At 45.3% G+C, this 541,926-nt stretch overlaps 1 protein-coding gene and 1 pseudogene across 1 annotated transcript; both read left to right on the top strand.

Annotated features, from left to right (window-relative positions):
• Nucleotides 1-11,123: 11,123 nt before the first annotated feature.
• Nucleotides 11,124-21,585, top strand: LOC129550740 (small ribosomal subunit protein uS3 pseudogene; annotated as a pseudogene).
• Nucleotides 21,586-76,219: 54,634 nt separating this feature from the next.
• Nucleotides 76,220-478,205, top strand: ADAMTS17 (ADAM metallopeptidase with thrombospondin type 1 motif 17). The gene is made up of 23 exons (XM_055417694.2): nt 76,220-76,370; nt 76,783-77,153; nt 89,073-89,226; nt 149,570-149,742; nt 178,988-179,071; nt 179,758-179,915; nt 188,410-188,453; nt 257,424-257,529; nt 294,840-294,980; nt 296,517-296,667; nt 334,941-335,042; nt 336,030-336,175; nt 351,912-352,078; nt 360,081-360,208; nt 372,771-372,891; nt 391,980-392,060; nt 401,038-401,195; nt 404,295-404,454; nt 407,610-407,745; nt 457,218-457,422; nt 461,056-461,208; nt 476,335-476,512; nt 477,638-478,205. The coding sequence occupies exons 1-23, from the start codon at nt 76,292-76,294 to the stop codon at nt 477,802-477,804; spliced, it is 3,363 nt and encodes a 1,120-aa protein (XP_055273669.2). The 5' UTR covers nt 76,220-76,291; the 3' UTR covers nt 477,805-478,205.
• The last annotated feature ends 63,721 nt before the right edge of the window (nt 478,206-541,926 follow it).

Raw genomic sequence — 541,926 nt, 5'->3', positions numbered from 1 at the left:
TCAGAATTACCTGTTGAGCTTAAAAACACACCTTGCCTGCTCCACATTTTATTTCATATTTCTGGGATGAGAAGAAAACTGCATTTTAACCAAGCCTGGGTACTTCTGAAGAGCAATCGGGATTCTGTGTGACCCCCACCTAGTTTTATTCCTATGTGGACTTTGCATGCATGCTGTTGTGTCTTACTAGCAGTTTCATATGCTAATAAATGAGAATAGACAATGACACAGAATATTTACTCCAAAATAAATCCAAATAAAATATAAAGGAGAAAAGGAAACCTGAGAACAGTCAAGACAAATAGAAATCACTACAAGAGTGATACACTGGTTAGTACAGTGGCAGTGCTGTTGTTTGTTTAGTCACTAAATTGCATCCAACTCTTTTGCAACTTCATGGACTGCCATACTCCACTGTCCATGGGATTTCCCAGGCAAGAACACTGGAGTGGGTTTCCATTTCCTACTCCAGGGGATCTTTCCTACCGAGAGATCAAACCCACATCTCCTGCATTGGCAGGCGGAATCCTTTCCACAGAGTGACCAGGGAAGCCCAAATACCAAATCCAAATTTATGAGTAATTACATCCATATAATTACCTCAATAGATGCAGAGAAAACCTTTGACAAAATTCAACATCCATTTATAAAAAAAAAAAACCCTCCAGAAAGCAGGCATAGAAGGAACATACTTCAACATAATAAAAGCCATATATGTATGATAAACCACAGCAAACATTATCCTCAATGGTGAAAACTTGAAAGCATTTCCCCTAAAGTCAGGAACAAGAAAGGGTGCCCACTCACCACTACTATTCAACATAGTTTTGGAAGTTTTAGCCACAGCAATCAGAGGAGAAAAAGAAAAGGAATCCAGATTGGAAAAGGAGAAGTAAAACTCTCACTGTTTGCAGATGACATGATTGCCTACATAGAAAACACTAAAGACACCACCAGAAAATTACTAGAGCTAATCAATCAGTATAGTAAAGTTGCAAGATGTAAAATTAACACACAGAAATCCCCTGCATTCCTATACACTAACAATGAGAAAACAGAGAAATTAAGGAAACAATTTCATTCACCACTGCAATGAAAAGAATAAAATACTTATGAATAAATCTACCTAAAGAAACAAAAGACCTATACATAGAAAACTACAAAACACTGGTGAAAGAAATCAAAGAGGACACAAACAGATGGAGAAATATACCATGTTCATGGATCAGAAGAATCAATATAGTGAAAATGAGTATACTACCGAAAGCAATCTATAGATTCAATGCAATCCCTATCAAGCTACCAACGGTATTTTTCAGAGGACTAGAACAAATAGTTTCACAATTTTTATGGAAATACAGAAAACCTAGAATAGCCAAAGCGGTCTTGAGAAGGAAGAATGGAACTGGAGGAATCAACCTGCCTGATTTCAGACTATACCACAAAGCTACAGTCATCAAGACAGTACAGTACTGGCACAAAGACAGAAATATAGATCAACGGAACAAAATAGAAAGCCCAGATATAAATCCACACACCTATGGACACCTTATCTTTGACAAAGGAGGCAAGGATATACAATGGAGAAAAGGCAATCTCTTTAACAAGTGGTGCTGGGAAAACTGGTCAACCACTTGTAAAAGAATGAAACTAGAACACTTTCTAACACCATACACAAAAATAAACTCAAAATGGATTAAAGATCTAAATGTGAGACCAGAAACTATAAAACTCCTAGAGGAAAACATAGGCAAAACACTCTCTGATGTATAGCATAGCAGGATTCTCTTTGACCCACCTCCCAGAGTAATGGAAATAAAAGCAAAAATAAACAAATGGGACTTAATTAAAATTTAAAGCTTTTGCACAACGAAGGAAACTATAATCAAGGTGAAAACACAGCCTTCAGATTGGGAGAGAATAATAGCAAATGAAGCAACTGACAAAGAATTAATCTCAAAAATATACAAGCAGCTCATGCAGCTCAATTCCAGAAAAATAAATTACCCAATCAAAAAATGAGCCTAAGAACTAAACAGACATTTCTCCAAAGAAGACATACAGATGGCTAACAAACACATGAAAAGATGCTCAACATCCCTCATTATCAGAGAAATGCAAATTAAAACCACAATGAGGTACCATCTCACGCCAGTCAGAATGGCTGCTATCAAAGTCTACAAACAACAAATGCTGGAGAGGGTGCGGAGAGAAAGGAACCCTCTTACACTGTTGGTGGGAATGCAAACTAGTATAGCCACTATGGAGAACAGTGTGGAGATTCCTTAAAAAACTAGAAATAGAACTGCCGTACGACCCAGCAATCCCACTCCTGGGCATACACACTGAGGAAACCAGAATTGAAAGAGACATGTGTACCCCAATGTTCATTGAGGCTCTGTTTACAATAGCCAGGTCATGGAAGCAACCTAGATGTCCATCGGCAGACGAATGGATAAGAAAGCTGTGATATATATATACACAATGGAAAATTACTCAGTTATTAAAAAGAATGCATTTGAATCAGTTCTAATGAGGTGGATGAAACTGGAGCCTATTATACAGAGTGAAGTAAGTTCAGAAAAAAAACACCAATATAGTATATTAATGCATATATATGGAATTTAGAAAGATGACCCTATATGCAAGATAGCAAAAGAGACACAGATGTAAAGAACAGACTTTTGGACTCTGTGGGAGAAAGTATGGGTGGGATGATTTGAAAGAATAGCATTGAAACATGTATATTATATGTGAAATAGATCACCAGTCCAGGTTCAATGCATGAGACAGGGTGCTCAGAGCTGGTGCACTGGGATGACCCTGAGGGATGGGATGGGGAGGGTGGTGGGAGGGGGGCTCAGGATGGGGAATACATGTACACCCGTGGCTGATTCATGTCAATGTGTGGCAAAAACCACTACAATACTGTAAAGTAATTAGCCTCCAATTAAAATAAATAAATAAATACATCCAATGTAAAAACAGAGTACCAGATTAGATTTTTTAAAATCCCAACTATATACTGCTTATAAGAGATATGCTATTAATATAAGCAAAAAGAAATTTTGAAAGTAAAAGGAGGGAGAAACTCTATCCCCCCAAACTTGACATAGCTATTCTAATATCAGACAAAGGCAAAGAGAACTAGCAGGTATTAAGAGGAATGTTTCATAACAGTGGAGGGATCAGTTCACCAGGAAAATATTTAAAAATTAAATCTGTAGACACTGAATAATACGCCTTTAAAATATATAAAGTTTACATTAAAAGGCATAACAAAGTCATAATCATGTTTGGGTGGTTTTAACACACCTTTCAGTATGTGATAAAACCAGCTGACCAAAAAGCAACAAGAATTTAGAAGATGTGAACAATTAAATGAACAAAATTGACCCAGTTGCTTATGCAGAGAGCACTGTACCCAACAAATGCAGACAGTTATTCTCTTCAAAGCACATGAACATTACCCAGGCTGACCACGTGATAGCCCTTAAAACAAATCCCAAAACATTTCAAAGATTGTACATCTATAATCACTGATCACAGTGAAATCACTAGGAAAAAGTCACATATTTTTAAGTTAAGCAGTGTACTAAATGTAGCAAAGAAGAAATCACAATGGAAATAAAACATTTTAATGTTTAAATATTTAATAAAATGCATAATAATAAAATATGGGATTCAACTAGTGACAAATTTAGAGGAAATTTTATAATATTAAAAGCTTTTATAAATAAAGAAGACTGATGAAAATTAAGGATTGAATGTCTCAAAAACAGTAAGAAGAGAAATTAGTAAAATAGGAAACAAACACATGATAGAGAATACAATAAAAGCGAAAGTTGTTTCTTTACAAGAAAGAAATTTATGAAATTCTAGCAAGACTGGTTAAGAAAGACACAATATTAGGAATCAAAAGGATCTGTCATTGTAGATTAAGCAGATATTGAACAAATAATAAGAGAATATCATGAACAACTTTATGTCAACGAATTTCCCTGTTGGCTCAGGTGGTAAAGAATCTGCCTGTAATGTAGGAGACCCGGGTTTGATCCCTGGGTTGGGAAGATCCCCTGGAGAAGGAAATGATAATCCACTCCAGTATTATTGCCTGGAGATTTCCATGGACAGAGAAGCCTGGTGGGCTACAGTCCATGGGGTCACAAAGAGTTGGACATGACTGAGCAACTAACATCATGAAGAACTTTATGTCAAAAGTTTAATTTGTCAAATTAAAAAACTTTAATTTGTCAAAATGAGCACAAGAATAAATAGGTATCCAAATAGTCTTCTATACAAAACAAATCTGAATTTTAAAAATATACACCCCCAAATCTTTAGTCCCAGATGGCTTTTCCAGTGAATTCTTCCAATATTTAAGAAAGAGTCAGCACAAGTATTACAGAAACTTTTCCAGAGAAAAAAGGAAGGAATGCTTCCACATTTGTTTTGCAAGGCTAGCATAATCTTGATACTAAAGTCTGACAAGATATTAGGAGAAAAAGACCCAACAAATATAAGCTAAGTCATTCAGAATCATAGCTGCAAATTTTCTAAACAAAAGTAACTGATAGTACATGACGAACAAGCTTGGTTTATTTCAGGAATATGTGGCTGATTTACTATTTGAAAATCAATGTTGTTAACAATTTTAAAAGAATAAAGGAAAAAGCCAAATTTTCAAAAGCCTTATATAAAATTCACCCCAGTCATTAAAAAAAAACTCACAGAAAAGTAGGAAAGATTTCCTTTATCTGATAAACAGCATCTCCAAAAAGTGTAAAACCAGTATCAATCATATAATCCTGTAATAGGGAGATATTGAGATTTACCCCCTGAGATTATTATCAGAGACAAAAATGTCCATTATCTTCAAGGAGTCCTATCATTCTGAATATATTCAACATTACATTTTTCATTTCAGTCAATACAATATTTAATAAATAAAAATTACAAGGCTCAAAAGGAAAAAAATAAAATTGTTATTGCAAACATAAATGCAAACAACCCCCACAATGTGTTGTGTATAAATTTAAACAAAAATGCAAAAGATTAGGCTGGCACTGAGAGAGGGTATCAGAGGGCAGACAGACTGAAACCACAATCACAGACAATTAGCCAATCTGATAACATGGACCACAGTTGTGTCTAGCTCAGTTAGAAACTAAGCCATGCCATGTAGGGCCACCCAAGACAGACGGGTCATGATGGAGAGGTCTGACAGATGTGGTCCACTGGAGAAGGGAATGGCAAACCACTTCAGTATTCTTGCCCATGAACAGCATGAAAAGGCAAAAAGATAGGACACTGAAAGATGAACTCCCCAGGTCAGTAGGTGCCCAATATGCTACCGGAGATCAGTGGAGAAATAATTCCAGAAAGAATGAAGGGATGGAGTCAAAGCAAAAACAACACCCAGTTGTGGATGGGACTGGTGATAGAAGCAAGGTTCGATTCTGTAAAGAGCAATATTGCATAAGAACCTGGATGTTAGGTCCAAGAATCAAGGCAAATTGGAAGTGGTCAAACAGGAGATGACAAGAGTGAACATAAACATTCTAGGAATCAGCAAAGTAAGATGGACTGGAATGGGTGAATTTAACTCAGTTGACCATTATATCTACTACTGTGGGCAGGAATTCCTTAGAAGAAATGGAGTAGCCATCATAGTCAACAAAAGAGTCTGAAATGCAGTACCTGGATGCAATCTCAAAAACGACAGAATGATCTCTGTTCGTTTCCAAGGAAAACCATTCAATATCACGGTAATCTAAGTCTGTGCCCCAACCAGTAGTGCTGAAGAAGCTGAAGTTGAACAGTTCTATGAAGACTTACAAGACCTTCTAGAACTAACACCCAAAAAATATGTCCATTTCATTACAGGGGACTGGAATGCAAAAGTAGGAAGTCAAGAAACACATGAAGTAACAGGCAAATTTGGCCTTGGAACATGAAATGAAGCAGGGCAAAGGCTAATAGAGTTTTGCCAAGAGAGCACACTGGTCATAGCAAACACCCTCTTCCAACAACACAAGAGAAGACTCTACACATGGACATCACCAGATGTTCAACACAGAAATCAGATTGATTATATTCTTTGCAGCCAACAATGGAGAAGCGGTATACAGTCAGCAAAAACAAGACTGGGAGCTGACTGTGGCTCTGATCATGAATTTCTTATTGCCAAATTCAGACTTAAATTGAAGAAAGTAGGGAAAACCACTAGACCATTCAGGTATGACCTAAATCAAATCCCGTATGACTATAGAGTCGAAGTGAGAAATAGATTTAAGGGACTAGATCCGATAGAGCACCTGATGAACTATGAATGGAGGTTCATGACATTGTACAGGAGACAGGAATCAAAACCATCCCCAAGAAAAAGAACTGTAAAAAAGCGAAATGGCTGTCTGAGGAGGCCTTACAAATAGCTGTGAAAAGAAGGGAAGTGAAAAGCAAAGGAGAAAAGGAAAGATATTGCCATCTGAATGCAGAGTTCCAAAGAATAGCAAGGAGAGATAAGAAAGCCTTCCTCAGCGATCAATGCAAAGAAATAGAGGAAAACAATAGAATGGGAAAGACTTGAGATCCCTTCAAGAAAATTAGAGATACCAAGGGAACATTTCATGCAAAGATGGGCTCAATAAAAAACAGAAATGGTAGGGACCTAACAGAAGCAGAAGATATTAAGAAGAGGTGGCAAGAATACACAGAAGAACTGTACAAAAAAGATCTTCATGACCCAGAAAATCACTCACCTAGAGCCAGACATCCTGGAGTGTGAAGTCAGGTGGGCCTTAGGAAGCATCACTACAAACAAAGTTAGTGGAGGTGATGGAATTCCAGTGGAACTATTTCAAATCCTGAAAGATGATGCTGTGAAAGTGCTTCACTCAATATGCCAGCAAATTTGGAAAACTCAGCAGTGGCCACAGGACTGGAAAAGGTCAGTTTTTATTCGAATCCCAAAGAAAGGCAATGCCAAAGAATGCTCAAACTACCGCACAGTTGCACTCATCTTGCATGCTAGTAAAGTGATGCTTAAAATTCTCCAAGCCAGGCTTCAGCAATACATGAACCATGAACTTCTAGATGTTCAAACTGTTTTTAGAAAAGGCAGAGGAACCAGAGATCAAATTGCCAACATTCTCTGGATCACCGAAAAAGCAAAAGAGTTCCAGAAAAACATCTATTTGTGCTTCATTGACTATGCCAAAGCCTTTGACTGTGTGGATCACAATAAACTGTGGAAAATTCTGAAAGAGATGGGAATCCCAGACCACCTGACCTGCCTCTTGAGAAACCTGTATGCAGGTCAGGAAGCAACAGTCAGAACTGGACATGGAACAACAGACTGGTTCCAAATAGGAAAAGGAGTGTGTCAAGGTTGTATATTGTCACCCTGCTTATTTAACTTCTATGCAGAGTACATCATGAGGAATGCTGGGCTGGAAGAAGCACAAGCTGGAATCAAGATTGCTGGGAGAAATATCAATAACCTCAGATATGCAGATGACACCACCCTTATGGCAGAAAGTGAAGAGGAACTCAAAAGCCTCTTGATGAAAGTGAAAGAGGAGAGTGAAAAGGTTGGCTTAAAGTTCAACACTCAGAAAACTAAGATCATGGCATCTGGCCCCATCACTTCATGGGAAATAAATGGGGAAACAGTGGAAACAGTGGCTGATTTTATTTTTCTGGGCTCCAAAATCACTGCAGATGGTGACTGCAGCCAGGAAATTAAAAGATGCTTACTCCTTGGAAGGAAAGTTATGACCAACCTACATAATATATTAAAAAGCAGAGACATTACTTTGCCAAAAAAGGTCCGTCTAGTCAAGGCTATGGTTTTTCCCGTGGTCATGTATGGATGTGAGAGTTGGACCATAAAGAAAGCTGATCACCAAAGAACTGATGCTTTTGAACTGTGGTGCTGGAGAAGACTCTTGAGAGTCCCTTGGACTGCAAGGAGATCCAACCAGTCCATCCTAAAGGAGATCAGTCCTGGTCGTTCATTGGAAGGACTGATGTTGAAGCTGAGACTCCAATACTTTGGCCACCTAATGTGAAGTGCTGACTCATTTAAAAAGACCCTGATGCTGGGAAAGATTGAGGGCAGGAGGAGAAGGGGACGACAGAGGATGAGATGGTTGGATGGCATCACCGACTCGATGGACATGGGTTTGGGTGGACTCCTGGAGTTGGTGATGGACAGGGAGGCCTGGCATGCTGCAGTTCATGTGGTCACAAAGAGTCAAACATGACTGAGCGAATGAATTGAATTGAATTGAATTGAATTGAAGACAATATCTGTAAAGGAGCATCTTAATGAAGCAGGTTAAATGATAACAAAGAGCTTCTGTTTCTCATGACAGCATTAAGAGAGTGAAAAGGCAAGCCATAGAGTTTTAAAACTGACAATGGGCTCATATCCAATATATGTGAAGAAGTCCTATTCAAATCCCCAAATACTGACAACTAGATAAAAAAATGAGTAAGGCACTCAACAAACACTTTACAAAATGCAGTATCTGAATACCCATAAATGTATGAGAAGTTGCTCAATCTCATTATTAGAAAGACTCATAGTACCAGATGGCAATCTCATGGAACAATGGAAACTCACACACTGTTGGAGAAGTGTAAACAGTTATAACCACTTTGAAAAACCGTTTGTCATAATTTCCTAAAATTGAACATATGCACATATAACTGAGCAATTTCACTGCTAGGTACATATCAGAAGGACACACACAAGAGCACCAAAAGAACACATGTTAATGTTCACATGAGCAATGTTAATAGTAGCTCAAAGGGGCACTTCCAAAATGTCCATCAAGAGTAAACTGGTCTATTTATACTAAGCGATGCTGTGTTGCAAGGAAAATGAACCAACTGGTACTTGCAACAGTATAGCTTCCTCTTACAATCTTTACGTTTAGCAAAAAACTCTAATGGAAAATAGACACTTTATGTTTCCATTTTTATAACTGTTCAAAAACAGATAAAACCAATCTATGATGGTAAAACTCAAGAGCAGAGGTTACCTCTGGGGAGAAGACAGGGCTGGTGCCTGGATGAGGCCTGAAGGGAGTTCGGGTGCTGGTAATATTCTGCTTCTTGACGCGGGTGGTGCTTCCATGCATGCACTCAGTTTGATCTATCAGCAAACCATACACTTAAGATTAGTATGATGATCTGTATATACATTACAATGTTTTGAAAGTTGTTAAAAATGAAAAAGCAGAAACTAGCTACTTTTAAGTCTTTACCTTTCTAAGACAGCTGATGTTTAGAGACGACAGTCTCTTCTTTTTTAATATAAATTTTAATACTAAAAGTACTTAAGATATACATAAAAGCTCATAGTCTTACTACCATGTAATCCCCATTAACATCTAAAATAATTGCTTCCCAGGTGGTACTAGTGGTAAAGAACCTGCCTGCCAATGCAGAAGACTTAAGAGACGGGGGTTCAATCCCTGGGTCGGGAAGATCCACTGGAGAAGGGCATGGCAACCCACTTCAGTATTCATGCCTGGAGAATCCCATGTGCAGAGGAGCTTAGCAAGCTACAGTCCATAAGGTTGCAAAGAGTCAGACATGACTGAGGCAACTTAGCACGCATGCATGCAATGAGTAATACATGTACATAATTAGAGCATTCAAATAAGGCAGTAATAATGTAAATATGTATTAATATTAAAAGAAAAGTGAAAAGCTCTCTGCAAAAAGGAAGCACTCTTAACATTCATTATGATTCCATGCAGAAACATGAGTATTTGGCCTGAATATTTTTTGCTGTGCCAACTCCCCAAACATCCCCAATGCAGCCTATTTTTGAGACAAAGCAAGCTGATTGTCCATGGCAGTAAGACAGAGCACCGAGAGGGGAGTGGCATTGAGCAGTGAAGGAAGGGTAAAGTCAGATTATTTCTGAGAATTTGAAGTTTGTTTTATGGGTCCTTCTATGCCAAGACTCAATTAGGATCAGCTAAGGAACATGTGTAACAGTTTAGTTCTGTCAAAGGCAGCAGGGAAAGGTTTTAGGGTGATGGGTTCAAAGAGTCATATTTTTTATGCAGTTTTTTAAACTCTCTGGGGATGTTTTCTATTGAGTTGGGTCTTGAGAGACTGTGAACACCCAGAGGGGGCACCTTTAAGTAATTTGCACTAAGGCTCCATATAGGCAGTCGGCAGCATTATAAAATATACTCTTGAAACACCAGAATCTGCACTCTAAGTCCACACACTGATCTGTTCCTTGCTTTTTGCTTACCAGTGCATTGTAGGGATCTTTCCTTATCAGCACATGTAGATCTCCTTCGTTTCTGTAACAGTTGCCAGTAAGCCTTAGAAATTTATCAAGTGTTTAACCAGTCTTATATTGTTGGTCACTTGAATGGTTTCTAGTTTTTAGCTCTTATAAATACTTCCATGAATATCCTTGGGAGGACGTATCTAATTCAGGTTTAAAAATCCCCACTCTATTATTTACTATGTAACCTGGCACTCATCTCTTGATCTTTTCACTTTCAGTTTACCTCTCTGTAAAATGTGCAAAGAGCCTTCTTCATTATGTCATTTTGAGGATTAAATGAGAAGATCCATATAAAGCATTTTTCAGCCCATCTTCACATAGTAAGCACTCAGTATGTCAACTCTTCTAATTGTTCATAATTCCCATGGGGTAAGTTTCAACTAGTGAGATTCCTGGGTCAAGTCACACACAGTTTTCATGTTAATAGATACAAATTGACTTCCAAAAAGGTGAACAAATTTAAGTTCTACTGACAGTGTTTGAGAGTAGCCATTTCTCTGAAATGGGAATCATCAACTTTTGACCTTTTCTCGTCTGAGAGTTTTAATGCCTTACTGTTGTTTAGACTTATGTCTCTTTAATGTGAATGGGATGGAACATTTTTGTTTCTTTTACTTGCTTACTCATTTTTCTAGTGGTTCATTTTCCTTAGGTTTCTATGAGGCCATTGTAAAGAAATTGACTTCTCTGTCTTTTCATTTTCTTTAATTTTCTGTGTTTGGGGTCTCCTTTCTGCAGGCGGGAAAGTTGTAGTTCCTCTTAATTGTGGAGTCTGCCTCCTTTGGCTGAGGTTGGACCAATGCCTTGTGAAGGTTTCCTGGTTGGGGGACTTGTGCCTGTGTTCTGGTGGATGGAGTTAGATCTTGTCTCTCTGAAGGGCAGTGCTGTGTCCAGTAGCGTGTTTCAGGGTGCCTATGGGTTTGGTGTGGCTTTGGGCAGCTAATGTTCAGGGCTGTGCTCCTGTTTTGCTAAGGATTGGTATGGGGCATCCAGCCCTGGACCTCGCTGGCTTTTGGGTGGGGCTTGGTCTTAGTGTTGAGATGGAGGCATTTGGGAGGGCTCCTATGTCCTATGGGGTCGGGAGTTCTCTTAGTGGTCCAAAGTCCTGGAGTTGACTCTCCCACCCCTGGGGTTCAGACCCAACCCCTGCCTATAGCATCAAGATTCCACAGGCCACACAGTATAGAAGACAGAACCCTTAGAATAATGGTGAAATAACTCTTAACAGCACAAGACCACTTGAAGAGAATCACACACTTACACAGAGAAGGAAAGGGAGAAAAGGAAGAAAAAGGAAAAAAAAGATAAAAAGAAGAGTCAAAAGAGAAGAGAGCAATCAAGCCAATAATCAAACCCCCAAATGAAAACGGTTGCTAAAAACTATTAGTAGACTTGCAAAGTTACAAAGCCAAAAACAGAAGACAGGAAATTGACTTCTATCATTTGTCACATAGAATTTTCTGTTTGCCTTGGTCATATGATTTTATATGTGGTGATTTGGGGGAGTTCATTCATGATATTTAATTTTTCCAGTAGTAAAATACATCCTTCTTTTCCTTAATAGTCTCTGGCATCTGCTTCCTGCTTAGAAACTTTTCCCTAAACAAAATTCAGGAATAAATACATAAAAAATACATTAACATATACATAAATACATAAAAAATCAATCATACTTCTTTTTACAGCTTCCATGGATTCATTGATTCTCTGTCCCAGCTAGCGTTTATTTTGTGCATCACCGACTCGATGGACATGAGTTTGAGTGAACTCTGGGAGTCGGTGATGGACAGGGAGGCCTGGCGTGCTGTGATTCATGGGGTCACAAAGAGTCAGACACGACGGAGCGACTGAAATGAACTGAACTGAAATGAATGCGGAAGCAAGGGACGCTGGCTCCGGTAAGGTAGGTATTGCGAGGGGGCATTTGAGGGCAGACACACTGAAATCATAATCACAAAAAACTATTTGATCTGATCATATGGACCACAGCCCTGTCTAACTCAATGAAACTAAGCCATGCAGTGTGGGGCCACCCAAGACGGACGGGTCATGGTGGAGAGGTCTGACAGAATGTGGTCCACTAGAGAAGGGAATGGCAAACCACTTCAGTATACTTGCCTTGAGAACCCCATGAACAGTATCAAAAGGCAGAATGATAGGATACTGAATGAGGAATTCCCCAGGTCGGTAGGTGCCCAGTATGCTACTGGAGATCAGTGGAGAAATAACTCCAGAAAGAATGAAGGGATGGAGCCAAAGTGAAACAAATACCCAGTTGTGGATGTGACTGATGCTAGAAGCAAGGTCCGATGCTGTAAAGAGCAATATTGCATAGGAACCTGGAATGTTAGGTCCATGAATCAAGGCAAATTGGAAGTGGTCAAACAGGAGATGGCAAGAGTGAACGTCGACATTCTAGGAATCAGTGAACTAAAATGGACTGGAATGGGTGAATTTAACTCAGGTGACCATTATATCTACTACTGTGGGCAGGAATCCCTTAGAAGAAATATAGTAGCCATTATGATCAACAAAAGAGTCCGAAATGCAGTACTTGGATGCAATCTTAAAAACGACAGAATGATTTCTGTTCTTTTCCAAGGCAAACCATGCAATATTACAGTAATCCAAGTCTATGCCCCAACCAGTAATGCTGAAGAAGCCGAAGTTGAACAGTTCTATGAAGACCTACAAGACCTTTTAGAACTAACACCCAAAAAAGGTGTCCTTTTCATTATAGGGTACTGGAATGCAAAAGTAGGAAGTCAAGAAACACCTGGAGTAACAGGCAAATTTGGCCTTGGAACATGAAATGAAGTAGGGCAAAGGCTAATAGAGTTTTGCCAAGAGAACACACTGGTCATGGCAAACACCCTCTTCCAACAACACAAGAGAAGACTCTACACATGGACATCACCAGATGGTCAACACCAAAATCAGATTGATTATATTCTTTGCAGCCAAAGATGGAGAAGCTCTAAAAGGTTAGCAAAAACAAGACCAAGAGCTGACTGTGGCTCAGATCATGAACTCCTTATTGCCAAATTCAGACTGAAATTGAAGAAAGTAGGGAAAACCGCTAGTCCATTCAGATATGACCTAAATCAAATCCCTTATGATTATACAGTGGAAGTAAGAAATAGATTTAAGGGTCTAGATCTGATAGATAGAGTGCCCGGTGAACTCTGGACGGAGGTTTCTGATATTGTACAGAAGACAGGGACCAAGACCATCCCCATGGAAAAGAAATGCAAAAAAGCAAAATGGCTGTCTGAGGAGGCCTTACAAATAGCTGTGAAAAGAAGAGAAGCGAAAAGCAAAGGAGAAAAGGAAAGATCTAAGCATCCGAATGCAGAGTTCCAAAGAATAGCAAGGAGAGATAAGAAAGCCTTCCTCAGTGATCAATGCAAAGAAATAGAGGAAAACAACAGAACAGGAAAAACAAGAGATCTTTTCAAGAAAATTAGAGATACCAAGGGAACATTTCATGCAAAGATGGGCTCGATAAAGGACAGAAATGGTATGGACTTAACAGAAGCAGAAGATATTAAGAAGAGGTGGCAAGAATACACAGAAGAACTTTGCAAAAAAGATCTTCACGGCGAAGATAATCACGATGGTGTGATCACTCACCTGGAGCCAGACATCTTGGAATGTGGAGTCAAGTGGCCCTTAGAGAGCATCACTACGAACCAAGCTAGTGGAGGTGATGGAATTCCAATTGAGCTATTTCAAATCCTGAAAGATGATGCTGTGAAAGTGCTGCACTCAATATGCCAGCAGATTTGGAAAACTCAGCAGTGGCCACAGGACTGGAAAAGGTCAGTCTTCATTCCAATCCCAAAGAAAGGGAATGCCAAAGAATGCTCAAACTACCGCACAGTTGCACTCATCTCACACGCTAGTAAAGTCAGGCTCAAAATTCTCCAAGCAAGGCTTCAGCAATATGTAAACCGTGAACTTCCAGATGTTCAAGCAGGTTTTAGAAAAGGAAGAGGCACCAGAGATCAAATTGCCAACATCCACTGGATCATGGAGAAAGCAAAAGAGTTCCAGAAAAACATCTATTTCTGCTTCATTGACTATGCCAAAGCCTTTGACTGTGTGGATCACAATAAACTGTGGAACATTCTGAAAGAGATGGGAATCCCAGACCACCTGACCTGCCTCTTGAGAAACCTGTATGCAGGTCAGGAAGCAACAGTTAGAACTGGACACGGAACAACAGACTGGTTCCAAATAGGAAAAGGAGTACGTCAAAGTTGTACATTGTCACCCTGCTTATTTAACTTCTATGCAGAGTACATCATGAGGAATGCTGGGCTGGAAGAAGCACAATCTGGAATCAAGATTGCCGGGAGAAATATCAATAACCTCAGATATGCAGATGACACCACCCTTATGGCAGAAAGTGAAGAGGAACTCAAAAACCTCTTGATGAAAGTGAAAGAGGAGAGTGAAAAGGTTGGCTTGAAGTTCAACATTCAGAAAACTAAGATCATGGCATCTGGCCCCATCACTTCATGGGAAATAGATGGGGAAACAGTGGAAACAGTGTCAGACTTTATTTGGGGGGCTCCAAAATCACTGTAGTTGCTGACTGCAGCCAGGAAATTAAAAGACGCTTACTCCTTGGAAGGAAAGTTACAACCAACCTAGATAGCATATTAAAAAGCAGAGACATTACTTTGCCAACAAAGGTCCATCTAGTCAAGGCTATGGTTTTTCCCGTGGTCATGTATGGATATGAGAGTTGGACTGTGAAGAAAGCGGATCGCCAAAGAATTGATGCTTTTGAACTGTGGTGCTGGAGAAGACTCTTGAGAGTCCCTTGGACTGCAAGGAGATCCAACCAGTCCATTCTAAAGGAGATCAATCCTGGGTGTTCATTGGAAGGACTGATGCTAAAGCTGAAACTGCAATACTTTGGCCACCTCATGCAAAGAGTTGACTCACTGGAAAAGAGTCTGATGCTAGGAGGGATTGGGGGCGGGAGGAGACAGGGACGATAGAGAATGAGATGGCTGGATGGCATCACCGAATCGATGGACATGAGTTTGAGTGAACTCCGGGAGCTGGTTATGGACAGGGAGGCCTGGTGTGCTGTGATTCATGGGGTCGTGAAGAATCGGACACGACTGAGCGACTGAACTGAACTGAACTGAATGTATCTTTTATTATTATTATTAAAAATATGATCTTTACTTCCTTTGTATATAAAGGCATATATATATGTGTGTGTATATATATACACACACACAAGTATAATATTTAGAAAATTTACTGATTTTTTATGTTAGTTGTGTTGACTGATGGTCCACTTCTGTTCCTAATGGGTTTTCAGCTCTTCCTAAAAATCAGGAATGGATGTGGATATTGAATTACATTTCTTGGGGTGCTGATCTAGTAGTTGCTCTTTACTCTGTTAATGTGATCTCATATTAGTTTCTTACTACTGTCTATCTGCCTGCAATGCAGGAGAGCCGGGTTCAATCCCTTGGAGGAGGAAATGGCAACCCACTCCAGTATTCTTGTCTGGAAAATCCCATGGACAGAGAAGCCTGGCGGGCTACAGTCCATGGGGTCGCAAGAGTCGGACATGACTTAGTGACTAAGCCACCACCACCAGACTAGCCTGGCATTCAGGAACCAACTCTTGGTCATGATGTACTATTTTAATATTTACTGAAAATATTTTTTTGCTAATATACTGTTGAATATTTTATAATGAATTTTATTAAAGTATTTTTCTACAGTTTCCTATTTTTGTTCTAAATGTTCTTTGTATAAATATTGTGTAGAGCTGATAAAGAAAAATTTGGAAGGTTCTTTTCTTTCTCCTTTTTTCCTTTATTCTTTCCCTTATTATTTTTATTGATTGCTCTGAGTATTGCATTTTACATACATAACTGATCACTGGTTTTGGCATTTTTACAAGTTCAAAGGAAGTGCAAGAATCTCAGTTCCCTCTGTCTCTTTACCATCCTCCATTTATAACTGTTAAAATATTTCCTGTATATACTTTGAGAATCACATCAGATAATGTTATAATTTTTGCTCCAATCCTCAAACCTAATTTAAAAAAGTTGAACAAAGAAGGCTACATCTTTGCTTTCACCCATACCCTTTTTGTTGTATTCTCTTCTGTCTTGAAGTTCTAAGATTTCTTCTTTTATTGTGTTTTCCTGTTTCAAGGACTCTCTTTGAACATTGTTTAGGGTAGGTGCTTATAATATTTCTTTTCCTTTACCTAATAATATTTTCATTTCCCTGCATTTCTGAAGGACAGGTTCACTGAATATAGGATTACAGAATAAATATATACCTAAATAGCTATCAAATTATAGCTGTTTCCTTTCAGCACCTGGAAACTGTTGTGTCATTTCCTTCTGGCCTTCATGGTTTCTGGTGAGAAATCTGCGGTGCATAGAACTATTTATACCTTATTGATAGGTATTATTGTGTCTTGCTGCTACAAGAATTTTTCCTTTTAGTTTTTAAGTTTGATTAAGACATGTGTTGATGATGAATTTCTTAGGATTTATCCTGTATTGTGTTTGCTTAGCTTTTAAACTCTGTGTGTTTATGTCTTGTACTGAATCTGAGACATTTTCAGTCATTATTTATTTGAATGCTTTTTCAGCCCCCTCTTTCTCTCCTTTTCACCTGGGACTCAAATGACACAAATGTCAGCACTTTCATTAGACTCCCACAGGTCCCTGAGGTTTTGGTTTGGTCATGGTTTTGGTTTTAGTTTTATTCACTCTATTTTCTCTTTGTTGTTTAGACTGGACAGTTTTTACTGCATTAAGTTCCAGATCATGAATTCTTTCCTCTGTCATCTCCATTTTGTTGTTGAGAGAAACAATGTAAAACTCCACTGAGTTTTTAAATTTTGGTTATTGTATTTTTTAATTCTAAGATTTCTATTTGGTTTTCATTTATATCTTTATTATTTTGCTGAAACTTTTCCACATTTCAGTTTGTTTCAAGCATGTTTGTAACTGTTCCTTGAGGCATTTTTAAAATTGAGAACTGCTTTAAAATGCTTGTCAAGAAGCAAATAATAAAATGAAAGTAGAAATGAATAAAAATGAAAGCAAAAACAATAAGAAAAGACAATGAAATGAGCTGATTCTTTGAAAAGAGTCAATAAAATTGAAAGACTCAAGATAATATACAATAATCAATATCAGGAATGACATATGTACTACAATTATAGACCTTGACTTTTCTAAAAAGTCAGTAAGAGAATATGGTAACTGAATTTCATAAATTCAATGACTCAGAAGAAATGAACCAATTCCTTGAATGCTGTAACCTACTACTACTTAGCAAATGTAAAGTAGATAACTTGAGTAGTACTGTACCTATAAGAGAAATAGAGTTTCTAATTAGAAAGCCTCCCAAAAGGAAATATGCTATCCCACACAGCTTACCTTGTAAGAATTACCAAATATGTTTAAAAGTTAACACCAAGTTTACACAGTCTCTTCCAGCAAGATAAGAAGGTGAAAACATTTCTGAAACCAGTATTGCCTCAAAAAGTACCACAAATACAATACAAGAAAATACAATCATCTATCAAAATCTCCCATGACTTTGTTGCAAAATTCCTCAACAGAATGCTAACAAATTGAACCCAGCATTGTATTTTTTAAAAATGATATACCATTACCAAATGTGATTATTCCTGCTGTGTGAGACTAGATCAATGTGTGAAAAATTACCTTAAGCTACCATATGAACAAGTTAAGAAAAAAAATATATGATTTATCAATCAATGCAGGAAGAGCATTGGACAAAAACTAACAAACACATTATGAAAACTCTCATCAATCTAGTAATAGAGGGAAATTCTTCAACTTAATGAAGAACACCTGCAAAGTGACCTACAACTAACATCATAGTTAAAGGAGAGACAATGCTTTCCCCCCAAGACTGTCATCGAGGCAAGGGTGTCTCCTCTTAGCACCGTTATTCTGACCACCTGGCAACATGGCACTGTAAGTCCTAACTGCTGTAGTAAGACCGTAAAAAGAAACAAAAGGCTCACAGGTTGAAAAGGAAGAAGAAAACTCCTTATTTTCTGATAACATTATTTATGTAAAAAATACTAATGAATCTACAAAATCCTCACAAAATTTCACCACATATGAATTCATCAGGTCACAAGACATAAAATCTTCATATAAAGAATTAACTGAAATTCTACTTATTAAAAATGAAAACATAGAAACAAATTTAAAGAATGATGTCATTTCTAATTTTCCAATAAAATGAAAAACTTAGCCATAAGTGTAACACATTCAGGGTCTGTATACTGAAATTTGCAAAATTCCAAGGAAAGAAATAGAGAAAGACTTAAAAAATAGAAGAAAAGTCCTATGTTCATGGATTGGAAGACTCAACTTAGTAAAGATGTTGATTCTCTGCAAATTGATCTCTAGTTTTAATAAAGTTTCTATCAAACCACCCCTTAATTTTGTTTTTGTGGACATCAACAAGCTTTTTTTAAAATCTATATGGGAAGGTATGGCAGTAGAGTAGGTAAAACAACCTTGAAAAGAATAAAGTGGGAGGAAAAACTTTGATACTAAAGCTTACTATATAGCTTTACAGTAATCAGGACAGAGTGGTATTGGTAGAGGGATGTCTCTGTGTGTGTGTGTGCTCAGTAGCTCAGTCATGTCTGACTGCTTGTGACCTCATAGACCCCACCAAGCTCTTCAGTCCTTGGAATTATCCAGGCAAGAATACTGGAGTGGGGAGCCATTCCTGATAGCTTACGGTGAGCGGTGTCGGATTCGCGACCTTTGAAGAAGAGAAATTAGCTTCGGGACCAGAGACAAGGCTTCAGGCACTTAGAGTTTCATGTGGCAAGTTTTATCACAGTGAAAAAGGGACAGAGAGAGTGTCTGACACAGACCTCAGAAGGGGCAGAGAGCGCCCCACTGGCCTGTCTTATCAAGGTCTTTTATATACTTTTTCAGATGGTTACTAACAATAGAAAGGTCTTACCAGATACACTCCCACAACATGCATCTTAAGATAACAGGATTAGTCAGAAGGTTCTTAAGAAGGAGAAACATGTCCTCAAGCAAGATACATTGTTGTTATATAACTGTTAGTACAGGGTTTAAGGAAAAACATACCCCTGAGTAAGATAAATTGTTTTATTGTGTAATCATTAGCTCTGGGCTTAAAGAAAGTTAGTCTTAGAAGAAATAGATTGTTGCCATAACAACTCAGAGTTTAAGGGAAAAAATCTTACATGACTAAAATGAAGGAGAGTAGAAAAAAAAGTTTGTCCTTTACTCTTCCTCAAGAGCCCCAGACTCCTTATCCACCCACCTAAGAATTAGCTCTCTCATTCCCTTCTCCAGACGATCTTCATGACCCAGGGATTGAACCTGGGTCTTTGCATTGCAGGTGGATTCCTCACCATTTGAGCCACCAGGGAAGACCTGCAAGGGATAGACATATAGATTAAGGGAACCAAAGAGAGATCCCAGAAATTCATCTATACAAATATGTCCAAAGGTGAAAAGCCATTCAAACAAGGAAGGATAACATTTTCAAGAAACTGTGTTAGAGAAACTAGGCATTAAATGAGCCTCAACCCAAATATCATGTCTATATGAATCACAGACTTATAAGTGTAAAATAAAAACTGAGAAAAAAAAATGGGAGAAAATCTTGAGGTTCCTATGCTAGACAAAGAATTCTTACACTCGACACCAAAATATGATCCATAAGAAAAAAATATTCAAATATTATGAGATAAATTATACCTCATCAAAATTAAAATATTTGCTCTATAAAAGACTTTGTTAAGAGGATGAAAAGGCAAGCATATCTACAGACTAAGAAAAAGTATTTGCAAATCATATATTTGCCAAGGGACTTGTATGCAGAATATACAAAGAACTCTCAAAATTCAAAATCAAAAAAACAATTGAACTAGAAAATGGGGATGCTCACGATTTATAACATAAATGGCATTATTTTGGGAGAGGGATAACTTAGTTATGGCATTGAGTTTTTTTTCTTTTTGCTGCTTGAGGCAGTTGTAAAATAACTTAATGTAGCTTTTTACAACTGTGTATTCTATAGTATTTTTTTCATTTGGTGAAATTTTAACTGTTAATGTTTTTGGCATTGTGCTTTGTACCATTTATTAAATAAAAATTAAGAAAAAAGAAAACGGGGAAAAGTTATGAACAGATATTTCTATTCATGAGGATATATAGATGGCAAATAAGCGTAGGAAAATATGTTCAATATCAGTAGTCATTTGAATTTACAAATTCAAACCACAATGATATAGTACTACACACCTTCCAAAATAATTAAAATAAAAAATATTGATAACACCAAATGCTGGTGAAGAGGCAGAGAGACTTCATCACTCATTTATTCCTTGTAGGAATGTAAAATAACCAGCCACTCTGGAAAACAGTTTAGCAATTAAAAAACAAGAAGCAAACTAAAGAGGTAACTACCATATGAATCATGAACTGCACTTGAGCATTTATCCCTGAGAAACGGAAGCTTCAACTTACACAAAAATGTATATATAAGTGTGCACAGTAGATTTATCAATAATAGCTCCAACTGGGGCTAAGAAGAGGGAGTCCGTCGCTGATGGCATCTTCTAAGCTGACCTGAACGAGTTTTTCACTGAGGAGCTGGCTGAGGTGTGGTCCCTGTTACACCAGCCAGGACAGAAATCATGATCTTGGCCACCCGGGCACAGAACGTTCTTGGTGAGAAGGCCGGTGGATCCCGGGAATTGACTGCTGTGGTTCAGAAAAGATTTGGCTTCCCTGACGGCAGTGTAGAGCTTTATGCTGAAAAGCAGCCACAGGTCTGTGTGCCATCGCCCAGGCAGAGTCTCTGTGTTACAGACTGGTGGGTCCTCCGCCTTCCTGTGTAGAGGGACTGCTGTGGTACGCTGCAGTTCCTCCTGGAGAGTGGGGCCAAAGGCTGCAAGGCGGTAGTGTCCAGGAAGCTCTGAGGACAGAAGGCTAAATCCACTCATGGCCAAGTCCATATGGATGGCCCCATGAGCCACAGTGGGGCCCTTTTAACTACTATGTTAAGCCGCCTTGCGCCCTGTGCTGCTCAGACAGGGTGTGCTGGGCATCAGGGGGAAGAGCATGCTGCCTTGGGACCCAATTGGTAAGACTGGCCCTAAGGAGCAGGTCAGGAAGCAACAGTTAGAACTGTACATGGAACAACAGACTGGTTCCAAATAGGAAAAGGAGTACGTCAAGGCTGTATATTGTCACCCTGCTTATTCAACTTCTGTGCAGAGTACATCATGAGGAATGCTGGGCTGGAAGAAGCACAAGCTGGAATCAAGATTGCTGGGAGAAATATCAATAACCTCATATATGCAGATGACACCACCCTTATGGCAGAGCGTGAAGAGGAACTCAAAAGCCTCTTGATGAAATTGAAAGAGGAGAGTGAAAAGGTTGGCTTGAAGTTCAACATTCAGAAAACAAAGATCATGGCATCTGGCCCCATCACTTCATGGGAAATAGATGGGGAAACAATGGAAACAGTGTCAGACTTTATTTTTGGGGGCTCCAAAATCACTGCGGATGCTGATTGCAGCCATGAAATTAAAAGACGCTTACTCCTTGGAAGGAAAGTTATGACCAACCTACATAGTATATTAAAAAGCAGAGACATTACTTTGCCAACAAAGGTCCATCTAGTCAAGGCTATGGTTTTTCCCGTGGTCATGTATGGATGTGAGAGTTGGACTGTGAAGAAAGCTGATCGCCGAAGAATTGATGCTTTTGAACTGTGGTGCTGGAGAAGACTCTTGAGAGTCCCTTGGACTGCAAGGAGATCCAACCAGTCCATTCTAAAGGAGATCAATCCTGGGTGTTCACTGGAAGGACTGATGCTAAAGCTGAAACTCCAATACTTTGGCCACCTCATGCAACGAGTTGACTCACTGGAAAAGACTCTGATGCTGGGAAGGATGGGGGCAGGAGGAGACGGGGACAACAGAGAATGAGATGGCTGGATGGCATCACCGACTCGATGGACATGAGTTTGAGTGAACTCCGGGAGCTGGTGATGGACAGGGAGGCCTGGGGTGCTGTGATTCATGGGGTCGCAGAGTCAGACACGACTGAGCGACTGAACTGAGGCCCCTGTTATATTTTGCTTACAGTAGTAGGGTGAGGCCCTTGTTTTTTCCACAGTGCTTGACCGGAATAGGGGAGTTTTCACCTAGAAGTGTTCCGTCTTGCTAGGTTGCCCCTTCCCTCATGTTCTAGACAGAGAGAGCAGACTTTTTGGAGGGCTGTCTGTGTTGTCATTATTTCTGGACTGCTGGCTTCTCCAGCTCCCACTGTTGGACACAGGAGGCAGAAAGAAAACCCGAGGAACCTGCCTCTGTGTTATTCCTTGGTCCTGCAGTCCCAGCCAGCCTGACTGCTTTTCTCTACCTCTCAGTGTCTTCTTGTGCTTATTTGATATATAGTTTCCAGAGGTTATAACTGTGCTTAGTGGGAAGAACAGGAAGAAGTGCATTTACTCCATCTTTTCCAGAAGACTTTTACTTCATGTTAATTCCATTTATTTTATTGATATAATATTGATGTTTGTTATAAATTCTCTGTAATCTTATTTTCAGTTTTAAAAAAAAATTGTATTGGGGTATAGTTGATTTTAGTTTTTTGCTGTACAGCAAAGTGAATCAGTTTTATATATCCACTCTTTTTTAGATGTTTTTCCCATTACATAGTATTGAGTAGAGTTTCCTATGCTATATAGTAGTTAGCTATTTGGGCTTCCCTGGTTGTTCAGATGGTAAAGAATCCACCTGCAATGCAGGAGACCACGGTTCTATCCCTGGGTTGGGAAGACCCCCTGGAGAAGGGAATGGCTATGCACTCTAGAATTCTGTCCTGCAGAATTCCATAGACAGAGGAGCATGGCAGGCTATAGTCCAGGGGGTCACAAAGAGCTGGACACAACTGAACAACTCACTTTACTAGGTTGGCCAAAATGTTTGTTCAGGTTTTTGTACAATACTACAAACCTGAATGAACTTTTTGGCCAAGCCACAATATTTTCTATATAGTAGTGTGTCTATGTCAATCCCAATGCCCCATTTTATCCTTCTCAAGACCCCATTCCCCTCCCTGATAACCATGAAATTGTTTTCTACATCATGACTCTATTTCTGTTCTGGAAATAAGTTACTTTGTACAGTTTTTTAGATTCCATACACAAGCAATAGCATATGACATTTTTCTTTCTGTCTGCCTTACTTCACTCAGTATGACAATCTCTAGGTCCATCCATGTTGCTTCAAACAGCATTATTTTGTTCTTTTTATGCCTGAGTAATAGTCCATTGTATATCTGTGCTACATCTTCTTTATCCATTCCTCTGTCCTCTGTCGATGGACATTTAGGCTGCTTCTGTCTCCTGTCTACTGTAAATAAGCTTCACTGAACATTTGGGTGCATGTATCTTTATGAATAATGATTTTCTTTAGATTTATCCCTGGTAGTGGGATTGTGAGGTTATATGGTACTTCTGTTTTTAGTTTTTTAAAGGGATCTCTATAATGTTCTCTATTGTGGCTGTACCAATTTACATTCTCACTAGCAGTTTAGGAGGGTTCCCTTTTCTCCACACCCTCTCCAGCATATATTGTTTGAAGATATTTTGATGGTGGTCACTCTCGTGGCACTAGTGGTAAAGAACCCACTTGCCAATGCAGGAGACTTAACAGATGTGGGTTGGATCCCTGGATTGGGAAGATCCCCTGGAGGAGGGAGGGAATGGCAACCCACTCCAGTATTCTTGCCTGGAGAATCCCATGGACAGAGGAGCCTGGTGGGCTATGGTCCATGGGGTCACAAAGAGTCAGACACTGAAGCAACGTAGCAAGCATGTACCCTCTCTGACGAATGTGAGCTGATCACCTCATTGGAGTTTTGATTTGCATTTCTCTACTAATTAGTGATATTGAGCATCTTTTCATGTGCTTTATGGCTATTTTTGGAAAAGCATCTATTTAGATCTTCTGCCCATTTTTTTATTGGATTGTTTGTTTTTGTTATTGAGCTGCATGAGCTGTTGTATATTTTGGAGATTAATCCCTTATTGGTCACTTCATTTGCAGATATGTGGGTTGCCTTTTCACTTTGTTTATGGTTTGCTGAATTCTCCCACCTTTCCTATCTTCTGTTAAAAAAAAAAAATTAATAAACAGAAACCTCAATTAAATAGGATAGGAGACCAGACAGGGGAGATCTCACACCCTATGATGACAGCAGGGCCCAACAAGAAGAAAGACCTGGTAAGAACTGGTCAAATTTTTAAACTGCACAGAAGCAAATGTTAAGCTAAAAATCAGTGCAAAAATGGAGAGGGCTCTCAGAGGAAAGGCCAGAAGCAGTTTTCATGCTTACATTCTAGAGCCTGAGGTGAGCCAGATACAGACTGACCCTTAAGCTGCTTACAAGGGATACACTTTAAATATAAGCAGATAGAAAGTTTGAACTAGAAGCATGGAAAATAATTTACCACAGAAAAATTTTCCAAAACTAAAATGCAAATTCACTGTAGTGGAACACTAAAACTCACCTCTTTTAATAACAGAAGCAGCAGACCAAAAAATATTTTTTAAAAGATTCAGGTACAGATGATCTGAATAAGACAATCAACAAACTTGATCTAATTAACACATTGAGAACATCTGGTGAAGTGTTAACATTCTTGTCAAATACGCAAATCAAAACCGACTACATGCTGGGCCAGAAAGAAGGCCACAGTATATTTCTTTGTGATAGGACACAGTATGTTCTTATTCATAGAAAAGAGTAACTATAGTATATTAGAAAATGTCCAGCTGCCTAGAAATTAAAGACTACAGTTATAAATAACCCAGGTTCAAAAATTACAATCAAAACTTTGAAAATATTTTTAAATTAACTGCTTTATTTTTGGCTGTACTAGGCTTTTGTTGCTGCGTGTGGACTCTCTCTGGTTGTGGTAAGTGGGCTCTCATTGTGGGGGCTTTTCTTATTGTGGCGCCCGGGCTCAGCTGCCCCGAGGCATGTAGGATCTTCCTGGACCAGGGATTGAATCTGTGTCCCCTGCATTGGCAGGCGAACTCTCAACCAATGGACCAGCCAGGAAGCCCCTGAAAATATTGTGAAATGAATGATAAAGCAGGGGCTGAAGGACAGACAAAGACAAATGAAACAGAACAGAGTCCACAGATCTAGGGACCTATGCCACACTGCAATAGGAAGTGATGATGGTGTATCAGTGTCCAATCAGGAACAGAAACCACATGTGATTTAAACAAGGGAAGTTTAATATAAAGCTATACTAATAAGCCATGATAATAGAGAAAATATAAATTACAACGGAACCCTAGGACTGAGGAAGAGTGCCCAAGGGGGAATAAACTTGCAAGTGTTATCAACCATGGTCCTTGGACTCTAATCAGAGGTCTAATGAGCAATTCAGGTAAGACTTCACCGTGAGAACATGTTAACAGGTGCCTAACTGGGTCTTCGGAGAAGGCGATGGCAACCCACTCCAGTGTTCTTGCCTTGAGAATCCCAGGGACTGGGGGAGCCTGGTGGGCTGCCATCTATGGGGTCGCACAGAGTCGGACATGACTGAAGCGACTTAGCAGCAGCAGCAGCTGGATCTTAGAGGAGAGTGGGCTGGTTCTTTAAATGGGTTGAGGGAGGGGGCACTGGTGGGCCTGGCCAGAGGAGTGGTTTAGGTGGTCTTCTCACACCCTCGTGGCGGTGTTGTAAACAGGAATCATGCTCCTGGCACTTAGAAGGGGCAGTTGATTTGTGGCCTTTTCGAATCTTATTGCTCATAATTGCCCCATTCGCACCTGCATACAGTTATTTTTAGTCCCTTGTAGTTTCTTGGTTTTCCATTGCTGGAATATAGATGGAGGAGACATCTGTGTGCAAGTAAGTGCAAGCACTCCAGTAGAAGGTCCCAGGTCCCAGACTAGCTTCCACCCCTGGCGGAGAAGTTCCCGGCCTTGCCTAGAGCAGAGCTGGACCACAGTTGCTAAGCCAGCAGAAAGCAACCCTGGGAGGCAGACTAGCCACAGCTGGAAGCTGGGCGGGAAGCGTGCCGGAGGAGCGGAGGTGCTGACGCAGATGGGAGGCTGGGACTGTGCCGTCTCCAAGAAAGCCACGCGGAGGGGAGAAGCAGGCTGGGGTTGCCACGTTGCCGAGGAAAAGCGTCCTGGGCGTGGCTTAGGTGAGCATCGCTTGGTGTCCCCCCTCGCAGTGCTGACTTGGTGCGCAGCCCCTGGAAGCCGCAGGACAGCCCCTTCCCCTGGCGGTCTCCCTCCAGCTGTCTCTCTGCTGAGAAAGGTTACCCCCCTCTCTCGCTCTCTTTAGTCGCTCAGCTGTGTGGATTCTTTGCGACCCCATGGACTGTAGCCCCCCGGGCTCCTCTGTCCATGGGAGTCTCCAGGCGAGAATACTGGAGTGGGTTGCCATTTTCTTCTCCAGGGGATCTTCCCGATCCAGGGATCGAACCCAGGTATCATGCATTGCAGGCAGATTCTTTACGGACTGAGCTATGAGGGAAGCTGAAGGTTACCGTGGTGCCCCCTTAACGGAGAGCTGCTAAAGGAGCTCTGTCCGCTGTTGCAGAGTGCCCTGCCCAGTGCACTGGGGGCTGAGAGGCGATGAACTAATAACTGGCGCAGTTACTTCTGGTAACAGTACTGGTTCCGTTGCAGATATATGTGGGAAAGGATCTTTGCCCATTCCTGCACTGCTGCTGCTGCTTCTGAGTCACTTCAGTCGTGTCCGACTCTGTGCGACCCCATAGACGGCAGCCCACCAGGCTCCCTGTCCCTGAGATTCTCCAGGCAAGAACACTGGAGTGGGTTGCCATTTCCTTCTCCAATGCATGAAAGTGAAAAGTGAAAGTGAAGTCGCTCAGTCGTGTCCAACTCTTCGCGACCCCATGGACTGCAGCCCACCAGGCTCCTCCGTCCATGGGATTCTCCAGGCAAGAGTACTGGAGTGGGGTGCCATTGCCTTCTCCCATTCCTGCACTATGTGCAAAATTTACTCTATAGACAATGAATCTAAATCTTAAAGATAAGAAGGAAACATGGATTTTTAGAAAGATTTCTAGATTACAGAGCACTCTGTAGCTTTTCAGAATGTTTTCTAGATTTTAAGAAGAAAACATAGGCTACATCATCATTTCTTGGTAATAGGCAAGTATTTCTTAAGACTATATGAAAAGCACTAATAAAGGTGAAATTTCTTAAACTGGACTGTGTTAAGATTTAAAACACCTGTTCTTCAAAAACCTGGTGGCTCCGTGGTAAAGAATCCGCCTGCCAATGCAGGAGGCACAGGAGACAAGGGGTTGGATCCCTGATCCTGGAAGATCCCACATGCAGCCCCACAAAGCGACCAAGCCCCTTCACCACAAGCTTTTGAGCCTGTCCTCTGGAGCCGGGAGCTGCAGATACGGAGCCTGTGTGCTACATCTGCTGACACCCCGGTGCCCCAGAGCCCATGCTCCGCAGGAGGAGAAACCGCTGCAGGGAGAAACCGCTGCAGTGAGAAGCCCTTGCACCACAGCTGGAGAGCAGCCCCCACTTGCTACAGCTAAAGAAAAGCCCGGGCAGCAGCAAAGACTCAGCCAGTCAGAAATAAATGAATACAGTGACCCAGTTCCATAAGCAGAGCTGGGCTTGGAAATGACAGCTCTTAGCCTAGGACCTTCCCTATTTCATCCTGTGAAGTTTGTACTAATAGCACTAAAGTCATCCCTATCACCATATATTTGTATTTGAAGATAAATAAAATTTCAAGTTTATTTTCTCAACATAGGTGAGTTCTATTTGAAGAAAATCCTGCTACTGGGGACTTAACTGAAGGGGAAATCTGGACAATTTCCAAACTTCACTCTGTAAAACTTCCCTTGCAGCTTTCCCTTTCAAGGGTCATAGTCCCACTGCACTTTTCAAAGCACAGTTCAGTTAGGAAGATTTCGGTCTACACGCAGATTTTTCAGAAATGTTCAGATGCATCAACCTATGTACACCTTTGTTCTGATCCTTTTTTATCTCTGTGGAGTATCTTCCATTCTAAAAATAAGCCACATGGTAGTATGAGATTGGTTTGGTCACTGGGCACAGTATTTGAATCAATTATAACAAGATTAATAGTAGTTACAATCAATTTTATTGTTGTATTTAAAAACTGTCCTTTTATACAAGACAAAGAACATGGGCTCAGCTTATGTATTAATATTGGCTTGAACAAATGTATCTAATTCCTTCTCAAAATTCCACTAAAACTAAAATAACATATTTCTTTAAAAAAAAGACATAAACCCATCAGATGGGGAAAGCAAGATAGACATCCATAGCAGCACCATTTTGCAAGCTGAAAAACAAATGAACAAATCAAAACTGATTTAATAAGCACAAGAGCACTGAACCCCTAGAAAGCAGTGGGGAAAACTAAGAGTTGATTTGAATTATCATGCTGAATCTTTAAAATGCAAGAAATGGCACTATCACATACCTCTGCAGCTGAAAGTGAGAAGTGTGTGTGCTAGTCGTGTCTGACTCTTTGAGACCCCATTGACAATAGCTGGCCAGGCTCCTCTGTCCATGGATTTCTCCAGGCAAGAATACTGGAATGGGTTGCCATTCCCTTCTCCAGAGGATCTTCTCAACCCAGGGACTGAACCCAGGTCTCCTGCACTACAGGCATCTTTACCATCTGAGCCACCAGGGAAGCCCAAAAGTGAGAAGGATCTTACCCTAAAATAAGGATAACATGGATGAATGATCTGAGAGCAGTTTCATCTCTAGATCCTTCTTCCCATTCATGTTCCTAAGCAACTGCTGCTCCCCACCCCTATGAAATTCTGCATGTTTATTCTCTGGAGCAGGTAAAACAGAGAATCTAGAAAGGGAGCACCAGACTCGAAACAAGGAGTAAGTGACCATATGCATACTGAATGATAAATGTGGAGGCAAACTTTGTTTCTCTCCCAGAGTGCTGCAGTCAAACTCTCACCCTCCAGACAGTCTCCTAGAGAATTCTTTGGAGAATCTAACCAGGCCAACAGGAAAAGACTTCAAGATACTGACCTCAGAAATTTCCCCAAAATATTCCTGTAATACCACTGAACAGTGATGTTCAAAGTCAACAAGTCCTGCCTACAGAACCAGAGTTTCAGTGATCATTTTAGTTCCTCTTAATTAGGAGCAGATGAGGGAACATTATCAGACATCTGAGAAATACCTCAGAGAGAGGTAAATTAGTTTCCTAAGACTGCCACAACAAAGCTGTTTAGTCTGCTTGCCTTAAACAACAAAAATTTATCTTCTCACAATTCAGAAGACTGTAAGTCTAAGATCAAGGTGTCAGTAGGGTTGGTATCTTCTGAGGCCTTTCTCATTTCTTGGAGATGACCACCTTCTTTCTGTGTCTTCATAGGATCTTCCCTCTGTGTAAGTCTGTAACTTAATCTCTTGTAAGGACACCAGTCATATTGGACTCAGCTCAGTTCAGTCATTCAGTCATGTCCAACTCTTTGCAACCCCATGGACTACAGCACACCAGGCTTCCCTGTTCACCACCAACTCCTGGTGTTTGCTCAAACTCATGTCTATTAAGGTGGTCATGCCGTCTAACCATCTCATCCTCTATCATCCCCTTCTCTTCCTGCCTTCAATCTTTCCCAGCACAGGATCCTTTCCAATGAGTCAGTTCTTCGCATCAGGTGACCAGAGTATTGGAGCTTCAGCTTCAGTATCAGTCTGGATTCAGATTCAGCATCAGGTTCAGAATCAGCATCAGCTTCAGCATATTGGATTAGGTCATCCTAACGACCTCTTTTAAACTAATATCCCCTTTAAAGACTCTATCTAAACACAGTTGCATTCTGTGTTAAGACTTCAGCACGTGAATTTGAGGGGGCAGAATTCAGCCCACAGTAAGAGGACAGGGACCAAAGGAAACCATGACAAAAATGCAACTGAAGGAAACACTGCGCAAGAACAAGATGCCTATTACTCTTAGAGACAAAGGAGATTGCATCCATTAAATAAGAGCAAGATACCATGGAAAAGAAATATTCGGAGAATGGGAAAGCATTCTTGAAAGTTAAAAACATAATAGCTGAAATGAAAACCTTAATATTGGAAGATAAAGTCAAGGAAATCTTCGAAAAAGTAGAGTAAAAAGAATTGGAAAACAGGATGAAATATTTAAGAAAATGCTAAAAACCAATCCAGGAAATCCAATATCCAAATAGTAGGATTTCCATAAAGAATGTTCGGAATAAACAAAGAGAGGCAATCACCAAGAAAAGAACTCATGAACTTCGAGAATTCTCTTCTGGCTAAATTGTAAAATGTCTCAAAGACCATCACTCCCACCCTAACAATGAGAAGAAGCAAGGTAAGCTACAAAATAATGGTTTAAAACCATGATTGTTAAAAAGCTGATCAAAGTGCCTGTGTATACAAACAGAGATGAACAAAATTCTAGAAAGTCATAAGTCCTTTTTAGGAAGGAAGATACCCACTGCTGATTTCATCTTGGTTAGAGTTGTGGGAGGAGGAAGAGTCTTCCAGACAAATTTAATGTCCACATGTCATGGTACTTACATATATGGTTAATTACTTTAAAAAATCAAGGTGAGAGATCAATTCAATGGGGGAAAGAACTTTTTCTTGCCTTTTAAAAAAATGATTGATGCTGTGAAAACTAACCAGATAGGAAAAAGATAAACCTTTTCACACCAGAGACAAAAATTAATCTGAAATGGATCATAGATCTAAATGTAAAAGCTAAAACAATAGAACTACAGTACAACAAAAATATGCTTATAACTCTAGTGTAGACAAAGATTTTTAGGTTGGACATGAGAAACACTAGCCATGAAGTAAAATATTAAATTAGAAGTCTCTGTTCATTAGACGACACCAATACAATAGCTGAACACTGGAAATATCTCCAAATATCTCCAAGAGAACTGATAAACACACTAAAGCAGAGTTATACAATGGAATCTACTCAGCAATATAAAGGAATAAAACTAGAGATACATGCTATACGTGTATGAATCTAAAAAATATTATATTGGGGAAAAGACATCATATGAAAAAGATACATATTGCATATGACAACTTGTGTAATGTTCAAAGAAAGGAAAAAATTGAGATCATAGGAATCAGAAAACAGTTGCGTCTGGGATAGGAGGCACTGGCTAGAAAGGGAAACGATAGAACTTTCTGGGGTGATAGAAATGTTCTATGTCATGTTTGGCAGTTACACAGGGGTATACATTGTTCCAAAATGGACACAAGATTTGTTCACTTTATTGTTTGTAGTTACACCTCATCAAATTGTACTGAACTCTGAGCAAACTGGGAATATAAAAACATTTCCCTATCTTGGTCTACAAAAGTCTACAGCTAACATCATACTTAATGATGAGAAACTAGAAGCTTTCCCACTAAGACAGGAACAAGGCGAGGCTATCCCATCTCACCGCTCCTTTCAACATCATACTAGTTCAGTTCAGTTCAGTTCAGTCGCTCAGTCCTGTCCGACTCTTTGTGACCCCATGAATCACAGCACACCAGGCCTCCCTGTCCATCACCAACTCCCGGAGTTCACTCAAACTCATGTCCACAGAGTCGGTGATGCCATCTCATACTAGAAGACCTAGCTATTGCCTAAGACAAGACAAGAAAATAAAAAGTGTATAGATTGAGAAAGGAGAAATAAAACTGTCATGATTATGTATTGGTAGAAAATCCAGAAAAAAACCCAAAAAACTCATAGAACTTATAAGTGATAATTACAAGATTACAGGGTATAGGTTTAATACACAAAAGTCAATCAGTTTCCTATAAAATAGTAAAGAACAAGTAGAAGTTGAAGTTAAAACTCAATACCATTTACATTAACATCTCCAAAATGAAATACTTAGGTATAAACCTAACAAAATATGGATAAGATATTTATGAGAAAAACTGTAAAGTTCTGATGAAAGAAATCAAGAAAACTAAATTAATGATATTCCATGTTCATACCTCTTAGGATATGAAGGGAGACTCATTATTGTCAAAATGTCAGTTCTTCTCAACTTGATCTACAGATTCAAGGTAATTGCAATCAAAATCCCAGCAAATTATTTTGTCAGTACTGACAAATTGATTTTAAAGTTTATATGGAGAGGCAAAAGACCCAGAATAGCCAATTCAGTATTGAAGGAGAACAACAACTTTGGAGGGTTGACTCTACCTGACATCAAGATTTACTATAAAGCTATGGTACCGAAGACAACATTGTGTTAGTGAAAGAACAGACAGTGTAACAGAATAGAGAGCCCAGAAATACATTCACACAAATATAGTCAACTGATCTTTGACAAAGGAGTTAAGTTACTAGGTGTTTTAATTTACATTTCCCTGATGACTTCATTCTAGTGGATTATTTGGAGCATCTTTGCACATACTAATTTGACATCTGAATATCTTCTTTGGTGAGGATTTGTGAAAATTTTAACCCATTTAAAATCCGGCTGCTCACTTTCTTTATTGTTGAATTTTAAGAGTTCTTCATGGAGAAGGCAATGGCACCCCACTCCAGTACTCTTGCCTGGAAAATCCCATGGGCGGAGGAGCCTGGTGGGCTGCAGTCCATGGGGTCGCGAAGAGTTGGACATGACTGAGTGACTTCACTTTCACTTTTCACTTTCATGCATTGGAGAAGGAAATGGCAACCCACTCCAGTGTTCTTGCCTGGAGAATCCCAGGGATGGGGGAGCCTGGTTGGCTGCCATCTATGGGGTCACACAGAGTCGGACACGACTGAAGTGACGCAGCAGCAGCTGTAGCAGCAAGAGTTCTTCATATGTTGTGAGTAACAGTCCTTTATCAGATGTGGGTTTTTTTTTCTGCAAATATATTCTCCCAGTATGTGGCTTGAATTCTCATTCTCTTAACACTATCTTTCACAGACAAGAAGTATTTAATTCACTGAAGCACAAGCGGGAATCAGATTGCTGGGAGAAATATCAATAACCTCAGATATGCAGATGACACCACCCTTATGGCAGAAAGTGAAGAAGAACTAAAGAGCCTCTTGATGAAAGTGAAAGAGGAGAGTGAAAAAGTTGGCTTAAAGCTCAACATTCAGAAAACTAAGATCATGGTATCCGGTCCCATCACTCCATGGCAAATAAATGGGGAAACAGTGGAAACAGTGGCTGACTTGGTTTTGTATGTATGGGTCCAGAGATAAAAAGCAGGTAACATACAAAGAATTATGAATCAGAATGACCCTGGACTACTTAACAACAATACTTAACAACACAGGATGACAGGGTGACAATGCCTTCAAAGTTCTGAAAGAAAATTATCTTCAACCTCGGATTCTATACCCAAACTGTCAAATAAGAGCAAAAAGCAGGAAAAAAAAAAAAAAAGAAATTTTTTTTTGAGATACACAAGGTCTCAGAAACTCTCTCTTATGTCTCTGCATGCTTCTTAGGAGACTATGGGGATGTGCTTCATCAAAATGAAAGGAGAAAGGCAGACAGAGGAAGAAGGAGTCGGGAACCAGGACATCCCCAGAGGAGACTGGTGAAAGGAGGCCCAGAGGGGCGTTTACAGAGACAGCTGCCAGAATGAGAGCTGACTACCAGACGCAGCACGTGACTCAGGAGAGACTGTCATCAACACCACTGTAGTGTCTCCGTAACCTGAGCACAGGATACCCCGGAGTGTGGCCCAAGCTCTTACCTGTTCTTCATTTGTTCTGACCATGTGCTGACTGGGGCTTCCCCGGTGGCTCAGAGACTAAGAAATCTGCCTGCAATGCGGCACACCTGGGTTCAATCCCTGGGTCAAGAGGATCCTCTGGAAAAGGGAATGGCAACCCACTCCAGTGCTCTTGCCTGGAGAATCCCATGGACAGAGGAGCCTGGCGGGCTGCTGTCCATGGGGTCCCAAAGAGTGGGACTTGACCGAGGGACGACCACTTTCACACGTGCCGATTAAATTCCTGCTCCCCCTCTCCATGCCCTCCTGCCTGGATCTGCTGAAGACACTCATTTCACCCCACAGAAGCACTCTCAATTTACTTCTAAGATTTGGAGATAGGTTTGTCAAAAACTGCTAGCCTGCTAAAGTTTCATGTGAAACTCGGGTCAGGGGCAGAAGATGAGGTAAGATGTCCCAGCTCAAGCTGTGAGGCTGAAAAAAGGGGAAAATTCCTGTTTCTTCTACATTTTGTTTTATTCAAGCCTCTGTGGATTAAATGGTGTCTGCTGATTCAAATGCTAATCTCATCTGGAATCACCTTCACAGACAGACCTGGAAACAATTTTTAATCTGGTGCCCCAAAGGCAGTCAAATTTGACACACAAAATTAACAAGGGGCTGCTAGCAAACTGGCCTGACCTTGGTCCCAGAGGGAGACATTATCTTTATTATCCTGGTCAGTTCCCAAGATCGTTTGCTGTACAAATATCCTTTAAAAGATAGTCTTTTTGTAAAATTTTTTTTATTTTTTATTGACAGATAATTGCTTTAGAGAGTTTTGTTGTTTTCTGTCAAACCTCAACATGAATCAGCCATAGGTATAGTCTAGGGCAAAAGTGATCAATGACCCTTGACAAGACTTGCAGAAGTGAAAAGGGCCCCTGGAGGAATTTTCTTCCAACAGCTGTGGCAAGCCTAAAAACAAGTTGCTAAGTATCCCATTCCGTTCTCTGCGTATGACAGACAGAAGACCAATCCCTGCCCATTGGAGCCATTCTAGGTACACGGAATGTGGGGAGACCTGTGTTTCTAGGACTTGATCATAATCTTGCCCTCATACTTTCTCAGAAAAGGCCCTTGGGAAACTCTCAGACAAGCTGAAATCAAACTAAGACTTGAGGACACTGTTCAGTTTCTTTTTTCCTGAGAGCCTTTTCCTAGCAGAGGTTCTACTGGTATTCAGTTTCCCCACATTCAACAACGTATTACTTGGGGATAAATATGTTGACTTAAAAAGAAAGTACAACCTGTAAGTTGAGAATTATGTTTTATTCAGCAAACTTTCTGAGAAAGTCACGTACTATGTCAATCTTTAAACTTGCTTCATTGGCCTAATATTGCCCCAAGTAATTGTTGAGCTTTCAGCCAACTTTTCCACTCTCCTCTTTCACTTTCATCAAAAGGCTCTTTAGTTTTTCCTCACTTTCTGCCATAAGGGTGGTGTCATCTGCATATCTGAGGTTATTGATATTTCTCCCAGCAATCTTGATTTCCGCTTGTGCTTCCTCCAGCCCAGCGTTTCTCATGATGTACTCTGCATAGAAGTTAAATAAGCAGGGTGAAAATATACAGCCTTGATGTACTCCCTTTCCTACTTGGAACCAGTCTATTGTTCCATGTCCAGTTCTAACTGTTGCTTCCTGACCTGCATACAGGTTTCTCAAGAGGCAGGTCAGGTGGTCTGGGATTCCCATCTCTTTCAGAATGTTCCACAGTTTATTGTGATCCACACAGTCAAAGGCTTTGGCATAGTCAATAAAGCAGAAACAGATGTTTTTCTGGAACTCTCTTGTTTTCTCCATGATCCAGCGGATGTTGGCTATTTGATCCCTGGTTCCTCTGCCTTTTCTAAAACCAGCTTGTACGTCTGGAAGTTCACGGTTCACATATTGCTGAAGCCTGGCTTGGAGAATTTTGAGCATGACTTTACTAGCGTGTGAGACGAGTGCAATTGTGCAGTAGTTTGAGCATTCTTTGGCATTCCCTTTCTTTGGGATTGGAATGAAGACTGACCTTTTCCAGTCCTGTGGCCACTGCTGAGTTTTCCAAATTTGCTGGCATATTGAGTGCAGCACTTTCACAGCATCATCTTCCAGGATTTGAAATAGGTCCACTGGAATTCCATCACCTCCACTAGCTTTGTTTGTAGTGATGCTTCCTAAGGCCCACTTGACTTCACATTCCAGGATGTCTGGCGCTAGGTGAGTGATCACACCATCATGATTATCTGGCAAATAAATGGGGAAACAATGGAAACAGTGGCTGACTTAATTTTTCTGGGCTCCAAAATCATTGAAGATGGTGATTTCAGCCATGAAATTAAAAGACGCTTACTCCGTGGAAGGAAAGTTATGACCAACCTAGATCACATATTAAAAAGCAGAGACATTACTTTGTCAATGAAGGTCCGTCTAGTCAAGGCTATGGTTTTTCCAGTGGTCATGTATGGATGTGAGAGTTGGACTGTGAAGAGAGCTGATCGCCGAAGAATTGATGCTTTTGAACTGTGATGTTGGAGAAGACTCTTGAGATTCCCTTGGACTGCAAGGAGATCCAACCAGTCCATCCTAAAGGAGTTCAGTCCTAGGTGTTCATTGGAAGGACTGATTTTGAAGCTGAAACTCCAATACTTTGGCCACCTGATGTGAAGAGCTGACTCATTTGAAAAGACCGTGATGCTGGGAAAGATTGAGGGCAGGAGGAGAAGGGGATGACAGAGGATGAGATGGCTGGATGGCATCACCGACTCAATGGACATGGGTTTGAGTGGACTCCTGGAGTTGGTGATGGACAGGGAGGCCTGGCGTGCTGCGGGTTATGGGGTTGCAAAGAGTCGGACACGACTGAGTGAATGAATTGAACTGAACTGAACTGAATTGTTAGTCAGGTGTCTCTGTGTAATTTTCTTCTGACCTATTAAATGTCTCTTTTACTTGTCCCATTTAAAAATAACCATATAGGGGCTTCTTTGGCAGTTCAGTGGTTAAGACTCTGGCACCCCCAGTGCTAGGGTCATGGATTTGATTCCTGGTCAGGGAACTAAGATTTCCCCATGCTACAGGGTGCAGCCAAATATAAATAAATAAAATTTTAAATGAAAATAAAAATTATCATCTAAAGATTTCTTTATCCATTTGGGACAAGTCCCCTTAAAATTCTACCTTGTTTGAAAGGAATCTCTGGACCTTCCCTACATTTTTTTTCTGTTAATCAACCTAAATAACATTAATTATTTAATGATTTTATTAGCATCTGTAAGACACGTTGAGGGGAAGAGGAGAACACAACATTTCCCAAGATGGTTTTCCTGTTTGTTTTAAACAAAGGGAGTTCTTAGGTTAATCATCATATATATATATATGTATATGGCTTCCCTGGTGGCTCAGCTGGTAAAGAGTCTGCCTGCAATGGAGGGGACTTGGATTTGATCCTTGGGTCAGGAAGATCCCCTGGAGAAGGGAATGCAACCCACTCCAGTATTCTGGCCTATAGAGAATTCCATGGACAGAGAAGCCTGGTGGGCTACAGTCCATGGAGTTGCAAAGAGTCGGATATGACTGAGCGACTTTCACACATAAAATATACACTTTTATTTTCCACCTTTTAATTTTGTACATAGTTACCAAAAAATTTACCAATTTTCTCCAATTAAAACTCTCTCCAATTTAAAGCATCTATTATCTGGCCGCTAATGAGATATACATTAATAGTGACTCAAACCAATCAGACACAAGAGGCTTCCCCACAAGAGAGTGGGGAGGATGCTGCCTAAAGAAGACCCTAAGAGAGTTTCCTCCCAAAAACAGTCCAAGAAAGTAAAGGCCTTCTTTCGTTGTACAGGCCAGCACAATGAAGTTTAAGATGATAGGAGAAAAAAAAAAAAAGCCTAAGAGTTAGTACAAACAAACAAAATCCCACTTTATTTGATTGGCTGCCAAATGTACACCATACCTGTACATTTTGTATGACAAAGACCAACTTTCCAATCATAGGTACAAAAGCACGCATGCACGTGCATGCAAATACACACACACACACACACACACAAAATGCTGGCAAATCAAGTAGAACATTTACATTTCAAAGGCACAGGAAGAGAAATGCAAGTTCCCCCAGAAGGGTTTTTGTTTTTTTTAAGGTCAATATTCTGAAAGGCTTTCATCAAGCTGGCTTTTTAATTTAACTGTGTATGCAATAAAAGAGCCACTGGCTAGGGTATTTGTTGGAGGCTTGCAATCTGTTGTTCCTTTTTTGTCTCGTTTTGAAAGCTTTATTCCCCATTCAGAGTTTGGTTTGTTGAAATAAAATTGCTAGTGTACCCAATTTAAGGAAAAATGACAGGCCAGTCTTCCCCTTAATTACCATCCAATCCTACTCAGGGTTCTTTCAGCTGAAGATGAAACTGTTGCAGGAAGGGGGACCCCTTCCAGGGCCCGAAGTGGGATCTTGTCTAACACTTGGAAATGAATTGTCCGAGAAGAAACATGTGCTGACAGAGCAAGAGATTTTATCAAGGGGCGCCCGGGTGGAGAGCAGCAGGGTGAGGGGACCCAGGAGGACTGCTCTGCCACGTGGCACACAGTCTCGGGTTTTATGGTGACGGGATTAGTTTCCAGGGTGTCTTTAGTCAATCATTCTGACTCAGAGTCCTTCCTGGCGGTGCACTCATCACTCAGCCAAGATGGATACCAGCAAGAAGGATTCTGGGAGGTGGTCAGACAGGTGGTGTCTCCTTTTGATCTTTCCTGAACTCTTCCAGTTGGTGGTGGCTTATTAGTTCGGTGTTCTTTACCCAGGACCGCCTGTCGTCAAACAACTCATGCAAATGGTGCCTATGGTGACTGGCCAGGGTGGGCGGTTTCAGTCAGTGTGCTTCCCCTAACAACTCCCCCCGAGAGACTTCATACTCAAGATACTTCTTGGGAACTGGGATGGAGGTCTCTTTCCTTTGTAACTTCTTCTGGCTGTGCATGGGCATAGACCTGCCTAGCAAAGCAGAAGTCTCTCTTAACCTAATCTAAGTTGAGGTATTCTTGAGCTTCCCTGGTGGCTCAGAGGGTAAAGCGTCTGCCTACAATGTGGGAGACCTGGGTTCGATCCCTGGGTCAGGAAGATCCCCTGGAGAAGGAAATGGCAACCCACTCCAGTACTCTTGCCTGGAAAATCCCATGGACTGAGAAGCCTGGTAGGCTACAGTCCATAGGGTCGCAAAGAGTCAGACATGACTGAGCAACTTCACTTTCACTTTGCCTGACACCAGCATTCATCCTTATAACAAAAGCAATTTAGCTTGAAACTGTTGGCCCCGTCAGAGATGAAATATACAGGGCCAAACAGGAGGCCTAAAAGGATGGTGGTCATCACTGGGCCCCAGAAACAGAAGGCAACATTTGGGATGAGGGCTGCAGGGTGTGTGATCTTGTTCTGATTGGTTGGTGGTGAGGCAACAGAGGGGTACTGCAGGAATCTTGTGCTCAGCCTGAAGTTACCATCTTCCACCTGGGTGGAGGCCCCAGTTCTGCAGAAGAACTCAAAGATACTGTTATATTTGCATATTTCTTGAGTAGGAACCAGGACCCTGCCTCAAGGCTATACCACCAATAGATTGTTCCTCTGTTTCTGTATCCCCTCGCTTCCCTGATTAGAAACTGTTTAAATCTACCCTTTGGAACTCAGGGAAGGTCAAGGATGCTGAATGAAGCCTATATCCTACAGACAAGAAATGGAGAACACAGAACAGATCTGTACTCTAGAGCCCCACAGAATCCTGCTTAGTTTTAATTCAGGGAACTGGACAACTATGACTGTGATAACTTCCTGTCAAAATGGGGCGTAGGACTGCCTCAGCTGGGAGAATTGACACTGAATTGGAAGTATTCCTGAGTTCCAAGTCATAGATCTGAGTCTAATATGATTAAACTCTCAAACCCTTGTCAGCCATTTTGGTGTAACAGACCCACTTAGAAGTAGTTGGAGGGGTGACAACTGGAATTTTAATAGACGAAATAAATCTCATTTGTTTTTAGAAGAATAGGCCTGAAACCCAGTCTGGACCTGGCACTTCAGGGAGACTTGTAGCCAGGTAGCCAGTTGCCTAGTTTTATGAAAAGTAAGGTTGCAGTTACTAGCTGCCAGCAGACATTGTTTTGAGAATGGTTGTATCCAAGCCTGATATGACTCAGAAAATGCAAGTGTTTAGCAATACAAGGTCTAGTCTGAAATTACACCCATAGAATCACCTAGTTATTTCCTTGGATGTCTGAACCATAGCTACTCTATTTTGACTTTTAATTATAAAATTCTCCTTAATAGCCAAAGCAGATGTCACCAATAATGATGTCAGTGTTTCTCTAGGTAGGAGAAGATGCAAGAATTGGGACTCATAAAATCTTCTCCTGAAAAGATCTAACTACCTGAAGGCCTGTTCTGCCAGTTTTTCCCAGAGCAGAGTGCCTCACTCCTGATTTCCACCCTGAACTCCTTTCAGGGGAGTTGAAGGACAGCAGCTGCAGTGGCCATGGTTTAATCTTTGTAGAGGTAGATGGCAAGTGTCAATTTTCAGTTGGCAGGCCCCCTTCTTGATTAAACTTAACCATGATTTTAAGGGGGGCATTTCATCACCATTTCATCCCATGGTACTGAGAATGTCCATTCTCAGGTTCTGGCAAAGATTTTGTTGACAGGCCACTCAATGTGCTTTTACTGGACTTGGCCATAAAACAGTATCCAAAATTCTCTGGACCACCTGTCTTACTAGCCTCTTGGTCCAGGAAAACATTCCCTCTTGATGCTTCTTCTTATATCTAGAGTTATACTGTTACTGTCATCAGTCTCATATGGAACTATATATTATTTTATCAGAGACTTTAGTCACACGTTTGTCAGTGTAAGAAACAGCAATTTTGTAAAACAGGTGAAATACAAATAACATAGCCAGCAGTATTAGTAAAGTTATAAGAAAGACTTACGCTAAGAGCTTCCATTAGATGTAACCTAGTACATCCCAGGCCATCTGACTTAGTCTGCTCTGTACAAAACTTTACCTTCCAGGGTAATTATATACTGGCACTATCTATAAGGCACATAGCCCAGTTTTTTAGTGTTACTAGATTGATTATCCTTCAGTTCAGTTCAGTTCAGTCGCTCAGTCGTGTCCGACTCTTTGCGACCCCATGGACTGTAGCCTACGAGGCTTGATTCTCCAGGCAAGAATACTGGAGTGGGTTACCATTTCCTTCTCCAGGGGATCTTCCCGACCCAGGGATCAAACCTGGGTCTCCCGCATTGGAGGCAGACGCTTTAACCTCTGAGCCACCTGTTACTAGATTGATTATCCTTAGTATGATTTAATTAATTTAATCTCCAACACAGAGGAGATTTTAAACCTAAATTATCATAGCCTGGTGTTATCTATATAAATCCATTCCCTAATTGTGGGAGATTTTTTCCCTTTGCTGAAACTTTGCTTGTTGCTCTAGTTGAGCTTGAGTAATAGATGAAATAGAAGAAGAAAACTCAAATTTATGGTCAGAGGCAGAGCAGGCATTATTAATTGGCCAGGTGATGGGATTCCAGCAATATCAGTAGTGACCTGAATATAACTATAATTTTTTTAAAGTAAATTTTCTCAGGGTCAACCAGCTAGAGCCTTGGAATAGAGAAATTCACCAAGGTAACCCAGAAATAGACACAGGTAATTGGCCACAAACCCAACAGTTGGATTGATTTCTAAAACTAGCTTAGGATCAGACCTAGCATAGAAAAGCATTTGATTTATATGCAAAGGTCTAAGAAGTCAACAAAACATTACAAATGATCACATGTATCAGGTGCAGCGTCTTGGGCAAGCTGTCCACCTCTGATGTCATCTTCTTCTCATCCTGGTGTAGTGCAGTTTCTCCTCTGTGTGAGCTCCACTTTAAGGTGAGATCAGGTCAGCTGTTCTCTCTACAGACCAGTCCAGTGTAGGGGCCTTTAGAAGTAGGAATTAATCTAAGAGTCAGTTTCCCTTCAATTTCACTGTGTGTGAGCCAGTTAAGAGTACCTTATTTGAAGGTTGGAGACAGCCCCTTAAATTATATCTTTTTCTAGTCCTGATTGCAGCTTATGAAGCATCTGATTTTTATACCAAGATAGATTACTGAGATAAGCTTCAGAAACAAACTTAGGGTGTTTTTTTAAGAATTCAATTAAATTTTACATTAATATTGCATAACAGCAAAGAACTATCCAGGAAATGAGTCTTACTAGATACAGATCTCCATTAACAAATTGGGATTTAACATTTGTTGAAACAAACATCTTTTTCCTCCTGAAATCACCATCATTTTTTACCAAATATAACCAAATTAAGACTTGTTTGTGATATAGGTATTGATCATAGATCTTTTTGCTTTGCTGAAACTTTTATAGAGTTTCAGACTGAACTTTTAAAGTAAAACCTTCCAGGACTAGGAAAGTCATGCCAAAGGCTTATCACATATTTGCCTTACAGAGTAATTCCTTGAGATTTCTGTACCTGTTAGTGAGATAATCTTCCTAAACCTACCTGATAAAATTACTGGAAACCTAAGAATTTCAAATCTCTGGAGGAGTCAAATAGAGAGAAAATATAATTGTTTTAATTTGTTTATAATGTTTAATTTTACCAAATTACTGTCATAATTAGTTTGAGAGGATGGTTTTCCCTACTCCCAGAAAACACAGATTCAAACCTGTAATGTTTTTCAGATAGAAACTATAAAAGTTATAAGCTTATTCACTGGTTCATTCAGTCCTTCTGTTAACTTTTGTGAAGTCATGAGTTTTCCCATTAGAATACCAGGAAATATCAGAATGTTAGGAGTATCTATATTAGTATTATTTACCATACATTATAACATGAGAGGATTTATGACTTATTTGATAATATTTTCCATTTAACTTAGCCAACAAAATAAACACAATTAGTTTAATATTTCTCTTTGGAATGTTTCAGGGGCCCTCTAAAGCAACCCAAAGTTAGCTAGAGATCAAAAGAATTCGATTTAGGAACTTTTGTCAAAAAAAAAAATCAGTCAAAAGGGTTTTAGAACATTCATCAGATTTAGTCAATGCGGATGGGTATATCATTTAGCTAGCTGATACATCACAATGGGTGTATGTACAGATGCTCAAGGTCAAGTGAAAGTTGACTCAGCCATCTTGGACCTAGTTGGCTAAAACCAGTTTTCCTATGGCTGTGTCACTCTTAACAAAATCCATTTATCCAGCTAATTATAATCCAATTTTAGAAAATCTTGATCATGTATAACTCTTTTCAGTATTTTTTTCATACTTTCTTCTACTGAAAACACATCTTAGTTTCCCTAAAGTATTTTCCACAATGAGGTACATTTCTTGTTGACAAATTTGTAACCAAATATAGTCTTATTTGACCACTAGTACTTTGGCCACCTCATGCGACGAGTTGACTCACTGGAAAAGACTCTGATGCTGGGAAAGGTTGGGGGCAGGAGGAGAAGGGGACGACGGAGAATGAGATGGCTGGATGGCATCACCGACTCTGTGGACATGAGTTTGAGTGTACTCCGGGAGTTGGTGATGGATAGGGAGGCCTGGCGTGCTGTGATTCATGGGGTCGTGGAGAGTCAGACACGACTGAGCGACTGAACTGAACTGAACTGAAAACTAGGTAGAACAGAAGTACTTATTGATGGTTCTAAAGACATGTCTATGTTCAGTTCAGTTCAGTTCAGTTGCTCAGTCTTGTCCGACTCTTTGTGACCCCATGAATCATAGCACGCCAGGCCTCCCTGTCCATGACCAACTCCCAGAGTTTACTCAAACTCATGTCCATCGAGTCGGTGATGCCATCCAGCCATCTCATTCTCTGTCATCCCCTTCTACTCCCGCCCCCAATCCCTCCCAGCATCAGTCTTTTCCATCATGAGGTGGCCAAAGTATTGGAGTTTCAGCTTCAGCATCAGTCCTTCCAGTGAACACCCAGGATTGATCTCCTCTAGAATGGACTGGTTGGATCTCCTTGCAGCCCAAGGGACTCTCAAGAGTCTTCTCCAGCACCACAGTTCAAAAGCATCAATTCTTTGGCGATCAGCTTTCTTCAGAGTCCAACTCTCACATCCATACACGACCATGGGAAAAACCATAGCCTTGACTAGACGGATCTTTGTTGCAAAGTAATGTCTCTGCTTTTTAATATGCTATCTAGGTTGGTCATAACTTTCCTTCCAAGCAGTAAGCATCTTTTAATTTCATGGCCGCAGTCAGCATCTGCAGTGATTTTGGAGCCCCCCAAAATAAAGTCTGACACTGTTTCCACTGTTTCCCCATCTATTTCCCATGAAGTGATGGGACCAGATGCCATGATCTTAGTTTTCTGAATGTTGAGCTTCAAGCCAACATTTCACTCTCTTCTTTCACGTTCATCAGGAGGCTTTTGAGTTCCTCTTCACTTTCTGCCATAAGGGTGGTGTCATCTGCATATCTGAGGTTATTGATATTTCTCCCGGCAATCTTGATTCCAGATTGTGCTTCTTCCAGCCCGGCGTTCCACATGATGTACTCTGCATAGAAGTTAAATAAGCAGGGTGACAATATACAACCTTGACGTACTCCTTTTCCTATTTGGAACCAGTCTGTTGTTCCATGTCCAGTTCTAACTGTTGCTTCCTGACCTGCATACAGGTTTCTCAAGAGGCAGGTCAGGTGGTCTGGGATTCCCATCTCTTTCAGAATGTTCCACAGTTTATTGTGATCCACACAGTCAAAGGCTTTGGCATAGTCAATGAAGCACAAATAGATGTTTTTCTGGAACTCTCTTGCTTTTTCCATGATCCAGTGGATGTTGGCAATTTGATCTCTGGTTCTTCTGCCTTTTCTGAAACCTGCTTGAACATCTGGAAATTCATGGTTCACATATTGCTGAAGCCTGGCTTGGAGAATTTTGAGCATGACTTTACTAGCATGTGAGATGAGTGCAATTGTGCGGTAGTTTGAGCATTCTTTGGCATTGCCTTTCTTTGGGATTGGAATGAAGACTGACCTTTTCCAGTCCTGTGGCCACTGCTGAGGTTTCCAATTTGCTGGCATATTGAGTGCAGCACTTTCACAGAATCATCTTTCAAGATTTGAAATAGCTCCACTGGAATTCCATCACCTCCACTAGCTTTGTTCGTAGTGATGCTTTCTAAGGCCCACTTGACTTCACATTCCAAGATGTCTGGCTCTAGGTGAGTAATCACACCATCGTGATTATCTTGGTTGTGAAGATCTTTTTGTACAGTTCTTCTGTGTATTCTTGCCACCTCTTCTTAATATCTTCTGCTTCTGTTAGGTCCATACCATTTCTGTCCTTTATCGAGCCCATCTTTGCATGAAATATTCCCTTGATATCTCTCATTTTCTTGAAGAGATCTCTTTGTTTTTCCTATTCTGTTGTTTTCCTCTATTTCTTTGCATTGATCACTGAGGAAGGCTTTCTTATCTCTTCTTGCTATTCTTTGGAACTCTGCATTCAGATGCTTATATCTTTCTTTTTCTCCTTTGCTTTTCGCTTCTCTACTTTTCACAGCTATTTGTGAGGCCTCCTCAGTCAGCCATTTTGCTTTTTTGTCTATGTTACCAGGCATTAATTTAATACTGACTATTTCCCAGTTCACATGAACCTGGAATTCATTGTTTAATTTAGAATTATTTGATTTGTAAGTGCTTAATTTTTAAAAGCCATTTAAATTGTGCTCATTTACAAATTAACTCAAAATATTATCCTGAAACAAAGACATACTGAGACACACATATTCAGACACAATGAAAGCTTCATTTTCTAAGGTTAGTCATGAATTAGATATTATAATATAAAATTCACTAGTTTATAAATTACAGTTGGGATAAATAAAATTTTAAAGGCGTTTTCCAATTTTTCCTCAGTCTCAGGAGTTAGAGATGGTCTAGATAAGTGTTCCTGAGAGCCCAGGTCTCAAGGCACAGGGAAAGAAAACCAAGTTCTAACAAAATGGTGGCAGGTCTAAACCAAATAGGGGCCAGACAAAGCAAAATGGCCATCACAAGTCACAACACAGAACACAGAATATAAAACACACACATAGACCTGGCAGTCCTCATCAGACACTCCCTTAAATACAAGATTATAGTCTCTCAGAAAACCTCCTATAGAGACACAGAACTTCAGATCCAAGTTCTAACAGAGCAAATGAAAATATCTCAGGTCTTCAAAGATTTCAAAGGGAGGAAAGGAAACCAGGTTGAAATAAGGTGGAGGAGGCGGGAGAGGAGGCAAATGGGGTGACCTTACAGATGTCTCCTGCCACCTGCAGACACCCAGGCATTATGGGACCTTACCCTGGGCCTCCAGAGAAGGGAGGACAGGAACTCAGCCCTACTAGAAACCAGACCAGAACAGAACCAGAATTCGAGTTCTCGGCCAAGAGGAGGTGATCGGTCTCCAATTCTCAGCTCAGGCTGAGGCCCTTCAACCAGATTCCTGTGTCCGGGACCAGGGGACTAAGAAAAAGGGTAGGATACGAAGGGTTAAGGAGAGGAAAGAGAGAGGGAAGGTGAAAGAGGTCAGTAAAGTCTCTTGTTCCTTACCCAGTTGGGAAGTCACCATTCGTTGCACGAAGGGGGACTCCTTCCAGGGCCCGAAGTAGGCTCTTGTCTAACACTCAGAAATAAATTGTCCAAGGAGACACACGTGCTGATAAAGCAAGAGATTTTGTTGGGGAGGGGCACCCAGGCAGAGAGCAGCAGGGTGAGGGGACCCCAGAGGACTGCTCTCCCACAGTCTCAGGTTTTATGTTAATGGGATTAATTTCTGGGTTGTTTTTAACCAATCATTCTGACTCAGAGTCCTTCCTGGTGGACACATCACTGAGTACACATCACTCAGCCAAGATGGATGCCAGAGAGAAGGATTCTGGGAAGTGGTCAGACACACGGTGTCTCCTTTTGACCTTTCCTGAACTCTTCCAGTTGGTGTGGCTTATTAGTTCCATGTTCCTTACCAGGACCTCCTGTCATAAAACAACTCATGCAAATGGTTACTAGGGTGCCTGGCCAGGGTGGTTGGTTTCAGTCAGGGTGCTTCCCCTAACAAAACCACTCTGGGTCTAAACTGAGCAAGAATCTTCCCAGTCTTTCCACTGGACTCCTCTGGTGTCTTACCAATAGGGGGAGTCACTTAGCAATATCTTTCAAAGTATTTGATGTTGCCAAATAAAACTCAGGATCATCAACCAATAATCTGGAGATCCAAGAACAAGATCAAAATTCATCTGGATTCTGAGGAGGTGGAGGCCTCCTCCACAAGAGGCCTTTACTGGTACCAGCCTCCTGATCCTCGTAGATTTCAAGCCAAGGAGAGAAGTCTGATTTGGCTCCCTTTGTAGTTGGTGGCCAAAACTGTTGACCCAAAAAAAAGCACAACCTGAAAGATAGGAATTATATTTTATTTAGCAGACTTTCTGAGGACTTCAAGGTCAGGAGACAGCCTCTCAGATAGCTCTGAGGGACTGCTCCCCAAGAGGTAAGGCACGGGGCAAGGATATATAGAGGTTTTTTCCCACAAAGACCAGGTAGTCAGAACACCAAAAGGTTACTGTTAATTAAAGAAAACCAGATATCTCAAGTCAATGAATTTAGCCCTTTTCTATGTATGGGAAGATCCAAGAGTCTGAGTTGATTGAAATCACTCCTTGGATATGCACCTCAAGGGCTTCCCAGGTGATGCTAATGATAAAGAACCTGCCTGCCAATGCAGGAGACATAGGAGACCCAGGTGTAATCTCTGGGTTGGAAAGATCCCCCGGAAGAGGGCATGGCAACCCACTCCAGTATTCTGCCCTGGAGAATTCCATGGGCAGAGGAGCCTGGCCAGCTACAGTCCACGGGGTTGCAAAGAGTTGGACAGACTAGCACTTTGACTTCTTCCGCTAATTAGGGCCAGTATCCTATTCTTCCCCATCCTGAGTTCCCTCTGGGCTCACTGTGGGAGTGACTGTAGTGGCTTGATGACTGCAACATCTTTTACCTACTGATACAGCAGGTGATATTTTTCATTCACAGCTACTTTAGAAGGAATATGAGATGAATGCAGAAGTCCAGAGAATGATTGTCTCTTGGTGGGAAGTAAGGTGCAAGAATTCAGGGAGCATGGGGGTGGGGGCTTCTAAGGTACTGATAATGTTCTATTCCTTAGCCTGAGCAATAGGTTGAGTGGTATTCATTTTATTTGTTGTTGTTTAGTTGCTAAGTCATATCAGACTCTTTATGGTTCCATGGACTGTAGCCCACCAGGCTTGAGCCAGGGATCAAACCCACATCTCCAGCATTGGTAGGCAGATTCTTTACCAGTGAACCATCAGGGTTTGTTAAATGTACATATATCTTTTATGTACTCTTCTGTACATGTGATAACTTCTACAGTTTAAAAATAGAATTAAGTAGGCAAGAATGGGGAGAAGGCCATGGCAACCCACTCCAGTACTCTTGCCTGGAAAATCCCATGGAGGGAGGAGCCTGGTGGGCTGTAGTCCACGGGGTCGCTAAGAGTCGGACACAACTGAGCGACTTCACTTTCACTTTTCATTTTCCTGCATTGGAGAAGGAAATGGCAGCCCACTTCAGTGTTCTTGCCTGGAGAATCCCAGGGACAGGGGAGCCTGGTGGGCTGCCGTCTACGGGGTCGCACAGAGTTGGTCACGACTGAAGTGACGCAGCAGCAGCAGCAGCAGCAGCAGGCAAGAATGAATGAGTAGAGGTTTGGAGTCAGACAAATCCAAGCTCTGCTCTCCACTACCTGGAACGTTAGTGAGGACAGGGCAACTCACTCCAGTATTTTTCCCTGGAGAATCCTGAGGACAGAGAAGCCTGGCAGGCTACAGTCCATAGGGTCACACAGAGTTGGAGACGACTGAAGCAACTTAGCATGCAAGCATGCACCTGGAACCTCACAGAGTTTCTGTGACCCAATTGCAGTTCAGCATTTTTGTTGTTATAAATTGGGAATAACTGTAAATGCAGCATAGTTGTCAAGTCTCAGCAGAAGTGGGGATTCTGCAGGATAAGTAATAACAGGGAAGGCTAGCTCCTTCCCCTCCCAGCAGTGGAACTCAGCCCAGAGGGACAAACAGATAGGATGAATGACGCCTGGGTTTTGATCCCTGACTCTCTTGAATGGACCATGACCACGATCTCATTATACCTGTCTCTAAAAGGAAAAAACAAACAAAATCCCAAAACACCAAACACTGGAACAATTTAGTAAACAAGTTAAATTGTGGTCTTTGGGTCCAGAAGGGACTGCCAAGAACACAGGGGTCCACGTGGCCACTCTGCATCGAGCTCTCAGGGAACAGGCCTGGCTGGGCCCACTGTGGGGAGGAGTCTGTGCTCATAGGCACCACCTGGGAGGGGAGGAGGGAAAAGAGCAGAGAGAGCCAGGGAAGGGGCGGCGCCGGTCTCGGGGTGGACTGGGCAGACGGCCCCCTCCACCTCCCCGTCTGCAGGCTGCTTCTATCCACCCTCCCCCTCCAGACCTCCTCACCCCCATCCCCGGCCCTGCGCCCGCCCTCATCCCGACGCGCCCACTTCCGCCCCCGCAGCCTCTTCTCGCTTCTAACCCCAGCCCTCGGAAAGTCCCCGAGCACCCACTGCCCTTCACGGCCCCGTTCTCTTCAGTGATGTCGTCTGCTCCCAGCACAGTGAGCTGGTGACTCTGTCCACCTGAAGATTGTCCCGGGCACCTGGCAGCTGGCACCAAGACTTTGCCTTGGTGTAGGGCGAGAGCAGATGAGCCAAGATGTCACGGTCAGGCTCTCTTGCCTCACGGGCTCGTGCTCTGGCCTCACCTTCTGTAATGTAACAGCTGAGATGACTTGTAGCACTGCGTGTGTGCGCCCCGAAGTATTACCTTGGTCACGGGCTGCTGTGTGTGGTAGGCCTGTGTGAGCTGCACCATGAAAGCCCTGGCCGCTGCTGCTCTGGGGCTACCTTGGAGCGACATCACGGGTATGTTACATGAGGCTGTGTTCTGGGTACGTTATGGCTGCGATATGGTTATGTTGTGGCTGCTGCGTCAGCCAGGAGAGGATAAACATGTCCGCAGTTCCCACGGCTCCTGGAGTCTTCTTCCAGCCTCTTAGCTCGCACCCTGCCTATCCTGGGTTCAGTGAACAGCGTGAACAGCGAGACAATTGGCAGCACTAACAGGATCAGCAATACACTTGGGAGCCTAACTTTATCATGATAAAGACTTCCTGTCTGAGAAGAGGACCTAGAGGAAGGCCCAGCACTGGGCAAGTTCAGGGCCTTGCCCCACCCCTGCCTGTCCGGCCAGCCAGGGGACTGCAACCCTGGGCCCTGCCCTGGCCACATGGAAATGGGCTGCAAACCCCCCAGGGAGGCCATTCCGTGCTCTGCCCTGAGGCTGCGAACTTCTGCTCTCCAACCTAGTGACCCAGAGAGGCTGCCACGGCCCGTGGATGGGAGGTGTCTGTGCCTGGAGAGGGGCTGGGGCAAGAGAGGGCACTCCCCGAGCCTGCGCCCCTGGCCGGAAAGACTCTGGCTCCAGGACACCTTCGCCCAAGCTGGGTGCTGGGGCTCAGGAGGGGCAAGGGACAGCGGGGTCAAGTATCCCCTGGCACCCTGGAAGGCGGGGAAGGAAGGCAAGAGCAGGGGACCCTGCTAACCTCAGGAGGCAGGCGGGGGCGTAGGCTTGGGTTCCCACCCGGTCTAGAGGGCTAGTTTTCAGCTTCATGAAACTCCAGTACCAAGCTCTGTCCTCACCCCACACTTTGCCCAAATCTTGTGTCTCACTCTTGGAAGCAGCAGGGGCTGGAGGGTTCCCTGGGGGAAATAGAGGAAACATGAAATCCAGTCCAAGGAAGAAAGGAGAGATGGATGAGTTTCCCCTCCTGTTTTTGGGAACAACTTCCAAGGGCTCCAGGCAAAGGGAATTTGATAGCCATGTAACTTCACCAGCAGATAGCTCAGGCCTTGTCTGGCCATTAGCTAAGCATGTGTTTGCAAAGCTGAGCCGCGGGAGTTATTTCTACAACATCCATTTACCTTTCAGCTTGCTGTGTCTGTCTGTCCCTCCCACCCCTCTATTTCCCCTTTGGTTTTCTGCCCCTGCAATTCTCTCTTTCTCTCTTGTCCTCCCTCCAGCCTCCTTTCTCCCAGCAGTAGTCCTCCCAGCCCACAGGATCATAGTGGGTCAGGTCTGATTTAATCACTCTGCATATTTTCCTCGTAGGGCCACCCAAAGACTCCTTTGTTTTCCTCCATTATTTTCCCCTTGATGCCTCATCTTCCACTATCCTATAGAGGTAGAGGAATACATACTATTTAATCTGTGTTTTTCTAGTCCACTTTCTGTTTTCAAAATACAGTGTTGTTTTCAGATTTAAATACATAAAAGAATTGTCAGAATTTTATCCCATTATTTGCCTTTTGGGAAAGACTGAAGGCGGGAGGAGAAGGGGACGACAGAGGATGAGATGGTTGGATGGCATCACCGATTCAATGGACATGAGTTTGAGTGAGCTCCGGGAGGTGATGATGGGCAGGGAAGCCTGGTGTGCTGCAGTCCATGGGGTCATGAAGAGTTGAACATGACTGAGCAGCTGACAAGTAAAAGCTGAAGGACTTTATCACCACTAGAGTAGCATTATAAGAAATGTCAAAGGAACTTCAAGCTGCAAAGAAAAGACATTAGTGATAGGAAAATATATGAAAATATAAATCTTACTATTAAAGTTAAATATACAGTTAAAATCAGAATACTCTAATTTTATAATGGTGGTGGATAACATATAAATCTATATTGATGATTAAAAGAGAAAAGCATTAAAAACAATAACTATGATAATTAATGATAAATACACAAGATAAAAGGTGTTAATTGAGACACCAAACAAGTAAAATGATGGAAAGAGTAAAAATGTAGAGCTTTAGTATGCATTTGTTATCAGCTTAAAATAGACTCATAAATAAAAGATGCTTTTTTTGTGAGCCTCATGGTACCCATCCATAAAACAAAAACCTATGGTAGATACACAAAAGATAACTAGAGAGTAATCAAAGCACACACTTACAGAAAACCATCAAACCACAAAGAAAGGGAGCAAGAGAAGAAAGGAATGATGGAAACAAAAAGCCATAAAACAGTTAAAGAGGAATTCCAAAGAAACACCTACTTCTGCTTCATTGACTGCACTAAAGCCTTTGACTGAGTGGATTACAAAAAACTGTGGAGAATTCTGAAAGAGAAGGGAATATCAGACCACCTTACCTGCCTCTTGAGAAATCTGTATGTGGGGCAAGAAGCAACAGTTAGAATCGGACACGGAACAACTGACTGGTTCCAAATTGGAAAAGGAGTAACTCAAGGCTGTATATTGTCACCCTGTTTATTTAACTTCTATGCAGAATACATCATGTGAAATGCTGAGCTGGATGAACCATAAGCTGGAATTAATATTGCTGGGAGAAATATCAATAGCCTCATACATGCAGAAGACACCACTCTAATGGCAGTAAGTGAAGAGGATCTGAAAAGCCTCTTGATGAGAGTGAAAGAAGAGAGTGAAAAAGCTGGCTTGAAACTCAACATTTAAAGAATTAAGATCATGGTATCCAGTCTCATCACCTCATGGCAAATAGAAGAGGAAAAAAATGGAAACGTGTTTCCTTGGGCTCCAAAATCACTGAGGACATTGATTGCAGCCACGAAATTAAAAGATGCTTGCTCCTTGGAAGAAAAGCTATGACAAACCTAGACAGTGTATTAAAAAGCAGAGACATTGCTTTGCCGACAAAGGTCTGTATAGTCAAAACTATGGTTTTTCCAATGACTGAACAACAATTGTTTTTGGAAGAAATGCCCTGTAGATATCAATTAGGTCCAACTAGCTCAATGTATCATTTAAAATTTGTGTTTCCCTACTAATTTTCTGTCTGAATAATCTGTCCGTTGGTGTGAGTGGGGTATTAAAGTCCCGCATTGTTATTGTGTTATTGTCGATTTCCCCTGTAATTGTTGTTAGCATTTGCTGTATGTATTGAGGTGCTCCTTTGTTGGGTACATATATATTTATAATTGTTACATCTTATTTTTAGATTGATCCCTTGATCATTACACAGTTCTTCTTTGTCTCTTATAACGGTCTTTATTTTAATTCTATTTTATCTGAGTACTGCTACTCCCACTTTCTTTTAATTTTCATTTGCATGGATTATCTTTTTCCTGCCCCTCACTTTCAGTGTGTTGTGTCCCTAGGGCTGAGGTGGGTCTCTTTCACAGCATACGCAGGGGTCTTGTTTTTTTTTTTACCCCTTCAGCCAATCTGTGTTTTTTGGTTGAAGCATTTAGCCCACTTACATTTAAGGTAATTATTGATATGTATGCTCATGGCATCTGGTCCCGTCACTTCATGGCAAATAGATGTGGAAACAATGGAAACAGTGGGAGACTTTATTTTCTTGGGCTCCAAAATCACTGCAGATAGTGACTGTAGCAATGAAATTAAAAAACGCTTGCTCCTTGGAAGAAAAGCTATGAAAAGCCTAGATAGCCTATTTGGAGAAGGAAATGGCAACCCACTCCAGTATTCTTGCCTGGAGAATCCCAGGGACGGGGGAGCCTGGTGGGCTGCCGTCTATGGGGTCGCACAGAGTTGGACACAACTGAAGCCGCTTAGCAGCAGCAGCAGACAGCCTATTAAGAAGCAGAGACATTACTTTTCCAACAAATGTCCTTCTAGTCAAAGCTATGGTTTTTCTAGTAGTCATGTATGGATGTGAGAGCTGGACTATAAAGAAGGTTGATCACCGAAGAATTGATGATTTTGAACTGTGGTGTTGAAGAGAGTCCCTTGGACTGCGAGGAGGTCAAACCAGTCAATCATAAAGGAAATCAGTCCTGAATATTCATTAGAAGGACTGATGCTGAAGCTGAAACTCCAGTATTTGGCCACCTGGTGCAAAGAGCCAACTCATTAAAAAAGACCCTGATACTGGAAAAGATATAAGGCAGGAGGAGAAGGGGATGATTACAGAGGATGAGATGGTTGGATGGCATTATTGACTCAATGGATATGAGTTTCAACAAGCTCCAGAAGATGGAGAAGGACAGGGAAGCCTGGCATGCTGCAGTCCATGGGGTCGCAAAGAGTCAGACACGACTGAGTGACTGGACATCAACAGCATACAATCCTGTTACAATTTACTTTATTGTTTTGTGTTTGTAGGTTTCTTCTTTTTGCGTTTCCTGTCTAGAAAGTTAGGAAGTTAGTTTGAAAGTGAAAGTGCAAGTCGCTCAGTTGTGTCCAACTCTTTGCGACCCCATGGACTACACAGTCCATGGAATTCTCCAGGCCAGAATACTGGAGTGGGTAGCCTTTTCCTTCTCCAGGGGATCTTCCCAACCCAGGGATCAAACCCAGGTCTCCCGCATTGCAGGCAGATTCTTTACCAGCTGAGCCACAAGAGAAGCCCAAGAATACTGGAGTAGGTAGCCTATCCCTTCTCCAGCGGATCTTCCCAACCCAGGAATTAAACTGGGATCTTCTGCATTGCAGGTGGATTCTTTACCAACTGAGCTATGAGGGAAGCCCATAGAGCTAGTTTGGTGGTCCTGAATTCTCTTAACTTTTGCTTGTCTGTAAAGCTTTTGATTTCTGTTGTGAATCTGAATTGATCCTTGCTGGACAGAGTAATCTTGGTTGTATATATTTCCTTTTCATTACTTTAAGTATATCCTGACATTCCCTCTGGCCTGCAGAGTTTCTGTTGAAAGATCAGCTGTTAGCCTTATGAGGATCCCCTTGTATATTCTTTGTTGTTCTCCCTTGCTGCTTTTAAAATTTGTTCTTTGTGTTTACATTTTGTTAGTTTGATTAATATGTGTCTTGACCTGTTTCTCCTTGTGTATATCCTCCATGGGACTCTCTAGGCTTCCTGTACTTGGGTGGGTATTTCCTTTCCCATTTTAGGGAAGTGTTTAACCATAATCTCATCAAATATATTCTCATTCCCTTTCCATTTGTCTTCCTATTCTGGGACCCCTACAATTTGAATGTAGATGGGAATACCAGCTGACCTGCCTCTTGAGAAACCTGTATGCAGGTCAGGAAGCAACAGTTAGAACTGTACATGGAACAACAGACTGGCTCCAAATAGGAAAAGGAGTGCGTCAAGGTTGTATATTGTCACCCTGCTTATTTAACTTACATGCAGAGTACATCATGAGGAACGCTGGCCTGGAAGAAGCACAATCTGGAATCAAGATTGCTGGGAGAAATATCAATAACCTGAGATATGCAGATGTCACCACCCTTATGGCAGAAAGTGAAGAGGAACTAAAAAGCCTCTTGATGAACGTGAAAGAGGAGAGTGAAAAGGTTGGCTTGAAGCTCAACATTCAGAAAACAAAGATCATGGCATCTGGTCCCATCACTTCATGGGAAATAGATGGGGAAACAGTGGAAGCAGTGTCAGACTTTATTTTTTGGGGCTCCAAAATCCCTGCGGATGCTGATTGCAGCCATGAAATTAAAAGACGCTTTCTCCTTGGAAGGAAAGTTATGACCAACCTAGGTAGTACATTAAAAAGCAGAGACATTACTTTGCCAACCGAGGTCTGTCTAGTCAAGGCTATGGTTTTTCCCATGGTCATGTATGGATGTGAGAGTTGGACTGTGAAGAAAGCTGATCGCCGAAGAATTGATGCTTTTGAGCTGGGGTGCTGGAGAAGACTCTTGAGAGTCCCTTGGACTGCAAGGAGATCCAACCAGTCCATTCTAGAGGAGATCAATCCTGGGTGTTCATTGGAAGGACTGATGCTGAAACTGAAACTCCAATACTTTGGCCACGTCATGCAACGAGTTGACTCACTGGAAAAGAATCTGATTCTAGGAGGGATTGGGGGCGGGAGGAGACAGGGACGACAGAGAATGAGATGGATGGATGGCATCACCAACTCGATGGACGTGAATCTGAGTGAGCTCCGGGAGCTGGTGATGGACAGGGAGGCCTGGCATGCTGTGATTCATGGGGTCACAAAGAGTCGGACACAACTGAGTGACTGAACTGAACTGAACTGGTGCTTAATGTTGTCTCAGAGCTCTCTGAGACTACTTTTTATTCTTTTATCTTTAATGTGTTCTGCTTCAGTTATTTCCACCATTCTATCTTCCAGCTCACTTATCTGTACTTCTGCCTTAGTTACTCTGCTATTGGTTCCCTTCATTGTATTTTTAATCTGTTATTGTGTTGATGGTTTATTCTTTAATTCTTCTAGATCATTGTTAAATTAAATTCCTAAAGATTTCTTTCATCTTCTCAATCCATGCCTCCAGTCTATTTATCTGTGCTTTCATTTTATTTTCAAGATTTTGGATCATCTTTACTATCATTATTCTTCTTTTTCAGATGGATTGCCTATTTCCTCTTCAATTGTTTGGTTTTGTGAGTTTTTCCCATCTTCGTCCATCTGCTGGATATTTCTTTGTCTTTTAATTTTGTTTAATTTACTGTGTTTGGGGTAAATTATGCTGCTCTTTCTGCTGGCTGGAAGGTTGGCTGCTGCTGCTGCTAAGTAGCAGTTCCTCTTAATTGTGAAGTCTGCCTGCTGTGGGTGGAGTGGAACCAGTGCCTTGTCAAGGTTTATACATGTTAATTTTTTTCTATGGATATCTGATTTTTCTAATCCAATTTTTTAAAAAGACCGTGTTTTCTCAACTGAATTACCTCTGCACCTTTCTCAAAATTCTACTGTCCACATACATGTGGATGTACCTCAACTTTATATTATTTTCCATTGATTTATTCTAACATCATGCAAACACTATGCTGCCCTGATGGTTGTAGATTTACAATATCTTGAAATCAGATAATCCACCAAATTGTTCTTTTTCAGCGTTGTTTTCTATGATTTTGCTTTTCCACATAAATTTTAGACTTAGCTTATTAATTTCTCCAAAAATCTGCTGGGATATTTTTTGGATGCATTGAATGTGTATGTCAGTTTGCAGAAAACTGACTTTTTTTTGGCATGCTCTCTGGCTTCTCTGATCAAGGACTGAACCAAGGCCCATGGCAGTGAAAACACAGAGTCCTAACCACTGGACCACCAGGGAATTTCCACAACTGACATTTTAGCAATGTTGAGTTTTATAAACACTGTTCATGTCCTCCATTATCTCAGTCTTCTGTAATTTTCCTCTGTGATGTTTTGTAGTTTTTGATTTACAGGTCTTTTGCATCCTTCGTCAGGCACATCCCTAAGTATTTCATAGCATTTATGCTATTGTAAGTGGTATTGTTTCTTAATTTTAGTTTCTGTTTGTTTGTTGCTGTTGTATAGGAATACAATTGAAATTTTTTAAATCTATGTTTTCTTTCTGACTTTTTGACATGCACACACTGCTGTATTTATTTTTTTTTGGCTGCACTGGATCTTTGTTGCTGCATGTGGGCTTTCTCTAGTTGTGAAGAGTGAAGGCTTCTCTCTTGTGGTGCACCAGTTTCTCACTGCCACGGCTTCTCTTGTGCAGCACAGGCTCGAGGCTCAGGCTCCCGTAGTTGTGGCACAGGGGCTCGTAAGTTGTGACTCAAGAGCCCTAGAGCATGCAGACTTCAGTAGCTGTGATGTGCAGGCTCAGCAGTTGCAGCTCGTGGGCTCTGGAGTGCGGGCCCAGTAGTTGTGGCACATGAACTCAGTTGCTCTGTGGTTTGTGGCATCTTCCTGGACCAGGAATTAAACCTGTGTTTCCTGCGTTGGCAGATGTATTCTTACCCCTGTGCCACCAGGGAAGTCCACAAATGAAATTTTTATATTGGTCTGGTATCCTGCAACCTCCCTGAACTTATTAGTCTTAATGACTTTAAAAAATAGATTTCAAAGGATTTTCTATAAAGATGACCATACTATCTGTGAATAAAGGCAATTTTAGTTCTCTTTTCCAACCTGTTCTTTATATTTTCTTGCCTGATTGCATTAGCTTGAATTTCTAGTACAACACTGAAAATAAATGATGAAACCAGACATCCTTCACTCTTTCCTGATCTTAGGAAGAAAAGTATTTAAATCTTTTACTGTTAAGTATGTAGTTCCTGTTCTTGATCAGGTTGCTAGTTTGTTGGGAAATGTTTTTTAATAAAAGATTTAAAAAATTCTATAGTGCTTTACAGTTTTAATGTTTCACATACATGATGTCATATAATTCCATAATAACCTTTTCCCCCTACTCCTGTATTACCTACCCACACCCCAAGGGCTTTTTTTTTTAAATCAGGAATGTGTATTGGACTGACAACTGCTTTTCCTATGTCTATTATGATGATAATAGGATTTTTCTTTTTCAGTTTGTTAATATTGTGAGTTGCAATGACTGATTTTAAAATATTAAATAAATACCTTATAACATCCTCTTTGTGCGTACTTGTACTCATATGTGATATTACCAACCAAAGGTTTTTGATGAATAGATCTGATTATAGCTTCTCTGTCAAGCTTTGTATTTCACAGTTTAATCTTGGAAGAAAGTTCTGGATAATATGCAAGAAAGGGAAAAAATCCTTAACCTATTGGTTTGGCAAATATTCTTTGAGTGCTTGCTATGTGTTGAGCTATGCCTCAGGTGTTGGGTGCTAAAATACACTCTCATGAGATGTAATGACCAGCGAGGGATTGTTGTGAAGAAATATTAGTTTTATTCAAATAATGGATTCCTTTTCTAATGAGCCTGAAAAGCTTTTGATATCTGAGCCTTTGTTTGTTTGTTTTTTAATTAAGCCTCTATGCGCCTGGCGAATTAAAATTACCCCAGAGAAGAACAACAATAAGTGAATCTAGAGAGCAAGGTGGTTTTGGTACTTCTTTATCTTTGTCGTGTGGTTGTTCAGTTGCTAAGTTGCGTCGTTGTCTCTGACCACCCAACAAATCTTGGTTTTCAGAAATATATGATTTTATACAGCTGTTTTCTTTATTTATTCATTTATTTATAAAACAGGAATCAGCACCTATAGTGTACCAGAATACCCCTAGTCTCTTGTTTTCAAGAACTGCTTGAATTGCTAGGCTAAAATCAAATTTAAGCTTGAAAGGGAGATAACCTAAGTCACCTTTCCTTTCACAGATGAGCAAACTGAGGATCTGAGAAAAGAAATTCATGGGCATTTGAACTTTCTGTTTCTTCCTATCCCCGCTCTAAACTTAATGACAGAGGCTCCAACATTGAGTCAAATCCCAGCTGCCCCAGTAACCATCTTTGTGACCCTGAAAAGCACAGCGGTTTTTCTGCCTGGCACTATGGCCCCACCTGTACAATGTAGTTAATAACAGCCATCATTAAAGGGTAATGATGAGGGCTTTGCTTCTGCTCTGCACTCTCTTATTTCCAGCTTTCAGATGCATGTGCTGATGGTCATCACGTCCTCCAGACAAAGCAGGAAGGAAGTGGGAACCATGCTCATCTGCCACATCTTTGGGATATCAGAGAAAATTTCTTATCTTTGTTGACATTACATTTTCATCCATAAAGTGGGACTCTACCTCATGGTGTTTGTGTGAAAATGGTCAAAGTTTTAAAAATTTATAACTCTTAAGGCAATAACTTATTAACTCACCTTGGGCAAGTCATTAGTATTTCTCAGCTCACTTTACTTATTTTAAAATGAGAGACAATGTTTTTCCCTTACAGGGTTATTGCAAGGAAAGATGGTCCTGTGACCTATGTCAGAGGGTGTGCTGCCTATGTTTTCCTCTAGGAGTTTTATAGTTTTGGTCTTACATTTGGGTCTTTAATCCATTTTGAGCTTATTTTTGTGTTTGGAGTTAGGAAATAGTATGATTTCATTTTTATACATGTGGCTGTCCAGTTTTCCCTGAACCAATTGTTGAAGGGACTGTCTTTCCAGTATTGTGTAGTATTGCCTCCTTTGTCATAGATCAGTTGACCATAGGTGCCTGGGCTTATTTCTGGGTTTTCTGTCCTGTTCTATATTTATTGATCTATATTTCTGTTTTTGTACCAGTACCAGACTCTTATGATGACTATATCTTTGTAGTATAGTATGAAGCCAGGGAGCCTGATTCCTCCAGATTTTTTTTTTTCTTCAAGATTTCATTGGCTATTCAGGGTCTTTTGTGTCTCCATACAAATTTTGAAATTTGTTGTTGTTGTTCTAGTTCTGTGAAAAATGACATTGTTAATTTCATAAGGATTGCACTGAATCTGTAGATTGCCTTGGGTAGTATAGTCATTTTGACAATATTGATTCTTCCAGCCCATGAACATGGTATGTCTAACCACCTGTTTATGTCTTATTCAATTTCTCTCATCATCATCATCATATAGTTTTCAGAGTACAGGTTTTTTTTCCCCCTTAGGTAGGTTTATTTCTAGGTATTTTATTCTTGTTGATATAATGATAAATTCAATTGCTTCTTGAATTTCTATTTCTGATCTTTCATTGTTAGTATATAGAAATGCAACAGACTTCTGTGTATTGATTTTGTAACCTGAAACTTTACCAAGTTCATTGATGAGTTCTAGTAGTCTTCTGGTAGATCTTTAAGATCTTCTATGTATAGGATCATGTCATCAGCAAACAGTGACAGTTCAACTTCTTTTCCAATTTGGATTCCCTTTACTTCTTTTTCTTCTCTGATTGCTATACCTAGGACTTTCAAAGCTGTGTTGAATAAAAGTGGTGAGAATGGACATACTTGTCTTCTTCCTCATCCTAGAGGGATGTTTTCAGCTTTTCACCATTGAACATAATACTAGATGTAGGTTTGTCATATATGGCCTTTATTAAATGGGTATGCCCACTTTCTGGAGAGTTTTTTTTTTTTTTAGTCATAAATTGGTGCTGAATTTTGTCAAAAGCTTTTTCTGCATCTATTGAGATGGTCTGTATGGTTTTATTCTTCAATTTGTTGATATGGTGTATCACACTGATTGATTTGTGGATGATGAAAAATCCTTCCATCCCTGGGATGAATCCCATTTGATCATGGTGTATGATCTTTTTAATGTATTGTTGGATATAGATTGCTAATATTTTGTTGAGAATTTTTGCATCTATGTTCATCAGTGTTATTGACCTATAGTCTTCTTTTTTTGTGATATCTTTGTCTGGTTTAGGTAGCAGACTGGCGGTGGCCTTGTAAAATCAGTTGGAAGGTGTTCCTTCCTCTGTGACTTTTTGGAACAGTTTCAGAATGATAAGCATTAACTCGTCTCTAAATGTGTGATAAAATTTGCCTGTCAAGCCATCAGGTCTTGGGCTCTTTTTTTTGGTGGGAGGTTTTCAATCATGGTTTCAATTTCAGTGCTTACGATTGGTCTGTTCATAGTTACTATTTCTTCCTGGTTCAGTCTAGGGAAACTGTACCTAAGAATTTGTCTATTTCTTCCAGGTAGTCCATTTTATTGGCAAACAATTGTTCATAGCAGTCTTTTATGATCCATGGTATTTCTATACAGCCAGTTGTAACTTCTATTCTTTCATTTCTAATTTTCCTGATTTGAGTCCTCTTCCTTTTTTTCTTGATGAATCTGGCTAAAGGTTTATCAGTTTTGTTTATTTTTCCAAAGAACCAACTTTTAGTTTCACTGATCTTTACCGTTGTTTTCTTTGTCTCTATTTCATTGATTTCTGTTCTGATTTTTATGACTTCCTTCCTTCTACTAGCTTTAGGTTTGTTTGTTCTTCTTTCTCTAGTTGTTTTAGGTGTAAAGTTAGGTTGTTTATTTGAGGTTTTCCTTGTTTCTTGAGGTAACGTTGTATTGCTACAGACTTCCCTCTTAGAACTGCTTTTGGGGCATCCTGTTAGTTTTGGACTGATGTGTTTTCGTTTTCATCTGTCTCTAGGTGTTTTTTCAATTCTTCTTTGATTTCTTCAGTGATCCAGTGGTTGTTTAGTAGCATGCTGTTTAGCCACCATATGTTTGTGTTTCTTAGAGTTTTTTCCTTGTATTTTATTTCTAATCGGATAGTGTTGTGATCTGAAAAGACCCTTGATATGATTTCAATTTTCTTAAATTTATCAGGGCTCACCTTGTGGCCCAGCACATGGTCAGTCCTGGAGAATGTTCCACATGCACTTGTGAAGAATGTGTAGTCTGCTGCTTTTGGATGGAATGCTCAATAGCTATCGATTAAGTCCAACTTGTCTAACGTGTCATTTAAGGCCTACATTTCCTTATAGATTTTCTGTCTGGATGATCTGTCCATTGATGAAAGTGAGGTATTAAAATCCCCCACTATTGCTGCGTTACTGTTGATTTCTCCCTTTATATTTGTTAGGATTTGCCTTATGGACTGAGGTGCTCCTTTGTTGGGTCTATATATAGTTATAATTGTTTTATCTTCTTCTTGGATTGAACCCTTTATCACTATGTAATGTCCTTGTCTCTTATGACAGTCTTTGTTTTAAAGTCTATTTTGTCTGATATGAGTATCACTATTCCAGCTTTCTTATGGTTTCCATTTCATGAAATACCTTCTCCCAGTCCCTTACTTTCAGTCTGTAAGTGTCCATAGGTCTGAGGTGGGTCTCTTGTAGACAACATGAATATGGGTCTTGTTTTTGTATCCACCCAGACTGTTTATGTCTTTTGTTTGTTACATTTAATCTATTTACATTTAAGGTAATTATCGACATATATTGGAGAAGGAAATGGCAACCCACTCCAGTATTCTTGCCTGGAGAATCCCAGGGACAGAGGAGCCAGGTGGGCGGCTGTCTATGGGGTCTCACAGAGTCTGACTCGACTGAAGCAACTTAGCAGCAGTAGCAGCAGCGTCAACATATATGATCCTTTGTTAATTGTTTTGGGTTTATTTTTGTAGATCTTTCCCTTCATTTATGTTTCCTGCCTAGAGAATTTCCTTCAGTATTTGTTGTAAAATTGGTTTAGTGGTGCTTAATAGAACTGGGAAATAGATGGAAAAACAGTGGAAACAGTGTCAGACTTTATTTTTTTGGGCTCCAAAATCACTGCAGATGCTGATTGCAGCCATGAAATTAAAAGATGCTTACTCCTTGGAAGGAAAGTTATGACCAACCTTGATAGTATATTAAAAAGCAGAGACATTACTTTGCCAACCAAGGTCCGTCTAGTCAAGGCTATGGTTTTTCCCGTGGTCATGTATGGATGTGAGTGTTGGACTGTGAAGAAAGCTGATCGCCGAAGAATTGATGCTTTTGAACTGTGGTGTTGGAGAAGACTCTTGAGAGTCCCTTGGACTGCAAGGAGATCCAACCAGTCCATTCTAAAGGAGATCAGTCCTGGGTGTTCATTGGAAGGACTGATGCTAAAGCTGAAACTCCAATACTTTGGCCACCTCATGCGACGAGTTGACTCACTGGAAAAGACTCTGATGCTGGGAAAGGTTGGGGGCGGGAGGAGAAGGGGACGACAGAGAATGAGATGGCTGGATGGCATCACCGACTCTGTGGACATGAGTTTGAGTGAACTCCGGGAGTTGGTGATGGACAGGGAGGCCTGGCGTGCTGTGATTCATGGGGTCGCGGAGAGTCAGACACGACTGAGCGACTGAACTGAACTGAATAGAACTGGACCAGACTGGTTCCAAATAGGGAAAGGAGTATGTCAAGGCTGTATATTGTCACCCTGCTTATTTAACTTATATGCAGAGTACATCATGAGAAACGCTGGGCTGGAAGAAGCACAAGCTGGAATCAAGATTGCTGGGAGAAATATCAATAACCTCAGATATGCAGATGACATCACCCTTATGGCAGAAAGTGAAGAAGAACTAAAGAGCCTCCTGATGAAAGTGAAAGAGGAGAGTGAAAAAGTTGGCTTAAAGCTCAACATTCAGAAAACTAAGATCATGGCATCTGGTCCCATCACTTCATGGCAAATAGATGGGGAAACAGGGGAAACAGTGGCTGACTTTATTTTTGGGGGGGACTCCAAAATCACTGAAGATGGTGATTGCAACCATGAAATTAAAAGACACTTACTCCTTGGAAGAAAAGCTATGACCAACCTAGATAGCATATTAAAAATCAGAGACATTACTTTGCCAATAAAGGTCCATCTAGTCAAGGCTATGGTTTATCCAGTAGTCATGTATGGATGTGAGAGTTGGAGTATAAAGAAAGCTGAGCGCCAAAGAATTGATGCTTTTGAACTGTGGTGTTGGAGAAGACTCTTGAGAGTTTCTTGGACTGCAAGGAGATCCAACTAGTCCATCCTAAAGGAGATCAGTCCTGGCTGTTCATTGGAAGGACTGATGTTGAAGCCGAAACTCCTATACTTCGGCCACCTGATGTGAAGAGCTGACTCATTGGAAAAGACCCTGATGCTGGGAGGGACTGGAGGTAGGAGGAGAAGGGGATGACAGAGGATGAGATGGTTGGATGGCATCACTGACTCGATGGACATGAGTTTGTGTAAATTCCGGGGGTTGGTGATGGACAGGGAGGCCTGGCGTGCTGCGGTTCGTGGGGTTGCGAAGAGTCAGACATGACTGAGCGACTGAACTGAACTGAACTGAATTCTCTGTTTTTGCTTATCTGGAAAGCTTTTGATTTCTCCATCAAATCTGCATGAGAGTCTTGCTGGGTGTTCTTGGTTGTCAGGTCTTCCCTTTAATACTTTGAATATATTGTGTCATTCCCTTCTGGCTTGTACAGTTTCTGTTGAGAAGGCAGCTGATAACCTTATGGGATTTCTTTTGTATGTTATTTGCCTTTTTCCCCTTGTTTCTATTAATAATTTATCTCTGCCTTTAATTTTTGTCAGTTTGATTACTATGTCTCTCTCCGTGGGTTTATCCTGTCTGGGACTCTGCACCTCCTGAACTAGGTTGACCATTTTTTTCCCCATGTTGGGGAAGTTTTCAGCTATTATCTCTTCAAATTTTTGAGTGGTTCTTTCTCTCTCTCTTTTCTCCTTCTGGGACCCCCTATTATGTGAATATTAGTATGTTTGAAGTTGTCCCAGAGGTCTTTTAGGCTGTCTTCATTTCTTTTCATTCTTTTTTCTGTATTCTGTTTTGCAGCATTGATTTCCGCCACTCTGTCTTCCAGGTCACTTATCCATCCTTATGCTTCAGTTATTCTGTTATTGATTCCTTCTAGTGTGTTGTCCATCTCTGTTTGTTTGTTGTTTAGGTCTCCTAGGTCTTTGGTAAACATTTTTTTGCATCTTCTCCATTATTTTTCTGAGATCCTGGATCATCTTCACTATCATTTTTCTGAATTCTTTTGTGGAAGGTTGCCAACCTCCATTTCATTTAGTTATGTTTCTGGGGACTTATCTTGTTCCTTCATCTGGGATATAATCTTATTTTCATTTTGGTTACCTTTCTGTGATGGTATTAATTCTGGAAGATGATGGGATTGTAATTCTTGTTTCTTCTGTCTTCTCTCTGGTGGATGAGGATAAGAGGCTTGTGCAAACTTCCTGATGGAAGGGACTGGCTGTGGGGAATACTTGGTCTTGCTCTGGTGGACAGACTTCTACTCAGTCATCTTGAACCAATTCTCTTGTATGACATATTTAAAAAAGTATTTCTGCCTACCTTGGGTACTAGGGACACACTCAGTTAAACTTGAATCCAATTGTCTGCTGATGGGTGGGTCTGGGTTCCCTCCCTATTCGTTGTCTGGCTTAAGGCAACACAGTCCTGGAGTTTACAGGTGACACAGTCCTGGGGTTTACAGGCGACACAGTCCTGGGGTTTACAGGCGACACAGTCCTGGGGTTTACAGGCGACACAGTCCTGGGGTTTACAGGTGACACAGTCCTGGAGTTTACAGGTGACACAGTCCTGGGGTTTACAGGTGACACAGTCCTGGGGTTTACAGGTGACACAGCCCTGGAGTTTAGCGCCGTTGGTGACCTCTAAGAGGACTTACACTGAGTTACATCTCCCAGGGCTGCTGCTGCCGGTGCCCCGTCCCCATGGTGGGCCACTGCCAACCCATGGCTCTGCAGGAGACCCTAAAGACTCAGAGGAAGGTCTAGCTGAATCTCCATTGGGGTCACTGTTCCTTTCTTCTGGGTCCTGGTACACACAAGGTTTTCTTTGTGCCCTCCAAGAGTGCAGTCTCTGTTTCTCCCAGTCCTGTAGAGTTCCTGTAATCAAATCCCACTGGACTTCAAAATCAGATTACCTGGGGATTCCCAGGCCCTTCCCCCAGGCTGGGGAGCCTGATATGGGGCCTAGAATCTTCACAGTAGTGTGACAACCTCTTTGGTATTACTGTTCTCCAGTTTGTGGATGACCCACCCTGAGGGTGTAGGATGTGATGTTATCGTGATCGTGCCCCTCCTACTGTTTCATTGTGGCTTTTTCTTTGTCCTTGCATGTGGGGGAGCTATCTTTTGGTGGGTTCCAGTGTCTTCCTGTTGATGGTTGTTCAGCACCCAGCTGTGATTTTGGTGCTCTGGTAGGAGAAGATGAGTGCACGTCCTTCTACACTGTCGTCTTGAACCAATCCTCTCGTATGACATTTTTCAAAAAGTATTTCTGCCTACCTTGGGTACTAGTTTTTTTCTGATGGTGCCAAACACATGGGCTCACAGATACAAGCATCCACACTCATTTCTTTCAAGGCAAGCTGGTCAGTTCCACCCCGGATCTGAGTCAAGTCTTGGTGTAGAAGCCATGCACAGGACCAGCCATCTGACTGCTCTTGTGAATGTGGTCAACTCGCTCACTCTGCGTTTTGCTTCTAGGTACACTGAACTGATGGCCACCTCCCATACTTAGAATGTTTTCATATAAATCTTTAATCTATCTTGGAAGTAATTTTAGCATGAGCTCTGTGTCTGTATTAGTTAACAACAAATTATATCCCCACCCCAAAAAACATACTGCCTTAAAAAACTAATATAATTTATTTTCTCTTGGTTTTTGTGGGTCATGAATTCACTCAAGGTACAGTGAGGGCTTGGCTTATTTCTGTTCACAATGTTCTGGGTAGAATCTTAAAGCTGGAAACTAAAATCATCTGAAAGCTTGACGGGGTCTGGAAGATCTGGTTCCAAGTGGCTCTATTATATGGCTAGTTGTTAATTCTATTATATTGGTTCCCTTCCCATGGGCATTTCCACAGGGCTTGTTGAGTGTCTTCATGCCACTGGTTTCTACCAAAGTAAGTAATCTTAGAGAAGAACTGGAAGAGGTGTATTCTCTTTATGACCTACCCCCAGAAATCACAAAAAAATCACTCCTATCACATTCTATTTATTAAAAGCAAGTCAGTGAGTTTTTCTCTACCCTTTCTGCACATTTTCAAAGCAGAAGAGTTAGATTGTACCTGTTGAAGGGTAGGGGGTTATAAGGAGCAGATATATTTTAAAAGCATCATATAATCTAATGTAAGTTTTGTCCAAGTTTATAGTCATCCAATCTCATATTGAACAGTCTATTCCAATTTCAGCCATTACCATTTTCTAAAATCAAATACAAATCTGTGTTTATCCCATGTCTCAGTCTTTACTTGCATTATGTTTTAGCCTCATATACCAGAGAAGGTGACTTCTTTGAGCAAAGAAAGGACTAGGAGAGAAAGAAGGGAATCTTGAGAGGAAAAGCTAAAAGAAGAGAAACATGGGGAAAGGGAAAGGTGTTTTACAGAACAACGAAAAGCATGTTGCTTTTCTCAGTCATCCTCATCAAGGGGAGCTGGTTGGGATGAAGCTGGAGCTCAAGTTTGGCACTGAAAACCCTTATCCTGTTCATTCAGACATGTGGGCTGCAAGGGTTGCCTCCTGGTTAGATGATGCTTCCGGTGACCTTCAGCAGGACATAAGGATGGAGCTGTCTTTTCAACAGTGAGGACACTTGAAGGCCACAGACACTCACTCCAAGGCAGGCTGAGACCTCAGGAGCACAGTCTAGGGGAGGGGAAGAGCCAGGATGTTGGGAAATGGTAGGGCTAGAAATACCTTAGTACAACCCTGACTGAACAAGTAACAGCTACACTGAAAGATAGTTGGTCAGAGGAGTGATAACTTAGAATTTTTCAGCCATATCAGAACAGGGGCCTGAGTCAGGCAGGAATGGCTTCATGTGGCCAGGGTACCTTTCATAATAAGCTGACACCACCAGAGCTCTGAAACCAGGAAAGGGCCTGGAAATCCACAGGGAGGGGTTGGCCATATTCACCTGGAGACCAGGCTGCCAGCCAGGTAGCTGAATTTGGGGGAGGATCCAAGGTCAACAAGGAAAGGGCAAAATATAAGTCTGAAAAATCAGGACTTTGGGACAAACGGAGCTGGGGCCTGCGTTTCATACCAAATGTGGTGTGGGAAGGCAGAACTGATGCTGGACGCCCCCTGCTGGAGAGGAGGTGGCATCTGACTGGCTCCCAGGAAGGAAAGTGAAAAAGTGAAAGTGAAATAGCTCATTGGGACCCCATGGACTGTAGCCTGCAAGGCTCCCCTGTCCATGAAAATTTTCAAGCAAGAGTACTGGAATGTGTTGCCATTTACTTCTTCACGGGATCTTACCGACCCAGGGATCGAACCTGGGTTTCCCACGTTGCAAGCAGATGCTTTACCCTCTGAGCCCCCAGGAGAGGTGGCCTCAAAATCCAGATGAATTTAGTCTCAAAGAGGAGGTTGTCATGTGGAATACCCCTCTCTCCTCAGCACCCTACCGATGCCTAGCGATATCTGGAACACAGGGCCTTCTTCCTCCTACACACAGATTACGTTTGCACGTGAATCTGGGCACCTGTAGCCATCAATCATCAGCTCGAGAAAGCGCAGCGGTGAGGGGCACTGGGGAGGGTCATGTTCAGCTGAAGAGCCTGCAGTCCTCCCTTGCTCTGCACACTCTGCGTCTTTGGCCCTCATTTCTTTTTTTTTTTTTTTTAAGTAATTTATTTATTTGGCTGTGCCAGGTCTTAGTTGTGGCATACAGGGTCTTCTAGTCACAGCATGCAGGATCTTTAGTTGCAGGATGTGAGATCTGGTTCCCTGACCAGGGAGGGATCAAACCCAGGCCCCCAGCACTGGGAGTTCAGAATCTTAGCCACGGGACCACCAAAGAAGCCCCTGGCCCTCTGTTTCTAATTTGACATTTGAACATGGGGTCTGTCGGCAGAGTCTGTGCTGCTTTGGGGACTGTCTTGCTTTCAGTAACAATAGTAGTGGCATGATGATGGTGACCAGCATCCAGACATCGCAGACGCCGTGAGAATCAAAATAACTGACCTGCTGGGGAGTCAGTTCCAGACAACATGATCAGAAAACGTGACCTGACACCAGAATGGAGCAGTTCACAAAAAGCACCAGACAAGCTGGAAAACTCAGGATCTTTCTCATTTGTGAGTGCAATAGACAGCTTTGACCCCCAGACAAAAAAGAGGGCTTCCCTTACATCAGATTTAAACTGCTACTTCCATCGTTAGGGCTTTTATCTGCTTGTTTGTCTTGCTTTTAATCCCTCCCAGCCCTCTTCCATGTGTGAAATGAGATTAAACACTGCTCTTCCAAAATTAAGACCAGGAAATTTGTGTGTTAAGATGAAACAGGATCATAGCAAATAGTAGTGATTTCCTTTTTCAAGCAATTTTTTTTAATTTTGGGAAAATATACCTAACATAAAGTTTACCATTTAAGTCACTTAAAGTGTATAGTGCAGTGGTATTAGGTTACACTCACATTGTTGTGCAGCCATTGCCACCATCCATCTTGAGAGCTTTTTCATCTTCTCAGACTGAAACTTTGTTCCCATTAAACACTAACTCTCCATTCCCCTCCCCCCAGCCCCTAGTAACCACTAGACTCCTTTCTGTTTCTGTAAATGTGACTACTTTAGGCACCTAATGTCCTCATATAAGCAGACTCATACAGTACTTATCTTTTTGTGAATGACTTATTTCATTTAATGTCTTCCTTCACGTATATACCCAAAGTGGAATTGCTGGAGCATGTGGTAGTACCATTAAGCTTTTTCTCTGTACTGTTTTCCATAATGGCTGAACCAATTTAGATTCCCTCAAAGAGAGCATGAGTTCCTTTTATCCACATCCTCGCCACCATTTGTTGTCTCTTGGTTTTCTGATAATAGACACCCTAAAAGATGACCATTATATCTACTACTGTGGGCAGGAATCCCTTAGAAGAAACGGAGTAGCCATCATAGTCAACAAAAGAGTCTGAAATGCAGTACTTGGATGCAATCTCAAAAATGACAGAATGATCTCTGTTCATTTCCAAGGCAAACCATTCAATATCATGGTAATCCAAGCCTATGCCCCAACCAGTAATGCTGAAGAAGCTGAAGTTGAACAGTTCTATGAAGACCTACAAGACCTTTTAGAACTAACACCCAAAAAAGATGTCCTTTTCATTATAGGGGATTGGAATGAAAAAATAAGAAGTGAAGAAACACCTGGAGTAACAGGCAAATTTGGCCTTGTAGTACAGAATGAAGAGGGCAAAGGCTAATAGAGTTTTGGAAGAGAACGCACTGGTCATGGCAAACACCCTCTTCCAACAACACAAGAGAAGACTCTACACATGGACATCACCAGATGATCAACACCGAAATCAGATTGATTATATTCTTTGCAGCCAAAGATGGAGAAGCTCTATACAGTCAGCAAAAACAAGACTGGGAGCTGACTGTGGCTCAGATCATGAACTCCTTATTGCCAAATTCAAACTTAAGTTGAAGAAAGTAGGGAAAACTACTAGACCATTCAGGTATGACCTAAATCATATCTCTTATGATTATACAGTGGAAGTGAGAAATAGATTTAAGGGATGAGATCTGATAGAAAGAGTGCCTGATGAACTATGGACGGAGGTTTGTGACATTGTACAGGAGATCAAGACCATCCCCAAAGAAAAGAAATGCAACAAAGGCAAAATGGCTGTCTGAGGAGGCCTTACAAATAGCTGTGAAAAGAAGAGAAGCGAAAAGCAAAGGAGAAAAGGAAAGATATAAGCATCTGAATGCAGAGTTCCAAAGAATAGCGAGAAGACATAAGAAAGCCTTCCTCAGTGATCAATGCAAAGAAATAGAGGAAAACAATAGAATGGGAAAGACCAGAGATCTCTTCAAGAAAATTAGAGATACCAAAGGAACATTTCATGCAGAGATGGGCTCAATAAAGGACAGAAATGGTATGGACCTAACAGAAGCAGAAGATATTAAGAAGAGGTGGCAAGAATATACAGAAGAACTGTACAAAAAAGATCTTCACGACCAAGATAATCACGATGGTGTGATCACTCACCTGGAATGTGGAGTCAAGTGGGCCTTAGAAAGCATCACTACGAACAAAGCTAGTGAAGATGATGAAATTCCAGTTGAGCTATTTCAAATCCTAAAAGATGATGCCATGAAAGTGCTACACTCAATATGTCAGCAAATTTGGAAACCTCAGCAGTGGCCAAAGGACTGGAAAAGGTCAGTCTTCATTCCAATCCCAAAGAAAGGCAATGCCAAAGAATGCTCAAACTACCGCACAATTGCACTCATCTCACACGCTAGTAAAGTAATGCTTAAAATTCTCCAAGCCATGGTCAGCAGTTTGTGAACCATGAACTTCCGGATGTTCAAGCTGGTTTTAGAAAAGGCAGAAGAACCAGAGATCAAATTGCCAACATCCACTGGATCATGGAAAAAGCAAGAGAGTTCCAGAAAAACATCTATTTGTGCTTCATTGACTATGCCAAAGCCTTTGACTGTGTGGATCACAATAAACGTGGAAAATTCTGAAAGGGATCAGAATAGCAGACCACATGACCTGCCTCCTGAGAAACCTGCATGCAGGTCAGGAAGCAACAGTTAGAACTGGATATGGAACAACAGACTGGTTCCAAATAGGAAAAGGAGTATGTCAAGGCTGTATATTGTCACCCTGCTTATTTAACTTATATGCAGATTACATCATGAGAAACGCTGGGCTGGAAGAAGCACAAGCTGGAATCAAGATTGCTGGGAGAAATATCAATAACCTCAGATATGCAGATGACATCACCCTAATGGCAGAAAGTGAAGAAGAACTAAAGAGCCTCTTGATGTAAGTGAAAGAGGAGAGTGAAAAAGTTGGCTTAAAGCTCAACATTCAGAAAACTAAGATCATGGCATCTGGTCCCATCACTTCATGGCAAATAGATGGGGAAACAGTGGAAACAGTGGCTGACTTCATTTTTCTGGGCTCCAAAATCACTGAAGATGGTGATTGCAACCATGAAATTAAAAGACGCTTACTCCTTGGAAGGAAAGTTATGACCAACCTAGATAGCATATTAAAAAGCAGAGACATTACTTTGCCAAAAAAGGTCTGTCTAGTCAATGCCATGGTTTTTCCAGTGGTCATGTTTGGATGTGAGAGTTGGACTATAAAGAAACCTGAGCGCCTAAGAATTGATGCTTTTGAACTGTAGTGTTGGAGAAGACTCTTGAGAGTCCCTTGGACTGTAAGGAGATCCAACTAGTCCATCCTAATGGAAATCAGTCCTGGGTGTTCATTGGAAGGACTGATGTTGAAGCTGAGACTCCAATACTTTGGCCACCTAATGTGAAGTGCTGACTCACTTGAAAAGACCCTGATGCTGGGAAAGATTGAAGGCAGGAAGAGAAGGGGATGACAGAGGATGAGATGTTTGGATGGCATCACCGACTCAATGGACATGAGTTTGGGTGAGCTCCGGAAGTTGGTGATGGACAGGGAAGCCTGGCGTGCTGGGTTCATGGGGTTGCAAAGAGTCAGACACGACTGAGTGACTGAACTGAACTGACTGATCCTAAAAGGTATGAGGTGATATCTCATTGTGGCTTTGATTTACATTTCCATGATAGTTAGTCTGGAACAATTTTTCATGTACTTGTTGGGCATTTGTATGACATTGTCTTTAGAAAACTCTTCAGGTTCTTTTTCCATTTTTCAACTGGATGGCTATTTATTTCTAATGAGTTGTATAAATATCCCATATATTTTGGATAATAAACCCTTATCAGGTGTATGGTTTGTAAATATTTCTCCCATTCTGTAAGTAGCCTTTTCATTTTGTTGATGGTTTCCTTTGCTTTGCAGAAACTTTGAGATTTGATACAGTGCCATTTTTAAAATTTTTGTTTTGTTTCTTGCACTTTTGTTGTCATTTAAGAAATTGTTACCAAGACCAATGTCAAGGAGCTTTTCTCCTGTTTTCTTCTACAAGTTTTACCATTTCAAATTTTCCATTTATTTCAAGTTATTTTTTGTGAGTGGTGTCAGATAGGGGTCCAAGTTCATTTTTCTTGCAAAGTTATTTCTAGTTTTCCCACCCCCGATATATATTCAAGAGACTATCTTTTCTCCTGGAGTATTCTTGGCTGCCTTGTCAAATATTAGTTGATTATATATGCACAGGTTTATTTCTGGGCTCTATTAGCTATTTATCTAATGATTAACATTCAGATTTTTGCAAATTTTTTTCTTCTTAATAACACGGTCTGATGAGCATTCTTATATACATTATCAGTTTGTCTGTGGTAGTTAACCAGAACAGATAGCAGAGTTGTAGGTTGTGTACATGTTAAATCTGACTACAGTTTGTCTATTTGTTCTTCAAATTGGCTGCACCAATGTACACCCCTATCTACGGGCAGGAGAGTGTCCTCTCCAATCCTGTTACCAAGGGAAATAAAGGTATTTCCAAGCTCTTATGTTTCAGACAGGCTGGAAGATGAACTTGCTGTCACTGCAGGTTCCATGTCCCTACAGACTACTGCATTTGAGGGTCACCTATCTCGGGGGCTCCCCAGCTGGTAGGAACTGGGCTACATGGTAGGAGGTGAGTGTCGGGCAGGCAAGTGAGGGAAGCTTCATCTGTGTTGACAAGCACTCCCCATTGCTTGCGTTACCACCTGAACTCTGTCTCCTGTGAGAATAGCAGTGGCATTTGTAGGAACGCAAGCCCTCCTGTTAACTGCACATCCAGGGACCCAGGTTGCATGATCCTTATGAGAATCATCCCCAAACCATCTGCTCTCTGCCCTCCCCACATCCCACCAGTGGAAAAACTATCTTCCATGAAACTGATCCCTGGTGCCAAAAGGACTGGAGACCGCTGACTATCTGATAGGTTAACAATGGCAAACTCTGGTGGGTTCCAACAGTAGGACTGCTCCTGAAAGGCAGTGGGGCTGCTACTCCCTGGCTTTCATGGCAGGACTTTGGCCAACAAAACTGCACCAAAAAGCTCACCAGGATATCTTGTTCCACCACAAGATGATGCTGAACTTTCATTTGGCTGAGGCTGCTCTCAGAGGAGAGAAAAAGGCCAAAACCTGGCCATGAGCAGGATGTGTGTGGAGACTTCCAGAAGCTTCAGATGCCCAGCAGTGAGTGGCAGCTCCTGGAGCAGTAGAGGGTGGGGTGGACAAAGCAGGAGAGGATTCCACTAGCCATGCCCTGGGGAAAAGCAAAGCGATGACTTAGCAGTGGTGAGAGTGCTGGGCTTTATTAACAGGCAGACACAGTCCCCTCCGAGGGTTAATTGTCACGAAAGCTGCACAGTGTTCACCTCTGGACTCCTTCTGATGACGTGTAACCCCTGTGATACATTTCAGATTCTGAGGGGCCCTCAGCATAGTACAAGAGAAGTGCTGGAGCCCCTCCGCTTTGAGAAAACAAAAACGGGTATGACGGGGAAAGAAGGAGAGAGAATGGAGAATCGCTTCATATCCATTCATGCTGTTTTGTTTCTACAAGATGCTCCTCAGGAAACTAAAAGAGTCAACTTTCCTGAAGACCTCAGTTATACTCTGAGGAAAAGAATGAAGTCATTCTGTTGCTGGAAGACCTGGGTCCATGTCCAGGCTTTGCCACTGTGTGCCTGTTTCCTAATCTGTAAAACCGGATGATCCTCCTTACTGCTTGCGCTGGAGGGCTCTTGTTTGTAGTGCACAGCACTGGATTGGAAGTCAGGACCACAGCTCCAGCTCTTGCTCTGGCAGGAGCTCACTGGGTGATTAGTAAGCTCCTAAGCTCGCTCTCCCTCAGCTTCTCGGTCTGTCAAAGGGTGTCATCTCGCCAGTTCCACTGACGTCTGTGAAGATTTTGCGTAGACACCACTGCCTTGAATGTAACTAGGTGTTTTTTAGTCGCTCAGTTGTGTCCAGCTCTTTGCGACCACATGAACTGCAGCACGCCAGGCTTCCCAGGCCTTCAATATCTCCCAGACCTTGCTCAAACTCATGTCCACGGACTCAATGATGTCATCCAACCGTCTCATCCTCTGTCGTCCTTTCTCCTCCCACCTTCAGTCTTTCCCAGCATCAGGGTCTTTTCCAATGAGTCAGCGCTTCACATCAGGTGGCCAAAGTATTGGAGCTTCAGCTTCAGCATCAGTCCTTCCAATGGATATTCAGGACTGATTTCCTTTAGGATGGACTGGTTGAATCTCCTCGCAATCTAAGGGACTCTAAGCGTCTTCTCCAGTTCCGAAAGCATCAGTTCTTTGGCGCTCAGCCTGCTTTATTGCCCAGCTCTCACATTCGTACATGACTACTGGACAAACCATAGGTGTGTCATAGCTTTTTTCCAAGGCGCAAAGTTGCACACCTTGTGCACGAAAAGTGCTCTCCCACAAACAACCAAAACTCATTTTACTTTAGATACAGAGATAGTATGCCTTTATGGGTGAAGTCCCTTAAAGCTAGACAATTTCTGGCCTGTCTTTCAGGGAAACAGAGTTCCAAATATGGGGACAAACTGAACATCAGTCTGGAGTCTCCCCGAGTGGTCCGGGATCGCGCGGCTTCAGGCGGCTTCCTTGCGCCACCTGGTGCCCCATTCTCGCAACTGCCCAGAAACCACGTGTAAGAAAGTGCTTACAACCTAACTACGCACTCTGGGTCAGGCCCGCCCCAGCCAATCGGCGAGGGGGAGGCGGGGCGGGAGAAAGCGGGAGTCCAATCGTTGCCCGCCTCCCGAGAAGAAGGCGGGGCTTGCGATTTACCACGTTGGGTTTGTCCGCAGCGCTAATTACTTTTTCCGAAGGCTGGGGAGCCTCACTCCGGCTGGCGCCGCCGCCTCGCGCGTTCCTGCTCCGCCGCGGCCGCGCGGGGGGCGCCTGCTTCCGAGGACCATGTGTGACGGCGCCCTGCTGCCCCCGCTGGCGCTGCCCCTGCTGCTGCTGCTGCTCTGGGGACTGGACCCGGGCACAGGTAGCGCCCCGCTCCCGCCGCCCCTTCGCCCGCGCCTCCCGCGGCCACCCTCCGCCTGCCCTCCCCGGCGGCCTCCGTCTGCTTGCGCGGCCGCGCCGCGGCGGCCGGCCGCTGACAGCCGCGGGGTCGAGGGGCCGCGGGCCGCGGCCGAAGGACTCGGCTCCGGGCGGCCGCCGCGGGTCCGGCTCCCCCGAGCGCCGCGTACCCGGAGGGGCCCGGGCGGCCGTGTCCGCAGTGGCGCGGGGCCCGGGCGGCGGCGCTGGCCGGCGCGGAGGTGCCCGGGCGAGGGACTGGACGAGGGCGCCGTCTCGGGACCGCGCTGGCGCTGGATGCCCGGCGCTGGCCCCCGCGAGCGGCAGGCGGGCGGGAGGGCGGGCCCCGCCGCGCTGACGCGTCTCGTCTCTCCCCGCAGCTGTCGGCGACCCGGCGGCCGACGTGGAGGTGGTGCTCCCGCGGCGGGTGCGCCTAGAAGACGTGCACCTGCCGCCCCTGCCCGGCGCCCCCGGGCCCCGCCGGCGCCGGCGGCCCCGCGCGCCCCCCGCAGCCCCGCGCGCCAGGCTGGGGGAGCGCGCCCTGCTGCTGCACCTGCCGGCCTTCGGGCGCGACCTGTACCTGCAGCTGCGCCGCGACCTGCGCTTCCTTTCCGGCGGCTTCGAGGTGGAGGAGGCCGGCGCAGGCGAGCGCCGCGGACGTTCAACCGAGCTGTGCTTCTACTCCGGCAGCGTGCTCGGCCACCCCGGCTCCCTCGTCTCGCTCAGCGCCTGCGGCGCCGCCGGCGGCCTGGTACAGCCCTTGACACCTCTGGGTCTGCCTGGCGATCTGTCCGTCCGGGCGCCAAGGGTGGGGGCGAAGGGAGGTCTCCGGGGAGGGCTGGGATGGCGGTGGGGCCTCCCGTGTGCTCTGCCGCTGACAGGAGGGAGCACCCCCCAACCTTCCAAAGGGTCTAGGAGCAGAGGGGAAGAAAGGGAAGTCAACTCATTATCCAGAGCTTTCAGTCCTGAAAATTCAGAGGTGCGTCAGGCCAGCACCGACGTGGGGGTGCACAGCGAGGTAGCCGCAACCTGCCCAGGGAGCACAGGTCCGGCCCAGATGAAATCCGTCAGGCCCCTAGACTGAGAAGCGCACCTGGCTAAGATGTGGAGAGAGCCCTGTTTGCTTCTGCACAGGTGTGCTGTGTGTGTGTGTCATGGGGAACACCGATCTGTATGTGTACAGTTCGTCTATTCTTGAATTGGCGATGGAGTCAAGCATTGGCCTCCTTTCTGTAATTTTGAGTCTTTAACCAGGAAAGGATATTTGGAGGGGTCCCCAGACAGGCTGCTAACCTACGCTTCTTGGTTAAAACGTGGGAGCCAGGAAAGAGAAGGTGTCCCTAGTAGTTTTATCTTACGCTGCAAGCAGGCCTTTGTTGGCACCTACCCTCAGCCAGGCCTGAAGAATGCTGACCTTGGTGATAAGTCCCTCTCTGTGTCCCTGGAAGCTCTCTGGATGTGGCAGTAATCTGCCCTTACCCCCCACTGCGGTTGCCGCACCTGTGGAGTGCTTGGGGGGAGGGAGGAAGTCCTTGGCACCTCTGCCCTGCCTCTGCTCACACTGGCTTACTTGGTTACACTGGCGCCCAAACAACACTTCTCAGCTCCTCATCGTGCCCACAAGGAGCACAGATGGCTGACAGATGGGCTGCCCCCGCCGGCAGAGCCTGGGATGGGCGCAGAGCACGCTTCTCTATCTTCTGGGAAAGTGGTTTCTGATACTCTTTTGTGTCTGTCCTTTCCTAGCACAGGAAACTGCTTTCCTCACTTCCACCTTCTCTTGCTCCACCATCTAGAATTCTCTCACCCTTACCCACATAGTGTACAACAACTTGACACGAGTCTGCCCCAAAGGTCAGAAACCCTGAGGGTCAGAGTATTTATGTAAGATTGCTCTCTTCCCAGCAGTGTAGGGGAACTTAGGTAGTAATTCCCTAAACTTGGCCTTCACCAGTTCCCCTTGTAGGATTTTTTGACTTCTGATAAGAATGTGATCTCCATTTGCTGGACTGGAGAAATTGGCATCTTTGGTTAAATGAGGAAAAGGGACCGTGGAGGGGCCTGGTAGGAGCTAGTGTGGAACAGCGGCGGGGAATGTGAGCTGTGGGTGAGGAGGCTTAAGCAGGGGTGAGAAAGGCTCAGATCACTGAAGGACCTGGGTCAAGGCTGTATCATGTTCTGGGAGGGACTGGAAGGCCCACATCATTTTTCCTGTTTTTGCCAAAGTGTTTAAAGTCTAGGTCACATCACTGTACTGAACATGGAAACATCTGAATCCCATTTGCTGCGGTTTAGTGAGTTTCTGTAGAGGTCAGAGTTTATACTTCTTGGTGTAAAGTTTCCAGCGAGGCGCTATCTGTGAAGGAGCTGAGAGTGGATATCTGGGTAACACTGATTTAAAATCCTCCCGGAGTGAGTGCTGGGCCCTTTCACACATGGCTGTGAGCTGTGAGACTTCCCTTCTGTCCTCCAGGTTTGCAGCAGGACTGCCCTTCCCTTCAGCACCATGTGAGGGCGCTGTGCTTTAGATAAAGGAACAAGTCAAAGAGGCTGCGTTAAGTATGTGCCAGCTGCGGTGGGGGCACCTCTAAGACTTTAGATTTTAAATTCGTACTTCTGTGGGTTCGTCTGCCTTGTGCATCCCATAGATGTAAGCTGGACATTGGACACTTCTTTCTAATACCCCCTATAGAGGAAGGGCAGGGGTTCAGAGACTGCTGGGTGACTTGGAGTGGACCTCTTCGGTGGCAGAGTGGTCCTGCTCTTCTAGAGAAGAAAGCAGCAGGAATGTAGGCTAACCAGGTTTGCATCACGCCCCACCTTACTTTGATTTTGGTACTTGGTGTGCTGAAGACAGTTCCGCTGGGCGGTAACGTTGTGTTAGCCCCTCTGGACCATGGTAGAAGCCCCGGAGAGATCTCGCTCGGGTGTCATGTGTTTTTGAGGACAGGCTCAACCATGGGGTATGAGGAAAGGAAGAATGCCCAGCAGGTGAGTTTTGGTGCCCACAGTTGGGAGCATTCCAAGCCTCCTTGTGTCTGCAGAATCATGTTGAACAGGGCTGGCAAACTGTTTCTGCAAAGGACCAAGTAGTGAGTACTGCAGGCTCTGCAGGCCATATGGTTTCTGTCCCAACTGCTCAACACCACTCTGAGTGCAGAAGCAGCCGTAAGAAGGTAAAGGAACAGGTGGACATGGATGTGTTCGATAACATTTTATTCCGGTGTTGAGTATGAATTAAACCTGCTGCATCTCACGTCTCTGGAACGGCCTAATGAGGAGCGTTGCCTGCAGGGACGGGTGTGCGGGCTCTGCTCCCTGAGCTGTCTGTCCCCGGAGACATTTGATACCTGTTTGAAGGAGATGCCTGATTAGAATAGATTGTTCCTTAATTGTTCACGGGGGCAGGGGAAGTAAATCTCACACTCCGTTTTGCTCTCCACCCTTGGAACCCTGCCTTTGGACAGCGGGCGGAGGTGGGGGTCTGTGGTGTTTCCCTTCTCTGTCTTACCTTGAAAAGCTGTGTGAGCTGCATTTTTTGGTTCTTCAGAGACCATGGGCTGAAGTATTAATTGTTTTATGTTTATGCATTTTCATTTTATTTACATTTCAGAGAAGTCCTCAGACATAACATAGGTTTTGGGAAGTTTCTGTAACTGTATATGACTTCAAAGCGATGAACTCTGGGCATACAAGGAAGGTATTTTCCCTCCCAGAGGATTTATGTGAGTTTGGATCAGCTGCCTCGTGTGAATGGGACCAGATCATGGAAGGCCGGTGGAATCTGAAGAAACTTCGGGTTAAGATTCACCAGAGCAGGCAGTGGAGGTGGATCCCCAGAGACAGAGTGAGTGTCTGTCTCTGAAAAGACTGCCTGTCGGAAAGAAGAGGATGGAGGGGCCGTTCTCATCCCCCGTGTGAGGGGCGGAGGGTGGACAGGCGGAGCGTCTGGTCTGCTGAACCACCTCACGAGCCCTGGCTCAGGGACGTCCTCGGCCGGAGCAGGCCCACCTCTTAGCTGGGGCTGTGGCCTGCGGGGGTGCACTGTGGGCAAGATGCTGGGGCCACATGGGACACCCAGGAGCTCTGGTGCATGGCCCTTTTTCCAGGCCATCCAGGAGGAACAGAAGGTCGGGGGTGGTCCCAGGACACCTTCTCTGGAGTCACATCCATGCTCCAAGAGATGCTAGCTTATGTCTCTCTCACCCAGGCTGCTCACTGGGGCCTCATGGTCCAGCCGGCCTGGTTCTGTCTGTGCCCGACCACAGTGCAGGGGCTCTGCCCGGTGCCCGACCACAGTGCAGGGGCTCTGTCTGTCTGTGCCCGACCACAGTGCAGGGGCTCTGCCTGTCTGTGCCCGACTGCAGTGCAGGGGCTCTGTCTGTCTGTGCCCGACCGCAGTGCAGGGGACTCTGTCTGTCTGTGCCCGACCGCAGTGCAGGGGACTCTGCCTGTCTGTGCCCGACCGCAGTGCAGGGACTCTGCCTGTCTGTGCCCGACCGCAGTGCAGGGGCTCTGTCTGCCTGTGCCCGACCGCAGTGCAGGGGCTCTGTCTGTCTGTGCCCGACCTCAGTGCAGGGGCTCTGTCTGTCTGTGCCCGACCGCAGTGCAGGGGCTCTGTGCCCGACCGCAGTGCAGGGGCTCTGTCTGTCTGTGCCTGACTGCAGTGCAGGGGCTCTTTCTGTCTGTGCCCGACCGCAGTGCAGGGGCTCTGTCTGTCTGTGCCTGACCGCAGTGCAGGGCCAGGGCAGGAGCCCCTTGCTCATGTTGCTCCCCACACTCTTAGTTCCCATAGCTCTTCTCTCCAGTCTGCTCAGGAGCTTTTAGGAGAGTGCCTACCATTCCCACAGGGGAAGAAATGTGGTCCAGGTAAGAACGGGGTGGGACTGAGGTCAGCCAGGCAGTCAGCAGGTGGCTTAGAAGAGTTGGGGGCCCACGCTCTCAAGAGGGCAGCGTGATATCAGTGATGAAGGGGCCAGTTTGGGAGGTTGCTGCCTCTCCCTTTAGAGTTGCCCAACTCACTTTTCATTGACTACAAGATTGCCCAGCTTTTAAATGCAGCATCACTTGATCACTTAGAGCTGAGTAGGAAGCCGTCTTGGCAAAAGCTGTGTGCTGTGGAGGCCACTGGGAAGGGAGCAAAGAGACCACACCACGTTATCCTGAATCATGGTATTGATACAGGTGTGGGGAAGGCACGCAGTCCTTAGTCATCAGTTAATGTCACTGAAGGGTTTATCATGCACAACATAAATATATTTGGAAAATACAAAACACATTTTTTAAAGCTTTGTAAAAAGGACCACTTGAGTGGATGTTAAGGAAAGCAAGGAGGGAAAAGACAGTTGTGAAATTTGGGATGTGGAGGAATTGAAGAGGAGAACCTGGAGCATAGAATTCTAAGGCCTCCCACCAGCTCCTCTGGAAGGATGCTCACTCTGCTAGATGGTAACTCTCTGTACCCACCGCTCGTGAGCATCAGTCTGCCTGTGACCGTAACCTCGGATACCTCGCCTATCTAGTTACTTACCTAGGGTACAGAGCTAGATTTTCCCATCTGAACTTTGTATTTAGTTGGCAACCTGTTAAAAAGAAGAAGTACAAGGTGGGATGATGAACTGACGGTGTCTTCTTTGACCGCATTCTTGGAGCTTATTTCCTGGCTTGGAGATACTGCAGCTCCTTGACCTTGGATATGTGCAACAGGAGATGTTTTTGCAGCCAGTACATCCTGGGGAACCACTCGGAGTCAGCACCTTCCCCGTGCGTGCTTCTCCATACGGGCTCACAGGTGCACCGTCACACCCATGTTTTTTCGGAAATGAGACTTGTGGGCTGTGACCTTGAGCAAGTCGCTTACGTCCTGTGAACACCTGTGTCTGAAGTCATGCAAGGGTAAATAGCGTTGCCTTTGCGTGGCTGTCGAGAGAACGAAGTGAGATCAAGTCTGAAATCAGTGAGAGCCTGGCACGTTAAGGCATTGGAAACACATTTCTTCTCTTGCCCCACAGGCTGTTTCCAGCCTTTTCCATTTATAGATCAACCAGCCAGTCAAGGCTGTTGACTAAATGAGCAGATCATTATCATATACCTGCTGTGTGTAGGACCCTCTGGTAGGCTCCCAGTGAGCTTCAGAGCGAAGTAGGGTATGGGGCCCTGTCTCGAAAGGTTCGCAGGGGAAGGAGCATACTCTTAAGCCTGCAGGGTGGGGGTAGGGAGGGGGGTTGGGCGGGCGGAAGCAGGGAAGAGGTGGGCTTGGCTCTGGGTCTAGAGGTGCGGGATGGGAGGAGAGATGGCAGAGTCTCCGGGCCAGGGCCTTCCCTAAGTCAGGGCCCTGCAAGCTGGGGTGGAGATGGGGCGGACTGAACAGACAGGTATGTGGATCGGAGGAGGCCAGGCCAGGGTGCCCACGCAGAGTTCATCCTTTACGAGTGGTTCTCAGTCCTGAGCTGGCATCAGAGTTCCCGGCAGCGTTTGCTACCTGGATTGCTGGGCCCCACCCCCCAGGTTTCTGATCCAGTCCATCTGGCGGTGGACCCTAGAGCTTGAGCTCTGACAGGTTCTCAGGTGCTGCTGCTGGTCGGGGACCACTCTGAGGATCACTGGCCTGGAGGCCACGAGGGGGCATTTCTGGCTACTGACCAGGGAGCCCCTGGTGAGAGCAGTGTGGGGAGGACAGGAGCAGGGGGCATTTGGAAGGGCGAGGCAATGGGCCTCAAGGCTCGGGTGGTGGAAACAGAGAGGAAGACTACACGAGAGGGGTCTGAAGGAGGGGGTCTGTGACTGACTGACTGGTGCTGGAAACTGGGAGGCCGACTTTGGAGTAAAGACCAAGAATCTGTGTTCAGGCAATTGACGTCTGCAGAGGTAGCAACACGACCCTGAAAGGGCAGCTCCATGTGGAGGTTGGGAGGCCCTTCATGCCTGTACTATATTGGGGATGCTCCCTCTGGGACAGGTTTGAGCCCCACCCAGATTCCGCTGAGGCCCCCCTGAAAGTCTGAGGCCAGTGTAGCAGGGTCTGCAGCCCCAGGACTGTTTTTCCTTCTTGGGAGCAGACTTGTTCCCTCCTCTCCTGCCGTCCACAGGGAGGAGGCTGCCGAAGGCCCAGTCCAGTGAACCCAGGAGCCATGGCCTCCTGAAAAGGAGGGGCTTCGAAGGCTCCCTGGTCACTGAAGTCCCCATGCGGCCTTTGTAGGACATCAAGGTCACCAGTCATGAGGCAGGTTCCCTCAGACAGAGGGCAGAGCGTCAGATGGTTCCAGAACATGCATGCAACAGAGTTTCTTAAACCCAGTTTTCATGTTATGCAGTCTTGCTAATGTTAGGAAGTTACAGTCCTTTCTGACCTTCACTCATCTTTTCAGCTGCAGGGAGAGCTAGTCCTGCTTCAGGGGTGGGGTGGGGTTAATAATACCCAGATTATAATGCTCTCTTAAAGCAGCACTGAAACCCTTCAAAGCCAGCTTCCAGAACAAAGGGAACTGAAAGGGAACCACTCAGAACTTTTCTAATATCAGGCCGGCACAGACTAGAAGGCCCCAGCACGGTGCTCCCGCGGCCCCGCACCTGCAGTCCTGTTCCCGGTTGCACGCTGTAGTCCCTCAGCCGGTTCTGAGAACTCCTGAGGCCCAGGCCCCACTCCAGGCCACGTGAGTTAGATCCCTGGGGGTGATACATTTTATTTGCCCCAAACTTCTTTAAAGGTAAAGCGTCTGCTTGCAATGCGGGAGACCTGGGTTTGATCCCTGGGTTGGGAAGATCCCCTGTGAGAAGGAAATGGCAACACACACCAGTACTCTTGCCTGGAAAATTCCGTGGACGGAGGAGCCCGGTAGGCTACAGTCCATGGTATCGTGAAGAGTTGCACACGACTGAGCAACTTCAACAAACTTCTTTAGTAGGACACCAAATCTTAGAAGATGTAAGATTTCTCTTCATTTCATCAAGGATTGTTGTCTCCTTTAAAAGCTAGAGGCCTCTGGGCTTCCAGTCCTGTCCGCCATGGGAGTCCAGTCCCCTTCAGATGGGGTCTGCAGCGCTCTTGCATATACTGTGATCTGAGGCGTTTCTTTGCTGCTGTCTGTGGAACAGGGAAACCTTGCAAGAGCATTTCCCAGTGGCTCCCTTCTTGGCATAGATGGTGAGCAGAGGAATAATGCAAACCCAGCAAGCCCTTGGGGGGTTGCTCAGCCCTTGGGGCCGCAGGAAGGTGCCCCATCAGGAAAGCCCAAGCTGGTGCAGGTGCTCCGTGCCCAGGGCACCTCCAGATGCTGGATCGACACGGGAGGTGAGTGCCTCTCCGGCAGCCAGCTGAAAGCTAGGAAAATGGTTCTTGACCCTGGCTGCATCAGTGTCTCCCAGTGAGCTTAAAAGAATACCAGTGCTTGAGTTTCACCCCCAGGGATCTAACTCACGTGGCCTGGAGTGGGGCCTGGGCCTCAGGAGTTCTCAGAACCGGCCGAGGGACTACAGCGTGCAACCGGGGACAGGACTGCAGGTGCGGGGCCGCGGGAGCACAGTGCTGGGGCCTTCTAGTCTGTGCCGGCCTGTCCAGTGTGTTCTGTTCCATTCGTTTCATTTGAGTCCATCCCAGTACAGTTCAGTTCACTCACATTTTTCTTGAGTCACTCTTATGTGGCGGACATTGGAAAAATAAGGAGGCGTAATTCTGATCCTACCTCAAAGACACAAACTATGTACTGGGCTGTGACAGATGACCTCTAACACAGACACAGAGTGCCAGAGAAGAGTGCAGGGAAGGGGATTGATTTTTGTAGGGAAAGGGGAGGGAGAGGATGGTTAGGGAAAGGGCTGACAAGTTTTTCCCCTGTGCTGAGATTGTGTGTGTGTGTGTGTGTGTGTGCATGTGTGTATATGTATGTCTCTGTGCATGTGTGTGTATGTCTGTCTGTGTGTATGTAGCAGGGAGGGTGGTGGTGATGGTGGAGACAGCACTTTTCACAGAACGTCTTATCACCGCGATGACCCAGTGGGTATTGGTGGGGCTTCAGGGTTCCCGGTGGCTGTGCCTGGGGAGGGCAGGGGTGAGTCCCTCATGTTGGCTTGTGGGTAGGCAGGCCGTGCCCTCGCCCCCTCCAGGTGCCAATCTGGCCACAGGCCTGCTTGAGATTCCGGGCCCAGGGGGAGCCTGGCTGCCCGGTTGAGTCCAGGTCTTTGGCCCATGTGTCTGTCTCACCAGCGTTGCTATTCTCTTTCTTGAGTAGATTGAAACCAGCATGTGGTCCCTTTGAAAATGACCCTCTAAGGTAAAAACTCCACCAGGAGGTGGGAGTGTGTGTGTGTGCGTGTGTACACCTGCCTACCTGTAGGCTTTCTTACGGATTCTCTGTGCTGTGTCACATCAGAACTACTGGCTAACTGGGCTTTTACCCTGCGGCTCGGACATTGGGCTGAGTGGAGGATAACTGGCTTGGAAAGTGCTAGACACAAGGGAGGCTTTGCCCTCTGCAGCCTGAGCATTTTGGGAAGACTTGGGACCCTGTCAGAATGTAGCGTGTCCTCCAGGGAGCACGGCCTCCTTCCATGCGGGGCCCATCTGTTAACTTTGTTTCAACCATGGACATTTCCACTGACAGTTCTTGAGGGGTTCTGCCCTGAGGCTTTCTGGTGGGGATCTGCACTGCCCCCCACACCCACCTCCCTGAAGTATCCCAGTGAACAAACTCAGGTTTTAACTTCAAAGGAGAGGAGAGAAAGCCCTGCTTCCCGGCAGGTCAGGCAGTACCACTTTAAGACAGTTTTATTTGGGCAGTAAAATCTCTTGAGTTGTTCTTGGCAGAAGTTCTAATGAAATGGAAACCTTGCAATCTGCTTAGAGCAGTAAGTCTGGTCTCACCCTGTGATTTGGGGACTAAAAGTTGTAGGCGATCTTCGTAACTGATCTGATTTATTTCCAGAGGATACTTATCGATGCCTTCTTTCAGAAGGTAGAGGAGTCTGTATCCTTTGGTATGAGTAAACTTTGTACCTGAGGCTGGAGGAATTGCTGAGCTGTGATGGAGACCAGTGCTTCTCAAAGTGTGGTCCTCAGGCCTACAGCAGCAGTGTCACCTGGGGACTTGTTAGAAATGAGTGTTCTTGGTGAGCATCCATGCCATCCAGGTGATTTTGATGCACACTGGAGTTTGAGAACTATTGCTTTAGTGTGTTTACAGCTTTTAGAAAGTAGCATGGGGGCGGGGGAGAAGCAGGGATGTTTGTGACAGCCTGAGACAGATTGGCTCAACCTCCCGAATCTGTGCTGGCAAAGGTAGTCCCGACCATGAACCCAGAGCAGGGGCCGTGGGCTGCAGGGTCCAGCGGGCAAACACAGATAAAACCCAGTTGGGTTCCTTATGGGAGGTTTCCCTCATTTTGGTGATGAGTCAGAGGGAAGCTAGCGGGAAGTATCCTGGGAAGGAGGGCAGACTTTTAATGCTGTCAGCATTGGTTCCAAATGAAGGGAAAAGTTCTGTGCATTGTGTATGTGTTTTTAAGAATTAATAGTCACTCTATTAAACTGGCAAGTTAAGAATCCTAGTCTTTTATCATTCAATTTACAAATCACGTTCTCATTATAATCTGGTGAGTTTTTGAAATTCTTTTTAAGGAGCCTTTGGATAACATTTGATCCTGTTTACAAATCTGGTGATGAACAACATTTAAACCTTTAAAACCATGTTTAGAAATTTAGCATATTCAGTTTCATTTTCAAGTTCTTTTGCAGTCTGATTAAAGAATAAATCCTTTGCAAGAACTTAAATGGTTCTTGTAAATAATGAGTTACTAGTCTTGTAAAGAAGTCTTAAGTTCTCTTCTACATTCTGATACTGCTTACAAACCTGATAAGATTTTAAAATTACAGGTCTAGATCACTGATGTACTTTAAATTAGAACCCAAACCTAATTCATTACTCTGCCAAGTTCTCTTGAAACATTGAAGAAATCTACAGATCTCCTATCACCAAACTATTAAGGTCTGACTCCATCCTCTCTATCTAATTCTAGTAATCCCCAGGGATAAGTTTCTATATAAAATTCTAAATAGCCTAAGTAGGGATTCTAAATAGTCTAAATAGTGATTCCTAGGGATATATATATATACTTTTTTTTTTCCTATTAAGGATATAATTGTCATTCATCCCCAACACTTTTGGAGGTACCCTCCTCAGGTTGACTTTTGGGAGATGACTTCAGTTCAGTTGCTCAGTCATGTCCAACTCTTTGCTACCCAATGAACCACAGCATGCCAGGCCTCCCTGTCCATCACCGGCTCCTGGAGCTTACCCAAACCCATGTCCATTGAGTCAGTGATGCCATCCAATCATCTCATCCTCTGTTGTCCCCTTCTCCTCCTGCCCTCAATCTTTCCTAGCATCACGGTCATTTCAAATGAGTCAGCTCTTCGCATCAGGGGGCCAAAATATTGGAGTTTCAGCTTCAACATCAGTCCTTCCAATGAATATTCAGAACTGATCTCCTTTAGGATGGACTGTTTGGATCTCCTTGCAGTCCAAGGGACTCTCAAGAGTCTTCTCCAACACCACAGTTCAAAAGCATCAATTCTTTGGTGCTCAGCTTTCTTTATAGTCCAACTCTCACATCCATTCACGAGTACTGGAAAAAACATAGCCTTGACTAGAAGGACCTTTGTTGGCAAAGTAACGTCTCTGCTTTTTGATATGCTGTCTAGGCTGATCATAACTTTCCTTCCAAGGAATAAGCGTCTTAATTTCATGGCTGCAGTCACCATGTGCAGTAATCTTGAAGCCCAGAAAAATAAAGTCTGACACTATTTCCACTGTTTCCCCATCTATTTGCCATGAAGTGATGGGACTGGAAGCCATGATCTTAGTTTTCTGAACATTGAGCTTTAAGCCAACTTTTTCACTCTCCTCTTTCAGTTTCATCAAGAGGCTCTTTAGTTCTTCACTTTCTGCCATAAGGGTGGTGTCATCTGCATATCTGAGGTTATTGATATTTCTCCTAGCAATCTTGATTCCAGCTTGTGCTTCCTCCAGCCCAGCGTTCCTCATGATGTACTGTGCATAGAAGTTAAATAAACAGGGTGATAGTATACAGCCTTGACATACTCCTTTTCCTATTTGGAACCAGTCTGTTGTTCCATGTCCAGTTCTAACTGTTACTTCCTGACTTGCATACAGGTTTCTCAAGAGGCAGGTCAGGTAGTCTGGTATTCCCATCACTTTCAGAATTTTCCATGGTTTATTGTGATCCACACAGTCAAAGGCTTTGGCATAGTCAATGAAGCAGAAATAGATATTTTTCTGGAACTCTCTTGCTTTTTTCGATGATCCAGTGGATGATCCAGGGGGATGACTTAAAATAGTTTAAAAAGTTGTTTTTTTTTTTTTTTTTAAAAAAAAAGACACACAATAATATACCTTTGAAAGTGAACACAGAGAACAGGTGCTGTTGTGCCCCGGCCTCTGCCTTCCGTCGCCTGATCCCTAGCACAGCTGTTGGGTGGCGTGCCTCAGGTCACACACGAGCTCATTCTTGGGCTCTGTGAATCAGCGGAACCTGCAAAGCAGCAGCCCCAGCACAGGAACAGGCCTCAGCTGGGTGTCCTTCCCAGCTTCGCCGCTGGGGTCCTGGACGGGCGTGAATGGGGATGACTGACATCTGTTTTTCTCTTTCTGGGCAGGTTGGCCTCATCCAGCTTGGGCAGGAGCAGGTGCTCATCCAGCCCCTCAACAGTTCCCAGGGACAAGAGCATCTGGTCAGGCGCAAGTGGTCCTTGTCACCCAGCCCCTCTCCCGAGGCCCCGATACCTGGGCAGCTCTGCAGGGTCCTCACAGGTGAGTCTGGGAGACAGAGTGAATGACTCACAGCACGTGCCCGTTTGCCACTGTCATGCATCCCTAGACCATCCCCACTGATGTGTCTCCAAATGTACTGAAATCCTGTGAGAGAGAACTTAGCTTCCCTGTGTTTTGGAAGCTTTGTTTTTTTATTGCCCATCAGGCCACTTTCTTTTCCTTTCTGTGTGTGTTTACATCAGTGTTTCATGTGTAGCAACCCTTTGAAAAAGGCATTTGTAGAAAGAACCAGGGATCTCTTTTTGTTACATCTCAATTTTATAGACCAGGAGCAAGTTTGAGGCTTGAGAAACCTCAATGGCTTATCGTTGTCAAGCCCAAGGTTGGTGGCAGAGCTACAATAATTCCTTCCCTGGACACCTTGGCCAGAGCATGTTTTTCTTATACAGCGGTCCTCTGTCTTGGCTGCACTGATCAGAGTCAGCTGGGGAACTTAGGAAACAGTGGTTCTCAACGTCTGACCCCTGGGCCAGTAGCACTAGCATCACCAGGGAGTCTGTTAGAACTGCGGGTTCTCATATACCCCTCCCCAGCGCAGCCCGAATCAGAAACCATAGCGGTGGGTCCAGGTAAATCTGGTCAAGTTAGGTGTGAGAGACATTGTTTTTAAAAGTGCTGTGCCCTAGCCAGTCCCCCCAAATCCTGATCTAATTGGTCTGTGTGTGACGTGGGTGTGTTTATAAAGCTGGTTCTGATGAGCAGTTTGGGTTCTTGTACTCTGTGGCTCTGTTTGGGCAGCCTGTGGATTACCTGTTGGTGTTTAAGGACCTCTCACAGTGCTGGATCACTGGCTGTCTACCTTTCAGTGTCCCTTGATGAAGATGATAGTCTGCTGCTCGCAGGCGATGCTTCCTCCTTTTTGGGTCAGTCTTGGTGGATCATTTTTTTCTGTATCTCCTCTCAAAGTCAATGACTAGTGATCATTCTAAATCTGTGCGTTTTCTGCATTTGCTCTGAAAATATTGTTTCGGAGGCAGAGGTTCTCAGCGCTGGCTGTCCATTGGTATCACCTGGGGCGCCTTAACAACTAGTCTCACTCTGGTCCTGGCCCCAGAGAGCCACTTTTATTGGTCTGGGGTGCAACTGGGGCATCTGGCGATTTAAAACCTCCCCAGGTGGTTCTAACGTTCAGCTGGCGCTGAGAACTGCTGCCCTCAGACGTTTTAAACATGAAGACTAGCACCTGTGGACCATGGCAAGTGGGGTTTTCTCGGGTGAGAGCCACCAAGCTGGGCCACAGAGTAAAACCCAAGAGCAGATGTTTTATTCCTACTTTCCTTCTACTTGAGCCCGTGCTTGTCAGCTGCTAGTCAGTGACCAGGAACCCGGGTGCCTGTGGATGGTATTGTGGAATATTTGTCTGACTACCAGCTGCCATCCTCTTTGGGGCCGTGATACCAAGGATTGCTGACAAAGTGATAAATTGTGCTTGTGTTTGCATTTTTATTCCTAAGGTTAGTTTGGAGGCACTCTTGAGAGACTGTTTTGCCTTTAGTGAAGGAAATAAAATGTACAAAGCCAGGGTAGGGAGGATGTGATGGAAATTAAGTTGAAACAAGAGTGGTCATGCAAGGCTGCAGAGAGAAATTTCTGAATTGGCCAAAAGATAATCCTCTTCCCAGCCCCCAGATCTCTCATCAACATGCTCTGCCATGCAGGGGCACGTGTTTGTTTAAGGTGATGCCAACTCAGGCTCTGTCTTGGGTAGGAACACAGACTTAGGCGAAAAGTATAGATTTTGCTTCTGGTCCTTCTTGCTTTGTGTGAAATACTCAGTAAACTCTGTTGCTGTGTGAAGAAAGACAACAGGCCTTCTAAGAGGCTTAGCTAATAAGTAGTTAATTAGGCCCTATCTAGTTTGGATTAACTTTTAAACGTTGGGGGTTTAGAAACTGGAAAAATTAATTTACTGGGATGCCAGCAGAATACATTCTTGAAGTTTCCTGGAAAGATTAAAGAGTTTAACTCATGATTTCCCACGGGAGCGTGTTCTTCACAGCTGAGCACCGCAGTCATCAGCGTCATCGTGCCTTGTCACTGGCCTTGAGTTGTCCCAACCTTGGACGTGGCCTGGGGCGGGTGGCCGGCTCAGGCAGGTGAGGAGCAGCCTGATAACTCCTTCTCCTCCATGAAGCACTCAGCTGATCTGCTGATTGAATTCAGATAAGCCACCATGTTGTCTAGGGGCAGAGAGGCTGACACAGGAAAGGCCACCTGGGAGGAATCACTGCCTTCTATTTTGTACCACAGAGGCTGCATTTCCAGCTCAGAGGCTAGAGGCTAAAAGATTCAGGGCTTCCAGAGAGGGGACAGGCAGATCCTATTTCCTTTATAGCTTCTTTTAGGACCTTATAAATTAATTCATAAAATATCACTCCAGCTTGGAACTTGGCATGAAAATATGGAGCCTGTGAGCCTTTTTTCCTTTTCCTTTCTTTTTTCTTTTTTTTGGTGAGCATGAGTATTTGAAAATATTTTTGGCTATTCTCAAACGCTAAAATGGTACTTTGGATATTTTGAAAAGATGCTTGATTTTTTGAGTGGTTATTTTGACTTCAGAACTTTTTGCCTGCTGCTGTGCTTATTTTAATTTCTCCATTCAGATTCAGTTTAGAATCTTCTCACTAGCACTTTCATGGTTTTTAAGCAACAGTTTGAATCTCTTCTCATTCACTGTGGTAGATGTAAACATGTGGATGGTTGCAGTAGGTTGTGAAATAATAAAACTAGTTTTCTCTGAGGCACTGTCAGAATGGGAATCCTGCAGTGCTCTGCACGGTGGTGGGCTCCTTAGAACACAAACACATCAGTGCCATTCTGTGACGTCACTGATGTCTGCTTTATAGTTTGTTTTGTTATGATTGTTTTAAAAATAGTGCAGTTATTTTATAGTATCATTTCATTCATTTATAGCATTCTAAAGTCTAGTGAGTGTTTAGAGGATATCATAATGACTCAGAAGTGGGGTATTGCCAATTTATGCAAGAATTTGCATGTGTAATACCTGTATATACGCTGTAAAAAAATATTGGTTGGAAGTTGTGCTTTGTGTCACTTTAGATTCATTTGGTTGGAAATGACAGAAATCAAACTGGCTTAAACACTAAATGACATCACTGCCATGGGCCCCTGGAGCTGAGGAGCAGAGTAGGAGGCTGGACCTCAGGTCAGCCTTGGCCATGGCGATTCTGTATCTGGCAGCTTTGTCCTAGCTGGCTTCTCTTCTGGTGATAAAGCAGTCCCTGGGATGAGGAGCTGAACCCTTCTGTTTAATCAGGAGTTTGGGTGGGTTGACTTGGATCGTGACTTGAATTCCTTCTGGTTCACCCCTGGTTTCAAATGTCTTATGGCAGGAGTGTAAGAGCTTCACTCAGTCCCCACCTGACAGTGGAGATATCACTCTGCTTTCCATCCTCTCCTGACTTCTGTAAGTCAGGTACAATTCTGGTGGGATAGATTCAGGACACCTCTAATCCAGATTGAGTCCCTCATCCTAGCCCATCTGGCGGATGAGACTTCGGCTTGTTCCTTCTAACTTCACCGAGTCCTTGTCAGATGCCAGTTACCTCCTCACCCCACCTGTGTCCCAGGGGGACACTTGGTTGCTGGTCTTTGCTCAGTGGGACGGGCTCAGTCCCTCCGACATTTGTCACCTCTAAAGTTGTTGGAGACCTCAGGTCTCCAGTGCGTAAAGCAAAATATGGTTTTGTCGTTTATCCAGTGGGTTTTGCTGTTTTCAATGGTGGTGATGATCCTCCATGTTTTTCTGCATCTTCAGTGGAAGAAGAAGCCAAAAGAAATGGAATTAAATTTGTACTTTGCATTTTTTCATGTTAGTATTTTAAGTATGTACTCATATATAAAATATTAGGTCTGAAAAGAGACCCTGATACTTTAGAATCATTATTCCTGAGAAGGAGAGAGAAGAAGGACACTGGAGGCCCACCTCTTGCCTCCCTTGCGTGTGACCCCAGAAGGGTCCCTCGGCATCTCCGCGCCCTGCGTTAGTGTGCTGGGGCTGCTGGAACACACTGCCGTGGACCCAGCAGCGTGAACGGCAGACTCTTCTTTCCTCACAGTTCTGGATCTAGAACCCCGAGGTCATGGGGTCAGCAGGGTGGGTTTCCTCTGAGGCCCCACTCATTAGCTTGTGGGTGGCTGTGTTCTCCCTTTGTCCTCTCGTGGGCTTTTGGTCTGTGCGTGTCTGTATCCTGATCTCTAATGTCAGAAATATGGGAGCCCAACCTCGTGACCCGATTTCCACTTATCACCTCTTTAAACACCCTTCAAACATGGTCACAGTCGAAGGTGCTGAGGGTTAGAGCTCACAGTTCAGCCCACAGCAGCCTCTGTTTTCTCATCTGTGACGCTGACATGATGCCAGCCTTGTCTGCTTCTCAGGGTTATTGCTGCAGAACGCAGAGGTGAGAAGGTGACCGTACCACTTGCAGCCACATTGGTTGGGTGATGTTCATAGGAACACTTAGAAATGCCTAAGAGACAGAAAAACAAACTTGGAGGAAATTGGGAGTGGGCTGAAGAGAGGGGCCCTTCCTGTAAGAGCAGATATCATAGTTGGCTTGTTCATCGTCTACTCATGGCTTTTTCTTGATAAATAAATAGGAAAGGAGTTATGTAGCCTCAGGCAAGTTTAGAAAGGACTGGGCCACTGGTTTCATCATTTGAAGCACACTAATATCTGCCTCTTGGGGGTTTTGTGCGCTTTAAATGAGATAATGCATACTTGTCACTTAGCAACTAACAAATATTAGTTGCAGCTGCTATGGTTATATTTATGATTCCTACCCCCACTCTTTAACATCAGGGGACCACTTCAATGCCCTTGTTCTGTATTAAGTGGGAAAGAAAGAGAAACTCTGTAGAACACTGAGCTGAAAGCTTAAAGTTCTCATTATTATTCTTGAATCTCTCATTCTTGCCTCTTGAGAAAATCTGTAATGCAGTGAGAGAATCCTAGTGTTTACAGGCTGAAAGTTACCCCTAGAGGTCATATGCTCTTGTTTTTGCTTGTTCGGTCATCAAGTGTTCATTGACTCTCTAGACATAGATCATAACTGTGGTGAATGTGACACAGCATGGTCCCTCCTCCAGGAAGCTCATAGAGGAGCCAGAAGTAAGTGAAAGTAGCAGGCATAAATTAATTTTAGTTGTAAAATACTTTGTAAAAACTAAAATACTTTTTTAGTTATAAAAACAGGCGAGAAAAAACACAAAACAAAAACTGAAAGCCCATATGATCAGCATTCAGACTTAACCAATGTTAAGTTCTGGTCACATCTGCTTCAGAACATTTTTTTTTTTTTTTAGCGAAATTCATATTTATGGGTATGACTTAGTATCCTTCCACCCCACCTCTGTTATCTCCACAGCTTACTGCCCAGAAGAAACCACCGTCCTAAGGTTGACGTGAATCCTTCCTGTCCATGTTTTTTGAACATTTGTGATATATAGTCATAAAGTAGATGTTGTGTTGTTTTGTATGTTTTAAAATTCACACAAATGGCTTCATACTGTGCAGTTTGCTTTTATTGTAATAATATTTTTTAGGTTTATCCATGTTAATGCAAATCTAGTTTATTTATTTTAATTGTAGAAATTTGTTTCATTAATCTTTTCAAAGCACTAGCTTTGGTTTTATATTTTTCTTCCTTACTACTTTTTTTATTTCCATTTTCTTTAATTTCTATCTTTTTTATTTTATCTTACATTCTCTGGATTTAATCCTGTTGCCTTTTTCCTAACTTTTTGAGTAAAATACTTAACTCATTAAACTTTATCTGTCTTAATTTTTACTGTATATATTTAAAACTATACGTTTCCCCATAAGCATACCTTTAACCTGGAGGAGGGCATGGCCACCCGCTCCAGTGTTCTTGCCTGGAGAGTCCCATGGACAGAGGGGCTTGGTAGGCTACGGTCCCTGGGGTCACAGAGAGTCGGACACGACTGATGTGACTGAGCAGCAGCAGCAGCATACCTCTGACTGCATACAAATTTTGATATATAATATTTCCAGTATCCAGTCCTAGATATTCTCCAAGATTCATAATAATTTTCTCCTAGAGGGGCAGTACAGTGTAGATACTTAGGAATTTACAGATAGGTCTATAGGGTTTGAATTCCTACCTTAAGCCACTTACTGCCTTGAATGACCTTGAGTAGGTTATTTAATCTTTTTGTACCTAAATTTCTTCATTTGTAAAAATGATAACAGTTGCATGTACTTTATAGAATTATTAAGATGGTTAAATAAATTAATGTATAATGCACTTACAGTACTTTATGGCACTAAGTATTCTCTATTATCTGTTATCATTACAGCTTTATATTATTTATACATTTTTATGGTATGTTTTTACCACCATTCAAAAATGAATTTATAGTTCTCTGTTTAGCAGTTAAAGAATGTCGCCCATGTCAGGTTTTCCACTTGGTTCTCTTTTTTGTAATTTTAGGATCTCTACTGAGATTTCCTATATTTTCATTCATCAAGAGCATATTTTCCTTTAAGTCTTCAGGCATGGTGATAATAGTTGCTTTAAAATTTTTGTCTGCTCTTCTAACAGCTGGATTCTCTTGGGATTTTTTTCTCCATTTATTGTCTTTTCTGTTGAAAATGGATCACATCTTCCTGGTTATTCATGTATAAGTAATTTTGGAATGTGTTCTGGGTGTAAATGTAATGTTTTTAAGTGGATTCTATTCTTCTGGAGTATTTTAGCTGCCAGTTTAATACTCTCGGACTCAAACTGCAACGTTTACCTCTAGGGCAGCATCTCAAATCTCAGTTTTGCCCTTTTATGCTTAGCCAGTCTCTGCCATGTAGGGTCGTTTAGAGGTTTTGATGTCACTGATGCGCAGAGTTCTGGGCTCCCTCTGTTTGAAGCTCTCCTTTCTGATATGCCCCACTTACTTTCTAGTCACCTTTTTGAACTCTGCCCTCTGGTTCTTTAGGCCTGAGAGTTGTGGGAATTCTATTGGAGTATAACTCTGACCTAGAGTGTACATCATACAGACTAGGCCTGCGTTCAGTCCCCTGTGCGCTTCTGTTCTTCCAAGCATTGACTTCCCACCAAAATCTTCTGTATTAACTTACTTTCCAGTAATTTAGTCAGTGGAGTTTTGTCTTTAAGTTTACAGTTGCTCTCTGTAGGAGGTATAGGTCTGTTAGAAGCTTGTTGGCCTGTATTCCATATGAAATTGATTCTTTGCTAATGGTTGAGATTTGCATCATGGTTTAAAACATAGGTATTTTTGTTTTAATAAATGTTTTATATGTAAATTAAAAGAATATGTATTCTTTGATTGTGAACATCATCCTCTATATATTCATTAGTTTAAATTATTGTGATGACAGAATCACTCATAGCCTCATTGTTTTGTCTTATTTGACTTGTTTTAATTAGAGGTTTATTAAAAATCTCATAAACTGTGGTTTGGCCTCAGTTCAGTTCAGCTCAGTTCAGTCGCTCAGTCGTGTCCAACTCTTTGCGACCCCATGAATCACAGCATGCCCGGCCTCCCTGTCCAACACCAACTCCTGGAGTTCACTCAAACTCATGTCCATTGAGTCGGTGATGCCATCCAGCCATCTCATTCTCTGTCGTCCCTGTCTCCTCCCGCCCCCAATCCTTCCCAGCATCAGAGTCTTTTCTAGTGAGTCAGCTCGTCGCATGAGGTGGTCATAGTGGTTTGGCCTATTTAAACTTTAATTCTATCAGTCTTTTCTTTATAAGGTATGAGGCAGTATTGTTTGTTGTATGGCCATATTCCTGGTGAAATATTTCTTCTGTTATCATGTAATGGGCCTTTTTTATCTCTGGTAAAGCTTTTGGCCTTCTCGTTATTTTCATCTAATATTAATATTGCCAGTTAATTTTTATTTTGGTTAATGTTTACATGATTCTTCTTTTTCTTTAGTTTTATTTTCAGTCCTTCTTTATAATGATGTTTTATATGGTTTCCTAAAAGTAATATGTATCTGAATTTTAAAAAACTGTCTAATTTAGGAGCATCTTTATTTTCGTTGACAGGGTTAGGGTTTTAGGGTGTTACTGATATAATCACATTTATTTCTGCTGGGTGTTACTGATATAATCACATTTATTTCTGCTGGGTGTTACTGATATAATCACATTTATTTCTGCCATCTCTTGTTTTCCGTTTATAATGCTGTGCTTTTTCTTTGCTTCTATTTCTTTTTGTTGTTTTCTTTCTTTCTTTCTGTTGGTTCCACCAGATTTTCTTTATTTTTTTTTCTTCCACTGGTGTGGAAATTTTATAAAATCTATTTCCTTTTTAGTTGCTTTTACCCTAAAATTAAAAAAGAAATTTGTCCCAAGGAAGTCTAAAAGTGTTAGGTTATCTTTCATTCATAATGCACGAACCTTCAAATGCTGTAACGTTCATTGTCCTTGTTATTTTTGTTTGTTAATTATATATTTTTGTCCCCTCCCATTTAATCACAAAAATCATCATAAACTGCCCAGCCTCCACGTCACTGAAGAATGCTTCTTCCCTGCTATCTGTTTTTCGTCTAGAACCGGTAGCTGATGTGGATCTCCCTAGTTTTTCTTCTGTGTTTTGTAATTTCTTTTATGTATTTGGTCACTTTATCTATTCTATATTCTGGGTAATTCTCATTTGTCTCTCAGTTCACCAGTTTACTCTTAAACTGGGTCTAATCTCCATTTAGTCCACCTACTGAGTTTTTAATTTTAGCAATTATAATCCATACATCAAGAAATTATATTTCATTATTTTCCAATTCTGTCTGCCATTTTCATAGTGTCTGGTTCTTTCATTATGATTTTTCCTTTTCTTTATCACTTTGGTTTTTTTTAAAGCATAATTATTCTGTCTTTTTTAAAATCATTCCACCTTCTGAGTTTCTTGGAGTCCTGATCTTCCTGTTGATTGTTTTTGCTCACTCTCTTTTACATTGGGCCACATTCTCCTGTGTGGATTGTAATCTGACCCTGTGAGCTCAATTTAGGCTGATGTATCCCCTCCTCTCTCAGCCCCCACTACCCCTTCGATGAGAGTGTGCTATGCTCTGGGCTATGGAAGAATCATCACCGAGTAATGTCACATGTCTCCTTGTCTGATGCCCCAGGACCTTTTCAAAGTACAAACATGATTTCTACTTTAGTGTTTTTCCTTAGGAAATCTATGCCATAAGAGTGATGCTTATTGGTGTGTGTGGCACAGGCTGAGGGGTTTGCACTGAGGCTCAGCGACATTCCTCTGGCATTCACAGCTCTGCACAGAGGAGTCTTCCTGGTACTTCCCCGTCCTGAGTCACGCCAGGGTCCTGGCCAGATCTTTTCATCTTGCCGTGGCGGAGCACACTGGCCCTTCACCCTTTAGGCCAGTATCTGTGCCTAACATCTGCCGGCCTCTCAGAACACTCCACTTACTGTTCCAAGTCTGACAGTCCTCTAGCTGTTGGCCCTCCTTGATGACCGGGACCTCCCAGGGAGGCTTGTGGCATCTGAAGCCCTGCTCAGTGGCCCTGCCTGCGCCCCACCCTGGGGGACTGCAAGCACAAAGTGCCTTCCCGCGGCTCAGAGAACCAACCACCCCCCACAAAGGTGGCGAAGTCATCCTACCCCTCTTTCTGCTAAGAGTCCTGCCCCTTCTCAAGGGCATCCCTTCGCCAAATACTGTTCTTTTAGGGAGCCAAGGTTTCAGACGCAGTGGCCAGAGGGCAGCTGTGTCTAGACATTTTCCACCTTGGTCTCTATAAAGTGCCTTCAGTAAAGGAACGCAGAGGCCATCTGTGGTGATAGCCTAAGAAAAATACCACATTAGCACCACAGTAAATCAGCGTACTGAGATCACTCCCTGCTTCTTTCATGGACCGCAAGTACAGACACTGTCTCCTCGTTGTCTGAAGAAAGTGCTCAATGGTTTAACCTCAGACTCCATAGGACAGGTCTTCAGTTTGTTCTCTTAGACCGTAGGAGGCAGTTGTGTTCCTGCCACTGTTTCTTGGTGCCCTGTGGCACATCTGATGTGTGCCCACCCCCTTATCTGGGGGGATCTGGTACAGGTGTCAGCAGTTGGCTGAGCAAGGATCTCCCTGGAAGACCAGACGTCAGGCTCACCTGCACACATACCCGCTGCTGGTGCTTGGGGAGGGGGGGCGGGGGGTGGATACTTCTGAGATCACCAGGTGTTTCTTGGATCAGTGTCTCCTGGAAGAGCCCCCAAGGCACCTTGTGCAGTGTGAGGGTTCAGTCATAATCATTTCTGCATTTGCTGTTGTTTTCCAGGGTTAATTCTCATAAGCTTTGAGGGGAATCTCTGATCTTGCCATTTGCTTTATATGAACCATGTATTTATCCAAGTCTCTCAGATCTCATTTTTATTTCTTTTTAAGATAAGTGACTGAAAAAATCTTTTGGATTTTCTTTTGGGGTGTTTGGATGGCTAGGGGATGTGCATTAATCATCATTTGGAAAGAATAAAATTATTATTATTATTTTTACCATTATTGTTTCCTGAAGCTGTATGACTCCCTGAATTCAGTTCAGTTCAGTCGCTCAGTCATGTCTGACTCTTTGCGACCCCATGAGGGGGCCTGTAAAATGGGTACTGCCTGCCTGAGTGTCCTGGCAATTAACACAGCCCTGGACTGAACCTTGCTGATATTGGGCATGGTCTGACTCTGCTTCCCAGGATGCTGAGGTTCTTACAGTCTGATAATTTTCTTTTCCCCTGTGTTTCTTCATCTGTAAAAGAGGGCTAGTACTTTTCTCAATATTTTTACTTCACCAGGTTACTGGGAGTTAAATGGCTAATGCAGATGGTTTTTCATTAAGTAGAAAGTATTACTAGAACATCGTGTGTCATCTCTATAGAAAAGGCCCATAGAGTGGGTTCCCTGAAGCCAAACCTGGCATACGGACTTGGGTGCAAGTGATTAGTTTAGGGCAGGGAGGGGGTCCTGGGGAGCAAGAGAGAGAGAGAGACAGGGGAGAGCAGGTACAGTGGAATCCAGCAGAAAAATCCAGGGGGAGGTGAGTGTGTGCCAGGGTTGTTTCTACGGGCAATAGGGGGGCTGCGTTCCTACAGCAGGAACTCTGGGAAGCATGGAGAGTTCTAGAGCTGTCCTGAAGATGTGGATGGTGGGTTGCTGGAGTGTTTTCAGTGGCTCCTGTCTCCCTGTGCTCTTGCATGGGCCGAGGGAGCTTCTAGGACTGAGAGCCTCCAAAAAAGAAAGGCGAGGGTCATATGCTTGGGGAAGGCACATGCCTTAGGGCAGGAGCCACTGCAGGGAGGGCACAGAAAGAAAAGAGGACCCTGCAGGTGTCCTGGCTGGGAGATAGCGCCTAGCGTTAGCGATCCCTAGACTTTTAAAAATGTTAACATGTCAATGTATGTCAAAACCACTACAATATTGTAAAGTAATTAGCCTCAAATTAAAATAAATAAATTTAAAAAATTGTTAACAATTTAAGAAAACTTGTTACCGTCTAAAAATTCCTGTATATTCAGTTAGAAAAATTCTTCCTGTGTTAACAATAAATTGATCTATGATAAATCACTTCTTCCATCCTTCCTTCCTTTTTAAAAATTTAGTCATTCAGCAGAAATAGCTCTGAGATCTCTAAAGGAGTGAATAGGCACTGGAGACATAGGCCTCCTGGGGCGTTGGTGAGGGCCATCTGGAAGGCAACTCTAGCCTGGGGGACCCACCTGTGCTCTTGTGGTTCCCTTCAGAAGCTCTGCTTTCTGGGCTGGTGGCTGGAGAATCAGGAAAAGTGAGTAAACCAGGCCTGGAGGCAGCATTTAGATGAATCTTTATGTAAATACTAATTTTATCCTGTGTGCTCAGTGACTCTGTGTGTGTGTGTTTTCTCTAAATTGGCTTGACTGTGTTTGTATTTAAACTTGTAATATGCCCTGTTATTCACGACAGCGCTTTACTCGCCCAGCCAATGTTTATTTGATGCTGACTGTGTTTCAGGGCCGGTCCCGGGCCTGGGGCATCCTGTAGTAAACAAGAGATATGCGTCCCTGTTCTCAGGGAGTCAGGGAGCCCAGGCTCTGGTGGATGGTTGAAAGCTGATTGCCAGTCTCTTTCTGGATGGCCCTGGGGAAGTAGGTCCTAGGTCCCCATTCCCTAATGATCCCTTTCTCCTGTGCCTACCTATGAGGAGCCTAGATCAGAAGGACTTTCTGATTCCCAGTGGAATTTGCTGGACTGGGTGGAGAGAGAAAAGATTGATGGCTGTGACTCTGCAGCCTGAAGCAGAGATGACCAAACACGGGACGGGAGTTCTGAGTAACACCCCGCTTCTGCATTGGCAGCTGGGTGCAAGGGCAGCAGCCTCGCTTCCCACACTGCCTGCCACGCGCTGGCCTCCGGTATGGCCTCCATCGTGCTCTTACAGTTCTCTGCTTTCCGTTTTCCTGTGGGAACAGATGGACTCACTGGGGCTGGGGTGTCGCCATCAGACCTCCAGTGGAACATTGGAGCATGTTTGTGGCGTATCTTCCAGCATCCTGCAAGCATTGCAGCAGGGACCCCCGCTACTGGTTTCCCTGCTCCCCTTCCTCCTCTGCCTCCAGATGCGAACACTTGCCAAGGTGCATGTGTGGTCGCTCCTGCCCGTTTTTTCCCCTTCTCTTGAGGTCCTCATCTGGTTCTTTCCTGGAGCAGTACCCCCTCGCTGTTTGTCTCGAGCCCCTCCTCTATCTGTGTTCTGTCTGCAGTGGCCAGCTGGGATGGCTGCCCATTCTGCAGAATGTGGTGTTTCTGAACCAAAACCTTGTCTGACCATGCCTGCCTCCCCCAGCCCAATACCTGACCCATTTTTTTTTCCAGTTGCCCAGACTCAGAATTACCTGTTTGCTCTCTTATCCTTGTATGCTTAGTTTATATCCCCCATCTTTTTGTTGGCTTCGTATTTTGCTATCACTGCAAAGACCTTTGTTAGTCCCCAAATTACCACTTGTTAACATTTTCCCCCACTCACTCTAGAGTATACTTTCTCACTTTCTTCCTCCCCACCTTCCTTCCAATCTCCCCAACCCTCTCTCTTTCCACACACACTTATTTATCTTCTGAAGTGTTTGAGAGTACTTTGCAGATATCATAGTCCTATGTATCTATGCATATATATATAAATACATATGTATTTATAGAATGTATCTGTAAATACATTCATTTATATTTCCTAAGAACTCTTACCAACCATCATATGTTTATCAAATCTAGGATATGAAACATTGATACAATACTGTTGTCAAATGAACCATCCATATTTAAGTTTTGAAAGTAGTCCCATGAATGTCTTCTGTAGCTTTCTCTTCTTGGTCCAGATGCTAATCTATTGATAGAATCACACACTACATTTAGTTATCACATCTACTTGATCTCCCTCAATCTGGGCCAGTTACTTAGAATTTTTCTTTATAACCATCACATTTCTTCAAAGATACAATTACAGTGTAGTTATTTTGGAGGAAACCTCTACTTTTGGTTTTGTGTGCTGCTTCTTCACGAGTGGACTTAGGTTGTTCATTTTTGGCGGGAATACCGCAAAAGGGATGTTGTGTTCCTCTCAGTGTGTCTTATCAGGAGGCACACGCCGCCAGTTTGTGTCATATTGCGGATGTCAAATTTTATTATCTGGCTCAGGTTGTTATCACTATTTTATCTGCTTCAAGTCATTATCTTCTTGTATGTAACTAGTTATCTGTGGGATATTTTGAGCTTATAAAAATATCTTGTTCTTCTTTAAACTTTCTCTCACTAGTTTTAGCGTCTCTTAATTCTTGGCAGATTCGGTTTTGATTGTGATGGCTTCACAACGGTGCATTTCTAGCTCCATTACTTTCTTCCCCTTTCTAATTGGTGCCCTCCTGCAAGGACAGCTTTCTCTTTTCTTCCCCCATTTATTTAGTTATATCTGTGACTTGTAGATCCTTACTTTACTCCGTGGGTACTAATTTATTTACCTATTTGTTTTGATACCCAGGTGATCTCAGATTTGGCCTTTGTGAGAGTAACTGTTAAAATTAGATATGGATATTAGATTTTCTAAAGGCTTTTGCAACCCTTTGGGAAGGGGTCATGCATGTGATTGTTCTTTTTAAACAGATTAATATTGGCTGTTATGTAAATAGAATTCCTATTATTATACCAACCTTGAATTCCTGGTATTCGTCTCACTTGGTTGTAATGCATTATTTCCTTAAAGTGATGTTGCAAACTATTTGCTAATATTTTATTCAGCCTTTTTGCTTCCATATTTATACCTGGCAGTGCTCTATAGTTTTCTTTTGTGTGTATGGGCTCACTTATCAAAATTATACTAGTTTTTTTAAAAAGGTGGAAGTTTTCCTTTGTTTTCCGTCCTCTGGGACAATTTATGAATCATTGAGGCTGTCTGGTTTATGAAGGTTTGGTACAATCCCTTGTGAAATCATCTTAGTCTGATTTTTTGTGTGTGTCTGTAGTTTCTTTATAACTTTCTGTTTCTTCTATAAAAATTAGCCTAAGTTTTATATTACTAATGGGATCAATTTTGGTGAATTGTATTATTCTAGCAGATTTCGTCTAGATTTTTAAATTTAAGTCCCCTGTTACTTGATGTGTTAAATATTTAGTGTGGATTATAGTAGATCGCAAGTTCCTAGGTCACAGGCCTTGGGTATATTACAGTTATATTTTGGCTTATGGAATGATCTTTTTGTTGCCTATCTTTTACTGCTGTTGAAAATCCATTTTGGTTTTGGAGGCCCAACCTAGATGTCACCTCATCCAGGAAGTCCACCCTCATTGCCTCGCCTGCTTTCTGGAATCTCAAGGTCCTATGTCTGTATTCTTAATATCACATTTATCTCTCTCTGCTGTTTGTTGTCATTGTGTCTGGGTGGCAGGCAAGAGTTTCCTATCACTGCTATAAAAAATTACCACAAAAACTTAGTGACTTAGAACAACACAAATATTATTAATATCTCACAGTCCTGGAGGTCAGAAGTCTGAAATTGGTTTTACTGGCGAGAGTCAAGACGTCAGCAGCCTTCATTCCTCCTGGAGGCTCTAGGGGAGAGTCTGTTTCCTTGTGTTTTCCAGCTTCTCAAGGCTGCCTGTATTCCTTGGCTCTCAGCCCCTGCCTCCATCTTCAAAGCCTGCCATGGACAGTGGAGACTTTCCCACGCTGACAGTTCTCTTCTCTAGTCACATCTCTCTCTGCCTCCCTGGATAAGAACACGTGTGCCTGCATCAGGCCCACCTCACTCCTCCAGGGTGTCTCGCCATCTCAGGCTCCGTAACGCAATCATACCTGCTAAGCCCTTTTACCGTGTAAGGTAACATGCTCCGTGTTCGGGGATTAGGACGTGAGCATCGTTGGGGGCCCCTCTCCAACTTACCACATTCATTATTATATTTCCAATGTTTCCTGTAAACACACATCATAAACACGTTTCTCTCACAAGGCTTAGCATTGCAGTCACAGCCACTGTTTGATAATTATTTTTCCTCCTCCGGTTATGTTTCAGACATGTTCTGTATCAGAACACAGAAAAACTCACTGTAGACCTCTTCCTTGATAATCCCATTACTTGACTGAGAAAGAAAGTCTAAAACTGAAGCCCTGAGACCAGAAACGAAGGGCCACTGTGCTATTTTTTGAGCGTGTGTCTGAGTCCTCTCCCCACATGCGGTCCCACCAGGCCGGAGAACTGGAGGAGAAGCGGTGCTGTCTCTTCCCGGCTCTCTCCTGCGCTCTTATGCAACACACACCCGCCCTACTTTAGTAACTCAAAGCAGAGGAGGCCTCCAGCTTAAATAGGAAAATCTGCCTTCAGCGGCAGATGGACCAAGAATGCATAGTTTATTATTTAAAGTCCACGCTGGCTGGGGCTGTCCAGGTGGCTCAAGGAAGCTCCTGGCAGCTGGTCCAAGCCCGGGGCTGGAGGAGGGCTGGTGGCCCTCGGGAGGCCAGGGCCGGGAGGCCGGGCGCTGACTTGGTGTTCCAGGGCCGCGGGGGTGGAGAGCGCGGCCCTTGCCAGCTCCCACAGAAGTGTCTGATTTTTGAATCAGCAGCCTTCCTGTTCCCTCCAAGGGAGAGAGCAGGAGAACGTGTGACCGAGCAGAGGAGCAAGCCGGCTTCCCTCCCAGCAGGAGGACGCGGGCCAGGAAGTCCAACACCGAGAAAGGGAAGGGGAACAGACACTCTGTGTGGAGTGACTGCTCAGTTCCTTTTAAGAAATGACTTTGACGGTTGCATTTCTCCCCCTCTGCCGAAAGGTCTAGCCTTCTTTCAGTGTACTGCTTTCTCATGGAAAAGCCCAACAAAAAAAAAAGTCTGCTGCCCAGTTTTCTTGGGTGTTTTCCAGCCGTGAATGCAGCGGGTTCATTTTGCACAGTCTTCTTTCAAAGCAGCGGGCGATTTCTCCTGCACGACCAGACAGGGAATGCGCTGACTGGAGCCGCCATGGGGTTGCATAAACTGCCTTCAGGCTGAAGGAGCTCGTACCTTTCTCAATCCATTAGCAAGTCATTGATCAAACTCCCTGTCACTGGGTTTGGACAGAGCTGGACGGTGAACTGGGGGGGGAAAGCCCGAGAAAGCTGCGAGTGTTCCCGCCCAGTTGAGCAGAAAATAGCCGGCGTCATTGGTGGTCAGTGATGGTGGCATGAATGTGAGCTGGGGCCAGCTGGGAGGGGCCGAGCCCCTCGGAGAGACTTTGCCCAGGCATGCTGTGGGTCCCAGTGCTCAGAGATGCTTAGGGCTGGGGGAGGGAGAAGGGGCTTTTCTTCTTTCCAAGGAGACAGCTGCTGTTTAAAGACAGAGCTTATAGGCCTCCCATGGATCCCTTAGGCAGTCTGCACTTGACTTTCTGGGCCCTTGAGAAGGGAATGAGCATTGTCTTCATCATGATTTTTTTTTTTGGATGTTTTGGCTGTACTGCATGGCATGTGGGATCTTAGTTCCCTGACCAGGAATCCCTGCATTGTGCCCCCTGCATTGGAAGGGCAGAGGACCACTGGACCACCAGAGAAGTCCTGTATGTCCACGTGGGAAGAAGTCCACCTTCCTCCAAATAGACTGTCATCTATCCATGGTGAAGGATGGCTGCTGCTTTTCTGACTCTGCTTTTAGGGCAGTTTTGATTCCCTTGACCATCTCTCGTTTTCTGACCTTAATGTGCATGGAGATGCCTCTTCCTTGTGTGTGGCTCACTGCTGATGTTGGGAGCTCCGAGCACCTGGGTTTCATGCCTGCTCTGTCCTGGAGGGCATCACTGAGTCCCAGATGGACTGTGGGTCTTTTTTCTGAGCAGCAGTTAATCATTTTATTGGGGTGAAATTCTTCAGAGCAGCATGGAGGCAGAGACCTTCAATTAATGTCTGTTCAGGGCCTCGTTGGCTGTTCTCTGGGCTTAAAAACTGCCTTCTTCAGTATAAATATGCATCTCCTGGGGGTGAAAGATGTCTTACTGCTCCAGTGATGTGAGCATCCATGTTCTAAGCCCTCAGGGGACATGTATCCCTTACCAGTAGCCGTCTGCCTCCCAAACCTTCCCTCGTCAGGGTTTTCTCTCCCCGATGCCGCTCCCCGAGCCTGCGCCTCGCAGGTCTTTGCGTCCCTGCATGTCCCGTGTGAAGATGGAGGCCTTTCACTGCATCGCCTGAAGACTCCGAGGGGCAGTGCAGCTACCCTTCTGTTCGGTTTTAATGGCACACCGGCTCAGGCGGCTCTTGAAAAGTGAAGTCGCTCAGTCGTGTCCAACTTTTTGTGACCCCATGGACTACACCTACCAGGTTCCTCCATCCATGGGATTCTCCAGGCAAGAGTACTGGAGTGGGTTGCCATTCCCTTCTCCAGGGGATCTTCCGGACCCAGGGATTGAACTCGGGTCTCCCGCCTTGCAGGCAGAGGCTTTACCGTCTGAGCCACCAGGGGAGCCACCAGGATGCACTTAGGCAGCCCATTCCAGCGCCTGTCTGAAGATGCTGAAGAGCATTTCCCCTTCCTCCGTGTTCATGTCAACCCAGGCTCGGTGGTTGGGTGGTGGGGGAGTGTGGAGAAGAAACTGCAGCAAATGTCTGAGCCCCACAGACTCTGGGCAGCCTGGCCCAGGGTGGGCTGGGGGGGCCCAGGGCTCTGAGCGCCTGGGGGAGGGCTAGGGGCTCACCAGGGAGTGAGGTGGGCCCTAACCTTGGCTGGACGCCAGTGGGTTTACAGGGCAGATTACCCAGAGAAGGGGGCAACTCACGCTGTGTGGTGCCTGCCTGTCCCCTGGGCTCAGTGACCTCGGTAGCACAGAAGGGACCCCCAGTGGCCAGGGTAGTGAGTGCAGAGCCCAGAGCCCTGCCCTGGGGCCTGGCTCAGAATGAACACACACCATGTGATCTTGAGCAGACACCTGACCCCAGACCTGTGTCTCTGCACGCGATTGTTGCAAGGCGGAGGCCGGCCATGATGTGGTGACTGGTGGACAGCAGGAGGGCAGCCAGCGCGGGAGCGGTTCTGCTGGCGGGCAGCTTGCAGCCTTGGTGGAAGATGGGCGTCATGTGATGATAACGTCCCTGCTTGGGGCATCTGCGTTGTGAAAACTCAGTGTTGCCCAGGAGAACGCCGTGCCTGTCGTAGAGACCAGGAAATTGCTAGGTTTGGGGACACTGAGACTTGGCATGAGACTGGAGCAGAGAGTCTCAGCCCTGACCCCAGTGTGGCTTCCTCGTCTTGTATGACAAGGAGGCTGAGCACCGAAGGGCTGTGTCCCAGCTGCTGGGTGGGTGAGGCCTGTCCTTGTATACCGGGGCAGTGTTTCCTGCTGCCCTGTGCGGCTGCAGTGGGCACTCTGTCCTGCAGCCTCCCGTGGAGGGAGTCAGCTGGGAGGGGGGCAGTGCAGTGCTGGGGAGCTCAGCCAGGGTTCTGTTTTCCTTTCCCAGGAATTTTTTTTTTCCTTCCTGATTCCAGTGCTGACAGTACAGACATCTTGAAGATATTCCAGTTTCAACCATATTAAAGAGTAGTTACTTGGAGTTCTGATACACTAGTAACTACCTAAAAAGGGAAAGTATTTAACAATAGCAAGAAAAGAAGGAAACTGTTGAAGTTGCGGTGAGAGTAGTACGCTGATTTACTGAGTGCTAGTGTGAATGACGTGGGCACTTTCTTCAGGAGCCCGAGGCTTCGAGCGGCACTGAATGATGGCATTTGGCCACTCGCTTTGTCTTTGGGGAGTCTGAGATTTGCAGCTGTCATCTTCTGCTTTTTTCCCTCCCAGTCGTCTGTGACAAGCAGCCTGGAACAGCCTGTGTTCCAGACAAGTGAACATCATTTCTGGCTGCCAGAGAAAATAAAAGGTTTTAAAATAACTTTTTGACAGGGCTCTACTATAAAACATTTTGTGGGGTGTGTGCGTGTGTGTGAATTGTCTTTGTTTGTAGAGGGAAAAAATAGAGATTGTTCTCTTCCAGGGTATAATGTTTTTGGTAATACATAGCACTGATAAGTTGTTTAAAAAGTGAGATTTTTGCAAAGTGGACCAAATTTTAAATTAAGTACATAACTTATCATTTTAAGGAAATCTGGAATGAATCCTATAAAGGAGAGACGTTTTTGGCAGGGTGCAGACCAACTTCTCAGAATGTACTTCTTGCTCGCTTCTGTATTTATTATCAGTTCAGTTCAGTCACTCAGTTGTGTCCGACTCTTTGCAACCCCATGGACTGCAGCATGCCGGGCCTCCCTGTATTTATTATATAAGAGCCTAACTGCTTACCTAGGTCAGATTTGTGGTTACCGGGCCCTCTTAGCAGGGCACTCCTGTATGTGATCAAGACCATTACCCAGGTGTGGCCACAGCAGGTGTGCCCGGCTGGGTGCCAGGTTTAACCAGTAGAAGAATTTTGTCTCCTGTGAAAAGTCTATCAGGTTATATGAGCCTCAAACGGACCCAGGATTTTTCAAGTAATGTAGCTGGAGCGCTGTTGCTTTCTGCTGCCATCGCTTGCCTCTGTTTCCCTCTAGCTTGGTTTAGTTCTCAGGCCGGTCCCTGATAATAAGAAAGGTGGCTCCTGGCCTCTGCAGCTCACGTGGTTCCCAGGGTCCAGGAACTCAGTCACATCAGACTTCATAAGATGACTCGCAGGGTCCTACTTTTGCATCGCGTGCCCTGGACCAGTCACTGTATCTGAAGAGCAGCATTCTCTCTTCTCACGCAACATGGTCAGCATGTGGCAGTAGAGGGGGCTGCTCACAGGAGACCCGTCAGTTTTGTGGGGTCCCGTCAGTTTTGTGGGGTCCCAAATGGCAGGGAGAGTGCCGAGTGGCAGGGAGATGCTCTGCTGTCGTGATGGGGCGGCGCTTCGGATGCCCCTAAGGTGGTGTAGATGACGGGTAATCTCTGCCTTTGTCTCCTGGGTGGACTCCCGAGGGGGCCTTTGCCCGGGGTGTCTGTAAAGTGCCCAGTCCCTGACCGTCCTCTCTCAGCTGCCTCCTCCATTCTCCTGAGGGCAGTGGAGGAAAGAAGCCACGTTCAAGCGGTGGACAGTGCTTAGGTGACTGTGGAGCGGGGTGCTGTAACAGGGCCCATGCTCTTGTAGGATGCGCAGGTGCACAAACCCAGGTTGGCTCAGGTAGTCGGTAGGTGTTTTAGACTTTGGAAGTGTGACAGGACTTATGAGTTTCTGCTTAGCTCAGCATGGGGAAAAAAACAGCAAGTTATTGCTTTTACCCCAGGATCAGTTACTATTACTGTGTACTGAATTAACTCCAAAGCTTCGTGGCTTCAAACTGCCATTTTATTTATTTGTCTTTTGAACTGCAAACACATTTATTCTCTCCTGACTGACACAGCAGCCGTTAACAGCAGACACACACTGTATTCTCTGCTCTCGTGGTTGCCCCAGTGGATACAGTTGTAATGCAGCCTTACCACATAATGCAGCCCTAACGTAGCCTCAGCGGCTTTTTCAGGTGGAGCTTATGCGGGACCAAAGCAGCCCGTGGCCGAGCGAGCACCTCGCGACGCGCATGCACGGCGCCATACGCGAGCTCAGGGGTTGCATGATCGTGGAAAACCACGGAAGACGGGTTGCGTGTAGACTGTGAGGCGACAGACCCTGCAGGGGGGAATGTAGGGAAGGAGCAGATTAGCCGACAGGGCTGTGGTCAGGCTGTCTTACCCGCGCCGTCTCACTCTCACCCCATGTTTTGTAAATAATGAAACGCAATTAATACGCTCACATATTCTGTGGGTGAGGCGTCCAGGCAGAGCAGGGAGGAGCTAGCTTGCATCTGCGCCGCAGCGTCCAGGCGTCACCTGGGAAGACCTGAGGCCTGGGAACTAGGGTGATCTGGAAACGCCTTCACGCACATGCCTGGCGCTGGGGTGCATGACCTGAAGGCAGAACTACCAACCGCTACTCCTTACGTGTGTCAGCAGTCTGTCCCTTCGTATTGCTGAGTAGTGTTCCACCACATGGGTGATCCAGTTTGTTTATCCTTTCACCTGTTGATCAGCGGGTTGTCTCCAGCTTTTGGCTATACCAAGTAAAGTTACTGTGAATATTTAAGTCTTTTTATGGATTTAAAATCCTGGATAAATATGTAATTGAGGATTGGCTGGGTAATAAAATAGGTATATGTTTATTTTTTATTTTTATTTTTTTAAGTAATTTATTTTTTATTGGAGGCAAATTATTTTACAATATTATATTGGTTGGTTTTGCCATACATTGACATGAATTCGCCACAGGTTTACATAAGTTCCCCCTTCTGAACCCCCCTTCCAGCTCCCTCCTCCCTTTATCCTCCCTCTGGGTCATCCCCGCACACCAGCCCCGAGTATCCTATAACATGCATCGACCCTGAACTAGTGATTCGTTTCACATATGACAACATACGTGTTTCAATGCCATTCTCCCAAATCATCCCACCCTCACCCTCTCCCACAGAGTCCCAAAGACTGTTCTAAACATCTGTGTCTCTTTTGCTGTCTCGTATACAGGGTTATCATTTGCATCTTTCTAAATTCTATATATATGCGTTAGTATACTGTATTGGTGTTTTTCTTTCTGGCTTACTTCACTCTGTATAATAGGCTCCAGTTTCGTCCACCTCATTAGAACTGATTCAAATGTATTCTTTATAATAGCTGAATAATACTCCATTGTGTATATGTACCAAAGCTTTCTTATCCATTCGTCTGCAGATGGACATCTAGGTTGCTTCCATGTCCTGGCTATTGTAAACAGTGCTGCAATGAACATTGGAGTACATGTGTCTCTTTCAATTCTGGTTTCCTCGGTGTGTATGCCCAGGAGTGCGATTGCTGGATCATATGGCAGTTCTATTTCCAGTTTTTTGAGGAATCTCCACACTGTTCTCCATAGTGGCTGTACTAGTTTGCATTCCCACCAACAGTGTAAGAGGGTTCCTTTCTCTCCACATCTTCTCCAGCATTTATTGCATGTGGACTTTTGGATAGCAGCCATTCTGACTGGTGTGAAATGGTATCTCATTGTGGTTTTGATTTGCATCTCTCTGATTATGAGGGATGTTGAGCATTTTTTCATGTGTTTGTTAGCCATCTGTATGTCTTCTTTGGAGAAATGTCTGTTTAGTTCTTTGGCCCATTTTTTGATTGGGTCATTTATTTTTCTGGAATTGAGCTGCAGGAGCTGCTTGTATAATTTGGAGATTAATACTTTATCAGTTGCTTCATTTGCTATTATTTTCTCCCATTCTGAAGGCTGTCTTTTCACCTTACTTATAGTTTCCTTTGCTGTGCAGAAGCTTTTGATTTTAATTAGGTCCCATTTGTTTATTTTTGCTTTTATTTCTAATATTCTGGGAGGTGGGTCATGGAGGATCCTGCTGTGATTTATGTCGGAGAGTGTTTTGCCTACGTTCTCCTCTAGGAGTTTTATATTTTCTGGTCTTACATTTAGCTCTTTAATCCATTTTGAGTTTATTTTGGTGTATGGTGTTAGGAAGTGTTCTAGTTTCATTCTTTTACAAGTGGCTGACCAGTTTTCCCAGCACCACTTGTTAAAGAGACTCTTTTCTCCATTTTATATTCTTGCCTCCTTTGTCAAAGATAAGGTGTCCATAGGTGCATGGATTTATCTCTGGGCTTTCTATTTTGTTCCATTGATCTATATTTCTGTATTTATGCCAGTACCATACTGTCTTGATGACTGTGGCTTTGTAGTAGAGCCTGAAGTCTGGCAGGTTAATTCCCCCAGTTCTATTCTTCTTCCTCAAGATTGGTTTGGCTATTCGAGGTTTTTTGTATTTCCGTACAAATTGTGAGATTATTTGTTCTAGTTCTGTGAAAAATATCATTGGTAGCTTGATATGGATTGCATTGAATGTATAAATTACTTTGGGTAGTATACTCATTTTCACAATATTTATTCTTCCAATCCACGAACATGGTATATTTCTTCATCTATTAGTGTCCTCATTGATTACTTTCAGTAGTGTTTTATAGTTTTCTATGTACAAGTCTTTTGTTTCCTTAGGTAGATATATTCCTAAGTATTTAATTCTTTTTGTTGCAACAGTGAATGGAATAGTTTCCTTAATTTCTCTTTCTATTTTCTCATTATTAGTGTATAGGAATGCAAGGGATTTCTGTGTGTTGATTTTATATCCTGCAACTTTACTGTATTCATTGATTAGCTCTAGTAGTTTTCTGGTAGAGTCTCTAGGGTTTTCTGTGTAGAGGATCATGTCATCAGCGAACAGTGAAAGTTTTACTTCTTCTTTTCCAATTTGTATTCCTTTTATGTCTTTTTCTGCTCTGATTGCTCTGGCCAGAACTTCCAGAACTATGTTGAATAGTAGTGGGGAGAGTGAGCACCCTTGTCTTGTTCCTGACTTTAGGGGAAATGCTTTCAGTTTTTCACCATTGAGGATAATGTTTGCTGTGGGTTTGTCATATATAGCTTTTATTATGTTGAGGTATGTCTCTTCTATTCCCACTTTCTGGAGGGTTTTTGTCATAAATGGATGTTGAATTTTGTCGAAGGCTTTCTCTGCATCTATTGAGATAATCATATGATTTTTATTTTTCAGTTTGTTAATGTGGTGTATTACATTGATTGATTTGCGGATATTGAAGAATCCTTGCATTCCTGGGATAAAGCCCACTTGGTCATGATGTATGATCTTCTTAATGTGTTGTTGGATTCTGATTGCTAGAATTTTGTTCAGGATTTTTGCATCTATGTTCATCAGTGATATTGGCCTGTAGTTTTCTTTTTTTGTGGGGTCTTTACCAGGTTTTGGGATTAGGGTGATGGTGGCCTCATAGAATGAGTTTGGAAGTTTCCCTTCCTCAGCAATTTTCTGGAAGAGTTTGAGTAGAATAGGTGTTAGCTCTTCTCTAAATTTTTGGTAGAATTCGGCTGTGAAGCCGTCTGGACCTGGGCTTTTGTTTGCTGGAAGATTCTTGATTACAATCTCTAATTCCGTGCTTGTGATGGGTCTGTTCAGATTTTCTATTTCTTCCTGGTTCAGTTTTGGCAAGGTGTACTTTTCTAGGAATTTGTCCATTTCTTCCAGGTTATTCATTTTATTGCCATATAATTGCTGATAGTATTCTCTAATAATCCTTTGTATTTCTGTGTTGTCAGTTGTGATCTCTCCATTTTCATATCTAATTTTATTGATTTGGTTCTTCTCCCTTTGTTTCTTGATAAGTCTGGCTAGTGGTTTGTCAATTTTATTTACCTTCTCAAAGAACCAGCTTTTGGCTTTGTTGATTTTTGCTATGGTCTCTTTTGTTTCTTTTGCATTTATCTCTGCCCTAATTTTTACGATTTCTTTCCTTCTACTGACCCTGGGGTTCTTCATTTCTTCCTTTTCTAGTGTCTTTAGATATAGAGTTAGGTTATTTAGTTGACTTTTTTCTTGTTTCTTGAGGTGTGCCTGTATTGCTATGAACTTCCCCCTTAGCACTGCTTTTACAGTGTCCCAGAGGTTTTGGGTTGTTGTGTTTTCATTTTCATTCATTTCTATGCATATTTTGATTTCTCTTTTGATTTCTTCTATGATTTGTTCATTATTCAGCAGCGTGTTGTTCAGCCTCCATATGTTGGCATTTTTAATAGTTTTTCTCCCATAATTGAGATCTAATCTTACTGCATTGTGGTCAGAAAAGATGCTTGGAATGATTTCAATTTTTTTAAATTTACCAAGGCTAGATTTATTGCCCAGGATGTGATCTATCCTGGAAAAGGTTCCGTGTGCACTTGAGAAAAAGGTGAAATTCATTGTTTTGGGGTGAAATGTCCTATAGATATCAATTAGGTCTAACTGGTCTATTGCATCATTTAAAGTTTGTGTTTCCTTGTTAATTTTCTGTTTAGTTGATCTATCCATAGATGTAAGTGGGGTATTAAAATCTCCCACTATTATTGCATTGTTGTTAATTTCCCCTTTCATACTTGTTAGTAATTGTCTTACATATTGCGTTGCTCCTATGTTGGGTGCATAAATATTTATAATTGTTATATCTTCTTCTTGGATTGATCCTTTGATCATTATGTAGTTTCCTTCTTTGTCTCTTTTCACAGCCTTTGTTTTAAAGTCTATTTTATCTGATATGAGTATTGCTACTCCTGCTTTCTTTTGGTCTCTATTTGCATGGAATATCTTTTTCCAGCCCTTCACTTTCAGTCTGTATGTGTCCCTCGTTTTGAGGTGGGTCTCTTGCAGACAACATATATGGGGGTCTTGTTTTTGTATCCATTCAGCCAGCCTTTGTCTTTTGGTTGGGGCATTCAACCCATTTACATTTAAGGTAATTATTGATATGTACGATCCCGTAGTCATTTTCTTTATTCCTTTGGGTTCAAGTTTATACACCCTTTCTGTGTTTCCTGTCTAGAAAAGATCCTTTAGCATTTGTTGGAGAGCTGGTTTGGTAATGCTGAATTCTCTCAGCTTTTGCTTGTCTGTAAAGCTTTTGATTTCTCCTTCATATTTGAATGAGATCCTTGCTGGGTACAGTAGTCTGGGCTGTAGGTTATTTTCTTTCATCACTTTAAGTATGTCTTGCCATTCCCTCCTGGCCTGAAGAGTTTCTGTTGAAAGATCGGCTGTTATCCTTATGGGAATCCCCTTGTGTGTTATTTGCTGTTTTTCCCTTGCTGCTTTTAATATTTGTTCTTTGTGTTTGATCTTTGTTAATGTGATTAATATGTGTCTTGGAGTATTTCGCCTTGGGTTTATCCTGTTGGGGACTCTCTGGGTTTCTTGGACTTGGGTGATTATTTCTTTCCCTATTTTAGGGAAGTTTTCAACTATTATCTCCTCAAGTATTCTCTCATGGTCTTTCTTTTTGTCTTCTTCTTCTGGGATTCCAATGATTCCAATGTTGGAGCATTTAACATTGTCCCAGAGGTCTCTAATATTGTCCTCATTTCTTTTAATTCGTTATTCTTTTTTCCTCTCTGTTTCATTTATTTCTACAATTCTATCTTCTAGCTCGCTTATCCTGTCTTCTGCCTCCGTTATTCTACTGTTTGTTCCCTCCAGAGTGTTTCTGATCTCATCTATTGCATTATTCATTGTATATTGACTCTTTTTTATTTCCTCTAAGTCTTTATTAAACCTTTCTTCCATCTTCTCAGTCCTTTTCTCCAGGTTATTTATCTGTAACTCCATTTTGCTTTCAAGATTTTGAATCATTTTCACCACCAAAATTCGAAATTCTTTATCAGGTAGATTCCTTATATCTTCCTCTTTTGTTTGTGTTGGTGGGCATTTATCTTGTTCCTTTACTTGCTGGGTATTTCTCTGTCTCTTCATCTTGCTTATATTGCTTTGCTTGGGGTGGCCTTTCCCTCTTCTGGCCGTTTGTGGAGTTCTCTTTATTATGTAGTTTCCTCGCTGTGTGTGGGGTTGGACGGGTGACTTGTCAAGGTTCCCTGGTTAGGGAAGCTTGTGTTGGTGTTCTGGTGGGTGGAGCTGGATTTCTTCTCTCTGGAGTGCAATGAAGTGTCCAGTAATGAGTTATGCAATGTCAGTGGGTTTGAAGTGACTTTGGGCAGCCTGTATATTGAAGCTCAGGGCTAGTTTCCTGTGTTGCTGGAGAATTTGCGTGGTATGTCTTGCTCTGGAACTTGTTGACCCTTGGGTGGTGCTTGGTTTTAGTGTAGGTATGGAGACGTTTCATGAGCTCCTATCGATTAATGTTCCCTGGAGTCAGGAGTTCTCTGGTGTTCTCAGGATTCGGGCTTAAGCCTCTTGCCTCTGATTTTTGGTCTTATTCTTAGAGTAGCCTCTAGACGTCTCTATCTGTCGTTTCCAAGGTGGTTCCCTCTGTTTTAGCTTCTGTTTGCTGGTCTCTTCAGTGTCTAATTTCCGCCCTGATACTAGCGGGTGGGTGGACACTTTTTAAGGCTCAGTTGTTTAGTCCTGTTCTGGGAAGGGAGGAACGCTGCAGTCGAATATCTCTGGCATCTGTGGGGAGTGCTCGCAGCGTCTCGGCCACACTGGGTTTGCCCCCGCTCACAGCACGTATGCTGTCCCAGTCTACACTGCACAGGCTCTAGGTTGCTCTGCCGGGAACTGTCCGAGGCCGACGCCGGGTTGTATGCACTTCCCAGGTCCGAGCGGCTCAAGTTCAGTTTCTCGGGTACTCCACAAAGGCGCAGACTTGGTTGGGCCTGCGTTTTGTGCCTTCCCCTTCCGAGCAGCTCAGGGGACCAGGTGTTTGGCGAGCGCGGTCTCTGCGACTTGTCGCCTCCCCAGTCCCTGCCACTCAGTTTTCTGGGTGTACAACCGTTGCACCTTCTCAGGCGGATATCGACCGGCCCGAGCCCAAGAAGTCCTGATTAGCAACAAGCCTGCCTGCAGTTTGTATCAGATGCCTTTCTGGGGCCGCGGTTGCCCCCTCCGGCTCTGGCTGCCCTCCCTGCCTGTCTCGGCGGGGGAATGGGGGATGGGCCGACCGCAGCCGGTTCGCTCTGCTCAGTCCTTTATTCTGTGAGCGGGGCTGGCCGAGTCTTAGGTTAGAGCTTTCCACCTTTTCGTGGGGAAGCTATCCCACAGTCTGCTTTGCTCTCCCCAGTTCTCTCAGATTGTTCTTGCGGCATTCAAGCCCAGTCCTCTCTCTAAGCAGTTCAGCCGGCTCCTCCCTGCCCAGCCCCCGCTGCTAATGGCGTATGCAGGCGTCTGTGCTGCTTCTCCGCTGGGAGTTACTGTTTGGCGGGTAATCTGTGGGTTTTAAAAAAATCTTAAAAAAAAAAAAGAGGGTTATGTGGCCCTCTGAGATTCCAAGGCTTACCACAGATTCGCCGGTGAGAGTGTTTCCTGGTGTTTGGAAACTTCTCTCTTTTTAAAGCCTCCCTTCCCGGGACAGAGGTCCGTCCTTACCTCTTCGGTGTCTCTTTTTATCTTTTATGTTTTTTCCTACCTCCTTTTGAAGACAATGGGCTGCTTTTCTGGGTGCCTGACGTTCTCTGCCAGTATTCAGAAGTTGTTTTGTGGACTTTACTCCGCGTTCAAATGTTCTTTTGATGAATTTGTGGGGGAGAGAGTGGTCTCGCCGTCCTATTCCTCTGCCATCTTGTTCCTTCCTCCTCTATATGTTTATTTTTTAAAGGAACTACCAAACCACATTTCAGAGTAGTTGTACCTACCATATTATATCCCCATCAGTGCTGTGTGAGAATTCCAGTGTTTGCAACACTTGGAATTGTTGTTCAGTCACTCAGTCCAGTCCAACTCTTTGCAGCTCCATGGACTCAGAAGGCCAGGCTTCTCTGTCCATCACCAACTCCCAGAGCTTGCTAAAACTCATGTCCATTGAGTCGGTGATGCCATCCAACCATTTCATCCTCTCTCGTCCCCTTCTCCTCCTGCCTTCAGTCTTTCCCAGCAGCAGGGTCTTTTCCAATGAGTCAGGTCTTTGCATCAGATGGCCAAAGTATTGGAGTTTCAGCTTCAGCATCAGTCCTTCCAATGAATATTCAGGGCTGATTTCCTTTAGGATGGACTGGTTGGATCTCCTTGTAGTCCAAGGGACTCTCAAGAGTCTTCTCCAACACCACAGTTCAAAAGCATCAATTTTTCACCACTCAACTTTCTTTTTGGTCCAACTCTCACATCCATACATGACCACTGGAAAAACTGTAGCTTTGACTCGTCTGACCTTTGTTGGCAAAGTAATGTCTCTGCTTTTTAATATGCTGTCTAGGTAGGTCATAGCTTTTCTTCCAAGAAGCAAGTGTCTTTTAATTTCACGGCTGTAGTCACCATCTGCAGTGATTTTGGAGCCCAAGAAAATAAAGTCTCTCACTGTTTTCGTTGTTTCCCCATCTATCTGTCATGAATTATTAATTCAAACTCTTTACTTATAATAGCTCCATTCAGGGTGTTTTATTTTTTTTTCCCTTGGGTAAGTTTTTATAATTGTGTCTCTTTAGGAATTTGTTCATTTCATCTATGTTATCTAATTGGTTGGCATATGTTGTTCATAGTATTCCTTTATAATCTTTTGTATTTCTATAAGGTGAGTGGTAATATTCCATCTTTCATATGTGAGTCTTTTTTTTTTCCCTCTGATGGCCAGTGTTGCTAAATGTTGTCAATTTTATTGATCTTTTTAAGGAAGAAAATATTGTTTTAGTTGGTTCTGTTATTTTTCTGTTGTTTATTTCTTTAATTTTTTTGTCTAGTTTTTATTTTCTTCCTTCTTCTTTGGGCTTCTCTTGTGGTTCAGCTGGTAAAGAATCCTCCTGCAATGCAGGAGACCTGGGTTCGATCCCTGGGTTGGGAAGATCCCCTGGAGAATTCCATGTTACAGTCCATGGGGTTGCAAAGAGTCAGAAAAATATTTTTTCTCTAATTTTTATTTTCTTCCTTCTTCTTTGGATTTTGTTTGCTCTGCCTTTTTTTTTTTTTTAATGTCTTGAGGTGAAAGGTTAAGTTATTGATTTGATGTCTCTCTTTTTGTTCATTTGTCTGTTTCTTCCTTCAGTTTTGTTGTTGTTTTCACCTTGTATATTATGGGGTCCTGTCAGGTGCCCGTAAGTTTAAAATTATTTCATGTCCCTGATGAATTGACTATTTTTTGTCATTAATAACATTTACTATCTCCAGTAACACTTTATGTTTTAATGTCTAAGTTGTCTGATATAAATATAGCCATTCCAGCTTTCTTATAATTGCTTTTTGCTTCATGTGTCTTTTCTATTCCTTTACTTTCAACCTATTTGTATCTTTGAAGGTAAAGTATGTCTGTTGTCTACAGCATATGATTGGGTTTTTAAAATCTGTTCTGCCAATCTCAGTTGGTTAATCCACTCACATCTGATGTTGGTATAGTTGCATTTATGTCTGCCATTTAAATTTTTGTTTTCTGTATATTATTTTTTGTTCCTCTATACCTAGTTTTTTGCTTTATTTTTTTAATGAATGAGTATTTTCAACATAACATTATAATGCTTTTAATTATTATGTCACTATATTATTTCTTGAAATGTTTTCTTAATGGTTGTTATAGGAATTGCTATATTATATCTAAACTTATGAGACTCTATTTCAGATTTACTAACTTATTTCTAATGACATACAGAAATATTACTCTGGTATAGCTTTATTCTCTTTCTCCTTTAATGAACTATTGTTTATAAATGTATAAATATATTTTATATTTATATACATATCACAAACCCAGCAATGTATTGTTCTTAGTATAACTTATCTTAATTTGTATAATTCTCTATGTAGTCTTTTTTCTTTTAAAGAAACTGAGAAAGGAAAATTGAGCACATCTATAGCTTGTTGTAACCTTCCTTTTCACCATTTCTTATTCTCTTCACTTCTTCCTGTGGATTTGAGTTACTATCTGGTATCAATTTCTTACCCCAGGACAGCACTGCTCACAGCTATCTCTTTTTGTGTTTTTGTGATCAAGCATATTATATTTCTCTATGTGAAAGTCCTGACAATACAGCTGTGTAAATAATGTTTTATACAATTTCTTTTAAAGTAAGTTAAGAGAAAAAGGGGAAGAAATATGCAATTACACTGTTTATTATAATTATATATTCAACCCTGTTATTTTCCATGTGTGTGTGTACTTGAATTGTCATCTGGGGTCACTTGCTTTCAGTCTGAACAACTTCATTTAGTATTTCTTGCAAGGAATGACTGCTAGGAACAGATTCTCTCAGTTATTGCTTATTATACAATACCTTTATTTCACTTTTGTTTTTGAAGGATAGTTTTGCTGAATGTAAGATTATTGGGTCCAGTTCTTTCTTTCAGCACCTTGAGTATGTCATCCCACTGTCTTTGGCCTTTATCATTTCTGATGAGAAGTCAGCTGTTAATCGTACTGGGATTCCCTTATATATAAAAAAGACATTTTTCTCTTACTGCTTTCAAGATTTTCTTTTTTTTCTTTGGCTTTCAGCATTTTTACCATATGTCAGATGTGACTCTCGCATTTATTCTACTTGGAGTTTTTTGAGTGTCTTGGATGTGTAAATTCATGTTTCTCATCATACTTGGGAAGTTTTCAGGCATTATTTCTTCACATAATGAAGGGAAAAGGAACTTGTTCTCTGTTCCTCTCTCTCCCCTCCTTTCCATGCATCATATTGGGGTGCTTAATGGTGTCCCACATTTCTCTGCAACCTTGTTCATTTTCCACTTTTCTTTAGATTGTATAATCTCTATCAGTATATCCTTACATTTGCTGAGTCTTTCTTCTTCTAGCTTAAATATAGTTTTATCTCCTGTTATGTAATTTTTATTTTTGTCATTGTGCTTTTCAGATCTAGAATTTTAGTTTGATTCCTTAAAAATATAATTTCTATCTCTTCATTGGTATTTTGTATTTGACAAGATCTTGTCTTTATAGATTTTTGTACTTCTTTAAGCATAATTACTTTTTTTCCTTTGGACATTTTTATTGTGGATGTTTTGAAGTCTTTGCCTGTTAAATCTGTCATCTGTGCTTTCTCATAGGCAGTTTCTGTTGCTTTTCTCTTTGTCTCTTGTATAAGTTACACTTTCCTGCTTCTTTTTTTGTGTCTCATAATTGCTGTTGAAAATTGAACATTTTATAATAATTGTAGAAAGCTGAATACTGGTTCCCCATCCCTTCTTCAGGTCTTCTTTTGTTGTTGTTTTCTTGTTTACTTGTATAGTGACTCAGACTATTTTGGTGATGTCTTTTTTTCTTGTAATGCCCCGGAAGGAGGAATTAACTCTCAGAAGGAGCAGCCTTGGGCAGGTATACAGTCACCTTGGATGACAGTGGTTTAATTAGGGTTCTCTTTGATGGTCTCTTTCCCTAATCCCTCTATTAAGCTGTCTGCCTTTTTTGGAATTACACCCAACTGTTACGCTTCCTTATTTGCTGACTGACTGCTTTATTGTTTTCAACAATGCCTAAGACATACATGGCTCCACAGCTTTATCCAACTAAATTCATTTATGGGTTGTCTTTGTGACAAGTCTTTAAGGTCTGTTCTAGCCCCAGGAGGACTCTCCTTTGCTGTTCTCTATGAAGAACCACCTGACCTATCTTTTAATTTATTGTCCTTAATTAAGAGGAGCTGCCAGCCCCGTATTTGCTTATCACTAAAATTCTCATTGTTTTTGAGAGTGCCTGTAGGCTTGAACTTCCCACGCTATTTCAAATAATGCCAGTACTTTTGGGGAAAGCATGGAAGCTCTTTGTTTTTATGGACTACCTCTGCTACTCTGGACAGTAGGTGAAGCTGATAATCTGGTCTTCTCAGCTTGCCTCTTCTGACATAGAATGTCTGCCCTGTAGCAAGCTGATGTGAGAGTGATTGGTGTCCCCAGGATTTTCCTGGGTTAAAACCTCCTCCTCATGAATGGGGCTGGGTGAAAGAATGGAATCTTAACCTTTTGGATGCACTCATCAGGAAGTTAAACTCTTCAGTTTGGACTGTTGCGGATAAGAAATGATGGTGGCCTACCCCTCCAGGTGTAGTATCATATCCTTTGACTGGCAGCTGAGGGAATGGGAGCTCTGCATCTTCGTCACACTTATCTAGAGTGGAGCTTCCATCAAGCTGAGCTAGGATGGAAAGGAATGAGTAGTGGTTTAAATGTCAGTTTTTACTCTTGTCCTGAAAGTAGGACACAGTAGTTTATTCTAGTAGCTCATGGGCTGCAAGAGAAAAGTGGTCAGTTTGAGAACCACAGTTGTCATAAAATGGACTTTTCTATGCTGAGGTGGAAGCTATAGAAATCTGAGGTTAGTTTGCCTATGGAAGTATAATTGTGAAAGTGAAGACTCAATTTGGGCAGCATTGAAGTGGATCTTCTGGAAGTGTAGTCTATGATCTAAGCGTGCTCAAGACTCCTCAAAGCAAGAAAGACCTCCTGTTGGGTGTGATAGGGAGGGTGGGCTTTCTACTGCTGACCAGGGTAACTGGTCCCAAAAGGCGATGGTCCAGAAAGAAAATTAATTGGTGTCATTCCTGGAGCTTGGAAACAGGTTGATCATGACAATAGCAGCTGATCTCTGGATTTCCCTAGCTGGACTATCCTTGTCTCTCATGTAGTATCCAGGAAGGGAGTGGGTTGACCTGTGATGGGATCAGGGCCACAAGTGGTGGGCTTATATATTATAGCTGCTTGTGCCCTTTCTAAAGCTCCTGCTGGGTATGTGTAGACAGGTGTAATTTCAAATTGAAGGCATTTGCAGAGCTGATCTCAGATCACTGTACTGATTGATGACACAGTTTGGTCCCCAGAGGTCAAGGTTCTGCTGCAAGTGATCAGGATTCTACAGTGGCAGAATTTGCCCTGGAAGATTGCTTGCTGGGCTGGGGACTTTATGTTGCTCTGTTCTTATAGGCTTCTAGAAAAGAAAATCAGTGTGGTGGGTCTGGTTTCCAGGGATTCAAAGAATGAATCATATCAGAGAAAGAAACTGACCGTGTGCCTCATGAAGGGAGGTCTCCTCTTGCAACAGGTTGGTTCACGGGCCACTTGGTACAAGTGTCTTGTTCACTGGATGGTTGGCACAGGTATGCCAGGATCAGGGCAGAGGTGAAGTGAACCTGGCTCAGAAAGAGCATGCAGTGAATAGGGTGGAAAGGGTGTGAAAGTGGTGGGGGATAGATGGAGGGGCTGCCCTGTCTCTAGAAGAGAGGGCAGAGAAGTACCATAAAAAGAGAGCGCTCGTGACTCCTCTGAACATCCTGAGGAGGCACTAGGGCATCTCAGCTCCCAGTGTGTTGTCAGTGTCTGGACTTGATGTGTGGGAGTGTTGTCTCTCAGGAATCGAATGCTAAGGTTGGTAGACTTACAATTCATTGAGCTTCTTATAAAGACTCTAGTACAGAGCTTCAGTTCAGTTCAGTCGCTCAGTCGTGTCCGACTCTTTGCGACCCCATGAATCACAGCACGCCAGGCCTCCCTGTCCATCACCAACTCCCGGAGTTCACTCAAACTCATGCCCATAGAGTCGGCGATGCCATCCAGCCATCTCATTCTCTGTCGTCCCCTTTTCCTCCCGCCCCCAACCTTTCCCAGCATCAGAGTCTTTTCCAGTGAGTCAACTCATCGCATGAGGTGGCCAAAGTATTGGAGTTTCAGCTTTAGCATCAGTCCTTCCAGTGAACACCCAGGATTTATCTCCTTTAGGATGGACTGGTTGGATCTCCTTGCAGTCCAAGGGACTCTCAAGAGTCTTCTCCAGCACCACAGTTCAAAAGCATCAATTCTTTGGCGATCAGCTTTCTTCACAGTCCAACTCTCACATCCATACATGACCACGGGAAAAACCATAGCCTTGACTAGACGGACCTTTGTTGGCAAAGTAATGTCTCTGCTTTGTAATATACTATCAAGGTTGGTCATAACTTTCCTTCCAAGGAGTAAGCGTCTTTTAATTTCCTGGCTGCAGTCAGCATTTGCAGTGATTTTGGAGCCCAAAGAAATAAAGTCTGACACTGTCTCCACTGTTTTTCCATCTATTTCCCATGAAGTGATGGGACCAGATGCCAAGATCTTTGTTTTCTGAATGTTGAGCTTCAAGCCAACCTTTTCACTCTCCTCTTTCACTTTCATCAAGAGACTTTTGAGTTCCTCTTCACTTTCTGCCATAAGGGTGGTGTCATGTGCATATCTGAGGTTCTTGATATTTCTCCCAGCAATCTTGATTCCAGCTTGTGCTTCCTCCAGCCCAGCGTTCCTCATGATGTACTCTGCATATAAGTTAAATCAGCAGGGTGACAATATACAACCTTGACGTACTCCTTTTCCTATTTGGAACCAGTCTGTTGTTCCATGTCCAGTTTTAACTGTTGCTTCCTGACCTGCATCCAGGTTTCTCAAGAGGCAGGTCAGGTGGTCTGGTATTCCCATCTCTTTCAGAATTTTCCACAAATGAGTTAGGACAGTCCAAATGAGTTTGTCAAAGGAGACCACACAGTGGCAGCAGATTTAAATAAATCACCTAGAATATGATGACACATTCAGACTAGGAAGCCATAGAAATGCCCTCTTATTAATCTTTGAAAGGATAGAAACACTGTGGCTACTGCAAAGCATGCTTGCAGCACAGCCTTGGATTTCACCCTGCAACTGTCAAGCAGTCCTTCCAGTAAAACCTGCATGAAGATAGAAAAAAGCAAAACACATTTAGAACATTGAAAGAAATGGGTAGTCTGTTATCAAAATCAGTGAGGACTTTCTACTAACTATAAAGAACAGTGGACCTGGATTGTTAAGGGTAGTCAGTGGCCTTTTCAGAGGGGCCAAATCCTGCCCAACTGAAGGAGAGCCAGAAAAAATATTTTTCCATCTCTTGTTTTTCCTTGGCTTTGAATTTCAGAAGATTTATATATTTAGGAAAATGGTTGGCGGTCCCTCTTGCTTTGGCATTAGCCATTGTTTTATAGCCACTCTACAGCTAACTCCAGGGCAGCTCTGTGGTGGAGTGTGTGTTGCTGGCACTTGGTATCTAGCATTGCCCTGTGGACAGAAGGAGACCTTTGGATCCATATTTAAGTGTCCTGTCAGTTCAGAATGTACAGTATTGCTCCCTGGGGAGGTACAGGGTCCCACCCTAGCCTGGCAGAGCTGACTACATAGATGCTTACTGGAAATCGTGCTTGTCCACCTGCCTTCTAGCAGCTGATCTGAGATGGGATGCTGATTGCTATGATCAAGGGAGACCTGTTCATCCAAGTCTTAGTGTTAGCTTTAGGTAGACCTCTCCTGAGCGCAATTTGAGTATGCAGAGAAAACCTGTCTGAGGATCTGAATACAAATACTACAGCCTATCAGGGAAAGGCTATGCAGAAAAAGCATATCTATGGAAAGGATTTATTTCAGGAACAATAAATTCTAGAAAACTGGTATCATAATGGGATGTAAGAAGATAGGGCTTTACTATGATGGAGGTTCCTTAAAAAGCTACATACAGAACTATCATATGATCCAGTGATCCCACTCCTGGGCATATAACCAGAAAAGGTTGAAAACTCTCAAATTGAAAAGATGAATGTACCCAGTTTTCTTTCATAGCAGCACTATTTACAATAGCCAAGACATGGAAGCAACCTAAGTGTCCATCCACAGATGAATGGATAAAGAAGCTGTAGTGTATATATATATGTACACACATACTGGAATATTCCTTATCCATAAAAAATTAAATACTGCCATTTGCAGCAACATGGATGGACAGAGAGACAAATACCTTATGATGGAATCCAAAAATATTATGAACGAATTTATTTGCAAAACAGAATCAGACTCACAGACAGACAATAAATTTATGGTTACCAAAGGGGAAAAGTGGGGAGGGATGAATTATGAGATTAACATGTACACATTACTATATATAAAATAGATAAGCAACAAGGACTTACTGGGGAGCATAAGGAACTATATTCAGTCATATAATAATCTATGATGAAAAATAACTTGAAAATACATATATATATGTATATAACTGAATAACTTTGCTGTACACCTGTAACTAATACAATATTGTAAATCAACTATACGCCAATAAAAAAGAGAACATTGGACCTGAACAGATCTCAGAAGTCATAAGAAAAGAAGATAATTATAAAAAAGTCATAAAAAGTTTAAAAGAAAGTAATAAAAAGAAGCAAAAGCCATAAGAACTGCAGAATGAGATGTAAAACCAGTAAGCTTAAAAAGGGAACTAGTGAGATAATAAAAGTATGTGAAACTAGTTTGCTAGAGCAGAATTAAAATCTCCATAGGAGGCACTGCAGAGTTGAAATGACATTACACATTTGAATTAGTGATATAGAGAATAAACGTGACATGCTCCTTTGGGGGAAAAGGAAGGAAGGAAGAGAATGGTGAGAAAGGAAGTGGTAGAACTGGATTACAGAAAATGTAAGTAAGTCCAATTTTCTCTAGGGAAAGAACTCCTCTGCTCAGTTAGGATGGGGGCATTCCTCAAAGTTTTACAATGAATGAAGACTTTCTAGAAGGTTTAAAAATTTTGAGTTTACTAAGTAAAAGGCTTACTGTATTTTGATCAAAGTTCATATATCTAGACCCACAATTATCTATTCTGGAAGAATTTGTGAATTACAAAAATAATAAGAAAAGTTATAGCAATATTTTTTTTTAATATACTATCTAGGTTGGTCATAACTTTCCTTCCAAGGAGTAAGTGTCTTTTAATTTCATGGCTGCAATCAGCATCCGCAGTGATTTTGGAGCCTCCAAAAATTAAGTCTGATGCTGTTTCCACTGTTTCCCCATCTATTTCCCATGAAGTGATGGGACCAGATGCCATGATCTTAGTTTTCTGAATGTTGAACTTCAAGCCAACCTTTTCATTCTCCTCTTTCACTTTCCTCAAGAGGCTTTTGAGTTCCTCTTCACTTTCTGCCATAAGGGTGGTGTCATCTGCATATCTGAGGTTATTGACATTTCTCCCGGCAATCTTGATTCCAGCTTGTGCTTCTTCCAGCCCAGCGTTCTTCATGATGTACTCTGAATATAAGTTAAATAAGCAGGGTGACAATATACAACCTTGACGTACTCCTTTTCCTATTTGGTACCAGTCTGTTGTTCCATGTCCAGTTCTAACTGTTGCTTCCTGACCTGCATACAGGTTCCTCAAGAGGCAGGTCAGGTGGTCTGGGATTCCCATCTCTTTCAGAATTTTCCACGTTTATTGTGATCCACATAGTCAAAGGCTTTGGCATAGTCAATGAAGCAGAAATAGATGCTTTTCTGGAACTCTCTTGCTTTCTCCATGATCCAGTGGATGTTGGCAATTTGATCTCTGCCTTTTCTAAAACCTGCTTGAACATCTGGGAGTTCACGGTTCACATGTTGCTGAAGCCTGGCTTGGAGAATTTTGAGCATGACTTCACTGTTGTGTGAGATGAGTGCAACTGTGCGGTAGTTTGAGCATTCTTTGGCATTGCCTTTCTTTGGGATTGGAGTGAAAACTGACCTTTTCCAGTCCTGTGGCCACTGCTGAGTTTTCCAAATTTGCTAGGATATTGAGTGCAGCACTTTCACAGCATCATCTTTCAAGATTTGAAGTAGCTCAACTGGAATTCAATATTTAATTGACTAACAATATTTAAGAAGACAAAACAGGTTACTCAAAAGAAGCAAAAATCTGGCAGTCCTGAGTTGTCCATGATACCAAGTCCTAGAACACAGTAGAGCTAGGACTGCAGTGCTGGGATAGGAAGTGACTGTGCTCCAAGAATTTGACACTCAGACAATTTGTTGTTCACATGTGAGGGCACCAAAAAAACATCTATTTCTGCTTCATTGACTATACCAAAGCCTCTGACTGTGTGGACCTGCCTCTTGAGAAACCGGCATGCAGGTCAGGAAGCAACAGTCAGAACTGGACATGGAACAACAGACTGGTTCCAAATAGGAAAAGGAGTACGTCAAGGTTGTATATTGTCACACTGCTTATTTAACTTAAATGCAGAGTACATCATGAAGAACGCTGGGCTGGAAGAAGCACAAGCTGGAATCAAGATTTCTGGGAGAAATATCAAGAACCTCAGATATGCAGATGACACCACCCTTATGGCAGAAAGTGAAGAGGAACTCAAAAGCCTCTTGAGGAAAGTGAAAGAGGAGAGTGAAAAGGTTGGCTTGAAGCTCAACATTTAGAAGACGAAGATCATGGCATCTGGTCCCATCACTTCATGGGAAATAGATGGGGAAACAGTGGAAACAGTGTCAGACTTTATTTTTTTGGGCTTCAAAATCACTGCGGATGCTGATTGCAGCCATGAAATTAAAAGACTTTCCTTGGAAGGAAAGTTATGCCCAACCTAGACAGCATATTAAAAAGTAGAGACATTACTTTGTCTGCAAAGGTCTGTCTAGTCAAGGCTATGGTTTTTCCAGTGGTGATGTATGGATGTGCTATTTGTACTATAAAGAAAGCTGAGTGCCAAAGAATTGATGCTTTTGAACTGTGGTGTTGAATATGACTCTTGAGAGTCCCTTGGACTGCAAGGAGATCCAACCAGTTCATCCTAAAGGAGATCAGTCCTGGGTGTTCATTGGTAGGACTGATGTTGAAGCTGGAACTCCAATACTTTTTGGCCACCTGATTTGAAGAGCTGACTCATTTGTAAAGACTCTGATGCTGGGAAAGATTGAGGGCAGGAGGAGAAAGGGACTACAGAGGATGGGACGGTTGTATGGCATCACTGACTCAATGGACATGGGTTTGGGTGGACTCCGGGAGTTGGTGATGGACAGGGAGGCCTGGCATGCTGCGGTTCATGGGGTGGCAAAAAGTCTGTCACGACTGAGCAATTGAACTGAACTGTGAGGGCAACTGATGCTCTTAGAAACTATATCCCCTACTTGTCCTTCTAGGAAAAATTTCTTCCAAGAAGAACATAGTTGTAGAACATAAGAATAAATCGACATAATTGCAATTGATTTTGAGCTGAAGCAAAATTAAGAGATTAGGAATTGGGATGTCTTGATATAAGGAATTGATGTTGCTGATTGTAACTGGTTTACCATAGCGTTAAGTCTTAACTAATTGATGCAAATACAGTTACAAATGGAAAGCAATAATTAAAAAGTTACTGGAAGATCAAAGACCTAAATTTAAAGTTATCATTGTCTTAGAAGAAAATACAGGAATACGTCTTTGTGACCTTGGATTAGGCGATGATTTCTTAGATGTAACACCAAACACACAAGCAACCAAAGCAAATAAAGATACATTTGACTTCATCACAATTAAAATTTTTTGTTCTCCAAAGGATACCGTTAAGAAAGTGAAAAGATAACTTACATGATAGAAGAGAATTTCTCCAAATCATGTATCTGATAAGGGACTTGTATCTGGGATATATTCTATAATTCAGTTATAAAAAGACAACTCAGTTGAAAAATAGGCAAAAGACTTAATAAGATGGTTCTCTGAAGAATATATACAAATGACCAATAATCACATGAAAAGATGCTCAGTGTTATTTGATAACCTGGAAAATGCAAGTCAGAACCACAGTGAGATACCACTTCATACCCACTTGGATGGTTACAGTAAAAAGGTGGGCAGTAACAAGTGTTGGAGGAAAAGCAGAGAAACTGGAACCTTCATGTGCTACTGCTGGGAACAAAAATGGTGCAGGCACTTTGAGAAAACAGGTTGGCAGTTCCTTAAAAGTTTAAGCAAATGTTTAATACATGACCAAGCAATTCTACTCCAAGGTATATACCCAAGAGAAATTAAAGCATTTGTTCACATAATAACTTTAATGTGAATGTTCATGGCAGTGTTATTCACAGTCGCCAAAATATGAAAAAACTCAAATGTCCCTCAATTGGTGAACAGAAAACAAAGTAGTATTCCATACAATGAATTTTCAATTCAATTCAGTTCAGTCACTCAGTCGTATCCAACTCTTTGCAACCCTGTGGACTGCAGCACGCCAGTATTCCCTGTCCATCACTATCTCCTGAAGTTGGCTCATAGTCATATCCATTGCTTTGATGATGCCATCCATCCATCTCATCTGCTATTGCCCCCTTCTCTTCCTACCCTCAGTCTTTCCCAGCATCAAAGTCTTTTCCAGTGAGTCAGCTCTTCACATCAGGTGGCCAAAGTATTGGAGCTTCAGCTTCAGCATCAGTCCTTCCAATGAATGCTCAGGACTGATTTCCTTTATGATGAACTGGTTGGATCTCCTTGCTGTCCAAGGGACTGTCAAGAGTCTTCAACACCACAGTTCAAAAGCATCAATTCTTCGGCACTCAGCTTTCTTTGTAGTCCAATTCTCACATCCATACATGATCACTGGAAAAATCATAGCTTTGACTAGATGGACCTTTGTTGGCAAAGTAATGTCTCTGCTTTTTATTAAGCTGTCTGCGTTGGTCATAACTTTCCTTCCAAGGAGCAAGTGTCTTTTAATTTCATGGCTGCAATCACCATCTGAAGTGATTTTGGAGCCCCCCAAAATAAAGTCTGTCAGTGTTTCCACTGTTATCCCATCTATTTGTCATGAAGTGAGAGGACTAGATACCATGATCTCAGTTTTCTGAATGTTGAGTTTTAATCTAAATTTTTCACTCTCCTCTTTCACTTTCATCAAGAGGCTCTTTAGTTCTTCTTTGTTTTCTGCCATAAGGGTGGTGTTATCTGGATATCTGGGGTTATTGATATTTCTCCAGGCAATCTTGATTCCAGCTTGTGCTTCGTCCAGCCTGGCATTTCACATGATGTACTCTGCATATAAGTTAAATAAGCAGGGTGACAGCCTTGATGTCCAAATCCTTTCCTGATTTGGAACCAGTCTGTTGTTCCATGTCCAGTTCTAACTAGTGCTTCTTGACATACATACAGTGATCAATGCAAAGAAATAGAGGAAAACAGTAGAATGGGAAAGACTAGAGATATCTTCAGGAAAATTAGAGATACCAAGGGAACTTTTTGTGCAATGTTGGCACAATAACAGAAATGGTATGGACCTAACAGAAGCTAAAGATATTAAGAAGAGATGGCAAGAATACACAGAATTATACAAAAGAGATCTTCACGACCCAGATAATCATGGTGGTGTGATCCTCACCTAGAGCCAGACTTCCTGGAATGCAAAGTCAAGTGGACCTTAGGAAGCATCACTGTGAACAAAGCTAATGAAGGTGATGGAATTCCAGTTGAGATATTTCAAATCCTAAAAGATGATGCTGTGAAAGCACTGCACTCAATATGCCAGCAAATTTGGAAAACTCAGCAGTGGCCGCAGGACTGGAAAAGGTCAGTTTTCATTCCAATCCCAAAGAAAGGCAATGCCAAAGAATGCTCAAATTACCGCACAATTGCACTCATCTCACACACTAGCAAAGTCATGCTCAAAATTCTCCAAGCCAGGCTTCAACAGCATGTGAAGTGTGAATGTCCAGATGTTCAAGCTGGATTTTAAAAAGGCAGAGGAACCAGAGATCAAATTGCCAGCATCTGCTGGATCATTGAAAATGCAAGAGAGTTCCAGAAAAACATCTACTTCTGCTTTATTGACTATGCCAAAGCCTTAGACTGTGTGGGTCACAATGAAGTCTTATTTGGCCTTAAAAAGAGATGAAGTACTGATACACGCTAGATGAATGAACCTTGAGAATATGTGCATAAGTGAAATATGCTAGACACAAAAGACCACATATTAATGATTCTATTTATATGAAATATTATAAGAATAGGTAAACATATGGAGACAGAAAGTAATTAGTGATTTCCTAGGGTGACAGTGGTGGAGGGCAGAGGGAAATTGGAAGTGGTTGCTAATGGGTATGGAGTTTCATTTTGGGTAATAAAAATGTTCTTTTACTGTCATGATGATTGTGCAACTCTGAGACTATACTAAAAGCTATTATATATTTAAAGTGGGTGAATTGTATATGAATCGTATCTCAATAAAACTGTGGTAAAAAGTAGGGAAAAATGTAAAACATACAGTACTTTATTAATATTCTGTACCTCAAATTTAAGAAATATTTACAAATCAGAAAAGTGGAAAAGGATCTGAAAGAAAACAAGGATGCTAAATTCTTCTCTGTACAAAGGGGAAAACAAAGTTCTACTCTGTTCTTGACACCAAAAGAATGTTTCATATGATTGTAAAGATAGCGTTTTGTAGAATTGCCTTCTCAGTACTAGAGATGACAAATTCAGGAAAATATAAGTCACAATGGGACTAAAAACATGACAGAAGATCAAAAATTATCATTTTTGTAATAAAGGCATTAAAATCATCTATTCAGTGGCAAAGACTCAGAAATGACATGAAAAAGACGGTAAAAGCATGGGTGAAGATTTAAATATCAAATACAATTAAAAGGTAATAAAATCAAGAACATGTTTATCATAGTAGTGTGTGTGTGTGCACTTAGTTGCGCGTTCCTGTCCAACTTAGTGACCCCGAGGACTGTAGCCAGCCGGGCTCCTCTGTCCATGAGATTTTCCAGGCAAGATCACTAGAGGAAATTGCCATTTCCTTCTTCAGCGGATCTTCCTGAGTTCAGGGGCTGAACTCATATCTCCTGCATTGGCAGGCGAATTCTTTACCACTAATGCCACCCGGGAAGATCTGCTGGAGAAGGGATAGGCTACCCACTCCACTATTTTTCTTTTCCCCTATGGTACAGCTGGTAAAGAATCTGCCTGCAATGCGGACGACTGGGTTCGATCCCTGGGTTGGGAAGATCCCTGCAGAAGGGAAAGTTACCCACTCCAGTATTCTGGCCTGGAAAATTCCATGGACTGGATAGTCAATGGGGTCACAGAGTCGGACACGACTGAGCGACTTTCACACAGTGCCACCTGGGAAGCCCTATCATAGTAGTTTTGATTTGATTTGTTCAGTCACTAAGTTGTGTCCAACTCTTTGTGACCCCATGGACTGCCCACATCAGTATTCCCTGTCCATCACTATCTCCTGAAGTTGGCTCACACTCATGTCTATTTCTTCGATGATGCCATCCATCCATCTCATCCTCCATTGCCCCCTTCTCCTCCTACCGTCAGTCTTTCCCAGCATCAGGGTCTTTTTCAGTGAGTCAGCTCTTCACATCAGGTGGCCAAGTATTGGAGATTCAATTTCAGCATCAGTCCTTCCAATGAATATTCAGGGTTAATTTCCTTTAGGATGGACTGGTTCGATCTCCTTCCTGTCCAAGGGACTCTCAAAAGTATTCTCCAACACCACAGTTCAAAAGCCTCAATTCTTCAGTACCTTCTTGATGGTCCAACTCTCACATCTGTACGTGACTACTGGAAAAACCATAGCTTTGACTAGACAGATCTTTTTTGGCAAAGTGATGTTTCTGCTTTTTAATGCACTGTCTAGGTTTGTCATACCTCCCAAGGAGCAAGCGTCTTTTAATTGTATGGCTGCAGTAACCATATGCAGTGATTTTGGAGCCCAAGAAAATAAAATCTGTCACTGCTTGCATTTTTCCCCCATCTATTTGCCATGAACTGATGGGACCAGATGCCATGATCTTCGTTTTTTGAATGTTGAGTTTTAGGCCAGCATTTTCACTCTCCTTTTTCACTTTCATCAAGAGGCTCTTTAGTTCTTCTTCGTTTTCTGCCATAAGGGTGGTGTCATCTGCATATCTGAAGTTATTGATATTTCTCCCAGCAATCTTGATTCCAGCTTGTGCTTCATCCCAGTTCAGCATTTCTTATGATGTACTCTGCATACAAGTTAAATAAGCAGAGTGACAGTATCCAGCCTTGACATACTCTTTTTCCTATTTGGAACCAGTCTGTTGTTCCATGTCCAGTTCTAACTGTTGCTTCCTGACCTGCATACAGGTTTCTCAAGAGGCAGGTCAGGTGGTCTGGTATTCCCACCTCTTTCAAAATTTTCCATAGTTTATTGTGATCCATACAGTCAAAGGCTTTGGCATAGTCAATAAAGCAGAAATAAATGTTTTCCTGGAACTCTCTTGCTTTTCGATGATCCAGTGGATGTTGGCAATTTGATCTCTGGTTCTTCTGCCTTTCTAAAACCAGTGTGAACATCTGGAAGTTCATGACTGACGTATTGCTGAAGCCTGGCTTGGAGAATTTTAAGCATCACTTTACTAGTGTATGAGATGAGTGCAATTGTGCAGTAGTTTGAACATTCTTTGGCATTGCCTTTCTTTGGGGTTGGAATGAAAACTGACCTTTGCCAGTCCTGTGGCCACTGCTGAGTTTTCCAAATTTGCAGGCATGTTGAGTGGTCTGATTACTGCATCTAGGCCAAAAATGGAAGACTTGACTTGTTTTCACACCTCTAGGTCTGCTGGTGGGTTATTTGAGAGCTCTCTCCATGAGTAGGGTACATATAGGGCTTCTGCAAGTCAAGGGGCCTTTGGAGGAGTGAAGGATATCTGATATTAACTGCTTTGGAAATATGTGATTAATGTTTTTGGAAGAACCACTGACATCCAAGACAGAATCAGAAATTTGTTTTCTCTAAGCTTCTAAAAAGAGGGCAAAGGATTTTTTGATCCTTTTGTTTGTTGTTTATGGACTTCATCCTCTCATTCATTAATACATTCAAAAATAGTGTACCAGGTGCCGTGCTCACCATGGGATAAACAGGTGGAAAGGGCAGCCCCCACCTTAAAGCCCACATCTCTGGGGACATGTCCAGGCTACCTGCGGCCTGTGCTGAGCACTACTGTGTTATCAGGGGAGGGAGTAGAAGGAAGAAGCCTTTACCTATATTTTAGCTTTGTGTTAAAGCATGGACGTAGAGTTCCTGGTCCAGAGAGTGGCCTGCCCTCCTCGCAAAGGTGGAGAAATGTCTGGGCTGTCTAAAGTTTCTTGTACTTCTTTGTCAAAGATGAAAGACCATCTGTCAAAAAAAAAACAGTACCCAGGATCCCTGTGGAGGATTCCAGGTGCAGAGGTCAAGTCGATCTCTTTTTAGGCTTTTGTCCGTCCTATCTTGTTTTGGCTAAAGTGTGAGCATGTTAATTATTCTTCCCTTAAGCTGTGTGTTTGGGGGATGTCCTTTTTTTCTCTCCCATCAGTTTGGAGGGGAAAGCCATCAAGCTCCAGTAGGCTAGTGTCATCTTTCAGCAACAGACTTGGAAAGTGGTGGTAAGAAACATGATAACTCCAAAGCATTTGCATTTGTTTTCTTGAATTTGTCAAATGTATCTCAATGGACCTCTGAGATGACTGTCCGTTCTGGGACTCACGTGTTGTCCTTAGTGTCCTGACCATGTAAATATACACACTCCAACTCACGTGAAAGTGACCTGCCCAGTCCACAGTGCTTAAAGCAGGAAAGAAGATGGTCTTCTGCTAATGGGCTGAAATGTGTCCCCCCAAATCTTTATATTGAAGTCCTAACCCCTGGCCAACAAAGGTCTGTCTAGTCAAGGCTATGGTTTTTCCAGGAGTCATGTCTGGATGTGAGAGTTGGACTATAAAGAAAGCTGCCACTGAAGAATTGATGCTTTTGAACTGTGGTGTTAGAGAAGACTCTTGAGAGTCCCTTGGGACTTCAAGGGGATCCAACCAGTCCATCCTAAAGGAAATCAGTCCTGAATGTTCATTAGAAGGACTGATGTTGAAGCTGAAACGCCAATACTTTGGCTACCTGATATGAAGAACAGACTCATTGGGAAAGACTCTGATGCTCGGATAGATTGAAGGTGGGAGGAGAAGGGGATGACAAAGGATGAGATGGTTGCATGGCATCACCAACTCAATGGGCATGAGTTTGAGTAAGCTTCAGGAGTTGGTGATGGACAGGGAGGCCTGGCATGCTGCGGTCCATGGGGTTGCAAAGAGTCGGACACGACTGAGTGACTGAACTGAACAGAACTGAACCCCTGGCACCTCAGACTATGCCTGTGTCTGGAAATAGGGCCTTTAAGGAAGTGATCGAGTTAAATGAGGTCATTAGGGAGTCCTTATAAGAAGAGGAAGCTTGGACTTAGATGGATACAGAGGGAAGACCTGTGAAAATGAAGGGAGAAGACAGCCATCTGCAAATCAGGAAGAGAGGCCTCAGAGGAAACCAGCCCTGCTGACGCCTCAGTCTCGGCTTCTAATCTCCTGAACTGTGACGATAACTGTCTGTTGTTTAAGCCACCCAGCCTGTGTCACTCTGTCACGGCCATCCTAGCTGACTAATACAGTATCTTTTATGAGAACATTTAATATTTAATAGAGGTTGAGACAAGGTTTTGGACTGATGCGAATCACAGCCATCTGCCTTACCTTCTGGGACCCTGCGACAGCCAGCTTGAAGCGCTCTTACGGCAATAGGCCCAGCGCCTCTTCTTAGATGGTGCTACCTTGCGTTTGCTTGCTGCGTTTTTCTGTTTGTGTGCCTCTGTCGTTTTCTGATAAAATGAATGTGCTTTTCTTCCTCCTCTCCTTCCAGTTGGAAGCCTGCTTTCCCTAGAAGTCTGGGCTGTTTTCTTGACGATTCTTTTCATCTGTGTGGGGTTTATAGGACTGTTAAGGTTCTGTGTGCTTCTCTCCCTCCCTTGAGCGGAGCACCCAGCATGGAGCCAGCCTCAGATTCACACGGGCCAAGATTAGAAGGATAAGCAAGAGTTAATCTTGCTTAACTAGTGCAGGGCTATGGTGTGACTCGTGCCTGGGGAACAGTCGCCGTCTTTCCTTGGTTGGCGTGAGGCGGGCGTGTTGGAAGCCTTGTTCTTGTGGACGTGGCCTGTGAGGGAGGGAGAAACCGAGTGGAGATGGCCCTCCTCCGTAGGCCTGGTTTTCCTCGTTGGATGTGTGAGTTTCTTCCACCTCAAGGAAAGCTTCCCTCAATTCTAGTACCTTCAGGCAGTATTCTTGTTTCTCTCCTCCCCTAAAGTCTGAAGTTTCCTTCTCTCACTTTTCCCTTCCCTGGCCTGGCTTCAGCCCCCGAGTCCTCCGTCAAGAGCGCCCCCGTAAGGCCCCCCGGGGTCCCCACCTGGCCCTCCTGGGCAGGAGGTGCCGAGCGGCCCTTCCCCTCGATGCTGTTCCTCTGCTCCTGTGCCTGTGTGCCCTGCTTTCCTTGCGTTGCCCTCTGCAGTTGGCGTCATCTCTTCTACCCAGTCATGCAGTTTTGAGGTCCTGGGAGGATTAGTCTGGGATTGTTGATTCCTGAATGCCTGTCTCTGATCTCGCCTTTGCCTTTGAGTGCCAAGTCTGCACACTCCACATTCAACTTGACTTCTGCACTTGAGTGCTTTAAAAGCACCTGAAACTTAACAGGGCCAAAACTTGCAGTGCTTTCTTCCCCACACCTGGCCCTGTTATAGGGGTCCCTTATTCAATGATTAGCACAACCATACAGGGGTTATTTTTGATAACCGTCTTCACCTGGTACCTTGATATCCCCAGTATTCTTGACCTCACATTCTATGTATTGGGTTGGCCAGAAAATTTGTTGGGACTTTTCCGTAACATCTTATGCAAAAAAACTGAATGAACTTTTTGGCCCACCCAATACCTCTTTGAATCTATTTGCCCCCCCGCCCTTGTCCCCCTGTGGTCCCTGTTTACCTGTGCTCCTGTAGCGATCACCCAACTAGTGTCCAGTTTCCATGTCCCCCCAGAATCTGTTCTACCCATAACAGCCAGAGTAACACATTGGAAACATGAGCCCTGGTGACTTCCCACTGTTCCAAGGATAAGGAAGAAAACCCCGAGCAAATTGCATGTGACCCTCCCAGTGTGCCTCTGTCTTATCGCTCAGCCTCTTTGCCAGCCACATTCGCTCTTGCTCTGGGATCCCGGTGGCTTCTAGAATGTTCTGTGCTTTCTTCTGTCCCCAGGGCCTGTGCACCTGCTGTTCGCCTGGACTGCTCCCATCTCCTCTCTTCTCACCCACCCTGAATGACTCTTGCTTATCCTTCTCATCTCGGCCTGAGTGTCACTTCCTGATGGGACCCAATCTAAATTGGAACCCCCTCCTTTTATCTTTTCATAGCATTGTCTATTCTTTCTTTGCAAACATTTGTTGTATTTATGATTTTTATATATGCATCTGTTTCGTTAATGTTTATTCCTTCTAGTGATCACTTACATTGCCTTCACAGTAGGTTCACAATTCAGTATTTATTGACTGAATGAGCCTCACCCACAGACAGTGGTGACTGGTTGCTTGGTGCCCACGTGGCTCTAATCATGAGTGGAAAGGTCTGGCAGGGCCAGTTCAGCTTTCTTACCCCAGCCCTGCTGCCTCCCAGGGTGGGGGTCGGGGTGGGGGACACCTCCCGCCTAGTGAAGGGACTGATTTTGAACTCCAAGGTTGATCAGTCCTTCATTCAAGATCTTAACCACAAAAAAATCTTTATTTTCCACCTTTCTTTATAAGGAATTTACATGAAAAAATATGCCTTTTATAAAAATGACTTGGCCTTGGGGGAAGTTATTTAAAGAATTCATACTTGGAGAGCAAAACTTATTTTTTTCCTTATTCAAAAAGAAGAAAAAAAAAAGAGAGAGAGAGAGAAGGCCATTATTTTTCAAGGATGTTGGATTTATGCAACTGCCAAAAGTTCACCTGGCTGGGGAGCTCATCTTCAGCTGTGGACCTATCATTCCAGATTTTTTGCTGTTTCGTTATTTTTTTAAAATAAGAAGACCTTTTGGTTGAAGGAAAGAAAGTGATTAGAAAATAATTGTTTTTGGATCTGACAGTTTTCTTGGAAAGCATATTGTTTGTAAAGCTGTGTGTGTGCGGACTTAAAAACTAGACTGGTTGTTCGTGTTTCCTCCTCCAGTGCTTTCCCCGCAGTGACTGACTCTGCACGGTGCTGTCACCAGGTCTTTGGCTGTGGCAGTGATGGGTTGTTGAGAAGTCTGATGCACACAGTGATGCTTGCGTTTCCTTCATGGGGCACCGCAGACTGGATTCTGTTAAAGATGATTCAGGGTGAAGGGCCGCATTCCCGTCCGTGGCAGTGCTCTGCCGTGCGAAAGTGCACATCCTTACTGTTTCCATGGACCTGGGGGGAGTCCTCGAAGCTTGACTGAAATGCAGAGAGTAGTTTAAGGACTGACAGCCACGCTGCTGTCCCTGTGGATGTGCCTATGAGGAAGCTGGGCTGGGAGTTCCCCAGGAGCTAGAGGCTGGAGCTGTAGCTGCCCACCGCTGCTGGAACAGTTGCTACCCTGTGCTGAAACACAGGGGTCCCTTCTCCCTGTCTCCTACCTTCCTGTCTCCCTCTAGCATGCCCAGCCGGCAAGGGAGTCTAGGAAATAGTTTGCAGGTCCTCTACAGTTGATGATGGTGACGGTTGCATAACTCCGAGAATATATAAAACCATTGAACTGTGTGTGTTCAACAGTTAAATTGTATCATATATGAATGATATCAATAAAACTTGGACCATAAAGAAGGCTGAGTGCTGAAGAATTGATGTTTTTGAATTGTGGTGATGGAGAAGATTCTTGAAAGTCCTTTGAACTGCAAGGAGATCAAACGAGTCAATCCTAAAGGAAATCAACCCTGAATGTTCATTGGAAGGACTGATGCTGAAGTTGAAGCTCCAATACTTTGGTCACCTCATGTGGAAAGCTGACTCATTGGAAAAGACCCTGATGCTGGGGAGGATTGAGGGTGAAAGGAGAAGGGGACGACAGAGGGTAAGATGGCTGGATGGCATCACCGACTCAATGGACATGAGTTTGAGCAAACTCCAGGAGACAGTGAAGGACAGGTAGCCTGGCGTGCTGTAGGCCATGGGGTCGTGAAGAGTAAGGCACAACTAAGCAACTGAATAACAGCAGCCATCACCACCCCAGAGTGGAATGCAGAAGAGAGGGCTAGGAGGAAAAGGACAAATAACTGGTGCGTGGGAAACGGATACCTTTCTGTTAAGTGGAACCTTCATGGGCCTCAAGATCAGGCCCGGGTGAATTTTCAGTTTCCAGTTCCCATCTTGAAGGTATTTTTATTACATCTCATACATGCTTATTTTGGAAAAATTAAAGACAAAAGACAGTGGGCTATTGTACATGCAGTTGAAACTACACATCTTACTAATTTCGTTGCTGTGGCAGTGGTGGCTTTTGTGCCCTGAAGATGGGTTTGTGTGGCCCTGGCAGGGGTGTCTTTTCACAGGATCCCGCTTGGGGCAAGAGTCGGTCTCTCCCTCAAGGAGAAGGACTCACACTGCCTGTTTTCCATCTTAATGAGAAACATTTGATTTCCATTCTTTTATGGAAACCTCTTCTAATGAAACATCATTAATTTTTCATGGTTTAAATGGCTGATTTCATGTACAGTCATGTTTTGTGTTCTGTCACATTTGTGATGATTAAGATATTCCACCCTCTGGAATGTTGGGAGGTTACATTGGGATATTGAGCAGGAGTTAAAAGCCTTGAAACTGTTATTTTTGTACAATTCTGATTTATTGTTGCATGATTAGGGATGTCCTTAGGGAAATTATTTCATGCTCCTGCCTAGTAAGAAATATTGAAGATAACATGTTGATTGGTGAGTATCTAAGCTAGAGACCCTGGTCAAACCCTGTAGGGTGCATACGAGCATCCACTGTTTGTTTTGGGTCACTCACACAAAGTTTAAAAACCAGCATTCAGACCCTAGTAGTTAACAGCAGTAATAGTGATGTAATGATAAGGATAGAAGTAAAACTAGCAGCATATTTGAGTGCACTTATATACCTGAACCAGTCAATTCTAAAGAAAATCAACCCTGACTGCTTAGTGGAAGGACTGATGCTGAAGCGCCGATACTTTGGCCACCTGATGAGAAGAGCTGACTCATTGGAAAAGACCCTGATGCTGGGAAAGATTGAAGGCAAAAGAAAAGGGCGGCAGAGGATGAGACGGCTGGATGGCATCACCGATGCAATGAACATGAACTTGGGCAAACTCCAGGAGACAGTGAAGGAGAGGGAGGCCTGGCGTGCTGCCGTCCACGGGGTCACAAAGAGTCAGCCATGATTTAGTGACTGAACAACAGGAACAGTTAAACACCGGGTCCTGTGTTGCACCTGACTCACGTCCACTAAGAGAGTGGAGTGACTGTCCCCTAGTGTTAGAGATGAGGACGCTTGCCCCCGGCCCCCACAACACGGGCACACTCTGCTCCGCTCCATCGGGGGCCATAGCTGGGCTCCTCACAGTTAGCGTTGCCCCCGCCTTCTGTGAAGAAGTGAAGAATAGGGAAGCCTGGTGTGCTGCGGTCCACGGGCTCACAAACAGTCGGACACAACTGAGCCACTGAACAACAACTGCCTCCTTAGGTGATGGTCGTGCTGTATATGAATTTAATTTCAGAACATTTAGGTTAAGTTTGTTGAAAATCTCATTATTAATTAGGAATTCAAAGAGTTAAAAAAATTCACTCAACCAAGTATAATTCTCAAATGTTTCTGCTACGCACTAGGCCGTGCTTCGCAATTTGGAAGGTGCAGAGAGTGATGTTTGGGTCCTTAAGCTCACAGTCTAGCCCAGAAGGTAAGTATAGACCCACGTTAGACTATAGCATGGATGGGAGTTTGGAGCTTGCAGCATTCCTGGGGAGCAGGGGGCTCAGGGAGGAGGGGACACTCCAAGAGCCTCAGGGTCATCTGTTCAGGTCTTCCCCCTGCAGTGGGCTACAGGGGTTTTCCCTGGCAAGCGGGGTAGACCCCAGAGCTCCAGCCTCCTGTTCAGCCTAGTCTGAGAGGTTTCAGTGTTCTCAGGGTTACTTCTGTTGTCCAGTTTTGAGTTTGTTCCTGATGTGGCTGGTACAGAAAAGAAGGCTCCCTCCCCATGTCCTGCACGGCAGCCTGGCCTGCCCCAGTGGGGAGGTTAGCGTGTTGCCTTGGTGAGCCTGACACTGTGCGAGCCCGGGGCCCTGCCTGCTGGGCTGATCCCTGATTCTGGAAGCCAGTGCCCTCCCTCTTCTTTCTAGCTCAGACCGCTGGTCATCCCCCGTCTTGGTTCTGCTGCCCGCTCTTGCCCGCCTGTTTTGTTGGCTGCGGGCCCATGGCTGCTCCTCTGGGTGCTCGCACTGCCCCCGGGAACGAGGGATCCCCAAGGCCGCCCACTTGGAATGTGCAGGAGAATTTCTTTGGAATTCCCTCTGATGAGTACTGTAGTTTTTGGTCCTCCACTCCTATAGAAGGTTCCTGAGAGATATAGCTAAACTAAATTCATGATCACGTTTGTCATAAAATGTGGGAAACACTGGCTAGTGCAGTGGCCCCTAGATGAAGTCTGACTTGTTATTTTTATTTTAGAAGTTAGTGTTAGGAAAATACTGACTTTCCCTGAGGAATGCTGTTCCTCCAGTTGGAGGACTGTGTAAAACTGATCATTTGGCATGTTTACCTTAAACTTTTAATTTTTCTCCTGATTTCAGGAAACTCAGAACCCAATTCAAGGGCAGAGTGGACAGTAGTTATTCTGCAAGGCTGGACTCCCAGTCAGCTGGCTTAGTGGCCTCCAGGAGCAAGATGCTGGACACATTCCTGGGGGTCTCGGTTTGCTCATCTCATCTGTAGGCGAGGTTAACAGTCTGCAGGGAGGAGTGAGCTCAGTCTGGAGGCTCTGGTGGGACCTCGGCTGCAGCTTTGGGAGCCACGTCCTCAGAGCACTGGCTTCGCAGGTGTGACTTCACCTATCCCCAGCGCTCACGTGGGCCCGTGCACTTCATCTAGAGAGCCTTCAGAAGCAATGAGTGCTCCCTAGGAACAACTTTCCAGAGTGTGTCCTCAGACAGCCCAGGGACTGTTTGTTTCCAAAAGAATAAGGTGTGAAAATGAGGCTTCTAACCAAAATGATTCCCTGGGGGAAACCTTGTCTAAAAACTAAAACCCTCTATACACAAATTATGGGTTGGGAGGACAGCTTTGGCACTTCAGAAGGTTTCTCTGTAGGTCAGGTGTGTCTCTGGGTCTGTGTCCCATCGCCCCTCCTGACCACAGCCTTGGCGGTGTGTGTTCTCCTGCCAGGTGCTCTTTTGGGCTTCCCGGGGCTGTCTCGTTTCCTCCTCAGCAGTGTTCAGAGGAAGCACTGGATGAGCTGCATGGGTCCCGTGGCCCACTGGGACAGCCCGGCTGAAGCTTTCAGGCCCACCCTCCTCATTTGTCTCTATGAAGAGCAGCAGCGGTCCGTCATCAGTAGCGCTAAGCTTTATTGAGCACGTGCTGTGAGCCAGGCGCTCAGCTCAGGGGTTACACCTGGATCTCCTTTAAGCCTGATCACAGCCTGCCGAGAGAGGAGCTGTTGTCCCTCTGTCTTGTAGATAAGTTATCTGAGGCTAGCGGAGGGCACACGACTTACCCCAAATCAGACAGAACAGTGGGGACCCTCATTTGAATTCAAGCATTCTGTCTCTAAAACTCTGTCCTTGGCCACTCAGTGACCTGGCTGCCACCAGAGTCGTAATCGTCATTGCAATTAGGGTGCCATTTATTGAAGAATCGCAGCATCCCAGAGAATGAACTAAGTGCTCCATAAGCATCTCAGTCACCGTGCAAGCCTGTGCAGTGGGGGTGATCATTCCGATTTTGAAGACAGTCACGTAGACTTGGCGAGGTTCTGAGCCTTGCCCGGTGTCCCACAGTAGCTTGTGGTTGAGCTTGGCACACACTCTGGTCTGCCCCAAACCGCATCCCTCTTTTGAATTCCTGTCATTGCTTGCCACTCATCCGTAGGCCTCCATGGCCCCCAGGGTGAAGAGCTCCTGGCGCCTTGTGCTCACTCTGGGCACCAGGGCCTGTCCTGCCAGCGCGGACCCCTCTCCCGGCCCCGGAGGAGACCCCTCTCCCCAGGGCTTACGAAGATCTCAGGGGACTGGGCGCAGATCCCTGAGCCGTGCCTCCAGATGAGAACGAGGGACAGGTGGCCGTCCTCTGGCCTCAGGTGAATTCTTGGCAACACATTGCAGAGGTGCAAGGGCTTCTGACAGGATTGTTCTCGTCCTGCCCACGAGTGAGCTGGGGAAAACCCATGGTCAGGGCAGCTAAAGGAACGTGTGGCTCTGGACTCTGCCCCGGGGCTGAGGGTTCTGGCTGTCCACTGCGCTAGTGTGCCCAGGTGGGGACGTTCTTGTATCTGGACCTTGAGTGCTGCGTGTGGGAAATGTTTATGTTTCTGGCTTGAACGCCAAGTTCAGGTTAAGTGTGCATGTTCTTGTTGACTCTGTAAGCATGTTGGATGCCTTCCACCCAGTTCCTAGGGGAGAGGCTCGTCTTTGTCTTCCCAGTGTGAAAAGCCCAGTGTCCTTGGGCAGCTGCCTCCATTCCCTCCACAGTGTCTATTTTCCCTCTGATTTGCTTCTGCAGCTGGCAGGGCTCATATGAGGAATAACCTGAGGTTTTCCCTGGAGATGACGTTGTAGAATCAGACCTGAAAGGATCCTCCTTGCAGGACATAGAGTGACTTCAGGGCTGACTTCCGCTGTTTGAATTCTTACACCAAGTATTTTGTAGTTTATGCATTGGTTTTCCCTAGTGAATACCTAATTACTCTGTTGTTGTTAAACTAAAGTAGTATCTGTTCTACATAGAGTTTGACAATTTATAACTGAGCTTATTTTTTCCTTTACCAAGAGCAAAACTAATAACTACAGTAAATTATATACTTGCTAAGCATTTTGAACACTCCCCAAGCTCTTAGAATAATTTGAATATGCTAAATGTACAGTGTTTAGAATGCCTTTGGTTTCTTCCTTGTCTTCTTCTCTCCCGCATCTTGTCCCAAAGGTTCATGGTAACTTGCATAAACACACACCATTTTCTTCTTTAATGGATAATTGGGGCAAAGGGAAAATAAATGTAAGAAAAATAATGTGAAGCCCGAGATTGAAAGTCTACCAAGTCAGCACCAAGCCCCAGCGACGTTCTGGCAAAAGACACTGTTGGGCTGGACTTGGGAGTGATCCCCGGCGTCTGTGACAACAGACCCGGGGCCTCACAGGCTGCGGTCTGTCCTCATCGGTGGGGTGAGGGCCGCCTCCCCGGTTCCCACAGTGGAGGGAGACAGCTGATTACCAAGTGAGCCTGGAGGGCCCCCAGGTGGCTGCCTGCCTGCTTGGCCTCAATTTTGACTTCTCCTGTGAGGTCTAGAATTCAGCACCCATGTTATTCTAAAATTGATGTTTTTCTTCTTGCTTTTCAATATGCTTCTCATCTGTGAATATTGAAATTGCTGAGACTTTATTAGGGAATATTGATGTAGTTCATGGAATTAAAGGTAAAAATAGATTATGGTTCTGCTCTCCCTGTAGGAAAGGAAGAATCATCAGGCGTGATGGTTGTAGAGCTTTGCCGATGGAGGGGTTGCTGGGAGCAGGGATTGAGGAGGGCGGTGAGCTGCCTTCTGCTCCTCCTGTTCCCACGTGTAGGAGAGGGAATACAGGTCCTCGCTGTCTTACCTGCTGTTCCCCAATCCAGGCTTCTGTATGCTGACTGTTGAGTGTCTTTATGTACTCATTCCACTGCAGAAAGAGTATTGCCTTTGATGAGGCCTTGCTGTCCTAGACGTCCCTGGAAAGGGTGTTCAGTGTACGGCCCGGACACCACACTGTCCCGTGAAATCTGAAAAATTCTGACTTCCTGAAACCCAGCTGGCTGTGGGGATCTGATTCAAGTCTTAAGGCTCCTCTTCTCATGCTTGGGAAAGGACGAAGCACCGGGGCGTCCGTGAACACCAGTTCACATCCTTGAACGCGTGGGGGGATCGCCAACCCACCTAGCGTGGTTGCGGTGTGACAGCCCCAGTTCACTGTTGTTGGTGAGGGGACACAGCAGGAGCATGCGTGCCCTGGGGGCCGGCCTTGTACTTGCTGCTCTGACTCAATGGCCTGGTGTGCGTGGAGGCAGAAGGCTGCTCCTCCTGCTCAGGTCCTGCAGCAGTCAAGGCCATGCACAGAGTCCTTTCCTGCTGAGTTTTTCGTGGCCTTTCCCGTCCCTGTGTTTTAAGTTCAGATGACACTGAGGAGCCTGTTTACACCCAAAGCAGTGCAGGCAGGAGAGTCAGAGCTGTGGGGTGAGGCCTGGGTTCTAGGGCCAAATCCACCCCTGCCCAGGGCTTGACTTCAGCTTTGTTATGTGGGAAATAGGGATTCCACTCACTCATCCATCCATGCATTCATTCAGCCACCCACTCAAGCATGCACTCCTTCAGTGAGTGTTCACTTCACAACACATACTGGGCCCGGGGCTGGGGGTGAAAGGGGCAGACCAAGTCGTCGTCGTTGCAAACCCTTTAACAACCGCAGAGCCCCTGACTTGTGTTTCACCTGTGACTGAGTATCCTGGGCAGATGTGATCGCGCAACATTACACCCTTTGTGGCACCATTTGTTAGCTCTTCCAGGTCCATCAGGGAGGGAGAGGCAGTTACTATTGGTCCTACTTGAAAGACGGGTGCCCAGTACAGTGTTTTGCTGTGTGAAAAGTCCAGGGGTCATCTGCTCCTCTGGTGGGAAGTGCTGGGCTACCTTTCTAGGAAAGCACTCACACTTACCTGTTTCAGCCCAGCATCTTCCAGAGAAATATTACTAATGCATCCTTTAGACTGCTAAAAATGCAGCTCTATTCATGCAGGAACCAGAAAACACGGACATGGTGAAAATAAGCAGCCAGTGTGGGGAGTAGCTGCAGAGGAATCCATGAGTTGGGAATGCGGAAAGGTGGGTAGTAACTTCCAGTTTAGGGAGGAGCTGTGGCACAGTTTGTTTCTTCATCACCTTGGAAAAGGTGGGTGTGCTGGTTACAGCAAAGCTCCTATTTGGGTGACCCTTCACTTATGCTGCTTTAAAGTGGGGATGGTGTGGCTTATCACATATTCCAAGATGAATAGGTTGGCCTGATCCAGGCAGTGAGGGCCCGGCAAGCATGCTGAGCTCAGGATTTGATTGCCAACTAGGGGCCTCTTTCATTCTGGCCATGTGCAAAGGCAGTACCATCTGGGACTGTATTTTTTCTCTTAGAATAGACCCTGCCTTCCCAAATTCCACTCCTAAGGCCTGGAAGTCTCCATGGGAGGTGAGCCTGGCTTTGGGGAGGAGGGAACCACTCTGCAGGTTGACAAGACAGTCTCTTGTGTTTCTGTGATAAGTCAGAATATTTTGCTCCCCAGGCCCTCTGTTTTATTGCTTATAGTTTAAAAGTGACTTCCGGGGTTTTCTCAGACTCAGGGATAATACTTTAAATAAAAACTTGTTCCATTGTATAAATTTGGAAAATACAGAGGAAAAAAGGTAACTGAAGATCACACATCACCCACGGTTCGTATTTTAGTTGAGTTCTTCCTAAAGAAGGTTATCATCTTTGGGCCTGAAGATGCTTGTGTGTTAACCTTTGCCAACCTGTGATTTAAGTATATATAGACTTACAAGTGCTTGTCTCTACATCACTAAACAATCTTCACAACTGTGCTTTCCATGGCTGCCCACTGCTTTACCATCATTGGCTTTCTCTGTGGTCGTGGACTGTTTCTCAGTTTGTCTCACTGCACAGACTGTTTTTCTTTATACACTATGAGCTGTATTTCAGGGTTTTTTGGTGCATCTTTGGTTCTAGAATGATTCACTGTATGAAACCAGTTTGTACATCTATGGGCTGAGCTTATTGCATAGAGGTTGTAGCAGAGCTGGCTTCTGTGTTCAGTTCAGTTGCTCAGTTGTGTCTGACTCTTTGCGACTCCATGGACTGCACCACGCCAGGCCTCCCAGAGTTTACTCAAACTCATGTCCATCGAGTCAGTGATACCATCCAACCATCTCATCTTCTGTTATTCCCTTTTCCTCCCGCCTTCAATCTTTCTTGGCATCAGGGGCTTTTCTAATGAGTCTTTGCATCAGGTGACCAAAGTATTGGAGTTTCAGCTTCAGCATCAGTCCTTCCAATGAATATTCAGGACTGATTTCCTTTAGGATGGACTGGTTGGATCTCCTTGCAGTCCAAGGGACTCTCAACACCACAGTTCAAAAGCATCAATTCTTTAGTGCTCTGCTTTCTTTATAGTCCAACTCTCACATCCATACATGATTACTGGAAAAATCATAGCTTTGACTAGATGGACCTTTTTTGGGCAAGTAATGTCTCTGTTTTTTAATAAGCTGTTTAGGTTGGTCATAACTTTTCTTCCAAGGAGAGAAAGAAAGGCAGTTCGTTAATTTGATAGCTATTATTTCCATTTTTACATCAGCCCACACGGAAGACTTTCATTCCAATCCCAAAGAAAGGCTTCCGTGTGGGCTGATGTAAAAATGGAAATAATAGCTATCAAATTAAGGAACTGCCTTTCTGTTCACATTCGGATTCTGAAAGTGCATGTTATTGACATCAACCTTTGATGTTGGTCAGAGGTGTTTGCACCCACAAATCTGTATGTCAATCCTCACATGGCGGCTTTGTGTCCAGATGTTCCGGACTCAGTAATAACCCTAGATGTTTAGCAAAGTAAGGTCTTCTAGAAAGTCAGCTGATCTGAAGAGTTAGCAGAGGGTTACTCACTGTTTACTAATATCCCTTCCCTGTGGTGAGGAAACAGCAAACTCGAATCTTGGCCTCGATGTGTGTCCTGTGGTTTTTTTTTCCTATTGTGCTTTGTTTTTTTGTTGTTTTTTTGAAATACTGCTTTTTTGCCTGCTGCTGCTGCTAAGTCACTTCAGCCATGTCCGACTCTGTGTGAACCCATAGACAGAAGCCCACCAGGCTCCCCTGTCCCTGGGATTCTCCAGGCAAGAACACTGGAGTGGATTGCCATTTCCTTCTCCAATGTGTGAAAGTGGAAAGTGAAAAGTGAAAGTGAAGTCGCTCAGTCGTGTCTGACCCTTAGCGACCCCATGGACTGCAGCCTACCAGGCTCCTCCATCCATGGGATTTTCTAGGCAAGAGTACTGGAGTGGCTTGCCATTGCCTTCTCCATTTTGCCTGCTAATGGCTCCTTATTCCTGACTATCAGCTTGGTCTGTGGGGCACCCACTTCCAGGCCTTTGCTTGCTGGCCCCAGTTACCAGCAATGGGTCCTGGTGCTTTCAGAAAGCCTTGTGGGTCTGGGTCATTAACCCTCCCTGCCCAGCCCAGGCTTCCTTTCCTCCACAGACTGTCCTCCTCATTCTCCACAGGGGCAGATTTTCCATTCTGTGGTCTTCAGCCCTTTCCGCCCCCCTCGCTGCCATGGTGGACGGGAATGTCCTTTGTGACATCTGGCCCCAAGCACGCAGGCTTGACTGTGGCAACGGAGGGCAGGGGGCGCCAGGCCCAGCCACTGGCCAGGAAGCCTGGTCATTCTCTTGGGGAGGTGCGGTGAGAGCCCTGTTCACCATGTGGATAGGAAGCCAACACGCAAAGTGCTGCAGGAACATCTCCGTTGTTTTCTAGAAAAGAAGAAGCCAAGAAGGGGCCGGCCGTTGCGGGATGGGCGGCAGCGGAGGAATGCTATCCGGCTGACCAGCGAACACACGGTGGAGACCCTGGTGGTGGCCGATGCTGACATGGTGCAGTACCACGGCGCTGAGGCTGCCCAGAGGTTCATCCTCACCGTCATGAACATGGTGAGTCGGCTTCCTCCTGGAGAGGGCTCTGCACGTGGCGCTGGCCTTTGCTCCTGAGTCAGGGGTGGCCTCACATGCAGACTTGCCACCCCTGGGCAGGTGGGGCACAAGGGGCAGGGGGGCGCCCTAGGCAGAGGCCTGAGTGCTGAGCGGGGCTGGTGCAGGGTCAGTGCTGGAGTCCGCCCGGAGACCGGAGTCTGCCCAGTGTGGGAGTCCACCCAGTGATGAGAGTCCGCCCGGCGATGGGAGTCCTCTGGTAGTGGAGTCTGCCGGTGCTCCCCACTCGAGGCCTCCCAAGACCCTTTCTGTGGGTGAAGGCCCCTCTCACAGGAGTCAACGCTGAGTAAGTCAGTCCTGCTCTAAGGAGCCAACTGTCTAGTACAAAGAATCAATGTCCGACTTTAGTGTAAAACAGAGCTGGTCATGTGCAAGGAAGAGAGGTTGTCTAATTGAGGGAACCAAGGAAGGAATCTGTGTCTTCTCTGGTTTGATGAGTGGACGGAGGAGGGAAGCCTTCATATGGTGGGTAGGTGGGGAGGGGCCGCCCACCTTAAACTTTAGACACAGAAGGATGTTTGTCTGCATCCCCACTCTACCATCCATCCACCCTCCTAATAAGCAATTTTGAAGATCTCCTGGCATTGTGGTAGGTGCCAGTTACAAATCCTAAAAGACCCGGTCCTTTCCGCAGAACGCAGTGGTGTCACAGATGGGCGAAGCATCTGTGCTTGAGTAGGCAGCTCTGCAGGGAGCCGGGGGGCCAGGTGGCGGGCTGGGGAGTGATCGCCCCAAAGTGTGGGGGCATTGGCAAGCAAAGGTGCTTGCCCACCTGGGGGAGCAGTGGCAGGTCACACAGGGGGTGCCGCAGGAGCTACATCTTGAGGAGGACAGGTAGACTGGTGTGGCTGCAGCTGGGAGGGGGAGCAGCCTTAATGACGGGGGGTGCAGAGTCAAGGGTGGGCAGGGCGGGTGAGGCCTCCCGAGGGGAGGTGGAAACGTGCATGGACTAAGGTCTGGAAGGACAGCCTCACAGCTGTGCCTGGGGGACTGGAGTTGGAAAGGCAAGAAGGAGCACTGGGAATGGCGTGTGTGAGGAGAGTGTCTGAACTAAGGGGTGGGCGTGGGGGTGGAGGAGGTGATCCTCTGAGGAGGAGGGCGTGCTGGGAGGAGAGACCCACAGGGCTGGGCGCCTGGCCTGGAAAGGCAGAGGCAAGAGAGACCCAGGGTACTCCCGAGCTATGCTCTGGGCGCCTGGATGGTTGGCGGGGCTGCTGGACGGGAAAAGGAGCAGAGTGTTTGGGGACGCAGCGAGGGTTCCAGTCTGGACAAGCTAGCTTTGAGTTCACTGTTCGAGCTCAGGATGGTGGGCCTGGCTGAACGAAGGGACTAAGGCTGCTGGGCACGGGGCTGGGGCTGCAGCTGTTGGTGCGGCTGGCCTGGGCCGGGCCGAGCAGAGCACAGCGGGTAGAGAGAAGCTGCCCTCAGAGGCACAGTGGAGTGCTGGGGTCAGGGCTGGGCGGGAAGGCAGACAGACCCAGTGTGGGTTATCCTTGAGCCGGGTGAGAGGTGTGGGAAGGGAGTGGTTAACAACACCTGATGCTGCTGCCGGCCCCAACAGAGTAGCTTCAGGGATTGGTTCCCTGGTGGCTCAGATGGTAAAAGCGTCTGCTTGCAATGCAGGAGACCCGGGTTCCATCCCTGGGTGGGGAAGATCCCCTGGAGAAGAAAATGGCAACCCACTCCATTACTCTTGCCTGGAAAAACCCATGGACGGAGGAGCCTCATAGGCTACAGTCTATGGGGGTTGCAAAGAGTCGGACAGGACTGAGCGACTTCACTTTCACTTTAGGGATTGCTGGGGGTGGAAGCTGGGTAGGGGCAAACTGGGATGAGATGAAGTGAAGAAGTAGAAACAGCATTGCAGAAGATCTTGGCTGAGGGAGAGAAGAGAAAAGAGCCTCACTGGGTGGAACTGAGGTCAAGGAGGACTTTGGAGAGGGAAGCAGGTGAGGGGGTACCAGTGAGGGGTTAGGCCCAGACACACCTGCAGCAGGAGCCCTGCTCTGAGGCCAGAACCACTTTGAGCTGGCTGCCTGTGTGTGAGCAGCCTCAAGGCAGGGCCTTAACCACCCCCGGGACTTTAGCTGCCCCAGGGGCCTTGTGCCTGGTGACAAAAGCACATACAGATCACGGAAAGTGGAAAGGGCCAGGCCCTGGCTGTGCCACAGTGACTGAGAGATGCTGGAGGCGGCCCAAGAACAGAGAGGCTGGAGACGTGGCAGGGCCACACAGGCAGTCCCTGGCAGGATTGTGGCCGTCAGGCCAGGCCTGTCTGTAACTGGCCACGGGGAAACAGATGATCGTGAGCCTCACCCTGGGCTGACGGGGATGGTGAGGCCCACGGCGTTCCCGCCCACTGTGAAGTCAAGACTGGTACCTCGACCTCTGTCCCGTTGACTTGCCAGTGCTTGCTTTGGGGACACCTATCAATTTGCAGGAAACTCCATCTGTCTGTCCCCCACCCCCACCACAGACAGGCCATGCACTAAGGCCGAGGCTGCTTTGGTGGTGCATGGAGTCTTGAAGGTGAGTTACCCTCTGGACCCACAGACCTCCCCGTAGGACGTGGTCGTCTGCAAAACCCAGTGATGTGGACCTGCTGGGGGACCAATCCAGGGCTGATCCGTGGACACGGGCATACCATGAGGCTCCAGGTCACCCTCCCTTTCAAAGTCATCAGCTCTAGGAATTCCATTAACTTCTTTTCTTTCCTTTCTCCCCCCACCCTTTCCTTCCTCTCCCTTTTTTCCTTCCTTTCTTTCCTTCTCCAGATTTTTAAAACTTATGGTAATAAATACATACCATAAAAGTCTCTGTCTCACCCTTTAAGCCTGCAGCTCCGTAACATTAGGTACATTCACATTGCTGTACCGCCATTGTCACCATCCGTCCCTGGAATTCCTTTCGTCTTGTGCAGAACTGAAACTGTTCATTTGACACTGGCTCCCCATGGTCCCCTCCCCCAGCCCCGACAGCTACGCTTCCATTTGAATTGGACACCCCTAAGGCCAGCAAGACTGTGAAGAAAACTGATCGCCGAAGAATTGATGCTTTTGAACTGTGGTGCTGGAGAAGACTCTTGAGAGTCCCTTGGACTGCAAGGAGATCCAACCAGTCCATTCTAAAGGAGATCGATCCTGGGTGTTCATTGGAAGGACTGATGCTGAAGCTGAAACTCCAATACTTTGGCCACCTCATGCAAAGAGTTGACTCACTGGAAAAGACTGATGCTGGGAGGGACTGGGGACAGGAGGAGAAGGGGACGACAGAGAATGAGATGGCTGGATGGCATCACCGACTCTGTGGACATGAGTTTGAGTGAACTCCGGGAGTTGGTGTTGGACAGGGAGGCCTGGCGTGCTGTGATTCATGGAGTCACAAAGAGTCGGATACAACCGAGCGACTGAACTGAACTGAAGGACCTCATATGAGTGGAGTCAGACAGTATTTGTTCTTTTGTGACTGGTTGATTTTCACTCAGCATGATGTCCTCCAGGTTGGTCCATGTTGTCGGAGGTGTCAGAATCTCCTTCCTGTTTGGCTACATAATATTCCATCGTATGGACAGACTGCATTTTGTCTGTTCATCTACTGATAAACGTTCGATTGCTTCCTCCTTTAGGCTCTTTTGAATAATGCTGCTGTGGATGCGGATATACAGTCTGAGTCCCTGCTTTCACTTCTTTTGGGTATGTACCCAGAAGTGGAATTGCCCCTGTTTCAGCTTTTAATGGTGTTTGGCCCTGATTTCTGAGAAATATCCCTGAGCTCTATGGCTGCACAAGCCCTGGCCTCCCTGGAGACTGGTTAATGACGGGCTGCTGTGCTGCAGTCGCCCAGAGCAGAGCCCAGAGGAGGCCTGCGGGGGCTGGCTCAGCACCAGGCTCTCTCACCTGTAGGTAATTTCATCTCATTTATTTATTTTTTGTCCAGGGCACAAGTCCAGGGAATAAACATTCATTACAACAGCTAAAGTAGTAATAAGGCAAAGCTCCTAGTTTGATATTTGCTTTCATAGTTTTATCATGTGGACAAGGGGTGCTGTTTCATTTATCACAGGTCGGAGAGGGGTTGTTTGTGGGAGTGTTGGTCTCCCCACGAGCTGTAAGGACTGAGTGACAGGGGCTGAGTGGTGGCAATGCTTGACTTCAGCTTGACACTCTTCACGCCTCTTCAGCTGCTGATACTAAGATGTTGGTGGCTCCAGATCCTGCTGCCTGAGGGCACATCTGGGTCAATTACATTCATTTGGGATTTAGATGTTTCTTAACGAGGGCTGCCTAATAAGGGCAGTGCCGCTTTGGTGAAGGGCACATGACATTTGTACACTGACACTTAGCCCTTCAGTCGTCTGCTTCTTGGAGAGGCCAAAAAACAAATGGAAGCAGAGCGTCTGACCTGCTCACACTGACTGTCACCACTGGCAACCTGTTTCTGTTGCTCTGTGAGTCGCTGTTCAGAATATTTAAGAACCAGTTGCATTCAGACAACATACCTTGCTTTAAACAAGGCCACCCTCCACCACCTCCAGCGTCCTTAAGTTTCTCAAACCCTAGTGTTAAAAATACAAAGAATTCTGTCTGTCCTGCCCATAGCTGTTTCAGAAAAGGGATCTCTGTTATTCAGTAAGATCATCTCTAAGCCGGGATGCCAGGGAAGGGTGGTGGCTGAACTGAGGAGCTGTGTCGTTAGACAAGGCCCCCAGGTGCAGCCGGCAAGAAGGGGAGGCCAGCCTGCCCTCTCTCTCCTGGTGTACCATGTTTTCTGTGGGCGTGTAGGGTTGAAACAGCTCTGTCTCCTTCACTCCTCTGGATTTGGAAGGAAATTTGCTGGAGAGGTTGCCGCCTTTATTCCATGGGTTTCTCTCCAGCACCGTCTGGGGCTGATGTCCAAGTGCCCACCCACCTCCCCGCCCTCCCACTTGGGTCTCTGTAGGCGGGGGACTGACCCAACTCCTACGTGCCACTCTGACCACAGGGGCTAAACCCAGACAAGTCCCTGTCCCCAAGTCAGGCCAGGGGGCTCGTGGGGCCTGGGTGTGTGGTAGCCCACCCGCAGTTGGCAGAGTGTGGGGGTTTGGTGCCAAGCGCTCACAGTTCTTGTAGCATCGCAGACTTGTAGTGCATGAGGTCTGTGTCAGCCAGCAGCCGGATGGCCCGTGTCTCGGGGGAAGAAAGGGTGTTTGTGGTGCCTTGACTAGTCCAGATGGAAGCTTCGTGATTTCATGTCACTTCCTCCTCATCCTTGGTGGGTTTCCTCATTCTCATTTTACAAGACGAGGATAGAGGCTTGTGGGGAGTTCGGGGTGCAGAGCCAGTGAGGGCCTCACAGGGTGAGGGTTCCCTGTACCACCTGGTCATAAGGGAGACCGCGTATCTCAGACCCTTTCTTTCCGTCTCTGCTCTGGACTGACCACCATTGTTTTTTATCTTGACAATTGCAGGAGTATCTTCCTGGGCTCCTCACTTACATTGTCTTCCCTCTTGAATCCTTGCTACAGAATGGCTAGAAAGATCTTCCGACAGAATTAGGACATTGTCACTAGGAGCTCTGAGGCGCTTTGTGGCTTCCCTTTTGGTGGATGTGGAAATCTTCCCCACCCCCCTGCCCTCCCAGGCCGTGTGGCCGGCGCCCACCCACTTCTGGGCTTCACTCCCTGCTCCATGCCAGCATGAACTCCTGGCCCTGTGCACCACTGTTTCTCAGGGACCCCAGTGGGCTCCTCTCTGACTTGTAGTATCTCTTTGTCAGGAATGGTCTTTGCCCCACTTCATACAGAGTTGGCTTCTGTGTCTTATGTCTCCGTATAAATGTCCCCTTAGAGAGGCCTTCCTTGCTGACTCCTCTGAAAAGGCCATGCTGTTTTCTTTATCATAGCAGTCTGCTTTTTCCTTGGTGGTTCTTGTCTTGATTTATAATTCCATATATTTATTTATTTATTTATTTTTGCTTTTTAAAAACCATCTTGCTGCAAAGTTTCTGTGTACTGTTGAATTCAGGTTGGTATAAAATCAGAAAGCTATGACTTTAGGACGTTAAATATTATGCTCATAGCGATCACAAAGAAAATAGCTATAAAATATACCCAAAAGGAACTGGGAAGGGAATTTAAAAATTTCACCATAAAAAATGAAACATGCAAAAAAAAATCACTAATGCAGGAAGTGAAGGCCCCCAAAAGCTATAAAACACATAGAAAACAAATAGCAAAATGGAGGGAACAAGATGGCGGTGGAATAGGACGGCGAGACCACTCTTTCCCCGACAAATTCATCAAAAGAACATTTGAACGCAGAGTAAAGTCCACAAAACAACTTCTGAATGCTGGCAGAGGACATCAGGCACCCAGAAAAGCAGCCCATTGTCTTCTAAAGGAGGTAGGAAAAAACATAAAAGATAAAAAGAGACACCGAAGAGGTAAGGACGGAGCTCCATCCCAGGAAGGGAGGCTTTAAAAAGAGAGACGTTTCCAAACACCAGGAAACACTCTCACTGATGAGTCTGTGGCAAGCCTTGGAACCTCAGAGGGCCACATAACCAGGAGGAAAAAGAAAGAAACAATTAAAACCCACAAATTACCCACCAAACGGTAACTCCCAGCGGAGAAGCTGCACAGACGCCTGCATCCACCATTAGCAAGCGGGGGCTGGGCAGGGAGGAGCCGGCTGAACTGCTTAGAGAGAGGAGTGGGCTTGAATGCTGCGAGGGCAAAGCAGACTGTGGGATAGCTTCCCCACGAAAAGACGGAAAGCTCTAACCTAAGACTCCGCCAGCCCCGCTCACAGAACAAATGGCTGAGCAGAGCGAGCCGGCTGTGGTTGGCCCATCCCCCATCCCCCGCCAAGACAGGCAGGGAGGGCAGCCAGAGCCGGAGGGGGCAACCGTGGCCCCAGAAAGGCATCTGATACAAACTGCAGGCAGGCTTGTTGCTAATCAAGACCTCTTGGGCTCGGGCCGGTCGATATCCGCCTGAGAAGGTGCGCAGGTTGAACACCCAGAAAACCGAGTGGCAGGGACTGGGGAGGCGATAAGTTGCAGCGACCGCACTCGCCAAACACCTGGTCACCTGAGCTGCTCGGACCGGGAAGGCACAAAACACAGGCCCAACCAAGTCTGCGCCTTTGTGGAGTACCCGAGAAACTGAACTTAAGCTGCTCAGACCTGGGAAGTGCATACAACCCAGCGCCGTACTTGGAGAGTTTCCGGCAGAGCAACCTAGAGCCTGTGCAGTGTAGACTGGGACAACACACGTACTGTGAGCGGGAGCAAACCCAGTGTGGCCGAGACACTGCGAGCACTCCCCACAGATGCCAGAGATATTTGTCTGCAGTGTTCCTCCCTTCCCAGAACAGGACTGAACAACTGAGCCTTAAAAAGTGTCCACCCACACCCTAGTGTCAGGGCGGAAATTAGACACTGAAGAGACCAGCAAACAGAAGCTAAAACAGAGGGAATCACCTTGGAAGTGACAGATAGAGAAGTCTAGAGACTACTCCAAGAATAAGACCAAAAATCAGAGGCAAGAGGCTTAAGCCTGAATCCTGAGAACACCAGAGAACTCCTGACTCCAGGGAACATTAATCGATAGGAGCTCATCAAACGCCTCTATACCTACACTAAAACCAAGCACCACCCAAGGGTCAACAAGTTCCAGAGCAAGACATACCACGCAAATTCTCCAGCAACACAGGAAAATAGCCCTGAGCTTCAGTATACAGGCTACCCAAAGTCACTCCAAACCCACTGACATCGCATAACTCATTACTGGACACTTCATTGCACTCCAGAGAGAAGAAATCCATCTCCACCCACCAGAACACCAACACAAGCTTCCCTAACCAGGGAACCTTGACAAGTCACCCGTCCAACCCCACACACAGCGAGGAAACTGCATAATAAAGAGAACTCCACGAACGGCCAGAAGAGGGAAAGGCCACCCCAAGCAACGCAATATAAGCAAGATGAAGAGGCAGAGAAATACCCAGCAAGTAAAGGAACAAGATAAATGCCCACCAACACAAACAAAAGAGGAAGATATAAGGAATCTACCTGATAAAGAATTTCGAATTTTGGTGGTGAAAATGATTCAAAATCTTGAAAGCAAAATGGAGTTACAGATAAATAACCTGGAGAAAAGGACTGAGAAGATGGAAGAAAGGTTTAATAAAGACTTAGAGGAAATAAAAAAGAGTCAATATACAATGAATAATGCAATAGATGAGATCAGAAACACTCTGGAGGGAACAAACAGTAGAATAACGGAGGCAGAAGACAGGATAAGCGAGCTAGAAGATAGAATTGTAGAAATAAATGAAACAGGAAAAAAGAAAAACGAATTAAAAGAAATGAGGACAATATTAGAGACCTCTGGGACAATGTTAAATGCTCCAACATTAGAATCATAGGAATCCCAGAAGAAGAAGACAAAAAGAAAGACCATGAGAGAATACTTGAGGAGATAATAGTTGAAAACTTCCCTAAAATAGGGAAAGAAATAATCACCCAAGTCCAAGAAACCCAGAGAGTCCCCAACAGGATAAACCCAAGGCGAAATACTCCAAGACACATATTAATCACATTAACAAAGATCAAACACAAAGAACAAATATTAAAAGCAGCAAGGGAAAAACAGCAAATAACACACAAGGGGATTCCCATAAGGATAACAGCCGATCTTTCAACAGAAACTCTTCAGGCCAGGAGGGAATGGCAAGACATACTTAAAGTGATGAAAGAAAATAACCTACAGCCCAGACTACTGTACCCAGCAAGGATCTCATTCAAATATGAAGGAGAAATCAAAAGCTTTACAGACAAGCAAAAGCTGAGAGAATTCAGCATTACCAAACCAGCTCTCCAACAAATGCTAAAGGATCTTTTCTAGACAGGAAACACAGAAAGGGTGTATAAACTTGAACCCAAAGCAATAAAGAAAATGGCAACGGGATCATAGTTATCAATAATTTACCTTAAACGTAAATGTGTTGAATGCCCCACCCAAAAGACAAAGGCTGGCTGAATGGATACAGAAACAAGACCCCCATATATGTTGTCTACAAGGGACCCACCTCAAAACGAGGGACACATACAGACTGAAAGTGAAGGGCTGGAAAAAGATATTCCATGCAAATAGAGACCAAAAGAAAGCAGGAGTAGCAATACTCATATCAGATAAAATAGACTTTAAAACAAAGGCTGTGAAAAGAGACAAAGAAGGAAACTACATAATGATCAAAGGATCAATCCAAGAAGAAGATATAACAATTATAAATATTTATGCACCCAACATAGGACACCCCAATATGTAAGACAATTACTAAAAAGTATGAAAGGGGAAATTAACCTCAATGCAATAATAGTGGGAGATTTTAATACCCCACTTACACCTATGGATAGATCAACTAAACAGAAAATTAACAAGGAAACACAAACTTTAAATGATGCAATAGACCAGTTAGACCTAATAGATCTCTATAGGACATTTCACCCCAAAACAATGAATTTCACCTTTTTCTCAAGCGCACACGGAAACTTTTCCAGGATAGATCACATCCTGGGCAATAAATCTAGCCTTGGTAAATTAAAAAAAATTGAAATCATTCCAAGCATCTTTTCTGACCACAATGCAGTAAGATTAGATCTCAATTATGGGAGAAAAACTATTAAAAATGCCAACATATGGAGGCTGAACAACACGCTGCTGAATAATGAACAAACCATAGAAGAAATCAAAAGAGAAATCAAAATATGCATAGAAATGAATGAAAATGAAAACACAACAACCCAAAACCTCTGGGACACTGGAAAAGCAGTGCTAAGGGGAAAATTCATAGCAATACAGGCACACCTCAAGAAACAAGAAAAAAGTCAACTAAATAACCTAACTCTACAACTAAAGAAACTAGAAAAGTAAGAAATGAAGAAGCCCAGGGTTAGCAGAAGGAAAGAAATCCTAAAAATTAGGGCAGAGATAAATGCAAAAGAAACAAAAGAGACCATAGCAAAACTCAACAAAGCCAAAAGCTGGTTCTTTGAGAAGGTAAATAAAATTGACAAACCACTAGCCAGACTCATCAAGAAACAAAGGGAGAAGAACCAAATCAATAAAATTAGATATGAAAATGGAGAGATCACAACTGACAACACAGAAATACAAAGGATTATTAGAGAATACTATCAGCAGTTATATGGCAATAAAATGAATAACTTGGAAGAAATGGACAAATTCCTAGAAAAGTACACCTTTCCAAAACTGAACCAGGAAGAAATAGAAAATCTGAATAGACCCATCACAAGCACGGAATTAGAGGCTATAATCGGAAATCTTCCAGCAAACAAAAACCCAGGTCTAGACGGCTTCACAGCTGAATTCTACCAAAAATTTAGAGAAGAGCTAACACCTGTTCTACTCAAACTCTTCCAGAAAATTGCTGAGGAAGGGAAACTTCCAAACTCATTCTATGAGGCCACCATCACCCTAATCCCAAAACCTGGTAAAGATGCCACAAAAAAAGAAAACTACAGGCCAATATCACTGATGAACATAGATGCAAAATTCCTTAACAAAATTCTAGCAATCAGAATCCAGCAACACATGAAGAAGATCATACATCATGACCAAGTGAGCTTTATCCCAGGAATGCAAGGATTCTTCAATATCCGCAAATCAATCAACGTAATACACAACATTAACAAGAAAAATAAAAATCATGATTATCTCAATAGATGCAAAGAAAGCCTTCAACAAAATTCAACATCCATTCATGATAAAAACCCTCCAGAAAGTGGGAATAGAAGGGAAATATCTCAATATAATAAAAGCTATATATGACAAACCCACAGCAAACATTATCCTCAATGGTGAAAAACTGAAAGCATTTCCCCTAAAGTCAGGAACAAGACAAGGGTGCCCACTCTCACTACTACTATTCAACATAGTTCTGGAAGTTCTGGCCAGAGCAATCAGAGCAGAAAAAGACATAAAAGGAATCCAAATTGGAAAAGAATAAGTAAAACTTTCACTATTCACTGATGACATGATCCTCTACACAGAAAACCCTAAAGACTCTACCAGAAAACTACTAGAGCTAATCAATGAATACAGTAAAGTTGCAGGATATAAAATCAACACACAGAAATCCCTTGCATTCCTATACACTAATAATGAGAAAATAGAAAGAGAAATTAAGGAAACTATTCCATTCACTGTTGCAACGAAAAGAACTAAATACTTAGGAATATATCTACCTGAGGAAACAAAAGACTTGTACATAGGAAACTATAAAACACTAGTGAAAGTAATCAGAGAGGACACTAATAAATGGAGAAATATACCGTGTTCATGGATTGGAAGAATAAATATTGTAAAAATGAGTATACTACCCAAAGTAATTTATACATTCAATGCAATCCCTATCAAGCTACCAACGATATTTTTCACAGAACTAGAACAAATAATCTCACAATTTGTATGGAAATACAAAAAAACTCAAATAGCCAAAGCAATCTTGAGGAAGAAAAATGGATCTGGGGGAATTAACCTGCTGGACTTCAGGCTCTACTACAAAGCCACAGTCATCAAGACAGTATGGTACTGGCATAAATACAGAAATATAGATCAATGGAACAAAATAGAAAGCCCAGAGATAAATCCACGCACCTATGGACATCTTAACTTTGACAAAGGAGGCAAGAATATAAAATGGAGAAAAGACAGTCTCTTTAACAAGTGGTGCTGGGAAAACTGGTCAGCCACTTGTAAAAGAATGAAACTAGAACAACACTTCCTAACACCATACACCAAAATAAACTCAAAAGGGGTTAGAGAGCTAAATGTAAGACCAGAAAATATAAAACTCCTAGAGGAGAACGTAGGCAAAACACTCTCTGACATAAATCACAGCAGGATCCTCCAAGACCCACCTCCCAGAATATTGGAAATAAAAGCAAAAATAAACAAATGGGACCTAATTAAAATCAAAAGCTTCTGCACAGCAAAGGAAACTATAAGCAAGGTGAAAAGACAGCCTTCAGAATGGGAGAAAATAATAGCAAATGAAACAACTGACAAAGAATTATTCTCTAAAATATACAAGCAGCTCCTGCAGCTCAATTCCAGAAAAATAAATGACCCAATCAAAAAATGGGCCAAAGAACTAAATAGACATTTCTTCAAAGAAGACATACAGAAGGCTAACAAACACATGAAAAAATGCTCAACATCCCTCATAATCAGAGAAATGCAAATCCAAACCACAATGAGATACCATTTCACACCAGTCAGAATGGCTGCTATCCAAAATTCTACATGCAGTAAATGCTGGAGAGGGTGTGGAGAGAAGGGAACCCTCTTACACTGTTGGTAGGAATGCAAACTATACAGCCACTACGGAGAACAGTGTGGAGGTTCCTCAAAAAACTGGAAATAGAACTGCCATATGATCCAGCAATCACACTCCTGGGCATACACACCGAGGAAACCAGAATTGAAAGAGACACATGTACTCTCATGTTCACTGCAGCACTGTTTATAATAGCCAGGACATGGAAGCAACCTAGATGTCCATCTGCAGACGAATGGATAAGAAAGCTTTGGTACATATACACGATGGAGTATTACTCAGCCATTAAAAAGAATGCATTTGAATCAGTTCTAATGAGGTGGATGAAACTGGAGCCTATTATACAGAGTGAAGTAAGCCAGAAAGAAAAACACCAATACAATATACTAACGCATATATATGGAATTTAGAAAGATGGAAATGATAACCCTGTATACAGGACAGCAAAAGAGACACAGATGTTTAGAACAGTCTTTGGGACTCTGTGGGAGAGGGTGAGGGTGGGATGGTTTGGGAGAATGGCATTGAAACATGTATATTATCATATGTGAAATGAATCACCAGTTCAGGGTCAATGCATGTTACAGGATGCTCGGGGCTGGTATGCGGGGATGACCCAGAGGAGGATAAGGGGAGGAGGGAGGTGGGAGGGAGGTTCGGGAGGGGGAACTCATGTACATCCGGGGCAGATTCATGTCAATGTATGGCAAAACCAACCAATATACTATTGTAAAATAAAAATAAATAAAATCATGTTACAGGAAAAAAAATGAAAAAAATAATAAAATAAAATTCTGCCCATTCTTTGAAGCTCAAAAAAAAAAAAAACAAAACACCAAATAGCAAAATGCAGAAGTAAGTCCCTCCTTGTCAGTAATTATCTTAAATTATAGGTTAAACTCTCTAGTCAAAAGACAGATTGAGTTTGGGGAAGAATGGATACATGTATATGTGTGGCTGAGTCCCTTCCTGTTCACCTAAAACTGTTGCAGCATTGCTGTTGATCAGCTATCAGTTCAGTTCAGTTCAGTCACTCAGTCGTGTCCGACCCTCTGTGACCCCATGAATCACAGCACGCCAGGCCTCCCTGTCCATCATCAACTCCCAGAGTTCACTCAAACTCTTGTCCATAGAGTCGGTGATGCCATCCAGCCATCTCATTCTCTGTCATCTCCTTCTCCTCCCACCCCCATCCTTTCCCAGCATCAGAGTCTTTTCCAGTGAGTCAACTCGTTGCATGAGGTGGCCAAAGTATTGGAGTTTCAGCTTTAGCATCAGTCCTTCCAATGAACACCCAGGATCGATCTCCTTTAAAATGGACTGGTTGGATCTCCTTGCAGTACAAGGAACTCTCAAGAGTCTTCTCCAGCACCACAGTTCAAAAGCATCAATTCTTCGGCTATCAGCTTTCTTCACAGTCCAACTCTCACATCCATACATGACCACGGGAAAAACCATAGCCTTGACCAGATGGACCTTTGTTGGCAAAGTAATGTCTCTGCTTTTTAATATGCTATCTAGGTTGGTCATAACTTTACTTCTAAGGAGTAAGCGTCTTTTAATTTCATGGCTGCAATCAGCATCTGCAGTATACTCCAGTAAAAAATTAAAAATTGGTTTTTGTTTTAAAGACAGATTAGTAGAATGGATCTAAGAAATGCTCCAGTGTGTATAAGAGGCTGACTTTACATTAAGACACAAATAAAAGCAAAAGAATAAAAAAGATAGTCCATGCAGATAGTAACTGTAGAGATCAGGAGTGGTTATACTGATACAATATAGACTTCAGTCAGAAAAAGTTACAAGAGACAAAAATATCTGGTATATAATAAAAGATTCAATACAGCAGGAAAATGGAGCAGTTATAAGTATTTATACACTTAATAACAGATCATTATATGAAACAAAACTTTATGGAATTTTAGTGACAATTCCGCAGTTTTCTGCAATAATAGACACTTCAGCTCCCCCTTTCCACATACACACACACAGAGACTATTAGTAGTGAATAGGAAAACTAGACAGTAGATGAGTGAGGAAATAGAGGACTTGAAGAACACAGTAAGGCAACTAGATCTAACAAGATACACAGAACACTACCCAACAATAGCAGGATATTCCTTTTTTTCAAATGCACATGGGACATACTTCAGGATATACTGTATATATTCACAGATTGTCCCCACAGATTTAAAAATTATCATACAAAGTATCTTCTCTAACCACAGTGGGATTAAGTTAGAAATCAGTAACAGAAGGAAAATTGGAGAATTCACAAATATGTGGAAATTAAACAACACACTCTTGTACAACCAGTGGGTCAAGGGAGAAATCACAGGGGAAATGAGAAAATGCATGAGGCTGAGTTAAAATGAAAATGCAACGGACCAAAACTTATGGAAAACAGTGGAAGCAGTGCTCAGAAGCACTTGTATAGCTGTAAAATGCTTACTTTTAAAAAAAAAAGGATCTCAAATTAATAACCTAACTTTACACCTTAAGGGAGCAAGAAGAGCAAACTAAACTCAAGTCTAGCAAAAGGACGGGAATATTAGAGCAGAAATAAATAAAGAATAGGAAAGCAGTAGATAAAATCAGTAAAGCCAAGAACTGATTCTTCAGAAAAACTGACAAAATTGATAAAACTTTAGCTAGATTGATTAAATCTTAGCAGAGTTCCAGAGAATGGCCAGGAGAGATAAGAAAGCCTTCTTAAATGAGTAATGCAAGGAAATCAAGGGAAAAAACAGAGTGGGAAAGACTAGATATCTCTTCAAGAAAATTGGAGATATCAAGGGAACATTTCATACAAGGATGGGCACAATAATGGACAGAAACAGTAAGGTCCTAACAGAATCAGAAGAGTTTGAGGAGAGGTGGCAAGAATACACAGAACTTTACAAAAGAGGTCTTAATTAACTGAATAACCACAATGGTGTGGTCACTCCCCTAGAGCCATACATCCTAGAGTGTGAAGTCAACTGGCCCTTAGGAAGCTTTACTATGAACAAAGCTAGTGGAGGTGATGGTATTCCAGCTGAGTTATTTAAAAGCCTGAAAGAGTATGCTGTTAAAGTGCTGCACTCAGCACCTTAAGATTTAAAATCCTAAAAGAGAATATTGTTAAAATGTTGCACTCAACACTCAGAAGTCTGAGTGCCAAAGAGTTAATGCTTTGTACTCAGTATGTCCTGCCTCTTGAGAAACCTGTATGCAGGTCAGGAAGCAACAGTCAGAACTGGACATGGAACAACAGACTGGTTCCAAATAGGAAAAGGAGTACGTCAAGGCTGTATCTTGTCACCCTGCTTATATGCAGAGTACATCATGAAGAACACTGGGCTGGAGGAAGCACAAGCTGGAATCAAGATTGCTGGGAGAAATATCAAGAACCTCAGATATGCAGATGACACCACCCTTATGGCAGAAAGTGAAGAGGAACTCAAAAGCCTCTTGATGAAAGTGAAAGAGGAGAGTGAAAAGGTTGGCTTGAAGCTCAACATTCAGAAAATGAAGATCATGGCATCTGGTCCCATCACTTCATGGGAAATAGATGGAAAACAGTAGAAACAGTGCCAGACTTTATTTTTTTGGGCTCCAAAATCACTGCAGATGCTGATTGCAGCCATGAAATTAAAAGACGCTTACTTCTTGGAAGGAAAGTTATGACCAACCTAGATAGTATATTAAAAAGCAGAGACATTACTTTGCCAACCAAGGTCCATCTAGTCAAGGCTATGGTTTTTCCCGTGGTCATGTATGGATGTGAGAGTTGGACTGTGAAGAAAGCCGATCGCCGAAGAATTGATGCTTTTGAACTGTGGTGCTGGAGAAGACTCTTGAGAGTCCCTTGTACCGCAAGGAGATCCAGCCAGTCCATTCTAAAGGAGATCGATCCTGGGTGTTCATTGGAAGGACTGATGCTAAAGCTGAAGCTGCAATACTTTGGCCACCTCATGTGAAGAGTTGACTCACTGGAAAAGACTCTGATGCTGGGAAAGGTTGGGGGCGGGAGGAGAAGGGGACGACAGAGAATGAGATGGCTGGATGGCATCACCGACTCTGTGGACACGAGTTTGAGTGAACTCCGGGGGTTGGTGATGGACAGGGAGGCCTGGCGTTCTATGATTCACGGGGTCGCAGAGAGTCGGACACGACTGAGTGACTGAACTGAACTGAACTGAACTCAGTATGTCAGCAAATTTGGAAAAGTCAACAGTGGCCACAGGACTGGAAAAGGTCAGTTTTCATGCAAGTCCCAAAGAAAGTTCAGACTGTTGTACAGATGCACTCATTTCACACACTAGCAAGATTATGAACAAAATCCTTAGAGCTAGGCTTCAGTAATATATCAGTTGGGAACTTCCCGATGTAGAAGCCGCATTTAAAAGAGTGAGCGGAACCAGAAACCAATTGCCAACATTCATTGGATCATAGAGAAAGCAAGGTAATTCCAGAAAAACATCTGCTTCATTGACTACAGTAAAGCCTTTGACTGTGTGGATCACAACAGACTGTGGAAAATGCTTAAAGAGATGGGAATACCAGACCATCTTACCTGTCTCCTGAGAAATCTCTATTCAGGTCAAGAAGTAACAGAACCAGACATAGAACAACTGACTGGCTCTAAATTGGTAAAGGACTACGGCAAGACTGTATATTGTCACACTGTTTATTTAACTTCTGTGCAGTGTACATCATGCAAAATGCAGGGCTGGGTGAATCACAAGTTGGAATCAATATTGCCAAGAGAAATATCAACAACCTCAGATATGCAGATGACACCCCTCTAATGGCAGAAAGTGAAGAGGAACTCAGGAGCCTCTTGATGAGGGTGAAATAGGAGATTGAAAAAGTGAATTCAGTAACTACAATCATGGCATCTTTTCCCATCACTTCATGGCAAGTAGAAGCCGGAACGTAGAAGCAGTGGCAGCTTTTATTTTCTTGGACTCCAAAGTCACTGCAGATGGTGACTGCAGCCATGAAATCAAAAGATGCTTGCTCCTTGGAAGGAAAGTGATGACAAACCTAGGCAGCATATTGAAAAGCAGAGACTTCGTTTTGCCAACAAAGATTGTTGTTGTTCAGTCGTCAAATTGTGTCTCACTCTTTGCCAGCCCCATGGAAAGCAGCACACCAGGCTTCCCTGTTCTTCACTGTAGTCAAAGCCGACAAAGGTCTACATAGTCAAAGCTATGGTTTTTCCAGTAGTTATAGAGAGATATGGGAGCTGGACGATAAAGAAGTCTGAGTGCCAAAGACTTGATGCTTTTGAATTGTGGTGCTGGAGAAGACTTTTGAAAGTCCCTTGGAGTGCACGGAGATCAAACCAGTCAATCCTAAAGAAAATCAATCAGTATTCATTAGAAGGACTGAAGCTTCATGCTGAAGCTGAAATTCCAATATTTCGGCCACCTTATGTAAAAAGCCGACTCATTCAAAAAGACCCTGATGCTGGGAATGAGATGGTTATATAGCATCACTGACTCAAAGGAAATGAATTTGAGCAAACTCCACAAGATAGTGAAGGACAGAGGAGCCTGGTGTGCTGCAGTCCATGGGGTCACAAAGAGTTGGACGTGACTTAACGACTCAACAACAGCAAACTGATTAATAAAAGTCTTGAATTACTAAAATCAGAAATGAATGCAGGGACATGACTATCAATTCTGTAGAGCCAAAACGAATTATAAGAGGATACAGTGAGCCACTGTACACTATCTAATTAGCTAACCTAGACAAACTAGGCAAGTACCTAGAAACACAAAGCTCCCCAAGACTTAATCACAAAGACGTGGAAAATCTGAGTCGACCTGTAACTAAAAAGGAGATCAGATCAGTAATCGATAATCTCCTGACAAAGGAAAGCTATGAACCTGACAGCTTAACTAGTAAATTATACCATACATTTAAAGGAGAACTAATTAATTAATCCTCCTCAAACTCTTCTAATAAACTGAAAAGGCAAAAATGCTTTCTCTTTGCTGTGAGGATAGCATTGCCCTTTAATGAAAGTCAGATAAAGACACTCTAAGACTGCTATAGTTCCTTATGAATAAGGGGAAATTTTCCCTTTTGAATATTATTGCAAACATTCTCAATAAGATACTAACAAACCAAAATCATATCATGCACCATAACAAAGTGGGGTTTATTTCTGGAATTCAAGGATGGTTCAACACACAAAATTGAGCTACGTAATATACCATGTTAACAGAAGGAAGGAAGAAAACAAATAATCATCTCAGTTGATTAAAAAAAAAACTATTTGCTTAAATTCATCTCTCTCGCGCGATAAAAAAAAGCATTCAGCAAATAGGAATAAAAGTATGGTACCTCAACATCATCACAGCCATATATGAAAAACCCTGAGTGAGCGTCATATTCCAGGGTGATAGATTGAAAGCTTTCCTCTCAGATCAAGAACATGGCAAGGATGATTTCCTTCACTCCTTCTGTCCTGCGTAATACTGGAAGTCACAGCCAGAGCCGTTAATCAAGTAAAAGAAATCAGAGGCATCCAGTTAGGAGAGGAAGAAGTAAAAGTATCTGTTTACAGATAGCGTGAGCCCTATAGAGAATCTTGAAGTACTAAGGCACAAAAATTAGCGCTAATAAAATAATCCAGCAAATTAGCAGGATGCAAAACCAATGCACACAAAACACTGATATTTTTATACCCAAAATTGAATAATCCGAAAAAGAAAACAATTCTGTTTGCAAAAATGTGAAAAAGAATAAAATACTTACACATTAATCAAAGAGGTGAAAAACTTGTACACTAAAACCTATAAAACATTGATGTAAGAAATGAACACATAAATAAATGGAAAGACACTGATGTTTGTGGATTGGAAGTTTTATCAGTAAGATGTCAGTATTGCCCAAAGCAATGTACAGACTCTATGCAGTCACTAGCAAAATCCTAACAACATTTTTCCTTGCAGAAATTGAGAAATTCATTCTAAAATTTGCACAGTATCTCAAGAGACCCTGAACAGCCAAAACAATCTTGGAAAGAAAAACAAAGTTGAAAGACTTATATTTCCTGATTTCAAAATACTACAAAGGTAAAGGAAATCAATCCTGAATATTTATTGGAAAGACTGATGATGATAATAATTGGTCAATAATTGACAATAATTTGGTCACCTGATACAAAGAATTGACTCATTGTAAAAGACCCCATTGTTGGGAAAGATTGAGGGCAAGAGGAAAGGGGGCGACAGAAAACGAGATGCTTGGATGACATCACTGACTCAATGGACATGAGTTTGAACAAGCTCCATAGGATAGTGAAGGACAGGGAAGCCTGGCATGGTGCAGTCCGTGGGGTTGCAAAGAGTGGGACACGACTTAGTGACTGAGCAACAATAGTACTCAAAAAACTGTGATACTGGCATAAAGACAAATATGCAGATGGATGGAATAGAATACAGAGCCCAGAAATATACTCTGACACATGTAGTCAAATGCTTTTCAACAAGACTGCGAAGACCGTTCAGTGGGAACATGACAGCCTTTTGAACAGATGGTAATAGCAAGGCTGGATATGTTCATGCAAAAGAATGAAGTTGGACCCTTACATGACATCATATACAAAAATTAATTCAAACTGGGTTAAAGACTTGAATGTAAAAGCTTAAAAACTATAAAAATCCTAAAAGAAAAGGGAAAACTTCATGACATTCATTTGGTAATAATTTCTTGCATATTATACCAAAGGCACAGTCAACAAAAGAAGAAAGTAGGTCAATTGGTCTTCACCAAATTTTAAAACTTCTGCATACCGAAGGACACTATCAACAAAGTGAAAAGGCAGAGCACAAAATGGGAGGAAATATTTGCAAATTACATATCTGATAATATCCAGAATATACAGAGATTTCAACAAGAATGAAAACCAAACAACCGCATTTTAAAATGAACTTAAATAGACATTTCTCCAAGAAGATATGCAAATCTTGTAAAGATAATCATGTGAAAAGATATTCAGTGTCACTGATCATTAGGGAAATGCAAATCTAAACCAAAGTGAGATATTACATCACTCCCATTGAAATGCTATTACTAAAACAACGTAAAATAATAGGTGTTGACAAGGATGTGGAAAAATGGGCAGCCTTGTGTACTTTTCTTGGGACCATAAAATGGTGTAACTCCTTTGGAAAACAGTGTGATAGTTCTTAAGAAAGCAAAATTTATAATATGATCCACTTCTGAGTATAAACCAAAAAGAAGTGAAAGCAAGGTCATGAACTTGTACACCCACACTCGTAGCAGCATTATTCAGAATAGTCAAAAGGAGAAAGTAACTCAGTGTCCTCTGAAGGATGACTAGGTAGACAAAATGTGGTTGCTGTGGTTGTTGTTCATTTGCTAAGTTGCGTCTAACTCTTTGCAACCCCAGGGACTGCAGCACACCAGGCTTCACTGTCCGTCACTGTCTCCCAGAGTTTTCTTAAATTCTTGTCCATTGAGTCGGTGATGCTATCTAACTATCTCATCCTCTGCTACCCTTTTCTCCTTTTGTCTTCAGTCTTTCCCAGCCTCAGGGTCTTTTTCCCAGACTCAGCCAAATGAGTCAGCTCTTTGCATCAAGTGGTCAGAGTATTAGAGTTTCTGCATCAGTCCTTCCAATGAATATTTAGGGTTGATTTCCTTTAGAATAGACTGGTTTGATCTTTTTGCTGCCCAAGGGACTCTGAAGAGTCTTCTCCAGCATCATACTTCAAGAGTATTAATTCTCCAGTCCTCAATCTTCTTTATATCCAAGCTCACATCCATACACGACTCCTGGAAAAACCATAGCTTTGACTGTAGGGACTTTTGTTGGCAAAGTGATGCCTTTGCTTTTTAATGTGCTGTCTAAGTTTGTCATTGCTTTCTTTCCAAGGAGCATGCATCTTTTAATATCATGGCTACAGTCACCATCCCCCATGATTTTGGAGCCCCTCAAAATAAAATCTGCCACTGTTTCCACTGTTTCCCCATCTATTTGCCATGAAGTGATGGGACTAAATGCCATGATCTTCGTTTTCTTTGAATGTTGAGTTTTAAACCAGCTTTTTCACTCTCCTCTTTGACCCTCATCAAGAGGCTCTTTAGTTCCTCTTCCCTTTCTGCCATTAGAATGGTGTCATCTGCATATCTAAGGTTGTTGATATTTCTCTCAGCACTCTTGGTTCTAGCGCTTGTGATTCATCCAGGCCTGCATTTTGCATGACGTACTCTGCATAGAAGTTAAATAGGGGGACAGTATACAGCCTCGTCATACTCCTTTTCCAATTTTGAACCAGTTATTTGTTTCAAGTAAGGCTCTGTTGCTTCTTGACCTGCATTCAGATTTCTTAGGAGATAGGTAAGATGGTCTGGTAGTCCCAACTCTTTAGGGATTTACAAAATATGGTATATACACTCAATTATCATTCAGTCTAAAAAAGGAAGGAAATTCTGATCATGCTACAACATGGATGAACCTTCAGAACATTTTGTTAAATGAAATAATCCGGTCACCAAAGTATACTGTCCAAAGCCTGTATGATTACACTGGAGTGAGGTCCCTAGTAGTCAAGTTCAGAGAGACAGCAAGCAGAATGGTGGTTTCCAGGGGCTACAGCGGAGCAGGGAACGGGGAGGTGGTGCTTAATAGCTGCAGAGTTTCGACTGGAGAAGATGAAGCTGCCCTGTAGATGGGCACAGGGCATCTGTTCCACAACAGTGCGAGTGTGCTGAATGCCGCTAAACCATCCACTTAAAAATGTAAATTTCATATACTGCATATTTAACAGATTTTAAAAACCCACCCTGCTGACTATTTATCTGCACCATCTGTAAGCTCATTAAGGTAGGGCTGTGTGTGCACCTTCATTGTTGTTTCCCCAGCACCTTGTACATGTGTAGATAATCAAGAAATTTTTGTGGCATTGTGAACTCATAAATGAGTGATTAATACCATTTTCTAACATCCTGTGCAAAGGGTTTAGTGCTGAAGTTGTGTCAACACTGGCTTTCCCTTTCTAATTCCTCGATTAATTTACTTCTGAAAAGTCTTTTGTATTCTAAGCATATCACACAGATGTGGTGTCCTACACTCTGGCAGGAAGTGTTGCTACATAAATACAATTACATGTTTATGCCTCCCACCCTGTTCTGTGGGTGGTCCCTTTCTGCCCCATCTCTGTTCCCAGCTCACACCTTGTCCTTCATGGAGGAGGCATCAAGATGGAACTGATAAAACAAGTGCAGTGGGCCAGAACTGTTCTGAGAGCATGCTTGGCCGCCACGAATGAATTCACTTAGTCCTATTGAGTCAGTCTGTAGAGAACCAGAAGAAAGGATGAGAACAGAACCACTTTGGTTGTTTTTGAGGACTTGTGAAGCGTGGAAGAGGTAATAAAACAACCCTGGCATCAGGCAGAGTGGTCCCATTTTAACACAGGGAAGAAAGGAGCTCTGTAACCCAGACAGGAGTGAGCTTGGCTCAGTCAAGGGTTTTGACTGTTAGCAGAAGAAACTGCTTGCTCCTTGGAAGGAAAGCCATGACCAACCTAGACAGCTTATTAAAAAGCAGAGACATTACTTTGCCAGCAAAGGTCTGTCTAGTCAAGGCTATGGTTTTTCCAGTGGTCACATATGGATGTGAGAGTCGGACTATAAAGAAAGCTGAGCGCCAAAGAATTGACGCTTTTGAACTGTGGTATTGGAGAAGACTCTTGAGAGTCCCTTGGACTGCAAGGAGATCCAACCAGTCCATTCTAAAGGAGATCAGTCCTGGGTGTTCATTGGAAGGACTGATGTTGAAGCTGAAACTCCAATACTTTGGCCACCTGATGTGAAGAACTGACTCGTTGGAAAAGACCCTGATGCTGGGAAAGATTGAAGGCAGAAGGAGAAGGGGACCACAGAGGATGAGATGGTTGGATGGCATCACTGACTTGATGGACATGAGTTTGGGTAAACTCCGGGAGTTGGTGATGGACAGGGAAGCCTGATATGCTGTGGTTCATGGGATCGCAAAGAGTCGGACACAACTGAGCAACTGAACTGAACTGTTTATTTTAATTAAATCCAAATTAATTTATGATAAATTTAAAGATGATGGCAAAACATTTAAACATTTATATCAAAACATTATAACAAATGCAAAAGGCAAGCCCTACAATGAAAGAAAAAATGTGCCACTTTTACTAATAAATAAATAATAGTGTCCACTATACATTAAAAAAATTATTTTATCCATTGCCCTAAAGGGCAGTGGGACTAGATGCCATGATTTTTGTTTTCTGAATGTTGAATTGATGTTGAATCTGAAACTCCAATACTTTGGCCACCTCATGTGACGAGTTGACTCACTGGAAAAGAGTCTGATGCTGGGAGGGACTGGGGGTGGGAGGAGATGGGGACAACAGAGAATGAGATGGCTGGTTGGCATCACCGACTCGATGGACATGAGTTTGAGTGAACTCCGGGAGTTGGTGATGGACAGGGAGGCCTGGCGTGCTGTGGTTCAAGGGGTCACAAAGAGTTGGACATGACTGAGCAATTGAACTGAACTGAATGTGTGCTGGGAACTTTTCTAGGGATCAAGTGGGGACCACGACACTTCCCATCCTCACGGAGCTCATGTTGTGGCACCAACTGAGAGTACCCAACAGACAGCCCAGTGAAATTTGTGTGCAAATTTTTAAAATGCTACACAGAGATCCCGGTGATAGCAAGTGATCAGGGCAGTTAAGGACACCTCTGTGATGACTGACCCTCTACTGAGAAGGGAAGACGTTACCCTGACATAAGGAGCTGGCCAGTATGGTCATCCTGGCATCTGGGAGGCAGAGGGAGAGGTGCTTCTGTGGGTGATGGGAGGGGGGGAACGCGGTGCCCTGGCGCTCAGCTTCTCTGTGAGTGAGCTGGAAAGCTGCTGCAGGGGTCAGTTGTGTTTTAAAAGACCCCTCCCTCCTGGCTGAGAGGGAGATAGGGTCCCGCTGGGTTGTGTGTTCCAGCAGTCCTCTCCCCATTGCAGGTACGCTTACCTGTGCGGTTACGTGTCGAGAGAGACACTTCGCTGAGACCTGGATCTCTGAGCTGTCAGCAAGCTGCAGCCCGTGCCCTGAGTGATTTGAAAATCTGGCTGATTTTCCAAATGTGCTGTAGTGCCTTTTTTATGTGCATGACTTGATTTTCCTTTGCTTGGGGGTGGTGGTGACACTGGAGCAGAAATATTTTAAAGAACAAATTGCAGACGGAAACAGGTGGTGCTGACACTCGAAGCCCTGGGTCTGGGCAGCCAAACTGGAAAATGGGGCCACTTGACAGAGCTTTGGTTGTTTTTAGCTTCCTTAACAACCACAGAGTGGAACGAGAACCTGAGACATTCCAGGCGAGTTCTGTTTGGAGGAAAAATGACATCAGTTTGACTCAAGTACCATGTGAAACATACAACGAGCCTCTCTGGTGAGCAGAGACCAGCGGCGTGTTTGAGGGCTCACTGGTTCCACAGCCTAGGGATGTTGGGGGGCTTGGTGGATGCAGACAGCTGGCCCCCCACCTAGCTGTCTGATCCATTGGGTCTAGGGTGGACTCCAGAATGCATTTCCAAATTGTGCCCAGGAGTTGTTGCTGCTGCTTCAGGGACTCCAGTCAGAGGGACTGCTAGAGAATATAGCCCTCTCCAGGGTGAGGTCTGGGTAGGTGCAGCCGGCGATGTGAGCATGTCACCTCTGGTTCCCCTCTGTCCCTAGGGAGGCCCCGAGTCAGCTGGCAGGTGGTGCTCTTGTGAGCACTCTCCCCGCCCACCCCACTGCCCTGGCATTGCGAACAGCATCCCCACCTGGCCTTGGGACCATCTCCTTCCACAGGTGCCCCATCACCCGTCCCTCTCTGCCCCTCCCTGATGGTGTGCCCAGGTCGCTGCGCTGCTGGCTGCAGGGCCCCGGCTTGTACCCCCAGTGCAGATGTGATGGACGCAGCCAGGGCTCTGAGCGCGCCAGGACGCAGCCGGCCAGAGCGGGACAGACTCCAGACATCGCTGGGCCGCTCCCTCTCCAACCAGGTGTCTCCCTAAAGATCACGTGGCCACCACCTCCACGGCTCTCCCGAGCGTGCATTTCCACACGGGCGAGGAAGACAGGCAGCCTCTGCTACACGTCTCTGAGGCCTGCTGCTCTGTGTTCTGGGTGCCGTCGGGTTTTCAGCTGGCCGTCCTGGCTTGGCTCCAGCCCCTGCAGGAGAGCGCGTGTCTGCCTGGCTTTGTGGGAGCATGGTCTGCCCCCAGGACAAGACGCTTTGGCCGCGTTCAGGTTCCCATACCCTCTCTCCTTAACATGGGCCTCCCGGTTATACATCAAGGCGGGTAGCTTCCTACAGGCTTCCTGCTGCTGCTAAGTCACTTCAGTCGTGTCCGACTCTGTGTGACCCCGTAGACAGAAGCCCACCAGGCTCCCCCTTCCCTGGGATTCTCCAGGCAAGAACAGGCTTCCTAGAGAACATCTTTAGAGCATGAGGCTTCTTGCTAATGAAAAAGTTTTAATTTGGTAAAATGCACATAGCAGAGTTTACCGTTTTAGTCATTAAGTGTGCAGTTCAGGAGCGTTACATGTATTCACATTGTTGAGCAACCAAACCTCAGGACTTTTATCTGGCAAGACTGAAACTCGGTGCTCATTAAACAGGTCCCCATCTCGCTCTCCATCCCAGCTCCTGCAGCATGAAGCTTTTCTCCTGCTCCAGTTCACATATTTTTTGTGTATTTATTCCAAGGATTTCACCTGAGCCTTATACAGAATGAGAGGAAAAACCCAGCAGTCCTGAGCAGGGAGTTTGTCCTGATGGTTCTGTCCTTGCTGAAACCTGCATCATTCCGTTCAGGCTCCATTCCTTATGCTGCTTTCAGGGGTGTGTCAGAACACCCAGAGAACTGGTTTCCTTTGCCGCTCCTTTAAACCTGCAGTATTCTTTAATGTCTTTGGCTGGTGTTACTGTTACAGGCAATGTTTCGACTGCGCTTTGAAACCCTCTGTGACTTGAATTTTCTCCCTCATAATTTAAAGTTTTTATTCTTCCCAGTTTTCATGTTTTGAATTGAGGTTTTCTAGTTTGGGCCCAATCCTAAGGCTGAATATTTCTGGAAAAATTTGATTTATAGCCATTGGGTGGTTCTCAGAATATCAAAGCGAGGAAACAGTTACGTGCTTTTCCCTTCTTCACCCAGGTTTGGGGATAGGTAGCTAAGGCGTGACTTCAGAATTGGCCTACAGATGATCCAGAATTTAAAAAATGACTGCAATTTTGTTCATAAGGAAAGAAAAAGTTTTGGAAGGAGGGAGTGAGAACAGAAGAACTGAATATGTTGTCTTTTTCCTTGTGGGAAAGAATATTAAATTACCCAAAGATTGTTTTGCTTTAATAATAGTTTTCAAAGAGAAAAGTCCAATCACTGACACAGCTAATTCCTTTGTCGCACAGATGCTCAAACACCGCATGCCTGGTTTCTGCTGCTTCTATGTCCAGTGGTGTGTCCAGCTTCACATGGCCCGGATTAACTGTGGCCATGCTGTCGGCTGCAACCATTGCTTTATGTTGCTGCTGATGTACTGGAGAGAAAGTTATAATGCCCCTGCTGAAATGTTCTCCCTCTCAATTATGTCTGTCAGAAAAAAAAGTAACATATTCAAAATCAAGTGAAGTTAGAAATAGATACAGTACGATCTCATTTATAAGTGAAATCTAAAAAACCTGAACTTATAGTACAGAGAACAGATTGGTGGTTCGCAGAGGCTAAGAGTAGGGATATGGGTGGATGTGGTCAAAGGTACAAGCTTTCAGTTATAAGATAAAGAAGTCCTGGGGATGTGATGTACAGCATGGTGACTATAGTTAACAGTACTATAGTTTCATATATTTGAAAGCTGCCAAGAGTGAAAGTCTCTCAGTTGTGTCTGACTCTTCGTGACCCTGTGGACCGTAGCCCACCAGGCTCCTCTGTCCATGGAATTCTCCAGGCAAGAATACTGAAGTTGGTTGCCATTCCCTTCTGCAGGGGATCTTTCTGACCCAGGGATTGAACCTGGGTCTCCCACATTGCAGACAGATTCATTACCATCTGAGCCACCAGGAAAGTCCAGAGACTTGCTACGAGGGTAGGTCTTAAACGTTATTTCACAAGAAAATCAGCTGTAACCGTGTGGGGTGAGGCATGTTGACTAAACTTACTGTGGTGATCATTTTGAGATAGGTGTATATTTACATTATTATATATACTGTGGTATATAGCATATATAATCATCATGTTACATTGTTATTCAGTCGCTCAGTCGTGTCCAACTCTTTGCGACCCCATGGACTGCAGCATGTCAGGCTTCCCTGTCCCTCACCGTCTCCCGGAGTTTGCACAAACCCATGTCCATCGAGCCGGTGATGCCATCCAACCATCTCATCCTCTGTCGTTCCCTTCTCCTCCTGCCTGCAGTCTTTCCCAGCACCAGCATCATGTTGTATACCTGAACCTAAGGCAATTATGTATTAATAACATTGGGAAAAGGACATAATGACACAAAGGTATTTTCCTAATTTAAAAGGAAAAGGGAACATTTAAAAGGTTCTTACCTTTTCCCTCTATATCTTATACTTTATCACCTGCTCCACTCTGCCTCCCTGAGTCTTGCTCTCTCCTGAGAAGGAGCTCAGGAGGATGTCATGATCTGGGGGTCCTCAAATCCAATGGTTTTTTTTTTTTTCTGTCTACATCAACTTTCATTCTTCTGTCTTACTTGACTTTTCCTATCCTTCTTCCCCTTGAATTCTCTGATTTCTTGATGTTGAGACCCCTGTTACTAAGTTCTACCAACAAGAGGAGCAGAATTAAGGGGGCATAGCTTTGCTGTTGCTGGTTAGAATGAGGACTTCAGGTAAAATAAGAGTGTGGCTTTTACGGCTGGACAAGGCTAGATTCGGATTGTGGTAATAGTTGACTGACTGTGAGTCCTGAGCGAGTGGCTTTATTTCATTGAATCGAGGTTGGTGGAGACACCACCCATGATGGGTTGTGAGGAGGGTTAGGGATGATGCAGACTGGCATGTGGCAGAGGGCCACAGGCACAGGCTTTGCCCATCCCTCCATGAAGATCCTCTGCACCCACCTGCAGGAAACCCCAGAATCAGCTGACACCATTTCTTTTTTTCCAAATTCCCCCATCCTATGCAGTTTTCTTCAACCAGCTTATTTCCAGTTGGTCTTTGCATGTTTGCTTGTATGCCCTCACATATGTGATTCCAGAGTTTCCTGTTATGCAAGTTTCTTTTGAGGAATTCATATTTATGGGAATTTTTTTTGGCTCAGAAGGCCTTTTAAATAAAATCTGGATTATGTATCTTACATGTATGTATCTTTTCCAATAAATATATATGAACATTGAAATTTGAATTTCATATATATATATAAATGATTGCAAATCATATATTTAGATTTTTTTGTACTGAAAGAACACAGTTTTTAAAAAATATTTTTAAGTAATTAACATTTACTGAATATAATTTATATTTCATTAATTTATAAATGAATACATTTATATTTCATGCATTTATATTTTGTTTTAGATTTATTAAAAAATTGACAGTACATAGAATTCCTATACACAATTTCCCTTGTTATTGACACCTTACATTAATATGATATGTTTATTATAAGTAGTGGGGCAGTGTTGTTGATTATTGTTGACTGAAGTCCATAGTTTGTTCAGATAGCCTTAGTTTTTATCTAATATCTTTTGTTTGTTTAGGGTAGTGCTATTGTTTTTTCTTTAGTTTTTGTGTCTCTCTACATTTCTTTTTTTCTCTCTTGACAGGTATATAATATGTTTCAGCACCAGAGCCTTGGGATTAAAGTCAACATTCAGGTTACCAAGCTTGTCCTGCTACGGCAACGTCCTGTAAGTCTCCATCAGCACAGTTACAGAAACTATGTCTGGTCCTTGGCTCCTTAATGGCTGTTGAGTTCTAGGGAGGGGTGCAGGCGTTGTGTTGTTTCCTCTGTCCCTGGCTTTGCGGAAGGCAGCAGCGTGCCCTGGGCCAGGGACCAGGGGTGCCTGCTGGGAGGAGGACGGGCGCTGCTGCTGGCATGCTCACAGTCTCAGCGTCTCGGGGAGCCCTGAGCCGTGGACCTGTGTCCCCCTCCTTCCCTCACCCATGTTTCCCGGGCGCAGAGTTGACGGTGAGGTCTTTGGGATCATGGCTAGCCTTTTGGAGCTATACCCAAGCTTCAGGCCAAATTTGGTTGCACTGTAGCATTGTTTTCTGGTCTTGAGACTGTGTTTCCTTATGAAAGTGTTACCTGAAGAGTTAAGCTGTGCGCGTGAGAACATTGGGTATGCTGCTCAGTTTGCTAAAAAGAAGAAAGGGTTTCTTTAATAAGACAGTCTTCATCCTAACTTATAGGTAAGGCCCCGGTAGCCTCTCTCTGGGTCTCTGCATCTGCCTACCAGCACTGTGGGCAGGTGACATTGAATAATGCCCCTATGAGCAACTGTCTCTTCCTTAATACCCACACTGTGGTCTGAGCATAGACTCTGGCTTCCCTGGGAAGTTGCTTCTGTAACTGCCCCCCGATTTCTTTTAGGCCAAGTTGTCCATTGGGCATCATGGTGAGCGGTCCCTGGAGAGCTTCTGTCACTGGCAGAATGAAGAGTACGGAGGTGCACGTTACCTCGGCAACAACCAGGTTCCAGGAGGCAAGGACGACACGCCCCCCGTGGATGCGGCTGTATTCGTGACCAGGTAAAGCTGGACTCGGCCTGGAGCTGCAGTCGTGAGAGGGGAGGCATTTCCCTTTGGAGAGAAAGTCAGGCTTGGCAACCAGAACTTTGGCCACTTGTCTGAACCTTGAATTCCTCATCTGTAAGATGGGGTTAAGTGATAGCTCTGCCTCTGAAATGTGAGGATTAAATGAGCGTGGGGGGCACTTTCACAGTGGCCCAAAGTAAGGACGAAAGTATTCGCTATTATTATTGTTACTGCTATTATGAATATAAAACTCCTGAATTCTAGTTACCCAAGACTCTTAAAACTTCAAGAAAATTTGTCTACTACCTCTTCCCAACACCAAATATAATGCTCACTGGAAAGAGCTCACCTGTGTATGAGGCTGCTTCCTAACTGGAGGGAGTGGATACCCCAGTTTTCCTGTTGAGGGAAGTCCATGCTCCCCAGTGGCTCAGCGGTTAAGAATCGACCTGCAGTGTAAGAGATGTAGCAGACATGGGTTCCATCCCTGGGTCAAGAAGATCCTCTGGAGGAGGGCATGGCAACTCACTCCAGTAATTCTTGCCTGGAGAATCCCATGGACAGAGGAGTCTGGCGGGCTGCGGTCCATGGGGCCATAAAGAGTAGGACACGACTAAAGCAACTGAGCCCGGTGCAAGGCAGCTTCAAGAAGTCCATGCAGGTGATGTGTGTGCTGTGCACATCCCCGTCTATGGGCACTCTTGGGACACAGCAGTAGGCAGAGATGCCCGTGGAATTCACAGAGAGGCTCCATTTGAAGCCAGGAGCTGAGCTTCACGTCTGCAGAGCTGGGTGTACTCTTCCTGGTTGAGAGGGAAGCCAGGGACCCTGCTGGACAGTAGTTATCAAAGGCATCTCTCTGTGTAGACGGCAGTAATGCTATTTTAGTTTTATGGCAAGCCACTCCAGTACTTTTGCCTAGAAAATCCCATGGATGGAGGAGCCTGGTAGGCTGCAGTCCATGGGGTCGCTAAGGGTCGGACACCACTGAGTGACTTCACTTTCACTTTTCACTTTCATGCATTGGAGAAGGAAATGGCGACCCACTCCAGTGTTCTTGCCTGGAGAATCCCAGGGACAGGCGAGCCTGGTGGGCTTCCATCTGTAGGGTCACACAGAGTCGGACACGACTGAAGTGACTTAGCAGCAGCAGCAGGGGGGCAGTAACAAACTGCCACAGAATGTGTGGCTTCAAAGAACCGGAAATGTATTTTCTCACAGTTTCGGAGGCCAGGACTCTGAAGTCAAGGTGTGGGCAGGGCCTTGCTCTCTGAAGCCGGGAGGGAGAGCCCTCTCCTCCCTAGCTCGTGGAGGCGGCTGCAGTCCTGGGCATCCCCGGTCTTATGGGTGCATCTCTCCAGTCTCTCCCCTGTCGTCCGGTGGTGTTCTCCCCATGTCCACGTTTCCCTCTTCTTGTCAGGACACTGGTCACTGGGTTGGGGCCCAGCCTGATGCAGTGTGGCCTCATCTTAACTTGATTACAGCTGCAGTGACTCTCTTTCCGAGTAAGATCACATTCCCTGGGACCGCGGGTTAGGACTTGAACATGTCTTTTTGGGGACACAATTCAGCTCACTGTAGGTATAGATGTGGCTATTTAATTTTTTCCTATGTCTCAAATCTCTCTTAGAAACACTGATTTTCCTTAATTGTTTTACCTCAGTAATGTAAATAAAATGTATTATGTGTTCACACCAAAATCCCCTTTTAGAAAATATGTGGAAATGATTTATGACAATTTAACCCATTAGATTAAAATACAACGTTTTACTTTTTGAATGAATGTATCAACCTTGGTTTTAAGATTTTGTTTTTTAAGAAACTACTTTCAAAATTATATGCTTTATTTTTTCTTTGTGTTCAGAGAAAGGGAACAGTTTACTGTATCTTTAGCATGAAGATAGCCTACTCCTCTAAGGGGAGTTAAATCTGGCTTAAGACTTTGGTTTTCAGGCCAGAAAGGCTCTCGGTTTGCATCTCTTGGGCCACGTACAAGCCGCTGGCTTGATGTTGTCCTGAAGGTAGCCAGATGTGTTCTGTGATGTCAGCCTCAGGCACCAGGTACCAGGTATTATAGCTAACTAGCCTTCTCCTCAAAAAATCTAGAACATGCACATTGCCACCGCCAGACACCGAAGAGATACCTAATCACACTTGTAGATGATTCATCGGTTGTGAACCCTAAAGGGTTAAAGTGTGATCTGTAGCACACTGATCCCTTATGAGAACACTTGCTGCTTCTACAGGATGTGATTAAATGTATAATGGGACATTTGAGAAGTCTGTTCAGTAATTCCAGTAGCCTGTATGTGGCTGGTGGTCTGCTAGGCACCAAAGACAAAGGTGAGCATGACCTTGTACTTGCTTTAAGCTGCGTTTGCCCACCCCTGTCAGTGATGGGAACCCCTGGATGCCATCTCTTCCAGCAGCTCTGGCCCCCACACTCACTAATCAGAGGCTTCCATGCTCTTTGAAATGGCTTTTGGAGCCGCTGGGTCACTCAGTAAAGCACTGAGGATTGTACTGAGCGTATGGCTGCAGCCTTTGAGAGTGGGTTTGATTTGGGGAGCAGGCATGGTTCCTTGGGAACCTTGTCTATATGTGACTATAAATTAATGTGATTGATTTTCCAAATGATAATTCGATGAGGAGTAAAAACTTTTCCTAGAAAGGAGCTCTATATAATATCACCTTGGGAATACGCAGCTAAACTTCCAGGTTTATTACTTTGAAAGTGGTTTGTATAAATACTACATGAAATGTATAAATTCTGGTCTTTTGTTAAAAATAACCTAGGGGAATTTCCTCTGTATTGGTTATTCACCTTCCTGCTGTTTCCTTTCTTGTCTGGGGGAGAAAATACTTGCAAGTGGTTTTGGTTTGGGAACAAATAGCCTTTTTATCAGAGGCAATAGGTGTTACCAGAGTTAGTGTTGACAAAGCTTCTGGATTAGCCTTTTTACAAAACGCCACGAGGGAGACCGAATGCACCCTCAGCCTGAATGCTTCCTGTTCAGCTCTCTCCTTTCTCTTTTTCCTGTGTCCCAACAGCTTCCTTACCATACTGGAAATATTTTGCATAAAAATGTTCTTCTTTGCACCTCACACACATTAGGATGCCTATTATTAAAACAAAACACCAGACAACAGAACACGTGTTGGCGAGGATGTGGAAGCGTTGGAACCCTTGTGCCCTGTTGGTGGGAATGTAAAATGGTGCAGCCACTGTGGAAAACAGTATGGCAGTTCCTCAAAAAACTAAAAATGGAGCTACCATATGATCTAGCAATTCCACTTCTAAAAGCGTTGAAAGCATTGAAAGCAGAGCTTTAAAGAAGCATTCATACACCTCTATTCATGACAACATTACTAACGATAAGTAAAATGTGGGAGCAGCCCAAGTGTCCATCAGTGGAGAAATGGATAAACAAAATGTGGCGTCTGGTGTTTGGATTCCAACAAATGGAATATCATTCCGTCTTAAGAAGGAAGGAAATTCTAACACTGGTTACCACATAGATGAACCTGGAGGATATTTTGCTGAGTGAAATAAGCCAGTCATAAGAGGACAATCCTTTGTGATCCCACTTGTATGACATACCTAGAAAAGTTAAATTCATTTAGACAGAAATAGTTAGTGGCCAGGAGCTGCAGGGAGAATGGAATAGGGAGGTGTTTAATGGATATAGAATTTCACTCTTCCAAGATTTCTGGAGATGTTGCAGAACAATGTGAATATACCTGACACTGCAGAACTGTATACTTAAAAATAGGTAAGATGGTAAGTTTTACTGTTGCAGAACTTATTTTATGACAGTAAAAATCTTTTAAAATGTTCTTTTCTAACTAAGCACATTAGAGGGGGTGGTCCTGATTTCAGACGGGTTGTGAGTGCCGGCGAGGAAGATGTCTGGTAGCCTGGGAAGGCAAAAGAGTGGCAGGCAGAAGAGACTCAGAGGCCTCTGCCCTGCCGGCGTTGTCTCTCTCCTTTCCGAAGCAATCTTGGTCCCTCTCGCTTCTGTGGGGCCGCTGGACTAAACCAATGGTGCTGTCCGTCTCCTAGGTCCTCAGAGACGTTACACTGAAGCCCTCCTACGAGGACAGGGTGGCAGCCACAGAGCCAGGGCTGGAAGCCCATGGGACTGAGACGCACCGTTTAGAAATCAAAGGCTGTGAGCTGCGGTTCCCTGGGCTGGGATACTGATGGGCTGACATCTTCACAGGGAAGTTGAGTGCGAGTCAGCTGCCGCTCTGGACCAGTGGTCCTTCCCCCCAGAGTAATCTGCACTGAGGGTCTAACTGGAGGCCGTGCAGGCTGGCCGTATTCAGGGGCCGGCATCCTCAAGTCCTGGGGCTGGCCAGTGTGGTTTCTTCTCCTTTTGTGTTCCATCTGGGCTGTGGCTGAGCCCGAGAGTGTGTCTTCCTGGACGCCCACCAACCGTACAGATGGCCAGCCGCTGAGAAGGGAGTGTGACGTCATGTCAAGCAGAAGCTGCTGAGACAGGAGTGGCGGGTGCTGTGTCTTCGGCAGCTGCAGCCGTGTGGGGCCAGCAAGGACCTCTCGATTGACTGAGCCTGGGGGCCAGGCGGGACCCGCACATACCGGGCCTCGGGGGGCTTCACACCTGCTGTGGCCTCACCTTTGGCTCCACATCTCCTCCACAAAGCCAGGAGTTTTACCCCCGAGACCCAGGTCTGTGCTCCTGGAAAATAGCTGTAGGGACATGCGTGGCCAGCCTGGAGTGTGACCACTGGGACATGGCCAGCTGCCCCTCCACTTTCTCTTCCTATGTGACTCCACCCAGTCCCTTCCCAGGCCCAGGGGTGGTTTTCTCTCAGCCTTTGGTCTTGCTCATGGGAGAGATCAGTGGGTACCTGTGACTTTACATTTTTAAACACTGGGGAGAGATGAGGCCACCAGGGAGCTGATAAGGCACGTTGAAAGTGGCCTGGAAATGTATGCCAGTCGTTTAGTAAAGGAGTCAGTATTTATTAAACTCCAACTGAATGCCAGGCAATAGGTGATGTACAGAATTAGCTATGTAACTTGTGCCTAGTGCAGAATGAAAGCGTGGGACCCCATGTTAAAAAATTATTAAGAATTTCAAGACATTGAGAGCAGAGTGTTAAAGCAGGTTGTGGGATGGGAGGCTTCTGGGTGAGGGGCCTGTGTGATGGTACAGCTCACACATCCGTGGAGCCCGCTCTGGCCTGTAGATGCAGGTAGCCTTTCTTTTCTTGGGGTAGAAACAGTGGACTATGAATGTGAGCAGATGTAAAGACTGGACAGCTACACTGGGACCCTCGCTTTTTTATTTTTTCTTTTCCATTTCTCTGTTGACTCCTGCAGCCCCTATTTGTGGGTCTGGCTTGTAGGAGCCAGAGAACCTAGAGATGAAGCTGCCCCTGCAGGTGGATGGCTTTACTTTCCTTTTCTGAGAAAGGACTTGAACAGGAAGGGGAGAGAAGATGCAGATTTTGGTGACCATTTCAAAGCAGGCCTCTAATTGAACTTGGCCCCCTATGAACCCACCTCCTCGGGAAAAGCAGCGGTGGATGCCGCAGGGTCCATTACTTGGGACCACCCATTTCCCTACAGGCAAGCCGGAATGAGAGGATAGACCATGCCCTTTAAGCGTCTTCCCGCAAGCTGGCCAGAGAGACAGACAGGAGGAGGTGCAGCCAGTTCCCTCCGCAGCCCTGTCAGCCTGTTCAGTTCTCTCCTATGAGACTAATGGCCACACAGCCTTTCTCCCCTTGCTCGAGTGAGGCAATGGGATGACACTTTCAGTTGCTTGCTCTGGGAAACCCTGGAGAGAGGTCTCAGGCCAGTCTGGTGTGTGAGTTTGTGTGAGTGACATGCTCACACATTCCAGTGGGGAGTGTCAGGTCAAGGGAGGTGAGTTGGGCAGTTAAATACAAGGCCAGTGAATACATTTATGTCCCTAATTTCATTTGGTTTCCTCTCTGCCTCTGCATCTTCCTTGCCACCCTCTATCCCCTGTAATTAGTCTTCTGAAAGTCATCTTTGACAGAAAAAAATCAAGGCACGTCTTTGTTTTCCTATGGTTATTCCATCTCCATTTCCATGGAGGCTCCCTTGGTTTTGGAGGGGGTTGTGAAAAGCATGGGGGTCTTCAAGGCTTCCTTTTATCCTTTGTTAAAACCGTTTTAAAAATTGATTACCAAAATATATGTTTACTGTGAAAAATTAGAAGTGCAGTCAGCAGCACTCAGGTGGTTTGCCGAGGGCCCTGGCCCAGTTCCCTCCCGCTGTCCATGCCCAGCTTCAGGGCCACCCCTCCAAGCTGCCGCACCCTGCTGGCTGCCCCTTCCTCTGGGCTTGCAGGACGTCTAGGGTGCCTGGCAGGCCTGAGGCAGTAGCCTCAACCAGGGTATTCCGTATCTCAGAATCTTCACGCCTTCAGATCTGGACTCTGCAGTCTAGTGGGTAGGTAGAATCTTTGACAGCGTTCAGTCCAGCCTGAAGAAGGGCTTGTGCTGGGATCATGCAAGTTTTGCTCCGTTCATGTGGGCAGCCACATATTGCTGAGAGGTGTTAGGCATGTGTTACATTGTTCTGTTCCGTGCTCAGTCATTCAGTTGAGTCTGACTCTTTGTGACCCCATGAACTGTAGCCTGCCAGACTCCTCTGTCCATGGGATTTTCCAGGCAAGAATACTGGAGCGGGTTGCCATTTCCTCCTCCAGGGGATCTTCCCGACGCAGGGATTGAAGCTGTGTCTCTTGAATCTCCTGCATTGACAGGCGGACTCTTCACCGCTGCACCACCTGGAAAGCCCAGGTTACCTTATGGAGACAAATGGGACAGGATGTGCTGTGGGTTTGAGCAGAGGGAAAAGGAAAGCTGATGGTATTACATTGCCTTCTTGTCATCGCCCAGTGTGAGTGGGAGATCCCTTCCCTGAGAATAGATTTTTTTTATAGAAGGTGGGAGAGGAAGTGAGGACATTGAATGCCAAAGTGGGGTGGACTGTCAGAAAGGGAAGGCGGTGTACAGCCCATGCAGGGCTGCCACTTTCGTTCTCAGCGTTGCTTAGTGCCCGCGTCGTCAGGCTGGCCCTGGTTTTCTTCCCAGATAATTTTTTTTAAGTCAAATGAGAAGAGGCGCCTTACAGCGCGTTTCAGCCTGAAGCTTTACTGGAGTGGATGAGGGGGTGATTTCTCCCGGCTCCCGCAGGTCCCTGTGGGAGGATGAGCACGGGGCCAGGCACTGCTGTTCTCACTGAGTCTTGGGCAAGACACCTCCTCAGCCATGCTCGGGCTAGCTTCCACCTGTGGGCATTTATGGGCAGAGAGAAAGGTCCAGACGGAGCCCCTTGTACCTGCAGAACCAGGGCTGTACCAGATTTTGAGCATCTTTGCCGTTTCATCTGTCCACAGCCATGCACCTGGGAGATCCTAGGGAGCTTTAAAGAACATAACTTTTTGTTTGTTTGTGCCACACAGCATGTGGGATCTTAGTTCCCTGACCAGGGATTGAACCCCAGCCCCCTGCATTGGGAATGTGGAGTCTTAGCCACTGGACCCCCAGTGTGTTAGCAGCTCAGTCGTGTGCAACTTATTGTGACCCCATGGACTGTAGCCCCCCAGGCTCCTCTGTCCATGGGATTCTCCAGGCAAGGATACTGGAGGGGGTTGCCATTCCCTTCTCTAGGGGATCTTCCCAACCCAGGGATCTAACCTGGTTCTCCTGCATTGCAGGCATATTCTTTACCATCTGAACCACCTGGGAAGTCCCAAAATATAACTTTTAGAAATGACTTTTTTGTTGTGTTCATGGCAAGCCACTCCAGTACTCTTGCCTAGAAAATCCCATGGATGGAGGAGCCTGGTAGGCTGTAGTCTGTGGGGTCGCTAAGGGTTGGACATGACTTCACTTTCACTTTCACTTTTCACTTTCACACATTGGAGAAGGAAATGGCAACCCACTCCAGTGTTCTTGCCTGGAGAATCCCAGGGACAGGGGAGCCTGGTGGGCTTCCGTCTATGGGGTCACACAGAGTCGGACACGACTGAAGTGACTTAGCAGCAGCAGCAGCATGTAAGTGATATATGGTCATTCAAGCATATAAAACTAGTTCCTGCCCAAGTAGAGTAACTTAGGGAGTCACTATAGTGTGATGATACTGACAAATAGTTGTCTCTGATAGATGACTTGGTAAGCATCTTCTTCTGCAACTTCCATCATTGGATGGAGTCTTTCCAGCAACTAAGTGTTATGTGTGGAATAGTTAAGTTATGAGAAGAGGGTCTTATGTGGGGTTACTGGGCCTATCAGTTGGAAATGTGGTTAATCTTGGCAAAAAAAGCAACACTGCTAGTTATTATTTTTCATTATAATTCATGACAAATATATAACTTTGTTATTGGCAAGACAAGTAATCAAAATTAATTGACATGTTTTCTTCTCCCATTCTTGGAGGTACTGCATACATCTGACTATGTCTTTTTAAAAATTTTTTTAGGACAGATTTCTGCGTACACAAAGATGAACCTTGTGACACCGTTGGTAAGTTTAGAGTTAAAATAATAACTCTGTACTCTCTGATAATGTGGAGACATGATAACCCTTCCAGTCTGAAAGTGCTATCCTTAGAGAAGCTCTGCCTTTTCTGTTACCTCTTTTTTTGGTAAATTTGGTCTTTGATTTTACTTTTCTTCTTTCCTAAAAAGTTTTGCAATTTCTTATGGCAGAAGTCATCTAGACAAAGGTAATAAGGAAGAAATGAAAAGTGCAACCCAGGGTAGGAGCCCCCAGGCCGCCCTGAGGTGACTGTAGTCGGATTGCACTTGGCTGAGCCTCTTGATCACCAGTGAGGAGGGGGACCTCACTGAATTACATGATTGTCCTGAGACAGAAGCTTCACCAGTGTCCTAAGAGGTGAGATGTGACTGCAGGGTTGTGGGCCTGGTGTGTTACCCCAGCCTTGGCTCCAGGCCCATCGCTTTCTGGTCGAACGGTAGCGATGCTGACATGTAACGCAGGAAAACACGGTTTCCCTCTCCCACCTTCAGCCTGTACCACCTTCCCCACTTTCCCCTTCACTTGCTGTTTTCTTTCTCTCCTGTCCCCAGTTATGTCTGGCTTGCTCTAGACCTTTCATAGATTTCGAATTTGAACCGGTCTTTGGATGCAGGAATAGAGTACTTAGTTAAGGGGGAATACCAAGAGGGTTGCCAGTTTTGTCTGCTGTAGCACAAACTTCAATTCCCTGAAGTGAAGTCACTCAGTCATGTCCGACTCTTTGTGACCCCATGGACTATAGCCTACCAGGCTTCTCTGTCCATGGGATTCTCCAGGCAAGAGTACTGGAGTGGGTTACCATTTCCTTCTCCAGGGGATCTTCCCAACCCAGGGATTGAACCCGGGTCTCCCGCATTGGAGGCAGACACTCTAACCTCTGAGCCACCAGGAAAGCCCTAGGAGGTTGAAATATTGCGCCATCAAAAGTACAGTTTAGAACTGAATTATAGGAAAAGTGAAGGAAAATGGTACAGAATTGAATATATCTATTATTGTGGAATTCAGATGTTACATGGAGAAGGCAATGGCACCCCACTCCAGCACTCTTGCCTGGAAAATCCCATGGATGGAGGAGCCTGGTGGGCTGCAGTCCATGGGGTCACTAAGAGTCAGACACGACTGAGCGACTTCACTTTCACTTTTCACTTTCATGCATTGGAGAAGGAAATGGCAACCCACTCCAGTGTTCTTGCCTGGAGAATCCCAGGGACGGGGGAGCCTGATGGGCTGCCGTCTATGGGGTTGCACAGAGTCAGACACGACTGAAGCGACTTAGCAGCAGCAGCAGATGTTACAAACCTGTGCTTCCCATTGGGTCCTGCTAGCAGGTAATCCTGAGCCTTTGCTCTGGCTCTGCCACATTCAAGCTGGGTGACCTTCAATGAAGTGAAGTCGCTCAGTCATGTCCTACTCTTTGTGACCCCATGAACTATAGCCTACCAGGCTCCTCTGTCTGTGAGGTTTTCTAGGCCTGACTCTTTGTGACCCCCTGGACTGTACCTCTGTCCATGGAATTCTCCAGGCAAGAATACTGGAGTGGGTTGCCATTTCCTTTTCCAGGGGATCTTCCCAAGCCAGGGATCGAACCCAGGTCTCCTGCATTGCGGGCGGATTCTTTACCAGCTGAGCCACAAGGGAAGCCCGTAGTAAATCTCCATAATCCATAAAATGGTCACTTTGGACAAGGCCACTTATAAGGTCTTTCCAAATCTTGAAGAATGGTAGCTAGCATTCATGTCGCATTTGAGAATTTAAAAATGATTTTTTATATCATACTTTATCAATCCTCTAAAGTTTGAGAACTAAGTGTTAAAAACCAACTAACCAATCCATACTTTGTTATTTGGGCGCTGTCTCCATAATGGAATTACTAGACAAATGCAACGTGAAGTAGGCTTCAACAGAGGATTAGCCGATGCCCATCTGAGTCTGATTGGGACTGTAGAGGACTGGGGTATGTCCACCTCTGGCTGTCCCGTGCCAGGACTGCCAAAGCATATGCTTTCGGGAGGACTGTCTCCTCTGTCCCAGTGTTCACAAGTCGGCTCTGACAGCTCTAACCCGTGTGTTGTGTCCTTTAGCAGGGCTTGAGGGGCTGGGTCACCACTGTTAACTGAATGAAGGAATAAAATTGAATGCAAATGAATGGACGCCAGTATTTTTGAGTGGTGTGCGTCTGATGAAATGGTTTTCTTTCATGTCATTTAGAGTCGGCTAATATATCACTTTCATATCTGCACAGCAGCTGGCTCTCTCATGCATCCTTCCCTCATCTAAACCACATCCCTGTGTGACCTATATTCATCTGCCAGGCAGTTACAGCAAAATATCATGACTGGGGGTCTTAAACACAGTTATTGTCTCACAGTTCTGGAGGCTGGAAGTTCACAATGAGAACATCCACAGGGTCGATCTCTCCTGGAGCCTCTCTGCTTGGCTTGCAGATGGCTGTCTTCTGCTTGTGTCTTCTTTCTGTGTATGCCTGTATCCCAACCTCCTCTTTTTATAAGGACACCACTTATATTCGATCAGAGCCCCACTCTGATGACCTTACTTAAACTGAATTACCTCTTCAAAGTCCCTGTCCCCAAATATCTCCATGCTGAGAATTGTGGCTTCAACTTACGGTTTTGGGGAGGAAACAGTGCAATCCATAATGTTCCTCATTTGACACTTAGCCACATACTGTCAGTTTCTTTATAAACAGTCACAAAACCCACATGGTGTTTATTAGTATACATTTATTCTAATATTCTAAACAATTTACTTGTTTCAAGTTAGCCAGTAAGAATAATGGGTGCATTTGATGAAAATAATAATTTGAACACGGAGCTTATGGAAGTCTCACAGCAGTCTAATCCAGTTTACTTCTATATTTTTTTACCTTCATATTTTTAAATAGTTATAGAAGTTCTTTAAGTTGTCAAAATAGTACAGAAAAGTCTCTTGTCAATCATTCGGCTTCTTACAGTGACATCTTACGTAACTATAGTGGGTTTCCAAAACCAGGAAACTGATTGGCACGATGCAGTGAACTAGACTACAGATCTTGTTCAGGTTTCACTGATTTTTGCATTCATTCATTTTGGGATTTGTTTTTACCTGTTGTTCCATGACATTTTATCATGTGTAAATTCGTCCATCCACCTCAACGATCAAGAGCAAAACTGGTTCGTCCCTTCCAAGCTGTTCCCTTAGGCTGCCGTGAATCACCCTTTCCTTCCCTGTCTTTCCCTAATCCTGGCTACTACTTATCCGTAATCTGTCACTGTGATTTTGTCATTCCAGCATCCCACAGAATGGAAAAATAATCTGAATCACATAGATATGCCGTTTCCAATGCCAGGAGATTTTGAGCAGCTGCCTCAAATCTCAGAATCCAGCTGTAGTAGGAGGGGCTGTCCTGAGTCCTTTAGAAAGTGAAATAGTCTAGTACCTTGAGAAACTGGGGAAGCTTGGGGTTTATTAACATTTTATATTTGGTATATAGTAGTATTTTTGTTTGCTTTGTTGTTTTATTTAGGATATAACTTACAGGAAGTAAAGAGTACAAATCTTGATGGATTTAAAACATCGATGCCTATACTTGTTTTCTAGTTTATCTATTTATTGAAATAATTTTAAAGGAGTGTTTTGAGTTCAGTTTTAATCTATTTTTTAAAATTGTGGTAGTATATATATATATATAACATAAAATTTACTATCCTGACCATTTTTTAGTGGATAGTTCAGTGGCATTAAGCACACCCACATCGTTGTAATCATATCCCTGTTCTCTCAGAGCAATACTCATAACAAGATATGGAATGTTCTCAGCCCCCAGAAGGTTCCCTAATGCTTCCCTCAAGTCCTCTGGAGGTGTTCCCCCAAAGGGAACCTACTGTTATAAATGTTTAAATCCCTGTTCCTTAACAGTTTAATTTAAAAATAGTTTAAACTTCGAAGTTAAATTTGCATGATTCATTTGAAGAATCTCTGAGGTACCGAGTGGAGTTCGGGGTTCCATGAATAGTACCTCCCTCTACACTGCTCAGTCTGCATTAGCTCAGCTCCCCAGACAGGATTCCTGACTGTGGAGACAAGCAGAAAGGGCACCTGTCAGAAGTGGGACTGGCTGAGACTAGAGGACCAGGTTGGAACATAGCTAGCACCTGAGGGGGCCCCGCAGGGTGAGGCCGGGGCAGAGGTTGGTGGCCGGGCTGTGGGGAACGGCCCTCTCTGCCCCCTCAGCCACCATGTCGCCGCCTCTGAGGCCTGCCCTCGATCACGTGACTGCCTCTCTCTACCCTGACCTGCGTGGGGGCGAGGGCGGCTCTGGCCCTTCGGGGAGACACAGGGGAGACACAGGCACGTCCACGACGCGTGCGTGTACTGGGGGTGTACCGAGAGGGTGCTTTACCAAGGAAGGGTGGTGCTGACAGCGAAGGGTGACCGTGTTCTCTGCACTCTGAGCTCTTAGTAAAGACTGAAGCCCGAGACACTGACATGTCCTTTGTGCACATTGCAGGGTTCCTGCTGACACAGGCGAGGGCGCTTCCCTGACCCCGACTCTAAGGCAGTCCTGACTCCTGCGGGGGCGAGGCCACACCAGGCTGCTCCACATTGGCCAGGAGCTTGACTGAGCATACAAGTGGACACACTTTTAAATAATCACGCCAGATAGACACTCCCACCCTGTTAGCCTACTGTGGGAGGGAAGGGAAGATACCTAAGGGTCCCACTCACCTCCAGCTTGGGGGAAGACACACACAAGGAAAAAACTCTTGAGGCAGGAGGATTGGGAAAGCAGGCTTCTTCTCTAACAGAAGCAGCTGCCACCACACTGTGGTCCCTACTGGGCATATTTCAGACTTGCCTTTGTGGAGGGTGGCCTTTCCTCTGTTGAGCTGCTTCATCCTCCAAGATCTGCTTGCCTGCCACCATCCTGATGCTGAGGGCTCCTAGGTGAGAAGAGGGTACCGGGAAGTGCAGGGTCATGGGCCCAGGAGATCTCTGAAGGCCGTGCTGATCCTTTGCTCTCCTCCTCCCAGACCCCCAGGCCTCTCTGTGGTCCAGGCATGATCGGCCATGTCTCTCCACAGCCTGGCTGACCAGACGCATCTTTTTTAAAAAAAATTTATCTACTTTTAATTGGAGGATAATTACTTTACAATAATGTGTGGGTTTTTGCCATACAACAATATGAACCAACCACAGGTATAAATATGTCCACTCCCTCTTGAACCTCCCTTCCACCTCCCAATCCATCCCACCACTCTAAGTTGTCAAAGAGCACTAGTTTGCGCTCATTGTATCATATAGAAAATTCTGTCTGGCTATCTATTTTTCATATGGTAATATATATGTTTCCATGGAATGCTTTCAATTCATCTCACATTCTCCTTTGCCTGCGGTGTCCACAAGTCTGTTCTGTATGTGTGCATCTCCATTGCTGCCCTGCAAATGGGTTTATCAGTTCCATCTTTCTAGAGTCCAGGTATATGCATTAATATATGATATTTGTTTTTCTCTTTCTGACTTATTTCATTCTGAATCATATGCTCAAGGTTTGTCCAATTCATTAGAACTGACTCAAATGTGGTCCTTTTTATAGCTGAGTAATATTCCATCATGTATATGTACCAAAACTTCTTTATCCATTCATGTGTCGATGGACATCTAGGTTGATTTCATGTCCTAGCTATTGTAAATACTGCTACAGTGAGCATTGGGGTACATGTGTCTTTTTCAGTTATGATTTTCTCAGGGTATATGCCTAGTAGTGGGATTGTTGGGTCATATGATAGTTTAATTCCTAGATTTTTAAGGAATCTCCATACTGTTCTCCATAGTGGCTGTATCAATTTATATTCCCACCAACAGTGCAAGAAGATTTTCTCCACACCCTCCCAGCATTTACTGTTTGTAGACTTTTCGATGATGGCCATTCTGACTGGTGTGAGGTTACATCTCATTGTAGTTTGGATTTGCATTTCTCTCATAATGAGTGACGTTGAGCATCTTTTCATGTGTTTATTAGTCATCTGTATGTATTCTTTGGAGAAATGTCTGTTTAGGTCTTTGGCCCACTTTTTGATTGGGCTGTTTATATTTCTGGTATTGAGTTGCATGAGCTGCTTGTGTATTTTGTAAATTAATCGTTTGTCAGTTATTTCATTTGCTATTATTTTCTACCATTCTGAGGACTGTCTTTGCACCTTGTTCATAGTTTCCTTTAAGAATTTTCCACACTTTATTGTGATACACACAGGCAAAGGCTTTGGCATAGTCAATGAAGCAGAAGTAGATGTTTTTCTGAAATTCTCTTGATTTTTCTATAATCCAACAGATGTTGGCATTTTGATCTCTGGTTCCCCTGCCTTTTCTAAATTCAGCTTGCACATCTGGGAAGTTCTTGGTTCTTGTACTGTTGAAGCCCTGATTGGAGAATTGTGAGCATTATTGCTAGTGTGTGAGATCAGTACAATTGTGTGGTAGTTGGAACATTATTTGGTATTGCCATTCTTTGGGATTAGAATGAAAACTGATCTTTTGCAGTCCTGTGGCCACTGCTGAGTTTTCCAAATTTGCTGGCCTATTGAGTGCAGCACTTTTCACAGCGTCATCTTTTAGGATTTAAATTAGGTCAGCTGGAATTCCATCACCTCCAGTAGCTTTGTTCCTAGTGATGTTTCCTTAGGTCCACTTGACTCCAGGATGTCTGGCTCTGGGTGAGTGATCACACCATCATGGTTATCTGGGTCATGAAGATTTTTTTTTTTAATAGTTCTATGTATTCTTTCCACTTCTTCTTAATATCTTCTGCTTCTGTTAGGTCCATAACATTTTTGTCCTTTATTGTGCCCATCTTTGCATGAAATGTTCCTTTGGTATCTCTAATTTTCTTGAAGAGATCTCTAGTTTTTCCCATTCTATTGTTTTCCTCTATTCTTTGCATTGATCACCTAGGAAGGCTTTCTTATCTCTCCTTGCTATTCTTTGGAACTCTGTATTCAGATGGATATATCTTTCCTTTTTCCCTTTGCTTTTCACTTCTCTCCTCTTCTCAGCTATTTGTAAGGCCTCCTCAGACAACCATTTTGCCTTTTTGCATTTCCACTTCTTGGGATGGTTTTGAACACCACCTCCTGTACAGTGTTACAAACCTCCGTCCATAGTTCTTTGGGCACTCTATCTATCACATGTAATCCCTTGAATCTTGTTACTTCCACTGTATAATCATAAGGGATTTGATTTAGGTCATACCTGAATGGTCTAGTGGTTTTCCCTACTTTCTTCAATTTAAGTCTGAATTTTGCAATAAGAGAGTTCATAATCTGAGCCACAGTCAGCTGCTGGTCTTATATTTTCTGACTGTTTAGAGCTTATCCATCTTCAGCTACAAATAATAGAATCAATCTAATTTTGGTATTGACCATCTGATGGTGTCCATGTATAGAGTTGTCTCTTATGTTGTTGGAAGAAGGTGATGGGAATACCAGACCACCTTACCTGCCTCCTGAGAAATCTGTATTCAGGTCAAGAAGCAGCAGATAGATCTGGACATGGAACAACAGACTGGTTCCAAATTGGGAAAGGAGTATGTCAAGGCTGTATAGTCACCTTTTGCTTAGAATTCCAAATTCTATGAACTGTACAGTCTAATGGATCACAAAGAGTCAGACACAACTGAATGACTTTCACCTTGGACTTCCCTGATAGCTCAGTTGGTAAAGAATCCACCTGCAATGCAGAAGACACTGGCTTGATTCCTGAGTCAAGAAGATCTGCTGGAGAAGGGATAGGCTACCCACTCCAGTATTCTTGAGCTTCCCTGTGACTCAGCTGAAAAAGAATCTGCCTGCATTGCGGGAGACCTGGGTTTGAACCCTGTGTTGGGAAGATCCCCTGGAGAAGGAAAAGACTGTCCACTCCAGTATTCTGGCCTGAAGAATTCCATGGACTATATTTCATGGGGTCGCAGAGTTGGACAGCTTGCCTCACTTATTTAACTTATATGCAGAGTACATCATGCAAAGTGCCAGGTTGGATGAAGCACAAGCTGGTATCAAGATTGCAGTGAGAAAGATCAATAACCTCAGATATGCAGATGATACCACCCTTATGGATGAAAGGGAAGAGGAACTAAAGAGCTCTTGATGAAAGCCAAAGAGGAGAATGAAAAAGTTGGCTTAAAACTCAGCATTCAAAAAACAAAGATCATAGCATCCAGTCCCATCACTTCATGATAAATAGATGAGGAAACAATGGAAACAGTGACAGACTTTATTTTCTTGGGCTCCAAAATCACTGCATATGGTGACTGCAGCCATGAAATTAAAAGAAGCTTGCTACTTGGAAGAAAAGCTATGACCAACCTAGACAGCATATTAAAAATATAGAAGTATTACTTTGCCAACAAAGGTCCATCTAGTCAAAGCTATGGTTTTTCCAGTAGTCATGTATGGTTGTGAGAGTTGGCCCATAAAGAAGGCTGAGTGTCGAAGAACTGATGTTTTTGAACTGTGGTGCTGGAGAAGATTCTTGAGAGTCCCTTGGACTGCACAGAGATCCAACCAGTCTATCCTATAGGAAATCAGTCCTGAATATTCATTGAAAGGACTGATGCTGAAGCTGATACTCCAATACTTTGGCCATCTGATGCGGAGAATTGACTCACTGGAAAAAACCCTAATTCTGGGAAAGATTGAAGATGGAAGGAGAAGGGGATGACAGAGGATGAGATGGTTGGATGGCATCACCGACTCAATGGACATGAGTTTGAGTAGGCTTCTGGAGTTGGTGATGAACAGGGAAGCTTGGCGTGCTGCAGTCCATGGGGTCATAAAGAGTCAGGCACGACTGAGCGACTGAGCTGAACTGATAGTTTCCTTTGCTGTGCAAAACTTTTAAGTTTAATTAGGTCCCACTTGTTTATTTTGTTTTTATTATTTTATCTGTACCCTGGATGGTGGGTCACAGGATCTTGCTGTGATTTATGTCAAAGAGTGTCCTGCATATGTTTTCCTCTAAGATTTTGATGGTCTCTGGTCTTCCATGTAGGTTTTTAGTTCTTTTTGAGTTTATCTTTGTGTATGGTATTAGAAAGTATTCTAATTTCATCCTTTTACACACAGTAGTCCTGTTTTCCTAGCACCGCTTATTGAAGAGACTCTTTTCTCCATTGTATGTATATTCTTGCCTCCTCTGTCAAAGATGAGGTACCTGTAGGTGCACAGGTTTATCTCTGGCCTTTCTATCTTGTTCCATTTGTCTATATTTCTGTTTTTGTGCCAGTACCATACTGTCTTATTGACTATAGCTTTGTAGTATAGTGTAAAATCAGGAAGGTTGATTTTTCCAACTCTGTTCTTTTTTCTCAAGATTGTTTGCATATTCGGGGTCTTTTGTGTTTTCATAAAAATTGTGAATTTTTTTGTTCTAGTTCTGTGAAAAATGCCATTGGTAATTTGATAGGGATTGCTTAGAATATGTAGATTGCTTTGAGTAGTATGGTCATTTTCATAGTGTAGTTTCTTCCAATTCAAGAACATGGTATATCTCTCCATCTGTTTGTGTCAGCTTTGATTTCTTTCATCAGTGTCTTTTAGTTTTCTGTATACAGCTCTTTTGTCTCCTTAGGTAATTTTATTCATAGATTTTTTTTCTTTTTGTTGCAGTGGTATATGGGATTGATTCCTTAATTTTCTTTATGATTTTTCATTGTTAATGTATAGGAATGAAAGAGGTTTCTGTGTATTGATTTTGTATCCTGTGACTTTACTAAATTCACTGATTGTCTGTGTGTCTGCTTAGTCGCCCAGTCATGTCCAACTCCTTGCTATCCCATGGACTGTAGCCCATCATGCCCATTTGTCCATGGAATTCTCCAGGCAAGGATATTGGAATGGATAGTTCTCTTTTCCAGGGGATCCTTTCCTCATAGGACTGGGAACAAAAAAAGAATATTGCTTCCTGCTATTTTTATTCAACGTTGCTGTAGAGGTTCTATCCATGGCAATTCACTGATTAGCTCTAGTAATTTTCTGATAGTATCCTTAGGGTTTTCTTTGCATAGTATCATGTTATCTGCAAATGGTGAGAGCTTTACTTCTTTTCCAGTCTGGATTCCTTTTATTTCTTTTCCTTCTCTGATTGCCATGACTAGGACTTCCAAAACTATGTTGAATTATAGTGATGAGAGTGGGCAGTTTTGTCTTTTTCCTGATCTTAGAGGAAATACTTTGTTTTCCACCATTGAGAATAATGTTTGTTGTGAGTTTATTAAATATGGCCTTTAATGTATTGTATTTATCTATGCCCATTCTGAAGAATTTTTATCATACATGGGTGCTAAATTTTGTCAAAAGCTTTTTCTGCATCTATTGTGATTATCATATGACTTTTATATTTAAATATGTTAATATGGTGTATCACATTGATTGATTTGCAGATATTGAAGAATTCTTGCATCTCTTGGACAACCCAACTTGATCATGGTGTATGGTTCTTATAATGTGTTGTTGGATTCTCTTTGCTAGAATTTTGTTGAGAATTTTTCCATCTGTGTTCATCAGTGAAATTGGCCTGTAGTTTTCTTTTTTTGTGATGTCTTTGTTTTTGGTATCAGGGTGATGGTGACCTCATAGAATAAGTTTGAAAGTGTTCCTTCCCCTTCATTTTTTTGGAAAAGTTTGAGAAGGATAGGCATTTGCTTCTCTCTAAACATTTGATAGAATTCACCTTGAAGGTATCTGCTCCAAGGCTTTTGTTTTTTGGAGATTTTTGATCACAAATTCAATTTCAGTGCTTATGATTGACTTGTTCGTAATGTCTGTTTCTTCCTGGTTCAGTTTTGGAAGGTTGAAGTTTTCTAAGAATCTGTCCATTTCTTCCAGGTTGTCTTTTTATTGGCATATAGTTGCTCATAATGGTCTCTTAGGAGTCTTTGTATTTCTGCATTGTCTGTTGTAACCTCTCCTTTTTCATTTCTAATTTTGTTGATTTGAGTCTTCTCCCTTTTTTTCTTGATAAGTCTGGCTAATGATCTATAACTTTATCTTAAACAACCAGCTTTTAGTTTTATTAATCTTCACTTTTTTCTCCTTCATATCTTTTGTGTTTATTTCTGTTCTGATCTTTATGATTTCTATCCTCATAGTAGCTTTGGGAGTTTTTGGTTCTTTTTCCTGTTATTTTAGGGTAAAATTAGGTTGTGTATTTTGTGGTTTTTCTTGTGTCTTGAGATAGGATTGTATTGCTATAAATTTCCCTCTTAGAACTGCTTTTGTTGCATCCCGTAGGTTTTGAGTCATTGTGTTTTCATTGTCATTTGTTTCTGGAAATTAAAAAATTTTTGTGTTTATTTTTTGTTTTACTGTGTTTGTTTTAATCAGCTTTAATGCCATAACAAACAGTTTGTGGGATCTCAGTTCCTTGGCCAGTGATAGGGCCTGAGCCTCTGGGGTGGGAGTGCTGAGTTCAGGGCACTAAATTGCCAGAAAACTCATGATCCCAGGCAGTATTAATTAGTGATAACTCCTACAAAGTCTCCAGCTGTATCCAAGACCCAGCATCACCCAACTGCCAGCAGCGCTCAGTATAGGATGCTTCACTGGAACAACAAGCAAGATACACCCAAACCTAAGCATCTGCAGACAGGCTTCCCACAGACACCCCTAAACATACCACCTCACACAGCCCTCCAACTGGAGGGAAAAAATTCACCTCCTCCGACCAGAATGTCCATCCCAACATGAAGCCTAAACAAACCACTGGGCCAACCTCACCCACTGAGGGCAGAGACCAAAAGGAAGAAGAACTACAACCCTATAGCCTGGAGAAAGGGGACCTCAAACACAGTAGGTTGGAGTGAAAAAACAGAGAAATATTGGGCAAATGAAGAAACAAGGTAAAAACTCACAAGACCAAATAATCGAGGAAGAAATAGGCAAACCACTTGAAAAAGAATTCAGGGTAATGGTAGTAAAGATTACCTAAAACCTCAAAAATAGAACAGAATGCAAGAGTCAGTTAACACACTTAACAAGGAGCTAGAAGAAATAAAGAATAAACAGAGACAAGCAACACAATTACTGAAATTAAAAATACCCTGGAAGCATAGCAGAATAACTGAGACAGAAAATGGATATGCGAGATGGAAGAGAGAACAGTGAAAATAACTGCTGAAGAGCAGAATAAAGAAAAAAGAATTGACGATGGTCCCAGAGACCTCTGGGATGATATTAAATGTATGATGATATTAAATTCAAATTATAGGGGTTCCAGAGAAGAAAAGTAAAAGAAAGGATCTGAGAAATTTTTTGAAGAGATTATAGTTGAAAATTTCTCTAACATGGGAAAGGAAATAGTCAGGTCCAAGAAGTGCAGCTGCTGCTGCTGCTGCTAAGTCACTTCAGTCATGTCCGACTCTGTGTGACCCCATAGACAAGCCCACCAGGCTCCCCCGTCCCTGGGATTCTCCAGGCAAGAACACTGGAGTGGGTTGCCATTTCCTTCTCCAATGTGTGAAAGTGAAAAGTGAAAGTAAAGTCGCTCTCCCCATAAAGGATAAACCCAAGGAGAAACACACAAAGACACATACTAATCAAACAAACAGATTAAACACAAAGAAAGAGTATTAAAAGCAGCAAGGGAAAGCAACAAGTAACATACAAAAGAAGCCACATACAATTGACAGCTGATCCTTCAGCAGAAACTCTACAGGCCAGAAGGGAATGGCAGGATATATTTAAAGTACTGAAAGGGAAAAATCTACAGCTAAGGATACTCTACCCAACAAGGATATCATTCAAAACTGTTGGAGAAATCAAAAACTTTACAGACAAGACAAAGTTAAGAACATTTAGCACCACTGAACCAGCTTTACAGCAAATGTTAAAGGGACTTCTATAGGCTGGAAACACAAGAGAAGGAAAAGACCTACAAAAACAAACCAAAAACAATTAAAATGCCAATAGAAATAGCAGTTCAGTTCACTCAGTCATGTACGACTCTTCACAATCCCGTGGACTGCAGCACGCCAGGCTTTCCTGACCATTACCAACTCTCAGAGCTTGCTCAAACAGATGCCATCCAGGCTTCCCTGTCCATTACCAACTCTCAGAGCTTGCTCAAACAGATGTCCATCGAGTCACTGTTGCCATCCAACCATCTCATCCTCTGTTGTCCCCTTCCCCTCCTGCCTTCAATCTTTTCCAGCATCAGGGTCTTTTCAAATGAGTCAGTTTTTTGCATCAGGTGACCAAAGTATTGGCGTTTCAGCTTCAGCATCAGTCCTTCCAATGAATATTCAAGACTGATCTCCTTTAGGATGGACTGGTTGGATCTCCTTGCAGTCCAAGGGACTCTCAAGAGTCTTCTCCAACACCTTGGTTCAAAAGCATTAATTCTCAGGCACTGAGCTTTCTTTATAGTCCAAATCTCACATCCATACGTGGCTACTGGAAAAACCATAGCTTTGACTAGATGGACATTTGTCGACAAATACTGTCTCTGCTCTTTAATATGCTGTCTAGGTTGGTTGTAGCTTTTCTTCCAAGGAGCAAGGATCTTTTAGTTTCATGGCTGCAGTCACCATCTGCAGTAATTTTGGAGCCCAATAAAATAAAGTCTGTCACTGTTTTCATTTGTTTCCCCATCTATTTGCCAGGAAACGATGGACTGGATGCCGTGATCTTTGTTTTTTGAATGTTGAATTTTAAGCCTTTTTCACTCTCCTCTTTGACTTTCATCAAGAGGCTCTTTAGTTCTTCTTCACTTTCTGCTATAAGGGTGGTATCATCTGCATATCTGAAGTTATTGATATTTCTCCCTGCAATCTCGATTCCAGCTTGTGCTTCATCCAGCCTGGCATTTCGCATGATGTACTCTGCATATAAGTTAAATAAACAGAGTAACAATATATAGCCTTGATGTACTCCTTTTCCTATTTGGAACCACTCTGTTATTCCATGTCCTGTTCTAACTGTTGTTTCTTGGCCTGCATACAGTTTTCTGAGGAGGTAGTTAAAGTGGTCTGTTATTCCCATCTCTTTAAGAATTTTCCACAGTTTGTTGTGATCTACACAGTCAAAGGCTTTGGCATAGTCATTAAAAGGAGAAATAGATGTTTTTCTGGTACTCTCTTGCTTTTTTGATGATCCAATGGATATTGGCAATTTGATCTCTGGTTCCTCTGCCATTTCTTAATCTTGCTTGAACCCTTGCAAGTTCGTGGTTCATGTACTGTTGAAACCTGGCTTGGAGAATTTTGAGTATTTGCTGGTGTGTGAGATGAGTACAATTGTGCAGTAGTTTGCACATTCTTTGGCATTGCCTTTCTTTGGGATTGAAATGAAAACTGACCTTTTCCAATCCTGTGGCTTTTGCTGAGTTTTCCAAATTTGTTGGCATATTGAGTGCAGCGCTTTCATAGCATCATCTTTTAGAATTTGAAATTGCTCAATTGGAATTCCATCACCTCCACTAGCTCTGTTCATAGTAGTGCTTCCTAAGGCCCACTTGACCTTGCATACCAGGATGTCTGGCTTGAGGTGAGTGATCACATCATTGTGATTATCTGGGTCATTAAGATCTTTTTTGTATCGTTCTTCTGTGTATTCTTGCCATCTGTTCTTTAATATCTTCTGCTTCTGTTAGGTCAATAGGAACATGCATATCAGTATATATGGATATATACAGTATAATAGGAACATATGTACCAGTAATTACTGTAAATATAAATGGGTTGATCACTCCAACCAAAAAACACAGACTGGTTCAGTGGATACAAAAACAAGACCCATATATATGCTGTCCACAAGAGACTCACTTTAGGCCTGGAGACACATGGAAACTGAAAGTGAGAGGATGGAAAAAGACATTCCATGCAGAGAGACATCAAAAGAAAGCCAGAGTAGTGATTCTCATATCAGACAAAATAGAACTTAATGAATATCAGGATAAATAAGGAAGGATCCTGCATAATGATCAAGAGATCAATCCAAGAAGAAGATATAATAATTATAAATATTTATGTACCTAGCATAGGAGCACCTCAATACATAAGGCAAACATTAATAGACATAAAAGGGGAAATCGATGGTAGCACAGTATTAGTAGGGAACTTTAACATTTCACTTACACCAATGGACAAATCATCAAAACAGAAGATTAATAAGGAAACACAAGCCTTACATAACACATTAGACCACATGGACCTAATTGATATCTTCAGGCCATTCCATCCAAATGCAGAAGAATACAGTTTCTTCTCAAGTGCACATGGGACATTTTCCAGGATAGATCACATATTGTGTCACACGTCAAGCCTCAAAATAATTTAAGAAAGTTGAAATCATATCAAGCATCATTTCTGACCACAGTGCTATGAGTCTAGATATCAATGATAGGAAAAAACTGTAAAAAAACACAAACGTGGAGATTAAGTAATATATTTCTAAATAACCAACAGGTTACTGAAGACCAGACACATTTTAATTACGGTCAGGAGACCGTAACTTAATTATGTAATTAATTACATAATTTAATAATTTACATAATTACGGTCAGGAGATGTGGGGTGTGTGTAGGTTGAGCTATGGTCAGGTTTGTTTGACAGCCTAATTCAAGCGCTTCCCTGGTGGCTCAGTGTTAAAGAACCTGCCTGCCAGTGCAAGTTCAATCCCTGGGTCAGGAAGATCCCCTGAAGAAGGAAATGGCAACCCACTCCAGTATTCTTGACTGGGAAATCCCATGGACAGAGGAGACTCGTGGTCTACAGTCCATGGGGTCACAAAAGAGTTGGACACAGCTTATTGACTAAACACAGCAATTTCAGTTTTTATGAATTTAGTTTTAATTATCGAGATTTAGCTTTTTCCTTCCTTGACCTCATAAAAGTTTTTAATTACTAGAAAATTCTCCCTTTTCCTCCCCTAGGAGAGGGATGTGATAATCCTACACAAAGGAAAATGGAAACACTCCACAACCTTGTGAAATATGTCACATAGCAGGCCAGGGAGAGGCTGCCAAGGGGGCTCTGAGCACAGCTGGTGTCCCGGGGCCCTGCTGCTCTGGCCTGATGGTCCCTTCCCATAGTTATCTCCAAACTTTGATGGAGGACCCTTGCTGTGTGACCCACAGCATTGTCACTGAGCTCCCTGAGGGGTCTGTCTGAACCCGGGGACTATTCATAGACGTGGCCACTGACCTCCATGCAGCAGGTCCGTCTGTGGAGGAGGAAGGGAGCTTCGCTGACAGGATGAGGGCATCCAGGAATGAAGCAGCATCTCCTTCAGAAGTCTGTTTCAGGCCATCTCTCCATGAAGCCACAGATGTAAAAAGTGCTGGGGAGCCAGTGAGAGGTGAAGGAGGCTGGGGCTACAGTGTCATAACACTGCCCCAGCTGGGTTTCTATTCGCTGAATGTATCCGGGAAGAAGAGAATTTTGAACTGTGTGATGTCATAATTTAGGGCTCAGACAGGAAAGTAAGAGCACGTTTTGTATATGAAAGCAAACATCAGTATGTATCTATCTGGCTGTACATTATCCCGTCTACAGTAGTGACCCTAGAGGACCATTTGCTTATTTCCATCTGGCTGTGGCCGGAACTGTGGACACTCCCTTGTGGATTTCCTTCAGAGTGAGCATTCGTCTCTGTTTTCATGGTGTTGGTCAAGCTTCATTTTGGTTTTCAGCTGGAGAGTTGTCAAATGTGCTGTTCGCTGAATGAGGCTGGAAAATGTTAGAGGTAAAAGTACCAAAGTTTTATTAGTCAGTCTCGAGTTTCTTTGTTTCTGGGGGCTTTCCTATTTGTTCATTTTACTTTACTTTGTTATTCCTTGAGACCTTACAGAAGTCACAGTTCAGTTTTGCTTCAAGATTGTTTGTTAGAAGTCCTGTCCTTCCGGGGAAACTGCCCCATTGAATAAACAAGTCCTGTTGTGTCCGTATCCTTACCTCATACCCGTCTCATGGGCCTGGGCACCCTGCTTCAGTTTCAGGCTTATCCACACTATGTCTTTTGTGTTTTCTCTGAGAAATTTGCAAAGGAGAAGGCTTAACATTTAATGACATATTAGTTGTCCCAAATCAGACAACCTGAGGTCTTCAACAAATTCATCTGTTTGTCAGAAATTATGATTATAATTATGTTCTTGACCATCCTGTGGTTTTTTGAGAGGTTTTATGAACGATTTTAATTTGGGGAATAAAATATGCATATACCTAGCAATTAGGGGTTCAGACTGTTTGGGCAAGTGCTGCCTTCTTTATCATGCAATTAAAAAATAGGTCATTCCCTTAAGAGAGTTAGGAAAGTCACATTCTATCAATGTTAGGGCTTTGCTCCCCGTAAATTCAGCTTGAATTTCTCAGCTAATAGGATTACTGGGAAAGCTAAAAAGTATATACAGTCTTTTCTTGGTATCCACGGGATTAATTCCAGGACCCCTGAGGATACCAAAGTCCATGGATGCCCAAGTCCCTTATATAAAGTGGCCCAGTATAACTCGGCCCTCTGTATCCATGAGCTCTGCATCTGCAGATTTAATTAATTGCAGATGGAAGGGCTGAGTGTACTTGAGTAAACTAACTGTTTCTCTCACCATTAAGCTTTTTTTTTAGGTAGAGAGTATTTAATGAAAAATACCAATTAAGTCGTGTCTGGATGTTGGAGATGGCCTTTTAAAAGACGCTTTGTAAGAGCTGCAATTGCCTGAGGAAAACAAAGGAGGGCAAGAAAGGGATGGTCACAGAGAGCTTCCTGCTGGTCACCTTGTGCAGGTGTCCTGTGGCGTGGCCTGAAGATACTGACTGTGGTGAATAAAAACGCAATTGTACATATGTATGTATACACATGCCTAGGTGCATGTCTGCATGTGGAAGCGTGTGGTCTTTATACTTTCTGAACCTTAAAGTCTGCATGGCGGGGTAGGGGGAACTTCTTATGCCCCTGTAAGTTCCCACATGGAACACAACCCAAACCAGGGCAGGGGATTTTTATTTGGGGCTTGGCAGGAAGTCTGCGCTGAAGCCAATGGCCCCAGGGGAGCAAGTTCAATTTTTTTTTTTCTTCTTCCTCACACCAGGGTCATGACTAAAGTTATATAATGCTGAAATACTTTTTAAAATGGTGAAAACTTTTTAAAATGGTGAAAATACTTGGATATGTTTTTATGTGGGTTATCTTTGTTTTGGAACTATGCAGAGACTACAGAACACTTGGTGATGCTTGATTGCCTTTTGGGCTGGAGAGTAAGAGAGCTGAGGGAGAATGAATGGCCCCTGGAGGGTGCTGAGCCATGGAGCCCCACTCCTGCCTTCAGGTTGGCGAGTGGGTACCTTACGGCAGGGCTTTCCACAGGCTGCTGGGCCATGCCTTCACAGTCTCTGTGCTGGGGTGGCCTGTGGGGGCAACTGGAGCAGATGCCCTTCCAGTTATGTAGTCCTAACCTGTGGGGAATGTCAGTGCCATCTTTGTGTCAGCCACTGCCCTCTTACTTAGCAAGAACCTCAGTGTGACCTCAGCAGAGGGACTCCTGTCTCTGTGTTCTCTGACACTTCCATCCTCATGGCCCAGGAGCGCTTTATGATGAGCTTGGAGTGAAGTGGAAGCGTCTACACCCTGCTGAATGGCTCTCACATATATGATGCTGAGGCAGTTTGCTTGAAACACAAAACTCCTCCCAACCAAGGGCAGACAGTGGAGTCATAAACGGGAAACCAGGTCTTTCTGAGAAGCCATTTGTATAACTGTATATCAAAGCCCTCCTGGAGCCTTCAGACAGCTTCTTGCCAAGAGCTGGACGAGCAGGCAGGAAAGGTGAGCGGCCAGGCCCCTAGGCAGTGAGTCCTGCCCCAGCTGGCAAGGGCCCTGAGCTGGAGAGGTGCCCCTACCATGGCTTCATTTGCAGGAACCCTCAGGGTGGTCCTGTTCACCACCTCCACAGTGAACACTGAATCATCCTTAGGGGCTGTGGCTTGGCTCAGCCCAGTGGTCTGAGCTTTGTCTCTGCAGGGAAATCAGGGTTCAAACCCCTCTTCCACCATTGTCCTTTATGAGTCCCCTGATACCTCTGGCTCTTCGCTTCTGTAAAATGGGGTTAATGATACCCAGCATTATTATGAAAGTAAAGTGAGATGAGATGATCAATAACACCCAGTAGGATTCAGTTCAGTTTAGTTGCTCAGTCGTGTCCAGCTCTTTGCGACCCCATGGACTGCAGCATGTCAGGCTTCCCTATCCATCACCAATTCCCAGAGCTTGCTCAAACTCATGTCCATTGAGTCGGTGATGCCATCCAACCATCTCATCCTCTATTGTCCCCTTCTCCTCCTGCCTTCAGTCTTTCCCAGCATCAGGGTCTTTTCAAATGAGTCGGTTCTTTGCATCAGGTGGCCAAAGTATTGGAGCTTCAGCATCAGTCCTTCCAATGAATATTCAGGACTGATTTCCTTTAGGATGGACAGGTTGGATCTCCTTGCAGTCGATGGGACTCTCAAGAGTCTTCTCCGACACTACAGTTTGAAAGCATCAATTCTTCAGTGCTCACCTTTCTTTATGGTCCAACTTTCATATCCATACATGATTACTGGAAAAACCATAGCTTTGACTAGATGGACCTTTGTTGACAAAGTAATGTCTCTGCTTTTTAACATGCTGTCTAGGTTGGTCATAGCTTTTCTTCCAAGCAGCAAGCATCTTTTAATTTCATGGCTGCAGTCACCATCTACAGTGATTTTGGAGCCCAAGGAAAGAAAGTCTGTCACTGTTTCCATTGTTTCCCTATCTATTTGCCATGAAGTGATGGGGCTGGATGCCATGATCTTTTTTCTGAATGTTCAGTTTTAAGCCAACTTTTTCACTCTCCTCTTTCATTTTCATCTAAAGCGTTTTCAGTTCCTCTTCACTTTCTGCCATAAGTGTGGTGTCATCTGCATATCTGAGATTATTGATATTTCTCCCATCAGTCTTGATTCCAGCCTGTGCTTCGTCCAGCCCAGCATTTCGCACAGTGTACTCTGCGTACAAGTTTAATAAGCAGGGCGACAATATACAGCCTTGACGCACTCCTTTCCCTATTTGGAAACAGTCCATTGTTCCATGTCTGGTTCTAACTGTTGCTTCTTGATCTGCATACAGAATTCTCAGGAGGAAAATAAGGTGGTCTGTTATTCCTATCTCTTTAACAGTTTTTCACAGTTTGTTGTGATCCACACAGTCAAAAGCTTTGGCTTAGTCAATAAAGCAGGAAGTGAAAATTCTAGTGAAAGTGGAAGTCACTCAGTCATGTCCGACTCTTTGCGACCCCATGGGCTCTACAATCCATGGAATTCTCTAAGCCAGAATACTGGAGTGGGTAGCCTTTCCCTTCTCTAGGGGATCTTCCCATCCCAGGGATTGAACCCAGGTCTCCCACATTGCAGGTGGATTCTTTACCAGATGAGCCACAAGGGAAGCCCAGGAATACTGGAGTGGTTAGCCTGTGCCTTCTCCAGAGCATCTTCCCCACCCAGGAATTGAACTGGGGTGTCCTACATTGCAGATGGATTCATTACCAACTGAGCTATCAGGGAATCCCCAATAAAGCAGAAGTAGATGTTTTGCTGGAACTCTCTTATTTTTTTCTATGATCCATTGGATGTTGGCAATTTGATCTCTGGTTCCTCTGCCTTTTCTAAATCCAACTTGAACATCTGGCAGTTCTCAGTTCATGTACTGATGAAGCCTTGCTTGAATAATTTTGAGCATTACTTTGCTAGCATGTTAGATGAGTGCAATAGTGTGGTAGTTTGAACATTCTATTGTCAATAATAACAACAAAAACCCTGCAGAACAGAACAAGTATTGGAGAGAATGCGAAGAAATGGAAACAGTTGTATACTGCTTATGGGAATGTAAAATGATACATCCAGTATGGAAAATAATGTAGTTTCTCAGGAAATAAAAATATGATCCAGAAATTCCACTTCTAGGCATATACCTTAGTGACATGGAACTTGAACAGGTATTTGTTCATCTTTGTTCATAATAGATTATTGTTATTCCCAATAGCCAAAAGGTGGAAGCAACTCAAGTGTCCTTTTATACATACATGGAATAATATTTAGCCTTAAAAAAGAAAGGAATTCTGAGATATGTTGTAACATGGGTAAAACTTGAAGATGTTATGTGAAATGAAATAAGCCAGTCCCTAAAAGAATTACTGTGTAATTCCACCTACTTAAAGATCCTGGAGGAGTGAAACTCACAGAGATAGACAGGTTAGTGGATGGCATGGGGTAAAGAGGAAGGCTAATGAAGAATTACCGTTTAATGGGCTCAGAGGCTCAGTGTGAGAAGGCGGAAAAGCTCTGAAGGTGGATGATGGTGATGGTTGCACAACGATGCGAATGTATTAATGTCATTAAACTGTATACTTAAAAATGGTTGAAATGGTAAACTTTATATAGTATATACTTTACTACATTTTTTAAAAGAGATGACTAAGAAAGCAAAGTAATTTTATTGACTAGTACTTCTTCTCAAATATTTCTTCTAAAAACAATGGTGAGAAAAAGTACAATTCACAGGGAAGGGGGTCCTCGTGCGTTCCTCCCTGGGAGGCCAAGGAGGTGAAGTGGAGCTGCTGGAGCTGCAAAGGTCCTAGGGTGGTGTGGGAAGCAGAGCAGAGAAGGAGGGAGGGATGGAAGGCTAGGAGAGGCAAGGCTTAGCATGGGGAAAGAGAGGAGAGGAGAGGGCATTTGAAGAAGTGTTGCTGGGGGTTGAAGTGGGCAGCCTTTCTGATGTTTTTGGAGAAATGCAAGTAGGAATTTTGAGGCCCTCTTTGGTTGTTAGGCTGTACTTTGGCTTAGATTCCAGGGCCAGATTGGACCCTCCAAGCATTGAGACTTAGTGAAGTACTGCTGATATTTTTTGGACTGTGAACCATCCTCACCTAAGTTTGGCACTAAAATCATCACTTTAGAATCAAGCCAAGAGTTTACTTTCCCAATGACTGCTCAATTATTGGAATCATGGTATATAGAGCTAGGGTTGATAATACTAAAGTCATGTTATGCTCAGAAGTAACCACAGGGACAGGATGTATGTGGCCCTCCAGGGGTAGAAATGCAATTTAGAGGACGAGGTATGCTTGCTGTGTGCATATTTTAGGCAGTTCACCAGGATTCTGTGGTGTTTGTGAGCTCATTAAATTGAAGAAACCATAGCTCTCCCATGTGAAGCTATGGGAGTTTTTAAACTCAGTTTTGAGTTTTTAAAACTCAGTTTCTGCAAATTTGTAGCTTAACAGGGGGTACTCTAGGAAGGAGAGAGGAGGTTGTATTAGGACCAGATCTTGGCTAGGCTGTTATTTAGGGTTTGGGTTCTAAATGCCTTTTGATATATGGATATAGACAACATGGATGAGAAGTTACTGAAAAGTACTGTTGTGGAGTAGGTGTTGCTGCTGCTGCTGCTGCTAAGTCGCTTCAGTTGTGTCCGACTCTGTGCAACCCCATAGACGGCAGCCCACCAGGCTCCGCCGTCCCTGGGATTCTCCAGGCAAGAACACTGGAGTGGGTTGCCATTTCCTTCTCCAATGTGTGAAAGTGAAAAGTGAAAGTGAAGTCGCTCAGTCATGTCCGACTAGTAGCGACCCCATGGACTGCAACCTACCAGGCTCCTCTGTCCATGCGATTTTCTAGGCAAGAGTACTGGAGTGGCTTGCCATTGCCTTATTTAATTGAAATATAGGAAAGGGCTGAGTCATGGTCAGGAAGGGTTGACTCATAATCAGAAAGGTGCTGAGTCATGGATAGGAGAGCACAGAGTCATACTGAGGAAGGATTGAGTCCTGGTCAGGAAGAAATGAGTCCTGGTGAAGAAGTGCTGAGTCACGGTCATGAAGGACTGAATCATGGTCAGGAAGGGCTGAGTCATGCTGAGGAAGGTGCTTAGTCATGGTGAGGAAAGAGTGAGTCATGGTAAGGAAGGTGCTGGGTCACAGTCTGAAAAGTGCTGAGTCATGGTAAAATGCTGAGTCCTAGTGAAGAAGTGCTAGGTCATGGTGATAAAAATGCGGAGTCATGGTGAGGAAGTGCTGAGTTATGATAAGGAATTGTCAGGTCCGCTTATTGGTTCTGCCCTGTAAAAAATGTAAATGGGTGTATGCTCAAGGCCAGTCAGAGAAGGGAGCATGTCTGGTTACATGCAAAATAGGACTTGTACATATTCATCTAGGTGGGTATGGACTGAGAGTTTTCATTGACAGTTGCAAGTTACGTAACAACAGGCTCTACTGCATGTGTCTTTCCCATAATTAGGTCTGTTATATTCAGATGTATGTATGTACAGAATGTTTACTTGAGGACACAGCTGTGCATCAAGGGTGCATGTGCAGGAGTTGAAAAAGCCCTGTGGTTAGTTTGTATCCACTGTGCCTAGGGCGTGTGTGCAGGGGAGTTGGAAAAGTTTCTGTGGTTATTTTTGTAGCATATTTGTGATCTTTCCTGGGTGTGTCTGGGGTGGAGTTTAGAGATCAGCTTGCATCTTTTCATCTAGACTAGGTTTTTCCCGTGGTCATGTATGGATGTGAGAGTTGGACTGTGAAGAAAGCTGATCGCCAAAGAATTGATGCTTTTGAACTGTGGTGCTGGAGAAGACTCTTGAGAGTCCCTCGGACTGCAAGATCCAACCAGTCCATTCTAAAGGAGATCAGTCCTGGATGTTCATTAGAAGAACTGATGCTGAAGCTGAAACTGCAATACTTAGGCCACCTCATGTGAAGAGTTGACTCACTGGAAAAGACTCTGATGCTGGGAGGGATTGGAGGCAGGAGGAGAAGGGGACGACAGAGAATGAGATGGCTGGATGGCATCACTGACTCGATGGACATGAGTTTGAGTGAACTCCAGAAGTCAGTAATGGACAGGGAGGCCTGGCGTGCTGTGATTCATGGGGTCGCAAAGAGTCGGACATGACTGAGCGACTGAACTGAACTGAACTGAACCCCTCACTGCTCATGCCTAACTTCCTACCTAACAGAAGGACTAGGTCATGGTGAGGAAGCTGCTGAGTCATGACCAGGAAGTGCCGCGTCATATGCTGAGTCATGGTCAGGAAGAGATGAGTCATGGTGAGGAAGGTGCATAGTCATGGTGAGGAAGTGCTGAGTCATTGTCAGAAATAGCTTAGTCATTGTCATAAAGGACTGAGTCATGGTAAAGAACTGTGCCATGGTTAGTAAAGTACTGAGTCATGGTCAGAAAGGACTCAGTTGTATGAAGAAAGCTGATCGCCGAAGAATTGATGCTTTTGAACTGTGGTGCTGGAGAAGACTCTTGAGAGTCCCTTGGACTGCAAGGAGATCCAACCAGTCCATTCTGAAGGAGATCGATCCTGGGTGTTCATTGGAAGGACTGATGCTAAAGCTGAAACTGCAATACTTTGGCCACCTCATGCGACGAGTTGACTCACTGGAAAAGACTCTGATGCCGAGAGGGATTCGGGGCAGGAGGAGAGGGGGACGACAGAGAGTGAGATGGCTGGATGGCATCACTGACTCTGTGGACATGGGTTTGAGTGAACTCTGGGAGTTGGTGATGGACAGGGAGGCCTGGCGTTCTGTGATTTATGGGGTCGCGGAGAGTCAGACACGACTGAGCGACTGAACTGAACTGACACAGTCCAGGTCATTACAGAAAGACTGCTGGTTGATATACACACCACTTTCCCCCTCTCTGGATGGTTTAATTTCCCTACTTTCCTGGCATGAGGTGTGGCCAAGTGACTGCTTTGTCCAGTGGAATGGAAGTAGAAGTGATAGGTAATATTTTCAGACTTGTCCCCTACAAACATCCTGTGAAATGGTTGTGAGGCTCTTTCTCTGTTGGTTGACTGGCTAAGGTTCACCCAGGAGCCAACGTCCTTGAACCCTGAAACGTTGGATTTTATGTGAGTGAGAGGTAAAGCCTCTGAAGACACTGAGATGTGCAATAGCACTTGTCTCCAATGATCAGAAGTGTTGAAGGCTGAGGTGAATGTGAGCCCCTACTCTTGAGGGACTTTAATATCTCAAAGCAGGCTTCCCTGGTAGCTCAGCAGGTAAAGAATCCGCCTGCAATGCAGGAGACTCTGGTTTGATTCTTGGGTTGAAAAGATCCCCTGAGAAGGGATGGACTACCCACTGCAGTATTCTTGGGCTTCCCTGGTGGCTCAGATGGTAAAAAATTTGCCTGCAAAATGGGAGACCTGGGTTTGATCCCTGGGTTGGAAAGATCCCCTCGAAGAGGACGTGGCAACCCACTCCAGTATTCTTGCCTGGAGAATCTTATGGACAGAGGCACCTGGTGGGCTACAGTCCATGGGGTCACAAAGAGTCGGTCATGACTGAGCAGCTAAGCACACAAGATCTCAAGGCAGTGAAGATTTCACCTCTTTAAGGACTGAGTGGACAGCAGCACTTTCTCCTTGTTTCACCTGAAAGAGTGACTTTGGCATGTGAACCTCAGGATCTGGTCAAATAAGAGGTGGGGCCCAGAATCTTGAGTGATTTCTACTGAAGAATTAAGATGCAGTCTTGGACTTGGCAGGTAGGAAAACAACTCTTATTTTCATCTACCCATCTTAGGTTCATTGGCTGGGACCCTTTATAATAATAGACAAAGGAAAAAGTGACAACTGAAAAGCAAACACAAGTTGATAAATGAATCGTGCATACACATGGGAACATTCAGTAGGCAGTAACTTTAAGGGGTGGTTACAACTTGGACTTGTATAGTATCTTAAAATAAAGGACAGTAAATTTTAAAGAAGTAACTTTTCAAAGCAAAGCGACTTTGAGTTTTTTGGGTGGCAAATTGCAGGAAGGTATATATATGGGTGCATAGTGAAAGTGAAGTCGCTCAGTCATGTCCGACTCTTTGCAACCCCATGGACTGTAACCTACCAGGCTCATCCGTCCATGGGATTCTCCAGGCAAGAATACTGGAGTGGGTTGCCATTTCCTTCTCCAGGGAATCTTCCCGACCCAGGGATCGAACCCAGTCTCCCACATTGCAGGCAGACGCTTTAACCTCTGAGTCACCAGGGAAGCCCAATGGTGCATGAAGACTATGTAAAGCAGGGTTTGTTGGATAGAGTCCTCTGGTGCCATCTCTGGGCTGATAAGGGCGTAGGGTTATCTCCAGTAATTAACTTCTGTAGAGAGGGCATGGGGGACCCATTTACAAACTTATGTCCTGCTTTTAGGCAAATGAAGGGAGGGCAGAAATCTCTTTTTTTTTTTTTTTTTGGTATCTGTATCTTCTCAGTTGCCTTCAGCTCAAAATAATCCTTAAGCTAAGGTGGCACATTTTGGGGTGGCATATTCGGCAACTCTTTAGACTCAACTGGAATCTTCAGGGAAATCCCTTCCGTTGTTGAAGGGATTGAGGGCAGTGGAGAGGAAAGGGGCCTGACAACTGCTACTCCTTGAGCAGAGTGCTGAGGACAGGAAACTCTCGGTCCTGCACAGATCTTCACAGTTGTCTAGATGTGGGCCAGCACCTTTCTGGCCGTGCTCTGGCTTTGCTGTGATTGAGAGCCCCAGTGTCAGCTTTAAGCTGGAGACAACTGGCATTGAGCGGAGGGGGCTGATCCTGGGGGTGGGTCTCATTTCCCCAGATGGTTTCCTGTCACCCTGTGGGGGGCTGGAAGACTGACGGGGCTCAGGTGTGACTTCTCTCAAGTCGACTACATGAGGGCGATGTGTCCTTGCCCGCCCTCTTCCTCATGCATCAGTCTTTTCTCCTGCCTGGCCGTCGTTCCCACAGGAAAGCCAAGGAACCTCGCCGCTCAGTGGACGTCCACACGTGGACAAGGTGCCAGCCTCCGTGGTTCCAGAGCACTTCTGTAGGCTCACTCCTTCAGTGTGGAGAGGCCCCCTTCTCCACTTGCTTCCATGAGGAGTGGCCTCTTGTTGCTCCTCATGCTCCTTACATGTCCTTTTGGTCAAGACGTCATCTTCCTCAGCCTAGGCTGCTGTAGTGAAAGACACTGATGGGAGGCTTCAACATCTGATGTTTATTTCTGTTATTTCTGGGGCCAGGAAGTCCTAGATCAAGGTGCCAGGCAACCTGGTGTCTGTGAAGGACCCTCTCCCTGGCTTGCAGACGACTGCCGTGTCCTCACGTAGCGGGGTAACCCCATGATGCGTGTATATCAGCTTACGTCCTAGCACTATCTCATTTGGAGGTGAGGGCTTCAACAAATGAATTTGGGGGACACAAACATGCAGTCCACAGTGGGCATCAGTGCAGCTCAGTGTCTCACAGGCCTGGGGGTGGTGCCAAGATCCAAGTCTTCTTTGCGCTTAGCCTCAGAAAGTCAGAGCGCTTGGCTTCCAGCAGAGCCTTCTGTGCCTTCCTTGTCCTCTGCTTGGTGGACGGTGCCCACACTGTTCTCTGTCCTGGCACTCTGGGTGGCAGTGGAGGTGACTCTGAGAGCAGCTCCTGCTTCTTGAGAACTTCAGTGTCAGATGCTTCTTGTTTTTAATTCATGTAATCTTTCTAATTGCGTGAGGAAGCCCTGCTGTAATCCCCATCTCATATATAGGGAAACAGGTACAGAGAGGTAATTTGCCAGAAGCCTTATAGCTTGTAGGAGGTAGAGTCAAGATTTGACCCTAGACAGTTCAGCTTCAATCTTTTGTTTTCTTAACCATGCTTTTCTCCTAAGTGTGTCTTGCCTTTTGAATAACCTTCTAAAAGAGGTAGGATTCCTATTAACAGATGGGGAAACCGAGGCTCCAAAAGGATACATTTCTTGTCTGAAATTATACTGTTAATGATGACAGCTGGCCTTAAAATCACTCAGTGTAAAGTCTGAGGATTTGACTCCCACGTCTCCTCCTTCCAGGTCTCTGCCCATTCATTTTTCTGCAAGTAGATACTGCCCGTTATTATGTTTACCCAGTATTTTCTTTTCATTGTCTTTGTCATGTGTATTATTTACAGAATGGGCCTCTGTCCTCTCAGACATCTTGATTTTTCAGCATTCATACTTGCTAAGTGTTCTCAGAAAACCTACTGTCTGCCAGGCACTGCTCCAGCCCTGGGGAAGCTTGATGTACAAAATAAAGAGCCCTGTTTTTGTATAACTGACATTCTAGTGGAGGGAATAAATATGTATGATCAGTAAGGAAACTCCAGAATCAGAATACAGTGATAAAGTGGAAAAATAAAGTGGAGAAGGGAGATAGGAAGCTGATGGGCCAGGACTTCACATTTTAGCTTCAGCAGCTGAAGACTTTGCTGAGAAGGTGATCTGGAAATTAGGTTCTTCTGTATTGCCTTTGGCAGGCAAGAACTTCTGGAAGTGCCGAGATTCACCCTGTTGTCGCTATGAATCTCTGAAAGCCAAGAAAGGGTGAGCGGTGAGGGCAGACAACGGTCCCCCAGCAGGAACGAGTAGGGTGTCCCCAGGGCCTCCCATACAGGACTCTAGCTCTGCCATGGTCAGACCACTCACTCGGCCTTGGGCGTGTCATTTAGTAAACTCACCAGTCCTCAGTTTGCCCCTTTGTGTGAGCTGTCAACCCCGCCCTGCGGGCCTGCACTGAGAAAATGCCTGTGGAGACTGTGATGCATGGTGACCGCTCTGTGTGCCTTGTCTCTGCTTCCTTTCAGTGGTCATAGGACTTTATGCCCAGCCACCCCGCTCCTGCCGTCATGTGGGTCTTTTGGGAAGGGCACTGGGCTGGGGCTTCAGCAGCAGGTTGGGGTGAAGGCTCTCCAGGCAGGAGTCTTGGTGTGAGCAAAGACAGGCAGCCCGAGGGTATGGGGCCTGATGTTTATTGAAGGCCTTCCATCTGCCAGATGCTCTGCTGGGACTTTGGTGGAGGTATAGCTTCCAATTTACAGATGAAACAACTGAGGCAGAGTTACTCACCCAGAGCTGCATAGTGAGCAAATGAGGGCTGACCTGACACTCACCTGACTCTTGTGCTCAAAGGGGTCATGTGACTCCAGTGCAGGGTCATGGAGGCTTGGGGACTCCAGCTTACACTGAGTCTGGTGATAACAGGAGCCACTGAAGTGAGTTTATCCTCCTCTGTCTGCAGAAATGAAGAGTGGAATTGGAGCTGGGATCCAGGCATCCAGCCACAGAGTTCCCTCCTATGACAGAGCCAGGTTTAGCTCAGTTCTTGGAGAAGGAAGGCAGGGAGTGTGGGACAGGCAGTTGATATTTTTTATATAATAAAGATTTAAAGAGGTTGCATAAAAATGGTATGGAACTAAGTCAGACTTCTTAAATGAGCATGTATGGGAATCTCTTAGGGGGACCCTTACAGATGGCTGGGCCTTACCCCCAGACTTTGGGTTCAGTTGGTCTGTGGAGGTCTGGATGACTCTGATGCTTGCTCTGGGGACCATGCTTGGACCACCACTGCCTTGTGTGTTTGGGGCTGGAGTCCCTGATTTCCTTGTTATGATTCGTTAATTAAAAAAACACACAATGACATGAATATAGAGTAGCTCTCTCAATGTTATGGTCATTTTGTTATTACTTGGATAAACATCTTAAATATTTACTTTTGTACAAAAGGCCATGATGATGTGAGTTTCTGAGTTACTTCCCATGTTCTCTCTGTTTGAGCTTGTAGAACTCTTAACAGCTGAGCTTGTAGAACTCTTTAACAGCTGACCCGTGTTAGGGATGGTAATTCAGTCAGTCGCCAGGGACTGTGGACATTGTGATAATTAGGATATTGACTGTCAGCCAAAGAGTCAGACTTGCCCCAAATGTTCTGCCACCTCATCAGATTTTCCACAAGCTTGATGTTGACTGTTAAGAGAGGTAGAGGGAGTAGAGGGCTCCAGCACTTTCCCCAGCTCGCAGGCAGAGTTCAAATCCCAGCTCTGCTGCTCACTGTGGAACCTTGGGGAGTCTCCTTGTCCTCTTATGTCAGTTTCATAATCTGTAAAATGGGACGATAGTAATCCCTGCTTGGGCAGAAGTTGTGAAAAGGAAGTGAGGCATTTGTTATGGGTGGAGGGCCTGGAACTCGTGACAAATGCTCCCTCGCCGCTGGCCATGGTGATCCTGTTTCAGTGCCCCCTGCCCAGCGGGTGGAGAAGAGGCCTCTGGGAGTCCTTGGTGGTGCTGTTTAGGAAAGGAGATGCTGAAAGCCAGTGTTTCTCTGAGGGTGATCCCAGGCCACAGCATCAGCATCCCCTGTGAAAGCACTAGAAATGTTCATTCGCAGCCCACCCAAGCCCCTCAGTCACAGAATCTCTGCGTCGTCCTTGGGTTTCCCTTTCACACTCAAGTTTGAGAACCACTGATCTAAGCCTTGGCTATAACAGAGAAGAAGGAGACTTTGTTCTTCCAGCTCTGTGTGTGCCTGTGGAATGTGGGAGGGAGCAAGGGGAACTCTGCTTGTGAGCATGGGGAAGCTAGGTACCCAGCACCTGCATGAAGGAACTGGCAAGGCAGCACTGTGGACCCCCAGCCGTGCCGTCAGCACTGCTGACTTCCTGCCCAGGCTCCAGGCGCGGCTTTTCTGGCACATGGAATCTTGGTCGTATCACTGCTGACAGAAGAGAACCTCCCCAAGTCTTAGTTCTCCCTTCCGTTTCCCACCCCCGGAGCATCTTTGGCATACGTCTCACTGGGGGGCTGTTTGGACCTTCCTCTTCTCGAACTGCTGGACGGGGCTGCTTTTCCAGCTTTCCCGTTTCCCACAGCATTCCAGGGTTTTCTTCCATGAAAATGATTAGTGGGTTTCTTGTTTTGTTTTTGAAAAGCCAATTCAGTTGAAGTTCCCACTGCTTTTCTCCTGTTTGATTTCGTAACAGTGTCTCCTGTACCCCATAGTTACAGAATCAGAGGGGACCAAGCAGCTGTGTGGGGCTGTGGTGGGGGTGCCTCCAGAGCCCCCCAGTGGGCAGGGGGTGGCCAGCGCTTGCCTCCACCTTGGCTGAGCTGATGATGAGATGGACGTGTTCCCAGGAAGGCAGGGCAGGGGGAGCGCCCCTGGGGGCTGGCCTTGCGGGCTGCTTGTAGCAGTTCCTTGGTCACAGGGCTCCAGTTGCCAAAATAAACATACGTTTTGAGATAAAGTGAAATCCCCTGAGGTCTTCATTTTGGAAAAAGAAATCAATGAGACAGTCTCTGTGTTGAGCCAAGAAGCCCTTCTCTTCCACACCCAGATTTGCTCGGCCTGCACGTGAAGGTGGGAGTGTGCTGAGGAGACAGGCCAGGAGCAGAACAGGGGCTCCGCTTTTCACCGGGGTGAGCCCCCCTGCTCGTCGGTAGGATGGTGATGAGGCCGCTGCACATGTCGGTGTCGGGATCGAGTGTGTGAACAAATGCAAAGTGCTGGGCACAGCCCCCGCCTGCCTGATGGGCGGTGGCGGCTGTGATTTTTGTTAGCTGTTTCTCGGGCTGACTGGCCATTGTGTGTCCTTTGTTTCAGAAGGTGCCTGATACTTCTAACCCACCAGCAGTTCCCACCTGCTCTGCTCTCAGTATTCTGAATCAGACCTCTTTGAACCACGCCTGCCGTTCCTTCGGTGGTCCAGGCCTCCGTCACCCTCACTTTCTGGGTCTCCCAGCCTCCACAGTGGCTTTCTGAACAACACGTTCTTAAGTGACAGCGAGAAGATTACTTTCAAAACCAAGGTCTCGTCTTGTGAGCTCCTGCTTACAGTCCTCCGGGGCCCCGGACCACGTGGCCCTCAGCTCTCCCCCGACCTTACCTCCCACCACTCACGGTGTCACGTCACTCACGCACCCGCCGTGCTGGCCCTGCCCTCTCCTCCCTGACCAAGCTTCCCTCCACCTCAGGGCCTCCCCGTCCCTGGGCTTAGCTTGCTCCCCCTGACGTTGCCGTGCTCCTTGCACCCCTCCCTTCAGCTCTCTGTTCCAGTAGCGTGTCCTCAGAAGCAGAGCAGCCTCTCCTTTTCCTTCCCACCTGCCACTGCCCAGCATGCATGTTTGCATGTGTCCTGCCACCCTCTGCAACGGGGACTCAGATCCTGTGAAGAAACCCCTTTGTCTTCACGTGCTGCGTGGTGTCCCTAGTGCCAGCACGTGATAGATGCCCGATGAATGTTTATTGTGCGACTAGGTGAATGAACGAACAGATGAAGACTCTGTTGAGCAAGTGCACGTAGTGGTGGTTGGAGAGATGAAGGGCTGAGGCCTCACTGCTGAGGAGTTTTCAGTTCCACGTTTGACTCCAGTTTGCCGTCTTAACAAAGGATGATCGATACGACTTTCCAGTGGGTTATTCTTCTGTTCTTTATCGCCCCATTTCATCTGTGCAGTGAACAAAGGGGCTTCAGATTTCACCAATATTTATTGACTATTTAGATACTCCACTTTTCAGAAATCAAATGAGGCGGTGGGCCTTGGAAATTAAGAACAGCATTCCTCCGGTGGCGTGGTACCCGATGTCACCCTTCTACCTGTAAGACCTTAAGCAGTTGCATAAATGTATGCAGTCTCAAAGATGACTCTTAAAATGTGAATAAAACAGGGTCTGTACATAAAACTGTTGTGAGATTGAGATAAAGCTGGGGCATGCTGTTGGGCTGATAATGAATACTGTCTGCTAGCCCATGTCACCCCCGCAACTTGGTGGCAGCAACCAGTCAGGAAGCAGGCTAGAAGGAGTCAGCTGACTTGCTCAGGTTCCTGGAGAGAGGAAGGACCCAGATCTGGTGATTCTGAGCCCTCCACATTCTGATAAAGTTCTCCGTGGCTGTACAAGTTTTCTCAGAGTAAGTAGGGAGGGGTGCAGCCAATGGAGTGTCTGTGTCTCGCCGGCATGTTTTTGATTAAGAAGAAAGTGGGTTTACTGAGAGAGTGTATAACCTCTCTGCATGACTTGATGCTGGTCTAGGAATACCAAAGTATTCATTCCATATCTGGCACTCTTTTCCTCTCCCCCAGACTTCCAGAGCCATGGATGGTCCACACCCAGGACTTGAATGTCACCTCTGCCTTTGGGGGGATGATGTGTGTTGGGGAGTGGGGAGATAGCTACAGAGGGGAAGCCAAGCCTCCCATCCTGACTCCACCCTGCAGGCAGGGGTCCCACCTGGAGAGATTGGCCTCCTGTCCTAGGGCTATGTTGGCTCTGATAAGGGAAGTTTAGAAGTTTACCTTCTGAGATGTGTAATGAAATCTGAAATTGCCTTCTAGCCAGGTATCCAGCCCAAACTGATTTCTCTGCCTATCATTTTCTGAGCATAAATTTCTTCATTACTTCGGCTGAGGGAAAAGAAGTTTTGACTCTTAAAATTATCAAAGTGAGTCTAAGATCTTCTTGATTCATTTTCGTTAATCTGTTACATTCTGGCAGAATTATAATTTGTAAGTAAAATGAAGATTCAGAAATTACATGTGGAGACTCAGAAAGGAAGATGATGCCAAAGATCTATTCTCTGACTGTGCTCAGCCCAAACTTGTTCTCAAAAGAAGAAAAATGATGAAAAATTACTAGACATCATTCAAGTCTGTAAGGGATTACTGTAAGATTCATCATGGATGAGTCTAAGTCCAGATAATATACACGCAGAGCTCAGAAGAAAGGAGACAATAGAGGACCCCTTTGGATGAGACTTAGTGAGTTCAGGAAAGCCGGCACCTGACCAGCCAAGTAAGTGGTTCCAAATATCCCCAGCCTTGAGGAAGCCTTAGGCATGCTGGGAAATTACTCCCATCACGTGACATCAACTCTGGAGAAGGCCTTTTAATCACTGCAGATGCTGATTGCAGCCAGGAAATTAAAAGACGCTTACTCCTTGGAAGGAAAGTTATGACCAACCTAGATAGTGTATTAAAAAGCAGAGACATTTACTTTGCCAACCAAGATCCGTCTGGTCAAGGCTATGGTTTTTCCCGTGGTCATGTATGGATGTGAGAGTTGGACTGTGAAGAAAGCTGATCGCCAAAGAATTGATGCTTTTGAACTGTCGTGCTGGAGAAGACTCTTGAGACTCCCTTGGACTGCAAGGAGATCCAACCAGTCCATTTTAAAGGAGATCAATCCTGGGTGTTCATTGGAAGGACTGATGCTAAAGCTGAAACTGCAATACTTTGGCCACCTCATGCGAAGAGTTGACTCACTGGAAAAGACTCTGATGCTGGGAGGGATTGGGGGCAGGAGGAGAAGGGGACGACAGAGAATGAGATGGCTGGATGGCATCACCGACTTCGATGGACATGAATTTGAGTGAACTCTGGGAGTTGGTGATGGACAGGGAGGCCTGGCGTGCTGTGATTCATGGGGTCGCGGAGAGTCGGACACTACTGAGTGACTGAACTGAAGAGATCCACTGGACATGGAACAACAGACTGGTTCCAAATAGGAAAGGAGTACGTCAAGGTTGTATATTGTCACCCTGCTTATTTAACTTCTATGCAGAGTACATCATGAGGAACGCTGGGCTGGAAGAAGCACAAGCTGGAATCAAGATTGCCAGGAGAAATATCAATAACCTCAGATATGCAGATGACACCACCCTTATGGCAGAAAGTGAAGAGGAACTCAAAAGCTTATTGATGAAAGTGAAAGAGGAGAGTGAAAAGGTTAGCTTGAAGCTCAACATTCAGAAAACAAACATCATGGCATCTGGTCCCATCACTTCATGGGAAATAGATGGGGAAACAGTGTCAGACTTTATTTTTTTGGGCTCCAAAATCACTGCAGATGCTGATTGCAGCCATGAGTTTAATAGACGCTTATTCCTTGGAAGGAAAGTTATGACCAACCTAGATAGTATATTAAAAAGCAGAGACATTACTTTGCCAACAAAGGTCCATCTAGTCAAGGCTATGGTTTTTCCAGTGGTCGTGTATAGATGTGAAAGTTGGACTGTGAAGAAAGCTGATCGCCAAAGAATTGATGCTTTTGAACTGTGGTGCTGGAGAAGACTCTTGAGAGTCCCTTGGACTGCAAGGAGATCCAACCAGTCCATTCTGAAGGAGATCAGTCCTGGGTGTTCATTGGAAGGACTGATGCTAAAGCTGAAACTCTAATACTTTGGCCACCTCATGCGACGAGCTGACTCACTGTAAAAGAGTCTGATGCTGGGAGGGATTCGGGGCGGGAGGAGAAGGGGACGACGGAGAATGAGATGGCTGGATGGCATCACCGACTTGATGGACATGAGTTTGGGTGAACTCCGGGAGTTGGTGATGGACTGGGAGGCCTGGCGTGCTGTGATTCATGGGGTCGCAGAGAGTCGGACACGACTGAGCGACTGAACTGAACTGAACTAAGGGATCCACTGGTGAAGCACTTACAAACATGGTCCCTTTGATTACAGATGGTCCGTGGAGAAGGGAGCCTCAGTAACTGGTGGGTCCTCTTCTCCTTTCCAGGCCAGGCCAGGCCTGCGGATAAGAGGTGCCAGTCATTCCTGTAAGAAGGCAATTATTTTCTGCAGAGTTCCAGGGGCTGCTTTATGAAGTAAGAAGCTTAGGCATCCTGGGAAATGTCTTTAATGAAATGAGAATTAGCCAGAGAGTTAGATGTCAGGGTCATTGCCAAGAGGCATTACACCGAAGCTTCAATGAAACTTTCCAATGGATTATCTGATGATAAGTAGTTGTGCCTTTGGGATTTTATTATCTTTGATAAATGGCATGAGCTGAGAATTTAAAGCAGTATAGGCCCTAACATAACACAGTGCTAGAAATAATGAGGTATACCATCACTAGATACAAAGCACTTCAATTACCCCATGGAAGTGTTTTTCTTAAAGACTGCTTCAGTTTACTTCTCCCCAGAATGCTCTCTGATGAGAAGGATTTCCAACTTCAAAATTCCTTTTGGTGCCAACAGAATTCTCAACACTAGGAGGGTAGGGTGGCTGCAAGCAAGGGCTTTGCTTCTCCCACTAAGATATATTTCCGTGTGTGTTTGTTTTTAAATCTCTTTTTGTAATTATCTTTCTTTGAAGCATTATCATTATCTGTGAGTTACCTTCATTTAAACAGTGAAAACTTCTATTAAAAATCCACTACTTGCCAATTGGCTGAAACTGACAGAAATGTCAAGTGTCAGTCTCTCCTGTGTTAACCCAGGGGCCAGGGGGCGAGAAAGGTCTGTGGGGGGCGAAAGGGGGCTTTGTCATGGCAAAGTCAGTTTTGGATGGGAGCCACTCTGTCCTGCCAGAGCTGAGGCCCTTGGAGCCCACTGCCTGCCCAGGAGAGGGAGGTGAGTTTCCCAGTGGGACTGACTTCTAGTGGCTTTGCCTGATAATCTCACGCCACTTGGGGGCCACTGTGAGCCCTTTGTCTGAGCCTAGCTCTTGGTCATGGAGCTCAGGTCAGCACCATCTTGAGGCAGCTCTCCTTGCGTTTCCTGACTGCTCTTCATGGTAGGCATGTGTGTTTGCTCAGTGGAGTGCGCACTCGGTTTGGCGGGAGGTCATCGACGTTGCTGGCACCTGTGACCTTTGAGTGGCTGCCTCTCAGAGGGACACTGTGCGGTTCGGTGTAGTCAGCATGAGTGCACTGTTTGGTCTGTAGGCCAGGAGAGTGGGGTGTCCAGGTTAACGGGGTCAGTCTCGCTGTGCTTCCCAGCCTGTGGAGAGTCCTTGCATACCCAAGGTCAGTGCGCCTCATGCTTTGGAGAACGAGTGAGTATACATCTCATGCCACTGAGATGAGAGGGGCTATGGTACACAGCAGCGTGTGAGCAGACTCACCAGGCAGGGCTTGCAGGGGAAGCGTCAGAAAGACTCACACTCCAGGCCAGAGGAGCAGGGCAAAATATAAACCAGCAGGTCTGGGGGCTTGGCCCATGGTCACCTCTTCAGTCCACGTTGGGAATGGCTGGGGAGAGATGTTTGGAAGGAAAATGTGATAAGCCTCAAACAGTCTTTCGAGTTCTGTTCTCAAGCCTTTGGAGACTTAAAACTATGTTGCCTCTTCCTTGCTGGCCAAATAAATGGTACACCGCTGAGTTGGGGTCGTCAGGGCTAACACACATCTTCCCCTCCCCAACTTAGAGCTAATGGCAGTCGTGACTCCTGCCCGTGAAGAAGTTCACTCAAAAATCACCCATTTCAGCCCCTGAGACTTCACCCAAGAATTATGTAGCTTCTCCTTCTGCAGCCATCATGGACAGGGCTGGAGGGGGAGGGCTACCTCACAGGGACAGGTGCTGTGCAGGCAGCGAGCCCACCTCAGGGCCCTTCTTCTCCTGCAGGTAGACATGAAGAGGAGCCAGAGGGGCTAGTGAGCATTCCAGTTCCTCCGCCAGGCACACCAGTTACTTACTTACTGATGGAGCCTTATTGCAGCTGAGGTCTGTCCACACAAAATATGGGAATTACAAAATAAGGGTTCTAGAAGAACACACTGAGTATGGCATTCAGATTTCCATGCCTTTGCCTGCCTTATCTGTTCAGTGGTTTCTTGTCTCTCATGTCAAGACAACTACTTAAGCTGAGCCAGTGTCCTAGACCTTCAGTTCAGTTCAGTTCAGTTGCTCAATTGTGTCTGACTCTTTGTGACCCCATGGACTGCAGAATGCCAGGCCTCCCTGTCCATCACCAACTCCCGGAGCATACTCAAACTCTTGTCCTTCAAGTCAGTGATGCCATCCAACCATCTCATCCTCTGTCGTCCCCTTCTCCTCCCACCTACAGTCTTTCCCAGCATCAGGGTCTTTTCAAATGAGTCAGTTCTTCACATCAGGTGGCCAGAATATTGGAGTTTCAGCTTCAGCATCAGTCCTTCCAATGAATATTCAGGACTGATTTCCTTTAGGATGGACTGGTTGGATCTCCTTGCTGTCCAAGGGACTCTCAAGAGTCTTCTCCAACACCACAGTTCAAAAGCATCAATTCTTTGGTGCTCAGCTTTCTTTGTAGTCCAGCTCTCACATCCAGGCATGACTACTGGAAAAACCAAAGCTTTGACTAGAGAGACCTTTATTGGCAAAGTAATGTCTCTACTTTTTAATATGTTGTCTAGGTTGGTCATAGCTTTTCTTCCAAGGAGCAAGCGTCTTTTAATTTCATGGCTACAGTCACCATCTGCAGTGATTTTGGAGCCCCCAAAATAAAGTCTGTCACTGTTTCCCTTGTTTCCCCGTCTATTTGCCATGAAATGATGGAACCAGATGCCCTGATCTTAGTTTTCTGAATGTTGAGTTTTAAGTCAACCTTTTCACTCTCCTCTTTCATCAAGAGGCTCTTTAGTTCTTCACTTTCTGCCATAACGGTGGTGTCATCTGCACATCTGAGGTTATTGATATTTCTCCCAGCAGGCTTGATTCCAGCTTGTGCTTCTTCCAGTCCAGCATTCCTCATGATGTACTCTGCACATAAGTTAAATAATCAGGGTGACAATATACAACCTTGACGTACTCCTTTTCCTATTTGGAACCAGACTGTTGTTCCATGTCCAGTTCTAACTGTTGCTTCCTGACCTGCATACAGGTTTCTCAAGAGACAGGTCAGGTGGTCTGGTATTCCATCTCTTTAAGAATTTTCCACAGTTTGTTGTGATCCACACAGTCAAAGGCTTTGGCATAGTCAGTAAAGCAGAAATAGATATTTTTCTGGAACCTTCTTGTTTTTTTAATGATCCAGTGGATGTTGGCAATTTGATCTCTGGTTCCTCTGCCTTTTCTAAATCCAGCTTGAACATCTGGAAGTTAACGGTTCATATACTGTTGAAGTCTGGATTGGAGAATTTTTTTAAAATTTTTATTTAATAAATGGTATAAAGCACAATGCCAAAAACATTAACAGTTAAAATTGGATTGGAGAATTTTGAGCATCACTTTGTCAGCGTGTGAGATGAGTGCAATTGTGCAGTAGACCTTGCCTTCCTGCAGAAACTACCCTATCCACTGTTGCCCTTGAGCCTTTGTCTTTCCCTTGGGCCAGTCCATCTTTCAAAGACCAGTTTGTGTATGTACTGATCAGTCATGAATTCAGTAGTGTTTATTAGTCAGGTTTGATCACAGTACCCTGGTTATACTGCCCTAGCATATGATCTGTCTTGGAGAATGTTCCATGCACACTTGACATGCATGTATATTGTGTTACTTTTGAGTGGAATACTCTATAAATATCATTTAAGTCCATTTGGTCAAATGAGTCATTTAAGGCCAATGTTTCCCTGTTGACTTTCTGTCTGGATGATCTGTTAATTGACATAAGTGGTTTGTTAAAGTCGCCTACTGTTACTGTGTTCCTGTTGATTTCCCCCTTCGTGTCCATTAATATTTGCTCTATGTACTTGGGTCCTCTTATGTTGGTTGCATATGTAATTGTTATATCTTCCTCTTGGACTGATCCCGTGATCATTGTGCAGTGTCCTTCTTTGTCTCTTCTTGCAGTCTTTGTTTGAAGTCCTTTTTGTCTGGTGGAAGTGTTGCTGCTCTGGCTTTCTCTCGATTTCCATTTACATGGAATCCTTCTTCCTACCCCCTCACTCTTAGCATGTGTGTGTCTTTAGCTCTGAGGTGAGTCTCTTGTAACAGCATGTATGTGGATCTTTTGTGAATATCCATTCAGGCACTCTCTGTCTTTTGATTGGAGCATTTAGTCTATTTACATTTAAAGTAATTATTGATATGTATGTTCTTATTGCCATTTTGTTAATTATTTTAGAGTTGCTTTTATAGGTTTTTTTTTTTTTTTTTGCTTCTTTTGTTCTTTTCTCTTGTCAATTGATGACTATCTTTGGTGTTATGTTAGAATTCCTTTTTCTTTTTGTGTGAATATCTGTTTATAGATTTCAGGTTAATTGTATATAATATAGCAATCTGTAGCTACAAATGATTGTTTTAAGTTGCTGATCTCTTAATTGCAAATGCCTTTTAAAAACCTTGCATTACCCTCTTCAGCTTATGGATACTGTGTTTAATATCATATTTTACATCTTTTTTATGTATTTATTAACTGCTTTTTGTGGGTGTAGATGATTTCACTATTTGTGTATTTTAACTTTCCTACTAGTTTTGTGTGTGAAAGATTTCCTACCTTTGTTATATATTTGCCTTTACTGATGAACTTTTTTGTTGTAATTTTCTTGTATCTAGTCCTGGCCTTTTCTTTTTCACCTAGAGAAGTTCCTTTAATGTTTGTTGTAAAGCTGGTTTGGTGGTACGAACTCTTTTAGCTTTTGCTAATTTGTAAAGTTTTTAATCTCTCCATCTAATCTGAATGAGAGCCTTGCTGAGTATTCTGGTTGTAGATTTTCCCCTTTTCTTATTCTGAATATATTATGCCACTCCCTTCTGACCTGCAGAGTTTCTGCTGAAAAATCATCTGATAGCCTTATGGGAATTCCCTTGTATGCTATGCTGCTTTTAATATTCTCTCTTTATCTTTATTTTTGTCATTTTATTTACTGTGTCTCTTGATATGTTCCTCTTTGGATTGGTCCTGTATGGGACTCTGTGTGCTTCCTGGACTTGGGACTGTTTCCTTTCCCAGGTTAAGGAAGTTTTCAGCTATTATGTCTTCAAGTATATTCTCTGCCCCTTTCTCTCTCCTCCTTTTGGGACCCCTATAAGGCAGATATTAGTGCACTTTGTGTTGCCCCAGGGTCTCTTAAATTTTGTTCTCATTTCTTTTCATTCTTTTTTCTTTTTCCTATCCAGTGGCAGTCATTTCCACACTTTATCTTCCAGTTTGCTGATCCATTCTTCTGTATCATCTCAGTCAGTTCAGTTCAGTTGCTCAGTCGTGTCTGACTCTTTGGGACCCCATGGACTGCAGCACACCAGGCTTCCCTGTCCATCACCAACTCCTGGAGCTTGCTCAAATTCATGTCCATCGAATCATTGATGACATCCAACCTTCTCATCCTTTGTCGTCCCCTTCTCCTCCTGTGTCATTTAGCCATCTGTTGATTTCTTCTACTGTATTTTTTCATTTCAGTTATTATATTCTTAATCTCTGCTTGGTTGTTCTTTGTGTTTTCTCTTTGTTTAAAACTCCTAACTTCTCACTCTATGCATCCGTTCTTCTTTTAAGTTCTTTGATCATCTTTGCAATCACTATCCTGAACTCCCTCTTGGATAGATTACGTATCTCCACTTTACTTAGTTCTTCTTCTGAGGTTTTATCTTATTCCTTTGTCTGGAACATGTTCCTCTGTTGCATCATTTTGCCTGAGTTGCTCTTTGTATTTTTATGTATCTGGTGAAAGTGTGAAAGTGAAAGTCACTCAGTTGTGTCCGACTCTTTGAGACCCCATGGACTATACAGTCCATGGAATTCTCCAGGCCAGAATGCTGGCATGGGTAGCCTTTCCCTTCTCCAGGGGATCTTCCCCACCCAGGGATGGAACCCAGGTCTCCCACATTGGTAGGTTAGCTGCAATTCCGGTCCAGTTGGTTGTCAGTCCTTGCCTTGTGTGGAGGCTGCAGGTTGGTGGAACCTGTTCACAAGGTGGCTGACTGCAGAACCAACCCTAGGGAGTTTTTGGGCTAGTGTTGGCTCACTGGTGAGTGGAGTCAGGGTCCGGAAAACTCCAGGGATGTTGCCTGTCCACTGATGGGTGAACCAGATCCTACAGTTAGTTAGTGCCGGACTGCTGGGTCCTGGAGTCTGGCTGCTAGGCCAGGGACCATCAGGTTGCTGGGGTGGGGCAGATCCTGACACAGTTGGGTATGGGGGTCTGGGATGTCCCAAAGCTTGTGTTGCCCTGCTAGTGCATAAGGCTGAGACCTAGCTGGTCCCAGGACAGGATCTTTCCTGCTGTGGGCAGATTGGTCTCTGGGCTGTGGTACTGTGGTTTGCTTGTGTCTAGTGTCTGCCCCACGATGGGCAAGGCTGTCCAGAGGCTAGAGCAGGTTTCCTTCAGGGCTGGGCTGGTACCTGGCCACTGACGGGTGCAGCTCTGTCTTGGTCCTCTGATGAGCAGGGCCATGTCTAGAGGCATGTCTCTAAGCAGCTGTGGGCTCAGGAAGTCTTTAGGCAGTCTGTCTGCTCATGGGTGGGGCTATGTCCCCACCCAGTTAGTTGCTTGACCTGAGGCATCCCAGCATTGGCACCTGCAGTTGGGTGGGGCCAGGTCTTGGCACTAATGAGCTAGAGGGAGGATTCCACAATGGCCCTCACCAGCACCACTGTTGAAACAGTAGAAGAAGCTCCCAAGAATGGTGATCATCTGTGTCCTCAGGGTGAGCCAAGCTGCCTCTCCCACCCCTACTCTACCGCCATCTCTCTGGGAAACTCCAATACCAGGAAGTAGTTCTGGCCCAGGTTCCTATCAAATTATTACATTTGCCTGGAGTGTTAGAACATGTGAGATTTTGTGTGCACTCTTTTAAGGGTGAAATCTCTATTTCCAACACTCCGTGGGACTTCTGAGATTAAACTCAATTGGCCTTCAAAACCATATGCCCGGAAGGTTTACCTTCCTGGTGTAGCACTCCCAGACTGGGGAGCTCAACGTGGGGCTCAGAACTCTCACTTCTATGGGAGAATCTCTGCAATATAATTGATCTCCAGTTTGTGGGATCCTGGAGAAGGAAATGGGAACCATTTCAGTATTCTTGCCTGGGAAATCCCTTGGATAGAGGAGCCTGGAGGGTGAGAGTCCACAGGGTCACAAAGAGTCAGACATGACTAAGCACACAAGCACAGTTTGAGGGCCACCCTTCCTTGGGGTAGGAGTCCCATTTGTTTTTGCCAGATAATCACTTGTCCAGCCTCCATTGCAGCAGTGGTCATGTGAGCAAATTTGGCCTGGGAAACTGAAGGGGAGACCTACTAAAAGCTGCAGAGAAAGACGGTCTTCTCTGGGAAGTGAGAATGGTGCTAAATGCTGCAGCAGCCACCTTGGAACTGTGAGGAAAGGCCAACAGTCATAGAATTGCCCATCCAGAGCTGTGTCACCAGTGGTCTACCTAATCTTCCCAAACAACCTACCCCCATATGTGTGTTTTGTGCAATGGTTATTGCCTCTATGATTAAGCTGTATTTACCTTAGCCAGATTTTCTATTACTTACATCTTAATTCATATGTCAGGGGGATGAAAAAACAGGGTATGTGTCAGATATCCAAATCAATACAACTTATTGATGAATTGGAGGTGAATGGGGAGGGGTGGAGAGGGGCTTGTGAGAATTCTGGTGTGAGGAGAAGGGAGACTAAGGGAGATCCATTTTGTTCACTGGTTAGAACCTAGCTCCTAGCACGGTAGACAGTAATTCATCGGGGTCAAGGTGAAACGCCTTTGATCTGGAGCTGAGTCTGAGGTTCAGTTTTCAATGATGAGAAATCCAGGAGGAGGAGTCCAAGGGGCGTGAAACACGGATCTGGATTTTCAAAGAGAGGGCCGCGTGAGCTGGCCGTTGGGGCTCGTCAGCACTCAGACAGGCCTGAAGCGTGAGAAGAGGTTTTTGTTTTGGGTTTTTTTTTGCATTGTGTGTTGTTATTATTTTATCAAAAAGCTGATTTCAGATCTACAGTGAACTGAGATGAGTACTAAGTCTCAGTGAAGGAGACCTGATAGTTCTGTTTCTAAAAACATGGCCACTGCCCTTTGGCCTTAAAACTTCAGGAAGGGCACCTCAGATGGCTTTGTACTTACATGTTTCAGCGTCAGAGGGTAGTAGATTCTGGCATCCAGTGTCATGTTCTCAGCTACAAGAGCATCATGTTTCTTCAGCAGGAGCCAGAGAGGTGAGCGGATGGCCACGTGCACAGCTCCTGCTTTTCTGATCGTTCCTGGTGTCTTCATTTTGGTGTCCTTTGAAACAGTAGACATCGCCTATTTGTCACTTAATTACATCAAGTCACGAAGACTGAGCCAAGTGAAATTGTCATTTTTTTAAGTCAAAAGCATTATCAGCAATTTCAGGTGTTAGTCACTCAGTCGTGTCTGACTCTTTTTGACCCCATGGACTGTAGCCTACCAGGCTCCTCTGTCCATGGGATTCTCCAGGCCAGAATACTGGAGTGGGTTGCCATTCCCTTCTCCAGATCTTCCTGACCCAGGCATCAAACACGGTATCCCACATCGCAGACTCTTTACCGACTAAGGCACCGGGGAAGCCCTTCACTTCTAGGCTGAGCCCGGCTTGTCTTTGGGGCCTAGCCCTGCGCCATCCTCTGTCTTTGCGCCTCCCACACTGGCTGCACTGCCCCGGGCACAGCTGTCTTCAGGCTTGTTCCTGAACCAGCCAAGATCCTCCAGGTCGCCTCGTGGCCCCTAGTGTGGGCTCTGCTCTGAAAGTAGGTTGTTTTAATAAAACCATATGCATTTTCTGCCAAGGTAGAGAATCCTTTACAATCCTTCCCAACTGTCAAAAAAAAGAAAAGGAAATTTTAAGACTCCTGCATAAACTCTTTGCTCAGGAAGCTTTTGCTCAGGTGGTTAGACAGTGGAGTAATTTAATAGTGGCTGCACGTTTTGCTATATATGGAAAAAATTTTTTTTCCTGTTGGATTCAGGTTACAAAGCACTCCTTCCTTGGGGCCGTGAAGTTGGGGGGTTTTCCCTGGAAAGACGTGAGGAGGGGTGGGCGGGCCCCCCCCTGTAGACCCACACCTCGCCTGGGACCTGGTGATCTGGCTGTTCGTGGGCCCAGGCAGAGCTTTGGTAGTGAAGTTTGTGAGGTTCTTGAAGATATCTGCCCAGCCTCACAGCTTCCTTAGCTGCTCCTAACCCCCAGACTTGTGGGTGGCCCTGTCCCTGACAAAGAACACAACTGCCAAGAACCCTGGGGTCATGCCCTCGGGCTGTCTCTGCAGCGGAAGGGAGGCCCTCTCCGAGGATGTCAGCGCCCGAGGCGGTCAATGCCGGACAAAGGGCTCTCTGTGTCCGTCTCTGCTGCTTGGGAAACAAGCCAAGGAGAAGGCTGAGGCAGATCAGAGGGGGTGATGGGAAAACAATGCTTCCTCCTAGCTCGTGCATTCGGGGTGAAGAGCCAGGACCTTGTAAGAAAAGAGAATTTTGTCTCTTCACAATGGCAAGCATTTTCTCTCTTAAATCAAATCCTGTCTTAGTCCTTGCCTTGGAATTTGTGATGACAGAGGAATCTATGACATACATAGTAACATTCAAAGTCACTGCGTCTGTTATCTCAACCACTCGCTTTACTCTTGCCCACACCTGCTGCCTGAGTCACAGATGGTTGCAGAGGGAGAAACTCCCACCTGTGAAAGCCTCCGTGTCCATGACAGCCCCTCTCAGGCGCCCTGTGCTCACTCCACCTGGACACTCGCATCCAGCGTGCCTCTGCTGTGTCACTGCTGAGTGGAGCTGAAGGGCTGTGATCAGTGTGGACTTCCCCACTTACGTGGGTCACTGAGACAGAGGTCACTGTAATCCTTGCAGGTCTCCCATTTGGGGAGGTGTACCTGAACATTCTGAAAGAGATGGGAATCCCAGACCACCTGACCTGCCTCTTGAGAAACCTGTATGCAGGTCAGGAAGCAACAGTTAGAACTGGACATGGAACAACAGACTGGTTCCAAATAGGAAAAGGTGTACGTCAAGGTTGTATATTGTCACCTTGCTTATTTAACTTATATGCAGAGTACATCATGAGGAATGCTGGGCTGGAAGAAGCACAAGCTGGAATCAAGATTGCTGGGAGAAATATCAATAACCTCAGATATGCAGATGACACTACCGTTATGGCAGAAAGTGAAGAGGAACTCAAAAGCATCTGGTCCCATCACTTCATGGGAAATAGATGGAAAAACAGTGGAAACAGTGTCAGACTTTATTTTTTTGGGCTCCAAAATCACTGCAGATGCTGATTGCAGCCATGAAATTAAAAGACGCTTGCTCCTTGGAAGGAAAGTTATGACCAACCTTGATAGTATATTAAAAAGCAGAGACATTACTTTGCCAACCAAGGTCCGTCTAGTCAAGGCAATGGTTTTTCCCGTGGTCATGTATGGATGTGAGAGTTGGACTGTGAAGAAAGCTGATCGCCGAAGAATCGATGCTTTTGAACTGTGGTGTTGGAGAAGACTCTTGAGAGTCCCTTATATTGCAAGGAGATCCAACCAGTCCATTCTAAAGGAGATCAATCCTGGATGTTCATTGGAGGGACTGATGCTAAAGCTGAAACTGCAATACTTTGGCCACCTCATGCAACGAATTGACTCACTGGAAAAGACTCTGTTGCTGGGAAAGGTTGGGGGCGGGAGGAGAAGGGGACAACGGAGAATGAGATGGCTGGATGGCATCACCGACTCTGTGGACATGAGTTTGAGTGTACTCCGGGAGTTGGTGATGGACAGGGAGGCCTGGCGTGCTGTAATTCATGGGGTCGCGGAGAGTCGGACACGACTGAGCGACTGAACTGAACTGAACTGAACTGAACCTGACTCCCTTAGCACTATTCCTGACCTCCTGGGAACACAGGATCCAGCCATTGGCCATGTGAGAACAGCTCAGAGCGAGTGCAGATGGACAGCACTCTAAACTGGGCTCATATATCCCATGCACAAGTAGCAGACCTAGGAGCTGCAGTTCAGTTCAGTTCAGTCACTCAGTCGTGTACGACTCTTTGCGACCCCATGGACTGCAGCACACCAGGCTTCCCTGTCCATCACCAACTCCCGGAGCTTGCTCAAACTCATGTCCATCCAGTCAGTGATGCCATGCAACCATCTCATCCTCTATCGTCCCCTTCTCTTCTGCCTTCAATCTTGCCCAGCATCAGGGTCTTTTCCAGTGAGTCAGTTCTTCGCATCAGGTGGCCAAACTATTGGAGCTTCAGCATCAATCCTTCCAATGAATATTTAGGACTGATTTCCTTTAGGATGGACTAGTTTGATCTACTTGCATCTGGCCTCAAGCATGTTTTGTTTCTTTTTTCCTGTTAGTTTTCTGATATTTACCAAAGAAAGCAATGTGTTTTCCCCTTCCCAGGCTCTCTGGCTTTTCTAGATAGATCTGGCAACCCAAGACCCACATCCCTGTATGGCATCAGTCTGCTGGAGCTGACAATGGCTGCTCCCTTTAGGCAGTTTTCACAGTCCCCGCATGCCCTCTTGTTTCTCTTCTCTGGTGCTAAGTGGCAGGTGCCATTCATCTTCAGATTTGCATCGCTGCTTTCCCTGTGGTACAGTTGAGACCAAAATCTTTCTGTACCCACATCTTTATAAGAAGTGGGAAAATGAAGTATAGGGTAAGACGGCTGAATGTTTCATGGAAAAAAAAATGTGAGAGGACACACTTCTTTGTAGAACTAAATCACAGAAAACACCCCTTTGTGATTAAAATACCAATAAAGTGTGTCTGTGTCAAAGAATATAGTTCAGAAGACTACTTCCTGGGAGTTTGCCTCATCCTTAGGATATCTGCCTGACCTTCACTGGCATTTGAGTTTGTGACCTTGTCTTAAAGGGGTCATTTCTCAATGGCAACTGTATTGGCCTTGGAGACAGGATGGTTTCTCCTTGTGCAGGACTGTCTGGTGCACTTGAGAGCATGACCCGTCAGTCCTGGTAATCCAACATTTACAAGCATTCCCAGTGGAGAAACACTGCCCTCCAGGACTTGCTGGCTGGATGGGGGTGCCTGGGATCGCCATGGACGAGAGTGGATGGACCAGACTCCTGAGCTTGGTGTGGGGAGGGCCCAGGGGCTGTCCAGGTATGCAGTGACCCCTGCTTTCCCGGCCCAGCGTGTTAGGTCTACCTCCTCCTGTAGTAGAGCTGTTGGGCTTTGCAGAAGATCTGGCAGAACAACGCTTGTTCTTATCACACATTTCTGTTCAATTTTGCCCTGATTGCTTCGATCCAAGTGAGCTGGCAGGCACATCTGGCTCATCCTCCAGCGTGGTATTAAGAGTGATCCAAAGCCGACAGATGCCTAGACTAAAGGCAGAGAACCATCTGCACAGAATGGCTCCACCTCATTGGTTACCTGGCCGTCTGCTTCCTTCCTGGGATCTATTTTGCTGTTTATGCCACAGAGACCACATTGTCTGTGTGAATTAGTCTGCAGCAGCTGTAAGGGAATGGTCGCAAGGCACCCTGTTGGGTTGACCACTACAGTGAGATCAAAGCACCATTGGAGCACTGTTAAGGCTGCAGCGTGATTTAGTTTGCTAGGATGGTTTGGGGCACACAGACTCACTTGGGCCACTAGGTTGTAGATCCTCTAAGGATCTCAGTGGGTCATGGTGTGGTAGGGCCAACACCATCTCCTGGCTCTCAGATAGAGCCTGTGTGGTGCTGCTCAGAGACCCCGAGCCACGGTGGGCAGAGGGGTCAGCTCAAGGGCTGAAGGAGTCCCTTGGCTGGGCCAGCCCTGAGCACAAGCAGAAGTAAACAGTGACCCTGCTAATGGAAGCGGAAGTCTTGGAAGTAGGTGGGATTCTGAATGGTTGCCCACCAGCCCTTAGACCATCTCTCCAATCTACAGAAACACTCCTTTTAGAGACAGCCCCCCACCTTGACAGTGATGCAGTGGTTTGAACACTTTACCTGTATTTAGCAAGTAGTCATGACTGACCCAGTATCTGATAGGTTTTAGAACAAGTGAGAATTAGTATATTTAAAGGGGGAAATATAAATCCATTGGGATGTCTGTTATCTCAGGGCAGTGCTTCTGTGACCTCTAAAGGACAATAAAAAGTGTAGAAAAAATATTTCCAATGGCTTATTCATATATAGTTTGCACAAATAATCACAAAATCACTTTATGTGACTAATTATATGTGCTGTTGATAGCTTGAGTCAATTTTTTTTATTTTCTCTCCTTTAAAGTCTTTAGGCAGTGAGACAAACTTGTGTCACTGTTGTAAAAAACAAAGTTATTTGTTTTCAGTGGACTTAAACCATTTCCAGCATATTTTTTAATATCAAGAAACTGTTTATACTATTTTAATTGAGAGGATTTGTAAACATCTTATAGGTTTTTTTTTTCCAGAAAAACACATGCATTTAACCATCAAATTGGTGAAATTAAATTGGAAATAAAGAAATATATGTTCAGGTCCTCAAAATATTAGAATTAATATATGACCCAATAATTTCACTAGGTATATACCCAAGAGAATTGAAAACATATGTCTCACAATAACTTGTAGATCAGTGTTCATAGTAGCATTGTTTATAAGTATCCCAACAGTGGAAACTATCTAAATGTTACATAAAGTGGTGTCCATCCATATAATGAAAAATTTTTTGATAATCAGAAGTAATAATACAGGCTACAGAATGGATGAATCTGGAAAATTCATGCAAAGTGAAAGAAGTCAGGCATAAAATATCACATACTGTAGGATTCCATTCAGAGGAATTGTCTAGAATGTGGAAATCAGAGACAGTAGATTAGAGATTGCCTCCAGCTTGAAGGAGACGAATGATTTCTAATGAGCACAGAGTGTCTTTGTAGGGTGATGCTACTGCTGCTGCTGCTAAGTCGCTTCAGTTGTGTCCGACTCTGTGCGACCCCATAGACTGCAGCCCACCAGGCTCTCCTGTCCCTGGGATTCCCCGGGCAAGAACACTGGAGTGGGTTGCCATTTCCTTCACCAATGCATGAAAGTGAAAAGTGAAAGTGAAGTCGGTCCGACTCTTAGCGACCCCATGGACTGCAGTCCACCAGGCTCCTCCATCCATGGGATTTTCCAGGCAAGAGTACTGAAGTGGAGTGCCATTGCTTTCTCCAGGGTGATGAAAGTGTTGTAAAGTTAGACCATGGTGATGGTTGTACAGCTTTGTGAATACACCAGAAGCTATTGAAATGCACACTTGAAGGGATGAACTTTATGGTATATGAATACCTTAAATCTTAATAATTAAACCCTAAATAAGACAAATAGGATAAAATTTTGTCAGTTATTGATTCTAACGGAAGGAGTAAAGGCTGACCATAGTTTATTCTTTCAGCTTTTCTGTTTGAATATATTCGCGATGAATGGTTTAGGGGAAAAAGCCAAAAAAAAAAAAAAGACAAATATTGAAGATATTGTACGTTTCAACTGTAGCCACTGAGAAACCCTCATATGGGATGGATTTATTTGAGTTGAATGAAAAAAATAAAGACACAGGAGGAACTGATCGACTCTCAGGGAACTGAGTGTTTGGTGGCTCAGCTGGTAAAGAATCTGTCTGCAATGTGGGAGACCTTGGTTCGATCCCTGGTGTTGGGAAGATCCCCTGCAGAAAGGAACAGCTACCCGTTCCAGTATTCAATGGGCTGTATAGTCCATGGGTCGCAAAGAGTTGGTCACAACTGAGCGACTTTCACTTTCGTTTTCGTTGGGGGTTAGTCTGGCCTTGGTTGAGGAGTCTCCTGGTGGAGAGGCCTGGCATGGACATATATTTGTCGTCCATTATGAAGAGTGTTCAAGGCCATACTCTCAGCCCATTGTATTAATAGTCCTGGTTAAACAGAGGAATGGGTGGATGGATGGGTGAGAAGACTCTGCATCAGAAATTATCGTGGCAGTGCACAGGAATTGACGAAGAACCTTGGAGACAAGGGCATGTGTGTAGGTCTCAGTTTCCCCCTCTGCACAGTGGGAATAGTAATTACCTGCGTCATAAAATTTTTGTGAGGCAACATGTGTAAAGTGCTTATCATAATTTCTGGCACACATTACTTAAAAATTCGTTATGTACTCATGTTCAGTGGAAGATAGAAACGGCTAAAGGGAGAAAGAAATGAACAGAATGACTTATATGCTGCATGAAAGGAGCATTTGTAACTTCTGAAGGCTTCTGGAAGGAACTCTAGTGCCCCCAGGTTAGATGAGGAGAGGTTTCACTTCTCCCTGCAACAGTCAGAATTGTTCTTTCCTTTGCCATCTGCTGAGAGTGAAGCTGACATGACTCCTCCGTGATTTCTCTCCTAATCTGCCTCGCTCAGCCCATGTGAGGACGTGGACTGCACACACGCAACAGACACGGTTCTAGGGCTCCCGCTGGGCCTGCTGGAGTCAGTCTGCTCTGTCTGCTGTCAAGACACTGCGAGAAGCCTTCTCCGAGGACAGTAACCTGCTTATTAGGCGCAGAGTTATGAGTGCTTTTTATTTTCCTGGGTCTTTAGTGGTTTTGAGAACTGATAAGACTTCTTTAATTAGAGGGAAAGGTTTTTAAGAAAATTTTGACTTTGCATGTGGAATGAGATTTTACAAACAACTTTGTTGAAATAAAATTTGCATACCATAAATTTCACCTTTTTTAAGTGTTTGCATCCCTGCTTTTTTGTATATTTATAGAGTTGTGTGGCCATCATCATAATTAAGTTTTAGAACATTTTCATCACCCTAAAAAAGGAACCCTGGACAATTGGAAGTTATGCCACATTCTCTCCCTGCCCTCACTCTCAGCCAGCCGCAAATATACTTTCTGTCCCTATGGATTTCTTTATTCTGGACATTTCATTTAAGTGGAATCATAATCGTACACTTTGTGGCCTTTTCTGGCTTTCATTTACCGTAGCTTTTTCAGAGTTCTTCCGTGTTTTAGTGTGTGTCAGTACTTCACTTCTTTTTGTGATGAGTGATATGCTAATGCTTGGCTTTGCCACATTTTGTTTATATATCCTCAATGTGATGGACGTTTGGTTCTCTTCTATGTTGGGGATATTCTGAATAATAGTTCTGTGAACATTCGTATATGGATTTTTATGTGGAAAGTTTTCTTAGATCTATGACTAGGAGTGGCATTGCTAAGTCATATGGTTACTCTATGTTAACATTTGAGAAACTGTCAAATCATTTTCCTAAGTGTCTGAACCATTTTATATTCCTACCGGCAATATATGAAGGTTCTAATTTCCCTTTGTTCTTGATAACAGTTACCTTTTTAATTATAGGTTTTCTGGTGGGTGTGAAAGAGTATCTTATCTTCTTGTGGTTTTGATTTGTGTCTCCTTGATAGCTAATGATGTTGAATATCTTTTCATAAACCTACTGCTATTTATCTTCTTTAAAAATGTCTACTTAGATCCTTTGCCCATTTTAAGTGGGGAAGTTTTCTTTTAATCAGAGTTGTAAGGATCCTTTATATATTCTAGATTGAAATCCCTAGTCAGATGATTTGCAGATCTTTCCTCCCACTGGAGGGGGTGGGGATTGTCTTTCTGATTTAGTCAGGGTATACTGTGAAGCATGGACAACTTTAACTTTGATGGAGTTCAGCTTATCAGTCTTCTCCTCTCACTTGTATTTTTGGTGGCAGACCTAAGAAATCATTGCCTAACCCAAAGTTATGAAAATTTACCCATGTGTTTTCTTCTAAGAGTTTTATCATTTTAGCTCTTATATTTATGTCTGTGGTCCATTTTGAGTTGATTTTTGTATCTGAATATGGTAGGGGTCTAAATTAGTTTTCTTGCATGTGGCTATTCAGTTGGCCCAGCACCACTTATTAAGAAGACTCTTTTTTTTCCATATTGAATTATCTTGGCCGGGATGATAATTTGGTGGAAAAACCCAGACAGATATTTTCTCCAGTGGCCTCCGAGGCATCTTATTTCTTTTTCCCTTTCAAAAAGTTGTTTTCTGCGCTATAACATTCACCCCCAGGGTAAGTCCCCATTGTCTAGTTATAAATTTATTGTTAACTCTTTCTTTTGAAAATAGCACTTTCTGCCTCAGAAAACTAATTTTTAGAGTTCTGTTTGATCAAATACACAGGAGGCCTGAGCATGAAGACCCCATGATCTCAGAAGAGAACAGGAGGACGTGATGTTTCCAAGGAATGCATTCAGTGTGCATTGCATATTTAATCTTAATAAATTTCTCTAGTCAATTTTTATGAATTCACCCATTTCTAAATCTGAGAAAGCTTTGTAAAAGGTTCTGTTTTCCTATGAAGCACAGGGAAGTTGTCAGGCTTGTCTGGTGCACCACGGGCCCTTGAAGGCATCCTGGTCACTTGGCAGACACAGGCAGTGTTGAGGCAGGTAGAGGCATCCAAAAGGGGGTTGCTTGCACCTATTTTGAGGGGAGTCAGTCCAAAATCTAGGTTGAAACTGAGTCAAGTGAGGAAGACCAGCGCGAGTGAGGCGATATAGCGTGATTCCAAACATATTGGGGTGCATGACAGCTCTTACGGCTGCATTCTTGCCCCCAGCATATATACAGAGAGCGTGACCCCTGAGACCACTGAGGATGGTGCTTTCCAAATCCCCAGCTGGTTGTTCTGTCTTCAGCTTTTCAAATGCCGTGCTGATAAAAGCATTTAGAGACTCAGCACATCTTTACACTGGCAACTAAACTGCAGACAATTGTGAAATGGTTGTAGGCTTCTTGGCAGAGAGTTTTTGCTTTGTTAACCTTTTTTTTTTTAATTTGGACTTGGTCAAAATAATTGTGGTGATAGATAATGTTTGTTCAGTGTTTACTGTGTGAAAAATGCTTTACTTGCATTATTCATTTAATCCCCAACCCCATGAGGTATGTATTTGTCTCATCTCATCTCACAAATGGGGAAAAAGACTTGGAGAGATTAAGTCATTGCCATAATCACCTAGGTGGTAAATGACAGAGTGGCCCTGTGTCCAAGAGCCTGCCTGCCTCACACCCTCAGAATCCGCCAGCCTGAAGTGAAATCTCCCCGTGGTTTACATCCCTAAGAATGGCCAAGGGAGCCAAGGATGTGTTGGAAGCAGTGACTGCCAAGTCAGCTCTACCTGGATCAGCACAATCCTGGTTCTCTTGGAGGGAATCATTTAACATCCTTAATTGTGAATTCATAACTCTTGAGTTTGAAACCAGTCCTCAAAGGAATGGGGTCTCTTCTGGGGTTCACTAGCTATCCTGCCAGTGGTGTATGACATCTTTGACATTTATGTCTTTGAGCAGGAGTATGGAAATGCACTCCCTTAAGAGTGGTCCACTTGCCCTCAGGTATAGAGCAGCCCAGGGCCTTGTGGACCATCCTTTACGTCTGGGGAGGGACTTCTGCCTCCTTTATCACACACACCAGGTCAGCCCACGGCTTTCCTGCATGTCACCTGCAGGGACAGTGATGACCCTGTCCCTCAGGATGGCTCCTGCCACCTGACTGCCTCCGTGCCCCCAGCACATATCCAGTGAGTGGCCCCTGAGATCACTGAAGATGGTGCCTTCCAAGGCCCCAGCTGGTTATTCTTGTCTTCAGCTTTCCAAATGTCATGTTGATAGAAGCATGTAGAGACTAAGCATGTTTTCACACTGGAGGCCTCCCCATTCTCTGTGGCTCTGTAAAGACTCCCTGTGCAGTTCTCTCTACTGGAGGAGCTCAGGTAATGAAGGAGAGGCAGTCATAATCTGAAATCAAGGCTAGAAGTAAGGTTCCCGCTGCCGTGACACTGGGGCAGTCACAGGGCTGGAATTACAAAAGGAATGTCAGATATTTGGGCCTGAGTCCATTTGGTAGATGTTCCAGACGAGATCCAGACATGAAATTGAAAAAGGAGTCCAGGAAAATCGTCACCTCATCTCCTGAGCAGCTGATCCTCTGCGTCAAAATCTCTCTTTGCTTTGGAAAATTTGCCCCCCCACCTTCTGGTTTGATTCTTGTGTTCACTAGTCCATCTGATTTATTGTTGCCTCTGCATTCCAAACGCAGTCGTGGGGGCTGTCTTTGGCTATAGCCAGAGCCTGCCCAGCACAGTGCAGGGATCAGGAAATAGCAATTCGCATTCTTGGGTTATTATGTTTTTGAATGGAAGATCTTCTGTTGAGAGGATTGGAATTAATATTTATTTCATGATACCAAACTGGTGCAAAAAGATCAGTGGAACAATTGAATGGAATGGGGCAGTTCTATCCCTGTAAGAGTCAGCTGTTTGCTGGGGAGTAACAGTGTCATAGCAAACTGACACTTTTCCATGGTGTCACTGTTCCCATGGTGATAATCTAGTCCCATTTTAGGAAGTCTGAAGCTTATTTGGAATTGGGGAGACTGGTTAAGGTGGTGCCACTAGGAAATAATTTCAGGAACCTATGTGGATGGCAGCCTGGGCAGATGAACCTAGAACATTCTTTAGTTTTCAGTACTGGGAAGAGTGGATGGTAGCCAGGTCAACAGTCTAGTTGAGATGCCTAAAAAAAGTGTGTGCAGTTCCACACTCTCAGAAGACGGTCTTAAAGGACATATCTGTTTTTAGAGGGACTTTTCCTGCCTTGTCTCTGAGTTTCGTTGGGTTGTTTTTGTTGGATCAAGACTGAGAATGATTTATGGAAGACAAAGCTCTGCCCTGTTGTGTGCTGGTGACACTTGTGTGAGATGTCCTCAGGGGACACATGCTGTGGACTGGCCGGAGCAGAGGAAGGGCTCCTCTGACCTTAGACTTGAAGCAGACAGAGTGGATGTGGACGTAAATTTTCTGAATGAGAATGGCAGTCTGTCAGTAAGTCTCCTGCAAGTGGAGAGCAAAATCAATAAATGGCTTTTATATTGTTTTTACTATAAAATCCAAACAAAATCCATTTTTTAGAAACACTTATTTGCAGAAAACAAAGACAGTTTGTGACAAAAGTTAGTGTGTACTTTGCTGAGGAAAGTACATTTCCATATTTAATTCCCAGGCCCCAGTAAAAAGCTTCAAGATATAATAAAGATCCTACTATAAAGATCTTTACTAACGATTCTATAGTAAAGTTAAATGTAGCCCCAGGGGAAGAGGTAGGTCTTTGATAAAACAGAAGAGTAGTTTCTTTTTAAAGAAAGTATGTATATTGTAACCCTTAGGATTATATACTTGTAAATCATGTATATGTACGAATATGCGTATATGAATAGCCCATGTCTCTCAGATTTTTTGTCTTATTTTTAGATTCTTTATAACCACAGAGTTCAATTTAAGTTGAATACTGAATTTCGGATGTTTTCTTAAGAAAGTGCATGCACCTAACCGGTAAAAGTCCGCCTTTCACCCTTGTGTTCCCTTGATTGCTCTTTTAAAAGTAACCTCGCTGAGTAAAGGCAGTTAGACCCTTACTTTTTTACTCCATGGGTCAGTCACTTTAGATCTGGCAAAGAGAAGCACGTTCAACAGAACATTGGTGGTTATCACCTTCTGAGGAATGCTTGGGTAATCCCTGAGGGCTGAAGGATAATTTTCCCAGGATCTTTTGCTCTGACTTGGCTGTCCAGGGAGGATTTTTTCCTAGGGAATGTCCTTCATTATATTCTGGGATTCCTGTGTTTAGTGTTTTTAACTTTTCTAAGGTTATGGACCCCTTTGGAAATTTGATGAAAGCCATAAACCTTGTTGCAAAAACTACACAGATACATACCAAACTTTGCACAGTTTCAAGGGTTAAAGCCATCTGTTTTAGAGTCTTTTTGGTTTGGGTTTTAACAGAGAACTCCCTGGACTTTGAACAGTAGTTGGCAGACTTCCCTTTCAGCCCCTGGCATGCATTCTGTGCAGTGCTGGCTGGGTCTGTCCCCAGCCTGCCTGCTGCTCCGGGCCCGCCCTCAGCGCAGTCGGGAGGGCTGCGGCCAAAAAGCTGCTGTCCTTCCTGGCTGCAGCTCCAGCCTGGGACAGAGACTCAGCCTCTGCACGCTTCCATTTTCTTAGCTGTAACTGAGGCTGAGGACAATGTCTTCTCACAGGGTGGTAGTTATATGTGTGCACACGTGCGCATGTGTGTGTGTGTGGACACGAGTATGCACGTGTGTGTGTGTGTGTGTGTGTGTGTGTGATGGGTGGTAGGCCTTCCTGTTAACAAGACCAGTCTGCTGGGGCTTGCCAGTGCAGAAGTACAGTCTGGCACTTCCAGGCTATAACCATTCCACGTTTTCACAACCCTCAGATTTTCTAGACAAGTCAGCTTGCTCTCTAAAACAGCCCTTATACCAACTTATATTCTATTCATTCCCAGCATCTGAGTCTTTAAGGCTGACAACCGTCAGGTTTTGCCAGCATGCTGCGTGTGAGCTGCTGTCTTCTGGGGACTCTATCCTGCATACCTCTGGCTGTTAGACAGGAAGACTATCTTTTAAATCTTTCCTTGGTCGTGTGAGTTGAAAATATTGTCTTCGTGTCTGTCCTTTTATGCCTATGACATTTGTCATGTAGACATTTTCTGCGTGGATTTAGCTGGATAACAGCTCTTTGCCTTCTGATTTCTGCTTTTTAGGTCTTGTTTTAAAGTGTTTTTAATATTGTAAAATCATAATGACATTTACTTGTATTTTCTTCTGACCGTTTCAAAGTTTTGTTTTCACATTTATACTGTTTAGAGTTTATTTTTCTGAGTGTGGTTTGAGATGGGGGTTTTAATTCATTTGTTTCCACTTGGATCAGTTGTTGTCCTGGCACCATCAACTGACCAGTGTATCATTTTCTGGTTATCTGATATTATAAGAAGAGTCGGGAAATCTGAATTTTATGTAGCTTCTCCTAATTTTTAATTGTTGGTGATTGGTTAATTTTTTTTTACATACTTAGTGGTCCAAACAGAACATTTCTATAGTGTGAATTCTTCTGTGGCCACCAGCTTGCAGCCTCTTAAGTTTAGTGTGAGGCCTCTGGTCCAAAAGATCTGAGATGGGACTCAAGCTCCATCACTCACCGTTTGACCTCGAGTGAGTTGTCCACTTCTTAGGGTCTTAGCTTCTCATCAGTGTCAGGGAGATAATAAATAGTATTTACCTCACCAGGTGATTGTAAGTATAACATGAGACAGTGAAGTTGGAAACATTTAGCATTGGATCTGGTTCACACAGGTTTGATGTTAGCATCGTCGTATCCTTAAGCTCATCCTCACCGTTTATTCCCTCCTGTTCCAGTCGACTTCTTTTTCTTTAATTTATTTATCTTAATTGGAGGCTAATTACTTTACAGAGGTGTAGTGGTTTTGCCATACATTGACATGAATCTGCCGTGGGTGTACATGTGTCCCCATCCTGAACTCCCCTCCTACCGCCCTCCCCATCCCATCCCTCAGGGTCATCCCAGTGCACCAGCCCTGAGCACCCTGTCTTATGCATTGAACTCCAGTCGACTTCCTAAGCAGCAGAGGGTACTTTTTATGAAGATTAAGTTGGTAGGACTGGTATCCTTTTACTCATTTATGGAATTTATTGAGAACCTGTTTCATAATTAACTAGCCCATGTTAACTATGAAATAGTATGTGGGTGCTGGCTCAGAGATGCTTAACATCCCTGCAGACATAAGATTTGGTCAGATGACCGGACTGCAGGAAGATGGGGCTCATCGTGAAGTAAAGGTATCGTGACAGGCTCTAGAGGGGCAGGGGATGTGAGCTGGCAGGATCAGGGGAGAATCAGTGGAACAGAGGACATTTGAATATAGCCTCTAAAGGGCTCACTGGAGTGGAGAGGAACAGGAAGGATGATCCCTGAGGAGCTACCACAGTGATCCAAGCTTAAAGGTTCTGGACTTGGGACCAAAAAGAAACAAACAAATTCCAGAGTCTGTGAGCAGCAGGAAATGGCAGTACTTGATGGTTGCTGAGGTGGGGTGGAAGGAGAGGGAGAGAGGGAGGAGGGGAGAGAATGACCAGGTCTGCAAGCTTTCGAACTTCAAGGGGAGGAAAACTGGAGGAGACACAGTTTGGGGTGGTGAGCCCTTTGGATGTGGCGTGAGTCTGGGGCAGGTGTGGGCCTGATGGCTGGCCAGCCTTGGTGGATGGCCACAGCGGAGTTCTAAGGATCACCTGGTCCTGGGAATGGAATATGGGACCATCATCATCACCACAGAGGCAAGATGGAAGTGTGTGGAATTGCTTAAAAGATGAACGTTTGTTTGTTCAAACACAGGCCCTGACATGCACGTTTTTCTGTAGTCTGGGGCTAGTTTTGAGGTCCAAGGTAGCTGCTCTGATCTGAATGTTTCTGTTCCCCCAGATCTATATATTGAAACCCTAACCCTCAAGGTGATGATGGTAGGAGATGAGGATGGAGCCCTCATGGTTGACATTAGTGCCATATGAGAGGGACCTAACAGAATTCCCTGCCCTTTTGTCACATGAGGACACAACAGGAAGACTGTGCCTCAAAGGCTGTGAGCGCCCTCACCCCCAACCATGCTGGCACCGTCATCTCAGATTTCCAGCCTTCAGAACTGTGAGCAGTACAGCTCCGTGGTATTTTGTTACAGCCGCTTGAAGGAACTAAGACGCCTTAGGTACAAGCTATATCCGTAAGCACAGAGCAGTAAAATGTTGAACCCAAAGGCAAACCATTCACTCCTGCCACGTCTGGGGACACTTCCCCAGGCTGGGCATCTTCCTCGTCTGCTGCCTGTCCTGCCACAGGCTGGCCTGTTTTCTGTCACTGTGCTGGGGGCTCACCTCACTTCTCATCAGCATTCCTTTCTAAGAGGCTAGCTTTTCTTTTTAACTACAATGGAATGCTGTCCTTTCTGCCTCCTGTCCGCAGAGGCAGAGCCCCCCCACCCCCAGGCCTCTTGAGGCTGTCGGGAGTGGGGGCTGGCATGGTGGGTGGACTTTAGCTCACAGGAACTGAGTCAGCACCCAGATGACGGCCAGCTTCCCGTGTGAGGACCCTCTCTTTAGTTGACGGACTCTGGAGTCCTGCCAGCGGGCGCTGACAGACCTGCATCAGAAGCTGCTGTCTAGAGCTGCCCTGGGGCTTGACCTTCCCCACACCCGGCGGGCCCTAGGACAAAGCACAGCGGGGAAGGGCCCTGGGTGCTGCTAACCTTCACCCCACGCTGCAGTCACGTTCCACAGTTCATCCCCAAGAGGATGGTTTTGCTGGGCTCAGCATTTAGCAAGAGACATGGTTTCTTAATTATTCTGAAAAAGCTTCTCTTTGCTAACTTGGCAAGTATTTCTGCGTATGACCTTGTATTTTATTCTTCTGTACAAATACAGTTATTAGTATGCGAGGGGTTGAAGCTGTAGTCAAGGCTGCTTCAGGCAAGTTTCAAGAACATACCATTGCATGGGTCCTTGAAAGAATGGGACCATATAAGGCCACCTCATATGGTCCAAGAAATACAGGTAAAACAGGTGAAGTCTGGGGATACAGATCAAAGCAAACCTTGACTCATTAATACTACTTTAATTAGCTAATTGATAGCACTATGATTTCATCAACCTAAGACCATTGAATTCTCTTAAGATATAACCTGTCTTCTTTCCCAGTGTTATTGAGGTATCACTGACAAAAATTTAAGATATTTAAAGTGTACCGCTTGGTAATTTGTGAAAAGGATCCCCACCACCACCCTGGAGTTTATTAACATATTTACTTTTTGGGGGGAGCGGGTGAAAACATTTAAGTTCTACTCTCTAAACCAATTTCAATTATACAGTCTTATCAACTGTAGTCACCAGGTTATATGTTAGCTCCTGGGACAAGACAAACTATCATCTGAACTGGCCAGTAATCTTGACCGGTTTCAGATCATTAAATCAGGTCCATACTCTCCTTTTCAACTTGTGTGTGCACCTCTTCTGTCTTTCAAATTCACAGGAAAAAAAAGCATATGTAGGTGTACTGCTCAGTGAATGTTTGAAACTGAGCCCTCGGTGTGACCGGAACTCAGATCTGGTGGTCAGAGGGTGCCAACCCCTGGGAAGACTCACTTGTGCCCTTTGGCGTCCTCTCCCTCTGGGGAAACTGCTTCCGTCACGTGGTAGGTCTGTATAAAGTGGACATCTGTGTGACTGCCCTCTGGCAAGCTCTCCCTCAGCCAGGCGGATGCCCTTCCCTGGGCGCTGCCCCAGGGTGCCCTCTCCCCCCAGCTGCCAGCCACCACGCCTTCTTCCAGCTCAGCTGCCGTCACAGTGTGCTGGTCCTCCCTCACGCCCTGCCTGCCGCTGCTCTCACACATTTAGTCCAGACAGCACTGTTGAGGGAGATTATGACTCAGGGTGCACTGGACCACGAGCAGGCCAGGTCAGGAGCGTGTCCCTCTTCCCAGGGGGCACTTGAATCTCTGCAGGGAACACTTCACAGCCACGCTTAGGTACTCCTTTGGGATATCTGGCCCTGTGGAAGCCTTGGTTGTGTCATTTTCCACATCCCACAGGATCAAGATGTTTTTAAGGAAAGCACATCTTGACCCCTGCCCCCAAAACCCCAACTTTCCCTAGGGGGAGAGAGGGCGTCCTCACCCCCGGGGAGAGGAAACATGCTGAGAGAGGAGGATGGAGTCTCAAAGCTGTGGGAGGAGGACTAGTAAAGGTCCCTGGAATTATTGACAGAAACAGATGCTAAATGGTAAGGTTGGTGAGCAAATGGGAATAAAGTGAAACTTCTAAAATCCTTACTACAGGAGCGTGGGCATCCACCTCACACCGCCGGCTTTCAGGAGAGTTGTCTGGTGCTGGCTGCCCAGAGCCGCATCCAGGCACACTCATGTCTGCCCACGCACAGACCCATATGCATGCGTGTGCACAGCCAGGAAAGCTTGAGACATGCAGACACCAAGCAGGCTTGGCAGAGTCTGTTTCCCTCTGTGGTGCTCGGGGAGCACACAAGGGTTTGGAGGTCTTTGAAATGAAACTTGAAGGCCTGCATCCCTGCTGCACTCACAGTGCTGCCGGCAGACTCCCGCCGGCAGAGCCAGCTGTGGCCAGGGCGTCCAGAACTGTTTGCCGAGTGACCAAAGGTGAGAGTGGGGAGGGCGTGGTTCTCTGGGGCGGGGAGGGTCCTCCGCTGTGACTGGTGACCCCGAGCGGGGGACTGAGGCTGCATGGGGCAGCAGGGGACCCAGAGCCAGCTCCATCTGCAGTCTCCATTGTCTGCTTTCCCGGGAGCCCAGACCTGGACACAGGACACCGGGATGATCGTCCCTTAGAGACCCCAGCGCCCACCTGTCAGGCCCTGAGCTTGACATATAAAATATCTGCTCACCTTTCCACCTGCCTCGCTGTCTTCTTGCAGGAATGGTGTTCTTGGGACTGTTTCCCTTTGGTTCATCTTCGGATCTTGTGCCTGGCATGATGCTGTAGCATTCAGGCAGTCATGAAACATTGCATGAAATATTTGTCAAAATGAGAGAGTCTCAGAATCTTGGCACCGACCTCCTTCCTTTGACGTCCTGAGGTGAATTTGCTGGGGCCCTTCTGGTGGCGGTCTGGCCTGAGGCAGAAGCCCCTGAGCCCGTGTGCGCCCTCCAAGGAGAGGCCTCTTGAGCTTTTGGAGGAGCCCTGTCTGCTCCCTGGGGATCCTCTTCCCAGACACCAGCGCCGTCTTGCAGGAGCATAGGAAGCCTGTGCGGCGTCTCTGCACACCTGCCTCAAGCTGCCTGCGGTCTGTTGAATGTCAATAGTTATTTCTCCTTGCCATCTCCCAGTATATTTTGGTTTCCACAGAGTGCAGCAAACCTTTCAGATAAATTTTTCGGTTCCAGTTTGTGAATCCTGGGGAGAGTTGACTCCGTTTACACTTCACTCACTTAATTTATCTTGTAGGAGTCGCAGCTCTAGCCCAGCAACCCTTGAGTCCTCTGGGGGTCTTGCTGTGTGCTTCCCTCAGCAGGAGTGGCATCTCTTCCTAAAACCCTAGATCCCGGAGGTGCCTGGGATGCCCAGAGCGAGGGCATGTTTGTCCTAAGCTGGAGTGCGACCCAGCACACGTTGTCCTTTCTGGTTCTGACCGTAATCAAGAGCCACACACACACACACACACCCGCCCGTGCACACACAGAGCCACAGCTCACGTGGATTTGACACGGCTGCATGAGCTAGCCTGTAGCACAGAGGCTGCCTGGCTGGACAGCTTCCTTGGGGAGGTATCAGCACGTTCACTGCTTGGCTGGGAACTCCTTCTCTCCCCGCCTCACTCCCAGCCCCCACCCAGCCATTCTCCTTTGTGGGGGAGCGGGCCACAAGAAGATCATGTCTGCGTTGGTAAACACACTGGAGTGGGATTTTTTATCCCCACTCATGCTTTTGGTGTTACATCTGAGAAGGCTGTGCCTTCCCCTCTGATCAGAGAGATTTACTTCTGTTTTCTTTTGGGAGATTTATCGTTTTAGCTCTTACATTTAAGTCTACAATCCATTTGGAGTTCATTTTTGTGTATGATCTAAGGAAGGGGTTCTGACATTGGGTATCTATTTGTCTTAGCACCATCTGTTGAAAAAGACTCTTCTTTCCCCCATTGGATGGTCTTGGCACCTTTGTCAAAAGTCAGCTGACTATAAATGTGAAGATTTATTTCTGGATTCTCGGTTCTGTTCAGTTGATCTGAATGTCTATGTATATAGCACACTACTTTGATTACTCTAACTTGGTATTAAATTTCAAAATCAAGCATGTGAGCCCTTCAGTGGTCAGACTTGGGAGCTGTTACCTTCACACTTTGTCTGTTTGCTGCTTCATTTTACCTTTGTGAGCTGTTGGGCTTTTAATTCATCAGTGCTTCCAGGTTAGATAGATGTTTGGTACAGACAGTTTTGTATTGCAGTGACAACTTCTGCAGTGCTCATGTTTAAGCAGGGAATCAGTGCCACCTTTTAAGCCGTTGCCTCCCACCCCCATCCATGGTGTAGGGATAAAGACCTTATTAACTCATCTCCCTTCCACTGTGACTGACCCCAAGGGACCCAGAAGAAGAGGGAGTTGGGGATTCCTACTTGTGGAGGAATGGCTAAGACAAGGCTGCGTCTGGGAGGTGCTGTCCTGCTGTGCCCCCTGGGACATGGGGGCCCTGTGCCAGGGCAGAAAGCTATGGGCAGGGCTGGGCTGGAAAGCAATGTCCCTCAGTCCCAAGTGGTGGGACCACCCTCTCCTACCCTTGCCACCTCTCCAGACACTTGCCATGAACCTTCTTTCCCGATTTGTTAGAAGCCTGCCCTTCAGCATATATGGGGCTCTGTCCACTTTGTGCAAAAGTCTTTAGGGGGTCAGTGACTTACAATGACCCTGTGAACCACTGATCTCAGAGACTGCAGAAGCAGAATTACAGAGAAGGGCCTGAATCAGTTAATCTAATAGTATAGAGTTAGGAAATATAAGCAGCATATACAGGAAAGGTAAATGAAAAGTGATTTTCCTTACTGCAACTGATAAGGACTTCATTGTGCCTGATAAAAGACATGGTTTTTGAGAATGCAGCCAATTTTCCGCGTTCATAGAGTCTGCATTTGTGAATTCACCTACTCGTTAAAATTTATTTGAAACTCCCAAGTCAGGACTTGCAGTACTTCTGTGGTCATTTGCAGATATGTGGAGAGTGGTGAAATATTTGAGTCACCCAACAGGCATGTTCCCAGGAGCAGCGTGTGCCTTTCTTGTTTCAGCTCTCATGCTGTGAACAAGCGCCCTTTTGGAGGTCTCTCTGGCACCTTGTTTTTCATATTTTTCTGCTTTTAGTGGTGATTTTGCTGTTTCAAGTGGCCTCCATAGATAGTGCTGAAGTACTGATTAGTGTTTCGAAGCTCAAGGTTGCCACATGCCTTGCAAAGAAAACACTCGATGAACTTCCTTCAGCCTAACTCAGAGTTACAGACTGCTGGCACCGAGTTCAGTGTTAATGAATCAGTGATACGTACGGAATAGGTGTCTTTAAACAGAAACACACATAAAACGAAGTTATGTGTCAGTTGACAAAATGTGATCAGAGGCTCACAGGAACCAAACCCTGTATTTCCCCTAGGACCAATTGTTCTCTATTCCAGAATTCAGGGTTCAGAGCTTCCTTTTAGAATCCAAGGACCGTGAGTAATAAGAATAGACCGTAGTTACTTTTCATCTGTCACATCCTAGGTTCTAAGACATTTGTTCCTAATGACGTTCACAAATTCTGATCATACCTCCAACCACTTAGTGAGTTTCCAAGAGCACAGGACTTGTTGACAAGCCTGAGCATGAAACTCAGTCTCTACGGCTGTGATTGCTGAGAGAATAGATATAAATTGTAATCTCATAATTGGCAGCGTGGTATGCCGGGGATAACCATGATGGTATTGATTCCTGGAGTGTCTGGTGGGAGAAAGTTGACCATCTCTCTCAGAGGCAGAGCCCAAGAAGGTCTGAGTAATGGGCAACAGGGCCAGCAGCTGTAAACTGTTTACACAGACAATTTGCTGGATAAACCAGTTTATACAACTGGGTGTTGTTTACTCTTTAAATCTAGAAAAGATCATATGGTCAACTCAAAGTCTAAGAATTATGTGCTTATACCACACAGTTTTCCACTGAAAAAGAAATTAAACCATCTCAACCAATTTTCTCCTCAAGCTTGTGCTCCTACCCAGAAAAGGCATGGAGAAGAGTATGTCCACACTGAGTTGATTTGCCTGAGAAACTGGGTTGGGAGGCTCTGGTGGATGTGATCTGCTTTGTGATGAATTAGATACACTTCTCCAGGCATCAGGAAAACGCTTTACAGCCCTTCATCTGTAACTCCAGTGTTTCAGACTTTCCAAAATGTATATTGCTTTTCCTAATCTGTGCCAAAGGTTTCATAGAGATGGAGTGAGTTGCCCTTAGGATACAAGCACACACTCAATTATGTGTTGACTGTGAACCTCCTTTGTATCTACTGCCTTCAGGGCTGCACACTCAGAGTCAGAATCCAGATAGTTCTTGTTGTTGGTGGTGGTGGTCTGCCTCTGTTGTATGTCACCTTGAATAAATGAAATATAATCAATACCTTTAATTTTCATAGCGAGTACGTATTCATTGTACTAGGTTTAAGCCAAAAGGAAAAACATGTAAATATCTGTAATGACTTAACCATGTCCTAGAGGTAGCTCTGCTACTGTTAACATGACCACATATATCCCTCAAGTCTTCTCGTCTCTAGGATTAAAGAATTTGGACTGAAACGTGTGAAGCCTTTACTGTATCCCACCCCCATCTCAGCATCAGTGCACGTTAAGATTTATGAAAATCTTTTAAATCCTTCAAGCTTATCGTTGTCGCTGGTTACCAAAAGTTTGGTGTCGGAGGCCCAGCGTTTGCCTCGGGGAGCATGGGTGCCAGAGAAAGAGAGCCCTGCATTTGTACACAAGTCTGAGCCCTGATCAGCCACGTAACTGGATGCTGAACCTTCACTTCCCTGCCTGTAAAGTGGGGCCAGTAATACCTTCCAGATAAAGGAGGCCCACGCATGCAGAGCTGAACTCGCCTGTGAAGAGAACCCTAATAAATGCCAGTTGCCTTTCTGCTTCGCTTTTGTTCCAAGGGGCTCTGCAAACATGTGGAATTGATGTTTATTTTAAGATTTCAAAAATAAGTTCTCTGATTTCTCTGGTGTAGAATTTCAAATCATGGAAGGCAGAAACCATTGAAAGCACCACTCTGGGGTCTGAGAAATCCTTGCTGTCTGTGGGGAATTCCCGTTCCACAAGAAGGTCCCTCTGCTTCCACAGTTTCAGCAGGGACATTAGCAGAACTTATGTTTACAGACTTCATTTTTTTTATTTAAAAAACAAAATCAATCAATCAACCAAAAACTGGGTTTTCCTCATTTCTTGACAAGTGCTGAGGTGGGATCTGATGGGGTTTTCAAGCTGGTGCCTTTGCAGAGGTAACCATGTCTCCATGTCTCCATCACACCCTGCTCTCTTACACTGCTGTTCCCAGTGGGCTTTGTTTTCCCCTGCAGCTCCTGGCTTAATTACCATCTGTTCCCTACAGTGCTTTTACAACAACCTGGGCTTCTCTCCAGACTTTGTTTTTCGAGTTCTAAGCATTTTCCCCAGCACTGCTCATAAACTTGCAAGCTCCAATGTTCCATTGTTGGGCTGTTTTTGTTGAGGTGTTTTGCCTTGCTTGGTTTTATGACCAGGCAGTTCACAATTGGAATAAATCATTAAAAACACTAGACCTTAATCCACCTTTGTCTGGGAGCATCTCTTATAAACCGAGGCTTCATTTTCTAGTTTAAAAAAAAAAAAAAGTCATCTGCACCTTGGAGAAACTAAAATGCGATTATTGAGAGGCCCTCCACCTAGTTGTTCCCTGGCCTTGCGTGTTGCCCAGTTAGAGTGGAAGCTCACGATGCCCTATTCCGGTGCTGAGTGCAGCCGGGGCCAGGGGCGTGTTTCTGTGGTATTTGAAGTCTGCTGGTTCAGCGGGTGGTCCTGGGACAGTAAGCCCAGCACAGCTGGCCCTGGATGTCTGTCTTTCCCCCTCACCAGACGACTCCTCGGGGCGAGCACGTCTGATTGTTTCTGATTGATTCACTGACCCGGGAGGCTGGGCAGACCAGGGGTGAGTTTGAGCATGTGCGTGTGTGCGGCACGCGGATGCCGTCAATGCCCTGTGGAAGTTTTCCTCCCCGCTCACTGCTGGACATTTAGCAGCAGCCTACAAAGGGTTTTTAAAACAAAACCAGAATAACGACCTTGAAGGCACCACAGAGGCGGATCGTGTCCTTTCTGGTCGTCATCTTCTTCCTCCCCATAGTCTGCATTAAGATGTCCGTGTGCAAAAAACACATCTAGAGACCAAAGAGCGTTTCCTTTTTTTTTTTTTTTTTGGTGGAAGCAAAACAAAAACTTCAACCCTGGCCAAGCATGTTTCCAAATAAAAGCAGGCGTGTGCTGTGGTGCCCGGCTTCTGTGCTGAGCCTCGCGGGGGTTGTGAGGGGGCCCTGTGTGTGCTGGAGGTCTGCCCCTGCTTAGTCTTGATGTCAACAAACAGGATGTTGGTTTAGCTCTTTGGGAGAGGGGAGGGAGGTTCATTTTTAAGTCCTAAATCCCCCTACTTACCGTCTCTGCCAGCTCCTTTCCGCCCTGGCCCCTGTGCCCGCAGGGCTGCCCTTCGCTCCCAAGACTCCTTGAGCGCACTGAGGGAGCCGCATGTGGCCACAGCGCTTCCCAGGGCACGGGCCAGCGGGCAGAGGCCCTGGTCACTGGGTCACAGTGCCACTGGCCCGTGCATGCCCAGCTGAAGCCACTGCCTGCTCCACACCCCTGTGAGTGCACAGCAAGGGCCGCACCGGGCCCGCCCAGGCCTGTGACCCACCGACCGCCCCCTAGGGCCCCCAGCCCCTCATTCGTGTCACAGGACACAGTGAGGAGTCGGCCACCACCAGCATTCAAGTCCTGTCCCAGGCCCTGTGCTGAGGGTCCTTGGAGGGGACCACGGGGATGCCCTTCCGAGGTTCAGAGCTGCGAAGGAGTGTGCAGAGCTGCCACGGGTGGTGTCAGCCCGGAGACAGGCAGCCATGCACAGCTCTACAGCTGTGCCCAGTCCATCCAAGGCCCTCTCCTGTTCACGGGCCTCTGTAGCAGAACAGCTTTGCTCCCCTGGAACACCCCTGTCACCCCCACAGGCCGCCCCCTCCACCCTCTCAGTGCCTTGCTCACAGTGTTCTCCTGAGTCTGGTTCCCCAAGTTGCACTGCCTCAGTCTTCCCGTCTCAGGGAAGGTCCTGGGGTCCCTCACGTGTGTGCAGGGATGAGCCATTGGACTGCGGGGTCCGTCTTCCCAGATGGCCTCCAGGCCCTTACTCTTCCGGTGTCTTTCACTCCTCCCAAGATCCGATCTCCTCCTTCGAGGGGCTCCTGAGATGTTTTCCTGAACCTTCCCGCTGTCCTTGGCCTGCTCTGAGTGAGCCCTGGCCCTGGTCTGGCTCACTACCTGAGAGCGTTAACCCTGGTGGGGCTGGGCCTGGGGCGAGGGATGTGGAGGCCCAGGGCACGGAGTCTGAAGGGTCCTGCTCGCCCCCTCGGGGTCCTCTCCTTGAACCTTGCACGCTGGGTACCTCACCTTGCTGGCCTCGCCTGGCCCCGGCCCTAGATGCTGAAGTTGGCTGCCTCAGCCTCCAGCTCCAGGTGCCAGTCCAGGGGACCTTGGGAAAGTTACCTTTCCTCTCTGAACCGTGGTTTCCCTGTTGCCTCCATCCTGGCTAATGAGGACTTTGTTAGATAAGGTGTGCCAACTGCTCAGCCTGATGCATGTTAAATGCTCGAGAGATGCTTGTGGTGCTTATTATTATCATTAGACAAATACAGAAGCATCCCACACCGACCAGCCAGCCTCCATGAGCTCTGGAGAGACAGGCCCAGTCCCGTGGTCATCCTCGCCCCCGCTTGCCCGTCTCGATGGTGTGTGATGTTGACCGTGTGGATTTGTCCTGCGAGGTCAGGACCTCGCATGTTCTGAAGAGGATGTGTTTTGTGTCTCTGCTGCAGGAATTGCTTACTTAGGAGGTGTGTGCAGTGCTAAGAGGAAATGTGTGCTTGCCGAAGACAATGGCCTCAATTTGGCCTTTACCATCGCTCATGAGCTGGGCCACAAGTAAGTATCAGACTCTGGATTGTTCTGCCTCTTTAAATGCTTTTCTGAATACATATTCTTTTCACTTAGATTCTGGAGGTTCTAAAACAGTACTGCTGAGCGCCTTTGCTTCCTCTCAAGTAGGGACCTGGGCAAGCCCAAGTCCCAGCCCTTCAGGGAATCCAGGAGATCACTGAACAGACTGTCTCTGACTGGAAATGCTCGTTTGATGTTGGTCTATTCTTAAAGCACATGCTGTAAAGGGAAGAGGCTTTTCTCAGAGTGTTGTCGTGAGTTGCATCCCCTTTCCCAGATCAGCATGATTTTATTCACTCTAAATATATTCAGATAGTGGGATTATCTTCGTGCTGTTGAATTTTTTTTTTTCAGCCAGTTTCAAACAAAGTCAAACTTTCTGAAAGTAGAATGTAGTGTCTTAAAGAATCATCAGCTACACCCTTTGTCCATTGGCAATTCTCCCTTTGAGGAAGAACCACAGAACCCAAGAGCCGAAAGACAGTGTAACAGAATCTGAGGCTGCCTGCTAGCATTTCAGAGGAGGAGACAGAAGGGGCGGGGCTTGAGTGGCTGGCTCAGGGCTGAGATCACCTGCGGGGAGCCTCAGGGGGCAGGAGGCCAGCTGACTCTCAACCTTGCTGCCCGAGGGCTTTCTGTTCCTCCTGGAGTAGCTGTCTGTTTTATGTTTCTCTGAAGGAAACACTGTGAGATGACTGCTTAAGAACTTTAAATAAATAAATTGAGGAGGCCAAAACATGCAAAACAATGGGAAAATTTATATTGGACTGAAGAGAACAAAATTAAATGGAAGTCTAGTTCTTGGGGAAAATATATATGTTGTCAAGTTTTCCTAGTGCCCTAGATAGTAAGATGCCTGGAATCCTAAATGTGAGGTCAGGCTTCTCAAGAGTAGAGGCTATGGGTAAGGAGTACAAAAGCAGTTGTTGTCCCCTAGTCTTAGCCATATCTGGGGCTTGATTTTTTTTTTTTACCTTGTTTCATTTATCTGGTCTCATTTTAATTTTTTTCACTCCTGTGGGTGGGTTTGTTGTTCACTTTTCTGTGCCTCTTGGTTATCATGATGTGAGGAGAGTAAATGAAAATAACCTTAGGTGTATTTTCTGGTATTAAGGAGAAAATAGCAAGTTATTGGCCAAGACAAGCAAGATGAGCAGTTATCTCTAAGCACACATTTATTTCATCTTGACAGTATTTTTTTAATTTGTTTTTTTATTGAAGGATAATTGCTTTACAGAATTTTGTTGTTTTCTGTCAAACCTCAATTGACAGTATTTTAAAAATATTGGTGACAGCACTTTGCTCATCCTCTTTTGCGTATACTACTAGAAAATAACTTTTTGAACTAATTGTAATCAAATTTGTATTCATATCTCAGATTTGTTAAGAAAAAAAACAGTAGAGCCCCACATTCAATAGTGGGTGCTGAAAGAAAAGTACAAACGCGTATGGTTTTGCAAACCACTTGTCTCTGTCAAATGCCCCACCCAGCCCTTCATAGTACCTGGGAACCCTAACAGTTGTGAGAGTGTAGAGTTGTCGAAACATTTCCCAACACACAGGGTGTGCGGACCTTTGACGAGATATATTTACGTGAACTGCCGCATCCCATGGCAGGAGTCAGCCCCACACGTGAGCACACGTGGGCCGCCTTTTCTTCTTGGACATTAAGAACACAGAGCGCCATTCCTCTCTGGTGGTCTGTTGGTTGTGCTTTATCAAATACTGGCATCTTAACTCGGGAGGTCTGCAGATGACTGATTAGATTCAGTCATAACCCAATAGCCTTTAGCTACAGTCTGTTTAGAATGCTTGGAGAACTCTTTATAGCTTGCTACTGAACTCTAATTACCTGCAAAAACAAACACCTTATTGTTCATCAAAGCCAGTAAATCCTGCTAGCATTTGGCCCTGCCCCTGGTTGGGCAATCGTGGTTTTCCCAGAGAAGTCTGTTGTCTCTGATTATTCGCAAGCATTGAGAAGCAGATCCTCCATGAATGAAGTCGGCCTCCCTGTCCACCGACCCCTCTGGTCATCCAGCTCAGAGGAGTCAGGGAGGCTGTGTGAAGTGGGAAGGTGGAGGCCAGCCTGCACTCTCAGGAAAGCCACGGACAGGCTGTTTTACAGACGCAAACCTGGAAACTGGTCCATCCTTTGGGATGGAGAGGAATAATTTAACTCCATGTTTCTTAAATGTGTGTGAACTGACATAGGATGGATGGTATTCTCAGTGATCTGATCCACTGTCCGTGCTCTCTAACAAAATTTCTTGGTGCGAGTTTTAGAAAACAATAAAGAACACCCGTCTGTGTACCCAGGGGAACTCTCCAGAGAGCTCACCCACCAGGCCCTAATCATTTAATACTGAAAATGAAACATCTCTTCTGAAGGATGAACGTGTGTGCCTTTGAGTGCAGGCAGGCATGGACCCGGCCCTCCTGCTCTGTACCCAGTATACCTCCTGTGAGGAGCAGTGTGAACACTTACCCTCAGATGCCAGTCTTAGGAGCAAAGTCACTTTCCGTAGGGGCTGCACAGGCCATTTATCAGATGATGAGCGTCACATAAGTTAACATGATTTCATTTTTGCTTTGGCTTTCAAAAACCACAAAGCTAAATGTAAGGCTCAGTTTTAATATTTAACTCATTGTAGTGCTGGCATTTTTCTCTCTCTCGTATGCATGGTTTTATTTCAATTACTGTAGTTCAAAAATAATTCATTTGGTGCCTTGAACTGGCTCCAATCCAATTTGCAGTAAAATAAGTTCTAAATTATAGATTAAATAAAAAATTTTTGACTTGGTAACATCAATAATGCTGCTTTCGACATAAATTAACAATGAAGTACTGATGTTTAAATCACATCAGATCTCATAGAGCAGCCACTGTGTACCAGGCACTGTTAGATGCCGTGTATTCACTGTGTTATTGAATCCGTCCTATGAGGCAGTTTTACTAGCTTTTACTTTATAGATTAGGAAACTAGTGGTACTTTAGAGACAATCTCTAGTCTCTACCCAAAATGATTTCGGATCACTTGTATGATAATATGGACATCCCAGGACGCTCAGTGGTGAAGAATCCACCTGGAATGTAGGAGACTCGGGTTCGATCCCTGGGTCAGGAAGATCCCCTGGAGGAGGGCATGGCAACCCACTCCAGTATTCTTGCCTGGAGAATTCCATGGACAGAGGAGCCTGGCAGGTTACAATCCATGGGTCACAGAGAGTCAGACAGGACTGAAACAACTTCGCATGCACACATACACACATATGATAATATACCCATGCAACAGGGCCATTAAAATAAGAATTCAAATTATAGAAATATATGTTATAAAGAAGAGAGCTTGCTATAGATCCAGAAAACCAAGGTACCTTCAGTTTGCCAGCAGCAGATGCAGAGAAGGCAAAAATGGCATGCTACAGCTGCCTGAAGGAAGCCAGTGTGTCCTCGAGAGGGGTTTCCATAGGAAACTCAAGTGCTGTCAGGGAGACTGGCAGTTTTCTGGTGATCTGCCCTGGTGAAGAGGTGGGACAGAAAAGACTCCGGCCATGGCTTCAAACAGAAAGTGAAGGATCTGCATCTCCTGATGGCAGTCGTGGGGGCACCCTGGGAAGGGGCTGTCCTGTGTTCCTGCCTGGAGGACGAGCTGGGTCTGTCAGCCGCTCTTCTGATGGCAGCTCTGGGGCTTTTTAATGAGCCTGATGCGAGGAGCCGACTTATTGGAAAAGACCCTGATGCCGGGAAAGATTGTGGGCAGGAGGAGAAGGGAACGACAGAGGATGAGGTGGTTGGATGGCATCACCGACTCACTGGACATGAGCTTGAGCAAGCTCTGGCAGATGGTGAGGGACAGGGAGGGCTGGCGTGCCACAGTCCACGGGGTCCCAGAGAGTCAGAGACAACTGAACGACTGACAACAACAGCGTGACCCTAGATGACTTCTTGCCCATGATGGGCAGCTGTGCCCATCTTTTGGTTCACCTTGTGCAAGCTCTGGAAGGCAGCTGTCTCCTTGTCTTGTTGTGGTAGCTTGAGAAACCCAGATGAAAGTGAGGCTGGTTTTGTGCCTTCTTGAGCCTGCGGTGACCATGAGAAAGCAATGGTCTTGGGCACGAGAGGGTGTCTGCGATAGACCTTTCACTTTATTTTTTTAAAATATAAATTTATTTATTTTAATTGGAGGCTAATTACAATATTGTATTGTTTTTGCCATACATTGACATGAATCCGCCACAGCCTTTCACTCTAGAGGGCTGTGTTTCCAGCTGTTGTTTGTTATGACAGAATCTGTAACATGGAGCAGACTGCCCAGCTGGGACAGCTCTGCCCAGGTCTTTCCCTTGAGGAACCAGGGTGCCTTGCGGTGAACCTCAGTGTCCAAGTTGTTCATCACTATTTGACTTTAGGGAGAAAAAGGGAGAGCTCCAAGCATTCGTTTCTTTGAGGCCAAATGCAGCCCCAATTGCTCATGGGAAGAACTCTCTTCAGAAGCTCATGTCCATGCAGACTGCCCATGAGAAAAATTAAAAAAAAAAATCAAGTGATACCCTGATGATCAAGGGGAGCATCGGCAGTGATGTTAGTATAACATTTTTAGAGGCTGTTGTTTACTATGATTTGGAACTTTTAATGTTAGAAAATGTTTCCATGAAAATTGGTTAGAGTGCCTTTTGTCTGGGGGAAGGTTGGTCTCATGTGGCATGATAAGGCCCAGGGGAGACATTTGATTGAGAAGAATGCTTCCTAATGCAGTTGGAGGCTGGGAGGGCACAGACCCAAGTCTCAGCTGGTCATTTGGGGGCTGGGGAAACCCAGGAACCATGCACGCAGCATGCACACAGTCGGGTAAGGCAGCACCCGGGAAGTGTCTAAACAGGGCTTCCAGGTACTCACGGCCTACCTGGCTACCCACTCAGAAAAACAAAGAGGTTCCCTTGCAGAAAATAAATCTCGCTTCTGTCAGATTTAGGAGGCTCTGTTAGATAAGCCTAAGCCACATCAGCGCCTGCCTAGAGAGTCAGACCAAACCACGTGACCCCTGCAACCTGCAGAAATCTGAAGAAGGTGCTCCAGACAGGCCCCAGAGTCACGGCCCATGTGCAAGCTGTTGCAGACCGGGCCTCTCCCCACCTGCTCTTTCTGGGGTCTTTCCTGACTTCCAGATGCCCTTTCTTGGGTCTTTCTATTCTGGAATCTACCTCTGCTCTGGTCAGCTGGCTCTGCCTGTGGCCTCTGAAAATCGCTGCCTTCATGGGAACTTGGGAACACAGCAGAGGTGATATCCGGGCTCTGCTGCAGGAGAGGAGCCCCTGAGGCTCTTGGAAGTGCCCGTGGCCAAGTGTTAACAGTTAAAACACCGGCTCTTGGGGAGGGACGCCCGGAAAGCTCTCCAGGAGACACCAGGTGCACCAGGGCGGGGCTGCTGCCGGTCTGATGTCTGACACCCTGTATCATTGCTTCTGGCCTCATCCGCCTGCCTGCTCCATCTCTCGCTTCCTGGCCCTGTGGAGCTGTGGTGCTGGAGGTGCTCCTGGCTCTAGCTCACCCCTCGCGAGGTCACCCTGAATTCTGTGCTATTTCGCCACTCTCCTAGGCCTGCACCAGGTGCGTGTGTGCTGAGTCACTTCAGTCGTGTCTGACTCTTTGTGACCCCGTAGACTGTAGCCCATCATGCTCCTCTGTCCCTGGGATTCTCCAGGCAAGAATATTGGGGTGGGTTGCCATTTCCTTCTTCAGGGGATCTTCCCAACCCAGGGATTGAACCTGGGGATTCTGCTTCCCTGCTCAGTCCAGTGAAGACAGAGGTCAGGTGGGGGGCCACCTGCCTGAGGAAAGAAGTAGACCCACGGCCCACCCAGGCAGGTCCCGGCTGAAGCTTGGTGGCCTCCAGTAAAGACACCGGTGTAAAGCTAGAGCCAGGCACTCTGGATGTTTCCAGCTAGAACGTGACACGCACAAATGAGTTCAGGGCAGTGGACGCGGAAGGATGTCCTGTTGTCGTGTGCCTGGGGACACACTTGCCTGAGGTGTGGCATGGAAGCAGACTGCCTTCAGTTCCCAAGGATGGTGGTTTATGGGCAGAGGGTGGTTGGCTGCCTGGGGAGCTGAGGAAAGGGGCGGGGACAGCTGTTCTAGGGGAACTGTTCTCAAAACTGGAGTCGACACAATTCAAACTGAAAGGAATTGTCCCAGTCCCAGAACAGGCAGGAAGGAAAGCCATTATCCAGATGCGTGAAGAGGGGAGCAAACTGCCGGTGCAGAGCAGGGAGTCCGAGGGTGCACACAGTGGGTGGGGGGATGTGAGCAGGCAGGCAGCCCCCAAGGATGGCCAGGCAGCCTGCCGAGTCCTCTGCCTGGGTGCTCGACTCGGCGGGCACAGCACAGACATCACATGGAAGGTGTAGTGGAGAGAGGATTTCTCTTATAACTGTTTAGAAGTCCCAGGAGAAGGACAAGTGTGCTTTTGTTCTAGTTGGAATTCGGGACAGCTGTGTTCATGTGTGGGTCAGCCTTTCTTACAGAACAGAAAAGGTGGCCCCCAGGAGATCTGCAGGAAGGGCTGGTTGTAGGGCAGGCAGATCCCACTCGAGGTTTTCAGAGGGATTTCTCCCTGAATCCCTGGGTCTCACCCTGCATCCCTGCTCAGCTGCTATAGCCTCCTGCAGCCTCCTCTCCTGCAAGGAACCTTAACTGTTGGTGCGAGTGGTGTTCAGGGCTCTCAGAATTCACATGGAGGTGCTTGGAGAGATTTCTAAGTACCATTTCCTCAGCGCTTGGCCCCTGGATTAAAGTTGCTGTACGAGCATCCTTGACTTGGCTGTCTTATCCAAATTCCAGAGTCATATCAAGCTTCATCTACTTTTCTTATTATTTTAAAAAATGTGCCGCTGAAAATTCTAAGCTCTTTGACATTAATTTACAAGCCACCCTTCTCCTGGTATCTTGGATGAGCTAGAATGACATGTGGCTTCTGGAGGGTTGTGGGGCAGCCACCGTGGGGTCTGCACCAAGCACAGCAGTTCTTAGCCCTGCTCCGTGTAGCCCTGAGTGACTCCTTCCTAACAGCTCTGCCTTTCCTTCCCCTCCTTTTTCCACCCCAAACTGAAAAAAAAAAGCAGAATTTCCTTTGGGCCCTTCCCACATGGATGGTTTTGAATGGGAGGTACAGGGTCCAGCGCAGCAAGGAACTTTGTCTCTGGGACCCCGTTTAAATGACTTCTCTGTCTTAGAGAGTGATTTCTCATTGCCCGGCATTAGGAAGAGTTGCAGGGAAGTTATCATCGTTTCCATTGGAGTCTTACCCTTGCCTCGGATTGAATGTGAGGAGAGAACCCTTCTTCCACTTGACTGGAACGCACAGAGCCACTGTTCTCAAGAGGACCTTGATCGCAGCCTTCCCAGATCTGCCCAGGCCAAGCCTGGGAGAGAAGACAGACAAAGCCATTAAAAGCTCTTCAGCAAGCAGACACATGTGTTCCCACCTGCATCCTGAGCAGCTAGGCTGAGCAGCTATTGGCTGGATGTTATCGCCATGATGGGAAATCCAGCTGGATCTGGGCGTCTGCTGCTCCCAGAGTTCCATTACTCTGATAGGGAAGGTTACACAAGATGTGGGAGTGTTTATCTCCATCCCAGGATTTCTTTGCGTTTAATTGTTGGTGGATTTCCTTACCTGAAATCATGTCGTCTGGGATAGTGTTTGAGGAGGTGGCAGGGCAGGAAGGGGGATGTGAGGTGTGAATTGGGTTTGGCTGAAGAACCAAATTTTGAAATCCCCTCAGAACTTCCGTACATTACAGACTATCCCAGGAATTAGACGAGATCCAATTTTCTCGTTAGAAACAGCAGAGCTTCTGGCAGCTCTCCGTAAGTGTCTTTTCTCCTGGTTCTCGGAGCTGGAAGGGATGTCCAAAGTCATCTCAGCCTCATTTTGCAGACGGCTTCCCTTTCCAGGGCTCCGAGTGGCCAAGCAGAGACTCAGACCAGAGCCTCAGGCCCGGTGCGGTGCCTTTCATACAGCTGAACCGATCGCATGCTGAGGCCACGTGCTCCCAAGTGGCTCTTCTGGTTCTGGGCTTACCCACAACCCACATTTACTAGGAAAGACCGCTGCTGCTTACCTGACGGGGGTCGTGTAAGCACTGTGGGAGGCGGTGGGGCGTTCTAGCATGCAAACTTCTCCACAGACGGAGGAGTGCTCTGTTACGGACGGAGTGTTTGTGTCTCCCAAACTCCTGTGTTGAGATCTTACCCCTGTGGTGATGGTGCATGGAGGTGGGGCCTCTGAGAAGTAATTAGCTCAAGAGGGTGGAGCCCACACGAATGGGATTGATGCCCTTCAAAGAAGAGGCCAGAGAGCTGGCTAGCTCTCTTTCTGCCATGTGAAAAAATAAGAAAGGAGCTTCTACGACCCAGGAAAGGGCCCCCAGGACCCCACCGTGCTGGGCCCCCGACCTTGGGCTTCCAGCGTCTACTGCTGTGAGAAAGAAGTTTCTGTTGTCGATAAGCCACACAGCTTGTGGTGTTTTGTTGTGGTTCACACATGCCCGCATTCTTCCAAGGTATTTAGTTTCATGCCTGAAATCCTTGCTCATCCACTGCCTGCTGCTGATGGAAAATTCCAAAGGCCTGAGGGCAGCTGCACGTTCTCTTCGCCCCTGGGAACTTTGCCACCGGCCCAGTCAACGGCGGTTCTGGGAAAGGGCCCTGCTCTCCTTGTCCAGTTTTAGGCACCAAGGGCATGCTCCCACCTAGCCTGGAGGTGGTGGTTTTGCCAGATGATGGCAGCGGCAGACAGGACCAGCAGAGGAGCTTGAAGGGGCGAGGGGCGCTGGACGTCATGGGTCTTGTTCCTGATTTCAGAACAGAGCACTGTAGTTGTCAGGGGCCTGCGTGAGGATCTGGGGATGGCCTCTCAGAGAAAATATGAATAAGTGGAAGGATGTAGAACATGGGAGGTTGTAACACTCCCCAGGGTCACTGTATGCCTGACAAAGGCCTCGTCTTAAGCACAGTCACTTTTCTGTGGTGTTTGAAGGGGCTGCTGTGAAGTGAGCCTGGTGATTCACTATCAGGAGCAAAAAGAGAATGAGAAGAAGGCACCTTGGTCAGTTCTGAACTGAGCCTGGAAAAATCTTGGGGTTGTCGGAGTCGCCAGAGAGGCTGTGGCTGAGGGGGGCAGACAGCCCCTGGAGAAGCTGGGCCCTGGGACTTGGGGGACTGGAGTGTTATTGGGGTGAACCTGCACCTCTGCGAGGGCCACGGCTTCCCCAGCTCATAACCAGGCAGGTTGTTAACGAGAAGGGGTCAGAGAAACAGCAGTGGCTTTCCAAGTCAGGCTTGTTACAGTGTCTCTCACACCAGGGACCTGGCGGGCCCAGCGAGAGCCCTGCCACAGGGCAGCTTCAGATACACTAAGGACCGACAACTCACCCGCCGATCACCTGCTCAGGCAGTTTGTTTTTCGGTCAGAGGCACCTTCCAGGCAGGAACACGCTTCCTGAGTAAAGGACACCTAAGCAGCCTAAGGTTGACTGCATCAGTAGTCTGTGCCGGGGGAGCCCGGGGATGAATCTCTGTGACCTGTGCTCTCCTTCTGCCAAGGAGGGGTGCGGGAGAGAGCCACCTGCAGACAAAGGCGGCTGGCAGCCTGCTGCCTGGCCCACGTGGAGCTTGGCTCACTCAGCAGAGCAGGCCCCAGGACCCATCTCTCTCCCTGCCCCCCGACCTCACCCCTCCCCAGCCTGGTCTGTTCTTACTGACTTGGCAGCTGCCACCTGCCCCTTTCCAGTGCCCCGTTCAGAATCTGGTGAGCAAGAGCGAGGCAGCCCCAGGCGTGCAGCTACCCCAGGGACAGACGGAAGAAACACGCTCACCCCAGCTGCACCCCGCCTTGCTCTTCAGAGAGTGGTCCCAGGAGCAGTAGCATCCTGTCATCTGGGAACCTGTTAGGAATGCAGTCCAAGCCCAGCTGGGTGACTCCTTTGCACGTGATACTTCAGGACCCCATCTCAGAGCAGTGCTCTCTCCTAGCTATAGAGTGTGTGTGTGTGTGTGTGTGTGTGTGTGTGTGTGTGTGTGTGTACGTACACATATAGAGCTCTTTATCTGGAGCTAAAGGGAAAAAAGAACTTTTTTTTTTCATTTTTAAAATTTTCGTCTATGGGGGAGTTTTTAGAACAGCTTTATTGCCTTGACTTTGGAATCTTTTCCGTGGTCCCACTTTATCTGTGCTTTATTTACCATCCTTGCAATGGCAGCAGCCTCCAACGGGTCTTTACCAGGCTTCCAGAGTTGATGCTGGGTTTCCATTCAGCTTCCTCTGTAGCTTAGAGACCAGCTTTCCTTGTCATGGTTGGTACATCCTACTTGTTAAAAGTGACCCCACTCTAGTGTAAAGATTTAATGTGATGTGTCATAAAATCTGATAAATTTTGGGCTAAACACCAGAATGTCAAACTCATGGATGTCAACAGACCTATTTAGGAACACGCTGATCAAGCAGAATTTGGTTTGCCTGTGAGATGAGATATTTCCATGAAGAAGATGGAAGGAAGCAACAGGACTGAAACACTGAACGAAAATGCCAGACACTCCCGAAAAGCCTCCAGCGCCGTGGTCTTTGACATCTGCAAAGGGCAGCAGAGGCCCTTGACCTAAGGCCCTGAGATGCTGGCATTCCTGTTTTTCCCCCTCCAGTCTCCCTTTCAGTTTCTGTCCTCAGTTTGGAGGCAGAAGCTGTTGTGGGAGAGTCAGTGCTTTTCCTAAGTGTGGCTTCTTCCCAACCTCGCTGCCAGTGACCTACGTGTGCAGAGTCCATCCTGGCATTGCCCCGTTGGTAGAATCACGCAGTGGGCAAGTCAGCCTCTTAATTGTTTTCTGTATCTAATATCAAAGATGTTATTTTCTCTTTCCACGTTTGCTCATATTATCCAAAGTCTGGAAGACAAGTGGAGTGTGTGTGTGTGTGTGTGGAAATGCCTGGAATATGAGAGTTTAGAGTAAGCCCTGAAATCCAGGCCCTTGGTCACTTCTAGCTACAACATGAGTTGAATCACGTTGGCCTAGAAGCCCATCTGCCCTCAGAGTTTAAGCTTAGCAATGCCTGGCGTTGGTCTTCAGAGCTTCTTATTCTCTGGTCTCTGTTGTGCATATAACAACTCCTGCCAGGTGATTACAAAAATTGTTTCCTTGTGAAAAATGTCCCAGGAGAGAAAACAATGGGGGCTGGTTACTAAAGTGGAAAGAAAGTTAAAAAGTCCCCCAAAGTGATCCTATTTCCAAACTGGCAGATTTGCAAAGGGTTGTAAAGATATCCCTTTTGAAGGCCAAGGGCACGCTGTCTTTTGAAGAGCCACACCCTGAGGGACACTGGCTTTGGTAACTCAGTTGCCTTTATCACTGGGCCTGTTCATCATGACTGAACTGCCCAGCGAGGCCCAGCCAGTGTTCATGCACTCCTTTAGAGGTTGTACACTCCGTGTTGTACCAGTAGGAGCTGAAGACCAGATAATGGAGGAGGTGAAAGAGATCAACGGCCAATAATGGAGGAGGTAAATCATGCTTCACATGATTCAGGCTCTCTTGGCTCAGGCTGAGGAGACTTATTTGCAAATGAGAGCACCGGCAATGAGGGAAAGCAGGGGTGCTAAAGACTAAAATAGGTAAATGCTGTCATGCAAGAGGGGAATGAGACAAACGGCATACATTTTAGACTTGGGATATTAATATTGTTTGGAGGAAAGATTCCAGAATGACTCATCAAACGTCATTTGTGAGCACTCAGGTTTAAAAGAGGCAATCCTAGAAGTCAGCCGAGAACCTCCAGACAAGTCGTCCCCAACAGATCCTGCAGAAGCAGAGAACATAAAATGTAAATTTCACCCAGGTTTCTGCAAAACTCTTCACGCTCTTGATGGGAAATATGTGGAACCATGGGCTGGATACTGCTGCAGTTAAATGAACTTATAACTTGAACTTGACTCAAAGCATCGTTATTAGAAGAGAAATATCTACCTGGGAGAGAGGCTTCTGGCTGCCCTGGGGCTCACTGGTTTGACATTTCCATCATGAGCTGCATGCGTGTGGAGAGAGGACGCATGCCCGTCAGACACTGAGATGGCACAAAGACGGGAGGGGGAATGGCGTGCAAACATTCAGAAAATATGAAGTTCTTGACCACCTAGAAAAGTGGGCTGAATGCTGCAATTCACAATTGCATTTCATTTTCACCTCCAATCCTATGATATTATTATTTGCATTTTATAGAGAGGTCCAGGGACAGTCCACTGGTAAGTGGCAGAGTCAGGCTTCAAGCCCTTTGTCAGTGTTGAAATGTGTGCACTAACCATATGCCTTGCAGCTTACCAGATGGTATTTAATGTGAGTTAAGCCCCAGATGAAGCAGTTGTAATGCACAGGATGGTGGAAACATGGCTTAATGGCAGCGTGTGTAAAAGATTTTGGCCCCTGCCAGCAAACACATGTGTCTCTACTTCCGCATCGTACCCCATTGACAGACATTACTAATTGATCCCAGGACCCTTTTCCACTGAGTTCCAACTCATAATCCTTCCTAACTCTGCAGCAGCCCGTAGAGTAAGATTGGCACAAGAGATGAAATTGACTTTCTATATGTAAGGGGTTACGGTTAGCTGGTGAGCTTCCCTGGTAACTCAGACGGTAAAAGCATCTACTTGCAATGAGGGAGACCCAGGTTCAATCCCTGGGTCGGGAAGATCCCCTGGAGAAGGAAATGACAACCCACTCCAGTACTCTTGCCTGGAAAATTCCATGGATGGAGGAACCTCGTAGGCTACAGTCCATGGGGTTGCAAAAAGTTGAACATGACTGAGCGATTTCACTTTCACTTTCATGGTTAGCTGCATACTCTTTAAAACACACGCATTCTTAGACCCCGTTACAAAGCCTCATCTCCAGAAATGAAGAAGGCAGTGATGGCTCTGCTCTGCCCTTCAGAGGTTAAGTGGCATCAGGAGTCTAGCATTCCGTATTGGGAAGCCTGTTTTAAAAGGGACCACAGGAGGCAGGATTATGCCCATGTGAAAGGGAAGGGGATGATGAAGGGAACAGCAGGTGGAACTGAGTGTCTCTGTGTTGAAGAGTAGGACTGGGGGACACAAGCACTAGGGGGCACATTAGAGGCTGCCGGGCACAAGGGGTCTCTGCACAGCCCCCGAGAGCAGGGTGAAACCAGCTCAAGACACACGGAGAGCAGCTTCGACCCAATGAAGAAAGCAAGCTCATCAAATTCAAGTTCTCTAGCAGTGTTGATTTCCTGCCACTGGGGTATTTGCACAGAGCTGGTTCCTTGCAGCCTGGGGATTGAAGGAGAGGTTCTTGGAGGATGAGGAGAGTTGAGCTGATCTCTGAGCTCACGTCAAACCCTCCCCTTGTTCATCCTGACCCCCGCACAACATAAAGGACAAACTAGGCCAGGATCTGGATAGCGCCCGGACGCTAAGGCAGAACTGGCAGCAGAGATACACCCGTGTTGAACACCAGTCCCTCTCATGGGTTTATCATACAGGCTGGTTTTCAGTGTCTGACGTTCATTTGTTCTTTCAGTCCTCCCCACCACCCTGTGGGAGTACTGTCATTCTCTCCATTCTCCAGGTGAGGAAGCCGAAACACAGGTTACGCGACTCACCCCAGCCCTGGAGCTTGTAGGGATGGAACCAGGATTATCATAGTATGAGGTTACACCACGTTTGGAAGTAGGATTGTACGTAGCAGGCGATTTATTGTGGAGTATGACGGGCAGGACAGTCAGCCCCATAAAAGGGCCACGTTGAGGGTCCTTACAGAGGAGGCAGGAGGGTGGGAATGGGCCTTCAGGGAGGAGATTGCGGAGTAGTCAGAGGAGGGGGGATGCGTGAGGGGCTGAAGGCGGTGAGCCAGGGACACAGCGGGCAGGGTGCAGAGCCTCCCACGGGAAGCCACTGTGGCGCGGTTCAGGCAGGCCTGGTCTAGAGGTCATGGAGAGAAGGTGGTGACAGTCCAGGGAGGGAGGAGCTCTGACCGAGACCGTGTACCTTGGCATCTGTGCAGCCAGTGGCTGTCAAGCGGTGCAGGGGAAAGGCAGGTCCCATGCTGTGCCCTAGGACACAGGCCTCCGAGGTTCTGCTCAAGTGTGTAGCCCAGGCCTGCAGCTTTAATTCAGGTTTTCCGGGAGAAAATCCTGAAGGCAGCTTTGCCACAGGTTGAGTCAATTAATCTTCCTATGCCCCCAACTTCCCCATCTGTATAGTGGGCACACTGACTTTTCCTCCTCTATAACATGGTTTGGAAGATTCAAGGAGCCAGTGCTGGCTTTGCTCCTGGCCTGAGCTGATGTAAACTCAGCTTTTCCCTGCTCTTCTCCTTTAAATGCAACCAAATGTACCTTGAGAATTATTCAACAGACAATAATAAAAGGGCTATGAAAGCTGGGAAGAAGAAGGCAGATTGGCTGGGGTCCTAAGGACCTGAGAAATGACAGCATGGTGAGTTCCAAGGCTTTCTTTTTATCTCCCTTGTGTCTGGACTTGGGACATAGAGGTCTGTGACCTAGAACCATCAACAGATACAAACATAAAGCCCAAGAACAGCCTGCTTCTTAAACAATGGCCTGGGAAAGGCAGAGGCCAAGGAGACCTTGTGGGGAGCCCACTACAGCCCCTTCAGTACACAGGATATGTTGGGCTGGCTGAGCTGCTGGCTGCTGCGCAGTGAAACCCAGCTCGTGTCCCTCAGCCAGCACACAGCAGGCAGCAGCCCAGACCTGTGCCTCCTCGTCCTCATCCCGGTGTTTCAAGGAGCCCCAGGCCAGTAGCTTCCCATTCCCATACCCCTCCCGGCAGAGGGTGGCCGGGTGACACCGGGCGGCCGATGGGAGTGCTTTCACCCCACAGACGTCGCCACAGTTAATGAACAGGAGCCCAGGCAGCACTGTTTTCAGGTACCCAGGGTTCACTCACCGGCTGGCTGGCCATACAGCCAAACACTGACCCGGATGCAGAGGAACCAGGTCGCTCATGTATTGCTGGTGGGGAAGTAAAGTGATATGGCCGCTCTGGAAAATGATCTGGCAGTTCCTTTTAAAACTCAGACCCAGTGGTTGTACTCCTGGGCATTTATCCAAGAGAAATAAAAACTTATTTTTACATAGAAACTTGTACATGAATGTTTATAGCAGCTTTTGGTTGTAACAGCCAAAAGCTTGAAACTACCCAGATATCTTTCAGTGGGTGAATAGTTCGACAAGCTGATACATCCATACCATGGAATACTATTCTGCAGTAAAAAAATGAACAGATGATGAACACAGCCATGGGAATAATACTGAGTGAAAAAAAGCCAGTCCTAAAATGATGCATACTGCCAGATTCCATTTATATAACATTCATGGTGTAACAGAGATGAAAGGGGGTCTGGCTCTTTGTGATCCCCTGGACTGTACCTCTGTCCATGGAATTCTCCAGGCAAGAATACTGAAGTGCGTTGCCATTTCCTTTTCCAAGGGATCTTCCCAACTGAGAGATTGAACCTGGCTCTCCTGCCCTGCAGGCAGATTCCTTACTGTCTGAGCCACCAGGAAGGATATAGAGATAGGGGACAGATTAGTGGTGGTCAGGGTTTAAGGGGTGGGGTGGAGGGTGGCCATGGAAGTGTAGTCTATTGGTGATGCCATGACTTCCTGATTGTGCTGTGATTATGTTGTATAGGTAGCAGCGTGTGTGAAGAAATTGCCTAGAACTACATACTGAGAGTATGTATATGAGATCTGAAGAAGCACTACAGGTTGCATCCATGTTCACTCCCAGATTTTGATTCTTCTCTGTAGTTATTATGCAAAATGTTACCATTGTGGGTGTGTGGAGGTGCAGAACCCCACCTCTGTATTTTCTTCCCAGCTCATATACATCTGTAGTTATTTCAAAATTAAAAGTTTAAACTAAGAGAGAGAATACCTTGAAGGTCTTCCGGAAATGCAGGTGGCCAGGCCACACCTTATAGCAATTGAATCAGGGTTTCTGCTGGTGGGATCCAGACAGCCAAAGTTTTCTAAACTTCCTTAGGTGATTTGAACACACAGCCAAGTTTGAGGACCTGTCTTCACTCCCGTGAGCAGTTATCCTGGTCATCATCGGTACAGCTGCAGGGGCAGAGCCCGCCATCCGGATGGGCGCTGTTCGAAACACTTTGCATCCATTATCTCATTTCTCCATCAATGATGACCACTATTGTTTATGCACTGCCAACATCAGGTCTCCTTCTCCTTTGGGGACTAGTTCCTGTCTGATGAGTCTGGAAGCACAGAAAAGGCAGAGCTTCCCCATCCTTAGCACACTCACCTCATTTTGAAAGGAGCCTGAGTGGGTTCAGGTTTGCGGCCCTCTCCATGAGTCTTCCCTGTAATGAGAGAGAAAAGGCAGGGGGTTTGGTGGGGATGGTGACATAACGGGTGTGTTCATGCTTCTCAAGAGCTCGCTATCCCCTGTCTCAGAAACAGGTCGGGACGAGTGGGAAACCTTCGCTCATTGTAGTCTGTGGGTTTTCACGTCTGTCTTCCTCCTGCCTGAAGAGTCCTTTGTGGTTTGGATGCCTTTGTGCCGACTGATGGGCGATGGTGCCCTCGGGAACCGTGGCCAGTGGAGTGGGGGGAAATGGGAAGCGAGAGAGCGTGGTCTGTTGGCCCAGGGACCTGGTCAGCTCCTAGGAAACCGGCAGATACGGTTCCAAGGAAGCCCTCGTGCATGTGACAGTCACAGACATTTAGGGTGACACAGAAAGAAATGACAGCTTGGAAGCAGAGGAAGTCCACACCTATGTGGGTCTGTTTGCCTTTGTTTGACCTCAGGCCCAGGCAGCAGGGCCTGGAAGACGAGTCACTGGGCAGGCCGCTGTCTGGAGTCGTCCCTGTCATCCCGTTGAAGAACAGTGCAGCCTTGTTGCAGGCACACTTAGCAGAGAAGGCCAGCCTGTCCCTGTTTCTTCTGCCTCCAGCACTCACTCTGTCCCCCCTCCCCACTCCTGCTGTCTTCGTTCTAGCACTCTAAAAAGAAACTCTTTGGCTGAGAAAAATATTTATATGCCTGTGACTTTGACAAGAATGAGTCCGTGTTTGGGCTGGAGGGTGAGGAAGAGAAGCAAGCGTGTAAGTCTTGCCCTAATCTGGGATGGGGGTCGGGGGTAGAATCGTGCTGATGTAAGGTGGAAAGCACTCAGAGGGAGTTGGTGGTCTCACCAGCTGAGCATCAGGGGCAAAAGTGACCCAAAGGGGAGGTGACCTCAAGGTCTCGAGTCCCCATCCTTCCCCGTGCATCCCGCCCCTGCAGGTCCGATGTGACCCTGGCCTCAGGGTCCTGCGTGAAGAATTAGAGTATTGGTTCCTTTTCCTAAAGAATGAGCGTTCTCTTGAAGATCGCCAGGTGGAGGAGGGCTCAGCCTGCAGTGTTTGTCCTAGGTGAGCCCTCTGCTGCCTTCTGTTCAGTGAGGTCACCCTGAGTCCCACCTGGAGGACACGCCTTGGTGGTGGGTGCGGCCCGAGTGATGCAGCCAGCTGCACCTTTGACAGTGCACGGCTCAGACCAGCTAGACTGCTGTCAGGGCGGCCAGATGGGACACTAATCTCTTATGTAAACACAAGTTGAAAGCAGACATTTAAATAAAGGCCAGTATCAGGATTATTTTTTAAAAGGAATAGGAATACGGGGCACTTGGTACCCTTGCTATTTCTGGCTCCTCTTTCACTCCAAAATGCAGCAGAGTCCCACCCACCAGAGCCGGGTCGCTTGTGGTCAGAGGCGCAGGGGGTGGGGTGGGGGGAGAGTGGAGGGGACCCATGGCGGGTCACAGCTCCCTGGTTGAGGCCAAGGAGACCCTGGAGCTGGAGGCCGTCTTCCCTGCTGTTTTCTGCCGGGGGCCGCACATTCTGGAAGATGGAGGGCCTGCTGGAACCACCCTTTATTGACCCTGAGAAGCATTTTGTCTGGAACACCTCTTCCTTGTACATTTCAGATGGGATCCTGTGGGGAGGGCCTCTTTTCCTGTTTTAATAACCCATTATCAACTACAAAGTCGCCGCTAGTAAAAATATCAATTATTGCTTATGCAATACTTCTGGCATTACTTGAAACCACATTCCATCCTCTTAACATGATGGCTGCTCTGAGCCAAAATTCAGAGTGGGTTTGAGGACAAGTTGTGTACACAGTCATTTAGACAGCCAAAAGAATATATTTTTATCCTGTAAATTGAATGCCAGTTAAGCAGTAGTGATTACTGCAAGAAGCTATAATTTATACCAGGGGAAGTGAAGTTTTGTTTTTTTTTTAAGATAAAAAGTATTGCTTAAGTAAGGCCTAAAAAAATAAAAGGAAAAAGAAATAGTAGTGACAAAACCCCCAAAGTCTCAACGTTGTAGAAACTTGAAGAGCAAACCCTTGAGTTAGAGACCCGTGAGTCCATGTATTCAGTTCCCAGGATACTTCAGAGAGCCACATAAACTACCATTTAATAATTTAGCGACAGGGTGATTACTGCCTGAAATTTGCTCCTTAGAATTTGCAGATGAAACACTTGGGTCATGTGATTTGTCTGTGTCCAGAAGCTACAGACACTAGTGTGTTCCCTGGTCTCGCCCCTAAATTGGGAATCTGGGCAGAAATAAAGAACAGTGTCAGGATTTTGACTTTGACTAACCGGGGTGTAATTGTCCTAATCTTTTGCTTGGCTGAAAATGTGATGAGAACTCCTGCCATTTGTTCTGAACTTGGACTTCTCCCTGAAATTTGTGGGCAGAAGGAAAGAAAAGCAGAGGGGACAAGAATGTGAGCGCAAATGCTTGAACTGTGGCACATCGTGAAGGGGGGGGCTCGGTCAGTGTTCAGAAGGCAGGCCAGATCGTGTGTGCCTGAAGGTCCGTCACAGCTTGGAAGAGCTGGCCACTGGCTCTGCTGAGAATCGCCTGTTTCTAGAGTTACAGTCTTAGCCCGGGGCTGCATTACACACCCCTGGGGGCCCCTGTACAATACCAGTGTCTGGTGTCTCCTCTAGAAATCCTGATTTACCTGGTGTGAGGTAGGCTCCAGGAATTGTTATGTTCAGAGTTTCCCAGGTAGCTCTCACCCATAGTCAAGGTGGGACGGTTACTCGGAAGACCATCAGCAGTGGCTCTCAGGTGTGGTCCTTGGAACAGCAGCTTTAGCATCTCTGCTGCTCCTGCTGCTGCTGACTCACTTCAGTCGTGTCCGACTCTGTGTGACCCCATAGATGGCAGCCCACCAGGCTCCCCCGTCCCTGGGATTCTCCAGGCAAGAACACTGGAGTGGGTTGCCATTTCCTTCTCCAATGTGTGAAAGTGAAAAGTGAAAGTGAAGTCGCTCAGTCATGTCCGACCCTTAGCGACCCCACGGATTGCAGCCCACCAGGCTCCTCTGTCCATGGGATTTTCCAGGCAAGAGTACTGGAGTGGCTTGCCATTGCCTTCTCCGTCAGCATCTCTAGGGAACTTAATTGAAAGGCGAATTGTCGTCCCGCCCTTGACCCCCACCCCTTAGACTGACCGCATCAGAAACTCTGGGGCAGAGCCCAGCTGTCTGGGTTTTCACGGCGCACTGGGGTCTCTAACTGGTGCTGAAGTCTGAGAACCACTGGTCAACACTCGCAGCAGTTCTCACACTTTAATGGGTTTTAGAATCACCTGGAAGCTTGCAAAAATCCAGATGCTTGGGGTCATGCCTCGTACCAATGGAATCAGAACCTCTGGTGGTGAGAGCCAGGCCTCGGGGTTTCTTCTCCAGGAGATTTACAGGATGAGAACCAGTGATTTACAGGAACCGAGTGACATCCCTCCTGGTTTTAAGATTCTAGAATTTGCCTTTGAAATTCTGTCATGTCTCTAGTGTTTCATTTAGGCAGGACATAACGTGCCTTAGGTCAAGGGAGGGATGAAAGAGCCCATTTTGTGTTGATGGAGGGAGTGGCTTCTTGCTTGTAAGACCACTGCTCAGAGAAGGGCTCCCCGGGCTCTGCCGTGAGGCTCCCAGCTCACCCTGCCCCCTGCACGACAGGCGCAGAGACCATAGAGCCGTGGGGTGAAGACTTTCAAGAGGAAGTCCTAGATCCCGCCCAGCTGATTGGCTTTGGTGCAGTCTGTTCTATCAGTTTACGAGTACTCATCAGCACCTTCTGTGTGGCTGGTGCTGGGCCTGTCTGCCGGGAGGCTTTGCGCTGTTGAGGTGTAAAAAATGGCAAATTCTACCCCCAAGGGGGCCTTGAGAGAAAGGCCTTAGGAGGGGTCCCTCTTAGCTGGGAAGGGCTGAGGCTGCTGAGAAGGTGACCCACAATCTGGGCCTTACGGGAAGGGGAGGATTTTGGCCCGCAGAGAGGGTGGGAAGGGTGTCCACACCGAGGTAGTGGGCCGGCAAAGGCCCTGGGATAGAGGGTCTGGAGCCGGGGTCACTGGGGGCAACACACACCCTCAGGCCTGCTGACCCCGTGGCATGCATTTCACAGCTGGGAACTGGGGTGGAGTGCACACCCCACCCCCGCACCCCACCCTACCCCAGTTCCTGGTCAGAGAGGAAAAGGCCATCCAAGTAATGAGGCCATAAAGCCCCTGCTGATGTGTGGTTTCAGGGAAGGAAGGGAGTGAGGGTCATTAGGGGCAGGAAGCGGCCTGTCCTTAACTGGTCTTCTGTCTGGGGTATCCTGTGCCCTTTGATGTTCCTGAGGGGCCTTTGAACTTTGAGAAGCTGCAGGTCTCTGAGCAGCAGGTCCCCCTGCAGTTAGCTAATCCTCTCCCGGCACCACCTTTGAAGGGGTAGGAAGTGCTGGGGGCTGCTTTCCAACACCCATTAAAACACCAGCCCCTGGAGGAACTGGGGATAGAGATTGCCTCCAGGTCCGGGGTAGGGGAGTAGAAGGGGGCCCTGGGAGCTACTCTGGGGCAGGGGGAGCTCAGGTTTCAGCTGATACTCCTTTGTGTCTTTGAATTTCTGCCAGACACTTGTTTTAGCTACTCCACACCAGGGCTCCTCCTGTTGGCAAAGAAAATCCCTCCCTGAGAGATCAGGCAGTTGTTATTGTTTGTTAGTGGAAAGCTTATTAAATCTACAGTTCTAAGCAGTCAAAGTTGCTAAGTCTAGGTGGGACTGAAAAGAATGTTGTCTGGTTAAGGGATATCAACTGTTAAAAAGGCAACACTCACTGTCCTTTGGTTTCTTTGCGGTAGGGGAGAGGGGGGTGGGGGGATGGTGGAGGAAGGCCTATAAAACCGATGAATTTAGGGCATTTCTTTTAAGTTCAGTTCAGTCACTCAGTCGTGTCCGACTCTCTGTGACCCCATGAATCACAGCACGCCAGGCTCCCTGTCCATCACCAACTCCCGGAGTTCACTCAAACTCATGTCCACAGAGTCGGTGATGCCATCCAGCCATCTCATTCTCTGTCGTCCCCTTCTCCTCCTGCCTCCAATCCCTTACAGCATCAGAGTCTTTTCCAGTGAGTCAACTCTTCGCATGAGGTGGCCAAAGTATTGGAGTTTCAGCTTTAGCATTAGTCCTTCCAATGAACACCCAGGACCGATCCCCTTTAGAATGGACTGGTTGGATTAGTTCTTTTAAAAGATGGTTATTTTGAAGCTAACTATGAGGTTTTCCACAACCAAACCAAATTTCATCCTGACGTCTGTAGATGATCTTTGAATGATTCCCAGTTTAAGCCCCTAGACTCTGGCCCAGTCCGCATTCATAGGGTGGCTGTGTTGGACAAAGGCAGAACCAGTGAGGTAGACCAGAAATCTGATTTCAGACCAGAACAAGGGAGACCCTTGGTTCTGAGAAGACTTGCTGCAACTGGCTGTGAAGTATTGGGTGGTCACCTCTCTCTGGGCTCCAGATTCCATATAGACACAGACAGAGGGGGCTTCAAGAGCCCTTGAAGTGGTCAAACTCCTATGGTTCTTTAGAGTCTGAGTCTCCACTGGAAAAGGAATTAATATCATGAGCATCAATTTCCTGGCAATTTGTTTTTAATGTGCAAATTTTTCAAGTACCATAAAGGAAAGGCAGGGCGAATATCATAGAGCACTTCAGGGTTCCCAACCCTGCCCCCACACTCTGGGCGTTATTCCCAGACCTCACTGCACCCGCCAGAATCTCAGGGACCTGGGTACGTCTGTCTCCCTCTCCCACCCTTGCCCTCCGAGTCTCAGGTGTAGATGGGAGGTGGGAGGGTAGGAATGATGCTATTAGGTTGGTGGAAAAGTAATTGTGGTTTTGGACCATGAATTCACAATCATTATAACTAGGCTCCAACATAACTTTATTAATCAGAATAGGAACCATTAAAATCAACACATTTTTGCCAATGAGACATAAATTTGTTTATTCCCATAGCATAAAAATCCGTGCTTCGGGATTTGATGAACTCTTGGAAAGCATTTTCTGCCTGCTACTCATTGTGAAAGCATTTTCCCTGCAAAAAGTTGTTGAGATGCTTGAAGAAATGGTAGTCTGTTAGTGAGAGGTCAGGTGAATATGGCAGATGAGGCAAAACTTTGTAGCTCAATTCATTCAACTTTTGAAGCATTGGTTGTGTGACATGCAGTTGGACATTGTCATGAAGAAGAATTAGGCCCTTGTTAACCAGTGCCAGCTGTAGGCATTGCAGTTTTTGGCACATCTCATTGATTTGCTGAGTACACTTCTCAGATGTAATATTTTCACCAGGAGTCAGAAAGCTGTAGTGGGTTAGATGGGCAGCTGACCACTGAACAGTGATCATGACCTTTTTTTGGTGCAAGTTTAACTTTAGAAAGTGCTTTGGAGCTTCTTCTCAGTCCAACCACTGAGCTGGTCATTGCTGGTTGTTGTATAAAATCCACTTTTCATCATATGTCACAATCTAGTCAAGAAATGCTTTGTTGTTGCATAGATTAAGAGAAGATGACATTTCAAAATGACAATTTTTTTGATTTGCAGTCAGCTCATGAGGCACCCACTTACCAAGCTTTTTCACCTTTCCAATTTGCTTCAAATGCTGAATGATCCTAAGATGGTCGACATTGAGTTCTTCAGCAACTTCTCATGTAGTTTTAAGAGGATCAGCTTCGATGATCCTCTCCATTGGTCGCTGTCACCTTCCAGTGGGTGGCCACTGCATTCCTCATCTTCAAGGCTCTCGTCTCCTTTGCAAAATTCTTGAACCACCACTGTACTGTACATTTGTTAGCAGTTCCTGAGCCAAATTCTTTGTTGATGTTGTGAGCTGTCTCCACTGCAGACAGCTAACCCAGGGCTGCAGGACGTGGCAGGGGCCCTTCTCCGCCTCACTGCAGTGCTCTGCCATGTGGGCCCCAGAGGCCCAGGGGCTTCGACCTTGACCTTCTGCAGCACTCCACAGGGGGCAGTACAGAGGACTCACGGGGACTGTAGGTGGCCCTGAAACTGAGAAATCCCTCCCTCTTTACATACCGTTCTCCCGTCTGTGGTGCACAGGAGGTTCTATCTTGACATCCGGAGGTGGGGGATAAATGAGACTTACTTCTTTGGAACCTTTCAGCCACCTTTCTCTTTCCTGCCTTGTTCAGTCTGGTGCCCACAGCGCCTTTTGACAAATTACACTGTAGGCTAAGAGGCAGAAGGCATATTCTTCTGACTCTCACCCCATCTCCCAGTTTCCTTCAAAAAGTAAGTGCCAGCCCTGTGTTTAGGCAGACTTTCCTTGGCGGAACCTTGGGAGCACATTGCACGAAGGGAAACACTTTGTACTCTTCAGCTCCCTTGCTGTGTTCTTGCTTGACAAGCCAGAGAGCTGCCCTGAAACCAAAATTCAGAGTTGGTCCCCCCAGCCCTGCGGGATGCCGTTGGCAGACCAGGAGGGGCAAGTGGAGCCACAGGCTCTGACCCACTTATGCCACATTAGCCTGAGTCCTTGGAACCCACCCCATGCTCCATGCTGGCCTCCAGCTAGCGCAGCCAGGCCTAAAGGAAGGCCCATTGCAGGCTTGAAGGAGACTGGGGGTGACTGCAGCCATGAAATTAAAAGACGCTTACTCCCGGGATGAAAAGCTATGACCAACCTAGATAGCATATTAAAAAACAAAGACATTACTTTGCCAGCAAAGGTCCATCTAGTCAAAGCTATTGTTTTTCCAGTAGTCATGTATGGATGTGAGAGTTGGACTATAAAGAAAGCTGAGCACCGAAGAATTGATGCTTTTGAACTGTGGTGTTGGAGAAGACTCTTGAGAGTCCCTTGGACTGCAAAGAGATCCAACCAGTCCATCCTAAAGGAGCTCAGTCCTGGGTGTTCATTGGAAGGACTGACGCTGAACCTGAAACTCTAATACTTTGGCCACCTGATGCAAAGAGCTGACTCATTGGAAAAGACTCTGATGCTGGGAAAGATTGAGGGCAGGAGGAGAAGGGGACGACAGAGGATGAGATGGTTGGATGGCATCAATGACTCAATGGACATGAGTTTGAGTAAACTCTGGGAGTTGGTGATGGACAGGGAGGCCTGGCATGCTGCAGTCCATGGAGTCGCAAAGAGTCCGACACGACTGAGCGACTGAACTGAACGGAACTGAAGGGGTGCCAGTGAACCATCATGCAATTTTGGAGGGAAGCTGAGCCTGACTGTTGCTGCTGTAGCATCTTCACGGTCTTCACAGTGTTCTCAACTTCAACAGGTCACGCGGGCCCTTTCCTGGGGCCTCTCTGCACTCCAGGCCCAGAACAGGCCAAACCAGGGGTGTGGGACCAGGATGACATTCATGTCAGTGGTTAATTTGAGAAGAGCATGGTGTTCTTGTGAAGTCTGCTTCTGAAATAAAAATGATTTCTTCAATAAATTATCTTTCTTTAAGAAGCTAAGGAGATCCTCACAGAACTGTTTAACATTAGAAATAACCTCCTTTGTTTTGCCCTGTTACAATCCACCATTCACGTTTTTAGTTAACGAGTGAAGGCTTGTGATCTTATGTCGTTCTTGAGGAAATTCGTCTGCAACTGAGAATGTCCCAGATTTAATTGCACGTAAGAGGCCTCTGTGGGAGGTCATTTGGAGAATCCCTCTTTTCAGACACTGTGGTCTAAAGCAATTGAGACTGATATTCCTTCATTATCCTGGGTGTTCTCTAAAGCCTTTGTAGATCTCTAGGTTCTTCTCTTCTAATCCATCACATCACAGTCCTGCGATTTGAGGGCTTAGCACAGATGGCACCGTCAGCACAACCATTTTAGAGGAAAAATAGGCATGAGGTCATACAAAGAGTCAGTGTGAGTCAGCATGGCTCCCTTCTCTAAATCCCCATGACTTTCAGCTTCTGGTGTCTGCACCTGGCACTGAGTCTTCTCCAGTTGTGTCATTAGTTCAGTTCAGTTCAGTTCAGTTCAGTCGCTCAGTCGTGTCCGACTCTCCATGAATCACAGGTTGTCTTATTTCTCTAAATATCTGTAAGCCTGTAAGTACTTTGTGGGTCTGCATATACTCTTGCACCAAAGTGATGACATTGGCAACTCCTAGCACAGTGGTGGTACTCAGGGTCATTGAATTAGATTCTTGTCTCTGCCTGTACAGTTCAGTGTGGTAGCAGTTAGCCACAAGTGAGCCTTTAAATTTATCTCAATTAAAATTTAATAAAATCAGAGTTTCAGTTCTCCAGCCATACTAGCACATTCCAAATGTTCCTAGGCCACATGTGGCCAGTGCTGCCATACTGGATAGTCACACAGGGACTATTGCATCATTGCAGTACTTGCTGACTTGTCTATCGATCCCTGCCAGATTGTGGGCTTCCTGCAGACAGGGCTGTTTGTGCCCCTCAGTGCTGTGTTCCTGGTACCCTGAAAGTGATGGTATACGATAGGGCCCACTCAACTCTTACTGGAAGAAAGAGTAGCAGCTCTGCCTTACATCATGCTTAGTCTTCTAGATCAAGAATCACAAAATGATTCCATTTTGAACTGGAAAACCCCTTGAATCCCTGGTTCAAGCCCCTCACTTCCCAGCTAGGAGAACAGTCCTACTGAGTTAGGAACTGTGCCTCAGCTCCCCCAAATAACTGAAGCAGGTGTTTAATATCAACCATAGCCTCTGTCTTTTTGGGGCATCACTGTGTTAGACTGTCTTTAGTGTTTACTTTGAGATGGTAGCAGGAAGGGCTCTTAAAATGATTATTTAGAAGAAAGTGTCTTTAAGCTGACCAAGTTTACCTACCTGCAAGCAGTCTAGAACAGATGTGTCCAGTGTGAGAATATGAGTAGTATTTCCATTAGTTTTTGGACTAGGATAAAGGTCCCCATGTTCTAACTAACATTTTGCATTGTTTGGAAGTCCATCAAACTTCATAAGGTAAGAAATGAGGTATAAAGCTTGACAGGGAAGAAGCAAAGCAGTAGTGGCTAACTACAAAATGTAGCGGCTGAGTACATCTTGTAAGGGCATCATCTGGCAAACTGTTTGAAGCAGTGAGTATTCATCGGATTGCAAGTCATAAGACATAATCCATGGTTTTCTTATTTATACACAAGCAGTCATCAGTTGTGGAAGAATAAAAAGCAGACCTTGGTCACAACTTCAGCCAAAGATGTGGAATACCCAGGAATGATGCTGATAGCAAAAAGAAAAAGGAAGACCATGGTGATACAAACTATAGAACTTTGCCAGCGGGCATTCAAGAAAGCCTGAAAAAGTGAAAAGGTGCCTGCATGTCCCTGGATGGCAAGGTTCAAAACTGCAGTGTTACCAGTTCTCTCCAAAGTAATCAGTACGATTCTAAACTAAAAGGTTGTTGTTATTGTTCAGTTGCTAAGTCATGTCTGACTCTTTGCAACCTCTTACAAAGCCTCCTCTGTCCTCCACTATCTCCTGGAATTTGCTCAAATTCATTGAGTTGGTGACACTATCTAACCATCTCATCCTCTGCCACTCCCTTTGCCTTTTGCCTTCAGTCTTTCTCAGCATCAGGGTCTTTTTCAGTGAGTTGGCTCTTCGTATCAGGCGGCCAAAGTATGGGAGCTTCAGCTTCAGCAACAGTCCTTCCAATGAATATTTAGGGTTGATTTCAGACTGACTGGTTTGATCTCCTTGCTGTCCAAGTGATTCTTAAGAGTCTTCTACAGCACCACAGTTTGAAAGCATCTATTCTTCGGCACTCAGCTTTCTTCATGGTCCAACTCTTACATCTACTGGAAAAACCATAGCTTTAACTTTGCATACCTTTATTAGCAAACTGATGTCTCTGCTTTTTAATACACCGTCTAGGTTTGTCACAACTTTCCTTCCAAGGAGCAAGCATCTTTTAATTTCATGGCTGCAGTCACCATCTGTAGTGAGTTTGGAGCCCCCACCCAATAAAATATATCGCTGCTTCTACTATTTCCCCTTCTATTTGCCATGAAGTGATGGGACTAGATGCCATGATCTTAGTTTTTTGAATGTTGAGTTCCAAGCCAGCTTTTTCACTCTCCTCTTTCACCTTCATCAAGAGGCTCTTTAGTTCCTCTTCACTTTCTGCCGTTGTAGCAGCAGTGTAGTATCATCCGCATATCTGAGTTTGTTGGTAAATCTCCCAGAAATCTTGATTCCAGTTTGTACACTTAATATGTCAGCAAATTTAGAAAACTCAGCAGTGGCCACAGTACTGGAAAAGGTCAGTTTTCATTCCAATCCCAATGAAGGGCGATGCCAAAGAATGACCAAACTACTGTACAGTTGCACTCATTTCACATGCTAGCAAATAGATTAAAGGAATTAGATCTGATAGATACGGTGCCAGAAGAACTATTGATGTAGGTTTGCAACACTGCACAAGAGGTGGTAACCAAAACTATCCCCAAGAAAAAGAAATCCAAGAAAGCAAAATGATTATCTGAGGAGGCCTCACAAATAACTGGGCAAAGAAGAGAAGTGAAAGGCAAAGGAGAAAAGGAAAGATATACCCATCTGAATGCAGAGTTCCAAAGAATATCAAGGAGAGATCAGAAAACCTTCTTGAGTGAACATTGCGAAGAAATAGAGGAAAATAATAGAAAGGGAAAGACTAGAGATCTCTTCAAGAAAATTAGATACCAAGGGAACATTTCATGCAAATTTGGATGCAATAAAGGACAGAAATGGTGTGGACCTAACAGAAGCAGAAGATGTTAAGAAGAGGTGGCAAGAATACACAGACTAACTATACAAAAAAGGTCTTAATGGCCGAGATAACCGCGATGGTGTGGTCACTCACCTGGAGCCAGACATCCTGGAATGGGAAGTCAAGTGGGCCTTAGAAAGCTTTACTACCAACAAAGCTAGTGGAGGTGATGGAATTCCAGCTGAGCTATTTCAAATGCTAGAAGATGATGCTGTGAAAGTGCTGCACTTATGCCAGCAAATTTGGAAAATTCAGCAGTGGCCGCAGGACTGGGAAATGTTAGTGTTTCTTTCAATCCCAAAGAAAGGCAATGGCAAAGAATGCTCAAACTACCGCACAGTTACTCTCATCTCACATGCTAACAAGATAATGCTTAAAATTCTCCAAGCCAGGTTTCAGCAGTGCGTAAACTGAGAAATCCCAGATGTTCAAGCTGGGTTCAGAAAAGGCAGAGGAACCAAAGATAAATTGCCAAAACCCTTTGGATCACAGCAAAAGCAAGGGTGTTCCAGAAAAACATCTACATCTGCTTCATTGACTTTTCTAAAGCCTTTGACTGTGTGAATCACAACAGACTGTGGAAAATTCTCAAAGAGATGTGAATACCAGACCATCTTACCCGCCTCCTCAGAAACCTGTATGCAGGTCAAGAAGCAACAGTTAGAACTGGACATGGAACAATGGATTGGTTCAGAATTGGAAAAGGAGTACGTCAAGGCTGTATGTTTTCACCCTGCTTATTTAACTTCTATACAGAGTACATCATGCAAAATGCCAGGCTGGATGAAGCACAAGCTGGAATCAAGATTGATGGGAGAATTATCAATAATCTCACTACCCTAATGGCAGAAAGCAACAAGGAACTAAAGCACCTCTTGATGAAGGTGAAAGAGGAGAGTGAAGTAGCTGGCTTAAAACTCAGCATTCAAAAACTAAGATCATGGCATCCAATCCCATCACTTCATGGCAAATAGATGGGCAAAAAATGAAAGCAGTGACAGAACTTTATTTTCTTGGGCTCCAAAATCACTTAGGACAGTCACTGCAGCCATGAAATTCAAGGACACTTGCTCCTTGGAAGAAAAACTTTGACAAACCTAGACAGTGTATTAAAAATGGAGACATCACTTTGCCAACAAAGGTCCATATAGTCAAAGCTATCGCTTTTCCAGCAGTCATTTGTGGATTTAAGAGTTGGACCATAAAGGAGGCTGAGTGCCAAAGAGTGAATCTTTCGAACTGTGGTGTTAGAGAAGACTCCTGAGAGTCCCTTGAACAGTAAGGAGATTAAACTAGTCAATCTTAAAGGAAATCAACCCTGATTGATTGGAAGGACTGTTGCTGAATCTGAAGCTCCAATATTTTGGCCACCTGATGAGAAGAGGCGAAGAAAAAGACTCACTGGAAAAGACCCTGATGTTGGGAAAAATTGAGGGCAGGTAGATAAGGGGGCGACAGAGGATGAGATGGATGGCATCACCAACTCAATGGACATGAATTTGAGCAAACTCCAGGAGATAATGGAGGACAAGGGAACCCTGGTGTGCTGCAGTCCATGGGGTTGTAAGAGTCTAACACAACTGAGCAAATGAACAGCAACATATGCTTGAAAATATGCTCAAAAAACCTTCAAGTTAGGCTTCTGCAGTACATGAACTGAGAAATTCCAGATGTACAAGCTGGGTTTCAAAGAAGAACCAGAGATCAAATTGCCAACATTTGTTGGGTCGTGGATAAAGCAATGGAGTTCCAGAAAAACATTCTCTGCTTCATTGACTACAGTGAAGTCTTTGACTGTGTAGATCACAACAGACTGTGGAAAATTCTTAAAGAGATGGAAGTACCAGACTACTTTACCTGTCTCCTGAGAAACCTGTATGTGGGGCAAGAAACAACAGTTAGAACCAGGCATGGAACCACTGACTACTTCAAAATTGGGAAAGGAGTATGACAAGGCTGCATATTGTCACCCTTATTTAATTTCTATGCAGATTATATCATGCAAGATGCCAGGCTGGATGAATCCCAAACTGAAAGGACTTCTTATGAAACTTGATAAACCAAAATCACGTGGAAGAGTAAAGTTCTCCAAAAAGACTAAAGAAAGGAGAGAAGGGGAATTGACTTATTTCTTATGCCTTGGTAGAGGCAGTTTTTTCTTTATACTCTAAAGCCTTTTCATCTGAATCAGTATTGTCCCCTCTGAAATAGTCACTCACCTTGTTTTGTCAATGTAACCATCATTCTAAACTTCTTTAGAATTTCTACCTGGAAATAGCTTCAGACACCCCCTCCACACGTCTATAGACTATTTTCCCAGGTCAGAAACCAACGTGGTTGTATGGATTTTTTTTTGGGTAAAATTTGCAAATGTCATTTGACTTGAAGTCCATGAAAGTGACAACACAGACGTTTGCATTCATTGGTGCCGGATGGGCTGTTGGAATGCTCTGAGCAGTGGAGGTGTCATGGGTAGAGGCCAGGAGCTCCCCAAGGAGGTGCTGCTGGTTTGTTTGTGTGTTCATGCTAGGGGCCCTCCCCTCATGCCAGTGAGGCTGTGAGGAAGGGGCGTCAAGGGTGGCCTGTGCTCTGCATGCTGGCAGGCTGCTGTGTCGGCCTCGGCGCTCGTGAGCCTATACCATTGCACAGCTATTAATGGAGCCCCGCCATGGACCCAGCCTGCTCTGGGAGCCCGTGGAGCAGAGGAGGATGTGACCGTCTCACTGTGTCCCAACCACGTTTGTCTAGGGGCTGGTGAGCCAGTAGCAGCTGTCTGGGCCAAGACAGCTTCTTGCTGAGAGGACCCAGCCTCAGCCCCGGGGCCTGTGTCCCTCAGGTCTTCACCAGCCCCAGCTGCTGGATGCACTGGTAGCTGAACCGAAGTGTGGCCCACTGCTGGGAGACGAGGAACGGGGGCTATGCCACAGGCCATCGCCAGCAGCCTCTTCCTCTGAAGGCAGCGTGTGGTGTGGACCGTGATTGCCCTCCCAGCCGTCTGGACGGGGTGACCACCTGCCAAGAACAGTTGGGCTGCTCTGACTTCTGTGAAGCCTCTGTTCAGGGGTCCCATTCTCTGAGTTCCTGGGCCGCACTGGCCAGAGCAGGCGGTTCTATTCAGTTAGTTTGTTGCGGAAGAGAAATGGAATTTAAGGGCATAGGATCAGGAAGATACTGTTCTGTTGGCCATGAGCCTCCCTTCCCTTGTTTGTGGCCTCTCTCAGCTCCCTCCTTAACTCGGAGCTCTCTGAGGACACCTGAATTTGCAGCTTGGGTGCAGCCAGCCTTCTTTCACTCAGGCATGTGCTTAGAAGCAGCAAGACCCTCCTGTCTTACAAAGCCCACTACTCGCCAGGCTCTTTGGTGTCTGCTGGACCATATAACCCTCATCTCCATTTCTTCAGAATGTTAACTCCATGGAAGCAGGGGCCTGGCCCATGCCAGCCCCTGGCACAGTGTCTGGTCATAGCATTTGAGCCATATTTGTTGAAAAATGAATGAATGACATTAAGTACCATGAGCCCTATTCAGTCATAGACCAGGAAGCAGAGGCTCGGAGGGGTTACACTGCTCTCTCAAGGCAGAGCTGGAATTTTCACCCAGGTCAGTCTGACACCAAGCCAGTCCCTTTCAAATACAGCACTCCACTTCTGTGTGAGAAAGGGGGGTTTCATACCATCCTCTTTGACTATGTATTTTCATCAAAACTATTAGAAAATCAGAGCATGTGTGTAGATGTTGAAGCAGTCAGGGAGCGGGCACATAGGGACAGAAGGAGGTTGAACAGAGGAAGCCTCAGCTGTGAGAGGTGTGGTGTCTGCTGTTGTTCACGGGACCCAGAATGGTGGTTTTGAGATTAACCTGGCGTGTGACCTCAAGCGGATGACTCCAGTTGTGTAGCCCCGAAAGGTGCTCATCAAGAAGGAGGGAAATGACATGGTTACTCCTTTCCCTCTTCTGTCCGGAGGCTGTAGAGACACAGTGGTGATGTAAATTGAAAGCACTCGAGTAAAATAATAACCCTGTGTCGCTGCCCGTTGTGCAAAATTAGGTTCTGAAATAAGGATGAAAGGTGAAAATAGTTCATCAGAATCGTCTTTGAGAATCACTTTGGAAGGGCCATGTCAGATGCCGGACACAGCCTCTCTTAAGTTCATCACCCCAGTCTTCCCAACACTGTTGAAAGTGTCAGCTGTTTTTTCTGAGCATCAAACAATATCTGAACTTCGTGCATCAAGACTCCACACCTTGTGCCCTTGTTGGGTGAAAAATTTGTTTCGTGAAGCATCAGAGTCAGCCTCAGAGTGACGCTGTGCTCCCAGAGAGAGGCCTCCAGACCCTGAGAGAAGGACAGATGGCCGGCTGTCTCCTGTCCTCCCAAGGGTGCGTGGTCACATGCGTGCATGCACTTGTACGCACACTCATTAACCCGAGGAGGTGATAGAATCACCTGTGCTTTGTTTCCTTTTTCTTTCTCTTTGTCTGTCTTTCATCCCAGTTACTTGAATTAAAAGTTTAAAGCCCATTTGAAATGGATCTTGTGTGTGGGGGGTTTATATATATGTTTATACACTCACACATGCAAATCCTAGGCAAGACTACTTTGAGGGAAAGCCAGATGTGACTCACATACCTGACATCAAAATCCCAGCCATGTAAACCCAAGAACATGAGTGCTTTTCTGATGTCAGTACTCTGGTTAGCTAAGAGAGATATGTACTATAGACTATGATGTTCCTTATCCATTTTCACCTACTATGCTGTTATCCATTTTAGCAAAATGCACTAATGTCAACACTATTTTGGTTATTGTTTATCCATTAGAGATTCAGAACTCCGTGGTGTTTGGGGATTGTTTGTGTTCTGGGGACCTAGGGTGGAGACCATAGGTCTACTCTGGTAGCTGCAGTGTTCCCGAGTCCCTGCAAGTTGGTGAGCTCAGTTTCCTATATAAAAATAGAAACAACTTCTCTGAGGTGAGAGAATATGGATGCTGTGTTCCCTATAATGGGGCTATTGATGATCATGACAATCAACCCTATTGTTCAACCTGTATAAATGAGTGCAGCCTGGTACCCTGGTGACTTTTAATCCTTGAAGGTAAAGTTTCTGAGTAGCTATAGGTTGAGGGTAGTCTGGTTCTTGGCAAATAGGTAGCGGTAGTAAAGAATTTCCCTTCTAGAGTAATGTTGGAGGTGTTTATTATTATTTTATTAATCAACAGTAATGATCTCCTGGAAACTGCTGTGGGCCTTTCCTGTTATTTCAAAGTCAGTAAACATTTATTGAAAAGGGACTGGCAGGCAGAGTTCCCTGGGGACAGTTGAAGCAGGACTCAAGCCAGCCTCAACCCCTTCCCTGGAGAGACTGCCCTCATGGGAGTATTTTTGGGGTCTTTCATTCTGCCCAAGCACTTATTTCACAAACCCACCCAAGAGTACTATAAAGGGAGGCAGCCCAGGTCACAAACCTGACATCAAAACACCCAAGCAGGTAAAACAGAAGTTTCCACAATGGCACGGGTACCAGTCCCAGAACACCTAGTGTCTCCTGCGCCTTCCAGGATTTCAGTGAAGCTAGCAAGGGGGGTGCATTGCCTTTCAGAATTCCCACATGATATATATTGGATTTCCTGAAGCAGATTTGGAAGCACCGTGTTCTTTTGTCTTAAGATAAAGTCTCCTCAAGGCCATGAATTCACTGTGTTTGATAAATGTGGAACACATGTGACATGAGACCTGTCTGTGTCCTTAATCTCAGTCACTTAGGGTTAAAGTTGTTTAACTTTGTGCTTAATGCTACATGTTCTGTTAAGTATAATGTTACCACAGACATCAACCTAAAATAACATGAAATTTCTTCAGTCAAGTGATCTTTAACTTAAACTAAAAATAGCCTAAACTGTAGTTTATGTAGACCTCAAATATCAAAACTCGTACCTAAATGTGAGTCCCTCAGTTTTTGTGAGGCTCTTAGTTAGCATCTGAACATTTTAAACCAGATCCAGCACCATCTGTATTTGAGACAAGCTCCAGAAACCCGAGAGTGGCACTCCTCGCTGACCCTGCTGACTAGAACATTCCTTAGGGAAGTCCCTCTCTGGGGTCTGGCAGCATGAACCACTAACACAACGCCCTGTGGGCATACGGGTGTCAAGGGCACAGTCAGCTTTTCTGAGCACTTTTGTGGACGGAGTTTTGTCTCCAGAGAGACCAGGCTCTCTGGCCAGCAGAGTCTGGCATATGGGTGAAAGAACCTCTTTGATTTTACAAGCAGTTTGACTACGGGGAAAAAAGTTGGAAGTAAGTCACAAGTGAAACATTCCTCCATACGTGGCGAAGCCATTCTGCCAGGGCTTGGCTGTCCTCCGACTGTGGTTTCCCAAACGGCAAGGAGCGTCTGGGGGCCACTCAGGACTTCCCAGCTTGGGATGTGGGAGGGGGCTTAGGATCCCAGGTTGAGTCTCCCTGGGATTGGATTCTCCCGGGGTGCAGTGACACAGTTTGACCTGCTCCACGTTCTGTGCCCACACTTTGTCCTTAGCGATGGAGTTTGGAGCCACCTTTTTCATGAGACCTTGTATTTATGTAACCTCTACACCAGAGTTCCCTGGAAGCCATCAGCATTTTCAGATCTACCCACTTGAAAGTCCTGTCACTTGTTTTATTTATAGATATATCAAACCCTGAATCAAATTTAAAGTGACTTACTATCCTTTGCAGTCGGTTCCTACCTTTCCTGAGACAGAGATGGATATGTGTGTGTGTGTGTAGATAAAGGTGTGAAAAGTGAAGTGAAAGTTGCTCAGTCGTGTCTGACTCTTTGCGACCCCATGGACTATACAGTCCATGGAATTCTCCAGGCCAGAATACTGGAGTGGGTGATCCTTCCCTTCTCCAGGGGATCTTCCCAACCCAGGGATCGAACCCAGGTCTCCCGCATTGCAGGCAGATTCTTTATCAGCTGAGCCATAAAAAAAAGTGAAAACCTGAGTAATACCATTAAAAAATTATTCTTATTGGTCAGATGTATCTGATAATTTCTAGGCTCTCTACTTAAGCTAACTGGATGGATTCCTGGCATCTAGGCAGGAAAACAAGATTGCATCTACCCAGAGATGGTTTTCATTGTTCTGTTGAGCAGGCTGCTGCCCTAGACCAGCACAGCTACTGTGGATGTGGATCCTCCAATTTTTTGATGTTTTCTCCTGCATCAAATAGTTAATCCACTTGATAAATATTTATAGAGTTCTCTCTCTGTGTCAGTCGTGAGTGGACAGGCTGGGATGGAAAGCTGTGCTGAGGGCACCTGGTGGGGTGCAAGAGCCCATGGGAAATCCCAGGAGTGGGCATTTTTTCAGGGAGAGGTTTGGCAGGAGAGGCCTGGACTGAGGGGAAGGGGGTGCCAACCTGTAGGCGATACCGCAGAAACCTTCCTGTCTGACAGGATAGCAGGGTAGAGTTTGGTCAGCTGAGCCATTAACCAATAAACTGGGTCAAGAGGGGAAGTGCAAAGAAATTATACTTAGGTTCTTAAACATTTGGCCATTTTGTTTTGACTTAAGTAATGAAAACATTCATTTTGTTACCAATTTTGTGGTGGGGGCAAAAGCCTATTCTCTGAGGGAAGCTGACTGGGCTTCCCATCGCCTTCCTCACAGAAACCACAACTACAGTATGATAAGCTTGAGTTCAGTGTCTTTTTCTTTTCTTTTCTTTCTCTTTTTTAGATTCAGCAGACCTTGAAAGGCCCTTGTGAAACAGTCTAAGGGTAGATTTTTATGATTCTTTTCCTCAACTTTTACTGTTGTCTTGCCCACACCCAGCTTGGCAGCAGCCTAGTTTAGCTTCTAGCTAAACGGCTTTTCATGAAAAGTTTACTTTTATGCTCATATTACACTGGTTACCATAACATGTAACCACATGTATTGATTGAAATAACAAGTATTACTATTATAAATAGGCTTGAGTATTAATTCAGTTCACCTTTGGTATGCACGCCCTCAACTATGGGAACGGACCTGCTGGGGGACCAGAGGGGGCCCTGCTCACCTGGAGCAGGAGCTCGGATGCCAGGCCCTGTTGCTCCAGGGATGGGAGCGGGGTCAGCTCCCTAGTTTCATGTGGGGGTGGCCAAGGTAGCCTCTGTGTCCAGGAGCACCGAGTGGTCCTGGAGTTTGCGGAGTGAGAACACAGAGGAACTGAGGAAAGATGGTCGGAGGCTTGGGAGGAGAACTGGGAGAAATGAGGCCGCAGAGGCGCGTTTAGAGCCTCTTGGCGTAGTCGCCTCTGGGTCCCTCTCATCTCCCAGGCTGATTTGATGGCTTATTGTGCCCCACTGTGTCTTCTCTTTCTAGGCCGTTTCTGGCACTTGAGAAACCTCTCTTAAATATGTTTGGAGGAATGCGCATGTGTGTGTTTCCCACCCGGCTGTTGACAAAGAGTGAGCAACCCTTATGCACGGTGAATCTCTGCCTGGAGGTCACGGGTCAGCAGACGGTGGGCCATCTGATCGCGGGTGTTCTGTTTCTCGGCTTGCCCTCACTGGCAGCCTGTTTGTGGGCTGAGATCATTGTTCCGCTTCCATCACAGTTAGTCTCCCTCATCTACATCAGCATCCTGTTGTCATCCAGGTACAACCGGGTGGGGAGGGAGATAGGTATGATCTTGATGGACCCAGGGATAGTGACGTGAATCAAAAGCCGTGAGTGTTCATGAGTTTTCATAAGCCAGAGTCTTGGCTGGCACCAGCCCTTAGCATAGTGACTTCTCTGCAGGCAGTGAGATACTAAAGCATTACGCTGGGATATGTTAGTGTGGAAAAGCTTGTCTAACCATCAGAAGAACTGTCATATTGCATTTAATATAATTGGTTCACTCATTTATTATTCATTCGTTAGGTGAATGCTGTTGGTTACATGGTCGATTAGTTTCCACTCTCTGATAAGCGAGTCATCACACCCTCACTCTTTCTCTTTAAGCTCGTGGCTCGCGGTCTGCTCTGAGAATGGCAGGGAAGCAGGCATCTTCTGTGCTACTGTGTGTGATTGAGCTGTGATCTAGGTGGGCACAGGGTGCTGGCGTCCGGGCCAGGAGATGAGAAGCCTGTAATGAGCGCCCTCTCCCCCTCTCCCTCGGGCAGCTTGGGGATGAACCACGACGATGACCACTCCTCCTGCGCCGGCAGGTCCCACATCATGTCGGGAGAGTGGGTGAAAGGTCGGAGCCCCAGCGACCTCTCCTGGTCCTCCTGCAGTCGAGATGACCTCGAGAACTTCCTCAAGTAAGTCCTCAAATCGTCCTGTGCCATCAATACAGGGAAAAGTGCTACAATACTTCCTAAAGCACAGTAGTCAGGGTATCAGCCAGTAGGAGCAGAAGTGAATCTCTGACAGTTCAGCTGGAGAGACTTCCTTCCAGGCGTGTGCCTGGTATGACGTTGGCTACCCTGCTGGTGATTTTATCAACAGAAATGTCAATGCAGTGACCATATCTTGGCAAGGTTTCATTTCACTTCTCTTCATTATTTTGGCCATGAGTGGGCCCCACCCTAGTGACACCCCTGGCTGCTATAGAACTGGGTGCTTCCCCAAAGCTCAGGCTGCTTCCCTGGATGGAAGGCCATTTGCTGGGAGGACGGCTTGCTTACCTTCCTCACACGTGGGGCTAGGACGGGTTTGTCTCATAGCCACTTTCTTTCCAGGATGTGTCTGCCTTACTCCGTTACAGATTTCAGTGGAAGGATTAGCTATCTGATGTCAGACCTTTGTCAAATAGAGTCTGTTCCCAAGTACTGTGTGCGTCCCTTAGTGACAGGACCTCAGGGCTGAACTTATAGGCTTGACAGGCAGACCCCGATTGCCTCACCACTTAACTGCATCATCTGTACCCCCGACGGAGACAGCAGGGGTCAGTGAGTCTCTGCTATACACAGAGCTTTTATAGTCCTGTAACACAGTGGAGTGCTCAGTGAACTCAGTAAGGAGGATCAAAGGGATCACTCTGGCTTCTGTCCTCATCCTGGGTCTTCTTTTACGATGTTTCCTGTAGCTGGGAAACTAAGGGCTTAAAAATGGCCTTGTTAGTTTTAATGTAGTCAGCCTGTGTATATTGCGTGCATGCAACTCTTTTCTTCAAGAATCTTGGCAAGAGGCTGGGTTTTCTTTTTCCTACCATCTGCCTTGTTTTAGGAATTGAAAAATAAAAGCATTCAAGTATTTAACTCCTAAAGGAGCCACAGCCATACCACCCCCCAGTTGTTTTTCAGAGCTGTTCTGAACATCTCTGAACATTTCTGTCCTGGTTGAAATCCTTAAGTCTTTTTCACGGTGTGCCGCCAGCCAGCTTTCATGGTCAGGTAGGGCACCTGGACTAGCCAGTGTCCAGAACCTGACAGACCCCACCCCTAAAAAAAGCCTGCAGAATTGGAAATAAGCTTGCTTGCTTGATTGTTTGCTTATTTATTTAAAAGCAAAATAACCCTAATTCCAATTTTTTCTTGATTCATTCTGAGAACATATCATAGCAATGTATTTCAAAAGCATTTTCATCCAAGAAAGCACTCAGACTCCCCAAGAAAACTACATGGCTATGTGAGTGATACGCCCAGGCTAATTCTTGTTGCCCAGCCCTCATGGCCTCCAGAGTAAAGATCTGCATTCAGCTACCTGGAAAAGAGCAGAAGGTGTGGCCCCTGTGTCCGGTGCTTGGTCATGTCCCCATAAGTAACTTGGAGAGTACTGCTGCTTAGTTACTGGCAGAGTGGAACAGAAACCTGGGAGGTGCATTTGTAAACCGACTATCCTCTTGGCTGCTTCAGGTCGAAAGTCAGCACCTGTTTGCTGGTCACAGACCCCAGGAGCCAGCACGCGGTGCGCCTGCCCCACAAGCTGCCAGGCATGCACTACAGTGCCAACGAGCAGTGCCAGATCCTCTTTGGCACCAATGCCACCTTCTGCAGAAACATGGAGGTAAGCTGCCTCGGGAGGGGAGGGCTGGCTCGGGAAGGAGCGTCTGGCTTCTGTTGGAGGATACAGATATTTACACTCCACAAACACACACACACACACATAAACATGAGTGTGCATACACGCATGCACGGAGCACCCAGTGTGAGTCACACATGCACACACACGTACTCTCTCACATAGGCAGCTTTGCAAGGGGGTGGTTCAGAGTTACGGCTGGCACTAAGAGCCTAATATTTTGTTTTGTTTTTTGACATAGAGGTCTTTCTTTCCTTGTAATATTAAGACACTAGGAAGAAAGTTAATGAGTCTGTTCTTCTTGGAGTTGATGCAATGTTTCCTGATACCAAATCCTCACAAATACAGAAGAGAGCTAAAAACTACTGAATGTTGGAGGCTGTCATATGGAGAACATTTAGTGAATGATAAATTGATTATATGATAATAGTGTTAATAGCCCCTTAAAATGTTACCGTTTTTTGAGCAGTGCCCACATGTTTTGCCCTAAAGTTTCCAATGTGCCTGATCCCAGTTTACGATTACCACAGACTCCTCAGGTTACTCTCCCCAGGGTATAGATGGTAACACCAAGCCTCCAGGTATTCAGAATGGCTTGGCCCTGAAGTAAGTAGAGGAAGGATTTGACTCAAGGCTGTTCACCCCCAGAGCACACACTTTCTGACCATGCTGCAGATAGCATGGCCCCTTCTGTGGGTGGAAGTGCACCAAGAAGGATGTGCTGGGCCCTGGGGCAGGCAGTCTCTGTGCTGGGGTCCCTGGAGGGAGGCCAGAGCAGCCTGCAGTCCAGCCGGAAGTTGGCAGCTGGCTCAGGAAGGGGGGCAGAGCCAGAGTTGTTGTGGGGCGGAAGGACTAGCTTGGGGATGAGTGGGACTCAGGAGCCACCCAGCGGCAGTGGGCCTGGAGCTCAGGGCAGTTTCAGGTCCGAGGAAGGCAGCCTGCAGGGCTGGGCAGGTGCCCAGAGCAAGAACTCAGGATGAGAGCAACTCCAAGACAGCCCGGGACTGCGCCTTCAGAATGAGACCTCAAGCGGGGTCCCGGCCGGCCCAGCAGTTCAGCCTGGAGCCCGGGAGGCGGGCTGCTGCCTCTTGAGCATTTCCTGGCTGTGTGTGAATTGGTTAAGGAAGTCTGGGCGGAACCCGCAGTGGGTGCAGCAGAGGGCCGTGCCTCACGACCAGGCCAGCGCCTCCTGCTGGCTGTTTCCTCAACGGGTGTTTATCTGCAGGGTTGTCTAGAATCTTTCTCTCCCGTTCCCCTGTGGAGGTGTCAGCAAGGGTCCCTTCCAGGCCCTGGTAACAGGAGGCTGCCTCCCACTTCACATCCAGCCACCTCTCTGGGAAGATGGGACCAGTCCCAGGATCTGATCAACCCCAGTGGTCTGCCACTGTGTCTGGCGCTCACCATCTGCCTTGATGTTAAGGCCTGACTCTTCAGGTACCATGTGCTGGCCAAGAGGCATCCTGTTTGCCTGCTCCAGCCTCCAATCCCTTAAGGTTTGTGATGGCACAGAATTCCTGGAGAGGGCAGGCTTCAGAGGGCGCTTTGATGGTGAGGTGGCAGCAGGAGAGCTGTGTGCATGGTGTCCTAGAGGAGGACACCAAGCATTCAAGAAGGGTAGGAGTGTCTGGGCACCCAAGGGGGAGAAGAGGGAAGCACCCAGCTGAGTCAGTGGGCATGCCGTGGCCACTCTGCCCACTGTGGAGTATTCCCTGCCCCGCAGACCAGGCTGAACTGGCCCCACGAGTGAGTAGGATTGACAGGTGGGAGCTGGACACAGGCTGCCCCAAGATATTGGCTTCTGGCAGCCAGACTGTTGCATACCAGTTGGGTCAGTAGTGATGGGAGGAAGGGTGTATAGCTCCTGGAGGCTCATGATCCCCTAGGCTAGACTCTTTCTTGCATTGTCACATGACACCCTGACTGCACCCCACAAGGGCAGGAGCTTTGAACCCCACTTAACAGATAAGAAAACAGAGGCTGAGAGAGGCTGGGTAATGAACCAAGGTCACTCAGCCAGAAAGGGATGGGCTAGAGACCAAGCTCAGATGTGACTATTACTGCAGGAGAAAAGGCAGGCTTCATTTATTCAAAGACAGATTCCAAAGGAGAGGAAGGTGACTTGGTATTTTATTTTCTTCGTTGGCATCTTTTTGCTTGAAGAGGACAGTGAGAAGTCAGCAAGTCATGATCAGCTTAGCTTCTCTCTTGAAGCTCAAAATATGACTACATAAAGTGAGATCTTTTTGCTTTGTAAGTTACAATGCACCTGAGCATTTATTCCTGAAGCTCACTAAGAACCACAAAATATGCTTCCCTGCTAGCCTTTTTTCTGAGAATTTCACCAATACCAAAATAAAGTTGGTATTTCTCTCCCCAAATCCTAGCAGTGTTACTGACCAGTGTTTTTGGCCTCTTTAATCAATAGAAATTGATCAGAGGCCAGACAAGAAATTCAGGCAAGGCTTTACTGGGGCCCCTGCTGCAGCAGAGGGAGCCAGTAACAGGTTCCCATGCTTGCTCGCTTCCTGAGGGCTCCTTATCTGGAGCGAGCAGTGTGTCCAGGGGTTGGGCTGGAGGGGTGGTTCAGGTGATTTGCACCCCCCCTTAGGTGGTGCTGGGTGCAGGGGAATGTGCAGTGCCCTGATTTTGTTCTCATCACCCTGTGTTTGCTCCTGGCTCTTCAGAAGTGGCAGTTGGGTTTTGTTTTGGGTTTTTCTTTAACAATTCTCTATCTTGCTGACCAATATGCTCCAGCTGCGCATATACACACTTATTTTTAGTCCCTTTTGTATTTTGTTGCTCGAGGAGACGTTTGTCCAGGTGCTGGCACTGCAACAGAGGCTCCCAGGTGCCAGGCCCTAACCTGTCTCAGCAGGAGCAACTCCTTAGGGGCGTGGAGGTGCGTCCGCGAGCTCAGCCGACTGGGCGGCAGCCTCAGCTGGTACTGATCGTCCTGCTTACAAGGCTGGTGGTGCCTCCTCCGGTGTGACTCTACCAGCTAGGAAGCAGTAACTTCGCACGCTGGAGGAAAGGTCACACTAATGCCAGAGATGCGCTGGCAGAGGAGACAGACAGTTGCCTGCTGGGACCCAGGCCTTGGGGGATGCGGGGGCACATCGTCGGAGAGCCCCTGGGCCCCACCCTGTGGGATTGTCAGGCCCACTTGACCGGCGCTTTGCTCGTCTGTGCACTGGTAGGTCTGTTTCAGTTGATGTTCAGTGTGACAGGCGCACACGTTGCACTGCTCCTTTCTTCCTGCGAAGCTGACTCTGTGCTGGGTGAGCCCCTCCCCTTCCTCCTGATCCTCGTCCCCTTGTTACGTCCCTTTCACCTACTCTGTTCCAGGTCTGCTTGCCTTCCCGCTCTCCCTCAAACCCAAAAGGCCTGCTCCCGGCAGGGACGCACTGTGCTTCCTGTTGTTTCCTCTGCCTGGACGCTCTTCTCCCAGTTGTCCATGTGACTGAGCCCCTCATTTTGAGTTTGTTTGTTTGCTCAGATGTAACCTTCTCAGGGAAGCCTACCACCCTGTATGAAATTGCCATCTGGTAACTCTCCCCGTCACCTTTGCAGTACCCAGATCTCCTGATCCCCTAAGGGAAAACCCTGCTTTCATAACCTTATCTTTTAACATGCTATATAACTTGCTTGTTTCCATGACTATTGTTTTTTAAATATTTGTTTATTTTGCTGCATCCGGTCTTAGCTATGCCATGTGGTCTAATGGACTGTAGCTGTGGCGTGCAGGTTCCGCAGGTCTGGTGCACAGGCATGGTTGCTCTGTGGTATGTGGCATCTTTGTTCCTCGACAAGGGCTTGAACCTGCGTCTCCTTCATTGCAGGGCAAATTCTTAACCACTGGACCACCAGGGATGTCCCCATGACTATTGTTTTCTATTGTTTTGATAATCTCCATCTTCTAGCTTTTAAATCCTTCCAGAACAAGAATCTTACTTTTCCACACCATTATTTTCCAACTGCCTTGGTCAGTACCTGGAACATAGTAGGTGTTCAACAAGTATATGTTGTTCTGAGGTCCATTCATGACCCTAACAGTAAATTTAAGTTATGTTAACCCAACAACTGATGAAACTGTAGACAAGCTCACAGGTGAGGAAGAAACCCTTACAGGCCTCCTCATATAATGAATTGACTCTCTAAGCCCAAATCCACATTTATCCATCTAGTTCCCCAACATTCATGTTAGACTCTGTCAAATGTCTTGCAGGGGTTTATACGGACCTTTCCTGTGGCTTCCTCCCAGGACAGTCTAAATCTGGTAGTGAGGGATTGCAGCCTGCTTCTTAGTGGCCGTCTCTCTTTGTGCATTAACGAAAATCATTGGTCAAATCTGAGACTCCTGGTGAGTTAATACATGTAAGATGCTGAGAACTGGGTCTGTCACAAAGTAAGCACCCAATCATTTGAGCTGATACATATGTTGCTGTTACCTTTCTGGATAACCCTGGTTCCTATCTTGGGTGTGTAGAGGGGGGAGCACAGAACTAATCTATCTGTGTACATCTCCAGGATCAGCACTTCTCTATATTGAATTCCTCAGGGCCATGAAAATTTAAGCATTTTGTAAAATTCCAGAGACATTCAGCACCAACCAGCAAGGTCTTGTGATCCAAAGCCAAATCAATCTTTATAACCATTATTATTATTAAATGCCCTTGAGGATTGAAATGGATATCGTGTAATGAAATGATCATGGTCCCAACATTGCCTTTAAATTTGTCATCCTGACATCTGCCTTTGGTGAAGATGGAGTATCAGGGACCAGATTTATCTTCCCACCTGAAGCAATTAAGAAATCAGGCAAAATATATGAAATAATGATTTTCAAGACAATGGCCATCAAGCAAGGAAGGACCATGATCCTTGGGAGGTATGAAACAAACGAGATTGTCCTGGCTTACTGCCTGGGCAGTCTCCAGGCTGTGGCACAGGACGGGTGGGCTGTGAAGAAGCAGCAGGCTTCATGAGTTGAAGAAACAGAGCCAGGAGTCCTAGGAGGCTGGGGCAGCTAGGATTCACAGAGCAGAGTATCATAGACGAAACAGCGTTACAAAGAGGGAACCTCAGAGGTCTGCCAGGATCTGCACGAATCTTCAGCTTAGTGCTGAGAAACTCATGTGTGTGAGAAACTACCCAAGGCCAAGGAAAGAACCGTCTGAAAGTATTAGAGGGAACAAGCTCTGAGGCACACCCTAGAGGACGCAGAAGGGTGCTGTGTCAGCAGCATGGCTAAACTAACCCCACACTAAATGCTGACCTGCTCCCACCCAATAAACCCTTAAAGCAAAAGCTGAAAGGATCAAGCTGTTTCCAAGTAACTTAGCCAAGTCCTAGAACAAAGCTCAGAAGCATTTATAGAAATACAAAACCAACACTCAGTAAAATAAAATTCACAGTGTCTAGCATCAAATAAAAAATCACCAGGCCTTCAAAGGAGAAGGAAAATACATCCATAACAAGTAGAAAAATCCATCAAAACTGACCTAGAAATGGCACAGGTGATAGAATTAGTAGAGAAACATTAAAAGAATAATTATAACCATTTTCCAGGTTCATGAATGTAGCACAAAGAAAGATTGAACGTGTTAAGTAGAGATATGAAAGATATGGAACAGATCCTACTGGGACTTCTAGAAATGAAAACTGTAATATTTAAGTTGAAAGACACCCTGCTTGAGATTTCTAGCAAATGAAAATTGTGAAAGAGATGACTGCTAAAGACAAAACATTTGAAACTACCCAAAGTGAAACACAAAGAGAAAAAAGACTGAAAACCAAAAGAACTGTGGGACTTCAGGTGGCCTAAGAAGTATGCAATTGATGTTCTGAAGGACGTGAGACAGGATTAAAATCATATTTGAAGAAATAATAGAAGGAGAACCTTCAAGATGGCGGAGGAGTAGGGCAGGGCAAACTCCTTCTCCCCCACAAATATATCAACAAATCACCTGCATGTAGAAGAACTCCTGCAGAACATCTTGTGAGTGCTGGCAGAGGACTCCAGACTTCCAGAAAGGCAAACCAGTCTCATGGGCTGAGGCAGGGCACAAGAGAGAGACTAAAAGGGAAACAAAGGGTTTGGGGATGGGGTCCTGCGCCCAGGGGAAGGAAGTCCTAAAGGAGGGGAGGTGTCCACACACTAGGAAACCCCCTCACAGGCAGGGTCAGGGGGAGCTTTGGAACCACTCAGGGGAGGACAGTACAGCAAGACAGGGGCTCCAAAGGCAAAATGGGGAAAATTCACCACAGGGGTCGCACCAAACAGCACTTCCCACCTGGGAACTAGCTCTTGCGCTCACTTCTGCCCACAGTAACTGGGGGCTAAGTGTGGAGGCCCAGGCTTCGGGGGTCGGGCCTCAGGGAGAGGGCCCGGGCTGACTGCCAGGGAGGTACTCTAGGGGACTGGCACAGCACAGCAGAGGCAGACCAGGGAAACTCTGCGTCCACCACAGAAACAAAGGACCATTCCCACGGGAAGGCTCCAACGCTGCACTTTGATTCTGCGCCATCACAGAATGAGGGACCCTGCCCAGGCAGATGTCAGAGAAGGGCGAGCCGGCTGCGGTCTGTGGTCCCAGAGGCAAACAGGCAGGCACAGTGCCATGGGCCGAAGGCAAGGGACCTCTATGACCTCAGTCCCAGAGATCTCAATGACCACCAAGCTGTGAGCAGCTGTGAGTTGACCCCAGCGTCCTGCTGGGAGCCTGAGTGGCTTGGCTCTGCCAAGGGTCCCGCAACTCGGGACCAACTTCCCTGGGAAAGCGTATGCCCCCCTCAGACTGGGGAGACACCCTGCACAGCCCCGCCACACTGAGCACTACCAACACACTCCTCTCCCCAGAACAAAGAGCAGCTGAGCCCGAATAAGCAGCTACTTTCACCTGCTCGTGTCTGAGCAGTGAACAGACACGGAGTAGAGACTTGAAAGCCAAGGAGGGCCCAAAACCAAAGCAGAACAGCAGGGCTGCATGAGCAAAGGGAAACCATCCCAGACGTAACAGCTGCAGCGATTTGGATTCCAGCATGTAGCCTGAGACTGTCCCTTAGGGGCAGTTATAGATTTTGAGAGCAAGTATAAGACCCGAGTCTGAGCAAAACCTGTCCACAGATCTTCCTAGATATATTGGAGGACTTTCTGAGTAGGCAAATCAATTGGACCAGGAAAACGGAGAAATTACTTGGACATTCCTCTCACTACCACTCTCTGTATATTCTGCCCGCCCTGTTTTTCCCCCTTTATATTTTATCTTCTCAAACTTTCCTGATGTGGTTCTTAATTACCCCTTCAATTTTTTAAAAAATTATTAATTGAAGGATAATTGCTTTACAGAATTTTGTTGTTTTCTGTCAAACCTCTACATGGATCAGCCATAGGTATACATATGTCCCCTCCCTTTTGAACGTCCCTCCCATGTCCCTCCCCACCCCACCCCTCTAGGTTGGTGCAGAGCCCCTGTTTGAGTTTCCTGAGCCATGCAGCAAACTCCCGTTGGCTGCCTGTTTTACATACGGTGATGTGTTTCCATGTTGCTCTCTCCACACACCTCACCCTCTCCTCCCCTCGCCCCACGTCCGTGAGTCTGGTCTCTGTGTCTGTCTGTTTCTCCGTTGCTCCCCTGTAAATAAGTTCTTCAGAACCACTTTTCTGGATTCCATGTATGTGCGTTAGAATACGAAATTTATCTTTCTCTTTCTGACTCACTTCACTCTGTACAATAGACTTTAGGTTCATCCACCTCAGCAGAACTGACTCAGATGCATTCCTTTTTATGGCTGAGTAATATTCCATCGTGTGTGTGTGCCACAACTTCTTCATCTATTCATCTGTCAGTGGACAGCTAGGTGGCCTCCATGTTCTAGCTGTTGTAAATAGTGCTTCAGTGAGCGATGGGATACATGTGTCTTCTTCATTTTTTCTTTCTTAGTGTATATGCCTCAGAGTGGGATTGATGGATTATATGGTGGTTTTATTCCTAGTTTTTTAAGGAATCTTCGTACTGTTTTCCATAGTGGCTGTATCAATTTGCATTCCCACTAACAGTGCAAGAGCGTTCCGTTTTCTCCAGACCCTCTCCAGCATTTATTGTTTGTAGACTTTTTGATGATGACGATTCTGAATGGTGTGAGGTGATATCTCATTGTGGTTTTGATTTGCATTTCTCTAATAAAAAGTGATGTTGGGCATCTTTTCATGTATTTATTAGCCATCTGTATGTCTTCTTTGGAGAAATGTCTGTTTAGGTCTTTTCCCCACTTTTTGATTTGGTTGTTTGTTTTTCTGGTATTGAGTTGTATGAGCTGCTTATATATTTTGGAAATTAATCCTTTGTCAGTTGTTTCATTTGCTATTATTTTTGCCCATTCTGACGGTTGTCTTTTCACCTTGCTTATAGTTTCCTTTGCTGTGCAAAAGCTTTTAAGTTTAATCAGATCCCACTTGTTTACTCTTTTTTTATTTCCATTACTCTAGGAGGTGGGTCATAGGGATCTTGCTTTGATTTATGTCATCGAGTGTTCTGCCTATGTTTTTCCCTAAGAGTTTTATAGTTTCTGGTCTTACATTTAGGTCTTTAATCCATTTTGAGTTTATTTTTGTGTATGGTGTTAGGAAATGTTCTAATTTCATTCTTCTACATGTAGCTGTCCCGTTTAACCAGCCACATTTATTGAACAGGCTGTCTTTGCCCCACTATATATTTTTGTCTCCTTTGTCAAGAATAAGGTACCCAAAGGTTCATGGGATTTATTTCTGGGCTTCCTGTCTTGTTCCATTGGTCAGTATTTCTGTTTTTGTGTCTTGATGACTGTAGCTTTGTAGTATAATCTGAAGTCAGGAAGCTTGATTCCTCCAGCTGAATTCTTTTTTCTCAAGACTGCTTTGGCAATTTGGAGTCTTTTGTGTTTCCATATGAATTGTGAAATTTTTTGTTCTAGTTCTGTGAAAAATGCCGTTGGTAATTTGATAGGAACCACATTGAATCTGTAGATTGTGTTTGGTAGTAGAGTCATTTTCACAATACTGATTCTTCCTGCCCAGGAACGTGGAATCTCTCTCCATCTGTTTGTGTCGTCTCTGATTTCTTTCATCAGTGTCTCATACTTTTCTGTGTACAGTTCTTTGGTCTCCTTAGGTAAGTTTATTCCTAGATATTTTATTCCTTTTGTTGCAATGGTGAGTGGGATTGATTCCTTAAATTCTCTTTCTGATTTTTCATTGTTAAGATATAGAAATGCAAGTGATTTCTGTGTATTGATTTTGTATCATGTGACTTTGCTAAATTCACTGATTAGCTCTAGTAATTTCTGATAGTAACTTTAGGGTTTTCTGTGTACAGTGTCACGTCATCTACAAACAGTGAGAGCTTTACTTCTACTTTCTGATCTGGATTCCTTTTATTTCTTTTTCTTCGCTGATTGCCGTAGCTAGGACTTCCAAAACTGTGATGAAGAATACTGGTGAAAGTGGACACCCTTGTCTTTTTCATGATCTTTGGGGAATGCTTTTAGTTTTTCACCATTGAGAACAATGTTTGCTATAGGCTTATCATATATGGCTTTTACTATATTGAGGTAGATTCCGTCTATGCCCATTTTTTGAAGAGTTTTAATCATAAATGGGTGCTGAATTTTGTCAAGGCTTTTCCTTCATCTGTTGAGATTATCATATGGTTTTTATCTTTCAATTTGTTAATGTGGTGTATCACATTGATTGATTTGCATATATTGAAGAATCCTTGTCTTACTGGGATAAACCCAACTTGATCATGGCATTTGAGCTTTTTAATGTGTTGTTGAATTCTATTTGCTAAAATTTTGTTGAGGATTTTTGCATCTATGCTCATCAGTGATATTGGCCTGTAGTTTTCTTTTTTTGTGTTGTCTTTGTCTGGTTTTGGTATCAGGTTGATGGTGGCTTTGTAGAATGAGTTTGGAAGTGTTCTTTCCTCTTCAGTTTTTTGAAAGAGTTTTAGAAGGATAGGCATTAACTTCTCTGAATGTTTGATAGAATTATCCTGTGAAACCATCTGGTCCTGGACTTTTGTTTTTGGGAGACTTTTTTTTATCACAGCTTCAATTTCAGTGCTTGTGATTGGGTTGTTCATAATTTCTACTTCTTCCTGGTTCAGTCTTGGAAGAATGAACTTTTCTAAGAATCTGTCCATTTTTTCCAGGTTACCCATTTTATTGCCATATAGTTGTTCATAATAGTCTCTTATAATCCTTTGTATTTCTGCATTGTCTGTTGTAACCTCTCCTTTTTCATTTCTAATTTTGTTGATTTGATTCTTTTTTTTTTTTCCCTTGATGAGTCTGGCTAAAGTTTTGTCAGTTTTGTTTATCTTCTCAAAGAACCAGCTTTTAGTTTTATTAATCTTTACTATTGTTTCTTTCTTTTCTTTTTCACTGATTTCTGCTCTGATCCTTATGATTTATTTCCTTCCCCTAATTTTGGGGGATTTTTTGTTCTTTTTCCAGTTAAATTAGGTGTTAAGTTGTCTATTTGATGTTTTCTTGTTTCTTGAGGTAGGATTGTATTGCTGTAAACTTCCCTCTTAGAACTGCTTTTGCTGCATCCCATAGGGTTTAAGTTATGTTTTCATTGTCATTTGTTTCTAGAAATTTTTTTTATTTCCCCTTTGATTTCTTCGGTAACCTGTTGGTTATTTAGAAATGTGTTGTTTAATCTCCATGTGTTTGTGTTTTTTACAGTTTTTTTTCTTGAAATTGATGTCTAGTCTCATAGCGTTGTGGTTGGAAAAGATGCTTGATAGTTTCAGTTTTCTCACATTTATTGCGGTTTGATTTGTGACCAAAGATGTGGTCTATCCAGGAGATTGTTCCATGTGCACTTGAGAAGAAAGTGTATTCTTCTGCATTTGGAAGAAATGTCCTGAAGATATCAGTGAGATCCATCTCATCAAATGTATCATTTATGGCTTGTGTTTCTTTATTAATTTTGTTTTCATGATCTGTCGATTGGTATGAGTGGAGTGTTAAAGTCTCCTACTATTACTCTGTTACTGTCAATTTCTCCTTTCATGTCTGTTATTATTTGTCTTATGTATTGAGGGGCTCCTATGTTGGATGCATAGATATTTTCAATTGTTATGTCTTCCTGTTGGATTGATCCATTGATCTTTGTTTAGTGTCCTTCCTTACCTCTTCTAATATTCTTTATTTTCCGGCCTATTTTGTCTGATAGGAGGATTGCTGCTCCAGATTTCTTTTGCTTCCCATTTGCATGATATATGTTTTTCCATCCTCCCACTTTCAGTCCATATGTGTCATTAGGTTTGAATTGCGTTTCTTGTAGACAGCATATATATAGATCTTGTTTTGTATTCATTCAGCCAATCTGTGTCTTTTCGTTGGAACATTTAATCCATTTACATTCAAAGTAATTATTATAGATGTTCCTATTGCCATTTTCTTAATTGGGGTTTGATTTTGTAGATCGTTTTCTCCTCTTGTATTTCTTGACTATATAAGTCCCTTTAATATTTGCTGTAAAGCTGGTTTGATGATATTGAATTCTCTTAACTTTTGCTTGTCTGCAAAGCTTTTGATTTCTCCATCAATTTTGAATGACATCCTTGCTGGGTAATCTTGGTTTTAGGTTTTTCCCTTTCAGTACTTTAAATATATCCTGTCATTCCTTTCTGGCCCGCAGAGTTTCTGCTGAAAGGTAAGCTGTTAAATGTATAGGGTTTCCCTTGTATGTTACTTGTTGCTTCTCCCTTGTTGCTTTTAATATTCTTTCTTAGTGTTTAATCTTTGTTAGTTTGATTAGTATGTATCTTGGCATGTTTCTCCTTGGGTTTATCCTATATGGAACTCTTTGTACCTCTTGGACTTGATTGACTATTTCCTTTTCCACCTTGGGGAAATTTTCAAGTATAATCTCTTCAAAAATTTTCTCATACCCTTTCTTTTTCTATTCTTCTGGGACCCTTATAATTTGAATGTTGGTGTGTTTGATATTGTCCAGAGGTCTCTGAGACTATCCTCAATTCATTCTGCTCCTTCAATTATTATTTTTATAGCCTACTTGTTCTTCTTTTTCTCTGAAAAAAGCCTTTTTTTAAAACAAATTCCATGTTTTTGATTTTTGTTTTAGATGTTTTATTTGATTTTTTATTTTTGAGAGTTTAACTTTTTCCATATTTTTTATTTTCTTTTTGATCTTTTGCTTTTGATTTTGTGTCTTTGAGAGTCTGTTAACAATTTTTAGCATCCATTTTCATTTAGAGGTTTTATTATTGGTTTGATTGCTGGCTTCTCTTTTGACTCTTTATCTTTTTTCTTTTTCTCCTTTTCCCCTCTTTCCTTCTCTATATAAGTGTGTGACTCCCTTGGAATGAATTTTGGCTTTTGAGAGGTGAAAGTATTAATCACTCAGTCATGTCCGACTCTTTGTGAACCCATGGACAGCAGCCCACCAGACTGCATGGAATTCATGGAATTCTGTTCATGAAATTCTCCAGGCAAAAATACTGGAGTGGGATATCATGCTCTTCTCCAGGGTACCTTCCTGACCCAGGGATCGAACCCAGGTCTACCACAATGCAGGCAAATTCTTTGTTGTCTGAGCCACTAGGGAAGTTCACCATTATGAGAGGTATTTCACCATTATGTCTTCTATACTGTGTGGTCTGTGAAATCTTGATGCTATAGTAAGGTGTCATACCTAAAGCCCAGAGGTGGGAGACTCCACGCTAGGACTTTGGACCACAAGAGAGCATTAGAGACCCCATAGAACATTAATAGACAAATGCCCTCATAACGGCCTCCATTTCAACACTGAGACCAAGCCCCACCCAAAAGCTAGCAAGCTCTAGTTCCAAATGCTCCACGCCAACCCTTCAGCAAAACAGGAGCACAACCCTGCACATTAGCAGACAGGCTGCCGGAAGCCATACTGAACCCATAGACATCTGCAAACACTCTAGTGGACACAGCACTGCCTTTAAGAGAGACATGATCTAGCTCCATCCACCAGAACAGAGGCACAAGTTCCCCCAAACAGAAAACTTTCACAAGGCATTGGTTCAGCCCCACCCAGGGGAAGCACCCTCCACAATTAAGAGGAACTACAACCTTCCAAGAAAGAGGAGAGTGAAAAGGTCGGCTTGAAGCTCAACATTCAGAAAACGAAGATCATGGCATCTGGTCCCATCACTTCATGGGAAATAGATGGGGAAACAGTGGAAACAGTGTCAGACTTAGTTTTTTGGGTTCCAAAATCACTGCAGGTGCTGATTGCAGCCATGAAATTAAAAGACGCTTACTCCTTGGAAGGAAAGTTACGACCAGCCTAGATAGCATATTAAAAAGCAGAGACATTACTTTGCCAACCAAGGTCCGTCTAGTCAAGGCTATGGTTTTTCCAGTGGTCACGTGTGGATGTGAGAGTTGGACTGTGAAGAAAGCTGATCACCGAAGAATTGATGCTTTTGAACTGTGGTGCTGGAGAAGACTCTTGAGAGTCCCTTGGACTGCAAGGAAATCCAACCAGTCCATTCTGAAGGAGATCAATCCTGGGTGTTCATTGGAAGGACTGATGCTAAAGCTGAAACTCCAATACTTTGGCCACCTCATGCGACGAGTTGACTCACTGGAAAAGAGTCTGGTGCTAGGAGGGATTGGGGGTAGGAGGAGATGGGGATGACAGAGAATGAGATGGCTGGATGGCATCACCGACTCGATGGACATGAATTTGAGTGAACTCCGGGAGTTGGTGATGGACAGGGAGGCCTGGCGTGCTGTGGTTCATGGGGTCGCAAAGAGTCGGACACGACTGAGTGACTGAACTGAACAACCTTCCAAACTGCAGAAAGGCGACCCCAGGCACAGAAAGTTAAACATAATGAAAAGGCAGAGAAACATCCAGCTAATGAAGGAACATGGTAAAAATTCCTCAGATGAAACAAATGAAGAGGAAGTAGACAATCTTCCTGAAAAGGAATTCAGAGTAATGATAGTGAAGATGGTCCAAAATCTTGAAAATAAAATGGAGGCATGGATAAATAGACTAGAGACACAGATTGAGAAGTTGCAAGAAATATTTAACAAGGACCTTGAATAAAGAATAGACCATCAACAATGAACAATGCTATAACTGAGTTTAAAAATACACTGGAGGGAACCAACAGTAGAGTAACTGAGGCAGAAGATTGGATAAGTGAGATGGAAGATAGAATGGTGGAAATAACTGAAACAGAGCAAAATAAAGAGAAAAAGAATAAAAGTGATGAGGACAGTCTCAGAGACTGTTTAACAGACAGCATTAAACATAACAACACTAGAACCATAGGAGTCCCAGAAGAAGAAGACAAAAGGAAAGTCCATAGGAAAATACTTAGGGAGGTTATAGTTGGAAGTTTTCAACTTCCCTAAAATGAGAAGGAAGATAGCCAGCCAACCTCATAAAGCCCAGACAGCCCCATACAACATAAACCCAAGGAGAAACATGCCAAGGCACATATTAATCAAACTAACAAAAATTAAACACAAAGAACAAATGTTAAAAGCACCAAGGGAAAAGCAACAAATAACATATAAGTGGGTCCCCATAAGGCTAATCACTAATCTTTCAACAGAAACTCTAAAGGCCAGAAGGAAATGGCAGGACATACTTAAAATGATGAAAGGGAAAAACCTACAACCAAGATTACTCTCCCCAGCAAACATCTCATTCAAAATTGATGGAGAAACCAAGTTTTACAAACAAGCAAAAGTTAAGAAAATTTAGCACCACCAAACCAGCTTTACAACAGATGTTAAAGGGACTTTTGTAGGCTGGAAACACACAAAGAAGAGGGCTACAAAAACAGTCCCCAAGCAATAAAGTAAATGGTAACAGGATGCCAATAATTACCTTAAATGTAAATTGGCTAAACTCTCCAACCAAAAGACACAGATTGGCTGAATGGATACAAAAACAAGACCCCTATATATGCTGTCCAGTAGAAACCCACCTCAGACCTAGGAATGCTTACAGACTGTAAGTGAGGAGCTAGAAAAAGATATTCCATGTAAACAGAAATCAAAAGAAAGCAGGAGTAGCAATACTCATATCAGATTGAAGAGACTTTAAAGACCATTACAAGAGACAAAGAAGGACACTACATAATGATCAAAGGATCAATCCAAGAAGAAGACTTAACAGTTATATATGCACCCAACATAGGAGCACCTCAGTACATAAGGCAAATGCTAACATCTATTAAAGGGAAAATCACCAGGAAAACAGTAGTAGTGGGGGACTTTAATATCCCACACCAACGGACAGATCATCCAGGTAGAAAATAAGGAAAAACGGGCTTTAAATGGTACATTGGACCAGTTAGACCTAATTGATATCTAATTGATATCTTTTTTTTCATCCAAAAACAATAGATTTCACTTTTTTCTTAAGTGCACATGGAACATTCTCCAGGATAGATCACATTTTGGATCACAGATGAAGCCTTTTCAAGACTTTTCAATTACCCCTACCATAGTTTGGCCTGAAGGGGTCAAACTACAGGGAGGGAACACAGCCCCACCCATCAGCAGAAAGTTGGATTAAAGCTTTACTGAGCATGGCCCCACCCACCAGAGCAATACCCAGTTTCCCCACAGCCAGTCCTTCCCATCAGGAAGCTTCCACAAGCTTCTTATCCTCATCCATCAGAGAGCAGACAGAATGAAAGCTACAATCACAGTAAACTAAGCAAACTGATCATATGGATCACAGCCTTATCTAACTCAATGAAACTCTGAGCCATGCCAAGACAGACAGGTCATGATGGAGAGTTCTGATAAAACATGGTTCACTGGAGAAGGGAATGGAGAACCACATCAGCATTCTTGCGTTGAGAACCCCATGAACAGTATGAAAAGGCAAAGATATGTATTAGCAAGTAAAAAGAATATGTTTGAATCAGTTCTAATGAGGTGGATGAAACTGGAGCCTATCATACAGAGTGAAGTAAGCCAGAAAAAAAACCACCAATACAGTATACTAATGCATATATATGGAATTTAGAAAGATGGTAACGATAACCCTGTATACGAGACAGCAAAAGAGACACAGATGTATGGAACAGTCTTTTGGACTCTGTGGGAGAGGGCGAGGGTGGGATGATTTGGGAGAATGGCATTGAAACATGTATATTATCATATGTGAAATGAATCGCCAGTCCACGTTCAATGCATGAGACAGGGTGCTCGGGGCTGGTGCACTGGGACGACTCAGAGGGATGGGATGTGGGGGGAGGTAGGAGGGGGGTTCATGTCAATGAACACCTGGGGCAGATTCATGTCAGTGTATGGCAAAACCAATTCAATCTTGTAAAGTAATTCAGTTCAGTTCAGTTCAGTCGCTCAGTCGTGTCTGACTCTCCGCGACCCCATGAACCACAGCACGCCAGGCCTCCCTGTCCATCACCAACTCCCGGAGCTCACTCAAACTCATGTCCACAGAGTCTGTGATGCCATCCAGCCATCTCATTCTCTGTCGTCCCCTTCTCCTCCCGCCCCCAACCTTTCCCAGCATAAGAGTCTTTTCCAGTGAGTCAACTCGTCGCATGAGGTGGCCAAAGTATTGCAGTTTCAGCTTTAGCATCAGTCTTTCCAATGAACACCCAGGATTGATCTCCTTTAGAATGGACTGGTTGGATCTCCTTGCAGTATAAGGGACTCTCAAGAGTCTTCTCCAACACCACAGTTCAAAAGCTTAGCCTCCAATTAAAATAAAGAAATTTTTAAAAATTTTAAAAACAAAAAGATATGACACTGAAAGATGAACTCCCCGTGTTGTTGTTGTTGGTGGTGGTGGTGGTTTAGTTGCTAAGTCATGTATGACTCTTGCAATCCCATGGACTGTAGCCTGCCAGCCTTCTCTGTCCATGGGGATTCTCTAGGCAAAAATACTGGAGTGGGTTGCCAGTTCCTTCTCCCAGGGATCTTCCTGACCCAAGAATCGAACCCAGGTCTCCTGCATTGCAGGCAAATATTGGAGAAATATTGGAGCAGAGAAACAGCTCCAGATGGAATGAAGAGGCTGAGCCAAAGCAGAAAGCACCCCCAGTTATGGATGTGTCTGGTGGGGAAAGTAAAGTCTGGTTCTGTAAAGAACATTACTGCATAGGAAACTGGAATTTTAGGTCTACGAATTAAGGTAAATTGTAAGTGGTCAAACAGGAGGTGGCAAGAGTGAACATTGACATTTTAGGAATCAGTGAACTAAAATGGACTTGAATGGGCAGATTTAATTCAGATGACCATTATATCTACTACTGTGGGCAAGAATTCCTTAGAAGAAATGGAGTAGGCCTCATACTCAACAAAAGAGTCCAAAATGCTTGGGTGTACTTGGGTGCAATCTCAAATCAGCATAGTGATATCTGTTCATTTCTAAGGAAAGCCATTCAGTATCATAGTAATCCAAGTCTATGCCCCAACCACTAATGCCGAAGAAGCTGAACAGTTTTATGAAGACCTACAAGACCATCTAGAACTAACACCAAAAAAAGATGGGACTAGAATTCAAAAGTAGGAATTCAAGAGATGCCTGGAGTTAACAGGCAACTTTGACCTTGGAGTACACAATGAAGCAGGGCAAAGGCTTGCAGAGTTTTAGCAAGAGAACACACTGGTCATAGCAATCACCCTCTTCCAACAACACAAGAGAAGACTCTACACATGGACATCACCAGATGGTCCATACCAAAATCAGATTGATATATTCTTTGCAGCCGAGGATGGAGAAGCTCTATACAGTCAGCAAAAACAAGACCAGGAGCCTACTGTGGCTCAGATCATGAACTCCTTATTGCAAAATTTAGATGTAAGTTGAAGAAAGTAGGGAAAACCACTCGACCATGCAGGTATGACTTAAATCTAATCCCTTACCATGGAGGAGCCTGGTAGGCTGCAGTCCGTGGGGTCGCTAAGGGTTGGACACGACTGAGCGAATTCACTTTCACTTTTCAATTTCACACATTGGAGAAGGAAATGGCAACCCACTCCAGTGTTCTTGCCTGGAGAATCCCAGGGATGGGGGAGCCTGGTGGTCTTCCGTCTATGCGGTCACACAGAGTCGGACACGACTGAAGTGACGCAGCAGCAGCAGCAGCAGTGACAAATAGATTTCAAGGGATTAGATCTGATAGAGAGCCAGAAGAACTATTTCTTGGAGGTTTGTAACGTTGTACAGGAGGGGGTGATCAGAACCATCCCCAAGAAAAATAAATGCAAAAAGGCAAAATGACTCACTGAGGAGGTCTTACAAATAGCTGAGAAAAGAAGAGAAACAAAAGGCAAAGGAGAAAAGGAAAGACACATGCATCTGAATGCAGAGTTTCAAAGAATACCAGAGAGAAATAAGAAGGCCTTACTAAGTGATCAGTGCAAAGAAATAGAGGAAAATAATAGAATGCGAGAGACTAGAGATCCCTTCAAGAAAATTAGAGATACCAAGGGAACATTTCATGCAAAAAAGAGCACAATAAAGGTCAGAAGAGATGTGGACCAAACAGAAGCATAAGTTTTTAAGAAGGGGTGTCAAGAAGACACCGAAGAACTATGCAGAAAAGATCTTCATGACTCGGATAAGCATGAAGGTGTGACCACTCACCTAGAGCCAGACGTCCTGGAGTGCAAAGTCAAGTGGGCCTTAGGAAGCATCACTGCAAACAAATCAAGCCTTGGTATATTAAAAAAAATTGAAATCATTTAAGCATCTTCTCTGACCACAACATTGTAAGACTAGCAACTGCAGGAAAAAAAAAACTATATAAAAACATATACGTGTGGGGCTTCCCAAGTGGTGCTAGTGGTAAAGAATTCTCCTGCCAATGCAGGAGATGCAAAAGATTCAGGTTCAGTCCCTCTGTCAGGAAGATCCCCTAGTGGATGAAATAGCAACCCACTCCAGTACTCTTGCCTAGGTAATCCCATGGACATTGGAGCCTCGTGGGCTACAGTCTGCGGGATCACAAAGAGTCAGACACAACTGAGTGACTAAGCATGCATGGAGGCTAAAAAACACTTCTGAATAACCTACATATCACTGAAGAAATCAAAAGGAAAATAAAAATTTGCCTAGAAAGAAATGACAATGAAAACATAACAAAACATATGGGATACAGTAAAAGCAATGCTAAACGGAAATTTTTAGCTATACAGGCTTACCTCAGGAAACAAAAGAGACATCAAACAAAATACCTAACCTTATATCTAAAGCAACTAGAAAAAGAAGAACTTAAAAAATACCAAAATTAGTAAAATGAAAGAAATCATAAAGATCAGAGTAGAAATAAATGAAAAAGAAATGGAGATGATAGCAGAGATGAACAGAACTTAGAACTGTCTCTTTGAGAAAATAAATTTTACAAACCATTAGATAGACTTATCAAGAAAAAAAGGAAGAAGGCTCAAATCAATAAAACTAGAAATGAGAAAGTAGAAGTTACAACAGACAACACAGAAATGCAAAGGATCATAAGAGATTACTTTGAACAACCATATGCCAATAAAATGGACAACCTGGAAGTAATGGACATATTCTTACAGACTTTAACTTTCCAAAAGTGAACCAGGAAGAGAGAAACTATGAACAGACCAGTCATGAACGTGGAAATCAAAACATAGAAATCTCCCAACAAACAGAAGCCCAGGAACAGATGACTTCACAGATGAATTCTACCAAAAATTTAGAGAAAAGCGAACAACTGTCCTGCTCAAATTCTTCCAGAAAATTGCAGAGGAAGGAAAACTTCCAGCTCTTTCTGTGAGGCCACCATCACACTGATACGAAAACCAGATAACGATGCCACACAGAAAAGGAAGATTACAGGCCAGCATCACTGAGCATAGACTCAAAAATCTCCAACAGAATTCAGCAAACAAAATCCAGCAGCACCTTAAAAAGATCATATGTCATGAATCAAGTGGGCTGTATCCCAGGACTGCAAGGATTCTTCAGTTTATACAAATCAGCCAGTATGATACACCATATTAACAAATTGGAATATAGAAACCATGTGATCATCTCAGTAGATGCAGAGAAGACTTTTGACAAAATCCAGCACCCATTTATGTTAAAAACTCTCCAGAAAGTAGGCATAGAAGGAAAATACCTCAGCATAAGAAAGGCCACATATGACAAACCCACAGCAAACATTATTCTCAATGGTGGAAAAATTGAAAGCATTTCTTCTAAAATTAGGAATAAGACAAGCATGCCCACTCTTGCCACTATTATTTAACATAGTTTTGGAAGTCCTAGCCAAAGCAATCGGAGAAGAAAAAGAAATAAAAGAAATCCAGATCGGAAAAGAAGAAGTAAATCTCTCACTGTTTGCAGGTGACATGATTCTTTAAATAGAAAACCCTAAAGCTACCACCAGAAAATTACTATGCTAATCAATAAATATAGCAATGTGACAGGATATAAAATTAATACACAGAAATCCTTTGCATTCCTACACACTAACAATGAAAAATCAGAAAGAGAGATTAAGGAAAAGATCCCATTCACTATTGCGACAAAAAGAATAAAATATTTAGAAATAAGCTTACCTAAAGAGACAAATGGAGAAGGCAATGGCAACTTACTCCAGTATTCTTGCCTGGAAAATCCCATGGACAAAGGAGCCTGGTAGCCTGCAGTCCATGGGGTCGCTAAGAGTTGGACACAACTGAGCGACTTCACTTTCACTTTTCACTTTCATGCATTGGAGAAGGAAATGGCAGCCCATTCCAGTGTTCTTGCCTGGAGAATCCCAGGGACGGCGGAGCCTGGTGGGCTGCCATCTATGGGGTCGCACAGAGTTGGACACGACTGAAGTGATTTAGCAGCAGCAGCAAAGAGACAAAAGCCCTGCATGCAGAAAACTCTAAGACACTGATGAAAGAAATTAAACTTGACACAAACGGAGAAATATACCATTTTCTTGGATAGGAAGAATCAATATTGTGAAAATGAATATACTACCCAAAGCAATCTATAGATGCAGTGCAATCCCTATCAAACTATCAATGGCATTTTTTACAGAACTAGAACAAATAATTTTACAGTTTGTATGGAAACACAAAAGACCCTGAATAGCCAAAACAATCTGAGAAAGAAGAATGGAGCTGGATGAATCAACCTTCCTGACTTCAGACTTTACTACAAAGCTACAGTCATCAAGATAGTATGGTACTGGCACAGAAATAGAAATATAGATCCGTGGAACAAAATAGAAAGCCTGGAGATAAATCCATGTACCAAAAGGGACCTTATCTTTGACAATGGAGGTAAAAATATACAATGGAGAAAAGACAGTCTCTTCAGTTAGTGGTGCTGCAGACACTAGTCAGCTTTGTGTAAAAAAATGAAATTAGAACACCTCCTCATACCATACACAGAAATAAACTCAAAATGGATTAAAGACCTAAGTGTAAAACCAAAGCTATAAAACTCTTAGAGGAAAACATAGGCAGAGCACTCTTTGACATAAGTCGAAACAAGATCCTCTATGACCTACTTCGGTAAATAATGGAAATAAAAACAAAAATAAACAAATGTGACCTAATTGAACTTAAATGCTTTTTCACAACGAAGGAAACCATAAGCAAGGTGAAAAGACAACCCTCAGAATGGGCAAAAATAATAGCAAATGAAACAACTGACAAAAAACTCATCTCCAAAATATACAAAGCAGCTCATGCAGCTCAATGCCAGAAAGACAAATAACCCAATAAAAAAGTGGGCAGAAGACTTACACAGACATTTCTCCAAAGAAAACATACAGATGACTAATAAGCACATGAAAAGATACTCAACATCACTCATTATTAGAGGAATGCAAATCAAAACTACAGTGAGATATCATCTCACTCTGGGCGGAATGGCCATCATCAAAAAGTCCACAAACAAATTCTGGAGAGGGTGTGGAGAAAAGGGAACTGTTTTGAACTGTTTGTGGAAATGCAAATTGGTACAGCCGCTATGGAGAACAGTGTGGAGATTCCTTAAAAAACTAGGAATAAAACTACTGTGTTACCCCACAATCCCACTACTGGGCATATACCCTGAGGAAACGATAACTGAAAAAGACACATGTGCCTCAGTGTTCACTGCAGCACTGTTTACAACAGCTAGGATGTGGAGGCAACCTAGATGTCCATCAAGAGATGAATGGATAAAGAAGTTGTGGTACATATCCACAATGGAATATTACTGAAGTATAAAAAGGAATGCATTTGAGTCCGTTCCAATGAGGTAGATGAACCTAGAGCCTTCACTTATACAAAGTGAAGTTAGAGAAAGACAAATATATATTGATGCATATATATGGAACTAGACAGATGGTACTGATGAACCTATCTACAGGCCACAAGGGAGATGCAGACATAGAGAAAAGACTTTTGGACACCTTGAGGGAAAGAGAAGGTGGGATGATTTGAGAGAGTAGCATTGAAACATACATTACCATATATAAAGGTAACTGTTGGTAATTTCCTGTATGACACAGGGAACCCAAGGGCTTCCCTGTAGCTCATAGGGTTAAGAATCTGCCTGCAATGCAGGAGACCTGGGTTCGATCCCCAGGTTGGGAAGATCTGCTGGAGAAGGGAATGGCAAACCACTCCAGTATTCTTGCCTGGAGAATCCCATGGACAGAGGAGCCTGGCGGGCTATAGTCCATGGGGTTGCAAAGAGTTGGACACGACTGAGCAACTAACACACAGGGAACCCAAAGCCAGTGCTCTGTGACAACCTAGATGGGTGGGATTGAGAGGGAGGTTTAAGAAGGAGGGAATATATGTATACCTATGGCTGATTCATGTTGATATATGGCAGAAACCATCATAATATTGTAAGGTAATTATCCTCCAATTCAAAATAAAAATGGCTGAAAATTTTTCTATATTTGGTGAAAACACAAGCCCACAGATCCAAGAATTTCAGTGAATCCCAAGAGTCATGAAGAAATCCAGACCAAAGCTCATCATAATCAAACTGCTTAAAAGTGGTGAAGAGAAGATCTTCAAAGAGCATATTTCTCATTAGAAACAATGCAAGTGGTAAAAGACCATGGAGCAGCATCTTTAAAGCACTGAAAGAAAAAAAGCCTGCCACCTTAGAAATTCTACACCCTTTTAATAGGGGGAAAAAAAACTACCTACTAGATGATGTGAAAAAGAAAACTCATAGCCAGGAGTTTTAGGGGAATGAATATTGTGAAGACATTACAACTCCAAAAATGTGGAGGGATCTCTAGAAAACTCCAGTTATGCATGCCAGTTGGGAACACTCCCTGAAGCCCTGGCTTCCCCAAGGCCGTGTCCATGAGGAGGACTTCCTTGGCAAGGAATGTAGCTTGCATTCCTACACAGGGCCTTCAGTGGGTAGCTTGGAAAAGCACAGAAACATTAATGAGGCAAGTGGGCTGTGTGTGAATGCACGTGTGTGAATCTTTTGTCTTAAAATTTTCTAGAACTTTAAGCCTATTAAGGGAAAATAATAATGAAGTGTAACAGTGTGGACGCTGCCAGGGGAATCAAACGATGAAACCCATCAGTGTTTCAGGAGATGAACATTTTCTTTTTCTGGAAAGCAAACCATAAAAACAAGGATAAAAGAAACTGGGTAAATTATATTTTGAGAAGAGTACTAACCACCGTTGGGCAGTTCTATTCTGGTGCTGCCTCTTATTAGGAACAAAATCTTGTCCTTGGCAGAAGGAAGAGGTCACCGGCTCAGAGGATCACACTCTCAGGAACGCTCCTTCATTAGTGTGTGCAAGCAGGGCTTCTGAGCTAGGGTCTGCTGATGGGTTTCAAAGGATTTATGAACAGGGATAGGGAAAAGAACACATCTACTTTTCTCCAGTCTGTAACCAAAATGAGTATTTCCTTTGATTTTAAGAGTCAGTGATAAGCCACAGGAGTCTCAGCAGTACCTGAGACGTCATGTGATCAGGAATCACAGATACTTCTTATACTGCATGACTGTTTTAGCAGCTATTTGGAAGTATCGTTTATTCTCATGACTGCTTCAAAATTTTAATGGTTACTAGATCTAGGGCCAGATCTTCTTATGTAATGTGTTGACAAGGAAACATGTTTCACTTACTATATAACAAATTTGTATTTTGAATTACATTTGAACTTAATTGTTTGATTGCTGACTTCATGTATTTTATAGTCATGCACTGACAAGTATTATTCCAAGAAGGGTTCGCAGGCTCCACCCTGTGCCTCAGAGCACAAGGCCAGGTGCTTAGTGCTGGGCAGTGACCAGTCAGCATTTACCCACTGAGGGATGAACTGCCTTTCTTCGACTGTTCCTCTTCTTTAGGTGGAATTTCCAATGCAGAATATCCTTCTGATTGGACTTCCATGGTATGTTCTTCTTTTGGCATTCATAATTCGTAGCCATTTTAAGACCAATCAGAATTAAGAGCCACTTCCTTCCCCAAGGGTGTAGGGTAACTTTGGAAAAACATTGCTACAGTTGCTTTGGGAGCAGCCTGGCTTCAAATATTTCTGCTTTCTTAAATGTTTGCATCGGGGAATGAAGAAAAATTAAAATACAGTCCATTTTCATTTCTAGGGCCTTGGAGATCCCCACACCATCACCATTGCATCTTTCATGTCTGTCTGCAGAATACGGGTATTGTAAGGCTCAAAGCTGTCTGTGGAAATATGAACTACCAAAAGAAAAAAAAATTGGCATCAATAGCTGGCATTTGTTGCAGAAGTTATTGGCAAATATAGCTGTCTCCTCTTTTAGCCAATGGTAATGTGATGTTTTTAATTCAATAAAGCATTTCAAGAAAGTCCAAACATAAAAGTTATAAACATTGGATGGTAAATATTTATTAGAAAGGGGAAATGAACTTTATGCAATTATCCCAATCCATCTTTTTTTATGATTACAAGTTCCTCCTGTCTCTGTCAGCAAAGTTACTTGCAAAGTCATTATTTAGCAAGAACTTAAAGCTATTTAAGCTCAGATATTCTGCCAGGTGAAACAAGGGTGAGAAGGCCAGAAGTAGGATTGTCAGCTGAAAGGAAGAGTGGGGAGTTAGGGCATCGTTCTGCCAATGATCATGGCCTCACAAAGCCCTCACCCCATTTCAACATAAAAGAGGAATTTATCTGTCCCCACCCCTCACCTGGTTCCTAGAAGTTCTCAGTTGAAAGGTGCATCCTTCCACCTTTTCTGTATCTCAGCAGCACATTCCACCACCACTGCTCCAAGTCCATGCCTGACTGCCCCACAGGGAAAGGAAGGTGTCGGGCAGTGATGCACAGTGGCCTCACTGGTTGGCTTGAGCAGGGGTATGCCAACGTGTGATGGTGTGCACAATGGAGATGGGCATATTCTGCTATTTAAAAAAAATATTGAGCATGGAAGTTGTAAGCCAGTTGTTGCAAGAAGGCAACAGTGTCTAGAATGGTGTCATTAGAGAGTCATGCGTTCTTTTCTACCTAATATTTGCTCCTTTGCTCTTTTCCATTTAATTCTCTTGGCCTTCATTCAGCACAGGGTGGAGCTACTGTCCATATCACACAGTGGTTAAAAAGATGAGTTTTGCAGTCATGGTTGTAGTCTCTCTATGCCTCAGTTTTCTAATCTGCAAAATGAGAAAAATAATTCTACTTACACAGCATAGGGTTGTTAGGAGGGTTAACTAACAAATTAACCAGAGCCCTTAGCATATAGTAGATGCTCAGCAAGCATTAGCCAGATTGCTTTTTTCCATCAGCTCATTTCCTGGAGTCAGGGGTAGAGGAGGTGCTGTTTAGCTGACAGTCTCACTGGCTGGTCCTTCTCTGCGTCTGTCCTCACCACTCCCCCTTTCATCCTGGGAGCCTGTGACCTCTAGGAGCTGCTCTCCAGGGTCCAGCATCTCTCTCTCTCAGTGTGCTTCCAGTGCCCAGACTGGGGAGCCTCCTTCCATCTTTCCCCGAGCCCCGGGAGATTCTCCTGGTCGTCTTGATGGATGGAGATCCCTGTGGTGGCCAGAGAGCGCAGGGTGTCGGGATTCCCCCTTGGAAGCAGCAATACTCTTTTCTCTGATGCCGGCTGTTTCTAACCCTGGTGGGTCATTGGCATCTCCTGCAGGGAAGAGTGGCAGTGTATGTGCCCCACTCCGGACCTTCTCTGTTAGGATCGCTGGGGGGTGACCTTCAGCTGTTTCTTTTTATTCAGCTCCCCCGGGGAGTCTTATGCTTAGCCTGATCTGGGAACTGCTAATCTAAGTGAACCCTGCCCCTTTCATGCCAGCGTACCTGGCCGGGGCTGAGGGTGCAGGTGATGGCTGGCAGAACAGGAGCCTTGCCCTGCTGCTCAGACAGACAGGGCCCCATGGTAGGACGCCGGGCTGGGCTCCAGGTTGAAAGCCGTCTTGCCCGCCTCAGTCTCAGCTTCCTGCCCGGCGTCTGCCGCCTCTCTCAAAACTGTTGAACTTTGGCAGCAGATGCCCCCAATTTTCCAGAAGTGTTTGAATGCAAGCAGTGGACTGCCTCCTCAAAGTGCTCTCCAGACTTTGCAAGTTGTATGTTATCCTTCACTTCTTGCCCACCCTCCTTGCCAGCTCAGTGCCCGGTGCCCCGGCCCTGCCCTCACCCAGTGGCACCCATCCTAGGTGTCCCCAGCCAGGTGACAGCCTCTGCAACTTTGGGAACATGGAGGAGGTGACCAGCCTTCCAGAAGTGGGGCTGGCACAGTGGCCTGGGGGAATGGCTTCAAACCGTAAGTAGTATGTGTGGAAATTTTGGATGAGTAATTTTTTTCATCTAGCTCTTAGTATTTCATTTTATCTCCCTTTTGGCTTGTGTTATCAGCAACACATTTCTGAGGGTTTTTACATAACCATCCCATTCAGTATCGTTTTGACCCAGAGCTGCTCTCCAAACAGTGAATGAAGAGGGTCAGAATAGCCTACAAGGGACACCACCAGGTGCAGAAAAGGACAAAGCCTTGAAGGCATGAGCAGAAGTGTCCTTCTCCTGGGACATTCAGGTCTTCCACGTGTTTCCATGGTATTCCAAGGAAGCTCTGCCCAGGCTTATTCATCATGTAGCACCTTTAGGAATTGTGCAGCAAAATGTTCTCAGTAGGCTTTCACCAAACCTTAAATGTGGCCAGTGAGCTAACAGGTGCTAGACCCTGGGAAGTGGGGAGAGGAAACTGGGGACCCATGGCAGTATAACCAATGGATAAGAGTGTGTTCTGGGGTCAGGACAGATCCTGGCCCTGCGGCTTGGGCAGGTCACTTCATTCTATTTCCTCATCGCAAATTGTGAGTAGTGATAGTTTCTGTCTCGTGGCATTGTGTGAGTAGTAATGAGGAATCGTGGTAGAGTTCTTAGCCTGATGCGTGGGTTGGGTGAATTCTTAGAATGGATCACCTTTCTCTCTGCTCAAGCCTTGCGTTGCTTGACGTGTGAATTTATTTGTTCATTCGTTCACTCACTCAGCACATCATTTTTGGGTCTGTACCCTGTGGGGCCAGTTGTGTACTAGTGAGATGAGGAGACCACAAGACACAGCTGCTGCTCCCCAGGAGCTCAGGATGGAGAGGTGGAGGGTGTGGGGTGAGACCCCTGGGCCTGTCACTCGCAGGACCAGTTAGGTGGGAGCTCGCTTAGAACCCCGATGGGTTCTTCCTGGGGGGAATGGACAAGAGGAGGAAAGACTTCACAAGGGTGTGGAAGAACATGGCAAGTGATGTCCTGGCTGCTCTGGTCCCTTCCCTGGCCTGAGCTCTCTGAGGACCACCTGATCCCCACACCTTCTCCCAGGCTGTCTGAGCTGTGTCAGTCTGAACATTCAAGAAATGAGCTTGTTGCTAGTTGAAAGGCATTTCTCTCATAATAAATTCAAGCATTTCTTCATATATTAAAAAGTCAGATGTGTTCTCTTTTCTGTGAAATGTTTTCTTAAACCTTTTTTTATATTGGATCATTGACTTTTTAAAGTAGTTTGTTGGAAGTTTTAATTATTAATGAAATTGGCACTTTAGCTAAAATATGAGTTGTAAATGGTCTTTTTTTCAGTTTATGTTTTACTTTATCTTATTTTATGTCAGGCAGAAGGTGTGTGTGTGTGTGTGTGTGTGTGTGTGTGTGTGTAAAGTGAAATATTTAAATCTCTTTTTAAGGCTTCTGGGTTTTAAACCATGTTTAGAAAGGTCTTTCCCACTCCTAAACTATAAATAAATTTAATTTTCATGACTTCTAGTATTTTTATTATTTAATTTTTATGTTTAAATCCTAATCCAGTGATCATTTGTTTTAGTGTAAGGTGTGAGGTAGGGGACTAACCTCACTTTGCTTCCAGATAATTACTCAGGTGCTCCGTATCATTTATTGAATAATTCATTTCTCCCCATAAATTTGAAATACTATCGTTATAATATACATTTCTGTGTATCTTATATTTTAAAAATATTTCTGGATTTTCCAGTCTCTTCTACTAATGTAATCATATGATTTACATGACTGTGACTTTATAAAATATTTTAATACGCTAAACACATACTGTTTCAAAATTTTACTGGCTGTTATTTCTTGTTTCTTTTTCCATATGGTCTTCAGAATCTGCTTTTTTAGTTCTAAATTACATTGATATTTTAAATTGTTACATTATTTTATAGATTAACTTAGGGAAAATATGTAATATTATATATACTGTTCCTTTACATCCATTCAAGATGTAAAGGAATCCACCCTCCTCAAGGGAATTTTAAAGTTTTTGGGTTTTTTTATGTAGATCTTACAAGTTTCTTAATATATTTGACTTTCAAAAGTTCTTTCTAGTTTTTTTCCCTAAAATTGCCAGATCATATTCAATAGTATCTTGCTGCTAGCTTGTTTATGTGATCTCATCTTCTATTTTTTAAGATATTTTATAGAGAATTAATGTATATTTTCTATACAAAGAACTGACTCATTGGAAAAGCCCCTGATGCTAGGAAACATTGAAGACAGGAGGAGAAGGGAACAACAGAGAATGAGATGATTGGATGGCATCACCAACTCCATGGACATGAGTTTGAGTAAGCTCCAGGAGTTGGTGATGGACAGGGAAGCCTGGCATGCTACAGTCCATGGGGTCACAGAGAGTCGGACACGACTGAGCTACTGAACTGAGCTGATTGTATATTCAGTATCTGATAATTCTTTTATATAAACACTTTGAGAATTTAAATATTTTGCTTATTGTTTCTGCCAACTGTCACTCATGTTTCTATGCTTGATTATGAGTTTACCTTTATTGAAGGTAACCAGGAAATTCTGAGAGCCTGAGTGATAGTTGTTTCCTTCAGGGAGAATTTATATTTAACTCAACCAAAGCCAGGAGAGGCCGCCAGTCCTTTTGGATCAGTTAATACTCTTCCAGATCTATCTGGGTATCTCAGATAGATCTTCTGACCTTGCCACCAGTCCAGAACTTATTCTTCCAAGCCTAGCATGAAGATCAGAGCTGGGCCTCAGGGCAACACACCACTTGTATGTGCTTACCACGGATTGGAATATGTTTGTAACTATGTATAACCATGGATCAGAGTATGTTTGTATGTATAAACACAAGTGTGTGTGTATTCTGTGTTTGCTTCCTTGAGTAGTTCCTTTTACTTCTGATGAGCTCAGCAGTAAGAATTATGTTTTACTACAATACTGTGGATGCTGATTGCAGCCATGAAATTAAAAGATGCTTACTCCTTGGAAGGAAAGTTATGACCAACCTAGATAGCATATTAAAAAGCAGAGACATTACTTTGCCAACCAAGGTCCGTCTAGTCAAGGCTATGGTTTTTCCAGTGGTGATGTATGGATGTGAGAGTTGGACTGTGAAGAAAGCTGAGCACCGAAGAACTGATGCTTTTGAGCTGTGGTGTTGGAGAAGACTCTTGAGAGTCCCTTGGACTGCAAGGAGATCCAACCAGTCCATTCTAAAGGAGATCAATCCTGGGTGTTCATTGGAAGGACTGATGCTAAAGCTGGAACTCCAACACTTTGGCCACCTCATGCGAACAGTTGACTCACTGGAAAAGACTCTGATGCTGGGAGGGATTGGGGGCGGGAGGAGACGGGGACGACAGAGAATGAGATGGCATCACTGACTCGATGGACATGAGTTTGAGTGAACTCCAGGAGTTGGTGATGGACAGGGAGGCCTGGTGTGCTGTGGTTCATGGGGTCGCAAAGAGTCGGACACGACTGAGAAACTGAACTGAACTGAACTGAATTGATCAATACCTATATTTGTATAGTAGAGGAGCAGCCCTGCCTCCCACAGGGTATCTATTCTGACATTTGCTGGAATCAAAAGTTCCTCAGGCACACTTCTCTTTAGAGTTTCTACTGTTTCCTCACTCCATGAACATGATTAAATCAATGCCTTTCCACCTCCTTCCCATTCCCTCCACCACTCAATTTTATTACTTTTATTAGTGGTTAACATTTTACCTTTAAAATTCTTATAAGTTCACTTATAAGTCTTATAAATCACACAGTCATGTCCAACTCTTTGTAATCCTACAGACTATAGCCTGCCCAGCTCCTCTGTCCATGGAATTCTCCAGGCAAGAGTACCAGAGTAGGTTGCCATTTCCTTCTCAGGAGATCTTCCCGACATGGGGATTAAACCCAGGTCTCCTGCATTGCAGGCAGATTTTTAACCAACTGAGCCACTAGGGAAGCCCTTAAAATTCTTATATCTCAGTTATTATGTTTGTCTGTTATGTTTTGCTCCTTCCCCAGCTAGAAAAGTTGACAAAATTGGGAGATATGGACAATCTCCTATTGCCCCCACCTCTCTGTAGCTTCTTTTCCAGCCTGTTTTTATCCATTTTTTTCTGCCTCACCTGGGTTTGTATCTGCATTCTGTTCTCCAGCTTCATTCCTCCATTGGTTTCCTTCAATGCTTTTATCAATGTTTACTTCCAATCCTTTTATCATGAGTTTTCCATTAATGTCTGTTGAGTGAAGTTCATCCTCTATTCAGTTCAGTTCAGTTCAGTTCAGTCGCTCAGTCGTGTCCGACTCTCCGCGACCCCATGAATCACAGCACGCCAGGCCTCCCTATCCATCACCAACTCTCTGAGTTCACTCAAACTCAATGTCCACAGAGTCGGTGATGTCATCCAGCCATCTCATTCTCGGTCATCCCCTTCTCCTCCCGGCCCCAACCCTTCCCAGCATCAGAGTCTTTTCCAGTGAGTCAACTCGTCGCATGAGGTGGCCAAAGTATTGCAGTTTCAGCTTTAGCATCAGTCCTTCCAATGAACACCCAGGATCGATCTCTCTTAGAATGGACTGGTTGGATCTCCTTGCAGTCCAAGGGACTCTCAAGAGTCTTCTCCAACACCACAGTTCAAAAGCATCAATTCTTCAGCGATCAGCTTTCTTCACAGTCCAACTCTCACATCCATACATGGCCACGGGAAAAACCATAGCCTTGACTAGACGGACCTTGGTTGGCAAAGTAATGTCTCTGCTTTTTAATATATTATCAAGGTTGGTCATAACTTTCCTTCCAAGGAGTAAGCAAAAGAGGACTTAACTCTTTATATGTTCAAAAGTGTTTTCCTGTTACCTAAATACTTGAGCAGAGGTTTAGTTATTAGACACTTCTTGGGTTGAATTTGTTTCTTTGTGTTTCTGTAAGCATTGCTTTACTGCCTCCTGGCAGTGAATGCTGCTATAGAGGAATTTGCATTTAGCCTAATATCTTTCCCCATTATCTGTGAACTGCTCTCTCTTTGGGAGGGTGGGGAAGAGTCTCTGGCTGCCTAAAATGTATTTTTGCTTTATCTCTGAGATCAACTTTATTAGGACTTGCCTCTGTATTCATCATTCTTAGCCTTTTTTCCTGAAACAGAGCTTTGTCTTTCAATCTGAGACTGAGATCTTCTTTCATTTAAGGATAGATCTTGAATTTATATTCAAATATCTTTCCTGTTGCATTACTTTAGTTCTACTCTTTAGCAGTCCCATGCTCCTGATCCAGCTTGGAGTCCTTGACCTCCATAATCATCTGCCTCTTCACTGGAAAAGTGGAAAAGAGAAAGCCCCTCCTCCCTGCCTCCCACTTATGCTTATGTCAGCTCTCCTTTATGTGTCTTCCATATCTGTTGTTTCCTCTTAATTGTTTTAAATTATTTGTTCATTTCTATTTCATTATATTCACTTTTTCTCAATCATTAACTCTGTGTACCTCCCTGTGTGTTCAGTGGTATGTCTCTTCTTCGTACTGCTTTCAATGTAGTCATCGTTGGTCATCTGACTTTATTTTCTCTTACATTTCTTGATCAAGTTCTAATAGCTCATATTTTATCTCCTTTGACAAGACCATCTTTTTCCTAATTTTCCTAATTTTGCAAATGCAAAAAAAAAAAAAGACACAACTACTGTTTTTTTAAAACTTTAATAGTACTATGCTTGGACATTAATTAATTTTAGCCATTCCATGATCATATTGTCTGATGAGTGTTCTTCATCTGCTTTCTCCCTCCTGTTTTTTTCTCTCTTTTTTATTTGTAGTATCTTAGTTATATCCTGTACTGCTTCTTACCTACTATTGTTCACCTCTGAGTTATTCCTGAACCAGCTATTTATAGGATGTTCATGTCAGGAAGAAGCAGGGCTGCTCTCATCCTAGCAGGAACTCTCCTTATGAGAAGAGGGAGAGAGAGAGAAAGTGTGTGTGTGTGTGTGTGTGTGTGTGTGTGTCCCAACTTACAAGGACTGTTCAACGTTTAGAGTCTCTTTCCAGCTTTGAAATATGACTTCCAGCACATATGGTTTGTTTGTATTTCCTTGTGGAGCTCTGATTTACCTGCTTCTCCCTTGTGATAAGTCCAGATAACCTTCCATCACCAGTCTAAGTTTTATTTATTTATGTAATAGTCTTATTGAATAATAATATGCATACAGAAAAGTACACAAATCCCTAAGTTTAGAGCTTGATTAGTTTTTATAAAGTGAATGCACCTGTGTAGGCACCACACAGGTCAAGAATGAGAATATAAATCTTGATAAGTGAATTCACAGTCCTGTGTTTCTGATCTAGCTCAGGGCCCTTAAAGTCTGCAAATGTCTACCTCTTCATTGGAAAAGTGGGAAATATGCAAATAGCCCACACAGCTCAATATCAAAAAACAAACAACCCAAGCAAAAATAGGGCAGAAGATCTAAATAGACATTTCGCCAAAAATGACATACAGATGGCTGAAAGGCATGTGAAAAGATGCTCAACATCACTTATTATTGGGCTTCCCTGGTGACTCAGATGGTAAAGAATCTGCCTGCAATGTAGGAGACCTGGGTTTGATTCCTGGGTCAGGAAGATCCCCCTGAAGAAGAGAATGCCGATCCACTCCAGTATTCTTGCCTGGAGAATTCCATGAACAGAGGAGCCTGGTAGGGTACAGTCCATGGGGTCACACAGAGTTGGAAACGAATGAGTGACTAACATGGCTTCTCTGGTGGCTCAGATGGTAAAGCATCTGCCTGCAATGCAGGAGGCTTGGGTTCAATCCCTGGGTCGGGAAGATCCCCTGGAGAAGGAAATGAAGTGACTAACATATTATGTATCACTAATTATTAGAGAAATGCAAATCAAAACTACAATAAAGTATCATCTCACACTAATCAGAAAATCATCATCAAAAAATCTACAAGCAATAAATACTGGAGAGTGTAGAGAAAAGGGAACCTTCTTACATTGTTGGTGGGAATGTAAACTGGTATAACCATAATGGAGAACAATCTGGAGTTTCCTAAAACACTGAATATAAAATAAACATATGATCCAGCAGTCCCAGTCCTGAGCATATATCTAGAGAAAACCATAATTTGAAAAGATACTTGCACCCCAGTGTTTATTGCAGCACTATTTACAATAATCACGACATGGAAGCAACCTAAATGTCCATCAGCAGAGGAATCAATAAAGAAGATGTGGAACTTATATACAATGGAATACTACTCAGTCATTAAAAAAAAATGCCATTTGCAGCAACATGGATGGACCTAGAGGTTGTCATACTAAGTGAAGTAAGGCAGAGAAAGACGAATATCATGTGATATCACTTTATATATGGAATCAAAAAAATGGTGCAAGTGAACTTATTTATGTAACAGAAATAGAGTCACAAGTGTAGAAAACAAACTTATGGTTCAGTTCAGTTCAGTTGCTCAGTCATGTCCGATTCTTTGTGACCCCATGAATCACAGCACGCCAGGCCTCCCTGTCCATCACCAACTCCTGGAGTTCACTCAAACTCATGTCCATCGAGCTGGTGATGCCATCCAGTCATCTCATTCTCTGTCATCCCCATCTCCTCCCGCCCCCAATCCCTCCCAGCATCAGAGTCTTTTCCAGTGAGTCAACTCGTCACATGAGGTGGCCAAAGTATTGGAGTTTCAGCTTTAGCATCAGTCCTTCCAATGAACACCCAGGATTGATCTCCTTTAGAATGGACTAGTTTGATCTCCTTGCAGTCCAAGGGACTCTCAAGAGTCTTCTCCAGCACCACAGTTCAAAAGCATCAATTCTTCGGTGCTCAGCTTTCTTCACAGTCCAACTCTCATATCCATACATGACCACGGGAAAAACCATAGCCTTGACTAGACGGACCTTGGTTACCCGGGGGCAAAAGTGGGGATGGCCAAGTTGGGAAAGACTTATACACACTCCTATGTATAAAATAGATAACTAATAAAGACCTACTGTATAGCACAGGGAACACTGCTCAATACTCTTTAATGATCTATATGGGCTCGGTCGTGTTCAACTTTTGTGTGACCTCTTTGGAATGTAGCCCACCAGGATCCTCAGACTATGGGGTTTTCCAGGCAAGAATACTGGAGTGGGTTGTCATTTCCTCCTCCAGGGTATTTTCCCGACACAGGGATTGAACCCATGGTTCCTGTGTGTCCTGCATTGCAGGCTGATTATTCCCCGCTGAGCCATTGGGAAAGTCCAACCTATATGAGAAAAGCATCTAAAAAAGAATATATATATATATATATATATATATGTCATTTGCAGCAATATATGCAATGTATATATATATATATGTACAACTGATTACTATACACCTGAAACTAACACAACATTGAAAATCAACTGTATTCTGTCTGCATCTTGACTTGGCCTCCCAGAGTGAACCCTTAATGCTTACTACTAATTATTGCAGGACTTATGAATAATAAACCCATCTACTAAAAAGAGAAAAAGAAGGGAGAAAGCGGGAAAAAATAGAGAAAGCTCTGTCATACTTGCCTCCTGGGGCTGTTGTGAACCTCAGGATCACAGGTGACAGAGCATTTTGTCATTTGTAAAGCATGCCTCTGTCCATCTAGAAGGCGTCACAGTGACAGTCATGGTGTGGGCCACCCCCTTTATCCAGCCGTGAAAAGGAATCACAGGGGTGATTGCTTGGCTTGGGCACACAGAGAAGTGCTGGTGGCCAAGCTGAGGTCACAGGCTATAGCTCTAAAGTCACTTTTTTCCTGCTCATCCTCCTTGTCTGTTTTTAACCTGACTCCCAACACTATAGTTTTCTCTTAATCATTTTGAACTTCATATTAATGAGATCTAATTGTGTCCCATTGTTCTAATAGACCGTTATTTATCTGTTCTGCCTTGACTGGTATTTGGGTTGTTTCCATCTTGGGAACCAATGCAGATACTGTGGCTGTGAACGTTCTTGACAGTGTTTTTGGTGAATATATACACACATTTCTGTTTGATACATACCTCGGAGTAGAATTGTTGGGTATTAGAATATTCTTCTCTTTAGCTTTAGTAAATACTGCCAAAGAGTTTTCCAGAGTTACGGAACTAAGAAGCTCATCATCAGTTTATGAGAGTTCTTATTGCATCACATCCTTGCTGACCCTTGGTGGTCTCCAACTCTTTCACTCTAGCCGTTTTGGTGGATGTGAAGAGGTAGCTGGTTGGGTTTTTTTGTTTGTTTTAATTTTGTTTTTTAGCTGGTTGGTTTTAATTTGATTTTCTCTGATGACTAATGAAATCAAGCATCCTTTTGTGTTTTCTGCCCATCCTATATGTGTATAGATCCTTTTATGTAAAATGTTTACTCAAATCTTCTGCTCATTTTTCTGTTGGGCCTTTTTCTTGATTGATCAGTGGGAGTTTTTGGCTTTTGTTTAATGGATATTCTGGATACAAATCTCTATTGGTTCTGTGCCTTACAAATCTTGCTCCCATTGCAAACATCTCTCACTTTCTTACAGTTGTTTTTGATAAACACAAGTTCTTTATTTTAACATCTCCCCACCCCAGCTCATTTTAATATTTAGTATAGTTTTTTAATTCATCTGTTTCTTTCCCTTACATTTTGTACTTTTTGTGTTCTATTTAAGAAATCTTTGCCTGACCTCATTCTCCTTTTGCTTTGATGATTAGAAAAGTTAAGATTAAACTATCTATAAATTGCATAATAAACAGTTTGCACCAGTCTTCCTCTCTCTCCTAAGGGGCAGTTAGGTCTCCTAATCCCAAACACTCCTACCCCATAAATTCACCTCCTGGGCCCACCTTGTCTCATGAACACGTGTCCACACACTGACACCACCCTCTGGAAGAGGTCTCAGGTCAAAGTGCACGAGATCACACATTTAATGAGATGCTGTCAGTCTTTATGGGACCAGCCAGTGCTGGGATCCAGCCGCTCATCCTGTTACCGCTCCATTGAGGGGCAGACAGTGATGGGAAGTGGGGCCTTTTCCGAACCCAAATGTGCAAAATTCTGCTCATCAGCGTCTTTAAGGTCACAGAACAGCTCCAACATAGTTGAAAAATGAGAAAGGGCCGTGGACTGCTCTGAGCTCATTGTCAAGCCCTGCAGCTCTGCCTTCCCTCCCTTTGCGCCTTTGTTTCTGTCCTTTCAACATCTAAACATTTTCTGACTTTGGACAGCACAGTTGCACTCTCCTCTGAGCAGATGTTCACGATTACTTGGAACAGCCGGCCTCTGTACTGAGCCCCCACACCCTGGCGAGCCTGCAAGGGGACCCTTAATCGTCACCCTGCCCGAGGTGTGCCTGCGGGTCCTGGGTCAGGTCCCAGAAGGGGACTTCTTCCACTCCCCGCAGACCTTGTCGCCCTGATTGGCTCTGACATCGTGAAAGTACTGTGTCTTTCAAGAGCCTTCAGTACATCTGTTCTCAATTTTCAGACCACAAGGCAAGGGTTTGGGTGCAAGGAGTTTATCTGGGAAGTGATCCCAGGAAGCCCTTGAGGGAGCAGGGAAGTGAGGGGGGAATCAGGCAAGGTACACTGATTTGTGGACAGCAGGCCACCCCTGGGACCCTCGGAACCTCTCACCCAGGGGACAGGTGTCCTCCGTTCCTTGTGGTCGAGGTTGCTCCATGGCCAGAGGACAGCTCCTAACAACCAGGAAGTCAGGGAGGCAGCAGGTCATGCAGACATTGTCCTGCCGGGGAGACCAAGGCAGATGGGGAGGACACTGGCCTACGCCTGCTTCAGTTACTTTGATAAACTGTCTCCTTCTGAGCACTTTCTCGTGTCTCAGTTTCCCATTAATACAAATGGGAGTCTGTGCTTTTAAATGCCTGTTCCTGTTTCAGCAGAATTATTTTCATTGTATATTCATGGATGGTAAGACATTTTTGTAGGTGCAATACTATAAGAAGTCTAGCTCAGCTGAGCTAGAAAGCAGGTGACCTTGGGGAGGACTGAAGCTTGCCTCTTTAGGCCCAGGGTGGCCCTGAGCCTACACCACCTGCTGGACTCTTTCTCCTGAGGTCACACAGCTGCTGCGCCAGCCTCAGCTCCAGAGTCAGCCCGCCCTGAGGAGGCTTGGTTGCTGCAGTTCTTTTCCCGCGTGCTCTGCGTGACGTGTGGGAGTCTGCCTTGTATTAATACCTTCCTACATTGAATGTGTCTACTTGTTAAGAGCTTCCAGACTCCAGCCTGTGCCAGACGCCTCCTAGGCCCTCAATAGCTAGCTCAGGAACTGCTGAGCTCAACCCCCATGAGACCCGCCCTCAGTAAATGCACGGAATTTTGTGGAGCTAAATGATCTAGTTGAAATGAAGCATCTATTTTTTTGACATGCAGATTCATGACCCTTCCTCCTCCCCTCATGTTTCATATCCCAAATCCAAACCGGTCAGGGGGCCCCGCCTCTGTCCCTGCTGTGACCTGAGTGCAGAGTTCTTGGCAGTCACGTTCCTTCCCTTGTCAGCAGCATCTGATGTGCGCTGGACTGTGGTGCCTGGTAGAAGGAGATACGTCCTGCAAGACCAAACTGGACCCTCCCCTGGATGGCACAGAGTGTGGGGCAGACAAGGTAACCCCGCTTCCCATTGCCCCTAGCAGGCAGCCAGTCCCATGTCCCCTGTACATTGGCACCTCTTCTGAAAAGTGCACTCAGGAGCCCCTGACATGCCCCGGGCCACCCCAGAAATGCCTTGGAGGCCATTTCAGGTGTGGAGGGACACATTCATCTCTCTCTTTTTCCTCTTATACAATAATCATTTACTCAGTGTTGTTATTAAATTAACTCCTTTTGTTACATGAGTGAATTTACTTAAAATGTTTATATCAGCAGACCATAAATGGAAAAACAGGATTACTTGCCATGCACAAATCACTGTCATAAGATGATTTTAATGAGAATGGTGCTAGAAGTGAAGTACACCAGCCTTCACACTGATCTTCTTTAACAGGAGAGATCGAAGTGTTAGAGGTGGTCAGGGCCAGCCACCACAGTCTGAGGCTTTCTCTTTAGTCTTACTGTAAGAATTGAAAGAGGGGCTATGATCACGACTGTTTAATCACATCTTGTGCCCCAGGGGTTGTGCTGCACACTTTGGGAAATTATTTTTGAGGATTGGTTTCTCTTATCCTCAGCAAGAGCCATGGTTCTCCCACATGGCTCCAGCTGTGTCATCTCCCAGCACCAATCCCAAATCTGAAGTTCAAAACTACAGAGCCAGGAAATACTGCCTTCCAGAAAGAGACTCACACTAAACAGTGTGCAGAAGGTGAAGTCCCTCTGCGAGCCATGTGCATTCATCCTTTTCTTCTGGGAGTTTTGAAAACCTGCCCTGGACACATCATGTCATTTAGGGCAAAATCCAAACCCCAGAGCCTTAGAGGTGTCAAGTTGGATATGGAAGGAATGTTACCAAAGTTAGCAAACGTACACACCCCAAAATAGTCTGATTTTGTGTAAATTATAAAAATTGGGGGCTGTGGGGGGCATGGTGTCTTCTCACAAGGAGGGCATCAGTTACCCAAGAGTGAGCAGCTTTGCCGCCCTGCTGTGTTTCAGTGGTGCCGCGCGGGGGAGTGCGTGAGCAAGACCCCCATCCCGGAGCACGTGGACGGAGACTGGAGCCCCTGGGGTGCCTGGAGCATGTGCAGCCGCACGTGTGGGACCGGAGCCCGCTTCCGGCAGAGGAAATGTGACCACCCTCCGTAAGTCCCCCGCCGGCCTTCTCCAGGGTGCCAGGATCGGGGTGTCCAAAGCGCAGCTCTCGCTGCCTTAGCAGAGCAGAGTCTGCCTCCCACTGAGGCTTTGAGCTGAAGAACAGTGAACTCGAACCAAAGGTCCCGGGCGCCGGGCCTTGTGCACTTCAAATGGCGTCTCAGCTCAGCAGAGCTCTCTCTGTGACGGGGGCAGTGAGTCCTGTGGGGAGCTGGCTTGTCTCCCTTGCGTGGGCCGTGGCAGAACCGTTTCCCGAGACAGCTGGTTGACAGTCTCTCCTGGCCTGCTTCGAGGCAGCCTTAGACGAGGGTCATCCCAGGGAAGCCGGCAGACCTTCGGGAAAACGGGGCTGACTTTCAAATTGGCTAAGAGCTGAACTGGGAGCAGCCTGGCTGTTGAAAAGTCACAGAGCATTTGTGGGTTCTGCTCTTGTATATCCAGATATCTTTTACCTGTCCTGTCAGAGCTGACAGAAGATAACATTTTGGGTTGTTTTTTTTTTCCCCTCATAGGCTTCCTTTTATTGACTATGATGACACTTTGTTCACCTATGATAACCCTTCTTCACCTCTAGACATTTGCTCTGAAAAACTCAAGGGCTAGATCTTATCCTCAATTGTAGCAATTCCTTTATCACAGGTTTGGCATGTTTCTTCTCTGGAAATTCCCAACTTTTAATGTTTCTTTAAATAATGTGTTTTATATCTTGTGTGCCATTAACTCCATCACATTAATTTTGAAAATGAGAAAGTTATAAATTATGACTAAAAGGAAATGGTTTATATCAACAGTTAAATCTCAGTAATGAGTCATTAGCAAACCTTTCCTGTATTTAAAAATTCTGACACCCAAGGTATATCCCAGACCAATCAAATCACAAAGTCTGGAGGTGGGGCCAAGGAGTCAGATGTGTGAATCTCTCCAGGTGATTCCAATGTCCAGCCTAGGCTAGAAACCTCTGGATTAAAGGAAAACTTGCGCTCACAGTTGAGGCAATGCCGAGAACACTGTACTCTCTGGTAGCACCATAAGAATTGGCATTACGTACCATGTCTTATTAAAACTTCTCCTTCCAGCACCTAGCAGAGTGCCTGATGCATGGTAGGTAAGTATTTAAACTTTTAGAAGTGAGTTCTTAATTAAAAGCATAGGTGGTATATTACGATTTTCCAGAGAGGCAGAACCAATATCCACATACATATGATTTATTATCAGCTCACATGGTCCTGGAGGCTAAGAAATCCCTTGATCTGCCACCTGCAAACTGGAGGCCCAGGTATAATTCAGTATGAAGGCCAGAGACCCAGGGAGCACATGTGTAAATATCACTCCGGGGGCAGGAGGGGATGAGAGTAGACATGGCAGCTCGAACAGTGAGGGCTTTTGTTCTCATCAGGCCCTCAGCTGGTTGGGAGATGCCCACCCACACTGGGGAGGGTATCTGCTCTAGGAATCCATCGATCCAAATGCGTATCTCACCCAGAAATACACTCACAGACACTCCCAGGAATAGTTTTTTTTTTTTTTTAATTGGAGGCTAATTACTTTACATTATTATATTGGTTTTGCCATACATTGACATGAATCTGCCCCAGGTGTATATGTGTCACCCTTCTTGAACCCCCCTCCCACCTCCTTCCTCCCCTTACCCTCCCTCCGGGTCATCCCAGTGCACCAGCCCCGAGCATCCTGTATCATGCGTCGAACCTGGACTGGCGATTCATTTCACATATGATAATATACATGTTTCAATGCCATTCTCCCAAACCATCCCACCCTCACCCTCTCCCACAGAGTCCAAAAGACTGTTCTATACATCTGTGTCTCTTTTGCTGTCTTGTATACAGGGTTATCATTACCATCTTTCTAAATTCCATATATATGTGTTAGTAAACTGTATTGGTGTTTTTCTTTCTGGCTTACTTCACTCTGTATAATAGGCTCCAGTTTCATTCACCTCATTAGAACCGATTCAAATGTATTCTTTTTAATGGCTGAGTAATACTCCATTGTGTATATGTACCAAAGCTTTCTTATCCATTCGTCTGCAGATGGACATCTAGGTCCTCACTATTAGAAACAGTGCTGCAATGAACATTGGAGTAGCACCCCGTGGCCAGTCAAGTTGTTATGTAAAATTAGCCATCATAGGTGGGTAGATGATTAGAAGAGCTATTTAGCTAAGTGGTGAGAAATTAATAGTGGTTTCTGTTTTTCCATTGCTCTGTGATGATGTTAAGATAGTTCCACCTCTGGCCCAGAAGAAGAGAGCTCTGGGTTTGGAATCACGGTATGGAGATTTGGGCCAAGTTTGGTTGGTTATTGGCCCTGTGACCTCAAGGCAGATCCTTCTCTCTCTGCATCTCAGTTTCCTCCATGAGAGGAAGTAGAGTATAGTAGGTACAGGAGGTACAGTAGGAGGAGCTAGACCTCAAATCCCGGGGCCACTTTTTATAGCAACATGTGACTGTTACCTGCTTATTTATCTAAGCTTTGGAACAATCCATGGGGATCCACATGGAGTACATGGTCTGTGTTTAATTCATGACCCCTCTTGATGTTAGCACTAAGAGAAGAACAGGGGCAAGACCACATGCCCTGCCTCCTACCTTGCTATTTTGAGGCTCAGAGAAGGAAAGGCTTTGTCAGCTGCAGAGCACAATTTGCACAGGCTGTGTCTGTTGTGGGTGTCCCGTGTTTCTGACTGGAGCTCAGGTGCCCTGATCAAAGACTGCTATCCTTTGGCACCTTACGGACTTCATCTCAGGTCACGTGACACCAAATAAACGTCATAGTAGAGGAATATCTGACTCTTCAAATACCTCTGAAAGGACTCTATGTCCCAACAATACAATTGTGTTTAGGTGAAGGCTCTGTTGCAAAAATAAGATGTTATTTCGAGCATGCTTGCTAAGTTGCTTTAGTCATTCCAACCATTTGTGATCCGATGGACTGTAGCCCGCAAGGCTCCTCTGTACATAGGATTCTCCAGGCAAGAATACTGGAGTGGGTTGCCATGCCCTCTTCCAGACCTTCCCAGCCCAGGGACTGAACCTGCATCTCTTAAGTCTCCTGCATTGGCAGGCAGATTCTTTACCTGGAAGCCCAAGATGTTATTAATACTGATTAATTGTGTTAGGCACAACTTTCATGGGACCTGATTTTGTATTTTGTGAAGATGATGTTGGCTTAGGTGCCCACATGCTTTGTCCCCACCCCGATACTTTCTCTGCTCTGGGACACTCCAGGGGCATATTGTGTTGCCCCCAAGTGTCCAGGGAAGCTGGCATCTGGTGAGGGCCCCTTTGTGCCCTGTTTTTATCTTAGTCCCACCAACCAGAGTCCCTTGGTTTTCCTCCTGGACACCTCAAACCTAACACTTCCTAAACTTCCTCTTCCCTTCCCCCAGCTCCCCTCCCAGCCCACGCCCCCCTCAGTAAATAGCACCACCAGCTGTCCATAGCTTGAGTTCAAAGCCCCGAAGGCCACGTGTGTCCCCTTGTCCCTTCCCTTCCTCCTCCGCATCTGATTGTGATAAGAACGGGGCACACGGGCTCTCACCAGGTGCCAGCTTCCCTTCTAGGCATTTGCACGTAATAAATCACCTAAAGCTGCCATGAGGGAGAAGCATTCTTTTTTTATCCCCATTGTACATGTTAAAAACTGAATCGTATGGAAGTTACGTGACTTGCCGCATGTAGTAAATCACCTAAAGCTGCCGTAAGGGAGAGGCTTTATTTTCTTAATCCTCACTGTACGTGTTAAGTAACACTGAATCGTATGGGAGTTAGGTGACTTGCCCCAGGTCACACAACTGGGCAGCAGCAGGTCAGGTTTGGACCCAGCAGCAGTGTTCCAAGGTCTTTTCAAACCATCAGCCTCCCAGTTTCCCCTGTGCTCCCCCTCCCCAGATTCATTCTCCACAGCAAGCCAGAGACATCCCCTCTCTTGTGAAGTCAATTACAATCTCTTCTTGCTTCAGCCCTCCTGGTCACTCCCCGCTGCACTCAGAATGAAATCCGTGCTCTTCACTGTGGCCCCGGTGTTATTTCCTGTGGCTGCCATAATAAATTACCAGCACTCAGTGTCTGAAAACAACACAGATTTATCCTCTCCGAGTTCTGGAAACCAGGAGTTTGAAATCAAAGTGTCAGCAGGGTTGATTCCTTCTTGAAAGTCTGAAGGAGAAGCCATCGCTGGCCCCTTACCCACCCCACCCCTCCCCTGGCAGCTGCCAGCCTTCTCTGCCCCGCAGACACACGGCTGTACCTCTGCCTTCACGGAGGCGTCTTCTCTGTGCGTCTCTTCACCTCCTCTTCTCTTCTCAGGACACTAGCCATTGGGCTTAGGGCCATGCTAAGCCAGGGCGACCTCATGATTCAGAGATCCTGGTGATACCCATCACGACCCTTTTCCTAGATAAGGTTGCATCTGTAGACCCTGGATGGGTTTGTCTTTGTAGAAGGTGCCTCCCTATTCAGCCCTCCTTTCTGTGTTCAGACACCAGCCCCGACCCCCACCCCCAGGTCAGTGCCCCTTCCCTCCCCCCAGCTCCCTCTGCCCTCTCTGTGTCTTCCCTTTAGATAGGCCTCCTCCCCTGATCACCGTGCTGGAGGCGGGTGCCTGCTCTGCACGCTCCCTCTGTAGCCTTCCCTCACTTTACAGGTTTCATGATTTATAATTATTCATGTGCATTTGCTCCCTCATTTTCCTTTGCCATCCCCCACTGGCCTTTGAGCCGGGGCCCCATCGTCCTCCTATGCCTGCAGCAGGCCAGCCCTCCCTAATGTGTGCTTGAGCACCTTACTGTCTGGGTGTATGCTTGCTGAGAAAAAGCGACCGTTCCAATCTTCTAGTACTGCAAAACACACACCTAATCTTGTCTTCCCCCCAGAATACAAGGGTTATTGTGAATTATTAGCCAGAAAAGAGGATCACCAGGTAGGCCCCTTCCCTTATACCATCTGGCGTCACGGAGGCCCACGGGCTGTGAACAGCCAGGAGTGGGGTCCAGGTGTCCCTGGACCCAGGGGCATCTTCTTCCAGCCTGCCCTCCCAGTGAGGCGTGTCACAGCTGAGGTGCACAGAGCCCCCCGAGAGCAAGCTCCAAACATAGTTAGCCTTGTTTATTCCAAGTGAGAGAAACAGTGTGTTTCTGCTCCTGTGAGAGTTACGCCTTGGTGGTCAGCTCAGTCTGCCACAATGACAGTGTGGCTCCATCTCCGGTTCTGAGCAGAAGGGACAGGCTCTTGGTCCCCTGTAGTTTTCTACAGGGTTCCCCACCTTCGTAGAGCCACCCAGGTGAATGGGAGGGGGAGGGACCAGCATCGGGGGCGGCTTCGCAGCAGGCCCGGGTGCTTCCCGGGAGGAGCAGGAGCAGCGAGGGTTTGCTCCAGTCCAGGCAGCAGCTGTCAGCCTGTTTTTGCAGAATGGCCTGAGGTGGTGATTGTTACAAAGCACAGCTGATGGTGGCCCTGAGCCAAGCTCTGACCAAAAGAGCGTCCTCTCCCCGGCTCACTCCTTAAATCACCACACTCACTGCCTTGAGAGCTCCCAAGGATGTCCAAATCGCATTGCTGTGTGCGTCTCAGACTTGGAGCGCTCCCACCACCCGCTCCCCACCCCCTTCACTTTATATTCCTGGCTCCTTTCCCATCTTCCGCAGCTGGTTTATTCACTGTCCAAAATACTGGCAAAAGAGTCCCCCCATTTTTTCTCTTAAGTCTTGGTCTTTACAGCTATTGGAATTTTTATTTCTTGCCAACTGACATCAAGGCTTTGGGGACCATCTGTGGTTTTCATCCAGCTTCCTTAGCCTGTCCTTTCGTGCCTTAATTTGTGTCGCTGTTAGAGCCAAGACTGTGAGGCAGGGAGCTCATCTCTGGTGCAAATTCTGGTACCCCATTAGGAGGCTGTGGGGGGAGGGCTGAGGAGTAGGGTAAAGAGAAAAGGCTCCACTCATCTTGTGTGAAGAGCCGGCTCTGCACAAGAAGGGCAGGGATGTGAGTGGATCTTAGAAGCAGGGGTGTGTCAGGGTTCACCATGCAGCATCCACCCCTGAGCATCAGAACGGAAAACAGCCTGCCTCCTAAGACCCAGAGGAGTGAAGCTATGTGCCTGTAATGGCTTTTTGCTTCCACAGTGAAATCCCTGTATGTGTGCTTTTAACATACCTGGTGTTCACAGTAACAGGTTTTAAAAGCCCCTGTTTTATTCACTTGAGCCTAAATTACATGTGTTACTTGGCACCTTTCAGAGGCGGCCTTAACACTAGGGCAGCAGCTGCCCAGGGTGGGGGGCGTTGGCAGCCCTGTGGCACTTTGAAACCCTGCCTTGCGTGCTCCTCAGAGCTTTAGGTGCAAGACCAGGAGGCGAAGCTGCCGCCGCCGCCGTGTCTCCGGATGGCGAGTGGGTGTCAGCCACTGTGGCGACTGTATCTTCTCATCTGCCGGCATTCAGCCAAGCAGAGCAGGAAACCAAAACTTGCCTTCGCTCAGCTGCCGCTCACTTTTCCTTCTGATTGAATGCTGCCTGTCCCTCAAGGAAAGGGCACACCTGCCCCCTGTGACTCTGAGCAGCCCTGCGGCCTCCCCTGCCCTGCCCTGGGTCTACCCAAGGCCCTTGGGACCCACCTGGCAGGAGCCAGGCCTACCCTCACGGGAGCTCAGAAGGACTCAGATTTCCTTCTGCTTTACGGTTTCTCCCCCGAACTGTCTCTACCTTGTGCTTTTCCCTATTTTAAACATCTTTCTGGTGGTGTAATGTGCAAAAAGGGCGTCTACTCTTGAGTGCGTGGCTTCCACTCGCCGTGGTGGAATACGTGTGCTGGGTGCGTGTGCAGGTCCATTGACTCGTGGTGCGCGTGTGAGTGGCTGAGGGCCTGGTTTGCAGAGTGGCTGCGCTGTCCCCCTGCCCTGAGCAGCGGTGGCCTCCGCCCGCCCGCAGCCTCCCCAGAGTTCTCCATTCTGGTCGGTGTGTAGCGGTGTGTCAGTGAGGCTGTCCTGTGCGTCTCCTTCAGGCTGAGCATCTGAGTGTGTCTGTAATTGCCACTTGGATATCCATTCCTGTGACCTCCCTGTTCCAGTCATTTGGGTTTACGTCTAAATTCCTACTTTGTTTACATTTGTAAAGTCCTGATAGAGTACAGATAGAAACTGGGATTGATACTGGAGACTCATCTTGAAAATCCATCTCACCCCTAAAGCCTGTGTCAGTGAGTCAGGCTGGCCTTCCTGGCCCCACAACAGCCAGTGGGTGGCCCCCTTCTCCAGCCTGCCCCTGCTGCCACCAGGAGTGCTTGTGAGTCACACTTTCTTATCTCTACCTCTTACTTCCCTGCTGAGAAGTTGTTGAATACTTTGGAGCTTCAATTTCCTCATCTGAAAGATGCAGTCAGGACCCCCCATCTGATTCTTTCTGCCAACTTAACAAGGTAATGAGTATCAAGAGCAGGCAGATGGTGTGCCCTCTGGCATATTAGCACGTGATCACAGCTGATGTGAAAGTGCCTCTGGCCTTACCTATGACCTCAAGGATGAGATTTCAATGTGCTGCTGCCTCCCCTTCAATATACATGAGTCTTCATGGAACCCTCTGGCCCTTCCAGCCCCTGTGGGAAAGACTGAGTACAGACAACTATTGTACCACCAATCCGACCATGTTTACCATCCTCCATTTTAGCCATGTCCAGCTTGGTTTCTATTGTTTTAGCCTTCCTCGGTGCTTTTTATTTTATCTACCGTGCATGACTCGGGGTAAATGAAAACCCCAGCCCTCTGCTCCTCAGACTTCGGGAGGGTTCTCTCTCCTGCCTGTGTTTCCGGGTTCACTGCAGCACCTCCTGAAGGCCCTGTGTCCATGCAGCTCAAATGTGGTCCGCTCCCCCGTGTGATTTCCTTGGTAAAGCTGGTCCCTCCTTCAAGTCCTCCCCCAGAACTTCTGTTCATAGGCTGCTGTGGACCTTCTCATCAGACATGCCCTCCCTCCACAAAGATTCTCCTGCATCTTCTTTATGGCGTGTATAGAGGGCCTCCTTCTGTGGTCTCAGCACCACTGTGTGCCCAGGAAGCCCTCACTGGTGTCACAGTAACACTCAGATGGCCTGTATTATCGGCACCATCTTAAAGAGTGAGTCAGCTGAGCGCAGAGTCCTGCCACAGATCAACATACCAAAACTCGGATGATGTGGGTAGCAGGTCGTGCTGCTTGTGGATTGCTTCTTCCTTTTCCCATGCTGTTCAAAATAGTGACCAAAAGGAAAACTGACGAAACCAAATCTTTTAATCATTTTTTTGAACAGGAAAAGCTTAATGTAAAAAAGCATTAACTATAACAGGTGGTTGGAGTATAGAGGAATTAGCTGCTAAGGGTTGAAGACCTCTAAAACACAGTAAGAGCAGATACAGGAAGCAGCCTCTATCTTCAGGTCTGAGGCGGGGCACCCAAGGGCGGAACAAGTATGGAGGAGGGTGCCCACCTCACACACACACACCCAGGGCTGAAATTCCTTGGACCTGTTGGAGAGCATCCACCCAGGGCCCACTGGATGATGGAGAGGTTTGCAGAGGTGCTGCACTGGTAGAACTCTCTGGAGAGTCGTACTTAGGGAGGTCAGAGAAAACTGTCCAAAGGTGAAACTGCATGTGATACCAGACTGAGAATTTTCCCAAGGTGTGGCATGCTTGGAAGCTGCCTAGAGGAAGGTGGGCATCAAGGGCCAATAGGAGCTTGCTGGGAGAAATCACATACCAGAGTCAGAGGCAAAGCCTGTCCCTCCTCTAGTGTGCTGTTGGTCAGTCGCTCAGCCATGTCTGACTCTTTGCAACCCCATGGACTGCAGCATATCAGACATCCCTGACCTTCAGCATCTCTCAGAGCTTGCTCAAGCTCATGTCCAGTGAGTCGGTGATGCCATCCAACCATCTCATCCTCTGCCATCCCCTTCTCCTCCTGCCCTCAATCCCTCCCAGCATCAGGGTCTTTTCTAATGAGTCAGCTCTTCTCATCAGGTATCCAAAGTATTGGAGCTACAACTTCAGCATCAGTCCTTCCAATGAATATTCAGGACTGATTTCCTTTAGGATGGACTGGTTGGATTTCCTTGTAATCGAAGGGATTCTTAAGAGTCTTCTCCAGCACCACAGTTCAAAAGCATCAATTCTTCAGTGCTCAGCCTTCTTTATGGTCCAACTCTCACATCCATACATGACTACTGGAAAAACAATAGCTTTGACTAGACGGACCTTTGTCAGCAAAGTAATGTCTCTGCTTTTAAATACACTGTCTAGGTTTGTCTGGGGCTTCCCTTATGGCTCAGCTGGTAAAGAATCCACCTGCAGAAGACCTGGGTTCAATCCCTGAGTTGGGAAGATCCCCTGGAGAAGGGAAAGGCTACCCACTTCAGTATTCTGGCCTGGAGAATTCCATGGACTGTATAGTCCATGGGGTCGCAAAGAGTCGGACACAGCTGAGCAACTTTCACTTTCATTTCTAGGTTTGCCATAGCTTTTCTTCCAAGGAGCAAGCATCTTTTAATTTCAAAGGCTGCAGTCACCATCTGCAGTGATTTTGGAGCCTAAGAAAATAAAATCTGTCACTGTTTCTATTGTTTCCCCATCTATTTGCCATGAAATGATGGGATCGGATGCCATGATCTTCATTTTTTGAATGTTGAATTTTAAGCCAGCTTTTTCACTCTTCTCTTTCACTTTTATCAAGAGGCTCTTTAGTTCTTCTTCACTTTCTGCCATAAGGGTGGTGTCATTGCATATCTGAGGTTATTGATATTTCCCCTGAAAATCTTGATTCCAGCTTGTACTTCATCCAGCCCAGCATTCTGCATGATGTACTCTGCATATAAGTTAAATAAGCAGGGTGACAATATATAGCATTGATATACTCCTTTCCCAATTTGGAACCTGTCTGTTGTTCCATGTCCAGTTCTGACGGTTGCTTCTTGACCTGCATACTGATTCTCAGGAGGCAGGTAAGATGGTCTGGTGCTCCTATCTCTTTAAGAATTTTCCACAGTCTGTTGTGATCCCCACAGTCAAAGGCTTTGATGTAGTCACTGAACAGAAGTAGTTGTTTTTCTGGTATCTCTGTATCATAAAAGCTGGTTCTGACAAAGCTTAGCATCATGCCATCTTGAGAGCTTCACTTGTTCATACGGCTTTGAGTTACCATATTGTCTTTTCATTTGAACTTGAAGCATTTATTGTGGGGCAGGTCTGATGATAAATAAAAATTCCTCAATTTTTGCTTCTCTGGGAGTATCTTAATTTTCTCCCTCATTTTTGAATGAAAGTTTTGCTGGGTACAGAACTCTTAAGTTGCTAGATTTTTTCTTTGAGAACTTTGAATATATCAACCCACTGACTTCTTGCCTCCAGGGTTTCTGATTAAAAATCGACTTGTAATTTATTGAGGACCTCTTGTCTGTGATGTCTTGCTTCTCTTTTGCTGCTTTCCAGATTCTCTTTTTGTCCTTTAACAGTAATTATAGTATATCTCAGAGAATTTATTCTATTTGAATTATAGATTCATGTCTTCAAATTAGGGAAGGTCTCAGCCATTATTTCTTCTAATAATCTCTGCACTACTTTCTCTCCTTCTGAGACTCCCTTAATGTGTTTATTTGTCCCCTTACTGGTTTCCCACAGAGCCTCTCTGCTGACTTTTCTTCATTTTTTTCTTTTCATTCCATGGACTCAATATTTCAATTCATAGGACAAATTCATAGAACAAATGTATATTCCTGATTTTTCCCCCGCCCTTTTACATCTGCTTTTGAACTCACCAACTCAGTTTTTCATTTCAGTTATTGTACTCAACTTCAGAGTTTTTATTTCAGCATTTTTGTTTCCTTTTTGTACTTTGTGTCTCTTCATTGATATTCTCACTTTTTCATATATCATTCTCTATCTTAGTCTGTAGACCTTTAGCACTTAGAGCATCTTGAAGACCATTATTTTATAATCTTTGTCTAATAAGTCCAACCTCTGGGCTTCCTTAGATGCAGTTTCTACTAATGTATTTTGTTCTTTTGAATGGACCATGGTTTCCTGTTCCTTTGTATGACTTCTGACTGTTTTATGGAAAACTGGACATTTCAATCTTAAAATGTACCGCTGGAAATCAGCTTTTTCTCCTCCTTCTCAGATTTGCCATTTCTTTGCTCTTGAAAAGTTTCTCTGTGCTGGGATCAACCTGAAGAAGTGTAAGGTCTTTTCTGGCCTTTTCTGAGCCTTCATTTTTCCCTGAGCATACCTAGTGGCTTTCTAAATATTCCCATATGTGCAATTGCTTCTGAATAGCCTCATCCTTAAATATCTGGCTCCCAAAAAGAGATAAAGAATTTTTTTTTTAATGTATTGCTCATTCAAACCCCTCTGGTATTGGATGCAACAGTAGTGGCCAGCCGCTATGCTTGTACCTCAGAAATCAAAAGTAGCACTGTGCAATCAGAACACAAAACTCAGAACACAGATATTTGAAAGACAGTGTCCTTATGGTCCACACTGACGCCAGCAAGTCACACCAGAAATGCAGACACAGCTATTTGCTATGTGACTGGGACATGGGGGATAGATAGCCCCTATCACACTGAAGATTGAAATTGACCAAAATTAACCATAACTTACCTGCCAAGCTTTCTCTTGGAGGCTGCAAGCATTCCAATGGACTCCAGAGTTTCAAAATAGTTCAGTCAGTTTTTGCCAATTACAGTTGTTGTCTGGGTGAAGAGATAGATTCTTGGTGCTTCCTACTCTGCTGTCTTCCCTGACGTTGCTTTGTATTTTTGCCCTTTTAAGATAAATTAGTTCAACTTATATAGATCAGTTCAGTTCAGTTGCTCAGTCATGTCCGACTCTTTGTGACCCCATGGACTACATGCCAGGCCTCCCTGTCCATCACCAACTCCCGGAGTTTACTCAAACTCATGTCCATTGAGTTGGTGATGCCATCCAACCATCTCATCCTCTGTCATCCCCTTCTCCTCCTGCCTTCAGTCTAACTCAGTCTAACTACTGCTTATTACAGACCAGCCTATGTGAGATTCTCTGCTGAAGACTACAGAGGAATAGGAGGAGAAAGGGAACTCAGTTCACTGTTTCACAAGGTTGATGATAAGCAGCGTAGCAGAGACCCAAGCAGGTTCAGGAAAGGTTCCAAGAAGGAAAGAAAAATAGTTTACATAATTGAGGTAGCCTTCCGTTCCATTCCGTTCCATTCCGTCGCTCAGTCGTGTCCGACTCTTTGCGACCCCGTGGACTGTAGCCTACCAGGCTTCTCCGTCCATGGGATTCTCCAGGCAAGAATACTGGAGTGGGTTACCGTTTCCTTCTCCAGGGGATCTTCCCGACCCAGGGATCAAACCCGGGTCTCCCACATTGGAGGCAGACGCTTTAACCTCTGAGCCACCAGGGAAGCCCTAAGGATGGGCAAAGCATTAGGGATGGGGGAGTGGGGAAGATGGGACACAGTGAGCCATATGGGAGCTGAAAGCAGACTTCCCGGTAAGAAACAATCGGACATGGAGAAGAAACAAGATAAACAATTCCAGAGGGAAGCCCTCTGAGGCACATGTGGTATCGCGTGGGCTGCCCCCTCCCAGGCCCACTTGCTGCCAGATCCAGGAGCTCTCTTCTGTCACATCTAATCTCCTCTCCACCTACCTGCTCTGAGGCCTAAAGATAGTTGGTATATGAGGGTCAGTCAGACATAAATCTGCAAAAATCAACTGATGAAGGAAACTAAAATGAAACTTAATTACTATTCCAGAAGTTAATTACATGATGTGTACAAATCATGATCCACACCCTAAGGAAGGTATATCAAAAATGTAGCTTCTTTTATTTTTTAGCAGCCAGCCTAATTGTGTGTGTGAAACTGCAATACTTTGGCCACCTCATGCGACGAGTTGACTCACTGGAAAAGACTCTGATGCTGGGAAAGGTTGGGGATGGGAGGAGATGGGGACGACAGAGAATGAGATGGCTGGATGGCATCACCGACTCTGTGGACGTGAGTTTGGTGAACTCTGGGAGTTGGTGATGGACAGGGAGGCCTGGCGTGCTGTGGTTCATGGGGTCACGGAGAGTCGGACACGACTGAGTGACTGAACTGAACTGAACTGAACTCCATTCTAGGCCATGTTGGATTCCTAATCACTTCAAGAGTTTTTTGCTCCATTTTTCCTGAGTTTGCATCTAAAGTTCAGTTGAGGATGCATCTGGTTACTGTGATATCTGGTTTATTCATCTCTAGGGCTGCTGTAACAGCCCTCTAACTGGTGGCATAAGTAACAGAGATTTATTCTCCCAGTTCTGAAGGCTGGAAGTCCAAGATCAAGGTATGGAAGACTTGGCTCCTTCTGAGGGTAGTAAGGGAGAATCTGGTGGTTTACTGGCAATCTTTGGCATTCCACAGAATGTGGAGACATCACCCTGATTTCTGTCTTCATCTTCACACGGCATTCTCTTTGTGGGTGTCTATCTCCAGATTGCCCCCTTTTTATAATAATACCAGTCATACCGAATTAGGAACTCACTCTACTCTAGTATGACCACATCTTAACTAATTATGTCTGCAGTGGTCCTATTTTCAAATATTCTGATGCTCTGAGGGTTAAGACTGCAGCACATGAATTTTAGAAAGGACACAGTTCAACCCACAACTCCTTACCCTAGAGCATCTCTGCCTTCTGGTCCCAGCCATGGGATGTGCAACTCACCTGTTTGCAGACAAGATGTCCTTCCTGCAGGTCCACATGGTTCATCAGGGTAAGCCCCTTTCTGTTCCTCCCACACCCAGAAATACATTCACCTACTCACACTTCGGCCTAGGGTTTGTGGGGCAGTGGTCTGAGGCTCCATCTACCTAAACATGCCATGTAGTCATTTTCCCTGAGCTCTAGCTGCCTGCCTGTTTCTCTGGGCAGAAAGAACAAAGGATCCCTCTCTTCTCAGATCTCATAAGCCTTAGAGAGGTTTTACTGTTCCCTGTTGAAAAGTTTCTCTGTGCTGGGGATCAGCCTGAAGAAGTGTAAGGTCTCGTCTCGTCTTTGAGATCAAAACTCAGAACACTCTGTGGAGCCACTGGCCTATGTCTTCTCTCAAGGCTGCCTCCACTTTAGGGCAGGAGAGATGTTGCCTGGTGTGTTTGAGGTGGGCATGGAGGAATGAACACGCCTTTCCTTCTATTGCAGGTGTTTCTTCAAACACGTTTAGGTAGACCATGGACTGGCTAGCTGTGGCCTATGGGCCAAGTCTGGCCCACCACTGGGTTTTGTAAATAAAGTTTTATTGGCACACAGCCACACCCTTTTGTTTATACATTGTCTTTGGCCGTTTTTGTGCTTTAGTGACAGAGTTGAGTACTTGCATGGCCCATAAATCCAAAAAAATTGACTGTCTGGCCCTTTGAAGAGAAAGTTTGTGGATTCCTGGTGTAGATTATTGTGACACAAAAACCTAAAGACTTTCGCCGTCTTCTACTGTCATATCTCTTCTATCAGGCAGTGATCACAGGGTGGTCTTACAGTGTGAAGACAAGAAATGGCAAAGAGAGGAAAAGAAATATTCAAAATGAAATGGTTAGGGTGTCAGAATGTCACCTTGCTAACAGGACTTTACAGTTTGTGAAAAGCCATTGAGCAGAACAGCTGTGATTTGTGCTGGATTTCAGTAAAGAAATGTGCCTGGGGAATGGGGGAGGCAGTCTCACCCCATCATGATGTTCTTGGCATCGTGGAAGTGAAGGGCACCATTGTCAGAGTCCGAAGAGGACGCCAGGGCCTTGCAGAAAAGCTAAGCAGGGCCAGCTTCAGCCAGCCGGGCCAGAGTCCTGCTCTCTATGTGTAGACGTGGCCCCAGGACACATCTGGGTCTGCAGAACTGGTTAAAATCCCAGCCTCAGCACAGAGCATCGAGGACCCAAGACTGCAGTCTTGAGCATGTGAGGTCTCACGCTTGTCTGGTAAAGGGTGCAGAGCAGGGATCAAGTGAATTAATAGTTCTGATTCTTTTCATTATAGAGTAAATGAGAGCTGTTTATTTACTCAGTGTGAAACGTAGTGACCTCTGAAGTATAGCTGCTGCTGCTGCTGCTGCTGCTGCTAAGTCACTTCAGTCGTGTCCGACTCTGTGTGATCCCACAGACGGCAGCCCACCAGGCTCCCCCGTCCCTGGGATTCTCCAGGCAAGAACACTGGAGTGGGTTGCCATTTCCTTCTCCAATGTGTGAAAGTGAAAAGTGAAAGTGAAATCGCTCAGTCGTGTCCGACCCTTAGCGACCCCATGGACTGCAGCCTACCAGGCCCCTCCATCCTAGCAGCCATTTAAAGGTCTTCATTCTGTAGAAGAAAAAAAAAATCGAAAAACCAACACACGCCAAAAATTCCCTTTGGGGTTTTCAGTGTTACAGATGGTCAAGTTTTAAGTTCAGATGAAAGACAATTCTGGGATCTTGCTGAACTGATCCATCCCATATCCTATTTCCAGATGACCTTGATTTACAGTTCTTGGATGCATTTTTCTCATGGCTTACTTAACATGTCGTCATTGTGGGGCCAGGATTGCTGAGAGATGGTTTGTAAGAGGAGAGCAGGTGTTGCTTTGGAAACCCTGTGTGCCCCTCCCCTTCCTGGAAAGAGAAGCCACCCGTGAGCTCCCCTGCTGTTTCTGCACCCTGTCTGGTTAATGTGAACCCTTCTCTTCCTTCTAGCCCAGGACCAGGAGGCACGCACTGCCTGGGCGCCAGCGTGGAGCACACCGTTTGTGAGAACCTGCCCTGTCCCAAGGGCTTGCCCAGCTTCCGTGACCAGCAATGCCAGACACACGACCGGCTGAGCAGCAAGAAGAAGGGCCTGCTCACTGCAGTGGTGGTTGACGGTAAAGACACATGGCACATCCTTTCAAGGGAGCTTACCTCTCCCCTCTCCCCGCACCGTAAACACCTCCTGGGAAAAGCCACAGGCATCCCCACCCCCAAAATCCACCCAGTCCTGCCCGACTCAGCTGTGGACCCACTTCTTGAGCCATGGGTTGAATTTGGATGACCCAGCTCGGTGAGATTTCCCAAAAGCAGCCATGAGGCGGGCAGCAGACCTGATCTCTCCTGCCCAGGTATGCTGGTAGCCTGCCGTCTAGTGCCCTGTGCTGCCAGGCCCGGGCCAGCCCTGAGAACACAGCTCTGCAGGAGCAGGACAGCGGGTTTGTGCATCTGCTGTTTCTGTTTCCAGTGGTGATGCTTTCTTGCATTTCTTTACTTGGTTCATCTTGGGTTGGCTCTTACTCCTTGATTAGAGTGTTTGGGAAAAAGTGGTGTTTTTTTTTTAACTGAAATAGCGTTGGTTTATAACATTATTTAAATGTCACATGTGTGACATGATATTTTTCACTTGTGTATACGCTACAGTGTGCGCCCCACGAGAAGTTAAGTTTTCATCCGCCACCATACAGTGGACCCTCTTTACCCTCCCCCTCCCCCCTTCCCCACTGGTAACCACTACTCTGTTCACTGTCTCTGTGTTTGTTTTCATTTTGTTCGAGGACAGTTGACAGCTTGGTGAAGATGACAATAGCACAGGTCAGCTTTTCTTTCCTACAGTTTTCTCTCAAATCAAGAGACTCTGCCCCCTGGGCCATTGCAAGCATTTCCAGTGACTGATAAAATTCTAGGTGGAGTATCATGTCTGTAGAATTTGTGATGTTTATTTATTGTCCACAAGGATATCCCAGGGCCTATTTAAGGGTTTTTTCATTCTTAAGATTCTGTTCACCTTCAGAAAACAAGAGTGCATTATCATGATGATAGCATGGTCCCATCTGTGGAGCATACCACATGCCAGGCTCAAGTTAGCTCTGCATGCGTCATCTCATTTAATGTGTAAAACAAGCCATACAGAAGGTGAGAGGTTACAGGTTATGTGACATTCCTTAGCTTCAGCAGCTGATAAGGAGCTGGGAGGGAGCTGACCCCAGTTCTGGAGGAGCTGCTGACTCAGAAAATAACCAGCTGGCTTCTGGTACTCGAGTAAGAAAAAAAAATTCATGAGTGCCAAGTGAGGAGCTTTAGTAAGAACTCAGGCAACTGGGCCTGATTTTTACACAGACTCTGAAGTATTTTGCAGGAAAATGAGGTTCCTGAGTCAGGATTTAGGTTTCTTCACTGTCATGTGAAGAACCTCTGAAATCTACACTCTGTTACACACTTAAATGTGCATAGCTGTGCCAGGGGTAGACCCAGGAAGTTCAGGGAATACTGGGCCCAGACCTACAGCTTTTAACCCAACAACCTGACGCATTAGCTTCCTTTGAACTGACACGGGAGTTCTAAACCATCGCAGAGAGCATCAGCTCAACCGGTGATGGGCTCATTTTAAAGCATTGGGGAGTCCTTCAGACGTTTTCATTTGTCGCAAAGACCACCACCTTTGAGAGCTGTGTGACTGTGGCCGCCCTGTCGCCTAACCAGACTTCCAGGGGGATGGAGCCTTCACACTCTCCGCTTTCCCTGCGGACTAGGGAGAGAGGAGACCCACGCTCCGCAAAGGGGGACAGGCAGCTGGAGGCCGAGGCTCATGAGAGCCTCACAGCTCTGCCTCGGCATCCGTCTGATGAAGGAAGATGCTCGAGGCTTCTAGATGTCCCAGGCACCCTACTCAGGAGGGAGACAGTGCCGGCAGGGGCTGCCGTGTTTCCAGCACGTTTGCACACCTTCAGCCCCATCCCCAGACTCCCAGTGGGTTCAGGTCCCTTGCCTGCCCTCTCCCTCGTCTTGGGAGAGAGAAGAGGTCAGGTCTGGACAGATGCACCCCATTCTCATTTCCCCTCGGCCATGTGCATGGCCTTGTTATTCTTTCCTTGGTCTCTTGCTCCAATTTTCAGTTTTCCTGCCTCATTTATTCAATGCAGAAATCCCACTGAAATATCTGTTTTTCCATAGATTTCTCCAAGTCCAGATTAAACTTCTGTTTTCCTTCTAACCGCTTTTGGATCACTGAGCTGCTTGCTTGGTTCCTTATCATCACAGTGGCTGAAGCTGATGTCTGCCCAGAGCCCCCTTCAGGGAAGCCTCCAAGTACAGCTATCTGGGGAAGCTGGCTGGGTTCAGAGTATGTGTTGACCCACTCACTTTTAGTTTCTGCCAAAGCAATGAATAATTATAGCCAGAGTGCCACTGCCTTTGATCTGAAAAGTGCAGCCCTATGTGATAAGGCAGTGAGCACTCTGCCTTTGAAGGAAAGACCTCAAGTTCAGGGCTTGCCAGGGTAGCTTGACACGTCCCCCTCGGGGGTGGGATTGTCATGTCTTCTTGCATATTTGGGTTCATTTCCTTCTCAAATAGAAACAGAAGCCAGCATTTTTTTTTTAAAGGAGTGTTTCACAAGGATAAAAGCACAATAATAAATGGCCAATTCAGAAGGTAGGGGGAGAATACAGATTATAAGTGTTCCCCTCACAACTCCGTTTATAAAAGGCACAATTCTAGCTCAGCCGTGAGAGAAACGATTCCTGTGGTTGGGCTCTGGGCTCTTCTGAAGCCCATTATGACTGCCCCATTCATAGCATTGCTATCGCTGTGGAATTCTTTGGCGAGTGACGCACAGTTCAAGAAAGGGGAAGCTATATTTTTTTTTTGTTTTTTCTCTTATTGAAAAAAAAAAGGAATTCTTGCAGAGGTAGATTTTCCAAGGGAGGGCTCAGGACCACAAATTCGTACCCCCTCCAAAAGAAGACAAAGACTCTCCTTAGAAAATATTTCTAAGTGGAAAAGCCTTTGGACAGAAACCCGGTGACGTGGCCTGTTGCCAAACCCACCCCTTTTCCGCCTTCCCCGTGGAATCTCTTTGGAGTGGAAACCTTCAAGAGGTTAGTCCTCCCTGCCAGCAGTCCTCCCAGGTCAGCAGGCCACATGCCCATCGAAGTGTCAGAGGCTGTGGCAAAGGCCCTGTCTGGATGTGGAGGTGCATTTCGAGCTCGCTCTCTGTGACATGGCAGGACCCACTGTGGATCTGAGCCTCCCAGGGGATGGAAGGTCTGATGGTCACGGCTCTCTCACTCCAGCTTGACCACGCTGGCAGCTAGAATTGCTTAATGAAAAAAAAGAGTGGTTGCAAAGATGCAGGGTGTCTCACAGGTCCCCAGGGCCAGGAGGAAGTTCTGGGGCCAGGGTCTCTGAAGATGTCAGGACTTTCTGTCCGTGTTCAGCACAGCTTGTGTTTGTGAGCCATGACGTCCTGCCCCTGCTGCAGACTGGCTTTCTCACAGCTTGTCCACGAGCAGGCTCATGGGCAGCCCACAGCACCTTTTATTAAGTCCTCCTACTGTATACAGATCCTTTGGGGTCAGATGTGGTTGGGAGATCAGAGCACTTCAGCTGTTAGAAGCATACCAACCATACGTCAACCATGTATTACTTAATACACCAATGGGGTCCTGGGAAGCACCCTTCAGTCAGATACATGGATTCCTCCAGGTTGCCGGGGAATAGTTTTTAAGTGGGTTACTGCATACTACCAGCAACCTCATGTCTCAGTCAAGGCTAGTTTTGCAGCCTTTTGTGTCTATCGTAAATGTTAAAAAAAAAAAAAAAAGCCTGCAGTTTTCAGAGCTTCTGGATTTCTGAATTGTGGATGAGGGAGTGTAGACTTCTTAGAGATCCATCAACCTTGAACAGATATAACCTCTCTACCTGAATATTCATTGGAATAACCTTTGTACCTGAGTTTCAGGTACAAAGCTGAAGCGGAAGCTCCAGTACTTTGGCCACCTGATGCGAAGAGCTGACTCGTTGGAAAAGACCCTGATGCTGGGAAAGATTGAAGGCAGGAAGAGAAGGGGATGGCATCACCGATGTGATGGACATGAGTTTGAGTAGGCTCCGGGAGTTGGCGATGGACAGGGAAACCTGGCATGCTGCAGTCCATGGGGTTGCAGAGTTGGACACAATTGAGTGACTGAACTGAACTGATCTGACTTTCAGTGCTGATTTTCCAGGAGACAGACTCTGATTAGTCTAGCTGTGGTCAGGTGGCCATTTTGGTCCAATCAACTGAGGCCCCTTGAGGCCTGGCTATGAGGCTGTGGTGGGGAGAACGACTCTGATTGGTCTAGCTGCAGTCAGGTGGCCGCTGATGGTCCAATCAGCTGAGGCCTGGCTGAGCGTCATGGTAGGCAGCTTTGGAGATAGCGAGCCGATCAGCCTCCTCAGCATGGATACCCCTCAGAGGGCCAGACAGGGTCAGGGTGAGCAGCTATGATGGCCTCAAAGTTACCTAGTCTCCACCTTAGTAAGACTTTGTAGCCACTGGCAGAGAGAGAACGACAAAAGCGCGGAGAACCACGAGTGACCTCTTCACCATCCTGGCCCTAGAGCACCAGGGCAAATCCTCCAAGCCTCCACCAATCTGATGTGCTGGTGTGGCTCTCAAGGCCCCGAGCCTGTCTCACCTTCCCTGCTTGCAGCTTCCCCATCAAGTGTAAGTCCTGACAACAGGTGAGCCAGTGGAAAGCTGGGACCCACCCTAAACAGATTGAGGGCAGGAGAAGAAGGGGACAACAGAGGATGAGATGGTTGGATGGCATCATCGACTCAATGGACACAAGTTTGAATAAACTCCTGGAGCTGGTGATGGACAGGGACGCCTGGCGTGCTGAGGTCCATGGGGTCACAAAGAGTCAGAAACGACTGAGCGACTGAACTGAACTGATCTCGAACAGCTTCAATTCAGATTTCATCTTGGCACACATCAGCCAGGCAAGAGGGATGTTCCAAGCTTCTTTCCTTAGTGTATATGGTTATATAACTTTTGAGAAAATTTTACCTCCCTCTATACAACTGAGGTCTGTGTGATCAGATCGACTAGTTTTCTGTGATTATGATTTCAGTGTGTCTGCCCTCTGATGCCCTCTCGCAATACCTACCATCTTATTTGGGCTTCTCTTACCTTGGTCATGGGGTATCTCTTCAGGGCGGCTCCAGCAAAGTGCAGCCACGGCACCTTACCTTGGACGAGGGGTATCTCACAATGAAACACTAGAGGAAGCCTAATATGTGGAGAAGGTATATCCATCCATTCAAGATTGGGACTCTGTGTTGCCCCTCTCCCAGTGGCTCCCTGACGTGCTCACAGGAAACCTCAGGGTCCCAAAGAGCACCCCAAAATTCTTGTCAAATTAGCCTCCGAGAACCTGATCTCAGTCTACATTGAAGTCTCCCATAGTTCTTTCATTGACCATCATCTAGGGTTATTCAATCTAAATGGAGGGACAGCTGACCTCAGCCTGCCACCTGGGGGAATGGATCATTCTTTCCAGTATGCCTTTCCTCTGACAGCTCAGATCAGACCTGCGAGTATTTTCATGGTCTGCCTCATCAGGAGTTTGCTATTTATTTGTCCACAAGACCACCAGGGCCTTGAAAAGCATGCATGATTCATCTTTCTTTCCCAGGCAGTGCCAGAACAGTGCCTTGTGTGAGAGAGGTCCTCCATCCACATTTATTAAATGAAGCATTGTTACTTTGCTTACTTGGGAAACTACCCTTCACAGTTGATTATTTTCCCCCCACAACTAACTGGAACAGCCAAGTTGAACACCTGCACTCTACCCCTATCGCTTCTTTCTAGGGTTCTAAGACAAGATTCCCAGTGGACGTGTTGGTCAGTAACACTGCATGGGAGAGGAGCTCAATGGAAAGCTGCTAAACACAGTGGCAGTTTAGTAAATGTCACCCCATCACAAAAGCTGCAGAACCTGGGTGAGGCAACATGTCTGCTCTGACAAGACCTCTGCAGCTAGGATGCCAAAGTCTAAACTGAGGCCATGTCAGCTTCAGAAGCCTTTTGTTTTAACCCTGCCTTTGTTTATCTGAGGCTACCAGAAGGACCTCCTGGGGAAGGCTCATAGTGGAGATAAAAGACTTGGCAGAAACAACATGAAGATGTTGGCATTTCTCTCTCTGAAAGTTCCTTTGCAAAATAATCATACAAACTGTGTTAGAATTAGGTGACTGAGAGAGAAAAAACAGTACATTTATCTTTCTCAATTACCTACAAAAGAACAAAATGCATTTGTATTATTATTTTTTAAAGTCCTCTTTTCCTTACTTCAAACAGTGCCTTGTGTGAGAGAGGTCCTCCATCCACATTTATTAAATGAAGCATTGTTACTTTGCTTACTTATAACAATGTAAGTCCTAGCTTACTGGATGTCGTAGCTAATGAAATAAGACAAGAAAAGGAAGTAAAATGTACACAGATTGGGGAAAAAGAAAAATATCTTTGTTTGCAGATGGCATAATAATCTGTGTAGAAAATCCAAATGAATCAACAGAAAACTAAAAACTTCCTGGATTATAACAAGGTTGCAGGATACAGCATGTACAAAAGTCAGTCACTTCCCTATATAATAGCAATGAGCAAGTGGAGTTTGAAATTAAAAACACAGTGCCAGGGACTTTCCTGGCAGTCTAATGGTTAAGACTCTGCTTCCACTACATGGGGCATGGGTACAATCCCTGGTCAAGGAACTAAGATCCTGCATGCCGTGCCTCACAGCCAAGAAGTAAAAAGAACACTACTGAAATTCTTAAAATAAAAACACAATGCTGTTTACATTAACACCCCCAAAATGAAATAATCAGGTTTAAACCTAACAAAATATGTGTAAGATCTGTATGAGGAAAGCTATAAAACTCTGATGAATGAAATAAAACAATTATATAAATGGGGAAATATTCCATTGTTGGTGGAAAGATATCAAGATGCCAGTTCTTTCCAATTTGATCTATAGATTAAGTAATCCTGGTCAAAATACCAGCAGGTTATTTTGGGGCTATCAACAAACTAATTCTGAAGTTTATACTGTAAAATGAAAATATTACCAAGTCCTTCTGTGAGGCAGATCCTGGGACTGACCAAAGATGAAAGTTTGACTCCTTGTCCTCCAAGGGCTCCAATCTCCATCAGTTCTTTCATCTAAAGGTAATTTGCAATCCACCCCATTCAAACTTCTGTAGCAAGAGGACTCACCTTATAAGAAATCCCAGACAGTAGGATTTGAGGACTCTAATGGAGGTGTGTGCAAAGTGCAGGTGGAGACTGCAAGTCAGAGGTGGCATGAGAAGAGAGGGCTCTGGAGTAGAAGCTTCTGGCGTGCCAGAAATATTCCAGAGAGCTAAGTGCGTGGAGGAATTTCCAGGCAGAACCATCTAGATAAAGGTGTGAGATCATGGCATGTTCTGGGAGCTCATTTGGTTCCAGCAGCAGCAGCGGAAATCAGGGTTTCCATCGTGCCTAGGGAAATGGCTCTTACAAGTTGTCCTAGAGATTCATGTGTCCCCTTTCTGTTCCTTATTCCTACACCATTTCTTCCAGGACCTTCTTGCTACAAAGCACAGCCCCAGAGCTTTTATCCAGTGGCTGAGGAGCACTAAAACTTCAGCAAAAGCCGCTACTCTGGAGACACCCCAGGGCTGCTCCCCTCGCTGGGAGGCTGCCTCCTCCCCCTTCCCCACCCCAGGCCCACCCTTGGTACATATTCAACTTGCTTAGAGGTTAGAACTCCACAAAATGTTTGTTCAGCCTGGTATTTTTAGTACTTTAAGGAAAAAGAAATAATGTATCTTTTCAAAGGATAAAGAAAACGAAGTAAAGGAAAGTCCATAGTGCCCTCACCTGTGTGTCGTTCACCCGAGTCGGAGGAGGGTCTTTTTCCAGTTTCTGGGTCACATGTTCCAAGGGGTGGGTGCAGCCTGTGCCCTGTACCTGTGACCTCGAGCCCATGCCACCTTCTCGTCTCTTGGACTGGCCTGCACCTACAAGCATCTGTACCCTACCTGGCCCCCAAGACCCTTCCCATGTCAATGTCCACCCCTTTCCCTCCTCAGATAAGCCATGTGAACTCTACTGCTCACCCCTCGGAAAGGAGTCCCCACTGCTGGTGGCCGATAGAGTCCTGGACGGCACACCCTGCGGGCCCTACGAGACGGATCTCTGCGTGCATGGCAGGTGCCAGGTGATGTGTTTTCCTTGTGTCCTTGGCAGGGTTTTGGAGGGGAGGCTCCCTCCAGGGGGACCTCGGGGAGGCAGAGGCCTCAGGAGGCCTGGGTGAGTGGACTGTCTCAAGAAGGCATCCCATGGGTGGTGTTGCCTCCTGCAGCCTGGCACCCCTCCCTCCCTCAGCGTGACTGAGCATGAAGCCCACCTGTGGGCCAGTTAAGAGTTGAGGTGCCACTGAAAGAGCAGTGGCAACATGGTCATCGCAAGCATCTTAGAGTAAGTGAACATCGTGACAAAGGGAGGAGCAGGGAGGCTACTAGGTGGCCTGGAGGATGTGTACGAGTGTGTGCTGGGGGCAAGCTTTGCTTGCTTAGCTACCAAAGATATAGTACAACTGCGCTGATGCCTTCACACATGATACCTAGGGAGGTGAATATGCCTGGCTTTGGCGCTCCACCCACTGGAATATAATCCACAAACCCACCCTGGTGTTAGGTGTCTGATTCATTAGCGTGATGAAAGATGTCACTTAAGAAGGCGAAAAGAGAAAGGAGAGAGGATGACCAATCATTTTAACTGTAGTGGATTTTTTTCCCCTCTGCAAAGTCCAAACTAGTCCAAGACTGGAATTTTTCAGGGAAAAACTTGACAGTGTCCAGGCTCCTTTGGCACTGCGTGGCTTTGTTATCAATTATGAATATGTGGGGGCGATAGACACTTGGTGCCCAAGAGCCTTGGCCAGGCACCCTCCCAGGGAAGGAGGGGTGACGGGCCCTCGGGGCTGCCATGTTGCAGCAAAGAATGTGCAGAGCCTCAGGCAGTGTGAACCAGGATCTTATCATTATCGTTGAAATGAGAAATTGCTGATGATTCTGCTTCTTGGTAAACCTGCTAACAAGTCAAGTGCGAGGTTTGTTTCCGTTCTAAATTACAGTATACACTTGCAGGGGCCACAGTGCGGCCCAAGTACATATGTTCCTTTTGCAAACATATCCCAAGTTAAAAGCACTTGTTTTCTTTAAAGCAGCACCAGCTGAGCCACCTCCAGCCTCTCAGCAGCATTTTCTGCAGTGTTCTTACCAACGTGGAAACAATTCTAAGCATCCTGACATTTTCTGGCCAGCGGGGTCCATGTTAAGCAGCCATTCATGATTTCAGCTCTAGGCAGTTGGTGCCAGTGTGACCTTTCCACAACTTTAGTTCTTATTGCAGCCTTTTCAATTAGAGAGGCTCCCCTGTGCCATGACAGCAAAACTCTAGCCCTTTCGTGAGTACAGCTGGGCGTTCACGAGGCCACTCAAGGTATTCTAATAGCTTTAAGTCTGTGGTCATCAGGGCACCATTGAGCCAGAGCCTGGCCTACACTTGAGTGTGACAGGGATGACATGTGTACACCTGCCTTTCTGTTCCCGTTACCACCTCTGAATCCATCTCAAATTGGCTCTAACACCATGTCCATCATTATATTTCCTCGGTTTGCACTGAGACTAGCGCTAACCAGCACAGCCCCTCCAGGCAGGGGCACTGGGGAGCGCAGAGGCGCAGACAGTGGCCCCTTTCACCGTTCGCTACAGTGGATGGGGTTCATGATCCTTGGAGCCTCACCCTGACAGTGGGGAGACCCATGCCTGTCTTGGAAGTACCATCACCTCTATATGGATGCCCCCCACTGACCCACTGCCTCCAGGCAGCCCACCAGTCCTAGCAGAAGGCCACTGTCCTGGCAGGTGGCATCAGCACCTACCAGCAAGCACCTCATGAGATAAACTGGCTTTCTGAAGGAAGTTAAATCCCATCTAATAGTTTTCTAATAGTGCTCACTCTTCAGAGGGAGCTGTGAAGGTTAACTTTAGCCCATGGTTAACTCAGTACTCACAGAAATTCAAATTAGTAATGTCAGAGTTAATGAAGTTTTATAATACCATTGAGCATGTTTAAGTAAGACTGTAAGAAATTAAATACAAATATAGTATTTATGCTTAGCTATATGGGAGTTGGTGATGGACAGGGAGGCCTGGCGTGCTGTGATTCATGGGGTCGCGGAGAGTCGGACACGACTGAGGGACTGAACTGAACTGAACTGATAGTGATTGCACCACAGTTCAAAAGCATCAATTCTTCAGCGATCAGCTTTCTTCACAGTCCAACTCTCACATCCATACATGACCACTGGAAAAACCATAGCCTTGACTAGACGGACCTTTGTTGGCAAAGTAACGTCTCTGCTTTTTAATATACTATCTAGGTTGGTCATGATGGACAGGGAGGCCTGGCGTGCTGTGATTCATGGGGTCGCAAAGAGTCGGTCACGACTGAGCGACTGAACTGAACTGATAGTGATTGCCAAGGGGGAAGGTTCTGGATTTCTGTGGTTCTTATGTCAGGCAAGGAATGTTGGTTAAAGAGAAGAGTATTATTAATGAAAAGAAACCTCAGGGGGTTTGTGAGCAGAGGGTCTGACCTGTTTATCGATGCTATCACCTAATTACAGTGGATAAAAGGTAGAAATCTTCCATACTTTATGTAAGAGAGCACTGCAGAAATGTTGCTGTGGTTTACTTGTTAGCTTTTCCCGCTGTTCTCTGCAGCTGTAAATTTTGCTATTTTAGGGTAGCGGAAGAAGTTCTGGGAAATTCTGAGAAGCATGGTGACTAGTTGGTGGGGAATGGCAGGGACAAGAGGCTCCAAATGGCCTTTTGAGAAGATTCCATTGAGCTCCAAATAGCAGGCTGATTCAAACCATAACATGAAACATGGAAATACCATTTTACTCTGTTTTATGAGGACCAAGTTGAGTTTCATTTCAGTGAGTCACAAATTACTTAACATGCTAAAATGAAACTTAACAGCGCTCATAAAAGTGGGAGTGAGTCGGGGGAAGAAACACAAACACTGTCTATTTTTCAGCAAGTCCCTATAGATCAGGAGTCCCATCATTAATGATTCCTCCTGTTGGCCTCCAGAAGCAAAGAGATCAAGTTAATGTGCCTCTAATGTGCAACTTGCCTCAAAGCCGCTGACCGGTAAGGGGTGAGTCAGACAGCTGAACACGTCTGGGACCAGATGTGTTTGGCTTCATCAGCTTACGTACACTTGCAGCCAATGTACTCTAATTACAGTCACATTTCCTTGGGACCCTAGCGCATGTACGGATCCCTTGTTTGACGAACAGCAAAACACCTTCAGGGCCTGTAAGCTTCTTCAGTGAAGGGATGATGTCTGATAATCTGTGTTCTCCAAAAAGCTATCTTGAAGGACAGACAGTCTCTGATTGCATTTCACAAAGGAAAAAAGAAGACTGGGTGGGTCACCGGCTCTTAGGGACTTAAGTGATTCTGGAAACTGAAGCCCATTTCAGTGGACCATTTTCAATGTCCACTTATTCTGTGTACAGTGGTTTTCTATTAGGCAAGTTGAATTACTGGTAGGATTTAGGAGATTTATAAGAGACTCTGACTTCAGAGTCCCCTTGTGTAAAGAAGAGGTCACTAGCATGCAGGAAGCTCTCGGTTGAGTTCAGTTCAGTTATTCATCCATGTCCAACTCTTTGCAACCCCATGGACCACAGCACGCCAGGCTTCCCCATCCATCACCAGCTCCTGGAGCTTGCTCAAACTCACGTCCATTGAGTCAGTGATGCCATCCAAACATCTCATCCTCTGTCGTCCCCTTCTCTTCCTGCCTTCAGTCTTGCCCAGCATCAGGGTCTTTTCCAATGGGTCAGTTCTTCTCATCAGGTGGCCAAAGTATTGGAGTTTCAGCTTCAGCATCAGTCCTTCCAATGAATATTCAGGACTGATTTCCTTTAGGATGGATTGGTTGGATCTCCTTGCAGGAAGCTCTACTGGGTGTTTATGTATAGGTAGGCCTGTGTTTCCAGAGAAGTTAATGGCAAGCCACTCCAGTACTCTTGCCTAGAAAATCCCATGGACAGAGGAGCCTGGTGGGCTACAGTCCATGGGGTCGCTACGAGTCGGACACGACTGAGTGACTTCACTTTCACTTTTCATTTTCACATATTGGAGAAGGAAATGGCAACCTACTCCAGTGTTCGTGCCTGGAGAATCCCAGGGACGGGGAAGTCTGGTGGGCTGCCGTCTATGGGGTCACACAGAGTCGGACACGACTGAAGCGACTTAGCAGCAGCAGCAGCAGCAGGCCTGTGTTTCAATATGCCCACCTGGTTGCTGCTTTTCACCCTTCAGCTGACACCCTCAAGTGTGTGATTATTGGTGCCGGACCTTTATCCAAAGCAGTGCTTACACCTCTGATGTCATACCCTGCCTCCCTTTCACCTGATTAACCTTGCATAGCAACCTTCAAATTAAGCCTGTAGACTAAGCCACATGGTCACCGCTCTTCCATCCCAGGACTCCATTAACCCAATGGTTAAGGCAACATAGCACACACCATGGTGGTTAAGAGAAGCAGAGGCATCCTTTGACAAGAAGGCAGAAGTGGATGGAAGTTTTACTGAAGGAACAGAGGCCAAGGCTGGAACAGATGGAGAGTCACAACCAAAAAGAAAGCAAGAAGCTTGGGGAAGTCTAGGACTGGGAATGGAAGGTAGAAGCGAGGAGTTGGCTGAAAACAGTGAGTCACGGTTGGTGACCATGCCTGGCCTGGAACTTGCAGCTTGACAAGCTGTTAGGGAATTATCTTCAAGCTTTTCCCCAAAGTCATGTGATAAGCTGTTCAAGGACAGCTGGAGCAGGGAAGGGACCCCAGTGCTCCAGCGCAGTGCCCACCCTCTGGGACTAAGGACAGAGCCTAGCTTCCCTCCTGCCGGGCCCGAATGGAAGCCTGCCACCCTGCATCCAAAGTGGCCCTTCACTTGGCCATCTGTGCCTCATTCTCAAATACAAGTGGTCAGCCAGAGATCACCAGCTCCCTGAAGAAAACCAGCAGCAGGAATGAGAAAGGACCAAGAAAAACAAACAGGAAAACTGACCCTGGCAAAAGAGTTGAGATAATTACAGAATTCTGTATGCAGCCAAATGATCAACCAAGCATGCAGGCAAAATAATTTTGGGACATGGAAGAACTCAGAAATTTTATTTTCCATGCATCCTTCTTAAGAAATGAGGTGTGGTTTAGCAGGATGAGGGTGAAGGCCAGAAGGAGGAAGACGAGCCCAGCAGGACTTGGTGGAGCGACCCGGGAGCCCGGGAGAGGCCAGGAGGGGTCAGCATCGCTGGCTGAAAGCAGCAATTAAATTTAAAATAAGAAGTCAGTGATGTCCCTCTAACAGCAGAGAGGGGAGGGGGGGAAGTGATTGGAAGATAGCTATTAAGCTAAAGAAAGGAAGTGCTTCTCCTCTCAGCCAGGAACATGAACACAAATGAGGACCACTGAAATTGGTGTGAGGAAGTCTCAGTTCAAAAGTGAGAACGTGAAACCGCATGGTTGAGGGAATGGTCACTGTGCTGTCTGGTGGTGCAGAAGAGAAGGCAGAGGACTTGCTTTGAAAACCCAAGTCTCCTGTTCCCCCAGCTTGATGAGAGGTCGACACTGGTATGCCTTTATTGAGCATGCATTCTGTGCTCCGAACCACGCAGGCCGCTGTGTTTGGGGTTAGGACGAGAACACAGGGGCTCATAAGACGCCCTCCTTCCCGGGCTTATGGTCCGTCTGTGGGAAGATGAGACCGACTCATGTGAAACCCTGACGACCACAGGTGAAGGTATGATCAAGAGCCGGTGAGAGACTGGGTGTAGAAAGAACAGAAAGGACATTCCATGCGCCGGGCGGTGCGCTGGGCATGTAGAGCTTGGCAGGACCAATAGGGTCCCTGTCCCCACGCACGGTGCAGACGAGGAGCATGCACACTCACAGAGCCGGTCATCCCTGCGGTCTGGCCCACGTGAGGAGAGAAATGGGGTCATGACAAGTAAGCTGTGGGCGGCATGGCGGGGCCCTGTGAGGAGACAGAGCCGGCCCGGTGGAGATTTAGGGCCAGGGCCAGTGCTCCTGGCAGAAGGCAGCGGGGAGGCCAGCGTTCCAGAAACGGGCGGGTGGAGGGGAGGCAGCAGGGCCTGGCTGGCGGTGGTGGGACTCCGGGTTTCTTCTGACGGTGGAGCTCGTGGGTGCAGGCGGGAGGCGGTGGGCCTCGGTGTGCGCCAGGAAGAGCGGGGAGGGCAGCCCAAGGGTTCGGACTAGATCGAGGAAATGCGGGCACGCCCTCCAGGCAGTGGGGTCCACGGCCACGACCCGCTCATCTTCCCCGGTGAGGGTCGGTCCCGGAGCAGAAGAGAGAAAACCCGTGCGATTGGCCCTTTGCTGAGTCATCAGGCCTCGCCTGGGCAGTGGCCATGAACACGGACAAGAAACAGACACTGGAGGGGTCGCAGGGGACCAAGCCGAGAGCCGGCACCTGAGTGAGTGTATCAAGAAGAGGACCGGAAGCGGCCTGGAGGGCTCGGGTCGGGGCTGGGAAGGCGGCCGCGTCTGTGAGTTCCAGGAGAGCAGGCGGAGGTGTCCCGCACTACAGCTGAGAAGTCCGGGGCCGGCAGCTTCGGAGGAGGAGCCAGTGTCTCAGGGTGGCCACACTGAGGTCAGTGTCCTGGCCGGAGAGTCAGGGGGAGTAAGACGTGTCAGCAGACCAGCCCCCCGTGAGCCTGGGTGGGGGGGCAAGCATGAGGTCTAAGAGCTGTCTGCACGTGAGTGATGGTTGCGGCTTAAGGAGAAGGTGGCATTACCAAGAAAAATCAGGAGCAGAAGGGGCACAAGAGCTGCCCGCTTCTGCAGAGTCCAGGGCAAGAGAGGCGGGGACAGCGCCGTCCTCGGGCCCGGGAGAAGCACATAGGAGTCTGCCCCTTCTCGGCCTCTGTGTCAGCATCTTTATTCCCGGTCTGGCACACAACAGGCACGTGACCCTGCTTTGGGTGAATGAATCAATGCGCAGCACCAATGGGCGTCAGATGCTAAAGAGTGACGGGCCGAAGGTGCGGATGGAGACACGGTCAGCGGATGTGGTGATCATCCATTGACAGGGGCAGGCTGCCAGGAAAGCAGCCAGGTTTTCCAGCACCGAAGTGGATATTCTTCACTTACGTGCTGTTCTTGGTCCATCCTTCCCCCTGCTCCAGAACACAGCACTGAGCACTAATGCTCCCCTAGGCTTTTTGCATGTTCCATAGAAACTGTCTTTACTGAAAGAACTTGTGCCTTTCCCGCCAGGTCCCACCCATCCTGAACCTTCGGTTAAGTACACGCTGGACAGTGTCCTCCCCTTGGTGTCACATGCACCCTGGCTTGTCAGCAGAACAGGGCTCTGACCAACAGATGCTGACTAGGAACTGCTTTGAAAGCTCAGAAATGGGTAGCAGGTTTTCCCAGTGTATGTGGAAAAGTGATCCCTGGGGTAAATGGGAAAACAAGAGTGAATTGTTTGGAGTTTCCTTTGGTTTTGTCATCTTGTCCTCTAGAACACCAAACCTCATAAACACAGTCATTAAATCTCCTGTGACAGTCAGCATCTGGGTGGATGGGGAGGGGGAGTGGAGAATCCAGCCTCTTCCAAGTATATAATGTGTTTCTTGCACTACGCTGTAGCAGAGGGAGGAAATACCACTGTTGGCAGATTAGTTTGGCTGTTGCCCCTTGGTTTTCAGATTCACTGCTGTTCAGAGACATGCATGCCCTGCACGCCCTGCCTTTCAATGCAGTTGTCATCTAAAATAATACGAGGCAGAAAGCACAGCACACAAAACTGTCCCAGCCCCTGGGTGCCCCGAAGAATTAACTTACAGGGTGACCCTGTCTGCATCCCTGTTTGTACCTGACTTGAGAAGCCCACGGGGACAGACCACGACCTGCCGCAGGTGGGGCTGCTTGACATCACAGGAGAGCCTGCACGTGGGCCTCTGCACTCAGCTCGCATGCCTCACTCCCAAGAGGGAAGATGCGGCCCTGCATACCTTCTCCTTCCCCTCTGCCTTTTCTGGAGAGGAAGGAGTCTGTGGCAGAAAAGGGAGAGACGGCAGTTACCTGATGAGCCCTACTCTGCTCACATCAGAGGAGGGGGAGCTTGTCCCCCAGGCCCGTAGAAGGAAGGTGGCCTAGGAGCAGGCTCCATCCATCCCAACAGGGCCCACCTCTCACCTGGGCCTGATAGGTGAGCTTGGGTTTCTCCATCCAGAGCAGAGGTAATTTTTACAGCAACCCTAGAGACTGAGGTTAATACTTTCATTTTCAGGATGGGGAAACTGAGGCTCATGTCCAAATGTGTGACTCTCCTCAGTTCATGATTAGCATTAGTACAGCATTTTCAGAAGAGAAGCTGACTGCCCACCTGCCAGGTAGCTTTGCCCCAATCCAGAAGCCAGCTGGCTACAATCTGAAGTCATGTCTGAGGACACTTCTCTTCTGACAGGTGAAGTTTTAACAAAGAAGCTCGTTTTTAAGATTAAAGCAGAATGCTTTAAGGAAAGAAGAGACAATAACGGAGAACCTTCCCCCTGTATCCAGCCTTTGACAGTTTAACACAGAAGATGCTGTGAGCCCTACTAACAAGGCTGTTGAAGGTTCCAGATCTGGGTCTCTGATTCCTGGGTGGAGACCTGTGAGTCGGAAGTTCTGAACAGCCATAAATTGGCATCCAGGTGATCTGTGACGCTCTCACCGAAGGCGTTTTGGGATTTATAACCAGACGTTCTGTCATGATGGAGCTTCCCATAGGTTCTTTACTTGACCTGAGCACCACTGTAAGGGGGCCCCATTTCTGAGAGCAGAGGGAGGCCCCCACATCTGTTGAGGGATCCTCAGCCCAGAACTGCTTTGGTGCAGGGGCACAGCTCCAATGGGAGCTCCTGACACGGGACCTTTCCTGACGGGAAGGGACACTTCTTCAGGACACAGGGCCGGGGCCTCTCAGCAGTGGCTGTCTCCAAGAAGGCCCCTCTCTGAGCGCCAGACCTGGCCTGGCGGTCTTCTGTGAGGCCCTGGGCCTGCCCCTCTCTGAGCTCCAAACCTGGCGTGGCGGTCTTCCGTGAGGCCCTGGGCCTGCAGCCTTACCTGGGGATTCAGCAGCAGCACAAATCCCTGGGCGGGGGTGACCTCCCCAGGCCTCCAGGTGACCGCAGCGTGCTGGAGTTTGGTGAGCTTGTGTTCCTGGGCCCAGGAGGTCATCTCTCTGTTCTGGACGTTGACCACAGCTGGTCAGACGAGGAAGGCGTTGTTCCTTTAGCAGGTGGTGCTAAGTGAGGACTATTTGGAAGGGCATACCATCTTGGTAGACTAATTTTAGCCCTCAAGAGTCATCACCCCAATGAAAAAATAAGCAGGGGGCTCATGTTTTGGAAAGGACGGTACGACACCTCCTGAGAGAAACACTGACAGTGGGCCCCTGGACTTAGCTGTGAATAACCTGGACTCTCAGAAGAGAGGCGAGGGCTGGCCCCTTGCAGTCCAAGCATATGCAAGTGTTGCAAAGCTGCAGCACGCCCAGCAGTCCCGTGGACAGTCTCGTCTCACCAGGCCCCCGCCTGATGGTGACTTCATCCCTGAAAACACGGAAATCAATTCCAAACATTGCATATTCTTAAACATTGGATCCCATAAGGTCTAACTCAGTGTCGGTTGGGGCCTGCTACTGAGCAAGCGTGCACACATTCTTTATGTTTTAGGAGCAATGGTGAGAATCACTGGTGCTCACCGTGGGCCCCCCACCTGTCTCTGCTTGTCTGCAGCGCCAGTGTCTCCTGTCGGGGGAGGGCCCCCGAGGACGCCTGCTGCTGCTCTGTCTGCAGGGGCTTTGCGAGCATTTGTTTGCACTACTGCCCGTCCTCATTCTCACTTTCTTTCCCCACCAAGATCCTTCTTTCAGGGGACCCTTGGGAGGGAAAGCGGTTTGCACATCTAGGAAAGTGGTGCCCTTCTTCCCAGTGAGTCCCTTGTCCTGCTCCTCCCGGAAGCTCCTCCCATGCCTGTCCATCTTGCATCCAGGTGAATTCTTAGTCTGGCAGATTTGAAATGCAGACTTCACCTTCTAGCCGTGTCTTACCAGGAAAATCCATGGACAGAGGAGCCTGAGCGACTGAGCACATGCACACACACACATGCGTGCACACACACACACACACACAATCTCAGCCAGACACCAGGTAGCCTTTTGAAATTCCAGCATGGATTCTCCCCCCCACCCCCCACATCTCCTTTTCCCAAAGGTAGTGTTTCTGGTGTTCTTTTAGCTTCCCTATTCTGAGCATTTCAAAATTCTCACAAACCCAGCATGCTCTGGGGAGAGGCCTGACCTTGTCCAGAAGGCCTTACGGTGACCTCATCCCAGGCTGGGGACATCAGAGTTACCCAGCCAGCCTGGGGCCAGGAGGCCCTGCCAGACACTCACCATGTGGCCCCTAGGTTTGTCAGGTGCCTTCACTGGGCTAGGGAAAGCTGTCTAGACCAAGAGGACTGTTAGCTTAGAGTATGTGGAAAACTTTTATCCGGACACCTGGACTGAGGTATCAGTGGTACCTGCTCAAATCAGAGACCCACTATGGCTGAGCAGCAGAGTGATTAAGAGTAATCTGATTAAAAACTAGTGCGAGAGGGGTCTAGAGCTGAGAGTACCTGGGAGACGGGGAAGCCACGTGGGGACAGGCCAGGGTGACGTGAAAGGCAGGGTGCAGGGGCCAGCTCGGGGGGCTTGGCCCTGTGGCAGTACTGCAAACAGGCTAGGGACCGGGTTGTTGGACTCTGGGACAGGAGACACAAAATTGGGCAGCGCACACGTGGCACACAGATTTCACCACAGTGTGCTTGCAGAGGCTGCCGTTGAGGAGAATTTTGGATCTTGGCTGCCTTGTGTTCTTAGTGCCTGCAATTTTGTATTAAGCATCTTCCCAGGAGTTAGCCAGCAGTCCAGATCGTGAACCTAGGCAGCTCCTGCCACACGATCCAGCTCGCCAGCTCCGGGTCGCACGGGGTGTCTGCCCGGCAAGGTGTGGCAGTCAGTGCTGCCTACCAGTCTGGGCCTCCATTTGTCACTAATTCACCCCTTCACTCGCTCCCTCTGTTCAGGCCTTGCCTGGTCTCTGGCTGCCGAAGCCCCTGATCGTCTCGCCCTGTAGCAGTTTTTATACTAACTTTGGACACATTGGAGTTTCTTTTTTAAAAATGTATTGCCCTTTTTCAGTTTTCGTTTCATTTGGGGACCAAATTTGCTTTGCCCTTAGCATATCTTCAAGTCTTCACTGAAATGTATTCAGTGATGATATCATTTTTGGACACATGATAGTTAAGTTCTCACTAATTCTTTCCCAAAGAAACCAAAGCGTCCGAGGGTGAGACTCCACACTGTTCAGTATGAAGCCTCATTTGCACTTCATGCAGCATGCCACGGTGCCAGGGTTCTCTCAGTGTGGTTCCGGCCAGCAGCCGCAGCAGCACCCGGGAACTTCACAGAAATAGAGATACTCAGGTCCACTCAGCCCTGCCGGATCAGAAACTCTGGGAGTGGATCCTGCATCTGTGTTTTCACGGCCCTCCTGGTGAGGTAGATGCACCTTGGTGTTTAAGAATCATTGCCCTTATGAATCAGAGGGTTCTGGTTCAGTCGGTGAGCTGCAGGGCCAAGCCTTCGCCTCCGGGAGGTTTGCGGTGCAGCTGACTCTACTCCGTGCCCCCATGGGAGCAGGGACATGGAGGGAGGAAAGGGTTCAGTCACCTGGGCCTGGCTTGTCTGGATTAGAACCCTTCCCAGCCTAATGCAGGGTACAGGGCAGTGGAGACCCAGTTCTTGTTCTGAAATTCTTTACTCCAGGGGAGGAGGGTGGAGAGACATTTTAGCAGTTTAACTAGCAAATAATTAAACACACCAGTGTTTACCGTAACATAAACTCAGGTATGTTATTTTGCAGACCATAGAAGTCTCTTTTTTTTTTTTTTTTTAAGGAGAAACAGGAATTCACAACCTTTTCCTACTTTTTATGAACTGACTGTGCTTCCCTGGAGCCAGCCAGGGTCAGGGCAACCCTCTGCTGCCCTCAAACAGGCCTCCTTGAAAAAATCTGAGCAGCAGGGTATCTTCTTGGGCTAAATCCCCCTTACTGAGGACTAGGGGCTCATGCCCAGCCAGCCCGAGTGAGCTCTGGGCTTCCCGACCCCAGCAGAAAAGTCACTATGGTGTCTGTCGTGTCTTCTGAGACTGTTGGCTATTCCAGCTGAGGTAGAATCATGGACTCACGCAGCTCCCAGGGGAACATGGGTCGTGTGAAACTGTGGCCACGCCTGGAGGTGTGGGAGTTGGCTTCCCTTCTCCCCACGGCCCCACCTTGGGTGGCTCTGGAAGGGCCTGGCCCGGGCCTCGGTGTGCGTTCCAGGCCCCTGGGTCTTCACAGATCCCTCCTCCCTAACAGACGCTAACACACGTATTTGATGACTATGTGGTGTAAGGGCAAATGTGACACCAGCTGGATTGTGTTCTTTTTCTCTCCTGGTTTTCAAATATTTGCTTGGGCCTCTGAAGGTGTTGTGAGCCCTCCCGCGCCAGCCTGCTGGGCCTCACAGAGAGTCAGCCCTGCAGGGTGTGCCTCTGAGTGCTACTCTCAGAATAACCCAGCACTCTGCTTGTTTAGAAAATCGGCTGTGATGGCATCATCGGGTCTGCGGCCAAAGAAGACCGGTGTGGGGTCTGCAGCGGGGACGGCAAGACTTGCCGCGTGGTCAAGGGCGACTTCAGCCACGCTCGGGGCACAGGTGAGCTCGGGCCTGGGGAAAGGTGACCCCGGCCACTGAGAGCGGACGGGTGCGCACGGGCCCCAAAGTGTTGCTGCAGCAACTGGACAGCTTACAAGTGCTGTGCATTTTATTGCCCCAAAGCCAATCTTATTGGATACTCTCTTGCCCAAAGTCAATGATCACTTGCCTTCCTTGCATCTTACATGTAAGGACTAGTTAATAATAGTTAGGGGGGCTTCCCAGGTGGCACAGCAGTAAAGAATCTTCCTGTCACTGCAAGAGATGCAGGTTCAATCCCTGGGTTGGGAAGATACCCCTGGAGAAGGAAATGGCAATCCACTCCAGTATTCTTGCCTGGAGAATCCCCATGGACGGAGGAGCTTAGGAGCTTGGTGGGCTACAGTCCATGGAGTTGCAAAGAACTGGACACAACTGAGTGACTGAGCATGTACCCACAATAGTATTTAGGGCACCCTGCACTTTAGTCTTAGGACTTCTGAAAGGCAGAGAAAAACATTATAGCCAGAATGACATGTTTAGTTTTTTTGATGTGAGTAGTCTGCCCAGTGCTGAGTTTGGCCCCCGAGGTCCGTTCTCATGCAGTGACTCCCTGTCCCACCAGCCTTGCCGGCCCCCCCTGCCCCGACCCCCTCACAGCACGTACCGGCTTGTCTGTCCCACGTACAAAGGCGACAACAAAGACACTTGGCCACATCGTTTTTACCGATGTAAAATGATGAGGTTCTTCTTTGTCTCTGAATTTTCCGTCAGTAAAAGGATAGCATTTACACACATCCCTAAACACGCGTGAAGCCCCACGTTCTGGGACATCTGCGATGAGGCTGCTGTCTGGGACTGCAGAGTCCCTGTGACTCCCACGTCTCAAATGTAGCCCGGACCCCGCTCCGGGCCGGGAGATGTCGCAGGGTTCAGCTGATGGGCGGCACAGTCTTTCCCCTGGAACCGTCTTCACAGCCTGTGGGCTGCCTTGCCCAGAGGTGGGAGAGTTTCTGATTGTCCGCCTGGTGGCTTCCAACTTACAATGTCCAGGGAAGTAGCTGCTCAACACCCCTCAATGAGAGGAGCACGAGGCAGGCAAGTCACTTGGGGGGTGAGTGAGTGTCCCTTCCCCTGACACCGCTGAGGATGACGGCACCAGGATAACTCACTGAGTGGAGCTGAGCTGAGAAGCTTCTAATTCCCAGAGCTGCTTTGGATGGAGGCGTTTCAGGCGTGTTTCCCTGGTACAGGGACAGGATCACAGTTGTTCCCCCGTCCCACAGAGTGAGCAGAGAGGAGAGTCCATGCATGGCCCCCTTTCTCTATTGGGACAGGAGCCCCGGTCTGGAGCAAAGGCTGCTTCTAGACACCTCATGGAAAGGACTCCTGCTGCATAGACACTCTGCAGAATCCTGACAGCCAAACCAGAGCCACACGCAAGTGAGAGTTACACTTCGGGCTCAGTAAGGGCTGGTTTCCGGACTTTGAAGATGGGTGCCCAGGCTGTGGGACAGGCCTCTTGAGGGAACCTCTGCCTCCTGCCCGGCTATGACGAAAGCCAAAGAAGCTGCTGCTGGCACGAGTCAGTGTGGGGGAGGCGCCCCCGCCAAAGCTGCACCATCCAGCGCAGTCGCCACAGGCCACCGACATCCATTCAGATTTTAAATATAATTAATTTAAATTAAACCAACATAAAACTTCAGTCCTCAGTCCCGTGAGCCACATTTCAATGCCCCGTTGCCACGTGTGACAGGGGGCTCCCGCATTGAAAATCACTGAGAGTGAAGTGCTCCTTCCTTGCAGAAAATTCTCTCGGACAGCAGTGCTCCACACTTTTGGGGACATCCGCTCTCTGTTCTGTCTGGTGCCACTTTCCCTATTTGGACTCCAGCTCCAGTTTGCTATGAGACTGACCTTGCCTCCTGCTGCACCTGAGCAGGAAGGGTGCTTAAGAACAGACCTCAGCAGCTGGCAAGTGTTTATTATTGACTTTTTTTTTTTAAGTCAACATTAGAACCCTTTATTTAAACAGAATGTTGTACTGAGCTCCAGTAAGCTGAACTGTGCAATTGCTCCATTCTACAGAAGGCGGTGGAGCACAGCCGTGCCCACTTCTGCCCCCAGGGAGTTCTTAGAGCCCTAAGGAAGGTTCCACCATAGTCCTTTGTAAACGACCACTGTGCGCCATAGAGCTGCCGACCTCAAGACAGCTTAGATCAGGACAGAGGCACTCACTGTCTTTTCCCCCAGGCTATAACGCACTTGTTGGCCTTTGGTCTTGGCACGAGCACATCCATTCCTCCTATGACAGCAGCGTCCTTCTCTGCTCCTCCCATTCTCCACCCCAGCCTGTGCCTGGCCCCCTGCACACGCAGAAGGCAGGTGGACTGGAAGCCTCTGGAGGAGAGCGGTCCCCACCCTGACATGCGACTTAGTGCTCCTTCACTGAAGTCTTAGCAAACCTTCAGAGAAAGATAAGCTCAGTTAGCTTCACCCAGCTCTAAAAGCTCTATCCTGAATGCTTGCCAAATGTTACACCTTCATTTTGAAGTCTAAAGCTTTCTTTAACAAATCCTAGGGATTGGAGTCTGTGAACATCAGCTCGTGTCAGTGTGGATTCTGTTTACCAAAGATATGTGCAGGATGCTCACTCACGCATGGATGAGTCGCTATCTAATTCAAGTTTCATCAGACACAAACCTGTAATCCAGGTCTGACGTTGTGGAATGTGCGTACGAGAGATGCTGCACACGGTCACCCATGACCCTATGAACATTCGTTCAGCACTGCTGCATTTTAAGCCTGAGCTGCAGAAATAAAAGTTATCTGAGTTGGTCACAGTCAAGGGAAGGGATCCTCGGGCAAACAGCTTGAGCCCACATGTGAGGTGGAGGGAGCTCCACTCGGCTCTAGGGGTACCATGGGGCCCTAAGTCCTGCTGGGGCTCCTTGCCCAGCCCTGCAGACAGATGAGGGTGGCCCCCACACCCTAAAGGACAAGTAGGAATTAAATGACAGTGGAGGTCTGGGAAGGACATTTCAGGCTGCAGGAAAAACCCAGCTTGGAAATGGCATAAAGCCCCCGGGTCGTGTAACATCTAGGTGACTCCAAGGGCGGCTGGATGAATTCAGAATCCTGTCAGTTTAGATACGAAGGTAACTTTCATCTCTGCCCAATTCTAAAGACAGGAGAGAGGAGGAATGCTTATCACCCTGAGGGTGAATATCAAAGAAAATACCGTACCCAAAAAGATAAAGCGGAATCAAATGCAGGATTTTTGCCCAATTATATGAAGTCCTGACCCTTGCCTGAACTCTTCTGGGTCCTTAACCCACATACTTGAGCTGAGGACCCTGAACAGACCTACACAGGGAGAGTGTCCACGCCCCCAGGATGCCCCCCTCGGGTGTCCTGGCGAGGTCCCAGTGCAGTATCCTGAGCTGAGTGTTCTATTGCTCTCTGGCCTCTTGCCTTACGACTTTGAACAGAAGAGTCTTGGGCCACTTGGCTCTAGGGGAATCCACTTGAATTGGCTATCATATTACTTTTCTGATGGATAGGCTTCAGAATGCACAAGCCTTGGATTGAGTTGAAACAGCTGAGCTTTTCCTAATTTAGCAACTTGAAAGTTCTTGATAGGATGCTTTCATTTCATTCATTAAATTGTCCTTTTCACGTTATTCCATGCTGCTCCCTGACACTTGAAAGGTGACTGATGTCCATGGACACCCAGTCCAGGACATCTCTGGACTCAAGTCCCCACCAGGATCTGGCCATGATGCCCCACAGGCTCTGAATCCCTTTGCACGGTGTTCTTGAAGAGAACCCTCTCAAACTGTCAGTTCTTAAACAGGAGAGGGACGTGATCTATCCCTATTGAATGTGGATAGATCCACATGTCACATGTCTGTTCAGTAATTACCTTTAGGACCTGTACGTCGTGCCAAGTTCTGAGCATGTCTAGGTGTGGGGTGTGGAGGTTCCCTGGGGAAATTTACCACTGAGTGATAGCGACATAGGCCACTTCTCAGCACTGACTCTGAACTGTAGTATCAGTTCCTGCAATATGCATGTAAACCAATTACTATGTATTTCTTTTTCTCAGTCAGGAATAATCTTTGTACCACAGTGTCCACATGTGTGATGGCAAAGGCCGTTCCCAGGTGTTTCTCATGTAAGATTCCGGCTATTCTGAGCAGAACTAGTGGTGATAAGCTGGGTGTGGGGCTCTTACCTCGCTTGTGTGGCTGAATGTTTGCTAAATAGAGTCAGTGGGAGTGAGTCATGTATGAAGCCATAGATAAACACATATCGCTTATGTGTAATTGATGTATAAGACTGATGACCTACAAGAAAAGCTATAGAATAAAACCAATTCTAAGTCTATAAAAGATAAAGATTCATCAGATTAGGGGCTGTACAGAAACACATGTCAGTGTGCTGGGGACACGTCTTCACTTTCCTCAATCTCACCTGGCACTTTGGCAGAAAATGCTAAGATTTGCCAGAGAATGGAAGTTTCCATATTACATAGTTGGGCTTCCCAAAAGGCAGAGAACACTTGACAAGACCCTCCTGGTCTTCGTGCTGGAGATAAAGGCCATGGTCTTGTTTGGCCAACCTACACTGACCTCACATTCTGAGAACTGAGCCAGAAGATTAGCCAGACTCCTGGGCTTCCCAATTCATTTTCAGCTGAAACCAGAGAAAGCATTAGGAATAAACATAAAGACAGTAATACTCTGATAAACAACTTTTGTAAACAGCAAAAACTAGAAACTTACACAAATGCCTCCCCATGCATTTTTAAAGATTATTACCCCCCCAAAAGAAAAAACACTTTGATTTTTTTTTTTTTTGTACGTGTTTGATACAATCGTTTGAAAGTGTCCCAATCCACGTAGCCAGGGTATTACCTCTGTTCCATCATGGCACCTTATCAACTCAGTGGTTTTCTTCCAAAGAAAGTTAATGCTGCTGAAACCTGTAACAAGGGAAAATATGATCTAAATCATTTGCGTGTAAAGTTCAGACAAAAGGTATTTTGCAGGGAAATGTGCTTATAGCCTGGTGATATTAATTACTCAGAGAATTTGAGGCAGGTTTAAGATCAACATCATTTTAAGGTCAGCATCATTTTGAAGTTCCTCCTGACTACTTGTCCTTATGGCAAAAATTACGTGTTCTCCTAGAATAATGGCAACAGTGTTAACTTTTATCCATGGCTTCCTCATGACACCAAATTGTGTCCCTCGAACCAGATTTCTCCTGCTTAATGGCAGAGACTAGAATGGAAAATTAAAGTAAAGATAGTCTTGCTGTCTCCCCTAAAGTGTGACTCGATCTTGTGAATTCCTGGAGTAAACCACCCCCCCTTTCTCACCATCAACACAGTGATATCTGGCATCTGCAGAGAGGAGACATCTGGTATGAGGGATGACAAGGTGCTTTGGGGCTTGGTGATGGGACTCATTCCGTTGCTGGTCACTCTTCATGCCAACCTCGGGATGGGCTTTGGGCTCTGTCGGGGACAGTGCATGAGAGATGGTTTCTTTGGTTTGTGGACAGAGGCCCTGCTTCTCACTTCAGGGATTTTCTCTTTCATTATTTCATTACTCCATGTCATGAGCAGAGAAGCTCGTCTCAGAAGGAAAAGTTAGCAGAGCCCAAGCACAGCAATGCCCTGCCCCATTATTCAAGGATTGCCTTTATTCAGACACAAATGCATTGTGTGTCTGCCCTGAGCTCTTTACTCCCCATCAGCCTCTGTCCACTAGGATACTTGAGAAAGGAAAGGAAACAGATGCCTTTTCAGTGTTGCTACATGTGCCAAATCTAAGCTTAAAAATAGGCTGGAGCGCACACTTAGTGCAGATGCCCCTTGCTGTGGAATGTAGAAATTTAACTGATTTGGACCTCAGCAAATATGTCTGTTGCCTTTGGTTCTGCTGGTGATGCTAACACCAAGATTTGTTAGGCACAAAAATAGGAAAAGTCCATGTAACAGCAGCAATTTTCGGAGATCTTGTTACCAGGTCAGTTTAATGATTCAAATGGAAATTTCTCCAAAAAAGGTTTTAATCACCACCAACCCTGAACAATTTTTTGTTCATTTTTGACACTTCACTATCTTCTATGCCTGGAATCCAATGAGTCTTCAAACTCCCCAAGAAGGAATACTTTTCTCTGAGAGAGATTTGTGATATAAAATCTATTGCTGTGATCCTTAAAGGTGTTTTTTTTTTTTTTTGCATTCCTGAAGCAAAAACTGTTTTTAATCAAAAAACCTTGCCTCATACTACAAGGCTCAGTGGTAAAGAATGCAGGAGACGTGGGTTCGATCCCTGGATTGGGAAGATCTCCTGGGGAAAGAAATGGCAACCCACTCCAGTATTCTTGCCTGGGAAATCCCATGGACAGAGGGGCCTGGTTGTCCATAGTCTATGGGGTCTCAAAGAGTCAGACTCAACTTAGTGACTATTCAACAACAATACACTGAAAGGCCTAGAAAGTGGAGGGGCTGTGCCTGCAAGTTGGTGCTGCTGCCTTAAGTGAGAGGTGGTTGGAGGGGATCACTTGTAGGTCCATACCCCCACCTGGTTCAAGAAGTCATCCTGCCTGGTAATCAGGGAGGATCAGGGCACAGGAAGCAGACAACTCATACCAGACTGTGTTAACATCTGTGAAGTCTTCCTAAGCATCAAACATTTATTTGTAGGCATCCAAGACTGGATCTTTAGTAACAATGACAAAATATTTGCTATCAAGACTCCAGTTCAGTTCAGTCGCTCAGTCGTGTCCGACTCTCTGCGACCCCATGAATCACAGCACGCCAGGCCTCCCTGTCCATCACCAACTCCCAGAGTTCACTCAAGGGCTCCACTAAACTTTCCATCTAGGATGGCTGGTTGAACACAGGTTTATCTCCTTGGCTTCTCATGATCACCTTAAAAGGAATGAGCAGGAACTTAGTAAGAGGTCTAGGAAGAGCAAGCTCATATTAAGTAGATGTTCATATGTTGTTTGAATAAGAATAAATAGATTTGGTTTAGATCTAGTAAACAAGCCAACAAGCAAAACACACACTGCCACAGTTACCTTGGAGGAAAAAGGGAACACGGCAGAGCAGGTCCTGATACTCTTATACACACCACTGTCACTCACATTTTAAGGGTCAAAATAAGTTACGTGGTCACCTAATTTTAAGAGGTCAAGGAAATGCATTCCTACCATGATTCCAGAGAGAGACCTGACAATATTTGGTGGCCAGCCCCAGGACACAGCACCTATAGAGAACTCTGCCTTCCGGTATTTTGGTTGCCAACATGTGACATCATTCCCTGACCCGTAACTGAAAGCCAGTCCTGATAAACAGCAAACACCATCCATGTACAGTAGACCCCCTTATCCACGGGGGGTACCTTTCAACACCCCCAGTGGGTGACTGAAAGCATAAATGGTATGGGGCCCTATATATATTGGGTTGGCCAAAAAGTTCCTTCACGTTTCTATATAACATCTTATGGAAAAACCCAAATGAATTTTTTGGTCATCCCAATACTATGCTTTTTTCACCTACAAATACACAACCTGAGATAAAGTCTAACATATAAATTAGGCACAGTAAGAGATTAAAATAACTAATAATAAAATAGAACAATTACAATACTATCCTGTAATACTAACTATGTAAATGTGGTTTTTCTGTCTCAAAATATCTTACTGTACAAATTCAATGCCTTTTCCACCTTAATTAAGCACTTAGCATGCACTGTGGCCGTAAACTTGTGCAGTTTGAGATGTGACAGCAAATTTCTTTTAACCATGTGCACAGTTTTATAAATGGAAGATTCATCCTTACCATAGATATTAGCAACCTAAGCATATGATTTTTTTTTTCCTTTGTTAAGTCTAGAACTTCCACTTTTTCACTTAAAGAAGAACTTTACAGCTTCTCTTTGGCATGTGCAAATTGCCAGCATCACTACTCTGGTGCCTTGGGGCCATTATAAAGTAAAATAAAGATCATTTGACTGTTCTGAAACCATGACAGTCAGTCTAATAAAAGATGGCTACTAAGGGACTAATAGGCAGGTTACAGTTAACAAAGGGATAATTCACGTTCTGGGCAGGACAGAGTGGGACTGCGTGAGATTTCATCAATGGCATTCAATTTTAAACATATTGTTATTTCTGGAATTTTTCATTTAATATTTTTATACTACAATTAACTGCAGGTAGCTAAAACGACAGAAATTTACGCTGCAGATAAAGAGGTTCCTGTATGTAGAGGCAATTCATCTGTGGCATCCTTCTCAGAAGAGTCTGCAACAAATGGGAGAGACCAAGATAACTGAAATTTGAAAAACGAGAAAACTCAAATATTAGAAGTTTCAGATCTCTAATAACTATTCTGAGAAATATTTGAGAAGTGATTTTACTCATAAAACCAGTACAGAGTGCCGTGAGAAGAAGCAATCAGAAAACAAAAAGGAGATCTCAATTATTAAAACTATGACTATCAAATTAAAACCTTGGAATAAAAAGCACCATACATAAAGAAATGACAAATGACAGACAGAAAAAAATGTATGCAAGTCTAGTTAAGAGTTTCAGTCCAAAATATATTCAATACACATTAATAGATATAAAATATATTTTCAAGGCTCTTGCTTATCAAATAAAAGCAACAAGCCAGTAGGAGAACGGACAGCACTTATGAATAAGGTAGTTAACTGAAGAGTAAACACAAATGACCAATAAGTATGTGCTAAGATGCAGAGCCACACTGATAATGAGGGAAATGCAAATTACATCTATATCATACTTTTTCACATTTTAGACTCGCAAATATCGAGAGGACTGATAATATCAAGTATCTAAACATGTGAACCAACATGTATTCTTCTATAGAATTAACTAACTTCTATATTAGTTAAACCATTATGGAGAGCAATTTAATGTACATTTAGCATTTAAACTGCATGTATATTCTTTCAGTAGACAGATTTAGAATGCAGGTGAGTCAAGACATTCTAGGTTTGGTTATTTTTAGTTTTAGGCTAAAACTGTCAATATCTGATCACTTTTGATCTATAGAAAAAGTCAATCTTTACACTTTCCCACAGTGGTAATGATGTGCAATTAGAAAACAAGCTTCCTTCTCTAAAGCTGACTTCTTGGAAACAGTCCTAGAACTTAGCACAAAGCAGTAACTTTTACTTAAGAAATACTCAATTTGCATGTATGTTGAATGGTTACTCAATTTGCATGTATATTGAACGGTTGAATAGTTCAGCGGTTCAATGAAGACCTACAAGACCTTCTAGAAATAACACCCAAAAAAAGATATCCTTTTCATTATAGGGGACTGGAATGCAAAAGTGGGAAGTCAAGAAATACCTGGAGTAACAGGCAAATCTGGCCTTGGAGTATGGAATGAAGCAGGGCAAAGGTTAATAGAGTTTTGCCAAGAGAACACACTGGTCATAGCAAACACCCTCATCCAGCAACACAAGAGAAGACTCTACACATGGACATCACCAGATGGTCAATACTAAAATCAGATTGATTATATTCTTTGCAGCCAAAGATGGAGAAGCTCCATACAATCAGCAAAAACAAGACCGGGATCATGGACTCCTTATTGCCAAATTCAGACTTAAATTGAAGAAAGTAGGGAAAACCACTAGACCATTCAAGTAGGACCTAAATCAAATCCCTTATGATTATACAGTGGAAGTGACAAATAGATTCAAGGGATTAGATCTGATAGAGTGCCTGAAGAACTATGGATGGAGGTTTGTGACATTGTGCAGGAGGCCAAGATGAAGACCATCCCTAAGAAAAAGAAATACAAAAAGGCAAAACGGTTGTCTGAAGAGGCCTTACAGATAGCTGAGAAAAGAAGAGAACTGAAAGGCAAAGGAGAAAAGGAAAGATATGCCCATCTGAAGGCAGAGTTTCAAAGAACAGCAAGGAGAGAGAAGAAAGCCTTCCTCAGTGATCAATGCCAAGAAGTAAAGGAAAACAATAGAATGGGAAAGACTAGAGATCTCTTTAAGAAAATTAGAGATACGAAGGGAACTTTTCATGCAAAGATGGGCACAATAAAGGACAGAAATTATATGGACCTAACAGAAGCAGAAGATATTAAGAAGAGGTGGCAAGAATACACAGAAGAACTGTACAAAAAAGATCTTCATGACCCAGATAATCATGATGGTGGGATCACTCACCTAGAGCCAGACATCTTGGATTGTGAAGTCAAGTGGGCCTTGGGAAGCATCACTATGAACAAAACTAGTGGAGGTGATGAAATTCCAGTTGAGCTATTTCATATCCTAAAAGATGATGCTGTGAAAGTGCTGCACTCAATATGCCAGCAAATTTGGAAAATGCAGCAGTGTCCACAGGACTGGAAAAAGTCAGTTTTCATTCCAGTCCCAAAGAAAGGCAAAAGAATGCTTAAACTACTGCACAATTGCTCTCATCACACATGCTAGCAAAGTCATGCTCAAAATTCTCCAAGCCAGGCTTTAACAGTACATGAATCATGAACTTTCAGATGTTCAAGCTGGATTTAGAAAAGGCAGAGGAACCAGAGATCAAATTGCCAGCATCACAGAAAAAGCAAGAGTGCCAGAAAAACATCTACTTCTGCTTTATTGACTATCCCAAAGCCTTTGACTGTGTGAATCACAACAAACTGGAAAACTCTTAAAGAGATGGGAATACCAGACCACCTTACCTGCCTCCTGAGAAATCTGTATGCAGGTCAAGAAGCAACAGTCAGAACTGGACATGAAACAATACACTGGTTCCAAATTGGGGAAGGAATCCTTCAAGTCTGTATATTGTCACCCTGCTTATTTAACTTATATGCAGAGTACATCATAAGAAATGCTGAACTGGGATGAAGCACAAGCTGGAATCAAGATTGCCGGGAGAAATATCAATAACCTCAGATATGCAGATGACACCACCCTTATGGCAGAAAACGAAGAAGAACTAAAGAGCCTCTTGATGAAAGTGAAAGAAGAGAGTGAAAAAGTTGGCTTAAAACTCAACATTCATAAAACTAAGGTCCTGACGTCCGGTCCTATCACTTCATGGCAAATAGATGGGGAAAAAGTGAAAACAGTGAGAGACTTTATTTTGGGGAGATGGGATCCAAAATCACTGCAGACAGTGACTGCAGCCATGAAATCAAAAGACACTTGCTCCTTCAAAGAAAAGTTATGACCAACCTAGACAGCTTATTAAAAAGCAGAGAAGTTACTTTGCCAACAAACGTCCATCTAGTCAAAGCTATGGTTTTTTCAGTAGTCATGTATGGACGTGAGAGTTGGACCGTAAAGAAAGCTGAGTGCTGAAAACTTGATGCTTTTGAACTGTGGTGTTGGAGAAGACTCTTGAGAGTCCCTTGGATTGCAAGGAGATCCAACCAGTCCATCCTAAAGGAAATTAGTACTGAATATTCATTGGAAGGACTGATGCTGAAGCTGAAACTACAGTACTTTGGCCCCCTGATGCGAAGAGCTGACTCATTTGAAAAGACCCTGATGCTGGGAAAGATTGAAGGCAGAGGAGAAGGGGACGATAGAGGATGAGATGGTTGAATGGCATTACCAACTCAATAGACATGAATCTGAGTAAACTCCAGGAGTTGGAGATGGACAAGGAGGCCTGGCGTGCTGTGTCCATGGGGTCGCAGAGTCGGACAGGACTGAGCGACTGAGCTGAACTGGACTGCAGGTATGTTTGACCCAGCAATTCTCACAGCTGGTGTGTGTGACATTGTATATATGCATAGAAAGACGTGCAAAGCTGTTCATTGCAGTTTATGATTTGTTAGCGCTTTTGCAGAGGTTTAATTCACATACCGTAAAATTCATCCATTTAAGGTGTACAATTCAAAGGGCTTTAGTAAATGCACAGCATTCTTCAGCCATGACCACAGTCATCCCAGAAAGAAACCCCACACCCATTAGCAGTCATTCCCCGTCTCCCTCCTCCTCCCCCAGCCCTAGGCAGCTACTTTCTGTGTCTGTCTGTTCTGGAGATTTCCTATAAATGGCATCATACAATATGTGATCTTTGTGACTGGCCTTAGTAATTTAGTAGAGCATTTTCAAGTCTCTTCCATATTGTATCATCTATCAGTGTTTCATATTTTTTTGCTAAATCATACCCATTGTAAAAATGGATTTCATATTTTTAAAATGTGAATGTAAAAATACATTCATTACTTGGTGGACATTTGAGTTTTTTCTGCTTTTTTGGTTATAATGAATAATGCTGATATAAACATTTGTGTATAAGTTTTTGTATGGACATATTTTTCATTCTTCTTGGGTATATAATACATAGGAGTAGAATTGGTAGGTTGTATGGTAGTTCTATTTTTCCTGTTTTGAGGAACTATCAAACTCTTTTCCAATATTCCTGTACCATTTTACATTCCTACTAGCAATAAGTGAGGGGTTCAAATTCTCCACATTCTCTCCAGTACTTGTTATTATTTATTATTTTTATTATAGGTATTCTAGTAGATATGAAGTGGTATCACATTGTTTTGATTTTTATTTCTTTAATTACTAATGATGCTGAGACTCTTTTCATGTGTCTTTTGGCCTTTCATGCATTTTCTTTGGAGAAATGTCTATTAAAATCCTTTGCCCATTTTTAAATTGGATTATTTGCCACTTTATTATTGAGTTGTAAGGTTTCTTTATATACTCTGGACATAGTTCTTTTATCAAAATGATTTGCAAATATTTTCTCCCAGTGTATGAGTTTGCCTTTTCACTTTCTTGATGGTATCGTTTGAAGCGCAAAGTTTAAAATTTTAATATGATCCATTTTCTTTTTTTACTTCTGTTGCTTGTGCGTTGTTGCCAAAACTCAGCCTCTGTTCACTGGTGCTGAATAGAAATGCAGACCCAGAGTTTTGGATGAAGTAGAAAAGAGTGGATTTTACTGCTTTGCCAGGCAAAGGGGGCCACAGTGGGCTACTTCCCTCAAGACTGTATGACCCACCCTGGAGGGGATGGTGAGAAGTTTTTCAGTGTTCAAGGAACAGGGCATGATCAGCTTATGGACAATTCTTGGGTTGGTTGGCATCAGGTTGAAGTTTCAAGCATCATCAATTTTCTGGTTTCAACCAATCTAGAGTCTGTGTTCTTATGGTAAGCAGTTTTCATCTGGAGGGGTCTGTTTCCCAGACAACTTAGGAATCTGTGTCAAGCCTGTATCTATGTCATTCAGGGAAGTGGGAGTTCAGTGATTCTGCTATGTGGCAGAATTATAGTCTGAATTGTTACCAGTTCCCTAGCCCAACAGCCATTCTTCATTTTTGCATCTTCACATTTCCCAGTCATTAACTCTTGAGTCAGCACTGTACGTCAAAAGACAAGAATACCGGGACTTGTACAGTTTCACTTTTGCTATCTAAAAAACTAGTGGACATGAGTTTGAGTGAACTCCGGGAGTTGGTGATGGAAGGGAGGCCTGGCATGGTCGCAAAGAGTCAGACACAACTGAGCGACTGAACTGAACTGAACTGAATCCAAGGGTACAAAGATTTCTTTCAATGTTTTCTTCTAGGAATTTTATAGTTTTATCTCTAAGATTTAGATCTATGACCAATTTTAGTTAGGTTTTTATGTACAGTTTGAGGTAAAAGTCCCTCTTCATTCCTTTGTATGTAGATATACAGTCATCCCAATGTTGAAAATAATATTCTTTCTCCATTGAATATTCTTGAGGAATCAATACAGGACTTATTTCTAGATTCTCAGTTGTATATCACTGAAATATCTGTCCTTGTGCTAGTACCACTTTGTCCTGATTACAGGAGCTGACTAGAACTTTGAAAGCAAGAACTGTCAGTCCTCCAACTTTATTCTTTTTAAATACCGTTTTGGCTATTCTGGATCCCTTGCATTTGCATATAAATTTGAGAATCACCTTGTCATTTTTGGCCAAAAAAAAAAAAAAAGCTGGAATTTTAGTAAGGATTTTGTTTAATCTGTAAATCGATTTTTAGGTATTCCCACCTTAACAATGTTAAGTCTTCTGATCCGTGAACATGTAGTGTCATTCCATTTATTTATATTTTCTTTAATATCTTTCAACAAGGTTTCTGTAGTCTTTGGTATAGATATCTTGTACATCTTTTATTAAATTCATTCCTAAGTGTTTTGTTCTTTTTGATACTAAGTCAAATGGTTTTCTTAATTTCATTTGGAAATGTTTAACCCTAATGAATACAAATACAGTTAATTTTTGTATTCAGTTCAGTTCAGTCGCTCAGTCGTGTCTGACTCTTCGTGACCCCATGAATCACAGCATGCCAGGCCTCCCTGTCCATCACCAACTCCCGGAGTTCACTCAAACTCATGTCCATCGAGCTGGTGATGCCATCCAGCCATCTCATTCTCTGTCGTCCCCTTCTCCTCCCGCCCCCAACCCCTCCCAGCATCAGAGTCTTTTCCAGTGAGTCAACTCGTCGCCTGAGGTGGCCACAGTATTGGAGTTTCAGCTTTAGCATCAGTCCTTCCAATGAACACCCATGATTGATCTCCTTTAGAATGGACTGGTTAGATCTCCTTTATTGATCTCATATCTTGCAACCTGCTGAACCTGTTCTATCAGATTTTAATAGCTTCCCCAGTATTTTTCGATAAATAAAGTCTTGAAATCTGCAAATAGAGATAATTTTACTTCTTCCTTTCCAATTTGGATGCCTTTTGAAAATCCTTTTCTTGCCTAATTGACAGAGAGAGAACTTTTAGTGCAGTGTTGAATAGAAATGGCAAGATCATTTCCTGAACATCCTTTTCTTCTTCCTGATCTTAAAGGGAAACCATTAAATATTTTACCATTAAGTTTGATGTTAGCTGTGGGGTTTTAATAAATGCTATTTATCAGGCTGAGGAAGTTTCCTTTTATTCCTAGTTTGTTAAGTATTTTCATCATGGAATAGTATTAATTTTGCTAAATGCTTTCTCTGTATCCATTGAAATGAAAAAGTGTTTTGTCCTTTTTCAGATAAATTACATTGGTTGATTTTTATATGTTGAACCAACCTTGAATTCCTAGGATAAATCATCTTTGATCATGGCGTATAATCTCTTTTTATATTGTTGAAATAGATTGCTAGTATTTCATTGAGGGGTCTTGCGTGCATATTCATGAATGATATAGCATATTTTCTAAAAGTGACAATTTTGAAATAACTTTAATGTCCTAAATGACAATTTTTAAATAATCTAAATCAGTAGGGGAATAGTTGCATAAGCTACATTGCAATTTAAATGAAAAAATAAGGAGAGTTATACATACACAGATGGAAGACATAGCCTGCTTTTCTTAAAAAAAATGTGGTATGATACAATACTCATAATGCTTTCCCTAACGCTTATGTAAAATATAGACAAAACATATACTGTGTGATATTTTCATATTTGCAGTTGTGTAGACATTGGTATAAGCAGTAAAATATCTGAACGAATATGTATCAGACTGATGGTGGCAGTGCCCACAGGGGATCAGAGTGGGATTTACCTGTATTAAAATTTTTATAATGGGAAAACATACATGTATATTTCTGTAAATTTAAAATACATAAATATTAACTCACTGGTATATATAAACCCATATCTTAACAAATTTACTGTGAACTAAAGGAAACTTCTGTTAGCCCACAACACAGTCCTATTATTACCACACAAACATAGAAGCAGTTGGTATGATTAAAACTGTGTCAGCTAAAAATTGGTAATAAATTTAGAAAGAGAATTAGTATAGGATCAACACAGATATACTGCAATAGGAAAAGGAGGAAAGGGACAAGAACAAATGACCAGTGTAAAGAAAAAAAAAAAAACTCACCAGAAAAATATTACCAAGGAAAAGCTGAAAATTATCATCAAACATTATTGCTATAAATTCCAAAAACTGATTAAGTAATAGCCTCAATGAAAGGAGAACTCATTGGTAAGACGTGAGAGCTCCAGGAACAGCCAGTGAAGCAATAGAGGGAAATGAAACGAGACTCAGCTGAGGAAAAGGGCAGAGGAAGAAAATGAGTCCATTACAGAAAGCACGTCTGCGTGGGTTCAAAGGAAAGGGACACTGCTGAGAACACAGTGAGGAGCGTGAAGGACAGGACTGAGAAAAATGAGCAAAGCAGAAAGGAAATAATGAATCAGAAGGGTAAGAAACTGAATGGGCGTTATGGAAGAAAAGGGGGCTCAAACATAAATAATTTGGTATCCCTGAAGAAAAGACCACTAATGGCAGCAGGAAATATTCTCCAGAGATCTTCACAACCCAGGAATCGAACCTGCATCGCCTGAATTTCAGGCAGACTCTACTGCTGAGCCACCTGGGACATCCCATGGACAAAGGAGCCAGGCAGGCTGTAGTCCACAGGATCACAAAAGAATTGGACACTACTTAGCAACTTAACAACAACATATATATATATATATATATATATATATATATATAGTATGTTTTACTGTATTACAATTCAGAAGCTATAATTTTCTTTGAGTCCATCTCAAAGAGAACAAACTTGAGGCAAGCAAGAATGTATTGGAAACACTGAAAAAAGGACACATAGTGAACATTAAATTAATTTTTAGGACTAAAACAACTGCAGGAATTATCTTAGAGTGCAAAAGATAAATGTTGTAAATTAACAGTGTAGAAATGATTCGGTAAATATTGAAGAGCAATGTAAGAGAGTGAAATGTATTATGCTGATTTCCTCATCTTTTAATATCCAGAGATTAGAATAGTTTATAGGTAACAAGTCATGTATTAGAAGTGTAAATATAATTAAAGGTTTACAGGAAAACATCAGAATAAAAAAGAGATAACAAAGAACTAAAATGGATGGATGAGGGAGCAACAGAGCTAAGATACTGACCCACACACCATGTTAGCCATGAGAAGCATGACTGCCATTAAACTGCTCTGAGGTCTTTGTGTTGTTTGGGAGAAAAACAGTATGATGATCTCACTAGACGCAAAAAAGCACTTGATTAACTTCAATACCTCTTCATAACAAAAGCTCTTAACAAACTAGAGAAAAAGAGGACTTCCCTAACCTGATGAATGATGCCTATCACATTCACTCTGCTGACATCATTTTCAGTGGGAAAACTCCCTTCCTCCACCTTCATGAATAAGACAAGGATGTCACTATCTCATGTGGCCCACAATGTGGTTTTGTAAATTCCAGGTGGTGAAAGGAGAAGAAATCCAAGGCGTAAAGATCAGAAAGGAAGAAACAAAACTGTCATTCGGGCACATTTCAGTTAGCAACATAGAAACCCAGCTAAAATGCACAAATTATTATAAATGATAAGTGTTAGAAAGACAGCCAACTATAGGATATATTGAGTTGGCCAAAAAGTTAATTTGCATTTTATAGGAGTCTTTGACCAATTAATATAGTATCAGTACACTTTCTACTGTATCCTTTTATAACTTGAAAATTTTGCACTTTAGGTACACATTGCCAAACAAAACTCTTAATTATTTTAAAGTTGTCCCTGATCATTTAAAACTATATTCAGTATCCTATTGGCATAAAATGTTGTGTGTATGTATATATGCATTAAAAGTTGCTGAAAAGGCTGGTCATCAAAAATAAGAGTAATTTTCAATGTAGTATAGTTTGCTTTTAGTTTTTCCCCTTTTGTTGGTTTGAATTATCATGTACTATATTTATAATAAAAATTGAGCCATGTTTACTATGAGAAAATGAGGAAATAAACTCCTCAAAATAGATATTTCCATAATCTCTACATACTTGGGTCCAGAAATTTCTCATTTTTAAAACTCCCTGCTGATTCTGATGATCACATTTGGGAACTTCAGATTTATCATCTAATTTGGGATCATCATCTAAATTGCTGAAGCAAATGTATATTACCTTTGTCTAAAACCCAAATGTAAACCAAAACCAAGTGATTACCAGCCTACATTTCAGAATCTTGCTATTATGTTGGGTTCATTAATTGACGCAGTTGCCCAGTTAACCAGGCTTTAGCCAGCCCCTGACTTCCTCCCTGGCAGCCTCAGTCATTTCCTTCCAGAACTTCACTGACCACCTGCCATGTTGGGCATGTTTGGGGTCAGAGCATGAGCAGAAGGCCCTGGCCTCTGAGCGACCCCATTGTACTTGAAAATACTCAGGGAAATGGACAAAAGTATACAGTGCAGTGGTTGCAGCAAAGTCCAAAGGTCAGTGAAAGCAGGAAATGATACCCAGTGATAAGGTGGTGGTTTTGTCATAGGGCAAGTAGCCCAGCTTCTGCCGTCATCCCATAGAACCAGGGACAAAGTACAGCAAAGATGGAAGGAACCCAGTAGATGATGTGGCCGGGGACATTTAGCATCCGTGCTCCAGGGCGGTGCTCTTCACACAGAACTCCAGGCTTGTGGTTTACTGGGGTTTACCAAGTACCATCCACAGGGAGGCATAAATAGGAGACACACACTGTCTGTTTGGAGGCTAGTAGTCTGAGATCAATTGTTGGCAGTGTTGGTTTCTCGTGAAGGTGAGAAAGAATCTGTCCCATGCCTCTCTCCTGCTTCTGGTGTTTTGCTGGCAGTCTTCGGATTGTAAGAGGCATCATCTTGATCTCCGCTTCATGATTACATAGAGTTCTCCCTGTGTACATGTCTGTGTCCAGTCTTCCTCTTGTTATAATTGCACCAGTCATATAGAACTGGGGGACCACCCTGCTCCAGTATGACCTCGTCTTAACTAGTTACGTCTGCAATAGCCCAGCTTCCAAAAAAGGTCACATTCTGAGGTCCTGGGGGTTAGGACTTCATCATATGGATTTGAGGGTGGGAGGGACCTAGTTCAACTCATAACACGTGCAAATGGTGCTCTGGAATTTGGACAGCCAAGCTATTCTGGCTGTAGAAGAATGCTTCTTATTAGTTGACTAGCATGATTTCTCAGAACTCTGAAGTCACCGTAGGCGTGGAGCCGTGGGTTTTGGTGGGGGGTGCTGTGAGCCTCTAATGGTGGGTGAAGGTATGTTGGTTCACCTGTGTGTTATCTGTCACTACAGGTTATATTGAAGCTGCCATCATTCCAGCTGGAGCTCGAAGGATTCGTGTGGTGGAGGATAAACCTGCCCACAGTTTTCTGGGTAAAACAAAAATGTTTGACTCATAGTTTATGTTCTGAACTTTGATTTGGACAATCAAGCTGCTAATTTGGTTCAGCAAAATGCTGACATGGTGCTCTCAGGCCATTGATTTTAACTCATATTTTAGGCGTAGTAAGTGATCAGCATATACCAAGCAGTACTGTCGTATTTGGCTAAAGTGCAGCCAACCCCAAGGTGAATGAGGGGAAGGGGTGAATAGGAACCAGCTTTGGACGGGAAGGCAGGTGATGGAAGAGTGAGTGAAGGAAGCTGTAAGGAATTGGGGTAGGCGCAGTCCCCAGAGTAACTCCAGGAGAGCTCAGGCAGCCAGAGCCTGAGCAGCAAGGGCGCACCACGCAGCTTGTGGGAGCTCCTGTAGGCTGTTGATGGCTCTTGGGGTGACTCCTGATCTGGAAAAAGAATAACTGCTCTCAACCTAATGGAAACCCAAAAGAACACTGGTTTCACTAAGTACTGTGTGCCCCAAATTCCCGGTGCCAACTCCATGGACGATTGCTCATCTTTCTATAGATGGATTAAGTTGCATTCCACAGTGATCTTCATTGCCTTCGACAGAACTGACAGAACTGTGCTTAAAGCCCAAGGATTGTTCTGTTTAGCCCCTTCTTAGCCATAGAAGATCCTCTGAGTGTGTCCTAAACTCAATTCTCAGGCTCTCCATGAGTCCCCAAAAGGTCCACCTCGTGCTCAAGTACCAGGGTAGTACTAGCGCTGAGCTGACACACAGCTGTTCTGAATGCCGCCTCGCGCAGGGCCTGCCTCTGCCCTGAGTTCACTGGGATGGGACGTGCTGTGCCTCCCTCCCCTCAGCTCTGCTCTCATGTTCCTGTCTTGGGCTGGATTTCGCACTGGAGGTGTCTAACCTCCTACCCAGGCACCCCTCTCAAGCGTCCTCATGTTGTGTCTCCCCGTCTGTGTGGCAAGGTGCAGTTTGAGATTTTTTTTATGTAAGATGTGATCTTTTTCTGGCTTCAAACTTAAGAATTAAGCTATTTTGGCTAAAATGAAGTTTACTCATGAAACGCTTTTATTTCAACCTTTATCACTGGTTTTTAAAAACATGGCTTTGTCCACATTCCTTGCTTTGTAGATATAAAAATATCTAAGTGTTTCTTTGAAATAGTCTCCACTTGAAAAATCCGAAGTCTGATGAGGGACACAGGCCAAACCTCTAGTAGGCAGGTGCACTGTGAAGGCCGTCCTACAGAGGATTTGCGAACCACTTAGAGACACTGAGATCACCCTCTCACACCTGACACAGTGTCTCACACCTGACCCGGGGAGGGGGCACAGGCACTCCTGTTTCTAAGCGCCTACACCAGGCTCTTGGGCAAGCAGCCCCCGGGGGTCCCTGCTGGGTCCCAGACAGCCCTGCCCGCTCCCAACTCTCCCACCTGCCGCCCATCCATCTGCGTCCTGGAAGCTATAATGGACATTGCTCTTCCTGCTGCCAGCCTGGGACCTGCTGTCTCTCAGGTTGGCATCCACGTTGGTCTTCATCAGCCCTGTGGCTTTACCCACGCTGGCCCGGCACTCTTCTCTGCAGCCATCCCAGCTGTTGCTTTACAAATAGAGTGATGCTCGTAAATGCTTTCCAAAACAGGGCCTGCACTGCTCTCCACCACTTTTTCAAAGTGACAGCCTTTTTACGAAATTCTCGAAGAACACCAGCCCCTTCTTTCTGCCCATCTAAGGAAATGTGGTCAACTTTATCAACATTTGTTTTGGGGCCCCATCACCCAGTGTCATGCCAAAAGTTGGCATTTCCAACTGGTCCATTGACCCTCCTCTACCTGGAGATGTTTCTGCTCCCCAGAAGCATTGGGCCTCTGTGGGAATCTGACATCACCTTTGACCTTTATCTTATTCAAAACTCATGATCCTGGTATCTCAAGTGCTGACAATTTCAAGGTCAGTTTCCTGGTCCTTCCATGAAGCACCAGTAGGTGCCCTGCAAGTAAGTTCCTCAACTTCCTGTCTTGCCCTTAAGACTTCCCAGCACCATTCCTCCAGCCCCAGGCATCTGGTAAAAGTGGGAACATGATCCTTATGTCTGCTTTTCTGTGTGATAGAAGGATGTCAGAATTCTTTAGATCCCTCAGCATCTAATCTGTAGTGAAGATGAATTTTCACTGGAACCTGTGTTAGGGCCAACAAGTAACACGCAGTGGATGCCACCGGGGAGAGCCAGCTTTTTCATGGTGGTCCGTCTCCGCCCCTGATGCCAAGGGGCACATCTTCCAATAACAACACTGACCCTGACATCGTGAGTCCCAGTCATTGAGCTCTGCTCTGCTTTGAAGACCTGACCCCGATCCCCCAGTACCAGAGTACTGCTGTGCCTAATTCACTGAAGAGGAAACCAGGGCTCTGGGAGTTCAGCCGCTCATGCACGCTTCTCTCCAGCTTGGCCTGCTGCAGCTCACGGAGGCGTCAGTCACAGCCAGAGATTGGATGGAGGCGATTTTTCACTGCGGAACATGTTAAACTGCCCGTTGCTACTGCTTTGATGTGTGGATTTCAGAGAAGCCTGTGTGCATCTGAGGAGATAGGGTCAGTGTCTCAGGATGAATTCTCAGCTCCCTAGAAGCACTGGGACTCCCTGGGAGGTTGGAGCCAGACTCTGCCACCCTATCTGCAAATCACAGTTCCAGTGTTCCAGGGCCTGGTGTGTACACAAGGGAAAGCCAAAGGTGTCCATGCTCGATATGTTTCTAAAGTTAGTTCAAACAAGCCTCATTTCCACCCAGGGCTGGGTGCTTTGGATATCAACCCTGTGTAACTTTGAATTGCTCTCCCATTTGTGGGAGCAGTTCCTGAAGAATTCACCCCACCTACCTTCAACCCACGCTGCCTGGCTTTCTTCTCAACACCACCTGGAACAGGAAATGCCTCTGCAGTTTGCATCCATAACTGAGAGCGGAGCTGGCAGAACTCCGAGTGGAAATAAAAGAAGCTGACTCAACGCCAGGATGAGAAGTAGGTTGAATGTGGGTCAAGTCTTCCAGTGGAATCCAGGAGTCAGAGAGACAGAAAGGAGCCCGACTTCTTCACAGCGCTGGGCGAGAAGTGGGCATGTGGACAGGGTCTGACCTCCTGTGTCTGCCTCCGGGCAGTCCAGAGAGGAACCTGGCCATCCCAGCAGGAATGCCCCCTCCCAAGTCCCCAGAAAGGCTCAGGATCTCCCGTGGTGCCTGGAAGCCCAGGGACATTGTGTCAATGTCCGCAGAGAGACAGGAGGGCCGGATGGAGACAGACGGTCCCCACATGACCTCACACTTCGGGCCGTTTTGAGGAGGTTTGGCTCTGCCATGGTAACAGGGGAGAGCGTGTACTCATCTTCATCCTGCGAAAGTCTCTTCAGCTGTTGAAAGGCTTCTAGTAGCCCCTGAGCAAAACACACGAAAACAAGTACTGCTGTATTTGGGGCAGGGTTTAAACAGCCAGCTTCTGACCGAGGCAGGACCAGCGAGTGGAAGTCTCCTCCACTTCTGACATTACGGATAGGATGACGTTGCTCGGGAATCCCCTGTGTTCTTAACTCCATTATTTCTCTGTCAGAGCAGAGCTTTTGTGGGAAGCCTGGCATGCTGCGGTCCATGGGGTTGCAGAGGCAGATACCACTGAGTGACTGAGCAACAACGTAATAGCCCCTGTTGAGTTCCTTAGCCTAAAAATTCTAATTTCAAATACAAATTCATCTCAAAATGCTTACATTTGAAGGGGGCTTGCAAATACCATTGATGCCAAGGATTGAGAGGAACAGGAATTTCTGGAGCCCCATACCTGTTTAATTTCAGAGGGCTTCTTAAAGGAACAGAACGCATTTTGTATATGACCTTGGAAAGGGCCCCACGAGGGCTCTGAAACTTCAACTCCCCTGGGTCGTGCAAACCCTGCTCTGGAAAGCTTGCTCTGGGGGGATGCTGCAGACGGGCCAGGAGCGACCTACACGCCTGCTCTCTGGGGCTGACGTGGCCCCACAGGGTGGTTTTCTCATCGGACTCCGCACTGAACCTGTCCACTGTCAGTGATGTTCAGATCTTGAGATTCCAGGAGACTTTCTGAGGCTGCAGTCATACTGTTCTGAAAGGATGTCAGTTGCTAACGTCCAGTTTTAACATGGACCAGAATTCCGGCATGGACCATAGCAGCCTGCAGATTTTGGATCCTGCTGCCTAAATGACTCACCCCAGAGTCAGCGGGCTTGTAGCAGTCCCCATGATTCTTGGAACTGATGGCCTCCTACTTAGAATTCTGCCTCGGAGTTTTCCTCCCATGCAAAATGCATGAAGGATTGTCATCACGAGCCCACTGTCCCGAGGAAGGGTTGCTGTATTCAGATGATGGGTTCAAGTGGCAGTGGTAAAACCGGCTGCATATTCTGGAAGCTTGCAGCTGCCCAGCTTGGACAGGCAAAGTTTCTTCTTTCTGGGGCCATGAGAGCCCCCCACGCCATACACACGCACCCTGACGCTGTGACAGTGAGATTTTGCCAATTCAGCAGCCCAGGCCAGGACCTCCAAAGCCCAGACAGGTGCCTTCAGAAGTTGCGAGAGTGCCCAGCAGCAGGGTGTGGATGGGAAGGCTGATGGTTTGCATCTCTTCCCAACTCTGCATTCACAGAGCTCACGTGGCTCACTGAAATCTGCCATGGGGGCGCGTTTACAACTTGAGTAGTGACAAGCAGTGGAAGTCTAGGCTGCTTCCCCAGAGCCTGTCCCCAGCACTGTGCTGTCGGGCGTATTCCTCCCCCTCCTGCTGCTGGCCTTTCTGGAATTGCGGAGAGCTACTGCCTGCCTCTCTCGCTGGCCCTCGGCCTTCCCTGGCTGCTTTCACCCCTCTATGACCTCCCCCGCCCAGCCTGTGGACCGCCTACAGAAACGTCTCCTCCCCTCACCCCTACCGCCCCACAGGACCCTGCCCTCGTGGTGAGAGGGTGGCACGTGCCCATCACCCATGGGCTCTGTTCCTTGGGGGACACACGGTGGGCACCTCTGCCCACAGAAATGGGGCTTCCCCAGGTGGTCCCCACACCTCTGTGTGGCATTTCTGTGGATGGGTTATAATTGACTCCAGCTGTGCCCTCCTGCACTTTTTCCAGTTCTTCTCACTCTTGATCTCCCCGATGCTTGCCTTTTGGCACAAGGGTAGCATGGTTTTCAGTTCTTGATCCAATAAGTCCTGTTAAAGCACCTTGGAAACAAAGCCAAGTAAGAAAGAGCCACCTCACCCTGAACAAGTACCAGACAGGGCAGGGTGCCGGAGAGAGTTTAAGGCCTGGGTGGGGTGTGCCTTTCTGAGTCTCAGAGGGTTCTAAGCTGACATCAGTAAGGATCCTAGGGTGAATTCTAGAAATCCATACTAGTCATTTTCTTTCTCAGCCTGCCCTGCTTCTGTCATGGTTAATGTTTCTTAAAAACCAACCTACAAATGTGACATGTGAAAGCTAAACCCAGTTCTCAGTTTCTGAGTATTGACTTCAGGTACCATTGGATCCAGGGGCATAAAACGATGGGAAATGATGTCTGTATCCTGGCACTGCTGTCCTGTCTCAGTGGACTGTAATCAGGGCCTCTTGCCACATACTGGCAGACTCAGACTTAGATTGAGTCTCTGGGCAACTTTGGGAAAGAGACCTGCTTCTTCCCAAGGTGAATGGAAGTGTTAGAATCGACTCTTCCTGTCCCGAGTTGGGTGGTGGACCTGCTTCTGGAGCTGAGGAGGAGTTTACGGTCAGCCTCCCGTGACTGGGGAAGAACACGTCCCCAGAAGCTCCTCTGGGGGGCGGTGGGGGTTACTTGCCAGAGAGAGAGATGTCAGGGAGCAGCACACTCAGTTCAGTTCAGTCACCCAGTCGTGTACAACTCTTTGCAACCCCATGAACTGCAGCACGCCAGGCCTCCCTGTCCATCACCAACTCCCAGAATCCACCCAAACCCATGTCCATTGAGTTGTTGATGCCATCAAACCATCTCATCCTCTGTCGTCTCCTTCTACTGCCCTCAATCTTTCCCAGCATCAGGGTCTTTTCCAGTGAGTTAGCTCTTCACATCAGGTGGCCAAAGTATTGGAGTTACAGCTTCAACATCAGTCCTTCCAGTGAACACTCAGCACTGATCTCCTTTAGGATGGACTGGTTGGATCTCCTTGCAGTCCAAGGGACTCTCAAGAGTCTTCTCCAGCACCACAGTTCAAAAGCCCTAAAGTGGAGCAAGGCCAGGCCCAGCCGGGAGCACTGAGTGCAGGAATCAACTGGGGCGCGAGTGCTGGCTGAGACGGGAGGGGTGGGCCGCCCTAGTGTGCCCTGGTCTCTGTGGCCCCAGAGTGATGGTGGTCAGCATCCAGCTTTACAGAAACTCACTCTGCTCATATTGCTGATTCCAAGTTACAGAGATTCTCAACCTGCTCAAGCGTCCCCAGCCCAGTGACGATGACAGTGGGCCTCCCCTCTCCTTCACCTCTGCAGCCTCTCTCTGCCACCTCCTCTTGCTTCTCTGCATGGGCAGGGTGCCTCCCTCCCCCCAGCCTCCCCAAACTCTGCACAGAAACTGAGCTTATCAAGGAGCCAGGGAGCAAGTCCAAGCTGTCAGGCGCTCCGGCTGCCTTTGCTGCCTGCTTTTCCTGCCATCTCAGTTCCGGGTCTCCCCTCCAGAAGGCCTTCCCCAGCAGGCCCAGTCTCTGCCCACACACACACGTGAGCCCTGGACTGGCCTCTGTCTCAGAGCTTCTGAAAGTGTCTCATGTTTATCTGTCTTCTCCTCCACCTCGCTTTCAAACTCTGAGCTCCCGAGGCCAGGAGCTGTGTCTTCAGCACCAGCTACAAGGCCCTCAGAAAGAGGCAAGAAAGCAATCATGCAAACCTTCAGAGGAAGTGAAAGAGCAGTGAACACCCATGCACCCATTGCTAGATACCCCAATAGCTAATATGGCCGAAAGTACAGGTTGGTAGTTCACTGGAAGCTGTGGAAAACCACAAGCTTAGGTGTTTTTATGAGGCTATGTAGAACATGAGGCATCACAGCGATCTGAGGTTGGGAGAATATGATATTTGCACATTTCAGCGTCTGTCATAAAACTCTAGACTTTTGCTGTGACCTAAGGAATCTGGGACCTTGGTCTGTTTAGGTTCAGGTCTCCACGTGACAACAGCTGTGTGACTTCAGGCAGGTTACTGAACCTCCCTGGGCCCCCATTTCCTCATCTGTGAGAAAGAAGACAGTAGTCCTTTACCTTGGAGCACTGTTGGGAAAGTCAAATGGGTAAAAGCATATGGAGAAGCTAAACCAGAGAATGTGCCCCTTAAAAGGGGACTTGCAGGAGGTGGCTGAGAAAGAAAGAAAGGAGCAGAAGTTGTGAGTATCCCAACAGACTCGCTTCCTTCCAGTAGCCAGGAGATCCCAAGAGTGGGTAGAATTCTTTGAAGGGAAACATTGGGTTCTAAGTGGCCGAGCGTTCTCTTTTCGAAGCTGTTCCTGGAGTCCTGTAATCTGCAGCCACACACTGGGCAGCCACCCTCACTGAGTGTGGCCCCTCCTGGAAGCTGTTCTACTGGGAGGCGGCCCTACCCAGAGCCCTCAGTTTCTCCTGGTGGTTCCTGTAGATGCGAAGTGCTGAGCCTGAACCTCCCCCTTGGGGCAGGGGAGCCCGCTGGGACCACCATGTCCTGCAGACCAGGAAGCAGAGGGCAGCACCCCCAGCTGCTTGTGGCCTGACCAGGATCAGAGCTATCAGGTCCTAACCTGGTCCAGGGCTCGTGGGCTCTGGCTTAACTGAAACTACTCGTGGGTTTCAACTCTCATTATCCAAAACTGGTATTATATGTGGGCATTTTGTTTCTGACCTTATAAGCAAAGAGTGGGGAACCTGATTTCACTGATTCTGGACTGAGCAGGGTTCGGGGTGCTGGCAAAGAATGTGGCATTGGACTTGGGGTACACAGAGAGTTTTATGTTTTGAGTGACATAAAGACTTGCTATTGACTATTTTCATTTACCACCTTCTCTTACATGTCAGAGTAGGTTCTATAATCGTTGTTTACTTTCCTGAATAACAAAGCAAAACAAACCAAAAAAGCCCAGAATTTCACTGTAGAATGCTGTCTCATGAGAACCACATGACTCTAAAGCCTAAGTGGGGAAAAAACAAAGAAATTATGGGTGAGCAGTTGGATGATAATAAATACATGGCTTGTATGGGAAACCAAATCTCTGCTATGGCCAGTCAGCAGAATGTCAGTTCTATGTCAGTTCCAGCACACTTTGAGAGAGCACAGTGTGACCCTGGCGAAGGCCATGAAGCCTAGAGTTGGTGCGCCCCTGCCACTGTCGAGGCATCAGCTGACTCACTGCCACGTCTGTCTGTGAGCAACTCAGGGGGAGAGACTCCCGTCTTCAGTACCAGGGCACTTGCTTCTTGAAGGAGCATCTACTTCACTAATCTGGGGCTATCCGATTCTTAAGGGACACTAGAGTTAGGCTGCCCTCTAAAAAGCCCCAGGTAGGTAAGAGTAAAATGAATGATGAATTTTGCTAAAGCTGCAAAACCTGTTTTGGAGACTTGGACATGTTGAAATAGAATCCATTCATCCGGCAGAAAACCCTCTACTCTTTAAGTCTAGCGAAATACGATAGGGCTGTGTGTGGCTGTCTGTGTCCTCTGGCACTCCTCCCCACACCCGCTCCGTGTGAGCTGATTCTGAGACACCAGGCCGCGCTCTGAGGCGCAGGAGTCAAGGCAGCTCTCACTCGGGGACCTGGGGTCAGGATCCGCCGTTCTCTGCCGGTGAGCCAGTCTTCTATTCTCAGAGAAAGCTCCCTTTCCCTCAGGGCAGGCCTCCCTCTTCTCCCCTGTGGAGGCGGAGCATGAGACCTCCGACCCACCCCTCAAGACACCCTGACTGCCTTCAAAGACAGGCTGACTCCCCCAATTCCGTGGTGTTCCATTTTCTTTCTAGCTCTCAAAGACTCCAGTAAGAGATCCATCAATAGTGACTGGAAGATAGAGCTCCCCGGAGAGTTCCAGATTGCAGGAACAACCGTCCGCTATGTTCGAAGGGGCCTGTGGGAGAAAATTTCTGCCAAGGGACCGACCAAAATGCCACTGCATCTGATGGTAATTTGCTGTGCTTTTGTATTTGTTCTGAGTTGGCTGGGTCCAAGAGGTCAACCAGTTGACTTCTTCCCCAGGGCCTTATGGGAGGAGGTACGTTTGGTTCCTGGTGGTTTATCTGGCCACCTGCTGCTCCAATCTCTCTCTTGGTCTTTTCCTTGTATAATCCTTTTTGCCACATGCTTCAAAATGCTGCCCTCTCAAAATTCTGCCTTGGCTCTTTACTGGCAGAATTCCCATCTTTTTCAAAAGGAACCACCTCCAGGATGGAAATGCTTAGTCATGTGGCCTCCGGGGAGACCTGGCATCATTAAGCAGACAGTCCCACTCAACGTCTGTTTTAATATCAGGAGGCTTAGATTTGCCCCATGGTTTGTATAATTACATCAGAAACTACCTTTTGAAAACAAACTGTTGACTCTCCAAACCGACACCACTCAGGTTTTCCAGACTCAGCTTGCAACAAACCTTCAGGAATTGAGACAGAAACAAAGTCTACTGGACTATTTACTCCCCAGATGGTCTGAAGAAATCTGTGGAGTTGGGCCAGATCAGGGCACTCTGGTCTTACATGTTGTCTCAGGAAGGACCACATGCAAACCACTGAAATGTTTGGTTATACCGCCTTTTAAGACTGTGAAAGATCTCCAGGGAAAAGAATGCCACCATTGCCTTCTCAGGGTTCAGGAGTTCTCATGGCTAAGTTTTGATAGCTCATAATTATTGATTCTATGTCTCCTTCCAAAGAATGGGAATTGTGACAGCTTGTGTGTCTGTAATCAAAGCACAGTTTGTCCTCCACACCACCCGAAGTCTCTACTTGTAAGTTCTTGTCTCCATTAATTTGTGATCTCTGGTAGCCAGCATCAGTTTAATATTAGGTGATACCCGAGAGATTCCCAGGCCACCTCTCAGTAAGGATCTCCTGAGGAGACCAGCTCTGCAAGTGATGTCTCCCGCGGTGGCCCTAAGCCTGTTACAGTTTCCAATAAGAGCAAAGCGAGCTAGTTCCCATGGCTGACATAGTGCAACAATCCACACACTAAAGCTACTGCAGATATACACTTGAAAGTTGATTTCTGGGACCTAAGAACCTGTGCACACTTATGTGCTCAGTTGTGTCTGACTCTTGCGACTCCGTGGACTGTAGCCCTCCAGGCTCCTCTGTCCATGGGATTTTCCAGGCAAGAATACTGGAGTGGGGTGCCGTTTCCTCCTCCAGAGGATCTTCCTGATCTGCTGTGTCTCCTGCATGGCAGGCAGATTCTTTACCTGCTGAGCCACTGGGGAAGCCTGTACCTAAGCCATTTCTCTGTGATTAGATTGTTTCCTAATCTAAGTCACTGGAACAAATCCTCCTGTCCTGAGTTAAAAGCAGTCATTCAGGGGGACTAAAAGAGGAAGTGAAAGACAAGATAAAACCCAGGATAGCAGTGTCACCTGTTACCACGTGAAGTTGCTTTTCTAGCAAACACCAAGATTGGTCTATTTCCCTTCTTTCCCAAAAGCTTGCATAAACTGTGAGTGAATTGTCAGCCCATTAAAGCAAATGCATAGCCTGGATTCATTCAGACCATGATAAACAAAACTTGGGGAATGCAACATCTGCCACAGCTGAAGTTCTTGCTTCTTGAATATTAATCACTTTTCTCTCTTGAAATATGATTGCTAGTTACTTCCAATTTTTAAACCTAGAAATGCGAGAAGCCCGTCTTCCTCTGAAGGGAAATCCATTGTCCCCTAACTGAAGTATGCTCATTGCTTGGGAGGTCAGGAGCACCCATAGAGGCACGGGGACCTGCATTTGAAACCAATTACATACATGCACACACAAATTATACGTGGCTACAAAATTGCATGAAATTGGTTTCATATGGATTCTCAATTCACCAGTCTTATTCCCATACTGAGATAATAAAGATCTCTTTTAAAGAGTTTTTTTCTTTTTTTTTTTTTAAACTGGAGGCATTTTTCCAAATGTATTACTGCAAGTCTATTTCTTGGAGAAGTGGATGTTTATTCAGTTTGGGCTACTCTTAGCACCCCACCCCCACCCTGCAACTCCAGCCTTAGGAGGGCTGGGAGATGCTTGGGCGGGAGGGCAACTCCTGTCATCTGGCACGCAGCCTGCCTGGCCTCCCTCAGGTCAGATGGAGCACCTTCTGCCTCCAGCACCCGCTGACCGGCTCTCCCAGAACCCCAGCCTGGACGTGAGATTGCTGGCTGCTTAGGCCCAGGAGTGCCACCCGGTTCCAAGCCTAGGCTGAGGACGTACCACCAACAGCCAGGCCATTTGAAGCTCCCACAAGAGAGCTTCTTTTGCACCATTAAGTACACATAGAAAAATAAAGCCCATAGAGCACCTCTGTGCTCACAAGGCTTGTCAAATGCATTACCAAACTAAGAGAAGGCCCCTCCACCTGCCCACTTGCCAGGATTTCAGACCCCAGGGTCCCCAAGCTGCAAGATCATGGCTCCCCCATGCCTCACTGCCAGCTTTAAGCCCTGTGCCAGGCCTGTGCCACCCTGTGGGCATTGCCATGATCCTAGCTCCCATGGTACAGAAAGCCTCCTGCATCCTTGATGGGCATCCACAAGGTTCCCATGTAGGGGCTGTGTTTAACCTGGAGCCTGCCTTACACATGGCAGTGACTGGTGCTCGGGGAGTGAAGCGTGGTATTCATTTTCAAAGGAGTCACCCTACTTGTTCAGATGCCTGTTTAGAAAAAACAGTATATTTGTGTCTTTCTCACCCACAAGGGCAGTTTCGTGGGTGATTACATGGAACATGTAAAGTGCAGTTAGAGCACTCAGACTGGCTTATCCCCAAATCCCTTATCTAAACCAGTCCTCTCTCCAGTGGAAAAGAGGAGAGCTCCCTGCCAATGGTTTACATATGCTCCAGCCCCCGAGTTGAGTATCTGTGGAAACCAAAACTGAAATAAAGGAGTGCCCCTGGAATGAACCTGTTTTGAAACCCCCAAAAGAATGGGCTATCCCTGGTGGGAAGACAGCCACAACACGGGTTGGCTTGCAAATTCAGCAATCCTGTGGGCTTTTGCTCTATTTCAAAGTGGCCTTTTATTTTTGCTGCTGATGCAGGTGTTGTTATTTCATGACCAAAATTACGGAATTCACTATGAATACACCATTCCTGTAAACTACACCACTGAAAATCAGAGTGAACCAGAAAAACCCCAGGACTCCTTGTTCATCTGGACCCACAGCGGCTGGGAAGGATGCAGTGTGCAGTGCGGTGGAGGTGAGCAGCAGGGTTGTGGGCTCACTGGGTGTGGGGTTTTACCAAACAGAGGAGAAGTGAATTCAGGGCACTCTGTGGCGGGTGCACGTTGCCTGGGAAAGGCTGGCCACGTAAGTAACTTGTCTTTCTGTGGAATGTAACTGCATCCTGCTGCAAATTTCTCTGGGCAGGGTCTTCTTCCAAACTCCTCCAGGCTGAAGTTGCATCCACGTGGCTGCTTTGCCTACAGTCTTTGATGCTGATCGGAGTGGAGGTTTGGCTAATGTGTAGCTATGTCACAAGTGTGACAGGTGACCCTGGGAGTGCACAGAACAGACTTTCACCTGTTACACTTGGTAAAAGGGCACTGGAAGATGTTTCTGACCTTCAAATACCCCTTCCTTTTTGCCACAGTCACCAGTGGAAATACGTGGAAACCAATGGAATCCACAGTAATATAATGGAAAGAAAAGTCCTCCACTCCAGGGAAACACTCTGCGTCTGGGTTCTGGCTTCATGATTTACCTTCATTTATTAGCAGATGATGTATTCTCTCTGTACCTCAATTTTCTCACCTCCAAAAGAGGATGATCAGCCCTCATGCCCACTGCAGGAGGAAACTCAAATACTATAAACATCAATATGAGCAAAGAACATCATAGTCGGTACTGTGTTGTTTAGGAGGAGTGAAGGGAAGCATTCTGAACTCTTAGCGAACAACACCCTGACAGGACACAGAGCCGGGTCATGGGATGGATGCAAGTTGGGTAAATGTTGATGGACAGAGTTAGGACAGAAGGTTGACCTGGACCCTGGAATGCCAGAGGGTGGGATTGCAGGTAAGACGTGGGCGTGGCACTGGTCCTGCAGGGCTGATGGCACCAAACTTCCTTCAGGCCAACTTGCTGCAAACTCAGTGTGGCCCCAGTACAAGAGTTAGCAGACTTCACTGGCTGGGGGTAAGGGGTGCTGTTCTGCTGCTATCACCATCACAGCCTTTCATGGCTCCAATGACTCCCAGCTCCCTGACCTGCAGCCCAAGCTAAAATCTGGCTTGAGGCATATCTGTGCTTTATATGCTCACTCAAGTTCAGGGCTCTACCATTACAGATTCCCCAGAAGACAGACTGATTGAGGAGTGTGGGATCCATATAGTTGTGCTTGCTGCTGCTAAGTCACTTCAGTCGTGTCCGACTCTGTGCAACCCCATAGATGGCAGCCCACCAGGCTCTCCCGTCCCTGGGATTCTCCAGGCAAGAACACTGGAGTGGGTTGCCATTTCCTTCTCCAATGCATGAAAGTGAAAAGTGAAAGTGAAGGTGCTCAGTCATGTCCGACTCTTAGCGACCCCACAGACTGCAGCCTACCAGGCTCCTCCATCCGTGGGGTTTTCCAGACAAGAGTACTGGAGTGGGTTGCCATTGTCTTCTCCGAGTTGTGCTTGAATTTCTGTTAATCTTTTATTATAATCAGTTCAGTTCAGTCGCTCAGTTGTGTCCGACTTTTTGCAACCCCATGAATCACAGCACGCCAGGCCTCCCTGTCCATCACCAGCTCCTGGAGTTCACTCAAACTCATGTCCATCGAGTTGGTGATGCCATCTATCCATCTCATTCTCTGTTGTCCCTGTCTCCTCCTGCCCCCAATCCCTCCCAGCATCAGAGTCTTTTCCAGTGAGTCAACTCATCGCATGAGGTGGCCAAAGCATTGGAGTTTCAGTTTTAGCATCAGTCCTTCCAATGAACACCCAGGATTGATCTCCTCTAGAATGGACTGGTTGGATCTCCTTGCAGTCCAGGGGACTTTCAAAAGTCTTCTCCAGCACCACAGTTCAAAAGCATCAATTCTTCGGTGATCAGCTTTCTTCACAGTCCAACTCTCACATCCATACATGACCACGGGAAAAGCCATAGCCTTGACTAGACGGACCTTTGTTGGCAAAGTAATGTCTCTGCTTTTTAATATGCTATCTAGGTTGGTCATAACTTTCCTTCCAAGGAGTAAGCGTCTTTTAATTTCCTGGCTGCAATCAGCATCTGCAGTGATTTTGGAGCCCAAAAAAATAAAGTCTGACACTGCTTCCACTGTTTCCCCATCCTATCAGGTTCTGTTCTAAGCACTTTATATATCAATTCATTTTAACCATCTCTAAAGCATCCTACGGCTTCCCTGGTAACTCAGACGGTAAAGCGTCTGCCTACAATGCGGGAGACCTGGGTTCGAGCCCTGGGTCAGGAAGATCCCCTGGAGAAGGAAATGGCAACCCACTCCAGTATTCATGCCTGGAAAATCCCATGGACCAAGGAGCCTGGTGGGCTATAGTCCATGGGGTCGCAAAGAGTCGGACATGACTGAGCGACTTCACTTCACTTCAAAGCATCCTAAGGCATATGGAAGTTAAGTGAGCCAGCCCAGTGGAGTAAACCAAGGCACAGAAACATGATGGCTAAGTATCAATCCTATGCTCACTCTGCTAGCTAATAAACCAAGTTTGAACCCAGATAGCCTGGCTCCAGAGGCTGCCCTTCTAGCTCCCAATCATTCGTCCCCACTCCTAGCAAAGTCATGGCCAAGCAGTGTGCAGGGTGCTTTGGAATGAATGTGTAAATGAATGACTGTGTAGTCAGCTGGGGTTAGTGAGGCTTCCCAAGTACAGGTGATGCTCAGACATGAGCAGCAGTTGATAGAAAAATTTTCAGATTGGTCTATGTCCTTAAGACAAGCCTTCCTGTTTCGTGCTTCTCTCCAGAAAGCAGGAATTCTGTAATAAGTAACTGTCATCTCTGGTGAGGGCTGTTGTACAGTTGTTTAATCAAGCCCAGATCTCCATAGACTTCAAATGAACAGATATAGAGATTGGTAATCTTTCTTAGAAATTAGAGACCCAAATCAGAACTTTGACCCCAATGAGCCCCAAGGTGTCCAAGAACACAGCTGATCTGAAGCGTTGCTTCTAGGGTCTTTCTCCTGCCCCTGCTACTCCTGCTCTGTCTCACACACCCTCATCCCTAAGATTATGATCCTCCCTCTTTGACAACCAACAGGCATTATAAGAGTCAGTTTAAAGTGACAAACTGATCACAAGATGCACCTGAACATTCCTCTACACGGTGAATAAATGGCCTTTCCAGGTATGTGTTCTACGGCCTCTCAATTCTGTGTACTTTGGTTTCCAGGGGAACGCAGAAGCATTGTGTCCTGCACACGGATTGTTAACAAGACCACAACTCTAGTGAACGGCAGTGACTGCCCTCCAGCCAGCCGCCCAGAGCCCCAGGTTCGAAGGTGCAACTTGCACCCATGCCAGTCACGGTAAGGAGCTGTGTTCTCCAGCTTGGATTCTTCAGGGTCAGAGAAGCAGCACCCATGAATGGGCTATGGTGATGCACAATTAATACCAGTCTTACTCTGTGTTCCGTTGTTGCTGGGTGATTTTTGATTGTTCATAATGCTCAATTTCTGGCTACTAAGCCATAACTATGATAGCAGTATACAGTCCTCACTGGAAGGCGTCTCATAGGGGACCATTAAGAACATCTCATGAAAAAAGAAATAGCCATCTCCATACACTTTCACCTGGCACATGTCACCTCCTCCAAGTTACTCTGTCTTGGAGAAAAAGGAACTCAGAGTGTGAGCACCTATGAGTAGGTGTTAGTGATTCTGATTGGTTAGTGTTTGTGATTGGTCTGATTTAGTGGCTGAAATTAACACCAGTAAGTTATTTATTTCCCTACTTTCTTCAATTTAAGTCTGAATTTGGCAATAAGGAGTTCATGATCTGAGCCACAGTCTGCTCCCGGTCTTGTTTTTGCTAACTGTATACAGCTTCTCCATCTTTGGCTGCAAAGAATATAATCAATCTGATTTCGGTGTTGACCATCTGGTGATGTCCATGTGTAGAGTCTTCTCTTGTGTTGTTGGAAGAGGGAGTTTGCTATGACCAGTGCGTTCTCTTGACAAAACTCTATTAGCCTTTGCCCTGCTTCATTCCGTGCTCCAAGGCCAAATTTGCCTGTTACTCCAGGTGTTTCTTGACTTCCTACTTTTGCATTCCAGTCCCCTATAATGAAAAGGACATCTTTTTTGGGTGTTAGTTCTAAAAGGTCTTGTAGGTCTTCATAGAACCGTTCAACTTCGGCTTCTTCAGCGTTACTGGTTGGGGCATAAGCCTGGATTACTGTAATATTGAATGGTTTGCCTTGGAAACGAACAGAAATCATTCTGTCATTTTTAAGATTGAATCCAAGTACTGCATTTCAGACTCTCTTGTTGACCATGATGGCTACTCCACATTCCTTATTGCCAAATTCAGACTTCAATTGAAGAAAGTAGGGAAAACCACTAGACCATTCAGATATGACCTAAATCAAATCCCTTATGATTATACAGTGGAAGTGAGAAATAGATTTAAGGGACTAGATCTGGTAGAGTGCCTGATGAACTCTGGACGGAGGTTCGTGACATTGTACAGGAGACAGGGACCAAGACCATCCCCATGGAAAAGAAATGCAAAAAACCAAAATGGCTGTCTGAAGAGGCCTTACAGATAGCTGTGAAAAGAAGAGAAGCAAAAAGCAAAGGAGAAAAGGAAAGATATAAGCATCTGAATGCAGAGTTCCAAAGAATAGCAAGGAGAGATAAGAAAGCCTTCCTCAGTGATCAATGCAAAGAAATAGAGGAAAACAACAGAATAGGAAAAACAAGAGATCTCTTCAAGAAAATTAGAGATTCTGAAGGAAGATTTCATGCAAAGATGGGCTCGATAAAGGACAGAAATGGTATGGACCTAACAGAAGCAGAAGATATTAAGAAGAGGTGGCAAGAATACACATAAGAACAGTACAAAAAAGATCTTCATGACCAAGATAGTCACGATAATGTGATCACTGACCTAGAGCCAGACATCTTGGAATGTGAGGTCAAGTGGGCCTTAGAAAGCATCACTACGAACAAAGCTAGTGGAGGTGATAGAATTCCAGTTGAGCTATTTCAAATCTTGAAAGATGATGCTGTGAAAGTGCTTCACTCAATATGCCAGCAAATTTGGAAACCTCAGCAGTGGCCACAGGACTGGAAAAGGTCAGTCTTCATTCCAATCCCAAAGAAAGGCAATGCCAAAGAATGCTCAAACTACCGCACAAATGCACTCATCTCACACGCTAGTAAAGTCATGCTCAAAATTCTCCAAGTCAGGCTTCAGCAATATGTGAACTGTTAACTCCCAGATGTTCAAGCAGGTTTTAGAAAAGGCAGAGGCACCAGAGATCAAATTGCCAACATCCGCTGGATCATGGAGAAAGCAAGAGAGTTTCAGAAAAACATCTATTTCTGCTTCATTGACTATGCCAAAGCCTTTGACTGTGTGGATCACAATAAACTGTGGAACATTCTGAAGGAGATGGGAATCCCAGACCACCTGACCTGCCTCTTGAGAAACCTGTATGCAGATCAGGAAGCAACAGTCAGAACTGGACATGGAACAACAGACTGGTTCCAAATAGGAAAAGGAGTATGTCAAGGCTGTATATTGTCACCTTGCTTATTTAACTTCTATGCAGAGTACATCATGAGGAACGCTGGGCTGGAAGAAGCACAAGCTGGAATCAAGATTGCTGGGAGAAATATCAATAACCTCAGATAGGCAGATGACACCACCTTTATGGCAGAAAGTGAAGAGGAACTCAAAAGCCTCTTGATGAAAGTGAAAGAGGAGAGTGAAAAGGTTGGCTTGAAGCTCAACATTCAGAAAACAAAGATCATGGCATCTGGTCCCATCACTTCATGGGAAATAGATGGAAAAACAGTGGAAACAGTGTCAGACTTTATTTTGGGGGGCTCCAAAATCACTGCAGATGCTGATTGCAGCCAGGAAATTAAAAGACGGTTGCTCCTTGGAAGGAAAGTTATGACCAACCTCAGTTCAGTTCAGTTCAGTCGCTCAGTCGTGTCCGACTCTCCGCGACCCCATGAATCACAGCACGCCAGGCCTCCCAACCTAGATAGTATATTAAAAAGCAGAGACATTACTTTGCCAACAAAGGTCCGTCTAGTCAAGGCTATGGTTTTTCCCGTGGTCATGTATGGATGTGAGAGTTGGACTGTCAAGAAAGCTGATCGCCGAAGAATTGATGCTTTTGAACTGTGGTGTTGGAGAAGACTCTTGAGAGTCCCCTGGACTGCAAGGAGATCCAACCAGTCCATTCTAGAGGAGATCAATCCTGGGTGTTCATTGGAAGGACTGATGCTAAAGCTGAAACTCCAATGCTTTGGCCACCTCTTGCAATGAGTTGACCCACTGGAAAAGACTCTGATGCTGGCAAAGGTTGGGGGCGGGAGGAGAAGGGGACAACAGAGAATGAGATGGCTGGATGGTATCACCGACTCTGTGGACATGAGTTTGAGTGAACTCCGGGAGTTGGTGATGGACAGGGAGGCCTGGCGTGCTGTGATTCATGGGGTCGCAGAGAGTCAGACACGACTGAGTGACTGAACTGAACTGAACTGAAGTTATTTATTGTTTGGGATTCATCAGAACTTCTGTTTCCAACCCTAGCTTTCATGGCCATGTACTCCGAAGTGCATTCTCTTGACTTGTTAACTGAGATGAATCATGTGGAATGTGTTCATCAGTTAAGCCTCCTTATTTCCATCTTAGTGGGACTTTGCATCTGATTCTGTTGTATTATGTAATATCATGGCTGGCCTCCCGTTCTGCCCAGCGTTGAGGTGTGTGGCTTTTGTTTTGTGGTTCTATGCATCAGGTTAAGGAATGTATAGCTTCTGTAAAGAGGCTGGACTTTTTTTTTTATTAATTTATTTTTTATTGAAGGATAGTTGCTTTAAGGCATATATCCCGAGGCAAGCAAAATTGAAAGAGGCTGGACTTTTAACCTGGCAGTTTGTTTGGTTTCTTAAGCTCAATTTGTGGAGAAGGAAATGGCAACCCACTCCAGTATTCTTTCCTGGAGAATCCCAGGGACAGGGGAGCCTGGTGGGCTGCCATCTATGGCATCGCACGGAGTCGGACATGACTGAAGTGACTTAGCAGCAGCAAGCTCAATTTGTACCATTCACCTGGCAAAAAGTATCACAAAGCATCTGGTTTTGTTTCTGACCCTCTTTTCTTTGTCAAACTGATAAAATGTGTGTGAATGAGAGAGGGAAGCCAGAAGGGAAAGCAAAGTGAGATGTGATTTTATGTGGTCCTTGGAAAATTAAGAAATTTTCTACCCTAATGGTAAAGGCCATGAGAAATAGCTCCCTTCTAGAAGTCTTGAGAATTTGGGTGTGAACAGCCATCCTGCGAACCTATCAGTCAATCGATCGATTTATCAGTCAATCAGTCACACACACTTGGGGCTAAAGAAAGAACTTGCCACTGTAAAAAGTTAGGTATCAGAGAGGCCACAACTTCTTTTCCTGAAAGTAGAGACAGCTGGCCCTTGTGAAATGATTAGAAAGGAGAGTAAGTGACTCTAGAAGAGATATCAGCATAGGTTCAAGGGCATAAGTGAGCAAGAACGATCCTAGGGACCCACTCAAGAATTATATTCTACAGTCATTTATGTTCTCATACTATTCTAGTATCAAAATCTTTTAAATTATGCACAGAAATGAAATATATGAAACATGAAATCAGAGTTGGTCTGATTGACTTGAGATGCATATATAATCAGGAAGGGTGGTTCAGTGCACTTAGCCGTCCCCTCGTGTCAACTGGCCCACAGCACCTCTGTGAAATACCAAGGGGTAAAGTTTAAAAACTATCAGTCAAAGATTCTGTTTCCCATAATGATGGAAGAGCTTATATTGGACAAACCCTCAGTATTCTCCTAAAATGATATTCTAGAGCTATGCTGATCAGTGCTTCCTTCCCTGGTGGCTCAGCAGTAAAGAACCTTCCTGCAAAGAAAGTTTGATCCCTGAGTTAGGAAGATCCCCTGGAGGAGGAAATGGCCACCCACTCCAGTTTTCTTACCAGGAAAGTCTCATGGACAGAAGAGACTGGTGGACTACAGTCCGTGGGGTCACAGAGAGTCAGACACTACTGAGCATGCACGCGTGCATGCTGATTGATTGACATGGTAGCCACTAGCTAGTCCAAATCAAGATGTGTTACAAATGCAAAATACATACCTGACTTCAAAGAATTAGTCTGGAAAGAGATTACAAAATATCTTATTAATTTTTAATATTTATATTTTATAAATTTTATATTTAATATTTATATTTTGAATGTGTATGTATGTAGTCGCTCAATCATGTCCAGCTCTTTTCGACCCCATGGACTGTAGCCCACCAGGCTCCTCTGTCCATGGGATTTTCCAGGCAAGAATACTGGAGTGGGTTGCCATGCCCTCGGCTCCAGGGTATCTTCCCTACTCAAAGATCAAACCCATGTCTCCTGTGTCTCCTGCATTTGGGTAAGATTCTTTACCTACTGAACCATCAGAGAAACCTGTTGTATTTTGAAGACGTTGGATCAAAATATTAAAGTCACATGTTTCTTCACTTTTTTAATGTGGATAACAGAAAATTACAATTATGTGTGTGGCTCATTTTTTTTTTTGTATTGGACAGCACTGCTATAATTAACATAACAAGATACAATCCAAAATTACTAGACTTACAAAGAAACAGAAAAATGTGATCCATACTCATGAGAGAAGGCTATTAATAGAAATTGACTCCAAGATGACATATATGTTGGGATTAGCAGACAAGAATTTCAAAGCAGCTATTGCACTTTTTACATATGCCTGTAACATTGAGCTTGTGTGTGTGGCTCCAGAATGCCCACAGAGCTTAGGCCTGCAGTCTTGCTGTGTTTGAACACAATTCAAGTCGAACACACTTTTTGATTAAAAGTAACCTCACACCCTGTTGCTGGGAGAGATTGAAGGCAAACAGAGAAGGACAGAGTGGAGGATGAGATGGTTAGGTAGCATCACCGACTCAGTTCAGTTCAGTCACTCAGTCATGTCCAGTCCATGTCCAGTTCTAACTGTTGCTTCCTGACCTGCATACAGGTTTCTCAAGAGGCCGATCAGGTAGTCTGGTATTCCCTTCTCTTTCAGAATTTTCCAGTTTGTTTTGATCCACACAGTCAAAGGCTTTGGCATAGTCAATAAAGCAGAAATAGATGTTTTTCTGGAACTCTCTTGCTTTTTCAATGATCCAGCGGATGTTGGCAATTTGATCTCTGGTTCCTTTGCTTTTTCTAAAACCAGTCTGAACACCAACTCAATGGACGTGAATTTGAGCAAACTCCAAGAGATAGTGGAGGACAGAGGAGCCTGGTGTGCTACAGTCCATGGGTTCACAAAGAGTTGGACACAATGACTAAATAACAGCAACTTCAGAAAGAAAGAAAAGAAAATGAAGTCACTCAGTCGTGTCTGACTCTTTGCGACCCCTTGAACTGTAGCCAGCCAGGCTCCTCCATCCATGGGATTTTCCAGGCAAGAGTACTGGAGTGGGTTGCCATTTCCTTCTCCAATCTTAGTGTCTCTTTAGAACAGGGTCAGAAAACTTTTTCTGTGAAAGGCTAGAGAGTAAATATTTTTGTTTTGTAGGCCATGTATGATTTCTACTGTCTGTTTTTTGTTTTGTTTTATAACCCTGTTAAATGTAAGAACCATTGTTTGCTCCTGGGCTGTACAATCCACAGGCCAGCCTTGGCCCATGAATGGTGGTTTGCCTTAAGTTATCGCCTACCCTTGTTTTGCCCACTGAGATGATGGGATCACAGCCTCAGCATGAGCCCCAGCTCTGAAGGCGCCACCTCAGGGAATGTATTCTCTTATCATACAAGGGAGGGCACTTTGTTATACTGAGTAACTTTTCATTGCCCAGTTATTCAGTTTGTGTGTTCAGTAGCTTCAATCAGTGTCCAACTCTCTGTGATCCTATGGCCTTGCAGCCCACCAGGCTCTTCTGTCCATGGGATTTTCCCAGGCAAGAATACTGGAGTGAGTTGCCATTTCCTTCTCAGGGGGTCTTCCCAACCCAGGGATCAAACCCACGTCTCCTGTGTTTCCTGCATTGGTTCTTTTACCACTGAGCCACCAGGGAAGCCAGTACTCTATAACCACCCAGCATGACGCTCAGCACACAGTATGGTGTCAGTGGTTTCATTTATTCAGTATATGTTTATTGAATAAATTCACTTGACTTTGCTCTTGGTACCAATGTGTATAGAGGTGAAAGACAGGCAAAGTCTTTACTCACAGCCAAACAACAACAACAAACTTGATCAGCATTAGGTTTCTTCTTCCCACCACTCTCCTTTTGGTCCCACCCCCTTTCATTCCCTTTCCAACTCTGTGAAGTCATATGCATCAGACTGGAAGAATGAATGGAATTTGCAAAAACAGAGTAGGAAATAAAATTGATAAAAGAGAAGACAGCACCTGGAATTTGCCTCAGAGCCTAGAAAAGAAATTCCCAGATGCCTATCCTAGTCTGCTTGTATTTGTTGGTTTGCTTATTTGCTTATTTTGAACCATCTGACTTCCTACTGATTCTTAAAGTGAACACTTGAAAGTGAAGTATCATGACTCATCACAGAGTATTTATTGTTTGGCTAAAGAAATGTGTGATCTGATTTTAAAACTCTTGCAAATGCTACTTTTCTTTATTTATATACATACACACACATGCACAATATACATATATATGTGTATATGTATTATGTACAGATATTTAATATATACACACACACAAACATTTAGACAGTAAAACTTGAATTATTGCTTGGCATGATCTAGCTGTCATGACTCTTTCTTAAAAGTATAGAGTAATATGGATTTAGGCTAGTAAGTGAAGAGAAGTGAGGATCTTAGAAAATAAGTGCCAGACAGAGAGAGATATAATCATAAATGAAAACTGAACTTAGGTCAGGGGGTGGGGTTTGGAGAAGTGTGTGGTCTGGAAAAAAAAGGTGCTTCAGGGGGTTGGGCATGAGCACGATTAGAAGTCAGAGCCTGTCGGTTGGAAGAAGAACCCAGAACCCAATGGTGTAAACGTTATTTAAAAAGCCAAAATGTAGTGTGCTGTTGAATCTGGCAAGATGAAAGAGTCTTTCTGTATTATTGTTACTCTTTGACCTTTAAAACAACAGAGATGGTTGTCTTTTTCCCTTGTTTTTCTTTATTTCCCCTGATCCCCCTTTAATTTTCTTCAACCTTTTTTTTTCCACTGAGTTCCCAACAGTTTCCTTTACCTTCCCAACTCACACCATTAACACCTCCTTATTGTAATCCTGCCCCTCGCTCTGTGGATCCTTCCCCCAAACCCTGCCATAACCATTTGGAGTCTGGAATCTGACATGCAGGGCAGACAGCCTCTCTCCAGTATCTTGCACAGCAGCACAAACACATCAGCAAACCTGGACCTGACATTGGCAGGAGAGGCAGAAATCACAGATCAGCTCAGCTGTTGTGACTGTGGCCAGCAGCCTTCACCTTGCCGACCGCAGTCTGCAGGGAAGAGGCCCCGCCGCCATCTGGCATTCAGCGAGCAGCCCGAGCGGCCCTGTGTGCCAGCTCCTTAAGACCCAGTTCCAGGTAGTCCTGGAGCAAGGAGCGGGGCTATGACAGCAAGATGTGCTCAGTCTGGAACACATAGCCCATGTGTGACCGGATTTAATATTTTTGCAGTCTTTTAGAGCTTATTGGCTACTTGAAAAGGCCATTCTGAGCTATTGGATATTTCCCTATAGTATTTATGATTTGAATTTCTTCCCAGGCAGTACATACTGTACTGTACATTGAATTAGGGTGATTCAAGAAAGAATATTCAATATCTTACTGGCAACAGAATTGAATTGAATAGTTGTCTGCAAGGAAATGTATTTGGATTTTAAATTTGTCCTCTTTGCTCAATTATTTTATCCAGTTTGCCTCATTTTAGGTTAAAACTGAATGTAATTCCTCATGTTTTTATGAAAGCATGGTCTGTGTGTGTATGTGATCCTGATTTAAGAATGAAGCCTGTAACATGTGGCCTTACGGTACTGCCAATATCTGAAAAGATACCATTGTTTAATCCATTTCTAGCCAGTCTAAAACTTAAAGCTTTTTTTTCTGCTTTCCTCTAAACTAAAATAGGTAAGTCTAATCGTCACTCCTCTGCTCACTGTGCCTTGAATGTAGGAGAGTGGAGGAGGCCGCCTGTGGCACTGCCATGTGGCTGAACAGAAGCCCGCTACTCGGGAGAGCTCTCAGATAGGGAGGGCAGGGCCTGCAGGCAGCAGTAAGAACCTCAGAATCACTGGAGTGCTGCTCCTGACTTTCAGGCTCAGCCACTCTCCAGACACTTGAACACGTGGTTAGAGGCTTGGAATGAGGGGTGCCCCACAGTCCCTGTGAAATAAAGGAAAAGTGCCTGAGGCGGGAAATGGAGAATAGCATCAGTGATCCATTATATGCCTATTCAGTAGCGTGTGAATGGTGAGGAAAAGTTTAGGTGAAAGAATTCCAAAACGTCTTTCTGACACTACCCAAATTCTGGAACCTCAGTTCAGTCGCTCAGTCATGTCCGACGCTTTGCAACCCCATGAACTGCAGCACGCCAGGCCTCCCTGTCCATCACCAACTCCCGGAGTCTACCCAAACCCATGTCCATCGAGTCAACCAACTCATCCTCTGTTGTCCCCTTCTCCTTCTGCCCTCCATCTTTCCCAGCATCAGGGTCTTTTCAAATGAGTCAGCTCTTCGCATCAGGTGGCTAAAGTATCTAGAACCTCACTTGTATTTAAATTAAATAGTATTGTTTTGAAGCTTTTACTTGTTTGTCTAAAGTAGGAAACATTGGAGAAAGAAAGGATTCCAGAGTCTTGTCTTAAAGCGTCTGTTTTCTTCCTTTCCTCCATACTTAAACCCTTTGACCATTTGAGCATCCCTCCCTTTGATCATTACAGAGAACAAGAGACTTCCCAGATACCAGTTTCACAGGTAATCAAGTTCTGTTGACTGACGCTTTCCATGTAGTCCCAGGGTCTGTGAGGAGGGCCTTCTCTTTCCTGAGTTATTAAGAACTCGATATCTGCATCTGATTTTTATATCACAAGTATAAGAAAAAAATACAATTAGAACTCAACAACAGAAAGAAATTTTGGAAAGTCATAAATGCATGGAAATTAAACAAAACACGTTCTAAATAACCAGTGAGTGAAAGGGAAATCATAGAAAATTTAGAAAATACTTTCAGATGAATGTAAAGGAAATCACACCATGCCAAAACTTAGGAAATGCAACTGAAGCAAACTTTAGGGAGAAATGTATAGCAGTAAACACTATATTTAAAAAGAAGAGAAATCCCAGACAGTCCAGTGATTAGGACCCCAGGCTTCCACTGCAGGGAGCACAGGTTTCATCCCTGGTCAGGGATCTAAAATCCCTCATGCCTCAAGGCAGGTCTTGCAGAAATAAAGTAGATCTGTAAAGGAATGCCATGAACAACTGTATGCCAGTAAGCTGTACGTCAATAAATTAGATAATGAACGTGAAATGGACAAACTGCTAGAAAGATGCAAGCTACCCAAACTGAATAAAGAATAGAAAGAATAGACCTATAATAAACAAAGAGATTAAACTACCAATCAAAACACTTTCTACAAAGAAAAGTCCAGGACTGGAAGTCTTCACTTATGAATACTACCAAATATTTAAAGCAGAGCTAACACCAGCCCTTCATAAACTCTTCCCAAAAGATGAGTTAGTGGGGAACACATTCCAATGCATTCTGTGAGGGTATTTAACCCTGATACTGAACCCACACAAAGACATCACAAGGAAAAAGGATACTACAAGCCAATATTTCTCATCAATATTGATGCAAAAACACAAGCAAACTGAATCCAACAACATATTAAAAGGATGGTATACACCATGACCAGTAGGACTTATCCCATGAATACAAGGTTGGTATATCATCTGAAAATCAATTAATATAATATACTTATCAATAAAATGTTTTTTAAACAAAATGATCATTTCTGTAGATGTGAAAACAGACTTTGACAAAATACATGACCGTTTCAAGATTTAAAACAAACAAACAAACAAACAAAAAATACACACTTAACAAACTAGGATTGAAAGAGAACTTCCTAAGCCTGGCATCTACAAAATATTCTGTATCTACAAATGCACACAGATTTCTACAAAATGTTCTGTATCTACAAAAACCCACAGCTAACATCATACTTTATGATGAAAGACTGAATGCTTTACCCCTAAGATCAAGAATAAGGTGCAAAAGGAATATTACTCAGCCACAGAAAAGGAGCGGAAATGGGTCATTTGTAGTGATGTGGATGAACCTACAGTCTGTCAGGCAAGAATACCAGAGTGGGTTGCCATTCTCTTCTCCAGGGGATCTTCCTGACCCAGGGATCAAACTCGGGTCTTCCGCATTGCAGGCAGGCTCTTTACTGACTGAGCCACTGGGGATTTGTGTTGTTAAGTCGTGTCCGACTCTTCTGTGACCCTGTGGACTGTAACCCACCAGGCTCCTCTGTCCATGGGATTCTCCAGGCAAGAATACCAGAGTGGGTTGCCGTTTCCTTCTCCAGGGGATCTTCCTGACCCAGGAATCGGACTCACATCTCCTTCATTGGCAGGTGGATTCTTTAGCACTGAGCCACCAGTGGGGAGCCCACTGAAATTATGCTCCATTTTCTTTCAAAAGGATATCGATGATATGTAACTAAAAAATAAAATGAATAAGGTAGAATGTCTGTTCTTGCCACTGCAGGGCCCATGGAAAGTTTAGAGGGAGGCAGTTCTCTGTGGTCGTCCAGAAAGAGAAGTGCCGGTTACATAGAGACACATGGGACTTATGACTTAACAGTCCCTCGCTGACACACTTTTGATGTGCCACTGTGCTCTGTGAATCACTATGAGAATTGGGTTGTTTCCCCAGGAGAACTTTGATCTTGAAAACTACCCTTCCTAGGGCTTCCAGAGGCAGGTGCTCCAGCAGGAGACTCAAGGTACCCCTACCCAACAAGGTAAACTGCTCAAAGTGCCCTGTGCCTGCACCTGAAAAGTACACTCCATCAACCTCTTCCTCACATTGAAGATGACCAAGTTGGGTGGAACTACCTGCTTCACTCAGGACATGGCTGCAAAAGGAACTCCTGTTCCAGCAGCCTTCCAAAATAAATGAGGCCACCAACTTCTAAATCTCATTGGACGTTGTCTTTGGGAAAGCAAAGTGTTAGACTCAAGAACGTGAAGGTTTTTGATCCCAGGCAATAGGAATTGAATCTCAAACTATACCAGAAAGACAGGCATATATAAATAGGATGTGGAATAGCTCTCAAAACTGAAGCAATGGTGAAAAGCATTTTGGAGAGGGGATCTCAGAGGCAACTGCAGTGGAGCTGCTCCACTGAGAGTCCAGCTTCCTGAAGAAGATCTGATGGGCCTGGCTTGGCTCACATGCCCTCCATTGGCATGATGTAGATACCCAAAGGAAAACGAGGTGTTCTTATCAGAAAAAGGAAGGCGACACTGGGCAGGCAAAAGCAGTAGACGTGTCCTCCACCCCAAACACATAGAGACATGCTGACATCATGATCAAACCAAGACTAGGAAAGACCATCCAGTGGACACTGTCCAGCTAGGATGAGTGCCGGCAAGTCTATTAGCAGGAGGGCTACTGTACTGGAAAATTCCTGTGTCCTGGTGAGAAAGGCAGCCTGTCGGGAATGTTACTCTTGGATGTGAACTTTCAACATCAGCAGCCATGTGATTCTCAAAGCATGAGAGTTTTTTTCCAAACTCTGAGTCCCTGGGTGTGGTACAACCTGTTACCAAACCCAAGCTTCTCCTGGTTATTTTAACCCCCAAATCGTACCAACACAAACGCCAGTAATGGAGTGTAATCTGATCAGGTGTGATGGCTGAGAAGAAATGCTGCCAGGCTGTGATCTCATCAGCTGCTGGTTAAGCCCTATTCACTGTCCTTTTGCTTTCCTACTGCAAATTCAGTTTGTTCCTATAAATCCAAGAGAAACGGTTTTTTCTCTTAAAAGAATATTTGAAAACAGATTTATTGTAGAAACAGAGAATCTTAAAACTGAGGACCTGTGTACTCCTTGCTAAGATGTAAATTATGGACGTGGCAGAAATCCAGGGTAGGGTAGGAGTGAGCCAGTCTGTCCCTTCCTGTTAGTAGCAAGGAGAGATGGTGGTGGGAGTGGCTGGGACTTTGCAGTTTTCACCCTATTTTACAGATTAAGATTTCAGGACACTTGGTTGTTGAGTAACTTACTCAGGGTCATACCCATAGCAGGTAGAACTCAAACCAAGGTTTTCCTACTTTAAATCTTTCATACTTTCTGCTATGTCATTTTCATTTTATAAGTAGTACAACTTGCTTCTACCATGGCATGAAAAAAGAACCCTTTTTGACCAGGGCACCTGTAAGTAGATATTTTAAAGTGGAACAGGAGAGGTCAGCAGATGGCATTGTAGTGACCTCGGGTTCAGAGGGGTTTTGTAGCAGAGCTGTGGTGGTTCCCTTGTCTGGAAGTGAAACTCATGATTTTATTTTTTTAACCTTTTTTTAAAGAAGCAGTTTACTTATTTTAATTGGAAGATAATTACTTTACAGTATTGTGATGGTTTTTGCCATACATCAACATGAATCAACCACAGATATACATGTGCCCCCCCATTCCTGAACCTATGCCACCTCCCTCCCCACCCTGTCCCTCTGGGTTGCCCTTTGGGTACCCTGCTTCATGCATCAAACTTGCACTGACCATCTATTTTACATGCGGTAATGTACATAAAAGATAGAAAGAAAGTGAAGTCGCTCAGTTGTGTCCGACTCTTTGCGACCCCATGGACTGTAGCCTACCAGGCTCCTCCGTCGATGGGATATTCCAGGCAAGAATACTAGAGTGGGTTGCCATTTCCTTCTCCAGGAGATCTTCCTGACCCAGGGATTGAACCCAGGTCTCCCATATTGTAGGCAGACGCTTTACCGTCTGACCCACCAGGGAAGTCCGGTAATGTACATATTTCAAAGCTAGTCTCTCAAATCATCCCACCCTCGCCTTCTCCCACTGAGTCCAAAAGCCTGTTCTTTAAATCTGTGTCTCATTTGCTGCCCTGCATGAAGGGTCATTGTAACTGTCTTTCTAAATTCCATGCATATGTGTTAATATGCCCTATTTGTCTTTCTCTGTCTGACTTACTTCACTCTGTATAATAAACTCCAGTTTCATCCACCTCATTAGAACTGACTCAAATGCATTCCTTTTATAGCTGAGTAGTATTCCAACTATTTCAAATTCTAAAAGATGATGCTGTTAAAGTGCTGCACTCAGTATGCCAGCAAATTTGGAAAACTCAGCAGTGGCCACAGGACTGGAAAAGGTCAGTTTTCATTCCAATCCCAAAGAAAGGCAATGCCAAAAAATGTTCAAACTACCACACAATTGCACTCATCTCACACGCTAGTAAAATCATCCTCAAAATTCTTAGGCAGAGGCACCAGAGATCAAATTGCCAACATCCGCTAGACCATGGAGAAAGCAAGAGAGTTCCAGAAAAACATCTATTTCTGCTTCATTGACTATGCCAAAGCCTTTGACTGTGTGGATCACAATAAACTGTGGAACATTCTGAAAGAGATGGGAATACCAGACCACCTGATCTGCCTCTTGAGAAACCTGTATGCAGATCAGGAAGCAACAGTTAGAACTGGACATGGAACAATGAACTGGTTCCAAATTGGGAAAGGAGTACATCAAGGTTGTATATTGTCACCCTGCTTATTTAACTTATATATAGAGTACATCATGTGAAATGCCAGGCTGGATGAAGCCCAAACTGCAATCAGGATTGTCGTGAGAAATGCCAATAACCTCAGATAAGCAGATGATGCCACCCTTATGGCAGAAAGTGAAGGGGAACTAAAGAGCCTCTTGATGAAAGTGAAAAGGGAGAGTGAAAAAGCTGCCACCAGAAAATTACTATGGTAACCGATCAATAAATTAATTAATCAATAAATAAATTGGCATTATTTATTACTATGCTAATCAATAAATTAGCATTATTTATAATGAGCACAGAAGAATTGATGCTTTTGAACTGTAGTATTGGAGAAGGCTCTTGAGAGTCCCTTGGACTGCAAGGAGATCCAACCAGTCCATCCTAAAGGAGATCAGTCCTGGGTGTTCATTGAAAGGACTGATGTTGAAGCTAAAACTCCAATACTTTGGCCGCCTGATGCAAAGAGCTGACTCATTTGAAAAGACCCTGATGCTGGGAATGATTGAAGGTGGGAGAAGGAGGGGATGACAGAGGATGAGATGGTTGGATGGCATCACCAACTCAAGGGACATGAGTTTGAATAAACTCTGAGAGTTGGTGATAGACAGGGTGGCCTGGCATGCTGCAGTCCATGGGATCGCAGAGTCAGACACGGCTGAGCGACTGAACTGAACTGAACTGAATCAATAAATATAGCAATGTCACAGGATATAAAATTAATACACAGAAATCCCTTGCATTCCTATACACTAACAATGAAAAATCAGAAAGAGAAATTAAGGAAGCAATCCTATTCACCATTGCAAAGAAAAGAGTAAAATACTTAAAATATTAGAATGAATTTATCTAAGGAAACAAAAGACCTGTATACAGAAAACTACAAAACACTGGTGAAAGAAATCAAAGATGACACAAATAGAGAAATGTACCATGCTCTTGAACTGGAAGAATCAATATAGTAAAAATGAGTAAACTACCCAAAGCAATCTGTAGATTCAGTGCAATCCCTATCAGACTACCAATGGTATTTTTCATAGAACTAGAACAAATAGTTTCACAATTTGTATGGAAACACAAAAGACCTCAAATAACTAAAGCAGTCTTGACAAAGAAGAATGGAGCTGGAGGAATCAACCTTCCTGTTTTTAGACTGCACTACGAAACTTATGATTTTAAAATTAAAGACTGGAGCAGTTACGCTAAATGCTACAGCTGCTTAATGTTCTGACTTGTTCTTAGGGTTATCTGGACACTTTCTAGATAAAAACTAAAATTCAGGAATTTTTCTATCTAAGATGAGGGGTTCAGATGTGAAGGTGGCTTTCCAGGAAGCCTCTGTGTGTGTACAGTGTTGGGGTGCAGGTGTGGTGCTTGTAGGGGTGCTATCCTGTGTATGACCGATGGTTCCCTGTTGGTCACCAGTCAGGTGATATCGGGCTCAGAGAGACTGGGAGGGGCCCTCAGACTGGAGGGAGCAGTGGCACAAGTTAAAGACACTGGACAGGTGAGAGGCCGTCTGTGGCCCAGGTTCATGATCTTTCTGGGTCAGAAGCTAAACTTGCCCATTGAGGGTTCAAGCCCATAGCTGTGACACCTCCAGTGTGCCCACTGGGGCTGAACAATGACCTCATCTAGCCTGGGTGCCACGAACAGGTGGTACACCTGTGTCAGCCCTTTGTTCATTGTTCCCCTTCTCTTTCTTCTCACAAGGGCAAGGACCTTGTCAATGTCCCATTCATTCAACAAACATTTGTAGAGCACCTGCCATGTGTCAGATGGGCACTGGAAACTTGGCTGTGCTTCTGTCTCCCCTGTGCTCAACAGCACCCAGGGTTTAGGAGAGCCGGTGAGTCATTTGAACAGATGAACGGATTGTTTAACACTGGTGGAGGGAAAGCACCTCAGTCGTCAAGAAATGTTCACCTTCATGGTCAGCAGCATTGTGTTGAAAACGAGGTTTCATTCCAGGACTGTGAGTGTTTACACACCAGTGCGGGTGGGGGGCAGATGCTCCAATGACAGAAGAGTGGAAGTCAGAGGCTGGTTTGGGACCCCCCCAGTTAAATCCTTCACCTTCCCACAGAACAGTCATCGTGGATTTATCCACACTATGTCCTGCCCCCACTTAACCTTGACTTGACCTTGACCTGACTCTGACTTTGACTCAACCCTGAACCTTCCCAGTAGCCCTTCTCATTCTGTTCTACTAGCATCAGTTCCTGCAGAAACCTCTTAAATCTTTCCTTCACCCATCGTGCCTTACTGTGGCCTTTATTTAAATAGATTTGTTTTAAAGGTGGGAACAAAAGAGCATTATATCCTTATTATGTGGAAGAACCAAGGCACCCAACTTATTAGGTTCAGTAGCTAATTAGAAAAAGAATGACAAGCTCTCTCCATATTATCCTGGGTGGCCTCACGTGGGGGTTACTGAGGTCGTGGACTTGGTCGACACAGGCACAGGTTCAGGTACCAGAGCCACCACTAGCTACAGGCAAACTCGTGGGCAGGTTACCTAATCTTAGCACCTGTAAACTGGGAAATTAGAACCTCTCTCATAGAAGTCTTGAGACAATTAGGTGAAGTAATGCCTTTTGAACTGTGGTGCTGGAGAAGACTCTTGAGAGTCCCTTGGACTGCAAGGAGATCCAACCAGTCCATTCTAAAGGAGATCAATCCTGGGTGTTCATTGGAAGGACTGGTGCTAAAGCTGAAACTCCAATACTTTGGCCACCTGATGCATCAAGTTGACTCACTGGAAAAGAGTCTGATGCTAGGAAGAATTGGGGGTGGGAGGAGACGGGGACGACAGAGAATGAGATGACTGGATGGCATCACCGACTCGATGGACATGAGTTTGAGTGAACTCCGGGAGTTGGTGATGGACAGGGAGGCCTGGCGTGCTGTGATTCATGGGGTTGCAAAGAATCGGACACGACTGAGTGACTGAACTGAACTGAACTGAATGCCTATAAATTCCTCCGTCCCAAGTAAGCACTTGGTAAATGCTAGCCAAAACCATCACCACTGCTCAGCTACAAAACTCTACTAGTCGTAAACATCAGCCAGTTGTTGGAGGCCAGCATTTACATGTTATCCTTCATTTCTGAAGATGCCACACACACGTGCATGCACACACACACAGTACAGTGTGTAACTATACAATTTAAATAACCTATAGTGGTATTTTGCAGGTAATGAAGATTTGGGGAAGGTCCTAATATATGTTAACATTCCCTTTCTTGTCAGAACAAGTTTACATAATTTACATGTATTTTAGGATAAATTAAAACAGTAGAACTATGTTGAGTGGTTCATTTCTAACTTTATGAATGTCTCTGAGCTCTGAATTTGTGGACTTCAGATAATACTATCAGTAGGACGAGGGTAGGACTTGGGAAGGAAAAGGGGTTATGAAGGGGTTTCAGCATCTTTCAGACCCCAAGGTTGGATTATGACTTGGTGCGTGACTGGAAGCTTCCAGATGTGCCCCGCTCTGTGGCTCAGTGCGGAGTGGGCTGGAGAGGTGGTGGGAGTTAGTAATGAGTTTCTGCTTGATGTGGATGGATGGGAAATGCTGGCTCCTACCAGCACCTCTGCCTGCTAACCTGTGTTTGGATTTAATACTGCTGAAGGAAGGAGCCTGGTGAACTATAAGTACATAATTTCCACAAGGAATTCCTTATGGCCCTGAGAGCAGAAATTAGCACCACAGAGGTAATGAATGTGCTCTGGCCCACACCAAGCACGTGGCTTGGGCATGTTTCCCTTTCATGACTCCTAATCCGTTTCCTGGGGAGCCAGCTCTCCCTGGCCACTTGGAGTGAGCTTGACACTAAATCTTGAGAGCAAGGAGGGAAAACTTTCAGCTGTATCTGCCCAGTGAGTTTTCAGGGAGGACAGAGGGTGACCTCAAGGCCAGCCATTCTCCAAGAGCTAGACAGGCTTGAACCTCAGGGCATGATCCTCAGAGCACATGCACGGGGACCCCCTGGAGTCTTATTGACCTGCAGAATGCCTGGCCCACCACTAAAGTTTCTGATTCAGTGGATCTAGGGAGGGATCTCGGAGAAGGCAATGGCAAGCCACTCCAGTACTCTTGCCTAGAAAATCCTATGGATGGAGGAGCCTGGTAGGCTGCAGTCCGTGGGGTTGCTATGGGTCGGACACGACTGAGCGACTTCACTTTCACTTTTTACTTGCACACATTGGAGAAGGAAATGGCAACCCACTCCAGTGTTCTTGCCTGGAGAATCCCAGGGACGGGGGAGCCTGGTGGGCTTCCGTCTGTGGGGTTGCACAGAGTCGGACACGACTGAAGTGACTTAGCAGCAGCAGCAGGGAGGGAGGGATCTGAGATTCTGCATTTCAAACAAAGCTTCCAATAATGATGGCGCGGTTACCACACGATGAGCCACTGGCGTATGGTAACAAAGGTTGCTTGAAATTTTAACTCAAGAAATATGATGAAAACAACCAAGATTGGTGAGCTGGGTTCTGTGACTTGAAGTTGACAGCCGACACAAAAATCATCCAATAGAACAAGTATGTGGCTAATCTGGGAAGGAAAGATAGTTGTCTTCTCTTCTGGGGGCTGGAGGATTAGAAGGTCCAGAAGGCAGCTGGGGCCAGAGACCCTACCCAGGTCAAATGCAGGTGGAACCCTCTTGGAGGCTCCAGGCCTTGTACAGCAGAGACTCCGTGACTGGAGATGGAGATGGGGGATCAGGCAGCTGGTCACACAAGTTTAGAGACAAAGCACTCCCCACTTGCTCTTCCCTCAGAAGATAAAGGATGCTGTGAAAGTGTTCATCACTCTGACTTTAATTCTTACAAACCAGGAAGGAGGAGTCATTGGAGGACAGTAACCAAAACCTAGGCAGCAGTGACTGACTATCATTCTGCAGTTTGATGTAGTCAGGACAGGGAACTCTGAGCAAGGTTCAGCAAAGACCCCTCTGCTTTTAAAAAAGAGAATAAATAAAGATCAGAGTAGAGTTAGTTCTGATTCCATAGCTAAAGAAGGACAACACAGCTCAGCAGGTAGGGGAAATTGGGGAAGATTCTATTTAGATGCCATAATCATGGACAGGCCAAATAAGACAAAGGGGGAGAGGGACAGAGGCAGACCCAGGGGCTACCTGGCAGCCCTGCATGAGTTGGATGTAAAGGCCTAAGAAGACGAAAAAGAGGCAGGTGGCAAGCGCAGGTAGAAAACAGTTTGAAACCTCAGCAGATAGCTCAAGCCAGACAGGCAGAGGCCTGCAAGCTGATCCCTATTTACAAAGTGTCTACAAAGATAGCTTTTTGTTTTTTATTAAATTAACCTTCAAAGTAAAAACTGGAAGATAAGCCCAAGTAACGCCAAAATCCTGCAGCTTTTCAACAAAAAGAATGGAATGAAAACTGGGACAGATAAAAGAAAGCACCAGAGCATGGCAGCCAGGAGCAGTACAGAGACGGTGGAGCCCAAGCCCCAGGAAACTGTGTGTCCAAGTTCAAGAATGAGGACTCAGCTGCTGGATTCCAGTCTCAGCTTCACAGTTGCTGCTGGGGACCTCAACCAGGCCACTTGCCTCCATAAACAGGGGACATAGATAGCACCCATCTCATAAGGCTGTCATGAGAATTATATGAGTTAATAGAAATAAATTGCTTAGGACAGTTCTTGGCACACAGTAAGTGATAAATATGTCATTTTTATGACCACTGTCATCATCATGATTTTTCAGAAGTATCCAAAAACCCCATTCCAGGAGGAAATTCAATCCAAGATGCTACAGAACTCTACAGATGTTACCTCCAAGACTCTGCCGATTGGTTCTCTGAAATCGTGGCTGATGAGAGAAGAGCCAAAAGTCTGAGGGTGGATTTCAATTTCCCAAATGCATAAATGGGCAAGTCCAAGGAATGTAGCCTCAGCCTTTTGTCAACCCCTGGCACAGCTGGAGGACAAATCAATGATTTAGACAGATGGTTTGTGTGCATTTTAGAAAAGAAGGCTTGCATGTATGCCCTTAATGAGGGAGGGTTTAATGAGAACACTCAGTGCCTGTCAGACAGTGTTAATGGGGTGGTGGGTCAGGTCAGCAGAACACTTAGCACGTCTCCATGATATCACAATGGATGAAGCAGGAAAACAGGTGGACTGATGGCCTGTCCCCATGGAGCTGCTGCTAGACCCAGGTCTCCTCTGTCTGTCCAGGGAGGCCCCTGGTGTGTGTCTGCAGCACTTCCTGCAGAGCTTGTCAGAGTCTTGTCATGTGACTTCTGGGCCGAGCTCTGTGGTGGGAGATGCCTTGTGATCGGAAGGCTCCACAGAAACTTGTGACTGTTCAGTGGAAGGGCTCCTCTCAGAACCCAGCACCCAGTCTGCTCCCTGTCCCTCCGGCCCCCACCCACTCCTTGTGGTTCCGGGGAGTGGCACACAGACTCCCGGCTCTCAGTGATTCTAAGGACAGCAGACAGGGAAGAAGAGTGCACTGAAGATTTTATAGCTAGAAAACTATCCTTCAGGCAGAAGCTTAGGCTACTCTACCCATGAGCCCTTCTTAAGGACTCTACCAGACCAAGACTCAGTGATTTTTTTCTGTTAACTAAAGATATTAAATATCTTTAGCTCTCTAAGTCTTGTGATCTCTGTCATTATTATTCAACTCTATCATGGTAGCGCCAAAACAGCCATGGACAATAGATAAATACTTAGGGCTATTTCCCAGTAAAACTTTATTTAAAAAACAAATGTCAGAAGGGATTAGGCCCTCAAGCCATAGTTTGCCAACTCCTCTATGATAGGATGCTCTTCATTTAACTGAGAGGTGACTGGGGACACTTTGATAAAAGGGTTGATGGTGAACATTTTAAAATGTCCAATTGTAGAGGTAAAACTAAAACAAAGATGAAGACAGGCATATTTAACAATGAAGATATAACAGTAATGAATATTTATGTCCCAAATAACTACTACCTATGTAAAGCCCAAACCACAGGAAATGCAAAGAAATATAGATAGAAATTTATTGAGTATAGGTGACTATTAATATAAGACAGACCAAGTGGCAAGTAAATAAAAAGAAAGGATATGAAAGATCTAAATAACATAATCAATAATATAAATCATATATACCAAGTACTATACCCTGATAATAGAGAACACACCTTTTTCTTAAATGTACAAAGAGAACATTAATAGGTTCCTAGAAATACTACAGATAATAGCCTCTGATCACAAATCAATAGAGTTGGAAATTAATGAAAAAAATTTTAACAGCAAAGGTCCCCTCTGCCTGAAAATTAAAATTTACAGGATACAAAACCCACATTTGGCTCAAAGGGAAGTAACTCAAAAGTGCAGAGACCTGGGGATGTCCACTGACATTAAACTCAGCCTGGGCATTTAAAACTGTTCCTTTGTTCACTCGTTTAACAGCCTTAACTGAGCACCAATTGAGGATAACGTTTGATGAAGAGTCTCCTCTCCACCTTTCAGAGCTTCCTCCGGGTGAGAAAAATTGACAGGGACACAAAGCAGCCCTAGCCCTGAGCCCTGTGGGAGAGCTCGTGACTAGGGGACGGGTCAGATGCTCAGTAGATTGGTGTGGACGTGTTGAGATAGCAGAGCTTATGACTAGCACACGGGTCAGATGCCCAGCCAAGATCAGTGTGGACGTGTTGAGGTAGCAGAGCTCGTGAATAGGGCACAGTTCAGATGCCCAGCCAAGATCTGTGTGGACGTATTGAGGTAGCAGAGCTCATGACTCAGTTCAGTTCAGTTCAGTCGCTCAGTCGTGTCCGACTCTTTGCGACCCCATGAATCACAGCATGCCAGGCCTCCCTGTCCATCACCAACTCCTGGAGTTCACTCAAACTCATGTCCATCGAGCTGGTGATGCCATCCAGTCATCTCATTCTCTGTCGTCCCCGTCTCCTCCCACCCCCAATCCCTCCCAGCATCAGACTCTTTTCCAGTGAGTCAACTTGTCGCATGAGGTGGCCAAAGTATGGGAGTTTCAGCTTCAGCATCAGTCCTTCCAATGAACACCCAGGATTGATCTCCTTTAGAATGGACTAGTTGGATCTCCTTGCAGTCCAAGGGACTCTCAAGAGTCTTCTCCAGCACCACAGTTCAAAAGCATCAATTCTTCGGCGATCAGCTTTTTTCACAGTCCAACTCTCACATCCATACATGACCACGGGAAAAACTATAGCCTTGACTAGACAGACCTTTGTTGACAAAGTAATGTCTCTGCTTTTTAATATGCTATCTAGGTTGGTCATAACTTTCCTTCCAAGGAGTAAGTGTCTTTTAATTTCATGGCTGCAATCAGCATCTGCAGTGATTTTGGAGCCCAAAAAAACAAAGTCTGACACGGTTTCCACTGTTTCCCCATCTATTTCCCATGGAGTGATGGAACCAGATGCCATGATCTTCGTTTTCTGAATGTTGAGCTTCAAGCCAACCTTTTCACTCTCCTCTTTCACTTTCATCAAGAGGCCTTTGAGTTCCTCTTCACTTTCTGCCATAAGGGTGGTGTCATCTGCATATCTGAGGTTATTGATATTTCTCCCGGCAATCTTGATTCCAGCTTGTGCTTCTTCCAGCCTAGCACATGGGTAAGATGCCCAGCCAAGATCAGTGTGGACACATCAGGGTAGCAGAGCTCGTGACTAGGGCAGGGGTCAGATGCCCAGCCAAGATCAGTGTGGACGTGTCAAGGTAGCAGGAAGCAGTAGCTGTACCACATCCCAGTGGACCTGGGTGGAGCCAGCTCATCTCTTACTGACTGTGGAAGCTTGAGCAGGTCACTTCACAGGAGCCTCCCTTTCCTCCTCTTAGTAGGAATCGAGCAAAGACTAAAGCACACAACATCTGGTTATAGAGGGGCCCAGTTAGTGTGTTTTTGTTGCTTATTTACTTGAAGCTGCTCAGGTTTTAACTGAAGAGTGTATTTGTTAAGGCCACATGCTAGGGCACGAGTTGGCTGGGATGGCTATGTCCACATCCCAAAACACTGGGATGGCTATGTCCATGCAGGAGATGGCGGGCAAGGGTGAGTGGCCCAGACACTGCTGCCTCATGAAGAACAACTGAAAGGCTATGTACACTAGAAAAAAGTAAAACTAAAGGATTCCAGAGTATCTGGAAGGATTTTCAGATACCTGGGGAGGATTTGCCCTAGTGCCTTTGTATACTTTGTGTCATCATCTAGAGGATAAGCACCCCTGCTCTGGTGCTTCAACAGGCTAGTGGGACAGACATCGTGGCCATAGTGTAATGAGCTCCCCATCATGCACAGGTCCAAGCAGTCCCTGCCAGTCTTCTGAAGGCATCACTCATCACCTTGGATCCAGGACTTCAACTTCTAGAAATCATACAAATTATGGACAAAATTGGCAACTACCCAAATGTCCAAGTATGCACTAGCTAAGTAAAATGGCTCTATCTATACAAGCATTAAAAATCACTCTTGAGACAATATTTTTTATCACATAGGAATTGTTTCTCCTATCAATAGAGAAATAGGCAAAATATTAAGAGACTTGTTTATAATATGGTATCTTTAAAGAAAATATGTTTGGGAAAAGACTGGGATCATGTATGTTCTTTGGTTCTCTTGCTTTATGTTTTTATGTACCTTTCAGATTTTGTACAATGTGCATGAATTGTATTTGTCATTTCTGCTAAGTAAACCAAAAAATATGACTCTAGAAGAGATTCCTAAAATGACTGAAAGTGTAGACAAGAGATACCCTGGGGACGAACACAAAGATCATGTTAGGAAGCTCCTGATCACTTCTCAATTTTCTTTATTGACAACCATGGAATTCAATTAAATTCAAAAAACATTTGTTACATCCTTAATAAGCACAAGGCTCTGTGCTAGAAGCTTTCTTTCAGAAGAGCCAGAGACAAGAATAATCTACAGCAAAATGTGACCAGGCAGGCCTTTGAGAGACAGAGGGAAGAGAGTCTGGACTCAGTGACCCCAAACATTTTGCCAAGGACTGGGACATTCTCTACAATTTTCTAAATAAAATTTTCTTTTGTTCGCCTAAAAGTTAAAATTGACAACATGCAACACTTGGAGGAGGGAGAAGATGTCACAGAACTCAGTCCAACAAAACTTACAGTAGAAGTCTCCTCTCTGGTTCTTGATGGCAGAGTAGGGTGCGGCCAGTCTTGTGTGCCTGTTGGTGGGAAATCCTTAAAGCTCAATGAGATAGAGCCACCTTTGCAGGACAGACATTTAGGAACCTGCTTTTACAAATCAAAGAGAAAGAGCAATATTCTAGTGAAAATAGATCATTCTGACACAGTACTTGCTGAATAAAAATCTCAAAAGTTCACAGGGGGATTTCATACCAAAGACTTAATAATGCCAGAAATAAAATGAACCTCTTTCCTTTCTACTTGGAGGGCTCAGGAACAGTTTCTGTAGCTCATTAGCTATTAAAATTATTAACAAATTATTATTTTCAATTGAAAGTGGTTATGGTATTCATTATTTCCTGTCATGCCAAAATTCTCTACAGTCTACTCAGAACATGAATTGTCCAAAGCAGTCCAAAGTTTCTAAATAGTTTTGGACCAGGTTCACTGACTTTGGCCCAGAAAACCACTCAGGGCTGAGTGGCTAAAGGAATCTGTTACATAATTTATTGAGAACTTAATTGAGACTAATCATTGTCTCTCATTCCCTTGCCTGAAAAACATCTGCCCAGCATCTGCTGTGACTCCATTTGGTTGGGATGTTTGAATCTTTCTGTGAAGTGAAATAAAGGGCATGAATATTTTATTGTAGATTTATCCCACTGTAACTTTTTATAGGAAACTGCTGGTGGTTTTATTAGCCAGCAGCGTTAATACACAGTGTCTCTGCAGTGTGCTGGAGCCAAGGTTTAGGGTGTTCTCAGAACACACTGCCTTAACGAGATCCACCCTTGAGGAGAAGGTAGGCAGGTCTGTGAACGATGTGCTGAAGTAAGTGTATGGGATGGGAAATACAGATCTTGGACTATTCAGTGATGAGCCCGCTAAGACCCGGGTCCGTCCAGAAGAGGGGCACAAGATGAAAACAGGTTGACATGTGTGATCAATCGCTGGCATGTCCATGTGAGAAATGAATAGGAGCCTTTCACCCACTCACCCCATTTCACATGGTAAAGCAAAGTGTGGGAAGTTCAGCAGCCAAAGTCATCAAAGACTTAGCCAGTGAGCCCAAACTAGAACCATGCCTTTTGCCTCCTAGAAGGTACCCAGCCATAACAAGGTGAGGATATTCTTGTGGGAAAGAGTATCCTTCAGACTGGGAACTAGAGGCAGAAGAGGGCACATGCGGGACCTCTGGGAGAGCTCCTGGAGGGGCAGACTCTTGAAACTGGCCAACCGAGCAAGTGAGGAGGCTGTGCAAGCAGAGGGATCAGTGCCCACGTCTCCAGGTCAGGGAATGTCAGACACAGGGAGGAACACATAGGGCCAACCAAAGCCAGGGGGGACGCCTTGTCCACTACCTTGATCTGACCTAATTTTCATTTGTTTTAGAGCAGTATCTTATTTTTGTTTGCCTATGTATACTCATGAAAACATCTTCAATCCCTAGTGGACTGATGGAGGAGCCTGGGCTGAAGGAATGACTAAGTTATCGGACTGGGCCTTGAGTGTGACTTCAGAATGTGAAAGATAGTGGGCCCTACGGAGCCATTGAAGGTTTTAGAGTGAGGAAGTCACGTAACTGATGCCATGGCAGAGGTGCGTAGATTACTTGGAAGAGAAAAGAGATCCCATGGTGAGAAGGCAAGTTAGGAGACTGTTACAATACTCCAGGCAAGGTGGCCGTGGAAATGGAGAAGGGAGGCAGATCTGAGATCCCTCATGGAGGTTGGCTTGGTGGCACTTAGCAGCTGCCCTCTAACCCTGCATGGCTGATCTCTTGAAAAGACTCTTGGCAGTGGGGCAAGGAGGAGTGGTTTGTGGCCTTTCCCACCCAGACCCAGAGGTGTGGTGGGACCCCTGCTGTCCTTCAGGCTGTCAATCACGAAGTCCTGGAGTTTCCAAAGTGGACAGTAGGGAGGCCTATGCATCAGGATGCATATGGGAATCATATCATGGGTTAGCTCTGGGAAAAGAAAAGAAAGGGAAGGGAAGGGAAGGAAGGAGGGCCATGGGAACAAAGGAGCCCAAGGCTGAACAGGGTAGGACTGGGACTCCTTGGAAAACAGGGGAGGAGGAGACTTCAGAGAAGTAGAAGGCAAGCGGCAGGAGCTCCCGGCATCTGTGAAGTCAAGGAGGAACTAGTACAAATCAGGCAGGGCAGTTGCTGGGGTCAAAAGTGTCAAAGCTGCCGTCTGCACTAAGGATTGGTATGACAAGTGATGCTCACCGAAGACCCTGCATCATTTTAGTCAGTGCGGGAAGGAAGACGTTGCAGGATGCCAGCCACCAAGCAGGACTGGGGCACCACATCGCCAGCCGTCCCCACGTGGCTCTGGCCTGGACGTCTGTCTCCCCTGGGGAATCTCTTCCCAGGCTCAACACAGACACCACCCTTTCCAAGCCGTCCCAGCAGGGCCACCGCTTCTAACCCAGCAGCACATTAGGTGGTACCAGCAATTCAAAATAGACCAACAAAGAGTCACCGTGGAGGCTGTTGTCCAGGGCCCTGGCCTGCTCCTGTCTGCTCTGGGGAAGTCGGGAAGCGCCTTTGGCAGGAGGGGCTCAGGGAGCAAATGGGAGGCTTGCAATTAAAGGGAGTCTCAGGTGGGGACATGGGCGGTGCTGTACATTCCCTCGCTCATAAAGCCCCGGGCCAGAACCCTTGCAGGGCGAGCTCGGAGCCAGCGTCAGTCAGGTTTGCAGACTGGTCGTGTTGGAGCCCTGCCCCTGTCCCTCTGCACACAACGGCCTTTTCCCTCTGTGCCCCTTCCAGAAGACACAGGGCTGTGGCTCACTCCAGCTCTGGACAACTCCCCCAGAAACATTTTCAGAGAGTCTTGTGAAATTCTGAGTGTTTTCCTAGCCAATGTGAGGCAACGGCAGGGCTGGAATGTCGGGGAGGTCTGCTTGCATGTTTTCACATTGAATAATTTGGTGGGGCTGGGCCACTGGGCAAGCTAGGCAGGGGCTTCTGCTGGCGTTCATCAGGCCTCTGGCTATCTCTGCAGCCCCCTGGATTCAGGACTTTGGTGTTGGTTTCAGACTGGTACCGCTCAGACTGCTGTCTTGGGAAAACTGCATCACGTCATAAATCTGGGGGAGTCTTGCTTACCTCATCTTCTCAGGACAGAATTCTTGGGACACACGTATTGAGCCAACCAAAAGACAGAGTATGCGTGTAATAGGAATGTGGGGACAAAGCACTGTGGGAGGACCCATGTGGCAAGACAGCGGTGCAGAGTGGCCTCTCAGGCCAGAGCCACAGGAAGATGCGCATCCAGCCTCTTTGGTTTAGTTTCAGAACCACCAGAGCTGCCTCCTTGGAAAATTAAAGTGGGCAGTCCCAGACCAGGGGCAGAACTGAATTCCACAGCAGACATGGCTTGGCCTGCACAGGCATCTTAAGGTTTTAGAGTTCATTTCCAATACTTTAAAAATCAAAAGATTACAATAAGACTTGGAGCTTTCAACATTATTTTTTTAAAAGGAAAGATATGGCAATACTTGACCCACATGGCAACAGTAGACTGGAGCCGGGCAGCTCCCAGGACAGACACCACGTTCATTCTCAGTTGACCACAGATGCCGCCACTCTCAGCAGTCAAGGTCAGTTAGTACATCTGACCTGGTTCTGGGTTGTACAAGCATTTTTCTTATGAAAAATGTTCAGATGTGCAGGAAAGTCTGAGATTAACTAATAAACACCTATGCTGTGAACATCCTTGTCCAGTTTCCTTGGACACATGTGCAAGTTGTATCCCTACAAGGGTGCCTACACAGTCATAAGTCTGCACACCTCTAGCTTTCCTCCAAAGGCTTGCCTAGCATTACCCTGTCACCAGCACCATAGGGATCCCATTGCTCCAGTTGTGAACAAATTTAGTTTAGTCAGACTTTGTAGTGTTGCCATCTGGTGGGGAGGAAATGGTGCCTCGTTGTTTGATTTTTTTTTAAAATTCCCCTGTGCTGTAGTGAGGTTGAGTGTTTTCATATGTTAAGAGGATATTTATATTTTTTTCTGTGATTTATTCTCCTGTTCTTTGCCCATTATCCTGTTAGGCTACTTATCTTTTACTAATTGATTATGAGCTTCCTTATACACCTTGGATTATATTTTCCCTTATTTGAGGCATCTCTCTTCACCTATGAGGTCTTTCAGTAGAAGCTTTCATCTTTAATATAGTTAAATTGGTTAATTTTTAATTTAGGAATTGTCCTTCTTTTGTCTTGTTTTACAATTCCTTCCTGACCTTACAACTGCAAATATATTTTCCTATGTACTCTTTCAGAACTTTTAAGGTTTGGCTTTTTTGTGCATATAAGAAGGCTTTAACCCATCCAGAGGATGAGATGGTTGGATGGCATCACCGACTCAATGGACATGAATTTGAGTAAACTCTGGGAGTTGGTGATGGACATGGAGGCCTGGCGTGCTGCAGTTCATGGGGTCGCAAAGAGTGGGACACGACTGAGCGACTAAATTGAACTGAACTGAATCCATCCAGAATGCCTTTTTCTGTATAGTCTGAGTTGAGACAATGAATATGATAACCTGTTGTTTCTGCATTATATCATGGCTGCTGCTGCTGCTGCTAAGTCACTTTAGTCATGTCCAACTCTGTGTGACCCCATAGATGGCCTCCTACCACATTCGCCCGTCCCTGGGATTCTCCAGGCAAGAACACTGGCTAGTTCACCCCATTCCCATTGAGTGATAAGGCTGTATTTATGGTAACCAAGATAATAAAACACACTATTCTTTCTGGCCATAAGAAAATTACATTGGAAATAAGTAGTAAAAAGATAGTGACCTTCTTTTTCTATATTTTTAGAAATTAAAAAATATATAGTTCATGAGTTTGGAGGAAATGATATTGGAAATTATAAGATATTCAGAACTAACAATATTTCTTTTTTCTCCCTATGTTTGGGAAGCTGTGGATTATATTTCTGTTCTTTTGACAGCTACTCTTAAATGTGACCCATGTACCGTAACTATAAGCATTTCAATAAAGTCCAAAGTACTTAGAATCACCAGCCTCTCCCTAAACAAGACAGTGTCCTTAGTGTGTGTGACCCTCAAACAGCCTCTACGTCTTCCAGTTACTATCTGGACATTTTGCATTACTATACTGAAAACCTAAAGATGCACTGGTGTAATGAAAAATTGTATTAGTTAGATGAAACAGGCAAAATTCCTAGAAATACGACTGTAACTGACTCAAGAATAAATAGATAACCTGAGCATACCCATAACAAGTAAAGAGATTGAATTAATAATCAAAAACTTCCCACAGAAAAAAGCCCAGGATCAGATGGTTTTACTGGTGAATTTTACCAAACATCTAAGGAAGAATTAATATCAATTTTTAGTAGCCTCTTCGTAAAAGTAGAAAAGGAAGCACTTTGCAGTTCATTCTATGAGACCAGTATTACCCTGATAACAAAACCAAACAAAGATATCACAAGAAAAGAAACTACATGCCAATATCACTTATGAATATAGACACAAAAATCCTCAATAACTTATCAGTAAATTGAATCCAGCAATATGAAAAGGATTTACATACCATGATCAAGTGGAAACTTATCTGAAAATCAAATAATGTAATATACCACATCAGTAGAATAAAAGACAAACCACATTATTGTCTCAATTAACACAAACACACACAAAGTATTTGACAAAATTCACTATTCTTTCATGATCAAAACATTCAACAAACTATGAATAGAATAGAATTTTCTCAACCTCATGAAGGGTACCTACAAAAAACCCACAGATGTCATCACACTTAATAGTGAAAAACTAAATGCTTTACCCTTAAGAGAGGAATAAGACAAGAATGTCTGTTTTCACCACTTATATTCAACATTGTATTGGTAGTTCTAGCCAGGGAAATTAGTCCAAAAAAAAAAAAAAAAAGGCATCTAGATTAGAGAAGTAAAACTACCTATATTTGCAGATGACATGATCTTCTATATAGAAGATTCTAAAGAATCCAGTAAAAAAATACTTGAACTAAGGTATGTGCTGAAAAACAAAATTCAGCTCAGTGAATTCAAAGATCTAGTTGACTTTATTTAACAATTCTTGAATCGGGCAGCATCCCAGCTAGCAATTAGAAGAGTGCTCCAAGGGGTCATACTAAATGGAATGTATTTACTGGCAGGAAGCAGGTGGGGCAAGAAAGTATTAACAAGTAAAGATTGCTTCCCTGGTGGCTCAGATGGTAAAGAATCCGCCTGCAATTCAGGAGACATGGGTTCGATCCCTGGGTCAGGAAGATCCCCTGGAGAAGGGAATGGCAACCCACTCCAGTATTCTTACCTGGAAAATTCTATGGACAGAGGAACCTGGAAGTCTACAGTCCATGGGGTTGCAAAGAGTCGTACATGACTGAGTGACTAACACATACAAAGACTGCTTTAGTCCAGGCCGTCTTCTTTTGGGGGAAGGGAAGGGCTTTATCATGCACATTACCTCACTAGTGTTGATCAGGAAACTTCAGATTGACTCTTTTAAAGGTCATATTTCTGGAAGGGATTGAAACTGCAATTCAGTCTTGGTTTGCTATCATGGTGGTGGACGTGACAAATGATACAAGCCATTTGGGGCTTGTTATTTTTAACAAACGAGTTAAGCAAGGTTATAGAATGTACAATTGATGGACAAAAATCAATTCTCTTCCTATACCCTTGCAATGAATAGTCTGAAAAGGAAATGGAGAAAACAGTTCCATTTGCAGTAGCATCAAAAACTAGAATAGAATAGAATAGAAATAGAATACTTAGGAATGAATTTAACAAAAGAAGTACAAGACTTAAACACTGAAAATGACAAAACATTATTGAAAGAAGTTAATGAATATCTAAATACATCCCAGTAGAAAGCCTGATGTTGTTAAGAGGACTATACTCCACAAATTGATCTACTAACAAAACATAATCCCTATCAAAATTCCAGCTGTCTTTATTGCACAAATGAACAAGCTGATCCTAAAGTTTATGTGAAATTGCAAAGGGTTCTGAATAGTCAATACAATTTTTTAAAATAAGAACAGAGTTAGAGGACTTTTGCCTCTCGGTTTCAAAAATTACTACAAAGCTAATCAAGACAGTGTGGTACTTGCATAAAGATAGACATATAGAACAATTAATATAAATGAGTATCTAGAAATAAACATTCTCTCATTGACTATGAGTTAATTTTCAACATGGGATACCAGGACAATCCATTGGAAAAAGAATAGTCTTTTCTATAAATGGTACTGAGACTCTGAATGTCCACATCAAAAAACAGAAGTTGGATCCCTAGATCATACTATAGACAACGGTGAACTCAAAATGGATCAAACAACTAAATGTAATTGCTTAAGCTGTAAAATAAGGAAATATTAGGCATAAATCCTCCAGACTCTAGATTAGGTGATGGTTTCTTAGATATGAAAGTAAAAATGCAAGTAATAAAGAAAAAATAAACTAGGACATTATAAAAATATAAAACTTTTGTTCTTCAAAACCGTAAAGAAAATGAAAAGATAACCCAAAGCATTTTCACGAATCATATATCTGAAAAGATCATTTTAACTTCGCTGATAGCTCTGTTAGTAAAGTATCCACCTTCAATGCAGGAGACCCCAGTTTGATTCTTGGGTCAAGAATATCCACTGGAGAAGGGATAGGCTACCCACTCTAGTATTATTGGGCTTCCCTTGTGGCTCAGCTGGTAAAGAATTTGCCTTCAATGCAGGAGACCTGAGTTCAATCCCTGGGTTGGGAAGATCCCCTGGAGAAGGAAAAGGCTACTCACTCCAGTATTCTGACCTGGAGAATTTCATGGACTGTATAGTTCGTGGGGTCACAAAGAGTCGGACATGACTGAGTGACTTTCACTACAATTCATTCCTTTTTAACTAGAATATATCAAGGACTCTTTGGGCTTCCCAGGTGGCACAGTGGTAAAGAATCTGCCTGCCAATACAGGAGACCCAAGAAAAATGATTTCGATCCCTGGGTTGGGAAGATCTGCTGGAGTAGGAAATGATAACCCACACCAGTGTTCTTGCCTAGAAAATCCCATGGACAGAGGAGACTTGTGGGCTACAGTCCATGAGAGTTTCAAAAGAGTTGGACACGACTGAGTGACTGAAACACAACACACATCCATGACTCTTCCAACTCAATAATAAAAAATAAATAAACCAATTAAAAAATGGGTAAATTATCTGAATAGATATTCTCAGAAGATATGCAAATGGCCAATAAGCACATGGAAGATGCTCAACATCATCAGTCATCAAGGAGTTCAAAAATCAAAACCATAATAAAGTTCAATAAATGGTATTGGGAAGAATGGATATCAAAATATGAAAGAATGAAGTTGGACCTTTACCTTATGGTCAGTCACTCAGTTGTGTCTGACTCTTTGTGACCCCATGGACTGCAACACACCAGGCTTCCCTGTCCATCACCAACTCATGGAGCTTGCTCAAACTCATGTCCAATGAGTCAGTGATGCCATCCAACCATCTCATCCTCTGTCATCCCCTTCTCCTCCCATCTTCAATCTTTCCCAGCATCAGTGTCTTTTCCAGTGAGTCAGTTCTTCCCATCAGGTGGCCAAAGTATTGGAACTTCAGCTTCAGCATCAGTCCTTCCAATGAATATTCAGGACTGTTTTCCTTTAGGATTGACTGGTTTGATCTCCTTGCAGTCCAAGGCAATCTCAAGAGTCTTCTCCAACACTACAGTTCAAAAGCATCAGTTCTTTGGTGCTCAGCCTTCTTTATGGTCCAACTCTCACATCCATACCATGACTACTGGAAAAACCATAGTTTTGACTATAAGCACCTTTGTCAGCAAAGTAACATTTCTTATTTTTAATACGACATCTAGGCTTGTCATAGTTTTCTTCCAAGGAGTAAGCATCTTAATTTCATGGCTGCAGTCACCATCTGCAGTAATTTTGGAGCCCAAGAAAATAAAGTCTGTCACTGTTTCCATTGTTTCCCCATCTATCTGCCATGAAGTGATGGGACCAGATGCCATGATCATCGTTTTTTGAATGTTGAGTTTTAAGCCAGCTTTTTTACTCTCCTCTTTCACCTTCATCAAGAGGCTCTTCAGTTCCTCTTTGCTTTCTGCTTTAAGGGTGGTAACATCTGCATGTCTGAGGTTACTGATATTTCTCCCAGCAAGCTTTACCTTATACTATATACAAAAATAAACTCAAAATGAATCAAAGACCTAAATGTAAAAGCTAAAGCTAAAACTCTTAGAATAAAATATGAGAAAAAAGCTTCATACATTGGATTTGGTAATGATTTCTTAGATATGACAAAAAGCACAGGCAACGGAAGGGAAAATAGACAAATTGGACATCATCAAATTTGAAAACTGAGCATCACGGAACATAATCAACAAAGTGAAAAGGCAACCCAAAGAATGGGAGAAAATATTTGCAAGTCATATATTTAATAAAGAAGTAATATCCAGAATATCTAAAGAACTCCTATAACTAAACAACAAATGGTACCCAATTAAGAAATAGGCAAAGAAAATGCTCACTCCTTTCTCCAAAGGAGATATACACATGGCTAGTAAGTACCTGAAAAAATGTTCATTATCACTAATCATTAGGGCAATGCCAATCAAGCCACAATGAGGACCACTTCATGCCCATGAAGATAGCTATTTATATATGTGTGTAACAGCAAATAACTGTTGGTGAGGATGTGGGGAAATTGGAACCCTCTACACTGTTGATTGAAATGTCAAATGGTGCAGCCACTGTGGGAAACAGTACAGTGATTCCTTAAAAACTTAAGCACAGAACTACCATATGATCTAGCAGTTCCACTTCTGGGTATATGCCCAAAAGAATTAAAAACAGGAACTCAAACAGAAATTTGTACAACTATCTTCATTGCATCATTATTCACAATAGTCAAAGGGTGGAGGCAGCACAAGTGTTCCTCTCTGGACAAACAGATAAATGAAATGTGTCACACATGTACAATGGAATATTATTCACCCTCCAAAAGGAAGGAAATTCTGACACATGGATGAACCTTGAGGACATTATTCTTAGTGAAATAACACGGTTACAAAAGAACAAACATTGTATGGTTCCACTTATATGAGGTTCCTGAGCAGACAAAGTCATAGAGACAGAAAGTTTGATGATGGTTGCCGGGAGCTGGGGAGAAGGGAATAGGAGGTTATTGTTTGTTGAATCTAATTAATTCAGTTTGGGAAGATGAAAAATTTTGGAGATAATGGTGAGGGTTGCACAACCATGTGAATGTATTTAATACTACTGAAATGTATAGTGAAAAGTGGTGAAAATGGTAAATTTTGTACATATTTTACCACAGTACACGAAAACACATGGGATACCACTTCACACCCACTAAGATGGTTGTAATCAAAATGAGAGATAATAGCAAAAATTTATGGGAATGTACCTTCCCTGGTGGCTCAGATGGTAAAAAATCTTCCTGGAATGCAGGAGACCCGGGTTTGATCCCCAGGTGGGAAAGATCCCCTGGAGAAGGAAATGGCAACCCACTCCAGTATTCTTGCCTAGAGAATCCCATGGACAGAGAACCTCAGTGGGCTACGCAAAGAGTCGGACACAACTGAGCAACTAACACACACAAATGTTAGTGTGGAGAATTTAGATTTTCATATGCTGCTATAGAAATGCAAAATGGTGCAGCTGCTTTGGAAACAGTCTGGAATTTCTCAAATTGTTAAATGTAGAGTTAGCATATGATCCAGCAGTTCCACTCCTTGGTATATAGTCAAAAGAAATGAGAACACATGTCCATACAAAAACTGTCCACTGATGTTCACTGTAGCATTATTCGTAATAGCTGAAATGTGGAAATAACCCGAATGTCCCTCAATTAATGAACTGATAAATAAATATGGTATATCCATACAATCAAATATTATTCAATAATAAAAGGGAATGAAATGCTGATAGGTGCTATAATGTAGACAAGCCTTGGAAACATCCTGCTCAGTGAAGGAATCCAGGCACAAAGAACCACATGTTATGTGTCCATTTATATGAAATGTCCAGAAGAGGCAAGTCTATAAAAAGTAGGTTAGTGATTGCTTAGAGCTGAGAAGGGTGGGAGGTTGTATTTATTGGGAGATGACAGCTAAGAGTTGCAGTAGAGTTTCTTTGGAGGGTAATGAAAATATGCTATAATTGATTGTGGTGGTTATTTCACAAGTCAGAATATTATTGTTCTCTTTATGTGGATGAATTGTAGAGTATGTGAATTAGGTCTCAATGGAACTGTTAAAATCTTGCTAATGTATGACCTTGGGCAAGCCACTCAGATCTCTGTGCCTCGATTTCCTCACCTGTAGAATGGCTCTCCGTAGGATTGTTACAGGGATCAAATGATTTGAATCATGTTAAGTGCTCAGAACATTGCCTGGAACATAGGAAGCTCCCAAAATGGTTAGCTGGTGCAATACCTAGAGAAACCACTCTTGAAACGTTCCCTTAAGTTGTATTTTAGCAAAGCCGGCCTCCCCTGACCCTCCCTCGCCCCTTCCCTCCCCCTCCCCTCCCCCTTCCCTCCCCCTCCCCTCCCCCTTCCCTACCCCCTCCCTACCCCTTCCCTACCCCCTCCCTCCCTGGCACGTGAGAACTAACCACACTGACTCAAGAACCTTTTCAGGGAAGCATGGCAAGTTCTCAGACTGACCCAGACTGGTTTTCAGGGGGGACTAATGTCCTCTAGCAGAAGCTCACGTGCACAAGCCTGTGTATTCTCTCCCCATCACGCGCTGCAGGCTCTCATTTCCTCCTATAAAAGAACAAATATGTGGATAATATTCCTTTTCAAGGACATGTATACGAGAACCCATAATTCTCAAGGTTTAAATGGAGAAATGCTGCGTTGAAACTTCGTGTGCAGGTGTGAGGCGTCCCCCTCCGTACCCTGGGAGAACTCGAAGCCCAGCCTGTTACTCCTGGTCGTGCCTCCTCCCCCCGCTCCTCTTATGGACATCTGCTCAATAAAAGCAGCCACGTATCTTCGGAGACTTTAAATGGCACATGTTAAAGGCGTGTTTTGATTGTTCTCGTAACAGAGCTGCTGGCTGCAGCCGGCCCTGAGCTGTGAGAGCGACCCGGGCGGACGCGGCGTCTGCCGCGGCCGCGTCCTGAGTGGTGTTTCTGGGATGAGGCCCGGGAGGTCCGGCTCCGGGCCAGCGGCCTCTGCCACGTCTGCTCAGCCAGGCCGGCGGCGCACGTGGTGAGCACAGCCCGCGTGTCCTGGGAGAGCCCTGTCCGCGGGAAGGCAGAGCTCTGCTGGCCTGACCTCGGCCGGAAGCTCACAGCCCCGCCTGCAGCAGCCCTGCCCCAGGGGGAGAGGGAGGAGACGTTTGTCCCTGGGGCTCCCCCGTGGGCATCCCCCTGGGGCCTTTACTTGCTGTGAGGTCAGCATCCGGTCCTGCTTTATGGATGATGGCCACAGGCTCAGAGCGGGGCGAAAACGCGCACTGAGTTCCAGGACTCAGCACTCAAGCAGGTTCTTCATATTCCTATCATCTGAATCACACAGATTTATTGAACATTTTCTAAAAATTCAAATGACTTTGTTTTGGTTCCAAATGCCCACATAGACAAGTCATTCCAGTGGGCTTTGAGAAACAACAGTTCCTCTGAATAAGACAGATGTCTAGACTGAGAATAATAATTATAGCAGTAATAACAGCTGATATTTATCAGGCCCACGGAGCGCCAGGCCTGGGCTGACCTCCTGGCAGAGGCTTGAGTACTGACTTGTCCAAGGTCACACAGCTGGCAAGCTGGTGGAAGGAAGACTCAAGGCCAGACCCGTCTGATCCCAGGATCCTGAACGCGACCTGCTGAGACCTTGAGAATGTCTGGCTCTAGTAAGTGGGCATCCTGATGAAATCGGTCAGGTGTCCCCTAACCAGAGCATGAGTGTGTAAATACGAAAAGGAAGTCCCTGGGTTGGGGCACAGAGGACTCACCTACTTAATAGCTGGTGGGCTTTGGGCCAATGTTGCTGTCTCTGAGTGGGTTCCTCTGTCTGTGAAGCAAGCCTGGCAGGCCCTGAGCCACCTTCCTCTGGGAGTTCTGGTGGGTAGAAGGCAAGATGGCAGTGAAAAAGTCCTGGGCAGGGCTTCCCTGGTGGCTCCTTGGCAAAGGATCTGCCTGCAATGCAGGAGACCCTGGTTCAATTCCTGGGTCCAGAAGATCCCCTGGAGAAGGGATAGGCTACCCACTCCAGTATTCTTAGACTTCCCTGGTGGCTGAGATGGTAAAGAATCCACCTGCAGTGCGGGAGACCTGGGTTCGATCCCTGGGTTGGGAAGATCCCCTGGAAAAGGGAAAGGCTGCCCACTCCAGTATTCTGGCCTGGAGAATTCCATGGCCTGTATAGTCCGTGGGGTCACAAAGAGTCGGACACAACTGAGCAACTAAGCACCACACATTCTTGTCTGGGAAGTCCTGTGGACAGAGGAGCCTGGTGAGCTACACAGTCTGTGTGATTGTGGCCAAGTCTTCCCCTCATGACGTTGTCCAACCAGGCCCCTGGCCGCCCTCCCCAGCTGGCCTCCAGTGTCTCAGACGTGGCCCGGGTCTCCAGCAGGTCATCTGCTCTGCCATTTGGCCCAGCTGACTTCCCATGATGCACTGTCAGTGGGCAGGGTGGCCCACATGTCCAGACAGGTGGCTCCGTGAGCCGCTGCTCGCAGCCCCTGGCCATTCTCAGCACCCCCTGCTCACGCAGGTGTCCCCTCACATCCTCACTAATCTCCCCGCGTGCATGCAACTTGCTTGACCAGAGGCTCCCGAGTCATGGGACATCTTGCTGACCTCTAGGTGCTGGAGTGTCACCCCAGCATTGAGGGTTTGTGGACCCCACTCTGTAGGCATCAACCCACATCTGCTAAGAGTGCCAGCATCTCCTCTTCACCCTCATCCATTCTGCTCTTATAGCACTGGCGACTGGTCTCCCCAGTCCTCCCCCACCCCATCAGCATTGCCGCCTCCTGGCTAAATCCAGGGATGCTCTTCAGTCTCATCCAGCCCAGCCCTTCTTGGTGCCTCTTGCACTGTCCACTTGCCCTAGCTGGCCTTGCTCATCACCTCTTCTCCCACTCCTCAGAGCCTTCCATGACTGAGTCCAACCCCAGGTGCTTACACTCCCCAAGCTCTGCCCCCTGACCTCCAGTGTAAGCTCCCCAGATGAGTCATTCTTACCCTTGCTGTCTACCAGGACTTTATTGCTTTTGACTTCCAACCCTGTGTTTCCAATCAGGTGGCATCCTTGACCTCCAGAACTGCACCTGCAGACCCTTCCCAGCACCACTGAATGGCCTAGGGCCACCTGAAAGTAATACCCCTTCTGCCCCCAAACCAGCTCCTCTCCCTGTGTTCTCACTTGCAGCGGTGGCACCACCAGCATCCTCTGGACCAGTCAGGATCCTGAGCTTGGCGCTTGCCTCCTTTCTCTCCACGACCCCAAGTACCCAAAGCCCTGTCAACTCCACCCTTTCCTAGGCTTGTATCAGCGTGTCTGTTTTCCATTTCTCTGCTGCCTTGGTGAAACCCATCATTTTGCCCCAGGGTACATGATCACGGGAGACCTCCAAGGCAGCTTCCCTCCTTCCCACCCTGAAGTATCCTTTAGAATTGGTCATCCCAAACTCACAGTTGCTCCTCGACATTTCTTGGGTAGGTGTTAGCTCTCAGAGCCCTGAGCCCTGTTTCTTTGCTTGACCAACCTCACCTTGACCTTCACAACCCCGCTCAAGCTCCATTTTGTCCACTGCACTTATCAGATAGTGATGACATTACCTGTTTTTATGTTTCCCTCTCCGCGAAGGACCACACACTTGACTGAGCTTTGTGAAGGTGGGGACACTGAGCTGAGTGCCCAGGCCCTTGGTTCAGGGCTTGGCATGAAGATGATACCCACGTGTCTGGAGGACAGAGGGGATGAGGTTGGACAAAGAAGCCATCCCAGTAGCCAAAATCTCTTTAACCTCCTTGCAGCTTCCTGGAGCTTCCAGGCTGTTTCACATCCTTCTTTTTATGCTGTGGTATTTTACCTGTAGGGTATTTTATTCTGTGCTTGGAATTTGCATGTCTCTATGACCAACCTTGATAGTATATTAAAAAGCAGAGACATTACTTTGCCAACCAAGGTCCGTCTAGTCAAGGCTATGGTTTTTCCCGTGGTCATGTATGGATGTGAGAGTTGGACTGTGAAGAAAGCTGATCGCCGAAGAATTGATGCTTTTGAACTGTGGTGCTAGAGAAGACTTTTGAGAGTCCCTTGGACTACAAGGAGATCCAACCAGTCCATTCTAGAGGAGATCAATCCTGGGTGTTCATTGAAAGGACTGATACTAAAGCTGAAACTGCAATACTTTGGCCACCTCATGCGACGAGTTGACTCACTGGAAAAGACTCTGATGCTGAGAAAGGTTGGGGGTGGGGGAGAAGGGGACGACGGAGAATGAGATGGCTAGATGGCATCACCAACTCTGTGGACATGAGTTTGAGTGAACTCCGGGAGTTGGTATTGGACAGGGAGGCCTGGCGTGCTGTGATTCATGGGGTCGCGGAGAGTCGGACACGACTGAGCGACTGAACTGAACTGACTGAACTGAACAACAGATGCTCAGGCAATCACGTCCAGGCACCTTACCTTGATTAATTTAGCTATTGTAAAGAACTTTCCTGGCTCAGAGATAGGCACAGACTAGGTGCTCAGTCAATGCCAGATCCTTACTACTGACCCATTTTGGAGATGGATAAAACTGACCCCACAGACAAACCACTTGCTATCTTAAACACTTGTTATGTTGAAATACAACAGCTCACACTTTTTTTACAGTTTGAAGTTTCTGAAAATGAATGACCCACAAATGTGTTCTTTTTGGTTATCTATGTTGGATATTCACTTTATATTCAACCTAAAATAACTGTGTTAGAAGAATGTGATCCTGAAGATGCCATTGTTTCTATGTGAGACAGTCACATTTCAGCAGATTGCATGAGATCTTTAACTAGTTTAAGTCTTAAATCAAGACTTGAATAGAAACTGAATTTTGAATAGAAGATAAAATTTCTCAGAACTATTAATGTGATGTATACTTAAAATAATGACCATCAAAGATGTCTACATCCTAATCCCTGGAACTCATGAAAATGTTAGGTTACATGTCAAAGGAAAGTTAGAGCTGCAGGTGGAATTAGTTCTCCCCGAAAACCAGAACCTGGGAGACAGGCGTGGAACAGACTCCTCGGAGTCCTCAGAAGGAACCCACCCTGCCAGCACTTTAATTTTTTACTTCCAGCCACCAGAGTTGTAAGAGAATAAATTCCTGTTGTTTTAAGCCTTTCATTGGGATTGGAATGAAAACTGAACTTTTCCAGTCCTGTGAGTTTTCCGTATTTGCTGGCATATTGAGTGCAGCACTTTCACAGCATCATCTTTTAGGATTTGAAATAGCTCAGCTGGAATTCCATCACTTCCACTAGCTTTGTTCATAGTGATGCTTCCTAAGGCCCTCTTGACTTTGCACTCCAGGATGTCTGGCTCTAAATGAGTGATCACACCATCATGGTTATCTCAGTCATGAATATCTTTTTTACACAGTATTGTGTGTATTCTTGCCACCTCTTCTTAATATCTTCTGCTTCTGTTAGGTCCATACTATTTCTGTCCTTTATTATGCCCATCTTTGCATGAAATATTCCCTTGGTGTCTCTAATTTTCTTGAGATCTCTCGACTTGCCCTTTCTATTGCTTTCCTCTATTCCTTTGCAATGATGACTTAGGAAGGCTTTCTTCTCTCTCCTTGCTGTTCTTTGGAACTCTGCCTTCAAATGGGTACATCTTTCCTTTTCTCCTTTGCCTTTAGCTTTTCTTCTTTTCTCAGCTATTTGTAAGGCTTCCTCAGACAACCATTTTGCCTTTTAGCATTTCTTTTTCTTGGGAATGGTTTTGATCACTGCTTCCTATACAACGTCATGAACCTCAGTTCATAGTTCTTGAGGCACTATGTCTATCAAATTTAATCCATTGAATTTATTTTTGTCACTTCCACTGTATAATTGTTAGGGATTTGATTTAGGTCATACCTGTATGGTCTAGTGGTTTTCCCTAATTTTTTCAATTTAAGTCTGAATTTTGCAATAAGGAGTTCATGATCTGAGACATAGTCAGCTCCTTGTCCTGTTTTTGCTTGATTGTATAGAGCTTCTCCATCTTTGGCTGCAAAAAATATAATCAATCTGATTTTGGTATTGACCATCTGGTGATGTCCATGTGTAGAGTCATCTCTTGTGTTGTTGGGAGAGAGTGTTTGCTATGACCAGTGCGTTCTCTTGGCAAAACTCTATTAGCCTTTGCCCTGCTTCATTTTGTATTCCAAGGCCAAACTTGCCTGTTACTCCAGGTATCTCTTGACCTCCTAGTTTTGCATTCCAGTCCCCTATGATGAAAGGGACCTTTCTTTGGTGTTAGTTCTAGAAGGTCTTGCAGGCTCATTTAGCCATTCACCTTCAGCTTCTTCAGCATTAGTGGCTGGAGCATAGACTTGGATTACTGTGATATTGAATGGTTTGCCTTGGAACTGAACAGAGATCATTATGTCAGTTTTGAGAATGCACCCAAGTACTGCGTTCTGGACTCTTTTGTTGACTATGAGGGTTACCCTATTTTGTTCTAAGGGATTATTGCCTATAGTAGATATAATGGTCATCTGAGTTAAATTCACCCATTCAAGTCCATTTTAGTTCACTGATTCCTAAAATGTCGATGTTCACTCTTGCCATCTCCTATTTGGTCACTTCCAATTTACCTTGATTGATGGACCTAACATTCCAGGTACCTATGCAGTATTGTTCTTTACAGCATCGGACTTTACTTCCATCACCAGTCACATCCATAACTGGACGTTGTTTTCACTTTGGCTCCATCTCTTCATTCTTTCTGGAGTTATTTCTCCACTCTTCTCCAGTAGCATATTGGGCACCTACCAACCTGGGGAGTTCATCTTTCAGTGTCCTATCTTTTTGCCTTTTCCTTCTGTTCATGGCCTTCTCAAGGCAAGAATACTGAAATGTTTTGCCATTCCTTTCTCTAGTGGACCACAGTTTTGTCAGAACTCTACACTATAATCCGTCCATCTTGGGTGGCCCTGCGTGGCATGGCTTATGGTTTCCTTGAGTTGGACAAGGCTGTGGTCCATGTGGTCATTTTGGTTAGTTTTCTGTGACTGTGATTTCCATTCTGTCTGCAGCGACCACAGGACCAGTAAAGGTCCATTTTCATTCCAATCCCAAAGAAAGACAATGCTAAAGAATGTTCAAACTACTGCACAATTGCAGTCATCTCACATGCTAGCAAAGTAATGCTCAAAATTCTCCAAGTGAGGCTTCAACAGTACGTGAACCAAGAACTTCTAGATGTTCAAGCTGGATTTAGAAAAGGCAGAGGAACCAGAGATCAAATTGCCAACATCCATTGGATCATAGAAAAAGCAAGAGAGTTTCAGACTATGCCAAAGTCTTTGACTGTGTGGATCACAGCAAGCTGTGGAAGAGTTTGGGAATGCCAAACTTAAAGAGATGTGAATGCCAGACCACCATACCTGCCTCCTGAGAAATCTGTATGCAGATTAAGAAGCAACAGTTAGAACTGGACATGGAACAACAGACTGGTTCCAAATAGGGAAAGGAGTACATCAAGGGTGTATATTGTCACCTTGTTCATTTAACTTGTATGCAGAGTATATCATGAGAAATGCCAGGCTAGATGAAGCACAAACTGGAATCAAGATTGCCAAGAGAAATATCAGTAACCTCAGATAGGCAGATGACACTACCCTTATGGCAGAAAGCAAAGAGGAACTAAAGAGTCTCTTGATGAAAGTGAAAGGGGAGATTGGAAAATGGCTTAAACTGGCTTAAAACTCAACATTCAGAAAACGAAGATCATGGCATCTGGTCCCATCACTTCATCGCGAATAGATGGAGAAACAATGGAAACAGTGAGAGACTTTATTTTGGGCGGCTCCAAAATTACTGCAGATGGTGACTGCAGCCATGATATTAAAAGACGCTTGCTCCTTGGAAGAAAAGCTATGACCAACCTAGACAGCATATTAAAAAGCAGAGACATTACTTTGCCAACAAAGGTCCATCTAGTCAAAGTTAGGGGTTTTCCAGTAGTCATGTATGGATGTGAGAGTTGGACTATAAAGAAAGCTGAGCGCCAAAGAATTGATGTTTTGAACTGTGGTGTTGGAGAAGACTCTTGAGAGTCCCTTGGACAGCAAGGAGATCCAACCAGTCCATCCTAAAGGAAATCAGTCCTGAATATTCATTGGAAGGACTGATGCTGAAGCTGAAGTTCCCATACTTGGCCACTTGATGAGAAGAACTGACTCATTTGAAAAGATCCTGATGCTGGGAAAGATTGAAGGCAGGAGGAGAAGGGGACGACAGAGGAAGAGATCGTTGTATGGCATCATCAACTCGATGGAAATGAGTTTGAGCAGGCTCTGGGAGTTGGTGATGGACAGGGAAGCCTGAGGTGCTACAGTCCATGGGGTCACAAAGAGTCAGATACCACTGAGCAACTAAGCTGAACTGTTTTAAGCCACCCAGCTTGTGGTACTTTTTCACAGCAGCTCTATCAAATTAATACAGGTTTCTAGTCAGCTGGTTTTTCCTGAATTATCTGAGTGGGTCCATTGTAATTGCAAGGGTCCTAAAACAGAAGAGGGAAGCAGAAGAGAAGGTTGCAGTGATATAATGCAAGAAGAGTTCTACCTAATTTGCTGGCTTTGAAGACAGAAGAAGGTGCCACCAGCCAGGGAATCAGGGCAGTGTGTAGAAGCTGGAAAAGGCAAGGAAGCAGAGTCTTCCTCGAGTCTTCAGAAGGAACCAGCCCTGCAGCTCCTTGATTTTAGCCCCTTGAGATCCACATCAGTTTTTCTACCTCCAGAAATGCAAGATAATCAGTCTGTATTGTTTTGCACCCTTACGTTTATAGCAGTTTGCGACAGCAGTGAAAAAAAAATACAGGGTCTCAGGTAGTGACAGAGCTGTCCAAAATCTAGCAGTCCCCCCTCGTCCATGGGCCATACACCCCAAGCCCCCCAGTAGATGCCCGAAACGCAGGATATTACTGATCCCTGCAGGTATTTACATAGTAGGTATTTCCTGCACTAAGCAGCAGGGAGCCTGTACAGTGAGGATAAGCTGGGCAAAGGAATGGTTCACATCCCAGGCGGGACTGATTGGGATGGTGGGAGATTTCATCCCACTGCTCAGAACAGCACGCAGTTTAAACTTATGAATTGTTTATTTCTGGAATTTTCCACTTAATGTCTTCAGATTGCAGTTGACTGCTAGTAAACTGGGGAACCTGAGAAGGCAATGGCAAGCCGCTCCAGTACTCTTGCCTAGAAAATCCCATGGATGGAGGAGCCTGGTAGGCTGCAGTCCGTGGGGTCACTAAGGGTCGGACACGACTGAGCGACTTCACTTTCACTTTTCACTTTAACACATTGGAGAAGGAAATGGCAACCCACTCCAGTGTTCTTGCCTGGAGAATCCCAGGGATGGAGGAGCCTGGTGGGCTTCCGTCTAAGGGGTCACACAGAGTCGGACACGACTGAAGTGACTCAGCAGCAGCAGCAAACTGGGGAACGTGAAACCACAGAAAAAGGCAGAAAACTACCTGATTAGAGTGGTTGAACTTGGCATATGTACAAAGGAGATGCGTCTGTGTTGGTTGGACAGGAGAGGCTCACCTAACCCTGTGGGAATGGGGGACGGGCCTGAATTAGGGAGGTATTATGGTGGATTCATCAAGAATTAGTTTTATTGCTTTTAAGAAGAACTACTAACTCAAACTCAGCTAATGAATGTCACTGTTAAGATTTTTAGAGCATATGAGTGAAAAATCTCAGGTTTGCATTGTAACTGTAGTACATATTATTATGTGGAACTGTCGGCCCATCTCAAGTTAATAGACTTGGAATCGATGCGACTTGACTGTGATGTCCAGGCGTGCAACGTCATCCCCTGTCCCACCTGGGCCTCATGCAGCCGAGGCCCTTCAGTGGAAGTGGTTTCTTTCCATCACCGAAAGCAGAGTCTTAGGAAGGTCACTTTTCATCCCCATTCTTCACCGAGATGTTTGTTAAGTTCAGGAGCAAAAAGGCCCAGCTGAAAAACAGTTCCAATAACCTGCAGCAGGTGTGCCCACGACACAGAGCCCTCCTGTCCATGGCTCAGCACATGTCTCAGGCAGGGATGGGTCTGAGGATTCTTCTGGAAAGAGGACCGGGGTCCGTGAGCTCCTTTCCATCCTGTCGTCCTTTGAAAATACCAGCTTCCGGTGGATCAGATGGTAAAGAATCCGATCGAACACTGACCTGGGTTCAATCCCTGGGTGGGAAGATCCCCTGGAGGAGGGCATGACAACCACTCCAGTATTCTTGCCTGGAGAATCCCATGGACGGAAGAGTCTGGCAGGAGGCCATGGGGTCACAAAGAGTCAGACACGACTGCACAACTAATCACAGCACGCAACAGACACCAGAGGTAAAGCAAAGAAGAACGTGGGGGGCTGGCAGTCTCTCCCAGCTCTACGGGAATCTGATCCCCACAGACCTGACTTTTCTAGCCAGTGGTGGGCCAGGAGGAGCCCCCAAGGCAGGACTGCTGATTCCTGCCAGAAGTTCCCTGTCTCCCCAGGTGTCCCGGGTATGACCTTTGTGTGAACAGAGTTGGTACCCACATTCCCTAGAGCAAATGCTCTGATTATGTGCCCAAAAGTGGAGAAGCTGGCACCCTATGGCAGTGCTGAGGGCAATGATAGCCCCATGAGTATCCCGCAGTGTGGATGTGTTGTGCTTCCCTGGGCTCAGCCCTGGGAAGCACAGCGAATACAAAAGGCAGGAGCAGGATTCTAAGCCATTTCACAGGTCAGCACAACAACCTGACCTCAACCTAAAACCTAGGTCTTCACCTAAAACCTAACATTTATATTTGCAAATTTAATTGCAAAAGGTCAAGACAAAGGAGATTTGGCTGAGAGTCAGTTCTTGAGAGAAAAACGTGGTAGGTGCTAGCATAGGTCAGTGTGGTTGCAGTAAGAAAGAAAGGAAATGGTGCAGAGTTGGGGAGCATTCATGAAAGCAAGTCCCCACTTAAAGAGAAAACCAGCACATTCTCTCGCTGCTTTCAGGTCACATCTGGGCCGTTCTATCCGTGACATATCAATCCATCTTAAGAACAGCAGTGACTGATTTGAGACAACAGATTGAGAATCTGTACATTATTTTGATCAAGAGAAGAGAAAACTTAAAAGGGGAACCAAAGACTTATCTTCAGATATTTAAGAGGGAATTCTTATACTCTAAAGATCAGGACTAGGAGAAATGGGTAGAAGTCGGTCTGCGTCTTTCAGGAGTGTTCAAGCAATTGTCAGGCACTGAAATGGGAACAAGGCTGCGTGCCATCTGCAAAGTCTTCATTTCCGGCCAAGGGGACACGGGATAACAACAGTGCTGGTTCCATTTTAAGGCAGTGTGCCAGGCACTGCCGTAAGCAGTCTGCAGGCGGTGCGCTGCCTGTGCCCACCCCTGAGCCTGGCGCCATGTCTCCATCTTCATGGCATGAGCAAGGGCTCTGGTGAGTGCAGCGTCACTGCAGTTAGTCCCTGGGCCGTGAAGGACAGAGTGGTAGCTCTGCCAAGGGGTCTGGAATGAGCTCGACGAGGTGGCCTGAGCTTGCCCTAAGGGATGAGGAGGAACCGTGTCAGGATGCAACCGGGTAGCCCCATCTTCCCAAAACTTAGTCCAATACCCTCCAGTGCCCCAGCTGGTCCAGGCCACCCTTGTCTCCCACCTGGACCATTGCACTGGCCTCCTCCCTGCCCTCCCTGTAGCCTCCACCCACTGTAGACTCGCCGCCGCGCAGAGCCAGGGTGGCCCTGGAGGGGTGTGCCCTCCTCTCTCTAAACCCCCAGACTGAATCTTATTCAAGCAGGAGGCAGCAGCCTGCCAGGCCCTGCATGACCTCCCCTTGCGGCCTCTCAGGTCCCGCCCTCTCCTGCTCACCCCCTCCCCGCCACCCTTGCTCCCGGCTGCCCCTGGCCCTGCCAGCACATGCTGCCTCCAGGCCTTTTGCACCTGCTGTGCGTTTTGCCTACATCTTCTCCCAGAAATCACGGGCTCCTGCCTCACTTCCTCCCAGGCGCTGCCCATGGCCGGCCATCCCCCACCTTGGATAAAATAGTGCTAACCCTCGCCTCGCCCCATCTGCCCTGTGCTGCTTTGCTTTCCTCTGAAGCACTTACTGCAGCACGGCGCATTCTCTCTGTGTCTGTGATATAGGACGTGGTATATGGCGGGCTCCATTCCACGGGGTGGCAAAGAGTCCGACATGGCTGAGCAGCTAACACTGTCACCTTCAATCAGCTTTTGTACGCTCTATTACATTATGTTGTATTCTGTTGTATATTGCTCATCAGTGTACTATTACATTATGTTGTATTCTGCTGTATATTGCTCATCAGTGTACTTTCTGTCCCCAAGATTCAGAGGCAGGCTTTGTTTCGTTCTCTGCCTCATCACCAACACCTGTCTGTGTCCAAGGGGGGTGGCCTCATGAGGTGGGATCTGGGTCTGACTGTGGTGAGAACTGAGTGGTTATCAGCACTGACACTCCGGGCGGCGCTGCTTTGTCAGGTAGCGAGCTCCTGGAATCGCCACTACTGGGGGCTCGCAAGGGCTTTCCAGGTGGCGCTAGTGGTGAAGAACCCGCCTGCAATGCAGGAGACGTGGGTTCAATCCCTGGGTCAGGAAGATCCCCTGGAGGAGAAAATGGCAACCCACTCCAGTATTCTTGACTGGAGAATCCCAGGGACAGAGGAGCCTGGCGGGCTACAGTCCATAGGGTCACAGAGAGTTAGACTCGATGGAAGCGACGCAGCACGCATGCATGCCAGGGACCCCAGCACAGAGAGTCTCTGAAAGGACACTCAAAGCCCTGTTTGTGTCCTGAGAAATCATGATTCCTAAACCACCTGGCTCCTTTCCAGCACCGTAAGGCCAGCAGAGACCTGACAGAGTTGGGTCATTGAAATGTTAGGCAGGTGGAGAAGGTTGTAGTTGAGCACTTTCAGCAGTTTAGTCACTCTCAAGAGACTCTGACCACCCCGAGTTGCCTCCTCAAGAGTGACAGTCTCCGCTTAGGAGGGCCCGCCACCCTTTGGAAAGCAAGGAGGCCTGGTGTGTTTGAGCTGGGGCTAGGGCGTCCTCTGTCGAGGGCTGTGCCGGTCACCTTTTGCTGCAGTGACGAACAACCCCAGAATCTCAGTGGCATACCACAGCATCATGTACGACAGAACCCAGCAGTGGGGCGGCCCCTGTATTGGACCTGCTGTTCTCACGGCGGAGAGCAGGAAGAGAGAGACGGGCCACAGAGTCACCCAAAGCTTCTGCTGGAATGTGGCCCGCTTTGTGCCCATCACACCTGAACAAAGATGGCCTAAGACAGCAGGATGGAGACGTAGGAACAGTAACAGTCTGACGTGGGGAGTGGGGTCAGAAAGGTTTCTGTGCTGAGAAGACCACTGGCCCACTCTACTCAGACAGCTCTGACAGTCTGGAATTGTCTCCAAACCCGGCTGCAGAGCTGTGTCTGCCTGCTTCCCTCCCACAGCAGGCCCACAATCCCGCGACCTGTTTGGAAGGCCCTTTGTCCGCTCACCGTCTTGTCTTTCTCCGGGCAGGTGGGTGGCAGGCCCATGGAGCCCCTGCTCCGCGACCTGCGAGAAGGGCATCCAGCACCGGGAAGTGACCTGCGTGTACCAGCTGCAGAATGGCACACACGTTGCCACCCGGCCCCTCTACTGCCCGGTGCCCCGGCCGTCGCCAGTGCAGAGCTGCGAGGGCCAGGACTGCCTGTCCATCTGGGAGGCATCGGAGTGGTCACAGGTGGGTGCCTGGGCTGCCGTCAGTGCTGAGACCACCGCCAGGGCCCCGGGGCCTTGTCTGCAGGGACCCCAAAGTGGCCCCTTTCCCTCCGTGCTGCTTGTGACACACCCCCAGAAATATCCTCACCAGACCCGGCCAGCTCAAAGCCGTGCTCTGGGTCACATGCTCTCAAACTCCATCTGATGTTTCAACATGGCCAAATAACCATGGATAGTGTATTTTTTGTAATATATATCACAGTACTGTTTGGTTTGTTTGCTGTGAGAGTTCTCTTGTAAATAGAGATGGAGGGATGGAGAGTTGGATGCATAGGAGACGGGTTGGTGGGTAGGCAAATAGACACTTTCTCATCTCTTTTGGGCACTCTGGAACTGTAGGGTGGTCAGGCTGGGAAAGTGCTTTCAAAGGCTCCCCTTCAGCTCCACAGCAGTCTAGGTGGAGCTACCTTTGCAAGAGGCAGGCGGATGCTGGGAGAGACAGCTTTTAGTGTGTGAGTTGGAGTCACAAATCTCATGCCATGTAACGTTTTGGAAAGAGGTCAATTAAGCCTTAAGTTTTAACTTTGAAGACTGATCCTGGAAATATTTTATCTTTGGTAGTATCATCCTTCAAGGCTTTGTAGTGAACTTGCGTTAATGATTTTGATTGTTTGGCTATAAAACAAACAAACAAAAAAGGGCTGAATAAAGGGGCAAGCTTCCCTGCGGTCTTCCACCAGACGTGTTCTAGGAAAGTCAGAAAGGCTAAATCCAAGACACTCTTCAGTGTGGAAAGTATTTTTAAAGTTCCTTTTTATTGCCAAACACTTGGAATTATTTTGAATAAGGAAGTATTCAGCCCATTTTTAATGAAGGAAAAGTCTGCCCTTGGGTGACTGTGTTTACTTTTTAGGCAGATCCTGACAGGTACCTGTTTAAAGAGGGGAGGTTTTTGCCTACCCTTTAAGATATTTTAGGGAAAGGACAGAGTTTAAATTTTTTTTAACTTTTTCTCTTTACATGTACCTAGGTTGAGAAGTTTAACATTCAGTGGGCTTTTAGGGAGGGTAGTTGGAAAGCTAGGGGCAGGTGTATAGTCTCCCTTGCCATGAGCTTAGGGCCTTGATCATCTGGTTCTTGATCCAAATAAGATTTATGTTTTAATCAGACCAAACCCAGAAATTTTCCACCTATAGGACTCTAACAGGGAAAAGAAAAAACGCCTCTTACCAAAATAAACAAGCCTGACATAATCAACTGTCATTATAGTATTGAAGAGCTCTGTTCTGGAAAGTGTGAGACAGTTGGAGCAAGATTTAAAGAAATGCCTCCATCTCTGTTCCTGTATCTGTGTGTTGCCTGATGCTAATCCTGAAATAGTATCCACACCAATCAGTCTAATTTGGCCTCAGCCAAGGCTCAAAATGCTTCTTTCTAAACATTTGATGCAGAATCAAATCTTTCCTCCCTGAGATGCTCACAAAATTTGTACCCCTGCCATTTTACCACATACGGAAGTCCCTCTAACACTTCCTCTTCTGGAAACGAATGGGTTTAAATTTCTAGTGGGTGAGTGTCTATCACTGGGCTTGCTTGTATTCAGCCGGCAGTGCTGACCACCGGCACCAGAGTCCCCAGCTTCTTCCCCACTTCCTCAGGAGGAGGAACAAACATTAAAAGGAAGCACAAGGTAGCAGCTGCCTCCGGCCCTTGACTTGTGGTTTGCACCCCTGGGTCAGGAAGCAAGACAGAAACTGGACGGCACCCTCCCAGGTCCCTTGCAGGGTGACCCCAGCCTACAGCAGTGCCCTCACTAAAGGCTGCTGGTCAAAGGGGGCCAGACCACGATTTGGTCAAGAAATGGGCTGGGTGGTGAGTGAGTGAAATTCAAGGGACGAGGCAAGGAACGCAGAGGAGAGAGAGACAAAGCAGGAACTCAGGCAGAACTGGTGAGTAGGCCCCTCGGTGCAGAAGGAGCCGGTGGTGTGGGTGCTGGTACCAGGGAGCAGCCCGTGAGGCGGATGGTGAGAATGGAGTTGCTGAATTGGTCAGAAAGCACTGCCAAACAGAGAAGCAGAAGGCTTTAACACAAGAACCCAGAGTCCCTGGCCCCACACCTCCTGCCCCAGGAGGCCTGTGCATAAAGCCTGCCAGGGACTGAGCCCTTGCATTTGAAGTCCCTTTAAAACCCACACGCAAGATGAAATGCAAGTGCTTTTCCAAATCCCTGCCCCCCGATGATACCATGATGACCTGTGAAACGTGTATTTCTTCTAAAACAAACCAGTTTAAATTCGTCTCAAAAAAGTAAATAAAGAAAATGAGAACAGGACCTTCAGATGGAGAGCTGGGTTGAATTCATAGGAAAAATAAAACTAGATAACATTTTGAGATAAATGTTAATAACAAATATAAAGAACGACACATGTCCTTTATGTGCGTTTTTCCAGTGGACACAGGGGAACTCATGAAAAGTCAAGTTTGTTGTAGCTCAAGAAAAATCACTATGTAGCCTCCCATATTTTCGGTAAATCAAGGTAGAGTTGTTGGGGCTCCACTCGTGCTTCTGCGGCTGGTGGGTAGCCCCGCCCAGCTGTTGGGAGGAAGTCCCCCTCAGGATCTCCCGAGTCTCTTCGTGTCTGTGCATTGGACGGAACCGGCCTTCAGCCCACCATCTCTGCCAGCTGCGTTTTTGTCTCCATGGTGGGGACTGGGATCCCCCACACGACGAACCAGAGGGTGGGCTCCCCAGGTTCCCCGGCCAGGTCACCTCTGCTTGCTGATCAAGTCAGTTATGTCTCCCAGGGTCAAGGGTCCTCTCTTTCTCATGCTTTGTGGGTTTTTCTTTTTTCTTTCCCAAACTTGTTTATTTTTAACTGAAGGAAAATTGCTTCACAATATTGCGTTGGCCTCTGGCGTCCGTCCACGTGAGTCAGCCCCTGGTACACATGTGTCCCTCCCTCATTAACCTCCCACCCCTCCCACCCCTGCCGGTAGTTCCAGAGCCAGGGTTTGAGTTCCCTCGCACTTTGTTTTGAGGCGGGTAAGAACTCACTCGTGTCAGCCAGGCACCAGCCCAGAGGATAGGGCTGGGAACCTCCCAGCCGGGCTCCAGACCACCACCCCAGGTCATCCTCATCTGTGCCTTGTCACCTCTCCAGCTCTGTCCCTGTTTCCATGGATCTTGCTGCCTAGGGGTGTGGGAAACTCTGAGGATTCACACATCACTCCTCTATTTGGGTCCCCTGCCTACACCATCTCTTCCTGTTACCCAGAAAGTAAAACAGCACAGGGAACATTATCCTGTTACCATTCTTGGCATTCACATGAAACCCAGGGGCTTGCCAGGCATCTTCTGTGAGAGTCACCGGGGGCTTGGCTCTCCATCTCCTTCCCCCACCGCCCCGCCACCCCCGAACTGGTGCCTTTACTCCAGAATGGCTCAGGCCAAGCACAGGACCTGGAGGCCAGCTGGGAGGAGCCGGGTGGGACCATGTGCGTAAGACTCAAAAGACCAGGAGCTTTTCGAGGACAGAAAACAGCATCCTCATCCTTGCATCCTCAGTGCTGGGGCTGGTACCAGGTAGGCACTTAACAGGTGTGGATGGACCTGACTGGATTGGACTAGATTCAGTCTCTGAGTGCTGTCTTGCAGTGTTCTGCCACCTGTGGCAAAGGGACACAGAAACGGACTGTGACGTGCACCAACTCCCAAGGAAAATGCGATGCGTCCACTAGGCCGAGAGCCGAGGAGCCCTGTGAGGACTACTCCGGCTGCTATGAGTGGAAAACCGGGAGCTGGTCCAAGGTGAGTACAGCGCCTGCGCGTCCATCCCGCCCAGGAAGCAGAGGCAAATCAAGGGGCTCAGCCCTCTCAGCGTGGGCCCCAGTTCAACCAGATGGTGCCTGTCTCACCAGGTGAATTCACTTTCTCTCCAAACTCCACAGCTGCTGGTGACCCCATACGGTGTCCATTCAGAAGGGCCCCGAGAACCCCCAAAGCAGGAAAGAGTGCCAAGGGGACCCATGCATCCTGCAGTGGGCTTGGTCACCAGCCATTGAGAGAGCCTCCTCAATGGTTGGGAGTCTGTCCCCAGGCAGACACAGAGGCACTGTGGGCAGACAGAGCATCATTGTCCCCAGGGCCCTTGGGCAAGGGCTGGACGACACTTGAGGGGAAAGCACAGGGCCCTGGGGTGAGGAAAGGAGGCCATCTCCCAGAGCCTCAGGGCAGGGGAGTTCAACAGCATTCAAGTGAATGAAAGTTCCCTGCTAGTTATTCCTTTATTCATTCCTCTGATATCCTTGACCCATATCCAAGGTGGATACCGTTTTCACCCCGAGAACCTTCCATGAGTGTTCCAGAATCTTCTTCCAAAAGCTGTAACATTTCTCCTGTCTGATTTACTGATGGAAATTTCCAGTGAGAACCTGGAGCGTGTTTGTTTCCTTTTGGTCTCAGTAACTGGAAGCTCCCCATTTGCTTCCGTTGATATCTATGCTCGAAGGCCATACACTGGTGGAAACAGTTTAGAATTGATTGCTGCTGCTGCTAAGTCGCTTCAGTCATGTCCGACTCTGTGCGACCCCATAGATGGCAGCCCACCAGGCTCCGCCTCCCTGGGATTCTCCAGGCAAGAGTACTGGAGTGGGTTGCCATTGCCCTCTCTGAGAATTGATTGCTAACAGTTAAAAAATGGGAAATTTCACCTGGCAATCTGGATTTGGGCCTTTCTACGGAAATCTGGCAACCTGGCCTCCATCTGCACATCCCCTTCGTGACCTGGGGCCCAGCAGGGGCTGTTGCATCTCCCCATGCTCCTCCAGACACTTTGGGCTTTAATTTACCTATCTGGCCAGGCAAAATAGCTTTGTCTGGACTCCATATGTCCAGGTGTGAATTAGAATAAAGCTGTTGTTATTCTAAGGGTCCTTGTGGTCACATCCTGAATGCAGCCTGTACCGCTAAAAGGCGACTCCTGTGGTCACGGGTGTCCCCGGGCAGGAGGAGAGTGAGGAGGGATCAGCCGGGCCTTGGGGGTCTGGGACCTCAGCCTTGGTTCCTTTATGCAATGACCCCTGCACCAGCAGCCGTCTCCCATGGAAGTGCTGATCCCTGCGTAACAGAGGAAGGGGCAGAGGTGCAGAGAGGTTAAGCAGCTCAGCCCCGGCTCTCTGACAGAGTCCAGGCCCCTGAGCCCCAGTTCAGAGCTCCGTCCACTGGGTGGACATGTGGTGGGGTCCCGAGTCCCCGTGGTGGGTGCTCTGTGGATGGGCCTTGCCAGAGCTTCTAATCACTCTGGATCTGAGGACCAGATGGACATTTTGTTTTCCTGAGTGCCATAAGCTCCCTGGTCCCGGGAGCAGCAGAACATCCAAGGATGGATGTGAAGAATGCCGAGGAGATCAGCGCACTTGGCCCCTCCTTGGCCAAGGACATGGGCGCACATTCTGGCAAACTGCCCCCCGCACAGCCCGCTGCACGTGGCTTCCAGTGAAATGGAGCCTTTACCTGACTTTCACCCTCCTACCAGGCCATGAAGCATAACCTGCCTCCTGGCCTTCCGGACACTAAGATATTAGAAGGCTGCAGTGCCTACTTTCTGCCACAGCCAGCTTGATCAGCTGGGCGGTGAGAGCACGAGAGACCAAGGGGATGTACAGGGCCTCTGTCCAGGGCTGGCATCCAGTGGCTTCGGATTGGTGTGCATCCAGCCTTTGGGGCCAGCCCTGGACTGGTGCCAGCCACTCCCTCCCCAGCAGGTCTGGCCAGAGCCAGGGCCCAGGGCAGGCTCGTTCTTCCCAGCTGAGAACTATGGGGACACTGACTTGGAAGGTAGTGCGTGCGCGTGTGTGTGTGTGTATGTGTGCAGGTATGTGTGCACACTGGATACAAGGGTTGGTGGGGATGGCGACCGCATAGACCTGAACCAGGAGACCCCCACCACAATTGTTTGCTCACCCCTACCCCCTTCTGCAGCTGCCACCTCTGAGTGTGCTGGCACAGGCCCCCCGCCACCCCCCATCCCAGCACAGGAGAAGAGATCCGCCTATTGCTTCCCTGTGTCTGCTCTGGAGACCTGGGAAGGATATGAGTCCCATGGGGCCCTCATTCTCAGTCACTGGGTGACAGCGCTGATGGAAGCAGATTCCAGGGATGTTGGTCCCCTAACATTTTCACTGGTTCAGCCTGGATTTGCTTTCTGATTGATAAGTTATTTTTGAAGTGAAGTTGCTCAGTCATGTCCAACTCTTTGTGACCCCATGGACTGTAGCCTACCAGGTTCCTCAATCCATGGGATAGTTCTAGGCAAGAGTACTGGAGTGGGTTGCCCCTTCCTTCTCCAGGGGTTCGTCCCAACCCAGGGATTGATCCCGGGTCTCCTGCACTGCAGGCAGACGCTTTACCATCTGAGCCATCACACAGTTGGAGTCTGATGCACTTTCAATCCAGTTGTTGTGGGTAACCCTCCTCTAACCAGCATCCAAACCTCCCACATGCCAGACTTTGAAGGCAGCGAACAAGTTGCCCAGAAGGAAAGTGGAAAGAAGTCCAAGCACTGTTAGACCCCCGGTGCAGTGTATCTGGATGCTTTGACATATTCCTTCCAAGCAGCCTCCCATCACTTGACCTAGAGGTGCTGCTGAGAAAGATGAGCCTGTCTCCAGGGAGGTGATGGACGGGCCAGCCCAAGGACAAGCCGCAGGTGCCGTTCTGCTTCTGCACTTCCTGAAGTGAGCAGGACCAAGCATCCATCCCTCCAGCTGGGAGAGGGAGCCTGAGAGCCGCACCCAGAGCCTGGCTGAGGCAGGGCAGGCTTGGAGGGCATTTGGGGCTCCTTCCCCTGCCCCATCCTCAGCAAACGGCTGAAGCCTAACTAGAGATCTATCCAAAAACCTGCTTCAATTTCCCAGCCCTGCCGAGGGCATTATTACCGCTCTTCTCTGTTTGGAAACTGCCCTGCAGCTGCCTGCCCGCCTGGGATATAAGCTATTTCCAGATCTGTGGGAATCATTGTTTTCTTCCACTAAATGCTAGGCCTACGTATTCAACCTGGTGATAGGATGAGCGAGGGGGGGAGTGGGAGGTGTGGAAGAGAGTGCTCCTGAAACTGGGAAAGGAGGAAATCACATTTCTTTCTAGAGCAGCGTGACTTTTGATAAAAAGTTGAGATGTTACAGTTTCAAGACCAGAGGCATTAATCACCACTGAAATAATTAGAAACAAATTATTCTGGAGGGATTATAATAGATGGTGTTTTAATGAAGACCACTGACTCTTTTAAGAGTATGTTCCCTTTTACTGAAAAGATCAAAGTGGCCATTGACTTCCTGGTGCCGGCGGAGGTGCCCTGGAATGAGGCTGGCCTGACTTGAGGCCTTGGTCGAGTCCCAGGTGTGCCACTCACAGCTGATCCCCAGCACGTTCCAGAGGCCGTAGGAGACCAAATGAAGCCGTAAAAACGCCAGACTCTGCAGCTGCAGAGCCGTAGGAAGAAGTCAGGGAGAGCTTCTCATTCAAACAGGGCCATGTTGGTACCTTCCCAGAACAGCAGTAAGATACCTTCTGGGGTTGTGGGCAGAGGGATGGGGGCTCGAGTTCCATGGCCTTAGAAACAGACCTTGTGTCATGAAGGGGCTGGTTCCAAAAAGTTTTCACCACTTTGAAGCCTGCACTTCCTGTGCTGGGGCCTGACGGCTCCCCCAACCCTGCAAGGCTGGCCTGCGGGGCCAGTCGGGGCACCCACTTGCTGTAGGCCTGCAGCCAAGTTCAGTGTGGTTCAACCAGCATTTCCTGAGCCCCTGTTGTGTGCCAGTCTGTGCTGGGCACTGAGGGACAAGATGGACAGTGCCCAGGAGATACAGGAGACAGAGAGCCAGCTACAGATGCTAGGCCACACCGAGTCCTCTGGCAGGATGAACACAGCCCCTGCCGGGGGGCAGCCCTGAATGGAGTGCTAGTGGAGAGTGATGCAATTCTGCTGGGACCATTGACCATGGTCCCGATATTCACCAGGTCTCTAGAATTTACAAAGCATTTGCATTCACATTCTCTCATTTGACCCCTTTCCCATTTTACAGGTGAAGAAACTGAGGCTCAGAGTAGTGATATGAGATTTTTTTCTGGAGGTCACATAACTAGAAAATGGCAGGGCTAAGAGTCTGGTCCTTGCCTTCTGGCTCTTAATCCGCCTTTCTTTTAAATGCATAATAATGTCAGAGGCTTGGGTTTTTAATTTGAAATGGGAAGGCGATGAAATATTATATGCCTCAGATCTAACCAGCATAGTCATAAGCTTATTGTAAAGTCAAGTATTTATCCACTCTGTCTCCAACTCACCAATCAAAACCTGCTCTCCCCAGGGCTTTGTATTAGTCATTTACACTGTAGTATAAACCTGTTGTCTCTACAAACGATCATGCATGTTGTCTCCCCTTATTTGTAAAATAAACAGTTGAGTCCTAATTAAAAGAAACTTGAACATCCAAGAGCAGGCATGAGAGGCACTGGAGACACCAGGGCCCTTTTTTGGGATGTGTGAAACTGTATAACACAGACAGCCAGCACTCTGCAAGCAGGTGAAAGTGAAATAATTAGTTGCTCAGTCGTGTGTGACTCTTTGCAACCCCATGGACAGTAGCCCACCAGGCTACCCTGTCCTTGGGATTCTCCAGGCAAGAATACTGGAGCAGGTAGCCATGTCCTCCTCCCTTGTCAACCCAGGGATCGAACTCAAGTCCCTTAACGTCTCCTGCATTGGCAGATGGGTTCTTTACCACTAGCACCATCTGGAAACCCACAAAAGGTAGTTGCTCAGTCATGTCAGACCTTTGGCCACCCCAGGACTGTAGATCATAAAGCTCCTCTGTCCATGGAATTCTCCATGCAAGGCTCCTGGAGGGGGTATCCATTCCCTTCTCCAGGGGATCTTTCTGACCTAGGGATTGAACCCAGGTCACCTGCATTGTAGGCGGATTCTTTACTGTGTGAGCCACCAGGGAAACCCTGCAGACAGGGATCAGGAAATCCTCCATCCCATGCTGCTCTCAGGTGTGTAGGCAGCAGTGAGAGGGGAGCCATCAGACTTCAGTGCTTTTCTGAGTGGGGCAGGAGGGAGGGGGGTAGATTCCCCCTTGGTCTGGAGCATTTTGTCAGGGGGAGCAGAGCTGGCCACTGGGTCATGAAGTTAGAGAAAAGTCCAGGGCCCACACCTGCTCAGATGAGAGAGAACTTGTAGGGCAGCAGTGTCCCTGGAATTGCCAGGTGAGGTGCCTGCATGGGAGTGAACTGAATGCAGTTGACCCTTGTACAACACCTAGATATTTTCCAACAGTAAATACTGCAGAGTACATGGTCCAGGTGGCATCCTCAGACACAGAGGAACTGAGGACTTGGAGGACCAACCGTACATTGTGCTTGGAATAACCCACATTGTTCAAGGGTCAGCTATAGTCTGAAGGCCTGTGCCTTTGCCCTGTCCATCCCCCTGCTGTCCTTCATTCACCTTTGTGCTTCCTTAGATCAGCCTCCTTTGTGTGGAATCAGAGGTCAGAGAGTGGGGTGCCTGCCTCACATGCCAGCCTAGGTTTTAACCATAGACCTGGCCACTGAATCAGAGAAGCTGCCATCCCTAAAAAACACTTCGGTTTTGACACTGTCAGCGACCTCAGAGCAGGGCACCTCTGCAGGACAACACAGGGGCACGTCCCTGCTCTCCTGATGTCATAACCTTGAAGCAGCGTCATCCTTTGTCAGATGGCGTTAGGGGTGCCCACCTCCTAGGGCATCCATATAAGGCACCCAGGACACTGCCTGGCTTCAGCATTTTTATCATCATCATCTTCACCATCATTATCTGGGACACCCAGGGCTCTCATCTCTGATCCAAATCATGTTTCTTGTAAACTATGCCTTAGGAGATGAGTTCTTTGAATGTGGTTTGAACCCTGTGAAACAGCGTGTGCTCTGACCTGGGGCTCTGCGTGATGACAGTGTGGCTCGGGACAGGAGACAGTTGTGCAGCATTTGCTGGGCACCGAGGCCGTCCCCCGTAGGAGGGGTGGACGGCCTTTCTAACCGTCACTGAGGAGCTGGGAGAGCTCTATCACCGCACTGGTGGCAGCTTCTGCCCAGGGGGAGACAGTGAGCCAGCCACTGCGGCCCACTCTGTGCTCACAGCGCCTGTCCAGAGCAAGAAGCAAGAGCTCTTGGGACAACCCGTCCTTGTGGGTCACGGGTGTGACCTTGGCCTTCTGGGTCCCATAGCGTCCCAAAGAGAACCTGTAGGTCAGCAGGCTGCAAATTCAAAGATGGGGGAAACCCAAAGCTAAGGCTGAGATTAGGATTCGAGGATTTCAAAAACAGTTTGAAAGAAATTATGAGTTGAAAGGGGAATGTGTGTGTGTGTGTGTGTGTGTGTGTACACTTTTCTAGTTTCAAGGCAGGAGCAAAGATGGTGGGGATTTTCATCATTGTGTAAACGTGCTGTTTCAGGTTTCAACAGCTTCTGAGGTTTTTATGGTTCATGCAAAGTCTGGGGGGAAATATGTCAAAACATCTTTTGACATTTTACCATCCCAGGGCCTTTTAGACACAAGCAGAAAGTGGAGTTCCTGTAAGGGGATTCCGTCCGCGGCCCCCTCCCTGTCCTGCCCCTCGGATGGCTCAGCGTGGTGCGGGCGCACCGTTATCTGAGGGTTCACCTTGCACTATTGCACACTCACCATCTCCTGCTCACCCCAGAGCCTGTGTCGGGAGCCCCTGTCCATCCCCCGCTCTGCAGGAGCCAGTGTTTGTGTATCGCTGTTTCCTGTTCCCCAGATTTTTACAATTTCCTTTAGCTGATTCTCACAACATTGCTTTGGGATCTGGTGTCATGAATGGTCTTGATGTCACAGCTGGGAGGAGTGGAGAGGAGCTCACCCTAGTGGAGTTGTCCTGGAGCCGGGCCCCTGGTGGTGAGAGGCCTGGTCCCGCCCTGCAGGGAGGAGTGTCCAGGAAGCATGCCATCCTCCCCACAGCAGCTGGGTGGGGGCCTGGGGCTGCATTGCAGGAGGATGTGGATGCTCTGAGCCTCGCGCTCCGCCTCCCTGCAGGCAGTGCTGTGCCCTGCAGACCCCATTCCTGCAGTCGGGACACACTGATTCTGCACTTGCTGTGTTCTGAGCGCCTCCCCGCCCCTAGTAGCCATTAGCCTGAAGATTAAGGAGGACTCACCGAGAACGGGTATGAGTCGTGTGCGCGGGCAGGCACAGTGGGCCCTGCCGCTCTTCTACTGCCAACCCCACCAGCGTCGTCATCGTCGCCACCCACAGGATGGATGGCAGGTCCCCAGGCCTTGTGTGTGGTGGGCCGCTGCAGGCACTGCTGGAGATGGGGCCTGGGGGTCTGCACTCACTCAGGTCATCTGGAAGGAGCTTTCCCAGCGGGTTTATTACTGCTCCTCTTCTGTCTTGGTTTCCTGAGGCTTGGGGAGCCACCTTAAATGTTAATGTCAAGAGTGGCTTGAAGAAACTACCCAACAGTGACAGAGCTCTTCACACAAGACCAGGTCTGGATTTTTATAGACCTGTGTGCTTAGTTTTTAAAAGCCTAAAGAATGGCGTCACAGTGATGCCTGGGGCTAATTCGATGCTTTCAGGAGACACTGCCGTCTCCTTGCTGTTTACTTAACACAGGGGCTGAGCAGAGGCCGATAGGCGAGAGTCGTCATCTGAGCCACGAGCTCGGGTTACGGGGACGCAGCCCTGCAGCCTCTCTGGAATCACGTGTGTCTTCAGGGCCAAGTCACCCTCTAACTGCGCTCCTGCACGCCGTGTGGCCTCACTGCCTGATCCTTGCCGAGAGCCGGGCAAGGTGGATGTCTGCACCTGCTAAGCAGCCAGTGAGTCGGAGCACCTCCCCGGGCTCCAGGGACCCTGGCCAGCTGTCTCTGCTCTTGGCCCTGTGCTTGCTGTTGTTAAACAATAGTAGCAGCACTTGTCCATCCCAGACTCCCTGCCAGGCACCTGTTCTAAGCTGTCTTTAACCCTGGAAATCATCCTACAAGAAAAGTTTTATTGTCCTCAAGCTACAAATAAAGAAGCCAGGGCTCATATAGGTGAAGTAACTTGCCTGAGGTCACACTGCTAGTAAGGGGGGATGCAGCATGCTGACAGGCCTGTCCTGCCCACACTGACCATTGCTGAAACTCCGGCCAAGGAGTGGGTAGGTATGCGTGGATTTTAGGCCAGGGCCACTTGAGGCACTCCCTTGGCCCAAATGAAAATGCAGCAGGCCTGGAAGGTGGCAGCTGCACCAAAGGGTCCTTGTTGGAAGTCTCCACTTTTGTGTTTAATGTAGGTGATTCCATCTTGCTTGGAAAGACAGAAGAAAAAACTAGCCCCACAAACCAGGTGACGGCATGGTAAACTTTTTCAGTGGTTTGTCCTCCAAACTTTTATATGGGTACCTACACTCCCATAGGTACTGAACAAAAATGGGATGGTTTCTGTAAGGACTTCTCTGTAGCCTCACCTGACACTCAAAGCAGCTTCTGCGGAGCTGCCTCAGCTCCGTTCCCAGGAGGCTACGCGAACACCTGATGTTCTCAAAGGTTCTTCCGAGTGAGCACATGCCGTTCACAGCCCAGAGCTGTGTGAACAGCAACCCTCAGGACTGCAGCTAAAATCTGCATAACCCAAAGTGAAAGTCACTCGGTCGTGTCCTCTTTGCTACCCCATGGACTATACTGTCCATGGAATTCTCCAGGCCAGAATACTGGAGTGGGTAGCCTTTCCCTTCTCCAGGGGATCTTCCCAACCCAGGGATCAAACCCAGGTCTCCCGCATTGCAGGCAGATTATTTACCATCTGAGCCACAAGGGAAGCCCAAGAATACTGGAGTGGGTAGCCTATCCCTTCTCCAGCAGATCTTTCTGATCCAGGAATTGAACCAGGGTCTCCTGCATCACAGGCAGATTCTTTACCAACTGAGCTATCAGGGAAGTCCAAATCCTAGAGTCAAATCCCTACAAGGGTCAGCGTCTGTAGGATCTCAACAGGCCCCCACAGCAGCTGAGCGTCAGGCCTGGCCCTGCCTCTTGGAGGTGCTGGAAAGCCATAGGACAGATGCTTGAATCTCTGCAGAACTTTGGAGACACCCTCTGAGATATCATAGAGCAGGTCTTTTTATAGACTGGGGGAAAAATCAGTGACCGAGCTAGGAAAAATAATGAATAAATGGTGGATCTGGGCAATGACCTGTTTTTCTGATTCCTGGCCCCCCATAGAAGCTCCATCCAGTACAACCTCTAAAGCATACAGGAAGATGAAATTTGGTCCGTGGGATGAGGCAGCTGGGGTCCTGTCCCTCCTTTCCCACTCACTACCTGTAACCTTGGGCAAGACTCTGACAGCCGTCTATCTCAGTGGATGGTTGTAAAATGCTCCACACTGCTGTGGAATCCTACAGGTGAGCGCACAGACAGAATAAGCTGCACACACAGGCTGGAGGCGTCCCGAGTGCTTTGCCCCAGCCCAGCCCCAGAGCATGATAATAAACAAGACTGAGAACTCTCAGAGGGGAGATTAGTCTTCCAGGTTGCCCCAAGCTCTTGAATTTTACGACGGCCATTGGTCCTTTCACACCAGAGGCCTTGTGAGTTCTGCATGTGATGTTAGTAGGTCCATAGGATTGAGCCCTTGCCCTGATTGCACATAGATAATTATGACACCTGCAGAGACATTGGGCAGGAGGTGCCCTGCTGGCAGGGTCTGTGTACCTCACAGTCAGGGGGCCCATGAAAGTGAGACCGGAGTCCCAGGCTTCTCTGTTAGCCTGTGTCGTTTCCTGGGGACCCAGAAACCCCACCAAGGCCCGCCCACCTCCTTCTCCAGGGAGCACTAAGAAACCCCGCTCTTCCTCCTGCTGTGTCTCCCATGGCATGTGGCACCTGTGAGCCAAGTCAAGACACCACGAGGCCCAGTGTCCATCCAGTGGCACACGTGGCCCCCTCTTCCCCAGGCACCCAGTAGTCACAGAAATGAGGCTTAACACACTTGCTTTCCCAGGGAGCAGGGCTTTAAAAAAATTTATGAGCAATTTAAATATAAAAGTCTTTAATGGTGTAGGTGGACTAGTCAAATGCCTATTTAAAATATGTAACTTAGTCATGTAATTATATGTTCATATTTAAAGCTTATATGTTATGTTTTAATTTAGAAATCCTGCTAGTTTCTGTCTTTATTGTATTACGAAGTTGAACCTGATAAAATTGCTATTTCCTGCGGAGTTGAAAAAGGGGGAATATAAGCAACTTTGTCAAGTGCATCCTAGTATTTGCAGCATCTGTCTTCTTCATCACTAACTCTACCTTCTGATCCCTTGTTCAGTTTGCCAGTGTGCAGGGCACTGCCATCCCCATCCACTGAGATGCCGCCCTTTTTGGATGTACTGTCTTCATTGGATGTTCCCTCACAAGGTTGGCATGGCCTTGCTCTGTATTGGGTAACCTTGCTCCGTGTTGGCATGACTTTGTTCTCATTCATAGGACTTTGCACTGTGTTAGGACCCTGAACCAGGCTTCCCTGGTGGCTCAGACAGTAAAGAATCTGCCTGCAATGCAGGAGACCTAGGTTCAATCCCTGGGTTGGGAAGATCCCTTGGAGTAGGAAATGGCAACCTACTCCAGGATTCGTGCCTGGAGAATCCCATGCACAGAGGAGCCTGTGGGCGGCTACGTACAGTCCATGGTGTCTCAAAGAGTCATTCACGACTGAGCAACTAAGCATGCAGAACCCTGGGCCATTTCTTTCACTCACCCTGTTGGTGTGGACTTCCAGTCTCTGCGGATGGCCACTTCCCAGATTACTTCTTTTTTTTTTTTTTTGAACAGAGGAAAATTTATGCGTCGAACCTGGACTGGTCACTTATGATAATATACATGCTACAATTCCATTCTCCCCAATCATTCCACCTTCACCCTCTCCCACAGAGTCCCAAAGACTGTTCTAAATGCCTATGTCTCTTTTGCAGTCTCTTATACAGGGTTCAGGTTACCATTTTTCTAAATTCCATATATATGCGTTAATATACGGTATTGATGTTCTTCTTTCTGGCTTACTTCACTCTGTATAATTGGCTCCAATTTCATCCACCTCATTAAAACTGATTCAAATGCATTCTTTTTGATGGCTGAGAAATACTCCATTGTGTATATGTACCAAAGCTTTCTTATCCATTCATCTGCAGATGGACATCTAGGTTGCTTCCATGTCCTGGCTATTATAAACAGTGCTGCAATGAACATTGGAGTACATGTGTCTCTTTCAATTCTGGTTTCCTCGGTGTGTATGCCCAGGAGTGCGATCGCTGGATCATATGGCAGTTCTATTTCCAGTTTTCTGAGGAATCTCCACACTGTTCTCCATAGTGGCTGTACTAGTTTGCATTCCCACCAACAGTGTAAGAGGGTTCCCTTCTCTCCACACCCTCTCCAGCATTTATTGCATGTAGACTTTTGGATAGCAGCCATTCTGACTGGTGTGAAATGGTATCTCATAGTGGTTTTGATTTGCATTTCTCTGATGATGAGGGATGTTGAGCATTTTTTCATGTGTTTGTTAGCCAGATTACTTCTTAAGTGATTTTTAAACATTTTTACACCACCCTCCCTCATAATTTAATGGATTATCATGTCCAACTTCCAGGAGAAGAAAGCTAAATTTCTTTGCCTCTCTTTTTCTTTTAACTCCCAGCTGATCTTGCTACAAATAATTGAGGGCACCCCTTACCCCTGTCTTGAACTGTGAGAGGTTTTGTTGTTACTTAGGCAATTTATTCTTTTCCAAGAATAATTATGAATGAAAGGCTTCACTTGTAGTATTTGAGCACAGCTCTTAGCTCTCTGGGTTTCCCAGATAGCACTGGTGATAAAGAACCTGCCTGCCAATGCAGGAGATATAGGAGACATGGGTTTGATCCCTGGGTTGGGAAGATCCCCTGGAGGAGGGCTACAGTCCATAGGGTCCCAAAGAGTCGGACACAACTGAGCGACTGAACTGAACTGAACTGACTGAACTGAAGTGACTTGGCACACAGCACATCATCTCTATATAAACTTAATATTTGGGACTGCAGGTGGATGTCTGTTCTTGCTTAATTATACATCAGCGCGAAGCCACTTCAGTTGCATCTGACTGTTTGCAACCCCACAGACTATAGCCAGCCAGGCTCCTCTGTCCGTAGGATTCTCCAGGCATGAATACTGGAGTGGGTTGCCATTCCCTTCTCCAAAGGATCTTCCTGACACAGGGATCAAACACGTGCCTCTTAAACATCTCCCGCATTGGCAGGCAGGTTCTTTACCACTGGTGCCACCTAGGAAGGTTAATTACACATATTTGTATACAAACACTTGACTACTTCATTGTAAGAAAACGGAGCTCTGCACACTATACACGGGACCCAGGGAAGAAATCCAGATGAGTCAGAGGTTCTCAGCTCTGGCTGCTTGTTGGAGTCACTTGGAGAGCTTTGAAAAACACTGATGCCCAGTGCCTCCTCCAGGGATACTGACTGATGGATCTGGGCATGGAGATCTCTCCAGGTGATCCCACGCAGCAGATCCCAGCCTGCAGCCTCTCCCTCGGAGATGCCCTGCAGGCAGAAGTCACATGGCTGTGGCACCTGTTCCGCTTGTCTAGTCTGTGGGAACCTCCTCATGTGACCTCATCCCTCCACAGAGCAGCCCTCAGACTTCCCTGTGCTCCCGTACCAGCTCCTGAGCTCTGGGGCGGAACCCAGGAATGTGTGTTTATCCTGAACGAGGGATGCATCTCCAAGCTGCAAGCTTCCCCTGATGGACTTATCAAGAAGATGGACACGAGCAAGGCACACAACCTTGCCTCTCAGGGAGAGCCCATTCTGGTTTGAACGTGCCAGGACCCTCTGCAGAGGAGGTGGGGGGAGGGGGCACTTGTGGTTTTCCTACCTCGTTTATGGTTTGGAAAGTCTGTGCCCCATCAGAGCACTGTGCCCTCTGAGCCCTTCATCTTTCTAAAGTGAAAAAAAAAATTGTGATCTTGCTTGTTAGACTAGAAAGCAGAAGAATCACCTGGGGCGCAAAAGCCCCTTTGGGAGCACAGATGATGGCTGCTTCTCACGGATGAGAGGCTCCACACCGAGCCTGTGCAGGAGGGCTCCTCCCAGGCCCTGGAGGAGGCCCTTCCTCCAGCACAGGCCAGGGTCGAACCAAGGGGAGAAATGGGGAGACACATGATGCGGACAGCGCCTGGCATCCTCACTGCACGTGGCATTCAGAGCAGCCGTGCTCCCCTCTCTCACCTGTAGGTGGCCGTGTCCACCCCGGCTGGGCTGCTGCACCTGTGGCCTTTGCTTTATTCAAGTTCTGCAGAGTGTGTGTGTGGACCAGGCTTTCTGGCCGGGAGCTGAACAACTTAATGGAGAGACGGTTCTAGGGGCTCCCAGGAAAGCAAGCGAGGGCAGGGAGCTGGCAAGCAGGATTGGGGGAGGGAATCCTGATGCTGGATATTGGGCAGGTTCCCTGTAAAACACTTTAAAGGAGCACAAGGGCAGGAGACAGAACACAGTCTGACAAGGCCTTTCTATGGGAGAGCGGGATGGTCTGCCAAACTGCACTGGTTTGATTTTAGCCATCTGGAAATGCCAAGAACTAGGGATTGAGTGTCTAAATTGAAACTGTTAGCCCCCGTGTTAGTCCATGAGTCCATCGTGCAAGAAAGGTTGCACTTCTTCATTTCCTGTATCTTTACTTAATTCTGAGCTCCACCCTTCCAGCCTTGTAGAAATTCAACCCCATGATTATTGGCTTTCTCCCTACATCCAGGGCTGGGCAAATGCCTGAGAGCCTTGTGTGGCACAAAGTGCCAGGGACATCCCTGTGGTCATCAGGTTCAGTCCCTTCCTGGGTGCCAGCTTGCCACCCTGCTCACTATCTGGAGAATTTTAAAGCCCAGCTGGTTCTCTGGAACAGGAGTGAGAGGGTGGGAGGTGAAGTGCAATGAGCATAAATTAGTATTTCAGCAACGTGTCTTAGTCAGCTCAGGCTGCTGTAATGAAATATCGCAGTCTGGGTGACCTGCATAACAAGACATTTATTTCTCGTAGTTCTGGAGGCTAAGTCCGAGGTCAAGGTGCTTAGCATATTTGGCTCTTAGTGAGAGGCCACTTCCTGGCTTTCAAACAGGTGCCTTCTCATGTGTCCTCACATGGTGGAAGGAAAGAACCCTGATCTCTCTCCCTCTTCTTATAAGGACACTAATCTTATCATGGGGGCCCACCCTCATGACCTCATTTAAACCCAGTTACCTCCCAAAGGACCTACTTTCAAATACCATCCCACTGGGGGGTTAGGGCTTCCTGGGTCACCCACACAGTAAAGAATCTGCCTGTAATGAAGGAGACCCGGGTTCAATTCCTGGGTCAGGAAGATCCCCTGGAGAAGGAAATGGCAACCCACTCCAGTTTTCTTGCCTGGAGAGTCCCATGGATGGAGGAGCCTGGTGGGCTACAGTTCATGGGGTCGCAAAGAATTGGACACAACAACTCCAGGAATTGGTGATGGACAGGGAGGCCTGGCGTGCTGTGATTCATGGGGTCGCAAAGAGTCAGACACGACTGAGCGACTGAACTGAACTGAACTGAGCAACTAACACACACACAGGGGCATTAGGGCTTCAACATGTAAATATTTGGAGGTGGAAGGGGCCCAGACATGCAGTCTGTAACATCTTGAAACAGTTTTCCATCAGGCCACTGGTATGCAGCCAAGCCCTCTTGTACTATGATTATTTCAAGCACTTAGGAATGACATGCAGGGGCCAGACCCAGGAGTGACATCGTCACAGCCCCTCATCCCGAGCTCAGCTCCTTGCTCAGCTGTCCCAGCTCAGCTCTCCCTGTCTCCGGCAGTGCTCGTCGACCTGTGGGAAGGGCCTGCAGTCCCGGGTGGTGCAGTGCATGCACAAGGTCACCGGGCGCCATGGCAACGAGTGCCCTGCCCTCTCCAAGCCCGCTGCCTACAAACAGTGCCACCAGGAAGTCTGCAATGACAAGATCAACGTGAACACCATCACCTCCCCTCGCCTCGGTGAGTGCCTCTGCTGAGCCCCAACCCCTGGGGCTACTGTACCCCCTGGCCAGCGAGTCCCCACTGGTGGTGGGAATTCTGTAAGCCAGAAAGCGTGCTCCTTGGGCCTTATCTGAACTCTGGAGAGGCCAACATGTCAGTTCTGTAGAGGATCTGAGGTTTCAGGGATGGAATTTCATTCCTTGTCATGGAAAGGGTGCCTCAAACCCTTGAGCCCCTCTCCCAACGAAGGGCAACATGAGAGAGAGCTCCTCAAATGCTTTGGGATTCTCTGCACGAAGGAGGCAGAGGGAGGTGCTTACTCAGGAAATGAAGGATCTGGCAGTGTAAATTATGAAATCTGGGTGATACATACATGGAATGGTCCTGAAGCTGATGATCAAGAAGGAAACAGAGGTGTTGACAGATTGGAGTCTTTAATTCGGCAGGGAGCTTTGGTGAGCAGTTTGGCCCCAAGTGCTCCAAACCCAGCCCTTTACCTGGCCACGTCCCCAGCCAGTGGTGGCCCAAAAAGAAGAATGTCAAGCACTGATCTGATGATTCCACTGAAAGAGTTTCTGCTTTTCTGAATAGAAATCCCTCAGGAACAGTTTCCCAACCAGAGCCGCTTTCCCTAATGCTGGGGTGCCACCAACGTGAAGGGGTTTCCAGTCAAGGTTCACTGGAGGGTTGTCAGGCTTGCCGAGGTGTTCGCTGGGCTCTGGCACACACAGACCTCTTTGGTATCCTCCAGAGGCCTCACTCAGACAGGACTGTCTCTTTGCATGACCGAGAGCAGGGAGATTCAGGCCACTTGCTTGTGCTGTGATCATTTGCTTTTGTGGGCCCTTGGATGTCCACTCCCTGCACCCTTCTGTTTTATAAATGCCAACAGATGGCATCCTCTCCCATAAAACAACTGTGGATGGCATTTAGCTCAGAAGCAGGGGGAGGCAGCCGGACCACTGAACCCTGAAATGGTCAAGTTGGACCCAGAGTGTCCCTTGTGAAAGCTACGGCCCTGGCAGGGGCGTGGTCCCCCCAGTCTGTGCAGGGTTCCAGCGTCCACGTGGGGGAGGGCAGCCCGAGAGTGTCATCCGCAGGCACCCGTAACCCCTGGGCTTTCTCTCTCCACCGTCCCCTTAGCTGCTCTGACCTACAAATGCACACGGGACCAATGGACAGTGTACTGCAGGGTCATCCGAGAGAAGAACCTCTGCCAGGACATGCGGTGGTACCAGCGCTGCTGCCAGACGTGCAGGGACTTCTATGCGAACAAGATGCGCCAGCCGCCCCCGCCGCCGAGCTCCTGACAGGCGGCCCGGTGGTCCCGCGATGCTCTGACGCGAGGTCTGAGTCCCGACGACACGGCTAGATGAAAGCCCACCCACCTGAGAGCCCACCAGTCCTGCAGCCGGGACCCACCGAGGCACACCGCGGCTCACCCAGGAGGCTGTCCCGAGAATCCGACTGCATAGAACTTGAGAGTGGACTTGACGTTTGCTTAGTGCTTTTATACTTAATATATTGTTAGCCACTGGATGGCTTTCTACGATAAGGAAAAAGATAGGCATGAGTCACAAAATAATTGTAATTTCTAAGTTCCACGTACCTCAAAGGGAACACCTCTGACAGACGGTCGTCAAGAGAGACGTCACGGGCGCCCCTGTCTTGACTCTTCCTCTGACGTTTGAATTCCCAGTGCTCGATGTACCGCGGGGTGGGGGTGGGGGTGGGGGGCGGGGGGAGGATATCCAAAAAACTGAGATGCTTTCCTTTAAAAACAGGCTTTATTCTCAAAGCCAGTGACGTTCCGGATGGGAGGAGGCTTCTCCGGAGAGGGGGCGCTGCCGGAGCTCCCCGGACACCAGCAGGACGGCCGTGGCGCTGCGCCAGGTCAGGGAACGTGCTGTCTAGGTCCTGGGTCTCTCCTCAGAGGTCTTGTCCCTGGGAGGCTGAGTCAGTGTGAACCACCAAGGATGCCAGGGCTACATAGCTCTCTGCACAGCAGCCACACGGGGGAGAATGCTCTAGTGGCGTCCAGGTTAGAGGACGCAACTAGTTTTCAGATCTCTGCGGTGCCCCCACACCGGGAGACAGAAGAGCCGCTCCTCAAGGTGCACGGAGGCACCGTGCAGGCCTAGCCTTGGCCTTGCTGCCTGCATGGAGGTGAGCTCAGCGCAGCTTTGCGAGGGTGGGGCACTCCCTCTCTGCTCCCGGGGACCTCTGCTCTAGCCAGTACTTCACGAAGCTTTGCACCCGTTAGAGATGGCTTTGCGCTCACCCTGGCCATCTATCTGAAGTCGATTCTTCTTGGCAGCGCTGACTCAGGCTCAGACCTGGTGCTTCACCCTGCCACGGGGCGGGTTTCCTCCAGGACTACTCAGTCTGGTGGAGGAGTGCCCCCTGCCGAGGATGGCTGTGTGTCCATCCTGCTCTCCTGTGGTCCAGACGGTGCAGTGTTCATCACTGTCTTGCTGTTGTTACTGACCCACGTTAGTGGGGCAAAGATGACAAAAGAGCCTGAAGAAGGTGTTTGCCTCCTACGGTCACCCTACCCCTCAAAACATAGTTGGGCCCTCTCTGAGCGCAGGGAGATGACAGGAGTGTGTGAAAGCACAAAAGATGGTAGGACCCTGCCCGCCAGGGAGCTGGGGGAAGGGGACCTGACATGCTGGGAGGTCTGGTCTGCTGGCCAGCTTGGTGGGTGTTTGATGGGTGCTTCCGTTTAAGGACTTCATCATGAAAAACCCACCCTCTCCTCCTTTTTTTCAGAGGGGATCTTATTTAGGCTAATCTCCATGGGATCATCTCCAAGTGCTTCTTGATTTATTGGTGCTGTGTTTATGTATCTGTGTTTGTGTTTTTGACTTTGGAGTCAGCTTAAATCAGAAAGAAAGAGACACTCTGCCCTCTCCAGCCTGCCCTGTGGGCTTGTGTTGCTTTCTGATTGTTACTACCCTGGAGGCAGAGAAGTGGTCGGACGGCCGGGCATCTGCTCAGTCCCACGTGAACCTGTGAGAAGTGCTGAGAAAGCTCCTTGGGTGCTCTGTGGAAAGACCCTGGAGGGTGCCAGGCTGGGGCAGCCCACCTGCAGCGTGAGCTCTCACGGCTGCCCAGGGCCTGTGCAGAACGCTGTCCTCCCTGCTCCGGCTTGGCCGTCAGCAGACTCCCCCAAGGCCCTCAAAGCCTTGGGGAGCTAGGGCTTAGTTTTCCCCCAGCCCCGGATGGGCTGTACTTGACCACAGATGGACAGAAAGCTCTCAGCCTCGGGGGCTGAGGAGCAGAATCAGGGCAGCCAGCCAAGGAAGTCAGGGCAGCCTTGCAAGCTGTCTGTATGAGAACCAAGGGCCCACCCGAGCTGGGCAAGCCTGTGCATGGCCCAGAGGTGAGCCCTTTTCCTGGTGCCTCTCAGTCTCTCCACTGGCCACCCTGGCCGTATCAACTGGATGCCCCTGGCAAGGGCCTCACACCCTCAGAATGCAGTGATCGATTCAGTTATTGTTAAACATCCCTTTGGTTCCCCAAAGTTCGGGTTTTTCTGAGCTCTTGTAGCTCATGCTGGCACTGTCGCTCTGAAATTCACCAGCCCGCCTTCTGTTCACGGCACAAGCAATGGTTGATCTCGGTGAAGCCATCACAGCATTCTTGCTCCACTTTGTACAGAAGACAATGAAACCCTGTCATTGCAACAGTGATGTTTCTCTATTAACAATACCCTGTACTGTCACTCAAGTACTGTACCTTTCTGGTTGCACAAATGTGTTACTAACTACAGACTCTCACAATCTTATGGTGCTATTTCATTGGTGCAAATGAAACCCTCTCGGTTGACCATGGCTTGATGTTATCAGAACACAGGGAAAGATCCTCAATGGCAATAATATCATTGCTTTGTTCTCTTTTCTTCATTTCAGAGTCAAATGTATATATTTTCCATTAGTTAACTTACGTACTGTACCCATGGTATTTTTGTTTTACTTTTTGGTGCTGGTCTGAAAGGAAAAAAAAGAGCAGAAGACAAACATTGGACACCACTGTAAATGAAAAATTAATTGTTTCATTGGAAGTGAGTTGAATATGTTTAATAAAATGTTCCTCCATAACAACGTTAAGCTGTCTGTGAAGTAAAAGACAAAAACCAGTCCTCGAGGGCTGGCAGAGGGAGGCTGTGTCCTTTCCTTCTGCAGCGGTCACCCTGCTTGCCTAGGACTTGGCTGCAAGGAACCGCAACCTGCCGACCACAGCTGTGGACGCTGTCAGAGGTCGCTGGTAAAGGCAGTTCTGGCGGGTGGCTGCGTCTCCCCGAGGGAGTGCTAACAAACCATTCAGTCCTAGGCCTTCCCTGTGCGCCTGCAGAACCCTGGGTGGAGGCATGAAGGTCTGACAGCTGAACCGTGAGTCTGAGAGTCTGACATAGAGCAGCCACCTCGCTGGCGGATTCGCCCAGGCTCCATGGGGGCGCAGTGACCCCTCTGCAGAGGGTCCCGTCACGCCAGAATGGGTACCTGCTCCCCACAACCTTGCCCTTTCAACCTTTAGCCCCCCTCCTAATCCTGCTGACAGCTCCCTCCTGCGGGTGTGAGGCAGACCTGGCTCTTCTGACCTCCCAGGCTGCAGGCTCAGCACAGGCACCACACCATCACAGCAGGGACCTCTGGAGCCATCTGGAGCCCCACTGGGCCTGACACAGAGCAGGAATGTCACAGCACCTGCCCCTGGAGGGAACTGGCTCCTTCTGGTGTCAGGGGGAAAGAGCTCCCCCAGAGCTTCATTAGACAGAAAGCCTCTTGTTAATGTTGGAGCAACACCCAGAAGTTTCCCAAAATAAAGACCATCTGTTTAACCAACTCCCCATAGTTCCCCTGTCACCAAGAAACCTGTAGTTTGTATTAATTCCCATGAACCATCAGCCACCTGCCTCCAGGACTCGTTAGAACCCTCTCCTTGCCCTGAATGTTCCGATCTCTCTGGTGGGTTAACTTCTAACAGCGCTGATGCTATATAATTTCTTTATAAGCCGCTTAGATTCCAGTCTGTTAAAACAAAATTGACAAGCAAGCAATCAGCAAGTGTTGGGTGAGCTTCTACTAGGAATCAAGCACTTCCTGGAGCCACTGAGAACACAAATGGACCAAAGACCTGCTCTGGCGCCCCTAGCCCCTCAGACACGCCTGGATTCGTGGTCAACAGAGAACGAGAGAGCCACAGGATCTCTGAGAAGGAAAGGTCAGGACTTCCCTTGTGGGTCTATTGATTGCCCTCTGGACACAGGCTAGAAGGCTTGGCATTGAAATCCTTTCCAGTGGCACTCACCATCTGCAAAGACTTTTGGCAAAAGCCCTTATGTTTCTGCTTCTAGACACAAATCTGCCTGCATCTGAATCCTCCTTCTCTGACAACTGACCTAGTCCTCATGGAAGGCCAGCCCTCACACCTGCAACTGAGCTCCCATTGCCTCTCCGCGCTCCCTCTCTGCCTCCGGACTTCTGTTCATTCTCCAGACCTCTCCCCTGGCTTTTGCCCCCTGCACTGAGGCTGTTCTTGACGGGTCCTCAGTGACCTTCTGGGCATGACCTGCAGACTTCTTCAGCAACGCTGTCCTTTGGGCCGCCCTCCTCTCCTGACTTCCCCTCTGTTCCCTAGCTCCCCTTCCTCTGGCAGCTCTCTAGATGACAGGGTGCTCCAGAGCTCAGTCCTACACCCCCTTCTCTCTCTCTCCTTTCTCCCTGGGTCATGTCACCCACTCAAGGCTTTTACAACCACTGACATTCTGGTATCTCCCAAATTAGCCTCTTCCGTCCTGGCCTCTCTCAGCCTCCGTATTCGTCCGTGCCCTCTGCACATCCACAGTCAATTCCGCAGGAAGCCCCAGGGCTGGGATGGCCCCTCAGAGGGGTTCCAGTTCAGAGATTCAGTAGGGACGGCTCACCTCTGCTCCATGTGGCATCGTGTGGGGTGGCTCTGAGGGCAAGTAGAGCCTGGTATTACCAGAAGGCTCAGGCGCTTGCAAATTTGGCAGCTGACGCCAGCCTTAAGAGCTTCAGCTAGGACTGCTGACCAGAACACCTATAAGCAGCCTTGCCATGGGGCTGCTTAGCAACCCCGAAGGATGATGGCAGAGTCTCAGTGGCAAACATCCTGAGTAATGGGGATGCTCCTAAGAACTATGTCCCCTCATAAGACAACACAAAAGTTACACAGCCTCACTTCCACAATCCTCACAAAGGCCCACTAACTTCAAGGGGAGGGGCAAAGAGTCCACCTCTTGCTCAGAGAATGGAAAGTTTCTAGACGAGTGCATAAGATGGGAAATACTGTTGTGGCCATTTGAGGGAAGAGTCACACACAGCCCCCTTATGCAAAATGCATTCATCCCTCTGCCATCCTACCCCCAAAGCCTCATCTTATTTCAGCATCATGTTCAGGCTCCCAGGCCAGGATCGCCTCATCCAAGGTAAGTGCAGGTGCAGACCCACCGTGGATCCTCAGGTACAGCTTCTGAAGCAGTTTTTCTCTCAGCTGTAAGAGCAGTGGACTCAAAAGAGACATTATCTCCGCCCAGTTCTCAACACCCAAGAGAAAACGGTGGGATGGCCTGGGAGCACCCCTCTCAGTTCAGTTCAGTCACTCAGTCGTGTCCGACTCTTTGCGACCCCATGAATCACAGCACGCCAGGCCTCCCTGTCCATCACCAAATCCCAGAGTCCACACAAACGCATGCGCACTGAGTCAGTGATGTCATCCAACCATCTCATCCTCTGTCATCCCCTTCTCCTCCTGCCCTCAATCTTTCCCAGCATCAGGGTCTTTTCAAATGAGTCAGCACTTCACATTAGGTGGCCAAAGTATTGGAGTCTCAGCTTCAGCATCAGTCCTTCCAGTGAACTACCAGGACTGATCTCCTTTAGGATGGACTGGTTGGATCTCCTTGCAGTCCAAGGGACTCTCAAGAGTCTTCTCCAGCACCACAGTTCAAAAGCATCAATTCTTCGGCGCTCAGCTTTCTTCACAGTCCAACTCTCACATCCATACATGACCACGGGAAAAACCACAGCCTTGACTAGACGGACCTTTGTTGGCAAAGTAATGTCTCTGCATTTTAATATACTATCAAGTTTGGTCATAACTTTCCTTCCAAAGAGTAAGCGTCTTTTAATTTCATGGCTGCAATCAGCATCCACAGTGATTTTGGAACCCAAAAAAATAAAGTCTGACACTGTTTCCACTGTTACCCCATCTATTTCCCATGAAGTGATGGGACCAGATGCCATGATCTTAGTTTCCTGAATGTTGAGCTTCAAGCCAACCTTTTCACTCTCCTCTTTCACTTTCATCAAGAGGCTTTTGAGTTCTTCTTCACTTTCTGCCATAAGGATGGTGTCATCTGCATATCTGAGGTTATTGATATTTCTCCCGGCAATCTTGATTCCAGCTTGTGCTTCTTCCAGCCCAGCGTTCCTCATGATGTACTCTGCATATAAGTTAAATAAGCAGGGTGACAATATACAACCTTGACATACTCCTTTTCCTATTTGGAACCAGTCTGTTGTTCCATGTCCAGTTCTAACTGTTGCTTCCTGACCTGCATACAGGTTTCTCAAGAGGCAGGTCAAGTGGTCTGGTAGTCCCATTTCTTTCAGAATTTTCCACAGTTTATTGTGATCCACACAGTCAAAGGCTTTGGCATAGTCAATGAAGCAGAAATAGATGCATTTCTGGAACTCTCTTGCTTTCTCCATGATCCAGTGGATGTTGGCAATTTGATCTCTGGTGCCTCTGCCTTTTCTAAAACCTGCTTGAACATCTGGGAGTTCATGGTTCGCATATTGCTGAAGCCTGGCTTGGAGAATTTTGAGCATGACTTTACTAGCTTGTGAGATGAGTGCAATTTTGCGGTAGTTTGAGCATTCTTTGGCATTGCCTTTCTTTGGGATTGGAATGAAGACTGACCTTTTCCAGTCCTGTGGCCACTGCTAAGTTTTCCAAATTTGCTAGCATATTGAGTGCAGCACTTTCACAGCATCATCTTTCAAGATTTGAAAGAGTTCAACTGGAATTCTCTCACCTCCACTAGCTTTGTTTATAGTGATGCTTTTTAAGGCCCACTTGACTTCACATTCCAAGATGTCTGGCTCTAGGTCAGTGATCATGTTATAGATACTCCCTATTTAAAATGGACGGGAAGAGGAAGCGCATTGCAGTCACTATCCAGCTCAGCTCTGAAGTCCAGCCTGGCGCACGTGGCCAGTCCCATTAGACTCAGCCCTGCTGCCGGGGAATGATTCTCCCTGGGCTGCCTCCAGCCCCGAAGAGTCTCGCTGCTTGTTGTAGTCCACTCTTAATGGAAAGGGAAGCAAGTTTCCATCAAGTGCCCTTTTTCTTGGAGAGGATGTCCTGACGTACCCCAGACCACTGGACTCCTGAAAACTTCACTGATGTAATGTCTGCTTGATTCTCCCCGGGGCTTATCTCACACTCTCTAGAGGGCAGATGCTGTACTGAGGCCTCTCCTTCTTTACCTGGTCTGATTAACTTAATGTCACGGTCACGGTGGGTCAATGTGGATTCTGTGGAAGGTGTGTACAGTCCAGGCCTTTCGGGGCCAGACTGTATCAGAGTGTGGGAGAGCTAACATAGCCCCAGGAAAGACTGAGCATAAGTGGGTACTGATGCCTCACACATGAATGTGAACTTGGTCTCCTTTCTAAAAGGATGGAAAATAATACGCTCCCCAGCTCCACAGTCATACGTCTTGTGTCTGAACCTTGTTAATCTGTACAGCAGTGGGTTTGGGGCTCATTCTTGGTTTCAGTTGTGGAAGTCCACTGTATGTGACAGGACCCAACCCCAGACTGACTTACAGGGGGTTGTGACAAGGCCTTTAAGTGTGTCACTAACATATTCCTGTCTCACCAGGTCACAATATTGTCGTTGACTTCCTGTCTTGCCTGGGGAGAGGGAGGCAGTTTCACAGTATAACCTGTCTTCCCATAATAGTTCTCTCTCCCACAGGCCAAGGACCAGGTTTCATCCTTTCCAGGTGTATATTCAGGGACAGGAAATGATCACTGGGTGACCTCAAGGGCCCACTGGGCCCTCTGTGAACCAAACTTGAACCAGGACTCCATTTATTGCATGAACTCCATCCCCCTTCACTCTTAAAGCGGGACCAGGAGAACATTCTGGGCCTCAGCAGCAATGTCAACTTGGATCCTGTGTGCAGCAGGTAAATTAACGATGACTCATTCCCAGCATCTTTGTTGTCTTTCTCTAGCGCATCCATTATGCTCAGCAACAGTCATTGAATTTCTTTGCCTCACAATGTCTATTTCCCTGTGTCTCTTAGATGACCAAGATGTTGCACCGCCAGTCAATCTTTTAATCATGACCCTTTTCAGATGCCAAGGGCATGGCGTCCTTATAGCTGGCAGGTAATGAAGCTCTAAAATCCCATAGGATTTTAAATCCTGGGATTTCTGGTTCCTGGAACTTAGTTTGGGTCCTTGGGAACTAAGATGTGTGGAGATGTGTGGGCAGAACTTTCATGGCAGGTGCCCCTGGGCACATGATGGACTGAGAGAAGCTGGGCTGGGCACAGGGAGATGAGGAACTCTACTATGATCGTAACAGGGGCTCAGCTGGTCCCACGGGGAGCCTTGAAGTTGACAGTCCTCCACAGTTGAAGTAAGGCCTTTGAACTGCACAAAAGTCAGTTCCCCTATGTTAAGGGTGAGGCTGGGATGGGCTCAGCTGTCAGTCAGCCGACGCTGCTGGAAGCTGAGGGTAGGTGGTCCATAAGGGGCATCCATGGCACACCACAGCGCCTACTGCAGGCCTCAGACCTGGACGCTGCAAAACCCAGTTCCCAGTCTCCTTCCTCTCACACGGTCTTCTTACTCTGGAGGCTTCCCCATCTCGGTGTCAGACACTGTCTGTAGGATCAGACACTGTCCATCAGGACCTCAGAGTCATCCTGTCTCCTCAGTTAATACAACCACAGTACCCTTTGTTCTGCCTCCAGATTAAGTCTCTGATCTGTCTGCTGCCTCCTGTCTCACTGACACCACTGTGCACACATCACAGACCTCGCCCCGGGATCCCACCAAAGCTTCCTAATGATCTCCCTCCCACCTGACTCTTTCCATTATCACAGACCTCGCCCCGGGACCCCACCAAAGCTTCTTGATGACCTCCCTCCCACCTGACTCTTTCCATTATCACAGACCTCGCTCAGGGACCCCACCAAAGCTTCCTGATGACCTCCCTCCCGCCTGACTCTTTCCACTATCACAGACCTCGCCCCGGGACCCCACCAAAGCTTCCTGATGACCTCCCTCCCACCTGACTCTTTCCACTATCACAGACCTCGCCCCGGGACCCCACCAAAGCTTCCTGATGACCTCCCTCCCGCCTGACTCTTTCCATTATCACAGACCTCGCCCCGGGACCCCACCAAAGCTTCCTGATGACCTCCCTCCCACCTGACTCCAGTACATTCTCACACCCTAGTCAAAGTAAGACTTCAGAAACATAAATCCTGGCCTTCCCCACTGAAAACCCTTCACTAGCTGCTTGCCCCTGGAATTCTCACATTTTAAGCCCAGGGTGATCGGGACCCCTGCTGTCCTCTCCCACCCATGTCCGTCCCCCCACCTCACACACACACACCAGCCCAGTCCCCTTTCTGTCGGGCTCCTCTACCCTCGTCACCACCCCTGGGCCTTTGCAGGTGTCTTTCCCTCCCTTTGCAATGTCCCTGCCTGTCCCCAGTTCTTCCCATGGCTGGTCATCGTCACCCTTTGTGTCGCAGCTGAAATATCATTCAGCAGACAGCTGTTCCCGGCACTCTATCTCAGGTGGGCTCCCCGGCCCAACAGCCGTCTTCCTTCCCTCTTCGACACTTGTCCTAATCTATCACTATTTTGTAAACTTTTAAACTTACATCATGCCTGTTTTCCCATCTAGAAAGTGAATTTTATCAAGCCAGAAAACAGGTCCTCTTGTGTATGGCTGGACCCCTGGTTCCCAGCACAGGCATGCCCCGAGTGAGCGTGCTTATTCTCTGTTGGTTATGATTTGTTTCTTTTCAGACGCGTTCAGGACTGTACCAGAAGATGTTTATACTGGACAAGAAAAGTGCACTCTGAATTCAGTGAGTCTTTTGCATGTGGCTTAGATGATACAAATATTTGGACAACTAGCTGTAAGTCAATGCGAACAAGATGTTGGCTGTTTTACAAACTCTCCCCCTTGTCAACCACCCCTTGCCAACTGAGACAGGTGTTGTCAGGTAGTTTCCATGGTGATCTAGAAGCTGTTTTCTTTCATTTTCATCTTTCAAAGAGGAGAGTGACGGACTCAGGAGGAAGAGAAAGTCCCTGGTTTGCTGAGGATTTTGTAAAGTTTGTTGTGGTGCCACCATCTGGTGTTTCTGGAATAAAAGTTTGACACAACAAGATTTATGGACTCAGCCAGGACAGTCCCCATACCTGGCCAGGTTCTTGTGCGACAGGAGTGCTCCCTGTGGTGCTCCATGAGCAGGATCACTCTTATCGCATGCCCCCCACCCCCCCGCCCCATGCACTGTGACACTGGCATTCCCTTGGGTCTGAAGCCTTCTCAGAAAAATAACCGCCTTCAGATCCTGAGCAGCTTCAGCATTGCAGGGTATAACATTCAAAAATGACCAAGAGATTAGAAAGTTTCCTCCTGGAATTTCTTAGAACACTGAGATTTCCCTTGGAAAAGACTAGATTCTCAGGTCTGAGGAACCCATACCACTCTAAGAAAAATGTAAATGACCCAGTGAATCAAACAGCCCCTTGGCCGATAGAGCCCAGGCGAGCCAAAGAAAAACCCCTTTCTGACAGAGCAATGAGAAGGCCCAGTACACTAGCAGGGCTGCCTGGGAACCTGCCTGGTACTGATACTTATCTACTGCGGCCCAGTACACAGAGCGCATGCGCACAGACATGGCGGTCAGCTTAAGTGAGGCTCGGAAGAAATGGGAGCATCCTTCCAGCTTCCAGCTGGCTCCTTCCTGCTTCTTCCATGATCTCTTTCTCCTTCCCTCTCTCTCTTATTCACGCTTTCCACCTTGCTACCTCACTTCCTGTCTCCTTCTTTGACTGGTATTTATTTATATATTCTCCTTATATCCATCTCTCCTTTCCTCTTCCTTCTCTTTCCACTGCCTGAATTTCCCCCACTCTTTCCAATTTCAAATGAATTTCTACTTCTGACTCTGTGTCCCTGTAAGAACTTCCACCGAGGGCCCAAGGAATGATAAACTTCTCTAGGGACTGAATTTCCACCGAGCCTTTAGACGACAAAGTACCCTTTAAAATATCACTCTCAAACCACTTATCCAGGATTCTTGCAAACTAACTGCTCTTTAGAAGTTTTAGAGGTCTCTGGGGTCTCAATTCTAGCTTAACTCTGTATGTGCCAATCACACCTTCAGCAATCCTTTGGCTAATGATATATCTCCAGCTATTGGTTTTCTCACCACTGAGGTTAGATTTAAGGTGTCAGTTGGTAGTTATAAAACAGCAATTCTGGAAGTTCTGTCCAAAGATTGCTATGTATTAACACATCATTAAAAGAGTATATTGCAAAGTCGACATGTGATTATAATTGTTGACCTATCAAATACTGAAAGATTTGGAAACCTCACTGGAAGCCAAATGCCATTTTATTAAATTGGGATACAGTAAAGGGAACTCTGTATGGAATAACTGATTGGTAAGGAGTACAACTGGGCTGTCTGTTACCACCCTGTTGTTTAGCCTATATGCTGAGCACATCATATTAAAAAGCAGAGACTTTACTTTGTCGACAAAGGTCCATCTAGTCAAAGCTATGGCTTTTCCAGTAGTCATGTATGGATGTGAGAGTTGGACCATAAAGAAAGCTGAGTGCTGAAGAATTGATGCTTTTGAACTGTGGCATTGGAGAAGACTTTCGAGAGTCCCTTGGACTGCAAGGAGATCCAACCAGTCCATCATAAAGGAAATAAGTCCTGAATATTGGAAGGACTGACGCTATAGCTGAAGTTTGAATACTTTGTCCACCTGATGTGAAGAACTGACTCATTTGAAAAGACCCTGATACTGGGAAAGATTAAAGGAAGAAGGAGAAGGGGACAGCAGAGGATGGGAAGGCTGCATGGCATCACTGACTCAATGGACATGAGTTTGAGCAAGTTCTGGGAGTTGGCGATGGACAGGGAAGCCTGGCATGCTGCAGTCCATGGGGTTGCAAAGAGTCGGACATGACTAAGCGACTGAACTGAACTGAGCACATCCTGAGAAATGCCAGGCTGGATGAGCTACAAGCTAGAATCAAGATAGGTGGGAGAAACATCAACAACCTCAGATGTGCCGATGATACCACTATAATGACAGAAAGTGAAGAAGAACTAAAGGGCCTCTTGATGAGGGTGAAGGAGGAGAGCCAGCTTAAGACTAAATATTAAAAAAACCAAGATCATGCCATCTGGCTCCATTACTTCATGCAAATAGAAGGGGAAAAGGTGGAAGCAGTGACAGATTTTCTCTTCGTGGGCTCTAAAAAGCACTGTGGATGGTGACTGTGGCCATGAAATCGGAAAGGGTTTGCTTCTTGCCTGGAAAGCTATGACAAATCTAGACAGTATATTGAAGAGCAAAGACATTACCCTGCCAACAGAGGTCCGCATAGTCAAGGCTATGGTCTTCCCAGTGGTCACATATCATTGTGAGAGCCGAACTATAAAGAAGGCAGAACACCAAGAATTGATGCCTTCAAACTGTGGTGCTGGAGAAGACTCCTGAAAATCCCCTGGACAGCAAGGGGATTGAACCATTCTTAATAGAAATCAACCCTGAATATTCATTGGAAGGACTGATGCTGAAGCTGAAGTTCCAGTATTTTGGTCACCTGATGCAAACAACCAGCTCATTGGAAAAGCCCCTGATGCTGGAAAAGAGGGCAGAAGGAGAAGAGGGCACCAGAGGATGAGATGGCTGGATGGCATCACCGATGCAATGGACATGAGCTTGAGCAAACTTAGGGAGATGATGAGAGAGGGACAGGAAGGCCTGGCATGCTGCAGTCCATGAGGGCACAAAGAGCTGGACACGACTGGGTGAATGAACAGCAACAACAAATGGAAGAGAGCCTGTTGTAAGTGTTGCAACAGGGTTGATCTGATGTGTTAATGGTTTTTGCCAGTATTGCTTTTTACAAAATAAGCATGTAATATATCCATGCACGTTATATTTTCTGTTTTTATTCTATATATACCTAGTGGACAAACACACACGTATAATGCATGCATGTGAAGTGTGACCACAGGGTAACTGGGGCAGTCTACTGTGGCTTATACGCTGGGCTGAGAGCGTGTCAGTCAGCAGCATCACTGTGTCCATGCCACTCAGTCAGGACAGAGGCTCCAAAGGCCACTGCAACACCCATCTGAATGTATATAAGTGATCTATTTATATCATGATTCATATGTTAAACCATCATTTTACAACATAAGCCACTAAATTTTTATTGAACAGTGCAGTCCAGTCAGGGTGAAGGGAGAGATGAATGATGCACAGTCCCCTGTCCTCAGAGAATCGCAATATAAAGTTGTACCTTCTTTTGGCAAACAGTGGCTCTGCCCAAATGTGGAAAAATATTTAAGTCAGTTCAAAAGTAATAGGGCTGTTGGCTCTGAATTCAGGATAAACAAAGTTCGGCCCAAGAAGAAGTCAGATCCACTATCTTTCAGATGGGTCTAACTTAGCAAAGCCAAGTTCTCAAAACTAGCGTGCCTCCCTCATAAACACCCTCAAGTGCATTCTGTGCTTCTGACATCACAAAAGCCACTTCATGATGACATCATCTGGGCTTTCCCAGCATGTTGAGGGGTCAGACCACATTGAACAATCCTGGGTGGTTTTATCTGTGCAGACCAAGCTCCTTGGCTGTGATGGGTGGATATCTGTCTACACACCACCAGTTGAAGATATAAGCTGGACCTTTGCACAGCTCTTTTGGGATTTTCAAACAGATAAATCAAAGAGTAACATACATTTTAAAGAAACAGTAAGTCATGTGGCAAAATCAAATAAAAAAGAAAAAAACAACAAGAAAACTCAGAACTGACAAGCAAAGTCAAAAATGAAAATGAAAAATTCAAAACACTGGATAAACTCTTGAGATAAAGGAATCAGAGGATTAATCAGTGGAAGGTAGGATTGAATTTCAGCCCAGAGGTAGTGTAGAGAAGCAAAGGAATTTTTAAATGAAATTTTTGAAAGTTAAGAAAGAGCAATATACCTTGAAAGGTGTCCATTTTTTATCTAACGGGCTCCAGAGTCAAGAACAGAAGAAATAGCATAGGAACCATATTGGAAGAGATAACAACTTAGAATGTCCAAGCATTGTAGAAAGACATAGTCCTCATATCAAAAGGCATCACAAACAGTGAACAATAGAAAGAAATCTGTATCTCACAATCACAGTGAAACTGCAAAAATCAGGAATGAAGAGGAAATCTTTCAGAAAAATATTCCTGGGTTGGAAGAATTAATACTGTGAAAATGACTATACTACCAAATGCAATCTACAGATTCAATGCAATCCATATCAAATTACCAATGGCATTTTCCACAAAACTAGAACAAAAAATTTCACAATTCGTATGGAAACACAGAAGACTCCAAATAGCCAAAGCAGTCTTGAGAAAGAAGAATGAAGCTGAAGGAATCAACCTTCCCGACTTCAGATTATACTACAAACCTAAAGTCATCAAGACAGTATGGTACTGGCACAAAAACAGAAATATAGATCAATGGAACAAGATAGAAAGCCCAGAGATAAACCCACATACCTATGGACACCTTATCTTTGACAAAGGAGGCAAGAATATACAACAGGGAAAAGGTAGTCTCTTCAATAAGTGGTGCTTGGAAAACTGGACAGCTACATGTAAAAGAATGAAATTAGAATACTTCCTAAAACCGTAGACAAAGATAAACTCAAAATGTATTAAAGATTTAATGTAAGAGCAGAAACCATAAAACTCTTGAGAGGAAAACAAAGGCAAAGCACTCTATGACATAAATGACAGCAAGATCCTCTATGACATACCTCCTAGAATAATGGAAATAAAAATAAGCAAGTGTGACCTAATTAAACTTCAAAGCTTTTTTACAGCAAAGGAAACTATAAACAAGGTGAAAAGACAGCACTCAGAATGGGAGAGAATAATAGCAAATGAAGCAACTGAAAAACGGTTAATTTCCAAAATATACAAATAGCTCATGTGACTCAATAACAGAAAAACAAACAACCCAATAAAAGAAAGGGAAAAAGACCTACACAGATATTTTTCCAAAGAAGACACATACAGATAGCTAATAAACACATGAAAAGATGTTCAACATTGCTCATTGTTAGAGAAATGCAAATCTAAACTACAGTGAGATATCACCTCACACCAGTCAAAATGGCCATTATTAAAAAAAAAAATCTACAACCAGTAAGTGCTGGAGAGGGTGTGGAGGAAAGGGAACCCTCTTGCACTGTGGGAATGTAAACTGATACAGCCATGGTGGAAGACAGTACGGAGATTCCTTAAAAAACTAGGAATAAAACCACCATGTGACCCAACAATCCCACTACTGGGCAAATACCCTGAGAAAACTGAAACTGAAAAAGACACATGTACCCCAGCGTTCACTGCAGCACTATTCACAATAGCTCGGACATGGACTGATGCTGAGACTGAAGTTCCAATACTTTGGCCACCTCATGTGAAAAGCCAACTCATTTGAAAAGATTCTGATGCTGGGAAAGGCTGAAGGCAGGAGGAGAAGGGGATGACAGAGGGTGAGATGGTTGGATGGCATCACCAACCCAATGGACATGAGTTTGAGCAAGCTCTGGGAGTTGGTGATGGACAGGGAAGCCGACTGATTGCAGTCCACGGTGTCGCAAAAAGTCAGACACGACTGAGTGACTGGACAACAAGGACGTGGCAGCAATCGAGACGTCCAACAACACATGAATGGATAAGGAAGCTGTGGTACATATATACATGAAGTATCGCTCAGTCATAGAAGGGAACGCATTGACTCAGTGCTAATGAGGAGGATGAACCTAGATCCTATTACAGAGAGTGAAGTAAGTCAGAGAAAGACAAATTTATATATTAACGCACATATATGGAGTCTAGCAAGACGTTACTGATGAAGCTATTTGCAGGGTAGCAATGGAGACGCAGACATAGGGAACAGTTATGGATATGGGATGGGGGAAGGAGAGGGTAGGATGACTGGAGAGAGTAGCATGGAAACATATACACTACCATATGTAAAATACATAGCCAGTGTGAATTTCCTGTATGTCTCAGGGAATTCAAATTAGGGCTCTATGACAAGCTAGAGGGGTGGGAGGGGGTCAGAGGTGGGAAGGAGGTTCAAGAGGGAGGGGGCATATGTATACCTATGGCTGATCCATGTTGATGTGTGGCAGAAATCAACACAATATTGTAAAGCAATTATTCTATTAAAAATAAATAACATTTTTAACAGGTTAAAAAACAAAAGAATAAAGAGGAAATCTTAAAAGCAACCCAAGAGAAAAGGAACAAATGTCCCCTGACAGCAGATGCCCTGAGGGAAGGGAGCCCTATCTTCAAAGGGCTGAGAGCAGCCATGGTCACTTTACTGCTATTCAGTCCCCCAGTAGGGTCCCCTGGGACACACAGTGGGAAGCCAGCACTGTCCTTCTCCAGAGTCTCCGTAACTGACAGGTTCCATCTTCATGTTTGTGGCCCCATGATCCATCCATTCAAACAAAAGCCAGAAACCTGAGAATCAGCCCGAGACGGTCACTTCTGTCTTTAAACTCTCTTCCATCTGCCCCTCTCCCCCACCCTCAGTGGCGCTGTTCTGCTTCAGGCCCCTTGTAGCTGCCACCGGCTGCCACACCAATGCCAAAGTGACCTTTGGGAGACTGCCATCTAGTAAGACCTCCCTTTACTGCTTCCCTGCTCAAAGGCATCCCTGGCTCACCAGCCCCTCTGTCCCCCTCTTGCACACTGCCCAGGCTGCCTGTGAGCCCCCAACTCTCCAAGCCAGGAGACTGCATGTAGGCACTTTCTTTACCATCTGAGCTACCAGGGCTCCTAAAGTGAAAGTGACCCCATGGACTATGGCCCGCCAAGCTCCTCTGTCCATGGAATTCTCCAGGCAAGAATACTGGAGTGGGTTGCCATTTCCTCCTCCAGGGGATCTTCCTGACACAGGGATTGAACCCAGGTCTCCCACTTTGTAGGTAGATTCTTTACTGTCTGAGCCACTAGGGAAGCACAACTATGGCCCACCAGCCAGTTCCTTCCCTGTCATTATAATGAAAGTTTACTTGGAATAAGCCACGTATACCTCTTAGTCTGCCTCCTGCAATTGCTTGTGCACAGCAAAGACAGAACCCAGGAGGAGGACTGTATAAAATTTAAAATGCGTAACATGCAAGTCTGCAGAAAATATTTGCTAGCCCTGCTCTAAGCACTCTAAAATCTCTAGCCTTTCCACAGCTGTACACTCAACCTAAACTGCCTCTCCCTGCGCCCTTTGATGTGTGTTGGCCACTCTGACTCAGATCCCAGCATTTGATCCAGCGGTCACTTGTCTCCCCGTGAGGCCAAGAGCTATGGTAGGCAGGGCCTGGACCTCCCCAGGCTCAGCAGAACACTGGGTGGGCAAGAGCCCACTGGCAGAGGAGAGACTGCCCGAGAGAGGACAGTCCTTCCAGGGATGGACTGCCAGTGTCTGTCACCGTGGCACTGTGAGCTCAAGGTTCAGGGAGGCCCATCTCTGCCAGGCGGTTCTCCGGTCACTGCCACTGGCTACAACACTCAGGCCCTCTAGGACCCTGGGTCAGCAATGGTGCCCCTCTCCTCTGCCTGTTCCCAATGACACAGTGGGAAGTGTGTCTGAGCCTGGAGTATGAGGGTCACCAGTCTGAGGTTGGCTCTGCAGATTACAGTTTTCTGCCCCAATAACACCTTGTCCTTGCACACTCCAGTGGAGGCAACTTCCTGTAGTTCTTTGAGATGTGAGAAATGGAATACTTCCTGCCTTGTCAGTTAACAAGGATGTCACAGTCACCAGCATTGCAGCCACCATGGATGGTGAGCTTGTGAGCCCCGAGGGAACTCAGAAGAAAGGGAAGAATACCTGCCATCTAGCAGCCATCAGACTGCAGCCACTCCAAAAGGTGAGCCCCGAGGAAAGGAAGTTCAAGATATGAAAAGAGTGTAATGGTCCTGACAGCTGAGGTGCATATCAAAGGAATGATTTCAGTGAGCCCAGACTCTTGCATCTCCCCATTCATAAAATAGTGCTAAATTCCTTCACTTGGGATATCTGGTTTTCTTTAATGAACAGTAATCTTTTGATGTTCAGACTACCTGCCCTTTGTTGCAAAACCTCTGTGTAACCTGTTTCCTCCCTCTCCTCCTAGAAGCAGTTCTCTCAGGGTTACCTGAGATACTGTCTCCCAGGCCTGAAGTCCTAAAAATTCCCACCAAATCAGACGTGGCTCTCAAATTTTAGGTTGTGAATATATAAGTCCACAGATGCAACAGGGTTAAAGATAGTTAATGAAACTAACGAAACTTGTTCTCTTGCAGATCCTGTTCTATTTCCTTTTCTTCTGGCCTGTCTGGACAACTCTTCAGCCCAGCCCCTGGCCGTGGGGTGGGGCCCAGCAATGCCACATCACTCTTCTCAGCACAATCTTCTAGGTAACTCCAGGTACAATTCTTTGACTTACAGTGGCTCCTAAGAATCTCATATTGTCTACTTTCACCTTCAGCTGAGTTGGTCTCTTTCGTGTGGCGCAGTAACTCCAGGCAGGGGCACCACTTCTCCCCTGTGCCCTTGAACGCCGCCCCTTCCCTCCTGTCCCTCCACCCACACACACCCCTGCCCTGTGTCCTCCTCCCAACAGCTCCTCCTCATGGCCCTCAGGGCCCCATGACCCCCCCTTTCTGTCTCCCAGAGTCTCCCAAAGCCCACAGCCTAGCAGGTGCTAGGCATTGTTGGGGTGTGGTCCCAGGTCCCCTACTCAAGGCACAGCTGGGGAGGGACATGAGGGCTGTGTCTGTGAAGGATATCCAGGCCACCAGTGCTGGGGTGCACACCCTCAAAGGCCAGAGAGCCATGTGCTTCAGGGTGAGACGGGTATCGTCCATGTCTTTTCTGTTTTCTTGTGCTTTGACATCTGGGGTCTTGCCGACCCTGAAGGGAATGCCCCTCCCAAGGCTAGCCAGTTCCTAGACTAGTCTGACAGCGTGCTCCTCACATGAAAACCAACCAGTCCACAGCCCACATCTCCAACTGCCTCCTCCATCATGCTCTTACACTCTGCCCCATTCTCCACCTGCCAGAGCACCCCAGGGTCAGGTGCTGGATAACGAGGGACAGCCCTTAGGCTTCCCTGGTGGTTCAGATGGTAAAGAATCTGCCTGCAATGCAGGAGATCTGGATTCAATCCCTAGGTTGGGAAGATCCCCTAGAGGACAGCATGGCAACCCACTCCGGTACTCTTGCCTGGAGAATCCCCATAGACAGACAAGCCTGGTGGGCTACAGTTCATGAGATTGCAAAGAGTCAGACATGACTGAGCAACTAAGCACATCACAGCCCTTAGACCCCTCTGCAGTTGAAATCATTTTAACCAGGCAATCCTAAGGCAGTTTACCCTGCCTCGCCTGTTTCTTCCTATAGAAACCTCAGTAAAGGCTTTTGCCAAATAAAGAAAAAAACCTTCCCCCATATCTGCCTGCACACTTTCTGACTCCTGACGGGCCCCAGGGCTTCCCGTGTGGCCCTAAGTGGTATGGCCTGCTCCCCTCTCCTGGGAACTGTAAGTCACAAACACTCTTGTCATTTGCAATCATCTCCTGATCAGTCAGTCTTGCTGTACTTCATGTATTCTAGGAGTACATTGTATTTTACAACAGGACAAGAAGAGGAAAGTGGTCCTGACTCTCAGGAGGATGCAGACAGCATCCACAGGTGGACACTCTGGGGCCTGTGTGCCACAGAAGGGAAGCAGAAAGGTCAAAGGCTTGTGTTCAAGCAAGTGGTCAGTGGCCATCTCCTGCCCTGCCACGCTCAGTCAGCCTGCCCTCAGCTGACCCGTGGCCTACATGTCCTTCTAGGGTGAGAAATGCACCTGACTCTTGGTGGCTTTCCTTAGAAAAGCACTAGGAAATCAAACACCAAACTATTTACTCTATTTCATTTCCTGGCCCTTTGGACCTCCTGTCTCCTACCCTGGACCAGGTTCCTGTAAGCCACAATGCATGTTACCTTATCAGAATTCAAAACCACCCTCCAGAGGGCTGAAGGAATTCTGGCTGTGGAATCTAGGTCTGGAGACAGCTTTTGGGGTGAAAGAACCTCAAAATGAAGTCTTATTGGCTTTGAGTAATGAAGAGACATTACTCTCTTCATTCTTCATTACCCAAATGAAGAGTAATGAGAGTGAGGGGTATCCATCACTCTACGGATGGATGTCACTGTACAGACAGAGGGGACGCAGTTGCCTTCACAGCAGGAATGCCCCAGCCAGGGAGGTGCTCTTATCGTTAGCTCTCACAAAACAAGAACAGAGAGTGATTCACTCTGCTTCATGGAATACGTGAGAGACCTCACAGAGAGGACACTGAAGGAAAGTAAGGATTTGGCAGACAGAGGAGAGGGAAGGGCATTCTGGGCAGGAGGGACAGGCTGTGCAGTGGAACAGAGATGGGCGGAAAGTTGCTGGAACTCATGCTATAGTGTTGTGGGCATAATGGGAGTTGAACCGAGAGAGGCAAAGACCAGTATGTTCCTAGTCCTGCATCCCAAGCCCACTGAGCTTGATGAAGATTAATGGCTCAATAAAGACTTCTCAAACAAGAGGTGGTTGTGGTCAGACACAGGGGACCCTGAATGCCTGATCAACAGCATTTTGCCATCTGCATGGAGCTGGCTAGCTGGTTTCCAGGCAGGAAAGGACACCTAATTAGGCTTCGTTGCTTCTGAGAACCCATGCCAGGATTGCCAGGGGTGTTTCTGGGCTGAGCGAGAGGAGTTGGTTAAGCCATTCTCCTAAAATAAATAGTTTGAACTGTTTGTCCCTCAAGGACAAAATACGGTTCGTGGAGCCTGTCTCATTATTCCTTGCAACATACATATGCAAAGCATTAGCTAGCAGACTCCCACTCCCCGGCTTGTTTAGAGAGTACAGATTTTTGCCAAGGTCACACAGCACACTAGGGGTGAAAGTAAAAGCAGCAAAGACCTCCGGCCCCTCTCCTAACTATGCTTTTCTTGGTTTTTCCCCCTCTGCCTCGGCCAAGGGCCAAGGCTGATCTACAAACCATGGCTGAGGCCCTGACGTCTAAGCCCAGGCCAGGGACCCTCTCCTCCAGGCAGCCGACTCCAGCCTGCTCACAGCAGTGTGCTTCTGTCCTCTGAGATTTTCTCCTAGAAGAGATGGCTCATGCATGCCTGGGGGAAAGCAGGGAGAGGGGTGAACTGGACCCCAGTGACTCCGGCCCCATCCAGCCTTGCGGTAAGTGTGTGGGTGGTAACTTTTCCCAGCTGTGTCCCATGGAGTTTCCCTTCACAAACACCTCCTTGGACCCTCCAGAAGGCTCTGGCATCTTTATGTGATTCCCAGTCCCTCATTCTGGTCCTGGCGAGCAGGCTGCCGAAATCCAGTCAATAACTTTAACAAATATTCCAGTACTTGTTGTGTGCCAGGCACCGTGCTAGCTGACATCACCTGCACAGTAGTGTAGGTTCTGTGCCAAGTGCATCAGGCGTCAAAAGGAAATGTGACAGGCACAGTCCTGCCTCCTGAGCTTACAGTCTGGAATCTTGCCACTTCAGGGATCAGTGCAATATAAATGTGGAAAGATCATATCTTAAAGAGATCTGGATCCAAGACACAGGTCTAGCTTCTCCTATTTATAATACAGTGTTCCAGTGGGAATTTGTGTCGCTAGATCAAATGCCGGGCCAAAGCTGTCAAACCAAGAGTCAAAACATGTCTCTTAAACCAATAACCCACTTATGTCTGAAAGCACTAACAACTAAAGGATTTCTTTAGAGAGGGTTGTTGGTATGTTATGAGACAAAGAAAGAAGGAAAGAAGAGGGAAAGAGAGAGATGGAGGGAGGAAGGGTGTTAATAAGTGCTCTGTCTCTTGTCTTATAATGACACTAATCCTATTAGATCAGGGCCACACCTTAAGACCTCCTTCAGTTCAGTTCATTTGCTCAGTCGTGTCCGACTGTTTTGTTTGCGACCCAATGGACTGCAGCACACCAGGCCTCCCTGTCCATCACCAAACTCCCAGAGTTTATTCAAACTCATTTCCATTGAGTCAGTGATGCCATCCAACCATCTCATCCTCTTTCGTCCCCTTCTCCCCCTGCCTTCAATCTTTCCCAGCCTTGGGGTCTTTTCCAATGAGCCAGTTCTTTGCATCAGGTGGCCAAAGTATTGGAGTTTCGGCCTCAACAACAGTCCTTCTAATGAATATTCAGGACTGATTTCTTTTCAGTTCAGTTCAGTTCAGTTCAGTCGCTCAGTCGTGTCCGACTCTCCGCGACCCCATGAATCACAGCACGCCAGGCCTCCCTGTCCATCACCAACTCCCGGAGTACACTCAAACTCATGTCCACAGAGTCGGTGATGCCATCCAGCCATCTCATTCTCTGTCGTCCCCTTCTCCTCCCGCCCCCAACCTTTCCCAGCATCAGAGTCTTTTCCAGTGAGTCAACTCGTCTCATGAGGTGGCCAAAGTATTGGAGTTTCAGCTTTAGCATCAGTCCCTCCAATGAACATCCAGGATTGATCTCATTTAGAATGGACTGGTTGGATCTCCTTGCAGTATAAGGGACTCTCAAGAGTCTTCTCCAACACCACAGTTCAAAAGCATCGATTCTTCGGCGATCAGCTTTCTTCACAGTCCAACTCTCACATCCATACATGACCACGGGAAAAACCATTGCCTTGACTAGACGGACCTTGGTCGGCAAAGTAATGTCTCTGCTTTTTAATATACTATCAAGGTAGCATCTGCATTGATTTTGGAGCCCAAAAAAACAAAGTCTGACACTGTTTCCACTGTTTTTCCATCTATTTCCCATGAAGTGATGGGACCAGATGCCATGATCTTTGTTTTCTGAATGTTGAGCTTCAAGCCAACCTTTTCACTCTCCTCTTTCACTTTCATCAAGAGGCTTTTGAGTTCCTCTTCACTTTCTGCCATAAGGGTAGTGTCATCTGCATATCTGAGGTTATTGATATTTCTCCCAGCAATCTTGATTCCAGCTTGTGCTTCTTCCAGCCCAGCGTTCCTCATGATGTACTCTGCATATAAGTTAAATAAGCAAGGTGACAATATACAACCTTGACGTACACCTTTTCCTATTTGGAACCAGTCTGTTGTTCCATGACCGGTTCTAACTGTTGCTTCCTGCCCTGCATACAGGTTTCTCAAAAGGCAGGTCAGGTGGTCTGGGATTCCCATCTCTTTCAGAATGTTCCACAGTTTATTGTGATCCACACAGTCAAAGGCTTTGGCATAGTCAATGAAGCAGAAATAGATGTTTTTCTGAAACTCTCTTGCTTTCTCCATGATCCAGCGGATGTTGGCAATTTGATCTCTGGATGACCATTATATCTACTACTGTGGGCAGGAATCCCTTAGAAGAAATGGAGTAGCCATCGTGGTCAACAAAAGAGTCCGAAATGCAGTACTTGGATGCAATCTTAAAAATGACAGGATGATTTCTGTTCGTTTCCAAGGCAAACCATTCAATATTACAGTAATCCAGGCCTATGCCCCAACCAGTACTGCTGAAGAAGCCGAAGTTAATCAGTTCTATGAAGACCTACAAGACCTTTTAGAACTAACACCCAAAAAAGATGTCCTTTTCATTCTAGGGGACTGGAATGCAAAAGTAGGAAGTCAAGAAACACCTGGAGTAACTGGCAAATTTGGCCTTGGAGCACGGAATGAAGCAGGGCAAAGGCTAATAGAGTTTTGTCAAGAGAATGCCCTGGTCATAGCAAACACCCTCTTCCAACAACACAAGAGAAGACTCTACACATGGACATCACCAGATGGTCAACACCGAAATCAGATTGATTATATTCTTTGCAACCAAAGATGGAGAAGCTGTATACAGTTAGCGAAAACAAGACCAGGAGCTGACTGTGGCTCAGATCATGAACTCCTTATTGCGAAGTTCAGACTTAAATTGAAGAAAGTAGGGAAAACCACTAGACCATTCAGATATGACCTCAATCAAATCCCTTATGATTATGCAGTGGAAGTGAGAAATAGATTTAAGGGACTAGATCTGATTGATAGAATGCCTGATAGAATGCCTGATTTCTTTTAGGATGGGCTAATTGGATCTCCTTGCAATCCAAAGGACATTCAAGAGTCTTCTCCAACACCACAGTTCAAAGCATCAATTCTTCGATGCTCAACTTTCTTTATAGTCCAAATCTCATATCCATAGATGACTACTGGAAAAACCATAGCCTTGACTACAAGGAATTTGTTGGCAAAGTAATGTCTCTTCTTTCTAATATGCTGTCTCGGTTGGTCGTAACTTTCCTTCCAAGGAGGAAGCGTCTTTTAATTTCATGGTTGCAGTTGCCATCTGCTGTTATTTTGGAGCCCCCAAAAATAAAATCTGCTACTGTTTCCACTGTTTTCCCATCTATTTGCCATGAAGTGATGGGACCAGATGCCATGATCTTAGTTTTCTGAATGTTGAGCTTTAAGCCAACTTTTTCACTCTCCTCTTTCACTTTCATCAAGAGACTCTTTAGTTCTTCTTCACTTTCTTCCATAAGGGTGGTGTCATCTGCATATCTGAGGTTATTTATATTTCTCCCAGCAATCTAGATTCCAGCTTGTGCTTCCTCAAGCCCAGCGTTTCTCATGATGTACTCTGCATAGAGGTTAAATAAGCAGGGTGACAATATACAGCTTTGACTACTCCTTTTCCCTTTTGGAACCAGTCTGTTATTCCATGTCCAGTTCTAACTGTTGCTTCCTGACCTGCATACAGGTTTCTCAAGAGGCAGATCAGGTGATCTGTTATTCCCATCTCTTTCAGAATTTTCCACAGTTTGTGGTGATCCACAGAGTCAAAGGCTTTGGCATAGTCAATAAAGCAGAAATAGATGTTTTTCTGGAACTCTCTTGCTTTTTCAATAATCCAGCAGATGTTGACAGTTTGATCTCTGGTTCCTCTCCCTTTTCTAAAACCAGCTTGAACATCTGGAAGTTCATGGTTCACATACTGTTGCAGCCTGGCTTGGAGAATTTTGAGCATGACTTTACCAGTATTCTTAATTACCTCCTTGTAGGCCCCATCTCCAAAAACAGTCATACTGGGGCTTAGGACTTCAACATATGAATGGGGCTGCTGCTGCTGCTGCTGCTAAGTCGCTTCAGTTGTGTCCGACTCTGTGCGACCCCACAGACGGAAGCCCACCAGGCTCCCCCATCCCTGGGATTCTCCAGGCAAGAACAGTGGAGTGGGTTGCCATTTCCTTCTCCAATGAATGGGGCAGGGGAACACAATTCAGTTCATAGCAGCCTGCCTAGCTGTTTTGATGGCAGAGCAAATGAGAGGTAACTGCAGTAGGATCAGCCTGAATTTCCAGAGTGTGTCAGAATGTGTGGGCTTTATATGAAACAAGGCCAGGGTAGGGGCCATGGGTTCTGTCCAAGAAGACTGTGTGGTTTGAGGGGACCACAACAACTGTGACTTGTCAACATCCCAGGAACTGAAGAACAAGTGTGAGCCACAAGGGAAAAACGTAGGTCTCCCACACAGCAGGATGTAGGTGCAAGATCCCAGCAGATGATGGAGTGATGCGTGTATGCATATTTCCAAACAACCTGTGAATGTACTCTAGCAGAAAGGTCAAGGCTCAAAGGATGCTTCAACCCCATAGCTGCATTAGTGGGAACTTTTCTTCTCCCTTTCCTCTCCATCCTCCCCATTCCCACAGAAGAAGAATAAGGCCAGGTGGGGAAAGAGACTTATCATGGACCCAAGCAGGTTTGCAGCCCAAGCCACAGGAGAAGGAGTCATTTCAACTTTAAATAAGTTCAGAGTTTGGATTATTAAGTGGAACTAGATATTTTTATTACTGAATTGAGACTATACTTTGCACCTTAAATTGACTTTAAAAAGTGACTGGAGAACTGCTTTTATTACCTGGAAGAGATCAGAAAATTCATGGGCCAAAATTTTCATCCAGGGTCAGGAGAAGAATCAGCCTCACAGAGTGGATTTACAGGAACAAGAAGAGGCAGCAATAAGATGCTTCATGATCACTCCACCCATGAAATTTTTGTGTGCTCAATACCACAGATATGTGAGGTGCATGGTCTTCTCATCTTAAAATGGGGATGTTACAACCTAATGCAGTCCGTGGGGTCACAAAGAGTCAGACATGACTGAACAACTGAACTGAAATGAACACAACCTACCATGAAAGACTGCTCTGAAATTAAGCTATATATGTTGATGTCTACAAAAGCTTGGTACAGTAGGGTCAAAAGCCTAAGACAGAGTCTGGTACACAGTAGATCCAAATAAATGGTAGCTGGCATTATTGTTCAAGATAATAATAGTAGCTGGACAAGTAGCATTAAAAAGTACCTCAGCAGTATGCAACTCCAAGCTTGCTTTGTGTTTTGCTGCTCCAAAGTTTCCGGTCCTTTTGGGCTCTGAGGAATTAAGTCCCAAACTGCAAGGAAATCTGGCCCTTCTTTCCAGCCTAATACAACTTTTGGATTTTATGTGGAAATCTTAAACCTCTCCTTCTCGTTTGGTCTCCATTTAGAGCTTTGAAAATACAAGATGTACTGTGTATGGTTTCTCCCCAGACTCATGCTGAATACTAATCACTGTTTTCCAGAAAACTCAGCCTCTGGGCAGCTATCTAGCCCCTGGGATCACCGATGGAATTGGACTAATACCAAGGACTGGTTACCACAATACGTCATCCACTCATGAATATTATTAAATGAGCTTTGTTTCAAGAAACCTTAAACCTTCGACTTTTAGCTCATTTTAGTCTTTTCTCAGCACTCTGGAACATGATTAATGGTGACACCATACCATGAATAAGTTATGCATGGCTCAAACTCTAACTCACAATTGATTAGTTCTTTAACAATGGGCCTGAGTAATGTGGTGCTAATGGCCAGCTCTGGTGGTCTGCTCCTACCAGAAACGCATTACTAAGCCTACCCTGTGTTTTACAGCATCCCTGCTGGAGCCTCATATCCACTCAAGGGGACAAATGGTTTATTTAATGGTTACTAACTATGTGAAATTGGCTGGCATAGTACAGCCTTCTAGAGACAACATGGTAAATATTGTATTTGTAAGTTAATTTTCCATCAAGTGGGTTATGTTCCTGCAGCTTGGGAAATAGATGTCTATACATTGACCCTGGAATGAGGGCAGGGAGGGAAGGCAGCCTTGGAAGGCAGCAGAAGTCAGTGGTTGCACAGATAGGAAGTAAAGCACTTAGAGGCCCACAGGATGAAAAAAATGTCACCTGAAGTTGTGGATAAAGAAGATGAATTAGTGAATAGAAATGAACAAGAAAGCAAAAGAGGCACATGGCAAAGAAATGTGAATCCACATGAAGAAGTAAGAGCACTGGTAAAGGGAACTATATCAGTCAGTTCAGTCGCTCAGTCATGTCCGACTCTGCAGCCCCATGAACAGCAGCACACCAGGCCTCCCTGTCCATCTCCAATTCCCGGAGTCCACCCAAACCCATGTCCATTGAGTCAGTGATGCCATCCAACCATCTCATCCTCTGTCATCCCCTTCTCCTCCTGCCCTCAATCTTTCCCAGCATCAGGGTCTTTTCTAATGAGTCAGCTCTTTGCATCAGGTGGACAAAGTACTGGAGTTTCACCTTCAGCATCAGTCTTTCCAGTGAACAACCAGGACTCATCTCCTTTAGGATGGACTGGTTGGATCTCCTTGCAGTCCAAGGGACTCTCCAGAGTCTTCTCCAACAATACAGTTCAAAAGCATCAGTTCTTCGGTGTTCAACTTTCTTTATAGTCAAACTCTCACATCCATACGTGACCACTGGAAAAACCATAGCCTTGACTAGATGAACCTTTGGTGACAAAGTAATGTCTCTGCTTTTTAATATGCTGTTTTAGTTGGTCATAACTTTCCTTCCAAGGAGTAAGCATCTTTTAATTTCATGGCTGCAATCACCATTTGCAGTGATTACGTAGGTAAATATAAAAGGCAGTTGCTATGAAATGGAAATTTGTTTGCTTGGTTCAGTGGTAAAGAATTTACCTACAATGCTGGAGATTACAGGTTCGAGCCCTGGGTCAGGAAGATTCTCTGGATAAGGAAATGGCAACCCACTCCAGTATTCTCGCCTGGGAAATCCCATGGACAGAGGAGCCTGACAGGCTATAGTCCATGGGGTTGTAAAGAGTTGGACACAACTTAGTGACAAAAGAACAACAATCCACCGACCATTCATATGTAAAGCCCTAATCCCCAATGGGGTGGAATCATAATTGGAGATGGGGCTTTTGGAGGTAATTAGCTTTAGTTTAGGTCATGAGCGTGAGGCCTTTTTTTATGGGCCTTATGTTTGTGTTGTTTTCTTTTACAAAAAAGAAGAGACAGGAGATCTCTTCACCCTGTTGAGGATACAGCTAGAAAGTGCCCATCTGCAAGCCAGAAAGAGGGTCCCCACAAAAGCTCAACCATCCCAGCACCCTGACATGGACTTCCCAACCTGAAGAACTATAAGAAATAAATGTTATTTAAGCCACTCAGTGTATGTCACTTTGTTACAGTAGCCTACACTGACTTGTCTTAGTCAGTCTTATATTGTCTTACAATATAATTTTATTGTTTTTGTTTGTAACTTTCTTCTCCTATATAATTTAAAAGGCAATTGCATAAAACAATAATTTTAAGCCTATGTTGATAGGTGCATAATGTATAGAGGTGTAATTTGTGACAATTAGAGCATAAAGAAAGGAAGAGTGAAATGAGCTATGCAAGAGCAAAGTTTTTGTATACATTTAAAATTAAGTTGGTATTATTCAAAACTAGAATAACAGACACGCAAGAAGGCAAAGTGGTTGTCTGAGGAGGCCTTCCTGAGAAAAGATGACAACCAAAAGACAAAGGACAAAGGGAAAGAAATCCCCATCTCAATGCAGAATTCCAGAGAAACGCAAGAAAAGATAAAAAAGCCTTCTTAAGTGAACAATGGAAAGAAATAGAGGATATAATAGAGTGGGAAAGACTAGAGATCTCTTCAAGAAAATTCAAGACACCAAGGAAACATTTCATGCAAAGATGGGCTCAATAAGGACAGAAAGAGTGAGGACCTAATAGACACAAAGGAGCTTAAGAAGAGGTGGCAAGAATACACACAAGAACTGTACAAAAAAGATCTCAGTGACTCAGATAAGCATGATGGTGCAGTCGCTCACCTAGAGCCAGACATCTTGGAGTGTGAAGTCAAGTGGGCCTTAGGAAGCATCACTACCAACAAAGCTAGTGCAGTTGATGGGATTCCAGCTGAACTATTTCAAATCCTAAAATATGATGCAGTTAAAGCACTGCACTCAATATGCCAACAAATTTGGAAAACTCAGCAGTGGCCACAGAACTGGAAAAGGTCAGTTTTCATTCCAGTCCCAAAGAAGGGCAGGGACAAAGAATGTTCAAACTATCGGACAATTGCATTCATTTCCCATGCTAATAGGCTATGCTCAACAATATGTGAACTGAGAACTTCCATATGTACAAGCTGGATTTAGAAAAGGCAGAGGAACCAAAGATCAAATTGCCAATATTCACTGAATCACAGAAAAAGAAAGGGAATTCAAGAAAAACATCTGCTTCATTGACTATGCAAAAGCCTGTGACTGTGTGGATCACAACAAACTGTGGAAAATTCTTAAAGAGATGGGAATACCAGACCACCTTACCTTTCTCCTGAGAAACCTGTATGCAAGACAAGAAGCAACAGAACCGGATATGAAACTGGTTCAAAATCAGGAAAGGAATACATCAAGGTTGTATATTGTTACCCCTGCTTATATAACTTATATGCAGAGTACATCATGCAAAATGCCAGGCTAGATGAACATAAGTTGGACTTAAGATTCCTGGGAGAAATATTAACAACCTCAGCTATACCACCTAATGGCAGAAATCAAGGAAGAACTAAAGAGCCTCTGCTAAAAAGCAGAGACATTGCTTTGCCAACAAGGTCCATCTAATCAAAGCTGTGGTTTTTCCAGTAGTCATGTATGGATATGAGAGTTGGATCATAAAGAAAGCTGAGCCCCGAAGAACTGATGCTTTTGAACTGTGGTGCTGGAGAAGACTCTTGAGGGTCCCTTGGAATGAAAGGAGATCAAACGTATCAATCTTAAAGGAAATCAACTCTGAATATCAATGGAAGGACTGATGCCAAAGTGGAAACTCCAATACTTTGGCCACCTAATGCAAAGAATTGACTCATTTGAAAAGACCCTGATGCTAAGAAAGATTGAAGGCAGGAGTAGGAGACAACAGAGGATGATGGCATGGTTGGATGGCATCACCAACTCGATGGACATGAGTTTGAGTAAACGCCGGGAGTTGGTGATGCACAGGGAAGCCTGGCTTGCTGCAGTCTATGGGGTCGCAAAGAGTCAGACACGACTGAGTGACTGAACTGACTGACTGACTGAAAGAGCCTCTTGAAGGAGGGTAAAAGAGGAGAGTGAAAAAGCTGCCTTGAAACTCAACATTCAATAAACTAAGATCATGGCATCTGGTCCCAGAACTTCATGGTAAATAGATGGAGAAATAACAGAAACAGTGACAGACTTTATTTTCTTGGGCTCCAAAATCACTGTGGATGGTGACTGCAGCCATAAAATTAAAAGACACTTGCTCCTTGGCAGAAAATCTATGACAAAGCTAGACAGCATATTAAAAAGCAGAGACATCACTTTGATGACAAAGGTCAAAGCTATGGTTTTTTCCAGTAGTCATGTGTGGATGTTAAAGTTGGACCATAAAGAAGGCAGAGTGTGGATGAATTGATTCTTTCAAACCATGGTGCTGGAGAAGACCCTTGAGAGTCCCTTGGACAGCAAGGAGATCCAACCAGTCCATCCTAAAGGAAATCAGTCCTGAATATTCATTGGAAGGACTGATGCTGAAGCTGAAACTCTAATACTTTGGCCACCTGATGCCAAGAGTCGACTCATTGGAGAAGACCCTGATGCTGCGAAAGACTGCAAAAGGAGGAGTGGGTGGCATCGGATGAGATGGTTAGATGCCATCACTGATGCAATGGACATAATTTTAGCAAATTTTAGGAGACAGGGAAGGACAGAGACACCTGGAATGCTGCAGCTAATGGGATCTCAAAGAGTCAGACACAACTTAGTGACTGAACAATTCCAAACAAAGTTGTTATTAATTATGATGTTAATGGTAACTCCCAGGGTAACCACTAAGAAGATAAACTCAAACTATATATAATAAAAAGGAACAAGGGACTTAAAATGGTACACTGGACAGTACTATTGTTTTGTCCAAGTATAAAACATTTTTACTGAAGTATAGTAAACTTTACTTCCCTTAGTTAACTGGGCTTCCCTTGTGGCTCAGCTGGTAAAGAATCCGCCCACAATGCTGGAGACCTGGGTTCAATCCCTGGGTTGGGAAGATCCCCTGGAGAAGGGAAAGGCTACCCACTCCAGTATTCTGGCCTGGAGCATTCCATGGACTATACAGTCCATGCGGTCGCAAAGAGTCGGACACGACTGGGTGACTTTCTCTTTCACTTTCTTTCATAGTTAACTTTGGTGCTAGTGGTAAAGAACCTGTCTAACAATGCAGGAGATGAAGAGACACGGGTTCAGTCCCTGGGTCAGGAAGATCCTTTGGAGGAGGGCATGGCAATCCACTGCAGTATCCTTGCCTGGAGAATTCCATGGACAGAGGAGCTTGGTGGGCTACATAGTCAGAAATGACTGAGCGACTTTCACTTTCATTTTTTATATATATTCTTTTCATTTTGTTTAGATACAGAATATAGTTCTTTGTTCTCCTGATCCTATTGTTTATCCATTTCCTATATAATAGTTAACATCTGCTAACCGCAACCTCCCGCTCATCCTTCCCCCAGTACCCTCACCCTTGGCAACCAACAGTCTGGTCTCTATTCTGTAAGTCTGTTTCCGTTTCACAGATAGGTTCATTTGTGTTGTATTTTAAATTCCACATATAAGTGATATCATATGGTATTTTCCTTTCTTTCTGACTTATTTCACTTATTCTGATTATCTCCAGTTGCATCCATGTTTCTACAAATGGCATTATTTTGTCATTTTTTTTTATAGTTGAGCAGTATTCTATTGTATGTCTGTAGCACATCTTCCTAATCTATTCATCTGTCAATGGACAATTTAGTTTGTTTCTATGTCTTGTCTATTGTAAATAGTGCAGCTATGAACATAGGTGTGCATGTATCTTTCTGGATTAGAGTTTTGTCTGGATATATGCTCAGGAGTGGGATTTCTGAATCATATGGCAATTCTGAATTAAATTCACCCATTCCTGTCCATTTTAGTTCACTGATCCCTAAGATGTCAAAGTTTACTCTTGCCATCTCCTGTTTGACCATGTCCAATTTACCTTGATTCGTGGACCTAACACTCCAGGTTCCTACACTGGAACTGTAAAGAATACTGTTCTTTACAGCATAGGATTTTACTTTCATTATCAGACACATCCACCACTGAGCACCATTTGCACTTTGGCCCAGCCACTTCATTCTTTCTGGAGTTATTAGTAGTTACCTCCTCCACTCTTCCCCAGTAGCATATTGGACACCCTCCGACCTGGGGACTCATCTTTCAGTGTTATATCTTTTTGCCTTTTTATACACTGGGCAAGAATCCCATAGAAGAAATGGAGTAGCCCTCATAATCAACAAAAGAGTCTGAAATGCAGTAGTTGGGTATAAACTCAAAAGCAATAGAATAATCTCAGCTCATTTCCAAGGCAAACCATTCAACATCACAGAAATTCAAGCCCATGCCCCAATCACCAATGCCAATGAAGCTGAAGTTGATCAGTTCTATGAAGACCTAGAAGATTTCCTAGAACTAACACCAAAAAAAGATGTCCTATTCATGATAGGGGATTGCAGTGTAAAAGTAGGAAGTCAAGAGATACCTGGAGTAACTGGCAAGTTTGGCCTTCGAGTACAAAATGAAGCAGGGTGATAGCTAACAGAATTCTGCCAAGAGAACGCACTGGTCATAGCAAATACCCTTTTTTAACAACACAAAAGATGACTTTACACATGGACATCACCAGGTTGTCAATACCGTATCAGATTTATTACATTATTTGTAGTTGAAGATGAAGAAGCTGTATACAGTCAGCAAAAACAAGACCTGGAGCTGACTGGGGCTCAGATCATCAGCTTCTCATAGCAAAATTCAGGCTTAAACTAAAGAAAGCATGGAAAACCACTAGGCCAGCCAGGTATGACTTAATCAAATCCCCTATGAATATACAGTAGAGGTGATGAATAGATTCAATGGATTAGATCTAGTAAACAGAGTGCTTGAAGAACTATGGACTGAGGTCTGTAATACTGTACAGGAGACAGTGAACAAAACCATTCCAAAGAAAACGAAAATCAAGAAGGCAAAATGGTTGTCTGAGGAGGCTTTACAAATAGCCAAAGAAAGAAGAGAAGTGAAAAGCAAGGGAGAAAGGGAAAGGTACACCCAATTAAACACAGAGTTCCAGAGACTAGCAGGGAGAGACAAGAAGGCCCTCTTCAATGAACAATGCAAAGAAATAGAGGAAAACAACAGAAGGGGAAAGACTAGAGATCTCTAACAAAATTGGAAATAGCAAAGGAACATTTCATCCAAAGATAGACATAATAAAGGACAGAAATGATAAAGATAAAATAGAAGCAGAAGAGACTAAGAAGAGATGAAAAGAATAAGAATACACAGAAGGGCTGTACAAAAAAGATCTTAATGACCCAGATAACCTCGATGGTGTGGTCACTCGCCCAGAGCCAGACATTCTGAAGTGTGAAGTCAAGTGGTCCTTAGGAAGCACTGCTGTCAATAAAGCTAGTGAATGCAATGGAATTCCAGAAGAACTATTTAAAATCTTAAAAGATTATATTATCAAAGTGCTACACTCAATATGTCAGCAAGTTTGGAAAACCCACAGTAGCCACAGGACTAGAAAAGGTCAATACCCTTCCCAATTTCCAGGAAGAGCAGTACTAAAGAATGTTCAAGCCACTGGACAATTGCAGTCATCTCCCATGCTAGTAAGGTTATGCTCAACTCCTGTGTGCTAGGCTTCGGTATTACATGAATCGAGAACTTTCAGCTGGCCAAGCTGAGTTTAAAAAAGGCAGAGGAACCAGAGACCAAATTGCCAACATTCAATGGACCATAGAGAAAGCAAGGGAATTCCAGAAAAGCATCTACCTGTGTTTCATTGACTATGCTAAAACCTTTGACTGTGTGGATCATAGCAAACTGTGGAAAACTCTTAAAGAGATGAGAATACTAGACTATCTTACCTGTCTCCTGAGAAACCTGTATGCTGATCAAGGAGCAACAGTTGGAACCCTGTATGGAACAACTGACTGGTTCAGGATTGAGAAAGGAGTTCGACAAGGCTGTTTATTGTTATTCTGTTTATTTAACTTATATGCAAAGCGTATCATGAGAAATACTGGGCTGGCTGTGTTACAAGCTGTCATCAAGATTGCCGGGAGAAATATTAGCAACCTCAGATATGCGAATGATATCACTCTAATGGCAGAAAGCGAAGAGGAACTAAAGACCCTCTTGAGGGTAAAGAGGAGACTGAAAGAGCTGGCTTAAAACTAAATATTTAAAAAACTAAAATCATGGCATCTGGTCCCATCACTTCATGCCAAATAGAAGGGGGAAAGGTGGAAGTAGTGACAGATATCCTCTTGGTCTCTAATATTACCGTGGATGGTGACTGTAGCCATGAAATTAGAAAGCAATTGCTTCTTGGCAGGAAAGCTATGACAAACCTAGACAGTGTATTAAAAAGCAGAGACATTCTTTTGCGGACAAAGGTCCATATAGTCAAGGCTGTGGTCTTTCCAGTAGTTACATTTGGTTGTGAGAGCTGGACCATAAAGAAGGCAGAGTGCCAAAGATTTGATGTGGTGCTGGAGAAGACTCTTGAGAGTCCCTTGGACTGCAAGGAGATCAAACCAGTCAATAAAGGAAATCAATCCTGAATACTCATTGGAGGGACTGATGCTGAAGCTGAAGCTCCAATACTTTGGTCACCTGATGCAAAGAGCCAACTCATTCGCAAACACCCTGTCACTGGGAAAGACTGAAGGCAGAAGAAGAGGGCAACAGAGGATGAGATGGTTGGATGGCATCACCAACACAATGGACATGAGTTTGAGCAAACTCCAGGAATTGATGAAGGACAGGGAAGCCTGGCGTGCTGCAGTCCCTGGGGTCACAGAGAGTGAGACATGACTGAGTGACTGAATAAGAAAGAATTAGGGATGCTTAGCATCTTGTCATGTGTTTATTGGCCGTTTGTATTTCTTCTCTGAAGAAATGTCTATTTAAGACATCTGCTCATTTTTTAATTGAGTTGTTTGGTTTTTTATTGTTCTTAAGCTGTATGAGGTGTCTGTGTATTTTGGAAATTAATCCCTTTCAGTCACACTGTTTGCAAATATTTGCTCCCATTCTCTAAGTTATCTTTTATTTTGTTTATGGTTTCTTTTGCTGTGCCAAAGATTGTAAGTTTGATTAGGTCCCATTTGTTTGCTTTTGGTTTTTTCTCTATTGCCTTGGGAGATTGACCTAAGAAAACATTGGTATTGATTTACGTCAGAGAATGTTTTGCATATGATCTCACCAAACATAAAAATAAACTTAAAATGGCTTAAGGACTTAAACATGAGACATGACACCATAAAACCACTAGAAGGCAATATCTTTTTAACACAAAAGGAATAGAAGAATAGGACAGAAGACATATAGGAAACAAATAGCAAAACAGAAGATATAAACCCTACCCTGTCAGTAATTACATCAAATATAAATGGATTAAACTCTTCGATTAAAAGGTAAAGATTGTCAGAATGAATTAACAGAAAAAAGATGACCAAACTATATATTACAGCATGTCAGTCTTCAGTTCAGTCACTCAGTTGTGTCCGACTCTTTGCGACCCCATGGACTGCAGCACGTCAGGCCCCCCTGTCCATCACCAACTCCCAGAGTTTACTCAAACTCATGTCCATTGATTTGGTGATGCCATCCAACCATCTCATCCTCTGTCGTCCCCTTCTCCTCCCACCTTCAATCTTTCCCAGCATCAGGGTCTTTTCAAATGAGTCAGCTCTTCGCATCTGGTAGCCAAAGTATTGGAGCTTCAGCATCAGTCCTTCCAATGAATATTCAATGTAGATTTCTTTTAAGATTAACTGGTTTGATCTCCTTGCAGTCCAAGGGACTCTCAAGAGTCTTCTCCAACACCACAGTTCAAAAGCATCAATTCTTTAGGACTCAGCTTTGTTTACAGTCTAACTCTCACATCCATACATAACTACTGGAAAAACCGTAGCCTTGACTAGATGGATCTTTGTTGGCAAAGTAATGTCTCTGCTTTTTAATATGCTGTCTAGGTTGGTCATAACTTTCCTTCCAAGGAGGAAGCATCTTTTAATTTCATGGCTGCAGTCACCATCTGCAGTGATTTTGGGGCCCAAAAAAATAAAGTCTGTCACTTTTTCCCCATTTGTTTGCCAGGAAGTGATAGGACCAGATGCCATGATCTTAGTTTTCTGAATGTTGAGTTTTAAGTCAACTTTTTCACTCTCCTCTTTCACTTTCATCAAGAGGCTCTTTAGTTCTTCTTCACTTTTTGCCATAAGGGTGGTGTCATCTGCATATCTGAGGCTCAGATATCAATAACCTCAGATATCAGTCTTGCAAGAAATTTATTTTAGAGTCAAAGACACAAATAGTTTGAAAGTAAAAGAGTAGGAAAAGATATACCATGAAAAACTAACCATAAGAAAGCTGGAGTGGCCATACTAATATCAGACAAAATTGATTTTAAAACAAAAATTGTTATTAAACTCAAAGAATAAATTTTATCATGATAAAAGGGGCAGTTCAGTAAGAATATCTAACAGTTATATCTATACCTAACAAGAGTCCCAACATACCTGAAGCAGAACTGGCAGAATATAAGTTAAAACTAGAAAATTCAACAATGATAATTGGAGATTTAAATGCTCCATTTCCAATAATGGATAAACCAACTAGGTATATAACCAATAAGGAAAGAGAAGAGTTGAACAACACTATATATCAACTAAATCTAACAAATTCTATGGAATATTCCATCCAATTCAGTTACACATTGTCCTCAAGTATATATGGAAGAACAGATGCTTTTGAATTGTGGTTCTGGAGAAGACTCTTGAGAGTCCCTTGGACTGCAAGGAGATCAAACCAATAAATCCTAAAGGAAATCAACCCTGAATATTCATTGGAAGGACTGATGTTGAAGCTGAAACTCCAATATTTGGCCACCTGATGTGAAGAGTTGACTCATTGGAAAAGACCCTAATGCTAGGAAGGATTGGGGGCAGGGGGAGAAGGGGACGACAGAGGATGAGATGGTTGGATGGCATCACTGACTCAATGGAAAAGAGCTTGAGCAAACTCCAGGAGATGGTGGGGGACAGGGAAGCCTGGTGTACTGCAGTCCATGAGGTCACAAAAAGTCGGACAGGACTGAGTGACTGAACAACAATGTATAGAACACTTGTATACATTGGAAAGACCAAATATAGGCCAGTAAAAAAGTCTAACTAAATTTTATAAAGATTCAAATCATAAGAAGCATCTTTTCCTACCACAGTGAAATGAAATTAGAGATCAATAACAGAAATTTAGGGAATCAACAAATATGTAAAAATTAAATACACTCTTATATAACCAATAAGTTAAAGAAGAAATCACAACATAAATCGAAGCATACTTTGAGATGAATGAAAATGAAAACTCAACACTCCAAAACTTATGAGATGTAGTTAAAGTAGTCCCCAAGAGAAATTCATAGCTACAAATGTCTATGTCAAAAAAGAAGAAAGATCTCAAATCAATACCCTATTCTCCAACATCAAGAAACTAGAAAGGATGGAATTCCCTGTTAATCCAGTTATTAGAACTCCATGCTCTAACTGCCAAGGGTTCAATCCCTGGTCAGGGAGTTAAGATCCCACATCTCAGAAACCATGCAGTATGGCAAAAAAAAAAAAAAACTAGAAAGGAAGAGCAAACTGAACTGAAAGCAATCATATGTAAGGTAATATAAAATGAAAGTGAAAATAAACAAACCAAAGAACAAAAAAGCAAGAACAAACAAATGTATTTTAAAATTCTTTAAAAGATGCAGTTCAGTTCAGTCTCTCAGTCGTGTCCGACTCTTTGCGACCCCATGAATCACAGTACGTGAGGACTCCCTGTCCGTCACCAACCCTCGGAGTCTACCCAAACCCATGTCCATCGAGTCAGTGATGCCATTCAGCCATCTCATCCTCTGCAGATCCCTTCTCCACCTACCCCCAATCCTTCCTAGCATTAGGGTCTTTTCCAATGAGTCACCTCCAATGAGGTGACCAAATATTGGAGTTTCAGCTTCAACACCAGTCCTTCCAATGAACACCCAGGACTGATCTCCTTTAGGATGGACTGGTTGGATCTTCTTGCTGTCCAAGGGACTCTCAAGAGTCTTCTCAAACACCACAGGTCAAAAGCATCAATTCTTCAGCGCTCAGCATTCTTCACCATCCAACTCTCACATCCATACGTAACTACTGGAAAAACCATAGCCTTGACTAGATGGACCTTTGTTGGCAAAGTAATGTCTCTGCTTCTAAATATGCTGTCTAGGTTGGTCATAACTTTCCTTCCAAGGAGTAAGTGTCTTTTAATTTCATGGCTACAATCACCATCTGCAGTGATTTTGGAGCCCAAAAAAGTAAAGTCTGACACTGTTTCCACTGTTTTCCCATCTATCCCATGAGGTGATGGGACCAGATGCCATGATTTTAGTTTCCTGAATGTTGAGCTTTAAGCCGACTTTTTCACCCTCCTCTTTCACTTTCATCAAGAGGCTTTTTAGTTCCTCTTCACTTTCTGCCATAAGGGTGGTGTCGTCTGCATATCTGAGGTTATTGATATTTCTCCTGGCAATCTTGATTCCAGCTTGTGTTTCTTCCAGCCCAGCGTTCCTCATGATGTACTCTGCATATAAGTTAAATAAGCAGGGTGACGATATACAGCCTTGACATACTCCTTTTCCTGTTTGGAACCAGTCTGTTGTTCCATGCTCCTTTCTAACTATTGCTTCCTGACCTACATACAGGTTTCTCAAGAGACAGGTCAGGTGGTCTGGTATTCCCATCTTCTTCAGAATTTTCCACAGTTTATTGTGATCCACACAGTCAAAGGCTTTGGCATAGTCAATAAAGCAGAAATGGTTGTTTTTATGGAACTCTCTTGCTTTCCCCATGATCCAGAGGATTTTGGCAATTTGATCTCTGCTTCCTCTGCCTTTTCTAAAACCAGCTTGAACATCTGGAAGTTCACGGTTCATGTATTGCTGAAGCCTAGCTTGGAGAATTTTGAGCATGCGTTAACTAGCGTGTGAGATGAGTGCAATTGTGCAGTAGTTTGAGCATTCTTTGGCATTGCCTTTCTTTGGGATTGGAATGAAAACTGACCTTTTCCAGTCCTGTGGCCACTGCTGAGTTTTCCAAATTTGCTGGCATATTGAATGCAGCACTTTCACAGCATCATCTTTCAGGATTTGAAATAGCTCAATTGGAATTCCATCACCTCCACTAGCTTTGTTCGTAGTGATGCTTTCTAAGGCCCACTTGATTTCACATCCCAGGATGTCTGGCTGTAGGTGAGTGATCACACCATTGTGATTATCTGGGTCATGAAGATCTTTTTTGTACAATTCTTCTGTGTATTCTTGCCACCTCTTCCTCTGCTTCTCTTAGGTCCATAACATTTTTGTCCTTTATCGAGCCCATCTTTGCATGAAATGTTCCCTTGGTATCTCTAATTTTCTTGAAGAGATCTCTGGTCTTTCCTATTCTGTTGTTTTCCTCTATTTCTTTGCATTGATCGCTGAGGAAGGCTTTTTTATCTCTCCTTGCTATTCTTTGAACTCTGCATTCAGATGGGAATATCTTTACTTTTATCCTTTGTTTTTCGCTTCTCTTCTTTTCACAGCTATTTGTAAGGCCTCCCCCAGACAGCCATTTTGCTATTCTTGCATTTCTTTTCCATGCTGCTGCTGCTGCTACGTCACGTCAATCGTGTCCAACTCTGTGTGACCCCAGAGACAGCAGCACACCAGGCTCCCCTGTCCCTGGGATTCTCCAGGCAAGAATACTGGAGAGGGTTGCCATTTCCTTCTCCAATGCATGAAAGTGAAGTTGCTCAGTCGTGTCTGACTCTTCGTGACCCCATGGACTGCAGCCTACTAGTCTCCTCTGTCCATGGGATTTTCCAGGCAAGAGTGCTGGAGTGGGGTGCCATCGCCTTCTCCGTCTTTTCCATGGGGATGGTCTTAATCACTGTCTCCTGTACAATGTCACGAAACTCCGTCCATAGTTCATCATGCAGTCTGTCTATCAGATCTAGTCCCTTATATCTATTTCTCACTTCCACTGTATAATCATAAGGGATTTGATTTAGATCATACCTGAATTATCTAGTGGTTGTCCCTGCTTTCTTCAATTTAAGTCTGAATTTGGCAATAAGGAGTTCATGATCTGAGCCACAGTCAGCTCCCAGTCTTGTTTTTGCTGACTGTATAGAGCATCTCCATGTTTGGCTGCAAAGAATATAATCAATCTGGTTTCAATGTTGACCGTCTTGTGATATCCATGTGTAGAGTCTTCTCTTGTGTTGTTGGAAGAGGGTGCTTGCTATGACCAGTGCGTTCTCTTGGCAAAACTCTATTAGCCTTTGCCCTACTTCATTCCATACTCCAAGGCCAAATTTGCCTGTTACTCCAGGTGTTTCCTGACTACCTACTTTTGCACTCCAGTCCCCTATAATGAAAAAAATATCTTTTTGCGGTGTTAGTTCTAAAAGTTTTTGTAGGTCTTCATAGAGCCATTCAACTTCAGCTTCTTCAGCATTACTGGTTGGGGCATACGCTTGGATTACCGTGATAATGAATGGTTTGCCTTGGAAACAAACAGAAATCATTCTATCATTTTTGAGATTGCCTCCAAGTACCACATTTCAGACTCTTTTGTTGACCATGATGGCTACCCCATTTCTTTTAGGGGATTCCTGCCCACAGTAGTAGATATAATGGTCATCTGAGTTAAAATCAACCATTCCATTCCATCTTAATTCACTGATTCCTAGAATGTCGACATTCACTCTTGCCATCTCCTGTTTGACCACTTCCAATTTGTCTTGATGCATGGGTCTAACATTCCAGGTTCCTATGCAATATTGCTCTTACAGCATCAGACCTTGCTTCTATCACCAGTCACATCCACAACTGGGTGTTGTTTTTGCTTTGGCTCCATCTCTTCATTCTTTCTGGAGCTATTTCTCCACTGATCCTTAGTTGGCTTAAAGCTCTACATTCAGAAAACTAAGATCATGGCATCTGGTCCTATCACCTCACGGGAAATAGATGGGGAAACAGTGGAAACAGTGTCAGACTTTATTTTGGGGGGCTCCAAAATCACTGCAGATGATGATTGCAGCCATGAGATTAAAAGACGCTTACTCCTTGGAAGGAAACTTATGACCAACCTAGATAGCCTATTAAAAAGCAGAGACATTACTTTGCCAACCAAGGTCCGTCTAGTCAAGGCTATGGTTTTTCCAGTGGTTGTGTATGGATGTGAGAGTTGGACTATAAAGAAAGCTGATCGCCAAAGAACTGATGCTTTTGAACTGTGGTGTTGGAGAAAACCCTTGAGAGTCCCTTGGACAGCAAGGAGATCCAACCAGTCCTTCCTAAAGGAGATCAGTCCTGGGTGTTCATTGGAAGGACTGATGCTGAAGTTGAAACTCCAATACTTTGACCACCTCATGTGAAGAGTTGACTCATTGGGAAAGACCCTGATGCTGGGAGGGATTGGGGGCAGGAGGAGAAGGGGACGACAGAGGATGAGATGGCTGGATGGCATCACCAACTCGATGGACACGAGTTTGAGTAAACTCTGGGAGTTGGTGATGGATAGGGAGGCCTGTCGTGCTGCGATTCGTAGGGTCACAAAGAGTTGGACACGACTGAGAGACTGAACTGAACTGATCTCCAGTAGCATATTTGGCACCTACTGACCTGGGGAGTTCATCTTTCAGTGCGACGGTCTGCGCAGAAGCATGGCCAAGAGGAGCTACACCACACCAGAGGTCAGGAGTAATCCCACATCCAAGGAGTGGTGGTTGCGCAGGCACAGGAGGGCCAAGAGGAGCTACTCTACGTTCTTGGTTAGGAGGGGTGGCCATGAGGATAACCCTCGTCCAAGGTATTGAGCAGCGGCTGCACTTTGCTGGAGCAGCCGTGAAGAGATACCCCATGTCCAAGGTAAGAGAAACCCAAGTAAGATGGTAGGTGTTGCGAGAGGGCATCAGAGGGCAGACACACTGAAACCATAATCACAGAAAACTAGCCAATCTGATCACACAGACCACAGCCGTGTCTAACTCAATGAAACTAAGCCATGCCGTGTGGGGCCACCCAAGACGGCAGGGTCATGGTGGAGAGGTCTGACAGAATGTGGTCCACTGGAGAAGGGAATGGCAAACCACTTCAATATTCTTGCCTTTAGAACACCATGAACGGTATTCTTTAAAAAGATTTACAAAATTAAAAATTTTTACCTAAAATGACCAGAAAATAGACAAACAGAAGACTCAAATAACTAAAACAAGAAAAGAAGTGCATTTATTACTAACCTTATAGAAATATAAAGGATTAGAAGTGAATATTATGAATAATTGAATACCAAAAATTAGCTAATATAGATGAAATGGACAAAATTTTGGAAAGACACAAACAACTAACAGTAATTCAAGACAAAGTAGACAATCTAAATAGATCCACAAGAGATTGAGCCTATAATAAAAAAGCTTTCAACAAAGAAAAGTCCAGGACCTTCACTGATGACTTCTACCAGATGTTTAAGAAAAATTAACACTAATCTTTCACACACTCTTCCAAAAAAATAGAAAATTAAATTTTTCTTAACTCATTCTATGAAGCCCGACATATTACCTTGACCTTAAACCATATGAAGACATCACAAGTAAAGACAAACTATAGATGAATATTCCCTATGAATATATACACAAAAGTCCTCAGCAAAATACTAGCAGATTCCAGCAGTGTATTAAAAGATGGCACACCATGACCAAGTGAGATTTATCCCAGGAATGCAAGCTTGGTTCAACATACAACAATTAGTGTTAACTGTGTCAGTTCCCATTGCTGCTATAACAAATTACCACAAATTTACTGGCTTAAAAACAACACAAATCGATTAAGGATCTTCAGATCTCTCTCTCTCTCCCTCTGTTCATCATCACAACACCTTCTCTGACTCCAGTCCTCCTGTGCTGTGCTGTGCTGTGCTTAGTTGCTCAGTCATGTCTGACTCTTTGCAATCCTATGGACTGTGACCTGCCAGGCTCCTCTGTCCATGGGGATTCTTCAGGCACAAATACTGGAGTGAGTTGCCATGTCCTCCTCCAGGGGATGTTTCCAATCCAGGAGTCAAACCAGTGTCTCCTGCATTGCAGGTGGATTCTTTACCAGCTGAGCTACCAGGGAAGTCTCTGATCCTTCTACCCTGCTTTTATAAGGACCTCTGAGATTACATTAATTTCACCCAAATAATCTAGGAAAATACCCCATCTCAAAATCCTTAACTGATTCACATTTGAAAATTCCCCTTTATCACATAAAATAACATATTCACAAGCCTGGAAACTAGGACTTTGACATCTTTGAGGTGTCATTTTTTAGCATACCACATACCAATAGAATGTTATTAGATAGTGATAGAATTCATGGAATTAAATATTAATAGAATAAAAGGAAAAAACATATGATCATCTCAATAAATTTAAAATAAACATTTTACAATGCCCTTTCATGATGAAAATGCTTAATAATATAGGGAGACAAGGGAACTCTCTCAACCTGATAAAGGACATCTGTGTGTAGTAACTGCCAAACTCTTATGCAACTGCCACACCATTTTACTTTTCCAGCAGCAATGTATGAAAATTCCAGTTTCTCCACATACTTATCAACACTTTTTTTATAGCTATCCCAGTGAGTGTGAAATGATGTTATTGTGGTTTGACTTACATTTCCTAATGATTAATGATGTTGAGCCTCTTTTTATGTGCTTATTGGTAATTTCTATGTTGTCTTTGGAGGAATGTCTATTCAAACCCTTTGTCCATTTTTAAGTTGGTTGTACATTGTTTTTAGTTTTTATGAAATCCAATTTACTTTTACTTTGATTGCTTGTGCTTTAGTGTCACATCTAAGAAAATTTTGCCTAATCCAAAGTCACAAATCTTCCAACTTACCTATGTTTTATTCTAATAATTTTATAGCCTTAGCTCTTAAATTTTTGGTTCATTGTTAGTTAATTTTTGTGTATGGTGTGCAGTAGAGATGCAATTTTTTTTTTTTAATGTGGATATCCATTGTCCCCAGAGAAGGCAATGGCAACCCACTCCAGTACTCTTGCCTGGAAAATCCCATAGAGGGAGGAGCCTGGTAGGCTGCAGTCCATGGGGTCGCTAAGAGTTGGACACACTGAGGGATTTCACTTTCACTTTTCACTTTCACGCATTGGAGAAGGAAATGGCAACCCATTCCAGTGTTCTTGCCTGGAGAATCCCAGGGACGGGGGAGCACTGTGGGCTGCCGTCTCTAGGGTTGCACAGAGTCAGACACGACTGAAGCGACTTAGCAGCAACAGCAGCAGACACATTTTTCCATTTGTGGAAAAGGCTATTATTTTGTCTATTGAACGGCCTTGACACCCTCATCAAAAATCAATTGACCTGTAATGTGAAAATTTTCCTAGACTATCAGTTTATTCCATTGATCTATATATTTATTCTTAGGCCAGTTTTGATTTGTACAGTAAGTTTGTAGTAAGTTTTGAAAATGAAATTGTAAGTCTACCGATCTCTTCCTTGGTTTTCAATATTATTTTGGCTATTATGGTCTCATGAATTTCTGTATGAATTATAAAATCAGCTTGTCTATACTTATAATAAAAAAGACAATTGAAATTTTGAGAGAGATTGCATTAAACCCATCAATCAATTTGGAGAGAATTGCCACCTTAAAAGTATTATGTTGTTAAATGTATGAACATGAGATACTTTCCATCTATCTAGGTCCTTTTTAGTTCTGTGTTTTTTGTGTACAAGTCTTGCACTTCTTTTGTTAAATTTCTTCCTAAGCATTTTAATCTTTAAAATATATTATAAATGTAATTGTTTTTAATATCATTTTTGAATGCTTATTGCAAGCACATAGAAATACAGCTGAGTTTTATATATTGACCTTGTATTGTGTAACCTTGCTTAATTCACTCCTTAGTTCTAATATTTTATTCATGGATTGAAGGGGATGGTTCCTATACACAAAATCATGTCATCTGCAAATAGAGATTGTTTTACTTCTTTAATTTTAATCTAAATGCATTTTATTTCACTTTCTTGCCTAGTTGTCCTAGATGGAACCTCCACAACAACGTTAAATAGAAGTGGCAGGAGCAGATATTCTTGTCCGGTCCCTGATCTTAAATGGTAAGCTTTCAGTCTTTCATTAATAAGCATGGTGTTAGATATAAGGTTCCCACAGATGCCATTTTATCACAGTGAGGAAGTTCCCATCTATTCATTGTTTGTTGAAAGCGTTTCTCATTAAAAAGTGTTGAATTTTATCAAATGTCTTTTCTGTGTCTATTGAAATAATCATGTGAGTTTTCTCCTTTGTTAATATTGTGTATTACATTGATTGATTTTCATTTGTTGGGTTAACCTTTTATATGTTGATTCTTGGGACAAATCCAACTATATTATGGTTTATAATCCTTTTTATAAATTTTTAGATTCCGTTTCCTGATATTTTGTTGAGGATTTTTACTTCAACCACAGGTGTCACTGGTTTGTAGTTATCTTGTGAAGTCTTTGTCTGGTTATTGTATCAGAGTAATACTAACTTCATTCCAATCCCCAAAGAAAGGCAATGCCAAAGAATGCTCAAACTACTGCACAATTGCACTCAACTCACGCACTAGCAAAGTAATGCTCAAAATTCTCCAATCCAGGCTTCAATAGTACATGAACTGTGAACTGTGAACTTCCAGATGTTCAAGCTGGATTGACAGAGGAACCAGAGATCAAATTGCTAACATTGTTGGATCACTGAAAAAGCAAGAGAGTTTCAGAAAAACATCTGCTTTATTGACTATGCCAAAGCCTCTGACTGTGTGGACCACAACAAACTCTGGAAAATTCTTAGAGGTGGGAATACCTGACCACCTGAGCTGCCTCTTGAGAAATCTATATGCAGGTCAGGAAACAACAGTTAGAACTGGACATGGAACAACAGACTGGTTCCAAATAGGAAAAGGAGTATGTCAAGGCTGTATATTGTCACCCTGCTTATTTAACCTCTATGCAGAGTACATCATGAGAAATGCTGTTATGCATGAAGCACAAGCTGGAATCAAGATTGGTGGGAGAAATATTAATAACCTCAGAAATGCAGATGACACCACCTGTATGGCAGAAAGTGAAGAAGAACTAAAGAGCCTCTTGATGAAAATGAAAGAGGAGAGTTAAAAAGTTGGCTTAAAACTCAACAGTCAGAAAACTAAGATCATGGCATCCAGTCCCATAACTTCATGGCAAATAGATGAGGAAACAGTGACAGACTTCATTTTTGGGGGCTCCAAAATCACTGCAGATGGTGACTGCAGCCAGATTAAAAGACACTTGCTCCTTGGAAGAAAAGTTATGACCAAACTAGACAGCATATTATAAAGCAGAGACGTTACTTTGCCAACAAAAGTCTGTCTAGTCAAGGCTATGGTTTTTTCAGTAGTCATGTATGGATGTGAGAGTTGGACTATAAAGAATGCTGAGCACTGAAGAATTGATGCTTTTGAACTGTGGTTTTGGAGAAGACTCTTCAGAGTGCCTTGAACTGCAAGGAGATCCAACCAGTCCATCCTAAAGGAGATCAGTCCTGAATATTCATTGAAAGAACTGATGCTGAAGCTGAAACTCCAATATTTTGGCCACCTGATGTGAAGAACTGACTCATTTGAAAAGACCCTGATGCTGGGAGGGATTGGGGGCAGGAGGAGAAGGGGATGACAGAGGATGAAATGGTTGGATGGCATCACCGATTCAATGGACATGAGTTTGAGTGAACTCGGGGAGTTGGTGATGGACAGGGAGGCCTGGCGTGCTGCAATCCATGGGTCACAAAGAGTCAGACACAACTGAGTGATGAACTGAACTGACCTCACAGAATGACTTGAGAAGGGCTCCCGTCTCTGTTTTCTGGTAGAGTCTATAAAAGATTTGATTATATATTCTTTAAACGTATTGGAGAAGACTCTTCAGAGTCCCTTGTACCGCAAGGAGATCCAACCAGTCCATTCTAAGGGAGATCGATCCTGGGTATTCATTGGAAGGACTGATGCTAAAGCTGAAACTGCAATACTTTGGCCACCTCATGCGACGAGTTGACTCACTGGAAAAGACTCTGATGCTGGGAAAGGTTGGGGACGGGAGGAGAAGGGGACGACCGAGAATGAGATGGCTGGATGGTATCACCGACTCTGTGGACATGAGTTTGAGTGAACTCAGGGAGTTGGTGATGGATAGGGAGGCCTGGCGTGCTGTGATTCATGGGGTCGCGGAGAGTCGGACACGACTGAGCGACTGAACTGAACTGAACTGAAACGTATGATGGAACTCACTCACTAGTGAAGCCACCTGGCCTTGGATTTTTGCTGTTATTTTGGAAGCTTCACTTGTTAAACGTCTTTTCAGTTTTCTATTTCTTCTTCTGTCAGTCTCAGAAGTTCATGTCTTTTTAGAAATGTGTTCATTTTGTCTAGCTAATGTAATTTGTTAACATATAATTGTTTGTGTTATTCCCTCTAATCCTTTTTATCATTCTTCTATTTTCTCTTTTTTTCTGCTCCAATATTTGTTGTTTCTAGGCATTTACATCAAGGCAGACAGAAGTTAAAAGGGCAATCCAGGCTGAAGGAACGGCATGAGCTCAGGGGGTATGTAGATATGTGGAAGGGCATGGCACTTTCATAGAATGGTGGGAAAGTCTGTGTGATAGTTTCCAGAGTTTAGTAGAAAGAAAGTGGGAACTGGACATGGAAAAGTGGATCTGTAAGAGCTTTTTAGTCTGTGCCAAGGAAAAGTCTGGATTTTGTCCAGTAGACAGTGCAGAACCAATGGCGGGGGGGTTGGGAGTACAAATGAACTATATTTTAGGAAGACCGTCTCGTTGGACGTGTAGAAAGGTATGGGAGGCAGGTGAGAAAGAAAATAACAAGTAGCATAGGACATCTTGCAGTGCTGGTGAGAAGGAATGGGTATGCTGGGGATTTAGAGGCACAGGTGGCAGAGTTGATTCACCATTGACCCTGGGAGGGGAGTTGGACAGGGTGGTAATGACTGGATTTTCTGAGTAATGGGGCTTGTGGTGGTGCCATTCGTTGTGTGAAGGGAAAGGAAGAAGAGGGGTTTGATTTGGACAAGCTGTGTGGTCCAATAAGATGAGATTGCCAGTGACCACTGCTTTGGGCAACGAACCGTGAGCCACTCTCTCAAGGACAAGGCCAGAGGCAGAAGACTGAGGAGCCCAGGGTGGGAGTTGGGGGGTGTTGGGGAAATGGATGAGCAAGGGAAAACAGCCTTTCCAGAAGTTTGATGAGAACCAAGAGAAGAAAGGGAAAGTGGCCAGCAGGAAGCCATGATTAGGGAAAAGTTTTCGGTTTTTGCTTAGTTGTTTTGAGGATGTGACGGTTCATTTTTTGTGTCAATTTGACTGGGCCCCAGGGTACTCAAACATTTGGTCAACACTTTTCTAAATATGTGCTTTAGGATTTTGGGGTCAGATTAACTTTTAAATCGGTAGACTGAGTAAAGCAGATTGCCCTCCCTAAGGCAAATGGGCCTCATCCAACTATTGAGGGTGTCAATAGAACATAAAAGCTGATCTTCCCCTGAGTAAGAGGGAATTCCTCCTACCTACCTACTGCCTTCAAACTGGGACATTGGAGCTTTTGATCTGAAACACTGGCTCTTCCTGGATCTCAGGCCTACTGGCCTTAGAACTGGAGCCAAACCGTCGACTCTCCTGGGTCTCCTTTTGCTAACTCCTGATTTGGGGATGTCACCTCTAAAACTGTGTAAGCCAATTCCTTATAATGTGTGTGTATGTCTGTGTGTGTATGTGTGTGTGTGAGAGTGTGTGTCTGTTCTGTTTCTCTGAAAATTCCTGATGAATACATATGGTCCTAGGGAATGGTAGTGGCAGGAAGATAAAGCCTTTATTCAGGCTGAAAGAAAGGGCTCTGTGGACAGGTGAAGAGTTGAGCAGGAGGAATAGTGGGTGGGAATGGCCTAGAGGAGGGGACACTGTTCTGAAGGTCAGAGCTATTTACTGATCCAGTTGCAGGACCCTCAGTCCTCATCCACCATTTCATGCTCAACACAGGTCAACAAGGCCATGCACTTGAGGCTTAGTTTATCCATGAAATGGTTTTATTTCCTCCAGCATCAGCCACCAACTGCAGAGCCCCCCTTTCCCCACTGGGTAGCAGTTCCTTAAGCTGTTGTTGGGAGTTATGACTGTTCAGCCTCCTTTAGTCACTCATTTTAAGGACTATGACTCAGTCCTGTCCGTTTGTTACATCTTTACTCTCAAATTCCCATTTAAAACTCCTCTCTACTCCAGGGGTCCCATGGCTTCTGTTCCTCTGCCCAAGTTCCTTCATGAGGAGCTCTTCTGCTCCCTCTGAGGGGTTAGAGTCCTGGCCTGAGTGAGGTCCCTATTTCTTTCCCAGACATGTCACACCCCCATTTTCAGCCTTGAGGTCTTGACTTCTTTTAGGGAACCTCCCTCCAAAACCCTTGAGACCAAAGAGGGCCCAAGGCTCCTCGTCCGTGGACCCATTCAGGGCACACATGTCTGCCCATCCCTCATCCCTAGGGGAGCAGGAAATGGGTTCTCCTCATGCTCACATGGTCCCCACCGCCAAGGCCCCTTCTTGTCTCCCTGCTCTCCAAGTCATTGCTTGGGGAGGGAGGGGTCTGCAAAGGGCAGTGAATTAGGGCATGCCTGAGGCAACACCCAGCGAAACAGAAAAGCACTCCAGAGAATGACCCACAGAGGAGCTGGGGTTGCTGACTCCGTGCAGAGCTGGCACAGGGATCAGTCTGATCAAGGCCAATGCCTGGGAGCTGCTCCAGTAGGAGAGCAGGGCTTCTCAACTAGAGTTAAGGCGCATACCCACCCTGGGTGTTAAGATGCAGATTCCGGGTCAGTGTTCTTGAGGGTGGGGCCTTAAGATTCTGCATTTCTAACTCCCTGGGGATCTTGGAGATGCTGGCTCCAGAACTGTCCTCGGAGGGAATCTCCCGTTTCAGAGGCTCCAAAGAAACAATTGAAATCTCATCTTGAGATTCCACCTACAAAACCTCTCCTGTGCCCTCCCTTCTCACACATGCTTTCTCTCGTTTATTTTTATTTTCTATGAAAATGTCATGAACAGAGAGCATACAGTGGCTCTCACACAGAGACCCACAACATATCACACACTGAAATTTCGTACTTAATCCTCTTAACAATCCTCCATTGCTCAGGTAGGGAAACTGAGGCCCAGAGAAGTTCCATGACCAACTCAAGGGCACATATCTAGGAAGTTTCAGAGCCAGGGTATGACCTGGTGCAATTCTGGCTCCCGAACCCACAGGCAGCCAAGTGTGCACTCAGTCTCTCAAGTTGTAGCCTTTCAGGAAAATTCCAGATGCTGCGAAAGGACATGAGCAGAGAACCACTCCTCTGTTGAAATTAGTAGTAAACATAGCAGGGGGCCCAGGGTTTCTCCAGTGGTTCAGTGGTAAAGAATCCACCTGCAGTGCAGGAGTTGCAGGAGATGGCTATTTGATCCCAGGGCCAGGAAGATTCCCTGGAGGAGGGCATGGCAACCCACTCCAGTATTCTTGCCTGGAGAATCCCATGGACAGAGGAGTCTGGTGGGCTACAGTCCATGGGGTTGCAGAGAGTCAGACATGACTGAAGCAACTAAGCATGCACGTACGCACAGTAGGGTGCCCACATCCAGCAGGGGTGGGAGCCAAGGAACCTTGGACAGCTCACTTCTCCTCCAGGCCTTGGTTTCTCCCCCATCCTCAATCACCCTGATGTCTCAGGCACCTGGAGAGCAGAAAGGAGACAGGTGTCTGCACCTCCTCTGCATCCATCTCCCCCTACAGCAAGGGGGTCCCTCCTCCTTGGAATCATCACCTAGTTCCTTCTCATCTTCTTATGCCTTCTACCCATGTAAGCCATCCTTCTCCTCCCTTATGTAAAAAAAACCTCTTCTTATTCCTAGGAGCCTGTAATCCATCTTCCCAGAGCAGCTCACCATCCATCATGTTTACCTTATCTCTTGTCCTCTCCTTTATTCCATGAGCCCCATGAGGATAAGTGGTGTCTCTCATGCTGTTGAGTCCCTGGGCTTAGTGAGGTGTCCGGCAAGGAGCAGGTTCTCAGGAGATGCTGGTGGGTCTGAGGGTAGGATGCATTGTGATGATACCAGGCAAAATCATGGCCAGTTCTTTGGACATTTTTAAATAGAAGGGCGCTGACTGACACCTCTGCAGACACTCAAGACAGGTACGTGTTTGGTGATATGTTTGACCTTCTCCAAATGGAGGATGAAAGGGTCTATGTGATGCTCCACACACCTGGAGTTCTTTATCTTCCACTGAGCCTAGCCCGCTTGGAGGCTCTTTTGATGTGCTAAGTTACTTCAGTCGTGCCCGACTCTGTGAGACCGGATGGACTGCACCCCACCAGGCTCCTTTGTCCATGGGATTCTCCAGGCAAGAACACTGGAGTGGGTTGCCATGCCCTCCTCCAGGGGAGCTTCCTGACCCAGGGATCAAACCCACATCTCTTAGGTCTCCTGCATTAGCAGGTGGGTTCTTTACCACTAGTGCCACCTTGGAAGCCCCGGACCTCTTGTCACTATGTGCCCTAGAGAAAATCCCAGATTGCCATATAACAAGGAAAGTTGCTCCACCTCCCAACTTATTCTAGGAACAACTTTGTCTCAACAAGCTGTGTGCCCATCATTCTTAAGTGTTTTTCCCTTTAAAAAAGTTGAGATATAATTAGCATTTAACATTGTATTCATTTCAGGTGTACAACATAACAATTGATATATGCACACACCGTCACGTCACGTGATCATACAGTACGTCTAGCTAACATCCATCACCTCACATAGCTACAAATTATTTTCTTGTGATGAGAGCTTTTATTTCCTCTCTTATCAACTTTTAAATACACAATACAGTATTGTTAACTATAGTCACTGTACTTTACATCTTGTACACTCCATACCTAGGACTTATTTTTCTTATATATGAAAGTTGATATCTTTTGACCACCTTCACTCATTCCACTTACCCCTCACCTCTGGCAACCACCAATCTATTCTATCTATGAGTTTTGCTGTTTTAGATTCCACATATATGTGAGATCATATAGTGTTTATCTTTGTCTGACTTATTTCATTTAACATAATGCCTTCAAAGTCCATCCATATTGTCACAATAGCAAGATTTCCTTCTTTTTAATGGCCGAATAATATTCCATATATATACACCACAGGCTTCCCTGGTGGCTCAGCAGTAAAGAATCTGCTTTCAGTGCAGGAGACAAATGTTCATTCACCGGGTCAAGAAGATCCCTTAGAGAAGGAAATGCAACCCACTCCAGTATTCTTGCCTGGGAAATCTCATGGACAGAGGAGCCTTGCCTGCTACAGACCATGTGGTTGCAAAGAGTTGGACACAACTTAGCAGCTAAACAACAACAATACTTATATATACCACATCTGCTTTGTCCATTAAGCTGTTCAGTTCTTTCATTATTAGAATTTTAATAGGTAATACATGCATATGCTTCAAAAATGATATAAAAAAGAATACACTGAGCAACCTCGCTCCAGTCCTAGCCTTCTTGATCCCACTCCTACTTTCTGCCCTGACCGCAGTAGTTTAACATAGGTTATGCCTGTATTTGGAGTAGAAAATGGAAACCCACTCTAGTATTCTTGCCTGGAAAATCCCATGGACAGAGGAGACTGGCAGGCCATAGTCCATGGGGTCACAGAGTTGGACGTGACTGAGCACACACGCCCAATGCCTGTGTTGGTCAGGGTTCTACAGAGAAACATGAAAAAGTGAGGGAGAGAAACAAAATGGAGAGAAGACAGATTTTTAGGAATTGGCTTATGCAATTGTGAGGGAATGACAAGTCCAAATTGTGTGAGATAGACCAGTAGGCTAGAGGCCAACTCTAGGAACGAGCTGATGTTACCGCGTGAATCTAAAGTCAGTCTGGAAGCAGAATTCTCTCTTCCACAGGGGACCTCAGTCTTTGTACCCACATTAAGAAGTACAGTCTGCTTTGTTCAAAGTCTGTGGGTTTAAATGTTAATCTCATCTTAAAAATGCCTTCACAACAGCTTCTAAACTAATGTTTGACTAAATAACTAGGTACCATGGGTAGGCTTCCCTGATGGTTCAGCAAGTAAAGAATCTGCCTGCAGAGCAGGAGACACAGGAGAAGCAGATTCAATCCCTAGGTGAAGAAGATCCCCTGGAGAAGGAAATGGCAACCCATTTCAGTACTCTTGCCTGAAAAATCCCATGGACAGAAGAGTCTGGCAGCTACAGTCCAAAGGGTCGGAAAGAGCTGGACATGACTGATCAAATAAACACACATGGGTACCATCTCATAGTTAAGTTGACACATAAAATTAATCTTCATTAATTTTCAACTTGGCTTTTCACTATTTCTTTATGCAAATAGAAGGAAATACAAATTTATGCTTGAACCCCCCCACACACTGTCTTCCTTATACAAGTTGTAGCCTACTCTATGCACTATTCTGCACCCTGTTTCTTCACTTAACAACACCTTGGGTGATCTTCGCTCACCTGCTCCTAAATCGCTTCTTCACTTCTGAAGCTACTTCGCATGGATGTGCAGTTGGTTGAGCCAAGCCCTGGTGAGGGACACTAACCAGTAGCTCCTTGTGCATGTCATTTCTTACAGTGCCTAGGGGATGGATCCTCTGGATCTGACAGCTGGAGAATCTTGTGGTTTCCATGTTGCTAATTCAGAAGGACTTTCAGCAGTAGGGACATTTTTTAAAGCGTCTAACTGAAATGTATGGCGTTCTCTGAAAGTGCTTCTGTTAGAAAGGAAGGGGGCACCTCTCAGCCCCTCTTGCTGTTGGGGGGGGCCAAGGGGGCCTTGCTGCACTCTGAAGCTGCTAAACAGTTGTTTGGAAAGGGAGGGCCTGGAAACTTCCTCAGGATAATCAACATGACACAAGGACTCTGAGGTTCAAGAAGCCATGCTTTCAACAGCAAGGAGAGCATTTATATAATATGCTGAGCTTCTCTAAACAGAGATTAATGAGCCTTGGGAGAGGGCCAAGTTTGTTTTTTGGGAAAAGACAAAGAGGGAAAGTCAGCCGTAGCAGACAGGAGGCAATGGCAATGGAGGCAATGGCAGCCCAGAAGGCCTTGTCAGCACCTCTGGGAAGCTACATGGTGTTTCCTGGGTCCATGTCAGAGAAACTCTGTGCAGGGAGCCTGAGGGCCTGCTGGGCCCATGGAGTGTGTGATAAGATTATTATTCACTTCCTAGGGCTGCTGGAACAGGTACCCCAGACTGAGTGGCTTCAACAAGAAAGATCTATTCTTTCATGGTGCTGGAGGCCGGAAGTTTGAGACCAAGGTGTTGGAAGGTTGGTTCTTTCCTAGGCCATGAGGGAGACTCTGTTCCAGGCCCTAGCCTGCCTGCTGGTGGTGTGCTGACAGACTTCCACAGCCATTATCTTGCACAGGCATCACGTCATGAAGAAGTCTCAGCTTTCACGTTCACATAGTGTTCTCTGTCCATGTCTTTCTCTGTGGCCAAATTTCCCCTTTTCATCAGGACAGCAGTCATTTTGGATTCAGGGCTACCCCCTCTAGTAGGACCTGACTGGTTACATCTACAATGATCCTTTCTCCAGGTACAGCCACGTTCTGAGGGCTGGCGGGGGCGGGGTGGGGGGGGGTAGGATTCCAAGGTATGTGTTGTTAGGGGACACAATTCAACCCCTCACAGCGAAGGAAAGATCTGGACAGCCTCTCCCCTAGGAGAACCTGGATCTGAGACTGATAAATTTTTTGACATCAAAACCACTTTCCACAACCACTGACCCAAGCAAGAGTTAGAGAAAGTGTTAAAACCTGGAGATCCATATGAAATGGCTTTTCTCTGCGAAATCCCCAGTCAAGGAAAAACATTAGGATGTTTACAAAGCATTTTGTGCGACGGTCTCCATGTCTTCCACAAGTCACTGAAGACTCTGCCCTTTCTTTCTCTGAGACCTCAGCTTGTGGGGCCGAGACACATTTACGGATGGACTGAGCTGGAACAAGCCTCCGAGCCTCAGTTTCTTCATCTGCAAACTGGGGAGGATCCTGCTGGCTTCCCTTGCAGAGTGAAGCACTCATGTAGTGGACCCCTACCCCCTGGCACAGGTAAGGGCTCAGTGACCTGGTCAAGGGGGTGGTGCCTACCCCTGCTGCCCAGCCGGGTGCTCTGAGGGTGGTCCTCACGCTGCGCTCCCTTCATGGGACCTCCTCCACAGGGTCAGGCGCTGCACTCACCTCAGCCTGCTTTCTTCCCTTACATACCACCCCCTCCCCTGGCTTCAGAGTCACCATGGTCCCCCCTGCTCCCCCTGCCCTGCTCCCTCTGCAGACCTTGGCATCTGTTCCTGACTCCCTCACAAAGGGCATGCCATCCAATCCCTCCACAAAGGCTCCTCTCCCAGTGAGAAGATGCCATTCCAATAGAGTCACAGATGCCCCTCAGTGTCACAGGTGACCCTCAGTGGGGAGGGAAGCCTCTTATCCCATCAGCAGTAGGACCTGCCCCAGGAAAACCATGTACAGCAGGATAATATCTGCTGAGGAGCTACCGGGGCCAGACTCTCCTTTTAACAGCCCCCAAGGAGCTCTTAAGCAGCTCCTCTCTTGCCCATCCAAGTCCATAACCTAGTGAGAGCCACAGGAGGCAACCTACAGGAAGTAAAAATGTCTCCATAATTTCACAATGTGGCACAACTGCAGACAGGCGTCCATGACCACACCCCAGGCAGACACAGACTTCGTCAGCCACGGAGGACTTAGGGTCCAGAGAGACAGAACAGGCCATCCTCCAACAGTTCTATGTTAAAGTTGCTTTTCCTGGTGGAAATTTCTTGTGGCAACAGGAAGTTTTCAAACTTTTCATTCACTCAGTCAGTCAGTCAACAAACCTTTGCTATGCTTACCATTGAGGCACCAGGCTGGGCCTTAGAAATGTAGAAAGGAAAGCTGTGGACTGTGCTTCGTGTGAATATAGGTGATCTGTGTGACAGCTGGAGCCATCACAGAGGCACAGGACAGACTCGCAGATAGGGACACTAACTAAGGGCTAGTAGCCTAGCCCAGGTGCCATCAGTCAGGACATCTAGTACCTTTAACCTGGGCTTTGTGCAGATGCCAAAGGGAGTGTTGAGAATTCCAAGAACGGCTCTGAAATGGAGCCACTCTCCTCCTGACTGGAAGGAGGTGTGGGGTTCCTGCATCCACATCAGCTCCGATCATGAAGAAGGGACACATGAGGACGTGCTCTTCCGGGCCAGGCCTCCTCCCACAGCTGTGAGACCACCATCCCTGGGCATGATCTGAGTGCCCTGGGCTGTCCAGCCATCTCCGTGGAGGGCTGTGCTTCCTCCTCCATGTCTGTACAGGGTCACGCGGGGCCAGCAGATGGGGCAGCTGTGTCTCCTGGAGTCCTGGTCTGTCCAGCCCACTGTTGCGAGCTGCGTCATCGTTCCTGGAGGCCACACAGCCAAAATCTCCCCCAGCAACAACAGCCATGGGCATTTTTATGTCACAGCCTCCTCCTGCCCACTCCCTGTGGCCCACCCACTGTAAGCCAGAGCAGGGGTGTGAACTCTTTCTGGAGAGTTCAGGGATCTTTTCAGAGAACATCATAGTTGAGTCTTGAAAAGGAAATCAGAACTCCTCCAGCAGACCAAAGGAAAGGGTATTCCAGGTAGAACCAAGGGGAGATGTAAAAGGACATGAAAAGATCCGACTGGAACAAGAATGAGAGCCTGGCAGAGGAGGCCTCGCAGGCAGGATGGATGAGGTCGGTGCCCTACCTGAGGGGGGCCAAGCAACAAGGAAGTCAGGGGGACACTAGCCTGGGGCCTGGGCTAGCCAGTGAGAGGTTTCCCTCCATAAAATATGTGTCTGCCCCCCAAGTGCAACTCTCAAGAAATGGAAGTTTGCCGTAATATTAGGTATCATCATCTGATTAGGCTCATTTGGTATAATAAGATGCATACATTTCTGTTAACACAGCTAAACTCTTATTTCCATTTACTTAGAAATGAGTTTTAAAATACACTTGAGAAGGTAGCCACCTCCATGGATTAATTTGAAGGGTGCTCAATGAAGCCATGAAGTTAAAAGACGCTTGCTCCTTGGAAGAAAAGCTATGACCAACCCAGACAGCATATTAAAAAGCAGAGACATTACTTTGCCAACAAAGTCTGTCTAGTCAAAGCTATGGTTTTTCCAGTAGTCATGTATGGATGTGAGAGTTGGACCATAAAGAAGGCTGAGAACTGAAGAATCGATGCTTTTGAACTGTGATGTTGGAGAAGACTCTTGAGAGTCCGTTGAACTGCAAGGAGATCAAACCTGTCAATCCCCAAAGAAATCAATCCTGAATATTCATTGGAAGGACTGATGCTGAAGCTGAAGCTCCAATACTTTGGCCACCCAATGTAAAGAGCCAACTCATTGGAAAGACCCTGGTGCTGGGAAAGTTTGAAAGCAAGAGGAGAAGGGGACGACAGAGGATGAGATGGTTGGATGGCATCACCTGTTAGGAGCCGTAACATCTGAGTAGCCAGGATAGGCCTGAAACCTTGCTTAGGCCTAAGTTTCAATTTCCTGGAGACAGGGTGGAGGCTAAGTTCACAGAAACTCCTCCCTAAGAAGATCCCACCGGTGCCAAAATTGGGCCAATCAGAAGAAAAAGGGAAATCCCCCAGAGAAAACCCCGTGTGCATATAAACTGGCCAATGAGCTTCTGCGCGTGCATGAACTGGCCAATGAGCTTCTGCCAGCTTGATCTTTTGAACAGAAATAGGTGCTTATGTAACCTGAGACTATAAAAACCGCTGTGACCTGGGCTCGGGGCTCTTGTCCGCACTCCACTGCGCTGGAGGAGGCATGAGCCCTAGCTCGAGCTAGAAATAAACCCCATTCTTGCTTTTGCATTGCTGCGAGTGTCTTATTCTACCAGTATGGGGGGACCGGACTCAGGGCATAACACACCGACTCAATGGACGTGCGTTTGAATAAGCTCCGGGAAATGGTGAAGGCCAGGGAACCCTGGCATACTATAATTCATGGGGTCACAAAGAGTCAGACTTGACTGAGCAGCTGAACAACAAAGCTGTGCTGCTTGTCCCTAGATGCTGACATTTCACCCTTTGGATCTTTTCCACAGCTGCTGCTGCTGCTGCTACATCGCTTCAGTCGTGTCCGACTCTGTGCGACCCCAGAGACGGCAGCCCACCAGGCTCCCCTGTCCCTGGGATTCTCCAGGCAAGAACACTGGAGTGGGTTGCCATTTCCTTCTCCAATGCATGAAAGTGAAAAGTGAAAGTGAAGTCACTCAGTCGTGTCCGACTCTTAGTGACCCCATGGACTGCAGCCTACCAGGCTCCTCCCTCCATGGGATTTTCCGGGCAAGAGTACTGGAGTGGGCTGCCATTGCCTTCTCCTGTCAGTTACCATTAAAATACAGGCATCCTGTGCCAGTGACTCTGACCTGCTTTGAACCTTGAGGGTTTACGACTTCTGAGCTAACCTGGGAAAGTGGGTGTGGAGAACATTCAAGCAAGGGGTGAGGACCAGCCTCAGGGTTCATTGAGCAGCTTCCTGAATCAGCTCCAGAAGGCCCTGGGGCAATTCAGGGGTTTGCAAATAGCAGAAGTTACTTGCCTCAGTGCTGGGAGGAAGTTCTCTGCATTTTATTGTCAGGGCAGCAGCCCAGGTGGAAGGTTGAACCTTTGGGGTCTAATTTAATAGAAATCAACCCTGCCTTTTCTAACATAAGTAAGGGCCTCAGGCATCCTGACAGGAGGCCTGACCTTTACCAGGCTTTTCTGGTAGCTCAGATGGTAAAGAATCCGCCTGCAATGCAGGAGACCAGGATTCAATCCCTGGGTCAGGAATATCTCCTGCATAAGGGAATGGCAATGGATCCTGGCGGGTTACAGTATATGGGATCTCAAAGAGTTGGACATGACTGAGTGACTAACACACACACAGAGGCCTCAGGCATCCTCACAGGAGGACTGGGAACCTGACCTTTGCCAGACTAAGAAATAGATCCAAGTAGAAATCCAGGGATGTGCTTCCAAACTGGCAACATATCCACTTGTTTATTGTTATGTGTGTATTTGTTTATAAATACCAAGGGTTTTTTTTTTTTTTAAAGAACATGAAGCAACTCACAAAACTGACATAGATAAATAGGTAAATAAAATTAAAAAGTAAAAAAACTTTGAGAGTTAAGTTAGTCTCTGGGGTAAGCTTTTGATTTTGCTCTGAACTTTCTGACAGCTTGGGCAACAAGGGACATCCAAGTTGTATAATTCTCATTACGATAACACCTCATAGACTCTTTGACACCTCCACCCCCACCCACCCCCGCCCTGCCTCTCTCCTTGTTCACTAATATTCTCAGTCCTTCACTGAGCACTGCTGTGTGCCATACCGGGGGCCAGTCACAGAAGGCCCCATCCTCAGAGGGCTCTCAGTCAAGGGCACTCTTTTCCAAACTCTTGCAAATGTGTCCATTTCTGGGCTGTGAAGTTGACTGGGCCATGAAGGTCAGAGCTGGTGTTATAGCCACGCATTCCGGGAAACAAACTCACTTAGAAGGACAATGCAGATAGTGGAGTGCAGTTTATTACACTGGCGGGCCCAAGGCAGGGTCTCCTCTTAGCCAAGGAACCCCGACTACCATTTGTGAAAATCTTTTATACCCTATGTGTACGTCGAACCCACCACCCCAATTTCCTGAGACTTACATAAAATAAAAGAAAAGTAAATACAATTACAATAGCCCCATCATTCATGTGTTAGATGTTCAAACAGTTAATAATCAATAAGACTGTGATTACATTCCAATAGGCACGGAAAGAATTTATGACCTGTCCGGAGGCAGGGGAAATTAAAGTATGTTTTCTCATAGGCAATGAGTAACTTGGATGTGATCTTCAAGATTCCCCTGTCTAGAGGGGGTCTTATCTTTCTATTGTAGTTTCCATAGGCACTAAGCACAGAGTTCAGAGCCCATTGGAGAGGTGGCCAAGAATGATCAGCATGAACAGGCCTAAGATGGAGTCTGCTACTGCTGCTACTGCTAAGTCACTTCAGTCATGTCCAACTCTGTGTGACCCCATAGACGGAAGCCCACCAGGCTCCCCCTTCCCTGGGGTTCTCCAGACAAGAACACTGGAGTGGGTTGCCATTTCCTTCTCCAATGCATGAAACTGAAAAGTGAAAGTGAAGTCGCTCAGTTGTGTCCGACCCTCAGCGACCCCACGGACTGCAGCCCACCAGGCTCCTCCATCCATGGGATTTTCTAGGCAAGAGGACTGGAGTCGCTTGCCATTGCCTTCTTGAGTCTAGGCCCTATGAATTTCCTCTTCACTGGCATCTTACAAAATGGCAAAAGATGAGCTGCTGCTGCTGCTGCTGCTAAGTCGCTTCAGTCGTGTCCAACTCTGTGCGACCCCATAGACGGCAGCCCACCAGGCTCCCCCGTCCCTAGGATTCTCCAGGCAAGAGTACTGGAGTGGCTTGCTGTTGCCTTCTCCGAAAGATGAGCTAGAAAAGAGCAAAGGGCACTGTCAACATGCTATGAGGGAGGGATGGTTTCTTTAAAACAGATCTCAGGTGTAGATGTGGACATGAGTCCTGGGTCAAAAGGATGGTGTGGGTCATGGACGTAATAGTTTAGAAAACACTGTTTCCAACTAGGATACTGCAGGCACGTGCTTGGGAGTCCCCCTCCCCCACCCACTCCTTCTTGAAAGCCCATAAGTTTCTACTTGACTCCACCAGGTTAGGTTTCTAAAGCAATGTCATCAAGATTGTAGCAGGCGGGAGTAGGAGTGGGTGGAGAAGGTGGAAGATGTCAAAAACATTCTACTCAGCCCCAATTATTGCTATGTTGTACTTTAGCAATAATCTTGCCAATTCTGGCATCCAGATCTTAAAAAAAATAATCATAAATGGAGACAACTCAGAGGATGGTCTGATTGAGAGCAGTCATGGACCACTTGCTCTCTAAGGCCCACTTGACTTCACATTCCAAGATGTCTGGCTCCAGGTAAGTGATCACTCCATCGTGATTATCTTCATCATGAAGATCTTTTTTGTACAGTTCTTCTGTGTATTCTTGCCACCTCTTCTTAATATCTTCTGCTTCTGTTAGGTCCATACCATTTCTGTCCTTTATCGAGCCCATCTTTGCATGAAATGTTCCCTTGATATCTTTAATTTTCTTGAAAAGATCTCTTGTTTTTCCTATTCTGTTGTTTTCCTCTATTTCTTTGCATTGATTGCTGAGGAAGGCTTTCTTATCTCTCCTTGCTATTCTTTGGAACTCTGCATTCAGATGCTTATATCTTTCCTTTCCTCCTTTGCTTTTTGCTTCTCTTCTTTTCACAGCTGTTTGTAAGGCCTCCTCAGACAGCCATTTTGCTTTTTTGCATTTCTTTTCCATGGGGATGGTCTTGGTCCCTGTCTCCTGTACAATATCATGAACCTCCATCCATAGTTCATCAGGCATTCTATCAGATCTAGTCCCTTAAATCTATTTCTTACTTCCACTGTATAATCATAAGGGATTTGATTGAGGTCATATCTGAATGGTCTAGTGGTTTTCCCTACTTTCTTCAATTTAAGTCTGAATTGGGCAATAAGGAGTTCATGATCTGAGCCACAGTCAGCTCCTGGTCTTGTTTTTGCTGACTGTATAGAGTGTCTCCATCTTTGGCTGCAAAGAATATAATCAATCTGATTTCAGTGTTGACCATCTGGTGATGTCCATGTGTAGAGTCTTCTCTTGTGTTGTTGGAAAAGGATGTTTGCTATGACCAGTGCGTTCTCTTGGCAAAACTCTGTTAGCCTTTGCCCTGCTTCATTCTGTGTTCCAAGGCCAAATTTGCCTTGTACTCCAGGTGTTTCCTGACTTCCCACTTTGGCATTCCAGTCCCCCATAATGAAAAGGGCATCATTTTGGGTGTTAGTTCTAAAAGGTCTTGTAGGTCTTCATAGAACCGTTCAACTTTGGCTTCTTCAGCATTACTGGTTGGGGCATAGGCCTGGATTACTGTAATATTGAATGGTTTGCCTTGGAAACGAACAGAAATCATTCTATCATCTCAGATATGTAGATGATACCACCCTTATGGCAGAAAGTGAAGAGGAACTCAAAAGCCTCTTGATGAAAGTGAAAGTGGAGAGTGAAAAGGTTGGCTTGAAGCTCAACATTCAGAAAATGAAGATCATGGCATCTGGTCCCATCACTTCATGGGAAATAGATGGGGAAACAGTGGAAACAGTGTCAGACTTTATTTTTGGGGGCTCCAAGGTCACTGCAGATGCTGATTGCAGCCAGGAAATTAAAAGATGCTTACTCCTTGGAAGGAAAGTTATGACCAACCTAGATAGCATATTGAAAAGCAGAGACATTACTTTGCCAACAAAGGTCCATCTAGTCAAGGCTATGGTTTTTCCCGTGGTCATGTATGGATGTGAGAGTTGGACTGTAAAGAAAGCTGATCGCTGAAGAATTGATGCTTTTGAACTGTGGTGTTGGAGAAGACTCTTGAGAGTCCCTTGGACTGCAAGGAGATCCAACCAGTCCATTCTAAAGGAGATCAATCCTGGGTGTTCATTGGAAGGACTGATGCTAAAGCTGAAACTCCAGTACTTTGGCCACCTCATGCGACGAGTTGACTCACTGGAAAAGAGTCTGATGCTAGGAGGGATTGGGGGTGGGAGGAGACAGGGATGACAGAGAATGAGATGGCTGGATGGCATCACCGACTATGTGGACATGAGTTTGAGTGAACTCCGGGAGTTGGTGATGGACAGGGAGGCCTGGCGTGCTGTGGTTCATGGGGTCGCAAAGAGTCGGACACGACTGAGCGACTGAACTGAACTGAACTGATGGACCACTTGCAGGCACCCAGGAGAGGATGGAAATGCTTCCATCCTGCAGAGGGCGTTACCAGAGGAGGAACAACTCTTGGTAGGGGAGCTGGAGCCAGGGCTGTGCTTCCATGTGGATTAAAGGTCTGCTGCTGCTAAGTCACTTCAGTCGTGTCCAACTCTGTGTGACCCCATAGACGGAAGCCCACCAGGCTCCCCTGTCCCTGGGATTCTCCAGGCAAGAACACTGGAGTGGGTTGCCATTTCCTTCTCCAATGTGTGAAAGTGAAAAGTGAAAGTGAAGTCTCTCAGTCGTGTCCGACCCTTAGCGATCCCATGGACTGCAGCCTACCAGGCTCCTCCATCCATGGGATTTTCTAGGCAAGAGTACTGGAATGGCTTGCCATTGCCTTCTCTGATTAAAGGTCTACTTACCCTTTTTACTGCCACTGTCCCCACAGAGCCACAAAGGAAAAGTCCTACAGGGTGAGGGAATTTTAAGTTTCTTAAAAGCCCAAGCAGTGGTATAAGTAAAT

Source organism: Moschus berezovskii, chromosome 21, assembly GCF_049115385.1.
Source record: "Moschus berezovskii isolate FMDL1 chromosome 21, NW_MosBer_1.0, whole genome shotgun sequence".
In the NCBI taxonomy this organism is placed as follows: Eukaryota; Metazoa; Chordata; class Mammalia; order Artiodactyla; family Moschidae; genus Moschus; species Moschus berezovskii.
Note: the sequence above shows the minus strand (reverse complement) of the source record. Positions and strands in the feature narration are given on the sequence as shown.

Coding starts and splice junctions, on each gene's coding strand:
- ADAMTS17 (XM_055417694.2), top strand. CDS start 76,292: ATGTGTGACGGCGCCCTGCTGCCCCCGCTGGCGCTGCCCCTGCTGCTG. Junction 76,371..76,782: donor GGGACTGGACCCGGGCACAG/GTAGCGCCCCGC, acceptor CTCTCCCCGCAG/CTGTCGGCGACCCGGCGGCC. Junction 188,454..257,423: donor TGAACCTTGTGACACCGTTG/GTAAGTTTAGAG, acceptor TCTCTGCTGCAG/GAATTGCTTACTTAGGAGGT.